This window comes from Chaetomium fimeti, assembly GCF_033439085.1.
Source record: "Chaetomium fimeti strain CBS 168.71 chromosome Unknown B0H64scaffold_2, whole genome shotgun sequence".
Taxonomy (NCBI): domain Eukaryota; kingdom Fungi; phylum Ascomycota; class Sordariomycetes; order Sordariales; family Chaetomiaceae; genus Chaetomium; species Chaetomium fimeti.
The window spans coordinates 1,344,318-1,847,058 of NW_026944330.1; the positions used below are offsets into that span (position 1 = coordinate 1,344,318).

Below are 502,741 nucleotides of genomic sequence, written 5' to 3' on the forward strand. Positions count from 1 at the left end.
CTTGTTTCTGTTAACTGGTAGTTACTCGTTTGTGTGGTTTTGTGTTGCCAATAATATGTTTTCGTATTGCTCGGTCTTCGATGTGTTCAGCACTGACCGCCCGTTCCCCGGTGTCTTGCTTTTTGTGACTGGCCTCAGTGGCCGACAATTGAAAGGAGTGAATGTGTTGTCACGTGTCAGACTCTCCAGGCAAGACGCGCCTGCCGATGTGAGGCTGAATTGCGTCGGCCAGCCTGCTGCCACATATTCTGTTCATCGGGTAGGGAGGCTCGTGATAGGTTGGCGTTCGTGGGGTCCAGTTCCACTTCTTTCCGGGGACGTGCGGTCAAAGTCGTACGAATTGCACAGGAACGACTTGGACGAGCCAAGCCCGCGTGTGTGCTGGAGTCTCGACCGCGCTGAACGACGTCAACCCGACCGTTCCAGCCGCTTTCCACACAACCTACCTGCGACTTCGCAACTCGTTGAATCGATCGAAACCAGCATCCCTTGTGTCGGCAACCTTGCGCCCCCGACTATCGGGTAGACACAAGGTCGATAGGCACGAGTGTCGCTTTGCTTTTGATGTTTGCGTGTTATTAATTAGGTACTTCATCACTGTCGCTGTCGCTGCTGCGGTTGAGTGCTCAGGCAAGTCAGCTTGGACTCGAGACTACACCCACCCGACACAGCCCGCACTGTCGCCCGCAACCCGCAGCAGACGAAACTCTGCCCCACCTCCGAATTCTGGTCGACTTCTTTTCTGGATCATGACGGGGTTTGTCCGCCGCCCATAGTTCACCATGACGGCCATTTCTCTCGACGTGCCGCAGCCTGCCCAGCATGGCCGAGGGCAGAGCTCGGCTCAATTCTCTCGGACTGCTACGCTGGCCGCCTCCGCTGCTTCCTCTCCAGCCCGCCACCCCGGATCTTTCTCCCGGCAGACCACCCATGCCATGTCGCACCTACAAGCTCAGTATGCCGAAGCCTCCGCGTCGGCGTTGGCGCCGCAGCCAAACGGCAATGCGCGCGCCGTCTCACCTGGCCATGCGCCCATGCGCCCCGGGCAGCCTCTTGCCAATGGAAGACGAAACACATCGCCGATCCCCTCCTCCTCACGACGACCCTCGAGCGCGCCCGGAGACAGTCAAGCTGTCGCGTCGGGTAGCCGCGTTGACGACGGACATGTCGAAGAGAGCAGCCGTTCCCTTGTTGCGAGACCGACCAAACCGCCTTTACTCCGATCCAAGAGCGAGCACCACCCACGTTATGACGAGGCGGACGACGATGTTGAGGAGGAATATTATGACCTGGGCGCCCGGCATGGTTTTGAGGACCACTACCTCTCCGAGGATGTCATCGCCCACCTTGCCAATGTAAGTGGCACATTTGTTACAATAATGGTGACGGCGGTTGGTGCATAGTCTGGAGGCCAGTGTACTCTCGATCTGCCGCCACCGTATATCCAGGCCTGTCTGTGTAGACTTAAAATCTACTCTGGATAGCGTCCGGATAGGTCTCGCATGCCCCGTGCTTGCAGTGGTTTCTCGCGGTGTGCTGCGCCTGGCCTGAAAGGACCTTGGGTGCCGAGATCAAAGGGGCAAAGTTGCCAGGGAAAGGTGTGGCTGACGTGCTTTGCAGAACTGGTACATGTACTTTACCGACAAGCGCCATGAAACGACGGGAAAGCCCAAGACACCTGCTTTTGAGCTTCAGGACTGGCGCATGCGTGATCGACTCAAGACGGTGTCCGCCGCTATCGCTGTGTGCCTAAATATCGGCGTGGAGCCGCCGGATCAGCTGCGGACCGCACCCGGTGCCAAACTCGAGGCCTGGCAAGATCCGACTGTCCCACCAGTGAGCAAGGCGCTCGAAAACATTGGCAAGTCGCTACAGGCGCAATACGAAACCCTGGCGCTCCGAACCCGCTATAAGCAGTACCTTGACCCGTCCATCGAGGAGACCAAGAAATTCTGCATCTCCCTTCGCCGAAATGCGAAGGACGAGCGAGTCCTCTTCCACTACAACGGCCACGGGGTACCGAAACCCACTGCTTCTGGCGAGATCTGGGTCTTCAACAAGAACTACACGCAATACATCCCAGTATCGTTGTACGACCTCCAGCAATGGCTTCAAGCTCCCACCATCTTCGTGTGGGACTGCTCCGAGGCGACAAACATCCTCAAGAATTACCACAAATTCGTCGAGAAGCACGAGCAAGAAGATGAGGAACAGGCGCTCAAGGACCCGAACCACGAGAAGACTAACTACCGTCCCTACATCCATTTGGCAGCTTGCGATTCCAAGGAGAATCTGCCAACGAACCCCCTTCTTCCCGCCGATCTTTTTACCTGCTGCTTGACGACCCCGATCGAGATGGCTCTCTGGTTCTTTGTTTTACAGAACCCGCTTGACACCAGTGTTTCTCCCGAGAGGGCACGGAAGCTTCCCGGGAGACTCCAGGAACGACGGACGCCTTTGGGGGAGTTGAACTGGATTTTCACCGCTATTACGGACACTATCGCCTGGACGACCCTTCCGCGCCCTTTGTTCCGCAAGTTCTTCCGTCAAGACTTAATGGGTGAGCATCCCTCCGCTTCTGATTCCCTTACCTTGAACGAATACTGATTCAACCCCCACAGTGGCGGCCTTGTTCCGCAACTTTCTCCTGGCGCAGCGAATCATGCCTGTGTACGGGTGCAACCCTCAGTCTTATCCCGAGCTTCCCGATACCCGGCGACACCCTCTCTGGGAGAGCTGGGACCTTGCTGTTGACATGGCTCTAGCCCAACTACCGATGTTGGAGAGACGGGAAGCCGATGGCGTCCCGTATGAATACGTCAACTCGACTTTCTTCACAGAGCAGCTCACAGCTTTCGAGATCTACTTGACCAGGGGCGACGCGGTCTCTCAAAAGCCACCGGAACAGCTGCCCGTAGTTCTCCAGGTTCTCCTTAGTCAGCAGCACCGGCTCCGAGCTCTGATCCTTCTGGGCAGATTCCTTGACCTCGGCCCCTGGGCCGTGCAGCTGGCCCTGAGTATAGGCATCTTCCCCTATGTGCTGAAGCTATTGCAATCGGCTGCCCAAGAACTCAAGCCTGTCATGGTTTTTATCTGGACCCGCGTCTTGGCTGTGGACATCTCGTGCCAACAAGACTTGATCAAGGACAACGGCTACACTTACTTTGCGGCTATAATGAAGCCGCAAGAGACGTTTCCGGTCGTCGGCGTGGTGGTTTTGGATGAGCACAAGGCAATGTGCGCGTTCATTCTGGCCATGCTATGCAAGGGCTTCAAACCTGGTCAGATCGTTTGCAACTCGACTGACATCATGACCTACTGCCTACATCACATCGAGCACCCCGAGAATCCTCTGCTCCGCCAATGGTCGTGCCTCTGCATCAGCCAGTTGTGGAGGGATCTTCCAGACGCGAAGTGGAGAGGCATTCGGGAGAATGCTCACTTGAAACTGTCGTACCTAATCAAGGACCACTGTCCCGAGGTTCGCGCCGCCATGGCGCACGCCATGACCACCTTCCTCGGCATCCCCGATATAACCGATGAGGTGGCAAGGATCGAGGAAGGTATCGCTTGGGCGATGCTGGAGCTGGCGACTGACGGCAGTCCTATTGTTCGGAAGGAACTTCTCGTCTTTTTTTCTCACTTTGTTCTTCGCTACGAGAGCAAGTTCTTGGTTGCCGCCTACGAACAGCTTCTCGAGGAGAAGGAATACCAGTTGTCGTCTCCGCTAGAGGACGGCCTGGATCACAAGATGGGCCTGCATTTTGCGCGGCGCGAGAACCGTGAGAGAGACGGAACCATCACACCTACTGCGTTTGGTGTGGCCCACGATTCGGTCTTTGCGGCATGCTGGAAGCACATCAACATCTTGAGCGTTGATCCCCACCCCGAGGTTCAGAGGGACGCGACCAATATCTTGGACTACGTCCACCACGCGCTGCTGCACTCTCCTGTCGGCGCTCAAGCGCAATCTCTCATGGACGAGATCCTCCGGCGCGCTAGAAAAGTGTCGAGGGGTGACATGAGCCAGAGAATCAGCGTTGCCGGCACCCGCACTGCGGCAGCCCAGCCAATGCCATCCCCCGGTCTTCTCAAGCGGACAGCGAGCTACCTATTCGGGCCGCTCATGGGGACTCTCGATGCCGCCGCTAATGCTCCATCCCCCCCAGCAACACCCAGCTTGCAGAGGTCGTTCTCCCAACGAAGCCGTAAGGGACCGAGTCACGAAAACGCCCCGCCTGAGCAGCACGACCAGGTCACATCCCCATCAAACTACCATATTGCCAACGAGCCGCTCTGTGCCGGTTACCAGGAGCGCCAGCTCAGAGAGACACCTACCCTCCCCCTGGCCAGCACATTCTTGGACTGGTCAACCGAGTATTTCCGCGAGCCTCAAATGAAGGCGCCCGAAGCCGAGGAACCCGGCAGCAACGAGTATAACGAGCGGTTGTGGCGACGAGCACGCAATGAGGCTGTTCTTAGAGAGACGCAGCCGCAAAAGACTCACGCCCGGACGCACAAATGGAACGGCCAAGCGGGTGTCATCCTCACTGGCTCGCAGCCATCCAAGATGACTTTCCACCAGTTTGAGAATCACATTGCCGTCGCCGACGACGGAAACACCATCACAATCTGGGACTGGAAGACTAATTCCCGCAAGAGCCGCTTCTCCAACGGCAACCCCGAAGGATCCAAGATCTCGGACATGCGGTTCATCAATGAGGATGACCAGGCTCTCCTCATGACTGGCTCTTCGGATGGTGTCATTCGCATTTACCACAACTATGACAACGAGGCAGATGTCGAACTCGCGTCATCATGGCGCGCGCTTACCCACATGGTCCCATCTAACGTCAACTCCGGGATGGTCTTCGACTGGCAGCAGGTTAACGGCCAAGTGCTGGTGGCCGGCGATGAGCGAGTCATCCGGATATGGAACGCGGGCCATGAGATGTGCACGCACGAGATACCAGCGCGATCTGGTTCCTGTGTGACAGCGTTGGCGTCGGACCAGATGACGGGCAACATCTTTGTCGCCGGCTTTGGAGACGGCGCCATCCGCGTCTTTGACGCGCGCATGAAGCCGCAGGAGACCATGGTTCGCAAGTGGAAGGACGAAAGCAGGCAATGGGTGCGCTCCGTACACATGCAGCGCGGCGGCCAGCGCGAGCTGTTGTCTGCCAGCCGCAACGGCAAGGTTCACCTCTGGGACATCCGCATGGAGCAGCCGCTCAAAACGTTCCAGACAACCAAGGATGTGTTACGAACTGCGAGCACCCACGAGCATCTGCCCGTTTTTGCTGTGTAAGTGCCCCCCCCCCCCCCCGCCGGACTTCTTTTCGTGAGCCAGAAACTGACCGCTTATCGAACAGTGGCACCTCGGCGCACCTCGTCAAGGTCTTTGACTTTGATGGACACGAAATCACTCGCGTCGAGCCCTACTCTGGCTTCCTGGGCCACAAGGCCGCTCCGCTCACCGCCACCGCGTTCCACCCGCACCGTATGCTTCTAGGCTGTGCCGCCCGTGGCGACCACCATGTCAGCCTTTATGCATGTGGCAATGAGAGGGTTGGCCCGTTCTGAGGAATGTTTCCCTGTTTGCCTTTTTCTTTCTCTCCTTTTTGTTTCCTTGGCACCAACTGCATTGCATGTTTCTTTCAGGGTTGGCTGGCATGGTGGGAGACACTACTGGTTATATCGGCAACTTCTCATTCCCCCTGGTTCTTCGGCGTTTGGAGGGCATGCGGTCGGAGGGATACCAAGTGGCGTTTCGGGTACAGGCATAACCTGAGTCGGAACGGATCTAGGGAGTTTCTCAGCGACGTTCTTGCGCTGCGGCTATTGGTGGCGCTAATTAATACCTTCATGGCCACTGACTCGTCCTAGTTCTGGGATCTTTGGGCTCGAATGTCGTGGTTTAAGTTTAGACTCCACGTCGAGCTGCTTTTCTACTTCCGCCACTTGCTAGGGTTTGTGATTTCTTGATTGCATTACTGTGGTATGTGTCTGGCTGGCATGCTAGTGTGCTTCTTCTTGTAGATGATCTAACTAAAGCCTTGACATGGAACCCTTCATTCAGCTGAGCTCGCCGCGGTCATTTCATTTCTTATGGCCACCGACGTTTCGTTGAAGGAGTCGGATCATCAGTACGCCTGCATAAAACGGACGCTGCGGTAGAAAGGAAAAGGGGAACGGGGTCTTAAGCTCGCGAAGTCACGTCCAACAAGACTTCCCCTTGCCCGTGGGCTACTTCGATCACCACAGAAGGGGATTCGCTTGGCCGACCGCTCTCAATCCGGGGCCCGCATTCATCAATTGAGCGGCCCAGAGAGCTTGTCCTCCCTTGACTGGATTCTTACTGGCCAGCCACACGTCCTTGAAATCACACGAGTCACTCATGCCGAATGAGTCACCCCGCCGACTGATGATCTACCTATCAATCCCAATCATCGTCGTCATCGCCGGGTTTCATCCCATCCCGGCTGCTCTTGATACCCCTGCCCCCACCCGCAATCCTCTCCTCCTCGGCATCCTCCGCCGCCCTCCTGCGCTTGAGCACGCGCATATCGCTGTCCTTCAGCGCGCCCACCTCGACCAGTATCTTATCCAGGTCGAGCATGCTCATGCGGACCCCGCCCACCGTCGCCAGCGTGACGACCTGCTTGACGAGGTCCCCCTTGTCGTAGACCAGGATGGTCGGGCAGTTGCGCTCCGGGTAGCCCTCGATGGCCTTGTCGGCGCGCATCTCGCAGAACTTGATGTCGCCGTACTCGCGCGCCGCCTGCCGCCAGAGCTCCGACAGCACGCGCGACTCGACGTTGCTGCCCTGCGGCGAGGCCAGGTTGACGAGCACGGGGCCCGACTGCGAGGCGATCGTCACCTCGCGCTCGTAGTCCGGCTTGGAGAGCGGGTAGACCGAGCCGTGCACCGACGTCTTCTGTAGTGCCGAGAGCTCCTGCATGCGCTTCTGCCGGTAGGTCTCGAGGAAGGCCTCGTCTTCTTCGTCTTCGAGGTCCGAGAGGTCGGATAGGTCCTTGCCTTCGAGCCGGTTCTCGTGCGCGAGCCGCCGCCCCTCGAGGATGGCTTCTTCGATGAGCGGGGTTGGGGAGGGCGGCTTCTCGGGGATGACGCCGTGCTTGCGGAGGATGTCGTTCCTGTGAGTCATGCTGTTAATAATGAACTAAAAGGATCACACGGCCAGGCCGGTCTGACCATTCTGTGTCGGCATTGGGGTCATCTATGGGAACTGCGATCCGTTGTTCTGTTGGTGCTGCCATTTTGGAAGCTGTCTTGGGGGTTGCGCCGTAATTTCTTTCGGGGTGTTTTAGTTTGTCATACACAAACAACTCCCAGAAACTGCAAACAATCGGTCGGTGACGGCAGACAAGCTCGATGTTATGAGATATTGCTGCCTAATAGTTGTTCATCGAAGCATTCGCGTCTTCGAAGTGAAGACGTACGTACCCCAAACGCCCCCACCTCGAATGTTCACCCCACCATGCCTGCTGTTCCGCACTGCCCAAAAGGTAGCCCCACTTTGACTTGCATCAACAGGGGTTAACCCACTTCTCATTGGTCACGCGAGCAAGCCCTAACAGACTTGCTCCAAGGCTAGCCAAATTTGCCTTTTGCTCCTCACAGACCCAAATTTGGCCTCTCGAACTTTCGTTCCTGCTGGGCCGCCTGAAAATCCCGTTCGCAACCATCAACGAGCCAGAGTCTGCCGCCAACCCCATCCAGATTTCATCAATCAAGCTACTGCTCGTCCTTTCGACATTCGGAAGTAATCAGTCAAGATGGTAAGAAGCCGAAACTCTGCCCGATTTTTTCGCCATCCTGCCCGTTCGATGTCCCCTCGCGAGTCACGAGCCCTGCGTCAACACCACATCACGCCGGGAGGAACTCAATTTTGGAGCCGACCACCGGACTTTGGCCACGACCCAAAATTGCGGCGTGATACGAGGCACTTGCGGGGAACATGGGACTTTCGACGGGCAGGAGGAGGAACTGATGGCTGATGGTTAGAGGGCGTTATGCTGACGGATGATTTCTCACGAAAAGGTTCTCGCCGTTGATCTCCTCAACCCCAGCCCGGCTGCTGAGGCCCGCAAGCACAAGCTCAAGGTACGCCGAGATGCCGGCAAAGCCCCCGCCCCTCGGTCGATAATGCTGACAATATGCAGACCCTTGTGCCCGGTCCCCGCTCCTTCTTCATGGACGTCAAGTGCCCCGGGTGCTTCACCATCACCACCGTCTTCTCGCACGCCCAAACCGTCGTCATCTGCCAGGGCTGCACGACCGTCCTCTGCCAGCCGACCGGTGGCAAGGCTAGGCTCACGGAGGGCTGCTCGTTCCGGAGGAAGTAAGCGGTTCGCTCGCGACTGTTTTCTTTCTTTGGGCATCATGGCATGGTAATGGGGGTCATCTCGGTATCTGCAAGGCTGGTTCGAGTTGGGCGTCTAGACACATTACTCTCGATCGTCAAAATCAATCTCATTTGCGGATAGAAGATGGATTCGCCAAAAATCACCCCGCACAACAATCTGGGAGGGCGTTTGGGGTCCGGATATCTAGCATCATCGACTTCTCCGACTTTCTCTCGATCTGCGTTTTCCGATCGTTCGTCTTGTCTTTTGCTGTACAGGCAGGTGATACTGCATGGGAGGATCGCTGGCAGAGGCATTCTCACAAGCGTCTAGACTCTCTTGCCACGGGCGGGTGGTAGGGCTGCTAAACGCGAGGACGTGGAGCGCTGAGGACCGCCGAGGGCCTCGGTGCGGTGAAAGAAAAAAGGGGGCATCATTGTTGCTTTACGACGACAAATTGACGAGATTCCATGACCAGCTAATATGTTGGATTGATGTGAGTGACTGCCTACGTTGCGGCACAGTTGGGTGGTGCCTCCGTGTTTCCGGGCGGCCCAGCAGCACCACCCGGGGCAAGCCAACGAACCTGCGACGTCTTGTGTGTGAAGCAGTCGAATGGAGTGTAATGTCGCAATAACGTAGATGCGAGCAAGTTCACGGAAGATGCGGAGTGTTGGTTGGGCGGAGTATGGTATTTTTGGACTTGTTTCACAACAACCAGGCCAACTCCAGGCCATAACCCCGGATGAGATATCCCACCCCGAGCCTCCCGGCCAATTCCCAACGTGCTGCGCCAAAATAAAGTGTTTCATACAGCATACGGCCGCGCCTTGGGCCACTGACGATGTGTTCTGGATGAACTTATTTCCTAAAACCGAGAACCCTCAGCCACGCTAATGAAGCCAGGGACCGTGATGTTCGTTTCACTAAAGGAAGCCTTGCCAACTAACAGTCAGCAACTTAGGTACTGATATGAGAATCATCCTGCCTGAATAGCCAAGGGATTATGAAGTACCACGGAAGGTGCATTGTTACGGATATTAGGCGAGAAACAACAAAGTTGAATCCAGCTCCATGAAATGAAAGAGCTTGAGAGTGAGGCACATCCATTTCCGGCAGTTGGCCCCCTGTCTGACCTTCAGCACCGGACGCCGAGGCTGCACGTCCCAGCCCCGACTCCCAGCCCCGGAGAATCGACCAATCCCATGCAAGCTGATCCAATTAACGCGTCAAAACACGCTTGTCGCGCCTTGTTTTTGCAGAGGCCCCCACAGTCGATTACCGAATCGGTCAGCTCCCTTTGAGGTCATTTGGTTTCGGCTGCAGCCCCAGCCTCCCAGGGGCTCTTTGTTCTTTTCCCCTCGATGCACCTCCCAACTACCCCCCATTAAGTCATTCTCGTGGGGTTCGACACAATCACTCGAGTCCTCTCCGACACAGTATCCCAAAACTATTCAAATCATCAAACAGGTTGAAGAAATGGCTGGTCCTCGCACGAAGCGGCAATTCGCCGGCGCAGCCAGTGATCCTGCGCAACGGTCCATCACCTCATTCTTCAATCGGGCTACGAATACCGCTCCTTCGGCCGACGCCGCCTCAAAAACGTCAAGCCAATCGACTTTCGACGGCCCTCCTATCCCAACACAAGTCCAAACCGACCTTTTAAATGTCGGCATGCGGGTGCGCAAGGCCATCCCAGAAGGCTACAAGACCGGCAGCGCCTACAGCGGCTTCACGCTCTGGGCTGAAGACAACAACAACAGCAACCCCACCACCACCGGCGACTCCTACCCAACCTCCACCAACCCCAGCGCAGCACCCACCTCTTCCTTGCGCGAACTGGAACCTTTCTGCGGCATCAACCGAGTCGGCGGCCTCGCCTTCCAGCCCTCCCACAGCAACAACACCAACACAAATTACCAGCCCACCAACGACGACGACTACATGGACGACCCGGACGCCATGCCCGGCCTAACAAGCAGCCAAGACACCATCACCACCATCACCAGCAGCACCTCCCCCTCCCCCGGCCCCCTCAACATCGCCACCGCCTTCGCCCCCCACCCTCCGACAACGACGACGACGCGCAAGCGCATCTTCACGTCAGACGAGGACGACGACGTCAACGGCGCCACCGCAAACAGCAGCAGCACGGCAACGCTCCCCTACCGCGGGCCCGTGCGCCTGAGCAGCGACAGTAGCCCCGAGGCGTGGCTGCTGGAGGAGGAGATCTCGCCGCGCAACGTGACGCCGCCGGCCGGGCTGTGGGAGACGGCGCGCGTGCTGGCCGTGCCGCGGCGGTCGCGCACTGCGGGGGGCAGTGGTGGTGGTGGTGGCAAGGGTTTTGTTGCTGGTGGCGGTGGTAGTGGTGTTGGGGGTGGGCAGGAGGAGAATGTCATGGTTGTGGTGCGGCGGGAGGATGGGAATGATTTTGAGGAGGCGAGCTTCCTGGACTATGGGCTGACGGGGGATGGGCGGATGGAGATTGAGTGAGGTCGGGAGGAAGGGAGGCATGTGCCTGGGGCGGGACGGTCCGTTGATGGTGGTGGGTTAATGGCATTGCGGGCTTGATGGCGTTTTTGTTTCGCACATCTCTGCTGAGCATTGGGCAGAGACGGGTTTGCATTATACCAGGGACGGAGGCGGGTTATGGCTTACTTGCACTTGCATGTGTTTCTGAGGGCGACGGCGTTTAGCAACGGGGACACGGTGGACACACCGATGGGGTTGCATTCTGATTACTGCTCGAGTATACCTACGACGCGTAGCGCGAGCAAATGAAATAAAACATTAAATAAGAGTTGCCTCGTGGAGTGGTGAATGTGGCTCAACGCCGTAGTATCAGTATCAGTGAAAGTCTAAGTAGACGCCTGAGCTTGTAGTAAACTGTGGTTATGATTGTTTACTGGGGGACTCTGGGCTCCAGAACGAGTGACTGTGACCGGGCTCATCAATAACAGGAACTTTTAATGTCCATTAAAATAAATGATTGTATCCTCCCTAAATCCTAAGTTCCTTACCTGTATCGCGCTCCATACACTCTACCTCTCCCGATTATAAAACGAGCAGATGGCATGGCTGTGCCAGACTTACAGCGCCGGAAAAGGGTCCCGAAACTCGAGCAGGTCCCTCTGACCGTAGAACTCACCAGCCACTGTCAGGACCATGTTCAGGGTCGCCCGCATGTTGACCCGGGCTTCGGCCTCGCCCAAGGTGGCCGTTTCCCCGTCGCTAGCGTCATTCTGCTGGTGCTCAGGGGTGTCAACACTAGCCGCGGCTGATGACTCTTCTTCCTGTTGTGTGCCCGAGCTCTCCTCGAGCCGCGCCAGCAGTCGGGCCTTGGCAGCCGCAATGTCAGCCCCGATGTCCTTGTTATCGGCGGTTGCGGGCGGCTCGTCGTCAGTGACCTCGCCCTCATCAACGTCCATGTCCGTCTCCCCATCTTGGTCTTTGCCATCATCAGCGTCAGCGGTGGCGGGGGGTTGACAGCTCGTCGACGTAGCAATAGAGCGCTCCTCCCCATCTTCGTTCAAAACCACCTCCTCGACGAACTCCTCCTCGTCATTCTCATCGCTGTCCCCCTCCAAACCCCCCTCCACCTCCTCCCTCAACGCCTCCATATGCGCGATACTCACCATCATTAGCACGGCCCTCTTGCCCAGCTCCCTCACCCAGCCGACCTCGGCGTAGTCCAGCTCGCCCTGGTCCGGCAGGCGCGCGAGCAGGGCCCAGATCCAGCGGCTGGTGCGCGGGCGGAGCTCGTAGCCGCGGCGGATGAACTTGCCGCCGAGGATCACGCGCAACAGCTTCAGCACGCTCTGGCGGTCCAGCGCGGCGACCTGCGCGGGCAGCGGGTCGGTGTGCCGGATGCGCCTGGTCCACACGCGAAAGGTCCACGACCTGGCGCCGAACGAGCCCACCTCGGTGCCGTGGTCCCGCGGAAGGGCGTCGATGACCGACTGTGGCGGGGCCCGGTGGAGGAGGGCGCGGAGGCGCAGGAAGCGCGCGGTGAGCGAGGCGAAGTAGGCCTTGCGGAGGGCGGCGTTCTGCGCGGCGACGCGGTCGGCTTCGGCGATGGGGAGGATTTCGCCTTCTTCTGCTTCGTCGGGATAGGATGCGGTGGACGGATCCGGGTCGGGCGCTGCGGTGTATGCGCCGTCGTGGTAGTAGCCTCGCGAGTCGCCAACTCCGTCGGCGTAGATGCTGCGGTCGATGGCGTCGGAACCCTGGAGATGGGTAGGGATCTCGGGTCCGGCTTTGGGGGCGACTAGAACATTTGGAACGCCGCTTGCTTCTTTCCTATGAGGTACTTACCATTAGTTTACCATGTTCTTTTTGTCTGTTTGTGGTTTTCACGATTCAGGTTTGGCTGGGGGATGGGAATTGTGATTTAGCAAGTGTTGGATGATGGCGCGATCACGAGAGAATGGAAGGCTTACCGGACTGCTCTGAGATAGGCGAGCGCGTCACCATTCTCTTCAAATTCCAGGTCGTCATCGGATATTTGGGCGGATTCATCGTCATCGAGACCCGGGAAGGCAGCTCGCTGACCGTAGGTTGGATCGGGTTTGCCTTCTGCCTGCTTTGGTTTGGGGTTTTTCTGTTCTCGGCGTCGCTTGTTTGATGACGAATATGATGATTCGTTGTCATCACCAGCTGTGATGACATTGTGATTGCGCTTCGGTCCCATCGTTACTGTTTGGAGCTTTTAACGTTGGATCAACGGATCGCGGTGTTCGCGCATTGAAGTTCAGGAATACTCGGGGTTCGGGAAACCTTGGCATCTCTTGGTCGCAGTATTGCTTACAACGATTTACAAGGGCCATGGAGAATTAACCCCCGATAAATTACCAGATAGCCGATAAGCGACGGGACAGCTGCCCCTCCATGCCCCGCCAAAAAGATGGATGCCCCTCAACTCCGAAGTGTGTCAGGCCGGGATCTTACAGTGGTGACTCGTAAATTTCGACTCACACATCTCAAAGCGCAAGGAATATATCACCATCCTTTCCAGCCCAGTTACACCAATTCCGCACCCCAGAAACGAAAATTATCTCTAACCTACAATAACCCCGAAAATGCCTGAACCCTCGGAGAACCCAGCTCCTCCTCCGGCCGAGACTCCTGCTGCCGCTCCCGCCGCCGAGGGTGGTGAGGGTGGTGAGGCCGGCGGAATTTCGAAAAAGGCTGCAAAGAAGGCGGAGGCTAAGGCCAAGAAGGAGGCCGATAAGATCCGTCGCGCCAACGAGCAAGCTGCCGCCGCCGCCGCGTCCCGTGCCGCTGTCCAGGCCGAGGACCTCGCCAAAGACAACTACGGCCAGGAGACACACGACACGAAGCTCTCCGCTGATCTGGTCGACGTCAACGTGAAGAATCTCGGTGATGAGCACGTGGGCAAGACGATCGTGCTGCGCGCCTGGATGCAGAATGCCCGCATGCAGGGTGCCAAGATGGCCTTCCTTGAGCTGCGCGAGGAGGGCAACTGGTCGATCCAGGCCATTGTGGCTGCCAACCCGGAGGGCACCCCCGTCAGCCGGCAAATGGTCAAGTGGGTTGGGGCGATCAACCCGGAAAGCTTCGTCATTGTCGAGGCCACGGTCAAGAAGCCCCTCGCGCCCGTCACATCCTGCACTGTCCAAAACTACGAACTACACATCACCAAGTGCTTTGTTCACGCCGCTGCCCCCACTGTTCTTGGAATGACCCTCGCCGCGGCGAACCGCCCGGTCGCCAACTTCAGCGACGAGGCGCCTGTCGAGCAGGAGGTCGAGAAGCTTACTATTGCCTCTGCTGGCGAGACCACCGGAACACCTGCCGCCAGCATGCTTACCCATCTTGACAACATCGTGATGCACAAGCGATCCGCCGTACAGCAGGCAATCGCCGACATCCGTGGCGAGATGAAGGAGTTGTACCGCTCATATCTGAGGTCCCACGGTTTCAAGGAGTTTGAGCCCCCATGCCTCATCGCCGCGGCGTCCGAGGGCGGCGCCAACGTGTTCCGCATGCCCTATTTTGAGAAGGAGGCATTCCTTGGTATGTGACCGGCTCTAAGCTTATTATTGAGACAAACGCTAATGCGTCCAAGCACAATCGCCGCAGTTCTATAAGCAAATCGAGATCGCGGGCGGCCGGAAGCGCGTGTTCAGTGTCGGGCCCGTGTTCAGAGCCGAGAACTCCAACACACCGAGACACATGACCGAGTTCACCGGCCTCGATATGGAGATGGAGATCAAGAAGGACTATCGCGAGGTTGTGGTATGTCGGCATTTCGAATATTGTCATCAGTATACCTGCTAAATCACGTGTAGGAAGTACTTGAAGGTGTCCTCTTCCACATTTTCCGCAACATCGAGGAGCGCTGCGCCGAAGAAATCGCCCTCGTCCGCTCCGTCTACCCCTCGGAGGAGTTCCTCCTCCCCGAACCCGGCAAAGAGGTCCGCCTGACGTTCGCCGAAGGCCAGAAGCTCCTCCGCGAAGAGGGCCCCGAGGAGTTCCGCAACGTCACCGACGACGAGGACATGAGCACGCCGCAGGAGAAGGCGCTGGGCGCCATCATCCGCAAGAAGTACAACACCGACTTCTACGTCCTCGACAAGTTCCCCGAGGCGGCCCGGCCCTTCTACGCCAAGGAGGACCCCGCCAACCGCAAGGTCACCAACGCGTACGATCTGTTCATGCGCGGGCAGGAGATCTGCTCTGGCGGGCAGCGTATCCACGACCCCGTCGAGCTGGAGGCGCGCATCCGCACCAAGGGGATCGACCCCGCCAGCCCGGGGATCAAGGAGTACGTGGACATCTTCAGGCAGGCTGGTGTGCCGGCCCACGGCGGTGGTGGTATCGGTCTGGACCGTGTCGTGGCGTGGTATCTGAACCTACCCAGCGTCCATCTGGCGGCGTTCTATCCCCGCACGCCGAAGAGGTTGCTGCCGTAAGGGAGGTGTAAGTGTACTCTCGTCAGGTACTGGTACTGGGTACTGTATGGCCACGGTCCTGGACTATGATCTTGATGAGGTGTGGGATTTTTGATGATAAGCGTGCTAGATAGAGGACTTCTATAGACTTCTGTGCTTGCTGCCAGGGAAGAAGTGCCATCATTGATTTTCTAAACTGATCCATAGTGACACCTATACGTGTGGCCGTCTCTGGGCCACCGTAATTTGACCGCCTGCCTGGCTGCTGGTTGGACCGTCTTGCTCTTCATCCGTGTTCTGGCTGGCAATTGGGCCATTTATCTTCGGTACGATATTCACTTCCTTGATTCTCCAGTTGGTGTTGTTGATGATCTCATTCTTGAGTATCTCGAGCATCTTGTTCGTCAGTACCATCTCCGCGTCCATCTCCAGCCTCGTCGTCACTTTTCGTCCGGCCAGGCAAAGATGTGGTGTAAGGAGTTCTTGCCGTCGCCATCTTTGGCACCAAGACGGGCCGGAAACCCTTCCGGCCAGCCAGGCCCCCTTGACTTGGTGAATGAATTCGTCGTTGTTGAACATTATTATAACTACCTTCAAGATCCATTCCTCCCATCTGTCCCCCCCCCGAATCTGCCTGCCTAAAATTCGTCCCTCAGATCCCCCACCCACCCCAACACCTCCCTCTTGTCATCAATAACCCTCCCATACTCCAACAACAACCTCAGCACATAAACAGACATATCCTCCTTCCTCAGCACCTTCGCCGCCCACTCCCTCCCGGCCTCCGCAATCCCCTCACCCACGCTATCCCTCCCCTCCTCCCCCCTTCCCTTCTCCCCCCCACCACCACCACCCAAAAAATACCCCAAAATCCCCCACCAATCCCCAAACCGCCCATCCATCGGCACGAAATGCTTCCACGCGACCAGCCGCGCATCGTGCCACTCCCGGAACAACGTCGCTTTTATTGGAACACTCGTCGACCTCAAAAAACCGAGATACCGCCCGCTGAAAGAATTGCCATCGATATCCGGCAGGTACTTGTGCGTGAACTGCGTGGCCATGGGCACGCCCTTGACGGGGGTGAAGTAGGGCGCCGTGTAGTCGCACGAGGGCGAGAAGCCCGTGTTGCCGCAGGCCAGCTCGGTCAGCGCGATGTCGGTGGTCTTGGCGATCCAGCCGGGGAGGTCGGCGCGCGCCGCGGCCGGGAGCGGGTATTGTTTGTCCGGGAGGGCGAAGTTGGGCGGGGGTTGTTCGGTTTGGGCGGCGGCGACGGCTTGGGCGAGGAGCCTGGGGCTGTTCATGGCGGCGAAGCGGTGGCGCTGGAAGGCGCGCCAGTTGTTTTCGCGGTTGCGGCCGCCGGTGGCCACGCCGCGCCAGATGGCCGAGGTGTGTTTGGAGGCCCAGGGGGTGGCGGCGGCTTCGGTGCCGAAGAAGCGCTCTTCTTCGCTCCAGTAGATGGGCGCCGGGAGGAGGATGTCGTTGTTGCGGGAGAGCTTGGAGCCGCCGAAGACGGGGATCAGTGATGCGGTTGTCGAGACACTGATCGGCTCGACGAAGATGCCCTCGAGCCCTTGTAGGTCTGGCTGGTGGCAGAAGTCGGTGCTGAGGGTATAGTTGGCCACGTAGCCGTCTTTCATGTGTGTAAGGCTAAATGGGCTAGCGATAGACGGCGGTTTATCGAAGTCGGTAATAACCTCAGCTTGGCGGGCTGGGCTATCAGGCGGGCACCCGCGACGCGCGATAAGCCAGTAGTGCTCTGTCTGGTCAGCGTATTACTCTGAAAGAAGTGACCAAGGTAAAGCGTACTATCATGCTCCCACTGTACGGGCGGTACATCGCTATGATCCTCCTGAGGCGCTTCCAGCATTTGTGTGCTGAAGCTAGATACTACACTCTCAACATTGACGATCCTCTTCGTATTCGCCGCCTTCTTTATATATTCATCTATATCCTCCCATGGTACCATCATACGCGGCTCGTCCATAGGGTTTAACGCAAGATCCATATCCGGTAGCAGGTGCTCGACAGTCTGGATCATCTTGAGCCAGATCTGGGTCCACCACCAGTCGCTACCTGTCGACACCTTGCCATTGCGAATCTGGACACGCATGTCAAACTTGAGGGCATCCTTGCGGATCCTGGCGGGCGGGACGCCCCAGAACGGTTCTAGATCATGGTAGATCTGGTCCCAGAAATCCTCGACGATGATAGCGTCTCGTTCGGTGGCAAACTCGTACCATTTGTCGAACCCTGGTGGGGGGTGTCGACCTCGGCGCTTTCGGTAGGCGGCGGCGGCGGCTGCGAGGGTTTGCGTCGACTTGGAGAGCTTGGCTGCGAACTCGTTCTCGGCGGTCCGGATGAGAGGATCGATGGGGTGCTTGTTGGCGCCTTGCTTGCGCCCGACCAAGAATGCTATTGTGTCCGATTTTGGTAGGAGGTAGAAGGTCAGGGTCAACAAGAACGCCGCCACAATGTAGCGACGAAACGTTGAGGGCCGGCCGGGGAGCCTCATCTTGCGAAGAGTGTCGTGACCGAGGAGAAGGAGGCGGTTTCGCAAAATGGGCGAGGCAGGCAATGTGCGGCGCATGCCAAAGAGATCATGCTAGTTGCCGTCGGGATTGGGGTCGAGATTGAGATAAGTACCCAGTGCCTCTTCAGGCGGTCACGAATTGAAGTGCCATCGGATCGGCAATGGCAAAATGAGCGTTGGTGCGAGCCCGCGCTGAGCGCAAAAAGACAGAGAGCCCAGGCGTCGCGACTCGCCAGGATGGAGAGGCGGGGGAGCAGGGGTATGTACGTCCGGGCGCGTATGTCCGAAGAAAACTGAAACCAACTGAACTGGCATGGGAAACTGGGGTACGTGGACCCCACTCGTGTACGGAGGTGCAAAACTGAAAATAGAAAACGCACGGAAAATAGACACACCCCCATACATAGGAGGAACCTCCATAGGTACCTATGTATCTCGGTTCCGACCTACTCTGGCAGCCGATCATGAGATCTTCAGTTATGGCTTATCGAAAAGAATAGTGCCCACGAATGTCGCGACGTGTTGACCCGTTTCCCCCAATTTTTATCAACCAGTCAGCGCATGTGATTCAAAAATGGCGACCTTTCCACCGATTGATTATGACGATAGCCGCACCCGCGTTCCGATTCGTGGGAGATGATGAACCGAGGCGCGCATCAAGACTGCTCCTCCGAGCCAGGAATTAGTCGAATATGGCACGACAGCGACCAACCGCAATCTTGATTTAACTTTTCTCCCACAGCGTAATCTGTCCACTGTAGTTATGAGAAGATGTGTGTTGGCTACTATGTGCCCCGATTATTTTGTCACCGAGGTACCAGCTCACCAGGTACGTATGTCCGTACTTTGGCGGCCCTGCTAAACCTCCCGTGATGCATCTAGGTACCTATATATACATACCTAGGTATGTAGTATGTATGTACAAACATGTGATTAGTGCACCACCCGATCACAACCATGTCGAGCTGCGGCGCCTCCTCCCCAAACAAGTTTACAACCCCCCAACCAACACCGACTACATCTACATGACCCTGTGCCACCCCGTCCCCGTCCCAGACAACTCAACCGGCGGCGGCGTGGTAGCGGGGGAATATCCCCTCCCCCAGCCCCACGGCAACCCCCCCGCCTGGCCCATCTCATGCACCGCGCCGTCCCCGCTACCATCCAGCTCCCTCGGCGGAAGCTTGTAGTCCCCCTGCACCTCCGCGACGGTTGTTGTTGCTTCGGTTGTCGGTGTCGTTGCTGCGCCTGTTGCTGCCGGAGCTGGAGATGATGGTGATGCCGCGCGACCCCGCCGGATGAGGAAGACGGCCACGACGCAGATGCAGATGAGCGCGACGCAACCGACTGAGGCGCCGACTATCATCGCGGTAGTGGTGGTGTTGTTGTTGTTGTTGTTGTTGTTGTTGTTGTTGTTGTTGCTGCTGCTGTTGTCGCTGCTGTTGTCGCTGCTGTCGCTGTTGTTGCTGCTGCTGTTGTCGCTGCTGTCGCTGTTGTTGCTGTTGCTGTTGCTGTTGTCGGCCGTGCCCATGGCGGAGGTGGTGGTTGAGACGGTTTGGGAGGGGGAGGTGCCCGTGGTGGTGACCTGGGAGGTTTGAGAGGGGGAGGTGCCCGTGGTGGGGATCCCGGAGGTTTGTTGTGGGATGGGTAGCGGGCTTGCTGCTGTGCTGGACGAGGCCGAGGACGTGGGGGTGGTGGGGAAGGCCTTGTAGTGCTGCGTTTTGTCGACCCTGTTGTCGCAGGCTAGGTAGGTGAATACGCGAGTGGAGTCGCTAGAAAGGGTCAGGAGGTCGGTCGAGCAGTGGCGGGGCTTGCTGCCGCCGCTGTAGCATGTTAGTTCGTGCTCAACCTCGAGTAGCTTGCGTGTACGCAGGCATGGGCATGCTGTGGAAAACCTACCAGGTCTCGGTTCCCAAGGCAGGATTCCCAGACCCGCAGCCCGTGGAACAGGAGAAGCTATCAACACAGGCTCCGGCCATCGGACAGTCGACAGGGTTGCCGGTGGCGCAGAATCCCCAGGCACCCTTCACGAGGTCAACCCGGATGTCGTAGCCGCTCCGGGCGGTCCGCTGGAGTGAAGAAATCCCATTGCGGAAGAGGGTTGAAAAAGTGACAAAGTCGGTAGTTTCCTGCCGCTTGTCGAGCGCCAGTGTTGTTCCGTCATCAGATGGCAGTCGTCGCCGATCCAACAGAACCGACGCCGTCACCGTTTCAACGCTGCCGAGGAGAAGCAGTAATAGAAGGGAGAACGGAACCATTGGACCACAACCAGGGGGTTGACCATCGAAAGAACAAAGGCCCGTGGCAAGAAGAAAGCGTGGACCAGAGCCGAAAGGAGAAGAAATAGAGAGTACAGAACCGAGGTCATCGGCCCTGCTACCTCTTCTCGCCCGTCCCCGGCCATTGGGGGCCGTAAATACCCCCGGTGAAGCGCGCAGTGAAAGCAGCGTGCGCCCGGGGGTAAGATGACGGGGACGAATCACGAGCCGGCCTGGTGCGCGCTTTCACAATTTGGCCCCTGGCACGCCGCCATATCACCAACGAGCCGCCCCGGCGGCACGGACGTCACCCCGGACGTCACCCCGGTAGTGTCCTCGTCGGGTGGTTATTTTTGCCGCTTCACCTCACCACCTCACCAGAGACGTGCCCTCAATCATCCATCATCCACTATGTTAAAATTACCTCCACTCTCCCCCACTCTCCACCCCCCTCCCCCGGCACCCCGATCCACCCCGGCCGCGCCCCCGGAGAATGAGGAGGCGAGTCCCTCAGTGCATTCGGGTTTTCAGGGAAGACGGCCTGGGGGGTTGACGAGCGGGCGGTGTAAATGAAGTGGCCGTTGTAAATCATGTCGTGCTCAACACTTAGGCTTGTCGGCTTCTAGATGGAGAGTTTGAAAAGATGTATTGATTTGTGAGAACCCGGATCTAATACAGCACAGCGGTGTAGATCAGGGCGTCGGAATTTCTCTTACGGCCAAACTCGCCATACGGTTCGCGGTGTCGCAATCCGTTTCCCCGGGGAGTAGCAAGCCGGCCGCGACATGGTCCTCCAAGTAAGCCAAGAAGTGTCTCTCCCACGCTGTATCCGACAGGTTCTTTCGAAGGCCGGCTTGTAGTAGCGCCGCGATGGCTATATCGCAGCTCTTGCTGTTCCAGGCGGCGATCTGTAGCAATCCAAGCGAGTCGACCTCCGAGATGGACGATACATCTGAGCCTGGTAGATAGTGCGCAATCGACAAGGGCAGGCTGGAGTAGATGGAAAAGAGGAGCATCATCGCCTTGCTCCGTGCCCAGTTGCCCAAAAATGTGCCGTTTCGCGCATCCTTCCAACTGTGGAGCGTGAAGCGGAGAGGGGAACGCTGCTGCTGTTCCTCCCAGAGCCCGGAGAGGAGGCGCTCTTGCGCATCCTCCCGGAGCCCTAGGACGGCCTGTTCGACCATGGGAACAACCGCACACTTCTCTTCCGCCTCCAACCTCGAGGCAAAATAGACAAAGTCGCGATATACCAGGTATGAATCGAGGCTTTCCAACGTGTTAACGGTGCCAAGGGAGGCGATGAGATGGGCGAGGTAGCGAAATATCAGCATCGAGCCGCTCTCCAGGCGTCCCTCAGGTACCCTCTCCCTGAGAACATTGGCGCCCTCCCCGTCGACCATGTATTCCTTTGCCGACTGGTGGATGAATTGCACCGTCCTGCCGTGGTTGACGCCGTTATACGCCTCGGGCGCCTCAAGCAGCCCGGATGAGCGGCTGTATAGTCGATGATGCAGCTGCTGCAGGGTCATGGCCCGGAAGTCTACGCTCAATGGCCTCCTTGTGGCGAGAAAGAGGGAGGCGCCGAAGAGCGTGTAGATGGTAAAGGGCTGCTGCCACGCTGCGGCAATCCGGAATATGTAAAAACCTTCTTCCTGAGCCCTGGCTAGGGCACGCGAGGAGGCGCGGCTAGTCCGTAGAAGGGCCCGTTTGTAGAGATCGCTGAGCTCGGAAGGGATGGTTTTGAGGGTCTCGGTGAGTTCTTCGATGCTGTCACCCTCCTGAAGGCCCTCCACCAACTCATCGACGACAAGCTTGACCCAGAGGAAGACTCCCTGCGCCCGAGCGATGACCTTGGCGGAGAGTTGACGGAGAGAAGTCTTGCCGGCGGCGCTTAGCCCTCCGCGTGTGGCAGCCGTTCCAATTCGGCTCTCGGTATAGGTGCGAATGTCATTGACGGTGTGGTGGTGAATGACGAGTGTTGTGCAACCGGCGAACTCTTGCTTGAACAGATTTTCCGGTCGTGAGGCCAAGCATATCCGGAGCCGGATGGAAGGATTGGTTGCTAAGCTCCGGAGTGAAGTTATCATGCGCAGAAGCCCTTGGTGGTCGCCGTGATGCTCGTCGAGCGCATCGAGGAAGACGCAGAAGTTGAGATTGGAATTTACTTTCTCCCCGATCGCTTCGATGGTCTCCTTTATCAGTTGAGGAGTCCAAACGGGAGTACCTGGCGACGATGCTCCGGAGTCAAGCACCCCCTTCTCGGTAAGAAAATGAAATAGGTCCTGGAAGATGGACTTTTCTTGGGATAGGAACTGGAATAGCATCTCCCGGGCGAGGCCGTCGACGGACTTCTGTACTATTGAACCGCGGTCATGGAAGAAGAAGGTAATAATTTTCCAATCTCCATCCCTAAAGCCTCGAAGGTGGCTCATAGTAACGGCGCTCTTTGCGGCGTATTTCATGACGGTCGACTTGCCGGAGCCTGGCTTCCCCTGGACCCAGAAGATGGGATGGTCGACGTGCCCCCGAAGCCAACTTGTGAAACCAGGCGTCTCTTCAAAGAGCCACCCGTACGTGTCCTCAAAAGGCTGTTGTATATCCTCGAAGCGTTGTCTGACCTCGGTCGTATTCAGTGACGCCAAGCAACTCTGGTAAGCTTCATCAAAGATCAAGCCGTCGGGGAAGTTGGTATTCCGATCAGAAACCTCGTCTTGGATTCTGCCTCCTGCCCCGGTGTTAACATCATGATGCGGAACCCCCTGTCCTCGTATTTCAGCCAGCCATCTCCGCAACACGGCTCCCACACGTTGGAAGTTGAGATCATCCAATGAATGGAACTTGGCCATATTCCTGTGAGTTGCATATAGATGCCCACGAGTCTCGTGGAAATAGCCAATGGTAGCCGAATGAGCCTTGACAATTTCGATGCCGCCGGTGCTGAGCTCTTCCCGGAATGAGTGCACTCGTATTCGGCCACTTGCCAGGACCTGGCCAAAGGCCCAAGAAATGCGCTCTAGCACCTCGGACTGAGTTTCCAAGACTCTGAGGATCTTTGTGTTGGAGTCCCTAAGGAACAGCCTGGAGATACCGAAGACGGCCCTTGCCACCGTTGCCATTTGTGAGCCTTTGTGTGGTGTGCCCAGAAATAGGACGCCCTTTGTTGCGGATAATATGGTTTGGTTGACAAGACCACCGCTCTGAGAGATGCCAATGGCGTCTTTGACCACGATACCACCCAGGCTGTGCGCGATGAAAATGATGGGGCGCTCGGCCTCGCCGTCGCCACGTCTGGTCGTTTCCAAGTCCGAGAGCAGCATTTCGGCATGATGGAATACGGACGCTGTCGACGTGGCTCGAAGCAACGAATCAATTTGGACGTCGTAGCCCCATGTCATGATGCGAGCGTTGGGCATCACTTGTGGAAGCAGGTCCCGAGGCCAGAAGACTTCGCCGCGAGCATCATGAGATGCCGACTCAGAGTCATCGCTATCGGAGTCTTCAATTTGGGGACTCTGCTTGAGACGGCGTACGTCTTTTGCTGTCCATGTCCGTTTCGGGTTTCCGAAGAGTCCATGGACAAGGACAATGCTAACCTTTGCATTAGAAACAGCAAAACCGAAAGCCACCATGAGCGTGAGAGGTAACTCACTCTATTTCGGCAGCACCCGCTGGCTCGTGTACGATGGTGATACCGATCCGATTTACGTTGCTAGATCCGCTAGCTAGATTTTGCGTACGAGTCGACCCGGTCGGGGGTTGGGTCAAAGGGGTGAGAGGTTTTGCTTTGACCTCAGCAGCAGGCTCAGCTGATGACGGAGAGTCGGAGCATCTGGAGATATTATTGGTACTGGCCGGCTTGGGCTCCCGCTTCCTTGAAAGACGTGCCTTCAACCGCCGCATTCTTATGCCGAATGCAAGGCCGATCGAATGAAACGGCTGGGCGCTGCTGGCAGGGACACTTCGGTCGGAAGGCGGAGCGTTTGCTTTGGATTGACGGGAGAGGGGAGCTAAAGCTGCTGAAGTACCACTCAGGTACCTGCCTAGGTAGGTAAGTACCCCGCATTGCTGACCAGACTCAGTACCTACACTTTGTGGTATCCCTCCGCCTCTTGCTTTTCCTTTTATATGTCATTTTATCGCGACTCAACATCCCTAGGTACCTAAATACTAGTAACGGGGAAACAGTTGTTTGGCTAGGAGTTAGAGAGTCCCGAGTCAAATCAACTCCTATTATGATGGCCAGGTGCAAACCTTTGTCTTAACATTGGACGACCTACTGCCAGCTTAGGCTACCTACTATCACTCCTCCCCAGCCGTACAGTGCTGGATTAGTACCGCAGCAGTCTCGCCCGGTGCGCCTCCGCACGTTGCTGCTGCATCATTCGCACGACCGCCCGAAAAGCGTCGGCCACCGGTGCGTGACCTTCTTGTATGGCGGCCGAACATTCCACGTGTTTCATCTCCAGGGCCCGCGCCAATGCCCGCCCTTCTTCAGCCGAGACCTCGCGTTCCCAGACCCGGTCCGCTCTCGACCCGACCAACACTACAGCGGGACGACGCATCATCACTTCCGCCCCCCCGCCTCGGCCTCGGCCTGATGCCGATGATGCTTGCAAGATGGCCCTGTGCCATGTCCGTGTCTTGGTAAACGGGAGACGACGGGTCACAGAATAGACGAGCAGCAAGCCGTCGACGCTGCGGATCCAGCTCTCGAGGAGTGGCGTCGAGTATGCCTCGTTTCCGCCTGTGTCGAGGATCTCGAGCGTGCAAATCCGCCCGTCCATAACAGGGTGGGAGATGTGCCAGTCTTCCATGGTCGGGTTGTAGGTCTCGGAGAAGACGCCGTTGAGGTACTGGAAGCGGAATTAGCATGAGTCGTTGCGATGCCGACTGGCCTTTTGAATACGCGTCGGTGTTCAGCTTTTACTTTGGTCAGGCAGGGGGTAACCGTACCCGTTGTACCAGAGCCGTCTTTCCTACTCCCTCGTCTCCAAGAATAGCTATTCTGTATGTTTCGCGCTTCCCTTTCGGATTATAGGGTTGTAGGGTTAATAACGATGGTCCCGACTTAGTCGAGGACATGGTGGAAGACTCAGGAATGGGTTCTAGACCTCCTCTTGGCTGTCGCGCGAGCGCTTTTCGTATACTTGGTCTCTGAGCTCCCAGTAGGGCTCTCACTTTGAAGGGCGGCCTTGTGTTTCTTCTGGTCAGTGCTGGAAGGCCTGGGAGAGCGAGCGATGGGGCCGAGGATGGCGGCTCTTCTGGCGCTCTAACCGCTCTGTCGTCCCTCAGAGGTACGACCCCCGAATTTGCCGCCTCTGCTGTGGATATGTCAAGTAGGCTGAACTCGTCGTCCGCCGGCGAACCCCCGGCCAGAATGTTGGTGAAGGTCAAATTCGGTCCCAGCTCACCGATCTCGGCGGCGGAGACCGGAAGAGCGATGACGGATAACACGGAAAAGATGTCGTTCAGACTGAGATCCGACAGCTCGGTCCAGCCGTGACTGCGTGCGGTGGATGTGCTAAAAGTCATGGTCTCGTCTACCTTCCCTTGGACGCGGGCGTACGCTCTGGACTCGTTCAGTTGTAACTCAAATGGCCGGTTGAAGATACTGTCTACAAGGGAGTTCGGTCGGGTGTTGGGGTTGCTGTTGGCCGTAGGGGTGCCAGGAGACGCGAGCAGCGACGGTCGACTGAGCATGGACTCGGATTCATCCAAGAACTTGATCGAATCAGCCTCACTTTTGAGTATGGAGCTAAATGTTCCTAGTTGCTGCCGCAGGTTGGCGTTCTGGTCGAGGATTTCTCTGACTGTCTGCTGCAGCGTATCGAGGCTTTCTTGGGCGGCGCTGTCAGATGCACTGCGGCCAGTCAGTTGGCGGACTAATAAATAATAAACTAGGAAACAAGCTTCCCCAGACGGGTTCCCATACCATTGAAGGACGTTGATAATCAGCAAGAGCGATGACTTGTGGGACTGCAGTTGCTAGATGAGTTTCCCAATCTTTTCCTCCCGTGAAGTCCAAGCCAGCCTGTCCCATACGTTTCCGCCAACCGTGCCCAAATCCATGGCGGCCTCGAGCTTTGAGAAAGTCAGGATGAACTGGCGGAAGGTTATGGCGATGTGCTTGAACTGGATCATCTCCATTCGCCGAGACGGCAGCGTTGATACCCTGTCGATAAGTCCCTTTACCGACGTGAGAACCATACGTGTCTCTTCTATCTCGTGGAGGGCATGCAGTGCCGACTCGGGTGCATCCGAGACCTTTCCTACGAAGGTGGAAATAACAGTCCATATTTGCCCGGAGAGGGATAAAAGCCCGGCTACCGAGGCCGCGATTCCTAGGGCCTCGGCCATGGCGGCTGTGACATGTAGTTGAACCTCGCGCTTGCTTAGGTCGCCTTGGGTTAAGATGATGTTGACGTTTGACGCACGAGGCTCCGAGACTCGGAGGTTCTGGAGCTGGCTGCTGATGTGGGAAGGCACACAACGAAGGAGTGTGTGGATTTAGCTCTGATGATCGTTGATGATCACTAATAATGTGAGCATCGAGAAGTCTACCCAAGGTAGGGAGCTAAGATCCTGCATTGTTAAGTCAATATAAGAATCTTAGACTTTCAGTATTGACTCCTGGAGGTAGCCCCTTTGACTCCAATGCCCCATTTTATGTAGTGTGCCTTGCCTAACCGCCCAAATGCACCTTGCAGCCGTCTAGCCAATTGTATGCACCTTAATGGATGCGGTCATGGGCTCATGGCCAGGCATGAGACAGTGGCGGCAGTCAGCGAGGCACTGCAGCGTGAGCTTTGCGAGATAGGTATCTTGGCAACCTGGAAGTCTTGGTAAACGTTCTTTGATTTAATACTTACGGGTCTCATCTGTGAATATTTTTCCGCGCGCTATCTTCAAATAGTGTTCCGGGTTTGGTGGGTGTAAAGTCGCAACATTTGTCGTGAGTCCAGTCGGGGAACATACCTCTTGCAGGAGAAGATTTCACGGTTGTATAGGCCCATCTCATTTTGACAACAGTTTTGCCCATTGCAGGTGAGGACAATATGAGCGAGCGCTAAATAATCAGCCGTGGCCCCCAACCACAAGATGGTAGGGTAAGTTGGGTTCCTCCCAAACAGTTTACTGTGCCACAAAAGCCGAACATTATTCAATAAAGAACTGCGCAGACCCTCAACAGCTAAAATGCCGATGGAAAACGCTCTCTTGAGAACCGAAAGCCAGGAGCATTCAGTACACCGTTAGTCAAGGAGCGCGGTTGGCCAGTGTCGGTTGTCCCGAAAGATGCCAAGCTGAACTCGAGACTTGTGCTGCCCGTGCCATCACATGAACGGATCACGTCCAGTTGCTCGAAGCCTGACCAAGATTGACCAATATTAGGGCGGCGATGGATGCCACCAATTACAACCATATTCCAGAGAACGATCAAGAACCCGGGGAGGTTCCCGCTGCGAAATATGCACCAGCTACATCAGCGCCCACCACACCTGACCAGCCTGGCGACGGCGAGCTTTCCGATGGGCTGATCCTGAACGAGGTGGACCCGGCCCCTAGCGTTTCGGACCCAACCAGCGAGTAAACTTGTATCCCACCTAGGTAGGTAGTTATATGGAAGCGCACGGCTAACTGTAGTTTTCAAAACAAGCCTGGTGCACGTCGCAGCCATCGATTCTCAGGAGGACATGCATACCTACTCTGGACGAGCACCAGGGCCCGCCGGCTGCGGCGGACGGAGCAAGTGACGCGGACGCGGCGCCGCGGTCCACAAGGCCGCCCCCGCCCAGCGGGTTGGAACCAAGCGGGAATCGGGATAACGGGAGGGTTGCTGACGAGGTTGTGCTAAATAACCTCGAGTCGGAGCTTACTCTGAGGGGTGAGGATGAGGCATATTGGGACATAGCTCCGACTTTCTACGCATGCACGGGCTGGCCGAGAAGGAGGAGGTACTGCTGTTGGTGAAACATGAGACGCTACGGAAGTATTAGGCGAGGGTTGAGAGCCTATTTACCTAAATATACCCAACTCCCTGGGTAACCGAGTGTTGGTGAATATTTCACCCTACCTCAGGTACCTAGGCTCAAATGGGTCGGAGGTTTGAAACTCATCGTTTTCTAGTTTCCGGGCGAGCAGAACAGGAGGGTAGAGTGATCAAACAGATGACGATTGAGAGCCCTAGACTTCTGATTTACAGGGGTTAGAGACCGAACTGAGCTGGGTACATACATACAGGAGTATTTGCCGTCGGCGTTTTCGGTTTGTTACGGTTTTCTGAGTTTCTGTGCTGGCTGTGTCGTAATTACAGGGGAATTCGAGCTTCTGTGGCTCGGCGGTTGGGCTGGGGTTGCGCACCGGCCACCCCCTGAACCAAGCGGCGGGCCATCCCAGGTTCCCGATTGCCACGCTCAGCCAGGACGATCAGCTCTCGCTCACTCGTCGCCTCACGCGTAGTGAGCAAACTTGCAAGATGGGCACAAACGACCATGGACTCTCCTCCTGCAAGGTATGTCCCGATAGGTGATACCAGTATATGCTCGATAGATTTGACCGGCTTTTGCAGTTCACTCTCGGGCGATCCACTATTGTAGCATCCGGCGAGTCCCCCGACAGGATTCACGACAATGTTTTGCGACTTCACATCCACCGAACACCATTTGACGATTTCCTATACAGCATCTTCTCCCGCCTTCCGCTGGTGGTTTTGATATTCCTTACTCCCGTGTTCCCACAATGGGCCCTCCCCCGAACCTTTATCCTCAAGGAGCAGAAGCCCGATTGGGACGAGGAGTTCGAGAACGAAAAACGCATGTACGCTAGATTGCGTACGCTGCAAGGCTCCGTCATTCCCATCTGTTTCGGTGAAGCATCAGTTGAAGGCCGTAGGGCGTTGGTCTTGTCGGATGTGGGGCGTATCACTTTATGCGATCCGCCCTCCTTGGAACGAGATAGGGATGAGATGGCAAACATGATTGACGACGCGTTTCGAGCTATCACCAAGCTCGGTGTCGAGCATGGCGATATCAAACTCGATAATTTCCATCTGGTTAGCACACGTGCTGGTGATAAGATCATGATAGTCGACCTCGAGTCCGTGACCGAGATTGGCTCTCACCGGGCACCTGAGCGGGCTATGATCTATCCTGCCGACAGATTATACCGCTACTGGAGAGATGCGGTAGAGAGCGACCGTCGGGAAAAGGAAGAAGAGCGTCGGCAGCGCGCCAGGGCACTCCCCAACCCCGAACAACTACGCCGCCTGAAGGCGCTCGGTGATGCCCGCCGTTTGGCTATTAATTCTACTAAATAAACGGGCCGTATGTCTACCTAATCTGCTGAATGCTCTGCGTCTTTCGTAACTACCTACCTACCTAAGATAGGAGGGGACGTTGTGACGTTGCCTCAACGTTACGAATCACCCCGCCCTTTCATCCTGCGAAGATACTCGATCACGGCCCGAGTACGAAGGATCGAGTGACGCTTATGCACTGATTGGCCGAGGTTCTTAGCCTGAATTATTCCGACCAACCGTTGTTTGCCACAGTCAAAGGTTGCCTGTTGGCCTTGGCCAAATCCTGACTCCCGTGCTGGCTCCGGCGAAATGACATTGTTGGGATTTCAAAGACGCAGCTACAAGCTCTTAGCTCTCTGAACTCCTAGGACACTACCTTGGCATAACACTGCAGACAATGGCCGAACAGACGCCCGCACAAGCGACCCTACTCGGATTGCCCAGAGAGCTCCGCCTTCAGATCCTAGAGGAAGCCATCGCCATCCGCCGCGCGGCCCCGGCGTCGCCCCCGGCCAGCCAAACCAGGCTCAAATTCCGCAATTTGTACGATCAATTCTGCTCAAATAGTACCGACCTGTACCTTGAGGATGCCGACCATGCAAAGAGCGCCCAGCCATCCCTCCTCGCAACAAGCCGCCAAGTACGTGAAGAGACGCAATACCTCATCGGGCGCGCTGCTGGCGAACCATACCAGCTTGACGTCATGTACGTGAACGGAATCGGCTTGATGCCGAGCTGGGTATCTCTCCCGTGCCTCAGCAAGAGGGTTCGGAAGCTTGATATCCGCATCCGCTTTTTCGACACCCCTGATACTCACTCGTACAACGACGACGACGACGACTCTCCTCCTCGGCCTACGTGGAATATAAAGGTCTTCTTGACTGTCTATCTCCTGCGGGCATGTTGGAAACCGGGGGCATTCGATGTTGATCCTCGAAGTCCTTCCGAAGGAAAAGCCGTAGAACCTTTGGCAGCGGAAGGATACTCCGACGAATGGTGCGCAATTGATCACATCGCCATCACAATCGAATCAACGGACATACCCATGAAACCCCATCCTCAGCCCCGTTTTCCTTCTAACAACTACGACATCATCCTTGGATTTGACAAACCCTTCGGCTACAGCATTTTTCATAGGAGCGACGTGTGGCCGAGGCGTAGGCGTTTTGCACCCCCGCCGGGCAAGCCGAACCCCCGCTATGGCCCGGAATACCATTTTGCTTGGGAGGTCCTCAGCACCATTCGGGCCATGGACTTTTCTATTACCCTATCCGGTCCCTATAATGGGCTCTTCTTGACCAATGTCGGCCGGGTTGAGATGCTCGTTGACGACAATGTCTGCGACGGGTTAGATGTCACGAGGCGCTTCTGGGAGCTGTATAAATTTTCCGAAAATACCAATGGCCCTGGGTGGGATGTTAATCAAGCCGCGGACAAGAGGAAGAGGCTGGGGATGTGGACTGAGGTGGGGGCACATGTGAGCTCAATGTTACCTACTTGCTATGCGTGAGTCGAGTCACACCCTGGCAGTGTCGATAGTTGCATAGTTGCACAACTGGGAGCTTCATGTACTGGTATTTTGAAGTTGCCTAAATAGTACATTGATTTTGAGAGTTCCTGGGCATGATGGATGACAAGGTCTAGGACAGTCTCTCAATACCCAGGTGCCTTGTCATCCCATAGCTATCTAACACAAACGATATCTACATATAAAATGGTGGAAAGCACTCGGAACTATATCATCTTCATACTCGTCAACACAGAGTACTACTCAACACATAATGGGAAAGCTTAACATGGGAAGTGCAAAAACTCTGCCATCACATCCCTCTTGATACCTATTCTAGAGAATAAAGAACATGTGGAACAAGGCCATGGTAAAAAGGAAAGCGGCGTTCACAAACAAGCATATGAAAAATTTAAGAAACCCGATAACACTTGCGAAAAGCGGAATGGTAATGATGGGAGTGAAACTGCACACTGCGAGTGAGTAGGTGGCTAAGGTAAGGTAGTCACATAATTGGATGGTTCATAGTTTGATCCCCCATATTTTGTTCCCAGCCCCGCGGCCTGAGGAACCTGTCACTGCCATGCTTTTGCCTCATCTGCCGATAATCATGTAGCCGAAGAATGCCTCTGTTACCCGCGCTCTTTCCCTGTTAATGGCCCGGCAGCGTCGCCACCTTGGGGCCTCAGGGCAGCACCTCTATCACACTGCTAGGCCGCTCACCTCCTTTTCGTCCATAATGGGTACACAGTGCTCATCTGACCCCTCGTAAATTCCTAACACTCACTCCGTCCCTAGAAATCCCAACCCAAACTTACAAAGTGGCGGCCAGCTTTTCTCCTCCAACCTCGCAGTTTTCTTGCCCATTCACCTTGCAAGCGAGCTCTAAAGCGAGCACCGAAGCAAACCCTAAAGGCACATTATGCCTTCTCGCAAGCGTAAGTGCAAATCATGAGTCTATTCCCCTTTTTATTCAATTTCCATCCCCCGGCATCCATTCTCATTTTCTTCCTGCAATATTCTCGATCAAGAACTGATCAATCGAGCTCGAGCGACCCAACTAACCACCTACTTTGTCCAGCCTCCATCCCGGCACAGCAGCCATCCACTCCGCGCACCAACCGCCAGGTAGTCCTGACGGGCCGCATTGGAAAAGACCACGGCAGCAGCAGCGCCGACAACATAGGCAAGAAATACCCCAAGTTCATCGCGACCATGGCCACGCCCAAGGGCAAGAACAACAACAACAACAATAACCACCCCGACAATAACCACCCCCCGACCCCAACCCCAACCGGCTCCCTCCCATCCATCACCCTCACCACCACCCCCACCACCCCGACCACAATCCCCTCCCCCGCCCTAGGCCGCCCCCGCGGCGGCGCCAGCCTCGAGGGCGGCAAGTACGGCCGGTGCCCGCGCTGCGCGACGGGCCGCCGCATCCGCAGCCGCTACAACCCGCACGGGTCGTCGGTGCACCGCGGCAAGTTCCGCTTCGTGTGCAGCAACAAGGCCGAGCTGGGGTGCGGCTATTCCGAGACGTTGGACGACGACCCCGCGCTGTGTCCGGATTTGTTTTCGGGGAGGGGGGGGGATAATAATAATGGGAAGGGGGGTGGTGGTGGTGGTGGTGGTGCTGGGCAGGGTCAGGGTGGGCAGCAGGGTGGGGGTGTGGGTTTGGGGATGGGTGGTGGTGGGCGGATGGGGAGGGCGACTGTGCTGGTGGGTGTGCATGATGATGATGAGGAGGAGGAGGAGGAGGAGGGTGACTTTGAGATTCTGGGTCACAGCACCGTTGTGACCCCGTCCAAGGCGTTTGGTCGGCGTGTTGGCGTTGCGGCTACCGCTGCCCGGGACAAACCGCCGCAGAACCTGGGCTGCCCGGAGTGCATGGTCGGTCGTCTGACCAAGCGCCGTAGGGATGGCTTCCGCTTCACTGAGACCATGCTCGTGTGCGAGAAGGCCTGGGATGGCAAGGACATTGTTGGCGGCTGTGGTTATCAGATTGATATCGGCGCGGATCCCGTTGAGGAGGGCTCTTCTCGGGGTGCGAGTGCCGGTGCTGGTGCTGCTGAGCGTGCCGCTGCTGGTGGTGTGAGCGCCACGGTTGCCAAGGCTCGGGAGGAGATCAAGAAGCTGAGGAAGAAATCGGCTCGGGAGATCGCGCGCGAGAAGAAGGAGATGGACGAGTGGACGGCCCAGGAGCGGGCGAGGGCCATGGCCAACCCGTACGCCGCGGCCGTCATGGTTGCCCCGAACGCCAAGGCTAAGAAGAAGATTGTCGTCGACCTGACTGACGACGGCGAGTTCACTAGCCTCCCGCCCCGAGGCCCGCCAGGTGGTGGCGCCGTGGGAGCCTACGCCCCGATTTTCATCGACGATGACGAGGACGAGATCGCCCAGCCCATTAGGTTCAACAAGCCGACCAAGTTCAACAAACCGGACAAGTTGGCCAAGATCACCAAGTTCGACGACTTCGGCTCCGACGATGAGATGGACCTGGTTCGCCTCGCCGAGGAGGCCACCGAGGAAGTCAAGGACGGGATGAACGATGAGGACGAGTTGGTGCTCATGGAGCTGGCCGACCAGTTTTCGTCGCCCATGTCTGCAAAATGAGACCCCTCCAGCGGCCTCGGGCGGTGCAGAAACTGCGGTGGAGGTTTATCAACATAATACACGCATATATACCATGAGAGCGGGCGTTTTTTGGCGTCTGGGACACATGGAGGTCAGGAGCGAGAAATTGGTCTTTTCTTTCGGTGGTTATCATCATACAGCTCATTTCATTCGGTCCATTCTTACTGCAGCGGATTTTAACACTTTCAGCAGCCAACGAGCCTAGATCGTGAGAGGAGATCAATATTGAGCTAGGTATTCAACTCAGTGTTCCATGGGGCAGCTCCAGTGACGATGGCCTTATCGTATTTATGGAAAGGGCTAGGTACCTCGTATTTCGCGCGACAACGAAACCAACCCGATTGAGGTTTGTCTGGTTGAGAACCATCACGCGCAAGTAAAATGTCCATGGGCCGGGGTGTTATGGGAGTTCCGTGTTTCTGACGGGATATCGTTTTGCACAATGCCAATGTTGTGACCAATGGCCTTGGAGTCGAGGGCTCTGAAGCACCGAGGACACTTTGTGACCTCGTCCTAATTAGGTAAGTGGGGCTCGCGAATCGCGAATGCGGCAGGGGCACGTGAGGGGCACTGGGGATGTCTTGGAGTTCCCACAAATACAGAATTCATCTGCAACAACCCGAAACCCTATTTGAACGCCAGAACGGTCGGTAGAGCTTGGAATTATCCTGTTGAGCAGTGCTGAGATTTATTACCGAGACCAGGGTGTCTTGTGTCGCTTTTTTGTGTCATCTTGCCGCGAGCCCTGGCTTCAAGTCATGTGCTCGAGAGCTCACTAACCGGGGGTTGGAGTGCTTCCGGGGAAGCCAAGATCGTCATGGTGGGGCTCGCCGCGATGTTGACCCCCCAGTTGTGGGAGACGCGACTGACGCGACTTTGGTGTCCCCCCTCGGGTGCAAATATCATATTTGACTTTTCCCCTCCTTCTTCCTGGACCGCGCCAACCCTGCTTCCCGTTCTTTGTTCGATTGTGTAGGTAGGTACCTATATGCTGACACGGCATTCCTCTCTTCCCTGTCTGGCTTCACTATCTCGGGTAGCTTGGCTATCTGGTTTCTCTATTGGTTCGGCCTCTCTATCTGGTCTCTTCATCTGCGTCGTCATCTTGCATTTCTGGTTATCGACATATCATCATGTCTTGGTGATTCGATGGCCATTTGACGTGCGCCGGATACTACCTATATAATCTCGCATCCCCGTCTCTCACACACCGTTTCGCACGCACTCGCACTTTTGGCATCTCTTCCCCCACCTTCCACATCTGTTGACCGGAGTACCAGGAATTATCACAATTGCAAAAAGAAGCGAAAATCCGGGGCACAATGGCTGATGAACCCACGCTTCCTACCCTTCCTCCTCCACTCCCGGTCGGCGACAGAAAGAAACGGAGGCGGAACCTGGACTCTCCTCCCACTCAATCCTCCGCCTCGAGTGACCCGGCTTTCTTCTCTAGTGACGACGATCCGGCACTCGACAACTATCACCACAATGGACGCCGCAAGAAGCGGTACGTGGGCACTTGGTTTAACCAGCAGCCGGCCTCATCAGATTCCGCCATGGGAGAGGAATCGCTCCCAAGCTACCCTCCGCCTCGCCGCAACAGACCTCCACAGCCTCAAAAGCGAGAATTTCGACGACAGCTCGACAGTGGTGTCTGGATGGGGACAGAGGGTTCCCTTACCGACACGGATGACAGCTTCGACCTAGAGCCCGCTGCTGCCAAATTTCCCGTCGCGTCGCCACGAACAAAAGTTCTAGTATCCGCCCCACCCACCTTCTCGCCGCAGGAGCTGGCAGCCCAACGGATTGCCCGTACCTGTGTCGAGCGTGGGACCGAGCAGGTTGATCTCAGGTAAGCTTTTGTCGCGGTCCGTTTCCGTTCAAATTCTAACATTTAACCTAGTTCGCTGAGCCTGGAGACCGTTTCGCCAGAAGTAGTGAAGCTCATCTCCGAAATCTCCCCCATCCCCACCGTTACCAGGGATGTCGCCTTCGAGCAGAGGGATCCCGAAATCCAACTGTACCTTTCTCAGAACCTCTTCCGGAGCTTTCCCACCGCGATTCTCAATCTCGAGCACTTGACTTTGCTCAGCCTCCGGGCAAACAATCTCGATCAAATTCCGCCGGCGATCGGGAAGTTGACAAACCTCGAGGCCCTCAACCTTGGCCAGAACTTCATCCGCGTCTTCCCCGGCGAGATGCTAAACCTCCTCCACCGCGGTAGCAAACTCCGCAATTTGGGTTTCCAGCCCAACCGGTTCTGGCAACCCGACACCACCATCGCCACCGCTGACACCATCGCTACTACTACAGCGCGCAGTGACGAGTACGACAACCTAACATATCCCAACCGCCCTACCACCAAGCTCGAGTCGTCCTGGTCTGGCATGACAACCAAGATCCACTCCCGGAGCGCTGTTCAGTTCATGGACGGCACCCACCAAACGCTCTCCCGCTTCGCCCTTCCCGACATCCCGGGCGCACGCGGTGCTCCCATCGAGCTAGAATCCCTGACCTCTCTCGCCGTGCCGAAGGAGTTCGCCCCCAAGATACGCCAGTCGACCACTCCCACCAACAAGGCTTTCAACCCCAAGGGCGCCCGGTCACTGTTTGAGCTCGCCCTGCGCGCAGGCATCACCTCGCCGCAAGTTGAAGAGGTCCGGGCCTGGGCCCTCCACGCCGAAGATGCCCCGAGACACTTCTCTCCCGTGGTGGAGCGCGCCGTCAAGATCCACCGCGAGGGCGGCGTCCGTTGTGCTGTCTGTGGCCGCGACACCTTGATCCCCATGGCCCAGTGGGTCGAGTTTCGCCGTATTGGACGCACCACGATCACGGTCGATGCGGATGGCAAGGAGGTGGAGAAGTTTACAGAATTGGGAGGTGCGGGTGAGGAGCTCCCGGTGCCGTTCCTCATGGTGGGCTGCTCATGGTCGTGTATCCCAGCCAAGCTGGAGAAGGAGGTGGATGTGAAGGGCACCACTTGATGCGGAGGAGCCGTTATCACAGGGCACTGCGTAGTTTCAACGGGTTCATGGTTCAAAGGGGAGCTCAAAGGGTCATTGTCTGGCAGGGAGATTCAAGAGGCGTTCATGGGGGATGACGACGGGGGGATGACGATGGAGGAGGATGACTACGGAGGCTATCTAGGCGATGGCTTTATACCCAGAGGGGAGGATGGCTGGTGTTTCGGGTCAAATAGCGCTTGAGGCGGAGGCTCAAGTTTCGTGTACTTCTGCAATTTTCAGTGCTCGTTCAGCTGCGGGAACCTGCCACTACAGCGGAATGTAGAATATCGTAAAATTTCAAAAAACAAAAACAAGACAGCGCTTAGAAGACCAAAATCGCCTAAATCCCAATGCATTTTACAGCAATTCCTATTTGTCAAGCAACAGCAGCAACCTCGAACTCCAACCGCCCATCCGTTGTTAACTTGTTCCGTTGTTGGATCACTGACGCTTGGCACTGTGCCAAGTCTGTAATATTGACAGGGTTCCAGGCCGCTGGCAAGCCTTGTTTAAACGTCACCTCTCGCCAAAAGCTCCATCTCCATCGCGTCACAGCAGCTGAGCTTCCCCAAGCTCAAGCTTCGCCATCATCATCATCATCATCAAACGACACACCCCCCACCCAACAAACGTGCACGAACGAAACCAATCCGATAATCCCCCATCATCACCAACCATCAATGGCCCACGAATAAACCCAATCAACCAAACAACCAACGAACAATCCAACCAAACAAACAACCCCCAACCCCAACCACGCGCTCCGGCGCAACCTCCACCTCCAAGATGCGACGACCGCACTTCCTCCCAACCCTCCTCTCCCTCGCCACCACCTCCACCCTCCTAATCCCCACCGCCCACGCCGTCTTCCTCGACGAGGTCGGCCACACCGACTACCACCACCAGCTCCTCGGCCTGCCCCAGCGCGACACCACCTTCTTCCACCGCCCGCGCCGCGACGACCGCGCCAGCCTGCTGTACACGCTCAGCGATGTGGGCGTGCTGGGCGCGGTGAACCCGGGCAGTGGGGAGGTGCTGTGGCGGCAGCGGCTGGGTGAGTATGGGGATGCGAATGGGGATACATATGGGGATGGGTTTGGGTTTATGAGGGCGGGTGAGGGCGAGGGGTGGGTGGCGAGTGCGTTTGGCGAGGCGGTGCACGCGTGGGATGCGGTGAGCGGGAGGAATAAGTTCTGGGTGGGGTTTGAGGGGGCCGTGGTGAGGGACTTGGAGGTGATGGAGATGACGGAGAGTGGGGAGGGGAGGAAGGATGTGTTGGCGTTGTTTGAGGAGGGGGTGCGCGGTGAGACGGTGCTGAGGAGGCTGAGTGCCGAGGATGGGAGCGTGGTGTGGGAGTTTCGCGAGGTTACCAAGGATGTGCCGCTGCAGGTGAGCACCAACGTTGAGAAGGTCTTCGTGGTCAGCCTGAAGGGCGTCGCCGGCGCGTATAACCTCAAGGTGTCGGTGCTGGATATGGTTACGGGCAAGCGGCTGGATGAAATGGTCATTGGGGCCAAGGCGGATGTCCACGGAAAGGAGGATGTCATTCTTGTTGGGGCCAACTCGGCTGCCCCGATCGTGGCATGGGCTGACGACGCCCGCAAGACCCTGTCGGTTAACGTGTTGGGGACCAAGACGAGGCAGGAGTTTGCACTGCCGGCAGATACGGTTGATGTGGAGATCCACGCGCCGCATTTGGTGCAATCGCAGCCGCACTTTTTGGTTCACAGCAAGACGGCTACTGGGCACCGGGGCGAAGTCTTCCACGTCGACTTGAAGACGAATGCCGTTTCGAAAGCGTACAGCCTTCCCCTTCTCGCTGGACCTGGATCCTTCTCGACCAGCTCCAGCGGCGCGAACGTCTACTTCACCCGCATCACCGAGGACGAAGTGATTCTCCTTTCGTCGCATTCCCACGGCGTGCTCGGGCGCTGGCCGCTGAAGACCGGCGATTCCAAAACGGCTGCCATTCACGCCGTTTCTGAAGTTGTCAAGAAGGGCGGTTCCGACGACAGCTACGCGGTACGGGCCGCAGCGGTCACCGACGTGGATGACTGGGTGTTGATCCGCAATGGCGAGGCCGCGTGGACTCGCCATGAGGGCATGACCGGTGGTGTCGCCGCTACATTTGCCGATATCCCCGAAAGTGAGGATCTGGCCAGATCGCTTGAGGCAGAGGCCCACAGCAACCCTCTGGAGGCCTACGTTCACCGCATCAAGCGCCATATCAACGACCTCCAATACCTCCCCGCGTGGATCGACAGCCTCCCGTCGAGGTTCATGAGCAGTGTCCTCGGCACGGATGTGCCTTCAACCGCTGGTAAGCTGGCGCGGGACAGCTTTGGCTTCCACAAGCTTGCTATCCTGGCAACAAAGCGCGGGATGCTCTATGCTCTCGATGTTGGTAACAACGGCAGGATTGTCTGGAACAAGCGGGCTTTCCAACTCCAAAAGGGCAGCAAGTGGGACGTCAAGGGAATCCAGGCGCACGACTCGACAGGAGAGGTCACGATTCTCGGCGCCAACAATGACTTTGTTGCCCTCAAGGGCGATACTGGTGAGATCATTGACGCAAAGGGGCCGAGCCCGGAGGCTACCACTCAAGCCACCGCTCTTGTGGACACGTATTCCGGCAAGCAGCTCATTCGGATCGGCCGCGACGGGAAGATCGGCGACCTTCAGGTGTACAAAGCCCCAAGGCAAACTGTCGTCACGCGCGGCCACGATGGCGAGCTCAAAGGTGTCGTTTTCGTCGCCAACGGGACCAGCTCCTACGAATCAACTTCTTGGACCTTCTCCCCGCCACAGGGCCAGAGGATCGTGAACATCGCAACACGCCCCGAGCACGATGTCGTCGCCTCCATCGGCCGTGTCCTCGGCGACCGCACCGTCAAGTACAAGTATCTCAACCCCAACACCCTCATCGCCGCCGCCGCCAACGACAACGCCGGCACGCTCACGATCTACCTCCTCGACACCGTCTCTGGCCAGATCCTCTCTTCCTCCAAGCACGACGGCATCGACCTTGCCAAGCCCATCGAGTGCGCCATGGCCGAGAACTGGTTCGTCTGCACCTACTTCGGCCAGTACACCCTGCGCGACAACACGGCCAAGACGATCAAGGGCTACCAGATCCTCGTCGCCGACCTCTACGAGAGCGAGGAGGCCAACGATCGCGGCCCGCTCGGCGACGCCGACGCCTTCTCCTCGGTCGACCCCATCGACGTGCCCACGGGCGGTGTCGACCGCCCCTCGGTCGTGGCCCAGTCCTACGTCCTCAGCGCGCCCATCTCGGCCCTGCAGGTCACCCAGACCCGCCAGGGCATCACCTCGCGCCACCTGCTGGCCTACCTGCCGGAGTCCCACGGCATCGTCGGCATCCCGCGCGGCATCATCGAGCCGCGCCGGCCCGTCGGCCGCGACCCCACCCCCGCCGAGGCCGAGGAGGGCCTGTTCAAGTACCACCCCGCCATCGAGGTCGATCCCAAGAGCGTCATCACCCACGAGCGGGATGTTTTGGGTGTTGAGAAGATTATCACCGCTCCGGCTATTGTCGAGAGTACGAGCTTGGTGTTTGCGTACGGCGTGGATGTGTTTGGCACGAGGGTTGCGCCGAGTTTCCTGTTTGATATCCTTGGCAAGGGCTTTAACAAAGTCGCCCTGGTGGGCACTGTGATGGCGCTTCTGGCTGGTGTGATGATGCTGGCTCCGGTGGTGAGTATTTCGCTATGTTTATTCCGTTGACGATGCTAACGCGTTCGCAGGTGAGGAGGAAGCAGATTAATTTGCGGTGGAAGGCACCGATGTAGATGTGTATGTTATGATATGTATGTTTGCATTGGGATATAGATGTACATGAGGTAAACAGAGTTCATTTTAATGATTTGTCGGGTATCTACGAGTTCAATCTCAGTGGTGCTGTTGGGTGTGCCGTAAATATCGTGCGGTTGTGTCTGCCAACAAGCCTCTCGAAACCTTGGTAGGTAATCTGCCATGCGGCCTTGCGCCTAGGCATAGTGCTCTACTCGATCTTAGTACTATCTGTTTATTAACATTGTTTTGGTACCATCCAGCAAGTCTCGACATCAACTCTCCTAAATGGAGAACGCTCATCGTCGCTACCCGCCAAGGCATACAAACCCAAGGTTTGACCCACCCAAACAAGCAATTGGCTAGCATCCTCTGTGGCGCAATTGGCTAGCGCGTCTGACTGTTAATCAGGAGGTTGGAAGTTCGAGCCTTCCCGGAGGAGCTAAAACCTACTTTACTTTTTGCTTTTTTCGTTGGGCGACATCTTATTTTTCCTTCATGGCAACACCAGAAGAAGTGGTATCGTGCTTGTTGGTTAGCGTTGGTAGTGCAAATTGGTCAACTCAGTGCGAGCGTCCAAGCTACCGGCACAATCTGGGGGTACAAGAGTATGCTATGGCGGAATCACAACTATTTATGATTGTATATCAAAGAAGTCACTTTTCTTGCATTACCCGTTGGATCCGTGACAAGCATGCGTGTCCAGCAACGTAATCCCATTTCAATCCACCGCAAAATCCACCGCACCCCCGAAGCCTTGCAGGCGATTCTAAACCCAAGGAAAACTAAGCACCAGCCTCGGTGGTTGAATGCAAGGCACGAGCCGGTAAACAACGTCTTTCCCTCAGAGACCGCCCCATGCTCGCCCCCAATTACCTACCCATCATGCTAAGGCGTTCCGTACTTCTTCATCGTTATGTTACAAACCGCCCCCTCTCTCCAACAACCCCCTTCAAACTGCCCCTCCTCCCTAGACCAGCAGCGCGGCTCCTTTCAGTCATCGTCGTCAAAGATCTGATACGTGTTCTGCAAGATGGTATCCACCACCCGTACCTGCCACCCAGCATCCGAGATGTTCGACCCGGGCGCGGTGCCCATGAGCGTGGGCCCGAACACGATGGCCAGGTTCTGGGAGCTCATCCTGTTGGCCGACGAGTTGTCGATGACGCGGTGCAGATGCAGCGTCAGGGCGCGCAGAGTGGCGTAGTTGGGGTCGGGCAGGTTGTTGATGATGGCGTGGAGGGTGTCGCGGCGGACGATGTCGTCTTCGTTTTCTACGCCCGCGAGTTAGCCAGGTGACGTTTGGTGCGTCCTAGGAGACGGGTTGGACTTACTGGCTGCTTCAACGAACCCCATATAGTGCTCCCTTGTCAGCAGCGGGTCGGGTAGATCCCGGAAGAACTGCTTTAGCAGACCGGCAACACTGTTGACATCATGGAAGAAGTTTTCGGGGTTACGGAAGTCGAGGTTGCCGGATGCAGAGTCTTGGGGGAGGGGAGTTAGTTCGCGGTAGAAAGGTTAGGAGTGCGGGTAAGTTACGAACCTGTATCAAACTGGGTTTTGAGCTTGTTAACGTGTGGCACGGAACCAGACAGCCGGTAAATGCCCTCAACGTTCAGACCAAACAAGTCCACGGCCTGGATACACTGATACACCACCATAGGTACAGCCAGCCCGTCTCTTTCGTAAAGCTTGGATAGGGTGAGCCCGAACACGGGGCGCGGCGGGGCCATTTGAGGGGCAGCTGGCGGCGATTGCCTGTGCGCCTGAGGAGGCACCATGGCCGGAGGTTGTGGAAACGCGCTTGCGTTCTGATTTCCTTGCTGAGACGGTAGCTGCGCATAAGGCGGTTGCTGTGATTGCTGTGCTTGGGGGCTCTGGAACGATAGCGCGCCGAGTTGCGGTGGCCCCTGCGAAGTGGCAGAGCTGAACGAACCGTCAAACCTGGAAGCAGACGGTTGGGCTTGGTGTTGAGGAGCGCCCGCGCTTCGATATTGTTGACCCGCAGGGCTACTACCCTGATTCATGGTGCTCCCGTGACTGAAGCTTCTCTCATGCTGCGGTTGGGAAGGCGGCCGCGGGGGGCCACCGAGCATCGGGAGAGAGCCCATACTCTGGTTATAACTGTGTCCCACAGAACCCTGGTTTGGGGGAGCGGCAGGTGCGTCGGAGAAAGTGCTTGCCCGAGAACCCTGGAAGATACCGGCCGGTGGCGGTTGCACGGAGCTCGGCGGTGGTTGTTGTGGCGTGTTCTGAGTAGGAGCCGTGGTGCCCGTAGTTGGCGGCCGATTTGATGTTTCAAGGAGCTAGAGGCGTCAGTTTGGCCAAGCAAGTCGTAAACGGAAACACATACATGATTGCGTTCGTATTTGGGCAGCCCTGTCCTTGGTGGCAGCCTCGGGTGTTGGCCGCTCAAATAATCGTTTAGATCCTTGTCATTGTCAATGGCGAGGACGCTCTCTCGTAAACTCCGCGTCTCGGGCGCCTGCTTGAGGGGGCTGATACTGAGGCCATTGCTGAGCACTAGTTTCTCATTGAACGATGCTAGAGACTCGTCAGCATCCTTGTTGCCCAACTTTCCCCGGACAAACGTACCAAATTTCTGCATCTGCAGTGCCAGCCCAGAATCGCACTCCTTTACAATATCTTGAAGCGCCTGCACAGTTTCTGGCCTGGTCTTTGTTTCAAGCTCGCTCCTCTCTGAAGACGCAACCTGAACCTTCCCCTGGTAATCTTGTTCTGCAACCTGAGCCTTCCGGAGCAGGTCCTCTTCGTGCCCAGCACCAGATTTGTGCGCTTTAAAACCAAACATCTTCCCACCAGGGCGGCCGGCTGAATCCCCAGTTCGGACGCGGTCGTACTCCTCGGCAAGGCCGTCGTACTTGGTCTTGGACTTGCGCAGAGCGACCTCGAGGTCAACCACGCGCTGCTCAGCCGCCAGGCCACTCTGCTTCCACCCCTTCCTAGACTTGTCGGCGACGAGGGCTAGCTCTGTCAGGTCTTCGGACATTGTGTGTAGCGACATGGCAAACTGTATCCCGTTGTCGGCTATGCGCTCGTGGACCGCCATCATCTCCTCATACGCGCGGCCGAAGGTGCCGCCGCGATGCTCGCCCCGTTGCATGCTGTCCTGTGATTGCCTACATAGCCTCTTGAGGGAATTTGCGTAATCGTCTTCGAGTACTGAGCGCTTCTTGAGGAATTGCGAAAACTCCTACAGTCCGGGTCAACTACCACGTCGGTCATGGCGGCAGGGGCGAATGTTCATACCTTTGCCGAGGCAATGCTCTGCTTGAGCCGGTTGAGCATCACCGAGATGCCAATCTATGTGCAAACCATACATGAGTCGATTGAAGGGAAAAGACCAGTCGGGTTGGAATGCGCACCTCTGATGTCAGGACATCTTGCACCTGGGTTCTCGTTTCTTCGCTCAGCGGGGGCGCGGTTGGTGGTCGGTTTCCGACTCCATTTTCAGGAGCCGGTGCTGCTGCTTCTGGCAAAGACATGGCGCTTGGGGATCGAGGCAGTCGATGTTATCATTGACTGCAAGGTGGGTGGCTGCGAGCTTTGTTTTGTTGAAAGCCGCGGGGTTCAGAGTCGAGGTTCGGGGCGCAAGCTCCAGGTCGGGCGGGCATTACGAGATGATGCCCACACAACATGGCAGACAGGGGCCACGCGACCAATCCCGGAACGGCATGGAACGGCAAACCGATCCCCTCCAGCGCCGTTGCGCATTGCCAAGCTTCACCCGACTCCAAGCTCCACTAAATTTTGGAAGGAAGCTCTGTGGGCCCCCACGACACCCTTGCTGCTCCCCTGAGACATCCTGGTCATCCACCTTCAAGCAACAGTCTGTGCTTCACCTCGACAACTCGAGCAACAACCTCGAAACCAATAACGAGGTAATACAATTGCCAGCGGTAGCTAACCTATTGAGATCCTGATTTTTTGGCTCAAGTTCTTATTTCTATCAAGTTAAAGTGGCTCATGAGGCCTCGAGTGACGAGAGATGGCATGAACGCTACCGTTTCAACTTTGCGAGCGACCCGAAGAAACGAGGTCGACGGTTTTGACTCGCACAACCGAGAGGGGACCGCCATATCCCATCGGCCAAAAATAATTTCCCCGGTTTGACAGGCGTTCGATGGCAATCATTAAGGCACATCGCAGGCCCACCAACCCGAACCTCCCTCCAGCGAGGGAAACAGCAGCAATGTTTCGAAGCCTTCATTGGTTAACGTGTCTCGGATCCAGCATGTCCCAGGTTTCCCACTCTACCGGAAGCCCTGTTTCGGGACTTGACATCCGGGCAGTGTGGTAGCGAGACCGGAATCATTGTGGTGAAGTCGGCCGTGTCAATTGGCTGTGTATCAAGGAGCTACCCAGACCGCTCAAACCACCCTGCTGTGACACAGCAAGATTCAGTGAGAACTGCTGCTTCCCGCACGTCTCGCTTCGCCCGGCCATCAAGCGGTTCGCGCGCGGATTCCTACAGCGGGCCGCCTCCGGAAACCACGAGCCGACTTTCGGCTCCCATGGATGCGGCATGCCGCTGTCCAGCAGATTACACCCGAGACAATCCGACTAGGATGCGCTCAGAAGAGACATGGCTTCCAATCTAGTTAATTATCTCGGCCAATGGACGCCCTCAAGGTCGGGGTGATCCGCCGCTGGAAACCGAGTCTTTCGGACCGCACTCGTGCCAACAACGCTGCGATATCCTGCCACGGCCGAGAAGTTCCTCGTCCGACAATCCTAAGTTCCACAAACTATCCCCAAAGCCCCTCCGACCCCAGACCCTGGTGTTCTACCACCGCCGCGGTATCGGTAGCACTGAGGTATTCTGCAGCTGGCTATGAGACGACCCATGTCACCGCCGCGAGGAACCGGCTACGTACGTGACCCAAAGAGCACGTCGCCAAGTTGCACGGCCGAACCGAATTTGCCAGGACTAATGATTGCTTTGTAGATATGGGAATCGAATATATCACACTTAAACACGTAGGGTATACGACTGCCTGCCGACCTTTTTAAACCCTCGCACCTAACTCCGGTGCTGAATGTATCCCCATGGGTGTCTTTACATGCACTCAGATAAAGCCCTTCAGAACGGCGGCTTCAGCGTTAAGGATGGAGGAGCCGGCAGCACCGACGACAGCTGGGTAGGGGTCAGCCGTATGTTCACTCGCTCGGGGCCTTGGGAACTCACTGTTGTGACTCAAGGCGACAAACTTGATGTCGAAAATGCCACTCTCGTCCTCGCGGACGCGGCCCACACTGACGGTATAACCCTTGGACAAGTCCCGGTCCAGCCGGGGCTGCGGCCTGTCAGGCTCGTCAAACACCATGATGGACGGCTCCGGGGCCGAGGGGCAGCCCAGCTTCTGGGCGTCGGAGACGTAGCTGCGCATGGCCTCCTTGACCTGCTCGGCCGTTGGCGGCGGGCGCTGCGCGAAGCGCAGTGACACGCATGCGGTGTGACCGTCCATCACGGGGACGCGGTTGCATGCGGCCGACACGCGCAGCGTCGACTGGTCCTCGACGGCCGTCGCCTCGGCGTTGATGCTGCCCAGGATCTTCTGCGCCTCCGTCTCCAGCTTGTCCTCCTCCCCGGGGATGAACGGCACCACGTTGTCGATGACGTCCATGCTGCTCACGCCGGGATACCCCGCCCCCGACACCGCCTGCATGGTCACCACCGAGACGGTGTCGATCCGGCCGAGCTTGGCCTGCAGTGCCGCGAAGGGGATGACCAGCCCGATGACGGCGCAGTTGCTGTTGCACACGAGGAAGCCCTTTTCCAGGTTGTTCGTCTTGCGCTGGTGCGGGATCAGGTCGAGGTGGTTGAGGTTGACGGTCGGCACGACGAGCGGCACGAGGGGGTCGCGGCGGTAGTTCTTGGCGTTGGAGAAGACGGCCTTGTTGGCGTGCTGGAACTCCTTCTCGATCTCCCCCGCCACGTCGCTGTCGAGCCCGCTGAAGACGATGTCGCAGTCGGCAAACTCGCTCGCCTTGCAGTCGCGCACCACCAGGTCGCCGATCTCGGGTGAGATGGGGCTCGCCTGCTTCCACCGCACGGCGTCGCGGTACTTCTTGCCGGCGGATCGTGACGACGCGCCGACGGCTACGAGACGTAGCGACGGGTGTTGCTGGAGCAGCAAGATGAAGCGCTGGCCGACTGAGCCAGTGCAGCCCAGGACGCCTGCCAGAAGAAAAAGGTGTCAGTCAGTTCAGTCTAGTCCCAAGACTCCAGCGGGGTAGAGACGGCGCTGTCTCGGCACCTTACCGCAGTTCTTTGTTGGCAATTGAGACATGGTGGGTGGTTTCTGTGGTATTATTTGGCCGACTGCCGTATTGTTTGACAGAACAAGCTTCCAATAACCGGGGGAATCTAGGGAATATATCTCCAAACAGGTGAGTCAGTCTTCCCCGATCAGGACTCGGTGTTTGAACTTTTTGTCGCCGTCGCCCATGCCCCGCCACGCCCCGCCATCGGAGCCGGGTGGGGACCGTGGGGTTGTCTCCAAGACTCCAACAGGGGCTCGAGCGGCAACAATCCACCACGCGATACCGTAGGGCTGGGTCCTGCCAGAGAGTGACATTCCCGGCGTGTGTTGAGACGGTATTTTTCAAGACGCTGTCATGGGTCGTATTCTGGCCATGGCTGGCACGTAAAGCCCCAACCTGGAAAACAGGAAGTCGAATGTGATGTCGGGTTTTGGAGTCTTCAGTGTTCCAAGACGAGAATACAGACAGGCATGGGAATTAAACTAGGGCCAGACGACAGAGCCATTTTCTCGAGATTCGACATGTCATCCAGACTTCTTTCGACACCGATCCCGCGCCATCTCGGTTCCGCGCGGCATCCAAACTCTTCGTCTATTAAAAGTCCCTCGTGGAAACCAGACGATGTCTCAAATTAGGAGCATTTTCACCGGTCATTCATCAGCTCGCCAAGCCATTTCCTCCCAATCCACTCAAAACGCCACCGCCAACCCCCACCACTTCCTTGTTCGAGTCGGTGAAGAAAGCAGAGGGACGACATTGTACGCGCATGACATGTTGCCGTTCTTGTGAAACTAAGAAGTGCCGATGTCAGGAATCCCAGCAGCATGCAGAGCAGGAAGCCGTCATTCGCAAGCCATCTCGTTGCACTGCCGAAGCTCAACATCGTCAACAACTCGTCCAGCAGTGTTCATGATTCAGCCGTCCCGCCTATAAAATCCCCCATGTAACGCGCCCGAACGCCCGCCAGGCGGCGCCGAGACCCTTCCAAGCGTCCCATCTCGCATTAGCTCCTTCAGCGGACAAGGATCATGTTTCTCTTAAAAAATGGGCTTGGGACGGCGATGCGAGCCTCACTCTTCTTCTCCCGTTTCCGCAAGGCGTACGGCGTTGCTGGCATTGGGAATTGCCATCGATAGATGTGTTGGCATTAATTCATAATACCCTATTTGCTTGTAACTAGCCAGCGTTAGTATTTCGTCCCACAGTTAACACAAGGTAGGATCCCTTTGTCCCTACCCACAGCCAACACTCTTCTTGCACAAAACGCTCGTTACCAGGAAGCCAGCGTGTTCCCCCCGGGCTAGAGTAAAAACCTACAGGGTTAAGCCCTGAGTTGAACGTCAAACCCTAAGAACAATATAGGACACCATAGAAAAACATACCACGGGTACACCAGAACTAACCGAGCGTCAGGAAGCACACCATGGACGTCCCCTCAAGAAACGAGCCGTGGAGCGTCGTCGACATGGTTGGCCTATCCCCCCCCGTCGACTGCTCCAAACCCTACGACACTTCCACACTCGCCGGCAAGACCATCCTCATCACAGGCGGGGCCTCGGGCTTCGGGGCCGCCTTTGCCCGGCACTGGGCCAGTCACGGCGCACACCTCATCATCGGCGACGTCAACGACCGTGTCGGCGAGGAACTCGTCGCCGAGCTCCGCTCTGCCCCATCCACCAACCCCGGCCAAGTCATCGTCTACCAACACTGCGACGTGACATCCTGGCCCGACCAAGTCTCGCTCTTCCAAACCGCCATCTCCTCCTCCCCAACCCACTCCATCGACGCCGTCGTAGCCGGCGCCGGCATCATCGAGAAGGGCGATCCCCTCACGCCCTCTCCCACCTCCCCCTTCGACCTCCCTCACAACCTCGACCCCTCCACCAACAACAACACCCCACCGCCACCACCCCCGCTCAACATCCTCGCCGTCAACCTCACCGGCGTCATGTACACCACCCACCTCGCCCTCTACCACCTCCCGCGCAACAACAACAACGACAACAACGCCACCCAAACCACCCCCCAAGCCAAGACCCCCACCCCCACCAAAACCCATACCCCCGACCGCCACATCCTCCTAATCTCCTCCATCGCCGGCCTGTGCCCCCTCCCCGGCCAGACCGAATACACCGTCTCCAAGCACGCCGTCATGGGCCTGTTCCGCGCGCTGCGCGGCACGGCGTGGGCGGCGCACGGCGTGCGGGTCAACGCCATCGCGCCTTACTTTGTCGACACGCCGCTGCTGCCGCGCGCGGGCATGGCGCTGCTGGCGGGGGCGGCGAAAGCGGAACTAAGGGATGTGGTGGATGCGGCGACGAGGTTGATGGCGGATGAGGGGGTGAGGGGGAGGGCGCTTTGTGTGGGGCCGGGTGTGAGGGTTGTTGATGGTGGTGGTGGTGGTGGTGAAGGGGAAGGGGAGGGGGGGGTTGGGATTGGGGGGGTGAGGGTTGTGGAGGGGGAGGGTGGGGTCGGTGGTGTGGAGGGGGAGAGGAGGCAGGCGGTCTGGGAGGTTTATGGGCATGATTATGAGAGGGTGGAGGCGTTTGTGTGGAGGTATTTGGCGGTGATGAATTTGATGAGGGGGGTTAAGGGGTGGGTAGGGTTTATGAGTGATATGGTGGGGATATGTTTTGGAAGGAGGGGGAGGAGGTAGAGGGTGTTTGTCTTCCCAGAGTTGTCTTGTATTTGGCGGCTACTAGACATATTGCCGCTCTGCCTTCTGCGCTGTAGATGATGGATAAATAGGAGCGTTGCACCCTGCCATGTTACGGGCCACACTTTCCTGCCCTCGAACTTCATACCGTTTCTTCGCCAACCAACGAGCGCTCACTATCCTATCTGCGAGTTCGTCAAATAGCCTCTGCACCTGCTCGTCCTCCCACTCCTCTCGGCCAGCCCCATCATCTTCTCGCCTCCGCTTCCCATCCATCCCGGGCAGCCGCCACAACTAGTGCCAGCGCACCCCAAGCATGTAGAACTCGTCGAACTTGGTTCCGTCGTCTAATTCCCTGGCATAGTGAAGTTCCGCCACCTTGGTGCTGTGGCCTGCCATAAGGTCCATAACCTCGTTGTCCCCTTCCTCTTCCTCCTGATCCAATATGGCCAGCTGCTCAGCAGCAAACTCTCCCCGTAGGTACTTGCGACCAAATGCAATCGCAATGTATCGCCAAGTGGTAACCGTAATTGGTTGGCTGTAGCTGTGCTGGAGTGCCGCCTTGACGGCGCTAGTCATCTCTCTCCCAGATAGAAGGCGTGGGTTGTTGGTCGCAACTTCCTGAGAGAATATAAACTCGGTCTTTCCCGAGCCTTTGTTGCATTCCACTTCCAGACCCCCCGCCGAGTTCATGTACCGCAGGGTGAGTATCTCGTTGCGCCGCAGCGGGAGGCCGCCCGTGACGGGAGGTGTGCTGCCGCCAGGAGGAGTTTGAGAAATCTTGATACATCCCCCTGGTACCTCTTGACCCGGGCATGGTTCAGCGCCCCCTGTCGTATCCAGTCTGCCTGGTGAGCTTGGTCTCGCATCGCCCTGACGGTCAAGTATCTCTCCGCTTGAGCTACCCATTCCGAGTTGTCTGGGTGTTGGAGGGGATTTACGTGTACCGGGCACTTAAGTGGATGACGAAGGGCCCAGATTTCGATGGCGACATCACTACGGCGGCATGCACAGAGTATTCCCAAGAGTTTCCGGTCGATGACGGCGACGAGAGTTTGTCGGGGCTCTTCGATGCAGACTTTCTCGACCCCGCGCGGTTCCGTTGCGACAAACGCTCCAAAGAGGAACTCATGAAGCACCATGGCGACAGTGCACACGATGCCATCCTAAACCGCTTCCTCGGCTACTCAAGGGAAGACTGGCAACGTTCCATTACCCTACTCTGCTACCTGCGTATGTTCTGGAACAGGCCCTCCATTCACTATGACCCAAAGCGCAAGCAGGACTTTTTCCGCCAGTACTGGGCGGGGCGTGAGACTGGCGAAATGCTCCGGAAGGTGGAAGATCGCGAGAAGGAGGATACGGCCCAGCGTCAGGCTGACTTCCTGACCATGTACCGAGAGATCCAAAGCCAGGCTGGTGTAGTTGGCGAAATTGCGGACTCGTTGCTGGCCGTCCAGTCGAATAATCTGGATGCCCCAGCTGTTGGCGAGTTGCATAATGAACTGCTTCCCGAGGTAACTATCAAAATTCCTTATACTACTCGTCGTCAAGAGGCTGACGGATAGTATGGTAGAAAAAGCAGATCCGGCTTGCGGCTAATGAACACTACCTAGTCTGTGATAGCTACGGATTGGGTCAAGATGCAGGTTGACCTCTTTCGATGATCGCTTCTTCTGTATCTTAGTTTTGCATCTGGTCGCAGGTTTTGCTGTGGCAGACGATGCTGAGGCGTTGCTGCCATGAATTTCTTTTCTCTTTTGTTTCTTTTCCTTTCTCTTTCATTCCTTTTCTTTTCTCTATCTTTTCTTTTCTTTTCTCTTTCGCTTCTTTTCGTGTCTCTTTCGTTTCTCTTTCGTTTCTTTTCTTTTCTCTTTCGTTTCTTTTTCTTTCTCTTTCATTCCTTTTCTTTTCTCTATCGTTTTTCTTTTCTTTTCTCTATCGTTTCTTTTCTTTTCTCTTTCTCTTCTTTTCATTTCTCTTTCATTTCTCTTTCATTTTTATTTTACTTTAAAGTTTGGCTTTTTATTTTATTTTGCGGCAAACCGAGAAACGCAACACGGGACGACGAATATACAATGGAAGGAGCGCACCACAAAGCGCCCTCATCAACTGGCAGGCGCAACGGCCTCCATCCCCCGCCCTCTCCCCCAAACAAACAAACTCCCCTCACCATCTCCCAACATTATCCCTCCGCCTGCACCCCCGCCCTCTTCCTCCGCATAGCAACCAGCAGTTGACACCGTCCTTCATGGACAAGCACAACGGCATCCATTGGGTTGGTAGCCTTCTGTCCATGTTTTCGACCCGTCGATCAACCGTTACGAAACACTGACAGATGCATGGGACAGCCACGACCCAGCAATCGACCTGTTGTGGGACGAACTTGTCGCCGAGGTCAGCGACATCATGGGCCAGTCATTTCCCATCAAACACATGGTCAAGCCATCGGGACCTATGAAGGTCATTTGCCATATCCTGTGGCATTATCCGACATCCAACGCCAAAAAGACAGATTACGGACATGTGATGGACCGGTCGAACCTATCGCTCTTGGTGCAGGTGACCAAGATCGGTGTCCCGCAGACAGTGAGGACCACAGACCTCATACCCATGCGACATGAGGTGGTCCGTTCCGAAAAAAGTGTGGCTTAGGAGGACACCTTTGGGGAGCATTGGCCAAAGGTCCGAAAGCTATTCCTCGACTTCAACTATCATCTTCTACTGCAAGCTCCGGTCTCCCTTGTTGTTGGCAAGCATGCTGGCAAAGCTTTATCCGAGTTGCTCACCAAAGACCCACCACATATTGTCGAGACAGTGAGCCGCAAGGGCCTTGCTTCTAAGAACTCGCGACACGAGTTCCTCATTATCCGTTCCTCGGTAACTCGTCACATCCAACACTTGGTTTTCTTCACGACTCACGGAGCTTACGCTCTCTACGGCGCCTCAAATATGTCATCCGCGATTATTTCAGATGTGATCTGGAATGGTGTTGGTGTTCTCTCGGGCCTCGAGATCGAGAATACATCATGGTTCACGTGGCGAAGATCTCGGAGCAAGATGGCCGGGACAGACCCTTATGATGCTGCCATTGCCGTCGCGGGCTATCCGAGTCTCCAGAAGGCATGGGTTGCCCAAGCCGCCGCGGGTTATCCGAACCTCCAGAAGGCATGGGCTGCCAATGCCGCCGCGGGCCATTTAAATCTTCAGAAGGCATGGGCTGCCCAAGCCGCCGCGGGTTATCCGAACCTCCAGAAGGCATGGGCTGCCAATGCCGCCGCGGGTCATCCGAACCTGAAGAAGGCACAAGCTGCCAGTACCGCAGCGGGTTATCCTGGCCTGAAGAAGTCGCTCGCCGTCTAAGCCGCCGCGGGTATCCCAGCCTGAAGAAGGCACACGCCATCCAAGCCGCCACAGGTTAACCGAATCTCCAGAAGGTGCACGCTGCCAACGCCGCCGCGGGTTATCCGAACCTTCAGAAGGCACACCAATGCCGCCGCGGGTCATCCGAACCTTCAGAAGGTACAAGCTGCCAATGCCGCCGCGGGCTATCCAAACCTCCAGAAGGGACGGGCTGCCCAAGCCGCCGCGGGCCACCCAAACCTCCAGAAGGGACGGGCTACCCAAGCCTCCGTAGGTTACCTAAACCTCCAGAAGGGACGGGCTGCCAATGCTGTCGCGGGTCACCCGAATCTGAAGGAGGCAGTGGAGAAGAGAGCGAATGCCCTCAACGCTCACAGACGTGCTAAACTCAGCGCACTCCAAGGTACCGTGGAAGTTACACAGTTCCTAGCAAACGCAAAGGAGGGGACCAAGACATCACTCTACACCAAATGGGAACGGGTACAGAGCGGTGCTTTAACCTCAAAAGCCGCGGAACGCGAGACGTATCAAACGAGCGATATGGTATCACCCGATAGACGCACCGTTTGGCGTACGTTGGCAGGGCGACGGAGGACCACCATTCGACGAGGCTGAGGTGAAGAGCAAACCAAATCCCGCAATCTCGATCAAACCAGTGCAACGACTGCGTCGCGGCGGTCGATATGATGGATGCGTTTTGTTTGCTAGCCGAGTTGGATAGTTTGGAGCGCTTCGGGGTTCTTGCTGTGTGTAGAGTAGCAGCCTCTGCCAAAGGATGGTGGTATTTATCATGATGTCAATTTTGCGAGTCTCGGCGTTGAGCTTTGCTACACATGTTTTTTAAGGCTGGGGTAACGAAAGCATTAACCTCCACTATTATTAAATAATATCTGTTTCGAGCAATTACATTTCCCCATCCGTAGTTGTTACAGCCCAGCCCCCCAACCAGTGTTTGGGCGCAAGCCGGATCTGCTTCTCCCACTATACTGTCGGTCAGCCTCTTGATAGGGAATATGAACAGTTGGGTAGGGAGTTACCTCCCGGAGCCGGTCTCTTTCTTTTACCCGATTTTCTTTTTATTTAATACATTTACTCCCCCCCCCCCCTTTTCCTTTTCTTTCTTTTCTTTTTTTATTTAATATCTTTTGCTCGATTTCTTTTTCTTTATTTTCTTTTTACTTGCTTCCTTGCTTTCATTCCGAGTTCGGCCTTTTGGCTAGAAAGTGCTAGAAAGTAGAAAGTGCTAGGGCAGCAGCGGCCTTGAAGGCCTTCTCGAGGTTTAGGTATCCCACAGCGGCTTGAGCAACCCGAAGGCGTCTTGCGACCAATCTTTACTCGTGGGCGCCGTGCCGCATTGGAGAGATTGCAGGTAGCTTTCTTGGTGATGCGAGTGTTCTTGACGTTGAATGCGAATGTCTTGCGGTCGTCGCCCCCCAAACCCACCAGGTCGATGGCCTCTTCAAAATCGATATCCTGTGGTGGCAGGCCAGCCGTGGGGGTTGAAAGGGCGTATGAGAATGCGACGTCGGCGTCGGCACCTGTCTCCACACCCGCTGGTGTGTTGCTCCTTGTGGGTCGACCCGTGGCATCGTGAGTCGCCTGGAGGAATGATGGTGCAGTACCTCCGCAAGCCAGCGATGAAAGGGCTCGGAACAAATTCGTCGAGGCGAATGTTACGGCAAGGACTGTGCAAGGGGGCCACAGAATCGGGAATGATGGCCATATGTTGCTCAACAACACTGGGATCCCAGTCCTGAAAGTCGCTGTGGTCGTTCGCAGGCGTCTGCGAAATGTACGCACCATAGCGCTCCAGACGTGACTGGATTTTTACAGCCCGGGCCAGCTTGTCCGACACTAGTTTGATCGAGGTTGCGAGATTCGGTTTGCTCTTATAGGTAGGCACTGGTAATGAAGTTGAGGGGTGAACCATCCAACGTGAAACTCGACAATGACTCTCCATTACGTGCTCCATAACCCATGATGTATATATATTCCTCCAACGCCCGCACCCCGCCCTTTTAATCATTTCCCAACGCTAGCAATAAACACCGCCCCCTCCGCCCCAACAATTCATGCCCCATTCACCTCGCGCTGGGTAACTCATACGCATATGGACTCTGTGGGTCCATCTCGTGGGCGCCATGCCCCTCCGGCATCTCAGACAGAGCTGGGACGTACGGCGGCACACCGTGATATCCCTTTGGCTGTTCGTGGTACATGTCGGGATCCGACGGGGCGACCGCAAGGTGCTGGCGCCGATGCCTCCGCCAAAGGAAGAAAGCAGCGAGCGCCAACAGCCCAACCCCGAGCACCACTCCCACGGCAATCCCGGCAATGGCGCCCGGCGCCAGCCCGCTGGATTGCGCCGCCTCTCCGGACCCCGTCGTCGTGCCCGTCGGTGGCGCGGTCGAGGACGCCTCGGTCGCCGCGCTCTCGGTCTCGCTGCTGGTAGCCTGGGCGCGCACGATGTTGTAGCCGTTGATGGGCGGGGCGTAGACGGTGGCGGCGTCGTCCTGGACAACGGTCGAGGTGGACACATGTGTGAGCACCGTGGTGTCCACGACGGTGTCGGCGCCGTCCTCGCCCGTGGCGGTTGCCGAGCTGGTCAAGAAAGTGACGCTCACGTAGGCGATCGTCACGCCCGGGTCGGCGATCGACGAGCACTGGATGACGGACCGCTGGTTCTGCGGGAGGATCGCGCCGAGCGTGTATTTTCTGCCGGGTTTGCTTGTCAGTCGCTCGGTCTAGACGATCTTAGCCTGTTGGCGACGTACTTGGGGCAACAGTAAGTGTACTGCGCCTGCGACGCCGAGTTGCTCTCGAGGACGGTGCTGTGGACACCACTATATGCCTCCGGGCAGACAAAGGTCGGTCCCAGCGCCGTTGAGGGCCCCGAGTTGGAAGCCTGATCTTGATTCCACCACGGACGTTGTTGCGGGGGAAAACAGCTATCTGCGCCGGGGTCAAACCGCGTGTAGACGGGATCCCATCCCAACATCGTACCGGCGTTGACCTGGCGATGGATTCCTCCTTCGCCGCATCCTGCTAACGACGGATATGGTGTAGGGAGGGGTAGAAAGTTTACTTTCGTGCCAAATAAGGTCCCCGATGTTGTCTCGATGTCGGACATGGTGTGGCTCCTTGCTGCCCGGTTGTTTTTTTGTTTTTCTTGAATGAGCCAGGCCGTCACGGCAGGAGCAAGCTTGAAGAGTCTGGGCGCGCGTATGCTGCGCCGGGAAAGGATTGGTCAGCGTTGCCCCAGGGGTTATTCTCGCTGCCTTGAGGGCTGGCTCGCTACGGCCGAGTTATTTCTGGTCGGCAAATGGCTGGTGACAGGGGGACGGGCAACTCGACAAGGCTGAGAAACGAGTGGACAGAGACGAGAGGGAGAACCTCGAAAACTTCGATTTTGTAGACTTCGGGAAGTCATACCCTGGCAGTCAGTTAGTCTGGCCCTCGGCTTCGCTCAATCGGGAGCCAGAGGCGTTTGATCCGACAACCATCTCTTTGGCCACCATCCCTCATGTTCAAGGCTTTGAAACGCATCCTCAAGAGTGTGCATATGTGGGTCGGACCTGTCGCCGTTCGTCTTCTCTCGCAGGGCTGAGCCCAAGCCCGCGGCCGGTTTTGGAGCCATGACGAGGGAATGGGAGATGTGTTCATTTGTTCATCCTTGGTCACGAACGAGAAGGCGAAAAGGATAACCTGACTTGCAACCGTGAAACAGCAAAGTACTCAATCGATTCATCTCTGTCCCTCTAAAACGCTACCATGCACCTCAGAGTAAACAATAGCGGAAGGGAGATCAGGCAAACCACCCCATGTTCGAAAAGCCGCTGAAGACATGCCCGTTCCCAAGCCCAGCATCCACGGCAGCCGGACAAGAAATAACCAGGAATGGCCAGGTCCTTGTAGACAGACACTTTCGACACCCCAATGCGCCCTCCCCGGAACCGCGCTCGACTCCCGCGAGCACGAAGGCCGGGGGTAACCCCGAGAACACCGCGCAGATGGAAGCGATCCGACCAAAGAAAAAGAAACGAACTCCAACTCCCCGCCATGGATCCCTCCCACTAAAAACCCAGCAAAACGAAACACAGCCCACGCACCCAGAGGTATCGGATCCCACCCCAATGAACCATTTTATATCAGCAAGCAACCGCAATGACGATGATGGAATGTGACGCGTCGCACCAATGAAACACCACCGTGATGGAAGAACCAAGCAGAAAAGAAAAAGAAAAATAGAACAGTATCGCTCGCGTCCCATTGTCGGCAGATGCAGCAACACCGAGGCAAATAATGCCACGCCCCGGGGAGGTGATCTGGTTGAAGGCGAGGAGGAGAGAGAAAATAAGAACCCGTCTCGTGAAGAAGTGTAGAGAGATGGGATAAGAGTAGAGATGGGCGCGCCGGATGCAATGCCCATCTCCGTATGCGAAACCATCCAACCCCGATGAAATAAACTAGGCCGGTATGAAGAGAGAATAAAAAAAAACCACGATGCGATCCCTTTTGCCGATGGTGTGTAAAGCGCCGGTGCTGTATCAGTCCTCCCTTCCCAAGTCTTTTGCTGGTATACCCCAGATGTTCATGTGCCTGTGCTTGCCCCTAGTACGATGATGATCCCCCATATGTTGTGTGTTTTTGTTTTTTCTTCGCTGATGCGTGTTATTCTGGTCGTATCGTACCGCCATTAAAAACCGGGAGGGTGTCGTCGCGCAAGTCCTCGTGTACTGGTAAGGTGCCATGGCCCCCGTTCATGCGCTCGTCCGCTGCCGGAAAACAATTACCACCCTCAGTCCGGTCATCCACTGTTGGAAACCATGCCAACCTCTCCCAGAACTCCAACGCATCCCCTTCATGACCGTCAAGGGGATCCGTACCACTGATCGATGCAGCTTCTGGGACGATGATAATGATGCCAAACCGACGCAACGCCTCGGACACATGTCCCACTCACTCCGCCTCCCCCATATGACCTTGCGCCCTGCTTGTGCTCATCATGTATGTGCAAACCCGAGGTGAGATGCATAGCCGCGTGACCATGGCCCATTAAAGAGCCCCCGAAGCCAGAGTGCTCTTTCCCAAATCCCGAGGGGATCAAAAAAAGCAGACTCTAAGATTCTGATGCCCGCCGCGAAACCCAGTCAGAAGACCGACAAATGCAACAACCGAAAGACCCACAGAACATCGTAAACCCGGGAATCATTACGTACGTAACATGGTAAAAAAAGATAAAAAAAGAAAAGGGGGAAAAGGAAAGCATAAGAAGAATGCCTGGTCCGAGATCGTTACGCCGTTGAGCTGCTGCGCTTGAAGATGCCGCAGCATGCGAGCAATGCGCCGGAGCCGTTCCGTTCGCAGTGTCTTGGTTTGGGGAGGCGGAATCCAGGGCACGCCGGCGGAGTTGAGTAGGGAGACGACTGAACGATCTCGGCAAGTCGGAAGATGAAGACGATAAAAGATGACCACCATAACTCCTCGTTGAAACATCCAGGCTTCATTAATCATCGACCCATCATATAAGATGAGAAGGCCGAGGCAGTGCCAGCCATCGCAGGTCCGTTTCCGCTGTACATGCCGCCCCACGGGTTGCTGGGCCCGTTGGAGCCGGTGGGGGAGGCATACAGGTTCGCCGCGCCGGTGGCAAGCACAGACGACGCCGTGTACCCGCTACGGCTTGAGCCGAGGCCGGGAGGTGCGCTCAGACCTGGTGGAGGTCCGTTGGCGGTTGTGAATCCGCCGGCCGACCCGGAGTGGATTCCGTTCATGCTGCCCATGGCACCCGCGCCGTTCTGAGCCTGGTTCTGACCGGAACGGACACCGAGCGGGTTCTTGGAGAAGCTGAGGCGGATGCCGCCTTTGACGCTGTTGTGGAGCAACTGTCCGTAGAGCTCGTGAAGAGCCTTGGTCGCAAAAGTGACGTCCTCGAACTCGACGAAGCACATGGGTCCGTTCTGCTTGGTCCGGAAGCAGAGCCGCTTATATCCTCGTTGCCGCGAGAACAGGGCCTTGAGTTCCTCTTCCGAGGTGTCGAGAGGCAGATTGCCGACATATAGCGTGTTGCACGGCGGGTTTTGGTCGGCGGGGTTAGCCGGAGGGAAGTTGTTCATCCGGTGTGGCACTTGAGAGCTGTAGCCCGTTCCGGGTCCGCCCATTGTGGTCGGTGACATGGTATTTGACAACCCGGAGAGCGACCCCATGTTGCCGTGGCCGTAAAACGGCATCGGAGTGTGCGCGGCCACGGGGCTCGGGGAGGTATTCAGGGACAGGCCGGCCATGTGGGAGATGGGCAGCTGCGGCGCTGTCTGGCGGCGCTGCAGCCCGTTCTCAGCAAAGCCAACCGGATCATTGAGAAGTTCTTTAGTCTCGTCGTCTTCGGCGGAATCGATCAGCGACTTGCCCGTGATCTGAGCGCCATTGGCAAGGTGGTTTCCGATCGGCGACTGGGGCCCAAAGAGGTTCTGGTAGGACGGGCCGGTTTCGTGGGCAGCCAGGTCTCCTCCGTACATGGGGTTCATGGGAGGCGAGATCTTCTCCAGCGACTGGAACGTCCCGTTGAATCGCGATGTCTGCCTTGACGACGGGGCCGAAGGGGTCGCGGAGACGGCCCCGTTGGGTGCGCTCGTAGACATGTCATTGGGAAATCGGTTCCCTGACGTCGTGGGGCTTGCGCTGCCCAGGATCTCGACGACCATTTCGGCATCGTTCGAGATGTTGGACCTGCCATCGAGCATATTCTTGGCCTCCTGAGCGCCCGCCGGGCTTTTGAACTTGAGAACGGCGGATCGGAAGCCTGCATCGGCGGATTGCTCGGCGGGCAAAACCTCGACATCGACGAGGTCCTTGGAAAAAACCATCATTAAGCGCAGCGACTCCTCCGAGGTGTTGAGCGGGAGGTTCCGAATCAGGGCCGAAGAGAGCGTTGGGGGCGTCGCGGATAACGGTGTCCCCTGCGGCTTCTGGGCGTCGCGATCATAGGAATTGGCAGTCGGGTGAGACGGCGGATAGCCTGATTGAGCGGTGGCGGTAGGCCGGTAGGCCTGTGGTGGCGGGAGATATGCTGGGACGGCCATGGCAGTCTTTGTCGCGAGTGTGCTCGCGGGGAAGGGACTCGAGCGGTTCGGCGTCAGAGCGGCGTAAGAGCCGTTGGTGGACGCGCCGGAAGTTGCACTGGGCGGGCTGTAATCCCCGTTCATGCCTCGCGCAGTACAGCGTTGCGCGCGGCGAAGGAGAAGGTTCTGAATCGTCGAAGCGACGATCGCGCTGATCGAGTGAGGATAACGAGTGGAAACGCGCGGCGTTGCGCGACTCGAGTGGAGAAGCTGTCAGGTACCGCGAGGTAAATGAGAGGGCTGATGTGGTTTGTTGGAGTGGATTTGTCTTCGCTTGGGACGCGGTAGCGGATTCCAAGCCGAGTAAAAATAAAAAATGGCGACGGTGAGGGGCGCGCGCAATAGGACAGCGGGTGGAGGAGCGCGGTGCAGGTACAGATTACAGGAGCGCAAGGAGAGAGATGACGGGAAGGGAAAAAAAAGTTGGGGGTTGGAGGAGAGATCTGGTGTGGGATGGCCCGGGGGTGAGGGGGGCTTGCGCAGCAGGCGTGGAGGAAGAGCTGTCAGTGCTGCCACAGCGGGACTTGAGTTTTGGCGAGGGAGGAAACCGCTTGGGACGTTCCAGTCAATGGGAAGCTTTCCGGGGCACCTCATCGGGGTGGGTGAGTGGATGGTGGGTAAATTACAACCCCTTACAGTATTCGTACCGGTTGGCGCTAAGGAAAGGATCGGAAGTGTGTGGGACAGTGCAGCTTTCCAGAACCAAACTTTTGCACGTTGGCCAGACCCCCCTGGCCAAGATCGCGAGATGGACCAAAGGAAGATATTTACGGACGCTTTGAGGACTTACCTTTTGACATGGAACGGATTAATCAAGAGTGATGCGAGGTTGCTATATGGAACGGTAAGTGGAAACGGAGAAGTTGCGCGACGGAAGAGAAAAAAAACTAATTGAGACCTATGACGGGGGTTCACTCAGGTGCCATCATCCGGATGTATCCGGCGTCTTCGGATACTAGGCATATGGGGTAAGGTCAATGGGGAACGGCGCGGTTTAACAAGAAGACCACTTGGTATATAAAAGAGCGCGGCAGCGAGGTTTGGCTGAAGCAATAGGTAACTACCTACCACCATGGCAAGCTTGCCCACGATCGTACCTGAGCTTCCCACCCGCGCGGACACAAGCGTCGATCCAGGGACTCCCTCAGTGCCTCGATCTTGTTGGGTAGAGGCCTCGCTGGGGACTATATATTGAGATGATGCTCGAACTCGCTGCCGTATCGCGGCAAGTTCGGCCATCGATCAACATTTCGGGATCGGGAACTCGTCAGGCACTCGGTCGTGTCTCGTGTCTCAGAAAACTGAGGGAGATCCAGCCTCGAGCCAGCGCGCCAGCCAAGCACCTAAGCTCGAGCCAAACCAAACTTTTTGGAAGGGGTGGGTGGACTCGAAGAATACGCTAAACCGAAGACAGCAACACCCTTGCATCCAAGAATGGCGAAGTCTCGAAGGCGGGGCCCACCCCACAGCGTCCATCCACTCCGAGTGCACATCACATCAAGACTCTGATCTGAGCACGGTTGTTTGTCTGCGCAAGTCCACAGTACGAAGATGAGCAGATAATCTATCCATACTCCATACACAGTAAGTCTTCGCAAACACAAGCTCCGTCTTTCATCCCGTTTTTTTTTTTCCAACGCATTTCTCTCGAAAGAGTCTGTTCGGAGTTTATGCACGCAAATGAGGAGGAGGCTCACCGGTTCGGTCGACGCAACCCTTCGAAGGATTGGAGCTGTGATGAGAGATGCAGTTCATCCGGGCACTAACCAGCAATGCAACCCTGTGGTTGGATTACCATCAAACTGACCCCCGTCATTGTTTCGAGTCAACGTGCCTCGAAGCCCTGCAGGGCATTCGACCACGTCTGGTGCGAGCCGTTGAAAGGCTGCGATGGAAACGCCACATTCCGCCCGTGGTGGAGGGGCGGCACACCCTCGAGCCGAAAAGTCTTGCCGTCGATAACCACAAGCGCCGATGAATAGCTACATATATCGACGCGTGTATCGGTCCGGCAAAGTGGTGTGCTCGATAGCCCGCGACAGAGACCGGTGAGAGGTGAATTAGTTGCGCACCGGGGATTGTATCCACCGCCGGCCGCCACACCATCTCAGCCAGACGCGCAAGAAGAGGCATAGAGATTACACCGGCTGCATCCGACCCCAAAGACTTGGTGTCGAGAGGGAAATAACCATTGGCTTTGGTGGAACCTGCAGGAGGGGCAGGGCTCATGGTGCCGAGGCTCTCCTCCACAAGTAACCTGAAGGTGCCGTGGCCTCTCCGTCCGAAGGGGGCAACTGAGAGGCATCGTAAACCTCCTTTCCCTTGGTACGCGACACAGATTAACTTCGTACTCATGTTTGATGGCGTCGCAGTGACCCCAGAGAAAAAGGGGCTTGGCGGACACCCACACACGACGAGAACAGCCGAGCGTTTCGGTGCGCTCCCAGATGCCGTACATTGGCGATCTTGGCTGTTTCCAAGGCGATAACAGCCAACCTCCGCCCCAGCACGCCCAGGCACCGGCATCACCCACGCGGCAGCTCGACTCTCAGCGCCCTCCCGAGGCGCAGAGGTCTCCTAGCATCCGGGATACCACACAACTCACGCATCCGACGGTGGGCTTGGTACATCCAGTACTTGCCCCGGCGCATGGAGGATCGCTCGGTCCGGCCTGGAACCGGAATGGGGAAGGATGCTTGGTTAAGTGCGCAACCACTTCGGGCTCAGCTGCTTGAGACTCGTTGGGCGAAGGGGGCCCCGATTTGAAGGAGATAATTTGCGCCCGCGTGTCCTCGCTCTTTCCGGATCAAGCGCTGAAACAGGGCCGGCTCAATCGCGGCCTCAGGCCTTATCCTCCCAGCGAGAGATGGCCCGGAGCTCACGACTTGTCGAACAAGATCCCGCCGTCGCACACATACTGTGTGCATAGGGCTACGGGAAGAAACCGCCGACAGAGGCGCGCGCGCAACCTGCAATCGACAGCCGAGAGGCCATGCATGCAGCATCCACGATGCGAATTGCGGCCGCAGCCGTCGCACGCCTCGACTAGCCTCGTCTCCCGGAGCAAAGGCAGCGCTGTAGCATGGAGTACCACAGGGATGGGCTGTATCTGTTGTTCAACCCACCATCCGGCCTCCTGAATTCAAATCACCACGGCACTGTCCAACAGGAGACCCTATCTCGGTCACGCGCTGGTATTTCACGGGGGCTGCAGCGCGGAGGAAACGGTGAGTGGCTGGCTTGCGGTATCTGTCGCACAGGGAGGCGTTGCTCTGAGATATCGGAGCAAAGGCTGTTCGTCAGCAAAGCCCTGAAGGGGAGGCCGCATTCCGGGGGATTGTGGTCGGGACATTGAAGGTGACGACCGCCCTCACACAGAATCCCCTTCCAGCCTCGAAGCACACTCGGGACGCCTAGCCAACCAAGAGGGGCGCTATGCAGCTTCCCTCTGGGCTTCCCTCCACTCGCGCTTTCGTGACCCCCCTCCTGTTGGGCCCGGCAATTGCCAGCCTGCATAACCGTTCGGTCGGGCAACTGGAGCACCCCTGAAGCGGGAGCAGGAGCAATACCACACACTTGTCTGGACTCGATCAGGACGAGGCCAAGGGACGGGTAATCAAGTCCCCCCCCCCCCCCCCCCCCCCATTTCGTGGATGGGACTCGACTTCTGCCACACCAGCCCTACCATACACATACTTTGGTACTGCAGGCGCCCCAGCCCCCCAGACATCACGGAGCAGGCGCACACGCATGCCTCGACGGGCATGTTCCTCAGATCGGCCTGCCGCAGATCGCTTTTGATCTTCATTGCGCAGCGTGCAGACTTGCCGCATTGTTCCCTTGAACCGTCCATTTCACGGCGGCAGGACTTGCCGGGTACTGTTTCCTCGAACCCTGAAACGGCTGCAAGTCAAAGAAAAGTCGGCGCGCTCTGAAAGAAGAAAGCCCCTCGTGTCAATCAGAAGACCTCGAGGCGAGTTACGATGGGGAAGAGGTAGTTACCTAATTATTTACCGGTTTCCTCGCAGCCATTACAGCGGTGTTTTTGACAGACCGACTGTGCCCCACGCACCAGCTTTCGTACCAGCCCTCCACCACATGTCAAGCCAGTCACGTCTTCCATCTGGCATCGTCCCCCATTTTCACACTTTTTTTTCATGTCGGGCGAACGCGAGGAGCGGCAGGGAGGACTCCAACCCTGGCGAAAGCCTGGCTCCCTGTGCGGGGCGAGTGGGGGCTTCTTGGGGTCCCGGCGCATTGACTCCCTCCGGAACCTTGCGAGACAAGCTTCTGCAGATCTCCTGGCCTGGGCTCAGCTCTTGGCAAGGGTGCCCATGCCTCGCTCCACAGCATCTCGATCAATCAGAGGCCACAAAGCCATCTTGATTCCTCTCCTGGAGGGACAGAATTGTGGGGACACGCACGGCACGGTGCCAATTCGCTCTGCTGACAGACCGGACCAACTTTCTTTCTTTTCTGGTCAGGGAATGGCCATTCCGCCCGATGAGACGGGCCAACCACATGTTTGAAGCCAGAAGCATGGCTGCATGGTCACAACAAAGGCACGGAAGGCCATGACTTGCGTGTGCGGCAAGTCACATGTTCTCCACCACCATCGCCGCCCTTGCATTGATTGTTGTTTATCCTCGAAGCATCGAGTCCCCTTTGTTGACAAATAAATGGACTTGGCTCAAGGTTGATAAGGGACACCATTTGGTTGTTGTTTTGCTTTCGGGCCAGAATGTCACCCCGTGATCCCCCTGATCCGAGATAGGACGGAGATAACTCAGACAACGAGACACCAACAGATCACAAGAATAAGGGGTAAGGCAACAACGTGGAACAATGTGGGGGACGGGACGGGGAAAAAGAAACAAAGCAGGGACCGCGGGAAGACTGGCTCGGGGAGGAAGCAATACCGGCGAGGTTTGTGTAACAAAGGTGAGTACCGTATCCGTGACTAATCGTGGACGCGAAGGCGAGTTTGCAGACCCAAACCTCAACCCACTTTCCAACTCACAAGGGATTTGATGGCATTGGTAAGAAACTACCAATATTCCGGTTCTGCAACTGTTCAAGGCCTCGTAGACGATTAGGTAGATTCTCCATCAACCGGTTTAACATCGGAAAAAAGATCTTTGCTATCAAGTAAACCAAAAGAGGTACACCATATCTCCATTATCACAAACCGTCAAAGTTCACATCCCCTTGCGCCCAACCCATCGTCATAGCCGTCCACAAGTCATCCGGCACCTGCACACCACCAGGCTCCGGCGCGGCTGCTCCGGCCCCTTGCTCCGCTCCCTGCGCTCCAGCCGCAACAAAAGCACCGGCAGCAGCCAGGCCGTTGTTGAAGGTCTCGTCCCAGTACGGGTAGTACGGCTCCAGACTGCCGTCCATCATGGGGCACCCGTTGGTGGCCGAATCGTGCTGAACCGGCACCGCCCCTCCCGCCCTACCAGACGCCGGCGCCGGAACGGGGTGCGGCGGCGCTGCCGCCGCCAGAAGTGCCTCCACCTGCTGCTGCTGCTTCTGTTGTTCCTGCTGCTGTTGCTGTTCCTGCTGCTCCTGTTCCCGCCGCTGCCGCTCCAGTTTCACCAGCCGCCTCATAAACTTGCGCCGCACCATATCCAGCACGATCCTACTCGCGCTCAGCACATCCATACTCTTCGCCTGCCCCGCCGCCGCGCCCGGCCCGGGGCCAGCAGCAGCGGGGGGGGCCGCGGGAGCAGCCGCGGCAGCGGGAGCAGGCACCGCCATCGCCGCCACAACCTCCCCGCCATCCTCGCCACCACCCAAGCGGCAGAACCGACCGATATACTCCTCAAACCGCACCAGCCCGCGCGCCGCGCGGTCGTCCCACTCCGGGCAGACCAGCAGGGGAAAGGACATGCGGAAGCCGAGGATGATGGCGAGGATCAGGGCGCCCCACTCGACGCCGATGAAGGCGTTGAAGTCGCGGGGCGCGAGCCCCAGGAGGAAATCGTACAGCGCGTGCAGCGCGGGGACGACGGCGATGAGCCGCGCCGGGTCGGCGCGGAAGGCGGCGGTGCCGTCGAGGGCCGGGCCGAGTTTCACCGAGGGGAGCTTGAGTAGTGGTGCGCCGGAGAGGAAGACGCGCGTGAAGAGCACGGCGAGCCGGATGGAGGGGGTGGAGGCTACGGGCGGGGTCATGCGGGCTTCCCACTCGGTGAGCTGGGTTTCCATGCCTCGTAGCATGAGGCCGATTTGGTACTCGCTCTGGGAGCGCCCGCGCTGGGTGCGCCGGAGTTCGTTGGTTTCTTCGACGAGGCGCTCGAGGCGGGCCTGCCAGGCTAGGATGTGGTCGCCTTGGAGGGGGCTGTGGTGCTCGAGGAGGTCGCTGCAGCGGGCGGTGTATTCGGTGTAGCTGAGGGAGGAGGAACGGCCCCAGGTGGAAGCAGCGCTGGGGATTTGGTTAGTAGGGGGTTTGACGGTAGGGGTGAGGGGTGGGAGATATACGATGAGGCGAGGTAGTAGCTTGCAAGATACAGCCTGACCTGTTCGAGGCGTTCAGGGGTCATGGGGACGTCCATCGAGTCGGTGCCGGGGTCTTCGTCTAGTTCGAGGTCGCTGATGATGTCGACAACCATGCGGATATACTGCAACGACTGCTTGTTTTTGGGTCGGAGATGAAACGGGTACCTTCGACGTCAGCGCACGGAACCAAACCACCATTCCAAATGCGAACTCACCAAGCGATATAAATCACCAGGCCCTGAAGCAGCTCGATAGTCCTCTCACCCCCCGCCACGAACTTCAGCCCCAGAATCTTCCGAAACTCCTCATCATACAAACTGTGCCCCTGCAGCGTACTGCTGCCACTCGCAGCCGCCAGCACCGCCAACAGCACAAACGGCCGCTCCTTCGCCATACTCGCAACCGTCTCATCCGCCTTCAGCACCACACAATGAAAATGGCTCATCATGGCCTCCCTGAACGTATCCAGCAGCTTCCCCGCCGAATCGAGATTAAACTGCGGCTGCAGCCTCAAGCTGGCCAGCGTCCTCGGCCTGCCCTTGCCCCCCTCACCCTGCGACTGCGCCTGACCCCCAGACAACAACAGACCGTGCGGAGCCGGGACCGCGGCCGAGCTCGGCGGGGTCGACAGGGCCGACGCGCCGACGGGCAGGGAGGAGGCGTGGGAGAGGACGGAGCCGACGCCGGACACGGAGGCCTGGTCCTGGTCGAGCCAGTCGTAGTCGCCCATCTCGCGGTCCCCGTCGCCGTTTGCGTCGTTGTCGTGGTCGTAGTCGTAGTAGTCGTCCTCGCCCTCCGACACGTTGGGCACGAGCTGGTCGATCCCCTGCTCGTGGGTCAGGCGCAGCGCTTCCATCGAGTCGGCTATGTCGTCCTCGGCCGACATGGGGATGTCGATGGTGAAGGTCTTGGAGGGCCCCGGGGGAGGGGGGGTAGCGCGGTGGGGCGGGCGTGGAGGTGGTGGAGGTGGTGGAGGCTGTTTTGGGGTTGGGTCTTTTTGGTTGTGAGGAGGGGGTTATTTATTATTTGGGGGTTAAGGGGGGAGGGGAGATAAACGAGACAAACGAGGCCAAGGAATAAGATGGATGACCAAGTAAAGCAAAAAAAAAGGATGTTACCTTTTTGGCTGTCTTGGCCGTCGGGTTCGTGGGCCAGTCTTGAAAATACACTCCCGTTTGGAATCAAGACATCTGCTCAGGGCGAGGTAGGTCAGTGAGTGGTGATATGGGGGCTAAGAGTAGGAGAGCGCAAAGGGATAAAGGGAGAACAGGTTGCTACTGCTTTTAGTGGCTAAGAGTGGCGCAATCCCACTCCAGAACGGGGGCCCAGTCCGGCTCGCCTACAACTTACCTCTTGCAGATTCCCAACTGGGTGCTTGCCTGGCATTTGACCTTAGCGGCCCTACATGCCTCACAGGCGTTGGTGATGCGGGGAGCCCGTGGGGCCGAGGCCGGTTGGGGTCGAGCCTCTATCGTATCCATGCTCGGAACTTGTTTTCGGGAAGCCGGGGGATAAGGCAGGATGCCGCAATGAAAGGGGGAGTCGTCCCAGTGGTGGACTGGTGGTGGGATGGACTATGGGGCTATGCCTAACGATGATTACCGATCCAGAACGGGGGGTTCAGCTGAAGCCTTTGAGTTTGTCAGTTGCTCGTGTTCCTCGTGCGTCTTACTGAGCGACTTGCTTCTTCGTAATGTTAGTCTTCCGATGCGCCTCGGCGATTGAGAGATACGGGCCCGGACTGGGATCGAATGGAATTGCCGGGTGGGCCCGGCGGCGGAGGAGTGGAGAGGAGGGAGTCTTGGCCTCCGAAGTGTCACGGAAGATAAAAGATGACGGAGGTCAAGTGTGGAGACAATTCCCGTGTGCGAGCTTTGAATGCGGCCCGGTCTGCCGAATCCAGTGCCGGTGCATCAGCATGTAACATTGGGATTGCTTCCATCGACCACTAACCTTGTTTCCAAAAAAAGAAGAAAAGAGCGATAAGATATTAAGCTAGCTGACAAGCACGCTGGGCTCGTGGATCTAGTATGAGTTTCTCAGGGTCGATAGAATGAGTAGCTTAGTTCATATAGAGTAAGTAAGTTAAATTAGAAATAGTTAAGGAAAGGTTATTAGAAGAGATAATGAACTTTATATTAGTTGTTGTTACGAGGCTACCGGTAGTATACTGGGAGAAGGAGACACGGCTTGCGGCTAAACACTACCTAGGTAGTCTGTGATAGCTACGCATTGGAAAATCCGGTATAGTGTTGATTGAAACAGGTATTCTTTAGGTACGATAGGGGTTGGTTAATTTCGAGACTAGTGTAGTGAAGCCTATCATCATATATTCGAGCTTATATTGAAACATTGAAAAGAATTACCCCCTCCCTATTCGCTTGGTCCGCATAGAGTAAGTTAAATAGTTAAATAAATGCTACATACCTCCCTTCCCCTCCCCTCTCAGACCCCCAAGCACCCCTCCTCAGCGCACCTCACAACCTGACAGAGCGCCTTCATTAACACCGGCTCAACAACCTGAACCTCCGCCCCCTCCGCACACCCACCGTGACCCATCTCCCCCCCAAACAAACTCCCCTCTCCATCCCCCAACGCCACCTCCCCCTCCCGCCGCATAGCCGCAACCAACAAGTTAACACACCGACCCAGTCCCGCAAGCAACACCTCCCCAGCGACCGCCGCCGGCCCGCTGCCACCCTCCTGGCACACACCGCCACCACCAGCACCATGAGCCCCATAACCCGTCCCCCCGCGCGAAAACCCACTACTACTCCCACCCGTGCCACTCCGCGCGCGGCTGTTGTTCGTCATACTCCGCACCAACCCGGACCCAAACCCCGAACCACCACCACCACCACCACCCCCACTGGCCGTGGGAACAAACAGCTCACTCAAAGCGTTCCTGTCCCGCCGGCCGGCACGGCTCAACACCCTACGCCGCGACGACGACGCCGACGACGACAACGACAACGATGACAACGACATCGACAACGACGAAGACGACGGTGGCGGTGGTGCGGCGCGGAGAGCGGCTGCTGCGGCGGCGGCTGAGACGGGGTCGTTCATGCCGAGGAGGCTGGCGGCTTTGTGGGGGATGGTGAGGTCCTTTCTGGCGGTGGCGGGGTCTTGGGATGGGGATGGGGAGGGGGTTGGTTTGGGGTTGGGTTTGAAGGCTGGGGTGGGGGTGAGGGTTGAGGTTATGGTTGAGGTTGAGGTTGAGGTTATGGTTGGGATGGGGGTGGGGAAGAGGCTGGTGAGGTAGTTGTGGGCGAGCAGGTGGGCGTAGAGGGCGTCGCAGAGGTGGTCGGGGGCGGAGGGGAAGATGTTTCTGAGGGCTGCCCAGGCCGGGGCTGGCGGGGTCGGTGCGGCGAGGCTGAGGTTGGACATCCCGAGGGATGGGGGTTGGGTGGTTCCGGGGAGGGAGTAGGTGTGTGTGGGCTGGAGGTGGTGTTTGCTGCTGCTGCTGCGGCGGGATTGGCCTAGCCAGCTCATGTTCCACCGTTTTGACGGTCTTAGGCTGTGGGAGGCTCGCGAGTAGATGGAATCGCTTTCGGGGTTCCCCAGGTGGCGGTCCAGGTCTGCGCGGTGCTTGACCTTTTTAGAGTAAGCGCGCATGGTCTCGATGGAGAGGCTCGAAGTGAGGAGCATAGTCTCCGGGAAGCAGGATATCGATACCCGGAGGGACTCTATGACCTCCGGGGGCAGTGGAATGCCATGTGCGCTTGATGTATACGGCGTGCTTCTCTGGGGCGAGGCGAGCGTTTCAGCGCTGGCCTCGACCCAACGGCGGAGATCAGGAAGTGACGGCTTTCCCGTAAGCGCTTTTTGGTATGCCCTAGCGCTTGGTTCGTCGCCGTCGTCGAGAATCTCATTCTCACGAATCGCCATTGAGGACGATGGCCGAGCATGGAGACGGTGCCGGGCCTGGTCTCTGCTGGCAAACGCTATCGGAGGCGGCGCGGATGCGTCGATGACGATTCGGCCGTTAGCCGTCTCGATTATTGGTACAGTAAACTGAATGTCCTCCTTTGGAATGCCGCCGCCCTGTCCGAGCTCCTCAGTTACCCTAGCTGGGACTGCCACCCCTCGGGATTGCGATGTTACCGAGAGTGGCTCTGTGCGATAACGGTCCCATTCCAGTGACGAGGTCCGTTTCGGGCCCCTGGCCACGGGTGAAATCTCGACGATGCGCGCCTTTTCGAGATGTGGTTGGTTTGGGGGCGTGTGCGGCCGTGAGCGAGTACCACGGCAGCTACCGGGAAAGTGGACTTCGGCGGTAGCTTGAGCGGGCCCGGTTCGATCAACCGTTGGTTTTGACGGTTCAATCATGTCTCCGTAATTGCCGGGATCCAAGACAGGTTGATGCGTATCAGAAAGTGAAGTTCTTGCTGTAAATACCGAGCTTGCTGGTCCATCTTGCGGAGAGTCTGGGTCATCTTCGTACCAAGTGCCGTGTGAACTGCCCTCTCTGTTTGAGGAATAGGAGAGCGCGGGGAAGGTTGGTGAGTGTGTGTTGTGTGAAAAAACCGAGGAACAGCGACCGGAATCTGACGTGGCGGCAGTGGCAACAGATTGTTGCCGCGTGATGGTTAAGTGAGGCACCATTGCTGTTGAAGGGACATTGGATGAATTCAGGTATCTGTTCTTGATCCCAAGTCGTCCGTCGCTGTCAAGATCCTCAACATACAACCCTGCTTCCTCCTCCACAAAGGAGGGCAGCAAAGTTGTGCTCATGCTGGGGGGCTGCTGCTGGTGACCTGCGCGGTACGGAAGAAGCGACCGTTGGAAGGAGGCGCTCGCACCCGAATCCGGCGCCGCAAGGTCCGCAAAGGGACGACCGGCGGTCATAGCTTTCGACATGAATATGCTTTCCGAGATCGTAAGGTCTCCTGCAAGCAGCTCTAGAAAGTTGCAGTCGACAGTGAGCTTGCTAGCATCCAACTCACAACTGGAAGAGTACGATGACCTCGTGCTCGAGCCAGTCGGCCAGGCGGGTGAGGATAACATCAGGGATCAGGGTCCTTTGGGAGGACTCGATTCAGATCGGCTGTGGCGTGTTATCCCTGCGCAGATCGTGTGAGAGCTCTGTTCTGTGCCGTATGCGAGAAACAAAACACTGTGTAACCGAGGATCCGGGACAGCGATCCCGAGCGAGGCGTTGGGAACGGTGGACAATGCCTTTCTGCCAGTTTGACGATGAGGGCGTGGCATGATGGGGAACCGGAGGCATCATCAACTGGGAAGACGGGGGCGTATAAGTCTCACTCCTTCCTGGCTTCTTATCAAGTAAACAGCAGGGGATATCAGAGGACACGACGGAGTGCGATATGCCGTGACACCCAAGCCCGTCGCCGCTGTCATTCGGAAAGGGAGGGTGGCCGCGCTGCTCAGCAGTCCGTGCCCGTGTACAGCGCAAACAGGGCACTAAGAAACAAGAAGAGTGACCGAGACAAGTCAATCAAAAAGTTGGCTGCTGGCTGGCCGTGCATTGAACAGGGAGCGAGAAGGCAACCAGATCACCGCGTTCCAAGATTTGGTGGTGCGCCATGCAGTGAGCAAACGCAAGAGGCATCCTTCCAGGTTGGCACACCACCTGGGCACTCTCATGGCTGGATATATGCTGCAAACTGCAGGCAACTGAGCCACCATATTCTGTGTACATAGCCTGAGTAGTGCAGCGAGGTAAATAGGTACCTGGCTGGTCCGAATGCTGTCCGGCCCAACGCTGTTTCGTGGCGGCTGGACCTCGTGTTGAGAGGGCGAGTGATCAGAGACGACGGATAGGTGCAGATGCCGCAAGGGACACAAACTCAAGTCACCTACAGATGAACCCCTGTCTTAGGTCCCGAATTTCAGCGGGATCAAGCCATCTGCCGTCCTGTCGGGTAGGAGTTCATGGCCGAATAAATAAACAAACAGAAAGGCGTGCCTGATGAGAGACAACCATCGCTCGAGCCCTCTCTGGCACCAAGGAACAACAATCAAGATCGCCCAGCCGAATCCGAGATACGATCCGAACCTGTTTCCGGGGGAGAGCTGAGCGCTGCAGCAAGCCGGGACTTTAACCATTTACCGCGATTACCCGTGCAGTGGTTCCCGGGGGGAGGTGCATCTTGCATCCCGCTATCGTTGTCGGCAACCACGAAAGTCTGGTGTTGACTGCCCGGAACCCAGGAGCTGGAATGGCCCCACAGGAAGCAAAAAAGGAAAAAAAGAAACATCCATGCAAATGAGGGGAATGCATTTCGGGTCTGATGGTGGCTGATGGCGCCTGTGGTTACAGAGGGCACAGTATGAAAGAGACTCAACGTCCAACAATGGTTCGAGAACGGCAGGGAAAATGTGAGATGTTGGTGAAGCATGCAGGCGGGGGATTGGGAACGGCCTGCAGGGATAGAAGGAGCCAACATGCGGGCCGGGAAGTCGCCTTGCGGCTGAAATTCGATGTGACTGCTCACTGCTCCTCAAGACACTGGACCCACTCTAAACGTCAAAGCTTCTGTGCAACCAATCATGGGCAACGGCTCGAAGGAAAAAGGAAAGTGCCCCCTACTTTTTTCACCAAAATTTCGATGAATGCAGGAAGCAGCAGCTGCGACCTGACACAACAACTCAATTTTCCACCCAGACTCATTGACCAGTGACGCGGCTTTCGGCATTCCGTCTTCGGCTTACTGAGTGTGTTCCCTTGCATGTTTCAACCCGCACAGGGCCTTGTTTCTGTCTCACCACGACACCAACGCAGTGAAACCATCTCCCTCCATCGGCCGGAATTCAAACTGGGGGCCGGCCGCTTTTAGCGTCACTTAGGGAAAAAAAAAGGCACGGGAATTCGGGGCTGGTTGTGTTCCACTCATTGAATCACCTGGTCAAGTCGGTTGGGTTACCGAGGGAGGGAGGCAGAGAAAGAATTTTGAGAATTCCTGGCGAAGTCGACGAGACAACAATTATGCTTTCTGAGGAATTCGTCTCGGCGATATGTGGGGCTCCGCTCTCTTCCAACACAGCCATCGCAAAAGACGTTGGCATTTACTGCCACACACTCAGCCCCACATACTCAGTCAAGTCGACCTTCAAGAAGAGTTCAGTTCCAGTGAACTGCCTTGCCATCAGCGAGTCCCACGTCTTCACCGCTCAGCATGAGAAAGCCTACGTCCATGTCTACTCCAGACTCCGGGGGAACCAAGAGGCGTTTGTGGCCTTCCCGGAGAGGATACGATGTCTGACGCTGGTCGGCGATGTCCTCGTTATGGGCACCATGGAGGGCAGGTTGATGCTCTGGGAGGTGAGATATGGATAGCCAAGTCAGGAACTTGAGAGTGCTTTGGTTGCTAACGTTCATTTGTCATAGACATGCACTGGCCGGCTAGTGTCAACTCCGGCGCGCCACGTCCAGGCAGTCTCCTGCGTGGCTGCCACACCCTACCACGTTCTCACGGGGTCCGACGACTCGGATATCCACGTGTGGTCGCTGCCCCAGCTGCTTGAGCTGGATTCTGCCGCCGAGCACGAGCCGCAACGGAGTCTCTCCAACCACAGAGCCGCCATCGTCGGCCTTTCCGTGAGCTCCAGTGTCAGCAGCGACACAAACTTTTGTGTTTCTGCGAGCAAGGATAAGTCATGCATCATTTGGAACTACCAGACTGGCGATGCTTTGCGGACGCTTCTCTTCCCCAGCTTTCCCCTGTGTCTGTCCCTTGACCCGTCTTCTAGGGCCGTCTGTGTCTCCTGCGAGGACGGGTCGCTCTATTTGACCGAAGCGTTTGCCGAGAAGCCTCTCTTGGGGCCAGGATCCGAAGAGGCTACCACGGTCGTGCAGGTTTCCTCGCCCTTCGGTGCCACACTGCCGGACGTGGGGCCGGCTTCCTGCCTGAGCCTGAGTTACGACGGCACGATGCTGCTCACCGGGCACCCCAAGGGCCAAATAATGCGATGGGACATTGCGGAAAATAAGTCGCCCGTCGAATTGGCCAACCTCAACGCCGCCGTCACCAATATCGGCTTTGTTTCGCCGTTCCCAATGGACAAGCCTACCAAGACGGTGAACATCATCAAACCGTCACAAGCCGAGCGCGCGTACACTTTCGCCGCTCAATTCGACTCATATTCCGGGTCGGAAACTAGGTTCGATTCGCTGCTCAACGCTGCGGGCTTTCCGCGGGAGGCTATGGAGAACGCCATAGCGGCGTTCAGTCAGCCCGTTGCCGAACCTGCTAGCAACCAAGTCTTGCAGAAGCAAAATGAAGAGCTGTGGGATATCATAAACGAGCAGAGAGCACTACAAAAACAGACGCTCCAGCGTTTTGCCGAGACCAAGTCCAACCAGTGAGATGTTGGTCATGTTTGCAATCTCGTCAGGCACAGAATACAGTTCAGGGCGGCTTATTGTTTGTATACCCAATAGAGTTCTAGATACTGGAAATGTTGCACAAATTTTCTAATCCCATGATGTTCCAAGGCGACTATTAGCCCATGTCACGTCGCGGTTATACTCGGCGGTATGCAAGGAAAACCGCCTTGTCTTTTCACGTGCCTCATCCTCTGACCAAATGGATATCTGGATGTTAATTGCCGATGATGCCACACGTGGTGCACAACAGTTTGATGTCACACGGAGTCGGCATCACTAACACGGGGTAGTGGTTGTTGTTTGACAGGTAGCCAAGTTAAGTCCCAGGATGTATCGGACTACCCCTCGGATGTTGTTCAGGTTGCCAGCTCGAGAACGGATCTTAACATCAAACGCTTGGATGGCACAAAGTACCCCTCAGATCGCCCTCCTGTTTTATCCTGTGCCACAATAAGCCGAGGTTGTACGAAGAACTGGAATCTTTTGACATATGCCATGCAGGAGTTAGGGGCCGGACCGCCCCGGTGACACTTTTAAATCACCGCTTCGTTGGCCGCTGAAATGAGTAGGTAGTATATGATGCTAAAAAGCAAAATAATCTACTAAGCCAGCCAAGTCTATACACAACAATCCCGTCTAACTTACAATGCTCTATGAACCCCTGATGTCTCTAAGCCCAACCAACCCCTGACTGCATGTCTCTCCGTGAACACCGATCCCCTGATGCATCACTTCTCACTTCTTGAACCGAACATGCCCAGGCTGCCCCACCTGCCCCCTCTCCGCTAAATCAGCCGGATTCCCCCCTCCGCGCATCCCACTCGGGCCAGCCGCCGCCCTCCCCTCTCTCGGGTCCACGACGGCCGCAGTAGCGCCCCCATTATCCCGCCTCGGCCGCCCCCGACCACCCTGCAAAGCAACAACAGAAGGAGGAAGGCCACCCCTACCATTCCCATTCCCATTCCCGCCACCAGCAGCACCACCCTTCTTATCAGCACCATCAGCCGCCACCCCGACCTCGACGCCGTTGACGACGAGCTTCTTGGCACTGGCGTTGCTGAGCGCCAGCATCCCCGCCGTCACCAGCAGCAGCGTCATCATGATTAGGGAGCCCGTCTGGGTCATGTTGCCCGACAGCGCCGCCACCAGGTACACGATCAGCTTGGCGATGGCCTCGAGGTAACCCTCCACCTGCGTCTTGCGCCGGAGCCTTTGTGCGGGGTTAGATGACCTGAAACCTTTCCGTGTAACCCCCCCAAAAAGGGGGAGCCGGTGATACTAGGAGGGGGCGGGGGGGGGGGGGGGGGGGGTTACATACCAGCTACGGGCGGTGATATCACGAATATCGGCCGCCTTACCACGCAGACGGACCAGGGTACGGTGTTCAGCATCATTGAGACGGACGAGGAACTGGGAGATGCGCTGGCGCGTGGCAGAGATGGAGAGGCGGCGGTGCCGCTCCGGGCCGTTGCCCGCCGCCGCCGCCGCCGGCCCCTGCCCCTGCCCCGGCCCGCGCCCGCTGCTGCGTGTCGTCGACTGTGACCGTGATGACCCCTTGCCGCTGTCGGGGGATGCTCTCTGGCCGTCCTTGCTGTTGTTGTTGGACTCGGCCGCCCGCTGCTTGATCACCCAGATGTTGAGGAGGCGCGAGACCATGAGGGCGAAGATCAGGATGAGTGCCCACCCTGCCTGTGTGTTAGGTATGTACCAGTTGTGGTTGGGGGGAGGGGATGGGGTGATGGGGGGGCTTACAGTCTTTGAATATGACGATGAAGACGATGGCGGCGAGGGTGAGGATGGGGCCGGCCAGGTAGAGCGCGTGAGAAACCATTCCTCTGCCCGGTGGCTTACCCTCCTTCCACGCGGTGGCTTCGTCCCCGCTCTCGGACCGGTGCAGCTTGTACCGCCCCCGGCCTTCTATGGCACGACCGACGTCGAGAGTTACCGTCTCGCCGGGCTTGGCCACGCTTTGGATGTATGTGGCGGTGGCAGCGTTGTTGAGCTTGAAGGTCACGGCAGAGCCCTCGAACTCGTCGACAACATCGACAACAGATGCGGCGCCGCCGCCCCTGCGGAACAGGTCATCAGCGGCTTGTTGGTAGTGAATCCCCGGGGCTAGCAGTAGAATGTCTATCCAACTGGCCCCGCCCGTGATGACCGTCCGTTCGGCAATACCATGCAGGTCGGCAAGCGCAAGGACACCTGAGACAGAGAGTGTGAGAGTAGCGAAAGGCTTCTGATTCCAGCCCTCAATGAAAGACATAACGATCTAATGTGTGAGGAGGATCAACCTCACTCTGTTCCAGCCCTCGATGGGCAACTAAAGGAGTGACTTGGGCACGGTACCAGCCGTGCCGTTATAATTCGAGTAAGTGAAGGAATGACAGACCGCTGACAGCGTAAGGATAGTCTGGGATAGATAGATAGGTATGTATGGTATGTACACGGGGGTCGAAAAGGAGAGTGACCGTGTGGGAGACGACCCCTTTCCTTCGACGACCACCATGGCGGAATAGCCCTGTACCTTAAATGCTTCCATTTCGAAATCCGCGCGAGTAGAGAAAGTCAGAAATCCCTCTGACGTGCCTAGGCCTAGAAACCGGGCTCATTGTGACACAGGGGTTTAAGAGGCCGGCCATAGTTTCAAGGCCGATGGCCATATTTTAGGCCTCGTGGTGGATAACAAATTATAGTGCGATCCCCACAGAGGTCTGTTAGTGGCCTGGCCGAAACAGCCCAAAGGGTTGAAAAATATTAGGTTGAAAGTGCGGCACAGTCCCGCCCGCCGCATCGAGAGATCCAATGTCGTGGGGGTACAGGCGCACGGGGGGTTGAGATGGTCCAAGCTTCCTTCAATGCGGGGCTGCCAAGACAGCTCATGAGTGGATGCAAGGACCTGAGCTTGAATCGTGGGTCCCGCTTTTTCAGACGTCGACCTTGAATCTCTCGTCATCGACCACGTCCCGCTCAAAAGCGGCCTGCACCCCAGGCACCAACAATTGCCGTCGACACAGGAGGCAGTAACGTTAGCTCATTACTCGTGGAGTTTAATGGAGATGCGCTAGGTTTCAGCGCCAAACGCCCACTGTCCATTGGGACCATTGGCACAACCCTGGATCGACCAAGCTGCAAATCTCAACGACCTCGACCATGATTCGTCGCCTCCTTCTCCTGCGCCTCGCGGGGTCTGGGAGGCTCCTACGCACATTCGCCCACAGCACCGCTCCCCGCGCCGCCGCCCGCAACGAATTCCGTGGCCGGCCACAGCTCCCCTTCCTCTCCGTTACCTCCACCCGTGGTGGACGAGTTCGCTATCTCACAACCGAACGAAAGGCTCAGCTCAAGTACGAGATCAAGACCGGCATTAAATACACGGGTTACATCTGGATCGCTGGATTCGCCCTACTTGGTTCCTGGTTCGCCATCGTCCAGGAGCGCCTCGAGCGCAGGTATCCCACGCCGCACGAATGGAGCTACCGAACACGCATGGACTTCCGTGGTGGCAACTGCGCGAGGTTCGAACCGTCCCCGGGCAAAATCACAGACTGGCTCCAGGTGGCGTGGTGGTTTGAGACGACCGTGAAGCGGCTGCAAGACCCCACCATCGACGGGAAAGATGTGAAGGACGCCCCACACGACCTGCCACCGGGTACGAAAGATGTCACGGAGAAGTCGGAGGAGTGGAGGAGAGGGTATTATGAAGCAATGATGGGATATGCCAAAGCGGCCGAGTACGTGGAAGGCTGGGTGCTGGATAAGTCGAGGAACATTGTGTTCCCCGCAGGAACCATGATCGGGCCGTCGAATCCCTACCCCAAGCCCCTCCCCGCCGGCTTCAAGGGCGCGCCCAGAGAGGAAGACTGCGAGCTGCGGTTCGAGTCGCCCGACGACATCTACCTCCAGATCCTCCATACACCAGGGTTCACAACCCGGCAGAAGATCGAAGCCGGCCTGGCGTACGGTTCCTGGCTCGACTACAAGGGCGTCAGCGGCCCCGCAAGCATCATCTTCGAGGACGCAGTGCAACTCGCCGCCACCGAACGGCACGACCTCCCCGCCGAGCCTCTCAACACCAAAACCTGGACCCTCAACGACGCCGCCGGCCCCCCGTCAGAAAACCTGCTCAACTCCCTCACAGCATACGCCACATTCCGCGCCCGCCAGGGCGCCCTCAACTCGGCTCTCCCCATCCTCGTCTCCATCCTCAAAGCCCGCCGCAGCCTTCCCGCATCCACCTCCATCCCAACCCGTACCTCCCTCTCCGCCGCCCTCAACCACAACAAACCCACCCAACCCCAACCCACCCAAAACGGCAGCAGCAAACCCCAACAAAAACCCACCATCTACTCCAAACTAACCCACCTCCTCGCCCCACCCCCTTACCCACCCCCGCCACCAGACGGCACCGCCCCCCCGACGCGCGACGCGCTCGACCTCTGCCAGGAAGCCGCGCTGTCCCTGCACATCGGCGAGATCATGTACACGACCTCCCCGACCGGCCGCGAGGAAGGGCTCGGCTGGACGCGCGAGGCCGTCGACGTCGCCGAGGAGCAGCTGCACCAGCTGCCGCAGACGGTCGACCCGGACAGCCCCGCGCGCGCCGCCTGCAAGGAGTGTCTTGCGACGGGGCTGGGGAACTGGGCGGCGATGGTTGCGCGGTTGGCGAAGGAGGAGGAGAAGAGGAAGGCTGCGTCTGCTGATGGGGGGAGGAAGATTGCTGGGAGTGGTGGTGGGGGGTGGTTTGGTGGGTTGTGGGGGGAGGGGGTGGTGGCCAAGGTGGAGGATGTGGATCGCTGGGCGGCGGAGGAGAAGGTTATTGAGGAGAGGCAGCGGAGGGTGAGGGAGTTGTTGGAGGATTTGAAGCCGCCGCCGAGAGGCATTTTGTCGTTTTTGCAGGCTTGATTGACGCTGGTTAGCTTGGTGTGTTTGTTCGTGGTGGTGGGGTGGTGGCTGGGAGCTTGTATAAATTGTTGGACGAATGTATGGATATGGATGGGTGGTTGTGTTCGTTCAGTGTCGTATTTGTATTGTACAACACGCTCATCCGTCGAGCAACGTGGGACGGGCAGGCTGGCAGGGTCAGATTAACAGTATCTCACAGGGCGGGAGACAGAGGGGGGGATAAGCTCAAAATTGAGGAGGCTGTACTGGCTATGTGGTATGTGGAATCCCCAATACCTCGCGCCAATTGCCTCAAGAGTGCTAAAGCTCTAATCTAAATCAAGTCCAATGAACCGAGCGCCTTCGCGTGAAAGAGGAAGTGGTGCTCTCTTGCCTTCCTAGTGGGTGGCCGTGAGATCCTTCATCTCTGTCACCAGCTCCTTCATGTCCTCGGCGTTGGGCCCCTCGCTGGTCGGGGGAAACGGAGTCTTGTCGTCGCTATGAATGTTGACTCCGCCCACGCCCGCCACGTCATTCTCCTTCGCGGGAACCACTTTGCTGTCGGTCGAAGTGCTGGGACCGGTGGCCTTGTTGCTAGTGCCCTTAGCCGGCGCAGCATCCTTCTTGACTTGGGTGGTCTGGTTGACCTTACCGTTCTCGGTGTGCGACTCGCCGCCAGTACCATCGTCTTTGCCATCTGCGACCTTGGTATTCTTTGCCTGGCCCTCGGCTTCGCCGTCGTTATTGCTATCCGCCTGGGGCGCACCCCACCACGACGAATTACCCTCGGTCACGATGCCGCCGCCATCCTCGCCGAAGATATCTATGATATCGTTTTTGTATGCCTCGCCTTCCATAGCGACCTGCTGCATCCACTTGAGCACCGCCGACTGCGCCTCGACAGGTATTGTTTCGGTGACTTGGGCTTTGCCGGCGCTGAAGACCGGGCAGCCAAACGAGGTGAAGCCAGCTGCGCCAGGGTTGCCGTTGGGGCCGGCGATGGGGTTGTCGAGGGGCGTGTGGTGGATCATGTACGCGCGGCCGCGCTGGCCAGGTCAGTATCTTCCGTTACAGGCAAACAACTGGGGGAAACCGCCGACATACCTCCCTCATGAACCGCTTGAACCCCTCGCACTTGAACTCCTTGGAGCTGTAGTAGCCGCCCAGGATCGCGAGGCAGCCCATCCGGCCCCCAATCTTCCCCCACACCTTGTCATCGTTCAGATACCTCTCCACCTCATCCGCAGTATCGCCCACGGCAATGACATCAAGCTTCGCATCACCATTCACCAACCCGCCATCCATCAACGCCTCAAAAACCGCCCGCACATGCTCCGCAACCGTCCTATGTCCAGGCACCTCATTCACCTTCGGATCATGATACCGACCCAAGTGCACGGCGCTCGCCATCGGCACTCTATGCCGCTGGACGGGAGTGAGACCGCGCGCGCCCTCGGGCCACCACCACAGCTCGCCGGCGTTGGCGAGCACGAAGCCCGGCGGCGACGTCTTGCCCATCACCGCGTCGGCCAGCCCCACCGCCGACCCCCGCGCCACCCCGCCCCGGCCCCCGATCACGCGGTGCGCGAGCACCCCGAGCGACTGGCTCGACTCGTGGAAGAACACCACGACGCGCGATGCGCCGGCTAGGTTGGGAGTCGTGCGGATGGGCACGTGGGGTTGGGTGGGGGGTGTGCCCAACGGGAGGGGGATTGTGGTGAAGTTGTGGGCGTCTAGGCGCTTGTGGATCTCCTTGCGGACGGCTTCTGAGAGGGGGGTTAGCTTTTTGGCGGGGGTGGGGTGGGTGGTGGTTGACTGACCGTTGAAGGCGAAGCGCTGGCGCTCGTTCCAGCGCTCGTTCTTGGTGAGGAAGTACTTGAAGTAGTAGTCGGGGTCTTCGATGGAGCGGATCTCGTCGATGTCGTTGATGAAATATCTTGGGAGGGGCGCATGTGTTAGTACGGAATGAGAGCGACTACCCGGGTGCTAGCAGCGGAGGTGGGAAAAGACGTACCCAAGCTCCTTGAGATCCGATGCGAAGATCGGGTCTGCCGGGAGGCCCGACCAGCGACGGCGAAACATGGTTAGTCGGTTTCGTGATGGCGAATGTGCGACTCTTGTTAGACGAGAAGCGAGTTGTGGTTTTGAGAATGGAAGACTGCAAAAATGGAAGGGTGGAACGGGAAAGGGCGGAAGAGTGAGAGAGTAGAAGAGCGGGAGGTACCCAATGGAGGTATGGGGGCCTTTGGGTGGAGATAATAGGAATCTAATAAAATGGTTCAGGATCGCTTAATGTCATTGTACGGAAGGGGCAGGAAGGAGGGAAGGTCGGTCGGTTGCAGGGAAAGGGGACAAAATCAACAACGTCCTAAAAGCCCGGGACGGTTTGGGCCTCAGCAAACCAGCAATCGAGCCAGTTTTCCTGGGAAATAAGAGGATTTGCGTATTTGCCATTGCCCTGAATGATATGTGGTCTTAGGGCGGATAATCACATAATATCTGTCACATTGTTTATGGTCTGTGTTGGTTCGGACAACAGCGGCTGGGGTGAGGTGTAGTAGAGAGAAAAAGAAGAGGGAGAAGAGATGAAAGCGGGACTGGCAAGTTCAGCGTTGTTAGATTCAGCTTGTTTATCCTATCGACCTTGACATGGGGGAGACAATGAAAAATTAGACATGATGTAAAGTAGGAACGAGTTAGATCAGGCAACACGGAGCAGCTCCATCATCTCGTCATCCGAATTCTGAGCAGCGTACCACAACGGCGTTCGGCCCCGATCATCTTCTAATGTGATGTCAGCGTCCATGCTGAGTAGAAGTTTCACAGCGGGTAGATGCTTCTTGGAAACAGCCCAAGATAGGGGTGTACGGCCTTGCCCATCTTTCGAGTCGACATAAGCACCCCTCGCACATAGAACCCCCAACGTCACTTCACCCACTCTCCTCGACAGACTAAGGGCAGCCCAAGAGAGAGGCGTATTGCCTTGATCGTCTTTGGCGTCGATCCGAGCACCACTGCCATATAAAATCCTCACAATCGTCTCCTTTCCCGCACCGGCAGCCCAAGATAAGGGCGTGCGCCCTTGTTCGTCTTTCGTATCCACCAGAGCACCACTGCCACAAAGGATTTTCACAGTCGCCTCATCACCCGAGCCAGCAGCCCAGGATAGAGGCGTACGGCCTTGTCGGTCTTTTGTATCCACCAGAGCACCACTCGCGCAGAGGACCTTCACAATCACTTGATTATTTAGACCAGCGGCCCAAGATAGTGGTGTCCGGCCATCCCTGTCCCTCGAATCTGCGTCGGCGCCGCTTTGAAGTAGAGCTTCGACAACAGACGTGTGGTTCCAACGGGCGGCACGAGTTAATGGCGTACAGCCGCTTTTGTCCTTCAAGTCGAAATGAAGACCACTTCGGAGGAGGAGTAGTGTCACGGTGTCTAGACGCCCTTTTTCAGCAGCATACGAAATCGGGCTTCGGCCGTCCACATCCCCCTGCTCAATGTCGGCGCCCGCCTCGGAGAGTAGTGTCACAATGCCCAGCTGCCCCTTTTCAGCAGCATACGAAATTGGGGTTCGGCCGAGTCTATCCCTCTGGTTGGCATCAGCGCCCTCCTTCAAGAGAAGCGCTACCATGCCCAGCTGCCCCTTTTCAGCAGCATACAAAATTGGGGTTCGGCCGTGCCTATCCCTCTGGTTGGCGTCAGCTCCCTCCTTCAGGAGAAGCGTTACCATGTCCAGATGCCCCTTTTCAGCAGCATGCGACAATGGGGCTCGGTCGTTTTTGTCCCCCTGCTCAATATCGGCGCCCTCCTTGAGCAGAAGCGTTATCATGTCCGGATGCCCCCCTCCAACAGCATGCGACAACGGGGTTTGGCCATGTATATTCCTGTGCGAAATATCGGCGCCCTTCTCGAGTAGCAGCGTTACCATGTCTATATGCCCCCTCCCAGCAGCATACGACAATGGGGCTCGGCCCGACCATGGGTCTGGAGAATTGGCATGAATGTCGGTGAAGGGAGAGTCGAACAGAATTTCTAACAAGGTAGCATCACCTTCCTTTGCAATATGAAACAACGGCCCTCCAAATTCCAAGAACCGAAATCTGGTGCTAAAGTTCCCGAGATGTCTTTTCTCTTCCAGGGACTGGTTTAACAACCCGCGAAGCCTAGAATCGGATGGTTGGCCTTGTACCTCTGCTTCCAGGAGCACCCGAACCGCCTCAGTGCTTCCGGTGGCCAGCGCAGCAAAGAGAGGCGGGCCGTAACGCGGCGACGGATGGATTCCTTCCTCGAGATAAAAACAGGAACCCTTCGGGGGGCAGAACTTGATGAGGTTGGCTAGGTTCTTCTGTGCGAGGAGATAAAGGAGGTTTACTTCTTCACCGTATCTTCGGATTTTGACTTCCTCAAAAACATTATTGAGAGCTTTCCAATAATCGAGAGGGAACTGGCCGAGGAAATCCCCTTGATCCAGCCCGCAGTGCTGAGCGCTGTTCGCGTGATGAAGAATTTTGAGGATCGAATATTCCAAGAACGGAAACCTCGAGCGCATGATTTCTCGATATTGATCAGCTTCAGCCTTGGTTCCCGCCGGAGTTCTTGGTGCATGGACATTCTGATCGATTGCAGCCTCCACCTGAGCCAAACAAGAATCTCTCAGGATTTCATGGCCACGGCCCTCAACGTTCTCGGAGGCCTCATCCCAGCGGTATTTGTACCGGCCTAGCAAGAAGTCGCGGACGGATTCATGGATGAACTGAACCACGAAGGCTTTCCCCTTGGTTTCAGAAAGCCCTTTGGACCATTCTTTCACCGTGATCTTCATGGCGTCCAAGTCAACATCGTCTTGGTCCCAGGCACCGGAACAACCTTCTTCACCGAGACCAAACTGAACGGCAAAGTAGAGCTCTTGAAGCTTCATGGGCCGTTCCGCAAAGAGAATCCATTTGAGACAGATCTGCAGAACTTCCGGGTTTTCCCCATCTCGCTGGAGTATCATTTCGAACAAGTCTCCAAGCTCCTTCGGGATCTCCCGTAGTCGCCTACCCATCTGCTTGATGGATTTGCTGGGATAGTCTTTGTTGAGAATGTCAACGACCAAGACAACCCAGAGGAAGATCATCCGGGATGCTTCAAGGAGGTCCAATCGAAGAGACTGGGCATCTTTCGACGTGGGTAGACGTAATTTCTTCTTGATATATTGTTCGATGTCCTTTTTGTGACCAGCCTCATTCTCGAGGATGATATTGCGGCCCTTCGTTTCGATATGGGGATAGTGCCGGCTAGAAAGGCAGATGCCTAGGGTCAAAACCAATGACGTTAGCTATGCCGTTCCTGTTTTCTTGTTTAATATTCAATGCCTATTGTTGCTTCGCCTTTTTCCTTTCCTTCTGCCGCCTCACTACCTTCTTCCGTTTAGTGGGCAATACAGAGAGGGCGAGATGGTGCTTGGAGGCTGCGCCAGAAACAGAATGAAGGATGGCAGGAGGACATATATCAGGGTAATACGTACGAAGCTGAACTTGGTTGTCTTGCGCGAGCTCGCAGAGGTCCTCAAAGAAGCCCACCATGTCTCTTGCCTGGTGATCGTCACACTCGTCCAATGCATCAACGAAGATGGTCAGCGACCGATCGCCGAGTTTCCGAATGGCATGACTAAAGGTTTGTTTCAGAGCCTCCTCGTGCCATCCGTTGGCCTGGATATTTCTTGCACCATCCGCAGTCAGCGCCTCCTCGAGACTGTCTTGCAGGTCTGCCTCCTCCTCAAAGAGTTGATGTAGGAGTGATCGGTAGAGGCCAACAGTGGACTTTTCTTCGAGCGTGCCTCGGGCAAGGAAGAAAAAAGATAAAGTGATCGGAGAGGCACCGCCCCTTGGGTTGCGCTTGGCGTCTCTCTTAACCTCCTCGAACAAGAGCTTCATCAGAGTTGACTTCCCGGTGCCGGGATGGCCCCAGATCCAGAGAAAGCCACCGTAGCCCGACTGCTGTGTTGGGTCGCGCCAGGATGTATATTCCGGCTTGGTGAGAAACCAGCGGCATGTCCCCCTTTGAGCGGCTGTAAGATTTGTCAACCGCTCATCGATTTCGGTGAAGTAGAGCTTCTCTATGATTGACTGGCGTGTACCGGTGGGTATTCGGCGATTGTCCTTGTCGTTTCGGACCCCTTGCGGCTCGGGAATGGATGGCTCACGGTCCGTACCCGGGGACTGGCTGCGGCTTGCGGATTGCCTGTGCTTGGCCGTGCCAACCCGGCTCTCAATTATCCCAAGCATATGGGTCAAGGCGGCCGCAACCTTCGTATATTCTGGATCTTTGGGTCCGGAAAAGCGACACATGTCCATGTGGTTGCTTGAAATAAACTGCTTCGTTTCAAGGACGGGGTTGTTCAGACACGAAGACCAATCTTCAACAACCTTCGTGTCGAAAACTAGGTAGGCAACAGTGTTAGCAACACATTGCCGGGCCCTTGAGGATTTCAAGCAAATAAAGCAGAGGATAACAGAAGTTTAGGGGTTGAGTTGCGTGAGTGACGTACGTGGTTTAAGACCGTATTCTTCTTGGAATGAGTAGACTCGGAAACTTTTCTCCTGAGCCATGACGAAAAACTCATCCATCAACTGTGCCAATGCTTCAGCATTCGGCACGAGGGTATTGACAATGTCTTTGTTGACCTGGACACCGAGCGCCTGGGCCGAAGCGGAGAGGATGTGATGGAGGAAACTTCTTGGGTCTGCTCCCCTGTGTGGCGTCCCGAAAAATATGATGCCGTCGGCTGCTTCGAAGATGCTATAAAGATGAGGTTTCGTCAACTTGCAACCCCGCGATCTCCGGAGTGCCTCCTTGACGATAATTCCACCGAGACTGTGAGCGATGAAGAGGACAGGGCGATCTTTCTCGTTCAAATTGCGTCGTAGAGATTCAAGGTCGCACAAAAGGTCCCAGGCATGGTCACAGACGCTTTTCTTGCTCGGTGACCGCCCCGTAAGTCGATGGCCAACCCTTGTATCGTACCCATACGTGAGTATTCGGGATCCAGGGACGGTTTTGGGAGCGAGATCAGCCGGCCAATAGATATGTTGCTGTTGTTGCTTTTCGATGCTCACTGTATCGTTGATGTTTATGTCGTTTACCAGCGTATTTTGGCCGGATTGGGACCCGGAGGAGGGAGTGGTGGAAGCGGCAGCTGAAGAACGCCGATTGAAGGGGTCTAGTTTTCGAATCTTGGAGCGCCAGGCATCATCGTTGGGCTCGACGTCGTAGCCATGCTTTTTTGGTCGGTTTCCCGACGGCGATTTGGCCTTGCATAGCCAGGTGTTCATGGGGTGACCAGTGAAACCATGCACAAATACAATGCTTCTAGATATTAGTTGTCGTCTGGAATTGGATGGGTGGGAAACGTGTGCTTCAGGAAAGCAACATACTCGACGGTGGGATGCTCCCCCTCATACAACACGGTGAACCCCTTCTCGTTGACCGAAACATGGTTCGACATCGCAGTGTCCTCGCCCACGCTGTGCGCCGCCTCGCTGTCGAATCTTTATAGCGGCTTCTATTGAGTGCTGAATTACTAGGGAACGTACGGTTGAAGTGAACTGGAGCTGCTCCCAAATTCTGAGATGTCGGAAACACGCCTTGCCCGGTGCGCAAGGCTGCCTCTTGGGCTGCATGCTGCGTGCATCAAGCCATTGACACATCATTGGCTGCAGTCACATTGCGGCGGCCTGTCAACATGACCACTAATTTTGGGGGCGAAAGGGGGAAACAGCGGGTGCTTCTCAGGAAGTTGTTACTTGGTACTGTTTATATTCCTGTCAAATCGTGGTTCCCACCCGGAAAGAGATTCCGTCTGTAAACGGAGGATTTGGCGAGCAAATAACCGCCTACCTAGTGACTGGGGGACCGGACATGGCGAGATGGAGATCCCGACTTAGGCGAAGTGCCTATTAGAGCATTTGACATCGGGCCCATCTTCTTCTTCGCATCCCGAGCAAAGCCCAAGACTGCAATGAAAAAGACGTTTGCGTCGTCCAGAGACAGTGTGATACCAGAGACACGGTCCTCGCTAACATTGGCAAGCCAAGAGGCTAGCAAGGGAGTGACAAAAATTAATTTAATAACAAAACCTACTCCGTAGAGTAGTTCCAGATATTAAACTGAAAAGAACAGATACTACACTTGATCTAAGCCATAAGGCAAAGAGAGCTAAAGAAGAAAAGAAAGAAGGTTAGAACTTGAAGGGGCAGACGATGTTTTATACTTGTAAGAGTAGGTACCTAGTTGGTCTGTGCACATCTGCAATTGCAGATGGAGTGCACGGGCCACTTCTTCGCAGAGTCCTCTGGCTGCTTGCTTGGTGAAATTGTGCCACACCGCCCGGCAGAATCCCCGGAGACATCAGCCATTCAGCGCATAACCATCGCCGTTGACCCGCAGCCGAAGACGACGACATATTGAACGCCAATCCACCCCTTTCAGTACCAATTCCCGGTCCTCCGCCGGATTACCGAGCATATCGCCAAGATGTCCATGTTCAGGGCAAAGAAGCTCGATCTCGGGTGCTTCACCAACATCAAGATCATCCGCGACCACTCGAAGCGCAAGGCCTACGAAGCCGCCGAGGCCGAGAGGTACTAACTGGCCCCGCTACTCCCCAGGCCTCAATCGAACGGCGCTGACACACAGTCCGCAGGCAAGCCCTCCGCTACGTCATTCGCAACACGACCCTCCCCGCCCGCACACGCGCCATCGCCCAGCTGCAGTTGACCCAGATGCACTGTTACACGCGCCCGACCCAGATCCGGAACCGATGTATCCTCGGCGGGAAGGGGCGAGGTATTTTGAGTGATTTCAAAATGTCAAGAGTAAGGGATGCTCGCTTTTTGGGAACGGGATTGTGAAAGGCTGACCTTTGATAGTACAACTTCCGGTTGCAGGCGCTAGCGGGCAATTTGCCCGGTGTGAAGAAGGCCAGCTGGTAAAAAGGACGACAGGAGTCTTGGAGTTGTTCGAGTCCGTGGCAATGGATGACATTGGGGCTTGTGCCGGCTGGACTGCGGGAGTTGTGGGATACGCCCCGTTCCGCTCTAACAGAGGCACAGACAGATATGAGCAGATGGGAACATCGAAATCCTCATGTATGCCGTGTACAAATCTTGTTACAATATTAAACGCATATGATAGAGTACCCCTTCTCCGGACGCCTAACCTCATGCTATCCCAATCCCATCTATCATGAATGGTGTGTGAAACACCACCTCGAAATGTTGAAGGTTTTTACAACCCGTATCCTTACAGTGACTTCCCGGTCGTCTCCTCGGCCGCGACGGCTTGGCTTAGGCTGTCCGCGGCCATAGCCTTCTCGCCGGCTCGCTTCCTCAACACGTTCTCAATGAACGCCTCACCGGCCTTGTACGACGACCGGACGAGAGGACCGCTGGCGCAGTACAAGAAGCCCATATCGAGGGCACGTTGCCTCCAGAGCTCAAACTCATCGGGCGTAACGTACCGCTCGACCTGGAGATGCCGCTTGGTGGGCCGCATGTACTGGCCAAATGTGACGACATCCACGTCGACCTTCCGCAGTTCTACCAGGATGTCAGCAACCGTTCTTCAAATCTTGCAGAGGCAGAACACTTACCCCTCAGCGTTTCCCAAAGCTCCTCCTCCGTCTCCCCCAACCCCAACATGATGCTGGTCTTGGTGATGATCCCTTCCTTCCCCTTAACCTCTTTCACATGCCCCAGCACCTTCAGACTCTGCCTAAACGTAGCCCTCCGGTCCCGCACATACGGCGTCAGCCCCTCCACCGTCTCGACGTTATGCGCATAGACATCCAACCCACTCTCTGCCACCACCTTGACCATATCCAGATCCCCCCTAAAGTCCCCCGTCAGCGCCTCCACCAGCATGGTCGGCTTCTTCGCCTTAATCCGGCGAATCGTCTCGGCAAAGTGCCGCGCGCCGCCATCCGCCAGATCATCACGATCCACACTCGTCAAGACCACATACCCCAGCCCCCAGCGCGCCAACGCCTCGGCCGTATTCTCCGGCTCGTGCGGATCGAGCGGCGGCGGGGCCCGACTCGTCTTGACACTACAGAACCGACAGCCGCGGGTGCAGGTATCACCCATAAGCATAATCGTGGCCGTGGCGGCCGCCTTGCTGCCGCCGCCCCAGCACTCGCCGATGTTGGGGCAGCGGGCCTCCTCGCAGACGGTGTGCAGGCCGAGCCCGCGCAGGTCGGCCTTGATCTTGGCGAAGCCGGCGTTGGCCCCCGCCGACGGGATGGGGGTCTTGAGCCACGCCGGCAGCCGCGTGATGGTGCGCTTGCGCCCCTCCGGCCCCACCGTCGCCGTCCGCGGCGCGTATGCCTCGCTTGGGGGGAGGGTTCCTGGTGTTGCGGTGGGCAGGAAGTCAGTGAGCGATGCTACGGTGGTGTCTTTGAAGTAGGTCGGCCGCCGCTTCGTGATGCCGTTGGGGGCCGCGGATGGCTGCTGCGGTTGCGCCGCGGGCGGGTCGGAAGGCGGCGGGACGGTGGCGTAGGCCCGGCACGGGAGGGCGGCGGCCCGCGCGAGGGAACGCCGCAGCGGCGCTTGTATCCTGTGGAGAGGCATCGGGGATGCCATTGTGTTCTAGTATGCCGTGTGCTTAGGAGGGAAATTGACCGGCAAGCACGGAGTTGACTTGTCGTCGGCTAAGAGCGGCGAAGGGCTGGCGAAAAAAAGGCTCCGGCCCGGGTGCAGTGCAGTTTGCCTCTTGGCGTCATCGGAAGATAAGGTTGCCAAGATGCATAGGGGTTAGGGTTGGACTGCTGCACTGGCACACTGGGACGGCTGCCCTTGACAACCGAGCCGAGAAACCCGATTTCTCGCGGGACGGTTGTGAATCAAAAGAGGCCCGCGGGCTCACTCCCTGAGTTACAGAGCTAGTTATGTCCTGGTTTTCGACACCGGATCGTATATTTCCGTCCATCACACAAGTTGGCTTCCTCTCGATGCCGTGAGATCGTCTCCACTCCTTGTCGCCTCTATCGCTGGCGTTTCCACGCGCTTTTGGTTCGTGAAAGACACTCAACGCTCGTACTGTACGAAGTAGCAATCCTCCTCGCCAAACAAATAAAAATACGTCCCCATAACCACCGGACAACGCGGCACAGTGGTAACATGCGGGGAATCCGAGGCAGCGCTAGTTAGCGGTTTGCAAACGAGTGGAAGGACATGAAGTGATGATGAAACGAAGCTGCGACAAACCGGAGCAAACATGCCCTTCCTTGCACGGCAGACTCTAGGCTGAAGACTCACACAGGAGATCATTCAAAGTCGCCGCGAGGGCTGAATGCACCGTCGTTAATTATGTATGTACTGTGTAATCAGCGTGGGCTTCCACCTTCCTTGGACGTTCGTTTGCTTTTCATTTTGTTGGGCTGACGACACCCATGACGTTTTGGTTCCGAGCCAACAAGAGCGGCGAATTCGGATCACAAAGCGACAGTCAGTCGCGAAAAGAGAAGCGGGACTAATCGTGTATTCATGTAATCGACTATTCAAGGATATAAAGAACATCAAGTCTTCTTGTGGTAACTTCCAGGCCTTCGAGAACAAAGCTCTTGCATGTCGTGCTTGGCGGGGCGGTTATTGGCAGCGGCGCTGGGCATGTTGATACCTTAACATATTCCCTCCCAGTTTTGGTATCAAATTGTTGGAGCTATAAGTGGAGTATTTTATCGCTTCGAGTGCCACCTGACACAGCCTCGTTCCCGGCCACCCCCCCTGGCTGGCTGGCGTGTCGCCTGCAAAACAGGCTCAACCGCCGCCTGCGCAACGTCTTTCTTCATTCCGCATCTCACCACCACCGCCGCCGAATACGCTCGCCATCGCCCGCCACCGCGCACCGAATCTTCCACAAACTTATTCGATTCGCGATCGCTCTACGTTAAACGAAACCTCCGTTCCGTCAACAATTTCCTCCACAGATCGTCAGAATGGCTTCAGGAGCTTACGACCCGTTCCAACCCAAGGGGCAGGGCTCGCAGGGCGCGCCCGATGCGCCGGGCGGCCCGAACCATGGCGTGAACGACATTCAGAGGGTGGGTCGATGATCTATTTGGATTTTCTTTTGGCATCGGTCGGGGAAGCAGTGTGTGAAGCTGGCCTCGATTGCGCATCCGAGACTCGAAACTATCGTCGGGCGGCAAGCGACAGCATCGCGCTTCTCGATGGGCGTGCGACAACCAACCACCTTACCGCAGCGCTCAAACCAAACATTTCCCACAACAGATTTGCGGAGAACCCCCCCCCCCCCCCCACAACACAGGACACAATGCCACAGGATATCTCCGAGTCTCGTCCCGCCCAGCTGTTGTCTTAGAGGGTTGGATAGCTTTACCTGCGACAACCCCAATATCACTAGCGCGCCGCCGAATGCCGCGCCGGGCCCATATGCTGCTTCCACTCCGACCGATTTGAGATTTTTGCATTGAGTGGAATTATCGACTGACACTCTCTACTAGGATATCGATGACGTTATCCAAGTGGCACGCGAGAATATAATGAAGGTCGACGATCGTGGCGACCGTTTGACCACGCTGCGAGACAAGTCGGACGGCCTGCAAACCGAGGCCCGACATTTCAACGACCGCGCCGGCAAGGTCCGGAGGAAGATGTGGTGGAAGGTGAGCGGATCCATGGCATCCCTCGTCGTGTGTTGCGCCTAACTGTTTTTAGGACATGAAAATGCGCATCTGGATTGGTGTCGGCATTATTGTCCTTCTCGCCATCATCATCATCCCAGCTGGTTTGTGGCTCCCACCTGCTTCGTCCAACCCACGTTTTACTGACGAGTTTTCTAGTTGTTACTACGCGGGGGAACTAATTCGACGATAACCATGACGACTCGATATCCAGCGGGAATGATCGGCGCTTATTTTCATTTTCACTTTCTGGGAGTTTGTTTTCTGGTTTCGCGTCTTCATTCCGCTGGCCGCGCTGGCTGGCAGCGGCCCGCTTGGCGTTGCGTGGATCTCAGCTGGCGTAACGCTGCCTCCGAATGTAGCTGTACTTATGATGATTCGAGGGAGCAGGTTCCCCAATGCGTTAATCAAGTTACGACGAGTCTTCGGTAATGCTTACCTTGGTATCTTACTTTGTGGCGGCGGAAAGCAGCGCATTGGATTGCGAGACCTTGTTGTGCTGAGTTGGGGGATGACCCTGAGGAGTGAGTGTTGGATGAGGTATTACTTTGAGGCGCTAGATTACTCTCAAAGGTCGTGCAAATAGTGCCATCCAGGTTCATATCTTACCATGACACTGCTCGCCTGGTATTTCGAAGACGAGTAACTAACCGTTTTGTGTAAACACCACATGGTGGATGACTCTTCAGATCAGTGCACGTTGAGCGCCTTGGCAGAACAGGGAGCTTGTGGTGAAAGCGAGCTGAGAAGATGGGTCGTTTTGTCTCGCCCTACGACGGACGTGCCTCGTCCTCGCCTAAATTAAACCAGGCGATTTTTGCATATGGTAGACAGCTGAAGCATGCGCCATTAACCTGTTTCCGAGGGAATGGCATGTTCTTTTTGGGATCACTGCTGCCGTACTGGGTTGCGTGCCGAAGTCGCTCCGCATTAGCTGCAGCCACTGACCAGGGCCTGGGTCGTTCCCCTCAGCAGCGGTTTCGGTGTCAATTTTTTTTTACCTTGGTTGCCCCTCCACCACACTTGACCGACACTTGCCAGGTCCCAAACCTTTAAATACCCCCCCTGCCGGTCAACCATTGACTCCGGCTTTGCTTCCGGCCTCGACCTCGTGCCATTGACTCTCGGCAGGGCCTCCGCCTTTCCTCCGTCTTTGCTCCCTTTGGTTTCCCCGCCGCCAATGGTAGGTGGTCCGCTTGGAATTGACTCATCCGAGGTTTTACGGTAGTTGCCATTGAGCGCCTCCGATTCGTTTACGAAGCTCCCTCCTCCAACCCACCACCCAGGTTCGGTTACTGTTTCGAGACGTTCTCAACCTTCATTCCTCGGTCCGCACGCCCTTTTACGTTCTCTCCCAAGAACAGCCCGGCCGCAAAGATGCTTTCCGCTTGTGCTGTTGCCGTTAGGGCGGGCGCCCGCCGCAGCGTCCGCCGTCTCCCCCGGTCACGCTCCGTCGCCGTTCCCGCCGCCCTTCGCCGCGAACGACTATTCTCCTCGTCCGCCGTACGAACTACCGACATGAGCACCCGGGGTATGATTGTGCAGACTCTCTCGTCCGTCGGGTCCAAGCGGGAAGTCCAACAGTACCTCTCGCTCTTCACATCCGTCTCGTCGCAACGCTTCGCTGTGATCAAGGTTGGCGGCGCCATCCTAACCGACTACATCGACGAGCTCTGTTCCAGCTTGGCCTTTCTCTATACCGTCGGGCTCTACCCCATCATTGTCCATGGTGCCGGGCCGCAGCTCAACACTCTGCTGGAGCAGGCTGGCGTCGAGCCTCAGTTCGAAGAAGGCATCCGGGTGACGGACCCCAAGACCCTGCGTGTCGCGCGCGACCTCTTCCTCCAGGAGAACCTCAACCTTGTCAACAAGTTGGAGGAGAAGGGTGTGCACGCCCAACCCCTGACGACCGGCATGTTCAGGGCGGACTATCTGAATAAGGAAAAGTGGGGGTTGGTCGGAAAGATCACCGGTGTCAACAAGCAGCCCATCGAGACGGCTATTAACAATGGCTATCTCCCCATCCTCACCTCCATGGCTGAGACCGACGACGGCCAAATCCTCAACGTCAACGCCGACGTCGCCGCCGCCGAGTTAGCCCGTGCTCTCGAGCCCCTGAAGGTCGTTTACCTGTCTGAGAAGGGCGGTCTTTTCGACGCCGGGGGCCAGAAGATCTCGGCCATCAACCTGGATGAAGAATATGAGCACCTCATGTCGCAGTCGTGGGTCAAGTATGGCACCAGGCTGAAGATCAAGGAGATCAAGGAGCTGCTAGACACACTGCCGCGCGCCACCAGCGTCGCCATCATTCACCCCGGAGAGCTCCAGAAGGAACTTTTCACAGATTCCGGTGCTGGCACGCTCATCCGCCGTGGCAGCAAGCTGCTTTCGGCCACTAGCCTCTCCGAGTTCAAGAACGTCGACACGCTCAAGGAGGTGTTGATCCGGGATCGGGAGGGCCCTGACGCGCTCGCCACCGTCGACAAGTATTTTGAGTTCCTCGGCGAGAACAACTTCAAGGCATACTACGACGGGCCCATGAATGCCCTTGCCATTGTCTTGCCGGCGAGCGATGGACGCCAGGCTACCCTTGCCACCCTCACAATCACCAAGTCGGGGTGGTTGACTAACGTCGCCGACAACATCTTCACCGCCCTCCGTAAGGAGCACCCCCAACTCGTCTGGACCGTCAGGGAGGACGACGAGAACCTCGGGTGGTTCTTTGACAAGGCCGACGGTAGCATCACGCGAAATGGCAGTGTGATGTTCTGGTATGGAATCGAGAACGGCGAGGAGGTCGTGCAATTGATGAAGGACTTCACTCAAAACGGTCGCGCCATGCTTGGCAACTCCAACCTCGAGTCGCGGTTGCAGCGCGCCGCGACTAACGGCGCAAAGTCCGTCCCCCAGCAAGCTCGCTCATACTCGACGCTCGCTCGCCGTCCTAGTCTCTCGACCCCGGTCTTTGGTCAGACCGGCCGGAGGACGTACGTCACCCAGACCAACCCCAACCCTCCGATCGGCAAGAGGAACGCATCCAAGTCCCAGCCCGCCAGGGTAGCGCTCATCGGCGCCCGTGGTTTCACCGGCCAGGAGTTGATCCGCCTGCTCGACTCTCACCCGAACATGGATCTCCGCCACGTTTCGTCGCGTGAGCTTGCGGGCACGAAGCTGGAAGGGTACAACAAGAAGGACGTCATCTACGAGAACCTCAGCCCCGAAGACGTCCGGGATATGGAGCGCCGTGGTGATATCGACTGCTGGGTCATGGCTCTGCCAAACGGAGTGTGCAAGCCGTTCGTCGAGGCCGTCTACGATGGCCGCAACGACTCGAACCACAAGAGCGTCATCGTCGACCTCTCGGCCGATTACCGTTTCGACAACACGTGGACCTACGGCCTCCCCGAGCTCGTTACCAGGGCCGACATCACCCAGGCCACGCAGATTGCCAACCCCGGCTGCTACGCCACGGCGGCGCAGCTCGGCATCGCTCCCCTCGTGTCCCACCTCGGCGGCATGCCCCACGTGTTTGGCATCTCGGGCTACTCGGGGGCCGGCACCAAGCCGTCGCCCAAGAACGACGTCAGCCTGCTCACGGACAACATCATCCCGTACAGCTTGACGGGCCACATCCACGAGCGCGAGGTCAGCGCGCAGCTCGGCGCCCAGGTGGCCTTTGTGCCGCACGTCGCCGTCTGGTTCCGCGGCATCCACCACACCATCTCGATCCCGCTCAACAAGACCATGACGTCGCGCGACATCCGCCAGATCTACCAGGACCGCTACGCCGGCGAGAAGCTGGTCAAGGTCGTCGGCGAGGCGCCCCTCGTCAAGAACATCAGCGGGAAGCACGGCGTCGAGATCGGCGGCTTCGAGGTCGACAAGAGCGGGAAGCGCGTCGTCGTCTGCGCCACCATCGATAACCTGCTCAAGGGCGCCGCTACCCAATGTTTGCGTGAGTCTACTTCTCCGTGTGTCCCATGTCTGTCGACGATTGCTAACGCCAGAAACAGAGAACATGAACCTCGCCCTGGGCTATGCCGAGTACGAGGGCATCCCCGTCATGTAGATGGATCACGGCCGCACGTAGACAGGCGTTCTTCAGAGTGGTTGGTTGGTTTCCAGAGCTAGGGCCCCAGGGTTTCATACCACATGTCACATGTCCTCGGCACTTGTGTCTTTTCTTGCTTCTGCTGTTCATACGGTTCGTTTCCATCTTCCGGAGTTTGGAGGGCAAGCTTCGTTTCGAAAATGGGTTTTCGGCTTCTTCGGCTGCGGGACGATCAGGGTTTTTGACGTCGTGGGCAGGTTTTGTATATAGTTGGGGAAGAGGAATTTCAAGGCTGGATGGTTTTCTCGCGTTGCGGATTGCTTGTCTTTGACTGCGTCTTTTTTAGACGGTGGGATGTTGCTCAGGGGAGACGAGGTTGATTTGTTGTGTTGTCATGCGTGCGTTTCCTCAGGATTCCCTTTTTCAGGGGTTGCGCGTCAAAAACCCAAGCGTCCATTTGCCAGTGCTCGCTCGTGGTCTTTGGGTACCTAGGTATAGTGCCGGGATCATTCCTGCCTGCTTAGGCACACACCGAGACGGTAATGTTTACGGGCAGTGATGTGGTTCTTGCAGCATTTATTGCTTCTATTTCTCTATGGCTCGAATCTACAGCGGCACTAGAAGAGTAAGGAAAATGGGACTTCCTTGATGCTTACAATTGGATTTGAGACGACGGTGCGTATGGCTGGAACGGAAACAATCCTCCGCGTGTGGACGGATATGATAGCTTCAAAAACCTCGCAAAACCGTTGTGACTTCACAACGGCCGGGGTCAGATGAGGAGAAAGAGAGTTTGCGTTGATTCCCTTTCCGGTCCGCTCTACATTGAGTGAGGACCCCGGTGAATCAAGAGTTGGCAAGGCCTGCTACTTGAATTTGAAGCCTACTCAGCCGTTAAGAAAGGGGCAACATAAGTATGATAACGGCGGAATGGACGGGGCCGCGAACAGGTAACCCTGAGACTTCGTTAGTGCCGACGCCGAATTTGTGTCTTACCAAAAGAAGAGTGGCTCGGGGGTACGGGCATCGGCGACGGCTGTTCGGGATTAGTGGTAGGGAAAATGGGCGATTTTCCTTGAACCACTTCGACGAGTTAGCCCTGGTTCGAGGAAGCAGTGCATTTTCTCCGGGGGTTCTTTCTCCTGGTTGACTTTCCCCTCGTTGTTCGAGACGTCCGTCCGTCCATGCAGCCCCTGGGTTCGGTGTTTTTGTTCGTGTGTTTTTTTGGTCTTTTTCATCATTTCTTTTTTTTCTCCTTTATTTTGTTCTCGTGTGGATGATATTCTCTTGAGATTCCTTTCCATCCCTTCCTTTCCCGTTCTACCCATGTCTATGTTTTTTTCTTTCTTATTTTCCTGCGGAGGCGAGTAGCACTCCGGTCATTCTATTCCGGAACGGTAAACTCGGCGATCATGCTGTACTGGGCACCAGCGCCAGCCCAAACGAGTCGCAAATCTGCAACGCTGGGGTGGGCAACCCGAGTCGCAACCTCGACCTCCTCACCCTTCTGGGCGATCTGCTTGGTCAAATTGAGGCCCCATGTGTAAATGCTTTGATCGGTCGCAACCGCAAGGCTGTGCTCGCTCGCAGCTGCCACAAATGCGGCTGGGAGTCCTGGGATCGTTGTCGGGATCCCGAGGAAGCTCGGCCCCCGCGAATCCCGGACGACAGACTGTGGCGGCAAGGTATCGATCTTGAGGCCGGTAGCACATGAATAGAGCCGGCCCCAGGTGAGACACCCCCCATCCTCGGTAACGGCAATGGTGTGGAAGTTGCCTCCGGTGATCTGTTTTATGCGCGGAAGGTCCACCAACCCCTTGACGAGGGTGGGAACTGAGATGGCGATGGTATGCTGGTGGTCCGATTCATCGTTGCCGGCTTTGTCGAGGGCCCCAACCTGGCCCGCGTTGTTGAAACCCCAACTATACACTAGGCCGGTGCGCTCGATGGCAAAAGAATGGTTTGAGCCGCTTCCGATCTCGACGATGTCCTTAAGCTCGGCAACCTTGCGTGGGATAAGTCCGACCTTATTCCAGTCCACAACCCTGGAAGAGAAGCGGCGGCCGAGTTGGCCATCAGTGCCTTTGCCCCAGGTGTATACGAAGCCATCGGCCGTGAGAGCTAAGACGTGGTTGCTTCCGCAGCACAATTTGATAATGTCCTTGACCGACAGAATCAGAGCCGGGCGGGACTGCACCTGGACGGTGGGTGTGAATGACAGCTTGCCGTCCTCTGACTGTAGGTAGGTTAGCACATTGAACCAACCTCAAGATGGAAACTGGTGGCCTACCCTGAAACTGCCCCATCCGTAAACGCGACCGGTGCTCGTCAGGGCAAAGGTGGCATTATCGGTAGCCGCTACTTGGGTGAAGACGGTGTCCGGCGGCACAGCACCCATGTCGACTATTGTTGGAGTGGATTCTTTTGGGTTGAGGTCGCCCCCGTCATCACTGTCGCTATCGTCATCATCGACATCCACCATATTCTCCTCCCATGTCGTGTCCCGGCCAAGTGCGCCATGGTCATTGACGCCCCAGGTCAGTATCTTGTTGTCCTGGGTAAGTGCGACGCCATGCATAGCACCGAGGGAGATTTGGACGACCCCCGACTCTGAGAGATAGGGGTTCACGCGCGGTTTCCCAATATTCCCAGACTTGACGCTAGGGCCGAGTCCCAACTCGCCGCCGCTGTTGGCGCCAAGAACGTAGACGGTCAAGGGTTTGGTGGGTCTTTGGCTGAGGATGGGCAACGCGCTGCTGGCCCGCTGTCCTGCCGCTGTTTGGGATTGATGTGATACTCGTGGCGCAGCGCTGGCAGTTTGAGCCTGGATGAGACTCTCGGTTGCCGCTGACGGTTTCTGTCGTTTCGGTCGGCCTTCTGGCACAGCGACGTCCCTCTCGCGCGTCCTCTTGGAAGGGGCGCCCTTGTGGCTCCTTGTGGTTGCTGTCGGTTTCCTCGGCGCCATTTCGTCAACTCGGAACCTAAACCTACCCAGCCGGATTTCGTGATGGCACCCAGTAGTTTGTTGATGGATGATTTGAGAAGAGCGGCAGTCGCGAAGTAAAAACCCAATTCCGGTCGTTCTCATTTTGCTGACCGGCGGGAGCATTTGTCAAGGGGCGCGATTATTAGTCATCTGCTGAGTATTCACTGGGCTTGGCTGCGCCATTCCACGCCATTCCAATTTGGATTTCTAGACCCTGGTAACTTTCCCATTGTGGCACATCTTTTTCCATCAGCTGTGTGTGGTGTTCTGTTGCCAACAAGCACATCTGTGGGTGGCGGGTTGCCGCTCAGATGTTGAAGTGAAACGTCTGGGGAACACTCAAACGTGCCTGAACCTGACAACGGGATTTGTGTGGGGCCGACCTGCTTAGCTGTATTCCCGGTGAGCCCATAACGGCGCATGGAGTCGGCATTAGGTTGGGCGCCCCTCCTTCCCCTCCAACTCCTCGAGCTCCACCCCATAACGTCGTTGGGATTTCGAGTCAGACCATCATCAACTCGGAGTTTCCGTAGATTGTTGTCATCAACGGTTCTTTCTTACTTTTCCCATGTTTTGCAGTTGGCTTTGAGGACTCCAATTGACAGGTCAAACAGTGCCAACCCCAATAACCTTTAGAGAGCAGCCGAGCAACACATACCGCAACCTCCGCAGCCTCTCCAACTTCTGCAGCATCTCTCGTTCTGTTCATTACGACGACCAATCAGACACACCGCATCATGATTGAGCTTCCCCTAGACCACGGCTCATTGGAGCACCTCCTCCCCGTCTCCTGGAAGACTCAAATTACCGCCTGGCTCACTGAGGACACACCCTCCTTCGACGTCGGCGGCTTTGTCGTCGGCGAGGACCAACGCACGGCGACACTCTGGGGCAAATCTTCCGGTATCCTCGCCGGCATCCCCTTCTTCAACGAAGTCTTCGCCCAGTGTGGGTGCACAGTCGAGTGGCACTCCCGCGAGGGCTCTCACATCGAGACCCATGGCGACAAGACCGCCCTGGCGACTGTGAGGGGCCCTGCGCGGGGTCTACTGGAAGGCGAGCGCGTAGCGCTAAACATTCTTGCGCGGTGCTCGGGTATTGCCAGCATGAGCCGTCGGCTGCTGATCAACCTACGCAGTGCCGGCTGGCAGGGTACCCTGGCAGGCACACGCAAGACTACTCCGGGGTTCCGCGTTGTGGAGAAATATGGCATGCTCGTCGGCGGCGCCGATACACATCGCATGGATCTGAGCACCATGACCATGCTCAAGGATAACCATGTTTGGAGCCGCGGAAGTATCACCCAGGCCGTCAAGGCAGCCAAGGCTGTGGGCGGGTTTAGCTTGAAAGTCGAGGTCGAGGTGCAGAGCGAGGAAGAAGCCGACGAGGCCATCGCCGCTGGCGCTGACATCGTCATGCTTGACAATTTCACCGGTGAGGGTGTCAAGGCCACCTCCCGGCGCCTCAAAGAGAAATGGAACGGCAAGAAGCATTTTCTGGTCGAGGTTTCTGGGGGATTGACCGAGGACAACGCCGAACTCTACCTCTGCAACGGTAGGCTCTTATTCCGAGACATAAGTAGTATGTGGCAAATTTGCTGACAAGCCTCGCAGATGTCGACATCTTGTCGACAAGCTCCATCCACCAGGGTGTGCGTCACATTGACTTCTCCCTCAAGATCAACGTGGAGAAGGGGGACGGCCCGGTCGTGTCAAGTTAAGCGAGCGCCTTGAAAAAAGGCTACAGCCCGCCGGGGGTGATGAAAAACCCACCTATGTACACAGGAAATCACAGGTATCCTGCAATGCAAAAAGTTTTCCACGTCTGGTCATCTGATACTCCGAGGTCCATTTCATCCCCCCGTGTTCAAGAGGATGAAGCCCTGGAGCAAGGGCTAACTAATGAGAGATGCAGCTGCAATCTCACAGCTGCAATTTCACATTTGTCTTTCACCGCTTCTTGGTGCATCACTGCACCCGTGCTTCGTACCTCTCACAAATGGCATGCCGAACCATGGGCAGATGCGCCAAGATGGGCGCAGGGGTTCCAGGTTGGTGAGCCCTTGCGGCTAATCGTTCCAAACATGGCATCCCCACGTGGCAACCCGCCCTTTCAGACCGGGATTGGACCGCCAGGCTCGACTTTCTTGCGCACATGTCTCTCCTGTCTGTCTCCCAGCGGCACAGAACTGGGTTAACTGAGCGGGCGGCAAATCGATTTCCCCATCAACAAACACCCGCCAAGAGAAGCCCCTCGGACCCCTGTCTCTTCACATCTTCGAAACGGAAGTATTTGTGATCGACACGAGGGTAACGAGCCCGGCGATGGTGTCAGCCGCAGTCCCCCAGTCCCGCGGCCTGTTTCAAGTTCTTGAATAATTCGTTGACGCCAGCCTGGTTAGCCCGAGATTTGTCGGTCCCATCGCCATTGCCCATTATACGTTAAAGGACAGGGAATGAGGCAGGCCTCCCCTGCTCAAACCCCCTCCGGACCTGGCCCCGGCCGCTCTCGGCGTTGAGGAAATTTCCTTGCGCTTCCCAAGCCCCGGCCCTAAACCCGGTAGAGCCCCTGCTTGATCTCCGCGCTCTTCCACGTGGAGAAGGAGTGAGACCCCAGCCAACTGCAAGACATGCCCGGCACGCACCAATCCCGATGCCAAGACTATCGCCCCCAACCCGAGCCTCCCCGTCGTGCCCCAAAATACCCGACCCGTCCTGGCCGGTCAGGACCGCGATACGTATGCCTGGCTGACGGAACTTAATTTACTTGAACCACAGCGCTACCACCTAGTGTATATACAACTTCACCGTCCTCCCAAGCCTCCCGTGACCCCCTGTCGCCATGTGGTTGACAAGGGTCAGCCCGCATGGATCACAGACAGTGATCCTTGTAACCACGGTTGACAACGGCGAGACAGCTACGAGCCTCCATGCATGGATTGCGGGCGGTGGTCCTTGTGTGGACAGATGAGAGCCACAGGGATCCCAAACGGCGGACTTTAGCGGACTGTGAGGGCTTGTCCAAAGAAAGGCCATGCTGTGATCGACAATTCCCTATTCTTGGAGTGCCTCGTGTCCCAACCACGGAATTGCCCATGACTGAATGGACAGAGCTTTTGCTCGTCGGCGTTGTGTTTAAAAATTCGAGCCTGTCCCTACCTCGGGGACCATACTCACCACCCCGTTATCACCATCCAGTCGTGCTTGCAAACCCCCCACACAAACGAATACTCTCAAAAAAGCTCCAACCAGAGCAGCAGTTTCTCCAAACCGGAACCTCCACGTTATCCTCTTCCCCTTCCCGCTCGACGGGATAAGTGCAGATTCTCTTCTCTTCTCGCCACCGATCCAGCACCCACCAGTGACTAGCGGAGCATAGCTCAAACTCATAGCCCTTCCCAATGGACCCTCAAGACAACACAAAAAGCTGGACCACCCTCTTCGTCGAGAACGCCCAAAGCGAGAGGCAAAAGCGGGAGCAGCACACGGCAGATATACAACAGTCCATCCAGCACTACACCATAGCAGCCGAGGACAAGATCAAGGCCGCGCTGGGCCCGGAAGCGGCGGCTTTGCTTCCGGGTTCCACGGCTGCACCGCCAGCAAACCCGCCCGTATGAGGCTTAGGGATAATGATGTGACACAAGGGGACGTGGGGATTTGGTGACGCGGGGCAACAGCGGTGCATATTCCGGGGTAAGCTTGTGTGATACAGATCTTGCACTCGGTATCCTCATTGCTGACGTATTTCCTCCCTCAAAGGTTAATGGTGTTCAACGGTTTCTGGTTGGGTATACCGGGGAGTTTGGGACGATGGTCGGAACAATTGCTTGATTGTAATAATTCCCCTGGACATATTTCCTAGGTGATTTCCGGTGTCTTGGGTGGTGTTATGGACCGGTCCACTATGTAGATCTCAACTCATGCATAGGACGGAACTTTTCACAGTGGTCCGTCTCTCGAACAAGCAAGGAAAGGAAGCATATAACATCTAGCCATCGCCAATGGCATAATGGTATTGCAATGTTTTTCGTCTCCTTAAAAGTTCAACCAACGACCCAAACCCAACCTCCAATCACCAGGTCACGCCCTCCCAGCCCACCACACAACCACCAACACAAACCACCCTCCCCCAACCCACCACAAAAAGAACAATACCCCCTTCCCCCCTGCCGAAACCCCGAGTCCCCCCATCCCATCACCAAGGAACCAAGCAAACCCCAAAAAGAAAGCGAGGCGGTGTGGCTACCCGCATACGCCGGGGCCCACCTCTCCATGCGGGCACCCGCACGGAAGATGCCTTCTCCGCGCCCGCCGCGCGGTTTCCACCCCCTTTGAGGGAAACCACGCCGGCTATAAAAAAATGACGGGGAAAAGAAGAAAAAAGAGGGAGAGCCAATTATCGGTGGCGGAGACGGGGCCGGGAGCTGCGGCTGGTGCTGGGCGCGGGTGGGTGCAGGGTCGGTGAGAGGGGGGGGGGGGGGGGGGTGGTGGTGGGTGATATTGAGATGGGGTGTGGGGTGGTTGTGGAATGGTGGTTTTGATGGGTTGGGGGTTCTCTTGAGAGTTGATGCGATGATGATGGTTGTTGTTGTTGTTGTGGGTGGGTAACGTTGTGTCTTGAGAGGATGATAGGGGTTGCTGAGTTGGCTGGTCGTGGATGTATAACCCGCATTCTTTTCAGAAGTACCGTCGGAGATGTGAGGGAATGAGTAGAGAACCATGTGTGTGTGCCATGTATGTACTTCCTCTTCTTGGTCGTTGCGGTTCGATACTACGGCCCGTGACGTGATGGAGGGGGAGGAGGGTGATACACCGGTGTCATCCTGCTGCAAGTGCCCAGGCGGGTGGCCGCAGGGATGCTGTCAGCTTCGCTAGATACGGGTTGCGGCATGAAGATGGGGTAAAACAGGGAAAGATGTGACTGCCATTGTGACTTGGGGACTTATAAGATGATCGCCTTGAGACTGCCACCGGGAGACTGTTCTCTGTCCTGTAGCACGACAACCGACATTTTACACATCCCCAACAGCTCGTACTCTCTTCACTCGATTTTCACCAAACGGCAATATGCTCGCCAACGGTGACCCCGAAGTCTCCATCTCGCCTACCGAGGCTGCCGACACCCCTCGCCTAGCGCATGCCCTCGACAACAAAGCCGACGCAGGGCCAGGGGGAATGAACCAGGCAGCCGACAGCGCTTCTTCCACCATTGTCGACCTGGACCTATTTGGGCGTGGCGAAGAGCTCAGATCGTCTCTGTTTGCCGACTGTTTTGAAGTTGACGGAAGCTATACAACCGGTGGAAGTCTATTCTCGGGAGACCAAGGCACCACCGACACCTATGCATGGGCACTTGCGTCGGACGAAGCGCAAGCATGTGTTCGATGGTAAGTCGGGCTTCCCAGTGAAGACTCAAGAAACATGACTAACGAGCAGGGAAGCTTTCACGGGGGGGATAGCCCTTCCACCTGCCAGAAGTGTTTTGTCCAAGCCAGGTCCGAAAGAGTGTGGTCTGTCCCCCGAGGCGGCCAGTGCAAGGAGGACGACAAGAACAAGAAGCGCAACAGAGTCCGGGGACGACTTTGGGGAGATGGGGAACCATATCCTTATCCGCCTCGGGACAATCGAAGACCACGGGGGTCTGGTTCTCTCCAGTTGTCAGTGGGAGGCCCGGAGTCGCAGGAGGCTGGAGACCAGCCGTCGAGTGTAAAGGCTTAGTTGTCGTGGATTTATTCTGACATTTGGTCAATATAACTTGTGAAATAGCTTAGGAGTGAAATTGATGCTGATTTTTGAAGTTCAAAATCTTGATGTTAAGCTATATGCTTTGGTTGTTGGTGCGTGCTGTGTGTGCTTGGTGCCTCTTGAGTGGCTTTCACGCTGGCCCCCCCTGTTGGTTTGGGCGGGGTGCATGACTGAACAAACTCCATATTGTTGCCAACGGAGTAGGTTGCCTCTGAAAGTATTTTCAAGGATTTGACGTCTTCGATTCGGGTGAAACAAGCCTGAATTTAGGCCACAGCATCAACGGACAATTTGAGGCCGATGGGAAACTGCATCCGCCTTCAAATGCCGCCCGAGTTTGGTGTTTGCGGACGGGAGGAACTGGAAGGAGTGCCCCACCCCCACAACCCTGTCACTTTTAGCAGCGAGGTCGGCTGAGTGCTCCCAGCCGGTCCCCAGCAGGTCGCCGGGTGACTCAAACCCAGGCCAACCTTCATGGAAGCAAGGAGGCGGCGTCTTCTTGCCCTTTTGGGGATACAGGGAGGCCAAGCTCGTGGTATGTACATACCACAAACTCTAGGCAAAGATGGACACACGAAAGCCTGCCCTGCCGTGTCTTCGTGTTGGTACTGAGAGCAGCTTTGTCCTCGGAGTGACTCGAAAGCCGCATTCCTTAAATAACCCCTGCCCTTAACATTGACATAAACTCGGGATCTTCTACACTCTCCGAGACTCTCTCATCTGCCTTCTCCACCTTCCGAATTGATCCTTGGATTTCACGTTCCATTTCTTGCCGTTCCTTCCACAACCAGACCAACCCGAAACTTTCCACACGCACAGGAAACATGGTGTAAGTGCACCACTTTTTGCACGTCCTGACCAACATAAACCAAAACCAATTGGCCAGTCATAATCCCACAACAACTCCTGCCTTCCCTCCACAACACCTCTCCAAAACCTCCGCTTATAGCAGAATTACAAACAGCACGAGCAAACATACAACCTCCAAAATGGCGGAAACAATACCCATCATCGAACTCGACGGCCGAACAGGCGAAGGAGGTGGCCAGCTTGTGCGCATAGCCTGCGCGCTGGCGGCAGTCGCATCCCAACCAATTCGCATCACCAACGTAAGAGGCAATCGTGAATCTCGCGGTGGTGGCGGCGGTATGTTTATCTATCCATCCACTCACTTAGTCACTCAGTCACTCGTCCATCCATACACACACTCACTCGCCTACCCGTTCACACATCTAATCCTATACTTTTACTAACAAAAAAACCACAAAGGCCTCAAATCTCAACACGTCACCGCCATCCAGTACCTCGCCGAGGCGACGGGGGCCGACGTCTCCGGGCTATCCGCCGGCAGCCACACGCTCGAGTTCCACCCGCAACTGCGCCCCTCCGAGCTCGCGAGCCGCAGCATCAAGATCGCCGCCGACTCGCCGGCGGCGTCCACGATGCTGATCTTCCAAGCCGTGTTCCCCTTCCTGCTCCTAGCAGGCAACAGCAAGGGCGAGGCGGTCCGGCTGGAGATCTCGGGCGGGACCAACGTGTCCTTCTCGCTGTCGTTCGAGTACCTGGACCAGGTGCTGCTGCCGACGCTGCAGGAGGCCTTCGGCGTGCGCGTCGAGCGCCGCCTGCTGCGCCGCGGCTGGAGCCTGGGCAAGCAGCAGCGCGGCGCCGTCGAGTTCCGCTTCACCCCGCTCCGGCCGGGCGAGCCGCTCCGGCTGCGGAAGGAGGGGACCGTGTACGGCGGCGAAAATGCGCTCTTGGGGGACGTGGACGAGGTCGAGGAGATCGACGTCTCGATGATCGTCCCCGAGCAGATGCAGGAGTCGTTGGAGGGCGCGCTCGAACAGAACTTGCAGGATCTGTTCCCGAATGCGAAGGTTGAGTTCAAGCTCACAGAGGACAGCGGCGCTGATTCACGGATATACGTCCTGTTGGTCGCTAAGGCTAAAGGGGGGAAGGTGCGCTGGGGGAGGGATTCGCTTCAGTCGATGCCTAAGAAGCCTAGAGGCAAGGGGAAGGGTGGCTTGCCGACCCCCAGCGCGCTGAGCGAGAGCATCGCCGGAAATCTGTCTAGGAAGCTATACAGCGAGGTGGTAGTCGGTGGGGCGGTCGACGAATTCTTGCAGGATCAGCTGGTCATCTTCCAGGCTTTGGCCGAAGGCCGGACATCCTTTCCTCGAAGTGACGCTAAGGACGGCCTCGAGCAGGGGATGACAAAGCTAGCCATGGACGGGAAGATGTCTAAGCGGGCTGTGGACAAGCCATTCGGCGAGGGGAGCACCCACACATCCACCGCCCGGTGGGTGGCATCGAAGTTGCTACCGGATGTTGCATGGTACGGCGATGGTAGAGTCTGCGAGGGTGTCGGGATACACATGGAGAAGTAGTCAAGCCTTGGGTTTCAAGGGGTGGCTGGCGTTGCTTTATTCATGGGCGTCGTTGAGTTGGTGCTTGGGTTGAGGCGAGGCGGAGGCTAGTGGTTCAAGTGTCTTTCTGAGCGTTAGTAACTGATACCCAAGAAGCGTCAGGCAATAATGAACATTAGAGAATTTCTCCAACCAAAGGAATGATGGTGAACCAAACAAAACACGGCGAAGGGAAGGTGTGATGCTAACCCATACCGACTGTGCATGTAAAATCATGGCCCTATGCTGTCATGCTCTCATTATCGTATTCCACACATGATTCATCTATGACGCTCGTACGCCTCGGCTTCCTTCTGGCGCGCTTCGACCAGCTCAATAACCTCCTGGCTGTAGAGGTCATCCAGCTTCTTGTTTCCAAGGAGCACCTCCTTTTGGTGTCTGACGGCTTCCTCCTTGGTCAAACAAACCAGGTCGCGGAGCTTGAGACTGGCCGACTTTTGCTCATCATTCCCTTCTCCGATCCGAACCAGAGTGGTCCCCTGAGGCTTCTTCCACCGGATTAGCATGAGCTTGGTCGGGATGCCAGTGACGGCGCTCCTGCCCCGGAAAGCTTCTTCGACGAGGAAAGCAACGTCGCCGGGCGTAATGGGCACCTTGAGGCCGATGCAGACGTCTACCCGGCCGCCCTCAAACATGCGGACGACCTTCTCCTCGCTGGCTTGGACGTATGCCAGAATGGCATCGTACATCTTGTCGCGGGCCTTGGCTGGTTGGTAGTCCATCGGATAGCCTAGGAGGTTAGCTATTGCTAGGTCGGCGGTGGAATTCGGCTTACCTGTAATCTTGAGAATAACGTGGTTGGCCGCGACATATCCAAACACAGCCGGCATGGTGCCCAAGACGGGGAGGATCCGCACGCGGAAGTCAGCCAGGACACCGAGGTCGCCCACCGACCCCTTCTGGAATTCTTCATCAGCAAGCGGCAGCAATGCCGCCTTGCCCTCGCCCATCTTCTCAGTCGAGTACACGACCGGGATCCCGCTAGTGATACCCTGCAACTTCAACCGCCTCCTCGTCGCCCTCGACAGCCCATCCTCAAAGCTCGCCCCAATATCCCCCACCATCACCCTAGTCGGATCACTCTTCGTCCCGGCCCCCATAGCCGAGATCACCGGCAGGCCCTCGTCATGGCAATACTTCAGCAACTCAACCTTGCTCTCAATATTATCAATCGCATCGATCACAAAATCCGGCCTCCTCCCCTCCTCCCCCTCCCACCCCTCCAACACCACCCCGGCCACACCCGCCTCAAACTTCTGCAACCGCAAATCAAACCGCACCCACGGCGCGACCGCCACCAGCCTGCGCTGCAGGCACTGCACCTTCGGCAAGCCCACATCCGCCAGCGTCGCGACCGCATGCCGATTCAGACTACTGAGCGTAACCTGATCAAAGTCCACCAGCCGCAACCGCTGCACGCCCGAGCGGGCCAGCGCCGCGCACGCGTGCGAGCCGACCCCGCCGCACCCGACCACGACGACGAAGGCGTCGCGCAGTTTATGTAGCCCGGCGTCGCCCAGGAATACCCGGTTGCGCGCCAGCTGCTCGAGGATCAGCTCGTCGTCGAAGTCGCCGTTCTGCGCGCGGTGCGCGAGCGCCTGGTTGTGCTCGTCTTCTTTGTCGGGCTTGGGGAGCGCGCCGATCCGCGTTACCTGTGGTGGTGGGGGGAGGGGTCGGTTAGTGGGGGGCGGTTTGGTTTGCGGGGTGGGTAAGGTTTGAGACGTTGAGGGGTTGCGTACTGATTGGAGAGCTGGGTCGGTGTCGCCGGGCTGCGGGATGGATTGCTTCAGGCGGGAGACCCGGTCGCCTTCTTGCAGGCGCTGGTAGCTGAGGATTGCGCCGGCTGCGACGGCGGCTGAGACGACGGCGGTTGCTGCCAATTGCACTTTTGGGTTGGATGTAAGGGAGGACATGACGGCGTTAATGGGGGGTTTATGTTTTAAGCCAATGTGTTATGGAGTCCCGTGTAGCATTCTCTGCGATATGGTAGACAATTGGATGGCGAGAGACACAATGGTTTGTTTAATGGTGTTGTTGACTTTAGCTAGGTGGGATCGAAAAATCAATCCAGATCTTGTGCCAAAATCGTGGTTTCGTCATTCATCTGAACAGGGGTAGCTCTGCCGAGACCCTTAGCGCTATGCCTGATATAGGTAGTTAGCGCTACTACCCCCGCTATCTCCGCCCGAAGACCCCTCGAGGATTCCACTTGGCAGGCACGGTGGCACAGGAGGCCCTCCATCCCATTTGGCCGTTCATGAAAACACAACTTCACAACAAACGCTGACTGCCCGTCAATAACTCTCCAGCCTACTCATCAACATGCCCCTCATTTATTTGGGTATATTGTATAAACCTTGAGCATGAGACATGTCCATGTGGTCTACAATTCCTCACCCCGCCTTTTAGGCTGGAATGAGCATCACTGCCTGACTGACCTCCTGCGACATCATGGCCATTGCATGTGGAAGGAAAGCTTACCGGAGAAGGAAATTTACATAGTATTGGGGGTAAGCTTCTAGGCCGGGCTTATTTTCCTGATGTTTTATACCCTTAGATACCTATTTCTCGAGGCTGTTGTGTTTCCTGACGTCGCAGCGGGATCCCTGTCCGGATCGTACTCGTCAACGCTGATAACCGGAATCGCATTCGGGTTCGCATTCAAATGCTACTGCCGGTGCATGTCCAACCCCGAAAGAATGTCGCATTCGAATCCGGGTTTGAGGCCCCCCGCATCATCCAACGTACTCGGAACTATGTACGAATATCCTATGGACCAACGTATTGTTCATGCATGTTGGTTCACCCTAGCACAGTAGCATCCACCCAGATGCTCCGGTCAGACTCGGGTAGCACTCGAGGCTCGACCTCAGCCTTGAGAGAACCCCTGATCTACCCCGCAATCTAGAGGACTGAAGATGTGGGACCCATTCGTGAAGGTAGACCTCGTGGGGGCTATAAGAAGGCCTCCCGTCCCTCCTCTCAGGTTGAACTCGACACCGCACAAGCCGACAAACATCCCGAGCTCATAAGATTGCAGAACCGAGACCTTCTTCATAAACGCCCAAGAGCCTGACCGCCCAACGGCTTCAACCACAAACAACAACAAGATGACTTCAGCCCAGGGCAAGACTGTCATTGTCACCGGCGCCGCCGGCGGTCTCGGCAAGGCCATCGCAACCGCCTTCCTCGCAGCAGGTGCCAACGTTGCCGTTTGTGACGTTCACGACGAGCGTCTCGCCTCGGTCGATGAGGAATGGTCCAAGTCATACCCCGGCAAGTTCCTGACGCGGAAGACGGATGTCACAGACGAAGCCTCTGTTCAGACTCTCGTCGACGATGCCGTCGCCAAGTTCGGCCGTCTCGACGTCCTTGTGAACTCGGCAGGGATCATGGATGGGTTTGAGCCCGCAGGTGCTTGCTCCAAGGAGAAGTGGGACCGTGTGCTCAACGTCAACCTCAATGGGCCCTTCCTTACCACCAAGTCGGCCATTGACCAGTTCGAGAAGCAAGAGCCCGGCTGCAGTGTCATTATCAACATCGGCTCCATCGCCAGCGTCCACGGCTTCAAGGCCGGCGCTGCCTACTCTGCCTCCAAGGCCGCCCTCATGTCGCTGACCAAGAACACGGCTGGCTATTATGGAGACAAGAGCATATACTCCATCGGGCTAATGCTAGGCGGTAAGTCACCAGCCTTTATCCCCAAGCCCTCCCAAAACTGCCTAAGGTAGGCATAAGAAAGACAACTAATAGATTTATTCAGGGATGGACACCAACATCACAGACGCATTCGCCCAGGGGATGCACACGGAGGCTTTCCAAAAGGTCGGGGCCTCGCAAGCCCCCTTCCGCCCGGAGTACCAAGTACCCATCACCTCGGTGGCCAAGTACTGTCTTTTCCTGTCCGACCAGGACATCGCCCCTTCTGCCAACGGGTCGTGTATTATGTTTAACAAGAACTGGCCCGAGGCATGAGGTGGCAGTGGAGTGGTAGGTGGCGAAGGTTGAGTGTCGATTTAGAGTGGGACTAGAGAAGATCCAGGAAACATGCAACTAGATCATGGCCATAAAGCAGTTCTGGGAAAAGTTACTTAGAGTCTAAATGCAAACCAATCCGGAGAGTGAACAAACCCCCCTATGCAGCACCATAAGGCACATCCAAATACCACCAGTCACCAGCTGCGAGCAACAAATTCGAAACACCACATACGATTCGTCCCCAGAAACACTATCGAGACTACAACTACATTGACTACCAGGGCAAGGGAGCGTCGAGAAAGAAAACCAAGCCAATAACCAAGCCAACACGCGGAGACAGATCAACCAAAGCCCTCTCACAACTTGTCCACCCCCCAAAGAAGAAACCCCAGCCATCTGCCTCTCATCCCCCATCTCATCTCAACTCCTCCAGTTGGCGCACGGCGCATGGCGCTACCGCTTAGTGGTAGCGGGGAACGCAGTACGGGCTCTGGTTCTGCCAGTTCATCTTGCAGACCTGGTTCCAGGGGCAAGGGCCGCCATACTGCATCAAATCAAAACACCCACGGTCAGCACTCAATTCCCCCCCCCAACCATCTCAAACCCCCCCGGCAAAGAAAGAAGGAATACTCACAACCCAGTGGCCCGAATAATCGCAAACCCTGAAGCCCTTGTTGGTGGTGGTGCACGAGTAGGTACCCGGGCGGCACTCGGTGGGCGGCGGCGGCGGCCAGTAGTGGTTGGCGCCCGCGGCACCGGCGGCCTCGGCACCACCGGCGGCATCGGCCTGGGGGGCGGCGGCGGCCGGCTGGGCCTGCTCGTCGACGGCCAGGGGAGCGGCCGCGTTGGGCTCGGCGGCGTTGGGCATGACGGCGGCGGTGGCGGCGGCGGCCAGGGCGAGGAGGGAGAGGAACTGCATTTTGGGTGGTGGGTTGGTTGGTTGGTTGGTTGGGTTTGGTGGTAGTGTTGTTGTTTTGAGTGGTTGTGGATGTGAAGATGTGTTGGAAGCTGGTGGTGAGAGAAAGGAGAGGGGATGAGTTGGGTGATGGGGGTGGTGGTTATATACTTCTTGACCTCGTGTTTAGATTCCCGTTGAGTGCTCGACAACTCTCCCTACGTGCCATACGAAATGAGTGTTTAAGTGTTTTGGTGGTGATTAGGGCTGCTGGAGAATGCTGGTGGTCGAATGTCTCGGATGCCCCTAGCCCGACCAGTCACCCCTAGATAAGACACCATGCCGAGCAACGTGCCTCAACGCAGAGTAATAATACCAAAACGCAATTCTCAGGCCACGAAAAAGAATGTCCCGAGAACCCAGTCGGGCCTTTTTACTTGGCCACTCTAAAATAAGAAAACCGGCCCTCAACCTCGCTGACGATTGCAATGCAGGGCGAACTACTCTTCCAAGGACGGCCTTTTGAGCATTCCTGCGCGCGTAAGTTGCATTTCAAGATCCAACTTTTCGTTCATATTGTTAGACTCTTGGTATCCAAAAGTCTGCCCGGCGTAAGCCTATCGCCCAGCCTCAAGCAACTGCTTGGCCGTGTCCCTCAACTTGAACTTCTGAATCTTACCGCTCGCCGTCTTGGGGTATTCCGTTACAAACCAAATATGCTTCGGCACCAGATGACTCGACAGATGCGTCCTCACCCACTCGCGAACGCTCTCCTTAGTCAAGACCTCCCCCTTGCCCGCCGTCTCTGCCTCCTCGTCCGTCGCAACGCCCTTGTGCGCAATGACAAACGCGCCCACGCTCTCCCCATACTTTTCATCCGGCACGCCGATCACGCTGACCTCGGCCACCAGCGGATGCTGGAAGAGGCAGTTCTCGATCTCCAGCGGGTGGATGTTCTCCCCGCCCCGAATGATCAGATCTTTAATCCGCCCCGTGATCTCCACATACCCGTCCTTGTCCATGCTCGCCTCGTCCCCGCTGTACATCCACACCTCCTCAACCCCCTCCTCGTCCGTCTCCACCCGCCTGACCTCCTCCGTCCTCTCCTTATCCCCCCAATACCCCTTCATCACCAGATACCCCGCCGCCGCCAACTCCCCCCTCTCCCCAACAGGCACCACCCGCCCCGGGTCCAGTGGATCCACAATCTTGACCTTGGTATGCGGCATGACCTTCCCCACACTCCGCGTCCTCCGATCGAACGGGTCCGTCGGCGCCGTCATACAGCTAACAGGACTGGTCTCGGTCATACCATAACAAATCACCAAATCCTGCAACCCCAACGCCGCGTACAACTTGCGCATGATCGACTCCGGCACGGAGCTGCCCGCGCCAATCCCCTTGCGCAGATGGCTGGGCAGGGCAGCGGCCTGGGCGGCGGGGAGCAGGTGCGGGTGGTGGTGCAGCAGCTCGAGCATGGCGACGAACATGGTGGCGACGCCGTAGAGGCCCGTGGCGCGGCGGGCGGCGGCCATGCGCAGCGCCGCGCGCGGGTCGAAGGCGGGGGAGGGGAGTAGCAGCGCCGCGCCTGTTGTGGCTGTCGCCATGTAGCCCAGCACCGAGCCGAAGCAGTGGAAGAGCGGCGGCGGGCAGACGATCAGGTCGGATGGGTCCAGCCCCATGCGGTGGGCGATCAGCGCGCCGTTGTTGAGGATGCTGGTGTGGGTGAGCATGGCGGCTTTGGGGTGGCTGGTAGTGCCGCTGGTGAATTGGATGTTTACTGGGCGGGTGGGGTTAGTAATGGTTAAGGAAGATACGTAGACCTATGAAATAAAACATTGATAGGTGAACTGGGCTGCTACTCACTTGTTTCGGTCGGGGACAGTGGGGAGTCGGGGGTAATGGTGCGAGCGGCAAATGTCGAGGAGGAGGCGCGGACGGCGGTTAGGTCTGGTATGAGGGAGGTGAAGAGAGCCAACGAGCGGAGGGAGGCCAATGGTGGAAAGCCACTCAGTGGATGGGAAGCAGAGTTGTCGACTACTACGACCGTTTTGAGCGAGGAGACCTCGGGCGATTCAATGCGCCCTGACTCAAGATCCGGGACGATGGTTTGTAGCAGCGGGAGGTTACTTCGCCCGCGACAGGGCTTGTAGGCGAGATCAGTGACAGCGCCGATGATCATCAGCTCGACCCCCAAATGATTGAGGGCGGCAGTGACCTGCTTGGCGTTGAATCCTGGGTTCAATGGCACAAGGATAGCCCCGAGCTTGAAGATGGCGTAGGTAAGGGCGGCAAATTCTGCAGAGTTTCCCAGGCTCACGGCAACACGATCGCCCTTCTTCACGCCCAGGGAGCGTAGGGAGTGCGCTAGCGCATTGGACGCGAGGTCGAGCTTCTCGTAACTGAGGGTTGTTTCCAGAGCCGGAGGGACGGCGTCTGCGGGTATGTTCGGGAGCGCATCGTGGGTTGTGGTCGGGGTGCGGGAGATGACGGCTGGCCTGTCACCAAACTCTTTGACGATGGAGCTGAAGTGCTCGGGGATAGTATGAGGGAGCAAAGGTGGCTAGTTTCCATTAATATCAACCTACTACCTAGTAACCATCGACTCGAACCGGTGCACTTCTTACCTCTGGTGGCCCTTGGTAGATACTCCGCGTCAAGGTGCTGACCGCCCTTACCGCCCTAGCTGGAACCCGAATGCGTTTCCTCAAAGGTCCGCCATGTAGCCTCGAGGCGCAAAGTATTGTAGTCGCAGACCGTGTCCGAAGACGCATTGTAACTGAATGCTTCTTCGCTTTCCTTCTTTTCTTGTCGGTCACGTAATTCCACCAAACAGTTGAAACAAGGCACGATGTCGGGTCGCCGCAAGATGCTTGAAATACGAACCAGGCACATGAACTAGATTGAAAGGCAAAGAGAGGAACCACATGTCATTCACCAGCGGGATCTTCGTCGATTGATCAACCCGCGATCAACCTCCCGACCCCTCGTGTCACACAGCGCGAAGGCCGAGGCAACCTCTTGAACAGGGAAGGTCCAGAGGTTCGGTGTTCTTGGCAGTTGGAGAGAATGCGGGGTGCAGGATTCCCCGCAGCAATGGCTTGGCAGGCACTGAGAATGTTGGGGTTGAGAGGGTGTTGACCGCCCCCCTTTTTGAGTCGAGAATTAGGGGTTGGGCAACATGTTTTGTTTCCTCCTTTGTTCCAAACTAATGGTTCGTATGCTCGTTGTGTAACCCTCTTGAGATGGAAACAAACCGCTACCAAGTACATCATCCGTTGATGTCATCAGCGAGCTGTCAATGTGGAGACACCGAAGTCGGTCCCGCCATTCTCCATGATTTTCAGCGGGAAACAACCCGACCATCCATACTCCGTACCTCGAAATACAAGGCATCAATTGATGCACCTCTACGGAATGTGGACATTAAGTCTTCGAAGGCTTCCAACAGGATGATATTAGGGGACATGCTTTTGTTTCAACGGCGATGCCGGTCGATTGTCACCTCAACTGTCTAAAAGTCTACCGACAGAAGTTAACGAGATGGACATGGTAAATCATGTTCGTCAGCCACTCCGACCACCCCCAAAGCGCGCGTTGCTGGCCCGCAGAATGAAACGCGCGGCCCATCAACAACCAGCCCCAGCTCCGCCTCCTGTTTCTCCCGGCCCACCCGCCGGCCAACGTCAGACTGGCCGCGTGTCACCGCAAAAGTAAGATGCTCACCCTCGCCCCAGTGTCTATGCTGTACAAACACTCCAAAAAGAGCACGGAGCAACCCGCAGTTTTCTGTACACTTTCTAACCCCCCCAGCACACGCTGTCCTGCCAGCCAGAACCGTCTGGACACAATGCAAGTTGCTGCCACCATAAGAACGCCGAGCCATGCAGTTTTGGTAAGATGAAATTAAAAGAGGATAATGGTCGTAGTCGAGGGGAAAATAAAGTAATATCGTAACGATGGGACAAACGATGTCGGAGAGCTAGCCGGTTTGCTCGCCGATGTGCCGCTCGCTTTCGGGTTTCCATGTGCCTGTCACAAACCGAGGTTAGCACTCGCGCGTCGTATCTCAAGAAAAGAGGAAATGCGTACCCTCAAAGTCGTGCTTCACAAATGCCATGGGGTCGTCATAGTCCTTGGCACCCATCTGCTCCACCCCCGGCGAGAAGCTGGTGATGGGCAGGACGACGACGTCCCCGACCCGCCGCGAGGTCTCCATGCCCGTAAAGTTGTTCCAATCGATCGGCCCCGTCGAGTGGCTCATGTCAAAGAACCTCTCGTCGTTGAAGTAGTCAAAAATGACGTCGGTCCAGAGCGCGGGGCCGGTGAACTCGATGACGCTCTTGTTGTTGAGACCCTTGAGCGACCCGTCCTTCTTGCGCTCCAGCGTGCGGTTGGTGATCTGCCTGACGATCTCGCGCAGGACGGGGTGGCCGGCCTTGGCCTGGATGGTCCACTGGCAGAACTGGATGCGGCGGCTGTACCACTCCTTCCAGTCGGGCCGGTCGGGGTCGGCCTCGATGCCGATCACCAGGCCGACGGTGTCGCGCGGCACGGCCGCGGGGATCCAGTCGACGGCGCTGCGGAGCGCGTAGGTGTCGATGTCCGAGTAGATGCCGCCGCGCGCCAGCAGGATCAGGTAGCGGAAGAAGTCGGCCTTGAGGACGGGCAAGGGAAGCGCGTCGTACGCCTCGAGCACCTCGGGCACCGACGCGTACAGCAAGCGGATCAGGTTCACGGCCACCTGGTCCGTGATGACCTCGTGGATGAAGCCCGGGTGCTGCTCCGTCCACGTCGCCTCCTGGTCGCGGAAGTCGAACTCGCCGTGCGCGGGCGTCCATTTCCACGTCTGCCAGATGTATGCGGGGAACTTGGTCTCGACGTCGTAGGGGAATTGGTAGGCGAGCTTGTCGTAGAGCGTCATCTTGGACATGTCCTGCATCGTCTGCTGTCCTTGGGGCGCTGGTCGGTGGCGGTTCACCCCGGCGGGTGGGACCGCATCGTTCGGCGGGACGGTCTCTTGCGAGCTCTCCTTCGGATTGGAGCCGGGGTCAGAGTTTGTTTTTGGATATTCGACGGCTAGCGACGAGGCGGCTGGCGATGTCGATCGTGTCGTGAAGAAAAGGATCGTGATGAAGATTGCCGCGGCCACAAGGGCGCGGCGGAAGCTGAGCATTGCGCCGAATTGCTCGTCTCCCACGACCCAACTATTTTAGCTGCCCTGCGTTGAGTATTTGAACGCTTAACGTAGTATCCGCGGCGGGCCGAGAAGTAGTCGTGTGAACGGAAGGGCTGAAGCGGTGTCTGCGCCTCGTCTCGATCTCGAGTCGGGATGGATAACGCCGGTGGATGCGAAGAGGGAATATCGGGGCGGTGAAGCAACGAGGAGAATGAAAACCGAACAAAAAAGAAACAATAAATTGGCCCCGTCGCACAAATTCGCGTCAGGAATCGAGAAATCGGTGGTTGCGAAAAGTCGGTCCGTCGGCGACTCTTGCGAATGCTGCCCCTTGATAGGTAGCGTGACAGGGGAGCTTGCGAATTGCTGGGTGGAGAAGACTCGGATGGGCAGGGGTTCAAATCCGTGGGCCGCCGTTGATCATACCTGGATTTCAAGCCAGACAATGAATGACTGACTTTGGAAAACCCGGCCACGAAGATCGGGGCCAGGAATTTGTGACAACCAGGGATCGCGACAGGCGGAATACCTCGCGCGACCTGCTAAATTTGGACTCCCACCGGGTTTCACAACCAGCCACGTCTTCTTTCGGACGGGTGTCGCTGTTGTGGCCTCATATACCCAACTGTCTTGGTCAATATGCGGTCGAGGGGGCCCACGAGTTGAACACGCCAAAACTGCGGCCTCTCCTCCCCTTCTAGAACGATTTCAGGGTCGAGGTTCGGGTTGAGATGAAGATGCCAAGGGGGCGCGTGTCTGCTGGCCGAAGAATGTGGGGGGCAGTGTCATCCGAGACAGGGAGAATTCTTGGCGGCGTCCAATGACGTTGGCTGGCCTGTGCAATGGCACCGTTGGCCTAAGCGAACAGTATTTTCTCATAGGTGTCCTCGGTGTCGTCTCCCTGAACAATGGCCATGAGTGGCTGGCGAAAGTAAGATGGCAGCGGCTTTCCCATGGTAAAAGGATGAAGGAGTGCTCGAATGGATCTGCCGCGTCGAGATTACACGTCATCCTCCTGCACCGGAGCCATGCTTCCCCCCGTTTCCGAGTGCCGCTTCACACCACAACGACCCCGGTCTCACTTGAGCGGCAACTCCCGAGGATTCTTCCAGGAGCACAAAGCTCTGAGCACAAGAGTGCTGTCACGAAGTCAAGTCATTTCGCTCAGATTCGAGGATCTCACGTTTTGGACGGCTTTGAAGCCCTCCTTTGTGGTTCACCTTCGGGCGCCTCCGCTCAGCCCCATGTTTTCTCCCGCGTGGTTGCCGTTTCTGGTCACTTCCCGACGATCGACTTGACGATCTGCTTCCTTGTTTGTGCGGATTGAGGGTGGGGTTCCCCAAACTTGAAACGTGTGTTACCCCTTGGCCCTTGCAGTCGCCGATGCGCCCACACGCGGCCAATGTCTGCCAAGCAGTCATTGCAGCAGCGAATCCATCCGATGCTGAAAAGCCGAACTGTCAAACCCCACCGCTTCATCTGTGAGCGATATTTCAGCCGAATTGCAGGATGAGTGAAATTGTTGATCACTTCCGTGTCTGAGGAAGAACGGTCCCCGAAACTCCCGACACACAACAGCTCCGAACAGCCGTCTTCTTATCTCTGAGGAGACACCGAAACCAGACCTGTCACCCACAACCGGACCTGGCCGGCCCGACGCCCGGCCAACCCTTCCATCCACTCAGATTCTCTCCTATTGGCCTTTCGACAAAATCCAGTTGCCAAATCCGACTCCAGACCCTTTTCAGCCTCTCGACTGCAGCCCCGCTCTGCTCTTCCCCTTCGGGCGCAGGGCGGGTGCGTGCGTGCATGTGCAAATGCCTGCTGGGAGGGTAAGCTGTACATAACCGTACATTTTTCACTTCGTACGTAGGATAGAAACAACATGCACTTTGCAAGTTGAATGTGTCTGTTTGCATTTCTCCTCAACCACGAGTGGGGATAGTCAGGTAGGTCATCATTTTGCATCGCCGAGAACGTTGTGGACACTTGTGGCTCGAGACAAAGAGTAACCTGGAAACTTGATTGCTCATGAGAGCTCCGTCTCTATCGCTCTTTGGAAGTGACAAGGCCAGGTAAAACATACCGGACAACGATACCTCGTGCCTTGGGCTCCTCTGCTTCGCCCACACCTCGGCAGGCAGGGCCAGCTCTCGTAGGCAGGGCAAAGCAGCCCAACCGAGCTCTCCTGACCTTGTGAACACGCCCCAAAATATAGGTAGTATTCCCATACTATGACAGCTACATTGTGAGGGGCCCATTCTGTCCCTTGCCGGTGAGATCCTGCTCATAGTCGTCTCTTCCCCGCCCTGAAGTATACGACGGTTGTTGTCCTACCAAGTGCGCTCGACCTTTAGGACTAAGGGTCTCGTCAACACGGCGACGTTGTGTCCTCGCGGAGACCAGATTTATCCCCCTTGGATCATGCACTGGGTCACTTTCGGCGCTTTACTGGCAGTTTGTCCGTCTTGGGCATCCTCGCATCCTTCCTCCTTCTCCCAAGGGGGAGCCTGACGTAGAGTTTTCGTGGACAGTTGCGCTAGGCGCGCAATGCCGTCTCATTCGTTGTTAAGGGCAGTTGACTCGCATAAAATTTTTGACACCTTTTCATGACCCGTATTAAACTTTTTGACACAAGTGATGGACCGTTCAGGACGGGTGGTAAGCGGGTTGATACTTCGTACACCAGGGTGCAGGGACATTCCTGCTCGGGTACATACATTGCTTCTCCTGTGTACGCCATGCAAACGAGCAGATACAGCCGTCCTGTCGTGAAACCGGTGGATTTCACCGGTCCGCTTGTCTGTCCTTCGCCCAGCCTGTCTGTCCTTCGCCCAAGTTGTAAACAAGATTGAACGAGAAGAGGAGAGACTAGCATCGTGGGAGGGAAGGCTTGACGACGTAGCTGGTTGCCTTGCTGTGTATTGCATCATCAGCGGGTCTCTGTTACTCCTCCCGGGACTGACACATGTTCGCGAAGGGTTTCGGTTGAACCCGAGTCACGATATCCCAATCTTGCACTATCTTCCGCAGCCTTACGTAGCTGTCAAAGGCAAACAACACGTTGAAAGGTCTAGGCGCAACAGCTGAACGCAGTTGTTGCCTCGTTTGGTGCCCGGTCTTGCACGTTGCCTTTTTTAGGCCTCTTTTACGACATGACGATTGGCCCGATCGACGCTGCAAGCGGGAGCGGCTCAACCTTCCGCGAGAATGACGATAGATGTGTGCGGGGTCCCGAGATGCCTTCAACCTGCAGGTCGTACAGAAAAGGTTGGGGATCGAAGCGCGCATACCGCAGCGGGGCGGCTAACCTGAAACCTGAGGCATCTATCGCCAGCCTGCCTCGAGCAGATGGATCGAGGCATCAAATAAATGCAGGCAACCGGGCAAAAAGCCCTAGGTACCAGGCTCAGTAGGTCACATACACTGTGCCGAAGCATTCCACACCGAAAGCGAATCAGCAGAACAAACATGCCAACGATCGATTGCACTGTCACCAACCCACCCGTTCTTCGGTTGCCTTCGAGGCTGGCCTTATGGTCCCTACACTTGAGAACCAACGCTGAATGACTTCGCGAGTGTTGGGTGGCTCTGGGTCTCATTGGAAGCAATAAAAAACGTCGAGGCAGCCAGGACGAGAGAAGGCAACCACATGTCCGCTTCCTCATTGGTCAGGCGTCCAAGCCCGACGTCATGCAGAGATTGGGAAATGTGACCTGTCTCTCGCAGCGACAAGTTTGTTCTAGGCTTGCGAGGCAACAACACCTTTAGCTTCCCCGCTAGGTACCTTACCTACCACTGACCGAACGGGGCGTCCTAGGTCTGGCAGTAGTGCAAGTACAATTGTGAGAGAGTCCAAAGCCCGAACACACTTAATAGGTATGGAAGATGCCGTGTAAAGATTGCCTGCTTGTATACGTCATTGTCAGACCAAAGGCGACCTCATCGTATCGGGCGTGGTAGGTTGAACAAGGTGTTTCGGAGAGGTAACTTTTGGGGTTGCCCGTTGGTACCTTCGTTGCTTCTGCCTCTGGATTCAGCCCCGTTTTTCGATCGGCGCCCGGCCGGAATTCCGTATGGGTGCCTTCTCGGCTATGGGTATCTGCATGACCTCTTGTATGTCTTGGATCGGGGACAGTAAACCGAAGTAGGCGCTTCTCGGCCCCGGATGTCCATGCCTGGTTTGCCTTCGTCGGCCGATGCAAGGTCCGGGGAGCCCCCTGGGAAGTCTCGGAGCACCGGGTCGGCCCCGCAGGTCCGGGAATCCCCACATCCCGCGGCCAGTCGGGGGCTTGGCATCGGTAGTGAGGGCATGCTTCTCAGCTCGCGCCGAGAAAAGTTGCCTGATGTGGCGATGCTTTTTGATGTTCAGCTCCCCGTCTTTGCGTTTGCTATGTACATAGTAGAGAGTCTCTCAGTGAGGCCCGTTGCGGGGATCGAGAGCCCAACATGAGTCGGGACGTCTCTGCGTTGCCTTTACTAGCAGCGCCTTGTGGTTGAAGGGCAGTAGTATCAGAGGAATTACTCACTTTTAAAATAGGATAGTAATATAGTTAGGCCGCGGTCAGCAACTTGCGAGTTAACTGAACGCTTTCTCGCCGACAAGCACACCGTCGGGCGCCGGGATTCCAGACGGGATTGAAGGCTAAAAGTGGATCAATCCCGGTCCTCTGAGCTGCAGTGGAGTCAGGGGTTGAATTAACTCGTCGGTTGCCGCGGTTACCGCGGTTACCGCAAGCTTGACTTTTTTACCCCTGAATGTCCGATTTCCACCCAAATTGCCCACACCGGCGCTATGCAGAAGATAAATAACCTTGGGTACCGACGGGGTGGAGCGGAGTCGGGCGTCAACCTTTCTAAAGGGTCGTTAGCGATGGGAAAGTGCAGGATGTTGCAGCCGTGAGACCGGTGTATGCAAGATGTTAAATGTAAACCCGAAGTCGTCGTGGTACCCAAGCAGGCCCGTAGTTGGATTGACAGCGCCTCAGACACGGCATAGCTCGTTTCGCAGAGGTGTGTGGGGATGAGATGAGGGTGGACAACGGCAGACGACGCCACTGAGTGGCAATGGAATAAGTAGGGAGGCAACTTTCAAGCCGGCGAGCTGCCGTTTCAAATGAGATTCCTTCCGGTTTTGGCTTTCTGTTTGTCGAGATAGGGGATGAGACGATGCATGTTTGACATGTCTGCACCCGACAGTGCGAAGTTGATCCGGCATCTTGCATTTGAACTCGATGTAGAATAAAACAGCAACACATGTATGTGCACCTTCATCTCGTCAGGGCGACACTCATCGATGGCACTAATCTGCAACTAAAGACATCAATGACAAACTTGTCGTCTTCCAATCTGTTACAAGTTTCCCAACCGAATACGCGACAAAGGGAAAAAAGAAACGTGGTGGCTTGAAGGGGCTCTGGGAAGGGGGGAAGGGCTAGTCCGTGATAAGTAAGAGTAACTCAATGAGCCAAACCCGGTTTGATACTAAAGGTTCGAAGCCCAGCTGAGGCCCGAATGGTGGCCAACTAGCCAAGGCCAACTAAGCCGGAGTTGCCACATCAGTGGCGAGAAAAAGGGTAGAGCCAGGAGGCCGTTCCCGGTTGATAAACCGGCTGCGTCGTGGAGTCCCCCTGATTATCTTCAAGCTCAACATATTCTGGAAAGGTACCCTCGATGGCACAGTCATCCCACCCTTCCTCTTCTTGTGCCTGGTCTGCCCCGTCGACTCGGTGGCTTGCAGCGACATCAAGATCGCCTGGTCGGTCGTTCGATTCGGGTTTGTTGGGATCCTCGATGTCGAGAGTCTGAGGATACGGACAAGGGGTATGAATCCCGAGTGGGCCGGGAATATCGAAATAAGCGCCATAATATCCATGGGCCTCGCCCTCCATGGCACCTTGAGACATCACGTAGTCTTTTGGGTCTGCCTCCCAGGGCTCGACGGTATTAGGGGTGTCGGTATGGTTCCTTTTCTTTCTTCCATATTTTGTTGTTTCCTTCTCGGTATACTCTTCTTCGATGAGTGTTGTGCGTTCCGATCTACGAACCAGCTGTTAGCTCCTCGCTTACGGGCTGGGGATGGGGGCGATGCTCACTGAGAAGGAAACACGCGTGTCGATTCCCCGTCACCATCATCATGATTGACATGGTTCATAGGTTCAGGGCTCGCCGTCATGTAGCACCACCCTTGGTTGGAATAAGTAGGCGAATAAGCCCACTGGTTCGAATCCATCTGTGGGGCGCTAAATCCCAGCGGCGGTGATGGGAGAGAGCTGTTCCCGTGAAAGGGGGCGTGGGGGGGAAGCGGTGGCTGATGACTCGGACCTGGATCCATCGAAGAGTCCGATAAACTTGTGAAGCCGACGGACGATGTTCGCCCAGCAGATGTCGGATAGGCCGCTGGGAGTCTCATGGCGCCCGACACCGAGATGCGCGATGGGTCGGAAGGATACCGGTTGGGCACCGAGCTGTCGTACGCACCGGATCGATGTCTCTTGTCGGTCATGATGGAGAAGGCTGTTGTGATCTGAAGGTCTTTAACGAACTCTTCGAGCGACTATGGCGACTGCTTTCCGACACAAAGAACGCCGTGCTGTTGTTGAGGGTGGCAAAAGGGGGAGGGGATGTGTTATACGCTTTGGGCAGCTCATTTTGAACAACAAGGCAACCGATGGAAGAACGAGGCGTCTATTGATGGAAGCGGTGAAGCTGGCTCAGGGACCTTCTTGCAACACCAGCCAGGGGTCGCCCCGGGTCAAGGTCGGGCGCCTTGGGGAGAGATGACCAAACGGATGAGGGCTTCACATCGGAACTCGGACCGGAACGCCCGCCCTTGCACTCAAATTCCATGTGCACTGCCTCGATGACCTCTGCCGCTTCGACATATCCTCTTTTACGACCGAATCAGGAGCGGCTTTGGTTGTCCGATGAAGGACATTTGCCGGTTTGAGGAATCGAGGCGGAAGGGTGCATAAGGGATCGCGTTGTTCGGTCGTCCAGGGCGCCAGGAGATGGGGCGCATCGGTTCGCATAGTCATCAGGGCGGAGGATTGTTGCGATTTGATTGCGGGACTGTGAGCAAGGGCCGGAGGGCATGTTGCGTGGTCGAGTGGAGGATGATAGGAGGAAGGGCGGGCTGCGGGTTCGAGGGGACATGCCACAAATAACCTACTCGGGGGAAAAGGGGGGCTGGCTGTTCAGGAGGATAAAAGCCTCTTATTTCTAGCCATCCGAAGAGAATCAGGAATGCAGGATTGCACCTCTCAATCGTCTTCTTTAACGCCTTCTGCAAGCTGTGCCGTGATCACACACTTATTGGGCTGGCCGCTGCAGAGCCGGCCATGCAGAAGCGAAGCCCAGCCCACCCTCGTACTGCCGACGTATGCTAGAGGGTGTGGTCAGGGCGGGATGCCCGCTTTCCAGGTTGCAACTGTTCTATAAAGTAGCCAGGAAATCGCTTATTGTTTCACTGATCGCCCCCATATTAACGCAGCCTCCTCCGATCAGAATCATGGCTAGGGTCAGACTACACATGCAATGGCATCCCGTCTCGTGTTTACCCCTCTATTGATGGCAGATGTTTGTCGAAGCACCAAGCCTCTCGTTATGTTTGTTTGGTGCCTGCAGCGGTAGGGGGTGGGAGGGGGGAAGGGGGAAGAGGGAAGGCTGGGTCTGTCACGGGATGACGGGATGAATGACCCATGGACGGGGCGGTTTCTTCCAGTGGTATGGGGCACCTTCCCTTGTTTTTGTTTTTGCGACTTGCGCCTTTTCCTTCAATCTTCGAATTCCTAGAATCAACGCTGCCTGCCGCGGAAAAGCTTGACCTAAAGATTTGCTGGAGCATCTCTGGGTGCGCCATGTTCGCCTGTACATTCTGGCCCTGAGTTTTCCTCCATCCCTTCTCGAAACCCCGCCGCAACCAAGTGTGTTTAATCGATGCTAACGTGGGCCCTCGTGCCGCCGAGGTGATGTGTAGACTGTCTGCAAGCGATGACGAAAGCGTGCGCGCGCATATTGCCGATGGCTTTCGTCTTGCATAATACATGCAATCGCCACCCACCTCTCGAGACCGGCGAACTTGGCACTCAATATCGCCCCGGCATTGCCTCGTGCTAGCCGTCACCGTTCGGCCGGCCGTGTCTTAGTTCGGCGGCTACCCCGCCGCATGGCTTCGTCTAGCTCCAGCCCCATCACCCATCGTCAACGAGCCCGAATAGGCATCACCGGGTGCTACAAAGACACCCCAAGCAAGGAGAAGGCCTTGAGCCGCCGCATAACCGGCGTTGGATGATGGAGATGGACGTCTGCTTTCCATTGTAATGTGGAAGGTGGGTAGTTTATCGACTTCCGGGCCGCTGATCGGCGCTCTTCGCGCCGGCTGCAACCCCTACCTAGCTCGGGCTGCATGGGCAAGACGCCACCCCCAGCCTTTCCCCAGTTTTGACAGTTGCATCGTCAAGAACTAAAAGGGATGTAATGGAGGGAGACGGGCGCTAAGTTGGGAACAAAACCTGTTGCTCGCCCGTGCATTTCTGGTCAGCCGGTTGGAGAGTTCTCGCGTCTCTGCTTCTGTATAATGACACAGTTGGCCAACGCTTGGCACCATCATCGCCACCCCCTATACGAATACAGGTATGTGTTCCCTGCAACAACGCCGCTTGACTTTCTTTTTCCTGGTGTTCTGAGCTCTGGTTCTTCACTAACGTCTGATAGTTTGTGACGCCTTTTGTGATCATCTCCCCCTTACCCGGTGTCACATCGTTGGCAATCTCGCCCCACCCTACATGAGTTGTCCTCGGCAGTCGCCGTTCTTCCCAGCGCGACGCTGTTGGCCGAAAAGTTGCAGGCTCCCCCCGACGCCTCTTCGAGTAGCAAGATATTTCGGCTATCGACATTCCACTTAGCGCAAGCCGTGCCCATAGGGCAAAGAGAGCACACGGGCCCATTGGTGTTGCCGGTGGCAGTCAGGTTCCATCCCCCCACACCGCCTGGAGTTGAAATAAGCTCAGCGACACTCCGCTGGAGATCAAACCCACCTTCAGCGGTTCGGCCCGTGTGGGGAGCTGTCGTCACCCGCGAGGTTCACCGCTGCATGATCCCAGTTCTGCTGGGTGATTGGAAGGCCAGGGGTGAACGTCAGTGGGCTTGGGCTGATGCCTGGGTTCTCTCGACCGCCAGACCGTGCCCAGAACACGGCAGGGCGCGCACGTTCACGCAACACCCGTTCAGCCATTCGCCAAGGAACTGGGTGCGAAGCCAGCCAGAGCACCTGGAAGCCCAGCTCACAAGGAGAGCCGGATTTCGGACGGGCGGCTCCACCCGAATCCTGAAGATCGGGCTGACGGGTGATCCTTCTCACAACGACACGGCGATCAGACAAGGGGGCTGTGGCGTCGGCGGGTTTCACAATCAGCTTGGTCTCTCCAGGAAGTCGAGGCAAACGGCCGCGGGAAGTATCATTTGGCGGGACTCTGGCAAGCCCACCCTTTCGGGAAGCGCGGTTTGTCGGCGGCGCTGACGCAATCATTTTCGTCGGGACTGCGGGAAGCAGCAGAAAACCTGAACGGACATTAACGGAAACAGCACCTGCTTGTGCCACGGGTCCTGGGCCGAGGCATCACGTCGTTGATGATTGGGTACCAGGGCGATTAGGCCGCGGGTGACGTTCGTACAAGTAAGCCGTGCATCGTCGGGCAGGATAGCAACATTTGGGATGTACTTTAGATGTGTGTACACACAGTATGCAACAAAGCACGAAGCAGCGCGAGCTCGGAATGTGGCCTTCCGTTGCTTTTTGCGCTGCCAGTATTTAGGGGCAGAGCTACCCACTAGAAACCCCCCCCTGAAGCTCGTAATTTTTAATCACCGGCTTCCCCCCGCAACATTTTGACACCAATGCATCACCCCGCGCGAACCCGAAAGATGAAACAACTTTTCGATCTATGATCGCGTCCAATTGAGAGTCCTCCTATACCACATCTACAACGCGGTCTCCATTATAACCGACTTGAGTGGCGGGTGGCGGGCGGCGTTGGGGAGTGGCGGTCAATTGACGTCGACCATGCGACGGCCAAGCGAGCGACGACGGGAATATCCGGGATCGCCGGGACCTCTTGGCTTCCGCTCATCTCGGTCGCCTGAAACGTCAATCAAAAAAGTTAAATGCTTATAATATTCATGCCATCTGGCTGCTTATGTAGCAGAGGGTTTATACGCGGAGGGAGCTCCTCATTATCATCCCCAACCCCCCCCCCCCCCCAACCCTCTCGGTTTATTTTCAAAAAAAAAAAGACCCTCGGTATGGTACCCGCCCCAAGGTAGCGACGCCGTCATACCCAAAGTCTGGCTCCCCTAGCTAGCCGCAGCCGCCCTATGTTGGCCGCTCTCGCCTGGACCGACGACGCCCAGCACCCGAGGAAGTCCAGCTCCGGCCCCGTCGCTCCCGCCTCGGCCTCGACGACGACGTCGATGTCTGCCCGCCGCGGGTCGTCCCGCTAACCTCCCCGTGGCCGTCGCCGTCGCCGTAGCCGGCGCGCGCCTCCCATTCTTCCTCCTGCTCCGCCGCAGCACCAGCAGCAAAAGACCATCCGATGGGCGCGTCCTGGACTTGGAGCCATGCCGTGGTTTGGGGTCCCCAGTGGGTGGGGGGCAGGGGCCCGGTGGTTGCTCGTGGCGGTGGGGAGGGGGTGAGGCGGCTGGTGTATCTTGTTAGTCCTCTGTTCTTTGCGGTTTTTCTCTTTTTTTTTCCCCCCCTAGTTGGGGTGTTACCTGGAGTTGGGTTTAACTCACGCATCGCGCCGGGGCGGCGAGTTCGGCGAGACCAAGAACGGCACCAACGGGCTGGCGGCGGCGGCTGTTGGAGTGTCGTCGGCGGCGGCAAGGTCCGCCGCTGGCCAGATGCCGCTGCTGATGTCGGTGTCGGGGTGGTCGTGGTCGGTCAGTCCCCGGGCCCGCTGGGCGGTGTCGGGGGTTTGCGGCAGCGAGATGCTGTCGTAGTCGTGTTCTGTCTGCTGGGTGGCTGGCGGCCCGTGCTGCTCCGGTGCGCTGGGCTGGCCGCCGACGTCTCCTGATCCGTGGTTGGTTTTGGCTGGTGCCATCTTTGTCGATGGCGAAGGGGTCTGTGGGGTAGTGCTTGTGTCGATGCGGTGATCAAGTTGGTTGCTGCGTCAGAGTCGAGTGGCTGAGATAAAACGATCGTTGCGAGAGAAAGAGTGTTGGATGGAACGAAATGGAAGAAAACTGAAGAAGGGGGCCTTACTTTGGCTGAAGTGGGTGGAGACATCAGTCCGTGGCAGGCCGTCTTGTACCACGAAACAATCTGCTTCCAGGTATCTCGGGCCACTGGGATCAGGGATTGGTTTGCTCCCAGCCGGATACATCCCGTCGGATGGCCACTCGGGGGATGGCAGCCGGCCAGGCGGTGAGCGGAGGCATTGCCCCTTGAAACTGCAGAACTGCGATATAACATGGCAGGCAGACTGCAAATTACATCTTCGGCATCGGCTGATCAATAGACAGGGGTCGATAAAAACGATGGCGGACCGGAGGGGACAACGGAGTGAAAAGTCTTCCTTGTGCACGGGTCGGCAAATGCCGCCCAAGATGACTCCGACTCTTGACACCATTGACAACCTTCGGACAAGTCATTGGCGAAACGCCAGACGTCCTGGTTTGGCGACGAGGAACAAGGGGAAGGTTGGTTTCCCAGGACCATGCGTTATCTGGTTTCGAAGAAAAGCCCGATCGTGTCCTGTGGGAACACGGCAATGCATGTCGAGGAAGAGGGCCCGTCTGGTCGGGTCAGGCTACTTTGCGGCACAGATAGCGGTCGTATGCGGCTCCGGCAGTCTTCCAGAAATCGCTGTGCGGCGCTCTGTTGGGCGAGATCTCTCCCGCGACTGGCTGGGACGGCTGGCTGGGATGTCCAGATATGGCGGTGCCAGGGCGCTCGGGGAAGAGTCCGGGATGGCGGGGGGGCAGACTCTGACAACGGTGGCCCCGGATCAAGCCTGCAGAGCCCACGGCCAGGGCTGACTGATGATCTGCGTTTGGCAGCAGCTTCTTGGCGGGCGCTAGACGATAGAGGATTTCGTATTTTGGGGGGGGGTGGTGGCGTCTGTTTAGGTCGTAGTTCGGGGGGGCACAGCGTGAGGGGAATACTAGTAAGCATTGCCAGTCCTTCTTTCTTGTTTAACACATACCTACGAGGGAAGAATCTCAGATGGGCCAGCATCTACCGTCAATCTTAGCCTGGCTTTCCACACTAGAAAGGGGCTTTGGGGTTTGCTGCATCGTGCCGATTTGCGGGCGCACGCCTCACCGATCCCGGGTGTTTCCTTGGAACCCGGAAGAGAGGGTAAGGGAGGCCAGGGTGAACTGCTGCCTCCAGGGTTGCCTCTCTTCTGGTCAGCTAGCGGCAGCGAGTGGCAGAGCAAAGAGCGATGGGGGCTTGCCGCCCAGCCCAATCCTGCATATTCGGCGCATCAACCCCATGCATCACCGTTCCAACGATCTTGCTGCGATCCAACATGGGGAATGATCTAACAAGCTTCTAGAAAAGCACTGATAAACAGCCTCACTTGGCCCTGCATGTCAATATTTTATCTGGGTGCTGGGCGATGTGTAAAATGTGCGGATCTTGTTAGGCACAAAGCAAGGTACCCTCTCTTGCGAGCTGCGCTGGCGGTGTCACGAATGGTCTGCCTACCGGAACGCGGTTCCGGAGCGCAGCAGACTCGAGAGGTCACAAGGTTTGACTGAAGCGGCCGGAGACTCCATTCCCCCCTCCACTCGTGCCCGCGCCTCTTGCTCCAGGACGCTCGCACGAGTGTGAGAGAGATGAGGCTCAACTTGACCGCTCCTTCTGGGCGGAATCCACAGTAACATTCCACTGCAAAGTGAAATTACTTCCACGTCAGCGCTGAGAGGCTGGAGGAGATCCCGGGTCGGAATGGTTTGTGAGTGGCCTTTGGATCCACATGTTGTGCCGAGTGGCGTGCAGGACCTGAGAGGTGCAGGACCTCCGGCCTAAAGAGTATGTTCAGGACGGCTCCGACGCTTAAACCGCCTTTGACGGACGGGACCCCATCCATCTGCGAGCGCCTGCCCCAATTTTGGGAACTTGACAGCTGCGGGTGTCGGGCTGGGGCATGAACTCAACGGTACCTGCCTCAGGTTGGTGGCAGCTCCATTCTCGGAGACGCCACCTACCCGAATCGCCGCGAAGAATGCCCTTGTTCGCAGGCGGCTATCTTGAGGTACTATTCCTTTGTTGCATGGAGCCGCCGCGTTGGAGAAACTCAGCCAACCAACACTTGTTGGACAATGCCAAGTCGAAGAGGGCACCGAAGAGAGCGGCTAATTTCCCGTGCCCATTACCAGCACTCCCGTCTCAACAGGAACCACCCCCCTAAGGTGGCACGGTGGGTAGGGACCATCTCTTGCCGTTGGATTCAGTTTCGGAATCCCCGACCTGGGGAAGTTCTGACAGAACGGCATGCATGACGCGATGGACGAAACCAAACCAACCGCCAAGTGACTTTGCTTCTTCGTAGCCTCATTGGAGGCACGGCGTATGCAGGTCTCTCATTGTTGCACATTGATCCCTTCCTGCAAATTGGCGGGCGACAGCGAGATCCTGCCGAGGTGTGCATCGGTGTGTGACCTGACGATTCAAGAAACAATGATTTTTCATGCGTTCTAACTGGCCCAGCGTGTCGCCCCTCAACCCCCCCCCCCCAAAAACCAAACCAAACAACATAACACAGAGTGCGCCCCCCTAAGAAACATACCCGGACACATGGGCTTTTTCGAACCCCCACGGGATACCTCGCCGTTCCTGATCTTCGGGCGTCCGGCTAACCGTGGGTAGGGACGGGTTTAGTTTGCATGAAACCCACGAGAGAGCTACCTACAAGTGCACTTCTATTGCATCCTCGGTGACAGCAACCCGCGCTGCGCTCATGCGTTCAACCTTCCACTACCCCCACTAAACTTTGCCGGCTTGCAGGCTTTTCAAGGCGCCCGAGAAATTGCACAACACGAACGCTGCAGAGAATAGGGGGCATGTCTCACATGACAGGAATATGTTACCGGTGCTCCGGCGAGCTAGGAGGCTCGCGAACGAACGTAGGCATTCTTCAAGCGGGCTCTTCTGCCGGCGCTGTTGTTGACATTGTGGGTGGTGGGCGGGGGGGGGGGGGGGGGGGGAGCGGGTGCATCGCCCAGAATTCCCGTCCTCTCTCAAAGGGGCAGGGCACACACACGTGTCGCACTTTCGGAAGGCAGCATACCCCCCCCGTGCCCCTTCCCCCACACGCCCCTCCCTCCCACGCGCAAACATCGAGGTCGGATCACCCAGGGCACATCTCAGTCAAGCATCGCACCCCTTCTGGCGCGTGTACCCAGTGGGCGAGTGAGAAGGCGGGAGGGTGGACGGATGGAAGTGATGCGCTGTCTCCCCGTAACTATCGTCAAGGGTGGGTTCAACTTCAGCCGTGTCCGTGTCCAACTGCCCGGTCCCGACACCTCGTCGCCCCACGATGTGGCTCGGGATAAGACCGACCGCGTTGGAAATGGCAACAAGAGTAGCCGCCCTGTTTCCAACAGTTCTGGAAAGGGTTGGGCCACTCACAGCCACACAACGACGACGGACTCTGACCCAAGTCATCTCCCGCTTCGGCATGAGATGGAAAAGAACAAACACGATCCGAGTGAGACGTCTACGAATAGCCCGATCTGATTGGGAATTGACCCAACCCCCGCCGGAGCGCGGAGCTGGCAGACGGGCAGCTTGTTACATTCTGGCTTGCCCTGACCCCTGTCTACATAGTCAGCAACTGTGGACTTGCCCTGAGTCCTGTCCAAGCAAGTGGGCTTGTCCTAACCTGTCTAAGCAAGTGGGCTTGCCCTGACCTGTCCAACTGCCCTGACAGGGGTTGGGGGAGTTCCCACTGCCCTGACAGGGGTTGGGGGAGTTCCCACTGCCCTGACAGGGGTTGGGGGAGTGCAGTTGCTTGTTCTAACGGGGGACGGCAAGTCCACAAGTTGCTTAGACAGGGGTCAGGGCAAGCCCACTTGCTTGGACAGGCCAGGGCAAGCCCACTTGCTTAGACAGGGTCAGGACAAGCCCACTTGCTGGGAACTCCCCCAACCCCTGTCAGGGCAGTGGGTACTCACCCAACCCGTCAGGGCAATGGGTCCACTCATTACCAGACACAGCAGAACACACGGGCACGTATCGTGCGTAGGTATGTATATGTACTAGTAGTGAGTACTACGGAATACATACATATGTACACAGTACATCAGACGACTCCACCCCTTGCCGGAGGAGTGGGGGCTGCCTCGACCCGGGGTGCCGGGGCACCTCGGGCGCTCGACATTCAGCCCGTGAGCTCGGTCGACCAAGGGATGAACGCCGGCCAGCGAACTGCCAAGCCCAGAACACATGCCGCGCCTGAGGAATCGCCACCAGGGTCCGGGTGCAGGAACAGCTCGTTGGCCCAAATGTACCGTTGTGTAAACGAGACCATCCAAGAAAAGGCCCGTCAAAGCCACCGACCGCCATGGGAAACTGGCCGATTTGGCTGCCACCGCACGAAGCGGTCAGCGGTGAGGGAGGAGGAACGAGTGGACGCGTGCATGTACCGGCGCTGGATTTGCCCGATGAGGCCGATGGCCGGAAGTTGTTGCAACAAGACCGCCGAGTGCTTCGTGCAAAGGTGTGAGTATGGGCAGAGGCCAACCCCCTCGCCCACGGGGCGAACGGCAGCGAATCAAACGCCCTTCCAAGCGTTCCGACCGCATGGAAGCCAACCGGTTCCGATAGCTAACCTTTTACCCATGCGGCACCTTTACGTTGCGGCCATGTCAGATGCTTGGGTGAAGAGTGAAAAAAAGATAAAAAGCCCGTTCTCCCCGTTGCTCTCGGAGACATCACTAGCTCATCCTCACTCACCTCTTGACTTCAACAAACTCTGCATAGTGCTGAACTCCTAGCCAAACTTCAAGCAACAACAGCGTTGATAAAACAACACCATCAAAAGGCACACGGGCACAGCTCTTCTCAAATCCCAAGCTCTTTTATTTGAACTCTCCCATCATACGTAACTCAACTACAAACACATCTACGCACCACCCTCTTGTCCTCTCGTCACATCCCTCCTCGCCATCTCGGTGTAAAAAGCACTACCCACCACTTGCCACCGTCCACGAAGAGTCCCAATGCCACCTCCTTCAGAACTCTCGTCCCAACCCCGCCGCCGCGGCCTCGGTGACAACGCCCCCAAACCACCCGTCAAGCCCGGCTACTGTCCCGACATCCATCTCACGGACGATCACCCGTGTGCTCCTTCTCCACCGCAGATCTTCAACTCGTCCAACACCGAGCTCTGGCCCCTCCCCTTGCCAGCCACAGCCCACGAGCATCATGATTTCTTCCCAGAATGGGAGCACCCGCCCGAGAAACAGCAACAGCCGCAGCCGCAACCGCAACCGCAACCGCAACCGCAACCGCAACCGCAACAACACCCGACACCCCTAATGTCCCACCACACCGGCCACGGCACCTCCCACTCAGAGCTCACGCGGCTCTCAACCCGCGAATACGCCCTCCGCGCGGCCGACCCATCCGACTTCGCGTCGGCGTGGGAGCACACGATCCTGCCCTTGCTCACCGACGTGATCAAGAAGCACTGCACGGGGGACTTTGCCGTCGACGTGCACAACTTCCCGGAGCGGTCGAGCGAGGCGGTGCCGCGGGTGATCTACGTCACGCTGCCGGCGGATATGGATACCGCTACGCTAGAGCCGGCTGTGAAGGATGAGTTGGAAAAGGTCGTGCCGGAGAGGTTCGGTCCGGTGTATTTGAAGTTTCGGAAGGGGGATTTGCAGAGGTCGCAGTGGTGGTATGTTTATTGGTTTTTCTTTTTCGTCTTTTCGTCTTTCCATCTCTTTCGCGGTGTTGCTGGTTGTGTCTGGGGGGTTCACCCCTTTGGGGCAACTCCCTTGGGCAACCTCCCCTTAAGAGACCCCTCTTGGGTGACCCTTTAAGCAACCCCCTGAGGCACCCCCCTTAAGGCACCCCCCCCCCCGCAGGCGAACCTTTTTGAACAACCTCTGGGACGGTCGTTTGCACGGCCATGGTGATGTGACTGACCTAACAACTCCTCCCTAGGGGCGACGCCGGAACGACAGACAGCGTGTGTGAGCCCAAGAACGTGACGTATAAACCAGAACCTGTCGTCGGCATGTCGATTGGGCCCACGCGGGGGCTGGACGCGGCATCGCTGGGCGGCTTCGTCAGGGTCGGGTCCAATCTCTACGCCATGAGCGCCCGCCACGCGTTCGAAGATTCCATGAAGACTTGCGAGCTGCGCGTCAGCCACCCGGCCCACCCGGACTTGGCTCTGGTTGTGCCGCCTGACCCCAGAGCTAGGCAGTACAGCATCGGGAGGGTGTCCATGTGCTCGCCGTCTGGGACGTACCGGCCGTCGTTGACCTTTCAGGGTGTGGCCGTTCCAGAATCTCGGAAGATGGTGGAGATGGACTGGTGCGTCGGATTCCCCTTTCGCCCTTTCCCCCCTTTCTCCCCTTCTCTCCTCCACTCCCTTTTCTGTTCCCAGCAAATCCTGGAGGCCATCTCCCCAAGAATCTGCCTCCATCCCGCAACCGCCCTAATGCCTCAAGTCGTGAACGCGCTCGCTGACCTTGTCGGATAAGGTGTCTGATCGGACCTGTGCCGAATGGGAAAAACGTGGTTCCTATTCCGTGCTACGAGATGAATCGGCGGGTTGCCGTGAGCGAGATGGCTGTGGTGAAGGGCAACACCGAGGTCTATGCCATGGCTCGGACGAGTGGCTATTCCCTCGGCTTCACGTCCGACGTGCCGGGTGTCCGGAGGTACAAGGGCCAGGAGCGGAGGGACTGGACGGTCCGCCAGTACTCACCCTTCAAACTCCCCAAAGAGGGCCGGGCTGGCTCACCGTGGCAAACGGTAAGACAGTGGGTCACGAGTGGCATCGGCGTGCCAGGTGATTCCGGGGCATGGCTGATCCAGCGATCCAACGATGCCGTCGTGGGGTTAATTTGGGGTCGCAACCACGACAGCGGGAACCCCCTCGAACGGGTCCGGTTCGCCTACTTTACCCCTATTGTCGACATTCTAGCCGACGTGGAACAAAACCATGCGGATGGGCAAGAGGTCGCCCTGCCGGTATACCGGGATCGGGGATTACCACGAGACAGCCGGTATCACAGCCCTCGAGAAACGGTAACGGCGGACATGTCCCGGGACCCGTGGAACGTATTTGCCACAGGGTCTATCCAAGAGCACCGCCAAGTCCAAGTTGACCTCATCGAGAGTCAGTTTGTCGGTAGCAGCGTGCCCGCGTTGGAGGCGGCATTCAACCGACGGCTTTCGCCTCTGAACGAGCCCGTCGCGGACGGCCCATCCGGCCCCCGTGTCGTGGAAGGATCCATCCTAGAGGCGGATCCGCCAACCCCTTCGCCTCGGAGCGAAAGGGGCGGCGGCTCATTATCGACATTGCGTTCCCAGGAAAGGTTGTTACTAGGGATGGGCGCCCACTCTGCCCGTGACTTGTCCGTGCCGGGGCTCTCGACCACGTCCTCGATACATTCAGGCCCCAGCATGGCGAGCGATAAGCCCGAGGTTGTCATTGAGGGTACCGCCGTTCGGGTTGTTGGAGAGCTTGACACCGACGAAGAGATTGTCGAAATCGAGGAGCCTATCCGCGCGAAGGCCTCGTTTGCCCCGAAGTTTCAGGCGCGATCGGGACGTGGGCGTGTCCTGATGTGAATTGAGTTAGTCCATAGTTAACAATTGACGGTCGAGCCGCCCTTCCAAGCTCGGTTGGCCAAGTGTTCGAATACATGGCGTCATTTTGAAGCGGAACCTGATTGCCGTTACACAGACGAGGCCGGGACGACCTCCCACAGGCTCCCAGAGAAGGTGGGAAAACTTGTTGTTTTTTCTGGATGCCTTGGATCCAGAACTCAATGGAGAGGGAGGGTGAAGCGATGCGTTTCCTCGGTGATACCCCGCCTTCCTCAGGCTCGTCTCATCGCTCGGGCAACTTCCCGCTGACCGCGCAGCGGTTGAATATGCGGCCAGATGAAGTTGGTCAGGTTCGGTTGCCTTCAATAAAGAATATCACAAGGCTTTCGCATCACGCTCGTGCAGCCGGTGAACATATGTCATAGGTTGGTAAGCAAGTGAACCGGAAGTGCACATTTTCCGGGAAAGTCGGGATAAAGGAGTTCGGAGACGAGGCTGAAGCTGTTGGTTGCCTCCTGACGTTCGGTCGGCGGGCCGATGACAGAGCGATATGCTGGGCATGCACGAGGTGAGCACGACCACGCGGACCCGGGGCGACGGTAGAGGTTCCGGAATGCCACGGGATGATGCTTTCTTCACACCTCTCGGGCGGGGCAAGGTGGGGGAGGACCACGGGAGACGATCATCTCGGTTGAGCTCGGGCCGAATCGTGGGGTGTCCCAGCCGCACGAATGCAACTTCAAACAGGCACCAGTAGGCGACCGGGCAAACCTGCGTCACCCACCTTGTTCCAGAAAGTCTCTCAACCCTGTTGCCATGCAAGGCGAAGGCGCAATGTAACGCTTTCACCGAAAATATGTACCTCTGTACCAAGTATATCGTCCTCGGGCCAAGGTGAGCGAACCTTCGACGCGGCCGCTTTCCGCCGTCTCCGCCGGGACAACAACCGGCCGATTGCGTCCTATGTGTGCATTCGCGAATCTCAAACTCCTCAAAAGGACCACATCGGCCGACGGACAGAAGCGCCGGTCAGGAACCCCCCATGATGAGTGACTCGTCCACATCAGCAAGGCATTCACAACATGGACTGTGCTGCCCCTCTGAAGCTCCCTCCTTACCCCACAGGAATTCTCGACTACATGTTCCTGAAGAGCCGCTCACTTTCAGATTTCAGACGACCCAGGAGAGCGGAACCATTTCCACTCCCCCTCCCCTTGGGCTTTATTGATTGGTCGGCTAGATGAAGGCAACCACGCGGCCAAGCGGCACAGCCAACATTAGTCCAAAAAGGCCAACCAGTGGTGTTTCTTGGTTCCAGACAAAATCGGGCATTCCACACACAGTCAGCCGCGCGGGCACCGAGGACGGTCAATGCCGCTTCGGGGTGGCGCCTATTCGGTCACGAGTTTTAGACAGAGATGCGAATTGAGGCACGGGGCCTTACTACGCGTCTTTGACGCCTCGTCGCCACAAGCAAGGCATATATCCCCAAAGCGGCGAAATGCCCTTATTCCGATCACACGCCAGACGGGCACCGCTCGCGTGACCATCAGCAACAAATCGTCCAATCCGCTTGAGAACCACATCACTGGGGGACCTCGGTGACGCTGGCTTAGCCGCTTACTATAAAGCGGTAAGCCGGCGAGGTCGGCGACCAGGTAACTCGCGGTCGTTGGGTGTACACAGCGTAGGGCTTAGACCAATCGTGGGTGTTCCCGAACCCGAAGCCGTTTTGACGCCGCGGCTCCGCCGACGCGCCGTCCCTCAGCGGTATGTTTCAAGTAATCCTGACTGCATGCCGTTGCACAACTGCCTTCAACACCAAAGGAAACCACGAGGCAACCGAGCACGTGCCGCAAAGGAGCAGCGCCGCCTCGCCGCCTTCTCCAGGCATGTCAGCGGGGGCTTGTGGGGGCGGTATTTAAAGTTTGATCACTCTATGGGCAGCCTTGCGAGATGGCACAAAATTGAACACCACGGTTCTTCAGCCTGGCAGCTTCACCGACTCCATGTTTGAATAACCCTCACCGGCACGCGCAGAGGTTGCCGAACCCCCAAAAGCCAAAGTGAAGAGGACGAGAAAAAAGCAGTCGGCTCAACCACTGAGTGTTGGTGAAGCGAACACGTGCCGCCCTCTCCCGCGCCGGCTGGCCGAGTACGGCGTGGGGGGCGCGACAGGAATGAATGATCAAACACCGAAGTTTCCTACCCCCAACTAGACGCCTTCAGATGCCTTCGCTTGAATGGGGGAGATGAGAGGCGTCTGCTTCAGGGATTGACTTTTTGCGCGTCTGGAACAAATTAGACATGTGCTGCTGGGGTCGGGGGCGGGTTTGAAAAAAGGAGGCGGAGGAGACAATGGGAAACATATCTCACGTAAACCTGAGGGAAAGCGTTCGCACTGGTTTTGTGACAAGGGTTAGTAAAGGTGTTGTAAGGGGGGGAGAGGTTACCTCAGTAGTTTTAGTCTCAATGTACCACTTACTCCCTCTCCATACCTCCGAGGTACATGACCTCTTCCATGTTGTAGAACAACGAGATGACCAATTATAACTCTGATGTCGACCACTAACAAGACGAAAGGTCGACGGATGATATTAAATCAGACGCTTGCAGACGCTTGCAGACGCTTGCCGACGCTAGTAATTAGTATAGTTGTTAATGTTGGTCTTATTGCTACATACATGTAGTAACCCTTGATGTCTAGGGCTATGGTTACAACGCGGTCAGATGAGGTGATCGTAACAGCAGCCTAGGTAATCAAAAGTCTAATGGCAGCAACCGCCGCTGTGATGATAGAGTATAAGGTCATTCTTTAAAATCTAACTAAAAACAAACGATTTAACTTGCATCTCCAAAGTCCGTTACATTACATTACTTGATTAACCTCAAGATTGATTTTGCCTCTCAAGTACGGCCGCCAAGGAAACAAAGGGCAGCCATTAAAGGACTGGGGACTGGAGTAAGGAAGAACAGTTCACTTCTTGAGTATTTCAGCAGGATCTTCACCGCGGGTTGTTTATACCCGCCGGGTGCCTTTCTCAAAGCGGCATTCGTATGCTGTGTTGAACGGGCATGCTGTGTTAACTTGAAGCGGTTGCTCGCCGCGGGTGGTTGTCTAAGATCTCTTGGTCATCAAGGTCTGCGTCATCCTGGGGAGATAACTTTCTCTCCCGCTCCTGGTCATTGGGAGCAGGATGGGTACCCTCAACCGGTAGGTTGGTGACAAGAGTTTTATCGTCGACGGGGGCTTGGTAGTCTATGACGGCGACGCGAGGTGCGTTGTCTCGACCTATGTCGGAAAAAAGCCGTTAGCTTCGTGTGGGGTGATGGATGAGGCGCTGGGTGCAACTAACCAGAGTTTGTCCGTCTGTCATCGAACAGCCACAGCTCCGCTCCCAGTGCTGCGAAACAAGCAACTGGGCTTCTCGTTCTGGGTCGAGAAGAGCCGGTCTCGACTGATGGAGCGGGCTCGTGCGGGGGCCGTTGCGCGAAGCTTCAAACTTACGCCACGGCCCCGGCGTCAGGAAGTTCACCGTAATCCACGCTCGCCCCCGGAGTAGCGGGCATCCTGCCGGGGATTTCCAAGTCCAACTCGACGTCGTATGTTGGGTTCACAGTGAACCTCTTGGTCTCCTTGTCGAGTTGCAACCACTTTCCGCCCTCCCTCTCCGCGATCCGGCGTCCCAGCCAGATAACCCGCTCCCGCCTCTCTTCCTGCATGCTGGGCAGCTCGAAATATTTCTCGTCGTCATCAATCTTCTCCTCAGTGGAAAACCACCCATCGGGGAAGTACTCCTCAACCCAAGGGAAGCCTCTCATGGCGAAATCATCCGGAAGCGGTCTCTTCCGCCGCCCAGCGCCGGTAGTCGCACCAGGACCGGCAGCGCCTACGCCGCCCTCTTCCTTCTTCACCTCGAAACCGTCTGCCTTCCCCTCCTCGCTCCCGGGAAACCGATCCCCCTCCAGGAGGGAGGTCAGAGCCCGAGATGACACGCTTGTCGCTGACGATGAAGCCGCGGCGGATCCATTCAATAACGTATTTAGCATGAAAGCTGTGAGTTTCCAGGGGAAATGGGGTGCCACGTGGGCCATGGCGTCAGGGCAAAACGTAAGGTGGTGGATTAGGACGAGGGAGACGTGTAGAAAAGGCAGGATATTAGGGTCGCCAAAGCGGCGGCAGACGATATCGTAGGTTCCCGTAAGAAGACGGAGGGCGTTGGGCAGCTGCTTGGCTGGGGAAGTGTGCTTGGCGGGAGTCGTGTTGGACGAGGGGGTTTCCGAGGCAGATGCATCTTGCATAGGTTGATCTTGCGATTCGACAGTCTCCTTGGAATTGGCGCGAGAGAAGGCCTCGAGGGCTGCAGCGATGGGGTTATTGTCGTCCCCGTAGCCGGTGACACCGCAGATGTTGGCGATGGCGATGTGGTAACTATTTGTAAATCGTTAACGTCTGAGCTGGCTATACAATCTGATGGCCACTTACCCAGGTTCAAGCCACCGACGAGTGGAGCGGCCAATGTCATTGTCGAGGAGCTGGAGAAAGGTCTCCAACGTGGTTTCCCAATCCTCCGGCTGCTTGCCACTGAACAGGATGGCATGCAGTTTCACAAAGTTGCGCTCAGAAGGAGAGAGCCGGTTCTGCTGGGGATTTCCGGTACGGGACATGATGGGCTCCAACAGAGTCATGATACTCTCGCGTGCAGACAGAAATGGCATCTCCACACACAGCGATTTCGCGTAGTAGTACAACTGCTGCAGCGCATTGGGACGGGCAAGGATAGCAAGGTGGTGATAGAGCCGCCCGGTCGTCGGGGCCTTGTCAGAGGCGCGAGAATACCAATGGCGGCTCACAGCAGTCCAAACCTCCCGGTCCCGGATATCGTCATCTTCGATCGCCATACGGTAGCGGCCGAGATCTCCCAAGCACTCTATCCACGTGTCCTCAAACGCAGGAACTGTCTCGTAGAGCAGGGCCATCATCGAGTAGGCCATGTAGATGAACGTAAGCATGTGATCCAGACTCTCCGGGAGTCTGTGTCTGAGAAGCTCAAGGAAGCTGTGAATTCCGTGACGCCACATCCTCGCCGGCATGGCGTACTTGGCAGCCAATCTTCTCAGCGCCGGGCTCGCCGATGGGTGTTGAGAAGCAAGGAAAAAATCGTGGTGTTCGTGAAGGAGCGTCCGGTGGAGAGCAATCAAGGCCTGCCATTGATCATGGCTAAGTTTGTTGGCTGGGTCGGTTTGAGAACTCTGGTTGTTGTCGACCTCGATGCATTTGCTCTCCACTAACACCAGGCCAGCGTAGATGCCCTTCACCTCGGCCACTAGCTGCTCCTGGGAAATGGGCCTCGTCTCGGGCTGCTTGATAATCTCGGTTGCTTCATCATCCTCGGCGAGCGGGAGGGCCGGGCCCCGGGCTGGGGCGTGAGATTGCCGATGCGCCTTCGGGAGCGAGCCGGAAGAATGACGGTTGCGCTGGTTGTTGGCGACATTGGACTTGTCATACGGACGTCGGGGAGCGACGGCGTCACCATCAGTCCACAGTTTCCCGCCCTGAAAGGCGCCCCGGGAAAAGTCGGCGGGGCTGTCATCACCAGCCGGCGGGGCTGCGACCTGGGCCTTGGAACGCTTGGGCGGCGACATACTCCGAGAATTTGAGCTCTCCCTCTTGACGCTGGGGGACCGGCTCTTGGTCGCGCGGTTCCTAGGGCTTGTTGCTCGGGGGACCGCCTTCTTGCGGTTGATCACCGACTTGTCGCCCGGCGATTGCGCAGCCTTCCATTGGGCCTGTAAAAAGTCCATTTTTTCCTTCTCCGTGGTTTTTTCAACAAGCAGCTGGGGGTGAGAATCTGAGTAGTGCTCCTCGAAGCTCGTGAAGGCGGTCTCGGCAAGGCCATCCTGAGGGGTTTCGGAACTTTGAATTTCGCGATTGCAGGCCGGACACCGGATGATCGTGGGTTTTGGTTTTGACGCCTGCCGCTTGTGGTCGATCCAGCGTTTATTAAAGTCCATTTCTCATAAGGTAAAAACGTATAAGGCTCAGTTAAGAGCTCTGGTGAAATGTTAGGTGCGCAATGCTCATTTCCTCTCCGCTAACCCGAGTCGCGGGTTTTGATGTGCGGGGTCGGTCGGCGCCTGAGGATGTGAGGGCAAAAGGATGTTGCCACGAGGAAATGTTAAGGATCTGAAGACCTTTGCGCACCTGATGAGAGGGTGTCTCTGAGCTGCCGGGGATGCGCGCAAACATAAATACCTAGAGAATAATGCGCTGTTGTTCTGAAAAGGCCACTGAACAAGCGAAGGTTTTGGGCCGCGGACGTGGGTGGGGTCTTTTGGGCATTCACACAAAAGTCCCTCCGTACTTGGTCTGCCTAGCTTTTAGTGCGCGAACCACTTGAGCCGCAACCTCGGCGGGGGAGTTGGCCATCCCCCCTTCCACTCCTTGAACAGCCTCATGGCCAGAACTTGTTTCCTCTCTTCATTGTGATTGCGCCTCTAGGCATGGTTCGCTCTAATTGCCCATTTTACCGTGCATTTGACTGACCGAATTCATATTCGATGCCCCATGTTCGATGCGATCGAGTTTATCAGCCTCACCGTTTCAGCTGTCGCCCTGCTCCTGCGGGGGACGGAAGAACGGGGACCTCTCCTGTGCACACCGTGGCGCATGTGCTTGGCGTTCTACCGTGGCGGACCGCTGAACAGTAATCTACACACAGTATATACCTACCTTACTGACGAAATTGTATATCTTCACTCTTTCAAACCCGGTTTGCGTTGCGCTAATCGAATGGCGGACATCGCGAAAGCATGTGTGGCTCATTGGGTGGCAAGCCCGGCTGTACCGAGCCCGCGGGGCCTGCTGTGTGGCAACGCCACGGAGTGTGGCTCGAGGTTATCTTAAACCACCCTCCCTCGCCCGCGTCACTGCACTTTATCAAAGCTGATAAGTTCTTTTGATTCCCATGACCCAGTGCCACCCAGAAGGAAGCTGACAAGTGAGAACCTGACCGGAGGTTGCCACCACCCCGAGGCCGCCCGGTCCGACGCGGCTTTGACAATTTTTGGCCACCACCGTGGTATTGCTGACAAGCTGGTCAGACACCTCGTATCATCGGATGTCAACGAATCAGTGTGCCGAGACTTAGGCCGGCAACTCGGTGAATTGAGAACTCTTCATTGTCACGCAATAGTCTATCGGCCCGGACGTGATCCGTGTGGGTTGCCTTGTTCTTCACCACATATTCACTACTGGGTTGGCTGGAATGCTGAGAGCTGTGGAATTTTCAGCCAGCCTTGAGGCAGCAGATAGGAGCGCGGCGTATTGGAATCAGAACCTATGGGACGTTCGTTGATCGAACGTTGGTGGGAATATCTTCTCAGGCCACATGGAAGGGCAGCGGCGGACCCACGTTTTCGTGAGTCAAGCTCCCCTCGGGCGACAGCATCGCAACTGCCGGAGCCATTCCAAAACTTGAGGCGCCGAGCTTTTGAATTTCTCTCGCCCTCGATTCTCCTATCAGTGTTAGGCAGAAGCAGCCGCGCCTGGCACAATGGGTTCGATTTAGGGGTGTGATGAGTCACAGCGAAGAGTACCTCGGTAGGTAGGTACCCCTTCTGCCTTGAGCTTTCCAACAGAACAGAGAACAAAAAAATCAAATATCCAACGGCCACGTCAAGCCCAGAGGGTGCTATCCATCGACCACGTTACGTCAGTCCATGGTACACTCGGTGCCGCTGCGGAGGTTGGGTGATCGTGGAATGGATATGAGGACTATCAGTTCCAGAGATCGATGCCTGGATGTGGCGAGATAGACTGAGAGTGAGACGGACTCAATTCCAAGTGGTTGCGAAACTTTTACCCTTGCGGTCCGTTGCCCGCGAGACAGACAGGAAATGATTGGGTGTTTATTAGTCCAACGATTCACCTAAACGTGGCACATTTTGCGCTGTTCACCTATCCAATGCTGCAGGCCACGACGGCCGAGTGCAAGGCGGGCCTATGTCAGCTTCTCAACTCAGGGGCCCTGTTTGTATGCCTCCGGTTGACTTGTACTTCGGGTGTGGTTCCGTGACTTCCGTCCCCTGAGTTGAGTCAAAGTTGTTTCCATTCAACCAACCATCAAATGTTCGCACGCTGATTCCTGTCACATATAATTTCTTGCGTCATCCTACAGGTCCCAGCTAATTCTCGGGAACTGACGGACTGACATGAAATGCGTTCATCCCCAACGAGGGACCGGACCGCTGCATGACAGCCCACCAACATGAAGGCATCTCGGGCGTCAAATCGAGTGAAGGAAGAATGAAACAACACAAACTACCAGCGTTGCCAGAAAACGTTTTGAAAGGTACCCAATCAATTTCTCAGCCTCAGTCGGGGAGATGCGGCATGGGTTGTCCGTGGTTTCGACAATCTGTCCACCTGGCTGGACAAAGAGCATTGACAACACACCGCTCCCGGGTGCGCGGGCCTAGCTTTTCCCCTCTTAGCCTAGCAAGTGCTTGGTGAGCTCTTAACCGACGGCTCACATCGTGACGCCTTCCGAAATGCTGGGCAGATCCCCGTCTCTTTCGGCAGTGGGTTCCGGGCGATATCCGATCCCTGGTTATTCGTACGTTGACGCTTGCTCAGGCTTCATGCAAGAACGCCCAACTTATACATACAGGAGCTAGGTCAAGGATGCAGGTTAACAGGCCCACGTCAGGAGAGCCGCACTCGGGCATATTTGTGGATTGTTTGCCTTTAGGTAGACGGAAGAAGGCCAGAGTGAGAAGCTGTTCGAATCGCCCTACTTTGAGACTGAGGCGAGCGAGCGTTGGGGTTTTGGTACTCCGCTGCATTTTCGGGGACCCATCCAAGCTCCGATTCAGAGCGCGTTGTGGGAATGGTTGTCTGAACTCATCGGGCCTGATAACTACCCCACATTGGCGTGCATCTTAACTCGATGTTGGTTGCCAGTAACTAACTGCCGCGGCCGACCGCTGGTCGCCTTCAAGTTGCATGATGAGGATGGATAGGGAGGTACCTCGGCATACGTTGATACTTGGTCCGGAGCCGCGCTGAGCCGCACCACGTTGAAGGTTTGTTTTTCGTCGTTCGATTTCACCGCCTCCCATCGTCCCATGTACATGGGTGCCTACTGTTACTTTGCTCCCTTCCTTCTCGGCGGGCTGCAGGGAGGTTGCCTCGCGCATCCGGCCGTGGACCGTCAGACAATGAGCCCAAGCGCCGATAATTGGTTTCGCACAATGTGTGTCAGTTTCTTTGTTATGCAACACAGGACGACACATCAGATTTCAGACGAAAACAGAGCGGCTGGGACAGTGCAGGAACTTAAGTACAAGACGCCTGGCTGGACGCATGTGCTCTTCTCAGAAAATTTGCTTGTTTGTGTGTGGCCCCGATGTGAAGGAATCGAATTGCCCGGGAAGCCTCCGATTCGGCAATGGTAAATCGCCCCACAAGGCAACCAACGCAGATCCATTCCGTGGCGAACCACAACCAAGAACGGCCCCGAAATCAGAAGACCAAGCGCCCTGAACTGCGCCGAGTACCGTGTTAAAACAACAAAAACCTTGCCAAATACGAATAGCTATAATATGTATTCTATACATGCGTGAATGCAAACAATCCAGCCCGCATTTCTCACCTGACCCAGAATCTCGCCCAGAGGGCCGTTGACCATATACAACCCTAACCCTAACTCAAACGACGAAGGCGAGAGGCTTCCGCATCTCGAACCTGCTCGAAGCTGGATGCGGACGAAGACCAGGCTGGGGACGAACTACATAACTCGGGCGGCCGCGTTTTGGTCACGGCAAGGGAGACAAATGCCGGCGCTTTGATCCCGACCATCCAACTAAAAGTGAAACATTCAAGTTCTCCAATGGTTGCCTTCGCCTCAGAGCCGCGTGCATTGACAGAGCGCAAGCCGCCGATCCAATCAAGGGCCACAAGGGGGAGGATGAAATCCCCTGGGCCGCCTCGCAAGCCAGGCTGAATCGAGCTGAAGCGCAGCTCAAATTGTTTGCGCCCGTTGAGACGGCCACACCGAATAACTAGGGTGCGTTGTCGCCTCGGGCGACCGGGCCAGGAAAATGGTCTGTCGCCTTCCGGTGCCTGGTGGATAATGAGCAAACATATAGTTAGGTCCCAAACAGAGGCACAGACACAGAGGTAGGGAGGTAATCCTTACTCGGTACTTTCGGGCCACGATGCACCCGGGCGTAGGTTAGGTGCAAGGCACCCTCTCGGCTGTTTCCGCGGCTCCATCGACGGGTGATGCCGGCTCCCGCATGCATAAAGTGCATCTCGAGGCCCTATGCATAGCTACCCAGACTCGAGGACGCGCCGGGCTGCGGGCACCCGAGCCATCGGGCGCGTTGTGCAGTTTAACTACACGCAGCCTGACCATCAGCCGTGCCTCAGCATAAACTCTGTCCGACCCATCCGATTCTCGTCTCTGACGCGCTGCGCCACTTTGAGTAAAGTTGTGTTTCGGCTGGGAACCAACCTTTCGGGGTCCACCGCGCGGTTGTGAAACAGGTCGGGGTTCAAGTACGTATCACAGACCGGGCATGCGTACACACACCGAATCGGTGAGCGGGGACGGGATTCAAGCGCCGCCGGGCGGTAAGATTAAGGTACCTATCTACCGAGGTAGGGAGGTAGCTACGGTAGGTATGTAGATCTGCGGTGTCACTCACCTATCTCACTCATCTGATGTTTTCCGCATGAACCACACGTGTGCAGCTTTTCGAGATACCCTGCTATGTAACCAGAAATAAACCCATGTGTGGGGGGCAACGGCGGTGCCCCGTGACGGACCTACCATGTATGTGTAACAAATCTAAAGTTTGTAGCCCGGTAATGTCAGAGATACGAAGCTAGCAAGCGGTCCAAGGTTTCACGGGATGCGTAGTGACGACGACAAGCCCACCGAGACTCTCCCTGGGGGTTACGAGGTCTATTCCCTTCATATCGATGTATTCCGATACAACTTATGTTCTAGGCGGCCATTGATAATTTAATCTATCATCATGACTAAGGTTCTGCCTGCCTGGCGCGAGGGAGAGTGGCACAGTGTTGCATTACATTATCGGTGTGCGGATGACTCGGAAGGTCGGGGCGGCTGGAAGACAACGAAGTCCTAGAAAAAAGTAAAAGAGAGTCAAACTAGAAATAGGTAATTTGGAATTCCGAGGCCGAGATATCTAGGTCCCTTACCTCAAGGTACCTAGTCTATGAACCCAACCGTGGGATATTGAAAGAAAAGGAACCCAGAACCAAGGCAAACACCGAAGTACCTAACTTAATATGGCATGGGGTGGTTACATCCTAGCACTCTAATTGTGTGATACATAGAAGTCGAAGTGTCCGGTTAAATACATTATCTTTACCAGGTAGCGGTTGGTAGATAGGCAATAGTCGGTTCTTAAACCATACTCCTTTCCTCCGTCCCTAGGTAACTACCACCTACCTACCCATCTACCTTCTAACTGCAGTGGTATTGGTGAGGCGGGAACGGTGTTGCTGTGTTAAGGCCTTGTAGAAACGGAAATCAATAAAAGTCAATGTTTCACGGTGGGTATGATCAAGACATATAAACCACGGAGTATTGGTGCATTCTTAACTCCCTAAAATACCTACCTAGGTCCTCAGGTTGTTGCTCATTGCCGTCGAATGATTCCACCGGCTTCCATGCCCGGGCACTTACCCTCTTATCGCCCTTATCACCACGTCGTGTAGGTATGACCATCTCCGGCCTTCGTTAGTAGCGAGCAGCTGAGTTCCCATCAACATCCCACATTTAACCGCAGATACCAAAACTCAGGTTATTTAGATGTGAACCTTCTCTCGCCCGGTTGCTGAGACACCTCCATAAGCGGATCCGGCAACAGTCCGGCATTCACCGTTAAACCCTCCGTGACGCGATTTCGTGAGTGTCGTACTGTCCATCGAGGGGTTGGAAACTCTAGTAGCCTTCTGGGACTCAGCCCAGGTCAGATCGAGAGCCAGAGGTTATGCGAGCAGCTTGGAATCACGATCAGCACCGGGAACTAGACTTGTTGCTTGGATTAACAATTAGAGCGATGGAGTCTGCTGTCACGGTAGACGCAAGATGACAAGCCTAAGAGCGAGAGAGAGAGAATGGAAAGCGAATACACATAAGTAACAACGGGAACAACCCGAAAAAGCGCAAAACCATCTAGTTTATTTACCATGCATCTTTATTACGGCAAACGTTTTCATCACAAGGCCAACAACAACAACAACAAGCAACCGCTCCCAACCACCAACTGACACGCTCCACCGGCATCCATCCATTTCATTTCAACATCACCTGCGTGTACCTATCCAACACCCCCAACCTCCCCCCCTTCCCCTCCCCACACACACCCACCACCTAAAAGATCTGCTCCAACCCCTCCCAAACCGCCTCACCCCCCTCCAACCCCGCCTTCTCCCTCCGCCGCCAATAATCCCCATTAAACTTCCAATACATCTCGCCCGTGACCTCACACCTCGCCTTAGTAAACCACGCGGGCACAAACTCCTCGCCCCGCTCCTCCCTCTCCCGACGCCTCGCGCGCTGGCCCTCCTCGAGCCGATTCTTCTCGGTGGCGGCAAAGTCGTACTCGCCCTCCTCCATGGCGCGCTGGTCGGGCCGGAGGCGGGAGTCGGTCGGGGCGATCCAGGGGCGCAGCTGGTCGTCGATGTGGTTGAAGGTGAGCACGAAGGGGGTCAGGTTGAAGGGGATGCCCTGCGGGCGCGGGTTGGCTTGCCAGATGAGGAAGGCCTTGCCCGGGTCGGTGATGCCGGGCCCGCCGCCGCCGCCCTTACCGTCCTGGGCGGCGGCCGCGTCCGCGTCCGCGGCCGTGGCGTCGTCGATGGTGGCTTCGAAGCCGGGGGTGAAGCGCGCGTAGAGCTTCGAGTTCCACCGCCCGCCGAGGCTGAAGCGCACGCGGTTGTTGGCGTCGACCACCTTGCCGGTGATGACGTAGGCGCTGGATGCCTTCCAGCCGCGGGCCTTGAACTCGATGTGGCAGACTTCGCCGGTGGTCCAGTTCTTGATTTCCATGGGGCCGTAGTTGTCGACGACCGGGTTGCCGGTGATGATGCCCACGACTGAGGATGTGACCTTCTTCCAGGTGTAGAGATCCTCCTTGCCGCCGTGGGTCGGGCGGAGCTTGAGGAACCAGGTGCCGAGCGGGTTGATGTCGAAGGAGCGGCCGTAGAACTTGGACTTGACGGCAGACTCGCCGTAGTAGGTCCACTTGGGCGACTCGGCCCAGGCCGCGCCGATTGGCGGATGATGGCTGACTTGCTCGATGAAGAAGCGGTAGTTTTTGTCCGGCCTGACATACTCAAAGGTCTCACCCAGTAGCGGGTTGAACGGCTTGGCAACACGGCCGATGGTGGACGCGTATTCACTGGCAGCGAATGCGGCAACGTACAACAGGCGTTCCACAGAATCTGTCCGGTCGGCGGCGAGATCTAGGAGGTCGGCATACTCCATATCCTCACCGCATCGGTAGAGGAGAGAGGTGGGTTCGTTGAAAGAGACAGGCAGCGTCATCTTGGTCATATCTTTCCCGACCATGGACTTGAGAATACCCTGTGCGTGATGTGTCAGCCAAGAGTCAAAAACAAACCCTTCTATGAACTTACCCAGAGCGAGATTTTCGGACGATCATCCGCATCCATCTTCAGCCGTGTACGAATGCCGTTCTCGTATCCTCTGAACGAGCTGCTGATGTCGTAAGTGTCAGAGATAATGAGCTGCTGCTTTTCTTGAGAGGCGGTGAGCTCCGATGGTGGCAACTGTGACACCTCAACTTCGCCGGCATCGACAGCATCGAAGAACTCTTCCTCGTCGGACTCGGACTCGGAAATATCCGCAATTTGGTCCATCACAGTCTGTCGCCTAGACATGCCGATAGTGGGTGACTTCGCGGTTACGACTTCCGCTGAAGCCTCAGTGATACCTTCTTCTTGGATGGAGACCTCGGCGGCTTGGGCTGTTGAAAGACTGGCTTGGCTGCCTTCAAGGATGCCCTTTTCAACAACTTCCTTGAGAATCCGCTTCGTTATCCTCCGCTTCGACTCGGATTCGCCAACGCGGGCCTCGAGTGCCTCCTGTTCCTTGGCGACCTGCGCCATGCTCTCTTCCCACATGCGCCGCATTTCGGACTCTCGGTCAAGGCGGTATTGCCAGTAGGCATCGCGATCTTTTGAAATACGGAGTAGATCTCCGACAAGTCCGGTGAGCGAGCGGATGGCAGCGTCATAAGTGGCCAGGCCTTGCGACATCTTAGGATCGGACAACGTGAGGGTCGGATTCTTACTCGACTCGAGGAGAAGGGCGGCCGTGACGTGAGCCATGGATTCGAGCTGTAACTTGGCCGACTGGGCGGTGATATTGAAGGCATCTTTGTTTGCCGGTGGGGCATCCTGTCCACTAGACCCCTCGCCATAGTCGTCATCATCGTCGGCGTCATCAGCAATGGTCCCGCCACCATTGCGATCCGTCTTGTCCGCCTCGGTGGCCGCGTCGGCGAAGTCATCTTCATCGTTGCTACCGATGGTGGGGAAGCCGCTCTTGCTAGATGCGCGCGCCGAGGAATGCATCCGCGTGAGCTGAATGCTGCTGCGTGACTGTTCGGCAACGCTGGCGCTTTCACTCGCTGGTTCTGAAAGATGGGAGTGCTCGGCCTTGGCTTGCTTTAGCAGCTCGGCGTTCCGGGCTTGTTGCCGTTCCTCTTCCTTGGCTTGGTCCTTTGTCCATTGGATAGAGTTGTTAAGGGCCCAAAACCAGCGCTTCGCTTCGACCTCGTGGTTCGCTTTGAGGGTGTACTTGACCGAAGACTTGCCATGAATCTCAAACTTTGTTTTTTCATCAGCGCTCATGTGAAGCTTGGCGATGCGCATGTTGATAGCGCCACGGCAGGCAGAGCCCGCGTCATCCTGGTGCTTATAATAGCTGAGGACACCGTCTTCAAGGACAAACCACCGCAGCTGGTACCCTTTCCGATAGTTGGTCCATTTCTTGAGGTAGCCCTTCATTTCCCGCGCTTCCCGTCCGGCAAGCGGGTCGCCAGGTGTCGCCGTGGCCGCACCCTGAGTAGTGGAGCCCAGAACAGCCTTCTCCTGAATGCCCCTTTGTGCCGCCACGGCAGCAGGAGACTTCTTCAGCATGGCACGGGTGATTTCGTCCTTGGTCACATCCTGCGGTAGCTTCCCCTTGCGATCCCGGCGGAACGGATCAGCTCCGTGCAAGAGAAGAACCTGAATCAGCCGGCTATTTTTGCGGCGAGCGGCCTCGTGTAGCAGGGTACCGCCGGCTTGCACCGTGGTTGGCTCCGATGAAAACTCGGGGCTGTTGATGTCCAGAACCGTCTTGAAGCGCGGTTCCTCCAGTACCTGCTCCAGAACCTTGAGCTCGCCGTGGAGGATGAGATCCTGGATTTGTCTAACTTTGTTCTCAGCGAACAAGGACCTTGACAGCTGCAACTGCTGGAAGATATCGGGATTTCGAGCGAGGTCGATGGGAAGACGGCCCTGGTGGTTGGCAATGGCATCGTTGATTTCCTTGTTCTCGAGCAGCAGACGCACAACCTGAGTGCGACCTTGCGCTGCTGCGACGTGAAGGGGAGTATTTCCATCCCTGTCCCGCGCGTTGATGTCGAGGGAACCGGCCCCGTCGGACAAGACATACTCAACAACAGGCTGTTCGGCGCACTGGATGGCCAGGTGCAAAATTGTAGTATCCTCGAGGGCACCTGATTGAGTTGCGAACGAGGAGGTGCTCATGCGGGGTGCGTTGTCGGCGGTTTCGCGGATGGCCTTGGAGATGAAGGCGGTATCGCCGTTCCGTAGGGCCTCGACAATTCGGAACTTTCTGACAGACGATTCGAGCGAGATTCCTTTGTCTGTTGGGTTGGGAGACCTCCCACCAGCAGCCGAGGGGGTATTCGAGGGGGTCCGACCCATGGCGCTCCCGGCTACAGAAAGCCTCGAACTATGGCCCTTGACGGGTTGTGGGTGCGCGGTAGGAATCGACGACTCGGAGTTTGTGGCTGCGCTGGATGTTGCCGAAGTTGTGTTACCCAAACCCAAGCCGCTCGATGCGGCGTCCTCAGTTGAAGACATCTCTTCTTCGGCCCCCTTTCGCCTCAGCAAGGAGAGAGCGGAGGATTTGGTTCGTCGATGCGAACTAGGTGCAGAAGGGAGAGTTAGCAAGAGTAACTACTCGACAACATCCAACACCTCCCACGACAGCCAGCGTCAGGCAATATCTTCTTTGCGAAACTCTCGTCGCGCCGCCCTGCCGGCAGTTGTTGACAGGGTCCAACAATGTGGGTAATGGGTCCCTACCTCTCCCCCGCGTCAGGCATGGTCCCCGCAGTCTCCGGACCAGCAATCTTCGGGCGGTTGATCGAGTATCGGGGTGGCTCAAGTTGGCCGCGCGGTCTCGTGGGATGTAGTGGTTCCGAATTCAAAACTGAAATGGGAATTTCGCTAGTCAAAGATTGTGGACGTTCTCAAGGGCGAATCGTCGGGGTATTGAGGTGAAGCAGCAACGTGGTGGGCAGTGGTGGGGAGAGTGGAGATATTAGCTTTAAACACCGCCTTGGCTGCACTTCCAACATCCCTGGTCGGCCAGGGTTGGAGAGATGACGTTGGCCTTGGAGATCCGCTTGGGCAGTTTTTGGGTGATCGGCTCAAGCGAGAACAACAACCCCACCCAGACAATGAAAACTGGCACCCCTGGATTTCACGTGCCTTGACGATTGCTCGTTGGGGGGCAGCAGGAACCTTTTCATTCATGACAGTCCAGACAAACGCCTAGACTTCGCTAACTAAGCGGGGCGCTGAAACATCAAGATGCGGCGAGACACGGCCGTTTTTTAGGCCAGAAACATTTCCAAGAATCGGCGGTATTAATAGACTGGTCATATATCAAAATCGGTTGCCAATTCCCATATAAAGTCGCATCGCACATTTATTCGAAGGCTGGCAGCTTCCCGTGTGACGGTAATCATTTCTCGAGTTCCCCTGGCATCGCCTCGTCTGATTGGAAAAATGATGTCCAGGTACCTCGTGTTACCGGAATAGGTTGAACAGCTCACTCACAGCCAAGGGACGTTAGCTTAGCTAATCGATCCTGCTCACAGCCAGGCACCGCCCATCAGCCAGAGACGGAGTTCGGGAATCGAGCCCCGGAATCAGTGCCGACAGAGCCTCGGCAACAGGCGTGGGGCCCTGGATACACATGGGATCAAATGTGGAATCTGAACCTTCGAGTTCATGCATTGCGACATTGAACTTTAAAACCATTGTTCGCATCAAATAAAGCCCCGGTTTCCCATTCTACATTACATACATATTGGAGATATTCCAAGCCAATTGAGCATGCGGTATTAGTTACTGTTTTTAGTTATTTTCCCGTACCTTATCAGATCTCAGCCACCCATCTCACCAATTCGCATCAATCCCCTGTTTTACACGCCGCGGGAGGAACCCCCTTTCAGGATCACCAACCAACTGAGCTCCTCAAAAGCCCCCAACCTTTCGTTACGAGACACCCAACCGCGGACCTGCATTCGGCACAGCCTTGGGGTCACGATGAACGATCGTTCGACTCTGCTCAGGCCGCCCCCTGAAGACCCCAATAAGGCACAGATTGAGAATGCATTGGAGGTGACCGAGCTGGCCGTATTGGGTCCTGTAAGTAATTCAAGCGTACCATCCCATGTTTGCATCTCAAGGTGCATCACATCATGTATCGCGTCATGCGTAAGGAACCGTTGCCGGTCCGTGTATGAAGGGTGCATGGGTGCTGTAGCAACAACTTAGCCACATCCCCCATTCCCCCTTCCGCCCCGCAACCGCAACCACCTGAAACCCCCCCTCAAGGACCACAAAGTAACACCCCCCTCCTTCCAACAGAACATCTTCACCAACACCCGCCAACCGTGGCACCCGCCGGGCGCGCGCGGCATCTACGGCGGCGCGGTGATCGCCATGTGCCTGGCCGCGGCGCAGCGGACGCTGGCGCCCGACTTCCTGGTGCACTCGTGCCACTGCTACTTCTTGCTGGCCGGCTCGTCCGAGCTGCCCATCCTGTTCCACGTCGAGCAGGTGCGCGACGGGCGCTCCTTCGCCACCCGCACCGTGCAGGCCCGCCAGCGCGGTCGCTGCATTTTCACCACCACCATCTCCTTCGTGCGCGACTCGTCCGCGGCGGCGGCGGCGGACGAGGCGGGCGAGGAGGGGGAGGGGAAGGGGAATGAGAAGAAGAAGAAGACCGTCGAGGTCAGCCACGCGAGCGAGATCCCGCGCGGCGCCGACGGCCAGCCGTTGCGGCCGCCGCCGGACGACTACGCGGGCGAGCCGGAGCTGATCTCGCAGGGCCCCTTCCAGGGCGCGCGGATCGAGGTGGTGGACGTGGGCGGGGCCGACAAGCCCGGGGAGAAGGTGACGCGGCAGTGGGTGCGGGCGCGCGGGACGATCGCGGGCGGGCAGGCGGCGCAGCTCGCGGCGCTCGCCTACGTGTCGGACAGCTACTTCATCGGCACCATCTCGCGCATCCACAAGCTGTGGCGCTTCCCCTTCCGGGCCGAGGACTTCGACCAGCTGCCCGACGACCTGCGCGCCAAGGTCAAGACCCTGCACTACTGGGAGGGCCTGGGCGACGACCCGCGCGACATGGTCGGTCGGCCGTCCATCGGCATGATGGTCAGCCTCGACCACACCATCTATTTCCATGAGCCGACCAAGGTGCGCGCTGATGACTGGATGCTCACCGAGATGCAGAGCCCGTGGGCCGGCGACGGGAGGGGCGTGGTGATGCAGAAGATCTTTAGCAAGGACGGCACGTTGCTGGCGACTTGCGTACAGGAGGTATGTCCCTCCTTCTTCTGTTTGCCCGCCAGACTTTGACTTGGAGGAACGCTTGCTAACAAACCGACGTTACTATTCAGGGCCTTGTCCGTCTTCAGCAGCCCACGCCCGAGGGGAAGGAGTCAAAGCTATAGATTAACGCACACGCGGCTATTTTCTTTTTGTAGATCTGTTTATAATTTCTGGGAGCTCTGTTCTGATAGATTTGTGGCATATTGTACCATCGTCTGTTGGGTCACTAATATAAAGTTAACGACTTGAAAAATTCTTCGAGTCAAAATAGTATGAAGACGGAAAGAGAGTAAGAGTGGTCGCATGTCCCGATAATAATCGTGGATATAAAGCAAGTCAATTGTTATGCATCCTCTATCTTCCCAACTTTGCAATGCTAAAACGAAATGCTACGGCCAGTTGGCTTTGCCCAAAGACACGAAAGGCGGAGGAGACCAACTCGGTAACAATGTTCCTGGGTGCTCAGTGGAAGATGATGTTGTAAATTATGCTCTCTCTGCCTCTCAGCTGTCAGAGCAGTATATATATGGACGACTCGTGGTCCTTTATGCCTGCCCATCCCTTGCCCCCAACGGCTCTGGTGATATTTTGCTATCCCCGATCGCCAGGCGCCGGGCTGCCACTGAATCCTTACTGTATTTCTTCTTCTCCCCCTCACCACACCCTCGTCACCACCCCGTGCCAACTCTTACAAGCTTTGGTAAAGCTGGGTATCTTTCCCTACAACGCCCAGCCTGTCTCACATGGAGACCTTTCCCCCTTTTCCCACAGAGATGGCGTGTGGCCTATGCAGAAGGCAGAAGATGTTCCGTGCGAATGAAACGCCGAACGTGCAATTGCAAAAGTCGCGCCTGGAAGAAAAAAGAAAGCCGGGAAATAGATCTACTGTCGGGAGGGCACACTAAACTGGACTGGCGGCGTGGGGCTGCCACCCTCCAGTTCGGCTGCCGGCTGGAAAAGCGCCCTGATCAAATGGTGACCCCTTCCAAGCGGAGTACCTTGGATTTGTCCCCGAGGAACTGGGAGCGGAATTCAATGATCCCGCGCGCTATTGTGTCGAAGTCCTTAACTTTCTGGGCCTTGAACTTCTGGAGAAGCTCCCGCAGGCCCTGGATGAACCGGCTCTTTTGCTCGCCACTATAGTCGTCGGAATTTCCAAGCTCCAAGAGGATTTGGTCATCTGGAAGGTAGAGGGCCAGGAGTCAGCTTCCACGGGGGGAGTTGGACGTTTGATGTTAGCAGTCCGTTTACGGCGCGGGTAGACTCACCCGGAGGACTGATAGAGCCAAAATGCTGGAACTCGCAAGTAGCAGGGCACTGTTCTCCAGTAAGTTCGAAAGGGCAGAGTTCCTTTTCGGGATCAATTCTGTTGCTGTAAGTCAAAGACCTCAGGCCACCGGCAACTGAATTTTTGTACTCCGGGTGGAATCGATACGCATGGAAATAACGAAGTGGGCTTTCGTAGGGCATTAATTTGCTGTCAGACGGAGACGTTGGGCGATCATGTACCTGCAATCGAGTTAGCGTCGAGGTTCTGATGATACAGGAAGAAACGACATGTACTTCTCCTGCAACATCTGTCTCTATTTCTTGCACTGCCTTCCTGGGTTGCGCGGCGCCCGAGATTTGGTCAGGCAGTGGGGCTAGAGATTCTGCGTCGAAGCTGCTGGTGAGCCCCGCTGTCTCCGGGCTGGGTGACCTTGAATCCAATTCCATCGGTGTGGTCTCGTCGACCTTTGAAGGATCCGCTTGCTCGGGTAGAGGTGGTGGGGGGGTGTTGTTTTCAGCTTGCTGCGACTCTGAGGACAGAACCGAGGCATCTTCGTCATCTCCTTGAATTATCATCTCACCATTCGGCAGCGGTTGAATTTGTGCCATGGTGTCGGACAGATGTTCAGCAGAATCGGCATCGTCAGATTCAACGGTGCCGAAGTCAGCAGCGGAAGGTGACGGTGACCCGCCATGCGACCCTTCTTGTGGCCCTTCTTGCGGTCCTTCTCGCGGGGCCTCCTCTTCGACGGTGGATGCGGCGCCAATGCCTCTGTCGGACTCGGATCGAGCTGATGATGACCCACCAGTCTGGATATCAATTGAGGGGCTTCCCGTTTGCGGAGGGAAAACCTCGTTCTGTTGATCAACAGTGTCTTTAGCAGTGCCAGACGACAATGAATCACCCGAGTCATTTTCGGAATGTAACCCATTAGGCCGTGGGCTGTCGGCTGGAGGAGCCGTCTCAAGTTCTTGCAGCTCATCAGCCAGCCTCTTTTGCTCGGCAACGCTATTGTCGATCTCGGCCTTCAACCGTGCTTGTTCATCCTGCAGTTGTTGCATTCGCTTCATCCTTTCCGTGAGGAATGATTCAACTCTGGGAATTTCAAGGCTCACGATACGGCCTCGGCGAAGCTCTCGCTGACGCGGATCAAGGCGCAGCATGTCCGCTGGTTGAGAAAGCCGGGGTGATGACGCGTCCGGTGGAAGCTGGGGAGAAGCCCTTTCTGAGCGATTCGGGCTGCTCATGGACTCAGCCGGTCGGGCAACTAGGACCCGAGGGCTCTCGCCATCCTTGGACTCTGACCCGATTTGGCCTGGCGTCACCGAGCCACCCGAAGACTGTTTGACTTTTCGCTTGGCTTCTGCAAGGGCAATCTTCCGTCTCATATCCTGGATTGCCTTTTCTTTCAGATCAAGCTCAGTCCGCTTCTTGCTGTTAACTCGGCCCCCGGGTGGAGTTATGGAAGGCGCGGGACTCGAGATCTGGCGCGGAGGGAAGGAATCCGTAAGTGGTGGGAAGTCACGGACAGCCGGCCCACGTTGACCAAGCGAGCCGCTCGATTGAATCGGCAATGTCTCATCACCCGGCGATTCCATGTCCATATCCATGTCCATCTCCTCGTCGTCAGACTCGTCTGTAACATCAATAATGAGCGACGTCTCCTTGCGGGCTTGGGTGAAGGGCCGCTTCGCCGGGGCTGGCCCTGCTGAGTATTCAACGAAATCTGAGGCCACTGGACGCTTGCGTTGGTTCGAAATCACCTGCGGGGCATTTGCTGACAACATCAAACCAGGCAGCGGTTGACGAGGTTGAGATGGCGTTGCCTGAGCGCTGGCCGGCGTGTGAGATCCGTTTGCTGCCCTGGGACCTGTGGGGATGGCCAGGGGAGCGGGACTGTTTGTTGAAGTAGGTGGAGGAACGGACGCTCCGTTGTTACCCCCCAGGCTAGCTGTGTCGGTTGTCGACTTTTGAGCTTCTCGGGATTTTTGTAGCGCGGCTATTTTCTGTTGGATCAGACGCTCTTTCTCGCCCCACGTCTTAGGTTTGGGCGGTGCTGGAGCTGGCGGTGCCGGCGCGGTCTCCTCGTGTTGTGCGGTTGACTCGGTTCGCTTAGGTTGTGCCGGAGCGGGCGTGGGCGGGTTTGGTGCTGCCGGTGCTGCCGGTGCTTTAGCTGCCTTCGCTGCAAGGAGCCGTGCGATGCGGTCTTTTCGCTCCTCGCCTTTCCTTGTCTGTTCGGATATGATAGATGAGTCCTTCGTGGCGATAGGGGCATGTTGTGGCTGCGTGTCGGAGGGCTTGCTTGGTTTGTCCGAGTCGGCTCCGCTGCCCTCGATTTGCTGAGTTGCCTTCAAGGGAGGCGCAGAGGAGCCCGTATTGGCCTTGGGCATGTCCAGACGAAGATCCAGGAAAAGGTTCTTGATAAGCTTTTCGTCGAACCCCTCGTCGAGGTAATTTTGGTATTTGACACCCAAGGGCCATAAACGCAGAATTGCCTTCTGCGCCTCCTTCTTCGCTTCCTGCAAGGATGCGAAAGCACTCAATGGATCTGCTTGCGGTTTCGGGGAGGAATCTCCGATCTGGGCTGAGGCACCGTTCGAGGACGTGGTCGGGCCTTGGGGAGCAGGTTCCAGGCCTGGCACACCGGGCTTTTGCGCCCCAGCAACTGGCTGGGCGGAGCTTGGTTGAGCCCTCTTGTCCGCGGTGGGTTGTGGCGTCGGGATTTCGCTCTGAATCTCTCGCGGAGACAGGAAGGGCGAGTAGGACGCTGAGCGCTCATGACCTGCAACCATTAGCACTGCATATTTGAGACAAGAAGCCGGAAGCGACCGAGACTCGTACCATCATTCCTCCTAGGTTCCTTGTCGCCACCATCGTCGTCCGAGCCATAAAATCCACCGTCTGGTGTATCAGCGGCGCTTGGTGGTTGGCTGAAATCTCCAACCGGAAATGGTAACGGCTTGGGAACTGGCTGTACGGGAGCATCCGATTCCTCTTCCCGCGGCTCGTACAGATCCTCAAACTGGCCCTCGCTCAGCTCACCTTCCTCCATATCAACGTCCGCAGTTGGATGCGCGGCGGTCGGGGCGGGTTGCGTTAGTGGTGGCGGGCCAGTTTTCGAATCGTGGGTGGCGTTAGCCTGGGGGCGGTGGAGGTTGTAGGGACCTGATCGCGAGGTCTGCGCTGGCGGGCCACTTGGTGCAAATGGCGCAAATCCAGGGGGCTGCGTCCACGACGCAATGCCAGATGCGAAGTTGTGAGTCTCGTGGGGAGGTGCGCCGCCTATCCCAAGCCCTGGAATATGCGTAGCATTCAGGTCGAAAGCGACCTGTGAAGCATCACGATGTATCGGTGCGGCGGAAGGATTGTAAGGGGGTATCTGGCTGGCCGCTGGGTAACCGGAGACGTTCGGGTAGGCATACGGTTGAGGTGGGTATTCGCCATGATATTGGCCGTAGCCATACGGATTAGGGTATTGCGACATGGCGGAAATTCGACGATGGGTGTGTCGCTACAGTTCGTGCATCTCGATAATCGGCGGCGCAGTGGGATTTTGTGAACCTGAATCTTCTTGGGATCGTCAAGATCAATGGATTCGAAGCGCGCGCAGGATACAAAGGTCTAGGTATCGAGGTCCTTTGTCGAGAGAAACAAAGGGTCAAGCGTCGGTCGTGATCGTGGGGTGCAAGACCAAAGCACTCCAAAAGCAACTGCACGAGAGGAGCTAGCGAAACCGAAAATGGCCGATGGGTATTCGTATGATTCCAATAATGATGAGAATCGCAGAATAAATATCAGCTCGAGTTGCGTTGTGGTTGCTCTCCCGGGTTGAGTTGCAGATTACCTGGTAGCTCGCGCGACCGAATTGTTCAGTCTTGGTTGGCATCGATTTGCTCGAAGCGCGTCCGTCCGATGGCGAAAAGAAAGACATGGACTCACAACCCGCACAATATGCGCTAGTCCAGATCTAGTAATGAGTGCACGGTCCAGGCCAGTGACATCAAGCAAGGCGGGCACTTCCCGGGTTTGTTTACTCGACCGGGGTGTGCTGGGGCAACCACGAACCAGTTTGAGGTTGGGCGGCATCAAGGTAACCCTTCTTGCTTCCTTCCTTTGGTCCAGCAACTTCCGCTCCTTAGGGAACCAAACCAAACCACCTGGAGAAAGGAGGAGCTCACGGCCAGATTTATCCGTGCTTTTTGCTTTTTTTGGCTTTCTCTGCCCTTGCGATCCCACCTTTTTTTGCCCCGCATCGCATCGCATTACATGCAGCGCTTTGGCAGGGCTTCATTTTCCTGAATGTTTACAGGGTCCTGCAACCTCAGCCACGCAACACCACCACATTGTTTTTCCGACAGTATTCCATGATCTCTTGGATTCCTAGTCCTCCAACAGAGGCGCACCATGTCGGTCCGCAATAATCCTTTTGCGAGGAACGCCGCGGCGTCGACCGGTTCGAATGGTCTCGGCCGCCCAAATTCTGTTCTCGCTCCCTCATCACCGTCTCTACTTGCAGGGCCTCCCCCTCCACCCTCCCACGCCAGGGCGAACTCCCATAGTTCCCAGAGCCCTCACAGCCTTGCGGCAGCGACATTGGCGCCACCGGCACCTATCCGAAGCAGCCATGCCCGCGGCACGTCGCGAGAGGGGACGCCTAGTTCGAGCACATTCGCGCCGTCGTACCTCAAAACCGAAGACATGCGGAAGCCCACCGACGTTGTGAAAGGGATTGAGGGCGAGAACGACTTTTCAGGCAGAAAGTATGTCTGGCTTAAGGACCCGCAGACGGCGTTCGTCAAGGGCTGGGTTGTGGAGGAGCTTGATGGAAACAGGCTTTTGGTTCAATGCGACGACGGGAGTGTGAGTGTGCATTCGGAGTATTGAGTCTCGCAGTCTACTGACCAGGGAACAGCAACGGGAAGTAGACGCTGAGAGCGTTGACAAAGTAAACCCAGCCAAGTTCGACAAGGCAAACGACATGGCAGAGCTCACACACCTAAACGAGGCTTCGGTCGTCCACAACCTCCACACACGATACATGTCCGATTTAATCTACACTTACTCCGGGTTGTTCTTGGTGACGGTCAACCCCTACACCCCGCTGCCGATATACACCAATGAGTACGTCAACATGTACAAGGGCAGGAACAGAGAGGACAACAAGCCCCACATCTTCGCCATGGCCGACGAGGCCTTCCGCAATATGGTCGATGAGAACGAGAATCAGAGCATTTTGGTGACCGGTGAATCCGGTGCTGGAAAAACTGAGAACACCAAGAAGGTCATCCAGTACCTCGCCGCCGTCGCTCAGTCCCAATCCCCGGTAAAAAGCAGGGGCAAACAACACTCAAATCTATCTGCCCAGATCTTGCGGGCCAACCCGATTCTGGAGGCCTTCGGCAACGCCCAGACCGTGCGAAACAACAACTCCTCTAGATTTGGCAAGTTCATCAGAATCGAGTTCAACCGGGACGGGTCGATTGCTGGCGCCTTTATTGACTGGTATCTCCTTGAAAAATCTCGAGTCGTACGGATCAACGCCCAGGAACGCAATTATCACATCTTTTACCAACTTCTCACGGGCGCAGACCGGAGGATGAAACAGGACTTCCTGCTCGATGGGTTGGATGTCCAGGACTTCGTTTACACTCGCGACGGGCAGGAAATCATCACAGGGGTGTCCGACCATGATGAGTGGAGTTCCTTGATGGAAGCCTTTTTGGTCATGGGTTTCTCGGATGAAGAGCAAGCCTCTATTTTACGCACCATTGCCGCTGTTCTTCACCTCGGAAACATATCAGTTGTCAAGGAGAGCAGGTCTGCAGACCAGGCTCGCCTTGCGCCTGATGCCAAAGAAGTTGCCGCGAGAGTTTGCAAGTTGCTTGGTGTACCCCTCGAGCCCTTCCTCCGCGCCCTGCTGCATCCCAAGGTCAAGGCAGGCAGGGAGTGGGTGGAAAGGGTACAGACACCAGAGCAGGTCCGCTTTAGCATTGATGCCCTTGCAAAGGGTATCTACGAGAGGGGCTTTGGCGACCTGGTGACCAGGATCAACCGCCAGCTTGATCGTGCTGGGATGGGCCTCGATGACACCCGCTTCATCGGTGTATTGGATATTGCTGGTTTTGAGATTTTCGAGAAGAACAGCTTTGAGCAGCTGTGCATCAACTACACCAACGAGAAGCTGCAGCAGTTTTTCAACCACCACATGTTCGTCCTAGAGCAGGAGGAGTACGCCAGGGAACAAATTGAGTGGCAGTTCATCGACTTTGGCAAGGACCTGCAGCCTACCATTGATCTGATTGAGCTTTCCAACCCGATCGGCGTCTTCTCGTGCCTCGATGAAGACTGTGTCATGCCCAAGGCCACCGATAAGACCTTCTCCGAGAAGCTAAACTCTTTGTGGGATAAGAAGTCACAAAAGTATCGGCCTTCTCGGCTGGGACAAGGTTTCATTCTCACGCATTACGCCGCCGAGGTCGAATACTCCACCGACGGCTGGTTGGAGAAAAATAAGGACCCCCTGAACGACAACCTCACTCGTTTACTCGCCGCGTCAACCGACAAGCACGTTGCCAATCTCTTTGTCGATTGTGCAGACCAGGATGATGAAGCTGGAGGTATGCGCAGCAGAGTCAAGAAGGGGCTTTTCCGGACGGTTGCCCAAAAGCACAAGGAACACCTATCGACCCTCATGGGCCAGCTGCATCTCACTCACCCCCATTTCGTTCGATGTATCCTTCCCAACCACACCAAGCGAGCAAAACAATTTAGCGGCCCGCTCGTCCTCGATCAGCTACGGTGCAACGGTGTGCTTGAGGGTATCCGTATTGCCCGGACGGGCTTCCCCAACAGGCTGTCATTTGCCGAATTCCGGCAGCGGTACGAAGTCTTGTGCCGCGACATGCCCAGGGGGTATATTGAAGGCCAGGCGGCGGCAAAGATCATGCTCGACAGGTTCGGTCTCGACAAATCCTTGTACCGGATTGGTCTGACCAAGGTGTTCTTCCGCGCTGGTGTCCTCGCCGAGCTCGAAGAAAAGCGTGATGCATTAATTACGGAAATCATGTCGAAGTTCCAGTCCGTTGCTCGAGGCTATATGCAGCGGCGGATTGCATTCAAGCGTCTCTATCGAGCGGAAGCTACGCGGGTCATCCAACGAAACTTCCAGGTCTACATCGACCTCTGTGACAATCCTTGGTGGCAGCTCCTCGTTCGGATGAAGCCCCTCTTGGGCGCGACAAGGACCGCGGCTGAGGTCAAGAAGAGGGACGAAATGATCCGCCAGCTGAATGAGCAGATGCTACTGGAGCACGACAATCGACAGAAACTCGAGGACGAACGGCGGAACGTCCATGCCGAGATGCTTCGGATCCAGCAGACACTCGAGAGCGAGCGTGCGCTAGCGCTGGACAAGGAAGAGATATTTAAGCGGCTGCAACTCCGAGAAGTGGAACTGGAAGATAAGCTGGCCGGCGCTCTGGAGGACCAAGAGAAGCTCGAGGACCAGTTGGATAGTCTTCTTGAAGCCAAAAAGCGCGCCGAGGACGACGTGGAACGGTACCGTGCGCAGCTTGACCAAGCAGCCAGCATCATCGCGAGGTTGGAGCAAGAAAAGTCCGAACTCGCTGGGCGTGTTGAGGATCTCGAGCGCGCGATTGAGGACATTAGCAAGGCTCAGGCTGACCGCAATGAACAAGAGGCGGCCCTGGAAAGCGAGATCAAGATGCTGCAAAGCCAGCTCTCGCTTAAAGACCGCAAGGCTCGCGACTTGGAAGACAAGCTGCTCAAGATCGACCAAGACCTCGAGGTCAAGCTAATGACTGCTCAAAAGGAGCTCCAGTCCTCGAAGAACAAAAACTCGCAGCTCATTGCCGAAACCCGTGAGATCCAGCAGCAGTTGACTCAGTTATCCAAGACTTCAACGGACTACGAAGACCTCGTGAGGAAGAAGGAGAGTGAATTGGCTTTGCTCCGGTCAGACAATAGGAAGTTTGAGACGGAGAAGCGTAGCTTTGAGGACCAGATGAAGAGCCTCAGCGCAGAGAGAGAAAAGGCTGCTGACCGGCTTCATGAAGTTCAAGCCCAACTATCTGCCTTGAAATCTCAGCAATCCCAGATCGAGCGGGAGGCAGAGGATGCAAAGAGGCTCCTCGAGGCCAGGCTTTCGGAAGATGCTCAGGCTGACGAGAATCGGCAGATCCTTGAGTCTCAGATCAAGGATCTCAAAGAAGAGCTGTACAATACACAGATGGAATTCAGCAGAGAGCGCCAATCGCGCGATGATGTCCAGCTGCTCGGCGAGCACAAGTACCAAAGCCTGAAGGATGAATACGACCATCTCAACGAGTCAAAGATCACCATCGAGAAAGAGCTCTACGCCCAGCAAGACACTCTCCGCCGAACCATGGAAGCCCGCACTACCGCGGAGGAAGAACGGGACGAAGCTCGCGAGGAAATCCGGCGGCTTCGCGTCGCCAAGACCCAAGCTGAGGAAGCTCGCCGCGAAGCTGAGATCGTCGGAGAGCGAGCCGCTTTCAAGGTCGCGCGGGAGCGGGAGGAAAGTCTTCATAAGGATCTCGAGGCCGCCCATGAGCGGCTCAAATGGTTCGACGACGAGTGTGCCAACCTAAACCGCCAAATCGAAGACCTGAACAAGCTGATTCTCGAGTCCGGCGAGTTTGGGCTGAAGAGCGACCAAGCAAAAGAGCGTATGGAGCGCGAGCTTCATACTGTGAAGAGTCGGCTCGCTGCCTCCGAAAACGACAACCGTGCCCTCCTCAACAAATTACAGCAAAAGGGTCTCGAAATCGCCCGGTCATCATCGCGGGCAAGCGAGGCGTCCCGTGGTCAGGTTCTTTCTTTCCAGCGCGAGAAGGCGAAGTTGGAGGAGCAGAATACCAAACTCAACAAACAGCTCGGTGATTCGCATGTCACCATCGCCTCACTAGAGAAGCGGCTCGAGAAGCTGCAACTGAGTCTGGAGGATCTCAACCATGAAGTCGCCAGGGAGGTGCAGAGCAGCCGCAATGCTGAGAAGGCTTCGTCTAATTTCACGGTCCAGCTAGCTGAGGCCAACCGCACAATCGAATCAGAGAAGCAACTTCGAACGCAAGCACAAGGCACTGTGCGCACGATGCAGTCTGCGTTGGATGCTCGGGACGCGGAGCTCGCGGAACTGCGAACCCAATTGCTGAATGCACTCAAAACGGTTGACCCCGAGTCAGCCCCAGTTATCCAGCCAGACGACGGTCCTGATAAGTTCATCAGCAAGAACTTTGACTTGGTCCGAAAAATCGAAGATTTGCAGCAGGACTTGCGTGTCCAGACAGCCGCCCGTGCCAATGCCGAGGCGCAACTGGCAGATTCGAGAGCAGCTAGGAACGAGTCTCCAACCAGACGCGGCCTCGACGACGTCGAGGCTCCTTTCAACATGTCACCGACACAGGCGCGGTCTAAGCCTAACGGACGCCACTACTCGAACGCAACGACACCACCACGTCGGTTCGCAATTCCCGACACCGACCACATCCATGATTCGGTTCGTTCGGACAAGACGGCGGATATCCTGAGCTTCAACAATCGCATGGATCTCAAGGCCGACGTCGAGGAACTGCAAAATCAGTTGCAGCTTGCGCAGATGCAAAACCGGCACCTCCAGAACCAGCTAGAGCGCTCGGAGCCCTCTTCGGAAGTTCAAGCCGATGAGAGCGGCCGGATGCGGAAACTGGAACAAGCAAACGGCCGGCTGCATGACATGCTAGACCAGTCCTCCAAGCAGGTATCTGCTTTGGAAAAAGCCCTCCACACTGGTGAACTCTCGCTTCGGGACATCCAAACCAAATCCCATGAAGAGCTTCTTGACCTACTCCATAGTCAAGAGGACTCCCGCCGGTCGATTCTGCACAGCCATAACGATGCCATTGCAGAGTTGACCGACATGAAGGGGCACGTGGAGAGGCTGAGGCATGACCGAGCGAAGCTCGAAGTGGATTTCCGCGACACGAGATCGGACCTGCAGGAGATCTCGCTTGCTAGAGATCAAGAAGCCGCTAGCCGGGCCCAACTCCTGGAGGAATTCGCCGATCTCCAGATCCGCATGGACGCCGAAACCTCCAAGCTCACTGATGTGACTGCTAGTCTGAACCTTTACAAGAGCCGTGCCGACGAGTACTTCAACAAGCTGGAGCAGGCCGAAATTGCGGTGCTCAAGGCGAGCCGCGCAGAGCAATTTGCCAAGGCACAGGCCAGAGAGGCGGAAGACAGTTGCGCCGATATGATGGCGGAAAGAAACCGTCTTGATACCACCATCGAGGATCTCCAGCTCCAAACTCAGAGACTCGAGGAGAAGATCGAAGATATGTCGACAGACTTGGAGTCGGCCACGCAGGCAAAGAAGCGGCTGCAGCACGAGCTTGAGGACTACCGCAACCAGCGAGCCAACGACGTCGAGGACAAGGAATCGAGCATGGAACAGCTGCGCAAAAAGTACCAGGCTGAGTTCGCGACCCTCACAAAAGAGCTGGATCTTGCCCGTGAAGAGAAGCTCTTCAAGCAGGCCGAGATCGCGAGATTGCGCGAGGAACTCGACGATCTCCGGTCCAAGTGGGATGACGAGGTGCTCAACAGTTCAACCTGGTCTAAGGAGAAGGCCCGCCTGCAGACCACACTCTCGGATGTGGTGGCTTCTCGAGACGAGGCGGTCACCGCCCACAACGAGGCCCAGGGCAAGATCGTATCTCTCTTGTCACAGGTCCGCTCTCTTCGGTCGTCGGTGGACGAGGTCACGGCCGAACGTGACGGCCTGCTTCGCGAGAAGCGGAGTATCGAGGCAAGATTGGAGGAAGCCAAGGCTGGCCTCGAGGAGCTCGCCAAGAGCGAGAGCCCGTCGCTTCGCAACGCGGCCAACATCGACAAGGAGATTCTCGACCTCAAGGCCGGGCTCGCACAGCAGGAGGACATTGCCGCCGCAGCAGTGGAGAAGATGCGCCGTGCCGAGTCGCTAGTATCGGAGATCCAGAAGGACATCGTCGGCGAGAGAGAGGCGAGCGCCGAGCTGCAGAAGCAGAAGGCCGCCCTGGAAAAGTCACTTAATGAAGTGCAACTCAAGCTTATCGACCTCGAGACTAAGGGTTACTCGACGGCGAGCAACGACATCAAGTTCCTGCATAAGCGTATCCAAGAGGTTAGCCCCACCCTCCCACCCCATCCCCATCCTACCACGCACGCACTAACATAACCGCAGCTCGAGTCCCAGCTCGAAGACCACGAAACCGAGCGCAGCAAGTCCCAGCGCTCGGTGCGCAACGTCGACCGCACGGTCAAGGACCTGCAGTCGCAGATCGAGCGCAAGGACAAGCAGAACGGGCAGCTCGGCGAGGACATGGCCCGCATGCGCGACAAGATGGACAAGCTGCTCAAGACCATCGAGGAGCTGCAGGCGTCGGAGAGCAACAACGAGCTGGCGGCCCGCCGCGCCGAGCGCGAGCTGCGCGAGGAGAAGGAGCGCGCGCTCAAGCTCGAGCGCGAGGTCGAGGGGTGGAAGCTCAGGATGGAGAAGGGGGCCAATGCCGGCTCGGGGGGCAGTGCTGCGGGGAGCGTGTTTGGTGGGAGCATGCGGAGCAGGCATGTGGGCTGGGCTACTACGGAGGAGCCGGTCAAGATCCCCCAGCGGAAGAGCAGCATTAGTAGGGTGCCTTCTATGACGAAGGGGTTCTTGTGAGGTGATGGGTGGCATTTTGGGATAGTTAGGTAGCTTGAGTGGGGGGGTTGTTGGCTGGTTTAGCGTGTTCTGCATACCATCATCGGTAATAGGGGGATTTATGAGCATACGAATACCTGTTTGTTGGGTTTGAAGGCTGGGGTGGGAAGAGCTGACAACATTGGCTTGTTTATCAGGGCAGTTATTATCTTATGTAACGCCTCTTATTTGTGGTGTCTTGCTCTTCTGTATTAACCCTGGTGTTTTGGCCTGCGGGCTGGTTAGGCAAATTGTTTGTGATACCACTACGTTCCGAGGTACGAGGAGGGTTGGAACTTTGTTTATGTATGTTGAGGCAGCTCTAGAAGGAGGTTGACCGTCATCATCCTCGATATGTCCTCCTGTTTAATACCAATCTCCATATCAAACAAGAGAGAGGTAACATTCGTTCCATTCTGCCTACTCAACATTTCAAAAAACCGACTACTTCGCTGGTTTTCGTGATTTGGCTGAGGCGTTTGCTCTTGATATTAGTGTCAGACGTTGTTCGAAATCCAACAAACGATGGTTGGCATCCTCTGTGGCGCAATTGGCTAGCGCGTCTGACTGTTAATCAGGAGGTTGGAAGTTCGAGCCTTCCCGGAGGAGAAAAACCATTTCTTTTGACGTTTTTTACGCCGCGATTGTCTTGTGCAGACCAAGACGAGAAGCACACACGTCTCTCTTGTTTGTTCTTTTTTGCCCTGGCCGTTTAACACCTCGAGGGTGCAGGGTGTCGAGGTTCCAAGCAAGGAGGTTTTCCGAGGGTGGGTTCTCGGCCCCTTCATGAGGACCCCGCATCCGGGCGTTGACGGCGAGCTCCGAGTCATTGCGGTTGCTCAACCTCATCAATGTCCACCTGAACTCAAGAAACCAAAAGTTGGAGATTTCCCTCAGCCACAAATAAACCAAGCCGGGTGCCGAGAGGGGTCTGAGCGGCTTAACACTGTATCACACGCATGTTGGCGCCTTCGCATCCAATATTGGCTGCGGGTTGCATTGGCAATGAGGGGGAGGTCATTACCGGGACACGCTTCCCGCGGCAGCCACATACATCTGAATGCACACACCATTTGATGGCGTCCGTCAGGTGTGACCAAGCCAGTATTGGAAATGGAAAGGACGAAGGCCGAGTGGGCAAGACCCTTGTCTCAATCTCCCCGTGTTCCGTTGCCGCAGTCGATCTTTCCCGCGTGGTGGTGGTGCCAACGACGGGAGTTCCTGCCTCTCAGACCGGACTTGAGGTTCCCTTGACACACCGACCCTTCCTGGTAGCGAATCAGCACCAGAGTGGCTTTTCATCATGACGAGGCAAGTACCACGGCAGCGGCTGTGCCTGGCCGATCTTTCTTTTTTTTCCCGCCGTTCGTAGTTGGTGAGACCTGCCATAAAGGTTCGCCGAGTACCTCGGAAGTCGTCTGGTTCCAACAAATCCACTAGATTCTACCACCACAAAGGCATCGTCTCCCGGACTGCTTGAATTGACCATATAAGCTGGGCTCTGAACGTTCTAAATCAAATTCCCGTTTCAAATCCGAACACGATGAAGACCATTCTCATCCTCCTCACTGCCGCTGGCACCACCCTAGCCCAGAACTTCTCGGGTCAACCGGACTGCGCCGTGGGTTCCCCTCCTCCTTGCTGAAACCCACCAACACTGACTCGTTCCCAGACCGCCTGTCTCATCAGCGCTATCAGCGCGGCAGGCTGCGGCGCGAGTGACCTCGGCTGCCAGTGCGGCCCGACCCAGTCCTTCATCGCCGCCAGCGCCGCCCCGTGCCTGATCTCGAGCTGCACCGGCACCCAGCTGCTGCAGGCCCAGAGCGCGGGCGCCGCCCAGTGCTCCAGCTACTCGGCCACGGTGGCTTCTCAGTCGGCCACCACCACGCCGGCGTCGACGGGAGAGGACTCGAGTGCCTCGAGTGCTTCGACCAGGAATGATATGGCGTCGTCGACCTCCGAGACCGCCGCTACTACCGCTGAGGGTTCGGGCTCGGAGACCTCGCCGCCGACGCCGGTCTCAACGTCCGGGTCCACTGAGTTGGACGGGTCGACCGAGTCGCCCGAGTCGACCGAGCCAACCGACTCGTCGTCGACCAGCACGGGTGCCGCCGCCGCAATGGCTACGCCCGCTATTATGGGGGCCGGTGCCCTGCTCGGTGTTTTGGGAGTGGCGGCTGCGTTGTGAGAAGCATGGAAGCTTAGGGTGCTTGGTCGGGTGGTTAAAGATGGTGAGATAAGTGCAACAATATCGTGAATTTGAGAAGGAAAATACGGGCCATGCTCGGAGAGAATTAGCATCCATGGGTGGCTTACTCGCTCAGCTTTTCGGATAGTTGCTGCAAACTGCACATAATTTTACCCCTAAGTGTTTTCCAACTTGATATCAAGGAGTCATTTAGTCCTTTCCCCAAGTCCTCCGTCAAGTCAGACATATACGGCATCGGATGTTTTCTCTACAATATGTGTACTGGCTGGTTCCCCAGGATCCCACCTCAGTGGACTGACATCCCGGTCGGTGCCCATTCCTGACGAGCACCCGCGAGTTCTTGCGCAACATCGTCATAGAATGCCTCGAGTTAAACCTTGCGCGGCGATCCTTGTCCGTGATGTTGTGGGGCTTTCCGGGTACTTTACACATTGCTTGAGTCCTTCGTTTTGCGTTGGTGGTCTAGAAAGGGGGTAGGTGTCTTCTGTATTGGGAAAGGGTTCTCTGACCGGCTAGCTCATGCTCGTCCAACGATTCTAACCAGCCATAGTAGCAAGAGGTAAGTTTTCTCAAGCAATGGGTACCCCGGGGTGTATCGTGTGGGTAGGAGAATGGGTTTATTCAACGCTAGCAACAACAAATGGGCTTCAACGATCATACTTTGACGGCATTCTTGTAACCATGCACTTGCCGAAGAACGTGGCTCAAGATGAGGACCTATTCGACGTGCAATGCATAAGTTCATAAGAGAAACAAGATAACCCGGTTCCCTTACGGTACCGTGTAATACCTCTGAAATAACGAGGTCCCGATGATTCGATGTAAACCGGACGCATTCCGCTGCACTGGGCCATGTACGGCGACCGCCGGTTGTATGAGGAATTGTTGGTTGTCGTGGAACGGGAGATATAATATTGAGTGGTTGTTGATGGTTCAAGTTGAAATGGTGTAATTGATGTTACGTACGACGTATCTTACCGTAATTTAAAGATAGTTTGGATAATTACACCATCTCTGTCTAGCAGTCACCACTCATCTCACAACAGTGCATCTCACAACACTTCATCATCAACAGACCTTTTCTTACTGTGCAATTGCGAACTCTAGCCTTCATTTATTCAGAATAACGGCTTTCCTTTTACCTTCCCCACAAAGCGACCAGCCAAGTCTCTCCACCTCTCAAACTCACCTCGTCAATCCCAACTCTCTAACAACGCCAAAATGACAACAAACGTAGCCATCGAAACGTCCATGGTAGGTTTCTGTGCTACCATATCACACTTTACTGTACCCATCGACTAACAAATCGACAGGGCACGATCATCGTGGAGCTGTACACCGACCACGCCCCCAAAACCTGCCAAAACTTCTCCACCCTCGCAGAGCGCGGCTACTACAACGGCACCATCTTCCACCGCATCATCAAGGACTTTATGATCCAGGGCGGCGACCCTACCGGCACAGGCCGCGGCGGGAGCAGCATCTACGGCGAGAAGTTCGAGGACGAGATCCGCGACGACCTGAAGCGTATGTTACTCCCCCCCCCCCTTCCCCTCCCAAAGCCAAACAAACTCCCGCACACCCAAACACACCCAAACCAAAACCACTAACACCCGACACACGAACAACAGACACAGGCGCCGGCATCCTCAGCATGGCCAACGCCGGGCCCAACACCAACGGCAGCCAGTTCTTCGTGACGCTGGCGCCGGCCCCCTGGCTGGACGGCAACCACACCATTTTCGGGCGGGTCAAGAAGGGGATCCGGGTGGTGCAGCGCATGGGCCTGGTGCCGACCGACGGCGAGGACCGGCCCAAGGGGGACGGGGTGCGCATCGTGCGCGCGTCCGTCGTCGCTGCCGGGGAGGAGGGGGGGGATGCGTTGTGAGAGAAGGGTTGTGTGCATGGGTCGGGGCTAACGGCTTGGTTGGGGGGTTGATGGAGGGGTGGGTGGGTGGATGGTTACGGGGGGGGGGGGGGGGGGGGGGGGGGGTGCAGTGAAATGATACCTGGGTACCTAGTCGGCACGGGGGTCAAGAGGAGGCAAGCCATGAATCATACGTATTCGCTTTGCCTGCGCGTCTCACGGGGAATGTAATATACAGGAGTTGCCCGCCCTACGCCGTAGAGCAGGCACGGGGTATCCCCGGAAGAACTTCCCCATCCAGTGAGTTGGAAAACCACGGCGCGAGCGAGCGAAAAGCCCTCGCGAGGCACCAAGCAGGCCGACCCAAACGGTCTGCGAAATCATCCCTTTCGTGTATACAACCAGACCACTGCCCAACGCCTTCTCTGTTTCCAGCCCCCCCTCTGCCTACGCGCGACCCGCCGAGGTTCTTCCCATCATAATAATACCCCCAGAACCGTGTCGCCGTGAATGCTTGGAGCCGATGAAGCCAAATGCAGCAGAGAACGCCATAAAACCCGGACCAGCCCGCCGTGGGCAATGCAAAGAGTTATCCGAACCGTGGCCAATCGAACCGTGACCAATGCAATGTGTAGAAGAAGATGCAAGTGCGAAATGCGAAACGATGTGATGCCGGCCGCGCGCGGCAAGGCACCTTGTGGCTGTCAGGATTAACGGGGCGGCGGGGACGACATGGTCTCCGATGACTCGCTCTCCATGTCGTGTTCCCGTTTGCCCTTTTTGCTGCCGGGTGAAGGCAACGGTGGCTTCGCCGGGCCCAGCTTGAGCTTCTTGGCCGGCGAGACACCCTTTAGTTTGGGCGTCTGCTTTTTCGGTGCCACCTGCACTGTCGAGTCCTTCGCGTCACTCCCCGCCTTCTGCTCCACATTGAGGTGCGAGTTGCCCTTAGCTTTGTCCTTCTTGGAACTGCCGGCGGCGCCGGAAGCCTTGGCCTTGAGAATCACCTTCTTATTTAGTGAGTTCAGCTTCGCCTTCTTCTTCTTCGGGTTGGGCTGATCCGATTCCTCTGCGTCCTCGTCAAATTCGTCGCCGTCCCGCTTTCTAGGACTGGCGCCGCGGCTCCCGGGTCGCGGTGTGCCTTTTTGGCTACCGGGCGGCGTGTTGTCATTGTTCTGACTGCCGCCGTTGCTACCGTTGCTGATTTTTTGCGCCGCCGCTCTACTGGCGGTGCGCCCGCTGTTCCCAATGCACGAGCCCATGTGGTTGTTCAAACGCGTCACCAGAATACACCGCTTGCACTTGGGGCATGTCGCGCTGGGGAAGTTGAGGACATTCGACGCCCGGTCTTTCGCGCCCCCCTCAGCCGGCGCCGGGGAGCTCGGGTCGCCGGGGTCCAGCTTCTGGTCCTTCTTCTTCTTGCCCCGCCCCGGGCCGGGGGCAACCCACGTCTGACCGTAAATGTCGTAGCCGGGCTTGTCGATGTACGGGTGTTTCTTGCAGTAGATGACGCCCGGGTCCGGCTTCTTTGCGCCTTTGCCGTCCGTCGGGTGGTGCAGGCGTGGGAGGTGGCACTTTGAGCATAGGATCTCCTTGGTCGACTTGAGCGGATTGCCCTTCAGCGCCACCCTGCCGTCCTTGTATATCGCCGCATCGGTCTCAATCTCGATGTCAGGCTTGAGTTCTGTTGTTGCCCCGTCCGAGGTGTTCTTGGCCAGCTTCTCGACCTTGATGGCCGCCGTGTTGGCACGGGCAATCTTCTCGTCTCGGTGCACCTTGACCAAGAGGTCATGCACGATGTTGTATAATAGGTCATCGAGGACGGCATGCGACTACGAGGGGGCAGCTAGGTCAGTAGAGTGGAGTGTCAGGTCAACTCTCCCCGACTTACAAGCTTGTCGAGAGGAGGCGCATCGTCCGGTGCGACGATGATGCCGGCTTTGCCGGTCTCCCCGGCTTCTGACGCCATAGTGAATGTGTGTAGATAGGCGAAAGGAATTGAAGGTAGGTCGTGGGAAGGGGTTGTGGCCGTCTTCAAGCGGCAGGCAGCATCAAGTTTGGATTGACCCGGGCCCGAATTTTTGGGTCTTGGTAATCGGGGGACGGCGAAAAAGGGTCAGCCTCTCACCAACGCTCTCGGTTGAGGTGCAACAGGCTCAGCCCGACGAGCACCAGTGCAATGGCGCGACAAAAAAAATTGGAAACGAAGGTGTAGTTCAATCGTGCAACTTGTGATACCCAAGTAGCAAATTCTTGGGTTCCTGTCGCAAAATTCGATGGTCGCGATTTCCTGCGCGATGATTTGGGTGTGTCTCTTGTCGTTGGCAAATAATGGAACGATTGACGGAGAGGGAAAAGCTGTCTCAGCCCGCCACCCGCCGTTTGTTAGTTATAGGGTGCTGGTGCTGGGGCGCTGGGTCGCCCGCGCAGTGGGAACCACCTACGTGCGCATAACACGCAGGTGACGCTGCCCAGCATCACCACCGCCCTTGCAGATGGATGGCATTCAATAGGAATCCGCTAGTTATTTACATGTAAAAATGCGCTCAGAAATGCACATTCATCTGATTTTACTATTGTTGTCTTGGAGACAGCAAATGAATACCGTCTTGCATACGGATACAATACAATACGTTTTTCGAGGTCAGAACAATGATCTCCCTGCACTCCTCCCCAATTCTGCCAAGATGGAAAAAAAGGCGGTGGCAGGTGAACTGGGGTCCCTGGTAGCCAGTCGCTCACCTCAACCTTGCGGCTCCAGATTCCAGATTACATCGTTCACTGCTTTTCAAGGCGACTTCAATTAACTAAGATAGGGTGTTTAAAGTACTGTGTACTTTGCATGGAGATCGGACGACTTCGTCTTGCTCCGGATACCATTTGCGAGTTTTGGCACTCCCACTACGAATATTACCTAGTTAAAGTTGTCTCACAGGTAAGTGGTAGTTACCTGGGGAACAAATAACGGCTCTCTCCGTGATGCACCTTTTTGGAGCCTCGGATCAGAACCTCCTCGCCTTCCGTGTTCTTTTTCTCCTTTGCGAATGGCAGAAACCCATGGTGGGGCGGCGGGAGGTTGTGAGTGCCCCCGAGCTGAGCCTCAGGTCCGCTTTCAGCCCCCCGCCTAGTAGCAACTAAACAGGGGTCTCCAGGGGCAGCAACAACAAAAAGGGAGACTTCGTCGGCGGGAAGAATTAGACTTCACTAATCTCACCGCCCCGATTCCGCGCGGCCCGATCATGAAAATAACCATTTCTTTCAGCCTCTAAACCATGTCCCGTGCTCAGCAATCCTCGATCCGCTCGTTCTTCCAGCCCCGGCGACAGCCCGAATATGCTGCCCCGCCATCGACTGCCCCGCCACAAGACGACAATGTCGCGGCACAGTTAACATCAAAACCGCCGGTGCCCCCGACCGCCGATCACCCGAACTCAACCTCGACGGAGCCTGTGACAATACCTGTCACCCTCCCCCCAAATGGCGTTCCAATTCTCCCATCCCCGCCGTCCCTCCCCTCGGGCGCAACCATCGTGCCGCTCGTCGAAGAACACGTGCCCGCGCTCCGGCGCATCAACTCCCTCCTCCTGCCCGTCCCCTACCCGGACTCCTTTTACGCCAAAGCCCTCGACCCCCTGGCCTCGGGCCTCTTCTCTCGCGCCATCCTCTGGCAAGACACGGAAGCCGACACACCCAAAGTTATCGGGGGCCTGATCTGCCGGCTCGAGCCGAACCCTTTTCTCGACACCCAGGGCCAGCTACTACCCCACCCATTCCCGCCCTCGCACTCGCAGAAACCGTCCAACGTGCCACTGAACACGCCGTACCACGCGATCTACATCCAATCGCTCGCCCTGCTCTCGCCCTACCGCTCGCTCGGCCTGGCCGCCGCCGCGCTCGAGCACATCGTCGCGAGCGCGACCATCCTCCCCGTCGCCGGCAGCAGCATCGACGCGCGGACCATCTACGCGCACGTCTGGACCGAGAATGAGGAGGGACTCAAGTGGTACGAGGCGCGAGGCTTCGCGCGCGAGGGCGCCGAGCCGGTGAAGGGGTACTACTTCAAGCTGCGCCCGGACACGGCATGGGTGGTGCGCCGGCACATTGGGCCCACCGCCGCAGCCGCAGCCGCCAACTTCACAACAACAACATCAGCACCGACAACAACAACCACCACCAGTACATCATCCGTCCCTCCCGCGTCCCATACCTCCGACTCCGTCCTCGCCGCAGCAATCAACCTACCCACGCTAGCGCCCAAACCAGCACAACCAGCAGCACCACCACCGCCCCGGGCCACGAGCGCGCCCCCGCGCCGCCCGCCAGCAGCAGCAGCAGCGCCCTCGCCCTCGGCGTCATCCTCCTCCCTCTCCTTCCAGAACGCCCGCCCGGAGTCGGAGTGGAACGACCTCCCCGCCGACATGGTCAGTCTAGGCAAAACTGGCGGCGGCGGTGGCGGAAGCGGCGGCGGAAGCAACAACAGCCCGCAGCTCTTGAGCCCCAATACGGCTGCCGCTGCCAATGCGAATGGGGTTGGGACTGGGACTGGGACTGGGGCCGGGACGCCGGCCTCGGGAGCTAGTTCGCGGAGTAGTTCGACGGGGAGGAAGAAGAGGGATCGGGCGTATCCGACGGCTGCGTTTGGGGCGTGACGATGGCGGGTGGTATATTCTGGTTGTTGTTGGTATTACGGGTCTCGTTGCTACTACCGGTGTTACTGGTAGTCGGCGAACGGGATGGTGCCGAGGTTAGTTTGCATAGGTGAATCTTCTGTAGTGTAGGTAGACAGTGTGGGTGTTATAGTAGAGCGAGGTCACGGGCGTCAATTGACTCGGACAGGAGGCGTAGCAAAAAAGTCTTTCCGAAACGCCAACTCGATTCGCTGAACTCCTAGGCCCGTTTGCTGCTAGCTACCTAGCTCGCTAGTTTTCTTGCCTCGCGTCTCGAGCCTGGGAGCGAGCTACGGAATAGTAGCAAGTCAAACGCTAACTACATGATACCCTGCCCTGCCTCTTCCCCGTCCGCTGGCTCGTAGTGGGGAGCCGCTCGTGATAGATAGGAGCCATCCGAGATCCGACCGAAAACCCACCAAGCGATAGATAGATAAGCCACGATGTAAAAGCAGGCCCCGATCCTGCTCGGTTGCCCAAGCCCAACCAGCCCAAATAGATGATCATACACGTGCCACCCCTATTCTCCAGCAAGCAGGAGCCACGACCACGGGAATTGGCAACTGCTCGACCGCCAGCCGGAGAGGAAACCAACCCCCCATCCCGCCGTCGAGTTCTCTCCCATCACATGATGTCGCAGCACCTGTCTACCACCTGCATGCCCACGGGAGGGATAGGCCACGAACCTGGCTCCTAGCCAGTCGTGGTCTTGTCATCTCCAGCAGCAGGCCCGGGAGCCTTATTATCCGAGCTCCGCTCGCTGAGGTAATCGGCGCCGCTCGCGCTCTTCTCCATGCCGGCAGCAACAAGCGCAATGAGGGCAGCACCGACGCCAGATCCATCCTGGGTCAGGCCGATGCGGATACGCTTGGCACCCTCCTCGCCGATCCCATCGATGACGCTCAGCGCCTCGTAGATCATGGGCCGGAAGCCGGGGTAGTGTTCGACCAGGCTGCCGTCGACGCCAACGTCGATGGGCTCGTCCTTGAGCTCCGGGTCGTCCAGCTTGCCGGTCTGCAAAACGATGGCACCAATGGCAACAGCCGAGAGACGAGCGGCACGGCGACCGATGGCGTGCGCGATTTTCTTGAACGCCATGGCGTCCTCGTACGCGGGGGCATAGACATCCAAGGTGTTCTCAAGCGCCTGGCGGAGGCCGGCGAGCTCAGCATCCTGGTCGAGTTCCGCGGTCGACATGATGGCAGTGTCGAGACCCCACTGCTTGTAGAGACCAGAGTCCTTGGCGATGATAGTCACAGATCCTCTGTCGTTGGAGCTCGAGTTCTCGTCCTTAAAGAGGGAGACATTAGGGTTGTTGAGCAGGTCAATGATCGCCAAGCGCAGGATCTCGCCCAGGAACATGCCCGAGACACGCTTCTCGTACATCTGGAAGCCGGGGTTCAAGCTGTCCTTTTCCAGGGCAACATCCCACTTCGTGCTGGGCAGGACGTTGAGCTGGTTGTCAAACGAGCCCCATTCCGTGTTGATCACCATCTCGCCGGTCGACTGGTCATACTCGCCACTCAGGGGCTTCTTCAGCTTCGACAGCTTCTCGACGTAAGCGCCGTTGGTACCAGTGCCAAAGATGGCACCCAACACCGAGCCTTGCTTACCCGGGGCGGCATACGAACGCGCCATGAGCGTCCCGACGGTGTCGTTGACAAGGGCGGCCACCTTCACTGGAAGGTGAAGCTTGTCGATCTCAGCTTGCAAGAGAGCGCACACATCCTTGCCGATAGCGTCTGGGATGTCGAACCCTTTTGTCCATCTTATGAGGGTGCCCTTGTTGATTCCGACCTGCTTGACGGGGAAGCTGAAGGTGAAGCCCATACGAAAGATGTGTTCATCCCTGAAGCCACTCGGAGAGCTGACTGTCTTCCGGCGCCGGATGTGGTGCTCAAAGTCCTCGCTATGGTGCTCCTCGAGGAACTTCTTGATCTCCGATGCCAAGAAGGCGAACAGCTCCTGCGCCGTCTTGGCCACCATGAGGTGCTTGGGAATAGCAACCTTGTTGTAGGTGTGGGTGAAGGTGCTGTTCCCGAGGAGCTGGATGGAGCAAACACGGAAGTTCGTGCCGCCAAGGTCAACAGCCATGTAGAGACCCTGCCGTGGCAAGTGTCAGCACCTTGCGCGCCTTGGTGTTGTGGAAGCTTCCGGGTCTCTCAACCAACCTTTTCGGTACCATTGGGGACGCCCGTGACGTATGTTGGAATCTGGCTCATGCTGGTCCCATCCTTCCCCAAACCCTCATCTTCCAAGCATATTAGAAAAAGTTCGCGGGCCAAACGTAGAAAGGTTCCCTTCCGAGCACATACCCATCTGGCGCAGGAATTCCTTGACTGCATTGTTGACATCGCCGTCCGAGTACTCGAATTGCTGGACAATCGACTGTATCTCCGCTTCGAGGGCCATGGTGGAAGGCTTGGAGAAAGGCGCCGGGGTAGGGAATGGAGGTGGGTGTTCGCAAGTCCCCAATTCGTGGCCGAGGGCTGCTGGGAGAGACTGGGTCGCCCTAGGGAGCGAATGGGGATTCACTATGGACGAGGAGAGATAGTGCGTGATGGGATGTAAAAAGGTCTAAAAAGTATTTGGTGTCAGCTGCATCAAAAAGATGAATTCCATATGAAAGCAATTGGGTGCTATTCAGGAGCTTGGGGCATGGAGCAAGAGGCATTGGGATGCTGCGAGGGATGGAAGTGTTTTTGTTGGTGGGGGATGGAGGGGCACTTCTGGCGGAGGCACGGCCAAGCTGATGCGGGGCACAGGGCATGGCGGCGGCGGCGTGCCTTTGTCCGGATCGGACTTGGAGACGAACTTACCGAGATAAGGATGAGAAGGGCCACAGAAAACACATGGGCTAGGCTGAAAGATGTAAAACCGCGATAACTGCGCGAATTGGTTTTTCGGCGAGCAGCAGCTGGTGGGCTCTTTAAAAACGCCGGGCGCGCCGAGGCGCCGGGCTGGAAGCTTGGGGATGACGTTTTGTCGGTTCCCGGGGGGGCTCCTGCTTGGGTTAGCTTCAATAAACCCGTGGGGTCGCGCTGGGGCCCCGCCAGGTCACTGCGAGCCAAGTGAAAACGGCCCGGATCAGGGTCCCAATCGCCCAAAAGCCTCAAGTCATTGGCCGGCTGCGGCTTCTGCGGCAGCGGAGCGCTTGGAGTTTCCTGAAATTGCCTCTCAGTAAGAACCCAGGACTCCCAAGTTACCAAACTGCGGGCCGCTCAACTCGGCGAATTAAACGGTGCTAGCTCGGCCGTCAAGATTCTGTTTGCCTGCAGGTCGGTTAACGTTGTCTCCCTCGGAATGCCTCTCATGGGGCGAGGCTGGTTCGATTCCCCTCACGCGGATGGACCTTCCTCACTCACTCCCGTCTCCGGTGTGAGGCCGATAATGCTGTGGCCGCCGAGACGCGGGGTAGCACACTCGAACGACGCCGGATTTCCAGGCGGGTGACCACTCTCCGTTCTTTGTCGAGAGAAGATGCGGTTCTGGATGCTTCGCCCTTTGGGCGCTTGGGAACGGGCTGGCTATTCGAGGTGGGAGGCAAGAGTTAGGAAGGTGATTGAAAAACAACAAACTCGAAGCATGCGAGTTTCTTCAAAGCCATTGGAGATCATGTTTTGGGCGGCTCTTGAGGCCGCTAGGTAGCTAAGACAAATACGGACGTGGGGACAAGCTCGTGCAAGGGTTGAGGTGAGTCCCCAGCCAACGAGAACCTCACCCCTTGAAAGGTAAACAATCGCAGGAAGTTTTGAGTGGTGCATCTCGGAGCGCATTGTCAATGTCACCAGGCGGTGAGCCATTAGCCCACAATGTGAACCGAACATGTTGAGCAAGCATCCAGAACCCGACATTATAACAGCCTTGGGAATCCTGTTGTCAAGAAATTCGTCCACACGGCGCTGGGACATATCGCCCAGAAGAATACAAGTTTCTGGTAAAATCGCCGAGTCTTTTGAAACCATCCGTAGGATTGTCATATCTTCCCAACCTTACCCAGCAAACAGCCAATCGCCTTATTACAAGAACGGTGACTTTGCTAGTTGACAGTTTCTTGGGCTGGACTTCAGAGTCTGCCCGCGCCCTATGAACTCTTTGCTTTCAAATCATCAATCGCAAACCGATAAACTTGACCGGGGCCAATATTGATCCACCAGACTGTAATCGCCATGCCTTTGTCTTTTCCGATGAGCCAACTCGACCACCCGCAACGCGCTCGGGCGAGGGAAGGCCGTACAATAGAGAGATAACTGAAGAGCTGGGGGCAGTGACAACTTCGGCGGAACAGCCGAGCAGTTGTAGTTGGTAAAGAACAACAGGCTCTGGGCACGATAGCTGAGAAGAAGAAGATACCTATGCGCTACGGCAGACGTACCAACATCTTTCTCTTATTCATTGCTCGAAAGCCCTTCCAACTATCAGCTTCAACTCTACGTCGGCTTCTATCGCCATCGGGTCTCACTCCAATGCCATCGAGTATGCATGTTCTCTCACTCCGATATCCCAGTGTCGTTATGTAGTATCTAGTGGAATTCGCATTGAAGGACCGGCGTTCTCCACGTCAAAGCAGCCGGGGGGTTGAGAGTTGTCACACGCTGATAAATGGTTGTGTGAGTTACAGACGTTAATTTCCCCATCGGGAACAACTATGTTCTGCCGATGCTTTCTCCAACGTGAGAAACTCTGGCTACCTCCCCTCATTCAATGCCTTCCATACCCTTCTTAGTGGAGTTTCCTAGTCGAGCTGGGCAAATCCGTATGTACCAGAGGTCAAGGGATGGCACTGCTTAACCCGTCCGCGCGTGCGAAGGAGCCGTTCGTGTATCTGGATGAAATAGCTGGTATGCAGGCTCCCAAATACGCATTGATCGACCTCCCGTACTGGGGTAATCACCCCACAGTATTAATTATTGTTGGGCGATGGTCGTGAAGTGGTGTTGGAAGCCGTACATACAAGCAATCACCATGCAGTAACCCTCGCAGAGGACGACGTCGTTGGTTCCAAGTTGAGGAAAGCCGTTACAACTCTGGGGACCCCGAGCATGTAACCCCTGGCTCTGGGCGAGCATCTGACTTCGCTGCACGGAGGCGGCGAGGCGTGACGGCAGCGCTTCAAAATGCAACCAACCCCATAATTCGAAGCTGCTGTTGCTTCGATGAAGCACGAAAGCTTCTTTGCGTCGACGGTTAATACGGACTGTGCCGCTGGCAACCCCGAATGCCACCATACACCGGCCAATGCCATTGCTTGCCACTGCCTTATCAGACGAAACTCTGACTGCCAGTGCCGCATGGGCCAATATGGAGAGGATATTGGAGAGCCATGTAACCCATCTTTGAGTCTGCGGTTTGGATGTGTGAAGGGGACTCGTCTTGGCTTTGTTGAGAGAAACCAACCCCTCCCAGGGCAACCCCGTGCATTGTTCAAGGTCGCATCGAGAGACAGTCACTGCCACCTCAGCGGTGTGCGTTGATTACGGAAGGCGTCGTGTGGAGGGGCAGCATTGGTGGTTGAAGATCGGAAACAGGCAATCAAACAACCCCCGGGCGACCACGAGCTTTCATGGGAGAAAAAGTTCAACGGGTGATCTGACAGAAACGGTTTCTGGTCCTTTTGGTCTGAATAAGCGCTGTCGTGAGCCAAGACGATCCATTCGAAATTAAGCTGCGCATTCCAACCTTCAGTGCAGTTGCAGGTCACAGGTGCGGCTGACAAGGAGGAGGAACTTTGGGCCGCCTGTCGCATGCGCTTGCCAATCAGAGTTGTTCAAGTTGGGGGCCGCTGATTGGCTGTCTCCGGCAGCAAGCAGGCACAGCAACTTCGAGGCTCAGCCACAGGTCCAGCGCGCCCCAAGTCCTACGAAGGTCCTACCATCGCACGTCCCGTTTTGGTTTAGGTCAGGCACCTGCACGAAAATGCCGGCGATTCAGGTCGAAACAACGTCGAGGGGCCTGCAATCAGAATCCCTCGCCCGAACTACCGGTCTCAGGAATGGAATTCGCTCACATTGTGGCTGGACTCCTGCGGGCAAAATGCTTCGAGATTTCCAAGCTTTTAATTGTCGCCGTAATCCGTCTGTGAGGTGCCCGACTTGAGGGTGGTCCGGCTTCACTGAAATCCGATGTTGGACAAGGAACCCGCGCCGGCCCCGCTCCCCGTCGACGTTGAGTTCCAATTGCATGAGGCCTGTCCCTCCACAGTATGGACCCAATCTGTACATACGACCAAATACGAAACCAGGTCCCCGACCTGTCCCCATTGACTTCACATTCGCACCTGAAATGTAGTGAGATTGGACAAATTGGAGGCCCAATACAATACCCAATGTCATGAAAGCGTGTTCCAGCCTTTGTGGCCAGTGATTCCAGCACTCGAGATCTCTGCTGCAACAATTGGACATTGGACTCGAAGGTTCGGTCCCGGCCGTACCAACAAAACGTTGCGTATTATACTGTACGGCGAGACTGTGTCCTGCAATGTCCTGCAGCAAGCAAGTGGAGACCGCTGACCCGAGGAAGGCACAACGTGCTCTGGGCTGCTTCGTTGTTCAGCGGCCCGGGCTTGAAAGTTGTCCTTCAGGTTGGGCTTCATGACCTGGCTCCTTGCCTTGGTCCCGTCCTTGTTTTAAATGCTTGAGATTTCTGCTTTCTTCAGCCTGTCATCAACAGATCTCATCCTCAATCGGCTGGCCTTACTGTGTAATTCACGAGTCCTCAGGTTCAGGTTCAGGTTCCCCGCCCCCGCGCTGGCAGTGCCAACGATCCAACAGGCTCAGCCTTACAAGCCGCTCATTAATTTTTGATCGGCCCGCCGTGTGCAGGCAGGGAAAGCCATCTCAGCCACAGACCCCGCTGGGACTCGACAGCTCCTTTGATGGGACCGGCTACACGTTTCCCGAGCAAGCACTGCGAGCCGCGCCCACACCGACCAGCGACCGCCCCTCTTCGACGAGCGGCGAACCCACTCGCTGCAACCTGAAGTCCTACCCCAGCACCCAGTCGGCAGGACAGCTAATTTTCCCCTCCCTTCCCGATCCAGCTGTTCCAGTTCTTTCTTGGGCTGCCCAGCCTGCCGCCGCCCACAGCCTCCCCTCGGTCTTACCCCCCCTTCCTGACCCGACCGCTCTCCCTTTAATACCCCGATTTTCACCTGGCCTTTCCCTTATGAGTTCTTTGAACTCTCGCCTGAAAGGCTTTGGTTTCAAACGGAAATCGAGCGCCGCGAGCCAGCCCCAGGGGACTGCCAGTCCCAACCCCAGTCTTCTGCAGAGCCCGACCCCGCCCCCGGGTCCTCCTCAAATACCGCCCTTGTTCCCCTCGCGCCCGGGTCTCGTCCCGTCGAGTGCATCCGACCCGTCTCTGACGAGCCTCCAAATGAATCATCCAGGTGCTGGTCCGCGACCGCCTAGCTACTCAGCAAACTACCCGCCTGGCCCTCCTGGCCCCATCGGCCGCACCAGCCCGCTCGCAAACCAAGGTCCAACCCGTACCCCACCGTCGCAAATGATTGGAGGTCCTCCCCCCATCAACACCGGGGCCCCTCCGGTCGCCGGGTATCCACCCCCCGTCATGGGAGGCGGCCCTCCGCCGGTCCCTGGCGGTCCTCCGGGATATGCTGGCCCTACTGGCTACCCGCCGCCGGCGCCGCCGCAACAACCCCTCGCTCCTTACGGCCGCAATACCGCCGCCGAGGTTGAGGGTAACAGCCGGAGCAAGGCCCAGTTGATTGTCGGCATTGATTTTGTGAGCAAAGCCATCTTTCCCTTCTAAGCCTTTGGCCTTGCATCAGAAGCAGCATCATATTCTAACCTCCGCTGTTGTCGTAGGGTACCACCTTCTCCGGCGTTGCCTTTGCCTTCGCGACAAACAACGAAGCCAAGGAAGACATTATTACCGAGTGGCCCGGTGCCGGCTCATACACAAAGCAAAAGGTGAGTGCGCGGCGGTCGACGTCCCTCCACACGACCGCGCAGTGCTGACGCAGTGCTCCACCCTAGATCCCGACCGTGCTCTACTATGACCAATACCAGAAAGTCGTTGGCTGGGGCCCCGATATTGCCGATGCCCTCGCCCCGACTGGCTACCCCAAGCCGGGTGTGCAAAAGGTGGAATGGTTCAAGCTCCAGTTGATGCTGTCGGGCAACACTTACATCGATCCCATCAACCTCCCACCCCTCCCGCCCGGCAAGTCGGAGATTGACGTGGCGGCCGACTACCTCTTCAAGCTGCGCCAGGCGATGCGGGCGGCTCTCCAGAAGACGCTAGGCGAGGTTTTCAACCGAGAGGAGAGGAATATCCGATACTACCTGACTGTGCCGGCCATTTGGAACGATGCTGGCAAGGCCGCCACCAGAGCCGCTGCCATCCAAGCCGGTTTCCTCCGCGACGAGAACGACAACCGCCTGACGCTAGTCAGCGAGCCCGAAGCCGCCGCCCTTTTCTGTTCCAAGACCGGTCTCCTGAACCTGAAGGTGCACGATGCCGTGCTCATCGTTGATTGCGGTGGTGGTACAGTCGATTTGATCGCATACGAAGTCGAGGACGAGAACCCTTTCACCGTCGCCGAATGCACAGCTGGTTCCGGTGACTCGTGCGGTTCGACTGCTCTGAACCGGAACTTCAGCAACATCCTGCGGACCAAGATCCGGAAGATGAAGTTGCCCGACGGCTCCAAGACGGCCGGTCGTGTGTATGCCAAGTGCATCATGGACTTCGAGAACCGGATCAAGGCCGACTTCCGGAATAACGGTCAGAAGTGGGCTGTGGATGTTGGTATCGAGGCCGAGTTCCCCGAGGCCGGGATTGAAGAAGGATACATGACCTTCACGAACGAGGAGATCCTGCAGTGCTTCGAGCCCGTCGTCAACCGTATCCTGGAGCTCGTCCGGAACCAGATCATCGCGATCCAGGCACAGAACCGGACCCTCCAAAACATCCTCGTCGTCGGCGGTTTCGGCGCATCAGAATACCTCTTCCAGCAAATTAAGCTTCACGTCCCGCCGCAGTTCCAGTCCAAGGTCGTACGTCCTATGGACTCGGTCGCTGCCATTGTCAAGGGTGCCGTCACTGCCGGCATTACCGAGAGAGTCATCACGCACCGTGTCGCTCGTCGCCACTACCTCATGGCCACGCTGCAACCCTTCAAGGAGGGCTACCACCCCGAGGCGTACCGCGTTCCCTCGCTCGACGGCAAGGACCGGTGCAAGTTCACTCGCCAGATTTTCGTCCAGAAGGGGCAAAAGGTCAAGATCGGTGAACCGGTCAAGGTCTCCTTTTTCCGGCAGGTCGCCCCCGGTGCCACCCTCATGTACGAGGATATTCTGTACGCTTGCGACGACGACGTTTGCCCAGAGTACACCAAGGATCCGAGTAAGTTCTCGCCCATCTGACTTGACTAAACTTGTCACTAACAAACCCAACAGGAATCAAGGAAGTTGTCACGCTCACATCAGACCTCTCGCGCAAGAACCTCGAGAAGGACTTTGAGCGGATGGACACGCCCCAAGGCACGTTCTACCGTGTATACTTCGATATTTATCTCACGCTGGATGGTTCCGAGTTCAGCGCCGAGCTCGTCTGCCAGGGCGAGGTTATGGGCCGGTGCAGGGCGCGGTTCAGGTAAACATGCAGGCGGGCGCGTCGGACGGGAGTTACTGCTTTTTATTTCGCACCGCATCGGATCTCCACAGTGATACCTCTTGAAGTAAAATGGGCGTGTTTCGCATAGCAGGAAATGTGCGGCTCATACATATAGCGCCATGCCGAGTTCGGTTGGAGGGTTCCCCGTTGTTCGGCCTTAAGCGACCTTGGATGGAGATGGGGGGAAGGAAAAGGGGAGGTTAATTTTTTACGAACGGAGGGAAACTAGAGAAACGGGGCCAACACCAACTATCCTGTATTGGGCTCGTGGATTCAGGCAGCACAGCTCCCATCGCGGGAGAGGGAAGGCAAACGGCCTCTTGAAAGTGTTACATGGATAGATCTAGTTCGTTGAATTGACGCAGTTGACGCCATTTTCGTTTCTTGGCCCTGAACCACAAAAGCCATCTCTTCCCTTTACCGTTCTAGGAAGTGCAGATGACGTTCCCGTTCATCCCATCGAAAAAAGCAGGGACCTGCAGCCCTCCCCTCGTTCCGTCCCAAGTTTTCAGGACCGGTCATGGTTTGGGACGGGAACTAATCGTTCCTGCGTCGCTGTCTGCAAGTCTCCAGCCAATGTTGTTCCGGTGCCCCCCTCCCGAATTAGTCGTCGGGGAAGGAACCTGAACGGTAAATGGCAACTCAATCCGGATGTCCTGACACCTCCGCGCCTTCCATTGTTGGGAAGGAGATACTCGAACTTGAGATAGATCAAAAGCCTGCGAAGGACGGCCAAAATGGCTTCACTGTTTACTCCTGTTCTTCTTCACGACGAACCGCAGCTTGTCGATCTCCTAGTTCCCTGACTCAACCTCATTATTTTGATATATCTTTGTTTCCACCGGTCTTCTCAGCTCTGGATATTGAACGTCGAGCTTTACAATCACCTTTTCCTAAGCAGTCCTGAATCATTTTCGACGCAGTACTTAGCTACCATTCGAGCGTGGCGGAATTTCCCCGAACGCCCCGGCATCCCATGAGTATGCCGCAACTCAGGCGGTGTAGGGAGTTACACGGCAACCCGAAGTCGGCATGCCGTAACAAGAACAAGGCACGTCGATATCTGGTCGGCAAGTTTACCAAGGCCCTTGCTTTTTCCCTATCACTTTTCAATGGACGAGCCGCCGCCTTCCACTTCGCCCCAAGTGACGTCCCCGTGAACTCAACGACTAATGTTACGACGGTCGACCCGCAAAATGACAGCACCCCGATCCAGTTGACGGTTGTAAACAGCTGTGGGGAGTCGATATGGCCGGGCATCGTAACTCAGAACGGCATTGCGCCCGCAGCCGGTGGTTATAAGTTGACGCCGGGCACTAGCAGAATGATGTTCGTCAGCGCAGACTGGGCAGGGCGGATATGGGGGAGGACAAACTGCTCGTTCAACAGCGACGGCAGCGGGCCGAGCACCTTCAACGGTGTAAACGGGCATGGGGCCGCCTGTTTGACCGGGGACTGCCTCGGGAAACTGAACTACGAATTCGCCGTAAGTTTCTCCTGAAGTAAACACACCCCTTGGTAGAGCTGACCCAGCCTCTCAGGGCCAAGTCCCCACCACCCTCGCCGAATTCACCCTCCAAGGCGGCGATGCCAACGACCAAACGTTCTACGACATCTCCCTCGTCGACGGCTACAACCTCCCACTCGCCATCATCTACCACCCAGCCCCAAACACAACCTGGATCCCGCCCAACCTGACCAACTGTGCCTGCATCGCCTCAGCGGGTTACCTGACCCCCTCATCCTCAACATCCATCCACCCCTCTCCGGACCCCGCCGCCCTCAACACCAACAACACCTACCCAATGCCGTACGAGCCGCTCCAGACCAACAGCACAATCCAGACCTGGTGCCCCCTGTACCTCCAACAATCCCCGCCGCACAACAAACCCGAAGAAGAGGAACCACAAGAACCAATCGAACCAGGCACATCCCCATCCCCAAACAGCACCACCACCACCACCACCACTACCCCACCCCCAACCTTCCACCCTTGCCTCTCCCCCTGCAGCGCCACGCGCGACCCAGCCGCCTGCTGCACGGGCCCTTACAGCACACCAGAGACGTGCTCCCCAACCCTGTACGCGCGGCGCGCCAAGCGTGTCTGCCCGGACGCCTACAGCTTCGCCTACGACGACCGCGCCAGCACCTTTGTCGTGCCCGCCGGCGGCGGCTGGGAGGTGCGTTTCTGCCCGCGCGGGCGGAGTACGGATATCTTGCGTGCGTTTGGGGACGAGGTGAGGGCGGTTGGGGCGGGGAGGGGGTTGAGTGAGGAGGGGTGGGGGAGGGTAAGGGATTGGGGGTATGTGGAGAGGAGGTGGAGGAGTGGAGGGGGGTTGGGGAGGGGGAGGGGTGGTGCTGGTCCTGGTGGTGGTGCATTGGGTTGGGGGTGGGTTGTGGTGGGTGTGGTTGGGGCGGTGGTGGGTTTGGTGTGTTGATTCCTGACCTCTCTCTAGACTCAAGGGGGGTTGTTGGCTGGGGGGTGGATATCGTGTATAGACCTAGAAGTAGACCTAGATTTCCTAGAAAGTGAATCACTTTGTTATCCCTCTTCATTTACCGACTGGGAAAGAGGTTGGCCGCATGTTTCCAAGACGGTGGTAGGAGAGCACTCAGCTGTCTGAACCAAGCAAAGTCTATTCGCCTCCGACGGCCGTAGAATGGGCACCCATCCAGTGTCCCAGCGCTAAAATCACTGATATCACGCCTATCCAGCCAGCAGCAACCCCAGAATGCACCCCTCACCTCACCCCCTCTTCGCCTTCCTCCGGCGCTCCCACTCCGCCCTCTCCTCATCATCGCTCCCACTAAACTCGGCGTCGTCATCATCCTCCTCCTCTTGCCTCCCAGCCGCCGCAGACGACGACGCCGCCGCCGCCGCGGCCACCAGCCCCTTCCCCCCCTTGACCTCGTCGGCACTGACAAAATCCCCCGCGTTCAGCGCGGCGTACTCGTGCTTGCGGATCACCTCGCGCAGCCCCTCGTTGCGCGGGTCGACCAGCTGCAGGGGGGTCAGACCACCACGGTTCTTGAGGCGCGGGTTCGACCCGGCCTCGAGCATCATCTCGACGAGGGCGTTGCCGAACTCGCGCTGCGCCGCGGGCTCCCCGTTGATCCACCGCACCGCCGCGTGCAGCGGCGTGTCGCCGTCGGCCCGGCTCACAGGGTCGCACTCGAACCCGGGCTGGTCCAGCAGCATGTCGATGATCTCGTAGTTGCCCTGCGCGGCGGCTTCGTGGTACAGGTGGTTGCCGAGCACGGTCGTGGTTTTGTTGAGCGCCGCGGCGATCGCGTCGTCGTCGTCGCGCAGTGGCGGGGTCGAGAGGATCTCGCTGAGGAGCTCCGTGTTGTTGCGCCGGCAGGCTTCGATCAGCAGCTCGCTTGTCGAGGCGCCCTGGAGCCGGGGGAGGTTGGGTTAGTGGGTTGGGGTTATTGGGTCGGTGGGGGTTGGGCAGGGCGAACCTCGTGTTCTTCTTCCTTTGCTCGGTTGGCCATTGTGAGGGTTTGGATTGTGTTTCGGTTGGTGGTCTCGAGGGGCGGAAGGTGACCGATCGAGGGGAGAAGCTCGAAGCTGTCGTGTGAGAGGGTTGGGAAGAGATAGATGCGATTTAACTCTGGTGGTTTTCCGTGTTTGATAATCGGCGCCGGATCACAGCCACAACCGCGCGGCTACTTCAACTATCGGTCTTAGTCTTTGGTTTGGTGTGTCTGGGTGTCAGAGCGGCAGCCTCTTAGGAGGTGGCAGTGTGCCGGTTGGTTGGGACCCCACCAAACGCCGGGCTGATCGGGGCCCACCCCATGGCGGGGCTGAGATCAGCGCGTGTCTTACCTGGTGTGCACCAATATTATGTGCAAGTACATAGGTAGTTAGAGAAAACAGATCCTTGGCAAGGCTATTCCAGGTAATAAATTTGCCCTCTTTTTTATTCAAAGATTTACCAGCACATTGAGGGAGTGTACAGTATGTAATATGCACGGCAAGTCGAGCGTTGTGAAGAATGAAGGGTTAGGGTTAATTAGAGTTCCTCGGCCCCCCACCGCTGCAGTGAGTCCCACATTAAAGATTTACAAGGCGTTCGTCCGTCTGTCATCCGAAAGTGACTGATAACCACGGGATCGAGACGCGGAACGGTACACCAACGTCTCTACTGAAGGCCTTTTCTTTTTTGCCACTACAGCAGCATCCTCCGACCTACAATTAGAGACAGCAGTCTGTTTACAACAAATATTGTGCCGGATAGGTCATCGACTCCCGCGTGAAGATCTCATCGCGGGGCAGCTCAATCTTCACTCAACCCTTCAAGTACCTTAACTGAACTGAACATCTCGACCTTTCCCTCCACCGAACTCAATCAAGATGCCCATTCTCTGTCAGCCCTCCCCAACCCCAATCACCCCACCATCACGCTGACACTCCATCCAGTCTGCCCCTACTGCGCCAACCTGCTCATCCTCTCGCGGATGGACACGGGCGGCAACCGGCTGGAATGCCGCACCTGCCCCTACCAACACGCCATCGAGATGCCCATTTACTCGCGCAAGAACTTCCCACGCAAGGAGAAGGAGGACGTGTTTGGCGGACCAGGGGCGTGGGATAACGCGCAAAAGGGAAGGGTGCAGTGTCCAACGGCGGACTGTAACGGCGACGAGGCGGCCTTCTTCCAGGTGCAGATTCGCAGTGCGGATGAGCCGATGACTACGTTTTATAAGGTCAGTTCCCTTCCTTTCCGGGTGGCTGATGGAGTACTGGGCTAATGAGAAATAGTGTATGACCTGTGGGCATCGGTGGAGAGAAAATTGATGGAAAATGGTGTTGGTTGTCGGCGGCTGGGTGGGGCAACGTCACAAGAGCATTGCGCGGCGTTCTGGGTTTGGGTACTTTTGTTTCTTCTTTAAGGGTGTGCTCAACTAAGTAGGCAATATGCATGTCGATGATTTTGGACCCTTGGATCCTTGCGGGCCACGTCCTTTATGTCTAGTCTCTGACCGCCGACGTGTTCTCTTACTCTCCTCTGCCCCTAAGGGCGAAGTGCCGTTGCAGGTTGGAGGCTGCTGCTCAGCATTGTGGTCGTGGGAATGTACTGCTGTACGGCCATCTCCCTCTCCTGCTAAGCGTAAACCACTTCGCAGGTGACGCGACACAAAACTTCGGCTCGGGTGTCTCCTAATCTGTCCATCTAGTACCGAACAGGAAGCCGCATCAGCCTTCACGATGCCATTCCACCGCCGTCTTCATCCCTTCCATGATCAGGGCTTGCGCGAGATCCGGGCTGATGATGTCTTGCCGGAACTTCTCCTGTTGCAGGAGCTCGAGCATCTTGAGAGTCGCGGTCGGAAATGTGAGGTACTTCAGGTACGGAGGGCGTGTCCAGTACTGCAGATAATCGAGGTACGCGACGAAGGAGGGGTTCGCCAGGAACTTGCGGGATGCGAGGTAGTTGAGATATTGCGGGTTCGCCAGCGACTGGACAAACTATTGACACGTCAGCTTCCTGGGGGCTCGAGGTGAAGCGAAGTGGCAAAGCACACCTCGAGTTCGAGTTCGAACCTCGAATGCCCGCCGTGCTTTGGCTCATTTGCGCCGTTCTCGGGCTCGGGAGGGGGGTCCAGGGCTGCACTATCCACCGACATAGGTCCGGATTCCATTGTGAATGGGTGACCGCGTTGTATTAATGGAGTGCGAATTGAAGCCTGCCTGGTTTGCAAGTTGCGGAAGGTCAAAGAAGTGCCCTGACGATGATGCGCATGGTGGAAGCAAGACCCATGTGGTGCTTCCTGGTGGGGTCAGGTTACAGCGCCATGGAAGTTACAGCGGGTCGGACAGTGGAACCAAATCACTCCACACGGCCTGCAGGAACGCCACGCCCAGAACGGAACTTCAACATGTGAACAGCTGGAGGACAACATTTCAACTTCACTTTACGAGTACACAGTAGTATTCAACGGCGACCAGGTACTCGACACGCACACTCATTTTCACTTCTTGATTACCAGTACTTCAGGCATATTTAAACGTCAGAACTCCATACCCGGTCCCTGAGCAATTGGGCCTGTGTAATTACTGCCATTGCTGGGTATTCGGTTCATCCCTTCCCGTTTACAGATTACACCTCTTGAACAGGATCAACTTGACCACCGGGCAAAGGTGCCCAAGATATCTGAGGATGTCTTCAGAGGACAACCTCCAAAACGTGGCTGACGTACTCCCGCCGTCGCCGCCTGTGTTCGCCTTTGCGAGACTCCTGGAACCCCAATACCTCTTCATCGTCTTCAGCGCACTCGGCATTATCTGGCTTGGCGCCCATGGCTCGCTCCGTCGACCACCCTCAGCGGCGCCGGCAAAACCGAAGAATGGAGAGAAGAAGCGGGAGGAGGAAAAGTTCACGGAAGGGCTCGTCGCATCAGATGTCATCCGGTTCCCTCTCATGCTCGCCGCCGTCCTGATTGGACTCTACTACCTCATCAATTGGCTACAGGACCCGGCCATTCTGAACAAGGGACTCCGGCTTTACATGTCCATCATGTCTCTCGCTGGATTGAGTGCCCTCGCGGGCGATGTTTTGGACAATTTAACGAGCCTGGTCTTCCCGACTGCGTGGGCCGATAGCAAGGGGCAGGTTCACCACATCGACCCTGACCGATGCTGTCAGTATGTGATCGACAAGGAGACTGGCAACCAAACCGTCATCAAGGAGAAGACGACCCCCCTGGCCGGCTTTTTCTCCAGCTTGGTATTGTCACCATTTTCGAGGTGGTTTATCTGGGAGCTACGTAACCTGTCCACTGAGGAATGGACGGTGCGGCTTGTTGTATACAACAAACTCCTGGTTAAGATTGAACTCCGGCTCAACGATGTTCTCCGGTTCGCCATCGCCGGAGGGGTTTCTGTGGCGTACCATCTGCTCGGGTGGGATGCACTTTCCAACCTGCTCAGCATGGCTTTGTGCTACTTCTCCTTCATGATGATCTCACCCACATCTTTTACCATCGGTAGCATGGTTCTCGCCAGCCTCTTCGTCTACGACGTTGTCATGGTCTTCTACACGTACGCCCCCTCCCCACCCGCCATCTACCCACGCTAACTCCTCTATTTTAGCCCCTTCATGATCGCAGTCGCTAAGAGCATCGACGCCCCCATCAAGCTGGTCTTCACCAGCGCGAAAGGCGCCAGCATGCTCGGGCTAGGCGACATCGTGGTCCCAGGCATGCTAATGGCACTAGCACTACGCTTCGACCTGTTCCAGCACTACCAGCGGCAGACCACGCTCGAGCCGGTAGAGCTAGCGACCGAGACCACGACAGAAACCAACACAACGACTACCACCACCACCACCACGCAGCACCGCCGCGTCAAGGCCACCTACGTCGACACGCGCGGCCAGTGGGGCAACCGCTTCTGGACGACGCCGCTCGGCCGCCTCTCGCCCGTGCGCGACGCCACCGACGCCATCGCCGCCACCGCGTTCCCCAAGCCCTACTTCTACGCCTCCGTCGCCGGCTACGCCGTCGGGATGTTTGTTACGCTGACGGTTATGCTCGTCTTCAACCACGGCCAGCCGGCGCTGCTGTATCTGGTTCCCGGCGTCACGGGGTCGTTGTGGTTGACGGGGCTGGTGAGGGGGGAGATCAAGGATATGTGGGGGTACACGGAGGACGGGAGCCTGGATACTGAGGATGTGGTGGTTGAGGTGGATAGGGAGGGGAGGGTGGTGAAGGAGAGCGCGGGGAAGAGGAGGGATGAGGTTGGTGAGGAGGGGGATAAGGAGGAGGAGGGGGGTAAGGGGGAGAGCGGGGACGAGAAGAAGGGCGGGGACGAGAAGAAGGGGGAGGCGGACAAGGGAGACAAACTTGAGGCGGAAATCGAAGGGATCAGGAACAATTTAGGGCCTGGGAAACATGAGTTGTTTCTGCTGTCGGTAACCGCACCGCGGGCGGTCATGACGGTGACTTAGGGGCACGGCCGTGATGGGTGTCTAATACTCTGGAACTACTACGTAGTTTTGGTAAATCCGTCAGCCAGATTCTGTCGTTGTTATCGTTATGGGAATCGGGTAGAACAAAGAGAGCGAGTTGCATTTGAGAACATATGGTTAGAGAAAATAACCAAACGCACCACCCATGATATCCCAACCCCTAACGATTAGACAACAACAAACCTGCAATAGTCATGCGGTGCTCCTGCTGGCTTGAGAGAAAAGAGATTTCGAAGAAGGTGCATAGGGGGTTGAGCGAAACATGACGAAATCCCCGGTGGACTTCAACCCTATGACCCACGGAAACGACATTGAACGATGGGAGGACGACTTCTCACAGAAGTATCGTTAGTAAGCGGGGCGAGGGTGGAAAAGAACAACTCCAGAAACTGTCAGATTCTGGAATTTATTATTAGAAGGATTTGGCAAGTTGCTACTGGGTTGCACTGCATGAAGCGTCTCCTCCTGCACGAACGATAACTAGCCGACCCCGATCAGCCTCAGTTCGGCTGACTCCCTCACACTCCGAGTCCCACACCCGACCTCAACCTCACCCCGTTTGATGCTGTTTGATGAGGATGCCGCCAAACCCCACAGCGCCCGACACACCTCACCATCAGATGACCTTTTTGGATAAGCAAAAACAATAAAACCGGTCTTCAAAACATAGATGCACAGATAAGCCAAATTGCCAAAATGTCTCACGCAGCAGAAGAGAGCCCCGATAAGCCCGTCATCGCACAATGGATCCTCGATACCCGAACCTGGTATCCCGAAGTCACCCAGACCAAGCAACTCGAAACCCACGTGAGTACCTACATGTCAACCCCCCCCCCCCTTCCCAACCCCTGACCCCCTCACACACACACACACACACACCAAACCCCCCTTAACTCACACCCCAACTCACACGCCCCCTCCCCCTCAAAACAGGCCGCGCGCGCCTTCGCCCTCCTCCCGCCCGCCAACCGCGCCCCGATCCTGCGCTACCACCACGCGCGCGACGCCAAGATGGCCCTGGCCTCGGCCCTGCTCAAGCACTACGCCATCGCACGGCTAGCCCAAACACCCACGGCGGCGGCGACGACATGGTCCGAGACGGTGGCGACCGCCTTCACGCGCGACGCACGCACCAAGCCCGTGTACATCGACCCTGTGACTGGAAGGCAGCCGGTTGCGTTCAATGTCTCGCACCAGGCGGGGGTGGTGGCGATTGTGGCTGTGGCCGGGTATCCTGCTGATGTGGAAGGGGGGGTGGGGGTGGGGGTGGAGGTGGGTGTGGATGTGGTGTGTACGTCGGAGCGGCGGGCGCGCGACCATGCCATGCTGGCTGGCGAGGGGTGGGCGGCGTTTGTGGATATGCATGCCGATGTGCTCGCGCCGGGGGAGGTTGCGTATCTTAAGCATCGCGTTCTGGCGGGGCCGGCGACGGCGGAAGGGGTGTATGATGGGAAGCTGCGTTCTTTCTACACCCTGTGGGCGCTCCGCGAGGCTTACGTCAAGTTGACTGGTGATGCGCTGCTGGCGGACTGGTTGGGGGAGCTGGAGTTCCGTGGGTTTCAGCCGCCGAAGCCGACCGCGGGGTGGGATGTGCCTGCGAGGGAGGAGGAGGGGGAGGTGGTGAAGGACATAGAGATTTGGTTCCGGGGGAGGCGGGTCGAGGATGTGAATATGTGTCTGAGGTCGATAGGGGAGGATTACATGATTGCCACGGCCGTGAGGACGCCGGGGAGGAAGGAGGATGGGCTGGGGTGGGAGCTGGGGCCGTACGAAGTGCTGTCGTTAGAGCAGGTCCTGGAATTTGCGGAGGCCAGTGGATGATGTAGTGTGATGTTTGACTCATACTTCGGGAGCGTCATGTTCTCACACAATCTGCGACTACGATCTCTATCTCATGCACATTATTACACAGCTGGGAGAGAGTAGACGTAGGAGGCAAAATGAAACTACCATGGCCATAGTTGAATGCTTCAGTTAGAGACCGATTGTCTAAGCTGTCTTGGTAGCAAGGTAGGTGACTCCGAACATAGTCGAGAGTCCCATTCCCTTTACCCTGTGCCTGCTTTCCTCTTCTGGGAGTAGAGGCCATCATCTGGGTTGGTGACGCCCAAAATTGAACAATTCTTGCCATCCGAGCTCGCAACAACGAAGCCAGGACTACCCCTGGAGCAAAAGAATGGCAAAACATCCAACCCACAGCTCAATCGAGCAAAAGTATCATCCACATTCTCCTCCGGGAAGGCTCGAACTTCCAACCTCCTGATTAACAGTCAGACGCGCTAGCCAATTGCGCCACAGAGGATGAACAGGTTGAATGGATAGAGTTTTGGGTAGGATCCCTAGTTCAAGAGGACAGAGTGTGCTTGGGATTTCGGCTGCTCGGATCTGCGATTGCAGGTGCGGTGGGTCCCGGAGCTCGGTTGAAAGAAAGCTTTGCGGGAAGCGGACCTGGAGCTCAAACAACCTCAGCGAGCTCAGGGGAATCAAATACTGCGTATGGCAGGGATGAGCTGTTGAGAACTCGAGGACCCTGGGCTTCACCGACATGTTGGGCAAGACGGCGAGTCGTCACAGCTGTGACGGGATCCAGCTTGTCGACCCACCAATAATGGCATGACAGCTGGAGGCTGGGACTGAGACATTGGCTAGCTCTGTCTCGATCTCGTGAGGGGGAGACAATCCATTGTGAAGCAGAGACATTTTATCGGCGGGATTGTTGGCGATGGCATCACCTCCACGGGCCCGACATCGTGAAAAAAAGAGGGGGAATATCCAACTTCGCGCAGCCCACCGGCCCAAACGGCACACTAACATCCACACCAAGCTGGTGGTCGTTGGGAATGACGTCGGTTTTTACGGAGCCTTTTTTATTGTGTAGGTATTCTTGGGTTTCTTGGGTTTCTCTTCGGAGATCTGGACTGTCGGCATGGGGGTTCAGATCTTTGTCTTTCAGTCATTGGCTGCTTCACTGCTGCCAAGACGTGGCTGCAAGGACTTGCGTCATCCCAGGGTCTCTTTCGCCTGGGAACTTGCCGACCCACAATAGCTTTTGTCCCTCCAACATGGAAGACACTGCTAGTGGTGTGCTAGTCTTGCAACTCAGGGTACAAGCTTGATCAGATGTGATTCCCTTGACTCCTAACTAATCAATGGTGGGTTGGGCATCCGCATGCCGACGTAACCATGGCGATTTGTCTCTTTATTCACCCGGTCCCCGGACCTGATCGCACCCGTAAACCTTTCTTCCTCACCTCCCGTCGGCATCCTCACTCTTCCAATCTCCCACCTTTTTATTAGTCGTACCTTCCAAATCGGTACCACTCACTGATTTCTGCCCTATCACATCCTGCCCTTTAAAACCGGAGGACAGCACCATACCACCCTTCTCTGCGACACCTGCCTCGGTGGTCCGCACTGCGAGAGCGCAACCCAAGGGGTCGGGACACCCAACCTCACCTTCCATCAGTCTCTCCAGGCGCAAACCAATAACTCAAAATGTCACGCAGTAAGACTTACTCCCAGACCCCGCCTAGTAACCTTCACTAACCCCCGCTACAGCAACGAGCCTCGCCCCAGTGGCCCTCATACTCGTCGCCGGATCCCTCGTCCTCCTCTGGTTCGTCATCCTCTCAGGCGTCACCCACACCTCGCCGCTCCGCCAAACCTACTTCCTCCGCGCCGACACATCCGGCATCGAAGGCGCCCGCTCCATCTCAGAATGGACCTTCTTCAAGGTCTGCGGCGACGGCCACACCGACTGCGGCCCCTCGCGCCCGGGTCTTCCCCTAGGCGATGCCTGGGCCAGCAACGCCCGCAACGCCCCGTCTGACCTGATCGGCGGCTACGGAAACGGCACAACCAGCTTCTACTACTGGTACATGTGGCGCTTCGGATGGGTCTTCTTCCTCATCGCCCTGTTCTTCGAGGTGCTGGCCTTCTTCGCGGGCTTCCTCGCGCTGTGCAGCAGACTGGGCTCGGCCTTGACGGGGCTGATCTCGCTCGTCGCGCTCTTCTTCCTGACCATCGCCGTCTCCCTGATGACGTACGCCCCCCCCCCCCCCCCTCCCTACCCACCCCCAACTTCTCCCATCCCAAATACCCCAAACTAACACCCCAACTCTAACCACAGCGCCACCTTCGTCAAGATGCGCGACGTCTTCATCCGCGAGGGCCGCCAGGCCTCGCTCGGCAGGTACGGCTTCGGTTTCAGCTGGGGCGCCTGGGTGCTGTTGCTCATCAGCACCGTGCTCTTCTTCTTGGCCCGCCACAAGCGCAGGGACACCACGACTGCCGCCGTCGCGTCGGCCCCCGGAACGGCCGCGGGCCGCACCTGGCCCTGGCAGAAGCGCGCCGCCGGTGATGGGCGCAGGGTTAAGGAGGACTACGCCTGAGTGGGCTCGGTTGATGCCAGATGGCCGGTGGTAGGGGGCCAGGTGGAGTGAGTGAGTGGAGTGGTGGACTACGTGGAGGATGGATGAATAAAGGGTGATGTGATATGAGATGACGGAGCGGGAGTGATGGCCAGATTGCAACCAACTTGCGCGCAAGCTATCCTCGCTATTTACGATACCGGCGGCATTCAGCCTGCTACTTGCATGGAGGACTTACAGCCTCCTCATAATTTTATTCAAGCTACATGGCGGACGGCGTACTCTGGGTGGAAGACATTCGCTAGGAGCGTTCCATATATTAATTAATACCAATCTTTCGAGTCACTGCAAACGCCCAAATAGGCCATTGTATCCCGGCTTTTCTGAGCGGCATTACCTCCCCCCAAGAGCATACATCCACTGCTCTATCTACCGAGACTATCTTCCCAAGTTTGGTTCCCGATAAAAAAACGAATTGCTCCTCCACAATGCCAACCCCCGCCACACGACCCGATGCAAGGACCAACGAAACAACCCGAGATGAACGAGGCAACCAAAGAAACAGGCAAAAAAAAAGCACATTTCACATGCCGCCCCGGAAGGCAATACATTATGAGGAAAGGTCAGCCAAGAAAGAAGTATCACACACACTCAAGAAAGGAAGATGGTATGTTTGCTCGGGCCAAAAAAAGCCCAAGCAGGCGTTCATCCGCCAGGAATAAACCGCCCTATGCCCAGGCCTCGTGCCCTCCGCGGAACATTGGAACTTGGAAGAGAAGCAGGGGGGGGGGGGGGAGGACAACTCAGAGAAAACGGAACCCCTGCCCGCCACCCGCCACACCCCTTCCATAGTAGTTGTGTAAACATACGAAAGGGACCACCCAAAACCAGCCACCCAACCACCCACCCACCCCAACTCAACCAACCAACCAAACCAACCCACATACCCCAAATTCAAACCTCCCGGTGATAGATAGAGACAGAGCGAGCGAGAGGGAGTGCGAGAGAGAGAGAGAGAGAGAGAGCAAGACCACGGAAAAAGGCCAATCGATCGATCAGGGCCCCACGAGCGGACTACCCACAGGGCTGATGGTGTCGAGCGGGGCGGCGTGGAGGGCGGGCTTCTCGGCGGCGGCGCGCAGCAGCCCGCGGCGCTTGCGGTCGAGGACGGAGCGGACCCACTCGGCGACCTCGTAGTCGCCCTCGGCGACCTGGCCCGTGGGGTTGTTGAGGCTGAGCTCGCCGGCGGCGTCGGCCAGCGCGTCGTCGGCCGCCGCGGCTTCGGCCTCGGCGTCCTCGGCGATCGTCTCGGGTTTGCCCAGCGTCTTGATCCACGGGTGCGCCAGCAGCATCGGGTAGGTATGGCGTTTGTGCGGGTTCTTGTTGAGGCAGCACCGCACGAAGTCTTGTGCGAGTGCCGAGTAGCCTTCGGATGGGAGGTCGGGCGGGTCGCCTTCTACGATGGCCTGGTCGTGGGGAAAACAAACATGTCAGTATTGGTGTTACTTTTCGAGGGGGACTGGGTGGGCCAGAATACGTACGCTCAGTTGGCTGAAAATGGTGCTCGATACTTCTGGCGGGTAGGGGTATTTCCCCATGGCGCACTCGATGATGGTCAGCCCCATACTCCAGATGTCGCTCTGCACGTTGTACGTCCCGGCTGCGGCACCAGCGGCGCCGGCGGCCAGCGCACCGCCGCTAATGCGCTCGGGCGCCATGTAGCTCTGACAACCGATATTGGTCTTGGCTATACTAGCCACCAGGTTGCCCGACACGCCGAAGTCGCAGATCTTGACCTGCCCGTTGCTGTTCACGAGAATGTTGGTGGGCTTGACGTCGCGGTGGATGATGTTGTGGTCGTCCTTGAGCGTCTTAAGGCCGACGATCGTGGCGAACGTGATCTTGCGGAGCACATTTTCGGGGATGCCGCCCACGTACAGCTTGTCGATGCTCCCGCCGTCCATATACTCAATGCACATGTAGACCGCACCTTCTTGGTAGAAGGCCCCGTAGAAGTCGATGATGTAGGGCGAAACGCACTCGTGCAGGATGACGAGCTCTTTGAGGATAGTGGTGAATTTGGCCTGGTCCAGCTCGAGTCGGATTTCCTTCATGGCCATGACCACTCCCGACGTCGTGGGCCCGCTGCTCCCGCTCCCGGGTGATGTATCCGAAGACTCGTCCGTCTCGCTTGATGATTGCAAGGGGAGCGCCGGCTTAAATTTGCTCAACCCCTGACCAAACCGCGGTGCTTTTGGCCTGGCATGCCTGACCTTGTATACGGTTCCGTAGTTACCCTTGCCCAGCTCGTCCATGACATCGATCTCGTCGAGCGAGATGGAGAAAGTCTGGCCGTTAGCAAAGTTGACGCCTGTCCGTGTGATTGTCGCCGCGCCATCGAACGTGATCCAGCCTTTATCCGCGTCAATGTAGTTCTTGAAATCGCTCAGCTTAGAACCCCGCCCCTCCCCGTTCACCGACGGCTGGCTACCCTCGTCGTTGCCGAGATCGCCCAATTTCGGCGCAGGCCCAGGCGATGGACCGCTGGGGCCTGGTAGATTCCCCAGTTTCATAGCCCTTCTTTCGCTCAGGCTCGGTGGCTTTTTTGCAGCCGGTACTGCGGGTGCCGACTTCGCAAACCCCGGAGGCATGGGCCGGGACATGCCTCCTGGCAACTTGAGGTTGGGCGGCATGCCACCCGCCATGCCACCCGCCATGCCACCCGCCATGCCACCCGCCATGCCACCCGCCATGCCACCCGCCATGCCACCCGTCATGCCACCCGCCATGCCACCCGGCTGCCCGCCGCCGCCTCCGGGCCCTCCCTTGTTCATGTTCATGTTCATGTTTAAGCTCGCGGCCGAGCTGGCTGCCCTGGCGGCCATGTTCATGCGCTGCTCTTGGAGCGCTCGTGCTTTTTGCATGATATCGGACGGCAGACTATTTGCGCTCGGTGTCGGTCTCCTCGCCGTATTTAGTAGCCCGGTGACGCTCGAGGTCGGGTTCATGTGGGTGGGATTTTGCGGATCAGAAACCGTCCGTAGAGAAGGTACCCGGCGAGGCGGATCGCTCGGGGAGAAGCTCGGTTGGCCATCGGAGCTCGAACTTGGGGGGTCAAGAGGTGTGCTCGCCTCAGAATCATCGTCGGCGAAGCCTGGTGATGCCGGGTTGCTCGGGCCATACTCGTCCGGCGTGACCGGTTCGGAAATGTCGCCGTAGTCGGCCATTGTGTTGGTGCCGAGGGGAGGGGTGGGGGGAGGTGGGGAGGTGGGGTTGAGTAGGTGAGGTCCGGTCTACCTGATGCCCAACATGTGGTGTCGTGGAGAGCGTAGTTTTAGTTTTAGAGTTGTACTTTGGCCCGGTTTAGGTAGTTGCGGGTTTACGGGCTTGTTTGGAGAAAACGACCAAGAACAGGCAGGCGCTGAGGTTCAAGAGGTGTGGGCACCGGCGGGAGGGTCGAGGAGTGTTTGTTCGTTCCAAGGCAGCGCTAGACGAGAACCTTGTTGGTCGCAGCACTGGCTTTTCTGGGCCGGTGGCAAGCCTTATGGGAAAAGCGTGTATCAAGAATTTGGCGAACTCTGCTACGGGTAGGCGAGAGAAAATTCTATCGCAAGTCTGGCGCCGAGGAAGGTAGTAGTCCCAGGATAGGATTGGGCCGGAAGCGGGATCGAGATCTCAAAACGGCTCCCCAAGTCGGCCAGTGCGGGCAACTGAGCCGAGTCTGACCAATTTGATTGGCTACTCCCAGGCCGGATGGAGTTTTTGGGAGGCGGTTTATGGAAGCCGCGAACACCAAGCACAGTCCACGCGGGCGAAATCGAGACTCGTCTTTCCCAAAAACAGTACTTCGGCGAATCCGTTTAGGGCGGAGCATGCGTCTGACTTGGGGAAACAGGGCCTCCAGAAGTCAGAACAGGCTGGCGCAAGCGGATGGACTGTCTCTCCTCTCCCCAGTCACACATTTTAGAGTGTGGCACCGGTAGGGGCTTTTGCTCCGGCTTCTTACCCAAAAGCCCCTCCATTTTCTCATCGGCTGCCAGGGTCAATCCAAGTTCGTGGATGTGAACGGCTTGGTAAGGAACTCAAGGACAAGGGGGCAAGGGACCAAGGGGCGAAAATGCGCTGAGGCAGTGGGGTTTGCTCCAAACCCCGCCATTGGGAGCGGCTTTCTCCCCGCCTTATCAAGAGCGACGGGCTCCTGGAAAAAGGAGGATTGCCCAAACCAGGATTGAATACGGAAAATTGTTACTTTTGAGATATGCATATCCCTTTCTGAGAAGGTGAGAGGCCATGTGTGCTCACTTTGGGGTGCTGAACCGGTTTGTCGGACCAGAAAGCAAGGTAACTCACGGTTAGGCAACTGCATCCACGCGGTATGACGTCCGAAGTCAAGCGAAAGACGCGGGGGGCAGCAATTGGGTTTTTGGGTCGACTCAGCAATCGCCGGCGGCTGAAGAACTTGCTGCGGCCCAACGACAACGAAGAAGCGATCTTCGAACGGCAACTTGCCGCGAGGCCTTCATCGCTGCAGCGAAGTGGTTGGGTCGTGTCACTGTGTGTGGGGCCGGTTGAAGATGCCAAAGCAGGTTGCCCGTGTTTTAGCGTTTGTTTTCTGAAACAACCTTCAAAATGCAAGGGGCGAACTGATTGGGCCAAGTCAGCAGGGGCCGCGTTCTCCTCGCCGCAGCCCGCTGGCGATCCTTTCGGAAGGAGGCCGCCAGACAGGCCAAGGCGGAAACAGATGAAGCTTTCGTGGTTTCCCGTCTGTTCCATTGAGCAACCACTCCCCCTGTCTAAAAACCATTGCCTTCAGGGCACTGCCATGAGGGCCACGTCCACGTCTGACGTTCTTGTTCTGCAGCTTTAATCGCTGAAATGTTGTGCCGTCTACGAGACGATATCGGACATCTTCTTGTCTGTGGCATTGGCATTTTCCAACCCAGAGTTAAGTGTCAAGGACAACTCACCTCCTAATTTGGTCCACCGAGACAGTCTCGGAAGGGTTACCCTGACTTTCTTGGTGGTTACCTTGACTCTTATAAGGGGTTACGTTTGGCTCTCTTGAGTCCTTCAAGTGTGACTGTGTTAGCCAAGCCATGCACTGATAACGCACATAATTTACCTCTGAGAACATTAATGGCGGAGTTAATCAACAGGTGCTCTTGGCTGTGTTGCCGTTCAGTCGACAACGGCAGCTGGGATGGCGTCTCGGCTCGACCCTGATTGTGATTGGCCCCGTTGTTGACAAGAGATGCTTTTCTGCGTCGAGCCTTTTTGTGGCGGGATTTGCATCAAGAACAACCAACCAGAAGTCCGTCTGGCAACACGTTTTGAAATGAAGTCTCTTGTGTCAGAGGCCACCCATAAGAGGACAAACTGCGCCTCCCTGGGAAGTCTTTGGTGAGGCTGGGGCTGAAAAAGAAGGCCGGGCGGCAAGTGGTGCCGATGTTGTGTTTCCAGAACCGTGGGTAAGTTGCCGATTTATTAAGGCTTGTCTGAAAGCTGATCCTGGGATTCACCAGGCGCGATCCGACGCTGCCCTGGCGGAGAAATCGAAACCGCTCCTGTCTTGCGGCGAACGTCATCACGGCTGCACGTTTCTCGATCCAGGTGTCTGCTAGGTGCTTGGCGACCCCTTGGCATCCCTTAGCCTGCGCCAAGAGAGACTCGCCAAGAGACAGCGGCCAGGGTAACTTTTAACGAGAAACCTTCTCTCTCTGAAAACGGACGGTGACAATTCAAGTACCACCCTAACTGAGTATTCAGCTGCGCCTTGCGTTGGCCTTATCGCGCGACATGGAGCTCCTGTGCGCCCCATCGAAGAGTGTTGAAGGGAGGCCATTCTTCAGACCGTCAGAGATGGCGTTCTTAATTTATCCCATGTATCCCGTCTTCTGCGCTGCAACTCTCCCCGCGAACCCTTCCAACTGATCGCCAACGGCATCGGCAATCTCTCTTTGTTATCCCGGGGTTGCTCTTACACTTTGGTGTATCATCACAAATACAAAGCACCTCCGTGGAGCTCCACCAGCTTCTTAACCGTGTCTCAGACAGCTCCTTCCTGACCACGGTTCATCCAGCCATTGCAGCATCACACTGCAATCGCAACATTAAAGAGCCATTGGGGTTCAACTCGATCCTCTGGTCCCCCTATCTACTCCAATTTCCGCCAATTCCACCCCCTAGATCGAAAAACAACGACAGCAGGGTCACTTGATGGGTCTACTCAACATACGCGCGCCGACCTCGTTGCGGCTTGCCTGGGGCGACTCTTGGGACCCTTCATCAGTGACGGCCTCATCGCCCTTTATAATCTTCAATAAACCACAAGAATCGCATCCATCCTTCGACAACTTGGCGCTCCTCGTCTTCGGCGCTGTTTTGGAAGTCGTCTGCGTCAGTTTGCCCGGTTACATCATCGCGCGCTTGGGCCACTTCGATGCCGACAAGCAAAAGTTTCTTGCCAACCTCAATGTTATGCTATTTACGCCATGCCTGAGTAAGTTGCGGATGTTGTGATGATCTAGTTGGTTTAATGGGGGGTGTTTGGGCTGACGGTTGGCAGTTTTCACGAAGCTTGCATCCCAGTTGAACGCCGATAAGCTCCTCGACCTTGGCATCATTCCCATCATTTTCCTTATCCAGACACTTGTTTCGTATCTCGTCTCCCGAGTTGTGGCAAGATGTTTCGGCTTCAACAAACGGGCTTCCAACTTCGTCACGGCGATGGGTGTGTTTGGCAACTCGAACTCGCTGCCCATCTCTCTCGTCATCTCGCTCGCCCAGACATTGCAGGGGTTACACTGGGACAGGATACCGGGTGACAACGACGATGAAGTGGCCGCGAGAGGTATTCTCTACCTATTGGTTTTCCAGCAGCTCGGTCAGCTGGTTAGATGGAGCTGGGGTTACCATGTGTTGCTGGCGCCAAAGTCGAAGTACGAGGAGTACACCGACGAGACGATTGAGGAGGGCCGCTATCACGACTATGATGAGGAGGATGACACCGAGCCGCATGGTTTAATCGAAGGCGTCGACATCCTACATGAGCCCGAGAATCACGAGGACAGTCGCCCTTCAAGCCCGACACACACCGACGACTCTGCGACCCACTACGAGCCGGCCGGCCGGACGCCCGTCGGGGGCTCTTCCGGGGCGTCGCCGAACGACTCGGAGGACGATGAGCACGATGAGCACGACGGGCCCTGGAAGGGCAAGGGAAAGCAGAGCGCGACTGGCCTCGGTCTGAACGGTCATCTCCAAGGGCACGAAGACCTCGACAGGATGCTCTCGTTCCCGCACATCCACAGCACCGACGAATCCGAAGTGCCGCCGGGCATCAAGGGCGTCCCCGTGCGCGTGCAACGCTTCGTAAAGAAGACGGAGCTGAAGTCTCGGAACTTCCTCCACACGACCGGCCGGCGCGCATACGACTCCCTCCCGCGCCCGTTCCAGGCCGCGCTCACGACGCTCCACCGCGTCTGGCAGCGCGTCTACCAGTTCCTCTGGGACTTCATGAACCCGCCGCTCTGGGCCATGCTCATCGCCGTCTTCATCGCGTCGGTGCCGGAGCTGCAGGCGCTCTTCTTCCGCGAGGGCTCCTTCGTCAAGACGTCGGTCACCAGCGCCATCAGCTCGTCGGCGGGCGTGGCGGTGCCGCTCATCCTGGTGGTGCTCGGCGCCAACCTGGCGCGCAACACGCAGGCGCGCGAGGACGAGACGGAGCCCGAGGAGCGCGAGATCGGCACCCGCCTGCTCGTCGCCTCCCTCGTCAGCCGCATGCTGCTGCCCACCCTCATCATGGCCCCCATCCTCGCCCTCTTCGCCAAGTTCGTCCCCGTCAGCATCCTCGACGACCCCATCTTCGTCATCGTCTGCTTCCTCCTCACCGGCGCCCCCAGCGCCCTGCAGCTGGCGCAGATCTGCCAGATCAATAATGTGTATGAGACGGTCATGGGGCGGATTCTGTTTCAGAGCTATGTTATTTGGTGAGTATTTTGTTTCCATGTGATGGTTTGGATGAGGCAGTGTGCTAATGATACATGACAGGATCCTGCCGTCGACCCTGATCCTGGTTCTTTGTGCGATGCAGGTGGTGGAGTGGGCCAAGTGAGAGAGAGGCTTTCGCCGGGGTGTGTGGTCGGGACGATAGCAGATTGGCAGCGGCAGCGGCAGCAGCAGTGGTTTCCTTAATTCTCTTCATTCCGTCCCATCATTGGGCGGAGCGACTGTAACAATTTGGATTTTGAGGGTGGCGTTTGTGGGGGGTTTTGCATACCATAGTTGCATGGTCGTGGGCATGGAAATTGCCGCGTCTGGTTCTGGGTGCTTCGTCCTGCAAACAGGAAATGGGGTTAATTTTTCCTTACTAAAAAAGCATTGGGTTGGTCGGCCGGGTGGTTGGAATACCACCTGGCCTCGACCTGGCTGGTGGTGGTGGTGGTGGTGGGCATTAGGGACACAAATAGAATGACTGGTGTCTGGACTGAGCAGACAGATTGGGACACCGGACTCGACGTCGAGCATGGTTATGACTTTATGGGGATCAGGTCCTGTATCATTATCACTATGGCATAATTTGTTGGTGGGAGGGAGTGGCATGACCTGGTATGGTCGTTGTATAATCAAAATGCACGGTGTTTCGGGGTCAGTCGTGTATACGCATGCTTGGCGTTTGGGGGATGGTCAAAGAATTAACGTGTATTCTCAGTTGGGCGCCGTTCACCGCGCTCTACCGAAACTCCAACAAACCTTTGGACCCGGTTTTGTGACCCATTTTCTATAATTAAAACGAAGGTTGGTTGAGGGGTGCGGTTGAGGGGGCCGGGCCGGTCGGCGGTGCCAATGCGGCGCATGTTGACGGTGGTGGTAACACCGGAAAAGTTCCAGGATGGTTGTGCCGTTTATCCTTCAGAGACCGTTGAATTCATGTCCGGCAATGCGGCAGACCTGCGTGATGTGTTGTGTCGTTGGTGTTGGGGGTCCAGGTTGTGTATCTTCATAAGAAAGGCAAGTCCAGCCGAACGATCCACGGCTGTGGTTCTCGAGGTTACCTCAGGGTAAGCACCCGGTAGCCGATCTTCCGATCACATATTGTGACTGTGAGTGTATGTGGCAGAAAGATAGTGAGCAGGTATCTAGATAAGTGAGGTCAAGACCGATGAGGCTACCTTAATAATTCCCTGGGGAATAACTTCCCCCGCCCTAGGATGAGTGAGTGAGAACCGCTTTGGGAAGGTAACCGTCAATCCTCCTTCGCGAGCGAGTTGAGCTACTGTTGTAGTCTCCTTTTATTACCCGGGATCTATTTTCCATCCATGTCATTTCCGGCTCATTCATGAATTATACAACCCAACTCTACAGTGAGGTACTCCGTCACTACACCCCATTGATCGCCGGTTCCTCCCCGCCATCCGCAATAACCCAATCCGTGACGGCCCCCTTCCAATCCGCAATCCGCACGTCCCGTATCCCCACCACGATCACCCTCACATCCTCACCACCTACCGCATACCGATTCGCGCTATTCCCCACTCCCTCCGCCCCATCCGCAACGGCGCCAAGGAGGCCCCCCGGCTCGGCCGCGCTGTCAAACGTGTTGTTCTCCAAGTGGACCTCCCGGTAGTATTTCTCCTCCTCAGACCCCCGCTCGACGAGCCGGGCGCTGCCGTTGATGGTAGCGCTGATGGAGGATACGGCGGAGGTGTTGAGGTTGAAGAGGAGGGCGGCGAGGGAAGACGGGGGTTCGCGAATGGGCGAGCGGGATGCGCTGCCGTCGGAGGAGAGGCGGCGCGCTTGGGAGGTGGTGGTTGGGCGGTGCGAAACCCCTGTGCGCTTGTTATTAGTATGCTCCGTGTGAGTGAGGCGGTATGATGGGGGGGATTTCCGTACAGTCGTGGACAAGTAAAGAAACGTTGGGGTTGTTCGCGAGGTTGTTCATCTTTTTGCTGGCCGGGTTGGTGGTCATGATGATGATCGGGGAGCGGGAGTGAGGCGACGACGGCAGGTAGGTATAGTTCATGAGAGAGACATTGGGGATGTTGTCGGAACAGGTGGCGAGGTGAAGAAAGCGGGCATTTTCTAGGCACTGGACAACTTCTTGCGGGAGTGAGGCCGTCACGCGCATGTTGGTGTTGCCAGCCGATGCCTCGTGGCTGAGGGGTATTTGTTGTTGCTCCATCGTAGCGACTTTAAGACTCCAGCAATTCCAAACTCGGTAATTTCAAAAATTCAATCACAGAACCCGTCAGCTCTAATGTTTCGCAAAGTTTTTGACCGTCTGAAGAGGCGATGGTAGTTAAAGGTTTGGAGTTCAGTTGACAGCTGAGATCGGGCGGGAGTGGGGGAGATCCGCATTACCCCAGCTGGATGACTAATGCGGGGGAGCCGCTCGACCCCTGCTGCAGTACCTTATGACGTCTGAAATCCGGGGTTGAGGGACCATTCCGTTTCCCATCTCAATCAAACGTGAGGCGGATGAAGGAAAAGCAACAGGGCTCACATAGGCATACATCATACTTCGATTCATGTTCACCGATTCAATTGCATAGATAGAAACTTGAAAACGAGGGGCTCGCGGGTCACGGGTCCAACCCAGCTGAGCCAGTGCTGGGTTCGGGAAACAGGGGCCCACGGCTACCCTCGGCGTTGTCCCATCCTCGGCCTTACCTTACCGACACCCAGCAACCCGTGGAATTTCCATCCTCAATTCCTCTTGCTCTTCCGTTTTCTAGACTCCGAAACTTTCTGATTTCGAGCCGTTGAACTTCCTCCTTACACTCAGCAGACAGCGCGGCGTCCTCCCACAACCCAATCCCACCCCACCACACAATGCGCTCCCTCAAACGAACCTCCCGCCGCCTGCGGGCACCCATCACTACTATCACCACCACCTCCCCATCCACCTCCTCCCCGCTCCTCCTCCAGCAGCAGCAGCAGCGTCCCACCCCGCGCCCGATATCCACCCACCCCGCCGGCTCGCAGACCACCACGGCCATCAACCCCATCAAAACCCTCCTGATCGCCAACCGCGGCGAGATCGCCCTGCGGATCGCGCGCACGGCAGCAGCCATGGGCATCCGCACGACGACGCTGTACACGGACGTGGACGCGGGGTCGCAGCACGCCGGGTGCGCGGCGCACTCGCTCGCGCTCGGCCCCCGCCCGGCGGCCTACCTCGACGGCGCCCGCATCGTCCGCCTCGCCCGCCAGCACGGCATCCAGGCCCTGCACCCCGGGTATGGGTTCTTGTCTGAGAATCCGGCCTTTGCCCGCGCCTGTGAGGAGGCGGGGATCGTCTTTGTGGGACCGCCGGCGGCCGCGATGGCGGATATGGGCGATAAGGCGCGCAGCAAGGAGATCATGACGGCGGCGGGCGTGCCCTGCGTGCCGGGGTACCATGGCGCGGAGCAGACGCCGGAGGAGTTGAGGGTGAGGGCGAGGGAGATTAGGTATCCGGTGCTATTGAAGAGCGTGAAGGGTGGTGGCGGGAAGGGGATGCGGATTGTGAAGACGGATGAGGAGTTTGAGGCGCAGCTGAAGAGTGCGAGGGCAGAGGCGCGGGCGAGCTTTGGTGATGGCGGGGAGGTCATGCTGGTGGAGAAGTATGTTGTCCGGCCGAGGCATGTGGAGGTGCAAGTTTTTGCGGACAAGTATGGGAATTGCGTGGCGCTGGGCGAGCGGGACTGCAGCGTGCAGAGACGGCATCAGAAGATCCTCGAGGAGAGCCCGGCGCCGTTGCTGGATGATGTGACCCGGCACGATCTCTGGGATAAGGCGAGGACGGCTGCGCTCGCTGTGGGGTATGTCGGCGCCGGCACGGTCGAATTCATCCTGGACAAGGACACGGGCGAGTTCTACTTCATGGAGATGAACACACGCCTGCAGGTGGAACATCCCGTGAGTGAGATGGTCACGGGCACGGATTTGGTTGAGTGGCAGTTCCGGGTTGCTGCCGGTGAGCGGCTACCCCTGACGCAAGACGAGATCGAGGCGCGCATCCTGGAGCGCGGCGCCGCCATCGAGGCTCGCATTTACGCCGAGAACCCCGAGAAGGGATTCTTCCCCGACTCGGGCAAGCTGGTGCACCTTGTCACCCCGCCGACCGACCCCGACGTGCGCATCGACGCCGGCTTTGTCGAAGGCGATACCGTGTCTGAGGCGTACGATGGCATGATCGCCAAGTTGATCGTGCGCGGCCGGGACCGCGAGACGGCGATTCGCAAGATGGAGCTCGCGCTGCGCGAGTACGAGGTGGTCGGCCTCAGCACAAATATCGAGTTCCTCAAGCGCCTGTGCCGCAGCCAGGCGTTCATCGAAGGCGACGTCGAGACTGGGTTTATTGACCTATGGAAGGAGGAGCTCTTCCAGCCGAGGCCTGCCTCTGACGAGGTGTTTGCGCAGGCTGCGCTGGGCCTCCTCAGCGCGCAGATCAAGTCACACGTCACTGCCGGGCCACATGGTGGGACACTCGGCTTCGGCGAGAAGGGGCTGCAGACTAAGCGCAAATTTGCCTTCCAGGTGCGGAACGATGCCGCTGCCGAGGGGGAGAAGCCCGAAGTTGTCCAAGTGGAGGTTGCCCAGCAGGCGAATGCACTCTACAGCGTGTCTGTGGCACGGAACAACAGTGAAACGCCCGTCGTCTTCGAGAACGTCGTCTGCGAACCAAGTCTCGCGTCTGCTACCAAGACGAAGGTCACCTCCTTCTTCCCCATGGCGCGCGTCGAGTCGACCCTAGTGCAGGACCCGGCTGCTCCGGAGAAGCTCACCGTTTTCCAGCTGGGAGAGAAGACGGAGCTGACGCTGGTGCCGCCGGGCTGGTTCGAGAAGGCGCTGGGCCTGAAGGAGATTGTGGGTAGCGTGGTGGCACCCATGCCCTGCAAGATCCTGAGGAACGAGGTGGCTGAGGGCCAGGAGGTTGAGAAGGGCGCTCCGCTTGTTGTGTAAGTCGAGCCACGGGGCGGGATAAATCGAGAGAGGGTGCTAACGTGTGGTTACAGTATCGAGTCCATGAAAATGGAGACGGTCATCCGGTCACCACAAAAGGGCGTTGTCAAGAGGCTGGCGCACAAGGAAGGGGTAAGTTCTCAAAACACCAACGATAAGGATTTGGGTGCTAACTTGCCGTAGGATATTTGCAAGGCCGGGACAGTCCTGGTGTTGTTTGAGGACGTGGAAGGAGCCGAGCCGACTCAATGATGACGGTGAAGGCTCTCCCACAGTCGTCGGGTGATGGCCACGTGGTGGTCTACTCGAGCGAGTGATCCTGTATACCCTCTGAGTATTTTGTTCTACCTCGCTAGACATTGTTTGGATTCAATGCTTAGTTGGTGCGATATTGGCGTTTAGAGATGGACTCCCTGTCAGGTAGCACCACGTACATACGGCATGACTTATGAAATGGATGTCATATTGATACAAAGCACACCATCAAATTAAAATTCGAGATCATGAATGTCAACACGTTTAATCAGCATGGGTTTTGGATGGCTTGGAGATGGCCTCAAGGTGGCTTCCCAACCCTAACCCTATTCTTGTCCAATGAGTATTTGAGTATTTGATGCCTTAAACCCCTCCTCATTGACCCGCGGAACCCAACGACAACAGTCGCGGCACAGAGGCGGGTTTCACTCGACCGCAACATTTTAATGCTTTATTATTCTATCCCGACCTCTTAATATTGCCCAACCATGGGTCAATCCCTCGGAACTTTATTCCCATTACGGCTACGGCTTTGGTTCGGCAACCTGCTCTTTCGTCCCCTCGGCCCGTCGACGACAAGAGTGAGCTGGCACCGCATCGTCAAGGGACCATGCTACCCGCCAGAGGTGGAGGCTATGCAATACGTTGCCTCGCATACAAAGATTCCAGTACCCAAGGTATATGCTGTGCATACCGAGGATAATGGCTCTATCTACATCGAGATGGCGTATGTCCAGGGCCGCACCTTGGAGGGTGTCTGGAAAGGTCTGTCGACAGACCAGAAGGATATCATTTTTGCCGACATCCAACAGCATATATCTTCTCTCCGAGAGCTTCAACCCCCAGAGCAAGACACAGTGTGCTCGGCCCTTCAAAATCCCGCCTATGACTGCCGCATCGGCGCTCGCTTCTTTGGCCCTATGAACCATGGCGAGTTCCACTCGTTAGCACGAGGGCACTTGCACAAGGACGATGTCGCACCTTTTCTCGGCCAGGAAGTTGACAAAACGCACACGTCTTCCTACCGGACTTGCTTTGCCCATGCGGACCTTGCCCCGAGAAACATCATCATCCGGGACGGGCGCGTCGCCGCCATCATTGACTGGGGGTTTTCGGGGTGGTATCCGGAATACTGGGAGTTCACCAAGGCGCACTATAACTACGTCTCGAAAGAATGGGAAGAGTATCTTCGTCTTGCTCTCCCCAACTACGAGTTGGAGCTCACGGCAGAGCGAACCCTCTGGAGGATGCTGCCAGAGCCGGGCACGCGGTCTACCATGCACCGCGGTGGAGTCACCGTCAAACACAAGGGCTCAGACCCTGCGGAGGCCTGGTTAGAGGCAAGAGCAGGCCGCCAGCTAACGGACTTGTGGTCTGTCGTCCTGTCTCAAAAGTCGAGATGGGAGTAGGTGGATATGATTGAAGAATTCTTGCTTGCCCTGCCATAGTCTGCTCGGTTTTGACACCATCCATTCTGTGCCTGAGAATAGTGTAATGGAAGGACTAACGTCGTCGTCCGGTCAACGACGATAGGGGGACGTCTCTGTAACCTTCACCGGGTCCTCGCGCGTCCCGGCTGGCCCGGCGTTGGTGCCTGATTGTTGACCGCGATACCTAGATTCGCATCGCACGACAGATTCCGCGCCTCTTGGGGTCCGGCGGTTGCTCAGCCGGTTGGCTGTAAATTACGACTCAGGCGGCCGAGGCGGCATTGTGTTGGGGCCGAGTGCTACCCCGCCCCCAACGCATCTTGCATACGAATATATCGCCTTCCAACATAAAGAGCTTGTTATCGCCGGACGCTATCCTATGGCTTTCTCCGCCCGCTTTTTTTCTTGGTAACACGATCTTTCTTGAATGCCTTTGAACCTGTGAGCCTTCAAGTCGCGGAAAGTAACCATATCGCTAACAGGGGCCCTTGTTACGTTTTGTTAAATCAGATCCACCCCTGGGGAAACAAACAACCATGTCACGATTAATTGCCCTCTGTTTGTACCACCGAGACCACTTTTCTGAAGGTCATATGCGGGAATTTTTTGAATACGAGGCGTACCACTGGAGCATCATGATCATGCCCGAGGCCAGTGACGGGCGAGACTGCCATGTCTACGATGCTACCGACGCGACCTACATCGACCCTGAGACGTTTCGAATGAAAAATCCTACAATGGACTGGTGGTTCAGGGCCAAGGAAAACATCGACCCCGCTCTCAGTTCGAAGCTCCTGGGGAGTATCGTCATTGGAGAGGTACCGGACGAGGAGGTGACCACGGATGATCTCCGGGAGTTTTTTTACCAGATACCTCTACCGGTTAGAAATCAGGATCCCCAGCAGAGCTGCGTAACGTGGGCTGTCAACGCCATCCGGGCCCTCCAGGAGCAAGGCTGGGTGTGGCGGTTCGACATTGATCAGTTTAAGGACTGGGCACTCGCTTATGCCGATGATAGGATGAGAGGGGAGGAGGCGGAGCAGCCGAAAGTGATTCAGTACAGTATAGAGGGGAGTTTGGAAGAGGAGTACAGCAGCATCATCATGTAGAAGAACAAATTGAGGAAGACGACGAAAAAGACCGAGAAGAAATCGAGGAGGGGATCGAGGAAATAGAATCTAGAACAAGGAATTGAGAAAAAAGAGCCCAGCTCGAGAAGGCGTTTCTCTGGGACCGGATGACTTCGTTTCTTTCTTTTCGACGAGGTTTGGTCCGTCGACATCTCCATCTTCCATTTTTGGTCCATTGAGTTCCACTTGTTCCTGGGCCGAGGCCCACAACCTCCCCCACGCCTTCCAGGAACCGCTCGGCGAGATTGACCAATGGGGGACGTGCCGCAGATCGACGGTTCCCATGCCGAAACGGGGCCGTGCAACCTCAATCTTGAACAAAACCACAACCCAACTCCTTCACCAGAGTGAAGCCACAGTCACCATGGCACTCAGGATACAGTACCGCAACCTGCTGCGGACGGCCCAGTGCCAGAAACCCGCCGCCGACCTACCCGCCAGGTCTTTCCCGGCGAAACCCTCCCTGCTCGCACCCCGACACCGCCAACAGCAACCCTTCTCGACCTCCCTCAACAAACGGCAAGAACCGCGACAACCTCCCGTCCCCGAACAGCCAACTGCCATTGTACCACCAGCGCCCGTAGATCCCTCCCTCGCAAGACCACCAGCAACCCCATCCCCACCACCCCCTCCGACCGATCCCAAGCAACCACCGCAACCCCAACCCCAACAACCAAAGAAGCCCTCCCGCCTCGTCCCGCGCCTAATCTTCGCGCTCGCCTTCACGCTCGCCGGCGGCCTAGGCGGCTCCTCTTTGCGCCTGGCCCTCTCCCCGCCCGACCCCCCCGCACCAGCAACAGCCGAAGACGCCTACACGACCCGCGTGCTGCACGAGCAGGCGGCCAAGCTACCCGTAGTCCAACAGCTGAACGCCGACGCGGCCACGTGGGAGTCGTGGGACGCGTACGAGTCGCTGCCCGCGGCGCACCGCGCGCAGCACATCACGGCGGGCGCGCTGGCCGGGTCGCGCGGCGTGGGCGGGTACCAGCGGGTGTGGTGGAACCGGCGGACGGGGGAGTTGGTGAGTGTGATCTTTTTTGGGAGTGCGACGACGGGCTGGCCGGGCGTCGTGCATGGGGGCTGTCTGGCGACGGTGTTGGATGAGAGTTGTGGGCGGGCCGCGTTCAAGGATGTCGAGTGGGGTGGGCGCACGGGCATGACGGCGAAGTTGGGGTTGGAGTATAAGAGGATTACCATGGCGAATGGCTTCTATGTGGTGCGGGTGAAAGTGCGCGGGGAGGAGGATCTGCCCGAGCGGGAGAGGGGGAAGCGGCATTATAAATGCTGGGTGGATGCGCAGGTGGAGGATGCGGTTACTGGGGCGGTCACGGTCACCGCGGAGGCGTTGTTTGTGGGCGGGCAGGGGAAGAAGAAGGTTAATGGTGGCGGGGCGCTAGTTGAGACAGGGCAGCATGTGAAATTTTGAGAGTCGGCGGTGGTGGTGGTGGCGATAAAAGAGGGCCGTGTGGATTTACAGGAAGCATCAGCGATGGCGACGGGGACGGGATGACGATGGGAATAGCTTCGTCAGGGCTGTAGTGGGCTCGGGCTCAGGTTGGTGGGCATGGTACTGGGACGTGCGGCCCTTTTGGCGGGCTCGTGGCGGGCTCGTGGCGGTAGGAAGCACGGTATAACGCAGCGAGGCATGCCGGGGCCTCGGGCCCTTGATAAAGAAGCTCCTCATGCTTCCATGCTACCAAGCGCCCGACCCGTTAGTGCAGCGGTTAGGGGGTGCGGAATCTGTGATCTGGATCTAAACCCCGAGCTCAAGGGTGACGACCCGAGAGGTCGCAGGTTCGATCCAGGTCAAAGTAGCGGGAAGCGGTACCCGCAGTCTTCTAACCCGTTGCAACCTTCCAACCAGCTGGCCCCTAGTTGGTGTGTAAAATCCCGACGGGGGTTTTCGTAACTGTCCAACCTATCTAGGAAGACGATGGATGGGCAGTAAGCTTTTTGTAGCTTAATGTAGCTTAACTAATTATATTTCCAACCTCTTGGTCATTTCTTTTGCATTCCCAACTAATTAGAGTTGTTTTTGTCTCTCGTTATTCTTTTATAACCGTTTATTCTCTTTCGTTGCCGCACCCCATTTCCATGATAACCAAAGGTGAGCTAAAAACACTCTTATTCTTCAACGTTACGCTGCTCCAAAGACCATTCATTACAGTGAAGGCGAAGATAAATGCTGGCCTTGGTGTTTTCTTTGGTCTCTCTTCGATCACGCGTTGTGATGTAATGTTGTGATGTAATGAGTGCCCTCGCCATCTGATGTTCCCTGCCAAGCGAATTTATACTTGATGAGGTCTGCATGATCAGGCATGGCCAGTGCTAGAAGCCACCCCAAGGAATAGGGGCGATGAGAAGATCATTTCTGAGCGATCTACGAATACAAAAACATCTTGTAGAGCACACCTACCGCTCGGGACCCCATCATGATTTGCTTGCCCTGTCGGGATTTCTGCATGATCATCTACTTTGGTTGACTTCTCTCTCAGGACACGACCTCTCAAATACCGTTACCCTGATGAATTCGCATCTGTTGCAGAGCCATTCATCGAACGGTGGTGATCGTTCCCGATGTTGGACCATAGTGAGGTGAACCCGTCCTGGGTTCAGGGGTTTGTTTACATACAACCACGTTGCCGGCCAGTGACAGTCGACGAGGCCAAATCCTACCCAAATGATCTAGGTTGCACTGAAAAACCTCCTCCTCGAAGGCAAAGGCCATCTCTCGGCTTTCCTGCCTCCGCTACAAATAACTAAGTCCCCACAACGAGCTATACCCAGTACGTCCATCCGCAGCTCCGCGGGTGCATCGCTGGTATTGCAAAGGACACCTGACACACTGTGCCGCAAAGTCACGTTAGCCCGAGGGCAGGAGCGGAATGATGAGAATGGGCACGTAATATGTCTCAGTCCCTCAGGCTTGAACCCAGCATTTACCGATCAGCGGCCAACAACCCCCAGACAATATCACCCTACCCACAACGCACCGGCAGGATGGAACCCCCGACTCGTCACACCCGGGCGGGCCCCATATTCGGTACGGCGCCGACAGAAAAGGGGGATGGGGAAGGGGGGAAGGGGGGTGGGTGTCGCACAAGGAAAGGAGTAAGCAACGGTTACCAACGGCGCAGGGTCCCCACCAGCAAAAGCCGCGGCCCCCAAAAGTCCAGAAGCCTTCCATACCAGTAAGCACTTTGCTGCGGTCACACAGCAGAGGCCTTGTGCTCCCAACCAGAAACCAACCCAAGAAAAGAAAAAAAAAGCCGCCGACCAACAACCGACACCCAATCCAAAACCCCGTCCCCCCCCAGGTCCTCGCTTAGCAACCGACAGCAGGGCTAGCGCAGGCCTGCGGCACCGACCAGCTGGGTACGGTACACGGGGGAGGGGACGGACGTTGGGGCGCAGGGCGGGTTGGGCTGGTTTGGCTTCAGCAACTGCGAGCTGGGAGCGGCGGACCATCCAACCCCGGGCCGAGGAAGGGGGAGGTGAGCGAGGGAGGGAGGGAAAACGGAGGGAAGGGGTGTGTGAGTGAGTGAGGAATGAGGGTGAGTGGGCAAATCGCTGGGTCCCGTCAGCTGGGAGGTACCGGTACATGCGCATCTGGTGTTGGTCTTTTCGGGAGGTTATGGAGTGATTGTTGTGGGATTTGATGATCCTGCCTGCCTGCCTGCCTGCCTGCTGCTTGTCCACCGCCGCCGCTTGTCACGACACGAGATTGGCAGCCGTGCCAATAAATGCCAATGCCGGTCGGGCGCGATCCTTCGGTAAACCACTGGTTGGGACCCTGCTGTGAGGCTGAGACCTGGAGCAACGAAGCGAGACTCGTCGGGATCGGCGGTCCGCCGAGCCGGGGATTTCCCCCGACGGAGACGGCGCTGGATATGCCTCGTGTAAGCCGCGCGCTCTCGTGCTCTCTCTCTCCACTGCGTTCTTTTATCGTGCCGACTATTTTCAGCCGCGGCGATGTCAGCCGAGGAGGCTTGCATATATGCCGCACTGCATTTGTCCGGCGAGCTGATGGGGCTGTTTGGACCGTTTTTTTAACGGACGAAGGGGGGGTGGCCTTTTGGATTCCAAACTTCCGTTTTCCCGGGTCCTTGGAGGGTGGGTGTTGGGGGCCAACCACCACACCACCCATGTCAGGTCCCGAGGATTTGCATCTTCGAGCTGCATGGTTCTTCCTTCACGTGCAGGAGCGTGTGATGTGATGGGAGCTGGTGGCTGGCCGGCCCAGCCGGATGGGTCGGTATCCGGAGGCTGGCTCGAGTGACGAGGAGCCATCGCTAAATCTTTGTTGGGGCCCTTCGTCCGGAGAAAATGCTCCCTCGGTAGCTTATCCTTGCCTGTTCTGTGCGTGTTCTCCGAGGCAGCCAAGTCAACGAGCTCCCTTGGTGACACCAAGTTGGTGGAAACATGACGCATGTCAGCCGCTGCCATGTCACACCAAGAGCGAGACAAGCATCTCGAGGGTGACAAGCGCCGTCGCGATTTGCGGGGTTGAACCAACAAGTAGGATCTCCTGGTTTGGTGGGGGGTGCCTGTATGCTGACTGGCGCCCGGAGTCGACAGTGGTGGTGGACCGGATAACGACACATGAACCTCGGGTGAGGAATTGCACTGGTCAGGAGAAGATGCGATACGTAATATTCGGGACGGTGTCTGGCCGACTCAGCGGGTTCTTGTGAGAGTCCGAGGCTGACTGCCTTCTCGATAGCTTCGCAAACAACGCTCGGAACGGGGCAGCGAGCTGATCCCGAACTGGAAATAGGCGGTTCGGAGAACAAAACGTCCAACTACTACGGCGAGATATCGGCTAATATAGCCCTGGTACGCCGAAAGCCTCAAGAACGCCTCAGTGATATATTGTCCGTACATTAGTCAGCTATCAGCTGCTATCCCACAACCTCCTGAGTCCCGTCATCGCTATCAACAATGCCTCGTCCGTCCTGATTCCCCTCGTCCCCTGATTCGGCAGTACGTTCACCCAGTGGTCGAACAGCTCTTTGGTTCTCGCCCCAGCAATCCCCATCTCACCCAGCTGTGGGTCGTTCATGGCTGCGTACTCCAACCCCCGCGGACCGCCAAAGATAACCAGCAAGTGGTTGAAGTTGGCCTGCTCTTGGCTGGGAAACGCAGTTGACAGCGGCATGCCGCGCTCTGAGGTGCCGATGCTCATGTCGTACCCGTCATCGTAGGGGCTTTCCGTGAGGACGCTGGAGAGCGAGGAGGCCTTGCGGACGCTAAAGCCCCAGAAGTAGCCTTCTTCTGTCCTTGGTGCCGCTGGGTGTACCGGGTCAGGAGCGCTGGATGGGTCGTCGGGCATTTTGAGGGTTAACCGTGTCTTGGGTGGGATCGACTCGGTTATGGTGACTGTGTTGGGCATGCCGATATCCACGACCGTGCTGGAATTGTTTAGCATCCAGTCTGGAATCTGCCGAACGTGGGAAAACTTACCCCTTTCCTCCTTTTGCCGGGAGTTCCAACGTCATTCCTTCTCGGTACGGTAGCCACTCATCCTTGTGCGGGTGATGCGGCATGTCAAGACTAGGGAGTAGACCCTGCGATCTCAGGTTTGGGTGCAAGGGGAAGAGCACTTTGCGCATGAATGGTGGGGTCTCAAGGTAGGTGAGGATATGCTCCATGAAATGCGCCGGATCCACGTCGCCTGTATAGGCGTCTGGGTCGGCGTTGGTGATGCGCTTGTCTGTCGGGCTATCATCATAGATGACAACCTCATCGACGGAAAAGATGGCCATGGCGCGCGCAACGCGGCCGACGTTGGTTGTCCTCTGCTCTCGTGTTACGCAACTGCCGAAAGTCAGAAAAGGCGTCAGACGACCGCAAGAGAGGCAAGATTTACTCTGTGATAAGGCTTGTGGGCACGGCAATGGAGATGGTCCATTCCCTAGGGATGGTTGGCCTAAACCGGGGGTGAGCCTTGAAGTTTGACCCATCACCACCGTCCTCGGTGTCGAGGCGGCGTCTCTGTTTAAGCATTAGCATTTATCCCCGAGAGATGAGAATGACCCGGATTCAATTAGAAGGAATTAGACAGCATGAGTACCGCAGCGAAAACCACGAATTTCTCATGCCTTCGCTGCGGCTCGTGTTTCTTCTCTTCGCAGGACCCGGGAATATGTCTCAAACTTACTTTTGGCGGATTCTCGTATGAAGGCGGCATGGCGAATTGAAATGCGGAAGATGAAAGCAGAAATTGCCCGAAATGCAACCTTCAAAAATACAATAACTACTTGACTTCTGGGTCGTGATGGCTCCAGAAGTTTTGGCTTGCGCCTGGCAGAATTTCGCAAAAAGTTGACCGCCTTGTAATTTTCGACAGGGATATTCGATCTAGAACCCTAACCCCTGCGCTTATCTGGCGATCTGGCCAGCTATCAAGCCGCTTGCGCATGCTGCTGCTGACAATTGCGATTGCAACTCCGGACATCCCATCGCCAACTTGCTCGTAACACGATCGCCACATACTCAATCATGTTGACCAACATCACCTCAACAGCGCAATGGCGCCAAACCCTCAGCTCCCACACCATCGTCATCACTGACTGTACGTCCCCCCCCCATCCAACCCCAGCGGCGCATTGCCCCTGCCCCTCCCCCTCCCATCCCCATCCCCATCCCCATCCCAACCCCATAACTAACCCCCATTTCACACACACACAGTCTACGCCGACTGGTGCGGCCCCTGCAAGATGATCGCGCCCACCTTCGAGACGCTCGCGACCAAGTTCGCCAAGCCCAACAAGATCGCCTTCTGCAAGGTCGACGTCGACAGCCAGGGCGAGGTCGCCCAGCTGTACGGCGTGCGCGCCATGCCCACCTTTGTCATCCTCCGCAACGGCACCGCCATCGATACCATCAAGGGCGCCAACCCGCCCGCGCTGACGGCGGCCGTGGAGAAGGCTGTCAAGTTGGCTGGTCCTGGGGGTGGTGGTGGTGGTGGTGCGACGTTTGCTGGGTCGGGGCAGAGGCTGGGTGGGAGTGGCGTGGGGAGGCCGAGTGTGGGGAGGCCGGTGCAGTGGGATTTGAAGGGGTTTGTGGAGGGGTTGATTGCGTTTTTTGGGTTGTACTTCTGGTCGTTGATCTCGGTACGTGGTGGTTGTTTGTCTTGGGTTTGGGTGCGGTTGGGATGCTAACTTGTGTGATAGCTTGATCCTTACAAGGCGGCCGAGAACTCGCCATTTAACAAGAAGAATATCCAGGCCCGGGCCCAGTCAGCGGGGAGTGGGACGACGAGACCGGCTGCCCGCCCTGGATTCAAGACACTGGCAGACTTGGGCAGCTCATGATGGGATGATTTTGGGTTTGGGAAGCTTGGCGTTTTCGGCGTTTTTAGATCGCCCTTGGGGGGTTACGTTACCACTGTAATGCGTTAGAACACAGAATTATCTTTCTTTCGAATTGGTGAGCTGCCCGTGGTGGTCTTGACTTTTGCATCGCCGTTGGTGTTGCCACCAGGGGTCTATCACGTGCAGGGGTATTAGTCTGATATCTCCAACTTCGAGCTCGGACCTTGTTAAACGGTTTTTCTTGCCTCCTACACCCAGCTTCTTGCACAACACCAGCGACGGCGGGAGCTATGATTTCGGCGGGCAAAATGCAGAATCGGTGTCCTGGGTGCCGCGCCCAGCTTCTGAGCTTTTACGATGCTCTTTTGCTACCGCGCACCCGGCCGTCGACCCAGCCATTCCTTCGCAAACGCCTGCAGCCCCCCTCTTCCATGTCAACGGGCGCTGCAACCCGGCCCTGGCGAACCACCACCGTCCGGCAATTTTCGACAAGCACACCGGTTCGGCAAGAACCAACGAAGGACGCCACTCCCACCGAGCCGTTGAGCACAACTGCGCCTTCGACAACGGAGGACATCGAGACAATCGTGCGGCAGGCGAGACAGACGTTCGGCAACACACTACCCGCTGACTACCTGTCGCCGGAGGAGTACAAGGTCTACGAAAGGCTATACGGGCCGCCTCTCCGCGAGACACAACCGGAAGATGTGGGCATTCCCTTTCCCAAAGTCGAGGAAGATGCGCAGCACGCTCTGCTGAGGGAGACGGAACAAGGCACGCTGGAGGAGGTCGAGTACAGTTTGGATCGCACTACGGCTATTGAGTCGGAAGGCATGGAAGAGCCGGATGTTCCTGAAGGCGCCGAGGGAGCTGAGGAGGCGCCGGAGACGGTCGAAGCGCTTGAGCCCGTTGCCGATGGCCCTATTGACTACCTCAACGTGACGGCCAACAACCGGCGCGAGTACCATGCGCTCATGAAGCTGCAGCGTGATTTCGAAGTGGCCTCGTTGCAACGGGCCCAGGAGGTTCGGGAAGACGAGGAGATCAACGAGGAAGAGGAACCACGTGAAGAGGAGGAGATCGACGAGGACGAGGGTGAGCCGGATGCCAGGTTCCTCGAGGACTACGAGCCTTCGGCGCGGCTGCACGAATTCACGACACTTGGCAAGTTCAAGACGAGTCCTACGACGCTGCAGCTTCCGAAGGTCACTTTCGTCGAGCCCATCAGCACACTGCTCGATAGAACCGATACTTCACATATCAAGGAGGCGGCAGAGCGTGTGCTTGGGGGCCCGGGCTTGCCCTACGGCCCGGCGACGCCAAAGTCAAAGTCCAACTTACCCCAAAAGGGCATTAAAATGGAGGCTGGGCATTACAGGATGTCTCCGATCGAGGCCGATGCCTACCTTGCTACTGTGCTCCCGGGCTTATACGCATCGGCAACAAGTGTTTTGGTCGAGGTGCGGAAACGGCTGGGTGACAAGTGGATCGAAGGCCTCATTAACCGGCCCGGCGGAACTGGCCCTCGTGTGCTCGACGTCGGCGCTGGCGGCGCTGGCCTGGCTGCTTGGCAGGATGTGCTCCGGGCCGAGTGGGACGTCCTCCGCGAGAGTGACAAGGTGCATGGCGATGAGCCCCCCGGCAAGAAGACGGTTGTTGTCGGCTCAGAGAACCTCCGGCAGCGCGTTTCTCGGTTCTTGGAGAATACGACTTTCCTGCCCCGTCTGCCCGACTACGTCCACTCGATCGAGGGAGGTGAGCGGAAGCTCGACTCGGGCGGTGGCCCCGCGCCACGCAAGGTGTTCGACGTCATCATCGCATCCCACATGCTGATGCCGATCGAGAAATCATACAAGCGCAAGGAGTTTCTAGACAACCTCTGGACCATGCTCTCGCCGGAAGGCGGCGTGCTGATCGTGCTTGAAAAGGGTCACCCGCGTGGCTTCGAGGCCGTGGCCAATGTGCGCGATCGTATCCTTGACGAGTTCATCACCCCGCCTGGACGGCAGCCGAGCAGTGAAGAGATCCAACAGGACTCGGAGCGTGTTCGGGAGCCCGGCATGATTATCGCGCCGTGCACAAACCACACCAAGTGCCCGATGTACCACACCCCCGGACTCAGCCACGGGCGCAAGGACTTCTGCCACTTCAACCAGCGCTTCATCCGCCCCCCGTTCCTGCAGAAGGTTCTTGGTGCGTCACACCGCAGCCATGAAGACATCAAGTTTAGCTACGTCGCCGTGCGCCGAGGCATCCCACCCGGCGCCTCGCGCAGCCTCTTCGACGTCCCGCAGGGCAAGGAGGTGGCTGACAAGGCCTTCAAGGGCTACGGCGACGCGGAAGGCGAGGCGCCGGACCCGCTCTCGCTGCCGCGCAACATCCTCACGCCGCTTAAGCGGCGCGGCCACGTCACGCTCGACCTGTGCACGCCGGCGGGCCAGATCGAGCGGTGGGTGGTGCCCAAGTCATTCTCCAAGCAGGCGTATCACGACGCGCGCAAGGCCGTCTGGGGCGACCTGTGGGCGCTGGGTGCCAAGACCCGCACCGTCCGCCAGGTCCGGCTGGGCAAGGGCGGTGTTGACTCGGGCGACGGAGGTGTCCGTTCCCGGGCGGCGGCCGGGAACCCGAAGAAGCTCAAGGTGGTGGATGTCAATGTGCACCCCCAGTTTGGCATCATCGGGGCGAGGGAGAGGGGCCGCGCCGCGCCGGAGAGGAGGACCAAGGGCGGCAAGAGGGTCAAGCTGGATGATTTGATGGACAAGATGGGGATTGACAAGGTGGAGGACCCAGACGACAAGGAGGATGCCGAGTTTATGCGAGGCGGGAGGTGAATGTGGATTGTACATGATGGGATCTGCAAGCAGTACGAATATGTAAAACAAACAACTCAGTGTACGATAACTGCAAGCGACCGCGAATCTCAAGAGCAGGTTTCAACATCCATCCACCGCCACAGTAAAACTCTCCTCGCACTCCACCCCTGTGAAAGGAAAGTGACTCGTGGCCCCAAGAGCAGCAGCCAGCGGGCGCCGGGCTCCCCACAATCGGCACCGGCAGCGGCAGACATTCCTTCGCTTTCCCCCTTCAGGCTTAACCCGCCCACGACCTGCATCGCCCGACGAACCGGCTTCACTCCTCGGCCCTGGGCCGGCAGTCTATCAATTTCTTGCAGGAGGAGCTCCGTCCTTGCATGCAGTGCTCTGTCGTTGGGTCCTGCGGAGTAAGACGGAGCAATGATCAACCAATAAATGCCTCGATGGCGGAGTGGTCTTCCCACCAAACTCCCAGACTAAAAGTGCCTCCTCCTTCTACTTGGTCGTCTTGGTATGTATTCGTACATACTTCTGTTGCTGCTGCTCCCATGCCCTGCATCGCATGAGTCCGGTGTTTCGTGTGCCGCCATCATGCGACTTGTTCCCCCTCCAAAGGCTCAAACCGGGAAAACCAAAAAGATGCCCCCGCCCCACATCAAAGTCGATGAGAGGACACGGCACAGACTTCCGCAAGGACCCGGTGCAGGTCTGCCGGGTTTTGCGGGCCTGACAGCGCCAAGCGGTTGAGACCCGCAAGCTGGGCGCGGCCTCTGCCGCTGCGGGGCGCCCTTCGTTCTGGCCTGGACCCTGCGAACTCCGCGAGATCCACAGACGGTTTGGCATGGGCTGTTGGCCCCACCGCGCGCAAGAAAGCATGGGGTCTCGGGACGGAGCGGGGGACGGGAAAGCACAGACTTTTGTTGTTGATTTCGATTTCCGCAACGGAGACGACCTCGGGAACGAAACCAACGAGCCGGGTTTTTGGGGCAACGGCTGGAGTCGTTGGTGAGTGGTCAGTGGTCAGCGAGTTGGTTAGCTCCATCCATGATCCCATCAAAGGCGGGGAAAGGAATGAGATCAGAGAATGTGACGAGGTGTTGTGCATTTCCCGGCAGTCGTTATCCAACCCCAACCCAGACCAACACCCACCCATCCACACACACACAAACAAAAGCAGACGGACCGAGGTAGGAGAGTTAGTTACCGGGTAACTAACCCTCAACCCGATTCCCACACACCCCGACCGAGCCGGCACCGGGCACCCCCCGTCCCAATGGCGGCCCCGCCCCGTCTCCGGCACCTGCACCTCCCTAGCATCCATCCCCACTACGTCCCCTACAGCCTCGCCAGCCGGGTACAGGAACACGTCCGGAGACAGCACCTCGATTTCAAGGATGGATCGGCCGCCTCGCCGCCGCCACCGACGCTGATCTCCTTCACCCCATCGCCCATCTACACCCTCGGCCGAAGACAAACAACGCCGCTAGCCGCCCCGGAAGTCGCCCGCCTCACCGCGCCGCTGCAGATCCCCATATCCCCCTCCCAAAAGAATGGCGGCAGCAAAAACGCCAGCGGAGTCGTCTCCATCCGGCCCCAGCTGCTGCACTCCCCGCGCGGCGGGCTGACGACCTACCACGGGCCGGGCCAGGTGGTGCTGTGGCCGGTGCTGGACCTCAAGTCGGCGCACCACCGCCACTTCACCGTCAAGTGCTACGCGCGCCTGCTCGAGACCACCACCATCGCCACGCTGCACCGGCTGTTCAGCCTCGCCGCCTTCACGACCGAGGACCCGGGCGTCTGGGTGGCCCGGTCCCAATTTCCACTGCAACAGCACCCCGCCCAGAAACACCTCGACCGAATCCCATATCCAGCCCCGCCCCTACCTCCATCTCCCCTCCCAGAGCCGGAGCACCGCGCCAAAATCGCCGCCCTCGGCGTCCACCTCCGCCGGCACGTCACCGCGCTCGGGACGGCCATCAACGTCGCCACACCCCCTTCAGCAGTAGGCGACCACAACAACGACGAGGCCACCAACCCCTGGGCGCGCATCGTGGCGTGCGGCCTCGCGGGGCGCGGGGTGACGTCCGTGACGCGGGAGGTGCTGTCTAGTGTTGCCGCGGCTACCGGTGTTGGGGTGGAGGAGGTGGATGAGCGGCTTGCGTTCTCGGCTTGTTCTCCCGCCTTTCTCGGTTGGGATGGTGGTGAGGGTGGCAGGGAGGGTTTGGTGGCGGGCGCGTGGGCCGGGGAGTTGGCCGGGGGGCTTGGGCTGGGGGGCGGGTATGGGGATGGGGTGGAGGTTGTGGAGGCGGTGGAGGTGGTGCGGTTGATGGAGGGGCTGGTTGGGGCTGCTGCTGGTGGTGGTAGTGGTGGTGGTGGTGGTGGGGAGGGTAGGGAGGTGGTGGAGGAGGAGAGGGGGTATTTGGAAGGGGTTAAGGTTGGGGGGGCTGATTGGAGGTGATTCTACATAGGGTTGAGGATGTTGCTTGAGAAAACCGGGTGTATGATGTATGATTTGGATGTACAATATGTGTACAATTTGTGCGCGCGGCTACCGAGAATTGGGGCCTGAGATTCATAGAATTATCATGTCATGATAGGATAAAATATCCCCCCCCCCCCCCTTCTTTGACTCCCCGGTTCACCTCCCATGTAGGTATATGGCCCAAGCGTCAGCACCTTCCCCAGAGGGTACCGCACCCTGCAGGGCATCCCGGCCCCAGCTCCCCCCCAGCGGCGCAGCACCAACCAGACCCGGCCAGCGCCCACGACACACGAGGACGCCGAGGGGGGGGGCGGTTGTCGGGGGTCGGGGGGCTTGCAGTCCCGTTCCTGTCAAGATACGCGAGGGCCCAACCTCCCGGGGCGAAGGGCAACTTGACACTCCGATGTCGCGCGCGACCGCCGACCGCCGACAAACCGAACCGACCGAACCGACCGACCGACCAGGATCTTTCCTGCTCCTCCTCCTCACCGGGCTACCGGGGCACACCGGGCGCAGACACGACCCGGCCCCCTGGTGCGTCGGCAACAACAACGCCCTGTCACCCACCCACCACCCACCCACTCACCCACTCAGCAACCCCCCGAACGCGAGAGCGAGTTTCGTTCGTCGGAGCGCGAGTGTGGTTCGAACGCCACACATCATCGGCTCCCATGGTTCGTCTCTGTTTCAGGGCCTGGTCCCAGTCTGCATGTCACGAACAGGCCTGTCACTGGCTTCGTTGGAGTGCCCCCCCCCCCCCTCCCCCTTCTCAAAAGTTCCGGCCTTTCCAGGACCAGGAGGTGAGAAAGCAAAAGCATGGTGAGAGAGCACGCTAGTGTGGGAATGGTGGCCGGTGGCTTGTAACTCACTACTTGTAATGTGCGAGGGGCAAAACAAAAAAAATCCGGATTTGCGAATGGGAAGTGGTGGAAGTGGAAATGGGTGGTGTGACACTCAGGGGGGCCCGAGAGACCCGGAGGTTCGGGTCATTATTGGTTAGGGGTAGGTACTGTGTGGTTCGGGGTGAGAAAAATAGGAAGAAAAAAAGAACATGGTGGCAACCCAGTCGGATGGCTTTCTCGACACCCTTGACGGATGGATTGTGTACAGTATCATCCCTCGTCCCTTGGCATATTGTGCAAGCTCGCAAGACCACCCCCGAGGGAGCAGCAGCAGCCTTGTTGTTGATTCCCCAAGTTCAGCCGCTCTGCTTTGAGGACACCTGCGTGCCGTGTGCCTGCCTGAGCTGAAGCGAGGATCATCGTTCCCATTGCAGAAGTTCTACCGTATTTGCTGGAACCATCGCGGCTTGCCCTATGTAGGAGCCCGGGAAGCTGTGGGCTTGGCTTCGTTCGCTCGTGGCAAAATCCTCGAGCCAGAGCTCCATGGGAACACACACACACAAGGAGCGCAGGAACCGGTTTTTGAGTGCCACGGAGAGGCAAAATAATTCATTCGTCCCCTACCACCCCCTAAATCCCATCCCATAGCCTTCCCAAGCCAATAATTACCAGCCATTTGATACATGCATGCCGTTGACCGCTCCTCCCAAGTCGTCGCCGGCAGCCGCCCATAGCCGGTGCGAGAAACCAAGGAGCGCGTCTCCCTCTCCCGTCCCTTCACTCAGAGCCACCGACCCGCAGCGATATGCACACAGTCTGCAGTGTCATCTAGGCGCGTTTTGAACCCCCGCCTCACCACTGAGGGATTGCCCAACCAGCCCTTTTATTGACTCGCCAATTTTTGGGACCCTCCTGCGTTCTGTTGTTCCATGCAACCTGCCGGCCTCGGCCTGGCTCTTTGCCCCTCGACCCCTTTTTGGCCCCACCTCGCAGCCACTTGCAAATGCAATGTTCGGGAAAGCCCCGGGGGAGAAGGGAAGAAAATCGAGATAAAAAAACAAGCCGTGATTCTCCGTCCGGGAACACCATGCAACCATGAAAGCTGGTAACAAATGAATCAAGAGATGTGAAAAGCCGGCAAGACACCCGCCGTTGCCCGCCGTTTGATAAGACCCGATGATGATGCCGTTGAATATGCCGCAACCGAAGGGAACTCCGGTGCGTCGAATGTCCAGCCTGGTTCTGGACATCCTCATTAAGTAGTCGTAAGGGGCGGGGCCCTCCCTCGGGAAACCCGCTCGCCTATTCTTCCCGGAACTCGTCGACCAAGTTTGGCCATGATAGCTAAATCCAGATGCTTGGGAGGAGATGAAGAAGCCGTTGCTGTCGATACTAGATAAAGAGGCGCAAGAAAGCGTCGAACTCGGGAAAAAAAACCCGTGGTATTTTCTTCGCTTGCCACTTTCGGTCCTTGTCACTCACTGCCCGGTATTAGATCCTCCGATGCACGTGCATACTGCCTTCCACACCCGCCGCTCTGCATCCTGGTTGGCACAGCCAGCCCTCTTGCGTCTATACACTGCCTCTCTTGCGGCCGCTGGCCCGCGGCGGCGCCTCGCTGTCGTCCGTTCCGGGCTTGTACTCTTCCGGTTGGAAGTTGGGGTTGTTGTAGTGCGCCACGTTAAAGTGGCTGTTCTTGAACGTTGTCGTCTGCAACGTCTGCTCGCGCCAAGTGTTGTTGTCGACATACTCGGGGAGCTGGCAGTACTCGCTGAACCGCAGCGGGTGCGTCTGCGGCGCGGGCGCTGGGGTGGGTGCCGGCAGGGGTGCCGGCGACGCCTGTTGTATCGCGTCCACGTAGGGCGACGATACCCACGGCGACACCGGGCTCGGGCTGTATGTGGTCAGGGGAGACGGGGTTGTGTCGAGCATGGGTGCCAGGCCCGGGGCCGGGTTGCCGAACCCAGGAATGAGGGACAGCGTGTGCATATCGACGGAGCCAAAGTTGTGGAGCGCCATTGGCGCGCTCTCCACCTCGTAGCTTTGCGAGAAGCTGGCTACGCGGTGGACCTGCAAATCCACCGGCTCGGGGACATACAAGATGTCGTAGTGGTCCGGGCGGTAAAGGAGGTGGATGATGGGCCCCAACTCCGAAGGGTGGCGGCCGTTGGCCTCCTCGGGAATCCGGTACGTGTTGACTTGGGACCCTGGGCTCCGGTCGAGATAAGCAACCTCGAGCACGAAGCCGGCATCTTTGAGGAGCACATTGGCCAGCAAGATCAACCCGAGATGGTCAATCTCGATGTTGTGGCGCTCGAGCACCTCTTGGCAATATCCGTCCACACCCGTGCCGCTGGTGACAAAGGCGCTGTATGTCTCCCGGTGACCCTTGAGGTACGAACTTGCCAGCATCCTGAAGTGGTACATGATGGAATCGGAGCTGGAAGGCGTGTTGAAGGCCTCGCGCAGTTCTGTCATGGCCTGCTCCTGGTGGCCAGCGAGATCGGCCATTTTGCGGAGGAGCACGATGGTCTCATCGACGAAGTCCTCAAACACATACGGCGAGAACCCGCCGACGGACTCGAGGAGGCCGTTTAGCTCCTGTAACCTTTGCTCTTCCGCCTGGATGCGGGCCTTGCTACCACTCTTGACCAATGTCTCAAAGTAGCCAAAGCCGATTGCTACCCGTTGCGTCAGCAGGGACGTCCAACATACACGGCGTGAATTGACCTCGCCGACTTACCCCGCCAGCCGCAGTTCCCATCCCCTTGAATGGGCCTATAATGCGAATATGTTTGTGGCAGCACCTGCGAGTCGTGTCAGCAAAGGTCAACAACAACAACAAAAACAACAACCAATTGCAATTCTCATCTGCATGGATGATTACCCACCATTGTTTTTTGCACGTAGATGGCATCTGCCTTAGCATACTGCTCCATAATTGCCGTGCTGGGTGTCTTCTTGCCGACGAGTGGTCCCTGTGTGTGCAGCGCGGGGCTTTGGTGAGCGCGGGGTCCTCGAACCACTAAAAACACGAACAAGAAAATGGGCATTGATTGGAATTTGGGGATTGATGTTTTTTGTTTTTTACTTACCTCAAGGTGCGGTTGGTATTCCCGGGCTGCAGCCTCCTGGGCGACGAGGTCGTCTGTGTTCGGCTCCATCTTGAGTAGAATCGGTAGCGAAGGTCGGTGGTGAGAGGGTGCGGTGATGGTGGAAGCGGCGGCAGCAGCAGCTGTTGTGGTGGAAGATGGGGATGAGGTGGAGTGGAAGTTGAAGGAGCCACCAGACGCGGAGGGTGCGGGGCCGACACCTGCACTATTGGTGCTAAACAGCGGCGTCCCGTACAGCAACGCACTCGCCGCGTTGCCGCTCGCTCCCGGCCCAGCGGAGCCTCGACCGTCGCTCAGTCGTAATGGTGTTTCGTCAAATCTGTAATCCGGAAGGCTGTGCGGGATCGCATACCCGGTCGACACCTGGAGATACGCCGTGGGCTCGGGCTGGTACATGCCGGAGGGCGATGGATGCGGAGCAACCGTTCACGGGTGTGTCGGTGGTCTTTTTAACTAGCGTGTTCGGACGGAGCCGAGAAAGGTGCCGAACTTCAGCGTGTGGAGCCGTCGTGCTGGGAGCATGTGTGCACCGGAACTGCTAAAGTAGGGGCTTGCAGTTGCAGTTGCAGTTGCAAAGTGCAAAATGCAGGGCAGCTGTTGTTATTGTTGTTGATGTTGTTGATGTTGTTGATGTTGTTGTTGCAGTGTGTCCAGACGCCTGGGCATAGAACGACGAGCAGCAATAACTACCAAAAAAGCACCAGCAACCAACCAGACACCGACAGAGTGCAGACGGGGAGGGAGACGGGAGGTCTGTCTTTTTTTATCTGCCTGTTGCGTGTTGGCTCCGGGAAGCCGAAGTGGAGATCTGGTAGTGCCAGCTGTGTCGGCTGCGTCGGCTGTATGTACTGTACCGAAGTTTGTATGCCCCTAACCGGCCGGAGGACCACAAAGAGTAACTGCCCGTGCTGGCGGCACAGCCCGGAATAAACGAGTAAACAAGTAATGTTGCCGTTGGGTAAATGGCAAGAGACAACCAAACGACCGACTTGGACGCACAAGCGGGACCAACGGGACCAACTACGTCAGGCAGGGCAGGGCAGGGCAGGGCAGGGCGTATGTACGCAGCGAGACTTGAAGAAGCGCAGACGGGAATGGATGGTTGGATGGATGGACGGAAAGACGGGACGGATGAGACGAAGAGCCGGGCATGGGACGGTGATAATAAAGGCAGGAGGGAGAGAGAGAAAGAGAGCAGCCAGTTAAGGCAAGGAAGGAACAATAATTATGTACGTTGTGTTATTAGCGACCAGCAGTGAGGCAGGCCAGACCCGAGCCTCCAACCTGTCGGTCAGGTGGGGACATTTGAATGCTAGCCTGATGCTGGTGCATTGCTGCTGCCGCTTCTGGTGCTTCCTGGTCGAGCCTGGCCCCAACAACCGCTGCCAATCTATCTGGGCCCTGCCCGGCTCGCGTTGCGGTGGCTGTCGGTCACTGGCTGCCGGTCACTGGCTGCGATGCCACGATGTTCCTCTGCGGCACCTCAACTTGCAGGCGGATCCCACAACGTTCGCTCGTCTTCCCTGTCAAAAAATAATAAATAATAAAAAAGTGTCGGAGAGGATCCCTGGCCTTTCTCGTTCCCTGCCCCTGCCGGTCCCAGACGCACGGCCCGCCGACCACGACGCAGCAACCCCAGGTCGCCAACCTTCGACCCAATGAGAACCCCCCAGTCCTGCCGTTGACGATGAGAAACCGGCAACGCAGTGAGACAGGGGATTGGCGGTCTGAGCTCTCGGTGCGCCTGTTCTCATGCCGAGTGCGTGGTGGAGCTTGTCGTACTGCGGTCCCTGTCGTGATTTTGTGATGCTGTCTTGTCATCCTCAAACTCGACTCCTCGGCTCGCCCCCTGATCCCGGATAGGTACTTGTACATGTACCTTCGATGGGGCGCACTGACGCTGGGAGCTCCCCCTGAGCACTCACTGCGGGTTCCAGGGGTGTGGCCAGCCTCTGAACGGCGACCCACTGGACCGTTTCCAGGAACCTCCGTTGGCAGTTCCACATGCCGCCTACCCCTGCTTGCTTGTTCGGACAGGGGGTCCCGTTTGCCAACCAAGTGTTCCGTGTCAGCACTTGGGACGAGTGCGCACTGCATTTTGCAAGCCCTCGCAGCTGTTGATGGCGAAGCACACGGAATATCTGTGAGCATTCCCTCGAACCCCCACCAGCATCGAGGTGGTCCCGTGGCACCTCCTCCTCACCTCAACTCCGCTCCCTCTCTCCCATGGGTGGGATCAGAGAAAATGTGAGGTTCAAAAGGATGGCACTAGCGCCGTCTGCCGGGTCCCGCACACCACAGGTCTCCATTTTCTGGGGGAGCAACAGGGGAGGGGTTCGCGAATGGAGGTGTGGGCTCAGAGGCGAGCGCGGCCCCAACAGCTGTTGGTCTGACACTGCAGCCGCGGCTCCCACCCCCCCCCCTGCACCACGAGGAGGCTGCCGAACCCGACAGCCCCGACATTGGTCAATCATCCAGCAACGTGGTGAGAACCGAGAACTGGTATGGAGATTGGGCGGTGGTGGATGTGATGCCCCGAGAACGGCCGGCGACGAGGCAGATCTGGGCCTCGACATGGCAGTCCGTCCCGATCATGGCGACCTCCAACAACGGGTTGTGCCGCTTCGGCGGGTCTTTTGCGGACCCCGACCGTCCGAGAAGCTGCGACCGCTCCGGCGTGGCCACTGACGGGCGTTCAGTGCCGGCCTCCCAACGGAGCTCGTCTAGGTCAGGCCTAGCGCCCCGTGTATTGATAGACAGGTACGTGCCGAGACACTGTCCCAAGCCGACCCTAGAACTCCCTTCTAAATCCTGGGCCTTGATGTCTGGTGTGGTGATCGGGTTGGCAAGCTCGCCGCGAGGAACTCAGGGCCAGGACAGGAGTAACCCCGGCACCTGATGAGTTATGTGGGTGATACCCGACACCACCCGTTAACTATGTATAGCATGCACCAGTGCATCTCCGATGGTCAAGCTCGGTACCATCACTTCATTCGTCCCAAAGCTCGGGGCGTCCTGCCCTCCGCGATATAAGACGGGTCCGAACCGTGGGAGTCGATGCCGGAGGAAGTCGTACTTCCGGGTCAGAAACTGGGAGTGACCACACCATCTGGGGTGCATACAGTACATACATACATGTATCATGCACAGCAACGCGCCGCAGTCTGTGGTTGCGCGGCCTCCCCTCTCCCCATGGTAGGTTGTGTGTCATGGATAATGCGAGGCTCGCTATCTTGTTCGATGCCTCGGAGCGTCGTCGATCTGTTCCATCCACGGCAACTGAGCTAGACTTGCGAAGACATGTCACCATACCGAGCCGAGACATGGGCCGACCTACCGACGTCCATGCTGAGGGCTGACCTGTTTCAACGGCAGAGAACGTGCCACAGTGCCAAGGCGGAATACTGACGTCCATGGTCGCTTTGGATGAAGCGAGGCCGCTCGGTTGGGACAGTGCAGCCCAAGCTCGAGGTCGCAGTCTTCGTGGAGATTCATGGGAGCTGGGGAGCTGGGGAGCGAGGGATTTGTGGAGGATTTACTTGCTCCTCGAAGGAGGATGCACAACCATGAAGGAGGCTTGGTTGATTGGCTTTGGACCGTCCCAAGCTCATGGGTCGCTCGTGTGGGGTCCGGCTCTGGAGGGGGCTGCCCACGCTTTCGACGACCTGCCACGCCGGAATGTGGTTGGCCCATCGCTAAATTTGGTTCTGTGGTGGGTTTCTCGGTCCTGTCCGATGTTTCCATGCCAAAGTTAGCCTGCCGTGCCTGCGCACTAAAACGCCTCCGGTGAGGACCGGACGATCGTTGCGCACGTCCATACACGGTCGGGTGTACCATGTAGAGGTACGAGGGACAGCGCGAGATGCCACCGCAGCTTCCCAGGCGAGCTCTTGAGGCGTCTGATTGACCGTCTCAACAATGATATCCTGCCGCCGGAGAGGGGAAACAAGAGGTACTGTGTGGTTTCTCCGCTCTGACCCTGGTGGCTTGCATGGGAACCAATCCGCCGCCGTCGTGTTTGCTCCCGTCGCAGCAACCCCGTGCCGGACTCGGGTGAGATGTGACACAGAAGCACCAATATCAACCATCATGCTCGAGACGACAGCCATGGCTGCCCTGCCGTTGTCCCAAGCACAACGGGGCACCAGTGGGTCTCGATGAGCATCGCCGGCACCATAGAGGCGGTGGTGCTGGGCAGGCAGCGGGGCCCAGATTGCCCGAACGGCGTGGATACCCGCTCGGTTGTGCCATCCGATTCGTGTTCGCCGTGGAGATGGTGGTGCTCAGCGAAGCCATGGTTTGCAAGTCCGTTGCTAGCGTGGAGGGTGATTGGCGTGCCCGAGTCGAGTTTCGGCGAGCACCAAAAACTTGCATAACGGGAGCGGGGAGGGGGCGTCCTGCGGCGGGCCAATGCACCTCATCATGCTAGTGGTCACAGCTTGCGTTTCCCTGATGCAACATCAAGAGCTGTGGAGAAGTGCGCGCGTCGCCTATCGCCAGGCCGACATCGACGGGACCAGGAGACGAGGAGGGGAGGAATCTCCGGCAGGTGTGTCAACACGCCGCTCTCTCGAGAATGCTTACCCGGATAGCGTTAATCATGTTTCGGCCGCGCACCCACGGCACCGTCCCATTGCACCACGTAAGTCGTTCAGACACATCTGACAACCTGGAAAACAAGCAGGCAGGTGGCGTTTCGCGCCGTCCCAAGGTTGCAGGGAAAGAAAGCCTGAAGCTTCAACATTGGATGGATCGATGTTGATACCACCAAGCGTCATTTCCTGGGGTTCAAACGCTAAGCCATAGCGGGTGCTTATTATGTAGGGCTGTCAACCCCGTGGGGTGTTGATTTCGGTGGATGCCGGTAGTGCCTTCCCTGCTTCTGGGGTATTCCCTGCGCTGGGAAAGACAGCAGGTCCACCCCAAGCAGAATCTCAACTCCAGCCCTTTGGGTCCTTCCTGGTTTCCAGGTTCCTTGCTTTCCCCTCGTCGGGCAAGTGCCGGGACTCCAACGCTGTCAATCTCCAACTTGTTTGGAGCTGCTTCTCGCGCGCCGCTTTTGTTTCGCGTGGAGGGATGCACCTTTGAGACCCGCCCCCTCCGCATAATATCCTGCATAAAGTAATTCGACGGGATTGCAACTCCTTAGACTGGGCCCGAGGTCGCTGGACTGACTGCTCCCTCCCGCTCCTCTGGCAACTCCCAATAACTAACCCACCCCACAACACATCTCGTCCTACCCTCCCTCCGATCGCTGGTGGGGGAAAACACCATTGGTTTTCCCGTCAGAGCTCTGTAGTTTACCCGTCCCCCGCACACCCAACCCGTCATCGTGCGGCGGGCAGCTGCCCCGACATGCAGGACTCTCGCTTCCGGCCCCCCTTTGGCTTCCCGTGTCGTCACAAACCGCCCTCAGCACCTTATCGCGATAACTACCGTGCACTCTTCTAGGCTGATGCATCAACCACGCCGGGTCCGTCGGTATCCCTCCATACCTCCCTGCCTTACATTGAGCACTCTTGGCATAGAGCGATGAGGGGAGAGCTGGCCCGGCAAAGAAGGGTGGTGTCCCTGGTTTGTGGACCCGGTTCCGGGGACAAGCCATCTCTACATTCGTTGTTCCGTTGGCTGACTCCATCGTTTCCGTTTGCTTGCAAAAGTCGACGTCTACGTTTGTGTTTGCGTTTCCGTGTCCGTGTCAGAGAGAGCAAAAATGTAACCCGAAACAGAGTAACCGACCTTCCATCACCACCAGTCGAACAATTGGTCAAGGATCCAGCAGCGGCCTACTCTCTGGATGCTTCGACGAGGTTGACGTTGTATGTAGAAACGGGGTGCCCCTATCGAATCAAACATTGATGTTCCATTCGTGGGGTAGCCATACTTGCCCGGTTCGCAGACGCGATCTGGTCGGGCCAATACCTACGTGAATCATTACGAGCTTGCCTTGCAAGACGTCGTGGGATTGTTCGTCCAAGCAGGACGCCAGGCCGCCTTCCTTCGCTGCAGCCAACGAGGTATTGAACCGAACGGCTCATGCCCATGTCCGGACCGAGCAGGATTCAAGCCCAGGACGACCGAATCGCGACTTCTCTCTCTGATGCCCGTCTCGATGGCATTGACCGTATCTCCCGCCCATCCACCACGGGTCAGGAAAATCCGATCTGCGCGTTGCCGCTCTCTCAGCTGGAGTGGCCATGCCGTTCTCTGCGTGACAAGGGTGGCGAGAGCCCATCATTTGTCTTCACATTCCATGTGCGTTACCGACGGCGTCCCGAAAGCCAGCTGCAGCCACGGCCTGTTTCGTCACGACAGCTGCGTGTTCCCGTCTCGGCCCAGCGGCGCCACTGATCCTGTGCTCCATGTCTCACAGTCCAGTCGAGAAAAAGCGCATTCTGATTTGGTGACGTTTCCCCCCCCTCACGCACTCGGAAATCGAAGAGTGATCGGTGTGGGTTCAAGTTGTTTCCCTCAATGTTGATCAAATCTACTATGGCAGAGTGTTTTCTGTGGAGTCGTATCTGCCATGCTACCTTGGCTGGGATATGCATAATCGGCCTGCCCATGCCGTGGTCGAGGCCACAACCGAGACAGGCTCACCGCCCCTCGCAGTTTTTCTTCCGCCGTACACCACATAGGTCCTTGTGCCTGGGACGCCGGAGATATCAATGGCCACCATTCCAGATGAACAGCCAGACGTCAAAAGACTGTGTGGAGCGCGTACGTCGATCGATCATCCGCGGACACCCTGGCCGTTGCGTTGAAGGGGACCACTTATTCTCAGTTACGACGGCGGCAGGGCGCGGGGCATTCCGTCCAGCGACGTTTCATTGAGGGATTTGACGCCAACCTCCCTGCATCCGCAAGAATAACAAGACTACGCAGGGTGGATTGGAACGGGCAGGTACAGGGTGTTGCTGGCACGACGTCAACTCCAAGCGAAGATATTCTAGACTCCACAGCGGTGCTTCGGGTATCTACACGTGTCCGCAGCGGCTCGCCTACAGAACAAGGAGCCGCTGACCAAGTGGAATCCACCAACGGGGGAATCGTTGCCGTTCGTCCAGGCACAGTTAAGCTATCGTTTGTCCGCGGTCGAGCACTGGATCAAGGTGTTGGTTGTTGCTGTAGAGGGTGGAGGTAAGAAGATAAAGACATATCGATTGGTGGACGTAAATAGAAGCGTGTCGTTGGGGGCGAACCCCTTGACAGTAGTAGTAGGGAGTTTCTACCCAGGCCAGGCGTAGCATAGTAGGAGTTAGTGGCCCGGCATAGCTCATTTGAGTTCTATGTGTCCCGTAATCTAGACACATACTGGGCAGCGGCCCTTACAATCGCCGACTTCTCCTTGGGTAGTTTTAAAGCATGCTGTTCATCTAGCCGAGAACCCGCTATTCTCAGGTGGTCTTGCCTAGCGCCGTCTTGCCCGCGTTTTGTAATTCCTGCTATCCATTCATTCAACGCACCCATACCCATGTAAATGCTCATGATACTCGTCAATAGTCAGTTGGTAGCATGTTCCAGCTCCAAACCCGTCCCTCAGGACATGCCCATCCCCAGAGCCTTCATCCCTGGCCGACGCAAGCCCCGCCCGGCTTTCCCACCGCGACTCCTCTCCCGGTCGGGGTATCCCAATGTGCTGGCAATTTCACCTAGCGGGTCAGTAAGCCCAGAGTTCGACATGTCCCCAACCATGCGGAAACCGTCCGCGTCATTGAAAACGGCCGCGTACAGCTCCCCAACGGCTACCGTCATGGCCTCGATTGCCTTGGCGCGCTCGGCATCCCCGTTCGACTCGATCTCGACGGTGCCGCTGTGCTCGTCGATGCGGCCCTGCACCCGGCCGTCAACGATCAGATAGCTCACGATGTCCTGGGCCTCGGGCTCGCTGATGCGCAGACGGTCGGCAATCCAAGAGAGGCGCATGCGGGTATAAGGTGCGATGAGCTTGAGCACGCCCTTGGTGCGCATGTTGCGGGTTACCTCGTCGATGTTCTCAGCGATGAAGGGATCGGCGAGCAGGTCCGTGTTCTTTTGCAGCACGTCCTCGTACTTGAAGATGTCGTCGCGCTGGTACGCGTCGACGAGCTCCGTCATGGCTGCGATGCGCGGGTCGTTTTTGTAGGGTTTGGTCTCCTGGCTGTCGAACGGGTTGATGTTCGACTTCATGAGCATGGTGACGAGGAGCAGGTACTTGAGCACTTGGATCCGCCGCAGGTCGCCCGCTTCGTCATAGTTTCGGAAGGATTCGAAGAAATCGATCTGGGCAGAGTTCCAATTCTCCTCGCTCATGTGCATCTTGCCGCCGCACTCGCGGATCACACCCTGGATCTTGGGGTGTGGCACGGCCGAGCGCACCTTCAGCGCTTTCTGGTAAAGGGTCTTCAGCTGGTTGTTGTTTCTTGTCTCGGAATACATTTGGATTTCGAGAGCGTAGATTTCGAGCGAATAGGTGCCCTTGCTAGGGTCGTCGGTGCCGTCCTGCCTCTTGCACACCTTGTGGAGTTCCCGAAGCTTCCGCCCGACGGCATGGTAGTCCTTACGGTCGAGGAGAAGTTTGGCTAATTTGATGTTGGTTTTGAGCCATAACCGTTCGTTGTTGGTGCTCTGGAAACATTGCAATGTGAGCGAGTAGAACTGCTCGATGCATTGCACTGCCGCCGGGTTGTCGGCACCCTTTTCGATGAAGTTGAGCATGTTGTCGATCGACTTTTCCGAGTAGTTCCTGGTCACGGCGGACTTGACGTATGTAAGGAGCTCCCGGTAGTGCTCGGTGGCCTACAACTGGTCAGATCCCAGGTTCAACCTCGGCTTTCCCGCGTTTACCGACCTTTTCGTATCGCTGCAACTTGAACTCGAGTTTGATGGCTTGTTTGAGAGCCTTGAAGCCCCATTCACCCTTTTCCGGCTCTAATGCCGGTATGCCTAAAAACTCTTCTACCGCGTCCTCCGGGTCGGATGTCTTGGTCTGCTTCGCATTGTAGTACTTGTTCTCGATGTCGACGTCACCGCTGTCCTCCTCCTCCTCGTCTTCGTACTCGAAGTCGTACTCCTCATCGGAGGCTTGCATAAAGTCGTCGTCAGACATGATGGATATGGCAAGTTACAAGCTTGCCGGCGGCGTGCGTTGTGAAGGAACGGTAGGATTGGAATTCGCGGATGTTGCTTGTGATTTGTTTGTTGAAGTCCCGGAGGGGTATCCAGGCAGGCACACAGTGATAAGGCTGAATGAGCCAAGGCGACCGGAGGAGCTGTGTGGGGTGGTCCTTATCGATTGGCTGCAGCTCCAGAGCTTTGCGGGGACATACAATGCCAAGGCAAAGGGGTATTCCGATAGATGCATTCCGTGGGTTAACACTCCAAATTAGTATTCTTTGTGAGGCTGGGAAAGGCTTCATAACAGAGTAATTCGCCTTGAAATAATATGACATATGATATCGATATTAACATTAGTAATTTCCATGGTCATGCCTTCTATTCTGCGTCTCTTGACATGATCCCTTGCAAATGGAACGCAGTCAAGTCCTCTCTCTGGTGGTTATGCAGTAAACGGATACCGGTAAAAGTGGAACAATGAACCCCCTGCAGCCAAGCCGCCCAAAATTTGGTCATCAAGGTCCTGGTCGCCACTCGCGTCGCAAGACAACAGACTCACGCCCCATCACCGAAATCAATACAACAAAACAAGAACAAAGCGCACACACAGCGCACCTCGAGCTTATACACGCCTACAAGGCAATCGGCACATTTGCCTTCAGAACAACCTCCTCCGCCCGCCTGAAATTCGCGCTGCACCGGCAGCACCAACACCGCCAAGATGGGTTCAGGCGACTTGAATATGAAGAAGAGCTGGCATCCCCAACGATCAGGGAATGTCGCGGCAACACACAAGGCCGAGGCCGAAGCAATCGCCGAACGGAAGAAGCTACAGCAGCGTCTACAGGAGATTGAGGAGGAGCGGAAGAAGGAGGAAATTCAGAAGGCGCTCGAAGCCGCCGGCGGGAAGCCCAGGCTACAGCGGGTGGAATGGATGTACTCTGGTCCGACCGACGGCCAAGCGGGCGACGCGGCCGAAAACGAATCCTACCTTCTCGGCAAACGGCGAATCGACAAGCTCCTCCAGGACAACGACGTCAAGAAGTTGTCGAAGCAACCGAGCCAAGATGCCCTCGAAGCGGCGCCGGTTGCCGCTCTTGCTAACCCCCGGGATGTAGCGACAAAGATCAGGGAAGATCCCTTGCTCGCGATCAAGCGGCAAGAGCAGCAGGCGTACGAGGCAATGATGAACGACCCTATTCGGAGGCGGCAGCTACTAGCATCGATGGGCATCGATGATGCACAGGACAAGGCCAAGCGGAAAGAGGAGAGACGGCACAAGCACCGCCACTCACACCGATCGCGCCGTCACCATGATGACCGAGACGGAGAGAGACACTCTCGCCGGCGCAGGTCAGACTCGAGGGATAGGTCACGGAGTCCAAGGAGATACGATTCAGAGGAGGAGGACCGGCGGAGGAGGAGAAGAGACTCTCGTGATCGGAAGCGGGACAGGTCGGGGTCTGCGGACTCACGAGATAGGAGAGACAGGCGAGATAGGCGTGGCGATCGGGAACGGAGAAGCAGCCGGGATAGGAGGGATAGGCGGAGCAGGAGTCAGGAAAATGGGCATCGAGATGGTCGGTCTAGGGCGGAATCCCGATCGCCATCCCCAGCGCCGCACCGGAGGGAGTATTCCCCACACAACGACGACCGGAGAAGAAGAGGCCAATCGTCAGAACGCCCCGAGCCATCGCGAAGACACAACGAGGATGGCAACGGGTTCCGCAACGGCGGCTCCCACGACTCGCGCCGGAACCGCGACAACCGTCGCGACCGCCCTCCACCGAGACAAGCCGACCGCCCGCCACGGAACGCCGACGCAAACAGCGACAAAGCCGCGGAGGAGCGTGCGCGCAAGCTCGCTGCCATGCAGGAAGCCGCCACGGACCTCGACAAGGACCGCGAGCACCGGCTCGCCCTCTTGGCAGAACAGGAGCGGGCGGCGCAGGAGACGGACGACCGAGTGCGGCAGCGCAACAAGCGGTTCGGCGGCGACGCGGGGTTCATGAATCAGCTCCACAGCAGGGCGGCCGAGTTGAAGGTGGCGGATCGCGTGGGCAAGCGGTAGGGCCGGACCGCGGGGCTTGGGATAAGACGGATGGTCTCATGTCGGTCGACGGATACGAGCTGTGGTGCGGACAACATGGGTTTCGGGTCTCGAGACCGCAGACCCTGGGCGTACGGTCTGTACGTCCGTATTACGGAACCTTATCCCCGGGTGTGACATTGTTTCTGCTGTAAAAACCGGGACTGAGAGCGTATTTTGCCGTTTCGGGACGTTCTAGCCTTGAATCCGGAACTCTGGGAAACTTTGATCGCCTGGTGTGCAGTGCAGATCAACAGCGAGATCTTGAAGTGCGAACTTGGACGTGGGTTGGTTGGTGAGCGCGGTGTTGCATTCGGCTGCGCGCGTTACGAATACTTGTACCAATCTTGGCTCATCGAGATGGTCTCGAGGTGGTGTCGAAGGCTTTCTCAAAACTCGTATTATAAAAACATGTGTAATAACACATCAGAACCTATCCAACAACTTCAATAGCATGACATGATGTGATATACTTTCCTGCCCCTGACGAAAGACGAGATGGTCGTCCACGGGCATGAAGAGAAGACGTGTTTCTGTTGTATTACTGATACATAGGTTGCAGAAGTTGGTGGGCCCGTCCCCCTCAACTTGCAGAAACGCCCCACTGTCACTTCCCCATTTTCTTCTCGAGCGGCTGTGAACCAAGCCCAGCCCCAAAAAGCCACCAATCCTTGCAGGCGACACCCAGCTGGTCCAGAGATGGCCTGTGGGCCCCTTGTCTGATGCCAGTCCAGCGTCACTGGTGCGCTCTAACCTTGCTGACTTCATCTCCGGCTTCAATTTCGCCAGATTCGGTTCTCTCCCTTTCGTCCTTTCGCTCCTTCGTTTGACTTGCCCATTTTACACGAGTCGCGCATTCTTGTGCCACACGTTCCCTTTATTCTGCGGCAGCCTGAAGCACTTTTTCTTGCACGGCGCCTGCTCCTTCTGGATCTGATCCCACGCCCGCCCGTTTCTAGACTGTGCTTACGTTGAGTTGAACCCGAGGTCGACTTGCGATTACTACCTGCGCACTTAGTACCTCCGTCATTGCCCTGCGCCTTCTGACGCCGCCTCGCCCTCACCTCGCTCGCTAAAGACCCATCTATCCTTTTTTAACCTTCCGCCGACCGTGCCCCCCGCTCCACGCATTCAATCCGGGTCCAAAATCCACCAAGCACAGGAGGAACGGAACCACAAATCGCTTCCCTCAATTACCACATACCATCGCTTGATCGCCACGACCACAGCTGCAACCACAGCCGCAATCGCGGCCGCAACCATCGAACACGGTTAAAACTTCATATCTCACAACTCGCAACAATGCCTTGTGGTATCGGGGGTTCCAAGACAGTCCAGCGCAAGCTTGTCTTGCTGTAAGTTCACTTGATCGATCGGTTGCGTTGGGATGGGGAACGGGGGCGTTTCATGCGCGCGACGACGAGCTAACACCCCTCGTTTAGAGGCGACGGTGCCTGCGGGAAAACCTCGTTACTAAACGTCTTCACGCGAGGGTGAGTTCGATGCCGATGCATGACGTAGCCCGAGATTGTCGTTACTAACACCGCACAGCTACTTCCCCACAGTCTACGAACCGACAGTGTTTGAGAACTACGTCCATGGTGCGTCCAGTTTTGCGGGGTCCGGGTCTCGGTGTGAGTAGCGGCTGACTGGTTCGTTTATACAGACATCTTTGTCGACAGCGTCCATATCGAACTGTCGCTATGGGATACAGCCGGGCAAGAAGAGTTCGACAGGTTACGGAGCCTGTCATATGGTGAGCATGCGGCATACTCTTTCCGGTCACAGCCCTGGGGGGTAAACTGACAGAACGCAGACGATACCGACCTGATTATGCTTTGCTACTCGGTGGATAGCAAGGACTCACTCGAGAACGTCGAGAGCAAATGGGTAGGCGAAATCGCCGACAACTGCCCAGGCGTCAAGCTTGTTCTGGTAGCACTCAAGTGCGACCTGCGAGAGGCGGCAGACGAGGACGAGGCTGGCAACGGGGCAGCCAACCCCCGGGAGAAGAAGCCGATGATCAGCTACGACCAGGGGCTCGAAGTGGCCCGCCGCATCCACGCGCTCCGGTACCTCGAGTGCTCGGCTATGCGGAATAGGGGAGTCAACGAGGCTTTCACGGAAGCCGCCCGCGTTGCCCTATCAGTGAGGAAGGAGCGTGATGATTCCAAGTGCGTCATCATGTAGCGGCGAGACAGTCTCTGACGATTTCGATACCCCGTTCGAACCACCCTTGGGACGCACACGAACACGGACCCGCCGGCGGATGATGCCTGCCTTCACGGCCTGGCTAACTCGTCGGCATCACCAAACTAACACCGGGCACCACAGTCCCGCGGCATCACTTTCGCCGAATTCACTTTTTGATATCACCTTTCAAGGGTTTTTCGTGACCAGCTTTACGAGACGGGTTGGGTTACCATTCAGCGGTTCTGAGCTGTACATATTTTGACCGATTTTTCTTTGCGGCGGCCCCGTTACAACCGTGTCCCCGATCCGTCACGGAACACGAGTCTGCTGTTGACGCAATCCCCAGCGCCTACGCGGTTGCAGGATCTTGAGGAAGATGCCGTGCCGATGCGGTTCTGCTTTTTGGGGATTGTTGATTATTGATCAGGCGCAATCGACGGGACGGACACCCAGCCATTGGAAGGGGCGCTAGCCTTCGGGCGGCTGCGGACTACAATGGTGGGGTGTGTTGGCGGTTTGCGTCCTTATTTTTTGTTGTACAAGAGTTTTAATTTCGACGACTTAGCCAGTGCCGGCGGCGTTCTGTTATCCTTTACCATCCTCTCAGAAGTAGCAAGAATCAAGAATCATGACGGGAATCGGATTCCCAACTGGCCTCTTTGTATCTTGGGAGCAGCCGACGTTGAGAGAAGCAGCAACCGAGTCCTCCCTTGTCTGTGAAGTGACCTATCGGCTCGGGAGCAGCTGAGACATTTATTTATTTCTCTACACAGTATGCATCCGAGAGACAAAACCGACCATACGCCGAGAAACCCGAGTCCGGAGAAGCATCAGATATACAATGCCTTGCACCGTCGACGTTGATAAGCCCATGGCTCACCATTCGTCGCCGGGCATCTGGTTGAGGATCTCCGGACTCGCGAATTAACCCCGCGGAATCCCGACGCTCGAGTCTCGGCCAGGCAGGGTGGGGTGGCGATTAGCTGATAAGCCGCACCCAGACCCCGTGAAATGGCGTCAGCGGGCGCTAACTGTGCTGAGAAAGAATTTGGTGTAAGTGGAAAATGGCAGGCTCTGGTTGGCCCAACTGCCCCTGTTTTGCGTGTTGAAACTCGAGCTCTGATAAAGACGGACTCGAACATGCCACCACGCGGGAAAAAAAAGAATATCAGCGGAGATGTGGGTATCGTGTTCTCGAGGGCTTTGGAAGAGTCATGGGGTGAGGTATATAGATTATTCATCGTGTCTTCAAAGGTTAAATTTCTCACCCCAGTGCCATTCATCCCATGTTTTCCTTTCTCATCTTCAATCCATCTATCCGTTCATCCACTCTCTCTCCACGCTCATGAGGTGACCCAGTGGGATATATTATTAACACCAATTTCGACCACAACCACCATTCACAAAAACAATGGCATCTTTATCATCACAACCACACACAATGACACCTCGGCCATCCCCAACCGCCCTCTTGACAGCCCAACACTGCACGAGTCATGTCCACCTCATCATCGGCTCGAACCCTCTGGCCGCAGCACGCGCTTCCTCCTCCCTCGCAGCGGGCGCAAAACCAATCCTCATCTCACCCTTACCATCATCCTCCCCTTTACCACAAGAGGATAACCAAGAACAACAACCCCAACCTCAACCTCAACAACAACTCCACTACAGCCTAACCGCCCTCATAACCTCCGGCGCCCTCTCCCACATCGCCCGAGACTTCCAACCCTCCGACCTCTTCACCCACGGCCGTCCCGAAGTCGACCACGTCGTCGACGCCGTCTTCATCACCACCCCACCCTCCGCCAGCACCACCACCAGCACCACCACCCCTCCTCCCTCCCTAGACAACCCCCCCACAACCACAACCACAACAACCACCACCACCACCACCCCCACCCCCCCAAACCCAACCACAATCTCCACCCTCTGCAAACGCAACCGCATCCCCATCAACGCCGTCGACTCCCCCAACCTCAGCTCCTTCAGCCTGCTGAGCGTGCACGCCGACGGGCCCCTGCAGATCGGCGTCACTACCAACGGGCGCGGCTGCAAGCTGGCGGGCCGCATCCGCAGGGAGGTGGCGGCGGGCTTGCCGGTGGGGCTGGGGGATGCGGTGGAGAGGTTGGGGGGGTTGCGGAGAAGGTTGGTGCAGCTGCAGGGGGGGCAGTTGGGGAAGAAGGGGTTGGTGGGTGAAAGGGGGGAGGGTGAAAGGGTGGTGGTGGGTAAAGGGGGGGAGGGGGTGCAAGGGGTGGTGGTGGATGAGGGAAGTGATGACTCGGTGGATCAGCCGGCGGGGTTGAATCGGTTGGTGCTGGAGGGGGATGCGGAGGCGGCGAGGACGAGAAGGATGAGGTGGCTGGCGCAGATGTGTGAGTATTGGCCGCTGAGGAGGTTGGCCGAGGTCAGTGATGAGGATGTGGAGGCGATTCTGAAGTCGTACCCCGGCGGTTCCGAGGGGACGGGGGGTGGGCCGGTTAAGCTGAACGGGGGGAGGGTGCCGCCCGGGCGGGTTATTCTTGCTGGCAGCGGACCTGGGCACCCGGATCTGCTCACCCGCGCTACGTACAAGGCGATCCAGACGGCCGACCTTATTCTGGCGGACAAGCTCGTGCCTGCAGGCGTGATGGACCTCATCCCGCGGCGCACGCCCGTCTCCATCGCGCGCAAGTTCCCCGGCAACGCGGACCGCGCACAAGAAGAATTCCTCCTGCAGGCGCTTGACGGCGTGCGCGCCGGGAGAACGGTCGTCCGCCTCAAGCAGGGCGACCCCTACATCTACGGCCGCGGCGGGGAGGAGCTCGCCTTCTTCCGCGAGCATGGGCTGGGCGACCGCGTGGTTGTCCTTCCGGGCATCACCAGCAGCCTCAGCGCGCCGCTGTTCGCGGGGATCCCGCCGACGCAGCGGGACGTGGCGGATCAGGTCTTGGTGTGCACAGGGACAGGCAAGGCGGGCAAGGCGCCGCAGCCGCCTGAGTTTGTGGAGAGCAGGACGGTGGTGTTTCTTATGGCGCTGCATCGCATTGGCGGGTTGGTGGCCGAGTTGACGGCGTATACCGCGGAGGAGCAGGGGGCCGACCAGGAAGGGGAAACAGAGTCACCGGAGCGGCAAGAACGGAAGAGGAGGGCGCTCTGGCCGCTCAACACGCCCTGTGCCGTCATCGAGCGGGCGAGCTGCCCGGACCAACGCGTCATCAGGACGACGCTGAGGTTTGTGGTTGAGGCCATCGAGCAGGAGGGGAGTCGACCGCCCGGGTTGCTGGTTGTGGGTCGTGCTTGTGAGGCGTTGTACACACCGGAGAAGGGACGGTCATGGGCTGTCGAGGATGGGTTTAAGGGGATAGATCTGGATGTAGAGGGCAGCTTTGCGGCTGGCGGGTTTGGGATTGCAGGAATGGCGTAAATTGGTGGGAATTGTTTGCTAGATACATGTACATATGGAACTGGTGTTAGGAATGTTTGCCCAAAAGGCCCCTATTTCCATGGCCGAGTTATCTTCGAAACACTTGCTCAATGTAGCAGGTAATGGAACATGTAATAACTCCCAGAACTATCTCAGACGCGCGGCTTGGGGTATGACCGGAACACTGACATTAGGATTACCATACCGCCCGGCCCCGTTCTATCATCTACACCTGCAGGAGCACACCTTGCTTCCGGAGTCCGCCAGGTGAAGGCCGCAGGAAAGCAGAACCGAACACACCTAGAAAACGAGGTGCTATTACTAGATATTGAAATGATATGCTCGTCTATGTGGTCTTCTACTCCCATTAAACCCTCCAACGAACGCAATCTCAACCAGGAAAAATGCTCACTCTCCCCGACGTCCGCAATGAAGGAGCAGCCAAAGCCAATAAATATTCTCATCCCCCCTCCCCCCCCCCTCTCCCTGCAATTTACCACCTACCACCCCATCATCACCACACCCCTCGTTATGTCCCGCTGTCAATCTGATCAACAATGTTATACTTGGACCACATATCCCATGCCCGACAGTTCTTCTCCACGTCGTGCGGGATATGCATGCGCTCGACCTTGTCAGGCTCGATAATCAGCGACGCGAGGAAGCCGCCGGACGCGTGCCAGGCGATGTGGCAGTGGAAGGCCCAGATGCCTGTGGCTTTGTCAGTAAAAGCATCATCACAGCTACGAAACGGAATGCGGGCGTCTACGTGGGAGGCGTAAAGGATGGGGATGGGGCCGGGGCGGGGGAGGTGGGGCGGTGGTGGTGGTGATGGGCGGGGAGGAAAGACTACAAGGGACCGTGAACATACCTGGCGCACCGTCGATCTGGATGACGAGATGACCGTTGCCGCGCACGAGGTGGACGTCGCGTCTGTGGGGGTTGGACGGGCGGACGATGGTGCCGTCCCAGGCGCCCGGGCCCTCGTGCAGGACGAAGAAGTTGTGGCCGTGGAGATGCATGGGGTGGCTGCGTGCGGGAGTTCGGTTAGGATTTCTGTGTTAAAAGGAAGGTGGGGATTGGGGGCATGGGGAACGCACGAAACGGGGCCTTTGTTGTTGACGATGATGCGGATCGATGTGTGCTTGCGGTAGTTGACGACGTTCCACTCGGCCGGGTAGGTGAAGTTGCCGTCGTTGGCGAGCAGGAGGACCGGGTTGTTGTAGTCGGTGCGCATCGATACGCCGTTGAACTTCCACAGCGTCACGTTGGAGGCGTTCTTGTAGAGCTCGATGTCCATGTTTTGTGTGAGGGTGGGTTTGGGCAGCGGGATCGGGTACAGCGGTTCGGTGATGCTGAGGTCCTCGTTGGCGCAGATGTCGGCGTTCGGGATGTTCCAGGCCTTGCTGGACGGCGTCTTGGACGTGTCGGCCCGGTCGTAGTAGACGGCCGCTATGGCGTTGGGCTGCCGCGATGGAGAGCATGTGGTTAGGCTGGACCGCATCCAGAAAGCCGAGTTGGGTTTGCCGACGTTGGCTGTGACGAGCACGTCTGCGCGCTGGCCAACACCTAGCGTGACTACCGAGGTGTTGTATGGCTTGACTGGCACAAAGTCCTCGGCGATGACCGTAAGCATGTGTTCGTCGATGGAGAAGCGCTGGACACCGTCGCCGCCTGTGTTAACTAGGCGCAGCCTGTGCCTCTTGCCCGTTTTGAACTTGAACTTAGAGATGCCGGCGTTGTTGGTGCATGGAGTCGTATCCCCCGGATCCACAGTCGAGCAGTCAAAGTTCATCTTGCCGCTGATTAGGTTATTGTCGGAGGTCACTTTGGGGCTGCCATTGGGAGCCAGCATTTCCTCAATGATATCGAAGTACTCCTTGTGATACCAATCTGTGCAATGTGAGCCCCTGGCGCTTACCGCACAACCTTCCTTGACCAACAAACTTACCACTGAGCAGGATTGGACCGAGGTCCACGTCGTACTTCTCTTGGCTAGGCCCGTGAACGACAATGGGGCCAAGGACGCCGCCGGAATATTGGGCCGAGTAGTGGGCATGGTACCAACTCGTGCCGTACAGGCTGGCAATGAACTCGTAAGTATAGCTTCTACTCGGCGGGACGGGGCACTGCGAGATGCCCGGGGCGCCGTCTTCCCAGGGTGTCTCGTGCTGCAGAAAGCCGTGCCAGTGAATGGATGTGCCCTCCTCTGGACCTGTGATGTTGTTGTGCACCTTCACGATGACCGTGTCGCCCCAGTTCGCCTCGATCAGAGGCCCAGGGAAAGCCCCGTTGACGAGAAGGACGTCCCGCAGGTACCCATCCGGGGCGACATACCCCCGGCTCACAGTGAACTCGTAGTGTCTGACTACCCCAGTCTTGGGATATTCAGTGTATGGGTTATTCCCCCAGTCGGTTAGCTTGCCCCATGGATACCCGTTTGGCAGTGGATTGTTTGTCAGGAATAGAGGCAAGGCGGGGGCTAATAGGGTCCCTAGGAGCGAAAGGCTATTAGGGTATGGTTAGGGGTCCGTTGATGCACAATGCAATGGGGTGATGGGCTCTCACCCGTTGGTATTTCTCTGTGTCAGAGTACTTGTTACTGTGTAAATGACTGTAAGGGCGTTATCGACGACGCTCTCGATGAGGCCGCGGAGTAGGCCCATGATGGGCAGCGAAGAGAAAGACAAGATATGTAACAGAAACCGCAACAACGAGCGAAGGACGAGTAGCGAACAGTAAACCCACTAGCGACAACAAGACAGACTTGCTCGGGCCTAGGGTGATACGGTGGGATATTTAACGGCTGATGGAAAGAGGGAAAGAAAAAGGGGGCGAGCGAAGATTCATGACGGTGATGGTTATGGGACGCCCCCCTGTCAACGCCACATGCCGTGAACGGCACACTGCAGAGCTGACAGTCAATGGTTAGCAAACAAGGCTGCCCCAAGCCGATCAACTCCGGGCAATTGCCAAGTTGGTGCAAGCCCCGTTGGCATATTAACTATGTTTCTGTCCACACCGGCCACGATGAAGAGGCGGCTAGGATATACACAGTACGGACGGTATATTTGGACCCAGCCCCAGTTATCGCCCAGACGCCCGTCACGTCGAGCCGACCCGTGGGAGCGCCAAGATCAGGGGCCAGATCCGGGCGGCTCGTGCCGGGACCAGTGGGCTGGTGTTGGGGTTCCCATGATCAACGGTCGACGTGAAGGCGATCCCTTGATGTAACAAGTGGTGGCTATGGTATAGCTGAGACCGAGAACGCCCATAGTGAAGCCGCTCGACCGTAAGACCGTGCCCGAGGCCTGAGCACCGGGTCGATCGTCATTGAAATGGCGATCGTAAAGAAAACAAAAGAAAGCCCGCGAGACCCGCGAGAAGCGGAGGTGTCGGACAGAGCCAAGGCCGAACTGTGACCGGTCTTGGTGTCAAATGATGAGGCCAAGGTCGGGTTTTGAGATCTTGAGAGACATCACCGTCAAGGACGGATACTTCGCTCTCGGGAAAAGGGGGGAGCAGAGGACTGTACAACGGCCAGGCGGTCTGTCAACCAGGAAGCCCCCGGATCGCGACTGTGGTGTCAAGGGATTTCAGCTGCTCAAAATGTTGTATCACCGCCCGGAATGGGAAGGAGAACGCGAGTCGCGAGGCGGAGAGGGAGCGTCCATTACACCGCGGGCCTGGAACCCATCGCGCCGCTCATCCGGTGCCGTGATATCACAGTCAAGGCAGCAGGGTTTCTTGTTTGGGTAACCTCGCGCCCCTGAACATGGATGGAGTCCTTGCTGAGGGCCACATGTTGCGTACGAAGTCCGGGATCAAGGCCGGAAGTGCGGCCTGCTTGGCGCGTCGGCCACATGCAACAAACCGACGCCACTAGAAGCCCCTTCATCCGTTATGGCCCACATCACGAGCGCCTGGGCCGCCAATTTCCGGGTTACGTCGCCGGAAGTTGATATCGCCAGCGTTAGAAGGGCGCCCGTTGCTTGGTCCGATTCTTGGGGTAGTTCTAGACAGCCGATCTTAACGAGTAAAGGATCGTCCGGCCATCGGTGATTTTTTGACGTATGTTCCGATAGGCCGAAAGGTGGCGTTGTTGTAGCACGTCAAACATTTCTTCCTCCAAGAATAAACGTGCCAAGGTGGGTTCCACGTCTTCGTATTTGATAGTGTAGGAACACCGCGGCGGGCGCGACTCCCCGGGGCCGAGGTGCTATAATCGACTCCAAGCAGTGGCCGAGTCTGCTTCCGGAAGTGCTATGACGTGTCCGGATGGACAGAGATCAAACCTAGCTGCACATAAGCTGCATAGTAATTGAGGACCTGCAGGTAGTGACGGCTAAGGGGCCAGGAGATGGCCAAAGGATGTATTAACACGACATGCTGCAGTTGGATATTTTCTGCCCCTCCCAAAACGCCGTCCCATTTCGCCCCGTGGGCAAACCGTATGTACATCACATATCAATTACATCGTCTTCCGCTGAATTGTTCATAATCCGGCCGCAAGCGTATGCCCTCCGCATGGGCGATGGTTTGGTGGCGGATTGATCAGTTGTTGCGCGGAGCCGATCGGTAGGGGCGGAAGGCATGTGAAGCCATGATGATGGGTCGCCGCTGGGCGCGGAGGTAGGCTTCTTGGATGATGGGCGAGGAGTCGGAGCGAATCACGCTTCCGATTGACATGAAAAAGCTGAGACAAAAGTTAGAAACAATGATTTAGGGACCTCGTCGACTCGGTAAGAACCGGCCATACCCGAATGTCGCGCCGGAGCCCAGCATGTACTGCCCTAGTGTCCTCATGATGCCGTTCGGGCCAGCGCCATATCTGAAGATGTTGACGGTTCCTACGTCGGGGTTAGACCAGCCGGGCTGTCTCCAATTCGAATCGCGGGGAGGGTCGCACCAAAGATGAAGCCGATGATGGTTCCGACAGCTGTGTTGAGGTCTCAGTCAGCTATTTCCAGAGCAGCGTGGGTTGGGGAATCCCGGAATCATGAAAGGATGAAGAAGCACGTACTGCCGCCCATCATAGCACCCATCTTGACTGCGACCGAGTTAGCAGTTGCCCGCAGTCCCTTCATCCCCTCCTCCTCTCCTCTTCCCCCTCCAACCTCCCCCTCTTCTCGTCCCCTCATTCCCTCATTCCCTTGACCCCTCCATTTATTCCCAGTTGTTAAACATACACTTGTCAAAGTTCGACGGCCCAACACCACCGGGGTGACTAGGAGGAGGCGGCATTGTTGCTGCAGATAGCGTTTGTTGAATTCGGCGGGGGTGATGTTTTTGGGTGGACACTCGGGATTGTGCTGTTGCTTGAACCAAAAATCAATGCGACAATGCGATGCAGCTTCGCTGCTCAATGCGGGAAGTTGCCGCGGGCAAAACGGGGACCTCGAACGCACGGTCCACGCTGGGGTTCCAGATCCCAGAATGGAAGCTCCTCCATATCACCAGACACTCGCACGGGACACTTTTCAGCTTTGTAGTTAATGGACACAGGACCCTCAGTAATTGCATAAATACCAGGTATGCGAATCCGAGGACCTGTTTTTTTGGGAATTATGCCCTGCTGGACTCGGGAAAACATCCGATGAACTCGCAATATCAGTGAAATCACTACCGAATAAACATTGGATGGAATGCAGTTCAGATGTTGAACCACCTCGGTACCTTAGGTAGGTAAGGTAGTTAGTTAGAAGGATAATTCGTCGGCCATTGTTGGCCTGGAGCGAGGCGCACGAGCCACACCTGACCGTTTTCCTTGCTCTGAGACTGTGCCGCATGCTCGGCCAAGAGCTCACGTGACAAACTCAGGAGGGATTGGAAAAATGAAAAGGCCACGTCGTGGCGGCAATGGATTGTAGATGAAATATATCTCCTGAAAAAATTCAGGTAAATGGCCGTTGTGAACAAGGAAAGCGAGACGCTGCTGTTGGTTGAAGCCGTCACAAAATCGGTGACGGTAACCCGCAAATCAGGAGCCAAAGAAGCAGCCTGGCAGCAGCCACGAGCGGGCGGGGCCAGGCAGTGCGGCCACTCCGTGCAGGACAACGGCCGACTCGAGCAGGGGCGCGGCGCGCAGGCCACCCTCTGGTCCGCTCGCTAAGCGCCTCGACGGCCCCGGCTAAGGGGGACCATCCATCAAAATTCGTCAACCTCACTTCTCCGTATCGTCGCATCCTGTGACCCTGCTTGCCACCACCGAAACGACCGCGACACTGCATCTTTGCCCGGTGCGTGCTCCACTCAATTCATCTGCTGCTTGCCGTCGATTTTCCTCGAACTGCCTGAGCTCGACGTCGACTCGGCGCGCGACTTTCTCGCAATTACCAACTCGAGTTTTCGTTGCGCCCGCCTTGTCTCGACGTTAGTGCGAACTAATCTTTTGGACAACTCCACACAGCTGGCCGCGACTCTGCTGCCAACTCCAGTGTGGGGTCCACCTCGAAAAGAGCAATAATATTATTATTGCTCTTGCCCCCCGGCACCTCGATCAAAGCGAGACACCCGTGGGACGCATGCAAACACCGGGACCGACTTAACCCCGTCGAGAGCGATCCTCATCGTCCCGGCCGCCCAGTGCCTCCCCCATTGCTGACTGCGCCTTCCTCATGACTGCCGTTGCAAACCCTCCCAGTTTTGCGAATCTGAACCGGCCAGGATGGATTAATGGGGCACAGACGCTCAACTCGATGAACCCGTCGCCGGATGACGCTCGAGGAATCAACATGCTGATGCAGCGGAAGCCCCTCCAGCGAACAAGTTCCTCGTCGTCCGTGTCGTCAACAACATCGAACTCGTCCACCTCGACCGTGACATCCAATCCCGCTTCGCAGCCGAACGGCGTCCCCATGCCGGGGGCGGGCAATACGGATGGCTGGTCAAATCCTGCAAGCCGCAAGCGACCGACCGCGAAAGGCCCGTGGTCGAACGGGAAGCCCGACGGGGCAGCCGACCTCCACCGGGCCGCGTCCGGCCGTGCGCCCATGGCGAACGGCATCAATGGCGCGTCCGCGCTCGGCCAGCAACAGTCCGTCCTGTCAACTCCGACCCAGCTCGGCGGGCAAACCGGACTCGGCCGTCCGGGTGCTGAGGGCATGGGCTCGGGGCGGCAGCCAGTCCTCTACCTACTCTCCCTAAACGGCAGCTTCGAACGCAAGACAATCTCGGTTCCCTACTTTCCCGACACCCTCCGGATAGGGCGCCAGACCAACGCGAAAACAGTGCCGACCCCGGTCAACGGCTACTTCGACAGCAAGGTACTATCGAGGCAGCACGCTGAAATATGGGCCGATACCAACGGGAAGATTTGGATCCGGGATGTCAAGTCCTCCAACGGGACCTTTGTGAATGGCACTCGCTTGTCGCCCGAAAACCGGGACTCTGAACCCCACGAATTGCAAACACAAGACCACCTCGAGCTCGGAATCGACATAGTCAGCGAAGACCAAAAAACAGTGGTACATCACAAAGTGGCTGCCAAGGTTGAGCATGCGGGCTTCATTACTCCAACCAGCAACGTATTGGACATGAACTTTGGGGATCTCGAGCCCTCTAATAGCGCAATGATGCTCCCGATAGGGGGGGTCTCGCCGTTTAGGGGGCGAACCGGTGGTCAACCAGGAGCTGCGGGCAACAATCGTATAGCCCCCGGGAATATGGGCGGCCAAACGAATACCTTGGCGCAGCAGCGCCAGTTCTGGTTGAACCCCGTAACGACGGAGCACATTGTCAAGAAGCTTCATGTTCGTGCCCCTCCCCACCACTAACTACCTAGGCTTTGTTCGTGCTGACCATAATACAGGCCGAAATGCGCAATGCCCGACTACAAAACCAAGATTTGGCGAGGACGAGCCAATTCATCAGCGCCCTCCTATCGAAGGAGGACATCAAAAATGCGGACAAGCCGGAGGTCCCCGAACCTCCAAAAGCACACCTACCAAATGGTAACATTTCGTTCCGTTCCGACGGCGGGAAAACTCGGTTCTCTGAGCCGCCTGCCCCCCCGCCGTCTCAGCCGCTCCCAGAAAAACCGGACGCGGCCCGAGCTTCGGACGCGCCTTCGTTGAAACGAGGCGTAACAGAGCGGCCGAAGCTGGCAAGCACGTCGCCCATCCGGCAGGACAACAACGTCAACCAGATCCTTCTCCTCACCGAAGCGCTAAACAACGCTAAAAAGGAGCTTGACAACAACACGGCGAGGGTGCGGGATCTCGAGGAGATGTTGACCAAGGAACGGGAGGCTCGGTTGCACGCCGAGGACATGATGCAGAAGATGGAGGAGACCAAACATGCCGAAACGAACGGTTTTGCCGAAGGGCCGCCGTTGGTTAACGGCCACTCCGAGCTCGACAGGGCCTTTGACCCCCCTGCCGAGCAACCCCAGGCTGCCGAGACCGACCAGTCCCCAGACAGCCCCGACGATGATGATGATGGGTCCGCCACCCTTCAACAACCAAACAAAGCCGAGCTGCTCACTGCAGCCTTCCAGGCGAAGATCGAGTCAATGGCGATGGAGATGACTGGCCTCAGAGAACAACTCGAGGCATTTAGGTTACGGGCAGAGAAGGCCGAGGCTGAACGAGACGCCGACCGAAAGACACTAGCCGAGATGGTGCTCCAAATACGGCAGCGTGACGAAGACGAGAAGAGGCGAGAAGCCGAGAGGAGAACCAGGTCAGCTTCCAAGGGCAGGCGGCGTGCGCCAAGCGAGGACAACGACACGGAAAAGCCGGCCTCCGCGACGAACGGCAGCGCCAAGGTAACGCCGGTTGCGCAAAACGGCGGGGTTTTGGAAGAGGAAACTTCCGACACGGCGCCCACCCCTTCCCGGGCATCTACCATGAAGCCCGGCGTAGCAGCCCTAGCAGTCCAGGGCCAGCAGCCACAAGACGGGACGCTAATACACACGCTACCGTACGCGTCCATGGTCACCGTCGTCATTTTCGGCATGGGTTTGATGGCCTACCTCAATGGTTGGCAGCCCCAGTCGAGACTGGACCGCTAGTTCAGGGGGAGATGACATTGCACAACAAGAGCGCGAGATTTCTTTTTGCGGTTGCCCCGGAATACTACACTCGTATTGCATGGCATCACCGGCGCGGGTACGGGCATGAGGGGGGGCGGGAGGGGGTGGGGGGTGGCGGCGATGGCTTTTGATATGATGACGACGAAAGAACAACTTTGACAACTGCCGCCAACCGAAGGCGTAATATTGTACTCGGAACGGACAGGGACAGACGATGACTGGGCATGGTTTCTTTTTCTTCCTTCCTTCTTTCTCTTTTTCTTTTTGTGCTTCCCTTTTCTTATTTTGCGATCACCACTGCTGCCACACGTTATTTTACCGTTTCTTTTGTCATTTTTCTGGCTCTTAACGCCTCTCTGCAAGCGGAAAGCAAGCATTTTCAATCTTTTTCCCATGGTGGACGGTGGATCTGAGACTTGAATCCGCTCCCCGTCTACTCCAATCGCGTCACTCGTTTCGGCCACTTTGGCCGAGTATGAAGGAAAGCGGGCGTATATGTACATTTTTCACCCATTTTGTTGCCATGCCTTGAGCGGTTTGGGATTCATCAGGTTGGGTTAGTCTGGGGGAAAGGGATTTTGGCGTTTGTATTCCGAGTCGAGTCCGTTGATAACCAACCAGGGACCCGATCAATACCCATTTTTTCCCTGCGTACGAATAGAATGATGCTTTCTACGGCTCATGGCTTCCTCAAGTGTGATATCGTTTCGGGTTCGAGTCTAGCCGTACGGATCTGTGGTAGTCTAGGCCGATCAAGGGGGGCGAAGACATTCCGGTTCCGTTGCCTCATTAACCAACAGTCTGGAATGTAGGGATTGTCGTGTCCCCTGCCATTGCTGAAGCTGGCGGTAAGGTAAGGCAACTTCATCATCCCAAGGGCCAACCGTCTTTCGGGGACTTCCTTCACACTATAGCTTTCCGATTCCGCCGTATCAATAGTATCTCGAAAAAGCTTCACGCATCATACTCAGAAGTTCTTCGAGGCCGATTCCTGATCAGTCCAGCTAACGTTTTACCCCGTGATCGAGTATTTCTGCCTCTGTTACCCTGCTACCACCTACGGAAATCCTACCACCTTTCTAATTGTTGCTGGACCACGTTCTTCCACCAGCGGTAGTCACTGTCCGGATATCCCTGCCGTGGTCGAAGGTTTGACGATACGGCGGCGTTGGATCCTCGACGGCTTCGGTGTGCTGCAAATCTGGGGCAGTTGACGGTATGGGGGCCGAGGACACGGCCATGCTTCTCACTGAGGTAGAGGTAGAAGTAGGTTACGTACGATGACGGCGGGACCTGCGTCGCTGTCATCGTTCGAGCCCGAGAGGACACTCGGTCTGACGGTTGGATATGGATAATGGATACGTACACACCGAAACCGGGCGTATATTCTAGTCCACCCCTCTTCTCCCTGCTGCGTGAGCGGCCTGGTCTCGGGAGATGTGTGCGTCAACTCGCTCCGGTGCCAAAGCTAGAGCCCTTTAGAACCCCTGCTAGATTCGAGGTTGGGCGTTGGGAGGCCGCAAAGGCCGAGGACATCGGGTGCACGGGCTGTTCAACAAGCCATCTCCCGCCTTCCCGAATCCCGCCTTGTCTCCTTGACACAGCCGGCACCAGACGTCTCCCGCGACGCAATACTAGGCCTGGTGGCATGAACAGCAAGTCGGTGAGAATGCCGCGGCCGGGGACGCACGCCGAACCGGAAGCTGCATCCTCACACCCCTATCGACGGTCCCCGCTGTGTAGATTCTGTGGCGTCGACGTGCAACGCGCAACCGAATCATGACACCTTTGCAGCTCCGGTATTTTCTCTCAGCTAGGCTTCTCCGAGCTAGGTGTGTGACGCGGCGAAGCTATATAGCAGTGAGAAAGTTCATACCACGACGTAGTCCCTTGTAACATTGTATCTACGGGGAATTCTCCATCATGCCAATATATGACGGTTTCTGACAGCACCGCTATAAAATAACGTAATAACTTTATACACTTGGGGAGGGGTAATGGGATGCCCTGGCGAAGAAGGCCCTGTTAGGACAAGATGGGGCACTCCGGCCTACCTCCTCCCCGCCGCTGGAGCCGAGGTCACCAAACCGGAGCGTCCTTCTCGAGCCCGCATCCGCTGGGCGTTCTCTCTCCTTCGGGAGCCACTCTCCTCGCCACTCCTCCGGCTCGCCCTTGCGCGAACAAGACTATAGCTACGAACCTGGTGTCGACCCCATCACGATACAGGCATTGGGTACACGCCATCCGCAGCCCGAAGGTCGGACCAGGTCGGGCAGCACCGACCACCTGCACCCCCCCTTCCCGGGACTTCGTTCTAACTAACGGAGCACTCGTGCCCATACAGTTGATTATGTGTATCGAACGGAGTCTCTACATCGCCTTTATCCTTGGAGAATCCCCCATCCCATTTTCTTTCGGTCACGCTCCTACGAGGGAATAGCACAATTAAACCGGCCCCGATGGCAGAGGCGTGTCTGTTTGGTTCTATGCAATGGTAGATTCTATCTAACGTGGTTTGAAGTGACCTTGACATGGTCTCCCTTCTCCGTTTTCGTCCCCCTGCTGGGTTTATGAAGCGTGATAGACTAATAGTAACCTGTTCGAGAGACGCTGCGGAGTCTCTCTCTGCGAACAAGAAGAAGAGTCGTATACGACTCGGAGACGTCTAGCAAGCCTGCCCTCCAAGCCTCTTGAAGCGGGAAGCCGGATGTCTACATGGCCTCGCTTACCGGCTACAGGACCCCTTTGGGACTTCCGGCTGTGTTGGGGCTGTGTTGGGCCTATGTGGCACCTCTCTCGCTGCAGACCTGGACGGGGTTATCCCTCCAATTGGTTGACGGTTCAAGGTCGTACTCGAACTCTGCATGGTGCGTCTGTGACTGCTGCAGCACGACATGAGTCCCACGAGGGGCAACGAAGTCCGGCAAGGCCGAGTGCCAGTCTTAAGCCTCAAGTTCCTTCCCGCCTTCTTTCTAGGTACGTTTCAATTCACACGCCCCCAGTTCACCATCATCGTCCCATCCCATCCCATCCCGTCCGACGACCCGGACTCTTTCCCGCGATAGAAAACCGTTTCCCAGCCATCGTCAAATATGGATTTCCTCGGCGCTGCGAGCGCGATTGTCAGTCTTGCGAAGGATCTCGTCTCCGTCGTCGAGAAGTCACGGGAAACAATCAAGAGCATCCGAAACGCGGAGGAGAATTGGAAAGACATCACAGAGATAGATATCATATCGCGGATCGAATTCATAGTCAATGAGGTTAGGTACTTGACCGCCGACACCGACTTGGGTATGCCACAGGAAATCGGCACCTTGAAAAGGATGAGAGAAGAGTTGGAGTCGAGCTCAAGGGCCTTCCGGGACGACGCGAGCAATGCGGAACCAACAGGGCGTCGTCAATGTGTCATGTTTGGGATTCGGACCGAGAAGGAGTTGCGTGAGAAGCTCGTGGGGCTTGAGACGAGCGCTCAAAATCTCGTTCGTTGGCTCAGGGACAAAGATGTCCTAGACCGGCTGAAGGAAAGTGCCAAGGTTCGAGAGCTAGCTGGACACGTTTTCGTGCCTAAGCAGGGGATGCCGGAAATATCTGTGACCGGCGCAGACCACTGCCGCGTCGTGGAAGCAGGGTACCAGCCTGTTTCTTCCCAACCGGCGATGGTAGTGAGGGTGCTCGCTGAAGAGATCGGCCACCGGGAGGACGGCATGGCCATCTTGACGAGGCTGCTCCGCAAGAGTGACCATAACCCCAGTGCAGATATCACCCTGAACCAGACCCGCCTCCAATGTCTCGGCTTCGTGGCAGGTCGGCTCATGTTCAGACTCCCAGAGCATGCCGACGATCCACGAACACTGCGGACAAGGATGCTTGAGGAGAACGGTTCGAACAAGCCAAAGATCGCACTGAGTGAGCGTTTTGCCATCGCCCGTCAGCTTGTCGACGCTGTGGTCAAGCTCCATGCCACCGGCGTCATGCACGAGAACCTGCGCAGTGATACGGTTCTTTCGGTCCGCCTCAAGCCGGCGAGCGGTGATGGCAGTGCTGCCGCCACAGCCGACCCTCCTCCAGCCCCAGCCCCCGAGGCGGCGAGGAGCAGTTCCGCTCGTGGCGGCGCTAGGGGTTTATGGAGAAGAATGTCGTCTGGGTCGCTTCGAGCACAGCGACGCGGTAACAAGGACGATGATGGTAATGCTCGAAATGACAGTGGGACTGAGGAACAACGCGGCCGCCGCAGATCCGATAGCCTCGGCAGACCTTCGTCGAGAATTATTCGCCGATCGAGCCGAAAGGGCGAGAGGAAAGAGGAGCGGGTTGAAGCCAAGCCGGCTGCTCGAAGTCCTTTCGCCGTGGTTCTGACGCGGTGGTCGCAAGCCCAAGACTGCGGCGCTATTCCAGCGAGCTCGATTCCGCCCGAGGATGACTGGCATCTCAAGGTGTACCGTCATCCACAGCAACAGGTGAAGCAAGAGGGGCAGCCAGCGTCGCAGGCGGATGATTGTTATAACTTTGGCCACGATATCTACGCACTCGGGGTATGCCTGCTCGAGATTGGGCTGTGGCGTCCCCTCGTCCAGCTGGCCCATGATGGCACCGCCGTGACTGCCATCTGCACTCCCCTCCTTAAATCGGCAGGTGCCGACGCGGTCACCGACTGGCTAGGGTGTGAGCTAGCTGAGGCGCTTCGCGCTGAGGGATCGAGGAAAGTGGAAAAGGCGGTGGCGACGGCTCTCGGAAAAGACGCGATTCTCAACGCTCCGAAATTACTACGGGACTCAGTCGTACGGTCTCATATAGGGGGTGATGATGGAGCGCGAGGAATGGTGGCGAGTATCCTTGGAACGAATTTGAAGGAGGCGTTCAGGGAGGATCCTAACCGCGATGGATTTTCCCGTCGGTTTATTAAGCGAGCCGTGGTGAAGGTGTTTCGGGGCTTCACTTTCGGCACAAATGGCGACGTTGAGGTTATCTTGGAGAACCTTGACAGGCTGAAGGCGGCGATAGATTCGGTTATAAAAACCGCTGTGGACGACTTTGCTAAGGCGGCATTCTCCAAGTGGGAGAACAGCTCACAGGGCAATGGCATTACGACCGAGGTCTACGAAACAGCACGCGACAGGATGCGCAATTGTTTGCACCAGACGGGAGTCGTATGGAGTCCGAGAGCGGAGGAGATGGTTCACCTCGTCCAAAGTCTCATTAACTCGATAGAAGAAACCAGCGCGAGTCTTGGAGGAGGGATGGTTACAGCCGAAACGGTCCTGGACGCTGTCATGACCGGGCGAAATAGGGAAAATGGGGAAAACGGGGTTGTCGGGGCCCGCCAGGCTGAAATCAACAACTTGCTGAAGGAACCAAGGGGCGGGGCGGCCTTGACTCGCGCCCTAGTTACACTTGCCGAGAGGGATTTACCTGGAGACATGGACTATGCTTACAGAGATATTGTGGTCAGGTGTCTCCAGTGCCTTGACGACGGGGTCGGCTTTATCTTGAAGCATAAGGGTGTCTTGGGGAGGGTGGGCCGAAAAGAGGCGTGTGACGACATGGAGGAGAAGGTTGTTAAGCCGCTGGCGGCCGCGTGGCCCTGTTTAGCTAGCTAGGTAAGTAGTGCCTTATGCACTCGAGGTTCAACGGGACACTCGCGCCATGATCGTGTTGTTTGAAAGGGGGCTGGGAACAATGAAGAGGGCACAAAGAATCACAGGCCACACCCATTACAATGGTAATTAGCCGTATCCCAGATCAGAGAATGCATGGGAGACAAAGTACAAGGTTCTCAGTACAAATACGCTATGTTTGTTCTGTATCTAATCATGGACAGAGGTAGGTACTTGCCTGGGTAGGTAGTCAACTAGATATTTGGTAATCTTCGTTGTTTTACATCCAAGTAGGACGCAACAGTGATGATCCCAACAAACACTCAATCTACGATCATGCAAGTCCTCAAAACCAAATTCAACTCGGTCAAATACGCTATCCACGCCGCGAACAACAAAAAGGTAGACCGCTCTATAGACTACATCTACCACCATCTCCCAATCCCACTTCCTTCCTAGTATATACACCCCAACTCTCACCAAAACCCTCAGCAGCATCCGGTCAATAACAGCACTCCTTCCTAAACCAGTCCCTCTCCAAAGGACCATCCCTCACCAAACAGCCCTTCCCCTCGACCACCCCCTCCTCCAACCCCTTCTTAATACAACACCCCACATTCACATGCCCCTCACACCTCCCACACACAACCTCATACTTCTTCCCCACCCCCCCACACGCACAACAAACCCAATCGCCCCTCCCAGCAGTCCCAACCCCATCCCCATCCTCCCCCTTCACCACCCCCTCCCCAAGCCTCTCCCCAACCCCCCTAGGATACCCCCTCCCGGGCCGAGCCCTCTCCCCCCTCCCCAGCGGTCCCGCCCCGGCCAGCTGCCGCCGCTCATTGACTAGCGACTGGTCCATGGGCAGCGCGTAGTACTCGGTGTCGATGCGCTGGGCGGCGCGCTGGGCGGCGTTGGGGGGGATGGGGATGGGTGCGGTCTGGGTGGCGGGGCCGCCGCCGCGGGGGGCTGGGAAGGGAGGGGTGGGGTGGTGGTTGTGGCGGCGGTGTTGGGAGAAGGAGGGGGTTTGGATGGGGGATTTGGGGGGGTTGTTGTGGGTGGTGGTGCGGAAGGGGAGGGGGCGGGGGTTGCTGGGGGAGGTGGGATAGGGGGAGGTGTTGGTCTTGGGGGTGAGTTTGGGTCTGGGGCGGGGAGGGATGGGTGGAGGGGCGTTGGTGGTGGTTTGGTGTCGTTGCTCCTGCTGTTCTTGTTGGTTCTGCGCGTGGTTGACTTGTAGGCGGGCGGCCGTGTTGCCGTACCACTCGAGGTTGGTGGCGATGTTCTTGCAGATGGCGTTGATGATGCGGGTTGCTGGTAAACGGGGTGGTTGCTTGCGGACGCGTCGGCACCGATCGTCGCTTTTCTTGAGATCGGCGAGTAGATTGGTTAGGGATTCAGCAGCTGAGCGTGACATGGGCCGGTTGTCGATTATGAAGGCCGCGGCCACCTTCTGAGCGACCGGCAGGTAGTCGCCGTCGCTATCAGTCTTGTCGGCCTCGTCATCGGTGAAGTAGCTCTCCCAGTCCGAGCTGCTGGAAGTCGTGCTGGAGGTTGGGCTAGAGGCCGTGACGGCCGCCGTGACGGAGGCTGCGGCTCGGGAACGTTCCACAGCGATGGTGATGAGTGATGAGGGTTTCTTTCCTTCGGAGCTGGGGGGCTTTAAGGATAGTGGCGAAGGGGTGATGGACCGTTTGTCAAAACTAAGGTCGTTGCTGCTGTTGCTGCGGAAGCTATCGCTGTAGTCCGAGTAAATATCGTCCTCGCTATCGAACACCGCCGAGTAGACAGCAGTTAGCTTGGGAGGCATGGGCGTGAGAGGAAGCCTCGGCGGGGTCATGCTGTCCTCGCTGCCGATTGAGTGGCTGAAGTCGTTCCGAGTCAAGGGAACGACAAAAGTAATAGTATTCATTTTGGAAATTGGCATCGTGAAGATGGTTGTGAAGATAGCGATCACACACCGCAGAGAGTAAACAGTCGAACAAACCAGACAAGCAAAGAGTGCTACAGCAGGACCGGGCCGAGACTGAGATGTCCAGGGGTTTGGTTAGTTCTGCGGTACGGTTTGCGGAATCGAGGAGGAAGAGAGAGCGGTAGTGAAGAGGTAGGGCGTGTGTTAATAAGGTCCCCAAGTCAACAGAAAAAATGAACAGTTCGCTTGTGCGGTACCACCTGCCACGGAACAGTGACTGTTACCATGAAACAATGTCATTGTTTTGAGAAGTTGTGCTGAATCCCTTTGTCACTCGATGAACAACTTTGACTGACTCGAAGCGGACAACCTTCCGAGCAAACATTGGGACTCGAATTCAGGAATTACTAGCAATTACAAGTCTACACACTACAGATAGTTGTCAAACCAGCAAAATTGACGTGGGTAACAGTAAGGGGGTGGCTCGACATAACTGGGGCCAATGAAGACCAAAGAGGGTTTCATATAGGTACCTACTAGTCTAACTACTTATGCCGGATGTGTCCATGCCGTCACATGTATTTAGCAGTCACTGAATTCGCGGGGAAAGAGGGGTATCAACTATCAACTACCTATCACCTTGTTTGTGTTAGCAATTCGCTTGACGCAGCTGACCTAGCTACCTCGGATGGAATAGAGTTTACACACTAAGTCATCGGGAAACTTGATTTGAAGGGAACCTAGGCACTAAGTCAAACTCGCCACCCACGTGTTACTACTTAGACTAAGGTAAGAGGTTTCTACTAGAACTGTAATCTTTTGTTGTTGTGGGAAATCAAAACCCTAATACCGAACCAACACACAACAGTGCACACAGCCCACAACGACACTCAACACTGACAACGCCAAAGACACACAACCTTGGGATGGATGCACCATCAAATGTAGCCGCCAATGTGTGGCTGAACGTTGGCGCGGTAGCGGATTTCTGTATGTATACCTTTTCTCTCGACGATCGATACTCGGGCGGTATCCAGGCTATGCTGGATGTTATCGAGCAGCTCCAGATTCGGGTTGATACCATAGGTAGCCGACCGCATCGGCTCGCTAGGGGAGCGAATCGGTGACGGGCTCATGGCGTGGGTCGAAAGATATAGGCTTGTCTCATAGCGAGGCCCGCTTAACCCGCCCTCTCAACTTTTCAACGCGGAGTACGTTGTGCTAACTGTGTTTGTGCCAACTGTATTATAGTAGCGAGAGCGCTATCATACACCTACAAAATGGCTAGTTGGTAGTGTGTATATGTCCTTATTCCCACAAGACCTAAACAAAATGAAATCTATCACAAGACCGCCTTCTCCGTCGCGGCTTTATCGTCGCCTGTCCCCACCCCTTGTTCCACTGGACTCTGGCTCTTACTGTGGTCAACGGCCGGCAGGATGGTGTCGCCTTCGGCGCCGGGCTCAACAGCCTTTGTTGCTAAACCTCCCTCGGCTGCCTTTGTATCCTCTGCATGATTAGCCGCTGGAGTTTCAGCGACCTCCTGATCGCCCTCATCCCCCGCTCCGTGTCTAGCTTCCTTGTCGTCGATATGGAGCACCTCGTCCACCTCCTCGGCTAGTTTGCTAACCTCATCGTGCAGGGCAGCGACCCTCTTCGTAGCCCCTTGCAACTGCCTCTCCGCCTCCTCATCGCCGACCAACTCCCTCCAGGCCTTCTCCAGCTCATCCTTCCACCCAATTTCCTCGGCAAGCTTCCTCACGCCGGCATCGCAATCCCCCAGCACCATGACATCATCCGCCCGCGTGCCAAACGACCCGACCTGCTCCAGGTTGAACAAGACTCGGGGGGTCTCTTCCTCGGCCATATTCGGCAGGCCCGCAAACGGATGCACCTGCAGGCTCGTGCCCATAACCAAAACCAAATCGGCCTCCTTCGTCATAGGACTCAACTCAAAAAACGCCCTGGGCAGCGCCTCCCCAAAGAAGACGATATCCGGCTTCACCAGCCCGCCACACACCTCCCCCTCACCCTCCTCAGCTCCATCCCCACCCCCCCCTTCTCCCACCACCACCTCCAGAACCCCAACCCCATCCTCCCCCCCCTTCACCCTCACCCTCCCACACCGCGGCACCTCCCCCCTCGCCACAAACTCCCTCATCACCCCCCCATCAAACCCCCCCTTACAATCAATACACCTCTGCCCCGCAAAACTCCCATGCGCCTCCACGATCTTCTCCGCGGGAACCCCCGCCGCCCTCTCCAAACAGTCAATGTTCTGCGTGAACAGCATGTGCAGCAAGCCCCGGCGGGCTAACAGAGCCAAAAAGGCGTGGGACACGGTCGGGCGGTAGCGGGCGCCCGGGTACAGCTCGCGCGCCAGCACGTAGAAGGGCTGCGGGTTCTGGCGGAAGAAGGACAGGTCGAAGACGGCTTCGGGCTCGGGGAGGTTGAGGGCGGAGAGGTTGGCGTAGAGGCCGGTTGTGGGGGAGCGGAAGTCGGGGACTGGGGGTGGGGGTTAGTGGGAGGGGAGTCGGGGAGGTTGTGAAGGTTGTGAAAAGGCTCTTGGTGGCTGTTTTTCTTTGCTGATTCTTTGTTTGGGGGGAGGGGGAGGATGGGTCAGAACTTACTGCCTGCTGCGGTGGAGATGCCGGCGCCGGTCATGACGACGATGCGGCGGGCTTTGCCGGACTTGATAAAGTCGGCGACGGCGGTAAGGCTGCGCTCCCGCAAGGTGAGAGGCGGGGTGTCATCGTCGATGTACGACTGCTCTTGGCCCATCTTGCGATTGTTCCGTTTTCCCTTTCCTTTTCCTTTTCCTTTTGGTTTCTTTGCTTTCGAATTTGCTTGCTTTCCCTGAAGGCGGAAGTCGTCGAACTCGTCAAAGCCGCCGAGGTCGTCCCACTGCTTGCCCTTATGTGGGCGCGGCCCTCCTCCACGGCTGCGGCCTATCTTGGCGGTGTTGCGGCTGTGCCGGTGATGATGAGGGGCACGGTTTGGCACAGTTTGGCACAGTTTCGGACACCGTTCAATGAATTTTGAATTGCGGGTGAAGGAGCGAGCGCAGGAAGGGTTGGATCGCCGGATCACCCCACGAACGAGTGAAATTGAGAATGTGATTGCGGCTTATGAGAGATGAGGGCTGAATGAGTGAGACGACGTGTATCTAAACCCCAAATCCGAGAGGCAATGTCGAGGGATCTGCCCGGTTGATGTCACACATCAATGCCCCGGTGTGACAAACCCGACTGCTGACGGTTTTCGTTGCAGAAATTGCAGGGGAGGCAACAGTGTGGGGCTCATGAATGAACTTGGTACGGGTTAGGGTTGACACTCCATGGCTCGCTCGGCATCGTTCGAAGCGATGGCAAAGCTCGGTCGGTACCTGGTTACTATTCAGGTATGATTTAGAACTTAGTAGTAGATTTTGGTGGGAACATGTCGAGATCCCATCACACATAATCACAAAAGAGGGTGCCCGAGAGCTTATAGTTCCTAACTTGGTACTGCCAACGGGTCCTTTGAATCATGTCCCTACTAAGACCTGTACGGTGTACCTGGATAGGAAATAGGGGTGATCATGGGTTTTTTTACGGTCTATGGGGCTCCTGGAAATACCTGCGGAGGCTCGTGAAACTGGAATGTGGTGTTGAGCGTTTCAAGTTGTAAGCCATGAGGGGGAACACGCGGGGGGTTACGAGTTAAGACCTGTTCACAGCGTGCCATCAGTTTGGATAACAACAGCCGTGCTACCTAACTTAAGCTGCCTTGGTTGTGACTCATGAACTGTACAGACTGACTCATTAATGGCCGTAAAACCGAGAGAGCCAACGACTAGACGGCAAGTCCTCCTGGTTGTTTTCGCAGAGGCTACCGTAGCGATCGCCCATGACATAGCGTTCGAGCCTGTCGTTCGTTTCCCTCCTCCTGTCATCCAACCAGCAACGGTAATCGACATCTTCTTCGCGGCTCCTCGAGGCCTCGGTGTATTGCCACGGATAGCGAAAATTGACATGAACCCTAGCGAGACCGTTGCCCCCCTCGGCCAACTTTCTCAAAGGACGCAGGATGTCCATGTAGGATTGCATGATTGCATCCCCCTCAGCCACTGTTATCGTGACGCGGTACGGGCCCGTGGCAAGGTATGCGACTCTACTGCCCGAGGGTGGGTCAGTTCCTATCAGCCGTAGGGTGAGCCGAGGCGCATTTATCTTGTCCCGGAGCCAGTCGACCGTTGCCCACCAGTCCTGCATCGCGGGCTGACCGGCTTGCGGCCAGCTTGGGCCAAGGTAAGGGGGGAACACGAGCTCGAGGAAACGGAGGTGAGCGAGGGCGCAAACAGGAACGACTTCCCTGAGAAACAGGGAGGCGGCGAAGCGCTCGTGGGGGTAGTCGCGCCAGGGTTTGGGTTCGAGATATCCCGGTCGTTGTTCTGGCTCTGGCAAGTCCGATGCCCACCAAGGCGGGTCTGAGCAGAGATCGTGGACGAAAAGCTCGTTGGCCGAGAAGAAGACGAACAATGCATCTTGGTATAGGGCGCGGCAGACAAGAAATAAGGAACTGGGAGGGACCCAACAACGGCAATCGGAGGAAAATGCCGAATGATAGCGGCGGCAAAAACAACCAACGGATACCGGAGGATGAGCATTTTTGATTTCCCAGCAGTTGAAGAGCGAGGGCGTAAAGTCGTTCCAACTCAACAGGTCAGGACCGTTTTCGCCGGGAAGTACCATATATCCGGGGTTCTGTCGACTCCATGTGACCTCCCTCCACGGGACGATGAGATCGGTGTATTCGAGGATATGGAGGCGGAGCTCGCGCGGAAGGTCCATCAATGACGTTGCCGTTGCCGTTTGCGATGGCTTCAAATAAGGGGTCTCGATGCCACGGGCTTGCATGACAGCATCTCGAGCCACCTCCTGGAGCCGAGAATCCACCGCCTTGGAGAGCCGGACGTGGCAGTTTCTGAGCGACGTGGAAAGGCCGTGTAGCGGGGCGGTGATGGATTCGGCCACCTCGAGCGCATGACCGTTCTGGGGGTCGAGGTCGCAGACGAGGGAGAGCTCGAGGCGCGAAGTGATATGGGCTGAGAGGTGAGCAGTGGTCGAGTGCCACTCGTTCAACATGCCTTGGACTCGCAGTCTCGCTAACCCGTCGTCGTCCGAGCCACTGAGGAGAGGGGGTCGATGCCGCCCGCCGTGTTCCTCTTCGCACTCGTTCGCGCCACTGCTTAGGCGGCCGTGCAAGCAGCAAAACCCGCAGTCAACGAGGACACTGTCCGGGTGATGGCAGGAAGACTGGTTGAGAACGATCTTGAGGTGGGTGAGCGATGCGAGTGACGGGGCAGTCAAAGAGCGCAGTGGCCCGAGGGACCCTGGGCGCGTGTAGTAGATGAAGAAGCGGTTTGCCGAATACAGTAGAGCCGCCGCCTCGGTATACAAGTCCCGGCAGGAAAGCAGCAGGCCGTGGAAATTGGAGGCAGCCGGCGCGTCATACGAGGCCTTTCCTATATGCAGGTCAAACCCAAACGGCGGGTCGTCGCTATCGCACGATTCCAGGCCGACGAGGCGGTAGATGTGACGCCGGAGGAGGGGCGTGAGGCGGAAAAGAGGAGATGACTGTGTGCTGCCAAAGACAGCGGGGGCTTTCATCGGGGGATTCGGCAGTGCCTTTTTGGTCGTCGGCATCTTGACGGTTGTTGTTGTGCTCGTTGGGCAGCACCCAGGCGTTTTGTCTATTGCAGGTCAAGCAATGTTAGGGGGTGCCAACAAGCGACTTTTCAGACCCAACGGCCAACGATACATAGCATTTCAACAACAAATCAGATCAAGTCCCACTCGCGCTCAAGCGGAAAACTTGGAGCCAAAGAAAACGGGCATATAAATGGCAGGGACGCATATATATAGCGGTCTTGATTTGTGCCAAAAACATACAACAGCTATCCGTACATCCATCTAACCCGTATCCAAGCACAAAGGAAATCCCCCAACAATATCGCGCCCGCCCTCCATCCTCACATCTATGCTATGAAACCGCATAACTACCAGCCAGCCACAGCAAACCAACCAACCACACCCCAAGCCGCCTCCGCCCCAAACACCCACTCAACCAAACCAACGCACACTAGTCCCCGTGGTATCCGTCGTCATGGTATCCCTCCCATAGTACGCCGGCCTCGGCGGCTCAACCGCACGGCCCCCACCGCTAGGCATGGTGGCACGCGGGGCCCTGGCACCAGAGGGGGGCATGGCCGGGGTGGGAGGGATCTCGGGCCCGTTGGGCTGGGTCGGGGTGCGGACCTCGTCGAGCCAGCGCATGACGGGCTTGCGGGCGGTCGGCGCGGGCGAGGGGGGCACGGGTACGGGTGGTGGTGCCGGTGCGGGTGGTGGTGCGGTGGGTACGGGGGTGGGGGGGCCGGCGAGGGTCATGTAGGCCTTTTCGTCCATGAAGACGTTTGCTGCGGTTTGTTGTTGTTGCGGTTTGGGCGGGGCGTAGGCGCCCTGCATGTCGTTGCCGCCGCCGTTGTTGGCCGCGTACGCGGCTTTCATGAGGTCGTCCATGATCTGCGTGTTGGTCTTGGCGGCGTTGTGGCCGCCCACGGTGCCTGGGAGCGGGCCGGTGACGGCGCCGGGGTGGGCGCCGTCATCATCGTCACCGAGGCGGAGGCGGGTTTGCGGGAAGAAGGGTAGGCCGCGGTCGCGGCGGCGTTTGCGCCAGAAGAGAAAAGCGGCCGCGAGGAGTCCGACCAAGGCTGCGTGATGTTAGCTGTGAGACATGATAGTGATGTGAGTAGGGGAGACGTACCCATCAACCCGAGGATGATTCCGGCCACGGCACCCGAGCTGAGTCCGCTTGGCGCACCACCAATGCCGACACCCTCTCCCTCGCGCTCGTTGGGTTCGCTGTTCGGTGGCTGGACCTGGGCTTCTTCGGACTGTGTGGCTCCAGTTACCGGAACGGTAGGTGTGGCCGAGCTCGTTACAGGTATCAACGGCGTTTGTGACGAAGTCGTAGTCAACGACGTTACCAGGTCCTCGAGGCTTGAGCTGCTGCTTTCCGACGGGGCGACGATCGGAGCCAGTTGCGGTGGTATTCCGGTAGAGTCTGGGGGGTTTGTGTCCCTCTCTGGCGTCACCGTAGAGAAAGTCTGACGTATCGAGGAGCTAGTGATGCCGGCTGGTGGTGGCGGTGGCTTGATGGAAGATGTCTGTACGGCAGAGGTGATTGCGGGAGGCGGCGGGGCTACTCCTGCTGGCGGCGGCGCTGTGATGGCCGGAGGAGCTGTGGACTCCTCGACTGACTCGGCACCATCGGATTCCTCGCCATCGGACTCGATTCCATCCGTCTCGGATTCCGATTCGAGCTCATCCTCGGCTCCCTCGCCGGGCTCACCCACCCCGAGTGTCGCACCGGCGGCCACTTCTGCCCTTGGGAGGTTGTTAATCCACCTTCCCGTCCGGGCCCGCGCGCTCACAGAGGCAGCGACGGAGGGGCGCGCTTTCAAGGAGGCAGCAAGAGAAGGGCGTACTTTGGTGCCAGCGATGACGGGCCCCAGTGTTGGGGTCGGCTGGGGGTCGGCTTCGTCCTCAGACGATTCGACTGAATCAACTGAATCAACTGAATCAACTGAATCAACTGAATCAACAGAGTCAACCGAGTCGACAGAGTCAACCGAGTCCCCGTCCGAGTCATTCTCCGAGACATCGCCATCGTCTGAGGTGTCGTCTTCTTGTTGGCGCCGGGCAAGCGGGCCGGTCCGCCTGTCTCGGCGCCTCATTTGCAACCAGGCATGGTTGCGCCGGCGTGCCGTTGGACCTGTTACCCTCATGATGCTATCGTCGTCCTCGGTCCCGGACCCCCTAGGTATAGCGAACTCGGGGAAATAAATGCTGACAAAGTCGGTTCCTGTCCGATGGAGAAGGGAAGTATGTACGCAGAACAGAACCGAATCGCTAACTTGCACCCAACAGCTGAGAAGGAAGCACCAAAAACGCCGAAATTGCAGACCAGCTGCCCTGTCCGAAAGGAGTGAAGTGAATGAAGAAACAAGAGAAACAAGAAAGACAAGACAGTGATCTTCGCCCAGAGGGAGTGGCGGCGCCAAGGAAGGGTAATAAAGTCACTTGCTTTCGGACGTCGGCGGCTCCTCGGGGGAAGAAGGCAATGCTTCAGCTCGGCCCCGGCAAGCAGCAGCCAGCCATCAGCCCCTTTTGCCCCATCGACTCCTACTGTGTACCTTGGTTATCATCCGCAAACAAGGTCGCACGGGGAACTCCGTGTTGAAGAGACCCGGCTGTATCGGCGCGAGAGGCCTGAGAACCAATCCTCTCGCTTTGCAGCATTTTCGTTCCGGGGTCTCCCCCAGACGCGGACGTGTCAGCCGGGGGCAGGCTGAGACGCCTGTACACTGCCAAGACAGGGCGGATCAAGTGTGAGGAAACCAGTCATGGTGCTTTTTGGGTGCGGATGGGGAATCGATATCTTGCATTTTGCGAGGACAACCTGGAAGGAGCCGATCAGACTGCGATCGGGTGCCGGGGATGGAGCAGGGGGAAGAAACCCAAAATGCAACAGCTGTGTGGGGCCATTGGGGGTTCGCCTTCCAGAATGGGCTTTGATAGGCCCAAATTTACTGTGTTCCTGCGCCTGCTGCCGGGTGGGACCCGCAGTCTACGACAGCGGCGGCTTTCGAGCACGCGACCACTTGCTTGAAATGACTTGATGACAAAAAAACGAAGGTCATGCAAAACAGTCCCGGTCTTTCCATGTCCGCCGGCGGTTTGATGTTCTCGACCGTGTTGCTATTCTGAGCGTCCTTATCGTCAAGTTGAGACGACAACAAATCACAAATATCAATATTTACGGTAGGAAGTTATCACAGCAACGACAGAAATGGCTGAAAATTTATGTCAGTGAGGCATGGCTTGCCGTCAACCTGGAGGCAAGTTGAACCGACGCTAAGATTGTGAGCCAAGCAGGGGGCCTGGGAAGGAAAAGGAGGCGGGTGCAAGTTGCAAGTTGAGCCGAACCAAACGAGACGAGCAGAGCATGCAAACTTCCGCGCCTTCTTCCCCGGGCCCACACTTTCACCCTAAATTGGAACCTCAACCGTTGCAACCAGATTGGGTAAAAGAACCACGAAACATCAAACAAACAAAACTCCGGTCTAGGGGCCCAGAGGCAGCATCGCAGCCTACCATGTGGGCCAAGAAGGATCGCAATACCCCGTCTGGGGTTCTTTCTCGATTGGCACCAGCCGAGTCAGCCTCAACTCTACACAGGATTTCCTCCACCGGTGGCAAAAGATCGATAACCCGTGCACGGGTTTGGCACTTTCCGAGTTCAAACCCGCGGTCTGCGACGAGAGAGGCGGCACGAATACGCCCTACTTACCTACTTGCACTACTGTACAGATTCCTACACTAATCCTTTCCGCCGTTACCGTGTGGACTCGCTTTACCATGAGTTTATCCCAAGTCCCTTATATCATGGCCTCGAGATCGTCAACAGAATCACGGTAGCAACACCAGGAAGTTCAGATGGTGTCCGAACCCAAGAAATTTGACAAGATTGGCAGCAACAAATCCATCAATTAAGCTCACAAAATAAAGCTTGATTTTTCCAACCCAGGGGTTGCAGTTGCCCGCACCACGGTATCAGAGCTGCCGAGAAACTGGCGAGTGGACCCCTTTGGTCTCATGTTAGACAGGGATGGCCATCGCTTGTCAGATGTGGCAGCTACAGGCTAAACTTGCCCAGTTGTCTCTCCTCCCCGTTCGACACGAAGGCCCAATCACATCTAACCCTCGGACCTTGAAGTCTGGAAGCGAACCAAGGCGACGGGCATACATCAGGGGCGAAAAGCGAGGCGCGAAACCCCCAACGAGACACGGACGCCTTGGCAAGGCGCTACCATCCGCTTTCAACGTTGTGGCTTGTGAATTCCAGACTCCCAGCGTCGGTTCGCCATCGCAAGCGACCTCACTGGGACGTATTCATGGACAATTTCCCTCATAACCGTCTCAACATGCTTGTGGCTCCTGTATCTTGGCAACGTTTCGCCACAACAGTCCTCTCATGGCCGTAAGTATAAGTGTAGTTGATGCTGTCTGTGATCTACGCTGATGGTAGCACGCATCTTCTTCCATCCTTTCTTCTTACCTTTTTATCTGAACCCCTGGCGGCTTCCTTTCTTTCATTCCCTGTTGATATTCAGTCCTTCAAGTTACACTTTCATTCCGGTACATATTTACAAGTTTACATCTTGTACATACATCCTTCTTTATATACAACACGCTTAAGTCGATCACTATCAACAATCACGATGAAGCTATCATGCAGCCTCCTTCTCGCCACTCAGGTGCTCTCGATCCTCGCCCTCCCAACCCCCAACGGGGCCGGGCAGGTTGCCGGGACCGAGACAACAACAGCAGCCGCTGCCGCCTCGACAACTGCCACTGTTGAGACTGGGGCCGGAGCCGGAGCTGGAGCCGGAGCCGGAGCCGGCGAGGGTGCAGGCGCCGGAGAGGGCGCAGGTGCTGGTGAGGGCGAAGGCGAGGGCGAGGCAGAGGAGAACGAGGTTGAGCTGGAGGGTCAGTTTGGCCAGGTCATTGAGCTGGGTGGCGACAACGTCAAGACTGACACCGTCTTCCCCCCTGGTGTAAGTGCTGATGACCCAGGATCTTGGCGTCAAGGGGCTGTACTAAAATAATTTGTTATCAGACCAACGGCGGCTTCGAAGTCGAGTTCCAGAACCAGGAGGGGCGCCAGCTCAGAGTCACCGAGAATCCGAACCCGGCGGCGGCCCCGGCTGGCTTTGTCGCGCTGGAACCAGTGTCGTACATTGTTGAGCTAGGCGGTGGCGCGGCCGCCGCTCAGGGTCTGACGCTGCAGAAGATTGACTACATCCTCAACGCCGGCAGTAAGTTTGACTTCCCTTCTCCTCGTTACACCTTTACCGTTTAGCCATCTCCCAGCCCAACTTCCCTTCTTCCAATCCTCTAATAACCCCCCCCCCCCCCCCCCTTTCTCTACTTACCATTCCTACTTAACCCCCACTACCCTACCCACTCCCACATGTCCCACCCCCTCAACACCCATCCCCAACCCCAACCTCCAACCCCCAAGCACCCCAAACTAACAACTCCCCACAGGCACGCTCGATATCTCGACCGGCCAGGTCGGCCGCTTCTGCGCCGAGGCCAACTCGTTCGTCTTCGGCGAGGGCGAGCTCGAGTTCGAGGCCGAGGAGAACGAGCTGACGCTGACCGTCGCCAACATGGTCGGCGAGTGGGCCGTCTTCGTGCCGCAGGCTGCTGCCGACGCCGGTCGTGATGCCGGTGCTGGGGAGGACGCCGGTGCTGATGCTGGTGCCGGTGTGGGAGAAGGGGAGGGTGCCAATGCCGGGGAGGGCGCCGATGCTGGTGCTGGTGCTGGCGCTGCGGATCCGTGTGCCCCCGGGACTGCGTGCCGCGCCCTGCTTGACGCGCTGCAGGAGTTGATCTCGGCGGGCGGAGCTGCTGCCACTGCGCCTGCTGCAAAGGCGTAGTAAATCCCGGGAAACCTCCCCCGTTTCCGCGTGGTGAACATGGTTTGGGCCGGCCTTTTGTTGGTTTCGTTCTCCTTTTCGGGTTGGGATTTCGGTGTGGTTGTTTTGGACTTGGGTTGGCGGACTTGTAAAAAGAGGCGCATGTACATACGGGAGTCCACAGCAGGCAGTGCTTGCTAGGCGTTTGGTTTTGATGTTGGTTGGGATAGGCCAGCCGTGCTGGTCAAGTCATTGAATGACATGTTCCGATCGAAACTTGGGCGTTTATAAAATGGCTACCTGAAAGTCCCCCACACACAGCCCTTTACGAATATATAGCTAGAGGCTATACGAATTCAATTATAGTGCTGCAGAGCCCCCTAAATGACCGTAATCTGAACTCCAGGGGTTCAAACATACGATTCGGTAGTTCTATGAGTGTAACTCGGAAGTCTAAAGTCTCTTGCACTCTAACTCGTATTACTACGTCACGGCTTACACAAAGCATGCCCGGTCTTAATACACCCACCGGACCTCAAACCAAATATTCTCTGGACGTTGTCAGAGGTATCAAAGAACAAAGTTCCTTCAGCAGCTTCTCTTCGCCATGGCCCTTTTGATCACCCGGTAGGCAAACGTCCATGCGTAAGAAGGGTCTCAATGTCGCCTGGTCTAACCCCAGAAGAGAATTTATGTCCGCCGAGCACTCGACGATGAGGAACCTACACACCTTGGCCTTGGCCACACGGGCGGCCACGAGCAGCGGCGTCATGGACTGGTCATCGCGTTTCCCGCTCAAGTCAACCCCAAACTCGGTGCGCAGCTGCCACAGAAACGAAATCAAGCTCTCCTCCGGCAGACCAAACTGCCACATGAGCTCGATGACTGGGCTATCGCCATGGATGTCCTTGACAAGCATACCCTCGGGCCAGTGCCGGTGAAGAATGCGGAAGACCTCGAGGTCATGCCGTCTCGCCCACTGGTGGAAGACAGTGTGGCCGCCATGATTCACGTGGTGCAGGTGAGGTAGCGTGCCTGGCTGCTCACACAGGAAGCGGACGACCTCGGCGTGGCCCTCCCAGGCAGCCTGCCCGATTGACTGGTGTATGTCGAGCGCTCCCTCCCATTTCCAATCGCCCGTGCCCTCTGCGTCGTCTGATAGGAGAGCCGACCGGAGAGCTGGGTCCTGGTTTGCGGCGTCGAAGAGTTCCCTCACCAATACTAGACAGCCACGGCGGGCGGCGAGACAGAGGATTGTGTTGCCGGATTGTAGGAGCTTTTCACGCTGTGCTCTGACGGAGAGGCCAAAGAGCTCTTGCCAGTCTTGTGTATCCCTTGTTTGCCAGTCGAAACCGCCTGTGACGCATTCGAAAAAGGCAAGGTGGCAGAGAATCGGCCCGATTTGGTCGTGCTTGACGAACTTGGTGATCAGGCTTGCCTTGTTTCGCCTGCTGAGCTCTCTTAGTGCGGTCCACACCGAATCTACGACGAACTCCGGAGGACTAGGGCGGTAAGCGACCAAGATGTCGACTAGGGTAGCGGCTGGACCAAACATGGCCGTGACCACAAGAGGGTCCAGCTTGAAGGTGTGCATAACTCTGAATGGCTCTGTCGTTCGTGTGCAGTCTGGTCGATGCCACTGGTAGACCCAGTTGAGGAGGCGCTGTGAGCGAGGACGACACAGAGCCATCAGATCTGCTAGTTGCGGCCGTTGGTCGTCTACCACATCATGGAAATGGGCGGTCCAGAACGAAGCTGCATAAGTAAAGAAATGGCCTAGCCCCAGCTCGGCCGGATTAAAAAAAAGGTGTGGCCCAGAGTTAACGGGAACACTCTGGCCTGTTTCAGAGTCGTCGCCGAAGAGGTCGGGGCCAAGATGCATGAAATCGACCCCCTCGTCCTGGTCTTGAGCGCTAGCTACCAATTTCATTTTCTCGCAGTCGTCTAGGAGGAGATATTTGATGCAAGTACGGAGAAGACGCGCGTTCAGCTCTGTCGACCGCTTGCTACGTTGCTGTTGTGGTTGGTGACCGGGCTTTCCGACCAGCGGCCAGCTCTCGGGGGGACCCCAAAGGATGAGGTCTTTGAGCGACTGATGCAAGAGGCGAAGCACTGGGGACCCCTGAACCCCGAGTTCCACGGTGCTAACGAAAGGCCGAATGAAAGTCAGAACATCCACCGCGGGCGCCTTGCTCTCGAGGTCCGAGACGGTCGTTATGGCACCCTCCTCGTCCATGTCCAGAGTTATAGCACAGACGAGCTCATCCAGGCTGAGCGGACGCCTCGAGACCACGAGGGTCTCAAGGGCCGCCTGCAGGAGTGTGTGGTTCTCTGATAGGCCTTCACAAGACTGGTTGAACAAATCGAAGTAGAGTCTCGCAAGGCCGGCAGCCGACGAAGGAAGCCGTTTCAATGCCGCGTTGAAGCCAGCGGCGTTGAGGGCGTGGGTCTTCTGAATGTACTCTAGCGCGATGCGAATCCAGATGGCAGAACCCTCAGCTCGCTCCGCAAGTTCCTCGACGGCAGTCTCGTGCAGCAGTGAGGGTAGACTGCTTCTCTCGACGAGATATTTCGCAATAGCTCTATCTCTCAGCCTGGACGGGCGCAACGCGATCCTGGTGATGTCGCACTGGAGAACAGACGCCGGATCATAGCCGTACCTCGACGTGAGGAATACCTTGATTCGTGCTCCCTTGTGATGAAGCCCCCGAAAGAGCTCAAGAAGCGAGTGGCGGGCTAGCGCCTCGCACTCGTCCAAGCTGTCGATAATGATAAACACGCCGGATGAGGATGAAAGAATCGCCGTAGAAATAAAATCGCGCAGCTGCGTTGAACTCCTCTCTGGTTCGATGTAGGAATTCGAACTGGTTTGCCACTGGTAGAAGCGGCGCTTCAGCGCGGGCTTTTGTCGGAGTAGCTGCCATAGGAGGCTGCGGTAGATGTTCCCAACATCCGCGGTGGAGTGATCGTTTCTACAGAAGTAACGACACACGGTCCGGCGCATTTCGGAAAGCAGCTTCACGACGTAGGCGGCTGTAATGGTCTTACCACATCCCATGTCTCCTAACATGAGCAGAACGCCTGGGTCCGCAGAGTCCGCCAGCCATGTAGAGAAGCCTTCTTCGGATTCGATCCAGGCACAAGCTTCGTCCGAGTAATGCTCAAACTCGCTGTGATGGGCCTGTTCTCTGTCGGCGTCTAGAGTGGCACGAACTGGGGAATCATCAGCACAACTATTGTCGGGCTGACCTTGAAAGCAGGGGCGACCCACCCAAATCGTCAACCATTGCCCCCTTGAGCTCTTGGGTGGTTGAAAAGGTTTCAGTTTGCAAAAGGAAGTCTAGAGCGGTCGAATACTCGTTGAAGGAGTCAACATGGGCCGTGATGTCTGCACTCAACATGCCCAGAGCGGTCCTGAGGCCGGACTTTGACTTCTTGAGTACATCCCTGCTCTTCAGATAAAACAGCAAAAGCTCCTTGTACATGTTGACGAGCGTCTGCAAGAGGTTTCAGCAGAACGGCCGAATGAGCTGTCGGTGGTTTTATGACTTACATGGCGTATATCGGGCAGACAGGAGCTGGTTTTGACCACTTCATCGCAACGGTCGATTGCTGGTATCCATTGGAGCAACTTTTCAATGTTAGCCGGCACCTTGTCGTTGGCGCCACAGATGGCTATCGCGATCTGCAAGTCTCGGTTCGTTAGCTACTAGTGTCTACAAAGCATCAGATCATGCAAGGACTCAGCTTACGGAGACAACACCCTTGACAAGCCCAAGGGCGGTTCCGGCTGGAGCATTCAGGCTAACGAATGGTCCGGCGAGCTCCAGGGCGGTGTTCAGTTTCCCAAGATATGGGTCTGCGGCTTTCAACCCTTTCCGCATAATAGACTTTTCCTGCTGACGTTTGTCCGTTTCCAGTAGCTCCTCGAAGAGAGCCCTCGCCGCCACCCCGCCTACCAATTCTTGCTTCTGTTCCTCATCCAGAGACGCCCAAGCTTCATGGTAGGCAGAACCTGTTGTCGACTCAGTGGTATCGTCCTCGTCATGGTGTCCTTTGCCGCCGTCGGGAGAGTCGGTTTTGTTTGAGACGGCCACTCGCTGTTGATTCCCGTAGGATTAGAAACTACGGGTCCGTTGTTCGGCAAAGAGTCGCTGCAGGCATGATTAATGAAATCACCTACATCGCACACCCTACTCCCGTTGCGAACATTGTGGTTGCTGTTTGTCTCACGGGCTTGGCGGTTGAATGCCTGAAGGTCTTGGACGGGGGCTGACGATGACCGTGACCGGCGTGATGTTGCCCTGTGGAAAATCGCGGGGAGTTTCTGGCGCCAGGACTGGTGGAGTGGAGGCGAGTTTGGAATTAGCTTTCTACACTAATGCCGAATGCCTGCGGATGATCTCCACGTCAAGGAACAGGCCGGAAACTCACTTGTCTGCCTCGTGCGTCTGGGGAGCTGTTATTGGACCCATTACGGGACGGATCCAGTTCAGGTCTCGGCATGCCCTAATATGGTAAGTGGTTCTGGCGGGTCAGACTACACTAGGCCGGAGCCTGGTATGAGAATGGAAGGTACAATACTACTGCGTAGTGCCCGGCCTCGGAACACCAAACAACGATGAGGGTGGGAGGATCCGAGCAGTCTCCCCTTTCGTTTGCAGGCAAGCGAGGGGTACGGCCTCAGCCTCCTCAGCGACCGGAATTCGGACTATACATCTTCCCGCCGATGCGCGCCGCAATGGACGGGAATGGACCCGACCGAATTTACCTCTCAGCGGGAGAACCTAAGCAGCACGGGAGGCCGCTGCTTTCCCCACCATGACTGACGGTTGGGGCAGCAAACTTGGGTTGGGCACCAGTAAGCTTTCCTGTTGAATGTGGCCTGTGCCCATCTGAGTCACCAACAACTTCAAAACATCACATCTTACCCTCATACCTTAATTGATGCATCATCCTGATTCGTGCGCTACACCCAAAATTCCGCACTTCCATCCCACCAGTCATGTCCGACGTGGAAGAAGCCCTCACCAAACCCGAGTACTGGGACGAACACTACACCAAGTCGGACGGACAGGCACCTACGCACGAATGGTTCCGTTCCTTCGCCGACCTGGAAGAGTTCTTTCAGACGTCACTCTTTGAAGCTCCAGGACGTACAGTGGCCGACGACCCAGTGATTCTCCATCTCGGCTCAGGAGATAGTGTTGGTCGCTTACTTGCTCACTTGACTCCCACACCAGCTGATCGGATATCATTATTTATTAGGTTATCCCATTGGAGTTTGACTCGCGAGGCTACCGCCGCCAAGTATGCGTCGATTTCTCGCCCAGGATTGTGGAAATGATGACAGAGCGACACAGAGACGTGTCGGGCATAGAATGGCGACGCATGGATGTACGAAATATGGCCGAGGTCGCGGATAAGTCTATCGGCGTCGCTTTCGATAAGGGGACGCTCGATGCCATGATCCACGGAAGCCCTTGGAGCCCGCCCCCAGATGTCAGAGACAACACGAGCAGATATCTGGCAGAGGTTCACAGAGTATTGTCAGACGATGGCGTCTTTCTTTATGTCACCTTTAGGCAGCCTCATTTCATGAGGAGCTTGCTAAACCAGCAGGATTTGTGGGACTTGGACCTACAAATTCTCGGCACAAACAATGGCGGGTTTGAATACTACGGTTGGGTGATTCGGAAGGCGACGAGCAAGGAGCAAAAGCCATGAATTTACTTTTATTCTTGTTTTCTTCTTCTTTTTCCTTCCACATGACATTGCACTTGCTAGGATATCATGCCGCGGAATGTAGTCCGGTTTTCAGGGGGTTGGGGAGACGAGTTGATTAATCTAGCATTGCTTTCAGGTGGCGCCACCCTATAGACCGCCGACCGAGGGATATGGTCACGCTTGAATCCAACCCCAATACTGAACCAACCGCCGCATCTCTCATTCAGAACGGGACACTATCCGCCAGCCCCTTATACACATCGCACCTCCCCTTCCTCCCACCCTCCCACTCCGTGGCGGAGGCGAGGGTAATCGCGTTCCCCAGTCCCGGCTCCGCAAACCCGGTCACCGTGCCGCCCCACGGCGCCGCCATCTCAAACGGCACGCCGCCCGTCGTGTTCAGGTTCACAAACACCGGCGCCGCCTCCGTCCACGCCGGCCAGTCCGCCGCCGGGTGCGGCAGCACACTACTACCATTATCATCATTCCCAGCCCCGTTCGCGAGCGCCGCGCTGATGGACGGGTTGCCCGTGCGCACAAAGTTGCCCCAGATGCGGCGGAACGCCAGCGCGAACTCGTCCGACTGGTTCGGCGTCGCGGGGCCAAAGTATGCGGCCACGTCGGCGCCGTGCCACGCCATCGGCACGCTGTACTGGTACACCCACGCCGCCGGGGATCCCTTGTCGTCGGCGGCGGCCGCGTAGGCCGACGCCAGCCAGTAGGCCGGGCAGGCAAAGGTCGCTTCCGCGTAGATGTTGTTGCCGCGCTGCTGCTGGCCGTTGGCGGCTGCCGATACCTCCACGGCGGTCAGGCCGCTGCCGGGGAGGCCGTCGGTTTCGTGGTGGGGGCCGGAGGGGTTGGTGGGCGCGGTGTTGGGGTTGGCCGCGAGGATGGTGTTGATCTCGGCGGGGGTCAAGTTCGGGAACTGGCTTGTCTGCAGCCAGTTGATGAGATCGGCTTCCGTGGTTAGGGGTGGTACGAATAGCGGGCCCTCGTTGGCGTTGTGGCCGACGAGCAAGGCCTGGCCGTTGGTCTTGTTGGCGGCGAACTGCTGGGTAGGCCGGTTCAGGACGTAGGCGTCGTCGGTGACGGGCCAGAACCCCCTGATGAGAACTAGTTAGGACTAATTACGGCGGGGGTGAACATGCTAGGTGTTAACGCGAAACTTACCAGTAGCCGTAGGGCGACTGCTGAGTGACGGCGAAGCTGGCTTGTTGCAGCGTATCGGTGTCCTTGCTGACGATGCAGTCAAAGACGTCGCCGGTGCTAGGGCAGCCGGCGGCCTGCGAGAAGGCGTAATACCGGCTCGTCGGGAGAGCCGCATCGTACCTGGGCTGGGCGAGCAGGTAGGGAGAGGCCGCGATGCCCTGCTTGTACAGGAGGTTGCCTAGATTGCCCTTGAGGGCAATGCTGTGGTACATTACGGAACCGCCGCCGGCCGACTCGCCTGAGATGGTGACCTGGCTTGGGTCACCACCAAACTGGCAGATATTGAGCTTCACCCAGGCAAGGGCAAGCACCTGGTCGAGCATGCCCGCATTGACAGCACCCTTCTTCTTGACCTCGCGGGATGACAGCCAGCCAAAAGCGCCGAGCTACTCGGCTGGGTTAGCGCCAGGTCTTTCCTTGAACAACCGGCTCGACTCACACGGTACTGCAGCGTCACGGCGACGAAGCCCTTCTCATTGGCGTTGATGATCTCGGTCATGTCGTGGGTGCCATCGCCGAGACCATATCCACCCTCGTGGATGTAAACCAGCACGGGAAGCTTGGAGGCATTAGGCGGCGCGAAGACGTTTAGAAAGAGGCAGTCTTCGTTTCCGGGGAGGAAAGGCGCGTTGGGGACCGCGGGCATCGACTGCGGACAGATAGGCCCAAACTCGGTGGCATCGGTGATGGGCGCATCCAGCCTGAGGGGCAGCACCTGTGGGGGTTGCCATCTCAGCTCGCCCGTGGGGGACGCGGCGTAACGAATCCTGCAACCCAGCACTTCGAGTCAGCATCGGAGAGGACAATCCGATTATGTGCGGAGGCTCGAGGGAAGATCGAGATGGTGCTCGGACCCTTTCCAGTAGTTCAAACCCGTCGAGGCGTTGTGATAGCCCCGGTATTTAGCGTAGCCCAGGTTTACGACCAATGAATCGTCTTGGGCGCACGAAAGGAGCCGCTTTTTCTGTGCTTGCTGTTCCTGTTCGGCTTGGCTCACGTTGGCGATCAGATCTGCGACAAACTGGCTGGCAGAGTCACCGTCCGGGGTGGTTGCATCGGTGATTCGAGTGCATGACACGAGGGAGCCGGCCAGCAAGAGCGGCAAGAGTCCGGTGATCCACCGCAGGGGGGCCATTGAGGGGGTGACCTTGAGAGAGAGCTCGAGGTTTGTCTGGGGAAGAGTATCTACCTAGGTAGTCTGGTCCCAGAAGGCGACATCAGGGAATCGCCAGCTTAAAAGGCCTAAATATCCAACTTTTCTCCCCGGACCCCAATTCTTGACGGGAATGTTACTGTTGTATTTCGCTAATGGTAGCGTACCATAATATGCGCGTCAAGGGGCCCGGCATCCCGGTTGCATCCCCATCATAGCCGGGCCGCGGCTATATCAATCGGCCTACATACAATACTAGACTATCTTCCGGGCTCACCGCAGCATGATCCACTCAGTTCTACATAGCAGAGGCTTGCTCGTCAGACACCTGGCGCGGAGACCCTGTAAGGATTGTGTGGTAGGGGTAGGAAACCTAATCTCTGAGAGCAAAAGGTCAGCTCATGCTGTGCTCTACAAACAGACACGAGAAGAACCAGAACATCGAAGACGGATCTGAAACCGGCACCCGTGGTGTGTCCATCTGCACAGGGGATCCTGGCAAGCGAGGCCAGCTACCAGGTAGCGAAGAATAACCGCGTGCGCGAACTGCAGGGGAAAAGGGGACAGCAACAAGTCGAAAACCTTGCCTACCAAACAGGCAGTGTGCTAAGGTGGTAGTTTCGTTGTGATGGAAGCGTAAGAAGAGAATCCCATGGCGTGGCATCTCCTGTGTATGCTTCAAGAACGCAGATCTCGGGGCCTTTCATGCCAGGTATCCTGCGCAGATCTGCACTTGCACGGACCGCACTTCGACACCGTCGCCAGCGGTGCCAACGTGAAAGCCAGCAGGGATGGTGATGTGCCTGGACCGAACTGGTATTCCGGAAAAACAGCTCGGTCTTGGTTAGCAATTCCGCTGGCGCAGAACACTGCCCATCGACGACCCCCGAAAGGCTTATTTGCGCCCCTCCTTGCGGGACGTGGAGGACGATGCCCTCAGCGACACCTTCGTTCGTTCCGATTCTTAGCCTGGTGTCAGACGCCCTTGTGCCTCCGGGTTCTCTAGTAGGATAGTCTTGTCCTTTTTCGCCTTCGCTCGGGCCCTCTTCCCCGCGTCTTCACGTACATAAAAACGCCCAAGCACAGTTTTAGCACCATTGTGCCAGGCTTGCAATGGCTAGATCCATAACTAGCCCAGTTTAGCACCAAACCTAGTCCCACATGGTCAAACCCCTTGGCTACCTGAAGGGAGGGTCAGCCCTGTGGCAAACACCGAGAGGATCATGTTCAAAAACCTGGCAGGTCCGGCACCATGGTTGAGAAAACGCCCGGAATTGTTTCGTGGTTGACCCCCGGGACCAACCTAAACAGCGGAGCCGGTTCACCTACCGGTAACATCGTCCATCGTCCCGCAACCAAGGACCCAGCTCTTCCCCGGGGAACAACAACCCCTCCGAGAAGCCGAGAAGCACCAGCGACGTTTACGGTTTCTCTACGAGCAGCAACTTCTCTCTAAGCCTCACCGGGGATGGCTTCACCCTCGGCATTGCCCCCGAATGCCGTTGAGGACAAGAGGGGGAACGTCATTGGGACGGTCATCTTCTGCCTGCTATGGTCGACGGTGATGGTGGGCATGAGGTTGTGGGCGCGTGGGGTGGTTATTAAACAGCTCGGCATCGACGACTATATTTGCATCGTGTCTTTGGTGAGTGAACTTGCAAAGCCCTTCATCGACGAATACTGACAAGAACCAGCTCGTTACCTATGGCGCTGGTATCGCCATTGCTCACATGACGACGTATGGCTTGGGGAGGCACATCTCTGTCATGGATCCGGCAAATATCCCGTTATATCTAAGGGTGAGTCTCGCTCGGCTCAGGCGCACCCATTTTGGTCTTGCCCTAAACGCCAATAACACCTGATAGAACTTTTACGTCTCCATCGTGATGTACTGCGCGGCGCTGCTGTTCATCAAGTTGACATTCCTCTTCCAATACTACCGCGTGCTTGCGGTCCAAAGGATGCGTAGCGTCTACATTGCCAGCATCATCATCGTCGGCGGCTGGGCGCTGTCCCAAGTCCTGGTTGGCATATTCGCCTGCCACCCCATCTCGGGCTTCTGGGACTCGTCCATCGAATCCAAGTGCATCCCCAACATCCCACAATGGTACATCAACGCCGCGGGAAACATCTTCACGGACGTGGTGGTCTTTGCTCTACCGCTACCGGCGATTTGGTCGCTCAACCTCGCAAAGGGGTCAAGGATAGTGCTGATCTTTATCTTCAGCCTGGGATTCTTGTAAATCCCATCCCACCTATCATTACCCTTCTTTAAAACACCCCGTACTAAACATAACCGCAGTACCGTCATCATCTCCATAATCCGCATCCGGTACCTCCAGCTCTTCGAAGACTTCCCCTGGGAAAACGTCGAATCCTCTCTCTGGTCCATCGGCGAGCTGACGTCCGCCCTCACCTGCGCCTGCCTGCCCACCATGCGGCCGTTCGTGAGCCGGTACTTCCCGAGCTTCGCCTCCCAACACGGCCATTCCTCGCACGGATACGCCAACGCCAGTTCCGGCGCTGCTACGTGTAGACGGCGGCGGGCTGGCGGGCCCTCCGCGCTCGAATCCGGAGGGGGCAACGTCCAAAGAGTACAGAGCCGCGGCTCCAAGGGCGTGGATGCCTTGTCGGTGTCCATCAACGGGAGTGAGGTGGAGCTTGGGCAGTCACGATCAGCGGGGTTGAAGAGCTACCCGTTTAAGGGGCATGTTGTGCATGAGTTTGGGGTGGGTGTGGAGACGGGCAGCGCAAGTTTCAGGGAATCGGGGGTGAAGGGGTATGTTGCTCTATCAAGGCCTGAGAAGGCTAGACACAAGCCCATGAGGGGGGCTATGTGAGAATTTCTTTATTACTACAACTTTGATACCTAGGGCGTAAGTCAGGTAGGCGCCATTGCGAGTAGCATACTTGATAGAATTCTTTACGGTTATATCCAAGGTATTCTATCCATTTTATATGACAAAGGGGTCTTTTAGGTCTCCCTTAGCCTTCCTACTAGATACTTATTATTGAACTGGGGCAGGGATGATGACTGAACCCTAATAACGAGTGGGAGGGGACTTTTTGTTTTCCTGTTTTCTATTTCATTGTTCCTGTATGGGCAGCATGTCGTCAGGCTTCAGGCTGAAGCGGGATTTTAGTGGTGTTCCAAGACTTTTACGTTACCTACCTACATGTAGGTAACTTTAGTCACCAATGTTGTGTCAAAATCCCTAGAGCAAGCAACTCCGACGACGCTGCCCAAGGGGTCAAAGCCCAAGATGTGGCTGGGTTGGGCGAGGCCATCAAATTCCGTATTTAGGTAGGGTTCGTGTGGCCTCAATGCTTTCCGAACCCTCGTTCTTCCAGCTGGATTTCAACCAGTCCGGGAAAACTGGCGCGTTCATTGGCGGTGCATATGGCTGGGTCAACTCAGGTCATTATCATATTGGCCAAAAGCGCCAACGAGTCCCACAAGTCAGGTAAGGTAGATCGACAGTCCCTTAGGTGCCTAGGTAGGTAGCCAGCATTGAAACCCAAGCTGTGAAACCTAGGACTTTCAACACCCAAGCTTCCGTCACAGCTCAAGTTACCAACTTGACTTTTAGTTTATTCAATTTTATTCCACCACCCTGAGAACATTGGCGTCCGGCTAGCTCAATCGACAACAATGGCGAAAGGAAGCGCGAATAAGGACATCAAGGATGTCTACATCGCCCTTATGGGCGTCACTGGCGCTGGTAAGAGCTCGTTCATCGCAACGTGTTCTGGCCAGGACGTCGCGGTTGGACATGATTTGACATCGTGTAAGTCTTTGATAATCTTCAGTGCTTAGATGCATGTTAATGATGCCGGAACAGGCACCACCGATGTCGAGGACGTGGCTTTCATGTACAACCCACAACTCCGGGTTCACTTGGTCGATACTCCTGGTTTTGATGACACCACCCGATCGGATGTTGAGGTTCTGCAAGACATCGCGGCGTGGCTTGCAGGAAGTTTTGCAAGCGGAACCAAGTTGAACGGCATCATCTTTCTCCATCGAATCTCGGATCCGCGGATGACGCGGTCAGCTCGCCGCAACCTCCTGATGTTCAAGAAACTCTGCGGCGCCAATTCCTATAAATCCGTGGTATTTGCTACGACCATGTGGTCCAAGGTCGACCCCGCCGAAGGTACAGAACGAGAACGCCAACTAACCGAGAAGAGCGAGTTTTGGGGTACCATGTACAGAAAGGGCAGCCGCGTCTTCCGCTACCACAACACAATCGAGTCGGCAGAGGAAATTATCAACTATATTCTGTCACTGGACAAGAAAATCGTTCTGAACATCCAGGACGAGATCGTCAACAAGAAGTTGGAGATTGAAGACACCTCGGCCGCCGTCGAGCTGAACGCCGAGATCATCCGCGAGCGCAAGAAGCACCAGGAAGAGCTAGCCATGATGAAGGAGCAGATGGAAGAGGCCATCGAGATGCGCGATATGGAGCTGCAGGAAATCTTCCAGGAAGAGATTGGGGAGCTGCAGAGCAAGATTGAACAGGGGACGGAGGAGCAACGTAAGCTTACCCAGTCACTGGCGGAGGTCCAGAAGCGTAAGGAGACCGAGCTCGAAGCCTTCAAGCAGCAGATCCGGCGAGATCAACAGGAGCTGCAACGCAAGATTGAAAAAGGGGTGGAGGAGCAGCGTAAGCTCACCCAGTCGCTGGCGGAGGTCCAGAAGCGTAAGGAGACCGAGCTCGAAGCCTTCAAGCAGCAGACCCGGCGAGATCAACAGGAGGTGCATCAGCGGTACCAACGCGAGCTCGAGGAGCAGCGCCGACTCGCCAAAGAGCAGGAAGCGTTGCTCAAGGAGTCGTATGAGGCCGAGGTCAGACGACTGGCCGAGGAGCAGAAGATACGAGTCAGGGAGGAGCAGAAGCGCGAGGAGGAGTTTAGGATCCAGCAGCAGGAAGCAGAGTGGCACCGTGCTGTCAGGGACGAGACCGCTCGACGCGCACTTGAGCATCAGCGCCGGGTGGCAGTGCAGGAGCAACAGGCAGCCCTGGAGCGCCACAGGAGAGAGACGGAAATTTATCGCGAAGAGACGGAGCGCATGGAGCGGCAGTATCTTGCCGACGTGGAGGAGCGTCGGCGGAATGACAAAGCCATGCAGCGCGAGATGCGTGAGGAAGAGGCAAGACGGCAGCAGCAGCTCCAGGAGTCCCTGCAGCGCAAGGGTAAGTACCTTATCGCTTTTTATTTCCTCGTTTCACTACTTAGTGGCCACGGACGGCTAATAAAGCATTTTGTAACAGCCTCCGGTGGTTTCCGTAACGCCCTTCGCAACCTCGCTCATGAACTCAGCAACAAGATTTTCGGCCGACCCAGGCAGCTCAGCTTCCCTAGGGGATAGGGCGACGACGAGTCAAGGCCACCAGTGGTCGATATTCCATCTGTTATAGCTGTTAGTATGGATGTGAAAATAGCCCGCTGACGGACTTCATGGACAACAACGTCCAGCATTACGCAATCTTGTCACACCGCTGGGGAGATGAAGAGGATATGTGCTGGAATGCTGGGGCCAGAAGCGGCCCTAGGCCTATAACACCTATCTCCAAGTCGCCGGCCAAGGCGAATTCCTCACCGTACACAAGTACGTCTCAGCCGTACACCCGTGGCTGATGGCCATACGCGATACCCTCGTGGACGTCCTGGACAAGGTAGATAGCCCGGCCAAGCGGCCGCCTGAGACCAAGCTGGCTGTCTTGTATCTCGGGCCGTTGTATATCGGCCATGAGGACAAGTGGGCCTGGTGGCATAAGAAGCCGCCTGTGCCTCGCCCTACAGGCGATCAACCTTCGGGTGAGGAGCGCCATCGTAGGGCTATGGAGAGGGCGATGGCAAGGTCTGCGGCAATGATACGCGCGCGAGAGGAGGAGGCGGTATGAGTAGCCGAGACGGAGAAAGAAAAGTAATCCAGGACGGTCTACTATGTCTTAAAGGGAAACCAACATAGCCTCAAAGATAAATAACTTGTTAATGGAGCCCTTATATAACTTGGTTATAATAACTCAGTTCAAAGCGACGTATAAATCCGAGTCTTACCACGGCCCTTGCCAGCAGTGGTCACCTTGCTTATCGTAAAAGACAAACACAGACGGCACGTAGAGAGGAATACACCCATTACACCATGATCCCACCAGGCCACCAACCCTTAATCTCCCCGAAACCTACCGCCACCCACCCTATTCGGACAAGCGAGAGCGTTGGGGGCTAAGTAGGGCGGCCGAAGGTGGTGGGCCGCGAGTGGTTGTGCGCCGACAACGAGCGAATCGAGAACCCGCCTCACAATATTCTGAATATAACACGACTTGCAATTTTGATATTTGATTGGCTGAGGCCGGCCTCTCGCGGCCGATCTTTCTCGGCCCGGGTCAAGAATCACAGGAGGAAAGAAAAAGGGGGGGGCGAGGGCCGAAAGAATGGAACGGGCGGGCTCTAATTGATCCAACCATCCTACAACGGCGTCGGTTGCTAGACTCGGAATACGCTTGGAGTTTGTGCGCAACTGAGGCCAAAGACACGAGGGAAGATGTATCGATGGAAGATATGATCTATCCTTTGTCCTTGGGGCTCCTTATGAATCTGCACTCCCCACGAATCCATTGGATAGCCGGTACCTGAACCTTTTAAGTCGGCCGTTTTGGTTGGGGATCAGACTTAAGCTGCGTTCTAGCGGAGTCATGTTGCCGTCCACCGGCGGTTCGGCCCTAATTAACGGTCATGTCGCACCTAATCTAAGCAACGCCCTTTGCATGCAAGGTTCTTCGTGAAGTTCGCCACAGCCGTAGGAGATGCATGCGGGCCAATTTCGCCCCCCTGATTCCATGTATGTATACCTTAGGTACGTACCTAGACACCCAACCTGACAACTACCGGGCGTTCCCCATGCCTCTCTCGACGTCGTAGAAGCAACGCACAGCTACACTATACGTACGTATATAAGCAAGAAGACCTCAGCGCACGGACACAGATCGCAGCTTATAATACGACTTCTCCGTATAGCCAACCGCGCCAGCCATGTACTCGGTCAAGGGCACGATACATCTACCATGGGAAGGCGAGTACGGGCCCGATGGACCGTGGCAAGCGGTCAGAATCAGTGTCGGCTACTTCCCGAATAGCACCAACTTCTACGCGGATGTCTCTACTATGTGGCCGGACTGGAGCGGTACGTCCAAGGTGCTGACACCCGCCTCGGGGGGGAATTACACCGCAACCGATTCGTCGAGCGCGGTTATTGTCCGACAGGATGAGGGCTACTGCCCCGCCCAGGAGTCGACGAAATCACCGATCCACGGATGCTGGCGGGGCAAAACTGTTGTTGAGGATCTGAGGCTAGAGAGAACGACCCGGGGGGGAACGGGCACGATCGGATGTGACGGGACGTTCGAGGCCGTGGAGGAGTGGGTGTACGGGCTTCCCGACGGGAGTAACTATTCGGGGCGTGTAGGCACACTTGGCCTGGGCAAACCCAATGTCCCCGACCCGGAGGACGTGCCCCTGGCTATCCTGCAGTCCTTGAAGTCGACCACTATTATAGCGTCCATGTCGTTCGGCCTGCACATGGGCAGCGTCGCGCTCGGCCAGCCAGCATCGTTGGTTCTCGGCGGGTACGAGAAAAGTCGGGCCCTCGGGTCCGTTGGCGTTTTCACGTTCGGCGGATTTGGCCCTCCGATTTTATACCTCCTCGACGTCCTTCTCGGCACCCAAGTCGGTGCGTCGCCGTTTGCCAGGCCCGGGGATGAAGGAAGCGTCTGGCAGGGGATCAAAGACAATGAAGGAGACATAGCAGAGGATATCACGCAGCAGGAAGGGGTTAAGCCCGGCACAGCGCTTGTGGTACCCGACCCGACGGTCCCGTACATCTACCTCCCCCCGGGTACGTGCGAGGCCGCCGCGCGCCGGCTGCCCGTAACGTGGAACGACAGACTCGGTCTCTATCTCTGGAACACAGGTGATCCTGCGTACCAACGCATTGTGCGCTCGCCCGCCTATCTCTCTTTTGTTTTCGCCGACCACATCCCCGCGAACATCACCATCAAAGTTCCCTTCCGCCTGCTCAACCTCACTCTAGAGCCGCCTCTCATGCCGACCCCAACGCCTTACTTCCCCTGCAAGCCCTGGAACACCGAAGACGGGATCTGGACGCTCGGGCGCGCCTTTCTTCAGGCGGCGTTCGTTGGCGCCAACTTTGAGCAGGGAATAGCGTTCCTAGCCCAAGCTCCGGGGCCCGATCCCGTGCGGAGAGTCACACAGGCCCTACCCCCGAACGATACCACGCTGCAGACAAACCCGATTGAAGAATTTGAGCGGTCCTGGCTACCTAGCTGGACTGTTCTAAAAGAAGACACTTCTACCAGCTCTGATACCCCTTCCAGCTCTGTCCCAGTCGAGCCGTCGTTGGGCGGGAACGGTGGTTTGTCTACGGGAGCGGTGGTGGGCATTGTCTTGGGCGTTGTGGCTGCGCTGGTGGCAGCAGCCGTCGCCGTTTGGTTCTTCTGGAGGCGGAAGGGGAAACAAACCGAGCCATTACCATCTGGGGATTCACCTAAGGAACAGCCGGAGATGAACGGGCAGGGCGAACCGGCGGAGTTGGGGAAGCCAAACCCCCACGAATTACACTGTCCCGCCGTGTTCCTTGAGCTGCCGGTTGACAACGGCCCCGAGCGTTAGGACAAGAAAGGCGGATCTCGTGCCCTGACGCCGAGAGGGGTAGAGCGGACATGATTTCGTGTTTTCAAGTAGCTATGGTCCTGACTCCTGTGTGGTGTCAGAGTTCGAATGGTTGTGAATATGTATTGGTTGCCTAGGAGTAGCCCTAACACATATTTAGGTAATATCAGGTGTCCTGTTATGTAAAAAAGAACAACTGGCTAGGAAACAGTTCATGCATCTTCCACATCATCGTAGTCGGCGGATTATACCAATCTCTAGTTTGAAAAGAGAAAAAAGAAGATATGGAACTGATGCCAGGGCAAAAGTGAAGGTTGGATCGGGGCCACCCGGGGATTGAACCCGGGACCTCTCGCAAACGTTGCCGTAGGGTGAGCCCTAAGCGAGAATCATACCACTAGACCAGCGGCCCATGTCGATCTGTTGGTGCGACCACATGAAATTGACTTTATCAGGGACAACAGACCGTCTGATGTTAAAAATATGTCGCTCCTTGATCGCGACCGAAGACTACCTAGGTAATGTTGCTAGTATCCCATCATCAGCCAAACAGCTAGTAGTAACTCGACAGGTCTTATTGCTTCATTAATGAGAAAAATCATTAAGACCAACTCGGTTTGCTTGGAACCCATGGGATGGGACGGGCTCTAGATCTACGAAACATTGTTCTAGAACAGTTTTGACTCCCAACAAGTGAATACAATACTAAAAGGAACCATGTTTACCTGGGAGGTCACAACCATGAATGAGTGTATGGTATTAGTTTTTACCCGTTTTGTTCGCTGCTTGTTTGCTTTTCTCCTCGTCAGCTCTGGCTTCAAATCATTTTGCCAGTGACCCGTTGGTGAGTATATAGGTATAAATACCACATAGTTCGTAGGTATGTCTAGCAGTCTACAGAGACACCCCCCCCCGGCCTTTACTTCCCTTTCCAATTGAAATCATACGCCAACCACCTCTCTCCATTCTCAATTTCGCCCGCCAAGTTCCGAACTATCAGCACCCTTGGCTTCCCGACGTAACACAAACCGAACCGAATAGGGACTATTAAGTCAAAATGAATGGCACCGAAAAGATGGCGAGCAATATCCCTAAGGGAGATAACCGCGAACGGGGGATTCTGGTGCTCAAGACAGCTCCAACCCCTTTTGAGTGTCCCAACCTACCAGGCACCCCTTACCCCTCTACGTCTTTCCACCTCCGTAAGTACTTAGTGAATGGCTTCGCCCAAGCTCGAGATCCGTAGCATCATACTGACCAGTATATCCAGCCACTATTCTAGCTGAAGTTGAAAACCCCGACTTTGATCAACTTGCCCGCACGGTTCTCACCAGGTCTCGGACATTCGGAATGTCCTTACCGCTGCTCCGCTCTCAATATCTATGGGCGCTTTATCACAACTCCCCACCAGACGGTCCAGACCTCACTCCCGAGTCTCACCGGAAGTTTTGCACGGCCGTCATTGAGCTTGCGGAGCGGCTCCTGGTTGAGCGCTCATCTGCCAACGTCGCATTATGGCCCCGCCTGGAGCGGAGGTTACTGGGTTTGATGGTGGAATACGGTACCCTAGGCTTGGGAGGAACGTGAGTGACTGGAAAGAGAGATTGGGAAGTTTTCACCGGGCAGGGCAGGAGTGATCGTGGGGCATCCACCTGCGTGAACTGAATGGGGTTTGGCTTCTTGTGGCCGCCGTGGCAATGCTGCCGTCTCGTCTGTTCTCAATGGTAGCGCCATCACCGTCGCCTTCGGATGGACCTCACCTCATCACATACAAACAATAAATACCCATGTTGTGGCAAGCCATGGCGAGAACTCGTGATAACTCTAACTAATGCTATCAACCCGGTTCGGGTTCTTTTTCTCGTAACAACTTAACATTTATCGAACAACACGTGCATGAGACTGATTGAGTATGACTACGACTGGAAGGGAGCGATTGATGAGCTACTTCGTGAGGATATATACATGTGCAAGGCGGGGGAATAGATCCACATACGCGTAGCTACCCCCGACAAGGGTACCTGGGAGCTAGGTACTCACCGAGACACCGACATGCTACGTGTGGCGCCGCCAGCTGGCTGCAACTCGGATCTTGCATCCGGGCCCGCGGCGTGATCACGACATCCGTCCATGTCGCCTCACCCGTGACCCAAAGCCTTGGCCTAGGTCAGTGCGGAGGGTGTCTGCTCAAGTTGGTGCTTCGCCGGCTGCCCCTCAGGCTTCCCTCTTCTCGTTTGCAACATTGGACACCACCGGGAGCAGCACAGCACGCCGAAAAGATGGCCGATCACGGCCAACCGATCACCGTTTTCGCTGACGACAACGTCAGGATCGCCATCTGGCTCCTCGGCACGTCGACCACAATCGACGACGACGATGCCGAGGGTGCTGCTGCCACCCCCCGCGCCAATGTTGCCCCCGCCCCCGCCGCCATCGCTGCTGTCCTCGCAGCCGCCGATGCCGCCACCGTCGTCGCTCCCCCCAACAACTCCAAGAAGAAGCGGCGGCGGCGGCGGCGGAACAAGAAAAAGAAGCGCCCGAGGAAGAACAAAGCCGGCTCCTCCCCGGAGCAACAAGAGCTTCTTCCCTCGCTGGCCGACGACGCCGACGACGATGGTAAGCACAGGCCCAGCCGTCAACCCCCCCCCCCCCCAACCCCCCTTTTTTCCCCGCCCCAAAAAACGCTCTCTCTCTAACCCCGTCCCGCCGCGCGCGAAGCAGACTGGAGCCCCCTAGCCGACGTACACGACTACATTGGCAGGTGCCAGCGGGAGGGCCAGACGCTGCCCATGATCCGGGCGCACCGGTTGTGGGAGCTGCACCAGCTGGAGTCGGCCTCCCAGCAGGCGCCCGAGCCCGCTCGCAGCTTCGACCGCGCTGCTGTCCGGAGGGTGGAGGTTTGGCTGATCGCCGACAGGACGCCGGAGTTTGGGTGGGATTATTCGGACGGGTACTTTTTTTAGCTGCTCGTGCTTCTTAGTTTTTTATATATGGTTTCACGGGTGTTTCGGAGGGTTTGACAGTCAACCCTCGATCACCTTTTGTCTAGTGAATGATACCCATTTGGTTTCTCTTAATCGATAGTGATTAGCAGTGGTTATCCCGTGATGATAGTATGACTGGACGATAGTAGACTGCCGCCTGAAACCCCTTTCCGACTGACGTAGCCTCATACCGACGGAACTGACACGAGGTATGAAAACCATACGGGCACCTCGGGCCCATCGGCGGAAGCCACGAGCTGACCAAGGTTTTCCATCACTTTTGCACAATGCAGTCAGACACCAAACTGTGGGAGTATTATCACACGCCCAAGATGAATGCTTAATTAAAACCTTGAAACTGAAAACATATCATGATCATTGTATCATACACCTAACTTCACAGTTCCCTCCCATACTCGATGATAATACACTCTTGTGTACTTCGTATGTCACTCAGTTCGTCGAACCCCTGCCACCCTGGTCCTTCCCCTTGCTCGTCCCTCCGCTAGCGGGTGCCTGCTCGAGCCCGGCTCCCTTTGAGGGCTCGGGCATGGGCGCCGTCTTGTCTGCGCGGCTGACACGAGTGGACTAGGTTTTGCACGTTAGATGACTGGTTTCTGGAATGCCCGGGTGGCGATGGGGATGGGAGGTCTGTGAAAGCATACCTGTTCTTGACCGGCGCCGTGGATGATGTTGTGACCGGCATCGACAGCGTTGTCCGCTGACCCGTCTCCTTGGCGAGGCATTGTGTTGGTGGGTTGTTTGGTAAATGGAGGTGGTGGTGTGTTTGGTTTGTTTATGATGACGTCGTTTCCGGATTGAGCACTGGACGGATGACGAAGCGAGGGAGGGAGGTACTTTGATGAGATGATTTTTACAGAAAAGAATACTCACCATGAAGAAGAGAGAGGAGTTATAAACCCTCACATCTTCATTGACGTCATCCCGTTTCCGATATCAGACGTCATAATAGATCTCTCAACACAAGATCGATGGAGACTACCATGTACACTAACGGAGTCGCTCTGCACTCGCTCAGTGGGTTACATCCACTGACAGGGGCCACTGAAGCGGACCAAGCCGGTCCTGGAGCGCCGCGCTGTGCAACCCGGGGCCCCACCGATCTTCGTTTGGCCAGGGCGAGCTGCAACTTCCAGATTTCTTGACGTCAATTCTCCCGGCAGCCGTTCGAACACGACTCGTAAACATCACCACAACCAAGTCCCACCAAGGATAACCGCGTCGGGATGCGCAACCGGTACATCACCCTCTTGATTATGCCCATAATCCTAGCGGCGCTCTACCAAAGCAGGACAGCCCTCTTGCGCACCTGGAGCACGTCGCCCTTTGCATCGCGACTCGCGTGGACCGCCTCGACCATCTCGGCCCACAACAAAATGTCCACCTTCCAGCACCCCGACTACCACATCCCCATCACCCTCCCAACCGGCCTCTCGCAATCCCAACTCCTCGCCTTCCCCCCTTTCAATGTAAGCCGTGCCCAACAAACCCCACCTCCGTACATCCCACCCCCACCCAACTAACCCCCCCAACACAGTCATGGCTCACCACCCTCACAACCTCCCTCACGACCCAGCACACCACGCCCTCCCACCCCTTCCACACCAGCCCCTACACCCTGCACGCCATCACCATCCAAGCCTTCGACCTCTTCGGTCCCAACCGCCTAGGCTTCGTCAAACTCACCTCCACCATCACCAACGCCCACGGCGAGGCCCTCCCCGGCGCTGTCTTCCTGCGCGGCCCGTCGGTGGCGATGTTGGTTATGCTTATTCCCGACGATGTGCCTACTGATTGTGGGGATGGTGGGGATGATCGGGACGAGAGGTATGTGCTGCTGACGGTGCAGCCGCGGGTTGCGGCGGGGAGTTTGGAGTTTGTGGAGCTGCCGGCGGGGATGGTGGATGAGGAGGGGGGTTTTGCGGGGCAGGCGGCGAGGGAGATGGAGGAGGAGTTGGGGATTGTGATTGGGGAGGGGGAGTTGGTCGGGTTGAGTGAGTTGGTTGGGGGGGATGGGGATGGGGATGGGGAGGAAGGGGGTGCTGTCGGGGAGGGGGGAGGGTTGCCGAGGGCGGTGTACCCCAGTGCCGGGGGGTGTGATGAGTATATCCCGATTTATATGCATGAGCGGCGCGTGCCGAGGGCGCAGCTTGGGGAGTGGACGGGCAAGTTGACGGGGTTGAGGGAGGAGGGGGAGAAGATTACGCTGAAGTTGGTAAGGATGAGGGATCTGTGGAAGGAGGGGGCTAGGGATGCGAAGTGTCTCGCTGCGGTGGCGCTGTGGGAGGGATTGAGGAGAGAGGGGAAGATTTAGGTGGGGTATGGTATGTATGCTCTCTCTATTCCCAGTCTTTTTTCTCTAACTTAACGCGCGCATCTACTCGTTGTGGTGGGACGCCTGGCCTGCCCTTAAAGCTTGAACTTTTTGGCTATCTCCATGCCCTCGGCGAGGTTGGCTATCCGGGCGTCGATGGCGTAGCCTTTAGCTTCAAGTTTGATGCATTCCTCCCACAGGTCGGCCAGCTTCACGAGGAACACCTCGATGAACTCGTTCTCTTCGAGCTCGGGCTTCAGGTCCTGGTTGGCGGGGAGGCTCATGTCGACTGTGACGTGAACCATGCGGAGGTTGGTGTTGCAGAAGCCGGGGTCTGCGGGCGTCAGAAAAGGGGCGGGGATCATGCCGAGGAAAACTCACCGTTAAACATCACGGGCGTTGTTTCGAGAACTTCGGAAACGTAGCCCGTCTCCTCCTTGAGCTCCCGAATGGCCGCCTGCTCCGCCGTTTCCCCCTCGTCGATCAGCCCGGCGGGTAGTTCGATGACGATTTTGTCTAGCGGCGGGCGGTACTGCTTCTGGAGGACGATCTCGGGGCCTGCGGGACATGGTTGGCTTCTGAAAGCGTGCGGAGAGTGTTTAAGGGGCGTACCTGTCTCCTTCTCTAGGATGGCGACGATGCCTACACCGTCGATATCGCTGCCCTTCGGCCGGGTGGTTCGCTCAGCCGACTCCCATGTTCGTGTTACGCCATTGGGGTCCTTATATGTCTTTCTGGATGGCTGTCAGGACCGGTTCTTCGACTTGTCATCCGGGAGATGGGGCTCTACAATTGCACTTACTTTACGAGTTTTGTCCACACCGCCTCGCTCGCGGGCTACATTCCACATAAAGGTTGGTTATCCTCGCGTTCATGGCATGGAAGATTTTGGGTTTCACCTAGGGCATATCTTACAAGGGGCTCGGTGGATATGACTTTGGCTTCTTCTTCAGACATGGTTGCGTGTAGTTGGGAGTCCGGTCAGGCGATAGCACGTGGGGTGTAAGTCACTTCTTCTAACATTTTATGAGGATCCGGTAGGGGGGTCCAGTGTCTCGCCTCAGTGGACACGGCGGACGGGACCCACAGATCCGGCCCCACGGTTCCTGTATGTACCTGCCGACCTCGGGCGGGTGGGCCCGGGCGGCCATCCAGTCAGACCAAGCAGCTCGGCTCGCCAGCTCACTTGCAGCCGTCCGTCCTTGTCGATGAGTTGGCGGCCTTGCTGTCCATCTTCATGGCGTTCCCAACGAATTTTGGGCTTTTAGGGTTGCGATCGTATCTCACGGGCTATGCGCTATTGGCTTTCGACCATCAGCCCACGCTGGCAATGTGCGAAGCGAGCCGTCCTTGATGATGAGAGGATTGGATGCTGCCGGGAGAAAGCGACAGAGGTTCGCGGGAGAGACTGAGCGAGCAATCGGGGGTTCTCCTCGTCAATTTACGGCCCGCCCTTGCAGATGCCATGATGTCCTCTGCAGTGAAGACATGGCAGCAAATGGATGATGCATTGCAGTAAATGCATTGCAGCCAAACCATTGCGTGTCCCTGGAATGGAGGGGTGACCGCGACGCGCATGCCACACACATTTGAGGACGTGTTCCTCGACGTCACCACATGCAACCACAAATGAGGCGCGGGGAGGACCAAAGTAGGGCTGGCGCAACCGTGCCACCGGAAAGCTTGTCGACGTCGCATCCAGATTCGTTGGAAGAATCTTGAAACAGCACGAGGTGCGGAGCTCCGACCTGCCTTTCTTGGTGCTGATATTTTCATCTCGTTTGGGCTGACACCATTCTTTTAGCGGCGCATTTATTACCAAGCCGTGGTCCCGTTCATTACGCAACATCGAATCCTACACAGCACTTTTCAACTCACGATTTTTTACATTCCTTCTCGTCATTTAATGCGTTTCTGATCGTGGCTTCGTTTCCACTCACTCCTTATCGTCTGCATTTCCTGTGTGTTATTCAGTTAGGCACCTACCTAAGGTACCTACCTTGGATATTCGTTAGGAGGGGGATGTCCCGATAATCCAAGCCACTCCGACGACCAAACTCCGGACCCGACCCCGCCATGGCGACCAGGTCCCGCGCCCACTCCGTTGACCTTATCGACACGGACACGGACCGGACGCCGTTATTGGCCGGAACACCCACCCCGACAGCCTCGACTTCAACCCGCTCTTTATCACCGGGGTACATCACCACCCAATCCACCACCCAAACCATCACCAATGACAACGATGACAACCAAGACTACGGCGCCATCAACAATGGCCGCGCCGAACCCCCCTCACCATCAGCCCACCTCCGCGCCGTCCTCCGCCCTCGCGTGATCCTCCTCTCCATCGCCGTGGTCTTCCTCATCGAGCTAGCCATCGGCATGACCACCCCGCCAGTCAACGCCATCATGGAGAGCATCATCTGCCGGCAGAAGCACCCGGAACTGTTCCCCCCGCTAGACACCAACATCACCATGCCCGCCCCGGTCCCCATCCCATTCCCGCCTACGGATCCCGTTCCGCCCACCGATCCCGTTCCGCCCGCGGACCCTGATTCACCTACGGCCCCCATCCCACCTACGGACCCCATCCCACCCACCGACCCTACCACCCCCAACACCACCCCCAACACCACCCCCCGGACACCCGCAACAGAACTACCACTACCACCACCGCGACGGATCCCCAAGATGCGGCGCATCGCCGGCGGCGTGATCCTCGTCGACGACCCGGCCTGCAAGCGGCCCGACGTGCAGGGCTACCTGGCCATGCTGCGCGGCTGGGCCAACACGTTTGAGGCCCTGCCCGGCATCCTCGGCGCCGTGCCCTACGGCATCATGTCGGATCGCTGGGGCCGGCGGCCGGTGCTGGCGCTGGCGATGGTTGGGTGTGTGGTTTCGGTGGGGTTTACTTATCTGGTTTGTGAGTTCTGCCTTTTCTTTTGGGGGAGGGGGGGGTTGTGTTGTGTGTTGTGTGTTGTGTGGGTGGGGGTTGAGATTAGGGGGTTGGTTTGCTGACTGAGGAGGGGGGTAGTTTACTTTTCGGATTTTGTGCCGTTGTGGGTGACGTGGTTTTCGGCCGCTTTTCAGCTGTGAGTTCCTTCCTCGCCGTGATTGGGGTGGGCGGTTGGCTAACGGGATCCAAGGATCGGTGGTGGCGTGTCTATCGTCGTGGCCATGGTGTATACCATGCTCGCGGATGTTGTCCCGTCGGAGGAGCGCACGACCGTCTTCTTCCAACTCAACGCCGTGTTTCTCGGCTCGCAGATGATTGCCGGCCCTCTCGGCGGCGCCATGCTGATATGGGACGCGTGGACCCCGCTGCTCGTCGCGCTGGCTCTTCTGATCCTCACCAACATGCTGGCCCTGGCTGTCCCAGAGACAGTCCATGTCCACGACCGGAAGAGGTCGCACGAGGAAGAGTATGGGGACGGGGACGATCTTCCCCGGATAACCAAGCTCTGGCGGAAGGCTAGCGAGGGCGTTGCTGGGGTGTGGGATTTCGTGCTCGGCAACAAGAGCGTGGCTTTTCTCATGTTATCGCTCGTGTTTACCTATCTGGGCCGCTACGTCGGAGAGCTCCTGCTACAGTACTCGACCGACCGGTACGGATGGAGCTGGAGCCTAGCCTCGATGGTTTTGACCATCCGCAATGCCGGAAGCCTCGTGGCGCTACTGGCGCTGCTACCCGTAGTTAGCTGGTTTTGTGTTCGGCGGTTGGGCATGGAAGACATGGCCAAGGACCTTTGGTTGGCACGATGGTCGGGCGTCATTATGGTTTTGGGAAATCTGACCACCGCTGCCGCTGTCAACGGTACCATCTTCTCGGTCGGCCTGGTCTGGTTCGCCCTGGGTTCGGGTATGGCTTCCATGATCCGGTCGCTGCTCAACGCGCTGGTTGAGGAACACCATGTTGGCACCGTCAATTCCCTCATTGCCTTCATGGAAATGGTTGGCATGACCGTTGCTAGCCCGTTGCTGGCGAAAAGTCTCAGTATCGGGCTGGACCTTGGGGGCGCCTGGGTCGGCCTACCCTTTCTTGCCTCCGGCTTGTTGTTTGTCGTTTCGACGACAATATTGTACATGTTCCGGCTGCCAAATGGAAGGCGGTCACCAGTTGAGCCTCGGTGCTGAGGTTTGACTACCATCGGAGCTTGGCAAATATGCCAATGCCAACGCTCATCAAAGGGAGGAAGAACTTGATCTCGCTTTTATCGTGGAGCGAACGCGGCTGTGTCTTCGGGTTGCTAGGTACATTTCCTTGGTTTCGGTTTGGACTTGGGAGCCGATAGATCACATTGTGCTGTCGATAAAATGGCGTTTCGGATTTGGTAAACAAGAAGAGAGGAGATTTGTATAACGCATAGCATGTTGACTTGGGGTTTCATGGACCTTCCTAGCCGCTCATACAACCTTCACCGGCACAAGGAGTTCGGCGCGAGGGAGACTAGAACAATTCCCAACCCAACGTGACCACCTACGAGGTCGTTTCAGCTGCCGCTCAGTTTGCATTTTATTGTCGAGGGCCGGAGGAATTTTCCAGGTCACCCGAGCAGAATTTCCGGCAAGAGTAGCAGATGAAACCGAATAACTAGTTATTTGTAACGAACTACCTACACGCAATGTGACAAAATGTGCTGCTTTTTGGATAACGAGCTCCGTGAAAGCTTGTGGAAGAAGCCGCACGCGACATTTCCCAGGCAGGCTCGGCGCAAACTATCGATTTCTTCCCTCATACCAGTCGCCGGAGGACCCCTGTGGAATCTCGCTTGCTCAAGATGAAGCTGCGGTGGGAAATGCACGTGTGTGCAACGTGCCCGCTAGGTTTTGGAGGTTTCTCCCGCAGAATGATCGACAGTGATCATTGTGATGAGCCCGTTGTCTTGCTTTGATCTGCCCCGCATGGACAAAATGAGGGGTGGTTGAGAGTGAGTTGAAGATGAGACGCGCTTCACGCGTCGGTAAGCGCCGAGGCACCGTCCAGAAAAAGTCTGGTAAGAACGGACGTCATTGACAGGGAGCGGGTACGTACCGATCGATTCCCCTGAACGGCCGGCCGGCTGAACGGCTCCCCCATCCATGTGCCAGCAACCGCTACTCTTTCCTCTTTTGGGTTGACTGCAAGCCACTCTCATTATCACCCAGAAATAATCTTGTGGCGCCTCAGTTCTGACCCCTTCTCGGAACCCGAGATTCGGAACTCCATTTTTGGCCGCAACGAGCATGCACCACTGGTCGAACAACTCGAACAGAAGGAAAGAGGTCTCATGGGTTGGGGAAAGACCGGGAAGGAAGTCGCAGCCCTGGATGCCCTTGTCACCCGCACTGGCACTAGCCGGCAAGAGCGCGAATCATCTCCACAAGCGCGTGCTTCCAATTCAGGGTCCGCCCAAAAAGGATACGAGTAGGTTGCTCTGCCATTTTGTCACTTCAGGGCTTCTCCCCTCTCTGCCACAGCGCTCTTTCATCCCTGTGTCTTTGCGCGGCGTGGAGTGCCATCGTTGCAACCCCCCGCCTGACCTTTGTCCGTTCTTACCACGGACAAACAACCCACACTGCCGCTCGTTCCAGTGTAAATTCCCCTGTCGATCGTTTTCTTCGTCTTTTCCCTTCTTCTTTCGCTTCTAGCTGTGGAATATTCGACAACTTGACCGGCAAAATACGATATCAAAGCGCGTGCTGAAGAACCCCACATCGAACGACCCCTTTTTTCTGAACTCGGCACACCAAAAAGCGAGTGCCATCCGATTCAGCTCTCGTCGGCAACGCCCCCTGCTAGTTTCGGGGTTGGCCGAAGCTTCGAACGTCCAGAGGTCTGAGATGGCCTGTTTTGCTTGCTCTGGCTGAGGAAGTTTTGTTGCAGACCACCCAGAGCTCCCGTCGTCCTCGCCGTGGCCTGGGTTGGTGGCTAAGCTTCAAGTAATGTTGGTATCCCAGGTCATGTGCCCTGGCTCGGCTATGCGCTGACTGTCTGGTGCAGTTAATGTATTAGTTCAAAACAAAAGTCACTCGTTACCATGGTGTCGTTCTTTGGGCTCAACATTGGGGGCAAGAAGAAGTGAGTGGTCGTCCAGCGATCCTACCAAAGGGAACCCTTGCGAACCGCTGATGCCACAGGAAGCCCGACGAGAAGCCCGCCCAAGAGAAGCAGCCGCAACAATGGAAGCGCATAGATCAAAACGCCCTGGGAGAAGGTCAATTCTTCGGGCAGAACGCCAACCAACCGGGTGTTGTCAACGGGAGCATTCGATCCGTTTCCCGAACCGGCACTCCCCAACCGACACGCAGTGCCAGCAGTCCGTATGCGAACCGAGACACCCATAATATGGCCGTCGCCAGCATGGCCGACTTGACTACTTCCGGCCCTGTGCGTTCGGGCGGCCAGGCGAGCGTCCTCCTCAGGCCTCACGCCTCCGAAGCGAATATCCGGACCCGATTTGGCACGAACAACGGGTCCTCGGCGAGCCTCGCGGGTCCAGCGCCCGGCTTCGGAGCTCGATTTGGCGCCAACAATGGGTCTTCAACGAGCCTTGCCGGCCCCGGTCCCGGATTCGGGTCGCGGCCGGGAACTGCAAGCGGTAAGGCGAAACCGTGGGTCAATCCCTTGGATGTCCATTTCGCAAGGGACGCTCCCTCCGGTCCGCCTACGCCCAAGTCCCCGTACGCCGATTCGATACAGCTCCCGCAAACTCCTACCACGGACAACGGCGACACGGGGTCGGTGTTTGGTGAAGAGGCGGACGACATGGTGGACGCTGTCATGGCCTCGGTCAAAAAGCGGGAGCAGGAGGAGAAGGCTGCTAAGAGGAGGGAAAAGGAATTAGAGAGGCGGAGGGAGACAGCCCGACTGGACATGGAGAGGCTGGAGAGACAGAAGTCGACCGAGAGTACACTAACGGCGAGGGGCCCTTCGGCTCCACATTCACCGCTGGAGCCACAACAAAAGCCTTTCGAAGAACTGGCATTGCAGGGCCCCGTGTTCAGGGGCGACATGGATTCGAGACCTAGCAGCCGCCACGGGCCAGCACAGGCGCCCTCCTGGCACCAAGGGCCGCCTCCGACGGGCCCTCCAACGCAGTGTCTCCCCCAGCCGCCTGGCCAGGGGCCACCGCGCCAGGGACCGCTCGGCCCCGCTGGTGAATGCCGCAGTGGGCGGTCACCACGGCCGGCTATCAATGGGCCCGGGCCAGGACCCGGACCCGGACCTCGACCGAATGGTTCTGGTCCTCAGCAATTCCGTTCTAAAGGCCCCTCTCCTGGCCCTCAAGGTACCCAGTCTCGTGCCCAAGGCCCGGCGCCGAATGACCCCGCCGAGAAAGTCTTTCGCCCTTACCGGCCGCCTCCTCTGCAGGGCTCCGGTCCTCTCGGGCTGATGTCGGAAGGACTCCGGTCACCAAGCCCTGCCCACAATGCCTCCGGTATCAAGGGCTATCGCGCACAAAGTCCTGCGCTCCGAAGTCCGGCGGTACGAAGTCCACCTCCCATTGAACACCATGCCGCAGTATTCAGTTCGGACCCGGAAGCACCTAGTAGCAGACGAGGCACGCCTGGTCCCGAAAGGCAGGGACTAGTACCACTGATATCCTCCTTGACTTCCCCATCCACTGTGACCTCACCAGGTTCAATTCGTCGACTGTCTGTCGATGACGAACCAATCGAGCCGTTTACACGGCCCGTCATTAAAAATGTCATCGCAAAACGCGATACTCTGACTTCTAGCACCCCTCGACAGCACAGCCTGTCAATGAGGATCGAAGAGTTGGAGAAAACACTTCTGGACGCGCAGCAAGCTCACCCCGTGCCAAAACTTCCAATTCCGGAAGACAACAGAACCAGTACGAGCAGCAGCGTCTACAGCGACGGGATTAAGGACGAGGATGACGACGACGACGACGGTCCAATCCTGTCAATCCACCCAGCTCCGCTCCGCATCATGTCACCTCCTGTTCCCTCCCATGCTACCGGCCCTGGTCCTGCACCTGGCGCCACCATGTCCCCTCCGGCTCCCATCCCTGCCGCCATCGTCCGGCCGCAGAGCCCCATGCGAGGTCCGCCGAGGCGGGGACCACTTCCTCGCCGCCCCGGCTTGGAAGAGTATGGCGTGTCTAGCAAAGCAGTTAATAGTCGAGGGGGAACACCTACTCCTGCCTCCAGGAGCGGCAGCATCGACAACTACAGCTCGCACAGCTCTCCACCGTCATGCACGAACACGCCCCAAGTCCGACATCCCAACGTCAAACGCGACCTTACCCAACCCAGCCCAGCGCCGACGGTTGACACGCTCGAGCGAGCCCGCCCGAATCCTGTAGTTGATACGGGTTTCAAGTTTGACTTTGGCCCCGGCCCAGGAGTTATCGGCCCACCCACCCCCGACTCGACCACATGGTCGCTGGCGTCACCGGCTGGCGATGTGGGCTCGACGCTGCCTCCCCCGACTTCTGACCCATCTCAGGCACAGGGGAAGAGTGAATTATCGGCAAAGTTCACCCGCTCTCACGTCCCGGCCCCACTTAACTTGAAGTTTAACTTCTCCCCTGACGCCCCGTCGCGTGATCCGACCTTGGGTAGCCCAGGGGGCATGTGGACACCACCTATTCGGTCGGCTACCGGATCAACGATGGACGGACGACCATCCACCTCCGGCGGGCCTGGTGGGCCTGTAAGTGGCGGCGGGCTGGCCGCCTCACCGAGCTTCCTCTCCAAGTTTCCCGACCTATCCGCGCAGGGAGACGATGACCCGGCTGCGTTCATGGGGATCGGTATGGCGCGGGGGCCGAGTATTAGGGACGTTAGGAGGCCGAAGACGTCAGGAGCGAGGAAGCCCAAATTGGGAACGATTGATTCTCGCGGGACGGGGTTCATCTAAGGCACTCGTTATTTTCCTTTCGGTCATTTTCCTTGCCGTTGCATACATCATTTGTCTGATACCATCTTTCCTTTCTATACCCCATCTACCAAGATTTTTCATCATTGCCTCCATAAGCATCTCAGGATAGACTCTGCATTCGATCACAAATGATCACTTCATCGCATTTATATGCTATCGCTTTAAACCAAATGACCTGCCCTTCCAACGCGGGGGTATAACGCCAGACACATACAACAACCATCACCCACCCCAATTTTACAAATCACCCACCAGCAAAATCATCACCCCAAAAACCCCCTCACCGCCCCGCCCACCCCCTCCACATCCAACAGGAATGTGTCGTGCCCGAACAGGCTCTGCACCTCGCTCAGCTCGTGGTGCTCCACGCGCGCGTTGCCCGCCTCCCGCAGCGCGTCGGCCACCTCCCGCTGCTGCCACGCCGGGAACAGGATGTCGCTGGCCACGCCCAGCACCAGCACCGGGTGGTTGCGCAGCGTCTTGAGGCCGGCGACTAGGTCGGCGGGGGGTTGGGGAGTAGTGGTGCCTGGGGATGTGGTGGTGATGGTGGTGGGAGGTGAGGGTTGGGGTTGTTCTTCGTAGGGTTTGTCCGGGAGGGTGAGGCTGCAGGTTCCGCCGGAGGGGGTGGCAGATTGGGAGGACGGGGATGATGGTGATGGTGGGGGGGTGAGGGCGTGCTGGGCGCGGCGGGCGGCGGTGGCTTCCTGGTTGGCGCGGCCCAGGTCGAAGAGGTCCATGGCCTTGCTGACGTAGAGGAGGCTGTTGGGGTCGTAGGTCAGGCAGAACTTCTCGCCCGCGTGGTCGAGGTAGGTCTCGACGAGGAAGTCGGGGCAGAGCGCGGGGGGCTTGGAGCCGTCGGCGCGCCGCCGCCCGAAGCGTTGTTCCCACTCGGGGCCGGACCGGTACGTGATGGTTGCAATTTCGCGCGCTAGTTTCATTCCTACGTGGGGGGGGACTCGCCCGTAGTAGAAGCCGCGGTTCCAGTGCGGGTCGTTGAGGATTGCTCGCCGCTGCACGTACCGCATCGCGATGCTGTAGGGGTGGCTGCGCGCGCAGGCCGAGATGGAGACGATGCGCCCGACTCGCGAGGGGAACTCGACCCCCGCTGCGAGCGACTGCATGCCGCCCATGCTGGAGCCCACGCTGGCGTGCAGCGTGTCCACGCCGAGGTGGTCGAGCAGCCGGAACTGCGCCCGCACCATGTCCTGGATGGTCAGGATCGGGAACCGCGTCGCGTACCGCTCGCCGTCGAGCGGGTCGATGCTGGATGGGCCGGTCGACCCGTAGCACCCCCCGATCACGTTGGTGCAGATCACAAAGTACTTGTTTGTGTCCAGCGCCAGCCCAGGCCCGATGAACTTCTCCCACCACCCCGGCTGCGGGTTTTCGGGTGTTGAGTGTGCGTGCGAAGAGGCGGATAGCCCTGTGTGTAGCAGGATTGCGTTGGAACGGGCTGCGTTCAGCTGGCCCCATGTCTCGTAGGCGATGTCGAACTCGTGCAGCTGGCCGCCATGGTCGAGCAGCAGAGGATCGGTGCAGCGGTAGATCTGGGTTGCGCCCACGGTGTAGGACGGCTCTGGCCCGCTCTTGTCGGAGCGTGTGGAGGCTTGCTGCTCGAGGGTTGCCGAGCGGGTTTCGAGGGCGTCGAGGCAGGGGAACTTGATCGCTGGGTTCGAGGGTGCGCCGCTGCGTCGGGCCGTCTGGCCGTGGATGTATCGCGCCGCATTGCTGCAGACGGGCTTCACGGTGTGGTGAACGGGTCGGGGAACGGCTGCGCCGGAGAGGAGGGTTTTCGCATGTCGCAGGGTCGATGTCACTCGTTGCGACTTCATGCTGTGTGCTCTGCCAAGTGGTGTCGGTGGGTGGACGAAGGACTCACTCAGCTTGGCAGGTATGCAATGGGTAACCAGAAGCTGCACATCGATTGTCGTGGTGGAGGGAGGGATATTATGGGCGCCGGGGCCATTCCTGGGGCCGTTACCGGCGCCGTGGGTGTATTTCCAATTCACTGCTTCGGTTCAGTCCGGATCTTCCGTTTTGGGGCATTTCGCCATTTCACGTGCCCTCTTGGCATTATTGATCACTCAGCAAGCGGGGCAGCCCTGTCGAGATCCCTGCAGAGGTGCTTTTCAGCTCTTGGCGGATTGTGGGGTGATGTCATGCCCCACTCCTTTCAACTCCCCACGATGTCCTACAAGGCAAGAAGCAACAACGGCCCTTCGCATTGCTGCCTGACCAGTTCTTTCTGGATAATACAAGTACCTTACTTCCCGATCTAGAGTAAACGCCTTCCTCCCAATCTTCCCCGCGTATGCACTTTCCATGACCATCGACGCAAAAATCACAGTTACACTCGGCGCATCAGTCTTCGCCTATTACTTGTATTCGGTCTGGACGACATTAGGGAAAATGGCCACAACTACTGGCAGTTCTGGGGGCGGCCAATATGAGCCCAGTGTCGTTGATGTCATCGTTGTCAAGGCCATGTTGACCAAGGCTCTCAGTTTCCCTCCTGAAATCATCGACAGAATCGTTGACCTTGCCGAGTACTGGCCACACACTACCACCGAACTCAATAGCACCACCGTTATTGCCCGGGGGAACAACCAGTTTCACAGGCCAAGCGATAAGTCGTTGGAAAATATGTTCCTAGTACGTATATCCCGCCTACCCTGTTGTTGCCTTTGCCCCCAACCCTACAGGTTGCTGATGGACTCTCGGCTTAGCTCCGCTCCACTCCTCTTGGGTTGCATAACTGGAAGCGCGTCTCCAGCGCCGCCAATGATATACCGATCGAAAGAACGCCGCTTAAACCTCAACCGCCGGGGGAAGAGTTTTCGGCCGATGACTTCCAGCAGCTTATCGCATCTCCCGTATCAATACTCGCGCAGCCCTGCCGTCGCATCGTCTTCACCATCCGTAGCCGTGACCAAGGCTTTAGCGGCGTCCGTGAAGACCACGGCACATATAACGGTTCATGGACATGGTTTGAGGTCGGATTGGAACGCTGGTGCAAAACCAGCCCCGCCCAAACAAGTTCGCCGGAACAGCCTGAGCGAACCGAACAGCAGTCCCCGCAACCATCCCTGAAGCTGGATGACCTGTGCACCGTGATTCCAGAGGTGGGGTGGGAAGGAGAGGTTCAAAACGCCTACATCTTCAAGCACAACCTTCATCCGTCTGAGGACCTCAAAGTTCAGTGCAATGTGACGGCCGAGAAAGAAGTTGTGGAGCACCGCGTGGTTTGGAGTCACACGGACGATGTCGACCCAGAGCGTGATGTTGAAGCTGCCACCAAACTCACAAGACAAGGCCGAGGAAAGGCTACGGGGAACGGCAAATTTGTCCGTGACCTCAAGTTGGGCGACGTCGTCACGCTCTGGTCCAAAGCGAGGTTTCCCTCCTGGGCCAACTTCGTCGAATCGGCGAAGATCGATGTGTATTATGCGATTTGAAACCTCCCTAGCATCGGCGTTCGGAGAAGCGCGAGATACATTCGTAACCTAAGACATAGATTCGTCAACATCTTTTGGGGAATTGTGGTGCCACGGTGAGACATACATGCGTGGATCAGCCGTGTAGGACGAGATCGTGACGAGACACAGTGAACCCGTAGATCAAAGACCGAGCGCATGCCGGCTGCCAGACAAGTCTCATGTCTATTCCAGCCTCGCAATTATTTCCCCCTGACCGCTCCTTTGCCTCTCAAGTAATAAGGGGTTGGTTGGCTAGATGGGTCTTCACCGGACATCCGAGGGATGAGACAACATCAACGCCTAGCCTTTGTTTCTCTCCCCGCTGAAACCATAAGGCGGTTACGTACTCACCTCGAACAAAGCATTCCTAGCCCGATCTTGGGGAACTTCCCGCCTCGCGCTTTGACGATCCGTCACCCGAGGCACGTTCGAGGGGCCATATCGGACGACCACTTACTCCCCACCAGATCATCCCGTCTCGCCAACATCGGATCACCGCAACTGTCGACTTTCTGCGGGTGAAACACCGGGACAAAGCTTGTCTTTTGGCGGCACGCCAGGGACGGGCGAAGAGGGCGCCGTAGGTGAAGACAAACTGAAAGGGGTTGGTTATTTGCATTATGTCTGGGGCAAGTTACGTCTATAGGAATAGGCAAGGCCCATGGGACTCAATTCACCACACTCGACGCCACACACACATTATAAGCATTTTCCATTTTCATTCCTTTCTCTGTATTCTGCAAAGCGGGGGTATGCGGTATGGGGTAGGGTATGGTATGGTCATGGACAATTCTCTTTTTCCCCTCTTCTCATCCTCTCTTGCCATGTTTTGTTCGCTTGCTTGCCGCTCCGCTCCGTTTCTTTCAATACAGACCCAGAACCAGACGACGACCAGACAGTAAAGAACCAGAAAACCATGGTATCCCGTTCTATAAAGTCCATGATGCACACAAAACATATGAGACACTGAAAAGGGGGAGGAAAAAGGGTAAACATAAAACTCGGACCCTCTCTCTCCTCCCGTAGTAGACCGACAACACAAAACAGACGCAGCCGAACAGGGGTCGGTGGCCAACCGACTTACCGCGCCTTTTCCATGGGATGCTGCTGCTGCTGCCCGGAACACCCGTGACCATGACCCTGAGCCGAGCCGAGTCGAAACCCCCCCGCCTTGCGATGCCCGGAAACGCCATGCCATCTCCGGCCGTACCATCACCTTCCAACCCGTCCATTTCTCATCGCTGATAGTCCTAACAATGCTTCGCTTCATCCCATGGCAGCGTAAACGTCCGCTCGTCGAATTCGGCCGGGCGACAGACAATGTGTCGTTTCCATAATCCCGGAAAGCTCCGGCCCACATTACTCTCGCGGGGAGCCCGTCGCTCAGGTATGGCGGGCAGAAAGCGCACCGTTTTGCCCGTAGTAAACCGTACCCACTCCCCCCGGAACTCCAGGCAGGTCAAACGCCACGACGCCAGGCTTAGCTAGATGTGCACCCATGGCCCAAATCAGATGGCGAGATCCTGAAGAAGCAAGGCAGTTGTCCAATACAAGAGACCCCAAACGCACACAGAGAGGAAGACCTCGTAAACAGATGGGCCAGAGACTGGAAACCATGGACACTGAAGTATCCAAGAAAGCTCGCCCACCCGGCCAGTCAATCTGAACGCCCACCGCGCGGCCTGGCCTGGCCTGATCCGGCTCGGAGGCTGGCATACGCAAGCTTCCAGGCTGGCTAGTAGCTCAAGTACAACACCGCAATACCACCCCTGAAGAGCGGATTGTTCAGCCGCCCTTGCGGTCGGCGTCGTTCTTGGGCGGCGGCTCGCTGTGGGAGGAAAAGCTGTTGCTATTTCCGCCACCGTTGCTATTGGCCGCGGCGTGCTTGAGGTCCGCGACACCCTTTTTACGCGATTTGGACTTCTGCCAGCCGTTGAAGGACTCGGTTTGACTCTTCGCGGCGCGGACGTGTCCATTCTCTCTCGCGAGCCCGTTGATCCTGTGGTCGTGAACGGGTGACCGGGTCGTCGAGTCCTGTTGATGCTGCTGCTGGCGTGCCGACGAGCCGTTCGGTGACCTGCTGTTGTTGTGGTTGGAACCCTTGTGCGACGGCTTGGAGTATTCCTTCATCGACGGCAGTCCTGGCGCCTGGGTGATGGGCGATGGTTCGAACCTCCGCGCCACTGTTGGTGACGGGGTGCGGTGCTCGTACACAGGGGAGAGATGCGGCGACTCCTGGTGGGATGCAAAGTCTCCCATGGCGAGGTCCAGTGGCGCTAGCTGCTGCCGAGTGTGGATCCGTGAAAAGCCTGCCAGATTGTTGGGATCGCCAGCAACTGCTGAATAAGGTAGCTGAAGCCCGGGCCCCATGGCAACCCGCTGCTGGAAGGATGCGTCTATCATATTCGGCATGGCGGTGGAAGGGGAGCGGTTCGTTGAGGAGCCGTTCACAATGATTGGCCGCTGCGAAGCTGGCGTTGCGACAGGCTCGGCGCTGCTGGGTGAGGGAGTGGTCTGCGAATCCGGCCACGAGCTGCTGGGGCTCACGCCTTGGATGTGCAGAGCATTGTCATGATTGTTGATGCCATTCGTTGCAAGGGATTCGGTGACCGCTGCCGGATGCGCTGACCCAGCAGTGGAAGCGTTTTTGGGTGCCGTTCCATTGACCACCAAGGGCTTCGACGGCAGCTTCCCGTTGGTTTGATTGAAGGGTGTCGAGAGCATCGGCGCGGAATTCGCCCCAGTCGATATATTCCTGGCGTGTCCCATGGGTGAAGGCGACCGCGACGTCCGCTTCATCCTCCGATCAAGTACAGATTGGGGCAGTTGATCAGTCGACAACCGGCGGCGCCCTCCACCGCCCTGGCCGTTCTGGCTCGGCTCGCCGGACGCCTTGCCGTTGCTGGGCGTACCGTTGCTGAGATATCCGTTCGCTTGCCGACTCTGGCTCGAGTAATCGTTCACATAATACCCCACATAACGCGGCCCGTCGTCTTGTGGTGGCGAGTCCGACAAAACCTTCGCAGACGCATCGTCAAATCCCAAATCACTTGCCTCGTCTGGGATGAAGCCATTCATGTGCACGCCGTTCACCTGGCGTGACTGGGATGCGGAGGCCCCGTTATAGGCCTGGCTAGACGTCGAGTATCCGGCCATGGATTGGGACGTAGCCATAGGGGTCCTCGAAGCTGGCTGGGATTGCGACCTAAGGGTACCACTGCCAGGCGAGGTGCCCGCGTCACTCGCTGCCGCGTTACGATGAAGGCTCCGCCGATATTCAGACTGCCCGTTGGCTGTTGCAGCCGCCGTTGCCGGCGACGAAGGATAAGTCGTAAACCCCGGATGGAAATACGGGGATGGTTGAATCGGATATCCCAGGTTGTACATAAGTTCAGGCCGGATGGGGGCTGTCAACGGCGGGTTGTCGAAGGAGTTGGTGCGAGACCTGTCCGTTGCCGAGCCATTCTGCATCCGCTGAGCATGGGCGAGCACCTGCTGCTGGCTGAGCTGCGTGTACAGCTGGAAGCGCATCGTCTCCTGCGCGGCTAGAGCATTGAGCGATGATGTTAAGAACTCCTGGGGCACGCTGAGCTGCGGGCTCTGGGCTTGGTACCACAAAAGGTCTTGAGTACTCAATGTAGGAGGGAGCGTTCCTTGGGCGAAAGCTTGGTTATTTTCGTAACCAACACCGGACGACCCCCTGCGATTCGCGTTGTTATTCCGGTGAAACTGCCGGTTGCCGCGGAACCCGCCGCGGTTGCGACCGCCACCACCGTGCTGTTGCGAAGCGCTCCTCACAAGGATCGGCCTTGGCGCCGGCGCCGGCTTCTGCCATATCCTCTCCTCTTCTTTGGGGAAGACGTACTCCTCGCACCACTGCTCGAACTTTCCTTCGGCAATCAAGTCGAAAGCCCTCCGCAGCTCCATATGGAGCCCCCGAAAGGATGTGTCATCGGCCGTATTCCCGAGGTTGCGTATTGTGTTGAACGGCTCCTCGATACAGAGAGCGTTGTTCGAACCAATGTGCCACTTCTTTTCCGTCTTGGTTAGCAGTCTCCCCGTTCGTATTGACAAGGCATGCTTGTCGTAGTCGAATTCGTGGGCGTAGAAGCGGAAGAACTGAAAGAGGAGGGTCGCCAGGCTGTCTTTGTTCTTCGCGCCGAAACCTCGCAGTTTTGGAATGTCATCGCCAAATTCGCTGCGCGTGCCGTCCGGTTTAAGAAGCTTTAGGTTATGCCGTTGGTGGAGCGCGGGCAACACAGGAGGCTCGCGCAGTTGGAGGAACGCAATGATCATGCAAATCCAGGTGTAGGAACTCAGGGTTCCGCCGAATGCTACGTAGCGGGTGTGAGAACCGGTGCGGTCATGGTAAAATGGGCTGGGGTTACGAACCTGCATCGTTGATGATCCTCCTCCGCGTCCAGTACTTGATGATGATGGCCAGGGGCCGCACGCGGTCGTCGATACTAACGTAGGTCCGCACCATGCGGGTGTTCTCCAGGGCCAGCGTATTGTTGACATTCATGTCGCAAGCCAGATTCAGCTCGGGGTCCCAGATCTTCACGATGGGGACCTTGGCGGACGAGACGCAGACAACCTTTTCCATACCGTCTGATTTCCATTAGTTTCTCGCCAACTACGGAAGGGGAGGGGGCCCATACGTCGCTGTAGAAGATCGGCGATTAAGCAGACGCTCTCCAGGTCCCGCCAGGGGGTAGTAATGCAGATGTCAACTGCGCTATGTCAGCGTAAGCTCCAATGAGGGTTCTCAAAAACACTTACCGTCAGAGTCATCGGAGCACAGGAGGTTCCCAGATGAACCGAACAAGTTTACCCGGATGTCGTGGCCTGGCCACTCGTCGTTGAAGAGCTTCTCGAGTTTGCTAACCAGCTTTCGCCGGTTGCTCTCGATCGCATCTGTCGGTAATAGCCTGCTGAACAACTCCTGGATGTGGGTTTCGAGCTTCGCCTCCCCTTCTTCCGATAGCTTGTTCTTGATCTTGTCCGCGCCCACATTTTCGAGCCTGTCGGTCCCAAGACTGTAGGGCATGCGGCGGCGCGAGTGGGGGACCGCGGTCTCAAACCGACACCCTCCAAGCCTAGGGGGAAGCGGTCGGAGAGAGGGCACATTGCCGTTGGTCTCGGAGTAGGCGGAGCGTGGGGAATGGTTTTGCGTGGCGCCGGGCGAGTGCTCGCGGGATTCGAACGAGTATTTTCGAGGATGCTGATGAGGAGTCGATGGCACCGAGCTCGACTGTGCGGCAGCGAATGGCGCGCTTTGGGCGGCGGAGGGCGGGAGCCGGGCGGACACCTCGGACGATTTCTTGGCCGGCATTTTGGACGGCTGTTCCTTTCCCGATTTCATAAGCGCGCGTTCGGCGATCTCTGATGATTTCGCTGGTCTATTCCCATGACAGCTTTGGGCGGCCAGTTTTGTGTGGGTGTTGTCCTTGTTTGACACCTTGGAAGATGACCTCGACCGCGTGGAGGGTTTTGTTTGCGGGGAGGAAAGCACAGGAGGGAGTGGCGGCGTCTGCAAACCACCTCCACCGCCCCGACCGGCCGAAACGAGCTTGTTGTATTGAAGGAGCTTATCCTGGTAGAGCTGCTGCTGAGGAAAGAGGATCGGGAGGAGCTCGAGCTGGGAGCCGAAATAGCCCGTCGAGGACTCGGATGGCGACGTGGGCTTTGCCCTCGGTGTCGCGGAGGCGGAGGAAGCACCCGACCAAGCGTGGGACTGGCAGTGATGCTTGGGTTCAGCCGCTACAGGCTGGCCGTCCATGAAGCCGAGCGTGGTGCAGGGCAGCCCCCAAATCCACTTCCTGCAGGTTTGACTCCGGCACGTGGGCGTAGCCTAGCGCTCGGAACGCGTTGGGATGGGATGAACCCTGCGCTTGGGATGCCCTAGATGTGGGTGGCGCCCGCAGCGTGCTGGCAGTTCTGCAACCTCTCGATTACACCGCGACTCCAGAAACACTTGTGAGGACCAGTGGTCCAAGCACTCGAAATCGAGACAGTGCAGGAGCGATCGAAAATGCCCAGACCCCTGAGTATCGGCCGAGCAACCGCGAGAATGTCGTGACGATCTTGGATGGCAAGTTGCTTGCTCCCAATGCCGATCACCAACAGTATGTAAAACTTCAGCAGCGAAATCGACCGCGGATGTCCGAAATGATTACAAGTTGTGTATCGATGTGCTCCTCGTGAATCCTGTCAGTATGGAGCAGTACAGTGGTATGGCCGGTAAGCTTCGATGGTCGGACGAGATCACCGGTCGAGATCGGTCGGCCGGCGGTAAAGATGGCGACGTAGTCCAATTTTTCGGTGCTATACCAGGGTGCAAAACCAAGCCTGTGGGCAGACCGCAAGACGGTCTCGTCGCGAGGGGGCCGAGATTCGACAGTGCGATCAAGCACGGTCAATGCCGCAGAACGATGCTGGCCCCGGAAGGAACGCGCAAAGACGATGGACCAACTCGGAGCAACCGGAGAAAGCCGTCGGGTAGAAAAAAATACACGGAAATCTCGAGGCGTGATAATATTTGAGCGAGTCGACCGGGACGCGTGTGGGCGTGCGAGTGTGCAGGTGTGCAGGTGTTGCGGGTGTTGCAAGAGTCTCGTCTCGTATCGAAGCGGTTCGCCGGCGTGTCTGGGGAATGAGGAGAGAGTCAACCTGCAAAGTCCGGGCAAAGGGAAACCAAATTGATGCTGGCCAGCGTCGAGCTGGACGGTGGAGCAGCACAAGGGAAAAAGGCCGCTGACAAGGGAAGTAAAGGTAAAGGTAAAAAGGGGGTGCAGGCGGGAGTGGACGTCACTTGAGATGGCGGTTGACCGTTTCCATTGAACGATGCGGCCCTAGGGTCATCGGTCGACGCTGCGTTCAAAGCGGGAAACCTGGGTGCTGTCGCTTTGCAAGCAAGTGCCACACAGGGACTGGCTCGGGGCCAAGGCTAACAAAAAGGAGTCTCCAATATTAAGCCAAGGACGGCTCCACCACCACATTACCGCTCCACAGTGATGGCTTTTGGCCAGTCAGAGGGCGCGCCTCGAGCAGGAAGCAGCCCCGCCATGCCCCCCCAGCGGAAACCAACACTGCAGGGCCTCGGGATCCGCGTGAGGGCGGTTCCCCAGGGGCACAGGGGGCAGTGAGGTCACAATGCTGCCGAATCCACACAGAACAATCTTGAAAATGATCAATTTGAGCACGTAGCATTCCTCGAGATCTTCAGCAAAACCGCATTGAAGTTCCGAACCCCCAAGATCAAGTACACAACTAATTCTTTTGTGTGTACCTCGGTCGTCTCAAGGCAACCTTCAAGGTACCTTTGTTCTCCGCGAAGCCCCTCACTCCCACGTGGTGAGCTCTGTGGTTCTTTGAGGGCCCTGATGCCGCTTTCCGGTTGAGCTGGACGGCCTGAGTCAAGGGAAACACCCGACACTGGAGATGCGCAATTTATTTTGACCTACTTCCCCATAAGTTCCATACCTACTTCGAAAACCGGGCAGCAGAACAGTTAGCTCTTTCTCACCTCGGACATCTGGTGCACCTACTCGTAACCCAAGCAGCCAAGTCGAAAGCGCGGGTTTCAAGTGGCTCCTTCTCGTAATGTGTGCGAGGAATGTGGATTGGGGCTTGGATTTCAGTTGCCATGTATGTATGTACGAAGCACCTACGAGACTCAACTCCGGGTCCGAGTTATCACGCCCAGAAGTACCAGACCTAGACGCAGTTTCGTGAAAGATTTTAACGAGCAGATTCTCTATCCACCTGGTTTCTTTCAACCGATACTCTCAGAGAGTCCAAATTGTAAGTTTGCACGTAATTTGCATCCCCATCTTCCTCCATCACAATCTCACCTCAGCTGCCGTCCGGTTGCACAACATGATACCTAGAAGCCCGTCACAATTCGGCCCACTTGACAGCACCCCATGGTTAGGTCAATTGAGTCTTTGTTTTACCCCCAACAGCGGTGACAGCCGTCTCCCAAGCCTCAACAAGACACTTCTGTTGTGACATCGACTGAGCCGCAGCACAATGCGAGACCAAAAACCCGGCCATTCGGACCCCCGGGCTCCGGGTCAGTCATCGGCGAGGGGGATCCACATGCACCCAGAACCGACGGATTGGTGGTGCCCAGAATCCGTCAAGCCCGCACCAGGCCCAATTCATTGAAGAACCTGGGGTGACAGGATCGAGGCAACGAGTGTTCGCAGCACTCCCCCACCACTGCCTGCACTGTACCACGTGTTGCTTATGGCATTCCTTCGTTTCGACTCCGCCGTTACGAGGTAAGCTCCCACAACTTGAACCTCGGAGTCTTTCTTGGCTGCAAAGAGACTTTTACATAAGTACCTCCCCACCTCCCCTGACTTCCATCCCGATCGAAGATCTGAAGATCACTCGACCTGGAAGGAGCCGGGAATCCGTAACTTCAGAGACAACTCTGATTAACTCTCTCTGGAGCACGGTTCACCAACAAGGAACTCGGGCGCGCAAGGGCCCACCGAAGCCGCAATCCGAGTCTGGAATCCTTCCCGTTCTGTCCGGCGCGCGTCATGCCCCTCGTCCCAGGGTCCCCACACCCCGCAATCGGCGGCGTCAGACTTTGGGATCGGGCGGCCCTAATTTGGGCATCTCAGCGTATCGCTCGTTGGTATTGCATCCGCTCGATTATTAGACCAGTATTTGCTCAGACGTGGGTGGTGTGTTCCTGGGCGCGGCTAGCTGAGCTGTTCCCGGGTCGACGCAACCCCAGGCCGATCAACCGAGATGGCAAGAAGGCCTCGTCCTATATTTCCGACGCTGCAAAGTAACCCGTTTCTATTTCCGTCTCTACCATCCGGGAGGTCCTGGGCTCGATTCATTCACGCACATTGTTCTTGACGGCTTCCCCGGTGCAACGAAACCCAGGAACGAACGAGACACCGTGGTTTACCAAGCTCATCCTTCGGGGATGGACGAACGGCACTAACACAATGCTGTGTTTCCCGGTAAAAACAGCGTTGCGGAGGCCGTCGTCCGCACATTCTTTTGAGTCGGCCTCTCCATGGCTCCAGGTTCGCTGCAGGAAGTCCAGGAGCTCACCCGTATTCTCGAGCCGTTGTCGGATCGTTGTCGAGTCAAGACCACCTCCGCACATCCGCATATGTCCAGCCACACTCGACACAATGGTGATAGACTCCGAGTCGCTCTGATCTCGTTCTCGACCGTCTACACACAAACAATCCGACCGTTGGCCAAACAAGGCTGAAAGAGAGTTGGAACCCCCGCAGTAGTTATCCAATCGGATCGAAAGTTCTTCTCAGGAACCGCCCGCCACCACACGTGGCAGGGTGGGGGGTTCAGAGCTGTCAGCCTTGTCAGGTCCAGGCCGCGCCAGGGCAAAGCGGGTTGGGCCAGGGGTCTCTCCAGGAGCAGCTGCAATCTTGCTCCCGTGATTCCTCATATTACTTTAGAATTACCAGGCGATCTCGAGAAACTCGAGCGCACCAGACACGCAGTCATTTCCAGTTGCAACAATGTCCCTTATCCCTTCGACATCAGCAACAATCCGTCGGCAAAGCGTTGGTTGTGCGGGCCGTTGGCTCCACTAGCACTTGGGAAGTTTGGCTACAGTTATGTTAGCCCAACCAACATTCGAGTAACCAAGAGGGAAAGGGGGTCGTACAGGCACTGCAGTTGTTGTCGGTAAAGTGCCCATTGACGTAACACTGGAAATTGCGGGTCGGCGCGTAATGCCAGCCGCTGTGGAGAGTTATTCGGTCAGCAAGGAACAAGACCTGACTCACTCCGGCTGCAATCGCAGCCTGCGGCAACAACACATACCAATTGGTGGCCCCGTTCCGGGTGATGCATTCTCCGCTCTTGTAACACTTGAACCAGAGAAGCTCGCCATTGTTCAAGGATTCGACCACCCTGTATCCGGTACCCGGGCCCGACCGGCAGTTCACGCCCGAGGGGGCGTTGACGATCCTGCAGTCACCGTCGATGCGGGGGGCGAGGGCGTCGTTGCCGGGGTTGCGAGACTGGAGATCGTCGGCGTTGGCTATGGGGCTGGCGCTGAGGCCGCTGGGGAGGAGGGAGGCTACGAGGAGGGGGAGGAGCTTCATTGTGGTGGTGGTGGTGGTTGTTAGTGATGGCGGTGGTGGGGTTTTGTGGTTGGGCTGCCTTGGAGTGTCTGCATCTTCGCGGAGTGGAAATGGGAAGGCCTTTTTATATCCGACTTTTGGTTTCTACCAGTCAACCCGTCGATGGCAAGGAACAAAGGCGGCGGGACGGGGAGAGAGGTAAGACGGTGAGATTCTTCCCGGCGCGTTGTCACGATGCCCAAGTTAAAATAGTCAAGGTCAGTTCCATTCCCCCCAGACGCCAAGCAAGCGCTTTCATGTGATCGCCGTTCCCCTCCCCCACACTGCCTCGGCGAAGCCTGACGGTTGGGAAAACTCCATGGAAAGAACATCGTGAGGCTCGGTAAGGTATCTGCCAGCAACTCGGATCACGCACCTGCCGTCCTCTTTCTCGAAAAACAACCTCAGGTAGGATGGTAATTTGCGAGCACGGAAGCGATCTTGTTTGCCTGAAACGGGCCAATCGCAGTTCCATAATGTGCAGTGCCAAGTGGTTCCTTCCTTCAACACGAAAACATACGGCCCCCAACAACACAGGACCTCCGGGTGAACTCGCGAGGCTACTACGCCCAGCAGTGTGCCTGGGCGACTCTTAACCCCGCCCCCAGCCGATGGATTTGTGTTGATATTTTCATCCTTCTCTTTCGCAACTGAATCTCAACCCAGCCTCTGCCAACTAATGAGAATACCCTGGTCATCATGGCCAGAATCACGGACTCAGTCACAGCTATCTTCACCCCAGATCCGACATGCTTTGCATCGTCGAATCTGTGGCTCCAGGAAAATTATCGGTGCGGCACATACTACACGCCATTCCAACCGCGACCGACTAATTCCGTCTCCCTTCCCCCGTGCCCCTTCCCCCGATTGGGCCCTCTGCCTGCCACAACCCGAGATGCGAACCACGCCGCTTGCTACCAGTATAACCCATATTCAACTGGATACACCGCCTATAGTGAGTGCCCGGAGGGCATGACGGGCGCTGCCACCGATACCAGGCAATGGTATGATGGTTCCATCAGCGTAGTTGAGACAACATGCTGTCCAACGTGAGTAGTAAAAAGATGGGGGACCCGCCGGCCACCTGCACAGCGATATCTGACGGTTACAGCGCCTACGACTTCAAGGCCCCTAACAGCGCCCCGACTGCTGTCCCCTTTGTCGTCGACGGCACCACCCACCCGGTGACTTTTGGGACCGCGAACCTGTGCAAAGCCACGTCCATCAGGGACTTCTCGGACCAGGTAGTGACCGTGACTCTTTCCACGTCGCCTCTCTCAACAACCGAGTTGCCATGGGATTACGAGCACGGCTTCCTTGTGGCGGAACCGGCCCGCATCGTCCGGTACCTCTACCCCGACGAGCAGGCCGGCACAACCTCAACCTGCTTCGGCTACCGCTGCCAGTCGACCCCCATCAGCCAGACCAGAACCACCCCCACTTCTGCCCCGACCGATTCTTACATCCCGCCCCCTTCGCCAGCGGTCACCCAATTTACCCCCGCACCATCCTGCGTCTCGGATTCTAACCTCTGGATCGTGTCGGCAAGCTGCTTTCTCAACGACGACGTCTCCCTCCGCAGCCCGCCCTGGCTGCAGTGCACCTATACGGCCGCCGGCGACCCCGACCCCTCTGATACGTCTTGCTATCAGGGCCGCACCTCCACTGTTATCAGCGGTACGCCCACCTTCTACTCGGCCTGCCCGGCGGGGTACACGAAAGCGTGGGGGACCACGTCCCAACCCTACGATCTGCCGCACTACGACGGCAACAAGTCAACCACGTACGACGTCTACGCAACCAGGAACGTGTGTTGCCCGTCGGTGTTCGGCGACGGGATTTCCTTCACCACCACCGAGATCAGCACGACACGGACCGTGTACGAGGGCCGGTCGCACAACATCCGCATCTACGTGGTGCCGGGATGCGTGGCGTCGAGCGTGTCGCAGTACCGCGACCGCACCGTCACTATGGGCCTATACAGCGACGCCCGCGTGTGGGACAAGAAGAAGCGCCAGGGCGTCGAGTACGGCTCCACCACCGCCGTCTGGGACGTCGCTCATGACACCCTCTTTGCCAACGCGCAGCATCTCAGCTGGACCGTCTTCCACGGCACCTACACCTGCTATGAGAACTGTGATGACTATTTTACGTACTCGTACCATAATACCGATCCCAACTACACCCCGCCACCGACCACCGCTGTGACGACCACGACGGCGGATGCGGATGCGGCAGAGGTGGCGACTTCGACCTCGACCGCCGCGGCTGCCGCGATGGTCAAGGGGGACGTGCAAGTTGGCCGGCTGTCGGTTGTGGTGGTTATTGTGACGGTCGTGCAGGTTGCTTTAGGGGCATTGGTGTGAAGTCCCCGGCTAGCAAGATAGCAGGGTTTGCCTAGGGTGATGGCGCGGGTTAGGCGGCGCCGGTAATGGCTTTCTTACGAAACATAATGACGACATGTACTGTACATTCTGGGCCATGTTAGTTTTATCACCGTCCATAACAAGAATATACCCTTGTCGCGGAGCTCATTCCCGGTGGTTACTCGTCGGGAAAAGGAAGAGGCGCAGCGAACAACATTCCACGACCGTCCAACGTGAGCACCCAACCAACCGGAAATTGCGGAGTATTCCCACCTCATCCCCATCACCAACACACCCAAGAAAGTGATATGGCCTTGCCAAGGGGCTCGTTCCGACAGGTCGGTGCCTGCGCGCGCTGGGCCGCATCTAGTCTACACAGGCAGTGACGGGCCCCGAGGCGGCGAGGCGGCACGGCGGCACAACGGCACAACGGCACAGCGGGCGGGCGCGCCGCCATGTTGTGAGGTTGCAGGCGGCACGGCCCTTGGAAGGGGGTGCCCGGGGGTTGAGGCTTGAGGCGCAGGCCAACGGAAATGTAGGGTGGATGGTGGATGGGTGGATGGGGTTGGGCCGTGGGGACGGAGATAAGGGGGTTCGTCAGGGGGGTTATGGGGAAACGGCCTGGGGTATGGTTCTGCCTGTGAGGTGAGAAACTACATACCTAGCACGGACAGGGGGATGTTGCACGAGTTGTTGGCGCTCCTGGTGGTTAGGTACATACTCGGCGTGATGTTGGTTGTTCTTTGGGATGTGCTGCGGCGCCCTCGGATATTTGTGGATCGACATACAGGCATATACATAGGCGGGAGTGTTTTGAGTGCTGATGGGATCCGTCTCGCCTCGTGTGTTAGTGCCAACTGCATGGAGCAGGGTCCGGGTTGTTGGGAGTTTGAGGGAGAACACTCTTTTTCTCTATGCGGTAAGTGGTATCGTGCTGCAGACCCGACACGGTTTATGGCGAGTTTGGCATGGCCCGCACAGCAGTCAATCTATCAATGGACTGCTCTTTGTCTGAGTCTCGACTCGTCGGCCCAGGGCTGGACCTCGGGACGGACGAGCGGATCAGCGGTCGTTGCAGCCTAGTGCAGAGAAAAGGATAAGGGATGGGCAAGGGCTGATGTGGTGGCCCTCGAACAAGCTGTCCGGTGATGGGTCCTCCGATATGGCATGTACCTGCAAGGTCGGTAGCTTTGACGCGCGAAGGGCGTAAGGTTGACTGCGGTTCAGTCCCCAATATATTTGTTTCAACCGTAATCGGATTTGATGTCAGGGCTTTCAGCCTATCTATCATGGAAGTGCTTTTCTCAGAGGTAGGTTCCGCAACCATGTAGTTCGCCGCCTCACAGTCAATAAATCTCTCGCCGTGCTTGTTTAGTTATTAGTGCGTGGACTGTGATTAAGGGAACCAACCAAGACATGCCACGCCATCAGGTTTTGCGGCTCTTTCACGGGGTGTCACAGGGCTTCCCTTCCCCTAACAGTCTCTTCCTCGGTGGCCCCCCAAGTCTTCCGTCCTTCCCAACTCGGCAAACTGCCTCGCTAAGGTAAAACCTCACCTTTTCGCGTCGGGCACAGGCTTCCCTTCTCACTGTACCTCTTTTACCTCACATCTATGATCTGTTGCCATGCTTTGCCCCCACGCCGAGATCAGAACTCGCATGTACGGCAAGGGAATCGTTGGCAGCACTCACATTACGGTAACATCCTGCCAAGCCAGCGCAAAGACATGCCCAGAATGCGATTTGCTGTTGAGAGTCGTGGAGGAGTATAAACCTGGCTGGTCGAACGCTGGCCATGCAGATGGCCGGTTGGAGCGCGTGTTGCATTTGGAATCCCCTTACGCAACCCCGGGTGTCGTTCGGCTCAGAGAAGGTAGTGGTGGTGGTTGGGGGTGGTTCAATAACCTTGAGGTAGTCGGCTCGTTTCGTTTCTTTCGCAAGGCCAAGGGTAGGTTAGCTGTATGCGAGGGTTTCATGCCCGTGTGTTGCGTAGGTAAGTGAAGCGTGCTTACCAGAACACAGGAGACATACTATCACTCCGCGGCGGCGGGTCGCAGGCCGACACGGTACTATACGAGAGCTTGGAAATTGTGGAAGCTTCTTCCTCGGCCGCGGCGATTCAACGCGCCTCCAAATGGCTCGCCCATTGTGTGGACCACGACAAGGAGGAGTGCAAGATCCTCAATCCTAGCTTCACCCCTCGTCGGTTACTCAATGTTGGCACTGGAGAACAAAACGGGGAGCCTTTTCTCTTTGAGCCAACGGTGCCGACCTTGTATGTGTGCCTGAGCTACTGCTGGGGCCCAGACGCAGCCGACGTCCTGACAACGACGAAGCACAACTTGCAGGCACACTATCAAGCTGTGCCGCTGGTGGCCGTGCCGCAAACCGTCAGGGATACCGTGACGCTCTGCCGCGGCCTGAAGCTGGAAAATCTCTGGGTCGACTCCCTCTGCATCGCCCAAGATGACACACAGGATTGGCTGCAGCAGTCTGCTGAGATGAGGGACATCTACGCCAACGCCCACCTCACGATCGCAGCCGAGGAGCCGGCATCATGCAAGCTGGGTTTCTTGGGCGAGCAACAATTTGGAAAACCCGGGTGGCAACGCGTATTTACCACCCATGTCCCAAAAGAAGCCGGAGGGCCGGACAATCAGCTCATATTGAGACCGGTAGAGGAGGGTGAGACCATTACCTCCGGCCGGGACGAGAGATGCTCGCTCGACAGCCGTGGCTGGTGTCTCCAGGAGAGCATACTGCCGACCCGCAGACTCTGTTTCAACGGGAAAGAGATGTCTTGGGAGTGCGGCAGACGGAGGATTTGCGAATGTGGCCACGCCCTATGGGGTATTACAGCGCGACCAATCTCCTACGGAAAGTAAGTGATGCCTCGTTGCACGGTTGTATGTACAGATGTACAGGGGCTGACCCGAGACTTCGCAGCGTGGGCGCCAGGATAAAGCAGGGCTACCAAAAAGGCCGCTGGGACAAGTGCACGCCCAGGGATGACTGGAAGGAGATGGTGGAGGACTATTCCAGACGGTCCCTCAGCAAGAAGACGGATAAACTGTCTGCCATTTCCGGCTTAGCAAAGTTGTTCGTGGGGGCACCATGGGAACAAAAGCCCTACTGGTATCCCGGAGGCGGACCGTTGGCTCTTCCCCGGACCCTCGCCTTGACGGTCGACAATTACAAAGCCGGGTTGTGGATGAACACTTTCATTTCCGACCTCGCATGGTGGCTGGTCGAGCCCGGATCAGAAAACAGTGGTCCGGTACCGTATAGCGCACCCAGCTGGTCATGGGCTTCCGTCGATGGCCCGGTGCGGTTTCAGTATAGTGAAGCCGCCTATTCACGGGATCCTACGGCTATCAGACGCATCGACTGTACAGCCGACGATGTCAGGTGTGAAACTATTGTGCCTTCGGACCACACAGGTCCGCTCAAAGCCGCATATACGGTTCTCACAGGCCCCTTGGTTACAGCCGAGCTCGTGGACCACCCACCTACGCCGTACTATACGGGAACAGGTTTCCCCGGCGAGATTCCGGCGCACCGATTATATGTCCACGGCTTGCAACTCTACAGCGCAGAAGTCGCTCTCGACCAGCCTAGAGATGTCTTCAAGGATCAGGCCTTCTTCTTCTTCAGGCTGTTCACCTGGAAAACACAGAATGGGAAAAGGGTAATGAATAAAGCGTGGTTTCTTGTGCTGAAAAGGTCATCGAGGGATGAAGCGGCGTTTGAGAGAATTGGTGTGGGTGTATGGTTGGATCCCCGGGAGTCTGATCTCCCATCGTTCGACGGCGCAAAACCGACGTCGATCAAGATCGTGTAGGGCCAGCGGTGGGATGTGTGTACCTGGTCTAAGGCTCTTAGTAAAATAAAAAAATAAAAAGAGACGTTGCAGCAAGGCTCTTTAGGTACTGTTAGAGGACTCGAGTACCTCGTCCAACTGCTAGCTGGGGTTTCCCCGATCACCGGAGAACATGATGCGGAACCCCGGGCGACGAAGTGGGGCCGGGTATCGATGTGGGGCCGTCGTCCGGACGTCCGGGGCTCCGGATTTAGACTCCGGCGTTTGTTCCGACGAGGTAGGGGGTTTTCTTCAAGTCACCTGTCATGACACGGGTGTAAGCTCAGATGATGAAATGCCGTCCTGCTGCAGAGGAAGAAATAAAAACGGGAAACCGGCTCCCACACCACCCCTTTTTCTCCTCCACCCCCCCTTCGAGTCAAACCGATGTGCCCCCTTACGGCCCAACACGTCTTTTGCCTATCTTTTTTTCGTGCCCTGTATTCTAACTTCTGGGTCGCTCTAGATCCGATCCCCTAGTATTTGAACGGTTCCTTTTGCCCCCTTCCTTTACCCGGAATTTGCCGCCTCCTCTTGAGTCTTCACGATCGGTTGCGTTCTGGACGCTTCTCATCTGAAACCTCCTTTCCAAGCTCCCATCTTTGTGACCCTCGGCTCCATGCATTATGCCCTATCAGCACCCGAGACTCACAGTGGATGCACCTATTGTGGCGTATGCCGTGAAAGGGCGGTGAGTTTCTCTTGGAGGGGACATCCCCGCGTCATCGCCAATGATTCTATATGGCATCAACAAGATCGCCAGAAAGCCCACTACAGAGGAGAAATCTGGATGGCGATTTACTGCTGCAGATCTCATTCGTGGAGACTGCGCCTGAAGATCAGATCGACCCCCTTTTTCCTTCACCCTATCCCTCCTCCTTTCATCAACCGGGTTCCCCGTCAACCAAGTGCGGATAACGCGGCAAGCCAAGGCTCGGTGTTAGAAGTTAAGCCTTGATACGCGCGGCGGTATCCACCATCACCAGCGATCTGAAGCACGAAGGGTCTACCCAAGCACCGAGGGTGGCTTGGATGTGCCCAAGTGGGCCGTCAGTGGAACCCAACGCCGTTGCCCGACTCGAGCTGCGGTAATGCCCAGCGGAGTGCGGGGCGGTTTCAGACGTGTCCAAGCAAACAAAGCCACAAAGGTGCTCCAGATGACCCCATTCAGAGCTGCCGGGCATGTGTATATAAAGGAGTCTGGCCGGCTCTGCCATGTTGGCGTAGTCCTGGTCCACAGACTTCCTTTACCGTTACACCAACAACACCCTCTTCAACACCATCATCCACCATGACTCAATACAACAACAACTACCCCCAGGGCGGCTACCCTCAAAATGGAGGCTATCCCCAGGGAAACCCGCCTCCGCCATATAACCAAGGCCAAGGCCAAGGCCAAGGGGAGGCAGCTGCCTACTTCGCCGGAGCACCCCAACAACAGCAGGGCTATGGACAGCAAGGCTATGGCCAGCAACAGCAAGGCTATGGCCAGCAACAGCAAGGCTACGGCCAGCAAGGCCCTGGACAGCAGGGTTACGGCCAGCCTCCGCAGCACCACCAGCGCGACTCTAACAACGGCCCTGAAGAAGATGGCCCGGCCGGTGAGCGTGGCGTGTTGGGTGCGCTAGGTGGTGGTATCGCCGGCGCCGTGGGAGGCAACAAGATCGGCGGCAAGGTGACAGGCCACAGCAAGATGAGCAGTACGTTCGCTTCTCTTTTCTTTACCCCTTTCCATATTCCGACACATGTTCTCTGCGTGGACTTTCCGCTAACTCATGGTAGCCGTGCTCGGTGCCGTGGCTGGTGCCGTTGCCGGACACAAGCTGCAGGACGGCGTGTCCGACTGGAAGGACAACCGGGACGAGGAGAAGGAGAAGAAGAAGAAGGAAGAAGAGGAAGAGAAGCGGAGAGAGGAGGAGAAGAAACGCCGAGACGAGGATGACAAGCGCCGCAGAGAAGATGATAAGCGCCGTAGAGAGGATGAGAAGAGGAATGAGCACCACCCCCCTGCCCGCCAGGAGCACCGCCAGGAGCACAACCAGCCCCGCGACCGCGGTGTCAGCTACGCCGGCAACTTCAGCAGCTCCGCGCGCGACACCCGCCTCGATGCCCACGGCGAGTACATGCTGCACACCTCGTGTAAGCGCCTCGACGGCTCGTACCAGAGCACCAGCATTAGCCTGAACAAGATCATCGAGAACGACCGGGGCAGCTTCCGCTGGTTTTCGGGTGGACAGAGCAACGGCGGCGGGCAGCAGAGCCACACCGTCCAGCCCGGCGACACCCTCCGCGCCATCGCTGGCCGCTACAACTGCTCGTTCGAGGAGATTGCCCGCAAGAACAACATCGCCAACCCCGACCTGATCCACCCCGGCACCGTCCTCCAGATCCCCGGCTCGGGCGGAAACAACAACAGCGGCAGGGGCGGTAACTTCGGGGAGTCGGCACGGGATGTGCGTCTCGCCGATGGCGGCCGCAGGCTCGACGGCGAGCTGCTCCGTGACGGCCGCTGGCTCGGAAGTTCCATCATCCTCGACGAGAGGTTGTCGAACAACAATGGCACACTGAAGTACATCGAGTAAGGGGCAATTGCGTGCCGGTCCTACCTGGCCACGTTGCTGTCGGTCCCTAGTATAGCATGGTCGGTGGGATGGACTGTTAGAGTCCTATAGATCACAATCTAATGTTTTATGAACTCACTCAGTGCTCTGACTACTCATTAAGGAATCTAACCACCTAGCAACTTACCCAATTTCGTTATCTTAGTGTTGTCCGCCTAGAGCCTACTTTGCCGTTTATCCAACAGTAATAGACCTATTATTTACTTTACTCTCCGGCTCATCGCCGCGGCCTTACTGTCCCTTAACCCACCCTCGGACAGCCTTGGGGTCTGCGCCTTCTTCTCCCCCCCCTAACCCATCTCTTCTCTTATTCCTCTTCCTCTTCCCTTTTCTACCCCCCCTCACCTTCCCGACCAGGCAGACAACACACCCGGGCACACATCCACAGAGAAACACACTCCCTCTTCTCCCGCACCCACACCAGCGCATCCTCCCCAGCCCCATAATCCCACCATCCCCGCTTCCGCAGTTCACAGGCAGGGACAAACTCACTGGAGTCCGCTGGGAGGCCGCGGAGCCAATTCTCAAGATACACCCCCTTAACGGTCATCAGATCCGGCGGCGCGGTATTGTAGCCGTCCTCGGCGTGGCCCGCCTCGATTTCGTCGAGCCATTCTCGGATGGCCTGCTGCTGCAGCTGTCTTTCGCGGCCCCGGTCCGGGAAGGTATCGATGGTAGTGGTGGTGGTGGCCGTGTCTTTTGAGTTTTGCGTTGCGTTATCCCAGGGATCGCTATCGTCGGTGTCATGGGCACTGCCCCCCTCCCTACTGCTGCTGCCGCTGCCGCTGCCGCTGCCACCGTCTCCCACTCGCGCATGTTCTCCCTCCTGCTCTCCCTTCCCCTTCCCACAACCCCTATCAACCAGTACCCCCATCCACGGCCCCTTTCCTAGCCGACCGTCCCAACTCGCATCGTTCGGGTCCTGTTGCGCTGGTATTTCCTCTGACTCGGCGAGCCGTGGGTTGGACGACGGCATTAGCGGTTTGGGGGTAGGTGGGCGGGTGGGTTGTGGTTGTCTGGTTGTCTGTTTCTCTGTGATGGATGACGCAAAGCCGAGGGGGAGGGATTTAAATATGGGAACCAAATTGGGAAGGGAGAGGCTCTTATGTGTTTCGGCACCTACGCACACACGCCCAAGATCGGAATGGCGACGTTGATCTCGTCAACGAACAAAGCGTATTGTTGTTTCATTGTTCGAGATGTCCGCGTTCCCTGGTTGGGTGGCCACTGCTAGCTGGCCGGCAAGTTCTTTAGCTCGACGGCGAGGAGTTGTTAGAAAGCCCCAGAGTCACGAGCTCTGCCGGGGAAAAGGATGATGGAGGAGGGCGGAGCAGGGAGAGCTAGTGGTTGGTGACCGTGTAAACAAAGGGGTCGGTAAACCCCTGGACCCACCAACCTCGATGCTATTAGGAGGACTCGGTTTTCGCTACCCTTTTTTTTTTCACCTAGGCTAGGTGTTACACAATGGTATTGTCATCAGCGCAGGCAAACAGGCTAAGCCACCCAAACCAGCGGCGCGTGCCGCCATCCACCGAAGATGACGAGGGGCGACGAAATTCGTATTAGGGGTTATGATCCGCTGGTGGTTCGGAGTAGTTAAGGTGTAGATAGAGTGAAGTGTCAGGGAGAGGGGGACCATGTAAGCCGTGTAGTGTCTTGGGAAAAGGAAAGAAAACAAACGCCCCCCAGAGATGACCTAAACAAAGCCCCGTCCGTTGTCTCCCCACCAAAATGGAAACCCCCAACACCACCCCGATGATAGATAGAGCAAGGCTCGCTATTGTCGCGTAAACACCGCAGTCACCATCCGCTCCGTGAAAACTAGAACCTGCTCCATCCCATCCTCGCCCATGCCCCACAAACCGTAGCTTTCTGTCGCTGTCCCTATACCGTGATTGTTTCCTATATACTAGCGCAGCCGAAATGAACGCAAAGATGTTGATTGATTGTTTAGTTGTGTTGTTGTAATGGTGCCCCCCAAAGACAGACTAGGAAACCAGAGAGCCGTTTGGATTGCGCATCGTTTCACGCCCATGCCGACGGAACTTAAGAGAACGACCGTCCATACTCCCAACCCCAGTTGAAAGCAGAATAACTTCGGGCCGAGTTGCCCGCGCAACTCGCCACCGTCGTTGAACAATCTCCATAGCCCGTGGAAAAACGACACAGAGTTGATGCCGATGTGTATGCCGCGCGAGTCCGGGCAACAGCGGTGTGTTTTTGTCTGCCATGTCGTAGTTCCGAGGCGAAACCCCATGCCGTGTGCGCCCCCACCCATTCAAGATCGAAGGAAGGCCAGACGCCGAAAGGTCGATGAATGCCAATGTACCAGAGACCAAAGACAACAGCGCTCCCACTTCGTTTCCCCCCGATACCCGCCTCTTTTGTGCGTAAGCAGCATGAATGACCCAACACACGCGCCTGCTGCCGCCGTCCCAGTTCCGAAAATATGCCAACCCCCCCCCCCCCCCCCCCATCCATCCCTGAATCAGAAAACAAACACCGTTTCTCACATTTATCCACGCGCCACCCTGTTGATGTCCGTTGCAGCCTTCCACGATTCCCGCCGCCCTGATGAATGTAACCTCGCAGGACTCCGTATCCGAAACGCTACCATATGTTGCCGGTGTCGCCCTTACCCAAATGAAAACTCTAGCCCCATACACTGGCTTGGACACCGCCAAGACCAGGCTTGCTACCCCATCCGCTCGGGCGGGCAGGCCAACCAGAGAGGCCAACGCCAGAGCCCTCGGACGCCCCAGCCGGCGGGTTGGCGGGGCCGGCGCTGCTCGAAGAAGCACCCTCGTCATTGCCGGATGCGTTGTAACCCTGGCTTAGAGGCGACGGCAGCGGGGTAGTGGATCGCTTGGTGAGAGCAGGGTTCATCGGGGCGCCGGAAACCGATGGGCGGGTGCCGATGGGGGCAACCGAGCCCTGGGAGGGCTTGCTGCCCGGAGCACCCTGCCGCGGCGGAGATCCTCCCGGCGAGGAAACGCTAGTGCGGCTCGACTGCTGCGCTGCCGGTGCATCGTACATGCCCTTGGTTCCCGGGTTGGACTGGGGGCTGGAGTTGCTGTTGGCTCTGGCCTGCTCATTGTGCCCGACAGAGTGCGATCCCTGGCCGCTCTCGGCCGAAAGCTGGACTCCAGCATCAAGATGACCCGGGGGGGCGCGTCCGTATCCATAGGCCAGCGGGGAATTGCCGCGTAGGCCGGCCGGTCCACCTTGAGGACCGGGCAGGCCAGTCCGGGGACCACCGGCTTCGTCGGCATAACCGGCGCCTTCGGGGTGCTGTCCCTCTCCGTACAGGCTGCTACGCTGGTGGGAGAGGAGCTTGCGGCGATCGTCGTCAGGCAAGCCGCCGGGGCTCAGGGTGCTGTCTGGCTTGTTGCCGCCGTACGGCATATCGGAGATAACAGCTGAGAAGAAAGATCGAGTTAGCCTAGATTCCTGGACAGTCTTGTCTCGTAACCCAGCCACCAGAAAAATCCCCAAAGGTGCCCCCGCATCTTTACAGCGTTCAGAGAGCACAGGACCATTGGGGGTCGAACCGCACTTGTGGTGCAACATAGTTGGGAATAGAAGGGTTGAGCTCCGGGAGTGCCGGAAGCTGCTCTATGATTTTGTTTGCTCTGGTAGGAAGACTGATGCTATACAGTAGAAGACGGCCTACTTCGGTTGTATTGCTGCTCTTGATGGTAGTTCCGCAGCTCTCGCTCCCGCTGGGCGGCCATTCTCCTCTTGGCCTGCATCATCTGTTCCGCCTCGTTCGAGCCGCGCGAGGATTGGTGGCGCTGGGAGGCGTAAAAGTTCTGGAGGTTGGAACCCGTGTGCGAGCCGCGCGCATCGCCGAAGTCGGACACGGACTGGGGACGGGAACCGGGGCCGGCGGGCGGACGTCCTTCTAGCGTGCAAAATGTCAAGGGTCAGTGGGTCGGGCTCGTCAACGGCGACCCGCGCCGGTCCCGGGCATACCCACCGAAACCTCGGGCACGGTCCGGCGGGGCCGGGATGGGGTAGGGTAGGGACTCACGACGACCCCCAGCGTTTGCAAACATCTTTCCGCTCTTGAGAAGGTTGTCGATGGCACGGTCGACCTCTGCCAGTCGAACAGTCAGCATCACAAATCCCCCCGTCATCCTCTTCTCCCGTATGAAGCACCCATCGTATTTCCCATTCGTAAAACCAGCGTCACGATAGGGATTTCGGCTACGTGGGGTCCGGGGTTACCGAAGAAGCGATGGATATTACATACCCTCTAGTTGGTGAGTGAAGGCACCGGACTCTTCGCGGGGGATGACCGAGCTAGCACCTGTTGATGAAGCGATGTTAGCCACCAAGATCGCTGTCCGTGTCCAGCAAGCGGAAAGAACTAACCCGAGCGGGCGGGCGGCGGCGTTTGGTGATCCCAGCCAGACTGTCCCGAGGGAGGCCACTGGGGCGAGGACTCGTAGTATGCCGACATGATGACGAGGGCCTACTTGGGGTGGGCAGACCGGAAGGCCGCAGCGATTATCGGCAGCAGCGCTGCAATGGGAATCGGCGTGGAGAATTCCGGCTCGACAGCTGACTCTGCAGCCGATTAAGTTAGCATGTGCGAAATGCAAGGCATGCGTGAGTGATTAGGAAAGTGCGCTGAGATGACGCGATGGCGACAGGTATCAGGCACGGTCGCTTGCTTGGTTCGTTGCCCAAGGTTTCGGAGCGTTGTGGAAAGGGGGCAAGGGAGCTGAGGCGCGAAAATGAGGTTCGGCCGACGGCGAGTGGCGCACCAGCAAAACAGGGAAAAAAAATATTTCCTAGGGACCACGAGGACTTTGGGGGTCGGGTACTCCTCAACGTGCGCCCTTCCTAGAATCGCACTCACCGCAAGTCAACTTCGTCTTGTTGCTGAAAAAGCTCCGACCTGATCCTGATTGACAACGGAAGAGGGGCCCAAGAAAAAAGGGAAAAAGGGGAAAAGAGGAATTTCGGCACGTAGCTCAACGCGCAAGTAGTTTTTCTTGTCGCGAGCTCGGTGTGGAGGGTTGCTTCAGAAGGAAAGGACCGGGGAGAGGGAGGTTCTTAGGCCCGGCGCAATGGACGGAGGCGTGGGTCGATCTGCCAACGTGGAGGTCGCTCTTGCAAAAAAAAAAAAAAAAAAGGGTGCGATCCCCTTTTCGATTCGTGGAAGGTCCACGGGAGCGGCAGCACAGGGCCCTCAAAGTCGCAACAAGTGGATGGAGCGCGCCGAGAAAGAGACACCTTCAACTGCAATCTCCTTCATTCATCTGACCCATAGTTACCTCAAGATCTGCCACTCTCACCAAGCTCATTCAACGCGGATTTCGCAAAGCAACGCTCAGCTCTTTCACGGATTACAGTTGTACGGTATGGATGCCCACAGTACTTGGGGGTTGCGTGGGTCTGGGATTTTTACCCATTTACCCCCTACTCCGTAGGGGGGGCGAAAACCGTGGGACACGACAAAAAACCTGGGACAATCCAAATTTGGCGGGCAACTCTATACAAAACTGTTAGTGCAAGCATCGGAAACTTTCTAAATCAACAAATACTCAACAAATATCTAGTTTTAAAATCCAGGAAAAAAGAATTAAGTAAGGATTAATAAGGATAATAGTAAGATACCTTTTTTCTAATCGATTTTAAATTTGGTAAAGAGCTTCCTAGTAAAGGTTAAGGAAAATTATCTCTTAGCTAGCATTTCAAAGCATTTTAAGGTCTAAGAGAAAATAGATAAGAATAGTTGCATCTCGAGCAAACCTTTAAATAATTTTTTAAAAGTTTATAGATAGATTCTCCTATTATCGAGCTTACTTTCTTCTATATATTTCTTTTACTTTTAAGGTGTTGCTGTTGTGTAATTAGAGTCTGGAAATTTCCTAAGTTCGATTTGTATGGAGTTGCCCGCCAAATTTGGAGTGTCCCAGGTTTTTTGTCGTGTCCCACGGTTTTCGCCCCCCCTACGGAGTAGGGGGTAAATGGGTAAAAATCCCAGACCCACGCAACCCCCAAGTATGCATGTACAACCCATGATCTTTCGTGGACCCGTCTTTTCCAGGTTCACCTCCTCTTTCAGGAACTCGGGTCGGCAGGGATGCCGGAAAATTATGGGTTCATGAAATCCCCTGTCTTGCTTATTAATAGCAGCAGCAACGACATTCTCGAGTGCATGGAGTAGTTATTGCGCTGTCACTATCATCAATGGTGTTGAGAGACTGCTCAATATTACAGATCTGGATGGGGAGTTTGAGGGCCAAGGATGGAAAAGTCTGAATTTACCGTGAGGTTCCATACGGCAAAGCGGCTGTCCGTTCTTGGCCATGGAATTCAGCCTGCGGTGATGGGGATCTGCGACCTCACCTCTCGGAATCAACCACGAAGGTGACGAAGCAGTGGTGGCGCACGAAAAGCACATCAAGCATTCATTATCACCAAGAGGCGGCAGTTGCATGATCATCTATCTGTCCGTCTGATCGAGGAACTTGAGACCTCGACCCAGGCGGGCCGGTGCGGATGAGGTGGATACCCTGGAACACATTTGGCTGGGGGTCCATTGGTTGAGCGCCCACAGACGGAAAACGGCACTGGATAGGGGAAGCCGATGGTGGGAGGCCGCAGTGATCGGAACCCTCGATCGATGGAGGATTACTGTGATAAAGTTCGGGGGTTGAGACCTTTGTCGGCCGACTGAACCTCTTACCGCTCACTTTGGGCCTTGGAGACGAGTGCCCTCGGGGTGCTCCCATCACGGTGTTGACCAGGACACGACGAGCACGAGTTTGGATGACCCCCCACTGTCGACAGCGACACTCCAGATTCCAATGTTAGGTATTTCCGCTTACGGCGTTTCTCGGGCCGGCCAGGATGTTGGGGGACAAGGGCGGGGGTGTGGCAGGGGTAAGTTTTAGCGTCATCGCGTCCCCATCGCCTCGATCGTCCAACACCAACTTTCGGTCACAATATCAAGCCGAATGTTTCTGGAAGCAGTTGTCGGAGCGCGAATGCGTTCTGCCGGGAAGCCAACTTGCAGCATGCAGATGCGAATCTTCCCGGCTGAGAAACCCCGGCGGTTCAGAGTGTGGGGTGTGAGGGGCAGCTGCCAGCAAGGGACCTCGGGCGACACCAACCCGCCACCCCGCCCATCGGCACAGTTAGGTACCCTCTACAATTAGCAGCATCTCATTGCCGAAACCACAAGTTGTTTCTAACCGCCTCCTTGGAAAACCTCCTGAATCGAGAGCACGTGGGTAAAGTATGAGTCGGATATCTTTGCCGGAACCCCGTCCATTCATTCAGCCTTGTGCCTCTCTTTCTGTGGTTTCATCCGCCCTGTATCATCGACACCGACAGGACGTGCTGTTTAAAACGGGACTGGAACAATTCGGCGGGTTCAAGGTTCGACCCGGAAACCCTCTTGTGGGGCCGCTCGAACAACTCCGCCGTCTGAAGTTTCGACAGCAAGCTTGCCATGCAGCGGCCATCTGATGCAGCTCCCTCGTAGCCAGGTAGCTGTGCAGACATCGGGGTCTGCTCGGTCTGCTCACGACTGCAACAAGAACAACTAAAAGCTATTATCGGTCTCACGATCCGCTGGAAGGTTCTCGCCGCCGCCGGGTAAAGTCGTTTCCTCTGCCGTTTCCGGACTCATTACACGGCACCTACCTACACAGGACATTTTTATCTCATCTCAGCATGTGTCCCGAGCCCAAAGCCGTGTATCGGCTCCTGCCGGACCATCCCCGCCCCCATTTTCGCCGAGGCGCCGCATGCGACCTCGAAAGTTCCCGAAATTCCGCTCAACATCACGGCCGCTCTTCTCAAACCAAATCGACATTGCTGGGGGAGTGGGACCCCCTTCCCCAGACCATCCGACGGGTTGGCGCGCGATATTTCTGGCAAGCCTTGGAGATTCAGGAGTGTGTATTCGTAAAATAGCACGGAGGACACACAGGTATCGGTCAGCCAATCCGGGGCCATCGACATCCCACCTTCTCATCACTCCCCGAAACGGGCCGAGTCCATTTCTGGCACACGAAGGGGGCCTCACTTCGCTAAGAGCCTGAGCAGCCAAGCGCGTGCCCCCGCCACTGAACAAACCACTGCGCGCTCAAGCGAAGGCATACTCACGCTGCTTGCGGGGTTGATGTCCCTCATTTAGCCCACCCGTTCGATCCGCGTGTCTGATGCAGGCTCGAGGCAGGCCATCATTGCAGGCAACGCGGCGCTTCCTGCAGCAGCTCTTCCTCCATGTTTCTCGCTGCCCAATCCCAGAGGCCGGGCATCGGATGGCATGGCCGAATCATTTCCCTCCTTTCCCCATCACGCTGCACCCCAAGCATCATGTCACAAACCCCACTTTGGCGCCCGAACTTGTCTTTCTCTCTCACGTCTCAAGTCAACCCCAGCTTTGACAGGGTTGGCTGGTGAGGGCTCGGGGCTACGGGGCCCAATGTCTTGATTCTTGGACGTAAGGCGGATCAAGAAGTTGTCACGCAGGGAATATTCAACCCGGCAGCTCTAGTCATGTTCAGCCCTCTTCTCTGACGAGACGTGCTTGCGCCACAGGGACATCAACCAGCCGAGGTTATAAGATGGCGAACCTCTCGGGACTGAGCTGACGCTACCCATCACTAATTACTCGTCAACCTTCAGTCCGACTACGAGCCGATGCCTTAGCTTGGGGATATGTGGTTTGTTGGCCTCCTCGACTCGTCCACCAGTGGAACACGCCTGGAGGTCCCGAGTGACGGGCCGACCCGCTTGCGCCCCGACTCCCGGGCTTTGGCCAACATCAAAAACTGAAGAAAGCGACAGAGAGGCAACAGGCCATGTTCGACTAACCGGGAAGAGTCTGGGACACCAAATGCGTCTCCCCGCACTCTGGAACCGAGTGTTGGTCAAATGGCTTCCCAACCCCCACCTCTCATTTCCCTTGGTTTGCCTGGTTTCCCGGTCCTTACCAATAACTAGGGCTGACTGTTTCTCCCGCACTGCGTTGTGCGAACCATCATAACCATTGTATTCTTGAACCCCGTCCCCAGACACCCTCTTGTCCTTGAAGCATCACGGTCCAGCTAAGCCGAGGTTGTCCCTTGGGTCCTTATCCAAGCACCCTGTTATGTACATAGAACAAGAAGCACCGAGTGGGCGGGTTGTTCTTGCGTAATCCATGCGAAAGTGCGGGGGGGGGGGGGGGCTAAAGGCGAACGCGGTGGTGGTGACCGACCGGGGCAAAGTGGCGTTTTGTAACACCCACCTAGCTGCATGGGTCTGCAGTTGGCAAGAAGACCTCGAGGGTTGACCCCTTTGGCAAGGTCCTCAACTCGGCGGGCGGTGAGCTCCCACGTTGCTGTCCGGATCATGCAAGTCGCTGCGACCTCGATTTTAACTTGTCCCGGACTGCCACGGCGTTGATCGTCGGGTTTGATGTCCCTGGCACAGGAAGGAGAAACCACGTGCAATCCCCGTGGTGACCGGCAGGGGGGCTCCGGGGTGCCCCGCTACAACCCGCCCAAACCGGCCGGCCCTGTGCGGCCCCACAGCGACCCCCGTGCCGTTCATGCCAAGCAACTTCGGCGGCTTGTTCTCGACTTGGCTTCATCCCCGCAGCGCTATTGCAGACTTTTTCTCAGCTGAACGACCGGGAAACTCCCACGCGACTGGCGCACACATCACCGACCGACCTGGGCTCACCCACTTCACACACCTCGTCACGGTCAGTCGCGCCCATCCCCGACCGAAGCCACACCAGGATTCTCATCCTCTCTCTCGCTTTCAAGGCTCCTTCCCCGCCCGTTTTGCCTGATTTAATTCTCGAACGGACTTGGTAGACGCCACAATCACCACCCTCCGGTGAAGAACCCCCTGCCTTTGCACTCAAACAAGCACCTTGCAGATGTTCAGTTCGAGATCGGCGCCCATCAACTTCACCACTTCCTCGGCGCACGACTTGATGTGCCGAGTCCGACAGCAGTAGCTGGCCGGCAAGCGACTTGAGTCTTTGCGCTTGCTTAGAGGGGGACGTAAGAAAGACTTACACACGCCGCATATCACACCTGTTTTTTGTGCTTGCTTCTGTGTAAACATTTAAGGCTTTGCGACTTGCATATTGCAGCCTGCATCTTCATTGCATGTGATCGACACCCGAGACCCAAACTTGATGCTCGGTGAACCCGGACTCCTACAGACCATTCACGCCCGCGTCTTCGCGGTACTCCAACTCATCCCGCCGACCGCCACCGCTCGGGGTTATCAATCCGTCGATTCCAACGACGACGACGACGACATGGCTGCCGAATCCCAGCCCACGGCCAGCGAGGCCGTCTTCACCAAGTCGGCCGTCGACGACGCCGGCAACTACGGCACCGCCGACGACCGCGCCTCGTCGTCCTCCGCCGACGCCGAAGCCGCCGCGGTCGCCGCCGGCCTGTCCCACCTCGAGTCCCGCGACACGCGCTGGTACTCGTACCTCCTAACCGCAGACTTCTGGCTCATCATCGCCGTCGGCCAGATCCTCTCCCTCTGCATCACCGCCACCAACACCTTCACCAGCTTCCTCGCCAGCGTCAACACCAACATCCCGGCCTTCCAGACCCTCTTCAACTACGCGCTCCTGACCCTGATCTGGCTGCCCATCGCGCTGCACCAGCACGGGTGGCGCAAGCTGCTCTCGGTCGCGGTGCGCGACGGGTGGAAGTACTTCATCCTCTCCTTCCTCGACGTCGAGGGCAACTACTTCACCGTGCTGGCCTACGCCTCGACCAACATCCTCTCGGCCCAGCTCATCAACTTCTGGGCCATCGTCTGCGTCGTCGTGCTGTCCTTCTTCCTGCTGAAAGTGCGCTACCGCCTCCTCCAGGTCGCCGGCATCCTGCTCTGCTGCGGCGGCATGGGCCTGCTGCTCGCCAGCGACCACCTGACCGGCACCAACGGCGGGCCGGGGAAGGACATGCTCAGGGGTGATCTGTTTGCCCTGCTGGGGGCGACGCTCTATGGCGTTAGCAACGTCTTTGAGGAGTGGTTCGTCAGCAAGCGGCCCGTGTACGAGGTGCTGTCGTTCCTGGGCGTGTTTGGCGTGTGCATCAACGGCGTCCAGGCCGCCATCTTTGACCGCCACGCCTTCGAGGGCGCTACCTGGGACGGTCGTGTTGCTGGCTGGCTGGTCGGGTATACTCTGTGTCTGTGCCTGTTTTACTCCATGGTGCCGCTGGTCCTGCGCATGGGCAGCGCCGCCGTCTTTGATGTCAACCTGCTAACCGCCAACTTCTGGGGCGTCATCATCGGCACCCGCGTGTTTGGCTATGTGGTGCACTGGATGTACCCCATCGCCTTTGTCTTGATTATCTGTGGCTTGGTTGTTTATTTCTTGGCCGGCAGTATCCTGGGCGACTCCAAGAAACCGTGGTTGGGGGATAACCAGAAGCACGGGATTGCAGGGATCGGCACGGCCAAGCTGAAGGCGCTGAACGAGGCGAGGAAGAAGGGGTTGGCTGGGACGACGGAGCAGGCTGGGGGGAGCACTGAGGGCCAGGTCAGGGGTGGTCCGGAAGGGCAGGCCTAGGGAGGGGGGGGGAGACGGGGTAGTTTGGGTATCGGAGGGTAATATGTTGGAATATCTTGGCCATGCGGACGGCAGAAGCGTTGTATTATTTTGGATATCAATATGGACGCCGTCTTTAAGTCAGGCTTAAGGGGTGAAGTAGAGGGTTAGGGTCGTAAGCCAGCGTACTGCCTTCCCCTTCTGCGCTGCCTGTTTGCCTGTGCCTGTTCCTGTGCCTGTTTCACACATCGCTCGACCCCACCTCCCAACACTTCTCAACGTGAGACAACTCCAACTTATAAAGAGACCTGCAACAACCACCTCAAATGATAAACTGAATACCACACTAAACTACCGGAGAACATCGGCACATCTCACTCAAACCCAACCAACACTCAACCGGGACAGCGACCCCCTAAACAACCCACCGCAAAACACCACATCAAAACAACACCTCACCATGGCAGCCAAACAAACCCTCTACTTCGCCTTCGGCAGCAACCTCTGGCAACACCAAATGTCCCTCCGCTGCCCCAACTCTCCCTTCATCGGCCTCGCCCGCCTGCGCGGCTACAAATGGTTCATCAACGCCCGCGGCTACGCCAACATCGCCCCCGTCACCACCAACCCCACCCCCTCCCCCCAAGAAGACGACAACCAAAACCCCTACGCCAACGAAGTCTGGGGCCTAGTCTACACCCTCTCCCCGCCCGACGAGGCCCAGCTCGACCGCAACGAGGGCGTGCCCACCGCCTACCAGAAAGAGCTCGTCAGCGGCATCGACTTCTGGCCTGCCTCCAACAAACCCAACACCACCCCCAACACCCCTGACGGCACCTCCAACTTCACCGCCCCTATGGACATGTCAGTGAAACCCACCCCCACCAAAATGCTCGTCTACGTCGACCACCACCGCAACACGGGCGGGCACCGGCCGCGGGACGAGTATGTGCGGCGCATGAACATGGGCATCCGCGACGCGCTCAGGGAGGGGGTGCCACGGGGGTATGTGGACGGGGTGGTGAGGGGGTATATCCCTGAGGAGGAAGAGTTGGGGTTTGGGGTGGGGTGTGAACTTGGGGGGGAGATGGAAAAGGCTGTGATGAGGCGGGCGGCGGGGTTGGATCGGGATGGGGATGTGGCTGGGGATGTGGATGGTGCGGGTGTGGATGGGGTGGATGGGGTTAAGAAGGGGGGGGAGATGGGGTTGGTGGCGGCGGCGGTGGCTGGGCCGGCTGGGTCAGGGGTTGTGTCCGCGCGGGAGGGGGAGGAGGGGGGGGAGGAGTTGCCGGAGAGGGCAAGTGAGGTTTGTTATTTGAGGGAGCACGGGTTGTAGAGGTTGGGGGTGGGGGGTGGTTAGGTACAGCTAGCGAGAGGAATGGTGGTTAATAAGAGGGATGGGTTCATGGACTCCAACTAAACGAGCAGCGGTTCAGTTACGGGTAAATATGGATATCCACAAGGTGGTTTTGAAACCATATAGGTATCGATCATCACTCTTTGAAAACCTTTTTGATTGTCAATGACTCAGATTTCCGACATTCCCTCCCCACATGTTTCGGTAGTTCAAGTCACTCTTGATGAAGCATTCCGGCGGTAATGGTACGTATTGAACTCGAACATCACAACATGCAGGGATAATCAATGTGGTGAAAATCATTCATTCATGTGATAAGGTATAACCCAAAGCGCTGTCCCTCGCTAAACCCAGCGCCGACCATGCAGTGGCGATGAACCAAATCAAGCAGTCCTCCCCACAGCCACGAGTTTGGCTTCCCTTCGCGGTCCCTGTGCCGTAACACGTCGATTTACTCGAAGCCTTCCCAGACGTCACCGCCCGGGGGGCTGTAGCTGGTGAGGCCACCCTGGTAGATGTCGACCTATTCACTGTTAGCAGGAGGCTCGATGCTACCGACACTTTGATCAACTTACCATGATGCCGGGGTCGTCCTGAGGAGCGTAGGTCGGGATGCTGAAGAGCTTGTCGGACGGGGGCGAGGCGGTGCCGCTGCCGGACACGACGACCTGGGCGCACTCGGCGTAGAACTGGGGGGTGTTGGCCTGGTGCAGGGCCAGGAGCTCGTGGCGGATGAGGTAGTTGCCCGGGGCGAGGTTGGTGGGCACCTTGCTGCTCCACTCGAGGGTCTTGAGCACGATGCCGGTGCCCCAGTCCTCGGAGCCGGGGTCGGTGCCGAACAGGCCCATCTGGTCGATCTTGAACCAGCCCTGTCCGTCACCCTCGCACGAGGCGCCGAAGTCGCCGTCGCACTTGTACATCCAGACCATGACGGGGCCCTGCGCGTGTGTCCACTGCTTCCAGACGGCCGTGATGTTCTCGCCGGCGGTGACGGGGGCGCTCAGGGTGGCGCTGGTGCCGCCGTTGCACCGCATCTTGGGGTCGCTGACCTCCATGGTTGGGTTGTAGTCGGGCCATTGGAACTGGATCGTGTCGGCGCCAGTCGGGGAAAAGCCTTCATAGCCGGGGTAGGTGGTGCCACCGATGGTGTAGCTGGTGACGGCGCCGTGGCCGGCAACGAGCGGCGCGAGCGCAACCGCGGCGATGGCGTTGAAACGCATGTTGGATAGTGCTGATCCTCAGGGGGTGGAGGGGGCAAGGTTTAAGTGATAGTCGAGGCCCTTCTGGGTAGAGACGGTGAGAACAAGGCTGAGATGGGATGAGCAGGGACGGAACCAGGACAGAGGAGCGGATCGACGGTGACTTTATAGTCGGCTGGCCCCTGCTTGAAGCTAGCATCCCGCGCCCTGGGAAAGGAAGGCGTTGGACCATGAACTCCTGGGTATCTCGGCATCTCCTTGCATCCCGCTCTGGGGTGGAGGGTATCAAGGGTGTCGTGACGGGGGCTCTGCCGTGAGGCATAATCTATCCCATGGTCAAAAAACCTGGTTTTCTTTATGACTAGGATGACGAACATCCTTTCTCTCGGCCGGGATGCATTGTGGAGGGAAGTGTGAGCGGCTTGCGGTCCGATGGGGGCTTGTTACTCGTGCTGGAGCATGCGAGCAATACAGAGATGGAGAGCAGGGGAGGAGATGATCGACACTTTTCGGAGCATGAAGTTGTTCCCAAGTTAGTTCAGCAGGCGGAGCAGCGAACGGAAGACAGGGCCAGGGCTCCGAGTAAGACCGATTGGGGCAAAGAGACAAATGGCTCCCCACATGATGGTGTTGATGCCGCTTGACGCCTGCCAAGGCGAGATGAAGCAGCACAAGAGTGTGGGGTATGGGGAAGAAAGTGGGATTGATCGATTGGGTGACGGTGCGGGAGCCTGACGGGACGGTGTCTCATCTTGAGCGACGTTGAGTGTGGAGGACGACGGGGCTGCAATCACGGGCGCCAATGGCATAGCGTTGGATATTCAGGATAAAGGCCAAATAAATTGCAGACGGCCCAGCTCCACGGAATGAATGGCATGGGCCGCAGCAAGTGCTAAGAGAAGAACCGAAGCAGAACCGAACTGTCGTCATGGGCTGCCTTGGCTATCGTGACGGTGCCTCTTCCGTTTTGATCATTTGAGGTTGAGAAAGTGTCAGAACTAGGTACCTAGCAGTGGCATCTTCAGGAAAGAGTCATCGCTCTCGTGAGGTTCCAACTCCACCGAGATGCCGAACGTTCGAGATTTGCTGTGTGGAGTATCGCTTGCGCACCGCATGGAGTGCTGGGCCGAAAGCCGGGGCTACTGAAAATCCCAACGCAGATCCATGGCCGATCTGCACCCCGTTTGAAGATTACCGCTGCGGTTTGGAATCGCGCAACGGCGAGGACGGAAGGAGGTTTGTTCGGGAGATGCTCAGTTAGGAATCTTGGCGGGAAGAGGGTGGGCACCAGGTTGAGAGCCCAAGCTCAGGTGAGGCATCTGCAGCCACCAAAGCTTGGCAGGGCAGCAACCGGAGCAGTGGGGGTCTTTTCAGGGTTCTTCTGGGAGAGGAACGCGGGCGTCGCCGCGTCGCGTCGGCCACTTTCAACGTCATGCCTTGAACCACGAAAGTTTGCTTCTGAGCCGTGAGGGTGTGGATCATCCGATTTCGACTGTGGTTTCTCGACTTGGGCTTCCTCCGTTCAGTTACAGGAAATATGCTGCCTAGGCTCTTGCCGGGCTCGCACACCTTGCTTTATCGTGCGTTGCCGAGGGAATAGAGGTGGTGGTCACGGTTGTTGTCTGGAACTTTGGCCGGCGATTTGGGATCCCATTGCCATCATAGTACGCGACGAGAATATGCCCCAGATTATCGCAGAAGAAGGTTTCTGTGATCGCCGTCGAGGGCATGATGTCACAAGGGCTGCCCTCTCGAGTACATTGTAAATGTGATGGTGATGAATGTGAGTCTGGAATTCCGGAAGCAATAGGAAGTCGCAGCCCGAGCCTCCCTCTCTGTGTTTGTTTCACCGCCGTAATCTGTTTGCGTAGTTGTAACCGTCAGGGCGCGCAGTTATATGGCCCTGACCACTGGCTCAACGGACTGAGCAGGCTGCTTGTTGGCTCTTCATCTCCATCGCACGATTTGTGGTAGTGAGTGGTCCAGGAAGTTGCGAATGACGGTGTCACTTCCATTCGGTCTCACAAGTGTGCCACAGGTAAGACAATGGTCCCCCACCTGCAATGCTTCTGAAACGAAGAAACGAAAAAATGACTGGAATGCTGTCTTGTCACCGAGGCATTGCCCAGTGTGAAAAGTTGTCTCTCATGGGTAGAACATGTTTGAGACTCGCACCATTCATCCCACCTGCGACTGCCCGTTGTCGCCTTCTTGCCTGCGCACTGCCAGTGCACTCTGGAACACGGGTAGTTGCAAACGCTGCAGACCCTTCGGCTGGCCGCTTTGACTGCAAAATATCGCAGGTCGTTTTTACGTGCTGTTCTCGATAGGCAGGGACTGGTAAACGTGAGAGCCTTACCAGTAGGTTTCTTCCTTGTGTTCGGTGGCATTTGTGTTTCTCAGACTCGACTGTTCCCGGCACCGACCACTTGTTCCCAACGAAACAATCACCAAGTCGTGGAGTACTTTTTTCTGGCCGGGGTGCTAACGGATTCATCAACTAAAAGCTACTACGATATCCGCAACAACCGGAATTGTACGGGTTTCGGTTGACACGCACTGAACACTCTACTTTTGAGCCCAGCTCAAAATGTCATCATCTACCACCGAGTCGCGAGGGCGGCCGATGTCAGAAATCCCCGTTTCTTCGCCCAACGGGGCCCCATTCAAGACCTTCAGCCAGGAGTACCAGTACGCCGAGACCTTGCAGAACCCTTTCCCAGAGGTCATTTTCTCCGGGCCTGAAAATACAGCCCCCAGCGCAGCATCAACATCGCCAGCCGCGATCGGTGGCATCGACGGCACTAACGAAAGCACGGCCGATCCTGACACTCGTTCTTCCCTCCGCCTGGGTACACCCGGCAGCAAAGAGCCCGAGATGCACGACAATATTTGGGTCGAGCCCGCCGAGGCGCCCTGGTACAAGGCCATCTCGCTTAGGAGGTGGGCCGCCATCATCATCTGCACTGTCGGCATCACCGGCGTCGTGCTGGCGATTCTGGGCGCCATGAACAAACTCTCAGGAGAAAGGTCCGACTTCACGGACCCCGGCCCCGATTCCCCGACACCAGGCAAGACATCCGCTGACCAAACCAGCTCCTCCGATAACACCCCGTCTCCCGCCGAGAGCACGTCGGCCACCCCCACCACATTCATCACATCAACCACCTCAGGCACCGCCAAACCAACCGTAAGCCAACCCCCTCCCCACCGCCCCCCCTTCTCTCCAAACCCCCCAACCCCCAACCTCACTAACCCCTAACCCCCCCCAGAACCCCCCCACCACCAAAATCGACTGCAACAGCCTCTCCACCTACCTCACCCCCATCTCCTGGGTCGGCACCACGGTCGGCGCCTACAAGAGCGAGTTCGCATCCGCCGGCGGCATGTCCCCCTTCGCCTGCTGCCGCGCCTGCCAGGAGCGCGCCGAGGGCGGGTGCGCCGGGTGGCTGCACAACGCGAGCGCAGAATTCACGCCGTGCACGCTGGTGGTGGTTAATGTGGATCAGCCGGATAAGGGGGATGGGGATGAGGATGATAATGCGATGTGTCCGCGGGGCCGGACGGCGGCGACGTTTTTTCAGGGGGGTTTGGGTGAGGATGGGAGCGAAGGGACGGCGGGGATGGGGCCGTGCGCTTTGGAGGAGCATGTTAACTGATACCTGAGATGTGTGTCATGGGGGGAAGGGTTTGGTACCTGGGCTACTCACGGCGGAGGAGAGGATGGTATTGTATTTTATGGGGCTTTCTTGCCCCCCCTGCCCCCCCCGGATTTATTTACCAGGGGCGGTTTTCTCTGGCGCTGGTGATGGGATAGCAGCAGAAACGGGATATCTCGGGACGGCGTTTGCTCTGGGCGGGATGACATGGCAAGAGATAGATACCTCGGCGACGGATCAGGGGAGAGAAATTGACATCTTCGGCATATACATCATTGATCGACCACGCTGCGTTGCGGTCAGCCGTCGTCATGTCATGATTGCTTGGTTTGACTAGTCCGGGAAACGGGGACAAAGCAAGGCAAGGCGGAAGACAGAAAACGTACAAGTACATGGAATTCCCAACAACCTGTCTATTTGACCATTACCAACCTGCTTCAGCTAAACCCGGCCCATGACGTTTGTTGCAGACACAAAAGAGAAAAAATGCGGCAGGGCAAGGCTCAAGGATCCCCTTGTCACTTCAGCGTTTTTTGTCTGTTCCATTTCCACCCTAGGCTGAAATAACTCCCGCTCTCCTACACGCTCCCACGAACCACTCCCTATTCCAATACACACACAAACCCAAAACACCCCTTCCGCTTAGAGACGGAGCATCTTGGCGGCGTGCTGCTCGATGAGCGCCTCGGTGGGGAAGCTCATCTCCTCGAGCCCCTGGGCGTACGGGGTGGGGACGTCGGCACCGGTGACACGCTGGGCCGGGGCATCAAGGTAGTCGAAGGCGTACTCCATGGTGAGGGCGAGGATCTCGGCGCCGACGCCGAAGGCCGGGAAGCCGGACTCGACGGCCATCAGGCGGTGGGTCTTCTTGACCGACTTGACGATGGACTCGATGTCGAGCGGCTTGACGCTGCGCAGGTTGATGACCTCGACCTCGACGCCGTACTTCTTCTTGAGGTTCTCGGCGGCGACCAGCGACTGGCCGACACAGCGGGAGAGCGTGACCATGGTTAGGTCCTTGCCGGCGCGCTCGACCTTGGCCTTGCCGAAGGGCAGCACAAAGTCGTCCTTCTGCGCCGCCTCCGACATGGGGAACGACTGGCCGTACAAGAGCTCGTTCTCTAGCACCACCACCGGGTTGGGGTCGCGGATGGCGGCCTTGAGCAGACCCTTGGCATCCTCGGCCGACCACGGCGAGACGACCTTAAGACCCGGGACGCTGCCGTACCAGGCCGAGTAATCTTGCGAGTGCTGGGCGCCGACACCGGCAGCGAAGCCGTTGGGGCCACGGAATGTGATGTTGCAGGGCTGGATGCCGCCGGACATGTAGAGGGTCTTGGCGGCCGAGTTGACGACCTGGTCGATGGACTGCATGGCGAAGTTGAAGGTCATGAACTCGCACTAATGCGCGATTGCGTCAGCATCTTCGGTGCTTTGAGTCTGCATTTTGCAACTGGGGTGTCTGCATCGCTGCACTTACCACAGGGTGCAGCCCACTCAGCGCGGCGCCGACGGCCAGACCGGTGAAACCGCTCTCCGTGATGGGTGTGTCGATAACCCGCTTCTCGCCGAAACGGTCTAGCAAGCCCTTGGTGACCTTGTATGCGCCGTTGTACTGAGCAACCTCCTCACCCATGACGAACACCTTCGAGTTGGCCTCGAGCTCCTCTGCGAGCGCCTCGTTCAAGGCCTCACGGACTGTGTACTCCTTGACGCCGGAGGCATCGGCATATGTCCGTTTTTGTAAGCTGGGCACAACAGCGGCTCTGGTGAAGAAGGGAGAGGTAGCGGTAGGACGGATAGCGGAGGTGCGAGCCGTGGCAGCGAGCCGGGCCGCTGGTCGGAGGTAGCGCGACATGGTCGACGTTTTGTTGTTGGGGGGAGAGATAAGGCGGGAAGGAAGGGCCGGAGTCTGGAACAGAAAGCTCCTGACGGTGGAATATACTCAATTGAAAATGCCCGCTCGCGGTACGGAACGACGGCGATCAACGAGACCGGCGAGATTAGAAGAAGTGGTGATGTAAGAGGTGGGAGGCTTGGGAGTTGCCCAGAGGGAATTTTTCTTGCATCGGGCAATTGAGAAGCTTGGGACCAGCATCCGGACTTTTGACGTTGAACCCCAACGAATCGGCCCGCGCTAGTGCAGGATAGGATTAGTGGGATGGACCCCTGCGCGATTGTCCGCCAGCTTGGTCCGCCAAACTTCGAATTTGACAGCTCCGACACTCCACCGCGCCGATAACGGTAGGGATCTCAGCGCAAAAACAAGAGAGGATGAGGGAAGTCGGGATGCTTGAGCGAGATGGCTCCTTCAGCAATAGGTACCTGTCTAGGTACTCACCATCACGCATTACCTAGTTATGCGATTGGAAGGGGGAGTGTTCTTCGGGATTCCGCATCGCGAGGGCGTGTGCAACGCGAATGATCCTGTTCGGTTACCATCACGACGGCGCAAAATCAGTTGGTCAAGAAAATGTCTATTACGGTATATACATGAAGGCGCTGGGCACGGTGCCGCCAGATCCCGTTGGCGATATACCCGGTCCCGGGGTATTAGTACTGATTATGCCATTCCAAAACCATCCCACTGCATCTACCCATCCGCATTACAGTGCAGTCCTTTAATCGTCCATTCGTAGCATATGCAGAGAGGCGGTCCCCACGGGGCCGCTTAGTTGGCAGGCTTGCGGCCGACCATGAGGTACATCGGGGTGAAGAGGTCCTTCTTGGCGCCGGCAACGAGGCCATCGGCACCCTTGGCGAGCGAGTCGGCCGTCTTCTTGGTCCCCTTGGGGGCGAGGCCGATGGTCTCGAGGAGACCGGTGAAGACGTGCACCGCGCGGCGGCCAGTGTGGGTCATGCGGAGGACAGTGAACAGATCCCAGTACGACTGCATGTACTTGGTCTCGCCGGCAATACCCCAGTACCAGGGAATGGTGTCGCCCCGCTTGGTGAGATCCTCATGGTGCATCAGCTCGAAGCCGGCCGCCTTCATCGCGGCAAGACCCTCAGAGATGGTCACCATGTTGGAAATACCGTTACCCTCCTCGATCGCGAGGCGAATGTCACGGTGCTCCAGGTTGTTGTTGTCGTAGTTGTCCGTCATCAACCACTCGTAGACACCAAAGACACCGCCAGGCTTCAGGACCCGGTAGATCTCGCTGTAGACACCCTCGAGCTTGGGGGCGTGGACGGTGGCCTCGATGGCGTAGACGGCGTCGAAGGACTCGTTGGCGAACGACATTTGCTGTTGAGGTTAGTGAGCGCAGGTCCTGTGTTTGGATGCGATCGGGGTTGCCATACCATGAAATCGCCCTTGACATATTTGAGCTGGTTCGAGAGACCCTCCTGAGCGGCATACCGTGTGGCACGCTGGATCTGGTAGTCGTTGTTGTTGAGGCCAGTGATATGCGCGTCGGTGAACTTGGCAATCTCTCTTGCCGGCCCGCCAATGCCGCAGCCAACATCGAGAACCTTCATGCCGGCTTGGATTCCGACCTTCATGGCAAGGTAGTGTTCGTGGCGTGCGATAGCCTGGTAGAAGGACTCGCCGATCGAGTAACGGCAGAAGTGGAAGCTCTGGCCCCAGCCATACTCGTACAGGTCGGTGGCGAGGTTGTAGTAGCTGCGCACAGAGAGCGGTCAGTGCCTGTTTCTGCTAGAGGATGCGACAAAGAGTTCACACTTACTGCCTTGTGAGGGTAGCATATTCCTTCGTCCGCGCCTGGAGCTGATCAGTATACACCGCTGCGATTAGGCTGGTGGCGGTGAACCCACCTCGCGGTCAGCATCAGTCTCGTTCTCGGCGCGCTTGTTGTCGAAGTGCTTGAAGTACTCGTCGACAGCAAGCTTCTTCGCATCCTTGTCCTTGGAAAGCATCGCAGCGAAACCACCAGCGGCCTCGGTCGACTTGCCGTGGAGGGCCTTCATGAAGGCAGCATCGCGCTGGTGGTCCTCCTTCTCGAGGGCGGCTTGGGAGGTAGGGGCCATTGTGAAGTGGTAAGAATTAAAGGGACAAGTAGAAGTCCTGATGTTGAATGAAGAAGGAGAGTTGAATGCGCGAAAGGAGGAAGGAAATGGGTATGCTGGCGTGGTTGTTGGCTTGAAAGAAAAAAAGTTTCACGGGCCCCTATTAATTATAGGCGATTGTTGATGGCTGCTGTCAAAGGGGCCAGGGTGCCCGATAGCCGACGCCAATCCAGCAAATCTCCTGGCTCAATTGGAGGGACGTGAGGTCCAGGGGATGCTCCACACTGGCACATGCAAACCACTGGGAGTCTGGATCCAGGAACCAAATTGGCGGGCCAATAAACATCACAAAAACCGCGACTTCAGAACATGCGAACGCGGGCTCGCATTCGGTTTCACCAAGTTTATACTCTTGAGCTTAAATAGAACCTCGTCCCCCGAGGATTCAGAGTATTCGGATAGTCGGTGGAACTCAAAAATCCAGTTCTTTCCCGTTTTCGCGTTGGTTCCCTCCACTGATGTTGTTTGGAAAAGCGAACTCGAAAAAGGCAGGCGGTGGTCCGAAAAGAACGCGAACACGAATAAGAAGCAATAAGAAGCGCACGGACCATACACCAGCCACACCTGCCAAGAGCCTGTGGCGGTCGATAAGGCTTATCAATCAACCAGCCACGGCGACCTTCCAAACTCGCCTCATCTATCGCCGAGTTCCAGTCTTTGATTATCATCACCCCACAACGATAACCATCACGCCTCGTTACGCGACGGGCGTGTTTTAATCATTACCACTGCTACGACGTATTTCACACCGAAACCAACCCCGAAACACAATCACACGAACCCACGATGCCGCCGCAGATCAAACAAGACCTCAACCGGTCCGGGTGGGAAACGACCGACTTCCCGTCCGTATGCGAGAACTGCCTCCCCGAGAACCCCTACGTCAAGATGCTCAAGGAGGACTACGGGGCCGAGTGCAAGCTGTGCACGCGGCCCTTCACCATCTTCAGCTGGTCGGGGGACGGGCGGGCGCAGGGGCGCAAGCGGCGCACCAACATCTGCCTGACGTGCGCGCGCCTCAAGAACGCCTGCCAGTGCTGCATCATGGACCTGCAGTTCGGCCTGCCCATCGTCATCCGCGACAAGGCCCTCGAGCTCATCGCCCCGGGCCCCCAGAGCGAGATCAACCGCGAGTACTTTGCCCAGAATAATGAGAAGGCCATCGAGGAGGGGCGCGCCGGTGTGGAGGAGTATGAGAAGGCGGATGAGAAGGCGCGGGAGTTGTTGAGGAGGCTGGCGCAGAGCAAGCCGTATTTCAGGAAGGGGAGGGAGGTGGATCAGGAGGGGAATATGGTTTCTGGGGGGAGCGCGAGGGGAGGGGATCCGGCTGTGGGTGCGGGACTGGGCGGTCCAGGGCCGATACGGACGAGGGACTCGAGAGCGGCGGCTAGGGTGGGGGCGAAGGCTGGCCCGCGCAAGGGGCCGCTCGGCGCGAATGCCCCGCCGCCGGGGCCGCGGGACTGGATGCCGCCGAACGACCACAACATCATGTCGCTGTTCGTCACAGGGATCGAGGACGACTTGCCCGAGTACAAGATCCGCGACTTCTTCAAGGTGTTCGGCAAGATCAAGTCGCTCGTGGTATCACACATGACCCATTGCGCGTTCGTCAACTATGAGACGCGCGACGGGGCGGAGAAGGCAGCGGCAGAGTGCAAGGGACGGGCGGTAGTTGCGGGCTGCCCTCTGCGTGTGCGGTGGAGCGTGCCCAAGGCGATCGGGACGATGGACAAGGAGGAGCGCACTGAGATGTTGCGCGATGGGCGGTCGGCTTTCCCACAGACGAACCGAAGAGGTCCCCAACAGAAGGCCATTGAGGGTGGGCCTGCGCAAGCGGCCGGCTCGACTGCTGCCGAGGGGGACGACTCAGGGCTTGCCGTGGCTGCGCCGCCTGGGGCAGCCGATGTACAATATGCCAGCTTGTCTGGCAACTAGGCTTGGCTCCTGCTTTCGGCTTGCATGGCGTTGGGGTTGCTGATTTGGGTTGGAAGGGCAAAAACTCTTTGGTGCATGACTGTTGGGCATGATGTACGTTCTGTTGTTACATTGAGGGGTATCATAGACGGCTGGCTATATAATACACGGCAGGGTTCCTGGCCGACAGCCACGTTTTTGTGGCTCCATCCTATCGCCCGTCTTGACAAGACTATTATTCCAACGTCTTTCGCTACCTCTCGGAGCAGCACTTGACACCGCCCATGTTGGTATTGTTGTTCGCCATCTTGATGCTGTCGTTGTCTCCCCGTTCGGTATGTTCGTGTATGCGGAGTTCTAGCGGAAAAAAGGTCAGCAGGAGGCTTGACATGGCGCCGTAGTGGTAGTGACCTACTGTATTTCCCCCCCTCCTCCCGCTTCCCTTGTACAAGGTTGGCCTTGAGGAAACTGGCAACCTCTTGGGCGTGTTGGATGGCAGGCTGTATCGACGGATCGGAAGGCGGCAGCGACGCCTTATCGCGGAACCCCTGGCGGATCGATTGCTTTGCGGCGTCGAGTGTTCGCACATCGCCTGATAGCCATCTGTGTTAGCCGCAGATGCCGGGGGAAGCAAATGTTGGGTTTCTTGGTACCTTCAAAGGCAATCCTCGCCGCGCGCATAAGGTGCCTGTATGCTGTCAAAGCCGCCATTGTGTGTGTATTTACTGGAAACCGTCTCCAGGGTTGTGTCTTTTTTCCTTGCTTGTGGAATTGGAAAGATCTAAAATGCGCCTGTGTCGCAGGTGTTTAAGTTGCCGCCGCGAGGCAAACGCAGGTGGGCCGGCAATCGGGTTTGGGTTGATTGGGCGAAACAAAAAAGATTCAAGTGGGGCACCGGAGCGGGCAGGATCAAAAAAATATTCCAAGCTACGGCCAAAACTGAGCTGCCCCTCCAACCTCCAAACACACCACCTGCGATTTGGCACATCCAGACATTTTGCTCATAACCACAGCGCAATGGAGGCCACCGTCGTACCACTTCCGCTCCCTGCCCTCCCTGAGGGTTGGGAGTCTGAGAACAACTTCAAGGCCATCGGCAAGATCACCAAGGAGAGCGCTACGCAGCGCACTCTGGAACCCGTCGGCCCCTACTTTCTCGCCCACGCCCGCCGTGCCCGCCACAAGCGCACTTTCTCCGAGGATGACCGGATACAGGCTCAGGAGCGCGCCAAGAAGGTGGAGGACAACGACGACGGCGAGATCAGCGAGCCCGAGGACCCCATGATGCTCCAGCGCGAGGCCAAGGACTGGAAGTCGCAGGACCACTACAAGGTTCTCGGCCTGTCCAAGTACCGCTACAAGGCCACCGAGGAGCAGATCAAGCGCGCCCACCGCAAGAAGGTGCTGAAGCATCATCCCGACAAGAAGGCCGCCGCCGGTCGCGCCGATGACGACAACTTCTTCAAGTGCATCCAGAAGGCCACCGAGGTGCTGCTCGACCCCATCAAGCGCCGTCAGTTCGACTCTGTCGACGAGGAGGCCGACGTCGAGCCGCCCACCAAGAAGCAGCTGGCCAAGGGCAACTTCTACAAGCTGTGGAGCCAGGTCTTCAGGTCCGAGGCGCGCTTCAGCAAGGTGCACCCCGTGCCGACCTTCGGCGACGACAAGGCGACCAAGGAGGACGTCGAGAACTTCTACAACTTCTGGTACAACTTCGACAGCTGGCGCTCGTTCGAGTACCTGGACGAGGACGTGCCGGACGACAACGAGAACCGCGACCAGAAGCGGCACATGGAGCGCAAGAACACCAACGCCCGCAAGAAGAAGAAGGCCGAGGACAACGCCCGCCTCCGCAAGATGCTCGACGACTGCTCCGCCGGCGACGAGCGCATCAAGCGCTTCCGCCAGGAGGCCAACGCGGCCAAGAACAAGAAGCGCCTCGACCGCGAGGCCGCCGAGAAGAAGGCCGCCGAGGATGCCCGTCTCAAGAAGGAAGCCGAGGAGAAGGCGGCCAAGGAGGCTGAGGAGAAGGCCAAGACCGACCGCGAGGCGAACAAGAAGGCCAAGGAAGCGGCCAAGAACGCCGTCAAGAAGAACAAGCGCGTGCTGCGTGGCTCGGTCAAGGACGCCAACTACTTCGTCGAGGGCGACGCGTCTGCGGCCACCGTCGACGCCATCCTCGGCGACGTCGAGCTGATCCAGGCCAAGATTGACGCCGACGAGATCGCCGCGTTGGCTGGCAAGCTCAACGGCCTCAAGGTGGCTGACGAGATCAAGGGTGTGTGGAAGGAGGAGGTCGAGAGGCTTGTCGGTGCCGGCAAGCTCAAGGAGGGCGAGGCCAAGGCGCTTGGTGCTTGAAGGGCATGATGTGGCGGTTTAGATCAACGATGTCATCTACGATTGCATGATTGCGGCTGATGAGGGCGAATAGACGGCGTTGTGAGAGTGTTGTGCTGCACCTGTTTGTGTCTTCTCTGGAAAGCGGTCGTGTGGATGCCAGCCTCTTACGAAAAGCGTTCAAGTTGACTTGCTGTTTCCCAGAGCACACGTTAATACTAGGTGTTACCCCCAGTGTCAAGGATACACTTCATATTTCACATCTTGTGTACACATAGATACATCACCAGCTCCCATACGGCCACTTCTCTACACCCAGAGCCCCACTTGGTCGGTTACAAAGCTTGAGGCAGTTCAGATGTGTCCATGACTGCTTTGTACCAGTTGTACGTAAATCCTTCTGTCCCATTTCACGCCCTGAAGAAATGAGAGTTCTCTAGCGAGCTCGCTTTGAGGCTATCAGTGTCAGGCCCCCTCATGACATTGTTAACAACAAAGCCTCCAGGTCATCAAAATGTCCTAGATGGGCCACGTGCCTCAAGTCCACACAAACTCATCCACTATAACTCTTTGGCGGGGTTTAACTTGTGATTTATCTTGGAAAGAATGATACTCCGGCATGGATCACCTCTCATGGAAATAGGGAAACAGAAGAGGTGAATATGATGCATGTAAAGTCCCGTGCCCTGTGTCTTTATAGCCCTTTACATTGGGCTCGCATCATGACCAAGCTACCTAGTCTTGGTAATTCGGTTTCCGTCAAGTCTCACAACAAGCCTGGCCGCATGGGCACGTTGTTATAAGTATATCAATACGAACCCAAGGTTCAAGGTTCGTTTCGTGGGCATCACTGAATCATCATCCAGCAGACCTTCCCCCTGTTTACATTTACAGCGATATCTCAATCCACCATGAGCAACATCAACTTCCGTTTGGCTAACAAGGGGGATCTCGAGAAGCTGATAGAAATCAGCAACCGCCCTTCTAACATTAAAGAAGGGTCGACTGTTTCGTATCTCTTGGAAGACAGAACTCAGCACCCAGACACCATTCCTGCTGCTTGGGAAGGTACTATCCTCGACTTTATCTACAGCGCTGGTGGGTGGTACACTTCTGTGGTGGCGGAAGTAGAGGAGACACGAGAGGTCGTGGGGTACTGCGTCTGGGAATGGTTTGAGTACGACGAGAAGGGCAAACAAGTCATGGAGAGCCGCAGGCCGGCCAAGCTCCAGGCAATCTGGGATGGGATGGGTATGTTTGGTCGTCTTCTGATGGATGTCTGATGGATGCTTCGGTTTCTATCTACCATCGACCATGTCTGACCTTCACCCACCTCGCTAACTTGTGGCAATACTAGGCGCCGAGGAACCAACACACCGGCCTCCACGGACATACGGCCCTGAAGCATACCAAGACGGACTTCTACAGGCTAGATGGGATACAGCAACCAAGGAACAGTATGAAGTTATCCACGAAGCCTTTTACGCCCTCGCCGGTTTGACAAAGCTTTCTCAGTTTTGGCAGATCAGACATGTGGCGGTAGATCCGCGCCCCGAGCACAGGGATGTGGCAGAGAAACTCGTGAGATGGGGCGTGGACATTGCGGCAAAGGAGGCTTTGTGGGTGGTAGTTCCTTGCTACGGGGGAGAAAAGGACCTCTACGACAGGCTCGGGTTCACCTCTCGGGCCTACTTCACTGGTATTGCCGCCCCAGACGACAAGGTGCTTAACCAAGAATGGCTCCAAAAGGATCCCAGGAAGCCAGCCGAGCGGCAGCCGCCGGAGCCCGCCGCACCACACTTCGCAGTTTGGGGGTAAATACCTTCAAATCAATAATAGAAGGGACAATAAACGTTATATGAATAGTACGAGATGTGGTGCATAGTCCAGTCTAGCTTATCCTGTAACGATGTCCGTTAGAATAAACCCAGGCCAGGGGTTCACATAACCCCTAGACTAAGCTCACGAAACATTCAGTTCCCATGGTCCATGGACGTTGGCATCCCTTGAAGGAGGTGTGACATTGGCAATAGCTACTCGTAACTCAACGTCAAGCTTGACGGTGTCCTCCCTCACACCCACCTACCCCTCCGCCCCCCCTTCCCCATTCATGTCCCCATCCCTAATCCTTCTCCCTCCCCCTTCCCAACCCCTTTTCCCATCATCTCCCACCGTCTACTCATAAACATAGCAGAACGGCCCATCCACCACACTCACCAGCTCCTTAATCGGATACACCTCCTCAGCCGACACCCCCAAGAAAACCAGATCATCCAAACTCGCCATCCGCCCGCCCCCAAACATACTCGTCCCCCCATCAATCACCTGGGTACGCGCCTCCAAGTCCTGCGACTGCCAAATCGTCCACGTCCGATCAATCATCGAATGATGCACCCAAAACGCGGGGTCATTCGGCGAGGTATAAAAATCACCGCCGGGGTCGCCCGCGATGGTGAAGTGGCCGGCGCCGTGCACGCCCATGCCGCCGCCGCCGACGCCGAAGCCGCCGGTGCCCTGCATGACGGTCTGGAAGGTGCCGATGTCCGGGGAGGTGCTGATCAGGTTGACGATGTCCTCGGTGCGCGAGAACTTGCTGGAGAGCTGGTTGGAGATGTCCCGCCGCAGGCACCGCGGGTTGTCGCCGTACCCGTCCGTGCGCGGGTTGCGAGGGGGGGCGGGGTCGATGGAGGGGGAGACGGGGCCCAGGTGCACGACCATGCTGGGGGGTGGGGGTTAGTTGGGTTGGGTTGGTTTGGTTGGGTTGAGCTGGGGGGTTGGGCGAGTTGGGGGGAGGGGGATCATGGATCGGGAACTTACTCCTTGAAGGGTCCCGCCAGGACGCAGCCGCCTCCGTTGCCGGCGGGCACCATCCCCGAGGCCTTGTGGTCGATCTTCTCGCCGTTGCCGCTCAGCGAGGTCTCGCTGCCGTCGAAGATGGGCGACGTCTCGGGGTCCTGAGCCCAGCGTCCCCAGTCCCAGTACTGTGTTGCTTGTTAGTGGTGGTACAGAATGCTACCAGACTAGAAAGGCTGCTTACAGGCTGGGTCCCGTTATATCCGCACTCGGTCTGGAGAACACGCTCAAACGCCCAGGTGTAGTACCGGTGCCACGAAAGGAAGTTTCCCTGAGACGAGTTAGCATGCCCAACCGCATCATTTGGGTACTGGAGAGACATACGGTGCCGTGGATGGTCATGGTCTGGTTCATGTGGACGACGACAAAGTCATCGTACCGCGACTTGGCGCCAGGGAACTGGACCGGGTCCAGCTTGGACGGCTTCTCCATGATGCACAGCATGGCGGCGATGTACGCCTTCTTCTCGTCGGCGGAGATGTCACCCCTGGTTCAGTTAGCTGGGGTTCCATCCAAGTGATGAGGAACATAGGTAGCTTACCATTCGCGGCGCACCTGGAGGTTCTCCTTAGTGCATGTCGCCGACTTGGCGATCTGGGCGTCAATGTTGGCCCTGCCCGCGTCCTGGAGATCGGACACTGCATCGCCCGACGCGAGGCCGGCGAGCAGGAGCCACGGGACTGCAAGCATCCCGGCGAGTGTGAGACGAGCCATGGTGGCTACGCTGGCAACAACAGGCTTGGTTGACGAGAGAGCTCCTCCTGGAAAAAAGAGGAGGATAACCCGGCATTATAACCTGTCTTCCTGGCGCCCCCCCTTGCCTTGTTGGCGCGGCTCGAGCCTGGCCCGCCCGCGGGGGCTCCGCTTCTCGGAACTTCTCCCACCTTACCATCATCCAGACGATCACCGCTTACCGCGCAGAAGCCCCCTGCCCGGGATGCTCGATCGGCAGATAACAACCTGTCGCTAACGATTCGGCCGATGCGCTTACAACTGTACGATGCAAGGGTGTGAATAAAGATGTAAACAAGGATGACGCCGGTCGGGTATCCATGGGCCATGGCATGCAGCAACGTTCGAGCAGTGTAACTCTCGGAGCGCCCTCTTTCGGATCCCGGCAGATGCACGCAGCCTCAAGAGCTTCCATGCTGTGCGATGGATGGCTGCTAGAAGGTTGTCTAAGCGAGGCATCCACCCGGATGTCAGCCTTTCAAATTAACCCTGTGGGTAGGGATTCGGGGAAGGGGGCACTGGGCGGTGGGCGTGGACTCAAAATAGTCCGGCCCGGCAGAAGAAGCGGTCCAGGTTCCGGGCAGCAAAACCTAAGTTGTATCGGTTGGTAGTTGGCGTGCATGGGAGTATAACGGTGAAACACAGAAACAACCACAGCCCGGGACCAGTCGGAAGGTCTGGCTCTTGGTATCCAGTTCGCCGGGAGAGGGACGGTGAGCGAGGCTGCCGACTGGTCCGGGTTAATTCGTGTTTAATATATTTGGTCAGCGGGCAAATCTGGGGTAAAATACCCAAATTCCGTGGGGTTATAATGGATTATGGCTATACCGCCTTGCAGGGCCACTGGTGACTGGCCCACCAATATGATGTCCTGCTTTTGATTCAGACACTGCATCGTTGGGCACATGTTCGGTTGCCGGCTGCCCCGTCATGCGCAACAAGAGAAATAAAGTCTGGCTGCTGACCCCCCCCTCGGATGCATGGCCTACATGAGAGCACTATGAACTCGGTTCTTGGAGGCCGAACCACGGCTCGCCTATGATCCTGCCAGTGGCCATCGCTACCTCGCTTCATGCAAACAACGTAGCACCTCCGAGGTGCACCGTCCAACATGTCGCGTCGAGCCCTTGGCAAAGGATCGTCGGCTATTTGCGCGACTTTGTCGTCCCCTGGTTTTCCAAGACGACGGTGTGCGGATGCAATACCATGGGGTTCTTCGTGTCACTCCAGTACTTGAAAATATGCATAAAAAGAACCACTAGAGTTTGATGGCAGTGGCGAGAGCCTCTATTATTTTTTGTTACACACGCAGTGGTGGGAAATGAGAGCTTGGACAGGGGGAGGGAGATGGATGGAACCTTGAAGGAAAAGGGAAAAGGGGGCCAGAGGGCTTCGCGAAGATTCTTCGGATCGACATGTGCATTCTCGACACGTCCAAAAGTACCCGGAAAACGCCGTGGGAGGGTGTTATGTAGATTAAAATCAAGAAGTACCTAAGGACGCAAAAGCCGCTCCCAAGACAATTGCGTGATAATGTAATATACCACGACTGTCCACCACTGACCACCTACTATCGCAGATGGTAGTCCCTTGCCAGGATCTGCTGTTGCCAGCCAGAGAGATCTTCGCTTTGGTCACTTGGCGGTCCGGAGAAATAGACGTGCCCATCTCTTATCTTGCCTCGCAAATATCTGGCCGGACGAGATCCGGCTCGGGTGATCTGCCGAACCTTGTCATGGGATATCGGAACGATGCCACCTGAGCATCTTCGCCGAAAGGGCTGACGCAACTGCCCGCTCTCGGCGAAAATAAAACAGAGGGATTATCGGGATGTGGTCACTTTCCGCACGACGAGCAGCTTGGCAATACCACATTCAAGGTCGTCTGCAGATGAAGTTGGGTTGCAATTCAGGTTTAGGAAGGCCGTTGGGAGTTGAGTCACAGCTAGAGCCACTCCCGTACCAAGCGGGCAGTAGGAGAGACTGACAGACTAACTCGGGATAGAATATTACCGACACCAAGATCATGGAATCCTTTTCATGCTAGGTAGTATCACTTCATTCATCTCCCCGTCCCTAGCTATAATCTTTTTTTCCCCGTGTGTCCTTTTGTATTGCCCAACCGTATCACCGACTCTGATCAACCCCGTATGACAAAGGCATTGTTTTTCGTTCCCGATTACCTTAGAACCAACAAAGGTGTTACGTGTTGTCAGAATTATCAACTCAACTCCCATTCCAGTTCGGACCCTTCGTAGCTTTTACCATCGCAAGAATGCCTGGTCACGTCTTTCTGAAATCCATGTCCTTTGTCTTATTATCCAAGCTGGTATTTCATGTCCGTTCATAGATAGTTTCCTTTACCGTCTGAAAATTGGACAATTGTCATAAAAGCCCGCCGCTTTTTAGTAATTCATCCATCGTGTAAATCTTGGTGTTCATGAAACATACCTAATCTTCCTCCTCCGATCCGCCCCTTGCACATCCTCGCCCCAACGCGTCCACTGCCACCCACAACCAATATCATTAGAACGCGCCACAGACGGGTAAAGCGAACCAAGAAGCCGCCACGATGGTGAGCTCCGGGAGAAAGACTGATAAGGTGTTCTGGAAGGGCCAGGAATTTCGTCCACAGCTTGGGGCGTCGGACCAACCTAGTGTGAGGGCAATCCTACACAATAGGCTGATGGGCCAGGCGCTCGATATCAGGATCAGTGAAAGTGAGCTCCTCAGTATTGTTCAGATCTACCCCCGGTTATATCAACTCGGCCAGCGGTCGCGAGCCCGTCTCTCGGCCTGGATGCTCCATAATAGGGACACCGTCCAGGGCTGGAACTTGGGTGATTTTCTTAACACTCCGGACGCCGACGTATGCCACCATACGGTACCTAGGAAGCCTGGTTGTCCCGAGGAAGTGATGGCAGCGTGGAGAAGGAGTCTCCCTAAAGGACGTCAACCGGGCGAGCTGATTGAGGTTGAGATCCAAGAGGTGCCAGCGAATGGCAGTGGCAATCACGACGCCAATCCCGAACTAGGCCCATTGACTACCCGGGTAATTCAGCGTCGTACTCTGCCACAGACTAAACGTTTACGGGGAAAGAATTGCCAGAGCCCCATCCAAAGACTCGAGGGGTCTTTGCGTATAATCAAGGCGGTGGCCTCCCGGCTAGACTTTCTATCCCACGGCTTGGATGACAACAACTCGATGAAGGAAGAGCTGTTGGCTTTGGCACGGACACTTGATCATAATGTGGACAAGAAAAGGCGAGCGGAGACGGCCCGGGCCCTTTTGCAGAAGTTAAACAAGGCCGCCGTCCCGGATACCCATGGAAAGAAGCGCGGGCACGACCAGATCGAGGGCGCGGAGGGGGACGAGGACCGAGTCCAAAAGCGCGTCCGAACATGGCTCTTGGGGACTGTCGGTCACCTCGAAGCTGAGGAGGATGGCACCAGCGAGGACGGAACGTCTAATTCCAGCTCCGACGACGGTACCGTCAGCCAAGGGTCTCGGAACTCCGAGGACGACGACCGCGTCGAAGGCTGCATTTTCGTGGCCCCCAATCCGTATCTCGCACCTTGTTCCCAAGAGGAAAGTGGTTCAGAAGATTGAGAAAGCATCTTTGATCCGTTCGACGAACTTGTAGAGATAAGAACAGCAATAGAATCGAAAGCGTGGCAGTCTGGTTGTAGGCACTATAGAATCAATATTAAAGAAAACAATGATGTACCCCTGAACGATGCTCCCCGGCGTACGATAATACGCTGTCTAACCCGCTTGATAACAATGTACAATCTATGACCTATATGCAGTATTAATGACTTTCCAGTGATGCCTCCCACCAGTATCCAGTATTCATAACCAGCATGACGGGCACGCACAGCCAAACCCCCCCTCCCTCTCCTCTCCTCCCTTCTCAAGCACGGCACATCCTCCCATCCCCCGCCACCGTCCACGCCTCACTCCCAACCCCCCTCAGCGCATAAAACAACCCACTCGAATCCCACTTCTTCTTAATCCCCACCAACCGCTCATAATTCCCCCCAAAAAACGCCTCCTGCCACCCCGGCTGCCGAAAATCCGCCTCATTCACATACGTCCCCCCGCCCGGCGTCACCGCCTCCACCTGCGGCACAATCTCCCGCGTAATGCGTTCCTGGTCAGCCAACATAGCCGGCCACGCCTCCGGCGACGAGTCCCACCGCGTGATGAGCTGCAGCTGCACGGCGGCGGCGCGCCACTGCGGCAGCACCGCGTTGGGGGCGGTGCCGGGGGGCGCGCGGTAGGAGGCTGCGCTGCCGGCGAGGATCACGCCGTGGGAGGTGAGGTTCTGGAGCGTGGTTTGTAAGGCGGCGTTGGTGGTGGCGTCTGAGAGGATGGCGCGTGGGATGAGCCGCGAGCCGAACTGGTAGGCTTCGACGGCCATGTTGCCGTTGGGGAGGGGCCCCATGTAGGTGTCGTAGTGCGAGAGGAAGGAGAGGGTTGTGTATTTGGCTTGGAAGGGGATGCCCAGCTCGGTGAGCTTGGTGGTGAAGGGGGCGAGGACGGTCGTGTTGAGGTATTCGCCCGTGCTGTCGTAGACGGTGACTGGGTTTAGTTGGAGCACCTGGTTGGTGGCCGTGTAGATGACGTGGGCGCCCAGGTCGGTCATGCCGGGCAGCAGCGCGTGCATGGCCGCTAGGGCCTGGTCGAACTTGTCTTGGGTTGTGTAGGCGGCTGCTAGCTGAATGCTGGCACCGCCGATCTTGGCCTGCGGGTGTGTCTTGACCGTCACGCTGACGACGACGCCGAAGGTGCCGGGTCCGCCGCCCGAGAGGGCCCAGAAGAGATCGCTGTTCTCGGTTGGTGATGCGGTTACGAGACGCCCGTTGGCTGTCACCACCTCGTAAGAGAGCACTTGGTCGGCGCCCAGGCCGAAGCTCGAGCTCAGCGACGAGTGCCCGGCGCCCATGGTGAAGCCGGCGAGGCCGACAGTGGGACACTCGCCCGTCACAGCCACCACACCGGCGGCATCGGCAGCCTGCGCGGCCTGGTAGCCCATGACGCCGGCGCCAATCTTCATGGCCGTGCCGGTGAAATAGGCATCGGACCAGGGGATGAAGTCGATGCTGTCCATATGGTGCGTCCAGATAGCCAGCGCACCAGCCCCTGTTGAGCGCCCAAAGTAACTAGAGGGTTTGTGGGTTAGCGGCCGAGGCAAGAGACGAGGAGCGAGAGATGTCAAAAGTCTACATACTCATGACCCGTGTTGCGCACGACAAGGCGGACCTTGTTTGTCCTCGCAAAGTTCACGGCGGCCTGAATATCGGCAGCGCCAGTGGCTTTGACAGAGTAGCTCACATAGTTGCCCAGCTCGCACGGAGTCGACCGTGGGGTGAAGGGGTCACAGCTCTGGTTGGCAAAGAACGCCTGCATGACAGACGATGATGACTCCAGGCTGTGGGAAGGAAGGGGATGTTAGTCACACCAATATTTCAAACACTGCAATAGACGCAGGAGAAGTGCAACGAACTGTGTCCCTGGCACCATCCATTCCTGCTGCAAGGCAGCGCATGCCACGGCGTCGTAGTTTGGGTCATGGCAAACAGAGCCGATGGGTGTGGTAGCGGACAGTCGGCCCCCGACGGTGCTGTTCAAGTTGGCCCATGAAGTCGCGTTCGGCCAGTCAGGGTCTCCTGGAAGAGTGAGACATTGGCTTGACCCAACCTTGACTGCGCAGCCCGCGAGCACGACAGCGGCACGGTGAACTGACTTCATCTTGAAGCTAAAAATTAGAATGAGTGGACGGAGTATCCGGGTCCTCCAGGCGAAGCGAAACGTCAGGCAAGGACAAAAAAGAAGGATCGACGGGAAAAGAGGACGGCTACGAATCGAGGTATTCAATAGTTCGTTCGGTCTGGGAGTTGCCAAGGGCCTTATAGTATAGCCGCTTGAATTCCTTGGAGTCTGTTCGTGCCTTCCACGGGCCTCGGCCCCCCCTTTCCTCGTGGCGTTGTAGGGATCACACTTCTTTGCCCGCCAAGTTCGGGGAAGGTTCTTAGGTGTACCTGGTATAGTATCCGGAGAAGGAAGCAAAGTAGGTTACATCTCCGTTGCCTCCATCCTGGGCAAAGCTGGATAGACACTGGTGCCAGCCCACACACCACGTGGCGCCGGTGTCAAGTTCCAGACGCAGGAGTTTCCCGGCGCTAACATACCTTAGTTGTACTAGTTGGGCGCGGCCACTTGTGAACAACCGAGACAGCTGGAGGCGAATGGTTCACGTTGAGTACCCACTCACACCTTTGGCCAGATGTGTTCGGCGGAAATGTGGGAAATGCCCCGAGAGTTGTCTCACACGAGTCAAGGCCGGCCTCGCTCTTTTGTGGGGAGCGAAAATCAAGATTGGCGATGGTCAATGCAACAACGTCTCCGGGAATCTGGCGAGTTTGGCAACTCGTTGGACGTGATGCGTTTTAACCCCTGAGATCGGCGTCAGCATCGACCCGCTCCCTGTTCACTCATCACTCGTTCATGGCTAGGGTACCCCTGAAGAGTGTCAAACTTTCCCAACTAGTGCAAAACTTCAACTGCCATGAGCCCCTACCGACAATACCCGACTGCCGATGGTTCACTGGCTTGTGACAGTCTGGCGTATGTACAAGTACGTAGGGTAGTCTGTGACAGCGGGAAGCCAACCCCGATCTGGGATGGTGGGCGTCTCATCTCTCATCACCCCGACGTCCTCATGGCTTTCTCCCCAGTGCCGGCCAAGCAGCCAAGGTCCGTGGTCGCACGCCATCACTCCACCACGCGCAAGCAATAGACTTGAAAATTGATGGCGCTTCCACACAGCCCAGACTCAACTCCACAAACCATGCTTGGTTAGTTCAAAAAAGATGCAACCGAGGGGCATCCACGGCAGCAAGGGCTACCCCGGATCACGGATGTCGGTAGTTTGCCACGGTGCAGCGCATCACCATAAGGCGGGGACCCGATCTTTCCTGTCACCCTTGGGCCGAGATCGATCCACAGCTCGTCCCATTGATAATTGATAGAAGAAGTCTGTGCCTGTCTCGCCGAACCCCCCGGCCGACCCCCCTCCTCTCCCTCCGCCAGTGCGCCTCGTACGCCCGCGCACACACACATACACCACCGACCACACGATGAGAGTTATCCTAGGACTTGTTGTTGGGCTCCTGGCGGCCGTGGTGCCGCTGGTGTCGGCGCAGGACGACACGGCCGCAGCGCTCCAGGCGCTCCCCAAGTGTGCGGTATGTTGGAGTCCGGTCTACCCATGGCCTTGTTCAAAGAGAAAGGACAGGCACTGATGTGTTTGGTAGGCCGACTGCTTGGTTGAGAACGTCTTGCAATCAGATTGTGCAAAGGACCCGACACCGGCGTGTGTCTGCACGAACGGACCTCTCCAGCGCGAGATCACGCTATGTGTGGCGGCGAACTGCACCCTCAAACAGGCGCTCGGTATGTCATCTCAGCCCGCCACGTACTGCAGCGGCTGACTCGGCGGTTTGGGGACAGAGGCCAAGAACGCCACGAGTACGGCATGTGGTGTGCCGGTGCGGGACCGGGCCCTCGCGTACGACATGACCTCGATCGTGTTGGCCTCGATATCGTGCAGCATCGTGCTCCTGCGGGTGGGCTTCAAGGTGTTCGTAACCCGCAGCATGTCGTCCGACGACTACGTCGTCGCCCTCCTAGTCGCCTTCGCCATCCCGAGCATCGTCATCATCCACGTCGGCCTGTCGCCCAACGGCGTGGGGCGCGACATCTGGACGCTGACGCCGGACCACATCACCAGCTTCCTCTTCTACTTTTACATCATGGCCATGCTGTACTTTGCGCAGGTCATGCTGGTGAAGCTGTCCATGCTGCTCTTCTACCTGCGCATCTTCCCGAGCCCGACGGTGCGGCGCCTGCTCTGGGGCACCGTCATCTTCAACATCCTGTTCGGCGTCATCTTCTTTTTCGTCGCCATCTTCCAGTGCGCGCCCATAAGCTATTTTTGGAACGGCTGGGACGGCGAGCACGAGGGCATGTGCCTCAACAAGAACGCCATCGCGTGGGCCAACGCCGCCATCAGCATCGCGCTCGACTTCTGGATGCTGGCCATCCCGCTCGCCCAGCTCAAGGCACTAAACCTGCACTGGAAGAAGAAGATCGGCGTCGCCCTCATGTTTGTCGTCGGCACCTTGTACGTCCCCCCCTCCCACCACCCCCTTTTTTTCATTCCCCCCCCCCCCCCCCCCCCCCCCCAAAAACCCACCCCATCCATACTACCATACTAACCCCCCTCCCCACAGCGTCACGGTAGTCTCCATCATCCGCCTCCACGCGCTCGTCACCTTCGCCAAGTCCTCCAACGCGACCTGGGACAACTTCCCCGTCTCGCTCTGGTCGACCGTCGAGATCAACGTCGGCATCATGTGCACCTGCATGCCAACGCTGCGCCTGCTGCTCGTGCGCCTCTTCCCCGCCCTCGGCGGCAGCACCAGCCGCGGCTACGGCTACGGCAATGCCGGTGGTGGGGGGTATTATAGCGGTGGGAAATCAGGGGGTGGGGGGTACGGCGGCAAGTCGAATAGTAGGAAGTCGGGGATCGTTGGTGGCGGTGGTGCTGGGGGTGGTGCTGGGGGTTTGCAGTCGGGCCGGCACCGGCCGCTGGGGAATTTGACGAGCACGTCGCATAATAGGGATTTGGATCTGGATGAGCTGGAGGGGGATGGGGGTGGGCGGGACGGGGCCAGGAGCAGCGTGCCGGGGAGCACGGCGAGCGTGGACTCGGTTGCGGCGGCGAAGCCGATGGGGATCGTGCGGCATCAGACGTTTGCCGTGCAGTATGATGATGATGACGAGGCGAGTTTGGTGGAGATGACGGGGTTGGAGCAGGGGGAGAGGAGGAATGGGGTGCGTTCGTCGGGGTGAGGGTTGGGGGGGAGGGGTTGCTGCATTGGTGAGTGAGGTTACTACCACTACGGGTGGTTTTATGGTAATGGTATTTGTTTTAGCGTAATTTATGTTGTTTTTGACACGGACTGGTGTGATAATAGCGTGTTGAGTGAAGCATTGTTGATACCCCTGAGTTCAGATACACTGTTTGTCTCTTGTTTGTGGTCAGTGAGTGTTTCCCGTGGTCACCCACTGCGCTGCCGCTCATCCCGTCCAGCGCCGATTCCGCATAAGAATGATCGACGCCCTGATCCCTCCGAGCCCACATGGAAGTCGATCGTAGCGCAGATCACCCTTGACACTTGACACGAAGCTCGCTGCGGGGCGCTGATGATCCCCTCCCTCCCCCTTGCAAGGACAGTCCCGGGAATTGCGAACCAGTGAGGTACATATATACAGGTTTGTATTCTTTGTATGTACGATGGCTACCTATGTTACAGCTTCCGTTTGCTAACGGACATCAAGATCTCGAGGACGAGGTGGTAGTGCGGTCGGATCAGGACTTAGTTGTTTCCCCCGCCGTTGCCGTTACCGTTGCCATTGCCATTGCCGTTGCCTTGACCTCCTCCGCCACCTCCCTGGTGGTGGGGTTCACGGGTGTCAACGTCACGGGCACCGTTCCCGCCGTTGCCATTGCCGTTACCCCTGCCTCCTCCGCCGCCACCCTGGTGATGAGGCTCACGGGTCTCAAGACCACGGGCACCATTCCCGCCGTTACCGTTACCCTTGCCTCCGCCTCCGCCTCCCTGATGGTGCGGTGCACGGGACTCGACCTCGGTGCCGTTGCCGCCGCCCCGGCCTCCACCTCCGTTTCCACCTCCATTTCCACCTCCATTTCCACCTCCGTGGCCTCCTTGGTGAGGCTATACAGCAACGTCAGCACGAGCACCGAGAAGGGCATGTATTGCAGTCGTCGGTGACTTACCAAGCGAGCGTGGATCGCAGGGAGACCATAGGCGGGAGCTGCCAAGGCCAGGGCGGGAACCTGTGGTTGGTACCGGGTTAGTCCTGGTCTCCTGGACGGGAGTGCACAACCCCGGCGCTAGGGGAGGATCAACGCACCGCAAGGCGAGCCACCTCGTTGCCGGTCGGGGCAAAGGAGAATGACGAGACTGCCGAGGCGGCGATCACGCCGGCAACGAGGAATTGGCCGAAAGTGGTGTGCATTTTGGAAATTGTAGGAGTTGATAGGGGCTGGCCAGCAGCTGGAGTGGCGGAAGTCAATAAGGTAAAAGAGACGAAGATGACAGAGAAGTGAAGGTGGGTAGTGGGCTGATGAGTATGAAGGAAAGAGAAGCTATAAGCAGAGAGCAGCTGTTGATATTTGTATCCATGATGCACGACTATGATTATGTGATTGTCCACTCTCTTTTTCAACATTCAACGGTTCAAAAACAAAAATTCAAAAAAGAAGACCATGTCGTTGCATGATGCGCGTCTCTCGCGTGTCTCGCCCCATGAACCCTGGGACCGTGGAGACATGAGATGAAATCTGTCGAGTATCAGACTGATGGACGAAATGGGCCGTGGTGTTTTGGCACTCTTTGAGTCCGAGGTTGAGAGAGGAAGTTAAGAACGATGGGCCAAGAACACCAGTCGAGTTTGTGAACCGTGCTCGGAACTTGAAGGTTGCATCGCTTCAGAGCTGTCGGCAGGTCGGGTCTCCGCAGGCCTGGCACTCCTGGCCAAGTGCCAAGGGGCTTGTTCGGCAGTGGGCTTGGCCAATGCTTCGCACGCCTGCCAAGACTTAAAATCGCCGGTGCGGGCTGCCCCCATTGTTGGCCTGTGACGGGTCCTTTCTGACACAGGTCGGGGCGCTTTTGAGTTTCTCAACCCAATCGAAGAAGAATGTCGAGTCTTCCACTTACTTACTACACATCACGTCGTGCGCCAAGACGAAACTCGGGACGCACCCGTGCGACGCCGCATTCAACATCTGGGGTCAGGCCCATCATCAACTGGGCCACTCCTGCCTTGTTGTGACTTGTTGAGAGTTGAATCCGTCCCATCTCCGGATTGCGTGGGTGAATCGGGCAGTGGCCCTTTCGAGTCTCGACCCTTGAAGCGCCGAATTGAAACCTGACTGTGCCTCAAAGTGATTCAGCGTACCCGACGAGGTCGCACAGGCCGCTTTGTGTCCGAGATCAGGGCCGTCTTGTCCAGGCAATTCTGGTTAGGTATTTACACAATCAATATGAAAATCCATTATGTCTATCCACTCAAGTCTCAGGCTCCATGCATCCCTCACTTGATCTTTCTCTTGGATCACTCGCTTGACCCGTGCTCGCCTCGTCCTGCCCTTCATATTTGCGAGATTCGAGACATTTTAGACAGTTTCAAAGAACTCAGCGGCACTACCTTGACGCCAGCATTGCATTCCTCTCCATTCATCTTTTAGTTAGCTCAGCCCCTGAGTTCCTTTCTTGACCCGAACCATCACCTCATATGGTCCATCAACTGCATCTCCAAACCGTACCTTGACACCGTCAGCCCACCATGCCACAAAGTGACGATTACCAGCCCGTCCCTCTCGAGGAGGACAAGCCATCCGAGACCGGTTCTTGGGAATCAAGATCGAGCCCGGACGACTTGTACAAGATACAGGAGGCACGAAGGACAGCCAACCACTGGCTGTGGATCGGGCACATAGCCTTGCTCTCCATCTCGACGACCCTCTTCACCCTCGCCACCTGCATGAGATATGCGCGGCCTTCCAGTCTGGCCGTCACCACCCGGTTTTCCACTTACTGTAAGCGTGCCAGCGAGGGACCAGAACCCACAGAACTACCGCCCGCTAACCATTACCAATCCAGCTCCGGCCGCACCCATCGTAGAATACAACACGCACAGATACAACCTAACCCCCAACATGGATTGGTCGCCCTACGTCGGCAAAGGCCCCAAAGTCGACGAAGCATGGGAGCAGATCTCCCGAGGCAAGCCCCCACCTCCCTCCCTCCCTCCCTCCCTCCCTCCCTCCTGAAAACCCCATCCCATACCCTCCCCCCCCCCCTTCAAAAACAACCCGCACCAACCCCTTCACTAACACGCCCCCCAGTCGGCGACATGATGATCACCCCCTCCGAAGTAGCCCGCCTGGGGCTCTCCCCCAACTCCCTCAAGATCACCGACCCCAAGACCGGACAGGTCGGCTACCGCGCGGCCATCGAGGTCTTCCACCAGCTGCACTGCCTCAACCTGCTGCGGCAGTTCAGCTGGAAAGAGTACTATGCCCACGACCATGAGGGTGGCGATATCAGTGCGCCGGCGGCTGATGTTAGGGGGCATGTCGGTTAGTACACTACCCCCCTGAATGACTTGGTGTGGGGTTGAAGGGCTAACGTTTGGGGGGGGTTAGATCATTGTATTGAGACACTGCGGATGAATTTGATGTGCCAGGCGGATATTGGGGTTTTTACGTTCAAGGTGTACCCGGAGCTGGGGGATGATGACCCGTGGCCGGACTTTTCGACGCTGCATACGTGCAGGAACTTTGAGGGGATAAGGGACTGGGCGCGGGGGAGGGCCGTGACGTGGGATGATAACGCGTGAGGTGGGTGGTGTGGGATATTGTATGTATTATGGTTGATGTACATAGATAGGTAGATACCACCCAGACCGATCTGGGTTTCAGTGTAATTCCACTGTCTCACACCGGTGAACCTGGATTGGGGCTGTATGCGCCGGTAAATGACCAGCCGCCCCCCCTCCCCCCTTCCCCCCCGAACGCCGCGCCAAACACGACTAAAAATAAAACAAGAGAGCGCCGGCACCTTCCCTAGGATTTGTCGACACTGGGTGGCTTGAGCTGCGAGGCCTGCTGCTGGCTCCAGTTCCTCCTCTCGGTGGTGCCGCTTTTGGTATAAACGTCAATATCACCATCATGGCCACTATCAGTCGCAGCAAGCCGGCTCGTGCCTAGAGTAGCACGGCGGGCAGTACCGATTGTCATGGTAGTAGTAGTGGTGGTAGCAGTGGTCGGGATGTTGTTGTCGCGGCGGAAGGATATGAAGAGGTGGCGCATCATCGGGATGGAGGCGGCCATTATAGTGAGAGCGGACTCGCTGAAGCCCCACACGACCAGGGGGAGAGCGTTGTCTGATTTATGGGAGGGCAGATGGTTAGGGTTTGCTGGGAAAGCGCAGTGAGAGGGGAGTGCTTACAGCTAAAGTCGCCGGCGTTGAGGACTCCGGGAATGGTGGTCATCTTGACTACAGAGGAGATCCCGGCACTGGGGGTATTAATCGGCTGCCATGGATCGGAAAGAGGAAGAGAGGATACTACTCACAACACACCCATGCTCATGGCAATGGCCACCCCAATCTTTTCTCTGTTGTACATGTTGTACTTGAGCAAGAACCTCCAAGGGAGGAGGGCGAGTGAAAAGTCACATAACGCCGAGCAAGCTGATATGGTCACCGGTCAATTACGAATAAGAGAGCTAGGAAGGGGAGACTTACATCCGAAAAACATGCTGGTATTGACCGTGACGGAAATTGGCCAGCATTCGCCCGGGATCGTCATATCCCATGTCTTGGCCGGAGGGTTGCACGACACCCAGAAAAATACTGAGCTACTGTAGTGCGTGACATTGAGGAGGACAAGGAGACCGATGATATACCATTTTATCCAACCATCGGTTAGTCTGAGCAGGGTAAGACCGAAAGAGGTTTTACTGCAGGCCACTGCGATGACTGAGGCGAAACCGGAGATAGTGCTATGGATGCCGAGGCGGGTGAGATTCTCTACGGGCAGCTCATCAAAGTGAAGGCCGAATCCGAGACGGCTGTTGGCTGTCGATGTCGAACAACTGACAAGAAGCATAACCTTGAAACCACAAGTTAATTAACGAGATCCGAGTTGCATTTGAAGGATGAAACACCCGAGCAGACGGGACCATACCCAGGCGACAATGATGAGATAGTCGTCCCACCACAACCGTCTCCGGCGGCTGATTTTGCTATAGAGTCGAAGACTGAGGAAAACACCGGCGAGCGTGGTCATGACCCACAGAACGGCAACAATGACTCTCGCTTGCGGATTGGTTGCGAGGTCGACGTAAACAACCATCCTTGTCGGTTCGAAGGCGGGTCCGACGTTGCCGAGAGTGATTTGACGGGGAAGTTGGAAGCTGTTGCATCGGCTGACAGGGATGAGAGGTCATGGTCGTTTCCTCTCGTCGCTCGGCATCGAGTCCCTCCCTTAGTTATTCTGTAAACATGCTCGAAGTTGAGGAGTTGTTCAGGGTTGGAACCCGGCTGCGCGATGGTCAGTAGGGAGGTTGACAGAAGGGAACCGCCCGGACGTTGAAGTGAACTCCCGGTCGACCGTGTCTGAGCGGGACCGGGAATTAACTAATCTTGGCGAAGCAGTGACAGACCCACCCGGGATATGAAGAGCGCTGTGACTGGTGGGACTCTCCCTCAGCCCTCTCACCGGCTTCGAAGGCATCCGCGCCTCTGGCCCTCCTGGCTTGGGTTGGGGTGGCCAACTGCGTCCTCGTTATTACTTATTCCCAGAAACGAAACAACAGACAAATTAGTGGGCTTGAAGACAACCATGGATAGGTACAGATCTGTATTAAAGGGTTGTCTTGGGTAGGTAGTTACATGTACTCGACGTCCAATCAAACAATTTCAAAGACACGCTCATCAACCTCCCGCCTTTCGAGCATACCCGTATCTACAGCCTCCCCATTCATGAACCCGTGTACGTAACACTCTCCAACCAGCAAGTAAAACCCAGAGCCCGGACAGGGACGGAGACAAAATGGCATCTTCCCGCCAAAGAGCACGCAGACAATGTCAGCCTTCTCCATGGCCTGCGGCCCCATCACAAAGTATCCCCTGGTCGTCCGGGCAAACCTCCGATTGTGTGATGCGCCCGTGGCCGCACGGCTCCACTTGTGCGCGTCTCCCTTCTCGGCCAGGCCACGGAGCTCGGGAGAGATGGCCGCCTTGTCTACCACTTTGGCGAGATAGGCAGCGCCGTGGGCGAGCCATTTCTCGTGCGGGACAGCGCCGTACTCCTCGGCGGCGTGGTCCTGCCAGTAGATGGCCATGCAGCCGTTGCTGAGTGTCTGGACATAGGCGAAGAAACTGCTCTCTTCTCCGCCGGCGTACTTGTTGTGCAGACCAAAGCCGTTTGCGTTCCCGCAGATCTCCGTCCAGAGAGTCTCGACCGCGGCCCGCGTGGTGTTACCGCTGTTGATTTTCTTCTCGTGAAATGCCCCCTTTTCCAGCACATCAGAGCAGTTCTCGATCAAGTCGATTCTAGTGCCGCGAATGGTGAGCACCTCCGGAGCGGATGGGGTAATGCGCAGATCTGGCTTCTTCGAGCCACAGGCGCGGTGAGGACTAGTGGGTTCTGACATGATATGCCCTTGGCTAGTTCTCCAGTCCGGCGCCCACGACGGCAGTCTGCGCTCTCGCCTCGGCGAAGCTTCGATGGGGGAGGGAGATCTTGTATGCTGTACGGCCGCCAAAGTGATGAGAGAGTCATTGTCTCCGGTCAGGGCCCTCGCAGCAACGTCGGTGTAGACCTCCTCGACGGATTTCTCGTAGTCCACTACCAACCTCTTCAGCTCGTTGTTGCGTCCATGGCGGATGGAGTAGTGTCCCAGCATGGCATATACCCGGTCTAAGGGATCCGTGAAATTCAGGTGCCGGGCTCGATGGAGCTCGTAAATGAAGCTGAACCGGTTGTCGTGCCGGCTCCGTGTCTCGGGTTCGACGAAGCGGCGATGAAGGTACTTGATTACCGAAGTTGCCACCTTGAACTTGACTCTCAAATGATGGTACTCTGCAAGCTTCTCACACACGTCGTTCAGTGCGTCCCACGCCATTTCTGCTTCCCCCCAAAGCAGCGTTGCGGGAGTTCTGGTGCCAATCTCCTGAACGATCCAGCCACGCCGGAACTGGTAACAATAGCATTGTTAGCGTTGGCATGCCGATTGTAAAATGGGGGAGATCGTGTCGAATCAACCTACCCATGGGAGAGTGGTTATATGTCTGAGGGGCATCCAGTAATCGACTGATTGGTCGGCCAAATTGTCCATATCGAAGGCAGTATGTTCCTTGTCGTTTGCGAGGAGCCCGGCCAGGTGTCGTACAAAGGAGAAGGCCTGTTCGGCCAAATCCTGCTCGTCAAGGCCAAGCCAGACCTGTACGTGACTCCCATTCCTATAGATCCTGTTCATGAACTGCACCTGCTGGGACCTCTCTTCCGTATTGCGCTGATCAATGCAAACCTGGTCGGCCCACACGCGTCGGGAACCGGTGCGCGGTCTGAGTCGTCTCAGGGCATGGTAGATGCTGGCGGTAAGTTTGAGTTGTGCGGTCGGTAGGAATATCTCGTTCGTGAGCGTATCATTGCCCCAGACGTACGAGAGAGGCTCATACACCCCGGCAGCGTCAACGGCAACGCACTCGAGCTCCCCCCTAAGCGGGTCCTCGAGGTTCCCGCCATATAGTGTCAACACTCTAATCGTTCCGTCGCCAGGCAACGGGGCGTAACTGTAAGCAGGTGGACTGGAAGCTTTCGAGACTGGGCAGCCCATTTTTGAGATAATATTGGATAATTCCCAGTTGCTGAAGACACTAGACACATTGGATATGCCCTCATGATTTACACCCAGAGCCTAGAGACTAGAGTATTGATCCATCCAGATACTTACCAAAGCACCTCGATGCCTTCACAGATCATGTGTATGTCGGCCCGATCCATCAGCAGGTCAGGCAACGAACAGCTGGCTTGGTTTACATGGTTCCCCGCATGGCACAAAATCCAGAGCACAGTAGCACCCAATCAGAGTCATCGGACAACGACGAGTTGGAGCAGCAAGCTGAGCATCATGCAGTGTACAGATTACAGTACCAGCAACGCCCAACCAGAAGATATCCTCCTGTCCATTTTGTATGTCAGCTATGCGTATCGGCCTTATTGCGACAGTAACAACCTGGAATCCTCATTGCAACTACGTAATACCTAGGTACCTTGCGTGAGCTGAGCTGCCATGCGGCCACCATGCATTTCACCAACCCAGCCCGAAAAGCCCAACCATGGGATATCCTCATGCGTTATCACACTGCGTATCGACCTAATTGGGCGACGTTCACGGAGCCGCGTGTAACTTCACCAATGGTGTCAAGAGCTATGAGTGACGAAAGGTGCAGACTGCGTCAAATAGTTGAAATAGCCGAATCACATCAAGGCTGGGTTGGGACTCACTTGAGTCACTTCAACGAGGGTGTGGCGGTCGAAGTCCGCAAGTAGAGCCCTATTTAAACTTGCCCTGTCTTTCAGTGTCCTGCACACATCAATGCTGTCCCTTCATGGCCCATATTGCTAGCACGGACAACTACCGCATCCATATCGAAATACTAGCATGGCTCTCATCGTAAGTTCCAACATGAACCTTAGAAAGAGTCCTGGCAGGCACCACGACGGCTTCTTCATTTTGCTGAAGAGCCATGCTAACGTGGCCTCCAGCAGACGTCCCCTGTCCCCTCCACCTCCGAGGATTCCAAGATGGCCATTGGGGATCCCAAGACGGCCCATGAGGGCCTTGAAGTGGTCCCCCCGGATCCCGAGATGGATCCTGGGGATCCGGACAGGGACGATCCGGAGATGGGCCCTGAAAGTCCCAGGATGGCCCCTCAGTCTTTCAAGATGGCCCTTGATAGTCCGCAGGAACGCCCGAAAGACAATCTAGAAGAGCTCCTAAAAGAATTCAAGGACGTCTACGACCGCGAGGCCGGCGCGTACCGCCGATGCTTGAAGGTCGTCGCAGAAGACCTGACGCACGTCCTGGCCCAGGAGTCTATCCGGCATCTCCCCACCCTCTCCCGGGTGAAGGGCTGGGCCTCCGTCAAGGGCACTGCAAAGCGCCGACAGAACGACCGCCTAACCGCCCAAGAGATCCAACGCAAGATGATAGAGCTGAACGAGAACTGGGAGCGGCATTTCGACCGATACAATATGAGTAAGACGGAGCTCGGGTATTTCAGGAACCGGGACGAGCTCATCCGCGTCTTCCACGATATGCTCGGCGCGCGGATCGTGCTTTATTTCCCGAGCGACTCGAAGAAGGTGCTCGAGCTCCTGAAGGAGGCAGGCTATGAGATGGCCAAGGACCCAAAACGAATGGGGGGTCTGGCGGATGTCAAGAGGCTACGGAAGCTTCATGCGAAATGGTTGGATGCATCCGCGTCCAAAGCCCCCGCCGATGACCTCAACCTGGATGGCGTGGAGCAGCAGTTCTCCGGGTATGGCGCTATCCACCTTGCTGTAAAGGTACCCAAGCGGCTCCAGCCGCGGGACCTGGGCCCGGAAGCGGAGATATGGGACAGGAGGGTGGTGGAAATCCAAGTCGGCACCGTCATGATGCACGCCTGGGCCGAGGTCGAGCACGACATCACCTACAAGTCTCCCGGCGCGTCTCCCGGACGCGAGGTAACGCAGGACGAGAAGGGTGTTCTGGACATGCTCAACGGCCTCGCCATTGCCAGCGAGGTGGGCCTACATCGATTTCGGTCGCCGCCGTCGTCGCCGTCGCCACCCGCCGAGTCGATCGAGGAACTGCGGAGCTGGCTGCACCAGCTCTACATCCGAAAGAAACGGAGCATACCAGCCAAGTGGGATTACGTGGACGAGCTTTGGGATTATCTAAAGAACGGCGAGAAGAACAACCGGGACGCGTTCCAACCTCTTGCCGAGAAGGGTTGGTCGAACCTGTTGGCGTTCAAAGGCGGTCGGAGCTTCGAGTTCGACCATGTTCTACCCTACATCATCATGCATGGCCGCCTGCCAGCTGATGCGGTGTCGCAAGCTCCTCCACCGCCGTTAGTTACTCCGGATCCGCCATCTACCGGTGATGGAAGCGGCAAATTAAGGACGGAACTCCACACAACAGCTAACAAGCTCGGTGAACTCGTCCGCCAATACTGTCCTCAGGACAGCCAGATCGACCCCCATGCAAAAGACAAGCACGGCCACAACGCTGCCTGGTATGCTACCGCCTGCATGAAGAAGCTTGGTGAGATCATCGCCTCGTTGGCGGCCACGTCGGGCATCGGTTCCAACCGGGCAACGGAATTGGGGAACGCTGCTCCCGACGGGTTGAGGCAAGCCTTCTTCTACGCTGTGGTAAATGGCGAGAGCAAGGTGGTGCAGTTTGTAATCGACATGGGGGGCGACGTCAACTGGAAGAGTAACGGATTGTATGGGTGTTGGAGTAAATACGACGTCCCGGCCCTCCACATTGCGAACTACTACGGGAACGAAAAGCTCTGGCAGCTTTTAGTCAAAAACGGAGCCGACAGGAGCGCTAAAGATGCCTATGGAAATTTGTGGACGGCCAAGACTTGGGGAGGAGAGAGAACCTGGACGTTTGTCTGAAACAACTCAAAGCGGACGAGGCACGGCAGGTGACTTCTGGCAACTTGCAGTTTCGGCACGGTGTATGTCAGGGTTGTGATCAAGGTAGCCGACTAGGTACATTAGGTACACTCTACACGCGTAGCACAAAAACAATAACAACCTCAGCATGTGATGGGAAGGTCTGGCGTTAGCTGCTTTGCCCCTAAATTATCAACGCCGCCGGCGTTCTTCCTGGTAGGTCACAATTAGGCAAGACTAAACAACTAGTCAAAGCAAATTAGTTCAGGCAAGCCCCAAAAACGAATCATAGATGGTTGAGAGGGGCGCGGTGATCCCGTCTACAAAATCAAGATGAGCTACACGGCCACGTCGGTAAGCGCAGCTTCCGAGCTAATCAACCCCAGCCTCTGGACAAGGCCAACGCTACGACGTTTGTAGTATGCGGTGAAAATATAAGTCAATTCATTCTTCGGACTTGCCGGTCCACGTTGTATTAGAATTGTGGTTGTGGCGGTGTTGTCGATTTGCAGCGAATAAAAAGAGTTAGCACATCGCGTATGCAGTAAGGGTGTAAGCAGCGTACTCTCAGCGCTGGCTGAATCGCGTATTGAGAAGCCTCAGCAGCGTATTCACAGAGATCGCCTAACCAAGCAATCAGAGCAGAGTCATTATTTCCTCAACAACATGGAAACTTTGGAGTATAAAGCAGTCGATACCGCCCTTAGGAGAGCCAACATCATGCATCAAACCTTCAAGTTCACACATACCTTGATCCGCAGAATTGAGTCAACAAACAACACCCTCTTTCCACTGTCACCCTACCATTCACCTCCTCAATACCACGGCTCCTAAACCGGTTCGCTTGTCAAAATGTTCTCCAAAGCTCCCGCCGCCCTCGCCGCTGTACTGGCCTTGCCCGCTGTGGCCATGGCCCTCACTATCCCTGCTCAATTGCAACTTGCCGACACGTACGTGTGGCTAGACACACCCCTATTCCCCTCCCACGTCATCTAACCGTATGCCATATCTAGTGCCGTCGACAGATATAAAATCCTCCCTACGAACGACGACTTCTTCTTCGATTTCAACACGGCCTCCTTCCCCTTGGCCAACCGCCAAACCTTCCCTGCCCTTGTCGGGACCAACATTGCTCTAGCCATCACAGCAATCGAGGGTAAGCAAGCACCTCTCCAAACCACCACCACCACCAGTACCATCCACATAACTAACCACAACCCCCCCCAACCCCAGGCTGCAGCATGGCCTCCCTCCACATCCACCCGCGCTCCGCCGAGATCTTCGTCGTCCTCTCGGGCCGCATCCTCACAGAAATGATCCCGGAGGGCGGCGTGGTCGACGCCGACGGCAAGCCGCGGCTGATCCGCACGGAGCTGGCGGCCAACCAGACCACCATCTTCCCGCAGGGCTCCTTCCACGCCCAGATGAACCCGGAGTGCACGCCGGCCTTTGCCGTCGCCGCGTTCGCGTCCGACGACCCGGGCGCCGCGCTGGTCGTGCCCCAGGCCTTTCAGCAGTCGGATGAGTTCGTGGTGAATTCTTTTGGCGGGGCGTTGGCCGCGGAGGATCTGGCGAGGTTTCGGGCGGCGATTCCGCAGGGGCCGTTCTTTGATGTGGAGGCGTGTCGGAAGAGGTGTGGGTTGTGAGGGTGATGGATGGTGTTAGGGTGGTGGTGTTGGCGACGACGTGGGGAGTGGAGGGGGAGGGGCATCGTTTCGTTTCAGTTCCCAAGTAACTCTGTTCGATATGAGAGAGTGAATTCTTTATGTTTTATTTTTTAGAATAGATTTTGATAGACTACAACGATGGCATGTCTGTGGCCTGATTCTGTTCATATGTGAGAGAGACCTGTAGGAAAATAGGGACTACTGTGGTATGCAGACCAGCTACCTGAATTAATAAAAAGAGACCTACCTTTAGCATCACAAGAATACCTATCCAGGACTTGGGAAATAGGTCACCGTGCCCGTAAAGTTTGTGAATCCTGCTGTAGCCCTAATTATGCCAGCTGGCTGATTTGCGCCCTGGGTATTCCTGACAACCAGGTTGGTTTCTTCCTTGTGTGAAGTCGCTGTTACTTTTTACTTTTTTGAGGCTGTACAGAATACAGATGACCTGTAGCTATTGCGCAAGCATGACAGGCTTTGATTGTAGGTGCCCGGTGATCAAAATGCTGGGTGTTCAACCGATGTGATAATAAACAACGTGCATTCAAGGCGAGGTTGCACAGATACATTGTTGGCTGCACAGATAGGAGGCCAGTCGTTCGCGCCACCGATCACATCATGGTCAATGTTTGAGGCCGAATTTGGTGCAATCACGTTGCTCCATCAACTGGCTCTGGGAATCCCAGCACAAGGCAGCTGGGTTTCAGGGTCGGGAAGTGACGGGATTGGCTGCGTTCCTCCGCCCCTGCCAACTTCGAATCGCAACGAGTCCCACCATTCCGTGTCGCATCAGATGGCACGGCTGCCGACTTGTCAGCTTTTGATCCCGGATTCCTCGCTGCTCCAGCCGGAGGCGCTTGCGAGGTCTGTACCAAAAATATATCAACATAACCTAGACTTGCTCGCCCTTGTGCGCTTCCTCCTTTCCTGCTCCCGATATCATTGTTTGCATCAACTTGACTGCTTCTCTACCCCCGCCTCTGACCCAGTCAGTCGATCAACGAGCGCACCGAAAGACAGGCCCTGTCGCAAACATCCCTAAGCGCCTGTAGGAACACTGCAGAGCCAACCTGGAACTTTGCACGGCGCAGGTTTTCCGTGCGCAACACCCGTCTATGACGTCCTTACCAGAGACTCAACCAAGAGAAGAAAACATCCCACGTCGTTCGTGAACGGTGTCCTCGGCCTCCACCCCAGGTAAGCCATTGGCGCAAGTCGCAGCGACCGAGTGCTGCCCCTCCCTCCCTCGTCGTCAGCCACCCAGGTCAGCCTTGGTTGTGAGCGGGCCCAGTATCCAGCCCAGGCCCGCTACCCGAGACCTCGTCGCATCGACAATCATACGGATTCGCAACCGACTGAATTCGATCAGCCCACGAGCCGCGACAGCAGATCCACGATCGCCTGCTTTCTGAGCGCTGGAGAGCTTCCCTCCTGGATCCGGCACTCCCACAATCCCCGAGGTCTGGAATGGGTAAGATGTCCTATGAGGGTTGCCCTCCCGTGTCTTGAGACATCCGCAGGCGAGCGACTCCTCGCATCGCCGTTGGATCAGGGCTGGCCAGCGGCGCGAGACCGGTCCGGGTTGAAGCGCAAAGCATCGCGCCGCAACTTGGCCACCGAGCTTTGCCTTTGCCGGCAACCCGCTCCTTCGGGGTCGAATCAAGTCCAGTGGCATATTAACCTGCCATGACCCGACTTTCTCGGCATCAAAAACGCTAACTGAGTTGTGTGTGTTCTTGCGACAGGCCCCTGACTTTTTTCTTCGTCGAGAACGCCCCGCCATCCGGCCTGCCCTTCCCCACCGACCCCATCGACATCGCAATCGACAGGACGGCCACGCGCGCCCGAGCTCCGTCACCCGACCCCGTTTTGCCAAACTGAGCTGTCGATTTCTCTTTCGCGCACAATGAACGGATCGCAACACGCGAACGACACGTTGGCGCAAAGGTCGCCGCAAGGCGCATCGACCCCGGCTGCTGCGCCCGCCAACGGCAACTCGGCAATAAATAAGAAGAGGAAGAAGGACGGCCTGAAACCTATCATCACAACAGAAGGTCCTGGGTACGTGCATCACGCTTTCTGCCCCGTTGCAAGGATCGATTGATGCCTTGTTTTCCCTGCCCCATTTCTAGAAGGCGGATTGCCGCTCGAGTCCATCCAGTCCCGCGTGTCTGGGTTCGCCGGATTCGGTTCCCGTTCCTTCGACCTGGCCGAACACATTGCGCAGCGCGTGCCGTCCCTCAGCGAGGTGGCGGGGTGCGACAGGCGGGCCATGGGACCCACGAATCCACGAACCCATGGAGGGGGAAGAGCCCACAACCTCCGTACCCATGCGCTCACGCTGCGACATCACACAGCTCGGGCGCATGGGTATGGAGAATCCCCCCCAGTTCCAAAGGGGGGAAACGAGCCTGCAGATATTTTGGGCTTGTGTGTTTGTGGCTCAAGTGAGCCTGGGCGCTTTTCACCTTGCACTACCCCCCGAATTCTCCCCTCTCCTTACCGCTTCCCGACTCCTCCCGCACCAGGGGGCCCAGATACATCGAACCCGTCGCTGCAACGTACAAGCCGGCCAAACAAACCAAACCACCAACTCCCCGTTTGTTTGTTGACCCCCACTACAATTGTGCAGCCAGCATCACGAGATGAAGACGATGTTGAAGTCAAGGTCTCCGCTTTTGCATGTTTTGAAACCGAGTCGTGCATCCCACTCACTGCACTTGCTTGTCGTTTCGGGCCGCCGAAAGTTCGGCACCGTGCGCAAAGGCGCAGCCCGACCAAACCCCGCCACCCGCTTGCCTCCATGACACAAGTCGTCCGGACATCGGGTGTCTGCCTTCTTTAGATTCGGACTGCTGCAATGTCCAGGTTAGACAAACTGCTTACACGTCGATTCCGATAGGGCCGCCCATCTCGCATCAGCCATGACACATTCACCGACCTCGCCGTCCTCACCAGAGGACGCCGCGGAGAACACGGCCGACGAGGAGGATTCTGAGGATTACTGCAAGGGCGGCTACCACCCGGTAACCATCGGGGAGAAGTTCAAGGATGGAAAGTACACAGTCGTGCGGAAGCTGGGTTGGGGCCACTTTTCGACAGTCTGGCTGTCAAGAGACAACAACTCGGGGAAACACGTCGCCCTAAAGGTCGTACGGTCTGCCGCCCACTATACGGAAACGGCTATAGACGAGATCAAGCTGCTCAACAAGATCGTTCAAGCGAACCCAAATCACCCTGGCCGGAAGCACGTCGTCAGCCTGCTGGATTCATTCGAGCACAAGGGGCCGAATGGTACCCACGTCTGCATGGTGTTCGAGGTGCTCGGGGAAAACCTGTTGGGCTTGATCAAGAAGTGGAATCACAGAGGCATCCCGATGGCGCTCGTCAAGCAGATCACAAAACAGGTGCTTCTGGGGTTGGATTATCTGCATCGGGAATGTGGCATCATCCACACCGACTTGAAGCCCGAGAACGTCCTCATTGAGATCGGCGACGTCGAGCAGATCGTGAAGCGGGTGGTCAAGAGCGAACCAAACGACAAGGAGAATAATAGGAATGGTCGCCGGAGGCGGAGGACCCTCATTACCGGCAGCCAGCCGCTGCCGTCACCCTTAAACGCGAGCTTCAGCGCCAGCTCGCTATTTCCGTCCCCTGGCTCACACAGCCTGGGGCAGATGCTGCACGATGGTAAGTCGGTTCTTTTCCTGCTATTGTTGGCCTCTACTAACCGAATTTGCAGCAGGCAACAAGTCGAAAGAGCCGTCGCCGAAACCGGACACCGGCAACCCGGAGGAGAACCAAAAGCAGCGGGAAAAGACGGCCGACATCCTGACCAGGGAAGTCTCAGGGATTTCGCTGGACAAGGCCACAACGCCCTCTTCGACCACAGGCGAGAAGCGCAAGGCCGACGACATGCAGGCCTGCGACATTATCAGCGTCAAGATTGCCGACCTCGGTAACGCTTGCTGGGTCAACCACCACTTCACCAACGACATCCAAACACGCCAATACCGCTCCCCCGAGGTCATCCTCGGTGCCAAGTGGGGAGCGAGCACAGACGTCTGGAGCATGGCAGCTATGGTATGTATCCTCTCCCTTTGCACCCCCGTTCCCCTTCTTCGTTCTCACCAACTAACAACCCCCCTCCCCCTGCAGGTCTTCGAGCTCATCACAGGCGACTACCTGTTCGACCCGCAGTCGGGCACCAAGTACGGCAAGGACGACGACCACATCGCGCAGATCATCGAGCTGATGGGCCCCTTCCCCAAATCCCTCTGCCTGTCGGGCAAGTGGTCGCAGGAGATCTTCAACCGCAAGGGCGAGCTGCGCAACATCCACCGTCTGCGCCACTGGGCCCTGCCCGACGTCCTGCGCGAGAAGTACCACTTCAAGGACGAGGAGCCCCGCCGCATCGCCGACTTCCTCACCCCCATGCTCGAGCTCATGCCCGAGAAGCGCGCTAATGCCGGGGGTATGGCTGGTCACTCGTGGCTGGAGGAGACTCCCGGTATGAAGGGCATCAAGATTGATAAGGTCGAGGTCGGCAGCCGGGGCGAGGGTATAGAAGGCTGGGCGAGCGAGGTGCGGAAGCGTTAGAGAAGGGGAGGGCGGTATCGTCGGGGGTGAGGGGGGGAAGAGGAGGGGAGATGCGTGCGGGGGTTGGGGGGGAGGGCTGGAGGTCTACCCTGTCTGCCTGTTTGTCTGCCTGCCTGGTTCTCCGTCTTTTGGCTTGTGTGATCTGGCTTAGACTGGTCTAGCTAGTCTGGTCTGGTCTAGCAGTTGGTTAGCCGGTCGAGAGGCGCATTGTACCGCGAACAGCCTGGGGCTGTCTCCGGGTTGCGTTTGCCGTGTTTGCAACTTTCTTTACCCTGGGCCATGACTTGGGCCGATGGCGGCGACGGGCACAGATGGGTGGGCGGACGGGCGGACGGGCGGGCGGATAGGCGGAAACAAGGGGGAGAGAGCCTGGGTTTGTCGTTTTCTTCCCTTCAACAGCAAAGTGTCTCTGCCCACTGATGTATAGCCTGCCCGTGCGCAAAGACTATGCAACGAATCTTCCATGTCTGTCTGTTCATTTTATAACAAGACTTCTTTGTTTATTTTTGTCTCTTTTTCTCTCCTGCGTCGCTGTTGCTTTTTATTCCATCATTAAAACAAATACCTGGATGGATGATGACCTTTTCTTGGTTGGGACCTCTCTCTCTTCCTTCCCTTTGCAACGCCAAAAAGATTCGTGGTTCATATTACCTAGATTATGTCTACATGATGACGATCCTTCCTTTCTGTATCCTAGCGGTTGGCTTGTTTCACTCGCTGATGTCCTTTTCCCCATCACGGCCGTTGTGTGGGAGTTCTTTCTTTTACTTTGGGTTCATGGAATATATGGATAGACTTCTTGGCTTTTTTTTCTTTTGCATTCGTTGATAATGCTATTGTTATTGAACGAGTCGATCGTGTCGCCTCCCCTTCTCCATTTGTTGTGTTGCGTGGTGTCACGCCGAGTCGCTGTCGCACGACATGTATTCCAGTTGATAGGTACGTACTGGCATGGGGACGATGCAAAGCACACCTTGATATGCCGGTTGTGATACTTACTGGAGTAGTTGTTTATCCGATTAGAGAGCCTAGGACCAATGAATCGGGGGTTGTAGAGCCTCCTTCCTCGGGGAGGGTAACGAGACGTGTTCTAATTACTACAGCAGCTCAAAGACTCCTCCATGCCTATCCCGTGCCGCGTTTCCTTCCGTAGCGACGCATACGCCAGCCATGGAACACCAAGTCAACCCCGCGAAGTTCAATTTGTGGTGAAAAGCGATGCGTTAGATCGCATACCTGCTCCCTCGGCGCTATCCCAATGTGACCAACCGTACCATTTTAACAGAGACCCATCCTTCTACTCGCCCAACTAGCGCCGACCACCGCCCTTCCCCTTCTGCGTCATCTTGCGGAACGCCTCCAAGCCAGCAGCACCAACGGGGCGGAACTCGTCCGTGCCCCGCGTCGCGTCGAACGTGCTGCGCGGGGCGATGGTGTAGCTGGCGGGAAGACCAGCCGGCTGGGCGCGGTTGGTGTTCTTGATCTCGGGCGCGAGCATGCGTTCGCGCTCCAGTTCGAACCGCGACTTCCCGCCTGCCGGTCGCTGGGTCAGCGTCATCTGCGAGCCAGACGCGGCGGCCCCTTGGCGCTGGGCAAGTTTCGCGGCACTGTGGTGGGTCAGTTAGTGAACTGGATGGTTGGAAGGGAGAAGAAAAAGAACGTACGCAAAATCGAAATCGCGAGTTTCGATTTGGCGTTTCTTGTAGTCATCTGTCCGTTTCAGGACCGGCCTACTCCATTCGCCAACTAGCCGCTCTGCTATCCGCTTGATGCTGGTCTCGGGGCGCTTGCTGCGCGTGTAAAAGTAGACAACCTTGCCGATGCCGCTACTTAGGAGTGCCTCCTTATTAATAGGCAGCGCCGCGAGGGCATTGAATAGGTCGCGTTGGATGTTGTATGCCGGCAGGCTGCCATCGTTGAGCGGCTCGAGGAAGTACTTGACGGATTGAAGTAGGTTGGTATCGGGGTCGAGAACGGAGCCTTGTACGGCAGTTCGGTTGAGCAGGGCCGTGACTTGCGGGAGCAGTTGCAACTTGTTTGTAGCAGCCATGCCTCTCTCGCGCGCATCGTTGTCCGCCACGCAAGCCTTCTCCATTGCCACTTTGAGGTGGGCAATCTGGTCATCAACTGCATCTTCGAGATCCTAGATCATGTCAGTCGAAACTGGTTGGTGGAGCCGTGGCGGCACATACAATTTCATCCTTCTTGCGTCTCCGCTTCGAGGGGTTCTTTAAAGCGTTATCCATGGCTCGGTGCAATGCCCGGCGGCGGCGCTCCTCCGGCGTGAGGTGCTCCTCATTTTCCTCCTCTTGTGGCGCTTCCTTGCTTGCAGCAGTCTGTCGCTCGGCTGTAGCGCGTGCTTTCCGCGGCCGTCGCTCCCTTACTTCCGCATCGCCAACGTCGTCGTCTGTTGCCCGCGACCTCTTTTTCGGTCGACGTGCCTCCTTCGGCTTCTTCGATGCCTCCCCATCCGTCCGCTTCCGTTTCGCAGCCTTCAAGGTCATTGCTACATTCTCGTCAATCTCAACAGGCCTCTCCTCGAAAGTGGGATCGTAATCCTCGAATTGGTCTTCGTCGATTTCGGAGAGGAGATCGGAATCCTTGTCGGAAGCATTGCCGTCGTCGTCATTGTGGATATCTGCAGAGCCATCACGGCGTTCATCGTGATGAGTTGGCTCGGCCGATCCAGCCCGCGACCCGGCTGGGGAGTTGGCGTCGGACATGGTCGTTCGTGTCGCGACTTGATTTGGATGTGAGCGTGGCGATAAAAAGGGTGGCTGATGAAAGAGGGTCTCTGGGGAAAAGACCGACACCGGTTGTAATCACGAATAGAAAACCGCCGTGCCTTTTTTGATGGTTGTGTTTGAATTTGGTGGATGAACGTAGGTTTCTTTTCGGGGTTGAAAGTCGAGAGCCTGTTGCTGCCTTTCTTTCAGGAACTCCCAGATGCTCGCTCCGGGGCGAAATGGAGGCCTGTGCTTCGAATCCTCAGCCGCAGTTTCCCCGGCGGAAGCTTGGCGGACACGCGAACAAGAAAAAGGACAAGGATGCTTCCACATCCACAACAGAAGTGGGGCCCCCTTCATTCCAGAAATCTGCCGCCGTGTTTACTTTGAACACTGGTTGCCACCAACGACGCAGCTTGTTCGCGCCTGCCGCCACTGCATTGCGAAAAAAGGAGAAAACGCAGCGGAACCCCGCGCCATCGAAGCCCAGCTGCATCGACTTCCCCTGACCAACGACACATTGCCAGGTACCATACTTTGCCCACTTCGCCATGGATCGTCGAACGTTCGAAGGCCCGATGGACTGGGAATACCAGTCGCAACCCCCAGTGGACCATTCGAGTCCATTTGCAAAATTCTCTCGGGGGCCGTCAACATGTGAGTTTGTTGCGCACTTCTCCAACGCGGGCGCTACACTTGATGCTCCTCTTTCCGGCGACTGCGGCTCAACTCGTATCCAAGCTGGCCATCATCCGCATACTGACTGAGCTCTTGCACATAGCGACCTTCAACTCGCCGACGAAGCAGCGGTCATCAAACCCCAATCCTTTCGCATTCGCAGGCACTCCAAAAAGCTCACCCCTCAAGTCGCAAGATCAACCGCGCCCGCCGCACGCATCCTTCTTCAAGCCCCAGCTACAGCGCAACCCATCAGCCCCAGCCTTTCGGAATCCCGCTTTCACGACGCCGCAGAAACGGGTCGAGGAGCTAGCGTATTCCGAATATTCCCCCGCTGACTCCAGTCCCGCCCTGACGGACACTTCGGAAATGCCAGCCGATACTCCCGAGTTCGAGCGAGAGGAGGATGCTGGGAAGCTTACCCTGACGCCGTCTGCCGGCAGGACGCTGTTCAGCAAGACGCTACTGCGGAACCATGCATCAGGGCGTGGAGAGATCCCCCGGGCGGGGCGAGACAAGATTAGGAAGAGGAAGCGGTTGCATGGCGACCGGGACGTCGGCAGCGGCCGTTCCCGCCTTCCACACGACTCCGACGATTCCGATAGCGACTGGGAAGAAGGGCCAGGCCATGCCGTGAGACCAAGCAAGGGCGGAAAGGCATCGAACCGAAGCTGGTTCAACAATTTTCTTTCTGCGGTTAGCGACCACCCTAGCGCTCCGGCTATCCTATCCAAATGGCTGCAACTGGGCGTCAACGTCATCCTTCTCAGCCTCGTTCTCTTTGGCATATTCGCCATTTTCTCTCAGGTCCGATCCGACCTCTCTCAGGCAGGCGACAAAGCCCGGGTTGCCATCGTCAACGAAATGTCGGCCTGTTCAGAGAACTTCCGAAAGAATGGCTGCGCACCTCGAGCAAACCGACCGCCTGCCCTTGACGGGCCTTGCAACGAGTGGGACGCATGCATGAACCAGGATCCCTCGGCAATCATGCATGTTCAGATCTCGGCTAAGAATATTGCCGAGATCATGAACGAGTTTGTCGGCGTTTTGACTTTTAAGACCTGGGTAAGCAAACAGATACCGTGCAACTGTCTTGCCGCCCAGCTAACCGTTTCATAGGGTTTTATTCTCTCGCTATTCCTAGTGGCAGTCGTCGCTAGCAATGTCGGCTTCGGGTTTCTCCGCGAATCTACGCTTTCTCACGCAGCGACGCCGGCAGAACCATTGCATTCACCACCGGTTGTACCCCCCATGCTGGGGTCGGCAGCCGCGCACAATCCTCAGCAGGCCTACATTTGGGCTCCCCTCAGCCAGACCCCGCGACATGTCCGGAAGAACTTCTTTGCCAACGACGCTACCGACTCGGAGGCATCGCCGGATATGAGAATGATCATGCCGCCCCAGACTCCGTCGGGAAGGAGGAGCCCGAGCAAGGGGGATAGGGGCCGGAGTCCCACCAAGGGTACCCGGGTACGGAGTCCGAGTAAGGGATATTAGAGGGGCTGCATAAGGGTTCTTGGGTTCTTGGGTTCTTGGGAGTGCTTGGCTTTGCCACCACCGCTGTGTACTACTTTGTAAAACTGCACTTGGATTCCCTTTGTTCGGGGGCTGGTTTGGGTCGGAAACTGGCAACGGGGTGTTTTGGTTCGCGAGCATGGCGATGGCCCGCGGCCCTGCGGAAGCCTGGTAGATCTCGGGTTAGGTCTTTTTTTTCGTTTGTCCTTATTTACTCCGGCAACTCGGCCCTTGAGGTAGTTACGCGGTATTTCTTTTAATGTGTCCTTGCCCCATGGGAGGCGGAAATTACACTCGGGGATTTTAGCTCCGGTTCACGAGTGATGGAGAGAATCGTGCCATGTTCAAGTCGAGTTTCGTTTCACGTCAGCTGGGCGGACCTGTGCAGTTAGTTGTAAACGTTGAACTTGCCGGGATTGGCCAACATCTCGAAACATCAGGGAACAATCTGAGGGTCCCTCGAGGTACCGAAGCTTGAACTTCCCGTCATCGGGTTGTGTCGGGCCTTGGCACGGGCGGAGGAAACAGCCCGGGGGGCGAGTAACATGAAACAACCTATGGATAGAACTTGAACTCGACCGACATCTCTCAAAAACACTGAGCCGCTGCAAAAGTTATCTCGAATTCCCGGGGTCCCGTATCAGACAGTGGCGAGGAGCCGTCTCGTAAATTTCGCTGTGCCTTGGTTCTTCCCATTATGCATGTTCTCGGGCAACCTAGGCTCGGGCCAAACAGGTGCGGCTCTCTGCGGCTCTGCCTTGGTCTTCGAGTTGGAAGAAGCAGCTTGGTTGCAGGGAACTGTTCGTTTCGGATTCGGTTCCTTGGTATGGATGGAGGTCGCCAGAAAGCCAGACTCGGTTGCCTTGCCAAGCATGCCAAGCTGATCGCCTACCCTGGAAGCTTCAACACCATAAAGACCGGGCTGCCGGGCTTGCTTGGAGTCCAAGTTCTAATTGGTAATATTAAAATCTAACGATATACCGAGTAAAACAAGTCGATGTAGCAGATATTTTCTAGAAATGTCCGTTGCTGGACGAGCACTTTAGCCGAATTGGGAAGTTACCCTATCATTGACGCATGGCGCTTGCCACAATCAGATGCAGCCTTGACGCAAGCTCAAATATGGTCCTTGCTTTTGGTGCAGGGACCCGGCGGCGGGCTTGGGTGACACGGGGGCGGGGCGAGAAGTCTAAATACTGGTAACGTCTCGGACAGGGTTTTGAGCCATGTACCCACTTGAGCCAACCTCATTTCCACCAATTTTGATGATCACAACAAGTCTTCCAGAGCAAGAGAACTCTCCTCAATTTTTCCCAAAACACAAATTTTCGACTCTCCTCGACCTCACGATCACGAATACCGCCACGAAGAACGACCCCGACCCGAAACCGCGATGCCACGACCGTTATTCGATGCTGACCTACGAACCCACTGTAATTTAGGGGATATAAGCGCTATAATATAGGGGCTTGATTAGAGGGGTATCTTTTATGGGTATTGGGGCTGCGGGATGGGGCTATAGAAGGCTGCATTAGATTCTCTGTAATGCCAGTGTTCGAATGGCATTTTTATCTTATTTTTAGAGTGCAAATTGACTGTATTGTTGAACTCTTGTTGACCGTCTGGGTGCGAATTGCCGTGGCTCAAGACCCTACATGGCTCAAAACCCTGTCGGAGACGTTACAAATTAAACCGAAGTAGCTTCCTCATCCGAATCATGTATTTTTGCTTCCTTGGTTGTTTCAGACCCGACTCGAGCAAACTCGCCGCTGCCAAAGAATTGGATGCTTTCAGAACATCCGATGCTTCTATAACTAACCTCCGGTTGCGCCGCGCTCGTTCCGACTATCTACCCAGTGAATTGGCCGGATCGATCTGAGTGCGCTGTACTTGGTACGTCCTTTTCAAGTTTCAATGCTCAAGTTTCAATGTCTGCTGTTTCGTTCCCTCTCGTCTACCTTCTTTCTCAGGTTCCCTCAAGCTTTTGCCCGCTTCTCGAGCTGCAGGCTTTGATCCATTGCTAACTCGCTTGACTACTCCAGGCTCGAAGCACACGTTCTCAACCGCGACGCGAGGCCCTCCCCACCATCCCTGACCATGCTAGTGGCCGTTGATCGACGCACCTCTCGAGCTTGTTGTTCGGATGCCACTTGAGGCAGGGACGCGCCAGGTGGAAACAACATGGATCCCATGGAAGAAGACACAACAGGAGGAAACCGTAACCCCCTTCCTCTGTGGTTACCGCCGCCGGGGTCCACGTCGAGCGGGAACAACACAACAGCACTTTCTCCAGGGACGTCAGCTGTGCCGGCGGGGTCCGCTGCGGCGCCGAATGCATCGAAGAGAAAGAGAGGCCTCGGCGTTGTGACACCCAATGCCTGTACCGAGTGCCGCAAGAAACGCGCAAAGGTTCGTAAGCTAGCTAGGCTTCCGAACCCCCGCCATATCCGGCGCAGTAGAGATGATTCGAGACTCACAATTGCTATCCCCCGTAGTGCGACGGACGTAAACCTTGCGGCAGGTGCAAGGGACAGAAGGACGTCGAGTGCGTTTATGAGATCCCGGTCCGCCAATCGAAGGAGAATTTGCGGCACGAGATCGACCAGCTCCGGCGCCAGCAACGTAACAATGAGCAAGTCATTGCCGGCCTCGTCCGCCCGGACCTTTGGGAAGAGGTTCTCGCGCGCCTACGCAGCGGCCAGAGCGTGGACTCGATATCGGACTGGCTTGGAGGGGCCATGCCTTCGGGCGGCGGCGCGCTACCCTCAATCAGTCGGCTGCTGAACCAAGGGAGTGCCGCTCCACCCGGGCATTCTAGTTATGGCTCTGGCGCGCCGAGCAGCTACGCGCCGCACCCTCCCGGCCCAAGTGCGCTTAGCCCAGTCCCCGGCCAGCAGCAGCGTGGCATCCGGCACGACGCGGATCACCAGAGTCCCTGGGGAGGTCACTTCTCCAGTGGGAGTAACCCGACGCCGAGTGGTTCCCATCCGGACACAGCGAATTGGAACCCGGAAATTGTCAGGACCGCTCAGTCGCGAGTTGGCACATGGGTTGAGAGTCAAGTCGACGATTCCGAGGCGGGAAGAGGGCGCGGCTATGGGCATATCTTGCTCCCCGAGATTCCCGAAATGCAGGTTCCTCCGGGGACGTGGACGACAATAACCAGCGACGCGGGGCTGGTGCAGCATCTATTAGCTCTCTATTTCTGCTGGGAGTATCCAACTTTCGCCTCGCTCAGCAAGGAGCACTTCCTCAAGGATTTCATGGAGGGTAGACCTCGGTTCTGCTCCTCCATCCTCGTCAACGCGCTACTGGCCTTAGGATGCCGCTTCTCGAGCCAGCCGAACACGCGATCCAACCCGGACGACCCGCACACGTCGGGCGACCACTTCTTCAAGGAGTGTCAGCGCCTATATTACCAGGAACACAACCATCACAAACTCACCACTATTCAGGCCTTGGGGATAATGTCTATAAGAGAGGCTAGCTGCGGCAGGGACTCGGAGAGCTGGTATTACGCCGGCCAGAGCATCCGACTGGCCATTGAAATGGGTCTTCATCGGCTGCAGGACGATGGCAAAGATGATGACGAAAGCGCAGTTCAGGCGGCTACTTTTTGGGGAGCTTTCGCTCTGGACCAGTAAGCAATATCTAAGCCCTGGGCTTGGTAGTTCGAGATTCTAACCGATGGTCAGCGCATGGTCATTGGCAACGGGCTCGCTCCCTCAATGCTCGTGTTTCCCTCGCCTTCCACCAAAGCCTGCGATAATAGACGATATCGAGGCATCACTGTGGATTCCGTATACGGATGACGGTAAACACGCCCCTTTTCAGATGCCTCTCCTTCCGGAACTGAGTGGATCACCAGGCGCGCCACTCCAGCGGTCCTGTGAGCAGCCGTCCAATGTGCGGTCTGTGTATAAATGCTTCTGCGAACTTAGCGAGCTTGTTCACGAGTCATTGTACATTCTGCATTCACCTGGGCGGCCACTCACAAGTCGAGATCTGCTCACTATTTATACTCAATACCTGAACTGGTACGACAAGATACCGGAGGTGCTACGATTGGGCCACAACTTTACCCCGGCCGTCTTGTTTGCACAGTGGGTTCCCCGATACCCTTGACCTTGTGCGGTGGGAGCACGGTTGCTGCGACGTTTGGCCCGAATGCTGACCTATAAAACAGCATGTACTATCACTTTGCCATACTCCTCCTCTTCCGTCCTCTTATCAAACTCCGCATCATCGGGTCCAGCATATCCCCGCGCGATGTCTGCTCACAAGCAGCGGATGCCATCACTGGGCTGTTGCGCTCGTATGCACAACTTTACACACTAAGACGGACCCCGTCGTTCGTCCCATATTTCGTCCTCACCTCGTCGATCATGCATCTAGCCATAGCCGCAGCAGGCTCCAGCTCCCGATCAGTCATCAAAGAAGGGAGCGACGCGGCGCAGGCCGACCAGCCCCCACGAGGACCAGCCGCGCTGAATCCCCACGTTATCGACGCCCTCAGCCGGGGAATCGCAGATCTCACCGAGATGGCGCCGTGCCATCATTTTGCAGAACAGGCACTCAACATCCTAACATTCCTAGCTAAAAAGTGGAACATTGACGTCGAGATCAAGACCAAGATTGACGATGAGCCCCGCGAGGTGGCATTGGCCGAAGTAGACAAGTCCACGAGGCCGGTGGCGACCAGCCTTAATTTCTTCGCCCCCAACTTCTTGGAATCCGACTTCAACTCGACGTGGGGCAGCGGCACGGCATCGGGGTCGGGCGCGGACACGAAGCCCGGCAGCAGGCCCACCGACGCCGCAGACCTGGCGGATGCGCTGGAGAACCCGCTGTTCTGGCCGTTCCCGATGCAGGGCCGTCCCATGCTGCCGACGGGGAAGGAGCTGGAGGAGGCTGGGTTCGAGTTGTTCTGACCACTTCAGACGAACGACGCGCTGCCGGCAACGTCATTTCCAGCAAAGCTACGTTACTGTCCGTTTTATAATCTTAGCGGGCGGTCGACTCTAGGTCGGGAGGGTTAATGGACGGAAGAAATGTTGGGGGATGACGGGATCCGGGGTCGGAGTTGGGTCTGTCCATGGCAATACATGGGTACTGTTTAAGGAAGGGGACATTCATCTTAACAAGGCAACAAATTACAGTTCAAAAAGAAAGCGCTCATTTACACCATCACACTCGGCATGCATGTGGACGGCGTTTGACTTGGGTTCAGGGAGGCCACTTCAACAACAGCTCGAAAGCGGCCTTTTCCCCGTCCTCTGGTTTTCCTTTCTTTGACTTTTTATCTTCCTACTTGAGAGGAGAAAGGCCACGGTTGGTGTCTGCGTTGTTTACCAGCACTGAGAGCAAGTTCATCGTGGTCGACTCAGCGGTGGAGTAGGGGGGTAAGACGGGTGGTTTGAATCGTTTGACAAGTTGGCTGACGGGCCAAACTGCGCCCACAGGGGTGTTCCTCGGCGAAGCTTACCTTCAAGTTCCGTGCACAAGCAGCAGACAAACAAGCCCAGTCCATCTCGGACCCGTATCTTCAGAAGGAACTTGTCGTTGCAAGTTGCGGAGAAAGATCGGGTGTGGTTCCTCAAAGAAGGGGATTGCCTGACTCCCGGTCCTTAATTGAACGCTTTTAATAAGAGGGACAGGCCTCGAGACAAGAAAGCAGGAAACCGATCGAGAGCGACGGCGGATCCTTGACCCCACACCTTGCGAGATCCGATCTTCTTTCAACAGTCCATCCTTGCTTTCGTTGCTCGAAGAATGGGGGAACGGATGAACCACCAGACGGACCAAGAACAGACGGGACGAGGGAAGATCCCTGTCATCAGCAGCGGCAGCACAGTGGCAGGCACTGCAGCAGCCAAGTGCCGCAGACGGCGAGCCATTTTCCCTCGATCCCCCTTCTTCTTTCGTCCGCTCTCAGCCGCTGCAGCGCGAGCAAACAAAACAGCAGCAACAGCAGCAGCCAACAACACTCTCATTCCCCTTCTGACAGCGGCGCCGCAGGCGCTCGACGCGTGCTGATTGGGCGCCACGCTGCAAGGCGTGGTGTTTCGAAACGCACTCGTCCAGCGGGGTTCCCGGGCACTGTTTCAGGTGGGACAGGGGTCAGAATCGGCGCTGTGCCCAATCAGGGGCGCGGAGAGCAGCGGGCTGGATCCCTGGGGAAGAGAGAGCGAGGGTGTCGGGAAGGTCGCAGACGATCTGCCGCACCCTGCCCTGGTTGCTGCTCGCTGCCCGTCACTCACCCTGTGGCTCGTGGTGGTCCCGTCAGCCGGTGTGGTGGAGGTGGAGAGAGGCGGCTGGCTGCCCATCGAGGTTGTGTCGAGGTGCCTGTTGTGCCCGAGACAGGTTCGTCGATCGGGGTTTGCTCGGCGGGTGTTGGGGACGACGAGGATGGGGACGGACTGACGGGATCAAAGAAGAACAGGATTTCTTGCGTCGCTCACCTGCCGGTCCTGTTTTTTCCCCTTCCTTTCCCTCACAATCAGTCAGCACTCCCCGGTTCATCGGTGCCTCGCCCCCGACCCGCGCCGCGCGCGCTCCATCCCCTGGAGGCCTTCCCCCTGTCCCATTTTTAAAGGGAGGGTTGCAGCCATCCTCGGGGCGCGTCGTATTATATTCCTGGCTTGTCTCCCACATGCGCGTGGCCTCGCTCGCCGCACCTGAACTTAGCATCTTTTTGTTTCTCCATTTTTGGCTCCTCGTGTTTTTGCACTTGCACACGATGGAGAGCTAACGACGTCAGATCTTGCCGGGAGCAATCTATCAACCAACTAGCCAACGACTTTCCTTTTATTTTCCTTTTTTGTTTTTTTAATCATTGCTGTTCTATGCTGGGCTGAGTTAACCTGAGCCTCGGGCCGCTCATTCTTTCGCCATGGATCCTTTCCGCAATCCGCCCGCCGACAGCCTGGAGGCGGCCCGTCTTCATGTCCAGGCCCTTACCGACTGCGGATTGTCACGAGAAGCGCTGCTGCGCGCATTGTTGGAGAACTACGGTGATGATGGTAAGAAACACGGATGCATTCGATGAGGAATTGAGTGATTGACAAGGCGCTAGGGAACGCTGCTACTACGCCAGGGATGGACGCAAGTAGCCCGCAGCAGGCTGCACAACAGGGGCAGCAACAAGTAGTTGTCCAGGAGAAACGCGGCCACCACGCCAATTACAACACGCGACTTTCGGTGTCGACGACGAGCTCCAAGTCATCAGGGAGGGCGAGCGTCATGTCCACCGCGACCTCGATGAGCTCAGTATCGTCCCAGGGAGGAATTGGGGGCGGTCTTCAGGAACTTTCGGCAACGCCGCTGCCCGCGCCGCCTGCGCCGCCCGTCAAGAGCAACAACCGCGGCAGCTCCAAACCGCAGGGCGCTTACTGGTGCACTTTCTGCGACGTCGCCTTCCAGCGCAAGTTTGACTGGAAGCGGCACGAAGATGAGTTTCACGAACGCTACAAGCGCTACCCCTGTCCAAACTGCAACCGCATCTTTTGGGGTGCGAATACCTTCAATCAACACCATAAGAACGCCCACGGCTGTACAACTTGCCCGCATGCCGAACGTGTGGTGAAGTATACGCAGAAGAAGACGGCATGGTATGTTCTCTCGAGTTACTCCTCTCTTTACCTCGGCCCCCCTATCCGTCATTTCCGCTCTCTGTCCTTCCGTAGTCTGGGGTAGTGCAGCAATGTAGCCCATGTCGTGCATGGTGCAACCTCCGTAAACATACCAGGCAAGCTGACCATCTACCAGGGCATGCGGCTTTTGCGGCGGATTCCTTGCCAGCCGTGACCGCTACTTTGACCATATCGCCCGGCACTACGAAGATGGCTGCAACAAGTCACACTGGAACCACTCGCTCGTAATCTACGGCCTCCTGCATCAGCCCACCATCAGTCAGGCTTGGAAAGACCTCGACTCGGAGCTCTACGGTCATTTACCACGCAACCAGCAACCCATGCTAGAATGGGAGGTCAAATCAACAGGCCACGCGCAGGGGTTCCTCGAGGGCGAAAGCCCGGGGAAACTCCAAGACCTTCTCGAATTCTTCAGTGAGAGCCGAGACGATCCGAAACTCCTCGCCCGCCTCGCCCACGACTCGGCCACCATTCGACTGCGAACCGAGGTCCAGCCGACCGTCGCACCTGTACCACCCGCTACCTCGGCGAGTTCACGGCCGATTTCCGAACCGCCGAAGCACAAGGCCGTAATGAAGTCATCGCCCTTAACGAAACATATGTCCACGCCCCAACCGCCGCCGCCCCCACCAACATCATACGATGACGAACCGTTCCCGAAGAAGCAACGCAACATTGCACCTCTTCCCTCGATGTTTCCTAAAAACAACCCCTTCTTTAGCCAACAACCAACACCACCAGCACAACCGCAAGAACCGCAACAACAACAACAACAACAACAACCACTACAACAACCACCTCAAGGGGTAATGTCCCCGTACGGCCAGCCGATGATGGGGGCCGGGACGAACGGATACTACGACCTCGCCGTAACGCACGTGCACCCGCACATGCAGCTTTTATCACAAATGACGCCGCAGCAGCAGCACCAAATACAGCAGCAACTCCAGCACCAACAGCAACAGCAGCGCCTGCATCAACAACACCCGCAGCAACCGCCCCCGCCGCAACCCCATCTCATGTCGCCACCGATGAATATGTACGACGACTGGAGCAGTTTGGCGGGCACCGTGGTCGACGAGTCTGTGTTTGCGAATGCCATGGCGATGGGCTGGCAGCAACAACAACAGCAGCAGCAGCAGCAGCAGCACCACCAACAACACCAGCAACATCAGGCGGATATGGGGACGGGACACCCCGGGGCGGGGTGATCACCTTTTAACTTGGGAAAGGATGGGGTAGGGTTTGGGAAGGGGAGGGGGCAGGAACTGCTTCCTTGACGGGGAATTGCTCGTCTGGTTATGGGGCAGGAGGGCAAGGTTTACGGTCTGGTGGGTGTCTGGTTTTGCCCCTGAACCCGGCAGCAAGCAGGATCGGGATTCTCTTCTTCTTACCACAGGATTTGTGGTAATGTGTGTATATATATGTAAATGGTTGTAAAGAGGCGGGTCTGGGGCTTGGATGAGCACGGTATCATCCGGTTTGGCTGGGCACGAAGCACGAAATACCACAGTTTTTACTTTCACGGATAGGAATAGCGTTTGGTTAGGCGGCATGTGTAGCCGGCGGAATCCGCAGACGCGAAATACCTACGCTGCAAAGCAGTACCTTTCAAGGTTACACCCAGGCCTGGCTTCCGTGAAGACCGCTGATGAGAAATGGGAGTGATGAGAGCCTTGGACCAGATGCTACCCTCCGGGAATAGAAGACGTCACCACGCAAGCCGATCAACGTCCCTCTGCTGACCGATCCGTGATGCCCAATCTGCCTAATTTAACCTCGAGGCTCCCACCGTGGAGACGACCTGCAGGGGCCGGCCGGTAGCGCCGGTGGAACCTGAAACGAAACGGGGAACCTCAGGTCGGGGCAGCACCCCTGAATCTGAACCCTTGGGGGGAGCGATCGGCATGGGCTTGGGTGGGTGAACCAAACCTCGGGTATGGTAGGGCTGTGCCGATCTGCGGCCGGCGCATCTTGGCTTCAGCAAAAGCTTGGGCTTGGCCCCATGTTTGGCAGCACCAGTCGGGCCTTTCGGTCACGGAGGGAGGCAGGATGCGGGCTGGAAGGGGGGGTGAAGGTCGCCATCGGGGGGCCGTTGGGTTTTGGCTCACCTGATACTTGTGTTGACGGTCACCTTGGCAATAAGGCTGACGCTGTGTCCGTACTCAGCTTCAATTCGTTGCGGGCACAACGGCGTGAGAAATGAGGTTGGGTGTAAGATTGATTGATTGTAGTACGAAGATGAATTCGATGCGGTGGTGGCAATCATGTGGCAGGCATTAGGCACGGACAAGGCTTGACGATATATATAAGATACTATTCCATAGGTGCTCGGCTTGAAATCATATGGAGTTTAGACATCGATGTTACTCTGCACTTCTCACAAACACACGGCGTATCTACACTCATCTTCAGACCCAGCCGCCATTGTATTGATCACGGTTCAGCTCCTGAAATCACGAGCGGTTAGTTATGCCCTTGCCCCTTCCCTGGCTGTATTCCACTAAATTACGGATTCTAGTCACCATGAACACAGCTACCGCTCAGTCTAAAATTTCAGGCGCTTCGTCATACGCACCATCGACCGCCAGCAGCGGATCGGCTCAGAGACAGGCCTCATCCGGGTACTACTCCCTGCACCGTTGGATCGGCGAGAGCAAGGACGAACAGCCATGGAGTCAGACCAGCTTGTCTGCCACTCAACCACGTTCTGGGACTTCTCAAAAGAAAAGGAACCCTGGAACCGGGACATCCAAACATTAATACACGCTTAGTCGATGGGAGAACTAACTATTCGAACTCCAACTTCCACACATCTCCAAGCCTCGAGTTATCCTCCGCCAGACCGCCATGGATAATAACAGCATCCTCACCGCCATCCCCCCTCACCACATCCGCACCAAACCAACCCCTCGCAACAGGAGCATCCCCTTGCCACTTCACTTCCGTCCACACCTCACTCTCAACATCAAAAGCCCACACATCCCCCAACATCTTCCCGGCCCCAGCATGCCCCAAAGAACTCGGATCCCGCTCCCCAAACAACACCACCAACAACCCCCTCCCCTTAACCCTCACCGCCACCAACCCCGCCACGCTCCTCGCCTCCGGCCCGCTCACCCCATCCGGCACGAACCCAACCGTCCTCCACTCCCCAGCAGCAGCAGCACCACCACTACCAGCACCACCACTACCAGCACCACCACTACCAGCACCACCACCACCACCACCACCAAGATCCAACACATCCACCTCCCCGCCCCTCTCCCTCACCCCATCAAACCCCCCCATCCTATACAGCCTGCCCCCCAAAACCGCAATCGACGCCCCCCCGCGCGCCGGCGCCGGCGCCTCCGGCAGCTCGCGCCATGTCCGTGTCGGCACGTGGAACGCCCAGACATCCGCCAGGCGGCCCGTTTCCGGGCAGCCCGCATGGACATAGATATTCTCGGTGCCGTCTGAGGCTATGGCGTGGTAGCTGCGGGGGGCGGGGTGGGGGGCGGAGGGGTCGGTGGGGGGGAGGAGTTCCCAGTGAGGTTCGGGGTTGGCAGTGGGGGAGGTGGTGGGGGTGTAGCGCCAGAGGGCGCCGCGCTCGGCGGGGTCTTGGATGGGCGCCATGGCCAGGCCGCCGCGGCCGGAGAAGAGGTAGAGGGCGGTGTTGTGGAGGGTGGTGGTGGCGGCGCCGACGCGGGGGGTGGGGGATGGCGTGGGGGGTGGGAGGGTGGTTGCGGTGGCTGCAGGGGGGGAGGAGTTAGTTGGTTGGTTGATGTGGAGGGGTGGGATGAGGAGGAGCAGGGAGGTGGGGATGTTGGTGGTGTTCGAACCTTGTCCTGGAGTGAGCTCGATCACGTCGAGTCGGTTGTCGACTGGCTGGCGGGGGAGCACCTCGCCGCCAAAGATGTATGCTTGGGATCCCAACACGGAGAGCGAGTGGGAGGAGCGCTCAAGGCGCTCGCTCGAGGCGAGCTTGGTCCATTTGGCTGAGAGGTTGGCCATGTGAGGAGACTGTTGGAGTTTCACAGACAAGCGGGTGTCAAGGTTGCGAGGGATGATTTCTGGTCTTGAATCTTGATTTGCGGTATTTAACCGACTGTGTCGTGAGGGGGGCGATTCGGGCTGATTCGAGGAGGGGCACGCTGAGAACCTTGATGGGCATGTTGAGAACTCCAAGAGGCATAGCTCAGCTGCTAGTCGACGCCAGACAGGAAATCTTATGTCATGGGATCCAGGCCGCCACTAGCTCGCCTTCAGAAATGCCGAAATATGCCTCATTGATAGTATGGGGGTGAAGTGCTGGCGAGGTTCTCAATGGCGGGTCTGGCCGAGAGGGTTTTCGTTGTGATTCCATTTGTAGAAAAATAGAGATTCGATCATTGGAATGTGACTAAATGTTAGTTTCCGATGTGATCCGACCGACCCCAACTTCTCTCTCCCTCTGGTTCCCCTGGCTGGTACCCATCATCTTCCCCAGTGCGTCCAGGTGAAGCAAATGTCCTCTTTGGACGTAGACGAAAAAGCTGTATGCTGCCCACGCCGAAGCAACGGCCCCAACGGATATGAGTGAGGGCCACTTGAACTGCTCCGGATGGGAGAAGATGATAGTCGTCGCAAAAGACAGAAGCTCAAAGCCGTTTTGCCACGCCGCCTCAACTGAAGAAAATGCACCACGGCTTTCGACCTCGACATCCTGCGCAGACGGTTAGTCTTGTGTGTATCATCTCCACCAGAATCAGCACAGGTTCTTACCTCCTGGACGATGATTTGTACGCAAAGGTCAAAACCTCTCAGCCCTAGACGGCTCAGTATGGTCCCCCCCACGAGACCGGTGGCCGAGACGACAGGCTTGTCTTGGAAGATCCAAAAGAGTGTGATCCCGGCGACTAGCGTACTAACTTGCCAGCTGCTGAGCCAAAGCCCAGCTCTCACAGGTCCAATTCGTCCCATGAGCCAAGGCGCCACCCATGTCGCCAATACTTCAAAGAACACGCTCAGCGTCCTCGTAAGGCCGACTTGGTTTGCAGTGTAGCCGGCCGAGAGCAGGTAGGTCACCATCTGGCCTGCAAAGCTCAATACGGTGAGGTAGAGCAGGGCGCCCGCGAAAGAAGGGAGAAACGCGCGGTGGCGGAAGTAGAAGTTGAAATCCCTAGCAGACTTTCCGAAGACGCCACGGGCGCGCCCCCAACTTTGGGCGAGTCGGCTTTGACTTTCGCGCGCCTGCGCCGGTTCGTCGTTTGTCAGCTCTCGCCGTGGTCTCGCCCTAACCTCCTGCAGTGCCGGAACCTCGTAGTAGACCCGGGCGATAGCGAAGTACTCGAGGACGATGGACGTGACGTTCATGGCCATGTTGACAATGATAGCCACTTCGGTCGAGAAGCCGTCGAGCAAGGCAATGAAAAGGGGGCCGAAGAGATTGCATAGCAAGTCAATGCGCCGAATTTGTGCGTTCATGATGATCAGTGCAGCATGGTTCTTGTCCGCTACAACCACGACCTACCAACCCGATGAGCTAGAGGTCCGGGGCGCTTGTCTTGCAATGAGCTGACTTACCCAGTCTTTCTCAACCGAGACTAAATTCATGATGGAGCATAGCTTCTCAACGCAGGCTAAGAAAGACAGGAACACAAGCATGCCCGTTCTCCCGCCACGTCCGAGTGGCAGGTCGATGACGAGGATATAAAAGATTACGCAGGATGCCGCGACGGCAAGGCGCTGGAAGACTGGATGGTTATTAGAAGATGGCAAGGAAGAGGGCATTGAAGAGTGAGAGTGAGAGTGAGAGTGAGAGTGAGAGTGAGAACTTGCTAATAGACACTCGGACGACCTGGAGACGGTTGCCCGTGTCGACATAGTGCCCGATGGCAGGGGCAAAGAGAATGGCCGAAAGCCCGCGCGTCAAGGCGTACACAGACATGGGCAACAAGGTCCCGGGGAAGACGGTTGCCAGGTACAGCACAGCGCCGAACTCGAATACGCGAGAATTCCATGTTGATAAAAAGTGCGACGTGTAGAGCCGGCGAGAAATTCGAACGGGCACTTGGTCTCGAGATTCAACCACATTGGGGAGTAAAGGGGCCCGGTCGTTATCAATGCCATGCTGTTCGTCAGGGGGGTGGCCAAATGCCATGGCGAGCAACTGATGTGTACGGATTATGTTAGTGGTGAGAGAGAGACCGAGTTCCGGGGAGTTGGCATCTTGGCAATATTAACTCGCTCACGTTAAAACACTCACCCCCATTTAACTGTCTTGGCGCGCGCGCCAGTCTGAGCTGAAGAGACCTGGGCTATGGGGACGGTTTCGGAGAGAATAGAAAAGTTCGGACAGAAGCAAGAAGGGTCGACGCAAAAATGGATACACCCGGGTGAACCGGGGACCTTTCATAAGCGAAGCTGGGATAAAGCAAAGCTGCGAAACGAAAATCATACCACTAGACCATGTACCCAATCATTTGGAATGTTGAGGGAAACGGCTTCGGAGAGAACAGAAAAGTTCGGACAGAAGCAAGAAGGGTCAACGTAAAAATGGATATACCTAGGTAAACCGGGGACCTTTTATAAATAAAGCTAGGATAAAGTAAAGCTATAAAATAAAAATTATACTACTAGACTATATATCTAATTATTTAGAATATTAAAGGAAATAGCTTTAGAGAAAATAGAAAGGTTTAAATAGAAGTAAGAAAGGTTAATGTAAAAATAGATATATTTAGGTAAACTAGAAACCTTTTATAAATAAAGTTAGGATAAAGTAAAGCTATAAAATGAAAATTATACTATTAGACTATATACCTAATCATTTGGAACGTTGGGTGAAACGGCTTCGGAGAAAATAGAAAAGTTCGAACAGAAGCAAGAAGGGTCGACGTAGAAATGGATATACCCGGGTGAACCGGGGACCTTTCATAAGCGAAGCTGGGATGAAGCAAAGCTGCGAAACGAAAATCATACCACTAGACCATGTACCTAATTATTTGGAAGAAAGAGAAGTCGGGAACCCTTCATCTCTACCCGTTAACAGCTGCCCGGCAAATTATCAAGCTCGACCCGAGATGGAACCGGACCTGATGACGCTCGAGTTATTAGCCCAGGTCATCGACCTACAAAAACTCTTGGAATGATGGAGATGCTAGGAATGGAAACAAGACCTAGGGAGATGGGAGAAACCAAGACCCATAACTGCAAACCCCAAGAAGCGGTCAGGTCCGATTCCCAACCTTCAGCCGCACCCAACCCGCGAAAAAGCCCACACACACCCCTTCCACACAACACAACAACACCAACCCCCAACCATGGCCAACCCCTCCCACCTCACCCCCACAAAACCCTCAACCGTACACGAAATCCACCTCCTCATCCTCCTCCCCGCACCCCTCCACAGCGCACCGATCCGCTGCCGCCTCGAGACCACCCTCCTCTCATCCCGCCCCAATTACGACATCCTCACCTCTCTCTGGCGCACCCCTAGCAAACAACACCCCAAAGAAGAAGAAGAAGCAATAATCACCGTCAACGACGCGCCATGCCCCGTCGCCCAACCCACGGCAGCAGCGCTGCGCCGGCTCCGGCGCCCGTCCGCCCCGCGGAGCTTGTGGATTGATGATGCTATCTGCGTGGACCAGCAGCGGGACCGGCGCCTTCGGCCGCGCATCTATGCCGGGGCGCGCCGGTTGTGCGTCTGGATGGGCGAGCCGGCTGTGGTGGTGGCGGGTGTTGGTATGGCAGTGTCGCCTCCGGCGGGGTTGTTTTCTTGCCCGGAGTGGGAGGCGCGGAGGCCGCCGCGCTTGTCTTTTGTTCGGGAGGCGGTGCTGGCTAGGCGTATTGTTGTTGTGTGTGGGCCGGATGAGGTGACGTGGGAGGCGATGGGGGACTCGTTGGAGGGAGAGGTTGGAAAGGGGGTGGGTTCCGGGACGGTGGATTTTCTCAGGTTGTTTTATGTGATCAAGATGCTTCGTCAGGGATGGAGTAGCGGCGAGGGGGGGTTGAGCCCCTGTGGGTTGTTGTACGAGTCCCGGTGGCTGGAATGTGAGGACCCCAGAGACAGGATCTATGGCTTCCTCGACCTGGTGCCTCGGATCCTCGAAGCTGGCGTGGTGCCCGACTATGGCACATCCGTTTCCACGGCATGCATCTACGCGGACTTCGCCCGCAAGACAATACAGCACAGCGGATGTGTTGACATACTCAACTACGCCCGGGAATGGCGCAACGCTGCGGCGACTCTCGAGACCGCAGCCAGTGACGGCGCCGACCGCCTTCCCTCCTGGGCGCCAAACTGGGCTGTCAGGGGGGAGCACGACCCGGCACCTCTCCTCGACTGGCTCGACGACACACCCAGATACCGCACTGCCAAACTGATGCCGGCACGGATCCAGCCGCACGACGACGACAACACACTGACCCTGAACGGGATCCGGTTCGACGAGGTCGCGGCGCTCGGCACGCCCTGGCACCCCGAAGCTAGCCAGCCCCTCACCTCCCGGACAGGCAGCAAGGGGCTCGAGCAATGGGAGGCGCTGGCGCTCGCGACGCCGGTATCATGCCCCTACGGCGGCGGAGCCGAGGGCCGGCGCGCGGCGCTGTGGCGCACCTACATTGGCGACTTCGCCGGCGACCGCAGCGCGCCCGCGGGGGACTCGGCCGTGCTCGAGCGCTGGTACGGCCCGGGCCCCTGGCCCCGCGGCTTCTCCACCTCGCCGGCCGCCGAGCAGCAGCCGCCGCGGAACGCGTTCCGTGACCATCTCCGTGACTGCGCCCGTCTTCTCATCGGGCGCGATGCGGGGCCCGCCGAGTATGTGAGGTACGCGCGGCGGGTCCGGCGGGCGTGCGCCCATCGCCGCCTGCTGGTGTCGAAGCGGGGGTATGTGGGGCTGGCGCCGTGGAATGCCGCGCCGGGCGATGTTGTTGCCGTCCTGCATGGGGGGAGCACCCCGTTTTTGCTTCGTCCGGGCTCGGTGCCGGGCGTCTACTCGCTGGTGGGCGAGTGCTTCGTGTACGGCATCATGGACGGTGAGGCGCTCGCGTGGGAACATGCCACTGCTGCCGCACGGGATTTCCGCATTGTGTAGAGGAAGGAGCACCGCGTGTGCGAGTTGTGGGGCATGGCCTCGTTTCTAGTTTGTGAAGCTCTTGTGATACTAACATGACGACGCGGCTGGCTTTGAGTCTCGCCTTATCCATAGGTTGAAACCTGGCCATAGAAGCGTGCAGCTAGTATTTCCCGTATTGCTTTTGAGCGCAGCACCGGGATATGGTGTCGAGGACAAGCGGCATGGGTTCGACTCGAGGCTCGAGATCGCTACGCGGTTGGAGTCGCGGAATTGCGTTGCAAAACCTTGGTTTTTATGAGTTGGGAAATGGTCGATGCGGTAAGTACCGTGCTAGTTTAGCTCGGTCGACAGCTATCAGCGAATGCCATCTTGATCCGGTGCTCAAAACGAGACGGCGTGACCGGAAGTTGAAGCTGGGGACAAAGAGTGGACATGGACCCTTCTTGCATCAAGCTTGAATCCCTGGAAGTTGCAGTGGTTTGGTGGGATGTTACACGAGCTAAGATGCTTGGCGCCCTCTCCACCCAATCGAATAAACCACATGCAGTTCATGGCGGGGTACCGAGGGCGGGGGAGTTTGGGGGTCTTGGGGGAGAAACAGGCGTTTGGTTGGCCAATGCCCCGCTGCCATCTTGAAGTGTGACCTGCTGCGGCTGTGAAAGATAACCAAACAACGGCCCTCGATTTTTTGTGCCCCTCTCTCTCTCCTCCCCGGAGCGACCTGAGAAACTCTGCATTCTCATCTTCCGGGTTCGCCGGGTGGTTTGAAGTTTGGCGGTTGATTTCTGTACCTGTCAGCCGGGTTGAGAGCTGGAACTACAGGGTTTCGACGCGACAAATCCAGAAGCAAAACCACGAACATCCCAATATTTCGACGCGCGGCGTACACGCGAACAGGCCAAACTCGGACACACTCGGAGACGCGCCAGCCCATAGCACGCTCCCATAATGGGAGTTTAAACCATAATCTTAACGCAGGAACTACTTCAACAGCTAGAAAGCCTGCATCCGGAGATTCGAGCTCCAACGCGACACAGCCTCTTGCAGCTTCCATCTGAACCTTGACCCCGGAGTCGCCCGCCCGGTTCGGAGCAAGACTCCTCCGAGTCCACGCACAAACACAGGCACAGGCACCAGGTACCGGCTCGTCAACCACAACGGCGGTATCGAATCCAAATTACCTGCAGTTCTTTCCGCTGGTATCAAGGGCCCGCGGTCCAGAACCCCGCACCATGTCGTTCCTCGTGGTACTGGGGAGGTTGACTGCCTTCACCGTGAGTCGATGTGCCTTTGGGAAGCCAAATCGCACTTTTCGTTGCTAACCACCGTGGTTAATCACAGGATATGTTTCTCTCGGGTCTCGTAAGTCTACCAGTTTCTGAATCGATATTTACCGGACCCTTTCCCACTGACTCGAGCGATTAGGTCATCCCCATAATCCCGACCATCCTCCAACACCGAGCCCACGTGCCTCCCCAACAAGGTACGCGCTGTGAAGGACGAAGAAGTGGCTATTCGTATTTTGCTGACAACCGGGTTTATGTAGTCCAGATATGGACATCGGTCCTTGTCGCCGCGTATGGTGGTGCTTTTGCCGTCGTGTCTCGTAAGTTCTGCACTCGGTCAACGGCTTTGGATGTTGGGTAACTAACTCTGTTCGCAAAAGCTTTGATGACCTTTCTGACACGGCAGGGACCAAAAGGCTACGCAATATTGCTCGCAGGTCTGGCTTGTGCCGCAGCTGCCTTTGCGCTCCTGCAGTTCTCCGATGATCTCTTCACGTTGATTCTGGCACGTGTTCTTCAGGGCCTTGCAGCGGCTGCCATCACAGGGGCGTCGTCTGGGCTACTGGCAACCGCAGCCAGCACCAATACAGCCAGCACCAATATAACGTGGCTCTCACCTGCCTTCCTACAGAGCACCGCCATGACAACAGCCCCCCTCATCGCCGGATTCTTGCACGACCACTACAGCTCTGACGCTCTCTTTTACTGCGCCTACGCCGTTATCGCATTCAATATGCTGTTGGCTCTAGCGGTTGCCAGTGTCACTTTAATTAGCCGGGCTGGCTCCACGGACGAGACGACCGGGCTCCTCGAGTCGGAAACACAACAGGGTGGCGGTTATGGGACGATGCCTTCGGAAGCTGGCGGTCACAGCAGGAGGTCCTCTCGGTCGATCTCGCCCACATCGGTACCCGTGGTATCGAGCCAGCCCAGTCCTCCCTCAACAGCTGATGCTGCGGCCATTTGGAGGCGGCTCTCCGTTGCGCTTGGCGGATATCTTGTCGTTGGTCTCATTTCCTCGGCACTCCAAAGCGTGCTTCCGCTCTTCGTCCAGCGTCACTTCGACTGGTCGGTGCTTGAGAGCGGATACATGTTCGTTCCGCTCTCGGCTCCTTCTGCTGTTCTCGGGTTGCTCTCTGGCATTCTGGCGAAGCACGTACCCAAGTCAGCCCGGTTTCTCACCACGTCCGGCTTTTTGGCTCTTCTCCCCGCTTTCCTATACCTGGGGCAACTCAAGGACAACACCCGGTTTGTGCAACACGCCTTTCTCCTGACGCTCAGCGCTATCTCTTTTGCCACCGGCCTCTGCGGAGACCCTTTGTCGAAAGAGATCGCAAGTGTCCTGGGTGATTCTGCGGATAGCCCCTCGAACGCCATAGCTCAGGCCACTGTTCTTCCAAATCTCGCCAACGCCTGGGGTAGCCTGATCGGGCCGCTTTTTGCCGGCGCCGTTAGCTACCTCTGGGGTTGGGAGACGATGAACAAGTCGCTGGCCGTGCTTGCTACAGCAACCGGTGTCACGTCTTTATTGTTTCTTCAGGGCTGGATCGGGAACCCGTACCCTGACATCCAGGCTCGCCGCGCAGGACCGGCCTCGGATGAGGAGTCGGCCCCGTTGTTGGCGAACGGGCGTTCAAACGGTGGATCCCACGAACACTCGGGGGCTTATGACGGCAAGGAGGAACGCTACGCAGGGAGACAGGGCTCCGACGACGTGTCGCCCCACACCCGCAGCGACGGGGATCGCAAGCATCGCTCGCACCGCCGCCACTTCAGCGTCGACAACTTCTCGGTCGCAACCACCGCCGGCGCCGGCAGCATGGACTCGTCCACCTCCTCCGTCCGATTCCAAGCCGCCCTCGAGACACCCATGCAATCATCAATGACGGTCAGCAGCAGCTCCCGACGGCCGTCCGCCAGCGACAGCGCGAGCAGGGCGAGCGGCGGCGGCGGCGGCGGCGCGGAGCGGCGGTACGTGATGCGGGAGGCGCCGCACGCGCCCGCGACCGACCCGCTGCTGGCCGCGGGAAGCCTGTACGTGATCGACGAGGAGCGCGACACGGCCCGCGGCGTCGAGAGCGAGCGCCAGAAGCGCCGCGTCGTCGTCTTCCCCGAGGGCGCCGCCCCGCCCGGGCTGCTGCAGCGTCACCGACATCATACTGTTGCTATTAATGCGCTGGATGGCACGGCGCAGATGGTTTCGGAGAGTTCGGAGAGTCATGCCGTGCATGTCACGGAGGATGGTGGGGCTGAGGATGAGGATGCTGCGTTTGAGGAGACTACCTCGCGGCGGTATGTGGTTGTGGTGGTGGAGGGGGAGGATCCGGAGGCGGAGTGAGCGATGGGGTTTGGTGTAAAGGGGCCGGGGGTGGGGGTGGGGTGTGGATGTGTTGATATGATAGCGATGTGATGATGTGTATAATGACCGTGGATGATGCAGATACCCTGGCGATGATGTGGCAGGACAGTTTGGAATTGACATCGCGTTTCTCTTAGTCGGGTTGGCGTGTCGATCGGCAGGTGGCTGTTCTTGTTGCTATGAGGTTGTTCGGTGGTGATAGCTGTTCCTAGATGCGGGTGGGTGTATGTTAGATGGCATAAGGGCAAACAACTTACATGTGGTTTCGTCCGGCGGTTGCGCAGACGAAGTATTTAGAGTCGAGCCGTCTGAGATAGAGAGATTGATCCCGACCGAAGGCTAGATTAGCGCGATGCCGTACTGCTCCAGAGTTTTGTTAGGCTTTCGGTCGGCGTGTCCTGCTACGCACCCTCCCCTCTCTCTCTACCAATACCACCCCATCAAGCTTTTGCTAGCGGGAGATGTTTGAGTTGCGTGTCTGGCCGAGACATCCTCTGCAGCTCAGAGCAAAGTTGAACAGGGCAAAAGTGAATTGAGAGAAGAAGGGCGACACGCCGCGGCGGAATGGGAGAGTAGAGAAGCCCTTCTACCCCTGGCCGTCTGCCATCCCTCGCGGTGTCCTCGAGAGCACTACAAGTCAGCCTCCGCCATTCAACGTCTCGCGCTTCCTCCCTCCTACTACAACCAACCCTCTTTGCCCTCTACCATCCCTCCGTATCCTTCTGCCAGACCCCGTGGTCCTTTTATTTCCGCCCCCTCATCACCCCCCGACCCCTCCCCGGACATGATGAGGGCGCCGTGCTTTCCCCGTCGCGCCCCGACCACACATCACAGCAGATGCCCTCGCCGCGGCCGGGGCGCCGCTGTTGTTGGAATGCTGGTGTTGGAATTCTGTTGCTGGAATGCTTCTGCTGAAATGCTGTTCCTGGAACGTCGTTGAGTTAGAACGTGTTCCCTGGGAGGGTTCGCCGTGGACGGAAGACGACTCCTCCGATGAGGAGTTCGACCTTCTCCCAGAGGAGCGCCAGCATTGCCTCCCGTGCGTACGCCGCCGCCTCTTGGCTCCCACCTTCGCGGACTGCGTCCAACGCTAGCACACTTCCTTCCTTCAGTCCCGTTCGGCCGGTTCACGCTGCGACTAGGATCCGCAGCTGTTTCGAAAACGTCCGACCACGTGCGTGCCGAACCATGGTCGGGATGGCTTAGCCGCCCTGGCCGCCCCGCCGCCCTGCCCGAGACACACACCTCCAAAGTTAAGCGGGCCGTTCACTCCCGACATGGCCGTCCTGACGCAGTTATTCTATCTTCCGGGCCCCTGCTGGAATTCACCATGGCCAACCGCTCCGTGGCGTAGTAGGTATTGTTGTTGCATTGCGTTGGCCTGCATGTGGCCGACGGCGCTCACACCTGTGCCGCCGGCGGTTGTGGTCTGGAGCCTGGGCTGGTGTGGGACGGGCGGGTAGGTTGGGGTTTTGCAGTCTAGGATTATTTGCGTTTTTTGTCCTTTCTTGTCGTATGCCGTTGCTGCCTCGCTGGTGTTTGGATGGGATAGGTTGGGGGGTTGGACATGTCGTGCTAGGAGGGTAGGTGGGGGTCGGTTTCGGGGATATTCTGGCTGCGCGTGATGTTGGTAGGTTATTAGGTGTTTGGCTACGAATACATGGCTGACCGTGGGAGGCCCGAATTGTTTTATGTTTGTTGTTACTCAAGTATTAGATGGGATTTTGTAACACGGTTCACGCAACTTACATGACTCGGGATCCCTACCTGGGCTGGGTACAACCTGGGACTGTATTTGTTAGTTTAGGGTTTTGATGACCACTACACGGGTTAGTTCAGGTGTGTTCATCGTTTCGTGGTTATGCTATGTGGTTAATCCGGCTTTGTTGTCAGTTATGTTACCTCGGTACCTAGGTGGATGGCGATCTCATGTTTGGGGTTCAAGGTCAGCATCCTCAGCGGTCTTATTACCCTAGTGATTCTATTAATACTATACTACCCCTTTTAACCGACTACTTATTGCGCACCAATCAATACCCATTACCTTCTGCCGAATGTCAACCCAACTCTCGCCACTTGCTTCTGGACTTCTTTAGGTAGGTACCTAGGTACCTAGGTAGTTTGCTTGAGGGTTGGTTCTGCTCGTAAAGCGGTTACCGCACTGTGTTCGTGTGGAAGCGGGTGACTTGGGAAGGAGCTGCTCGGGATGATGGGGTCCTCTGTTCTTTCTCCATGTGACTCGGGACTTAGGGGCTTCTGGCACATGCTTTGTAAACTTCTCAAATTGGCCACGTGCGGGATCTCGAAAGACAATACAGCCCGTGTACACAGTCGAGTCCGGCCCCGCATTCTTTCTCCCAACCACACAAATCTGCTCCGCACATCTGATTCTTCGCGTTCCACAACTCCCAAAAAACATCGCGTTTCGCACCATACCACCGCCACAATGGGTCGCTCATACCAAAAAAACCCGAGTACAACTTCCAAAACCCCACCTCGTAAGTCCAGATTCAGAATGCAATCTCCCAGCGATAGCCCGGTTAATCCCCAATAAAACCCGCGTTTAGAATGGAAAGACCAAGTCCGCCACAAGTACTGCGGCGCCCTTGACAACGGCCGCGAGGGTAAGCCCAACAAGGTCCACCGTTGCGAGGCGTGCCTCGTCGTCAAGGCCCGCCAGAGCAAGTTCCGCGACGGACCGGGCGATATCAAGCTCGGGAGGAAGCAGAAGATGAACTTGAAGTTTGGCGGTGGCGAGGAGTCATAGCCGCTCGATGTGAGAGGGTTGGGTGTTTTGGACTCCCAGGGATGCTTTGGGAGACATGAAGAGCCGGGTTTGGAATATCGTGTTTCTTTGATGGATTTTTGATTGCATTTGGGTCAGGGAGGTACATAGCAGCACCGGTAGAGGCCCCCTGGCGGCACCAGGTGGCTGGCTGTTTACCTTGCGTCGACAGGCGAGTTTTTTTCGTTCAGATTTAACGTGAAGAAATAGAGACAATAGATTCTCCCACAGTTCATGACCGCAAAGATGTGCGTCGAGTTCACTTGGCGTGTGTGCAATCTTCATTCACCGTCATATCAGATAAACAATCAAATTCTTGCCCCCATTTTCGGACTGTTCCGCGATAACCGCTGTAACCGCTGCTATTTCCCATGGACGTGCAAAACCTCACCGCTGTTCGGAATCTGCCAGAAGGGATTGTGTAGTAAGCCACCTGCAGACGGCCGGCAGGGCAACGTTGCGGGAGGCTGTGCTGAGTGCTGACACTCACGGGACACCCAGTGCCTGACCACATAGGACAGAAGCGGTGTGAAACGGTTGATTTTCACAATAGCACTCAAACAGCGAATTCATTCGTTGAACCGTTACCGTGCAGAGCCTCGATACCTACCGTATCATTTAGGGTACCTCTGCACTTCAACAGCCTCCAAATCTATATTGTTATCCAACCTGACTGAAAAACCAACACCAATTGAAGTCCATAGCGCCACCTGGGTCAAACAAATGCCTAGGTGGCCTAGATAATATGTTGTTGACATGAACTTGTTTGATGGATCCTGGACCCTGAATGACGTTTGTGACGTCAGGGTACGTCAACGTCCACCTCGCCCCTGAACCCCTTTATTATTTGAACTCCAATTAGCTCGTAGGCCAATACTCCTTGTTCATGTTCAAACTCCAAATTTCAAAAATAACTCGTCTTATCAACCAACACCCACAGTTCAAATCAAAGATCAAGCCAAAATGTCCGACTCCGGCAACCCCTTCAACGCCAAAACCAACAAGAACCTCAACACCACGCAGAGCAACGACGGCAACATCCAGTCTACCGTCACAGGCGCCGCCAAGGGTGCCACCTCCATCTTGGGAAACACCGTCGGAGGGCTGACGAGCACGGCGGGTGGCATCGTGGGTGCTGCGACGCGCGGGGTCGGCGAGACGGTCAACAGCGCCACGGGCCAGACCGGCAAGCCCGTGGGCGATGCCGTGACCAACATCGGGGCCGGCGTGGAGAGTGGTGCGTGGGAGACGGCTGAGGGAGTGAAGAGAGCGGGTGAGTGGAAGGGGGCTTCTTAGGTTAGATTGTTGCACGTTCTGGACATATAGTGTACTTGTTTGTGTGTCTGGGCTCAAATTGCACGTGAGCTCTCTACTCGATCTTCCACCAACATGTACCATGCTCGTCTATCATGCCCCTGATGGTATTCAAAACGCCCGTTATGCAACACACCCCCATCTAAGAGCCTCACCCCCCCTCTAGATCACCACCCAAACTTCTCCACAGCCACACGCACCTCCCTCCCCCTCCCAATCTCACCGGCACACACATTCCTCACCGCCCGATTCAACCCATCCGGCCCCGACACCACCACGCCCACCTCCTCCCCAGCAACAGCCGCCGCCCCGATCCAACCCGCCACCAGGCCCGTCACATCCGGCCGCCCAGCCTCAACCGTCGGCTCCGGAACCACCAGCTCCAGCCCCCGCTCCACCAGCGCCTCCAGCTGCTGGCGCGGCACCCACTCCCTGTGCTCGCGCGAATGCGTCACCCACAGCAGATGCACCCGCCTCTGGCTCCTCCCCCCCGACCTCATCATTTCCGCTTCCCTCCGACCCGCTCCCGGCACAAGCTTCCCACCCTCCAAACCACCCTCCAAACCACCCTCCAAACCACCCTCCCCATCCTCCACACCCTCCCCATCCTCCCCACCCTCCCCATGCCATTGATTATCCTCGTGAAGAAGCGCCCAAACCAACGGAAACGCCACCGCGATCCCGCTCCCGCCCGCCACCAGCACCGCGCACCGCGACGCCCGCAGCATTCCCAGCGCGTGCGGCGAGCCGTACGGTCCGTCGAGCCGGACAGACACGCGCGGCGGCAGGGCGAGGGCGTGGTTGAGCAGGTCGCGGGTGAAGCCGTCGTGGGCGCGGATCAGGAGGGTGAACCAGGCGTGTCTTCTGGGGGGGTTGGTTTCGGAGTGGTCGGGGTGGTGGTGGTGGTGGTGGGTTGTTGCCCGTGGGGGTGGTTGGGGGGGTGCGGCGGAGGCGATGGTGAAGGGGTGGGCTTGGAGGGTGTGGGAGGGTTTGGTGTTGTTGAGGAGGGTGGGGATGGTGAGGAAGACGTGGTCTGTGGGTTGCCAGCCGTGGAGGATGGATTGTTGTTGGAGGTACCGCTGTGGCCAGGGCTGGTGGGGTGGGGGCTGGGGGATGGCCCAGTTGGCGGAGAGAGTCAGGGTGTCGGCGTCGAGGATGTGTAGGTCTGCGTCGAGGTCGGTTCGCTTCAGGGCCAGACGCCAGATGAGGCGGTCGGCGACGAAGATGAGCAGGGAGGCGGCGACGTAGGGCTGGCTGGTTTCGTAGTGGAACCAGAGGAAGGCGAGCGCCGCGACTTGGAGGAAGACGTGCGAAGCGAGGAATAGCTCGTACCACCGCTGCCGGAAGGAGCCAAGTGAGGTGAAGTAGAGGATTTCGTACGATATCAGCGCGCCGATGCCGCAGAGGATGATCGGGTGCGTAAAGTAGGCATAGGCGGAGCGCGAGGCGATCAGCCACTCTCGCGCGAGTAGAAACTGCCACAGGATCATGCTGACAAAGTGCACGATGGCTTCGAAGCAGAGCAACTCGCCAACGCGGCGGTGGAATGGAAGATGTTGAGGGCTTCGTAGGAGTAGCCCGTCAGGCGGCGGATAGGTTGGTTTTTAGCGCTGAGGAGGTAAAGCAGGGGCAGGTTGACGACGAAGATGCAGCCGGTGCGGTCGGCGAAGATAAAGAAGAAGTCCCATCGCATCGGGAGGCGGTAGAAATGGAAGACGACGTTCAGACCCAGCCAGGCGAAGATGAAGAGGGATGTTCCATTAGAGGGGAGAGTCCTGTTGATGACTGGTATCGGAGGCGGTTGATATGCGAGCCAGGATCTAACCTTTCTGCTGATTTGGTTTGCTTTCCGTGGCTTTGTTGATACACCCTCCCGTGTTAACAGGGGAACCCGCTCGATATCGACATCTTTGGTATCAGGGGGTGGTGTTGCTGTCCCCACTACCGTACTGCTTGATGACGACGCAGCCGAAGGAGAAGCCGTGCCGTCAGGTCTTCCGATCCTCAGTCGTTGCGTCAATAGCCGCCATTTCAGGTTGTCGCTCGTTGTCTCGTGCCAGTGCCATACCGCAAACACCAAGATGACTGTGCCGATAGCGATATTGTAGCAGTTGACGATGTATCGGGACTCAAAGAGGGAATCCAGTAGCTGGAGGATGTATTCCACCTTCTTCGGGTCATTCATCCAATCGAGGTCGTCGTCCTCGCTCGCCGCTTTCGGCCCCGTTGGACAGAGGGCTCGCAAAAACACAGGTAATGTGTTCCGTAGGGCGCCCTGCATCCGCAGGCAAACTTGTGTGCCCTCCATCGCCGAAAGAGCGTTGTTGTGAAGCCAGGTCGAGCGGCGACGACTGGACTGAACGCAGGAGAAGCAAATGAGGAGAAGTTGTGGGTGCCTAGCGAGTTGCGGTGATGACCCGAGCAAGATCTAATCAGATCTTCTGATAAGTGGGAAAGCACAGCGGAGCAGCGGAGACAATGAGGATCCCTCATCTTGGCATATTGGTCATGGGGGTGAGACCCCACGTGCCTGCCAAAGGATTGGGGGCCAAGGGGCCGAGTAGCCGGGTCAGTCGGCGTCGAGTCAGGGGTTAACTATTCCTGTGTGGATACAAGTTGAGATGTTGGTGGTTGTGGACGCGGAATCCCTCTAGGACTGGATTTGTTTTGATGATTCTTTTATTTAATTACAAGTCTAGAATGATGGAGATGTGCTTCTTGACACCTTAGCCTCCCCAACTCCGGTCTGCAACGCCAAGTTCAGACACTGAACCTTCAACCATCCTTCCAAATAGCCAAGACAAATGCTCTTGTATGTACATACAGTCCCTATTCCCACCCACCGCCAGCAGTGAGGCATATGTGACAACACCCAAGCCACTAGCCCTCCAACCTCACCACCCCTCCGCATTATACCCGCCCTGCCAACTCCCCATTTGACCTTGGCTCACCAACCCGCTACTCCCGTCATACATCCCCGGTTGCGTCACCTGAATCTGAACCTCGTTCTGATACACCCCCAGCATGTTGTACCCATACCCCGGAGCCTCCAGCTGCTGCTGCTGCCCCTGGGCGTAGTAACCCGCATCACCATACCCGACCGCGGAACAAGTCTGTATCTGCGGATCAACCAGACCAACATCAAACCCATCCTGCTGCTGCATCCAAGCCTGATGCTGATTCTGCTGATCCTGCTGTTGACTCGACCCCCCAGCGGCAACCCACCCCGCCTCGGGCCCAAACCCATATTCATAATCCAACCCCCCGCCCCCCACCGGCAACCCCTGCTGCGCCGCCCCGCGATACAGCATCTCATCCACCTCAGCCGCCGTCAGCGCCATCCACTCCTCGCCCACACCCAGAAACTCGGGCTCCGGCGTCGACAGCGCCGTCGTCGACGGGGTGGTAGCCACGCCCAGGTACGGACCCGGACTCGAGCTGAGCGACGGGGTGGCCGAGGCGGATGCTGATGGACTCGGACGGATGCGGGCCCTGGTGTGGTGGCGGACGGCGGAGGAGCCTCGGGAGGAAGAGTTGCTGCGGCTGCCGCCGCCGCCGCCGCCGCCGTCTTGTTTGCGCTGCAGGATGCTGTAGCGGTTCTTGGCGGCGAGGGAGGTGCGGTTGGGGAAGTGCTGGTGCACGATGTCGCTCCAGTTGCGGCCGGTTTGGGCGACGAGGTGGAGGAGTTTGGTGTCCTGCGGTTGGGGGGCCACGGGGTTAGCTTTTTTTCTTGGTGGGTGGGTGTATGTATATTGGGGTGAGGGGTGGGCGGGGGAGTGGGTGGCATACCTCTTCGGTTGTCCAGGGGCTTTTGTCGATGCGCGGGTCGAGACAGTCGTACCACCGCTTCCAACACTGGTCGCCGTTGCGGGTGCCGACGGCCTCGGCGATCTTGCTCCAGCGCGCGCCGTAGAGGTCGACGGCCTCGCGGAGCTTCTCGTCTTCCTCCCTCAACCACGTGCCCTTGCGTATTGTGTTGGCAATGCTGTAGTGCCACCGCTTCCGGCAGTCCTTGTTGTTGCGCCCCGGTAGGTGGGCGGCGACCTTGTGCCAGCTGACGGGCGCGTTCTTCTCTGTTTCTGTGGCGTGTCAGTACTTTCCTATGAAACTGGCTTGTGGTGGCGACTTGCCCCTTGCTACAGCTTCCGAGAGGAGTCTGTCCTCTTCCAAGGTCCACACCTGCCGAAGCTTGTGACCGGGGACAGGAGAGTCGCTCGGCGGCGTTGACATGGTCGTTCTTAATAACGCCATCACGTCGATTTGTGTGCTACCGTGAGTTAGGAGTAATGATGTTGACTGTGGAGGTCAAGGAGGTAGTGTTCTAGATGGTGCCCCTGAGAGTTTCTAAACAAAACCAACAACCGGGACGACGATACGAGATGTTATATAAGACGTTCACGAGCAGCAATATCGGCGCCTAGCCTTCTACGGGTCACTTACGATCAGGGCCATGGCTTGGCTGTTGTTTTCTGGCATAGCCGGATCTCGGGGACCCGGTTACTGAAACATCACGGTGGTGTGGGCCATCGCCGACTCTTGCCCTGGAGAGTATGGCCGTGGAGCATCAGCCCTACGAGGACTGCCGCATTGGCCTGGCGCCATGTCAGAACGTAACGTGACGGCCGTTCGGGATCTTCATGCAAGCGATGCCCCCCGTTCCACTGTGCTGGAGTCGCCGGCAGAATTAGCGACAATGTTGGTGGTTGTGATTGGGTTCGAGAGACCCGTCCGGCGTCATTGCTGAGATGAGTTGAGGCGGAGTCGCAGTCGCCATGCATCGATTGGGCCACCTCTTGTCTCGACCGCCATTTCAGCTCTATCCATGCAGACGGATCGGGAAGGCAAGCTGACTGCCCAGACCGGACACTTGGGCCACTAGGGAGCCACTGGGGGGGTTGCAGCCTCTGCAACCGCAGAAAAGTCGGCCAAGAGAAGTGCGGGCGAACTCCAGAGGGGTGGCTCAAGGCTCCGGTGGCGTTCGGAGATCCAACGGCGACATGCTTCCCCGGGTTTCAAACAGCGGTCGGGTGAAATTGCAGAAACTTTGGGGTTGGCGTTTGGCTCTCAGAACCGAGCGGCACGGCGACGCCGGTGATGGCTGCTGTGGGTGCGACCAGCCGGCCACCACCGCCAGCCACTAGGAAGTCATGCATGTTCCACTGCAATGCCGGTTCACGGAGCATCGTATCATAAATTACTGCAACTCTCAAGAATAATAAGCGGGGAAGGTCTTGAACTGTTGGCAGTGTGACTCTGGGCGGATGGCATGTTTGCTGACTGTTGCATCGCCAGTGTCGTTAGGTGAGGCATTCGGGCTCCACCTAGTTGGAAAAGTTTGCAATTTCCTCTGCAACCTTGAGACCGACCTCTATGGAGGTATGTACCAACCGAACCTGCAAGGCCGGGATGCGGTGAAGCCTGCCGAGGAGGGCCCAAATACATATGGTGGTTATTGCCAGTGGTACCGTGGCCGTGCAGTGAAACGGTGAAACCTCAGCACCCGCATGCGTCGATGGGTGATGGGTGGTGGTTTGGCGTCGATGGGTGATGGGTTGTGGTTTGGGTGCGTGTGTTGGGTGCACTTGTTCTAGAACTTCCACTATCCATCTGCGGGACGGGGGACTCAGGCCGGGCAGCCAAACAGCACGTCCGGGGTCAGCTCCGAACCCCTCCAAGCTGCAGTTGCCAATCGTCGGTGGTAATGCCCGCATGATGGAGGCAGCCAGCAGGGAGCGCTCGTGGGAGGAAGGTGCAGGCTTGCAGCGGGTAAAAAGACCACTGAACATCGGGCGGAAAGCGCCGCCTGCGGGTTGGGTGCCAATCAACCCCATGTGTTTGCACTGCATGCACCCTATCTGCAGTCATGAGCTTATTTGTTCCTTCTGTGACCGACACCCAACTGGGTTTCGATTCGGCGCCGCCATTTTCATTAGTTGCTTTTCCTATCGCAACTTTGCCGGTTCGGCGACCTGCGATCGCTTCGCCCGGCTCGGCAACATCTGCAAAGGTGCGTTTTGCACAACTCGGATCTCGACGCCCTATGCCAAATGTGGTTTCCCGAACACCACGAAGGATGGCTTGCCCGATCTGCTGCACCTAGCCAATAGAGGAACTTCGGAGGCCTGCCGATGGCCTCTGGCGTGGTGGTGGTGCTATGGACTTTGGAAATCCGTTGCAATTATTTATTTCATAGTTTGATTCGATCATCGACCGGGGAGAGGAGGAGACTTGTTTCCATTGCTTGTTAATTGTCCTGACATCCTAGCAGGAAAGGGACAACGAACAGAGATCGAGACCAAGTCCATGCTTAACGTAATTACAAGTACTTAAGAAGCAGTAACTACGGCAGTGCTGGGTATGGACTCAAATTGTAGGGGAGTAGATTTAGACACTGATCCAACATAAGGTACAACAAAGATAGTAATAGTACGAGTGCGTGATAGCGAGATTGATTCCAGGTTGCTAAGCAATGTCCTGTGTCGAAGGTATATCTGTATATAAATTCATAGAATCAAAGCTTGAAATTTGATAACTGAACCCATTGAATGCTAACGAATGATAGTGACGGCCCGGCTATGATGTCTTCGAGTTCGCGATACGGTTGCATTCTTGTAGATCATTCGACAATCCGCGAGTTGACGTCATCCATCCCATCTTCTGCAGATATATAACTCGAACACAAGTCATTCTACAGCTAGGCTTTCACCGTCTTCGTCTATACTCGCGGAATCTGGACAAGAAAACTGAATCGCACAAATAACTTTTATCTATACGACACATCACCGTTCATCATGGCATCCGCGATTGTGGTTGGCGCAACTGGTAAGCAACGATGCTTTCCAATTCATCGAATGCCGTGCTCATCAACGGCAATGACTAGGCATTCTTGGCCGGGAGATTGTGAAGGAACTTTCCCGAAATCCAGAGGAATGGACGACAATTTATGCCCTCTCCCGGAGCAAGAAGGATGAGTACCCGTCGAATGTTGTGCACAAGCACATCGACCTCCTAAGCTCGTCAGACCAGATGGCCAAGGACCTACAGGGAGTCGAAGCTGAGTACATTTTCTTCGCCGCCTATCTCCAGAAGGACACCGAGCAGGAGAATTGGGAAGTCAACGGTATGTACACCCCCCACCCCCCCTTCTCTCCGACCCGCCTTCCCCTGACCTCCAAATCCAATATCCCACCATGCTAACAACACCCCCCAGGCGACATGCTCTCCAACTTCCTCACCTCCCTCCAGCACACCAAAACCAAGCGCATCCTCCTCGTCACCGGCGCAAAGCAGTACGGCGTGCACCTCGGCCCCCCGAAAAAACCCCTCCTCGAATCCGACCCCTGGCTCCCGACGCCCCCCTACCCGCCCAACTTCTACTACCGCCAGCAAACCATCCTCCACACCTTCTGCCACGCCCACCCGGGAATCCACTGGACCGTCACCTACCCCAACGACGTAATCGGCTTCGCCACCGGCAACTTCATGAACCTCACCACCGCCGTCGGCCTCTACGCCGCCATCACCCACGAACTCAACCAAACCCAAACCAGTCACCAACCCCCCAACCAAACCCAAACCACCCCCCAAACCACCACCACCCCCCCAAAGGGGGGTAGTCCCCTCCCCTTCCCCGGCTCCCCCACATTCTACACCAGCCTCGACACCTTCACCTCGGCCGCCCTGCACGCCCAATTCAGCCTATGGGCCATCCGCGCCCCGCGCGCAGCAGACCAGGCGTTCAACGTGGTCAACGGCGACGCACAGAGCTGGATGGAGCTGTGGCCGCGCGTGGCGAGGCGGTTTGGGATGGTTGTCCCAAAGGATCAGTTCCAGGCCGGGGTGGGGGCCCGGGGGGTGGCGGCGGTTGGGGGGGCTAGTGGGGCCGGGGGTGGTGTTGATGTTAGTGGTGCTGTTAGCAGTGGTGTTGGTGGTGGTGGTGTTAGTGGTGGTGTTAGTGGTGGTGTGGGTGGTGATGTGAGTGGTGGTGTTAGTGGTGGTGTGAGTGGTGGGGTGCGGGCGGGGGAGGGGTGTGAGGGGAGGACGGAGCTCGGGGCCACGCCGCCGCTGAGCGCGGTTGCGGAGGAGGCTGGGTTGGTGGGCGCGGCGGTGGTGAAGGGGGGCGTGCTGGAGCAGAGGGTGAGTTTGGAGAAGTGGAGTCGGAAGGGGGAGGTGAGGGAGGCGTGGGAGAGGTTGGCGGAGCGGGAGGGCCTGCGGAGGGAGGCGTTTGAGCAGGCGACGTGGGCGTTTGCGGATTTCGTGTTGGGGCGGAATTATGATATCGTGCAGAGCATGAGCAAGGCGAGAGCCGCGGGGTGGACGGGGTAAGTTCCCCTGGCCGGGCGGTCGGTACCTGGCTTGTGGATGGGATTGGATGCTAATGGGTTCACAGATACAAGGACACGTGGGAGGCCTTCTCGGAGGTCTTTGACGAGCTTGAGGAGGCGAAGGTGTTGCACAAAATACGCTGAGCTGCGCCGGCTATCGGTCGTCGTTGTTGGAGGCTAGCTGGTTGGATGTCTGGGCGATACGATCTCACCTCAGTTCCTGGTTTCGTTCAGGGGTAAAGCTTTTTGTGCCTGGCAACTCGGATCTTTTCTCTGCCTTCAATTATTTCGTCCCAGGCCATGGAGGCGACCCGTTTGTGATGGTCTCCGGACAACCCACAAGAAGCCCGCTTACCTGACTTTCAGCCAGCCCATAAACCTAATTTCGTTCATCTCACTTCCACCTGCCCCACGGCAACGCTGGCCCCTTACCAAGGCCGGATAGCAGTGGAGAAGCAAGCATTGGTAGAGCAATGACAATCGGCCCGGACATGGTGGCACATCTGGTTGAAGTAGCGGTCGCATGGGAAGGATGACTGCCGAGGTGTAGATTCCGTTCACCGTGTGCGGTACACAGACGACTTGGTTCCCTGTACAATTCTCATAGCCGTAAGACGGGAAGACTGAAAAGGCAGCAGACAGGGCATAACTCATTATATATTAGCAAATATTGCAGGTCATACGCGTGGGGTATCTCCCGTCTCTATCCGTAAACATAACCGGGCACCGTGAAAGTTATTGCAAAATGGCAAAACACCAATCGCTCGCTGCCGCGTGAGGTTCCTTCAGGTCCTTCTTCAGATAGCAGCGGTGCCTATCGCCCTGGTCCCCCTGTAGGTAGCCCCATGCACAGGCTGTGCACTGATCAGAGGCGGCACAGCTCTTCATGCAGTCGGTCATGCTTTCCGTGTAGGCGTGGGCAATGTCAGTGGCGTCATCGCCGCTGTAGTCGATGCCGCAGAGCCGGCGGAAGCTCCTGGTAGAACCTGGAACGTTGTACAGTGTGTTGTTCAGGGCAGGGCAATCTGAGTTGTAGGTTGGCCGTGGGGCGGCGGCCGCCCCGGTTGTGGTATCTGCGGCGCCTCCAGTGCCGTCAGGGGTGGTAGTTGGTGGGTTTGTTGGGGCCGGGCTGTTGTTGGACCCCGAGACCGTTATTGAACTATGGCTAAGTTAGAACCCAATCTACGACGACATACTCAACTTGACACACCTTGAGGACTGTTCCACAGCGTCTGCGGTGGCCCCTTTCTCCCTCGGCAAGCCCACGCCCAAGCCGACTCCGAGGCCAACACCAAGGGCGATGATGATAAAGACGACAGCGGCGATGATCGCCCACAGGACTTTCTTCCTTCTGGTTGGCGGCGCCTCGTTGCCGTCGGCAAGGCTCCAGTTAGTGGTCTCGAGGGGGTTGAGGGGCCCCATGCTGTGGCCGCCATCGCTGCGTATTGTCCCCCCGCCAACAGTCGAGCTCTCGCCTATCGGGGCCGCTGCTCCTCCGCCACGGCCCAATCGCTTCCCGGGGCCGTCGTAGTCTTGCGGCGGAGGTGTTCCCTCCCGGTAGAACGTGTACCCCGCAAGATTGGCATCGCTCTCTTTGTCGCTGTCGTTCTTTTTATTATCCCAATACACAGCGGGTGGCGCGGCAACGGATGCGGCGGCGTGAGGTTGTTCGCGGGGAGGGGTCGGTTGGTAAATTGTGTAGCTGGCCTGTGGCTCTCCCTGGGCGAAGCGCACTCGGTGTTGGTTGTGGTCGCTACCGGTGGTGTCGCGGCTGCCCGGAGGCGGTTGGGACGGGGATCCCTTGGGTGCTGATGGGTCCATGATTCAGTTTAGAGGCTGGGGTCCATCTCGCGGCGCCGATCCTCGGTGCCCCGCTCCGTTCCGTGGCCGGGTTTGGTCAATTGGATTGTTTTCTCGTTGCCGCGCGAAGTCCGTTCCGTTAGTCGGGATCGCGCCGGGGCGCAGCGTTCAGTTGTTGGTGAGGACGACAAGTCGAGGAGAAGCGGGAGGAGTCGCGGAGCCAACATGGCGATTGCCTGGAGCATGTAACCTTGGACGTCAGCCTTGAGGAGTGCGCTGCCAAGGCCACAGCCAGCCTTCCAGAAAAGACTCCAAATCCTGGTCGCCGCAATTTCGCGAAATTTGCATCGCGAGAGGCGCGCTATGACCTTGCTGGTTTGGTGCCATTGTAGCCGGGGGGTGGGGGTTCTCGTGTCCCGATCGGGCAGACCAGCAGAGCGTCAGATGGCGGCTCAGCAGGGGAAGTGCAGTTACCCCGTTCCCTTGCGTCAATCCATCGCTGCGGCTCAGTCTGTTCAATGTGTGCTTCGCCGCGTGCGAGGGCGCGTTATGTGGTCATTTTTCGTGTGTTCCGGTTTTGGGTGTTCGGGTCCAGCCCGTGGGGTCCCAGCTCCTGTTCCTGTTTTGGGGCCTGTTGCCAAGGGCGCACTTTCCGAACACAGGAAAGCGTCGAAGCTTGATTCGCCGCCAGTGAACGGCGCGTCGTGAAATCGTCCATTTTGGGCCTGGGAAATCGGAGGGGGTCAGCACTCGCCGCTGACGGAAATGAGATAAAAGGCGCGAGAGGAGGAGGTGAGGGAGAAGACATCGAACTAACCTGGACGGAATAGACGTCGGCGAAAGAAATAAGGTTGAAAAGGGTCTACACTTGGAAGCTTTAGCACTCTGAACTGGTAACGACTTACCTAGCTTATGCATAGGTAGGTCTGCTTCAAGCTCGCTGTTTGTTCGAAGGTTCTATTGATCATCTATACATCTAACGGTGAGGACGCACATATAGGTACCTAATATCGAGTAGGTACCTTTCACTTCGCAGCTTTTGCCTTTGCTTCCTCCCTCTCGCTGAACCGGTCCCCAAAAAGATCAAAATGCGGCCGCATGACAATCGTATACTTTACAAACTCCTCCATACAGTCAACCAGCCTCTGTCTGTTTGAGCTCGGCTTCAGACGGCTCCCGCCGTCCACCGGATCGTCTGCATCGGTGAAGTGGGTCCATGCTTGCGGAATGGAGCTCTGGTTCGGGATGGTGAACATTCTCATCCAGCGGCCCAGGATACGTAGCGAGTTCACTGCGTTGAACGACTGTGAGCCGCCGTTGACCTGAGCGATAGCTAGCGTCCTCCCCTGTGTTGGCCGGACACTGCCGGTGGAAAGTGGGATCCAGTCGATCTGGTTCTTGAAGACACCGGTCTGTTGTCGACAGCGTGTCAGCCTTCAACTAGTAGATTTGACGGAGTGCGTTGCGGGAGGGCATACAAGGGTGCCGTGCTGCTCTGGGCTCACCCAGACGTGGCCATCGCTCCACTTGCTGAGCTCCCGAAGCTCCTGGACCTTTGGGTGATCGTGCTGCTGGTCATCTTTGACCGGGAGACCTGACGGATCGTAAACTCGCACGTCACAGCCGAGGCGGAAGAGAATGCGCGAGGCTTCGTAGGCAAGGAGCCTTGAGTATGAACTGGGCGTTGATATTCACGTTGGCTTCTGTCTGCAACTGAACATTTCCGGGGCTGGGGACACGAACCGGCCTCTGAGACTCCCGTAGAGCACGAGAACTCTTAGCCTGTCCTTCCCCTGGGAGAGAATCTGAGTTTCGACCATTTCGGCGGCTGTGGCTAGTTCTAGTTTCATAACCCAATCCGAGCTGGATATCTCGTCGTTCAGGAGGAATGGACGATATCGTTCGCGCACCGCGGGGTCGTCATCGGAGGCTGGGATTGGAAACGAGCGAAAGCGGTAGACGGGGTCGGCAACGGGCAACAGGCGCTCCCTCACCGCGTCGACGTTGTTGAGGTCGCCCATGGTTGGCCGAGAGTGAAGAGAAGACTGCTTCTGGTAAAATACTCTGTGCAGGGGAACTGGCACGGGTATACTCCTCAGTCTGGGGAGAAGCCATGGAAGAACGCAGAGACGGGGCGACGGCCGGAACATCCTGTGCCGTTTTGGCCACGTTTCGACAACGTAACGGGAAAGAGGTAAATAAAATAAAAATAAAAAGAATACTCACGACGTTATTTGGACCGAGACGGTCAATGGATTTTCATCAATCGCAGACCTGAGACAATGAGTGGTCCACTCGTTAGATCGAACTCAGACTGATCGATTAATTCCGAAATAAAATAGCTCAAAATAAAACAAAAACAAAAGCAACGGATAATGAACTCGGCACCGTCTCTCTAATCCCTGAAATAGCGACCGAGATACATACTTATCCGTCCCTCATTCCCATGGGGGATGAGGGACAGATGGCAAAAGGCCTGCGGCCCACCGTTGGAAACCACCCCCCAATGTGTGCATGTCACTGCTCGCTGTTGATTGGTCCACATTCCGCAACTTTGCGCAGAGATCGTTCTGTGGGGCAAGATTTGGTGATTCCATCCGAATGCGTGGCTGACCAACCGAGACTGAACCAGAAAGTCGTATTGACCTTGCATACGCACTCGGGTCTGGAACTTTTGACGCGAAGCAAGGAGTCAGAGCCGATACCTTATGTGATATATATACCAGCCGGACCCCTTCTTTTTCCATGCTACTCTCTCGTTTCCTCAAACATTCAACGACCTTTGAATCTTGACCGGTCTATCACGGCACCACAGACACAAGACAACCTGAGATCCATCAAACATGGCGAACCAGCCCATCGACGATCCGGCCGTGTTGCCGGCGAATACAGCTACAGCACTGGATTCACCAGCCCCTCGATCGTCCGGGGACGCAGAAAAACAAGACGCACAACAGGACACCGCGGTCGCAAAGAAATCGTCTGCCTTCAAATCCCTTGGCTGGCTTGACCGCTTCCTGGCGGTATGGATTCTACTCGCCATGGTCCTCGGCGTCCTACTGGGCAATTTCGTGCCGGAAGTCGGCCCGGCATTGCAGAAGGGCAAGTTTGCGGATGTGTCCATCCCGATAGGTATGTCTTCCGCTCCCGTGACTTTTACATGTTGACGAGCTAACTGTTGTAGCTGTCGGGCTGCTGGTGATGATGTACCCCATTCTGTGCAAAGTGCAGTACGAGATGTTGCACCGCATCTTCTCGCACAGAGGCATCTGGAAGCAAATCGGCTTTAGCGTGTTCGTCAACTGGATTGTGGCGCCCCTTCTCATGGTATGCGCACCCCCCCCCCCCCCCCCCCCCCCCCTTTTCCCCTCCCCGTGTATCCGGTTTAGATATCCAAGGTAACTAACACCGTCTCAGCTAGGGCTTGCCTGGGCGTTCCTACCTGACAAGGGTGAGCTCCGCATTGGCCTGATTCTTGTCGGCCTTGGAAGATGCATTGCGATGGTATGCGACCCGTTCTTGATTACCTTGAGAAGGGTGAAATGGTCGTACTAAACATTGTCGTTAGGTCTTGATCTGGACGAGCCTCGCGGGCGGCGACACGGAATACTGCGCCATCCTGGTCGCGGTTAACTCGCTGCTCCAGATGGTTCTTTTTGCGCCGCTTGCCATCCTTTACATCCGCGTCATCAGCCGTGAGTCCGGCACCATGGACGTGTCGTACTCGGTTGTCGCCACCAGCGTGGGCGTCTTCCTGGGCATCCCCTTCGGCGCGGCCCTCGTTACCCGTTTTGCCGTGCGAGCGATTGCCGGCCACGAATGGTTCATGAACGTTTTCATGAAGTACCTGGCGCCCTGGTCGCTGCTCGGCCTTCTGTACACCATCGTCGTCCTCTTCGCCTCCCAGGGTCGCCAGGTCGTCCACCAGATCGTCTCCGTCGTCCGGGTCGCCGCTCCGTTGGTTGTATACTTTGTCGCCATCTTTTTCGTCACTCTTTGGGCATCGAGGCGAGCGGGGTTTGGGTACAAGCTCAGCGCGACACAGAGCTTCACGGCCGCCAGCAACAATTTCGAGCTCGCCATCGCCGTGGCCGTCGCCACGTACGGCCCACACAGCGACCAGGCTTTGGCGGCTACAGTCGGGCCCTTGATCGAAGTGCCGCTGTTGATCTTGCTCGTATATGTTGTGAAGTGGATGGGGAACAGGTGGAGGTGGCTGGACTAAGAGATCAGCAGGGGTCGATATTTTGTTTCCCTTGTCTATTGCGTGAAGGAGGGCCCTGGTGTCAAGATACCCAAAGCTTTCGTTACTGTTGACCCGCCTCTGCGCTATCTAGGAGTTGAAAAACTAGAGTATTCTTAACAAGACATTCCTCGGCCCCGGTGCATCCCAAGGCCTCGCGAGCGAGCTCCTTATTTCCATCCCTGGACATATTGGCCATGATCTGGGCGGCAGCTGTGCAAGACATTTCCAGGTGCGAACCCGTCGTGTTGGGAGTGTTTGGACTGGGTGACGGTGACGGTTGGTTCGCTTGGTCGGCCGGCGGAGAAGGCTGTGCTGCAGGTTCCTGGACGTCTCGCCCATCGATGGCGGAACACCGCGTGGTGGGCCCGCAGCATGTTTGCCGCGGGGTGGTATCTGCAGCGACGGCAAGCCTTTTGAGCCCAGAAGCTGATTCATCATCGGGTACGTCGCGGTTTGCCCGTGACGAGCCTGAGTGAGAGTCCGACCTGGCTGGCAGTGGGCTTGCCTCGTCTGTCGGGGGTGTCAAGGCCGCCGTCGGCAACGGCCCCGACGGCTGATCATCGAATTGGGCCAGGTAACTGCTGAGCTCCTCGTCCGTGACCCCACGGGAGGCGAGGAGGGCCCTCAGTCTCGAGTTCTCAAGCGCAACTTTGCGAGCTGCGTGGCGCATCTCCATGGTGGCCTGGACTCCTTGGCGCTCATACTCGCGAACTTTCGCTTTCAGTTCGTCAACGAACTCGCGATGACGTGCTCTTGACCGCCTCTGATTATTGCGTATCCTTGCCGCCGCAGAAGAAGGATCTGTGGACGGATCTTGCTGTTTCTGGAATGTCACAAATTGTATCAAGTTAGTGCAATGTTACATGAACAGAAAGGAGAGAGGCACATGGACCGGATAAAAGAGGCTGAAAATCTCACCTTTCCTCCCGGTGTCATTGGTGCAGAGGATAGCAATGTGAACGGCGGTTGGGCTGTGAAAAATGGAAGCGCAATGTGACTTCTCTCCGTTCCTTCTGCTTGAATTCAATTCTTGGTCGCCAAAGCTGAATCGCCACTGCCCCCTTGAGCATGGGGGTCGACGGCGATTGCCGCTAGCTGGCTGCTTGGCACCCCATGGGCAAAAAAATGGGAACACAAACGACTGCTTGGTCATTAAAAAGGACCAATCATATAATGGCTATGACATAATCTTTTTCTGAACTCGACAACGATCATCTCCTTATTAAACTCGGGACACACCCTCTGAAGATTAGTGAGCTTAGAGATGTGCTTTGTCTCAACACATCCCGAGTCGCAGGGCCCAACGGGCAGGGAATGCCAGCCACGACAAGGCAACAAACATTCTCTGGAATTACCTCGCGAATTATCGAGATCACCCCTGAATATTCCATTTTGTGCCACTGCTAACTTTAAACACACTAAACCAAACCTTGGTCCTTTGGGATAGATAGGGAATACAGGCGGTGACATATCAAATAATTTCCCTTTCGGGCATAGCAACACAATTCTTTCTGGCATCGGACAGCTTACCGAGGTCTCGTCTACTACATTTGCAGCCAAACCTAGCTATTTCGAGGAAATTATCGATCTGTCACCAGTACAGTTGCACCGAGAAGCACCATGGAAACTCCGTCAATTCCGGAACGCGGCGACACTGGCCAGAACGGCAACTTACAATTACACCAGAAGGGGCCAGAGGCTTCCGAGCTGTGCCGGGGAACGTCGGCCGTCTGATGGTTGCCTATTGTTATAAGAAGACCGTAAAGACCGCGCCTTGTTATGCTCTTCAGTCTTGGGTAGGTAGCAACTGAAGCCCAGTCCATCCTTTGATTCCTTCTGCCATGGATCCCACGCAAGAGTTGGACATCCTCATCGTAGGAGCAGGCCTATCCGGTTCGTCCTCCCTCATCGCTACTAGGCAGTTTCGTCAACTCGGTACTGACATTTTGACTACCTAGGCATTTGTGCCCTGACTCGTATTCGGCAAGAACTTCCAAACGCCAATGTCGCCGTGTTTGAAGCAGGGGACCGTGTGGGAGGTACCTGGGCTAAAAACACGTATCCGGGTCTGAGCTGCGATATACCCTCTCAGGTCAGAACAAACGCCAGCCTGCCCCAATTACCTCTCACTAAGACCAATACGGGCAGCTTTATTCGTATTCATTTGCTCTAAACCCAGAGTGGTCAGTCGTGTACGCCTCGCAGCCCGAGATCCTCGCCTACATTGAGAGCGTAGTTTCTCGTTTTGATCACTCCAGCCATATCCATCTGGGCCAGGCGTGCACAGCGGCAGAGTGGCTCGAGGATGCGTTTCTCTGGCGCGTCTACTTTGTTGATCGGGAGTCGGGCCGCAGCTACGTCAAACATGCGCGGTTTCTCATCACGGCCGTCGGCTTCTGCGATGTGCCAAACGGTGCGGAAGACATCCGGGACGTACAAAACTTTGATGGTCGCTTGTTCCACAGCGCTAACTGGGACCACTCGTTCGACTTCCACAACAAGAGCGTGGTTGTGGTTGGGAACGGGTGTTCGGCAAACCAGTTCATCCCCCACCTCGTCGAGCACGGGTCAATCCGGAGCATGGTGCAGGTCACGAGGAGTCCGCATTGGATTGCCCCAAAGGACAACGGCCCAGTGCCCACGCGGCAGAAGTGGTGAGTCGCCGCATATTCCTCTCCTGGAACGCCCGCACTGAGAAGCGTGGTCAGGCTGTTCCGCTCATTCCCGGCATCGAACCGACTGTGGAGATGGTGTCTTGCTGCGAAACTCGACTTGGCGTTTGCGGCGTTCACGACTGGCACGGTGGGAAGGGTGCTCCGAGGGGCCCTGCAGAAACACCTCGAGGGCTACATGCGGCGTACGGCGCCTTCGGAGTATCACGACATCCTCATCCCGGATTTCGACTTTGGGGCGAAGCGGCCGGTTTTGGATCACGGCTACCTCGGCACGCTCCACGACCCGAGGGTGAAGCTCCTGCGATCACCCTCGCTCGCGGTCGTCGGGCCGCGCGACATCCAGACGGAGAGTGGAGAGAGCTTTCCGGCTGATGTGATCATTCTCGCCAACGGCTTCAAGACGCAGGATCTCCTGACCCCCATGACAATCATAGGGCAAAATGGGGCAGAGCTCCCCAAGCTTTGGCGCGAAGAGGGAAACTTTGCGTCGGCCTATATGGGGTATGTGCATGCAACTCTGCGAGAGCGTTACTGAGCGATGTGCTGACCGCTTCCCAGTGTCTGTGTGCCACATTTCCCGAATCTCTTCCTCCTCACCGGGCCAAACACCTTGCCGTCAGGCCATTCCACGCTGGCCGGAATCGAGTGCTCCGTGGAGTACATCCTGCGAGTCATCGCCCGCCTCGCTAAGAATGCCACGACGACCAAGGGAGTGAAGGTCCAAGTCAAGCCAACCGCACACAAGTCCTTCAACGATTGGATCGAGGCAAAAATGCAAAACCTTGTGTACACGGCAAAGGTGCGGAACTGGTACGTCGATAGCCGTTCCGGACGGAACACACTCATCTGGCCCGGGTCACAATTGGCGTTTTGGTGGTCAAGATGTGTGAAGAACGTGCGCTGGGGCGATTTCGAAGTAGAATGGAAAGGCCTTTGAGCCGTGGGTGCGGAGAAAGGCCAGGTGGGTAGGTACCTAGGTATGGTATTGGGCCCTGGGCATGTTGCGGTCAAGTTGGGAGGCTAGGAAATAAAGAAGTGTTCGATGTGCTTGTGCAACTGGACAAACACAAACAAGAGGTGTAATTCAAGTTGTCTTGTATACATAGATCTCTGATCCCGACGTGTACTCGTACCTATTGGGAACACCCGCCAACTGACTTCACCCGAGATGCATCCGGATATCAACCACAAACCCCGCACAATGGTAGCGTGTGTGCCGGCACTGATGACGGAAAGCCGCTCGTCGACTGTGTGGCTAACATCATCCGGATTTACATCGGGGTGATATGATCAACGAACGCAAACAGCATGTGCGTCTGGACACGGCATCCGGTGCCGGGAACAACGGCGCACCGAAACCCCGGCAGCAACCACTCCGTCGCAGTGGACAAGTCAAACTCGGGCGCGCTACGGTCTTTGATGATCGAGTAGGCTTCGCGGCAGGGAATCGTTGACTCGCCAACGCTTGGCGGTGGGAGAAGGGCGTAATCGTCGTTCGGGTCGTCGAAGCCGGACACGGGTAGTTCACTTGCTAGTAGCTCAAACAGAGGCTGGGGGGTGCTGATCCGCGGCTCGCGGGTGCTCGAGGCGTTTTGCTCTCGGGCGGACTCGCTTGTTTCCCGATATGTGGTGGCGGACAGAGTGGGGAGTGCGTCGGGAACAGAGAGCGTCTCTTCCATTGTTACATCGATCAGCCCCCTGTCAAACGCCTCAAGTTCAGGGCAGGTGGCTGGTTCCAAAAACGGTTGTCGTTGTTGAGCGGTTTTCTGTGTCGATGTGGTGGGCCTTGAGCCAGTGGCATGCCGAAGGCGCTGAACCTCGGCAGTCAAGCTCTCAATCCGCTTTAGCGCGTCGTCAAGCCTGCTTTGGGTGCCCAAAAGCAGCTCTTCAAGCTCAGCAATCCGGCCTTTGACTCTTGCCCGATGTCGCCGCTGGTTTTCACGTTGCCGAGCAGCGTCGTGTCCCGGAGGTTTGCACGAGAATTTGTGCACTCGAGTTCGGGAGAATCCGGTGTCCATTTTTCACTGCATCCGGTTGATGTCGACCGGGAAAGGATGGATTGAATGGATTGACGGATTTTTAAGAAGCTGGCCGTGATGCGCTTCTAGTGGGCTGATGAAGTGCAGTGATCGAAGGACAAAGTACCTCGCCGAGCCTGTAAGTTGGAAGGGGAAAATATTCGATGACAAACCGAATATTTCCCGCTTCTGGTTAGTTCGCGCGGTCAAATGGGTTATGTAATCACCAGATACGGCAAGTATTTGACGACATACCAGCAGCGGCAGGACCGAAGGGTGGCATTTGCCAACTATACCTACCTTAGGTAGGTAGGTACCAAAGTGCTACCTCGTCACCGAAGTATATACACGTGTGACAACGGGTGGCCATCATGGCGGGGCTCGCCACACATCCACTAGTACTAAAATTGTATATATGAGCCCCCTCTGACCTCTCCCATCCAGAGTCCCATCCCACCTCGTTCAACTTCCCTTAGTTCCCTACACCACGCCGCACGGCCACCACCTCCCCACGCATCACAAATTCAACTGCAGCCTGTAAAACGCACCTTCCATACCTTTGACCTCAACCCTCCCTTTCATCTGCACGACTCACTGCTAGTTCAACATGGACTCATCCAAGCTCTATGATCAAGTCCGGGAGCACTACAGCTCGGCATCCCGCGGGACCAGCGTCAAGTACGGCGAGGCCGTGGCCAAATCCTTCGGCTACAGCGCCGACGAGCTTGCCAACATCCCCGAGGATGCCAACCTTGGCCTAAGCTGCGGCAACCCTCTGGCTATCACTAGTCTGAATGAGGCCGGTCACCTACCCCCTCTGCAAATCCAAATGCCAAATGCTAACCCCCCAACAGGGTGAAACAGTCATCGACCTGGGCAGCGGCGCGGGCTTCGACATCTTCCTGGCCGCGGGCAAAGTCGGACCTTCGGGCCGTGCCATCGGCATTGACATGAACGAAGTACACTCCTCGCCCCCCGGCCGCTACACCAATAACGCCCGCTAACCTCGGTACCTAACCAAGGACATGCTCGCCCGCGCGAACCGCATCAAGGCCACCCAGACCCAGACCGCCCCCACCGACCACATCACCTTCCTCAAGGCCAACATCACCGCCGTCCCCCTCGCCTCCGGCACGGCCGACTGCGTCATCTCCAACTGCGTCATCAACCTGGTCCCGCACGCCGACAAGCCCGCCGTCTTTGCCGAGATGCACCGCCTCCTGAAGCCGGGCGGCCGCGTCGCCGTGTCCGACATCCTGGCCAAGAAGGCGCTGCCGGAGAAGCTGCTGGCGGACATCGCCATGTACGTGGGCTGCATTTCCGGCGCCAGCGAGCTGGGCGAGTATGAGGCCTGGTTGAAGGAGGTGGGGTTCAACGGTGAGTTTCGTTCTTTGTTGTCCTGATGCCTGGGCGGTGTTGATAGACAGCGAAAGGCTGACGATGGGGGAGTAGAGGTGATGATTGTTGATACTGGCGCCGATATCAACGTCTACTTGGAGACGGGGGAGGATGGCGAGAGGAAGGATAGCTGCTGTGCCCCCAGGGTGTTGTGGCGCCGAAGCCGCCCCTCCTGCTGCTGGTGAAAGCTGTGCTCCGGCAGGTGCGGCTCTCGAGAAGACCGACCTGAATGAGTTCGTCGGTAAGTAAGGTGGTTCAGAGGGTCAACCGTCGACTCTCGTGAGTCGTTGACCGATTCGGCTAACCCCTGATTTCTACAGGCTCGTACAAAATCTTCGCTCTCAAGAACTGAAAACACTGACCGAAGTGGAGAATTGCTGAATGTCAGGTATTTCGCCTTATCAGTCCCACTGGCAGCGCTTGACGAGGATGATCCATTGGTTTATAGCAGACCAACGGAGTCGGTATTCCGGAACCGCAGTAGCACTATACAAGCAATTCCATTGTTCATATTGTTAGTGGTCTGTGACTTCACGCAACATTTGCAGCGTGAAGGAGTCTGACTGAGAAGTATTGAAGAATTCGCGTTGGTGGCCAGCGACATGACCTTCGTCCATACCAGTAGGTATTACCTACCTCAGGCTGTGGCCAATGCAGGTCTGAGTCTACTTTGGCTGCAGAAACCCGTCACAATTCTTTGCGATTTGAAGTAATCGGTAGGAACCATTTGGTTGGAGTACCCGAGGCGGGTCTGCCGACGCCATTTATAACATCTCTATAACTACCCTAATGGGTCAAATATTTCCCTCGCAAATTCAACGAATGCCTCAACCCGCCGCGGCAAGTTGGGCGTCGGTGAACTATTCTAGCTTGGATATATGGCAGGGAGGTTTCTAAAACGGTTGATTGAGTCGACTTGAGTCTCGAGCCGGGAGCATGGCTCTGACAATGCAAGTGACGCTTCAAGCATGATATATCTCGGGCTACTTATTCCTACTAAGCGGTGGTCATCAGGCCTCTTAACATGTTGCTCGTCCCGTTTATCAAAGTCCCCGCAGGCCATGAGCTGGTCTGGCCCGTAGATAGGTAATGTGACCGCAACACAGGAATTGAAGGGGCGGATGCGACCCATCCAACCCTCAAAGAGTTGGGTGTGGCACGTGGCTCGCATAACTGCACGAAGCAGTCAACAAAGGATAGGCTGGCGTTTAATGGAATGATCCTGGGCCACAAGCATAAGAACCCAGTTGCCTCGTCGTTCTCCCGGCCAGGCGTGGTTGCCTACCAAGAGCGAGATGTTTCACTAGCTGGCCCCAAACTCATGCTCCGAGTATTTCATCCAACCAAAACCATCAACTACTAGTATTCACCAAAGAAAGAAAACAGAAACAAGAAGACAATATGGACCCTTCTGAACGGAAGTCGAGACACAAATCCAGCCCGAAGGATAGATCTACCTCGAAGCATAGATCCAGCTCGAAGGATAGATCCAGCTCGAAGCACAAATCTAGCTCGAACCACATGTCTAGCTCGAGGCATAGATCTAGCTCGAAGGCGAGACCCAACTCGAAGGCCAGACCCAGCTCGAAGGACAAGCCCAGCTCGAAGGACAGACCCAGCTCGGGGGACAAACCTAGCTCGAAGATCAAATCCACCTCGACGCATAGGTCTAACTCGAGGCACAGATCTAGCTCAAAAAGTAGGGTTGCCAGAGATAGAAGCAGTACCCGGCATAAGGAATCAAGCAAATACGAGAGCAGAAAAGACAGAGATACGCAGGGGCGACGTCACGCTACCGAGGAGGAGAAGAGCGAAAAGAAGAAGGAGGAGAAAATTGATATATATGCCGACTACGACAAATATGCATGCACTTGCACTTCTTGCGATTGCCCGAAGAAGGTCATTTACAGGGATTGCAGTTGCGATCAATGCGGCAACGGTGATCACCAAGGACCATTGCGCAAGCCAGCCAGATCCAGAAGATAATCAATCTCGCGATACTATGCCAGGTCATCGAGTTACTTAGACACTCCTTCCCATTGTCCCCATTAGAAATAGGCAAGTCGGGGATGAGGAGGGAGGTGGGGGGGAATTGGTTAACGACAACCAGCAACAACGCCCTAGTTTTACTCCAGTACCTTGGCGGGACCGAAGCTTAAGCTGCCGGTGACAGGATTAGAACAATGCTACTTGGTTTACTCGTATTCTCTGCCGATGCAATGGTATTGGAAACTTTAATTCTGCGCTCCAAGTTGAGGTGGACGGATTAGTGGTTGGAATAGGGTGGACATGCCATTTAGCACCGGTGGAATCCTACTCGAGTAAGGCAGATACCCAAGTAGCATTAGGATTGTTTAGAGTGGAAACTGCAGTGTTGTTTCCAGTGTTGTTTCCAGTGTTGTTTCCAGTGTTGTTTCCATGGGGTTTTGACGTTACTCGTTACACAACCAGCACCCCCGATCAATGCAAGCAAACCCCTTTCCAGTCCAACAAGAAAGCCAAGCTTGATCACGAGATCATATTTACAATTACCAGCCTGTCATATCCATCGGGGAGCTCGCAGGCAGGTAACACAGTAATTGACAAGTGGTCAAACTTGGGTTCAGGGGAGGAGCCATGTGGCTCGGGTGTAAAGGGTAGGCGTGGTAAGCAAATTGTAACCCCACGACTTCCAGAAATATAAATTCTTCCATTGCCCCTGACAATGTTCATAGAACACCCTGTAGATAACGGAGCCTCCAACTTGCAACTCGAGCACACAACACCTCCCAGTAATGCAGCCCACGCCTTCCCCGATCGAAGACACGGAAACCAAACACCTGCTGGCGACATGACCAAGAAGTCCAAGTCCAAGTCCAAGGAGAAGAAGTCCGACTCCAAGCATAAGGAGAAGGGCAAGAGCTCCGACTCGAGCAAGAGCAGGCCAAAAGACAGGGATGGGAACGGAGATCGAGATAGAGATAGGGACCGTGACCCTGACAAGAAAGATCACTCCTCTTCCAAGGGCAGGGACAACGAGCCCCGGCGCTATCCGTGTATGTGCATGTGCGGATGCCTTGGAAGAACGTCGGCTGCGCATGCCGTCTGCAGCAATTGTAGGATCGGGATACATAGGCAGTAAGTCCCACCTTGTTCTTTTTTGAGATTTGTCGTAAAGCGCCGGGTTGGAGATGCGGGAGCTAACTTATGGACGTACTCTAGGCGACGTTAGTGCGGGATTTATCAGGGAGGGTTTACCCACGCTGTCATCATTGCAGCATATGTTTAATTCTGGCAGTGGTTTACCGGCGGCCGGCGTGATGACGGAGAAAGCAACGTCTTGTTAGTCGGTCGCATTTGTACAGCATTTGCGTGTTTTGCGGCTAGAGATTCCATGGCACCACACTGATTAGTCTTTAGATTAGTACTAGTACCGTAATATCAATTAATCGTTGAATTGCAAACCGTATCACCCTACCTAAGCAGCAACAGAGTTTGGGTTTTTATTTGTTCTTGCCGTGCCCGGATTCCAATGATTACAGCATTACATGGGATGGAAAGACGGCAGCAACATAGAATGCTCGACCCACGTAGCATTTCCATGCCGAACAACATGATGAGGGTTCCTTGCCATTTCATAACGTGAAAGTGCCAGCGTTGAATGTTCCTGGTAGGTACCCGTGTACGCCACAGAGCCAACGAACCGCCGAACGTGAGTTTATGGCAGAGTCAACAAAGCACGCATGCTCAACAGCTTTCTACCACGCGGCTCTGAATTTGGTCTATTACCCCGGTAGCGGCATAACACCTACCTAGGGAGTACTTCCACGATGCTTACCACAAAGGAAAGGCAGGGCTGACATAAACAACCACACCACACTTGCACCCCAGAGCCAAAGAGCAGATAGTGACAACAAACTTGTGATACCAACTTTGCGAAGGCACCAGGTACAGAAGCGTGGCCGGATCGCTATAAAACCTCGCGCCCCTCCACCACCCCAGCTGGACTCTCAAGCTTTCCCAGCAGCAGAACATCCCCCGACGAAATAACCAAACCCCAAAGCCCTCCACCCACTCCCTTACTTGGCACACCCCCCTTGGAAATGTTCGACTTCATTAGCCCCGACACCCGCGGCAAGGAGAAGGACAAAAATAAGGAGAAAGACAAGCACAAGCAAAAGGACGAGGACAAGAAGCGCGGCGACAAGGACCGAGATGACGGCGACGACGGGGATAAGAAGAACGAGAATAAAAAGGAGAAGAAGCAGCACCGCTGTATGTGCATCTGCTGGTGCAGCAACCACACGTCTCAGCCAAATGACAAGTGTCGGTTGTGCCGGCAAGGGAGGCACCAGAAACGGTGGGTGGTTTTTTTGTTTTTCGTGTGGTTCAGGGGGGTTGGGAATGCTGACGGTGGTGCAGGACTCGTTGAGTGTCTTTGGGTGGGTTTGAGACGGACTCGGTCGGGGGTGGTTGGAGGTTGGGGAGATGGCGCGTTGACTTGTAGGAACGGATGGAGCGATGCCGGCGAGCGTGGATTGCATTGGTTGGGCGCGGGCGTCTTGCAGCAGTCTACGTTTGACTCTTAATACATATACCAGGCTGTATATCAAGAGAGGTCGTGTAGAATTGGCCTATCGTATTCAAGCATTGTGGATATAAGCGTCGTGATGGCTGGTGCGGTTTTGCCGTACTTCATTACTGTACCTATCAACTATCTCTACTATGCATGGCGGCAGTGGCTTAATCTGTGGTGCTGGTTGGAGCGAGGGACCAGGGATTTCAGTCACGGGCATATGAAGTCTTGCGGTAGTGGATATCTTGTTCATGTTTCGCCCCGCCTACAATACATTACCGTGCTTGAAAACATGTAATCGAGATCGGGGAAAGCGTATCTATCGTAGCTCTTCTCCATCTTGGAGTAAGCGGCGAGCGGCCCTTCTGTTTCTGAACCGTGGTCGACAACTTTCTCCCACTCTTCTAAGCTGGCGCCAACGTATATTGCCGGGGGTATTGCCATGGCTCGGTTGTAAATCTCAAGTTCCATGTGAATCCCGAACAGCAGTGTGCTCTCGTTAACCAAGGAGAAGCCATTTGGGCTCTCAACCGCTTCGAGTCCGAGTTTTGCGCAGAATTCCTTGTCAGTCTGTGTAAACCGGGGTTCCTGGACCACACATTGGATGTCCGGGCCATTATGAGACTCTACGCGGTGATCAGCAACCGTCTATTCCGTTTGTCTGTCAAAAGGGGCCCCAACTCAAATGATCAACAACATAACTAAAGGCAGCCGTCTGCATGTGGGCCGTCCGCCTTGCGACGGAGCTACCATTGCTTGGCTCATAGGGGCCCGGCCCTAGAAAAACAGCTCTGGTGATGGCCGGGCGACCTGGCTTGGTCAAGATGGAGTCGAGTAGTTGGCGTACTTGCTCCCACCATTCTGTCGACTGCGAGTCTTGGTTCACTGACTCGTGGTATTTCCAGAGATCGTTGACAGAAAGTTCCGGTTTAGGATTTGGGCGGATGCCATCGACCAAGGAATCTGCGGCCTCATTCGTGGGAGCCGGTATGTTGCGTAGACGGCCGCCTCTGCGCTTCACCTGGCTCCACTCGCCGTCGTCTTGCCCCGCCATGATGACCACAAAATGCTGAACTTGGCGGGTTGTTGAGCTTTTCGAAGAAGGAGTGTGTGGTCTGGGATGACACGGGCAAGTCGATAATGTGGGGTGCTGGAGTATTATAAATGTTGTTGTTGCCTGCTGTTGGTGTTGGTGTTCTGGCGCTGTCATGAATCTTTAAGCTGAAAAAGCTGATGCCTGATCAATGGAAGCGTGAGAAAACATGTTGCGACAAAGTCAACAGACCCCTGGAGTTTGGCGGGGCAATCGGCCGATCAGCAACTGAGGGGCAGAAAACGACCGACCGCCTGCCGTTTTGGTCATTGACAAGAATCCATCCCGTGGCCCCTTGTCCGTCCCAATTCTAAGAATTCATTGTCTCTTTCCAGCGTTACAAGATCGTCGCTTTTTGGCATGCCATTCCAAATCAAGAACTGGTGTTGCCTTTCTATTTTTCTCATGTTGAATACAATGCAGCAGCAGGTCTGCTTACCGGTTAATGGGCAGTGTGTTGCACAGCGCCAGCACTTGCAGCAACTGAACTTGAAGCATCCATCAGCTCTGTCCAACATTGTGCGCCGATATTCCGAATCAGGTTGCCTTTCCGAGAAGGGGGTCGATTTTGACCAATTTGTTTATTTGAAGACTTGCCTCGTTGCTGACGAGGTAACTAGGTAACTAACTATGTACATCTACAATGCAGAGCAATTTCCAAACCGATTTTGGGCTGTGGCCCCTCCGCGCTCCGTCCCTAGCACGCACATGAACGAGTTGCAGCGCATTCGAAAGACGCAGCAGAATGCAATGCCACTTTGGCGTTGGACGGGGATTTGGCCTGGATTTGGCGCATGGCAAGACCCGGCCACTGCCGGTCAAGAGATCTTTGACCCAAGTCGCCGCAAACCGCCTGACAGGGGATGCGGCACATCATTGGCTTCCAGGTTGGGTGTCTCGGCGCTTAACCGTGCAACAAGGTTGGAGGGACCGCAACCAGGTGGAGAGTCTCCAGAAATCCGATGTGACCACTGACTTCTTGCTCACCAACCACCGGCGTGTCACGACCACGCCTTGGCAACTCTCGCTTTCTTGCGCTTTCTTGCCAACTTGCTCGGATCAAGGCGATGCTTCATTCAGCCTCCGAGTTGTCGTCGAGTGAGGCAACAATGCAGATTCGGCCGATGGCCATCGAGGAAAGACCCCAGTTCAACGCTTCGCAAGCGGCCGGGGGCCGGTGCGGCCGCCGATTGGAAAGCCATTGGTGATTGCTTGAAGGCGGAGAGGAGAGGCCCTTGGCGACCGCTGGCGAGGTGATTGACCTGCAATCGCCCCAGCACAGCGACTCGCTCGCAGCCAAGCGGCCAGGTGCGGCCGCCCATTGGCCGCGCCGGCCTTCGGGTGACAGGGGGCGGGAGGGTCGGCATGCACAGCTTGCACCTCTGCAGCTGCTTTGCCTCTTCTGAGTGGCCAAGCTGAAGTCGAGCATGCTGCCGCCAAAGAACCGTCGAGATTGGGTGGGTGGTTCCTGTTCGACATGCCCCGAGGAGACGTTGGCCCATGTGTGCCATGGTGCCTTGCCGGAGCTGTGCGCGGGGGGGTATGCAATATTGGTTCGAGGTCACAATTCCCGGGCGGCTGGAGGGAGAGGGGAATGGCACGCTGTGGTTGATGCCACCGTCAGATATTACCCTCCCACTGCCCAGCTGCCCGTCCTTTGCTTCCCCTGCTTTCATTCATTCCAATTGTTCGCCAAGAAGACTGTCTTCGACATCGAGTCCGAATTCCGTTGAGCGTGATTATCGTGCTTGAGATCTCGGTCGCACGCAACCATTCCGCCACTTACTCGCACGCGGCAGCCACAAAGATCGTCGTCGAAGAGCGGTGATCCGGGGTTTACATCTGGCCCGTAGCCGAGTGTGAAAGACAGTGGTGTCGCTATTCAAGAGGAGGAACCATCGGGGAGTGATCGGAGGGTGTTGGGTTATTACGACTTGTCCGCGCTGCCCACCGCGGTTTCTCAGCTACACACAAACCTCTCGCCATGCTCTCATCAACACTCGTCGCCGTCGCCGGCGCGGCGCTCGCATCCGCACACACAATTATCACATATCCGGGATGGAGAGGCAACAACCTGATCACTAATGAGACGTTCCCCTACGGCATGCAATGGATGTACCCATGTAAGCCTCCCCAACTTCCACTCCCTCCGCCATGTCAGCACCTCTAATAACATCCCCCCCCCCAGGCGGCGGCATGCACACAACAACAAACCGAACCTTCTGGCCGACCACCGGCGGCGGCATCGCCTTCCAGCCGGGCTGGTTCTCGGGCCACGCGACGGCCTTCGTCTACGTCAACCTGGGCTTCGGCAACGAGGGCCCCGAGCTGGATCCGGACCTCCGCGGCCCGCCCAACATGAGCTACCCGATGATCACGCCCTTCCAGATCCTCGGCCCGACCAAGGGCCCCTACCCGGGCACCGTCTGCTTGCCGCAGCTCCCGATGCCCCAGGGCGTGACCGCCAAGGCCGGCGAGAACGCCACCATCCAGCTGGTCGAGCTGGCCCTGCACGGCGCCGCCCTCTACTCGGTACGTCCCCAATCCCTTCAACCTAATACCACAGCGCAATCCTAACAATCCTTCGTGTGAACAGTGCGTCGACATCACCTTCGCCGAGCCCGGCGACCCGCGCATCCCGCTCATGAACGAGACCAACTGCTTCAACAGCACCGACATCGGCGCCGCCGACGTCTACACCCTCACCATGCGCGAGTCGGGCGAGGGCCGCGACAAGCCGAATGCGGCGGCGCGCGGCCTGCACCAGCTCGCCTACTGGGCCTACGTGCCCCTCGCGCTGGGCGGGGTGTGGGCGCTGCTGTGAACGAACGGGATGGGATGGGTTGCTGATGAGAGAGGATTGGGGGTTGGGGTTGGGTTTCTTTCTCTTCTAGGTGCTACGGTGATGTTCTTTTCTGTGGCCCTGCCGGGCTGCGGGCTGTATATTTTGGGAGGTCTGGGATGGCGTTCTACGGGGACTTTGTGTGTTCAGGGGGGGTTGGGTATATCCGGTTGAGAGCTCTTCTCTCGCTCTGCCTTTTCTCGTTTGTTTTAGGGGGTCGCAGGGGCTGCCAGTTGCTGCTGGGGGATTTGAGTGCCTCTTTTGCGAGCCGGCTGAGTCAGTTGCCGTAGCTTGTGGGATAGATATTGTCGCCAAAAATTTGAGATGACTGGTTCGAACAAGCCGCCGTTTCATGTTTGTGATGAGCATATCATGGTATTTGCCAATGGAGGCTTATGTTTCTCTGACAAACTTCGATAACCCCATCTTTTTGGTTCGTTTGGCACACTGATTTTCCTAGACTCAAACCGGAGCCCGAGATTGTCTGTAGTGTCACCAGCCGCCGTCTGGAAGAAAAGGGGTGTTTCAACGACGTCAGAACCTGCACCCGTCACAGTGGTAGGCGGCACTGGGCTCAAGCACTTTCGGACCCCGGACCTACCGCCGACCTCCAGGACTACTACTACTTGACCCTAGACAGTGTAACTAGGTCCTGTGTAGCACATTTACTGGCCGTTCTGCACCGTGGTAACCCCGTCCGGGTTGCCGCGCGACTGATGATGACTGATGTACCAAGGGACTGCACATTTGACTGGTATTCTGGAGGGCAACGGTCTCGTGGTTCTCTACGTAAGGGGGGATATCATTTGTCTCAGCGTAGCTGAACACGGCAAAAGTGGGTAAGAATGCCCGGGGCCGACGTCTTCATCTCGGGTGTATTTGCACAAGACTACTCGAGGGACCAAGCCGAGCGTCCACGCCTCATCCCATACACCCACCGCGCCCGAACACAGAGCCCATCGTAGCACTACCACACCCTACTTCTTTAGATACGCGGAGCACTCCTGCGCAACCGCCTTGATCCTCGCATCGTCCGACTTCTTGGCCGCCTCCGCCGCCAGCTCACGCAGCCCCAGAACCTCAGTCACCTCCCGCGCATCCCCACCAGCGGCCGCCAACATCCCCAGTGTCATGAGCGCGCGGAATAGCACCTCCGGGTCGGTCTGGCGTTGGATGACCGCTTCCGCTATCGGGTAGAGCTGCATCAGGAGCTCGCTGTCGATCGAGTCCCTCTGGTTGTAAGCGAGGCAGGCGTAATTGAACGTTGCCGAGGTCAGAGCGATCTGAAGGTTGTTGTTAGCCGTGCCGATGGGGTCGGCCTGGTTATCCGCCACGCCCGCGATGCGCGCTAGGAGAGTCAAGATAGCGGTTGCTTCCGAAGTGACGAGGGTGCGGCCTTCAGGGGTGGCGAAGAGGTTGGTGACTGCGCGGACGGCCATCATCACGTTGTTGATGTTAAACTTGGAGGCGTCCGCCGTCTTGATGAATTCGTCTAAGGGGGTCTCGTTGGAGGGGACTGGGTCTTGGCTGTCGAGAGCGCCGCGGAGGATAATGTCGACAACGCTACCGTAGTTGCTATCGTTGAGCGATGCCGAACCCGGCCATGCGACCAAACAGCGGAGGACGTCGAGGGTCGGAAGCCGGTCGCCGTAGGGCCATTGCGTGACGAGCGTGTAAATGTTACGCTGGGATTCGAGGAGCGCCGGGGGGGTTGTCTTTTGGATCGCCGTTCCCATTGCAGCTTGAAGAACCGTCTCAAGACGGTTGACACCATCGGGGTTCAAGGCAATATGCTTGTTTCCAGCCAACACATGTTTTTCGTTGAGGCTCTTGAGCTTTTTTGCCACCGGTTCCCACTTGGCCTGCGTAAGAGCGAGGTACTCCGTGTGCGGTAGGTACTTCTTCGTTTGTTCTGTTTGCCCCGGCTCATACCGTGACTCTGTCCCGTATGGGTCGGCAGAGGGGGCATCGGTGCTCTGGCCAATGGTTGCCCCCTTAGTGTTGGTGACGATGAACTGGGCCACTTGATCGATGTATGATATGGGAAGTTCGTTGTCGCCTAGAAATTTGGTTGCCGCCTCATATGGGTTTTCGGTGAGGTTATACGGCAGCTTGAGTGGGGGCTTGCCCTCCTCGATGTCGACATCAAAGACGTAATCGTATTCTTGACCATTATACTGGACTTTCCGTCCACTGCTTCCAGTCGAGTCCACGACGGTTCCAACGTGAACCCACCGCTGCTCGCCTGCCGAGTGTTAGCACACAGAAGCTTAACCAGGTCGAAATGGGCAAAGAACTTACTCAACGACCATTGATAAGCCCCGATGCTGCCGTCGTCTTCCAGAACCGTAGTTACCTGACCGTCCTTCTTGCCTGCGTTGTTAAGGAGCCAGGCCTTCGGGTTTAGCCGTTCCTTGTTGATCGAAGGGCCGAGCTGCTGCTGGGGGATGGCGGATGCCCGGACGGATTCCTCGAACTGGGACAGAGCCTCGGGCGGTGCCATGCGATCTGCGTTGCGAGTGAAAACGCGGACCATGTTATCGCTGGCGCCGGAAACGATGTCTCCGTTCTCGGGGCACACGGCAACCGACCATACTGAAATGGCAGGGTGTGTTATTGTCTGGATACACTCCGACCCCCTCCAGATCCGGACTGTCCGGTCCTCCCCAGCACTGACAATTTCGCTCGTGGGTAGGCAAGCGAGAGAGTATATGAAGCTGTCGTGTCCTTGCAGCGCCCCGACTTGTGTACCGTTCATTTTCCAGAGCTGGATGATGCCGTCGTTTCCGGCGCTTGCAAACTCGGCCCCGCTCGGATGGCCCTTGATGCCGCTGGGAAGCTTACATATGGCGCGGACAACAGAGCTGGTGCTAAGGGTACGCCGTGGCTCGACCTCGCCGTTGGCGTTGACCTGACGAATGTCGAAGATGCGAATATGGGTGTCGGCGCTACCCGTAATCACCGTGTGCTCGTCGTAGGCCAGGGCAGCCCAGACACTCTTGACCTCGCCCTGGTGCATGAGCTGGGCCGATATCTGCCACTTTTCCGTGTCCCAAACGAGCCCCTTCCCATCCCAGCCACCGGATACAACGTAAGTTCCGCGGGGGGATACATCGAGAGTGCAGACGTTATGGCCATGGCCAATGAGGAGACGATCGGCGTTGTCGGTTGTAGTTAGGTTTGGTCGCTTCGCTTCGATGATGGCTTCTTGGCCGGCCGAAAGGACAAGACCTTCGGGCCAGGTAGAAGAGGCGCGGAGGAATGTGAGAGAATTTATATAGCCGTGTCCCTGGCTTGTTATCGTGTCGTCGAATGTTGTGGGCTTGTCGGCGGTCTTCTGCCACCGACGGACCGTTTGGTCACGGGAAGTCGAGAAGACGGTCTTCGGGGTGGGAAAGGACACGGCTCGGACCTGTATTCGGTTGGATTAGTTTGTGCGTCACACTCATACTGAATACTAGAAACATACATCCGCTTCGTGACCTTTCAACTGGGCCGAAAGCTTGAAGTCCGGCATCGCGATCTGCCGAGGCGAGGTGATGTGTGTTGGTCAAGATGGTAAGGTGGGCACAGGCGGGGTAATGTGCGTGCACTTGAAAGTCGGCCCAGGGAAGAACTGGTGACAGTAAAAAGCAGCTGTCGGGGCGTGACAAGTTGCCTAGTTCGTGTAATGGTCGCGGCCGGACGAACGTGACAGCAAGCCAAGGTCGAGGGTCAATTTGTCAGGAACAGCGAGTGGAATGGATGGAACTAATTGGAAGGTTTGCCAGGCCGTTGGAGATGACGATAGCATGCCCGGCCGGGTTGCGGAACAGCTACCTGAAAGCGGGGCGCCGGGGCCCTGTTGCGAGGGGTGCCTTGTCCGATCTCCTTGGATGAGTGGCACGAACGAGAAACTGGTGCGATTGAGACGGCTTTGCTCTCAGCATATGACGATCTGGGTAGCCAAAGGACATAGGTTACTGGAAATCCCAAAGGTGTCATCACGAACTGGGAGCCCATGAGATCATATAGGTGCCGTCTAGAGCGCTGCATATGTAGTCCATTGGCACAGACAAGATATATTCCAGACTTCCATACACTCCATTTATTCTTTAGGCTTTGCCTGGGAGATGTTAGAAGGCAGGAACTCTGTGGCTCTCAGGCTTGGTGCACCTCCATAAGTGGATCCAGAATTCAGCGAGGGGCCCAACCCAACGTGGCAAGCTCGCCCCTGACATGTGAGTGGAAACACCCCGCACTGGCCTGACCTGGTTGAGGGCGCCGCTGGCTTCTGCCGTCGCGCATCAACTCCTTCCACTTCCTGCTGCAAATTCTGCCCACCAGCGGCAACAGGCGTGACGAGCACTTCGGCCTCTCCCCTCGCCTTCTTCTTTTACGACACGACCACTTTACGACCCGTTACGAATTTCCCTTCATTTCGTTTTCTTTTGTCTCCCAGGTGTTCGGGTTCTTTCACCGACTCTTAAGAGTAGATGCGACTGTCGCCGGTCTAATTGTCACAACCGCGAAGACGGTTCCAAACGTCTGCACTGGAAGCATCGACACGATACGATCGCCGAGTCGCTTTCTCACACCTTTCCCATTCGGAGTCCCACGATTCCAGAATACTTTTCGAGATCCAGCATGGGAGACGCCACCGCCCCTCGCCAATACGTGCCCTTGACTTGCCACGGCCACTCGCGACCAGTCCCTCATCTGAGTTTCTCGCCGCTCGAGAAGGAAGATGTATACTATATGATTTCGGCTTGTAAAGGTTTGTGATACGCTCCTGTTTGACGCCCGTCCTTCCACTGACGGTACTTGCACGCAGATGGCAACCCAATGCTCCGCGACGGCCAGACAGGCGATTGGATTGGCACTTTCCTCGGCCACAAGGGCGCTGTTTGGCAAGCGAGGTTGAGCCCCGATGCTACGACCGCCGCAACCGCCTCCGCCGACTTCACCGCGAAAGTTTGGGACACGCACAGCGGCGAGCTGTTGTACATCCTCCAGCACGACCACATTGTTCGCGCTATCGCCTACCCATTTGATCAATCCGGAATGATCGCAACGGGTGGTTTTGAGAAGAAGCTTCGGATTTTCGACCTGCACGACCAAAAGGCGCCCAGCGACTCGGCATCCGCCAGCCCTACCGTTGTCACCCCGGCCACCATCGAGACTACACGGGCGTTCGAGATTGGCGAGGGCGTGCATAAAGAGCCCATCAAGTTCATCGTCTGGGCCCAGGATCCCCGCGTTATCATCACTGCGGCCGGCGAGACTCTTCGTTGGTTCGATCTTCCGACACGACGCTGTATCCGCGAGGTGAGGCTCGAAGGCGAAATTAAATCCTGCGAACTCGTTGCCTTGGCGCAGGCACATAGCGCGCCTACGGACATTGGCGGAGGTCTCCCCGTTCTAGCTGTTGCTGCTGGGAATACGGCATACTTCTGGGGCGGTTCGAGGGCTGAGGATGAGTTGAAGCACATTAAGCTTTCTCATGGGATTGCAAGTGTTGCTCTGGATCTGAAAGGCAGGAAGTTTGTGGTGGGAGAGGAACCGGGCACCTGGGCTCGGGTGTACAACTGGGACGATTCCAAGGAGTTGGACGTGCACAAAGGCCACCACGGCCCCATCTGGTCCATCGCCTTCTCGCCGGATGGCAATCTGTACGCGACTGGGTCGGAAGATGGTACCATCAAGATGTGGAAAAACTGCGAAGGCTTTTACGGACTCTGGCGAGGGGGCGTGTCGGGCAACGGCACAGACTAGGAGATGAACGAACGCCCCTTCGACAACCCGCCTGACGATAACGTCACCGATATACCTTGCAGTACCACGCCATCCAGGGACCACAGCTATGGCTCTCGGGCCGAAGCAGGTCGTTCGAGTTCCGAGGCCACAACAGTGTCTCTTGCGGTGGAGGATGCTGGCCCCCCAATCAACTGTTCACCGAAAAAGATCGAGAAAACCATATCACCACCACCCGTCGGTCGCGTTTCTAGAGAGTCGACTTGCTCTGACCCCCCTCCCGGTTATCAAGGCGTCGGTAGGCCGCCGCGGTCGAGCTGCGCCTGTCCGTCATGTCCTCAGCATGGGGGCCTGGCTGAATCTGAAGACAATAAAATGGAGGAATTCATGCGTCGATCAGCGCGTCATATGATCAATGCGGCAAGGCCTTTGGCTTGAGGACCGAGCCATCGGGTTGTGTTGAAGTTACTGTTGGTGGTTATTTGTTTGCCCTCTGGGATGGGCTGCTTATGTCATGATAGACGGTCACTCGTCGAACTGCATATTTTGCACTTCTAGTAATATGGCTGTTTTAAGATGGACTATTAGATCTGCCTGGGGATTAGGCTCCGGTGTCTTGTCGGGGACTGGGCTGGTTGATATGTTCCGTAGCGGGCGTTGCTGAATCTCCAGTCACCCAGCCGCCTAGAGAAGGCATCAAGTATAATTCAGTAACAGTCTTCTCTTCTACAGCAAGGACTTTCTCCAAGCTGTGAACATTCTGAGATGGTCAGATACATGCACACCCAGTTGTCCCGGTTGACTGACAGCTTCGGCCCATGCCCCCATGCGACCACAATGGATGGTGGGGTTGCGGGGCACAGGGGTTCCTCCACGCGTACCGGGGTCTTTCTTGGCGCGTCTCCAACTTGCTGCATTGAAGCTTAACCATTGCGCGTGTGCATCCTTCTAACGATTCAACAACCGTGACCCGTAGTTGCGCGATAGCTTGCCTTTACATCAATTTGATCTCGCAATAATATCGCCCAATTGTCAAACCCGGCTTTCAATATGGATGACGAATACGCGAGTTCCGAGAACGAGCAAGATGAGCTGATGGAAGATGCCGAGGACCTCGAGGCCGAGAACGACGCCGAGGAGGAAAACGAGGACGAAGAGGAGGACCAAGACGAACAAGACGAGCCTGAACCAGGGCAGGAAGCGGAGCCCGAAGCTGAAGCCGAAGCCGAAACAGAGTCATTGGCTACCTCTCAAGCACCCGCTCCCGAAGGCCAACCACCCAGTCAAGATGCGACTAGTAGCGCAACCGTTGCGCCCACGAGCCCCACGATCCAGAATCGATGGCGTCCGGTCCTGCGGCAAGAGTACATCGATGCCCCTCTCTACGATATCGTTCCGACTATGGCAGCGCCCCAGGCCACAAGCGTCAATGCCATGGCGATCACCCCCGACCTGCGGTATTGGATAACGGGGGGTTCCGATGGCTACATTCGCAAATACGACGGTATGGGCACAATCAATGGAAAACAACAGCTCACCGTAGCTCAGCGGCATCCGTTCGTCGATAGCGTCGTCAAAGCCGGTATACTGATGAGCTACTGGGAAAACGAAGAGCCCTCGCCCCCAAATGCCCGCGCCGAGGACCGGGTTCTGTCGCCGGTTTACAGCCTCGCCGTGCACAGCGGGGCGCTATGGCTATTGAGCGGGCTCGAGAGCGGCGGCATCAACCTGCAGAGCGTGCGTCACGACGAGGGGAAGAGGATACACTGTCTGCGGGATGGCGGGCACACCAACGCCGTCAGCGTGCTGCAGCTAGCCTCTGACGAGAAGAGCGTGCTGAGTGGGAGCTGGGACAAGACGGTGCTTGACTGGGATCTGAATACCGGCAACGTCATAAGGCGGTTTGAGGATAGGGGAGGGCAGATCTCGGCCATCGAGTTGCGCCCGCTAAGTGGGGCGCCTATCCCGGCCGAGGCGAGTGAGCTCGAGGTGAAGAGCGAGACGTTTTTCGCCGAGACGAAACCCCGGGTGAATGGGTTCTTCCAAAATGGTGTCACTGATGAGGCCGGCGGCGCGGAGCACGCAGCTCGCAATGGCCCGGGGGGAACCGGCGACGGTGCAGGGTCACCAGAACATGAATCGCTTTTTGGCAGTCCGGCTGGGTCTCTCTTTGGTGACAATGACACGATGGGTGGCGGAGGCGGGGGGGCGTTTGGTGACGACGACGACGAGTTCTCACGGGCTATGGACATGGGACTTCACGACGATGCCAACCACGACGGACTGGACCACTCAGGCGACTTTACTATGGGTGATACCGACATGGCTGGCGGGCCTGCTCTAGACATGTCAACGACAACCGAGGCACCTCCCCCTACACAGGATGGCGCAGCCCCTGCCCAGCCCGACTCTCATGGTGACGTCTCTCGCAGCGACACATTGACGGCCGATACGGCTCACGACATGTCGGTCGACTTCGCCCAAGCACCCGCCACCTCCGAGACCACCCAACAACCCCCCGCCTCCTCCGCTCCCACCGACCAGCAGGCCAATCCTGCAGAACCCCCTCGCCCCACATCCTCCCATACCAACGGCGGCGGGCCTTCCCTAGTCTTCACCTCGGCCGCCCCCCCACCACACACGGACCCGACCCAATCGTCAACCAGCACCTTCCTCTCCGCCGCCATCGACGGGCCCATCCGGCTCTGGGACCGGCGGGTGCCCGACCCCGTAGCCCGCATCAACAACCGGCGCGGGGTACCGCCCTGGTGCATGGGGGCGTGCTGGTCGCCGGACGGCAACTGGATCTACGCGGGGCGGCGCAACGGCACGGTGGAGGAGTACTCGGTCCACAACGCGACGAGCACGTGGATGCCGGAGCGCACGCTGAAGTTCCCCGCCGGCTCCGGCGCCGTCAGCTGCGTGCGGCCCATGGCCAACGGCCGCCACCTCGTCTGCGCCTCCCACGACATCCTGCGCCTGTACGACCTGCGCGACAACTCGGCCTTCAAGCACAGCAAGGTGCCCTTCATCATCATCCCCGGCCCGCCCCGCGCCGGCGTCATCTCCCAGCTCTATGTCGACCCCACCTCCCGCGTCATGATCTCTACGGCCGGCACCAGGGGGTGGGATGGCACGTCGACTGAGGTGTTGATTGGGTACGAGATTGGCGTGTCTAAGTAGGTAGATGGGTGTAGAGTATCCCGGGGTAGGGGGGACGGATAGGTGGAGGTGAGTGGAATGGGGTGCGGGCTTTGCTAGAGTTGAGTTGTGTCACGGGTTGATGGGCGTTGATATGCTCTGCGGGTGGTGTGGTGTGGTCTGCAGTGATGATGAATAAGATAGGTGGTAACTGTGACGCGGTTGGCTTTTAGAATACCCACGTGGGATGGCGTTGGAGTTATCGTGGAATCGGGGACTATGGGGGATCCGGATCATTTGCTTCACTTCGTAACAATTTTAGGCTCGACGTTACTGTGTGGTGCAAACGTCTGGACGCCCCGGCACGCGACAATGGGCTGCACACACATCTTAAAAGAAACAAGACTTGATCAACAAATTTGACGCGGCAATGGTGACAAAACAACGCTCGTTAAATTAAACTAACAAATGTACGCTACGCTCCACACCTGGCTCCCCATCCCTCCTCCTAACGCCTGATTGTCCGGAGGAAACCATCGTCGTCTTAGAGGTTGGGTGGACGCTCAGACTGGTCGTTGACGGAAGAACCGGCCACCTTGTTGTAAGGCAACTTGACCCGCTGAGTAGTTCTGCTGCCCCCTCCAGTGCGCTGGCCGTTGGCCAGGGAGGTAGGCTGATAAACCTCCTGGATAACCGACTCTGTAACTTGTTGCTCCTCCTCAGTGGCGAGACGTTCCCGGAGCAATTGCTCATCATGCTGCTCGATATTGTCGACGAACTGTCCCCATTGCGCCGCGGTAACAGCTGCTGGGACCGAACTCTGCCCGCGTTGTGCTTGTTTACCCTTGCGCCTATCCTTTGAGAAGCCTGCTTTCCCCGGCGTAGGTAGCGTCGGCGCCGACTCTGCTTGCTGTCGCGACACACCAAGATTGTTGAAGGAGGCCTTGAGCATCTCTGTATTCTCGGCACCCATCCACAGCATCCTATCCTTCAACGACATGGGCTGTTTAGCGGCCTGCGTCTGCGTGGTCTCCTTGAACTTCTTGCAGTCACAGAAGCATTCCTGGCCACACGACTTGTGACATCCGTGACCGCAATCGAGTATCTTGCGGCACGGCTCACTGCAAGGGAGGATATCGTGGGGTAGACTATAGTGATGTTAGCAAACGCCGCTAACCAACGAGGTATCCCACTTACGCGTGGCACTTGAGAGTGCATTGATGGCCGCAATCTCTCGTCTTCTCACAGGGCTGATCACAACCCCCAGCGTTGTCGGCCCAGTCCTCAACCTCCTTTATCCAAGTCTTTTTGTGGTGAACCTGGCAAACAATAGGAAGGCCATGCCCGGGGTCAAGGCGCCCTTGTTCGGCAAACCCAGAGCAGATCTTGAACCAGAGGTCGTATGAAGCCCGGCGGGCATTGAGGACGTTGCTGACATTGCCAAACACGTAAAAGCCTCGGCGCGCACGGCTGATGGCGACGACTGCGCGGCGTTCATCCTCCAGAAAGCCCACCGCGTAAGAGCGGTTGAGTTGAGGACTACGAACAAGCGACAGGAGGATAATGTCGTTTTCCTCGCCCTGGTACGAGTCCACGGTGCATACGTTGAATGTCTGGTCCATGAGAGAGGGGTGGCGTTTCAGCTTCCTTAGCAGCACCTTTCTCTGGCCCTTGTAGAAGGTGAGTATCGTGATTGTCCCCGAAGGGGTACCGTTGGCCACGAGGTAGGCAAAGAAGTTCGCGATCATCTCGGCCTCTTGCTCGTTGAATTTGCTGAAGTCCGAGTTCATGTCCTCGGGCCATTCGTGGTCAAAGAGCCAAGAGTTACGACCTCCCATTCCGAGAACGTTAGGGCGGTTGTTAATCGATGCGACGGAGGGATGGTCGAAGAGCTCGGGGTAAAACGGCTTCAGGATTTGGCGAAGCTCTGGCTTCATGCGACGCTGCTGTTTCAGCATGACGAACGGCATGTTCAAGTTGACCATTCTCTGGAATAGCGAGACATTGAGGTTGTAAGGTGAGTCGCCCAGCCGCTGAATGTCGCACTTGGGCGCGAGCTGCTTGTGGTCACCCACCAGGATGAGCTGCTGGATAGAAGGGTACAAAGCGGATACGATGTTGGCTTCGCGGGTTTCCGCTGCCTCTTCGATGAGGAGCGACTGTGGATTCATTGCTGCAAGGCAGCCGCGGTACTTTGTTAGGCCCGTGGTGGTACAGCCGACGATGTCGATCCGCAGCTTGTTGACAACCTGAGTGTTCCCAAGAAACTTGAACGCCTTGCGCTTCTTGCAAAGATTGACGTTCTCGGCGAGCAATGCGGCGAACTTTGGGGCCATTGCATCCAGCAATCTGGCCTGGAAGTACTGATAAACAGCACCGCGCAAGTCACGGTCGATGGCGAAGAGGTCCTGGGTCTGAAGGGCACGAGCGACGGCACGAGCCCAAGATGTCAAGTTTGCAGGGTCCTTGCCCGACCAGACGTGCCTCAGTGGGATGACCTGCCCCCGGAAGCGATACGCATCTTCTTCGTCGTCGGCGATGTTCTCGATATCCTCGTCGTCCTCAACCTCGAACTCGGGGAGGTTCTTGCGGGCCTCGGCCTCATTTATCTCGAGTTGTGTGGGATGGCGGTCCTCTCGAATCTTGGCAGGAATGAGGTTGTCACCCAGCCAAAGCGCAAAGGGACCGTGGACGTTAATAGCCTCATGGGTTTCCATGGACTCGTCGCAAAGAGACTCGTACTGCTCCTTTGAGATGATGCCGAAGTCCAGCAGAGATTGGGGGTCCAAGAGTCGGTCACTGAAGAGGTGATCGACGAGTTCCTGGATCTTCATGGCGTTTACTCGGCGCTGGTGGTCGATGGGACCGCACTTGTTGTCCGCGGAAATCTGGCCCTTGCCGCACTTCTGGCGCCGCTCATACAGGGTGCAGGGCTTGATGGTTTCGTTCTGCGTTCTTCCTCCCATCCGAAGAATATTCGCACCTGATTCGACACAGTGCACGAGAATCTGATCCAAGGCATGGTTTGTCTGGGCGGCCACTAGGATCGGAGGGCCGCGGCGCTTACGTCGATTGGCGATCAGGACCTTGAGTGCTTCAACGGACGTGAACGTTTTACCGGTACCCGGTGGGCCTTGGACAATGGCGAGTTCCTTGGAAATGATCCGATGCAGACCAAGGAGCTGGGACGAATCGAGGTTGGTGAGATCCTTCAAATCTGGGAGCTCGTTGTTGACGATGTCGTGTGTCTTGAGTTCTGCGACCGCCACGGGGTCCTCTGCGGCGGCGGCTCTACTAGCAAGCGAAGAGAGATCTGCAACCGGGTGGTCCATGAGAAATTCTGGAAAGGTGTCTTTCACATGAGCCCCGGTCAAGTACTTGTCCAAAGCGGAGCTGTAGGAGAATGTAAGTGGTTGTTCACTGCGGACCGTCATTGAAACACTCACTCAGTCCTCGCGGCATGTTGCAAGCCGACCAACGAATGACGAGCCGACTCAAAATAACCATTTAACGACTCAATCATGACCATCTCGAGGCTTGGGTCGAGGACAGCGTCCTCCGGGTTCGCCCAGATGAGGTCCACGAGGGGAGGATCTTGGTCGAGACCGTCGCGGTAGGGGCGCTGAGCAATGGTCGCAATCTTGCAAATGTTCTTGAAATTATCCCCCTTGGGAGAGAGAGCCACGATCTTCCCGGGCTGGAGTCGCTTCGACTGCTTCCATTGGATGCGGTACTTGGACCGCTCAGTGGAAAAGGAGACTCGGGCGAGAGGACCGATGGTCGACATGACGTATTCCTTGATCCGCACCTACCGAAAGGTCAGCAGGGTATCTCACATTAGGAAACTCTGTGAAGCTTACCTGAGTGTAAATGTTGGTGAAGTCGTCGTCCATCGCGGAGGCCTTGCGCCGATTATCGGCGAAGCTTCTCACAGAGAAGCGGAGCCCTTCAATGGCCTCCTGGCGGAGGATCTCATACTGAGCGGTGAGGTAGTCATGTTTGGACTCCCAAGGGACATCAACGGGGTTTTCCGGAAGCTGGTCAATGTCGGAATTTGCGGCAAGGATCTCGGCGGCGGTGGGTAGCTCGGGCTTGGACAGCCAGCCACTGCCATGAGGGCTAAAGAAGACATGGCTTTGAACAATGTCTATTGCGGACTGCCATGGAGGAAGAGGAGAAACAGCAAGTCAGTACATCCCCAGGGCTCATTGTGGCGACCGATCGAGAGAACTGACCTGAGTGTCCGCGTTGGTGCCGATTGTATCCATGCGCGATATGAATACCAAGTACTCAAATTTCAGGTGAGATTCCAAGGATCACGGCAATTTCGCGAAGGAATGCAAAAAGAAACGACGAAAAGGCGGCAAAGTATGAATAAAATGCAAACCTTGGGTCCGGACGAGATTTGGTGGTGAAGGTTGGGACTTGGGAGTGTCAGAGTTGAACGAAGTTATGAGGCATCAGGTGGGCTGGGTGAATTTTGCTCTGGGAGGGGAAGAGGGGTCAGCACAAACTTTTCCAAGTTATTCAGATGGAAGTGAGGGTAGGGCTCTTTGGGAGTGTCCAACCCACAGCCTTGGACAAACAGCAGGCCAAAGGGGGGAAGGAACGAAGGACACTGAACCAAGCCTCATGCCACCAGCAGAGTCACGTTGGGCGGGTGATGGCAGTGCCTGCCTTCCAAGGTAAGTGGTTAGCTGATGGAATTTCATTAAAATTCATGCCTAACTTTTGGCAATGGTAATTGTTTGACTGCAGATACCCGTTTTTACTGACTGCTGCCTTTGGCTTGTTTGTTGATTTTGGCCCCTGCACACACCTGTGCTTGAGGTTTGTTCACAATCCGCTCCCAGGAAGGATGGCCCAGCTCCCCTTCACACCTACCTACCTAGGTAAAAACTAGTACGTTATCCATCAGCCTCTCCAGTTTATTCCCCTTACAAAACAGTTACAACACCTCATTTTCCATTTGCACCAACCTCACTCCAGCCACCACCATCTCCCTCACCGTCAACCCCAAACGAAGTCTATCCCTTTCTTCCAGATCCAATTACACTAAGCCCGAGACCTCGCCATCCCCGGGCCCTGCCCTTCCCCTCAACCGGATAGGTACTTCGTACTACCCGCCAAAGCACGCACTCCGGCACCCCATCCCCGCTAGGCATCGGTCCAACAGCACCGGCACCCCGTAACGGGAGCAATGTAGGGGCCGCTGTAGGAAGCCGAGGCTCAGCAATGAAGCCATCGGGGTAGGGCGCTGGGGGTGCTGTTCACAACGGTTCGGCTCGCCGGGAGGGTTGGTTGTATCAGCACCTACCTATACTAAGCATCCTCAACGACAATGGTCAGATGTTGATCATGTTTGAGTCGGGGGTGAATTTGAAGGGGCAAAGGAGAGGACCTTTTTCCTCTTCCCTTTTACTTATCGATTCTTTTTGTCATCTCCCACACCCATGATGTTACGCCTTTAAGTAGCTGTGGTAGAAAAGCTCCCATGAAGGAGATCACTGTTCTTGATCCTTTCCTAGGCTACCTAGATTACGGAAAGTTAACCGTCCATAGCTACAACGCATGCGGCTTGTTGCTTGTGTGAGTGTATGCCTAGGTACTTGGACCTCAAAGAGATGAATTAGCGCAGGAAATTGTATAGAGGTGCGAGAGCACAAATTCCCTCCCTTGGTGAATCGAAAGCCAGCAGCTCTTTCAACTTAACGGCTGCGGTGGAGAACAAGTGATCAGGTAAGGTGTGTATGTCCTTACCTCGGCACCTAGGTAGGTATGTACCTAGGTACCTAGGTGATGTACGACAATGCACTGGGGTCAAGGGTCTGGCAAGCGGTCCCTTGGCAAGAAGTCAAGAATAAAGTCCACCCCCAGCGCTTTGAAAGACGCGGCGATATCACGCAGTTCTGATTGATTTTGCGATATATGGGCAGCATGGACGGCGGCCTCGTCCTCGGAGATCTCATCCTCGGAGGCATACTCATCGGAGGCATCCTCGTCGAAAGAGTGATACGTATCCGAGTTGTCGTGATAGGAGACCCGCCTAATGGGAGGATCGGGCTTCGCCTTGTATTCGGCGGTGATCTCGATCATACGCAGATCAGGGTATTGACCGGCAGCAACCAATAAACCTCGTAAGGCAGGGGCGAGTAAGTCATGGTGGCCACGAACTTTGAGCTCGCAAATCGAGGGAGGGAGCGTCGAGGCGAAGACTCCCGCCTTTTGGTTGTATGAGCGCCAGGCGCGGCGATGAAGCCTAAATGCTTGGGTACTTAGAATCCTCAAGACCCGAAAGCCCTGAAATGGGCTAAGACTTGCAGGAAAATTAAAAATCCCCTCGGATCGACACGGCACATGGCTTAGCTCTTTAAGCGTCGCCCCCCAAGGTTTCAGTAATTGTAACAATCTCTCGGGCTGGGAGGGCTCATAATACCGAGCTTTTCTGAGTACTCGTTGGAGTCTGAACTTGTAAAGTCTTGGTCCAACCGCCGCTAAAAGGGTGGCCAGGGAATCCATGTCCAAGCTTGAGTTCACAAGGCTTAGCTCGGTGAGATTCCGCATCGGCGGAAGTTCAAGTTTACCAGAAAAGTTCCCACAGTACTCAAAATGCAGGGCCTCGAGATTCGGGGCCAGCGCGATAATAGGGATGGCATTGTCAATTAATTCGACACTGAGATGGACGCCAGTGAAAGCCAGTCTTGTAAGTGACATCAAGGACGGGCTAGACAATTCCAAGACTCCCTGCAAGATCTGCCCAAAAGTGCGTTTAGAGTACCCCTCAAAAGGTTCAAGCGACCAGCGTGTCGATGCTGGTACGAGGGGAAATTGGGCGCTTTTCAAATTCGGCGCAAGCCGCAGGAGTGTTGATATAAATGTTGCCTCTTGGATAACCTTAAACTGAGCGGAGTAGCGGCGACTGAACGTCAGCGCTTGCCCTATTATCGCTTCCTTGATGTCTTGACCCGTTGTTTGGGGTGGTGTAGTCTGGCGAACCAGCTCACACAACGGGTGGATCATGTGGGATATGTCTGACGCATGCTTTGTAAATACTAATTCTTTGGAATGCCCGACGTGGATCTCACGGATTCGTGACGCTCGATCTGGGTCTCTTGACAAGATATTGACAAGGGACCAAAGCGAGAAGTCCATGACGGACGGACAGTGGCACAAATATTCTTGTGCCAAGAGGTGTAGAGCCCTGTTCACCCGGCTGATGTTGACTAAATCTCTGTAGCATTCGTGGGAGCCAAGCTTCTGTCGCTCGTGCTCGTCGTCCAAGTGGTCTCGCTGACCGTTGAAGGGCCATGGATCGCATTGACGGGCACAGTGGGGGCAAAAGTAGCTGCATATTTCAGCCAGGAGCTCAGTAGGCAGCGAGAGAAAGCCTCGTTGGGGTGTTTGGGGTTCTGTGCCGCTGGATTCGGACATGTTGGCGGAAAGGTAGGTAACTTCTTGACAGCACAGGCGGACATTGTGGCGGCGATCACGGAAGGCGGGCAGTTTATGTAGGCCTCATTGATGGCCAACGGGTGCCAATGTTGTTCTGGAATAGGAGTCATACGACCGCACATGATTTGCTGAACAGCATCCTCGGTCAAAGGTGATTACAAGGGCTGCTGTATTAAGTAACGCACCGTCTTGCGCTAATCTAAAGCTCTTACTTTTAAAGAAATGTAATTCGGCTAGAGTTGTTAGATTGGGAAGATCACCAGCCGCATTCGTCGTTGCTACGATGCTTGATGTCGGAACCCGCAGTTATTCGATGTGCTCATCGAGTTGGCGAGGCCAAGGCTTCCAACTTTTCATTTTTAACTACCTGACCCGCGAACACTTCGTCTATTGTTCGTCTTTGGTGTGTTTTATTGTTAATTACTTTTATTGATTTATGCAAGTTACCGAGGTAAAGTAGTTGCTTGCTGATTAAAACCTTTCGTTGAAGATTGCCTCAGGCTGCAGTGCCCTGCCCGACTCTCCCATTTTCTTTCCCTCCGACTCTCATGTCAACAATTTGAACTTAGCTTACCCTTTTAATGAAACATTACACTCGACGACAATCCCCTCTCCCGCTCATTTTTGTAGTCACGGCCGCAACAGTCTCCTCAGCGAGGCTTTACGATCTTCATTTTTTTCTTTCTCTTTTGTTTCGGCTACGAGATACGAAACTGCGATATCGTTGCTCTGACGTCGATTTCAGAGATTGCTTTACTGGAGTCTTCGGAGCCAGTAACTTTTACGGTTGGCTTTACCACTATAAACGATCTTTAAGAGAAACTGAAGAGTTATGTTACTGTAGGGGCGCTGCTCTCGTTAGTATAAACGGGAGATTCGGGGAGGGAGTAGAGGTAGCTCGATCAGGTTAATACTAATTTGAGAGATTAATACCGGGATTCTTTGGAACCTGGTATATTTATTCGGCTTACTATAGTATATAATCTTTCGGAGAAGTAGATAGACTACCTAGGCTTATTAGACTAATATAAATTTAGTTAGTACTATATATTTCTTTTATTATTTGTCTAATTGCTAACTTTCCTATCTAGAATAATATTATATCTTAATAATAGTTAAATAGTATAGTAACTACTAGCTCTAGTAGAGCTAGTAGTTAACTTATAATAGTAGTAATAGTAGTATTAAAGGTATTAGTAGTAGTAAAAAAGGCTATTAGTAAGTATAATAAAGACTATATAGTACTTACTAGTTTAGCTAGCCCTATACTTACTATAGATAGTACTCTATATACCCCTATCCGGATTTATTTATAGTTTATTATATTTATAAAACCCCCGGTTAACCTTTAGATAGACTTTTCTCTCTTATTTCCTCTTAGAGAGGAGTAGAAGAGTAATAAGGCTATAGGCTTTAATATTCGGTATATCGGTATATTTTTCAGCCTTTTCTATTTCTTTTAATATTACTAACAATATCCCTAAATAACTAAGCTTATATTAACTAGTTAATTTAGTTAGATTAGTATAGGATCGCTATCTAGCTTCTATATAATAGGTTTATAGCTACTATCAAGGACCTAAGTTCTATAGTATCTACTCTCTTTCCTAATAGTAAGAGATTTAGTCTATTGTTAATTTAGCTACTTAATAGGGTATAGGTTATAATAGATAGATTCGGTCTACCCTTTACTAATACTAATAACTCCGATATTGAGGGGTGGGATAACTACGATAAGCCTATCGTCAAAGGTACGACTCTCCTAGATTTGGTACGACGGACCGAGTTCTATCTCGTTGTGCCCGAGGTATGCACCGAATTGCAGAAGAAGTGGAGCGTGGATCACCTGCCTGATCCGTTTAGCTACTGGTACGGCACCGCGCAGGGTTAGGACTTTGAGCGGTACGAACAGGAGCAGCGCGCCATTCCGGGAACATGTTGCGCACCATCTACACGCGTCTCGTGCAGGAGAAGAGGGTGATGCGGCTAAGCGAAGGGCTGACTAGCGACGAGGTTGTTGAAGGCCCCGCAGCCTGATCTTATGGTAATATTAGCTCAACTGTGCGTTTATGCGTTCTCTACTTGTTTCTGGATTGTGGGCCTGAGTTGCGATTGCTGTGTTACCCGCTAAACGCCGCCTTTCCATTCACTCCCACCCCCCCGTAATCTATTTACTGTCCTAGCCCCCCACTTCCTTTGACTCATGGGCAGCCTTCCTAGTCATGGGAGTATCTGGTGCCAGCGGAGCGTGGATGGGTTGGAAGGAAGGGGGGCTCGGTGTTCGCTAAGGGGACGGGATGACGGTAGGTGACAGGGGTAGGAAGTGTTCAAGAGTTAATGTGGTACAAAGCATAGGCAGGTAGGCAAGGTCATTAACCTTGAAGCAGCATTATTGCCTCTTCCTCCCCCCCCCACACCGCCCCCTTCCTATTGCAGACCGCAAGCGAAGATGTTCAGATGAAGTGGGTTCATTCTTGGTCTCTGCTCGTGCTACACTTGTGGATCGGGGCCGACCCTTCCTGTTGACCGAGCAAAGGCTGGGTACAGCTCGGCAGGATACAACTTCTCTAGATTTGTATCACCCAACAACAGTCTTATGGGGGGTGGCTCGCTGGTTACGAAGTACTTCCCGTGAGTGACACAGATGGGACCAAGACAAGAATCAAAGTCACACACCAACCATGTGCTGACAGTGCTGTGATTGCCGTCCTACGCAGCCACGCTTCCCCACGTCTGTTGGGCGGCTTGGGCCCACCACGACGAATATTTGAATAAGGGAGTTGCCGTCTCGTTACTTTTTGTGGTCAAGGTCGCGTCTGATGCAGTCTTCCCTGTTACCATAAGCCCCAATGAGGAGGCTTGGCCTTTCAGAACAACCCCAGTAGACCCCCCCAGTCACCCCCTAATACCCCTCACCAGGTTCACTCCGCTCGCAGTCAGCTGCACTTCGGCCGATCTCAAACACAAAAGTGGCACCCTCGTGATCACAAAACCACCGAGTCCGACTCCGCGCCCGCAGCAACCTCCATCCGTTGTACTTCTCACCAGTGAATCGAGCCAACCGCACTTGGAAGGTCAGAACCAACTTGAGCCTACCAGCTGTCTGTTCCATTCACTCGGCACTGTCATTACTGCATTACTGCATCACTGCATCACTACACTGTTCAGACGAACAGCCCCGAAAAGGAGGGACCCTGTTGTGAAGTGCGGAGATCTATCATCGCTAAAAAGTCTACGCCTTCCTACTAGTCATCATGGCTTTCCTTTCTGATGACATCCTCGATCATCTCGCAAGTTTCCTTTCTCCGGGAATATCCTTAAACATCACCTATCCTACCGATCTTTGGTATCATTTCACACACAAGATTACCACCATGTATTTTCTTGAGTTCTTTCTCTTGTTGTTCGGTCTGCTGTCGGCACAAGGCAAAGCCGCAGCACCATACGAGCTTCGTCCGCCTCCTCTAGACACCCCGTGGACCGAGAAGGTCGGAACCCAACCTTGGCCGCAGTACCCTCGCCCTCAGCTTCGCCGCGATGTCTGGCAGTCACTCAACGGGATCTGGACCTACCAGCCCGCCCAAGGAGCCGCTGATGTCACCAGCCTTCCGGCTTTACCTCTGGAGAAGGAGACTCTGATCCCGTCATGCATCGAGAGCGGCATTTCCGGCATCATGGACATGAGCTTCAGCGTCACTCACATGTGGTTCGGTACCAATTTCACCGTCCCGCCGCGCTGGGCCGAATCCGGTCGCCGAGTCATGCTCAACTTCGAGGCGGTTGACTATGAGGCCACTGTTCATGTCAACGGCGCCAAGGTCGGTTTCAACCGCGGCGGCTACTCGCGGTTCTCACTCGATATCACGGAAAACATTGTCTCGGGCAGTGTCAACGAGTTGTACGTATTCGCTAATGTTGGACTGTGAATGTAAAGTAAACTTACCTTATCTCAGGCATGTCTTCGTCTTTGACCCAACGGACGATCAGTCCATCCCTCAAGGCAAGCAGACGAAGCGGCTATCGCACATCTTTTATACACCCTGCTCGGGCATCTGGCAGACCGTGTGGCTTGAGAGTGTGCCCGAAAACTTCATCTCGACCCTTGACCTGTCAGCAGATATGAACGGCAAGGGTAAGTTAAGCCTCCATTGTCTGAGACGATCCCATTTCTAACATCAGGGTAGTTACTGCTACTGTCCATAGCCAGACAAAGGATGCGACTCCTATTGAGATCTCCGTGGCAGGTCCGCACGGTGATGTGGTGGCAACTCACCAACACGTATCAGACCGGGCTTTCACCTTCCAAGTTGACTCGCCGAAGTTGTGGACTCCAGACTCGCCGACCCTCTATAACGTTACTGTCACCATGGGGAAGGATGAAGTCCGGAGCTACACTGGCTTCCGCACCATCGCCTCCGGCGTCGTCAACGGCGTACAACGTCCCCTCCTCAACGACAAGTTTGTCTTCATGTTCGGTCCCCTCGACCAGGGATACTGGCCGGATGGCATCCACACACCCCCGACGCTGGAAGCCATGGTGTACGACCTGGAGGTTATCAAGGACCTCGGCATGAACATGGGTAAGTCAAACCACTACCCTTCTGTCCAAGCCACGCCCAGTAAACTTTGTAAACCACAACGCTAACATAACCCAGTCAGGAAACACATCAAGATTGAGCCAGACCTTTTCTACGAAGCCTGCGACCGCCTTGGCCTGCTCGTAATCCAAGACATGCCCTCGATGCGGGTGCACACCAACGCCAGGCCGACGGATGCGGAACAGAAGGAGTTCCAGCGCCAGCTCGAGATCATGGTGAACGAGCACAAGAGCTACCCGAGCGTCGTAACCTGGGTCATCTACAACGAGGGATGGGGCCAGATCACCGACTACCACCCGGAGTTTGCCCTGACCGACCGTGTCCGCGAGCTGGACCCGACCAGGCTGATCGATGCGGTCACTGGTTGGCACGACCACGGAGCAGGTGACTTTTCGGTACGTGATTTCCAGCCCCGAGTACAAACAACAAACAAAGACTGACTAGACTACCAGGACAACCACAAGTACGCCGAGCCCCAATGCGGCACCCCCTTCTTCTCGCAGCCCTCCTCGCCCTACGACCCCAGCCGCATCGGCTTCCAAGGCGAATTCGGCGGCATCGGCCTCCGTCCCGCCGACGAGAAGTACGTTAACCCCCCGTTTTCCCTCCCCTTTTAACCCACCCCAACAACAACCACCAACCACAGATACTAACCCCCCCTTTTTTCAAAAAAACAGCCTCTGGCCCATCCAACGCGCCGTCGACGCGATCAACCAGACCTACGAGATCCACTCCGGGCCGGAGTCGTTCCACTACCGGGCGCACGTGCTGCTCACGCAGCTGCGCGAGCAGGTGGAGCGGTACGCGTGCAGCGGGGCCGTCTACACGCAGACGACCGACGTCGAGGGCGAGGTCAACGGCCTGCTGACCATGGACCGGCGCGTGCGGCGCGTGGATGCCGAGATGTGGAGGCGGGATATCAGGGCGCTGTATGAGGCCGCGGAGAAGAGGGCTTAGGTGGTTCCTGATTCTTACGTGCCTGTATAGGTAGGTAAAGGGGGTTATTGTTGTTGGTGGTGGTTGGTTTGGTTTGGTTGGTGCTTGGCAGCTTGGCTTTGCTGTTTGTTGTTTGGGTTGGGTCTGGTTGGGTCTGGTTGGGTTTGGTTTGGTGGATTTGGTACTACCTCGGTCACTTCTCGTAGTCTAGCGATATGATATGAACATCTCTCGTGCACTGCATAAACTGATGCCCCTTCCCGAGCCATCCTCCCGCGATGTTGACTTGACGGTTGTTTCCGCTATCTCATTTGCTGGTGTTACTAGTCAGTTGACGTGAAGCTGTGTGACCAACCGCCAAGCAGCACTTGTCTCTCGCCTTTCCCGAGATAGGAAGGTGTGTTTACCCCATTGCCCTCATCACCCTGCATTATGCTTTTGCATTCCTCGTTGGTGGGTTCCTTTGCGCACCTCGACGTCATCGGGTCAGACTTGATGCGAGACAGCTGGATCATGGTCAGCTGTTGTGCGTCCGTTGCATGACACGGGTCACCGTCGTGCACTTCTTTTCTTCCCTTCCCCGGGGTTACACCGCAGGGCAACACGTCGGGAAGGGACCTGTCTCCTGGCAGTGCCGGAGCAGTGGAACAGTGTACATCAACGTGGCTATGCGGCGGGACGTGGTGTAGACGGGACGGTTTTGGTGTGTGGACTGGTTAAGTTCTTTGGCGCGCATGCCGCGGACTTTGGGACCTTGGATCGTGTGATGTGCGGGGTATCATGGCCGTTGTCACGTTGGTGATGCTGGATTGGTTTGAGCATTTAGATTGTGAGGTGTCAAGGTCAGGTCGAGAATTAGAAGTTTGGAGTTGTGTAAGGGTGGCGGCTGAAAAGGCTATTATAAATAGTTATCCCGGTGAGACGGAGAGAGGGGCTTAGGAGGAAGCGACCAGGTTGATCCAGCGTCCCTCTACCTAGGTAGGCAGCTTGCGGTAGCTAGCTCGTAGTTGATCGAGCTTCGGGAGAAGCTGACCAGCAGCGTAAACTATCAAACGTTATTGCCCGCTCAGTCCTTCTACTCGGGGCTCACTTCAAGTGTCGTTCACTCAACGCCGATCGTTGTACATCAGCCGGAGGTGGAGCAGCATCAAGCAAAACAAGATGTCTTTATCCGCTCGACGGCCCACAACAACGCAACCCACCTCTACTCCTCTGTGGCGCAATTGGCTAGCGCGTCTGACTGTTAATCAGGAGGTTGGAAGTTCGAGCCTTCCCGGAGGAGACGGTGAAAGAGTTGCTATTTTGATGCAGCTTCGCTTTCTTTTTGGGCTTTCCAGGGGCTGATGCTGCGGGCTGGCGTTGAGGAGCAGCGGTGCCGTCTCCTGGAACTCAGTCACATCTTGGCGGTGGTTGACGGATGGGTTGAATACGGCGGAATTGACGCGTTGCGAAGGCCGGCTTGACGGGATAACAAGGGGTGGAAGCAAAGAAAAATTTGAATGGTTGAAGGGGGTAATCAAGGGGCAACCAGAGCGGCTCAAGAACAGCTGTAGACGAAGTGATACGATTACCAGACCTCCTGACCGCCACGGAAAGTCTAGCACCACGGCAGCCTTCCCCTTTGGAACGGTTACGGCCGCCTGCACCTCCACAAAAACCGAGCCCTTTGGATAATTTAGAACCGTCTCCCTAGGACGGCTCTTAGCCGCCTGGTGTACCCTCTTCACCGCCAGGGACTCTAGGAAGCTCAGAACTGTGCCTACGGACGGACGGCTTATCCACTCTGTTAGTCGAGAATTCGAGTGCCTTTCGAAGGCAGTAGGCTTGCGTTTTGATGTGTTCTAATATCTAAGTGACAGGTAATTCATCGTGCGGTATCCGACTCATGGGTAGTAGACTTTAGCTATGCGCGAAATTTGAGTCAGTTTTGCTATCCATTACAACCGAGAACATGAAAGGTTGAACGAACGGCCAGTGTATGGCTTGTACAACTAACACAGGGAGCTACCCACATTATAGTTGTACATTGCGGTCCGTAAGGATCACCTGCCGTCATAATGCAATGGATCGAGAGATTTGACGAGTGGGTTGGAGTGTGGGTTCACGGGCCCACGCTGATAACATCAAATTTGGAACGTGGAGTCGGCGAGCCGTCAGTTCCGTGTTAATGCTGGCCTTTGAAGGCTCCTGCAACTTCTTATGCTGGCTCGGCACTGCTTAACCGCTCTGCCCCTTGCTGTTGTTATCTTCCGAGTTCCACTTGGTAGCAGCCCAAGGGCCCCCTACCTCCCTGGGCTCACTTTATTACCTATGCAGTTTACCTACGAGGTTTCCAGGTTGACACCTTATCAGCTCTCACAGTGCAACTCCTCTTTCCCACAAAAGAGTCGTCCGAGTCAGTCACGTCCATCTTCCATGGAATTCTGATGGATGATCCCGAACTCGCCGAGGGTTTCCACAGGTTTATTCTATTAAATACCGTCTCGCGCCCAGCGGGAGCAGAGACAGTCCATTTCAGCTTCAAGCCAAGCTTCTCAACTGTTCCCACGCCTCTATAATTACAACCTCCATTTAGTCTGACGTCACAACAGAGATGGGATGAAATCACCTCCGATGTCCACTCCCCCGCTCGAGGCCTGGGAGAGAGACTTACGTCCCATGGAATGGAATTATTGAAGGGTATCTGAATCTGGGAACCTTAAAGGGTGTAGACAGAAGCCCAGAGGCTTCCAGCGTTGTAAGTGCAAGCCCGCGGTCATGTTAGCGTCAGAGTGACGTTCCGTGCCGTAGCAAATCAGCTTGTTTAGCACTTCCTCTTGTCCTTTATCCACCCTGCTCGGGTAATGGGATGCCGGGGGAGCTTCCACCCCTAGGGTCCTTCGAACTGAGCAAAGATCGAGGCATTGTTCTTGACGACTGGGTGTGGCCTTCTCGGTGCTACTATCCTTGACTGAACACGCGAAGGACAGACATTTTCTGCTTTGAACCCTGGAGACCTTGGATTCTCAATGCTGGTGAAAGTACCTAGTAAGAGACGGGTTCAGGGGGGTGGGGAAGATGTAACGACATCTGGAACCGTTTGATATTGCGTGGTCAATGGGGGTACAAGGGGATGACAGGCGTGGGGGATGTTACGTACTAATAGGTCTTCCCGACAGCTGGTTCCATAAGTTTGAATCATGAGTTTGTTTGCAAGCGAACCCATGGGTTCGACGACTCCTAACCCAGGGCAGTCCGGGGCTGTTACAAAATCCCGAAGGCGGGATCATACTCCTCGTCCATGAGATAATCATTCGAATGCGCCCGGTCCTCGATGCAGAGCCTTGCAAACGCTTCAGCCAATACGTCTTGCTCAACATCGATGTTTAGGCGTCGTATCCCCAGCATGACTGCCTCGAGGGAGACTTGGAACTGAATTTTGGCATCTCCATGTTTCGTCTTGATGGCCGTCGCGAGAGAATAGTCGCTGCGGTAGTATTTCGTCAAGGCCCAGGCGAAAGGGTGCAACATGCCCGTTTTTGGCATGTTGCCTCGTAGGTTTAGCTTCTTTTTGGCTTGGACCTGGCGGTTATCCCGCCAGTGCTGCTTGTGGCTTCCGGCGCCGTGTCCCCTTTGACTCGGGCGTTGTTGCACAACCATATTATCGGTTATTAGTTGACCGAGCGAAAGAGGACCGAGGTGGGAAAGGACGACGGGCGAGAAAAAGGGTCGCGAGTTGGAGGAGAGGCGATGGATGGGGGCACTCCGAATCGGCTGAAACGACACAAACGTACGCCGGTTGATCCGTGGCGGTCTTTGTAGTGAGGGGTTGGATCTCGCTTTGCAGATTCATAACCAGATCCGTAAGTTGATGGAGCTGTGTCTGTTGGTCGCGGAGTGTCACTGCGTTCTCTGTCTGTCGGGGTTGGTATCGAACTATCACAAAATGCTGGAAGTGTCAAGGGATTAAAGAAAACGTACACACAGAAAGGAACGGGTGGGGAGTTTCTGTGAGTTGATGATTGTCAACATGTAAGCCTTTGGGGATGCTCATGGAAAACGAGTCGGAGTCGTGGGAGTTGCGGCGTGGTTTCGTGTTTTTCGTGTTTGCCCGTTCAGCCTTGTGTTGATAAAAAAAAAAACACCCTATCGGAGGTCTACTTGTTCGGCATGAACATCATCGCGCCGGCTGCAACGCGTTGGGACCGAAAGCACAAACCTCGCGGGCTGGTGACAAGTGATCGTATGGCGCCGGGCCGGCGTGAATGTCACTTGCCAGACGACACAGGAATATAGACTTTCTTAGCGCTGTTCCATATCAACAAAATTGGAGAGCAGAAGGTGCCGGTTAGCTTAGTGCTCTGGCTTTGTCAACGCATCTATGGCCGGGCACTCGAGGCAGCTTTTTCACTGTTAACAATCCCAGAGGCTGATGGTTCGAATTTCAGCACGCAAGTCTCGGCACCCCCCGGCCTATTCATGACTCGTCATGTCGCCTCCGAAAGTGCATTACCGCCTTTGCGGACTGGGAAGGAGGCTATCAAGCTTCTGGACCGTGACCACAGTCAAATAGCTATCTTGGGTGCAGATATGCCGGCAATAACAGACCGCTGATGGCCTGAATGGTATGGGCAACGCTCACAGCCTTCCAATCTCCAAGTGTAGCTACACTCTTCTTTGTTGCTTTCCTCCCCGAGTTTTGTCTTTAGAGGTATAAAGTCTCCGACTCTATTTGTACAATGACAGGTTTAACTTAGGTAGCTTAGACAGTCTTATTATTGAATATACTAACATTGTATTTACCTCCTTTCTACTTTCTCATATAGATGATAATAATTAATGTAATGCAGAACATGGTGTTGCACCCCCCGGGAATGGCGTCCTTCCTAATCGGGTATAGCGCTCCGCCAGATGCCAGACCTACATACTCGCACGGCCCAGCAGCGCCGGCAGCTTAAATAGAGCCCCTCATCTCCAACGTCCCTTTCTTATACTCTCGACTTCTCCCTCGCTCTTTGCTTTACTCGGTTGCTGCCTCCTCTCCTCGTCCTCATTTCGCCAAGCTAGACGTGTCCCCCTTGTCTTTCCCTCTTTCCGGCGCCTCGACAACCTGTATATCGTCTCGTACAGTACTTACGCTTTTTAACAACTATTTCTCTGAGCCCTACTCCTTACCGTTTATCGATTAAGGCCTTCTAGCTTTAGGATAGCGGTTGTGTATATAATAGCTCGGTGAGAGGTTGCCTTATAATTAGTAGTCCGGTAGCAGAACGATAAAGAGAAAGGGGAGGTAGCTTATATAGTAGGTTATAGGAAAGAGAGATAACGTACCTATATTATAGTAGTTAAGCTGATCTAGGTAAATTTCAGCGATACTATAGATTATATAGTATCTAAGCTAGGGCTATAAATCCCTTATAATATAATATTCTATTAGTACTTGTGACGAACCTGTCTCTGGACCCGTCCTGTTAGGGTTCAGTATCGGTCGAAGGTATTCTCTCAAGGGTGCTTAGGTTCGGTGCAGCCAAAGGGTGCACAACAAAGACTTGTCTCAACAGTAGGCTCTCGAGCTTGTAGCGAACTGTAGTTGTGATTGCTAACTGGAGAACTCCCAGAGCTCTCCAGAACGAGTGACTATATACTATCTAAGTCTTGAGGTATCTCCGTACCTTGCTCTGTATGCTCCGTGCCAGAGCACCCAGAGCGTCGTGCTCTCCCTGCTCTGTGCCAGAGCACCCAGAGCGTAGCGTGCTCTGTCGTGCCAAGAGCAGAGCACCCAGCTGGCCGCCGGTGATTGGCTCGGGGCGGCCCGCGCCCCGTGGTGGCATGTCTCCAGCACGCCCCTCGTTGGCTGTTCGTGACACGATGCCCCTCCCTGTTGGTCTTCGTCCCGAAGACCACGCGCTTCTTTCCGTCCCCGAAATAGATCCAACAATTTCCTACTCTGTCCGTGGTGAGTCTTCTCCTTCACCTTCTTTTCGTCATGTCGCGCGTTCGCAAGCGCAACAGTACTGACCGCCGTCATGATCAGGTCGCCTGTGCCGACGCATTTGGCTCCGTCATGTCTACTTGCTCGTACTGCCGTAAAAAGAAATTAACCTGCACCGCGGCGGACAACGCTTCCAAGTGTCGCCCGTGTCTTGCTGCGAACCGCACTCGTTGTGACGTTCACGGGGCAGATCGTGAGTCCCCCCTTGCCTCGTCAAGTGTCTTCTAACATGGTAGTGCGTGTCTTCATCGAACGGAAACGTCAACTGGACAGTGAGCGCCAAGCGACCCTGAGCAAGCTTCTCCGCTTGGAGCGACAGTCCCGCGCCCTTGAGGAAGAGGCCTTGGAGGCGTTCCGTCGCGAGTCGGAGCTTCTGGACGAGGAGGAGGAGAAAGAGCGACGGGACGCTGAGTCATCCCGGGCGGTGGCCTCCTCGGTTCCCGTCCTGTCCCCTGACGGCACTTCCCTGGTGCCCTCCTGGCCGCAAGGGTCCGCCCTTCCTGTCGACTCTTTTCCTAGCGCCTCATCCGACGATTTCCTCGCCGGGTTTGACTTGTCCGTGGGGTTTCCTTTGGTCGATCCGGGTTCCTCTGGTGGAACTCCTGAAGTTTCTCGGGGCAGTTGGGATTCGTAGCTGGTTGCCATGAATTGTCTTCTGGGCCAAAATCCAGCCATTTAACCAAATACTCCAACTGTCCTTTCGTGATGCGTGAGTCTAGGACTTCCTCAACGTCCCATTCTTTTTCTTCGTCCTCCGCCTCGGCGTCCTTGTCGAGTCGCGCGTTCTCCGGCGCTGGTTCTAGAAGTGAGATGTGGAAAACGTTGGTCCGTAGTCGCATTGTCGAGGGCAACGCGAGAGCGTAATTGTTCTCCGAAATCTTTTTGTCGATCTTGAACGGTCCGACTTTGCGAAAGTCGAGCTTCCTGCTTGGTCGCTTCGTGCGAAGATTTCGAGAAATGAGGTAAACTTTGCCCCCCTCTTCTAGGCGAGGTCCCTCGAGCCTGTTTCTGTCGTAGAACTTCTTCATCCGTGTTCGTACGAATTCGAGTTCTTCCTTGAGCATCGCGTGCAGCGAGCTCATTTTGTCGGCTTTGACTGCCGCTCTGGGCACCGAAACCTCGGGCCCTTGTCGCAAATCTGCTTCGTAGCCGTAATTCGCGAAGAATGGTGTGACCTTCGTGGTCTCCGTGACGGTGGTGTTGTAGGCGAGTTGTGCCGTTGGCAACAGCTCGACCCAGTCATCCTGCTGGAAATTGACGTACAACCGTAGGTATTGTTCGACAACCTGGTTGAGTCGTTCCGTCTGTCCGTCCGTCTGTGGGTGGTAAGCGGTTGAGAGCTTACTTTTCGTACCCAGTCTCGTCATCAGAGCCTGCCAAAACTTTGATGCGAACTTGGTGTCTCTGTCCGTGATCCATTCCTCTGGCCATCCGTGGACCGAGGTTATGTTGCGATAGATCACGTCTGCGAGTTGTTCTGCTGACCATGTTTCCTTGTAAGGGAGGAAGTAACTCCACTTGGTGAGTCTGTCCACCATCGTGAGGATGCTGTCGTATTCCACTCCCGTTACTGAGTCCTTGGATATCGGCAGCTTGGTGATAAAGTCCATCGTCACCGAGCTCCATGGTCGTTCTGCAACTGGCAATGGCTGTAGTAGCCCGTACGGCTTGTGTCGTCCTGGTTTGCTTCGCTTGCAGAGGTCGCATTCCGCCCGGACCCCTTCTGCCGTCTGCTTGATTCCTGGGAAGTCGTAGTTCTGCTTGACTTTCGCAATTGTCTTGCCAATTCCCATGTGTCCTCCGAGTCTTGACTCGTGGATCTTTCGAATGAGCTCCTTTTGGTCACCAGGCCTGACGTAGGCCTTGTCGTGGTACCAGAGTCTCGTCCCTTCAAGTCGCAATCCTGCAATCTTGGATTCTGGCTCTTCTTGCCATGCATCGCGCTGATCGTCCGCGATGATCCCTTGGAAGTCTCGTTCCAATCTTTGTTCTCTGAAGGCCGCACAGCATTCTACAAACGGTTGCAGAGGCCTGGCTTCGGGATCTTCCGACTGTTGCTGAAGTGCTGCGATCTCGTAGTCTTCAGTCGGTTGGGAAGCGTGCCGTAGCGATCCGTCTGTCTGTTGATGTAGCAATGGTGGTGAGGCTTCAGACGTGTTGTCGTGATGATCCGCTCTCCTACTCAAGGCATCTGCTCGTGCGTTCTCTGAGCCTTTCTTGTAGTGGATCGTGAAGTTGAATTCGGACAGAAATTCTGCCCACCGAGTCTGTCGTCCGTTCAGCACCTTGGTGGTGGTGAAGTATCGTAAGTTCTTGTGGTCCGTGTACACCTGGACTTCGTGTGTCGTGCCGCTGAGGTATGGTCTCCATTCCTGAAATGCTTCAATGATTGCGAGAAGCTCCTTGTCGTGGATCGGGTAGTTGAGCCTTGGTCCTTCGAGTTTCTTGGAGAAGAACGCAACTGGATGAAGCTTGCCGTCCTTGTCCCTCTGACCAAGTTGTCCTCCGATCGCGAAGTCCGAAGCATCAGCCTCGACTTCGAAAGGTGTGCTTGGATCAGGCAGCATGAGCACCGGGTCGGCGATGATCGCATCGCGGATCCGCTGGAAAGCCTGCTCGTGCTCCTGCTTCCACTGGAATGTGGCATCCTTTTTGGTAAGTTCGTGCAGAGGTCTCGCGAAGTCGCCGAAATTCTTGATGAACATTCTGACGAAGTTGGCGAATCCGATAAATCCTCTGACCTCCGTGGCGTTCGTCGGTGTCGGCCACGTCTTAACAGCTTCCAGTTTCTCGGGTTCGATCTTGACCCATCCCGGGGAGATTTCGTAACCCAGAAACACTGTTTTCTTGACATGAAACTCGCTCTTGTCCTTGTTGACTGACAATTTGTGCTCGTGCAGTGCGTCCAGCACCTGCCGCACGTGTTTCTTGTGTTCTTCGAGTGTCTTGGAGTAGATGAGAATGTCATCCAAGTAACAGACTGCGAATTTATCGAGGCAATGTCGAATTGCGTGGTCGATAGCGGCTTGAAACGTCGCTGGTGCGTTGGTCAACCCAAACGGCATGACGAGGTACTCGTAGTGTCCGTAGGGTGTCCGAAAAGCCGTCTTCCATTCGTCTCCTTCCTTGATGCGGATGTGGGCGTACGCTGTCGGAAGGTCGAGTCGTGTGAAGTGTTGTGCTCCTGACAGCTGATCTCGAAGCCTTGAGATCAGTGGCAGTGGGTAGCGGTTCTTCACCGTCTCGTTGTTCAACTGCCGGTAGTCCACACACATCCTGAGCCTTCCATCCTTCTTTGGGACGAAGAGGACTGGGTAGCCCGCTGGAGATGTCGATGGTCTGATGTGTCCTACCTCGAGGTTCTTTTCGAGATAGCTCCTCAACTCTGCATCTTGCTTCTCGTTGGTGTGGTACACCTTGAAAAACTTCAACTGGGCTCCTTCCTTGAGTTTGATCTCGTGATCCCAAGGTCCGTGGTCTGGTAGCCCTGCAAGATGTTTTGCCGTGAACGCCGGGTGCCCCTTGTAGTCGTCTGGGATCTGCCCCGTCTTTGCGTTCTTCGCTGTACCCTCGTAGTACGCGAACTTGTTGTTCCCAGGCTCGATGCTTGCTGCTTCGAGTTCCCTGACTTCTTCTGCTGCCAGCTCGATGCTTGCCGCTTCGAGCTGATTGACCCATTGTTCGTGTTTGAGCATTCCGTGCTCGTCGACTGAGACGACGGCAATGGTTCGTTCCTCCCGTGTCTGCTTCTTTCGTCGTGTGCCGCTTCTTCCGGATTTCAGAGTGCGTTCTTCTGCACTGGCTGCTTCCTGCGGTGGGCCCGTAGAGGGGGTTCGTTCTGACCCGCTGCTCTCCCGTGGCTCCTGTTCTGCGCGTTCTCCCATCGAGTTGGTCGGATGCTCTCGCTGTTCCCGCGGTCGCAGATGGCCATCTCCCTTCCAACTGATGTCTGGGTCGTAATCCTCATGCCATGGGCGTCCGAGAATCATATCTTTCTCTGGTCCCATGTTCACGATGTCGAATACCACTTGGGTGGTTTTTCCTTCCACCTCGATGTCGAGTGGTTCTGTTTCTCGTCGTACCCATTGCGTGTCGAATGGTCCTTTGACGACGTGTGGTTGCTTCTTGATCCTCCATGGGATTCTGAGTTGATTCACAAATGTGGGCGCAATGAGATCCATCTGCGCTCCTCCATCCACTAACGCGAGGGCTTCGATCTTCCCCCATCGCGCTGTGATCCAGAGCCTGTTGTCTGGCTTGGTGCTTCGTACAGCAGCTACTTCGTGTTCGTCTGCTGGGAGGTCGTTGTAAGGCTTCTGCTTGCGCCAGTTCTTCCTGTACTGCGCAGCCTGTCTCCGTTGTTGTGGAGTTAGAGATTTCCGGGCCCCTCGGAGGGCCCTGAGCCGTTTCCCAAGCTCGCGTAGTACTTCAAGGCGTCCCTGTCCGCACCTTGGCTTGCGGCATCAATCGTCTGGTGTTCTTGGAGCCATTGGGCCGCCCATGTCTCAACTGGGCGTCTCTCGTTCCTTCGGAACGCTCTTGTCCTCTGGTGTGGCTTCCTCTGGGATTGCTGTTCCATGTATCCCCAGATTTTCTCGTCGGCGTGTGATAGGCAGTCTGCACTTCGGCATTCGTCGACTCCTACGCCTGTCATACAGCGTCGGGGCCAGGCTGCCTTGGGCTTGACCCTTAGCCTGCCCTCGTGAGTGCGTTGGGTGTCCCACAACATGCTTGCGGGAGCGTCGCCGCTGTCGTATACCCATCTGATGGGCAGGGGTTGCATTCCCTTTTCTTCTCTTGTGGGCCAGAAACTGTTGCGAAATTTGTCCTGGAAGTGGTACCGACATTCGTGCGCGATGCACTGGAACCAGGGCAGGTAGATGTGACTTTCTTTTCGTGGGTCCACCCGCTCGTGGTCTTCTGGTAACAACTGGAATCCCTCCGTGTTGTTCTCGCCCCGAAAACCCCACCATTCAAGGTCGGAGGTTTGTCGTCCGGCGCGCACGATGTGCTGATGTCGCGTCCAGTATTCTTCCCAGCTCTGCTGTTTTTCTTCCTTTCGCCGCATTCTGTTCCTGTGCGTAGTCGAAAAGTTGCTCGGGGTATCGTACTCCGTTTTCGTATCCTTCCGCCTCTTCGGTGGGTCCATCCCACGGTGTGTGGTGCGGAAGTGCCTGGCGGATGTCGTCCTGCAAGGCCTGTGCCTCTCTTAATGTCTTTTCGACGTGATCCCCGGCCCTGTTGTTGGCCTTGGTGATCTCTTGGACTCGTTCTCTGGCGAAATCGAGTTCCGCGCAAAGTTGTCCGTACTGGTCGTTCCTTCTTTGGAGAAGTTGCTCGAGTTCTTCTTTCTCTCTTGACAACTCCTCGATCCTTTGCCGTTGGCTTAGGACCTTCTGTTGCAGAAAAATGAGGTTCGGGCTGACTCCTCCTTCACCCTCGTGGGTTCGCCATTGCCCGTCCTCTTGCTGAACCAGGGTGATGCCCCAGTCCTCAGCGACTTGTCGGATGTACCGCGGGGGAGCCAGTTCTCCCTCGTCATCCGTTTCGATGAAAGCATGGTGGGCGGTGTCGTTTCCCTCCTGGTGGTTGCTGCTCATCAAGTCTTCTTGATCCGAGTCGGTGAGTTCATCGTCCTGCTCGATGACTCGGTCAATGTCGATTTCGAGGTCGTCCTGCGTGTAGCTGGCGGCTGCGACCTCCAGAAATCGGGTTCTTCTTCCGACCGTGTCTTGGTCGATGGTGGCGGCTTCCTTCCCTGGAACCGGTCTCCACTCTTTCTTGCTGCGGCAGTCACGTTTGAAGTGACCCTTCCTCCCGCAGTTGTAACAGGTGATGCCTGATTTGTCCTTGGCACCATCTCTCTTTCCTGCCCACTGTGCCTGGGCAGCGCTGACGTCCATGGGTCCCGAGTGCGTGCCGTACGCCGTGCTCTGGTGCTGGCGTTTCTTTTTGTCGTTGGGCTTGTGGTAGCCTGCGGATCGCTGAGTCTCGCTGCCCTTCTTCTGTTGTTTGCGGGCGAACTGTCGGTCGTCAATCGTGACAGCCATGGCGATGTACTCGTCGAGCGTGTCAGGTCGGCTCTCCTTGTAGAGCTCGTCCTTGACCTCCTCCTTCAGTCCTCCGTAGAACAGGTGCATCAGCCCCTCGTCGTCTATCTCTGCCTTCATGGAGTCTTGTCGGAAAATCGTGGCGTAGGCGGTGGCTGACCTAGTCTGCTTCAGCCGTCCTAGCCGTTCCTGGGCGTGCAACTTCTCGTCCTTGTCACCGAACACCTTCTGAATCTCACTCTCGAACTCGGAGTAGTTCTCGAAGACCTTTTTGGTGAAGGGTTTGTGGATTGCTCCGCCGAGGAAATCACTCAGTGTTCCCGTGAACCACTTGAGTGCCTTGTCCTTGAGTCGGGCGGCGGCGTATCTGGTCTTGGATTCCTCGGTGGCGAATTGGTGCGAGTTGTGGTCGAGGTAGTTCCGCATCGCCGTGATCCAACCTGGCAAGGCTTCCTGATCGCCCCCGTACTTCTCGGGTTGCTCCAATTTGACCTTCGTCTTGGCCGGGTCCTTGGTGTGGACCTCGGTCGCCGCAAGTCGGGCTGCCAATGCCGCGTTGCTGGCCTTGGTCTTCGCAAGCTCTTCTTCAGTTTCATCGAGTCGTTCGGTGACTCTCTGAAGCGCGGCCGTGATCTGGCCCGGCGTCGGTTGAGTTGCCATGTCGTTTTACCTTCGAGCCTGAACTGTAACAGATCAAAGGGAGTTAGCAACGTGTGACGAACCTGTCTCTGGACCCGTCCTGTTAGGGTTCAGTATCGGTCGAAGGTATTCTCTCAAGGGTGCTTAGGTTCGGTGCAGCCAAAGGGTGCACAACAAAGACTTGTCTCAACAGTAGGCTCTCGAGCTTGTAGCGAACTGTAGTTGTGATTGCTAACTGGAGAACTCCCAGAGCTCTCCAGAACGAGTGACTATATACTATCTAAGTCTTGAGGTATCTCCGTACCTTGCTCTGTATGCTCCGTGCCAGAGCACCCAGAGCGTCGTGCTCTCCCTGCTCTGTGCCAGAGCACCCAGAGCGTAGCGTGCTCTGTCGTGCCAAGAGCAGAGCACCCAGCTGGCCGCCGGTGATTGGCTCGGGGCGGCCCGCGCCCCGTGGTGGCATGTCTCCAGCACGCCCCTCGTTGGCTGTTCGTGACAGTACTCCCTTTTTTATTAACTTCTATCTATTTTAGTAATTTTATAATTGGTAGAGGTATATAAGACTAGTAAATTAATATCTTATTTATTAGGAGTATAAAGATAGTTATAGATTTATAGATAGTTGGTTATTAGATATTATAATAATTCTAACCTTCTAATCCCCTTATTTCCTAATAAATACCTTTCTAGATATTTAAGTAATTAGCTATATTGTGACGAACCTGTCTCTGGACCCGTCCTGTTAGGGTTCAGTATCGGTCGAAGGTATTCTCTCAAGGGTGCGTAGGTTCGGTGCAGCCAAAGGGTGCACAACAAAGACTTGTCTCAACAGTAGGCTCTCGAGCTTGTAGCGAACTGTAGTTGTGATTGCTAACTGGAGAACTCCCAGAGCTCTCCAGAACGAGTGACTATATACCATCTAAGTCCCAGGTATCTCTGTACCTGTCCTGTGTGTGGTAGCTCATGGTCGCCCGTCTACCCAAGTCTACCCGTGGTAGCTCGTGGTAGACTGCGATCCAAGGCTACCGCTTGTCCCGGGTAGCCAGCGTCCCTGGGCTACCCAACGGGCCCCCGCGTCTTGGCTTCCCAGCCGATTGGGTGAGGGCAGTCCTGCTGCGCCCCACGCGGTCCCGTTATATGGTTGGTTCGTGACACGATGCCCCCTCTCCAACATCTCTCGCCCCGAGAGATGCCGCACTTCCTCTTGAAATACGCGCCAACGTCCACTTCCTTGCTAGTGAGTATGTTTCCTTGACCTTATCGCAGTCCCTTGGCCATGATGGCTAATCGTCTGGGTAGCGCTCGCCGCGACCTGCAACGTGAACGCCAAGTTCTTGCCGCGGAAATTGATCGTTCTGGTTACGAAGTCGCCATGCCTTGCCAGCGGTGTTGGGATGCGAAACCGCGAAAGCGATGCATGATGCTGGAGGATGGGAGGAAGTGTTCGAACTGCGTCAAGATGGGTAAGAAGTGTAGTGGGCCAAACGTGGCCGACACTCGTAAGTGACATGGTTTTTTTTTTTTTTTTTTGCGTGTGTGCTGATCGTGGTAGTTTTGTCAAACCTTTCTGAACAAGAGAAGGTGGCGAAAGAGATTGAGGCGGCGGAGCAAACGCTTGCCGAAGCTTTGAGCCGTTTGTCGCGCCTGCGCGGCCAACAGCGGTCTCTTCGGGATCGTGGTGTTGAAGTGTTTCGTCGTGGGATGGAGCGTCTGGAAGAGGAAGAGGACCCTCCTTCCCCTGCGCCCATGTCTCCCACACAGCAGTTGGTTGGCCAGGTGCAGACGGCGGGTGGTGTCGGTGTGTTGGACTGGGAGGCCATTGGCACCTCCTCTCGTGATCCACCCCCTTGGCTACAAGGGTTCGTTTGTTCCCTCCTCCCCTTGGTTCCGTACTGACCGTCTTAGTTTCTCCCTGGACGACCCTTTCCTCGCCGGGGTCGACTTGTCCGCGGGGCTTCCCTTGGTCGATCCGGGTTCCTCTGGTGGAACTCCTGAAGTTTCTCGGGGCAGTTGAGATTCGTAGCTGGTTGCCATGAATTGTCTTCCGGGCCAAAGTCCAGCCACTTAACCAAGTACTCCAACTGTCCTTTCGTGATGCGTGAATCTAGGACTTCCTCAACGTCCCATTCCTCCTCTTCGTCTTCTGCTTCGGCGTCCTTGTCGAGTCGTGCGCCTTTGGGTGCTGGTTCCAGAAGCGAGATGTGGAAAACGTTGGTCCGTAGTCGCATTGTCGAGGGTAACGCGAGTGCGTAATTGTTCTCCGAAATCTTTTTGTCGATTTTGAACGGTCCGATCTTGCGAAAATCGAGTTTCCTGCTTGGTCGCTTCGTGCGAAGATTTCGAGAAACGAGGTAAACTTTGCCCCCCTCTTCTAGGCGAGGTCCCTCGAGCCTGTTCCTGTCGTAGAACTTCTTCATTCGTGTTCGTACGAATTCGAGTTCTTCCTTGAGCATCGCGTGCAGCGAGCTCATCTTGTCGGCTTTGACTGCCGCTCGGGGCACCGAAACATCGGGCCCTTGTCGCAAATCTGCTTCGTAGCCGTAATTCGCGAAGAATGGCGTGACCTTGGTGGTCTCCGTGACGGTGGTGTTGTAGGCGAGTTGTGCCGTTGGCAACAGCTCGACCCAATCATCCTGCTGGAAGTTGACGTACAACCGTAGGTATTGTTCAACGATCTGGTTGAGTCGTTCCGTCTGTCCGTCCGTTTGTGGGTGATAAGCAGTCGAAAGCTTACTCTTCGTACCCAGCTTCGTCATCAGAGCTTGCCAAAACTTTGATGCGAACTTCGTGTCTCTGTCCGTGATCCATTCCTCCGGCCATCCGTGGACCGAGGTGATGTTGCGATAGATCACGTCTGCGAGTTGTTCTGCTGACCATGTCTCCTTGTAAGGGAGGAAGTAACTCCACTTGGTGAGTCTGTCCACCATTGTGAGGATGCTGTCGTATTCCACTCCCGTTACTGAGTCCTGGGAGACTGGTAGTTTGGTGATGAAGTCCATCGTCACCGAACTCCATGGTCGTTCTGCGACTGGCAATGGTTGCAACAGCCCATATGGCTTGTGTCGTCCTGGTTTGCTTCGTCCGCAGCGGTCGCACTCTGCTAGGACTGCTTCTGTCGCCTGTTTGATTCCTGGGAAGTCGTAGTTCTGCTTGACTTTCGCGATTGTCTTGCCGATTCCCATGTGTCCTCCGAGTCTCGACTCGTGGATCTTTCGAATGAGCTCCTTTTGGTCACCAAGCCTGACGTAGGCCTTGTCGTGGTACCAGAGTCTCGTTCCTTCAAGTCGCAATCCCGCGATTTTGGATTCTGGCTCTTCTTGCCATGCATCGCGCTCGTCGTCCGCGATGATTCCTTGGAAGTCTCGTTCCAATCTCTGTTCCCTGAAAGTCGCACAACATTCTACAAACGGTTGCAGAGGCCTGCCTTCAGGATCTTCCGACTGCTGCTGAAGCGCTGCGATCTCGTAGTCTTCAGTCGGTTGGGAAGCGTGCCGTAGGGATCCGTCTGTCTGCTGATATAGCAATGGTGGTGAGACTTCAGATGTGTTGTCGTGGTGATCCGCTCTCCTACTCAAGGCGTCCGCTCGTGCGTTCTCTGAGCCTTTCTTGTAGTGGATCGTGAAGTTGAATTCGGACAGAAATTCTGCCCATCGAGTCTGTCGTCCGTTCAGCACCTTGGTGGTGGTGAAGTATCGTAAGTTCTTGTGGTCCGTGTACACCTGGACTTCGTGTGTCGTGCCGCTGAGGTATGGTCTCCATTCCTGAAATGCTTCGATGATTGCGAGAAGCTCCTTGTCGTGGATCGGGTAGTTAAGCCTTGGTCCTTCGAGTTTCTTGGAGAAGAACGCAACTGGGTGAAGCTTGCCGTCCTTGTCCCTCTGACCAAGTTGTCCTCCGATCGCGAAGTCCGAAGCATCAGCCTCGACTTCGAAAGGTGTGCTTGGATCAGGCAGCATGAGCACCGGGTCGGCGATGATCGCATCGCGGATCCGCTGGAAAGCCTGCTCGTGCTCCTGCTTCCACTGGAATGTGGCATCCTTTTTGGTAAGTTCGTGCAGAGGTCTCGCGAAGTCGCCAAAATTCTTGATGAACATTCTGACGAAGTTGGCGAATCCGATAAATCCTCTGACCTCCGTGGCGTTCGTCGGTGTCGGCCACGTCTTGACAGCTTCCAGTTTCTCGGGTTCGATCTTGACCCATCCCGGGGAGATTTCGTAACCCAGAAACACTGTTTTCTTGACATGAAACTCGCTCTTGTCCTTGTTGACTGACAATTTGTGCTCGTGCAGTGCGTCCAGCACCTGCCGCACGTGTCTCTTGTGTTCTTCGAGTGTCTTGGAGTAGATGAGAATGTCATCCAAGTAACAGACTGCAAATTTATCGAGGCAATGTCGAATTGCGTGGTCGATAGCGGCTTGAAATGTCGCTGGTGCGTTGGTCAACCCGAACGGCATGACGAGGTACTCGTAGTGCCCGTAGGGTGTCCGAAAAGCCGTCTTCCATTCGTCTCCTTCCTTGATGCGGATGTGGGCGTACGCTGTTGGAAGGTCGAGTCGTGTGAAGTGTTGTGCTCCTGACAGCTGATCTCGAAGCCTCGAAATCAGTGGCAGCGGGTATCGGTTCTTCACCGTCTCGTTGTTCAACTGTCGGTAGTCCACACACATCCTGAGCTTCCCATCTTTCTTTGGAACGAAGAGGACTGGGTAGCCTGCTGGAGATGTCGATGGTCTGATGTGTCCTATCTCGAGATTCTTTTCGAGATAACTCCTCAACTCTGCATCTTGCTTCTCGTTGGTGTGGTACACCTTGAAAAACTTCAACTGGGCTCCTTCCTTGAGTTTGATCTCGTGATCCCAAGGTCCGTGGTCTGGTAGCCCTGCAAGATGTTTTGCCGTGAACGCCGGGTGCCCCTTGTAGTCGTCTGGGATCTGCCCCGTCTTTGCGTTCTTCGCTGTACCCTCGTAGTACGCGAACTTGTTGTTCCCAGGCTCGATGCTCGCTGCTTCGAGTTCCCTGACTTCTTCTGCTGCCAGCTCGATGCTTGCCGCTTCGAGCTGATTGACCCATTGTTCGTGTTTGAGCATTCCGTGCTCGTCGACTGAGACGACGGCGATGGTTCGTTCCTCCCGTGCCTGCTTCTTTCGTCGTGTGCCGCTTCTTCCGGACTCCAGAGTGCGTGGTTCTGCACTGGCTGCTTCCTGCGGTGGGCCCGTAGAGGGGGTTCGTTCTGACCCGCTGCTCTCCCGTGGCTCCTGTTCTGCGCGTTCTCCCATCGAGTTGGTCGGATGCTCCCGCTGTTCCCGCGGTCGCAGATGGCCATCTCCCTTCCAACTGATGTCTGGGTCGTAATCCTCATGCCATGGGCGCCCGAGAATCATGTCTTTCTTCGGCCCCATGTTCACGATGTCGAACACCACTTGGGTGGTTTTCCCTTCCACCTCAATGTCGAGTGGTTCTGTTTCTCGTCGTACCCATTGCGTGTCGAATGGTCCCTTGACGACGTGTGGTTGTTTCTTGATCCTCCATGGGATTCTGAGTTGATTCACAAATGCGGGCGAGATGAGATCCATCTGCGCTCCTCCATCCACTAACGCGAGGGCTTCGATCTTCCCCCATCGCGCTGTGATCCAGAGCCTGTTGTCTGGCTTGGTGCTTCGTACAGCAGCTACTTCGTGTTCGTCTGCTGGGAGGTCGTTGTAAGGCTTGTGCTTGCGCCAGTTCTTCCTGTACTGTGCGGCCTGTCTCCGTTGTTGTGGAGTTAGCGATTTCCGGGCCCCCCGAAGGGCCCTGAGCCGTTTCCCAAGCTCTCGTGGTGTTTCAAGGCGTCCCTGTCCGCACCTTGGCTTGCGGCATCGATCGTCTGGTGTTCTTGGAGCCATTGGGCCGCCCATGCCTCAACTGGGCGCCTCTCGTTCCTTCGGGACGCTCTCGTCCTCTGGTGTGGCTTCCTCTGGGATTGCTGTTCCATGTATCCCCAGATTTTCTCGTCGGCGTGTGGTAGGCAGTCTGCGCTTCGGCATTCGTTGACTCCTACGCCCGCCATACAGCGTCGGGGCCAGGCTGCCTTGGGTTTAACCCTCAGCCTGCCCTCGTGAGTGCGTTGGGTGTCCCACAACATGCCTGCGGGAGCGTCGCCGCTGTCGTATACCCATCTGATGGGCAGGGGTTGCATTCCCTTTTCCTCTCTTGTGGGCCAGAAACTGTTGCGAAATTTGTCCTGGAAGTGGTACCGACATTCGTGCGTGATGCACTGGAACCAGGGCAGGTAGATGTGACTTTCTTTTCGTGGGTCCACCCGCTCGTGGTCTTCTGATAACAACTGGAATCCCTCCGTGTTGTTCTTGCCCCGAAAACCCCACCATTCAAGGTCGGAGGTTTGTCGTCCGGCGCGCACGATGTGCTGATGTCGAGTCCAGTATTCTTCCCAGCTCTGCTGTTTTCTTCCTTTCGCCACATTCTGCTCCTGTGCGTAGTCGAAAAGTTGCTCGGGGTATCGTACTCCGTTTTCGTATTCCTCCGCTTCTTTGGTGGGTCCATCCCACGGTGTGTGGTGCGGAAGTGCCTGGCGGATGTCGTCCTGCAAGGCCTGTGCCTCTCTTAATGTCTTTTCGACGTGATCCCCGGCCCTGTTGTTGGCCTCGGTGATCTCTTGGACTCGTTTTCCGGCGAAATTGAGTTCCGCGCAAAGTTGTCCGTACTGGTCGTTCCTTCTCTGGAGAAGTTGCTCGAGTTCTTCTTTCTCTCTTGACAACTCCTCGATCCTTTGCCGTTGGCTTAGGACCTTCTGTTGCAGAAAAATGAGGTTCGGGCTGACTCCTCCTTCACCCTCGTGGGTTCGCCATTGCCCGTCCTCTTGCTGAACCAGGGTGATGCCCCAGTCCTCAGCGACTTGTCGGATGTGCCGCGGGGGAGCCAGTTCTCCCTCGTCATCCGTTTCGATGAAAGCGTGATGGGCGGTGTCATTTCCCTCCTGGTGGTTGCTGCTCATCAAGTCTTCTCGATCCGAGTCGGTGAGTTCATCGTCCTGCTCGATGACTCGGTCAATGTCGATTTCGAGGTCGTCCTGCGTGTAGCTGGCGGCTGCGACCTCCAGAAACCGGGTTCTTCTTCCGACCGTGTTTTGGTCGATGGTGGCAGCTTCCTTCCCTGGAACCGGTCTCCATTCTTTCTTGCTGCGGCAGTCTCGTTTGAAGTGCCCCTTCTTGCCGCAATTGTAACAAGTGATGCCTGATTTGTCCTTGGCACCATCTCTCTTTCCTGCCCATTGTGCCTGGGCAGCGCTGACGTCCATGGGTCCCGAGTGCGTGCCGTATGACGTGCTCTGGTGCTGGCGTTTCTTTTTGTCGTTGGGCTTGTGGTAGCCTGCGGATCGCTGAATCTCGCTGCCCTTCTTCTGTTGTTTGCGGGCGAACTATCGGTCGTCAATCTTGACAGCCATGGCGATGTACTCGTCGAGCGTGTCAGGTCGGCTCTCCTTGTAGAGCTCGTCCTTGACCTCCTCCTTCAGTCCTCCGTAGAACAGGTGCATCAGCCCCTCGTCGTCTATTTCTGCCTTCATGGAGTCTTGTCGGAAAATCGTGGCGTAGGCGGTGGCTGACCTAGTCTGCTTCAGCCGTCCTAGCCGTTCCTGGGCGTGTAACTTCTCGTCCTTGTCACCGAACACCTTCTGAATCTCACTCTCGAACTCGGAGTAGTTCTCGAAGACCTTTTTGGTGAAGGGTTTGTGGATTGCTCCGCCGAGGAAATCACTCAGTGTTCCCGTGAACCACTTGAGGGCCTTGTCCTTGAGTCGGGTGGCGGCGTATCTGGTCTTGGATTCCTCAGTGGCGAACTGGTGCGAGTTGTGGTCGAGATAGTTCCGCATCTCCGTGATCCAACCTGGCAAGGCTTCCTGGTCGCCCCCGTACTTCTCGGGTTGCTCCAATTTGACCTTCGTCTTGGCCGGGTCCTTGGTGTGGACCTCGGTCGCCGCAAGTCGGGCTGCCAATGCCGCGTTGCTGGCCTTGGTCTTCGCAAGCTCTTCTTCAGTTTCGTCGAGTCGTTCGGTGACTCTCTGAAGCGCGGCCGTGATCTGGCCCGGCGTCGGTTGAGTTGCCATGTCGTTTTACCTTCGAGCCTGAACTGTAACAGATCAAAGGGAGTTAGCAACGTGTGACGAACCTGTCTCTGGACCCGTCCTGTTAGGGTTCAGTATCGGTCGAAGGTATTCTCTCAAGGGTGCGTAGGTTCGGTGCAGCCAAAGGGTGCACAACAAAGACTTGTCTCAACAGTAGGCTCTCGAGCTTGTAGCGAACTGTAGTTGTGATTGCTAACTGGAGAACTCCCAGAGCTCTCCAGAACGAGTGACTATATACCATCTAAGTCCCAGGTATCTCTGTACCTGTCCTGTGTGTGGTAGCTCATGGTCGCCCGTCTACCCAAGTCTACCCGTGGTAGCTCGTGGTAGACTGCGATCCAAGGCTACCGCTTGTCCCGGGTAGCCAGCGTCCCTGGGCTACCCAACGGGCCCCCGCGTCTTGGCTTCCCAGCCGATTGGGTGAGGGCAGTCCTGCTGCGCCCCACGCGGTCCCGTTATATGGTTGGTTCGTGACATATATAGAAGTTAGATACTTTATAATTTTATTATATCTTTAATACTATTCCTTTAATAGTAATAAGTATAGGTAATCTTTCTAAAGATATAGCTAACCTTTTAGATATCGATTTTCTAGAAGTTAAGATAGCTAGAATCTAAACCTATATAGACTAGCTTTCTATTAACCCTACTTTACTACCTTTAACCCTAGATAATACTACTATTAATACCCTAGTTCCTAAGGTTTAAACTATAATAGAAGAATACTTTTAAGACTTTACTATATATAGTATTATATATATTATAATATCGTTAGTTAAAAACCCTATAAGTTAAAGTATTTAAAGTTACTACTAACCTATTTAATAGAGTAACCTTTTCTTAATAAACCTATATTCTCCGATATATCAGCTACTAGTATAACTAGAACTATCTAGAACTATCTTTATACTTATTTAGAAAGATAGTAACTAAAGGTATCTTTAATAATAAAACTAAACTCTAATACCTTACTTATATTTCTATTAGTAAATAAGAGTTTATTATTTATATAATATCTATTTAAAGAGTTACTATAAAAGTAGATAAAGTAATAGATAGAGCTAAAAAACTACTACTTAATATTATCAAAATATACTTTAAAAAACTATAGCCAGAATAGCTAATAGAGATTACTTAAATACCTACCAGAGCCTTAATTACTACCTATATTAACCGAATAATAAATTATAGGTTTAGTTTTAGAACCTATATATTAGATAATATACTAACAGAAAGAACTACAACCTCTAAACCCTCTAGTAAAGGTAATCTCCCCGATAATAATAGGATATAGGGCCGATGATAGATATTCTCTAGGAACTTTAGTTAGGTTCTCTTTACTATCAACAGGCTAGGTTGAGATATATGTTATCGAATCCTGTTTGTCTGAAAACGCTTGCTTTCAGTACCTAATTACGAACCTCTCTCAGCATTTGAGATTCGTAGTATATTAGTGGAGGCTGCGACCAAGTGCCCCGCACACGCCGCACTGTTGAGGCACCCGAAAATGGCGGCACCGCCCTGCCAAATTCGGCCGCCAGAACAGCAAGTTCTGTACTTCAACTGTATTTAGACTCTACTCTCTATTTTCTCGGTGTTATTATACCTGGAACTAAAGCACCATTCTACTACTATTTCTTCTGTTGTTAGCTTCAATTCTATAGGAAGTATGTGGAATTTAGACCATCTTTTATAAGAGTTACGTTAGTGTCCTTGTGAGGATGGTTATGTGGTTGTTCAATGTTGAGAGATTTGTACAGTCCCCCCCTGGTTTGTTCGTTAGCGCGCGACTTCAAGACCGGGGTCCATGCCAAAATCTCCAACTCAACGGCAAAACGGCGCCCTTTTCGACGGAAAAAAGGTCTTGACTAGAATTGTCTTTATAAAAGATTCTATTTATCACAGTTTCCTCCATTTTAAACCGTTGCTGGGCTATCAAGGTAGGGGTTTTCAACTTTTGAACCGGGACCCCTGCCGAATGGGGCGCGCTAACAAACAAACCAGGGTAGAACTGTAAATGGCTCGCTCTTCCTCGCGCATGGAGACGGTTAAGTGGTCGGAACAAGCTTCGAACATGGATGACGAGCAAGTTTCTTCGGGTTCTTGTTCGGCACATGCACACAGCACAGCTGCAGTGGTCATTCCACTTTTGGCGACCCGAAGCAGAAAGTTGATCGTTTTAACGTTAACCGCTAAATTGGGACACGAACTTCTCCCCGGTTCCTTCCCATCAAATCAGATTTCAGCAGGGCTGCCAGCCGAGTTTTGGTTGGCACTCTGGTCCCGGTTTGGCAAGCACTTCGAGTTTTGCGATGGTCAGCATTTGGCCGAGGCTGACTGCGTGCTGTCGGGAGAGGGAGCGGAACTTCGTTGCGCAAAAGCAAGCAGCGGCGGCACATCCTCCCGAAGACCCCTGCCAGGCCGTCCAGGCTGGCGGTCCTGGCTGTCGGCATCCATTTACAATGCACGCTGATGCAACCTTGATGGCAGGCTTTTGCAGTTGCTCGGTTGCTCGGGCGCTCGTTGCAGGGAAGTTGACGAAGTCTCGCGGCAGTTGGCCCCGTTCACGAGAGGTCAAAGCAATTCAAGGTTCCATGTTTGAGCAACAAGCCCCCAGTTCCCTTCGTCCCCCAGCTTAGCTAATCCTGGAATGGCTGGCAGCAGTCCGTGGCTGGAGTTGGCGTGATGCACCCATGGCTCCCGTCTCGCGGACCACCTGCAGTCTGCCAGTCTGCCCGTCTGCCCTTTCCCCACTCCCAGAGGCGGAGTCATTGGCGGCGGCCTCGCTTGGGGTCTGCCACTTGCAGAAAGCGAGGGCAGGGCAGCCGGGTTTCTGCCTGAACAAGAAAATCCGTGAGAGGTCGTCGTCCTTTCTTTCGACCCCTCTCGTGGAGTCTGCATTTCGTCCGATTTTCGTTGCCACCGGCCGAAGAGGAAAAAGAGAGATCTGGGAGCTGCTTGATGGTTTCAGGCACTCGTTCTCTGCCCTGAGTCCCTGACCCGCCGGCCCGCTCCCTTTCCCTCGTGCAAGTGGACACCTGTCGGGCACTTTGGACCGCCGTGGACCTCCGCGCTGCCCTGCCGGCCGACCCCACTCCCGCGCCTTTCCGTTGCTCTGCGACACCGACAAGCAGAGCAAGAACGGCCCGCTCCGGGCCCTGCATCGTGAAATGGGTAAGGTCGCTGACAAGCTGCGCGCATGAGCACGCGCTTTCGCATTACTCATTCTTTTTTGTTTTATTTCATTTTATTTTATCATTTTTCTTATCACGGCCACTGCTGTCGTTGAAACTGAAGCAAGCAACCCCCTGCTAACCCGCCCACAGATGCAGCAAACTTCCACAGCGCACCTCGCTTGGCGGGAATTGATGAGGAGAATGCTGCAACTGCAAGCCATTATCCCGCGGATGTCACGGACCAGTTCAATCCTGCTTCTTACCTTGGAAACTCGGGTATCCCAAGCCAGGATGTCGCCGCCGCCCAATATCTCGGAGACCCGATGGATCTCGACTTCGACCTTGAGGCCGCTCTTTGGGCCGGCGACTTGGATCCCGCCATCAATCACCATGAATCCAACATGGACCTCGACTACGGGCCCCCAATGACGAGCATGCCCGCCGACTTTCTCTTCGCCGAAGATGAAGGTGTTTTACCGGTTGCATCAAGCTACAACGCCCAGCTTGAGCAGTCATCTTATCCTATCGATATACCGCAACCACCACCTGCGCCCTCTCCTACCCGTACTATCTTTTCGGCGTCGCGTTCCGATGCTGGCTCTGACGATGCAAAGTCGTTGGAGGACGGCTCACCGAATGGTCTGGCCCGCCAACGGTTGCGCAGGCAATTGTCGCTTTTATCCAAGGGCTGGGCCGGAGATGAGATTAGGTTCAAGAACTGCGACCCATCCAAGGCTGTCGTGTTGCACACTCTGGCCATGGAGCTGGGCCTGGGCTACAACCATGATGTGAGGAGCCGCGAGGTCTCAATGTCGCGCCTCGAGCCAGCCCAAGCCCCTGCGAAGCCCCGGCCTTCCCCGCGCCGTCTATCCTCTCCGTTTTCCCGGTCGTCCACTGAACTTGACTCCGCACTTTGCTTGCCGGGTTTGCCCGTGGTGCTCGAGCATCAAACATTTGATATTGCCGCCCACTTTATCCAAGAGCCCGATTCCGAATCCACACAACCGGTCGAACTAGGCAATGACGACCAACCACTTGTGCGCCGGCCAAGCCGCAGCGAGCGCATCAGCGACTCGATTAGCAAGCACGTTTCCACCCTCAAGACATCCATCTCAAAAGGCGGCCGTCGAGGGCCCCTTTCTGAAAATGGTCGTCGCGACATGCGGGCCCTGGAAGCGGCTGGCGGTGCTTGCTGGAGGTGCAAGGTTCTCCGCCGCAAAGTGAGTTTTTTCCGTCTAGAATATGGTGCTCACGACAGCAAAGCTAACCCCTATCCAAGTGTGATCCGGGGAGTCCCTGTCGATGTTGTCTACAAAGTGTACCGATGCCCCATCTCGGCGAAGACGCACCCCTCTGGCCTCTGATCGGCTGCCGACGTGGACCTCTTCGCGACTCAGCGCCGCCACAACTACTTTGCCCTGAGCCGAAACCGCTGCAACACTGTGACACGTCTTCCCTCGCACGGCGCTGCCGCTCCGTCGACGTCGCCGAACGATGTCTCCTCTCGGCCGAGAGTCAAAGGCTGGCCGATATGAAGACTGTGCTCGAAGGCAGCGAGTATAAACTGTCGATCACGGACCCGGCTTTCCAAGCTTCCTTCACCTCATTCATTGAGGCCGGGCGGTACCGTGACCGGGGCTCTCTGCAAAGAAGCTATTCAGCTGGAGGCAGCCAGGTCACGTACACCGAATTGATCGCCGTCATCGCTTGGGAACTTGCAGAGAATCAGTCCTTGTTGCCGTCGCTCGAGATCAAGTCCTGGGAAAGCTTTATGAACATGCTGGAAACGGCCGGCCTGTACGAGGCAGAGGTTGGAAGGGTAAGGACATGATTTGCAACCAAATGATTACATTGCTGACAGCTGCCAGACATCGCTGGTGATCCTTTCCATGGTGTGTCTACGACACTGTCTGGAGGCACTACGACTGCATTCGGCAAACCTGCTTTCGCCCAGGGGCCACGAGGACTGTGGTGGCGGCCAATGCCAGGTAGAGTGCATTCATAACCTCCGGTCTCGAGTCGCAGCCTACGTCGACGAGTTATCGTCCGTCATCTTCAACAAGGAGAACATGCGCGATAGGCGGTGGTGGCTGTCGACCTTTTACAGTCTTTACATCCAAAGCTACGTCCGGCATGCATTGATTACCATCGAGAAACAGCTCCGTTTTCAATCATCCGACGATGTTCCCGCCGAAGACCTCACAACCACCCAATATCTGCATCTGCCCGCCGTGTTATTCACGGCCGCATCCGCCAAATATGACCCTCTACTCGATGGGAGGTTGCAATACGCCTTGACGGACAATTCCGTCATCCCAGAGACCTCAGTCCCGGAGCTGCATCATTCTTCTGCCCGCGTGGCCTGTGAGGTGGACAAATGGCCCGAAGCTGGCATCAGAACCCCGTACCAATTTCTGAGGCGGCTGCTCCAGATCGGCTCCCTCGACTTCTCCGACTCGGCACTTGAGGCATCGGGCATGGTAGGACCGGGATCCCCCTTGGCATTGGCCTCGCCATCATCAGTTCGAGGAAAGGTGGGATCACCCGTCTCTCCAACTCCCAGTGCTTTCGAGGAGGGATCGCCCTTCCCTCGTGCTCCCTTCGGCCAGAGCAAGAGGAACTCGTGGGACAGCCGTTATTCGGCACAGGCCTCGACCAAATTCTCCAACCTGAGTTCGGACAGCTTGGCGCGGACCATGTCGACGGACATGACTAGCTTGTACGAGTCGTCCATCTTTACTGGCGTTTCCTTCTCGGGCAGCGTGGCCGATTTGAACGGGGACATGTGCGTGGATCTTGCAACCATCAACCCGACCGCGCTGTTCTCGGCCAACCACAACGGCTCGTCACAGTCACTCGATCGGGCAATGGCGGAAAGTGGTGTCCGGCACGACGGGCCGGCAGTCGCCCCGGGCCTGGGCTCCGAGCCCACCTTTGTCTGCAGCTGCTGCCCGCGGGCGCCGCGCCATTTCCACACAAGCGAAGAGCTCACGTAAGTTCCCCTGCATCCTCGAACACGCCCAACCGATAGCAGCCCCCGCTGACGTGACTCCTCCGTGCCCAGTAACCACGAAGCCGAGAAGCCGCACCCCTGCCCGCAATGCAAGAAGCGCTTCAAGTCGCCGACCGAAGCCGAGCGGCACCTCAACGCGCTGCACCTCAAGGCCGACTTCTGGTCGTGCGAGGCGCTCAAGGACCCGCTGCTGGCGTACCGCGCCCAGACCTACGGGGGCGAGACTAGCAACATTTGTGTCTTGTGCAACGGCGAGATCAAGCACAAGGACGGCGTGCCGGACCACGACGAGCTGGTCAGGCACGTCGAGACGGTGCACCGCTTCGGCGTGTGCGACCGCAAGAAGAAGTTCTACCGCGCCGATAACTTTCGGCAGCACCTCAAGGGGACCCATGTGGCTCTGTGTAGTGGCGTGTGGTTGAAGGAGCTGGAGCGGGCTTGTCGGAGTACGACGGCTCCGCGGAGGGTGGATTCTACGGTGGTTGATAATACGGCTGGGACGTAACGTCGGTTTTTGGGTTTGGTTTTCTTGGGTTGGTGTTTTGGATATGGATAGAGGTTTGTCTGGCATGCGGACATGAACCACCTACCTTAATGAGGGACAGACAGTCCTGTTAATGATACCACACATCTCGCCTCGCCAGAGCATATCCACTAAGTGTTAACATTATGGCTACCATTGCGCCACCGCTGTCACTGGAAAAGATGGGAAAAACAAAAAAGAAAAGAGAAGAAGAAGAAAAAGAAAAGAAGAAAAGGAAGAAGATAATATTACAGCACAACTATCACGAGTAACCCTCGTCCTATAATCGTGGTAAAGTCTTCGAGTACCTTGTAGTAAGTCTTAGCATAGTAAATGCTCTCAGTTCCTAGCTATCGACGAACATGGCTGGCCTCGGGGTCACCAGCTTGCCTAGAGCTAGAACTACCTAGATATACGAGCAACCCTAGGTCCGAGGATATCCTACTTAGTTGGCCGACTATCATGAACTCGTCTACAACCGGTCATCTAACATTCAAGATTAGAGAAGGCGATAGACTTGTGCCACCACGATCAGGGTCGTTGAAAGCGTAATATATACTACCAAAAAAGCTAAAATATATGCACAGAATGCCAGGCAAACGCAAGCAGGCAGGCAGGCAAACTCAACCAAGTCAAGTGGAAGCCCACCCCCACTCCCGCCCCTGTCCAAGTTACCATCCCCTGTGTCCGCTGATACACGCAACACTCTTCTTCACACATCTCCTCTTAACACTACGCCCCCCGCGAAGCCGGCGGTAGGCATGATTTACACGCACTGGCTGTAGTATTCGTTGGTCTCGTTGCAGGTCGAGCCCGACGCGCAGGTGGTGCAGCCCGAGTAGCCCGAGCCGCCGCACTGGCCCCTATTAAACGCAACATCCGTTAACATGATGGCTAGTTCCCCTCATATTCTCCCCCCTTCTCTGGGGAAAGGAAGTCGAGGTATGGGTATGGGGTTGGGGGGTTAGACGTACCACTTCTCGACGCTGCAGCCCGAGGGCACGGACGAGGTCTGGGCGGGCGGGCGCGTGGTGGTCACCAGCGTGGTGGTGGGCTCCTCGGCGCCCGGGTTGGAACCGCCGCCGTTGTTGCTGCCGCCGCCGTTGCAGCTGAACACCTCCGGGCCGGGGACGGTGTAGCTGTTGAAGTTGGAGTAGATCTGCGGGTGGGGGGGGTGGTGTGTTAGTGGGCGGTTGACATCATGCGGGGAGTTGTGGTGGTGGATGGGAAAAGGGGAAAAGGGGGGGGGGGGGGGGGGGGCTTACGTTGGCGGTGTAGCCGGGGTCGGTCTCCTTGAAGGCGCCCGGGATGGAGACGGTCGGGCCGGGGTTGCCGCTGCCGCCGCCGGTCACGGTGACCTGGGCGCAGGAGATGTAGAACTGGGGAATTCCACCGGGCCACGGGTTGTGGATGCCGAGCTGCTGGATGCGGATCAGGTAGTCACCGTCCGGGATGCATGTGGGGATCTCGGCGCTGTAGGTGGCTACAAGGAAAGGCTGGGTCAGTTTGGAAAGGGATGAAGGGTGGGATGGGGCATGACATACTGCTGAGGTCCCAGCTCGCACTACCGCCGGAGAAGGTAGGGCCAAAGTCCTTGATCTTGAACCAACCGCCGCTTGATACATGTTAGATGATGAAGAGGAGTAAATAACAAAGGACGTTACGTACCTGCCGTCATAGTCGGAAGCAGCGCCGGGGGCCTTGGACATGTAGATACTGGTAGGACCTTGGTGATACACAGCCACGTCCGAAGTGAAAGTGAAGGACGAGCCGGCTTGAACAGAGAGAGTTTTTGTGCTAGAGCCTACGGCAAGCCCACCCAGGTTACACCTGAGGTCGTTGGAGGCGAGGTCGGTGACCGGGGAGTTGTAGTTGGTGTGCTCGCGGATGTACTCGAACACACCATGCTTGGTCCCGCCCGCCGTCAACTGCTGGAAGATGTAGTGGGCCGAGACATCGCTGACCGCCAACGAGAGGGCGGCAGCACCGAGAAGTCCCTTCATGGTGGTATTATGGACGAGGAAGTTATCGGTTGTGAAGGATGGGCAGCTGAGTTGCGGCTGGTCAGGGGGAGGAGGAGGCCAGAGGAAGAAGAGCGTCCTCTTCATATATGGCTTCTCCAGCAACCCACCCGGACCTCCCGCGAGGCCGGGTTTAACTGGGCACGTCGCACTCGCGCGAGCCGCGTTCAGATACGCCCCAGTGAGGAGGGAAGAGGTCCGGCGGGCGGCGGGGCATTGCAACGGCAGCAGTGCTATTGTCGGCACCGCATCGCCAACGGGCCGGCTGCCGGGGTCATTCGCGGCCCCTTTCGAATCCTGAAAGCTGGGAAACAACGGACACCTCTTGTCCGGTTACTTAAAATGGTGAAGGTCGTGTTCTCTCGGCCAATCAAGATGCATCCCATTTTAGCCGGCACGCCTGGAGCCGCCTGGTGGGAGTCCATGCCAGACATGCACCCCACAACCCGGTTGTCTCAATGAAACAATGCCATCCCACCCTGGCGTTCTGTTAATCTTCAGGGGTCGCCTTATGCGGATACCATGCGGATCGATCTCCCGTGATCTGCCTGAAGCAAGCTAAGTGGGCATCTCGTCCCCGTTTCCAAGCCAAGACTTTGGCGTTGACGAGAACCATTTCGGATAGGTACCGAAGGGTTGCGGGTTGAGACATTGCCCAGAAGATGTCCCGGGTTCCCTCACAGGCTTGATATTAAAAACGTGGGCAGCTTGTCAACGTGCGTCAGTGGCGTCAGTTTGAGCAATTAATATGCACGATCTGCCTCGATAAATGAGGTGGGTTCGGGAAGGTGTGGCTGTGACTGGATCTGGCCGTGAAGTCTACAAAGTGTAGTGTAACATGCAGAGGGCGTCCATCCTTGTCGTTGTAGCTGCCGCCAGGGCCGTCAGGTTATGATAACAGCAAGCAGGCTAAGTGCCTGCCTAAGTATCTATGTAAGAAGGAACACATAAGTACCTAGGTACACGGTAGGATAGAAGGAAATAAAAAGGGGGGGGGTCCAACTCCCAAAGGCAGAGGAAAGTAAAAGATCCCTTTACGGAAAACAACCGAGATTGCCGGAGGCCGGGCTGGCTGGGGGCCCGTCGAGAAAGGCGGTGTGCTTCTCTTCATACCAGCCCATCCCGCCCTATTAGATGATTCTAGTGGCCTCGTGGACGACGTGATCAAAGGCCCGGACCATGGGCCCGCGGGTGCTGTTGGGCATAATCTTCCTCGGCGTCTCCTGCGAGAGCGGGTGACGAACGCGGTTGGTAATTTACAAGGCAACAACTCGACATCAGAAGTTTAGACAAACGTAAGACATTGCTAGTGCTTGCTGTAGCATTCTTTGTAACGTAGCAGTCCTTGTGCTCACCTTTGACTAAGGATGTTCCACAAACCTTGGACAGTCGCATGCCTTTTATATATACCAGAACAACAACACTGGAACCGGTTAGCCGCTGCGAGGAGGCCTACATAAATCGCCCTGCTCCCGACCTCCCTAGCAGGTCATCATCTCTTGCTCGAGAGGACAGTAAGCACTAGTTACAAGGCCATGAATGCTTCCATCAACGTGCCCGAAGCTGGTGGCACAAAGGTCGAAGCATCCCGACGAGGCCTTCAGTCCCTGCCCATAGAACTCCTCGCTGAGATATGCAGCTACTTTTGCGCCCACTGCGCGAGGAACCGACGAGGAGACACATGGCCCTTCGACGGTAAGCACGACCACGGGGGGAGCTTCGGCGGGCCAATTGAGGTGGGCTCCCGCACCGCCGGCGGCTCTGTGATCCTACTCAACATGAGCCGTGTGAACAAAACTTTACACGCCGTGGCAGGGGAGTATCTATGCCATCGCGCGAGCCTGCGGGGGCCGGCGCTTTGGTGCCTTCTTAACAACTCGTGGGACCAGCCACATCGCGCGCCGCGAATCCGCGAGGTCGAGGTTGCGTATGTCGATATCTTCCTATCTCCTGGGGATCTTCCCCGTCCCCCCCCTTACCCCTGTCGTCAATATGCTCCGCGACGTCTTGAGCAATAATAAAACACTAAGCACGCTGAGCGAAGAAGCAATCGTGGATGTTGTAACCAACACGCGCCTTTCCCGGCCTATCTCATTCCGCGACGCCGCCGAATACGCAGCCATGATTGTGATGCTGCTGCGTCTTGTGCCGAACTTGGAAAGTGCTCGTTTTACACTACCCAACTGCCTTAGAGCCTATGCTATAGTAGCCTTTCAAAATCTCCTTGTCGCCGTTTTGCAGCTCCCGAGCCCGACTTTGACGTCACTCAGAAGACTGGCATTCAGCTCCAGCCCAAGTTCTCACAACCGTCTCGACTACACCATCCCCCTTCTCGCGACAGCCCCCAATCTTGAGGTTTTGCATTTTTATGACTGTGGTAGCTTTCATACCCAGCCACAACCGCTCCAGAACCTCACTGAGCTGAAGCTTGCAAACACTTGCTTGTCCCTTCGCGACCTCGACATCCTTTTGCCCCCGGTTGGGCCAAGACTTTGCAAGTTCAACCTCGGACAAACAGCAAATACGGCTTATCGGGCGCCCGGTGTCGGATTCGACGAGCTCATCCGGGTATTGGCCCCGTGGAAAACCACGCTGAAGGAACTGAGCTACACGACGGGTGAACGTAGGGTATTAACTGGCCCCGATTTCCGCGGCCTCTCTCTGCTGCGCTGCTTGGACTCGTTGGAGATGCTCTGTACCGAGGCATGTTTCTTTTACGACCGCCCACACTTTACACCTAGCGAAGTTTTAAACCTCTTCGCCTCAACCCTTCCTTCCTCGATTTGCGAGGTTAAGCTTCGCGGATACCACCACACTCTCAACCCTGCCCTACGGGGTTTACTTGCCAAAGTCGAGGCCGGTCGCTTTAGGAGGTTGCGTATAATCGATGTCGACGCCGATACTTTCGATCCCTTCAGGTTTGATTACTCGGAAGTTCATATCGCTCCATCGTGGGTCCAATCGGAACTCGAGGCTATTCGCGCTTCGTTCCAAGCGGTGGGGGTCGACTTTGTCACTCTTAATATTGAATACCGGGGGGACTTGGGCTACTAGTATACACTAGAGGAGTCGTTGGCAAATTGTCAGGTAGGTACCTTATACGGACCGAGGCCGTTAATTCGGCTCGGAAGACGAAGGAGCCGGTCCTTTCGGCCTTGATACAAGTTCCCCCAGAAGTCGCTCTCTAGGCTCCGAGATAAGCTTTCACGCCACCAGCAAGTTGCTTCACTGGAATCGTGGCTTCCTTTGTCGATACAGTCCGGCCGATAAAACCCGGCCTATAAAACCCGGCCTGAACCTTTCGCGAGGCACCGCAATATGCCATTTCTTTATATTCTCCTGAGCTACGCCCCTCCTTCTAATAGAACAACCAACAAGCGTCTCGATATCCCTTATTCAATTTCTAGAAGACGAGATCTACTACGCTCTTCGGCTTAAACTCTACAGACGAGTTCCAGTGGCGATCGGCGAGCTAGTAGAATGTCGGTTTATGGAGTTCCGTTATCCACCGCAATATAATACCGGATAAACATCTCGATATTTTGGTTCTTCCTTTCGGAAAGACCATCTATCTGCGGGTGGTAGGATGTTGACAACAACACTGACACCTTGAGCGCCTTGATGATGCCCTTCCACATGTTAGAGAGAAACTCCGGATCTCTATCGGATATGACCCGGGTCGGTAGTCCCTGGAGTTGGTCTTGAGGTACTAGTAATGGCATTGAAGAGTCCGGAGGGTTGTTTGCAGGGATGTGATCGACTGGTGGGACAGGTTTTCGCCCAGCTAGCCAGACCGATAGGGTCATGACTAGGTTATAAGCGTGAGGGAGGAAAGAATCCGCCTGGAGAAACCAAGGTCCCTGGTATTTAGTCGTCTCCGCGATGGCGTCAGCGTCCTCAAGCAAAAGTCGCGCCCCGTGTCTTGGCCGAGGTTTTCATAGTATTCTCTCTAAGTCTCGCCGTGGACCGAACCGAGGTACCTGAGCTATGAAATCCTCCCATTTTGCTCCCCCTGCGGTACTGAAGTGGCACTGCGTTAGATTCAGTGAGGCGCAAGGAAATGCGCTCCCTTCGTCTACCACGTAACCGGCGCCCCCCTCGAAACAGCCTAGTTGTCTGAGACTAATCTAGGCTCATGATATTTCCTTTTTCGTTCGCAGTACTGAGCTAGGGTGAGCTATGGCTGATTTGCCCTGAGCTTTCCCTGATTCTTCCTTTAGCTATCTCATGGTGGTCTCATACGCCATCGCTGCACAGCATCAGAGGCCGCTTTTCAGTCCTCCCTAAAGCAAGCCCAGTGCGTCTTCGTCCTCGAGCATGAAACGCCCCTCATCACCCTCGGCGAGGCCTCTCTTTCTTCACCTATCCTAACCCCCACACCGTCAGCTACAGGACCTACAGCTCCAATATATGCACATCTACACTCCTCTGAATACATGACCTTTGTGGCTTCACATGGGGACATTGTGTTGAAAGGATCACAGTGGTGGCGTCCCGGCCCGTTTTCATTGGTGCCCGCACTGGAGGCTTGAGCTCGTCGAGCCTACCGACGAAGCCCGACCACACGTGCATTCCGGCCGCCGGTAGCATCTTCCATACCCCCTACTGATGCTCCGCCCTAGGAGAAAAAGGTCCTTATATGGCAGAACATGGCGGGGCGCTTTGACTGGGAGACAAACGGTCTCGACAGAGCCAAATTTGAAGCCCTTACGAAGCTGCTACGGCTGCGCTACCACGGTCAAGTCGGGGCCCCGACGCGTTTCGACGAATCGCATCTGTACACTCCAGACGATGGTGATCTTGCGTTGGACGACGCCGATTCGACCAAAGTGTCAACGCTCGCCGACTTTGGCAGCAGCAGATTGCAGAGAGCATTCCTTGACAGACTGGCAGAGTTGGTGGCCAACGAGAAGGGCGGCCGCCATGTTAGCGCTACCTTGATGACCAACTCTCATGATGAAGTTCGAGTGTTCGTCGCTAGGAATAGCAAGTTCCGTCCAAGGGATGAAGCTTTTATGAAGTGTACTGAGGCTCTGCTTCGGCGCATTGCAGAGGGTCAAGGTTGGGCTCCGACCTCCCTGATAATAACGTCTTTGGGACCGCTCATACGCTAAGATACCAAAAGACATAAGCAGCCGGGACGAGCTTTGGGCTCTTATCCTCAAGCACTACGAGGCGAGAATCCACGACTACATCTGCGATCTCAGACAAGTACTCAAGCGATATATGCAGGGAGAGCAACGGGAATCCCCGTCGCAACTCGTTGCCCACCTGAGGGAACTGTGCGATGCCGCTTTTGCCCAGTACGTATCCAACACAGAGAAAAGCGAGGTGCTGGTAGCCCAAGCACACGAGTTGTACAAAACCTTCTCGGAAGACGATTTTAGCGAGGTCTGGCCCTCCGGCTCCCGGAGTCTGAGGGCCTGCCTGGGGTTTTTAGGAAGAGTCCGGACCTCGTTTGGCGTTCTTGTACGCGCTGCGGAAAAGCTGCCGGGGATAGCCACGATTTCGATCTCTACCGTCGGCTGCGTAGCTCCTCGTAAAGCCTCCAGTTCGGAGCACGGCCAAATTTGGACGCTAGGCAGACTCTTTCAGCATCTTGGATGTGCATTCACAGACGATGGAGTCAATGACCTCCTGGCACCCGAAGGCAAGCGGCCGCGGTGGACTAAGCGCAAGCTCGCGCAGGAATTCGACAAGCTACAATCATCGACATGGGAGGTCCACGCCGAGATGCAATTGCTGCAGCTTTATATCCACCCCCCCAAAATCGGCAGCGTGGGCTCCTCAGCTGTTGACTACATTGGCTGCAGCAAGAAGAGTTGTTTTCTATGCTGGCACTTCCTCGCCCTCTTTGGCGGAGTCAAGACGAGAGGGTCCCACGGCAAACTATACAACCTCTGGGGCCTTCCCGACTTTCAGGGGTTACCGATGGCTCAGATGGAGCAAATCATACGTTCTGTGAGGGATCTCGAGTCTTTGCTTAGAGCCGAGATAAAGAGTCGGGATACCGTGGTATTGCCCCAGGCGAAGGAATCGACGGTCGGTGCCTCAACCATAAGCACCGTCCTGCCAGGATCGAATGTGCCCTCGACGACTTCCATGATATCAAGTTACCTGCAGAATCAGCGAGCAAATCTCCTTGTAAAAGCGTCGAGTTCAGAGTAAGTCGTTTCTGAGATTCGCACCCCGTGCAAACTGACAGATTCAGCAGGGGTGCCTCATATTCGGACAACGAGACGGAGACAGAACAGTCCATCACGGAAGTCGTGGCTACTTCAGGTCACTGTGGGGGTTCCGATTGCGAAAAGATAACGACACGGAGGTGCTCGCATTGCAGCGGAACTTGGTTCTGCAGTGTCTCCTGCGAAGACGAGGCCGCTGATCTACATTTGTTCGCGTGCAACCGCCGGCCTATTACAACGGCGGACCTTCTTCGCCGGGACTGTTTTCACGATTCCCACCCCGAGGATTCTCGGGTCCGAGAGGACTATGGATTTCAGCGCTGCAGGAACCGGCGTGAGGAGTCTAAACTCTTTGGGCTATATATTGGCGTCTTCAACTATCAGTTGGTTCCCAGTCAAGAAGTGGATCGCTGGATGACGCAGGGCATACTTGCTGATAAAATCATCGAGCTGTTCTCGACGCTACCAGAGAATTGCCGCGGTGGCTACTATACCTGGTTTCTCCGACACAGGCATGTTCTCGATGCTAGCAAGAACTCGACGCGTGATGAAGACGATGTGCACAACTACATCCAAGAGCGATTCCGCGAAGCCAGGGTTTATCTGGACCCGGCGGATCAGGCGAAGCCTATCGAACGGCTCACGCCGTGGGCGAAACAAAACTGCTTCTTCTTCCTCACCCTTCTTCTCGACAGTACACACCCGCCACCTGTCATGCGAAATCTCGACCTTTGGTTTGACTTTGGCTACGTTGTCTGTTCAGATGCGTACGACGAAAACAGCCTGTCAAATCTCTATCAGCGGCTTCTTTTCGGCAACAAGCTAGCCCAAGAACACTTTAGGAGTGTTGGCATGGAACATCTTGCGCCTCGGGATATTCCTGCTTGCACATTCGAGGAGTTCTGGACCGCCTGGGAAGAGGGTTCGCTGATGGCCCTCTTTGAACGATACCAAGTCTCCCGAGTAGCTGACGGCTCGGCTCTGGGCGAGTTTCTGGCGTACCCCGGAGGGAACCCCCGGCCCTCCGTGTGGAGGCTAAGGCACTTTCTTGCCATCGAGGATGCTAATGTCCTGACAGCCGCTCCGGAGATTGCTGCAGCAGCGATCGAGTATGGATTCCAACCTGATCTGGATGTTAGAACCAAGATGGGCCTTCATCAGTTTTACGTTGGTCTTTTTCGGCGCGGTGTGCTGCCAAGCATAGTTCACGAGGCAAAAAAAACGGGAGCGCTGCAGAAGGTACCGGAGTGGGCTCTTACTGATGCTGATGAGCGTGTGACACGGGTATTGTCGAGTTTGCCGTGTGACAGTGAGTTCGAGGGCCTACAATCTAGCGGGGGTAGCCGCGGGGGGGAGACCAGGGGCTGGGGGTGTATGGTCATGTAAACCACCAGATCACCAGGAGATGGTTGGTTGGACACAGTGTTCTAGATGCTAGAACGGGATCAAACGCGGTCTTCATTGTTTATATGCTCGACAGGCATCCAAACGCCCGCTTCAGGAGAAAAAGCCAACTCGTATTCTGTACAGCTTGTCCAACATCCCACGACCCAGTCTTCAACTTGCACTTCTCACATCCCCAACCTAAGATCGATCAGGCGTGCGTCCATGGCACTCTGCCGGCAGGGGGGTTCTTCAGTTCCACAAAATCCAACTTGACACTGTCCTTGATAACGGGCGACAACAATCGGTCTATGACGAACCGGTCACCTAGCAGCGGCCAGAGCCAGGACTGTATGAACCAGCCAGACCAAGTCCGATACGAAGTCCACCGAGTGTACTTTCCCGTTATGCCCGTAATAAATTCCGCTGGTGCCTTGCGCTCCTTTTGGAAACCGGCGAAAGCCTTTTCGAGATCCGCCACTTCTGGATTGGGTTTCTCCTGAGCAACCGCGCGGAGGTGGTTGACGAAGGATGCGACGGATTGTATGGCGTTGTTGCCCCCCTGGCCAATATTTGGTGTCATCTGAGAGGAGGCGGTTTGTTAGTTCAGGTTCGAGGTTTTATGATACCGGCGGGATACTTTACGCTATGTGCTGCGTCTCCAACAATCACCGCTCTCCCGTCATGCCACTTCTCAGCAACACCCTCGTTGTAGTCGTACATGCCCGGACCAGGCGACAAGTTCCGTGTCCGCCACAAGTCT

General features: G+C 56.6%; 173 protein-coding genes and 6 non-coding genes across 179 annotated transcripts in view; 98 read left to right on the top strand and 81 right to left on the bottom strand.

Annotated features, from left to right (window-relative positions):
* Window positions 1-654: 654 nt before the first annotated feature.
* On the top strand, window positions 655-5,646 carry B0H64DRAFT_78136 (raptor N-terminal caspase like domain-containing protein). The gene is made up of 4 exons (XM_062808750.1): window positions 655-1,355; window positions 1,621-2,560; window positions 2,622-5,304; window positions 5,373-5,646. Exons 1-4 carry the CDS (start codon window positions 783-785, stop codon window positions 5,581-5,583), a joined length of 4,407 nt encoding a protein of 1,468 aa, XP_062662072.1. The 5' UTR covers window positions 655-782; the 3' UTR covers window positions 5,584-5,646.
* Window positions 5,647-6,436: 790 nt separating this feature from the next.
* B0H64DRAFT_318367 (thioredoxin-like protein) lies at window positions 6,437-7,277 on the bottom strand (the record flags this gene model as incomplete). Its single annotated transcript, XM_062800383.1, has 2 exons — window positions 6,437-7,154; window positions 7,213-7,277. The coding sequence occupies 2 exons, from the start codon at window positions 7,275-7,277 to the stop codon at window positions 6,437-6,439; spliced, it is 783 nt and encodes a 260-aa protein (XP_062662073.1).
* Window positions 7,278-7,608: 331 nt separating this feature from the next.
* On the top strand, window positions 7,609-8,843 carry B0H64DRAFT_385499 (40S ribosomal protein S27). The gene is made up of 3 exons (XM_062803078.1): window positions 7,609-7,799; window positions 8,062-8,124; window positions 8,184-8,843. The coding sequence occupies exons 1-3, from the start codon at window positions 7,797-7,799 to the stop codon at window positions 8,364-8,366; spliced, it is 249 nt and encodes an 82-aa protein (XP_062662074.1). The 5' UTR covers window positions 7,609-7,796; the 3' UTR covers window positions 8,367-8,843.
* Window positions 8,844-9,648: 805 nt separating this feature from the next.
* B0H64DRAFT_385504 (ribonucleotide reductase inhibitor-domain-containing protein) lies at window positions 9,649-11,165 on the top strand. Its single transcript, XM_062803079.1, has one exon. The coding sequence runs from the start codon at window positions 9,846-9,848 to the stop codon at window positions 10,857-10,859; it is 1,014 nt and encodes a 337-aa protein (XP_062662075.1). The 5' UTR covers window positions 9,649-9,845; the 3' UTR covers window positions 10,860-11,165.
* A 155-nt stretch (window positions 11,166-11,320) lies between these two features.
* On the bottom strand, window positions 11,321-13,108 carry B0H64DRAFT_385506 (uncharacterized protein). The gene is made up of 2 exons (XM_062803080.1): window positions 12,806-13,108; window positions 11,321-12,665 (listed from the first exon to the last, which is right to left on the bottom strand). Exons 1-2 carry the CDS (start codon window positions 13,054-13,056, stop codon window positions 11,456-11,458), a joined length of 1,461 nt encoding a protein of 486 aa, XP_062662076.1. The 5' UTR covers window positions 13,057-13,108; the 3' UTR covers window positions 11,321-11,455.
* Window positions 13,109-13,294: 186 nt separating this feature from the next.
* On the top strand, window positions 13,295-15,397 carry B0H64DRAFT_78226 (uncharacterized protein). Its single transcript, XM_062808751.1, has 3 exons — window positions 13,295-14,402; window positions 14,455-14,624; window positions 14,678-15,397. The coding sequence occupies exons 1-3, from the start codon at window positions 13,445-13,447 to the stop codon at window positions 15,299-15,301; spliced, it is 1,752 nt and encodes a 583-aa protein (XP_062662077.1). The 5' UTR covers window positions 13,295-13,444; the 3' UTR covers window positions 15,302-15,397.
* Window positions 15,398-15,918: 521 nt separating this feature from the next.
* On the bottom strand, window positions 15,919-17,795 carry B0H64DRAFT_316353 (glycosyltransferase family 90 protein; the record flags this gene model as incomplete). Its single annotated transcript, XM_062800282.1, has 2 exons — window positions 15,919-17,039; window positions 17,090-17,795. 2 exons carry the CDS (start codon window positions 17,793-17,795, stop codon window positions 15,919-15,921), a joined length of 1,827 nt encoding a protein of 608 aa, XP_062662078.1.
* Window positions 17,796-18,526: 731 nt separating this feature from the next.
* On the bottom strand, window positions 18,527-24,067 carry B0H64DRAFT_429757 (uncharacterized protein). The gene is made up of 5 exons (XM_062805908.1): window positions 23,721-24,067; window positions 20,788-23,659; window positions 20,545-20,693; window positions 19,713-20,030; window positions 18,527-19,636 (listed from the first exon to the last, which is right to left on the bottom strand). The coding sequence occupies exons 1-5, from the start codon at window positions 23,969-23,971 to the stop codon at window positions 18,835-18,837; spliced, it is 4,392 nt and encodes a 1,463-aa protein (XP_062662079.1). The 5' UTR covers window positions 23,972-24,067; the 3' UTR covers window positions 18,527-18,834.
* Window positions 24,068-24,218: 151 nt separating this feature from the next.
* Window positions 24,219-25,365, bottom strand: B0H64DRAFT_429758 (P-loop containing nucleoside triphosphate hydrolase protein). Its single transcript, XM_062805909.1, has 2 exons — window positions 25,025-25,365; window positions 24,219-24,924 (listed from the first exon to the last, which is right to left on the bottom strand). The coding sequence occupies exons 1-2, from the start codon at window positions 25,151-25,153 to the stop codon at window positions 24,400-24,402; spliced, it is 654 nt and encodes a 217-aa protein (XP_062662080.1). The 5' UTR covers window positions 25,154-25,365; the 3' UTR covers window positions 24,219-24,399.
* A 3,124-nt stretch (window positions 25,366-28,489) lies between these two features.
* Window positions 28,490-29,511, top strand: B0H64DRAFT_385520 (uncharacterized protein). The gene has a single exon (XM_062803081.1). It carries the CDS (start codon window positions 28,608-28,610, stop codon window positions 29,382-29,384), a length of 777 nt encoding a protein of 258 aa, XP_062662081.1. The 5' UTR covers window positions 28,490-28,607; the 3' UTR covers window positions 29,385-29,511.
* A 56-nt stretch (window positions 29,512-29,567) lies between these two features.
* On the top strand, window positions 29,568-31,195 carry B0H64DRAFT_385522 (uncharacterized protein). The gene has a single exon (XM_062803082.1). The coding sequence runs from the start codon at window positions 29,764-29,766 to the stop codon at window positions 30,874-30,876; it is 1,113 nt and encodes a 370-aa protein (XP_062662082.1). The 5' UTR covers window positions 29,568-29,763; the 3' UTR covers window positions 30,877-31,195.
* Window positions 31,196-31,412: 217 nt separating this feature from the next.
* B0H64DRAFT_385525 (uncharacterized protein) lies at window positions 31,413-32,265 on the bottom strand. The gene has a single exon (XM_062803083.1). It carries the CDS (start codon window positions 32,184-32,186, stop codon window positions 31,911-31,913), a length of 276 nt encoding a protein of 91 aa, XP_062662083.1. The 5' UTR covers window positions 32,187-32,265; the 3' UTR covers window positions 31,413-31,910.
* A 251-nt stretch (window positions 32,266-32,516) lies between these two features.
* B0H64DRAFT_385528 (uncharacterized protein) lies at window positions 32,517-33,966 on the top strand. The gene is made up of 3 exons (XM_062803084.1): window positions 32,517-33,586; window positions 33,649-33,711; window positions 33,819-33,966. The coding sequence occupies exon 1, from the start codon at window positions 32,557-32,559 to the stop codon at window positions 33,487-33,489; it is 933 nt and encodes a 310-aa protein (XP_062662084.1). The 5' UTR covers window positions 32,517-32,556; the 3' UTR covers window positions 33,490-33,586; window positions 33,649-33,711; window positions 33,819-33,966.
* A 707-nt stretch (window positions 33,967-34,673) lies between these two features.
* Window positions 34,674-36,898, top strand: B0H64DRAFT_78316 (uncharacterized protein). Its single transcript, XM_062808752.1, has 2 exons — window positions 34,674-35,362; window positions 35,414-36,898. The coding sequence occupies exons 1-2, from the start codon at window positions 34,833-34,835 to the stop codon at window positions 36,492-36,494; spliced, it is 1,611 nt and encodes a 536-aa protein (XP_062662085.1). The 5' UTR covers window positions 34,674-34,832; the 3' UTR covers window positions 36,495-36,898.
* A 794-nt stretch (window positions 36,899-37,692) lies between these two features.
* On the top strand, window positions 37,693-40,416 carry B0H64DRAFT_385533 (uncharacterized protein). Its single transcript, XM_062803085.1, has 2 exons — window positions 37,693-40,229; window positions 40,280-40,416. The coding sequence occupies exons 1-2, from the start codon at window positions 37,752-37,754 to the stop codon at window positions 40,322-40,324; spliced, it is 2,523 nt and encodes an 840-aa protein (XP_062662086.1). The 5' UTR covers window positions 37,693-37,751; the 3' UTR covers window positions 40,325-40,416.
* A 277-nt stretch (window positions 40,417-40,693) lies between these two features.
* On the top strand, window positions 40,694-40,767 carry B0H64DRAFT_t20. Its single transcript has one exon. It is a non-coding gene; the product is annotated as a tRNA-Asn (tRNA).
* Window positions 40,768-40,942: 175 nt separating this feature from the next.
* B0H64DRAFT_429763 (uncharacterized protein) lies at window positions 40,943-43,949 on the bottom strand. The gene is made up of 7 exons (XM_062805910.1): window positions 43,712-43,949; window positions 43,596-43,649; window positions 42,921-43,539; window positions 42,679-42,869; window positions 41,869-42,631; window positions 41,660-41,809; window positions 40,943-41,599 (listed from the first exon to the last, which is right to left on the bottom strand). The coding sequence occupies exons 1-7, from the start codon at window positions 43,829-43,831 to the stop codon at window positions 41,319-41,321; spliced, it is 2,178 nt and encodes a 725-aa protein (XP_062662087.1). The 5' UTR covers window positions 43,832-43,949; the 3' UTR covers window positions 40,943-41,318.
* Window positions 43,950-45,321: 1,372 nt separating this feature from the next.
* On the bottom strand, window positions 45,322-46,947 carry B0H64DRAFT_78434 (semialdehyde dehydrogenase). The gene is made up of 3 exons (XM_062808755.1): window positions 46,612-46,947; window positions 45,535-46,527; window positions 45,322-45,483 (listed from the first exon to the last, which is right to left on the bottom strand). Exons 1-3 carry the CDS (start codon window positions 46,637-46,639, stop codon window positions 45,416-45,418), a joined length of 1,089 nt encoding a protein of 362 aa, XP_062662088.1. The 5' UTR covers window positions 46,640-46,947; the 3' UTR covers window positions 45,322-45,415.
* A 658-nt stretch (window positions 46,948-47,605) lies between these two features.
* B0H64DRAFT_78544 (uncharacterized protein) lies at window positions 47,606-49,402 on the top strand. Its single transcript, XM_062808756.1, has 2 exons — window positions 47,606-47,798; window positions 48,027-49,402. Exon 2 carries the CDS (start codon window positions 48,037-48,039, stop codon window positions 49,267-49,269), a length of 1,233 nt encoding a protein of 410 aa, XP_062662089.1. The 5' UTR covers window positions 47,606-47,798; window positions 48,027-48,036; the 3' UTR covers window positions 49,270-49,402.
* A 1,572-nt stretch (window positions 49,403-50,974) lies between these two features.
* Window positions 50,975-51,365, top strand: B0H64DRAFT_385554 (uncharacterized protein). The gene is made up of 2 exons (XM_062803086.1): window positions 50,975-51,016; window positions 51,133-51,365. Exons 1-2 carry the CDS (start codon window positions 51,012-51,014, stop codon window positions 51,281-51,283), a joined length of 156 nt encoding a protein of 51 aa, XP_062662090.1. The 5' UTR covers window positions 50,975-51,011; the 3' UTR covers window positions 51,284-51,365.
* Window positions 51,366-51,520: 155 nt separating this feature from the next.
* Window positions 51,521-52,632, top strand: B0H64DRAFT_371044 (uncharacterized protein; the record flags this gene model as incomplete). The annotated part of the gene is made up of 3 exons (XM_062802126.1): window positions 51,521-51,551; window positions 51,608-51,858; window positions 51,943-52,632. 3 exons carry the CDS (start codon window positions 51,521-51,523, stop codon window positions 52,630-52,632), a joined length of 972 nt encoding a protein of 323 aa, XP_062662091.1.
* Window positions 52,633-54,574: 1,942 nt separating this feature from the next.
* Window positions 54,575-56,099, bottom strand: B0H64DRAFT_78368 (uncharacterized protein). Its single transcript, XM_062808753.1, has 2 exons — window positions 55,407-56,099; window positions 54,575-55,347 (listed from the first exon to the last, which is right to left on the bottom strand). Exons 1-2 carry the CDS (start codon window positions 55,760-55,762, stop codon window positions 54,714-54,716), a joined length of 990 nt encoding a protein of 329 aa, XP_062662092.1. The 5' UTR covers window positions 55,763-56,099; the 3' UTR covers window positions 54,575-54,713.
* A 2,043-nt stretch (window positions 56,100-58,142) lies between these two features.
* B0H64DRAFT_317567 (uncharacterized protein) lies at window positions 58,143-59,960 on the bottom strand (the record flags this gene model as incomplete). Its single annotated transcript, XM_062800339.1, has 1 exon — window positions 58,143-59,960. A coding segment is annotated over one exon (1,818 nt), but the record flags the coding sequence as incomplete, so codon positions are not given.
* B0H64DRAFT_78417 (uncharacterized protein) lies at window positions 59,951-61,133 on the top strand. The gene is made up of 2 exons (XM_062808754.1): window positions 59,951-60,594; window positions 60,670-61,133. Exons 1-2 carry the CDS (start codon window positions 60,067-60,069, stop codon window positions 60,769-60,771), a joined length of 630 nt encoding a protein of 209 aa, XP_062662094.1. The 5' UTR covers window positions 59,951-60,066; the 3' UTR covers window positions 60,772-61,133.
* A 3,798-nt stretch (window positions 61,134-64,931) lies between these two features.
* On the bottom strand, window positions 64,932-67,134 carry B0H64DRAFT_371048 (uncharacterized protein; the record flags this gene model as incomplete). Its single annotated transcript, XM_062802127.1, has 3 exons — window positions 64,932-66,174; window positions 66,231-66,413; window positions 66,464-67,134. The coding sequence occupies 3 exons, from the start codon at window positions 67,132-67,134 to the stop codon at window positions 64,932-64,934; spliced, it is 2,097 nt and encodes a 698-aa protein (XP_062662095.1).
* A 92-nt stretch (window positions 67,135-67,226) lies between these two features.
* On the bottom strand, window positions 67,227-68,110 carry B0H64DRAFT_385569 (uncharacterized protein). The gene is made up of 3 exons (XM_062803087.1): window positions 67,933-68,110; window positions 67,599-67,879; window positions 67,227-67,438 (listed from the first exon to the last, which is right to left on the bottom strand). Exons 2-3 carry the CDS (start codon window positions 67,727-67,729, stop codon window positions 67,363-67,365), a joined length of 207 nt encoding a protein of 68 aa, XP_062662096.1. The 5' UTR covers window positions 67,730-67,879; window positions 67,933-68,110; the 3' UTR covers window positions 67,227-67,362.
* A 742-nt stretch (window positions 68,111-68,852) lies between these two features.
* On the bottom strand, window positions 68,853-71,258 carry B0H64DRAFT_298945 (uncharacterized protein; the record flags this gene model as incomplete). Its single annotated transcript, XM_062800090.1, has 3 exons — window positions 68,853-69,183; window positions 69,247-69,356; window positions 69,846-71,258. Coding segments are annotated over 3 exons (1,854 nt in total), but the record flags the coding sequence as incomplete, so codon positions are not given.
* A 1,487-nt stretch (window positions 71,259-72,745) lies between these two features.
* On the top strand, window positions 72,746-74,696 carry B0H64DRAFT_471849 (WD40-repeat-containing domain protein). Its single transcript, XM_062807907.1, has 2 exons — window positions 72,746-73,536; window positions 73,603-74,696. Exons 1-2 carry the CDS (start codon window positions 73,201-73,203, stop codon window positions 74,578-74,580), a joined length of 1,314 nt encoding a protein of 437 aa, XP_062662098.1. The 5' UTR covers window positions 72,746-73,200; the 3' UTR covers window positions 74,581-74,696.
* A 461-nt stretch (window positions 74,697-75,157) lies between these two features.
* On the bottom strand, window positions 75,158-77,359 carry B0H64DRAFT_78777 (uncharacterized protein). Its single transcript, XM_062808758.1, has 3 exons — window positions 76,354-77,359; window positions 75,920-76,286; window positions 75,158-75,811 (listed from the first exon to the last, which is right to left on the bottom strand). The coding sequence occupies exons 1-3, from the start codon at window positions 76,862-76,864 to the stop codon at window positions 75,337-75,339; spliced, it is 1,353 nt and encodes a 450-aa protein (XP_062662099.1). The 5' UTR covers window positions 76,865-77,359; the 3' UTR covers window positions 75,158-75,336.
* A 190-nt stretch (window positions 77,360-77,549) lies between these two features.
* Window positions 77,550-79,835, top strand: B0H64DRAFT_385574 (uncharacterized protein). The gene has a single exon (XM_062803088.1). The coding sequence runs from the start codon at window positions 77,752-77,754 to the stop codon at window positions 79,501-79,503; it is 1,752 nt and encodes a 583-aa protein (XP_062662100.1). The 5' UTR covers window positions 77,550-77,751; the 3' UTR covers window positions 79,504-79,835.
* Window positions 79,693-81,564, bottom strand: B0H64DRAFT_453992 (Arb2 domain-containing protein; the record flags this gene model as incomplete). The annotated part of the gene is made up of 4 exons (XM_062807255.1): window positions 79,693-80,528; window positions 80,587-81,248; window positions 81,303-81,418; window positions 81,497-81,564. 4 exons carry the CDS (start codon window positions 81,562-81,564, stop codon window positions 79,881-79,883), a joined length of 1,494 nt encoding a protein of 497 aa, XP_062662101.1. The 3' UTR covers window positions 79,693-79,880.
* Window positions 81,565-82,059: 495 nt separating this feature from the next.
* On the bottom strand, window positions 82,060-86,315 carry B0H64DRAFT_78799 (ankyrin repeat-containing domain protein). Its single transcript, XM_062808759.1, has 3 exons — window positions 86,018-86,315; window positions 84,995-85,909; window positions 82,060-84,780 (listed from the first exon to the last, which is right to left on the bottom strand). Exons 1-3 carry the CDS (start codon window positions 86,094-86,096, stop codon window positions 82,184-82,186), a joined length of 3,591 nt encoding a protein of 1,196 aa, XP_062662102.1. The 5' UTR covers window positions 86,097-86,315; the 3' UTR covers window positions 82,060-82,183.
* A 1,570-nt stretch (window positions 86,316-87,885) lies between these two features.
* On the top strand, window positions 87,886-88,667 carry B0H64DRAFT_385582 (uncharacterized protein). The gene is made up of 3 exons (XM_062803089.1): window positions 87,886-88,109; window positions 88,172-88,343; window positions 88,398-88,667. Exons 1-3 carry the CDS (start codon window positions 88,003-88,005, stop codon window positions 88,458-88,460), a joined length of 342 nt encoding a protein of 113 aa, XP_062662103.1. The 5' UTR covers window positions 87,886-88,002; the 3' UTR covers window positions 88,461-88,667.
* On the bottom strand, window positions 88,668-90,325 carry B0H64DRAFT_336022 (uncharacterized protein). Its single transcript, XM_062801139.1, has 2 exons — window positions 89,120-90,325; window positions 88,668-89,066 (listed from the first exon to the last, which is right to left on the bottom strand). The coding sequence occupies exons 1-2, from the start codon at window positions 90,105-90,107 to the stop codon at window positions 88,771-88,773; spliced, it is 1,284 nt and encodes a 427-aa protein (XP_062662104.1). The 5' UTR covers window positions 90,108-90,325; the 3' UTR covers window positions 88,668-88,770.
* A 979-nt stretch (window positions 90,326-91,304) lies between these two features.
* B0H64DRAFT_78823 (synaptobrevin-domain-containing protein) lies at window positions 91,305-92,472 on the top strand. The gene is made up of 4 exons (XM_062808760.1): window positions 91,305-91,567; window positions 91,991-92,152; window positions 92,205-92,274; window positions 92,330-92,472. Exons 1-4 carry the CDS (start codon window positions 91,463-91,465, stop codon window positions 92,350-92,352), a joined length of 360 nt encoding a protein of 119 aa, XP_062662105.1. The 5' UTR covers window positions 91,305-91,462; the 3' UTR covers window positions 92,353-92,472.
* A 947-nt stretch (window positions 92,473-93,419) lies between these two features.
* On the top strand, window positions 93,420-96,427 carry B0H64DRAFT_78881 (Aspartate/glutamate/uridylate kinase). The gene is made up of 2 exons (XM_062808761.1): window positions 93,420-96,125; window positions 96,184-96,427. Exons 1-2 carry the CDS (start codon window positions 93,548-93,550, stop codon window positions 96,237-96,239), a joined length of 2,634 nt encoding a protein of 877 aa, XP_062662106.1. The 5' UTR covers window positions 93,420-93,547; the 3' UTR covers window positions 96,240-96,427.
* Window positions 96,428-97,605: 1,178 nt separating this feature from the next.
* B0H64DRAFT_317421 (regulator of chromosome condensation 1/beta-lactamase-inhibitor protein II) lies at window positions 97,606-99,186 on the bottom strand (the record flags this gene model as incomplete). The annotated part of the gene is made up of 2 exons (XM_062800331.1): window positions 97,606-98,457; window positions 98,512-99,186. 2 exons carry the CDS (start codon window positions 99,184-99,186, stop codon window positions 97,606-97,608), a joined length of 1,527 nt encoding a protein of 508 aa, XP_062662107.1.
* Window positions 99,187-99,528: 342 nt separating this feature from the next.
* On the top strand, window positions 99,529-101,203 carry B0H64DRAFT_385595 (Quinolinate phosphoribosyl transferase). The gene is made up of 3 exons (XM_062803090.1): window positions 99,529-99,643; window positions 99,822-100,761; window positions 100,821-101,203. The coding sequence occupies exons 2-3, from the start codon at window positions 99,945-99,947 to the stop codon at window positions 100,925-100,927; spliced, it is 924 nt and encodes a 307-aa protein (XP_062662108.1). The 5' UTR covers window positions 99,529-99,643; window positions 99,822-99,944; the 3' UTR covers window positions 100,928-101,203.
* Window positions 101,204-102,607: 1,404 nt separating this feature from the next.
* On the top strand, window positions 102,608-104,600 carry B0H64DRAFT_439043 (uncharacterized protein; the record flags this gene model as incomplete). The annotated part of the gene is made up of 3 exons (XM_062806398.1): window positions 102,608-102,820; window positions 102,887-102,902; window positions 104,239-104,600. 3 exons carry the CDS (start codon window positions 102,608-102,610, stop codon window positions 104,598-104,600), a joined length of 591 nt encoding a protein of 196 aa, XP_062662109.1.
* Window positions 104,601-105,943: 1,343 nt separating this feature from the next.
* B0H64DRAFT_318403 (RNA 3'-terminal phosphate cyclase domain-containing protein) lies at window positions 105,944-107,338 on the top strand (the record flags this gene model as incomplete). Its single annotated transcript, XM_062800386.1, has 2 exons — window positions 105,944-106,091; window positions 106,224-107,338. 2 exons carry the CDS (start codon window positions 105,944-105,946, stop codon window positions 107,336-107,338), a joined length of 1,263 nt encoding a protein of 420 aa, XP_062662110.1.
* A 149-nt stretch (window positions 107,339-107,487) lies between these two features.
* On the bottom strand, window positions 107,488-109,457 carry B0H64DRAFT_78929 (uncharacterized protein). Its single transcript, XM_062808762.1, has 3 exons — window positions 109,117-109,457; window positions 108,153-109,029; window positions 107,488-108,107 (listed from the first exon to the last, which is right to left on the bottom strand). The coding sequence occupies exons 1-3, from the start codon at window positions 109,288-109,290 to the stop codon at window positions 107,638-107,640; spliced, it is 1,521 nt and encodes a 506-aa protein (XP_062662111.1). The 5' UTR covers window positions 109,291-109,457; the 3' UTR covers window positions 107,488-107,637.
* Window positions 109,458-110,487: 1,030 nt separating this feature from the next.
* On the top strand, window positions 110,488-111,352 carry B0H64DRAFT_439046 (uncharacterized protein; the record flags this gene model as incomplete). Its single annotated transcript, XM_062806399.1, has 2 exons — window positions 110,488-111,058; window positions 111,141-111,352. 2 exons carry the CDS (start codon window positions 110,488-110,490, stop codon window positions 111,350-111,352), a joined length of 783 nt encoding a protein of 260 aa, XP_062662112.1.
* Window positions 111,353-111,744: 392 nt separating this feature from the next.
* On the bottom strand, window positions 111,745-112,533 carry B0H64DRAFT_78967 (uncharacterized protein). Its single transcript, XM_062808763.1, has 2 exons — window positions 111,990-112,533; window positions 111,745-111,899 (listed from the first exon to the last, which is right to left on the bottom strand). The coding sequence occupies exons 1-2, from the start codon at window positions 112,272-112,274 to the stop codon at window positions 111,816-111,818; spliced, it is 369 nt and encodes a 122-aa protein (XP_062662113.1). The 5' UTR covers window positions 112,275-112,533; the 3' UTR covers window positions 111,745-111,815.
* Window positions 112,534-112,689: 156 nt separating this feature from the next.
* Window positions 112,690-115,254, bottom strand: B0H64DRAFT_336043 (uncharacterized protein). The gene is made up of 3 exons (XM_062801140.1): window positions 114,878-115,254; window positions 114,117-114,813; window positions 112,690-114,030 (listed from the first exon to the last, which is right to left on the bottom strand). Exons 1-3 carry the CDS (start codon window positions 115,022-115,024, stop codon window positions 112,868-112,870), a joined length of 2,007 nt encoding a protein of 668 aa, XP_062662114.1. The 5' UTR covers window positions 115,025-115,254; the 3' UTR covers window positions 112,690-112,867.
* Window positions 115,255-116,000: 746 nt separating this feature from the next.
* On the bottom strand, window positions 116,001-117,533 carry B0H64DRAFT_78991 (nucleotide-diphospho-sugar transferase). The gene is made up of 2 exons (XM_062808764.1): window positions 116,343-117,533; window positions 116,001-116,282 (listed from the first exon to the last, which is right to left on the bottom strand). The coding sequence occupies exons 1-2, from the start codon at window positions 117,424-117,426 to the stop codon at window positions 116,233-116,235; spliced, it is 1,134 nt and encodes a 377-aa protein (XP_062662115.1). The 5' UTR covers window positions 117,427-117,533; the 3' UTR covers window positions 116,001-116,232.
* Window positions 117,534-122,640: 5,107 nt separating this feature from the next.
* On the bottom strand, window positions 122,641-123,849 carry B0H64DRAFT_385624 (uncharacterized protein). Its single transcript, XM_062803091.1, has 3 exons — window positions 123,525-123,849; window positions 122,749-123,468; window positions 122,641-122,687 (listed from the first exon to the last, which is right to left on the bottom strand). Exons 1-2 carry the CDS (start codon window positions 123,839-123,841, stop codon window positions 122,988-122,990), a joined length of 798 nt encoding a protein of 265 aa, XP_062662116.1. The 5' UTR covers window positions 123,842-123,849; the 3' UTR covers window positions 122,641-122,687; window positions 122,749-122,987.
* A 2,620-nt stretch (window positions 123,850-126,469) lies between these two features.
* On the bottom strand, window positions 126,470-128,528 carry B0H64DRAFT_439050 (uncharacterized protein; the record flags this gene model as incomplete). The annotated part of the gene is made up of 3 exons (XM_062806400.1): window positions 126,470-126,535; window positions 127,931-128,126; window positions 128,221-128,528. 3 exons carry the CDS (start codon window positions 128,526-128,528, stop codon window positions 126,470-126,472), a joined length of 570 nt encoding a protein of 189 aa, XP_062662117.1.
* Window positions 128,437-129,558, top strand: B0H64DRAFT_79077 (uncharacterized protein). Its single transcript, XM_062808765.1, has one exon. It carries the CDS (start codon window positions 128,650-128,652, stop codon window positions 129,463-129,465), a length of 816 nt encoding a protein of 271 aa, XP_062662118.1. The 5' UTR covers window positions 128,437-128,649; the 3' UTR covers window positions 129,466-129,558.
* A 4,098-nt stretch (window positions 129,559-133,656) lies between these two features.
* B0H64DRAFT_415232 (uncharacterized protein) lies at window positions 133,657-136,249 on the top strand (the record flags this gene model as incomplete). Its single annotated transcript, XM_062805086.1, has 3 exons — window positions 133,657-134,339; window positions 134,633-134,987; window positions 135,212-136,249. 3 exons carry the CDS (start codon window positions 133,657-133,659, stop codon window positions 136,247-136,249), a joined length of 2,076 nt encoding a protein of 691 aa, XP_062662119.1.
* Window positions 136,250-139,732: 3,483 nt separating this feature from the next.
* Window positions 139,733-142,243, bottom strand: B0H64DRAFT_316748 (uncharacterized protein; the record flags this gene model as incomplete). Its single annotated transcript, XM_062800301.1, has 2 exons — window positions 139,733-140,660; window positions 140,715-142,243. 2 exons carry the CDS (start codon window positions 142,241-142,243, stop codon window positions 139,733-139,735), a joined length of 2,457 nt encoding a protein of 818 aa, XP_062662120.1.
* A 6,398-nt stretch (window positions 142,244-148,641) lies between these two features.
* B0H64DRAFT_454006 (Oxysterol-binding protein-domain-containing protein) lies at window positions 148,642-152,546 on the bottom strand (the record flags this gene model as incomplete). Its single annotated transcript, XM_062807256.1, has 2 exons — window positions 149,907-152,546; window positions 148,642-149,853 (listed from the first exon to the last, which is right to left on the bottom strand). The coding sequence occupies exons 1-2, from the start codon at window positions 152,385-152,387 to the stop codon at window positions 148,642-148,644; spliced, it is 3,693 nt and encodes a 1,230-aa protein (XP_062662121.1). The 5' UTR covers window positions 152,388-152,546.
* Window positions 152,547-153,806: 1,260 nt separating this feature from the next.
* On the top strand, window positions 153,807-155,508 carry B0H64DRAFT_79360 (thioesterase-like superfamily-domain-containing protein). Its single transcript, XM_062808766.1, has 2 exons — window positions 153,807-155,141; window positions 155,222-155,508. Exons 1-2 carry the CDS (start codon window positions 154,263-154,265, stop codon window positions 155,273-155,275), a joined length of 933 nt encoding a protein of 310 aa, XP_062662122.1. The 5' UTR covers window positions 153,807-154,262; the 3' UTR covers window positions 155,276-155,508.
* A 539-nt stretch (window positions 155,509-156,047) lies between these two features.
* On the bottom strand, window positions 156,048-160,027 carry B0H64DRAFT_79377 (uncharacterized protein). Its single transcript, XM_062808767.1, has 3 exons — window positions 159,265-160,027; window positions 156,422-159,205; window positions 156,048-156,333 (listed from the first exon to the last, which is right to left on the bottom strand). The coding sequence occupies exons 1-3, from the start codon at window positions 159,905-159,907 to the stop codon at window positions 156,122-156,124; spliced, it is 3,639 nt and encodes a 1,212-aa protein (XP_062662123.1). The 5' UTR covers window positions 159,908-160,027; the 3' UTR covers window positions 156,048-156,121.
* An 8,668-nt stretch (window positions 160,028-168,695) lies between these two features.
* Window positions 168,696-168,769, top strand: B0H64DRAFT_t21. Its single transcript has one exon. It is a non-coding gene; the product is annotated as a tRNA-Asn (tRNA).
* A 498-nt stretch (window positions 168,770-169,267) lies between these two features.
* B0H64DRAFT_385668 (uncharacterized protein) lies at window positions 169,268-170,625 on the top strand. Its single transcript, XM_062803092.1, has 3 exons — window positions 169,268-169,471; window positions 169,601-169,781; window positions 169,833-170,625. Exons 2-3 carry the CDS (start codon window positions 169,704-169,706, stop codon window positions 170,346-170,348), a joined length of 594 nt encoding a protein of 197 aa, XP_062662124.1. The 5' UTR covers window positions 169,268-169,471; window positions 169,601-169,703; the 3' UTR covers window positions 170,349-170,625.
* A 776-nt stretch (window positions 170,626-171,401) lies between these two features.
* B0H64DRAFT_385670 (cyclophilin-like domain-containing protein) lies at window positions 171,402-172,293 on the top strand. The gene is made up of 3 exons (XM_062803093.1): window positions 171,402-171,623; window positions 171,683-171,896; window positions 172,001-172,293. The coding sequence occupies exons 1-3, from the start codon at window positions 171,591-171,593 to the stop codon at window positions 172,255-172,257; spliced, it is 504 nt and encodes a 167-aa protein (XP_062662125.1). The 5' UTR covers window positions 171,402-171,590; the 3' UTR covers window positions 172,258-172,293.
* Window positions 172,294-172,783: 490 nt separating this feature from the next.
* B0H64DRAFT_79442 (uncharacterized protein) lies at window positions 172,784-174,355 on the bottom strand. The gene is made up of 2 exons (XM_062808768.1): window positions 174,125-174,355; window positions 172,784-174,065 (listed from the first exon to the last, which is right to left on the bottom strand). Exons 1-2 carry the CDS (start codon window positions 174,200-174,202, stop codon window positions 172,947-172,949), a joined length of 1,197 nt encoding a protein of 398 aa, XP_062662126.1. The 5' UTR covers window positions 174,203-174,355; the 3' UTR covers window positions 172,784-172,946.
* A 911-nt stretch (window positions 174,356-175,266) lies between these two features.
* On the top strand, window positions 175,267-177,086 carry B0H64DRAFT_354221 (uncharacterized protein). The gene has a single exon (XM_062801530.1). The coding sequence runs from the start codon at window positions 175,506-175,508 to the stop codon at window positions 176,880-176,882; it is 1,377 nt and encodes a 458-aa protein (XP_062662127.1). The 5' UTR covers window positions 175,267-175,505; the 3' UTR covers window positions 176,883-177,086.
* A 414-nt stretch (window positions 177,087-177,500) lies between these two features.
* Window positions 177,501-179,472, bottom strand: B0H64DRAFT_79450 (uncharacterized protein). Its single transcript, XM_062808769.1, has 3 exons — window positions 179,216-179,472; window positions 179,072-179,151; window positions 177,501-179,003 (listed from the first exon to the last, which is right to left on the bottom strand). Exons 1-3 carry the CDS (start codon window positions 179,310-179,312, stop codon window positions 177,594-177,596), a joined length of 1,587 nt encoding a protein of 528 aa, XP_062662128.1. The 5' UTR covers window positions 179,313-179,472; the 3' UTR covers window positions 177,501-177,593.
* A 243-nt stretch (window positions 179,473-179,715) lies between these two features.
* On the top strand, window positions 179,716-180,390 carry B0H64DRAFT_79514 (uncharacterized protein). Its single transcript, XM_062808770.1, has 2 exons — window positions 179,716-180,080; window positions 180,149-180,390. Exons 1-2 carry the CDS (start codon window positions 179,875-179,877, stop codon window positions 180,351-180,353), a joined length of 411 nt encoding a protein of 136 aa, XP_062662129.1. The 5' UTR covers window positions 179,716-179,874; the 3' UTR covers window positions 180,354-180,390.
* Window positions 180,391-183,884: 3,494 nt separating this feature from the next.
* Window positions 183,885-186,667, top strand: B0H64DRAFT_79521 (actin-like ATPase domain-containing protein). The gene is made up of 4 exons (XM_062808771.1): window positions 183,885-184,643; window positions 184,727-184,831; window positions 184,898-186,269; window positions 186,323-186,667. The coding sequence occupies exons 1-4, from the start codon at window positions 184,065-184,067 to the stop codon at window positions 186,520-186,522; spliced, it is 2,256 nt and encodes a 751-aa protein (XP_062662130.1). The 5' UTR covers window positions 183,885-184,064; the 3' UTR covers window positions 186,523-186,667.
* A 411-nt stretch (window positions 186,668-187,078) lies between these two features.
* B0H64DRAFT_454022 (thaumatin family-domain-containing protein) lies at window positions 187,079-189,065 on the top strand (the record flags this gene model as incomplete). Its single annotated transcript, XM_062807257.1, has 3 exons — window positions 187,079-188,025; window positions 188,081-188,827; window positions 189,057-189,065. The coding sequence occupies exons 1-3, from the start codon at window positions 187,516-187,518 to the stop codon at window positions 189,063-189,065; spliced, it is 1,266 nt and encodes a 421-aa protein (XP_062662131.1). The 5' UTR covers window positions 187,079-187,515.
* On the bottom strand, window positions 188,943-190,333 carry B0H64DRAFT_385686 (uncharacterized protein). The gene is made up of 2 exons (XM_062803094.1): window positions 190,002-190,333; window positions 188,943-189,933 (listed from the first exon to the last, which is right to left on the bottom strand). Exons 1-2 carry the CDS (start codon window positions 190,032-190,034, stop codon window positions 189,286-189,288), a joined length of 681 nt encoding a protein of 226 aa, XP_062662132.1. The 5' UTR covers window positions 190,035-190,333; the 3' UTR covers window positions 188,943-189,285.
* Window positions 190,334-190,479: 146 nt separating this feature from the next.
* Window positions 190,480-191,410, top strand: B0H64DRAFT_354232 (uncharacterized protein). Its single transcript, XM_062801531.1, has 3 exons — window positions 190,480-190,909; window positions 190,963-191,249; window positions 191,305-191,410. The coding sequence occupies exons 1-3, from the start codon at window positions 190,897-190,899 to the stop codon at window positions 191,338-191,340; spliced, it is 336 nt and encodes a 111-aa protein (XP_062662133.1). The 5' UTR covers window positions 190,480-190,896; the 3' UTR covers window positions 191,341-191,410.
* B0H64DRAFT_385689 (SOH1-domain-containing protein) lies at window positions 191,411-192,298 on the bottom strand. The gene is made up of 2 exons (XM_062803095.1): window positions 192,069-192,298; window positions 191,411-192,012 (listed from the first exon to the last, which is right to left on the bottom strand). The coding sequence occupies exons 1-2, from the start codon at window positions 192,183-192,185 to the stop codon at window positions 191,740-191,742; spliced, it is 390 nt and encodes a 129-aa protein (XP_062662134.1). The 5' UTR covers window positions 192,186-192,298; the 3' UTR covers window positions 191,411-191,739.
* A 128-nt stretch (window positions 192,299-192,426) lies between these two features.
* Window positions 192,427-194,923, top strand: B0H64DRAFT_336082 (signal peptide peptidase-domain-containing protein). The gene is made up of 2 exons (XM_062801142.1): window positions 192,427-193,584; window positions 193,636-194,923. Exons 1-2 carry the CDS (start codon window positions 192,704-192,706, stop codon window positions 194,489-194,491), a joined length of 1,737 nt encoding a protein of 578 aa, XP_062662135.1. The 5' UTR covers window positions 192,427-192,703; the 3' UTR covers window positions 194,492-194,923.
* B0H64DRAFT_471887 (uncharacterized protein) lies at window positions 194,924-196,474 on the top strand. The gene is made up of 2 exons (XM_062807908.1): window positions 194,924-195,319; window positions 195,446-196,474. Exons 1-2 carry the CDS (start codon window positions 195,209-195,211, stop codon window positions 196,331-196,333), a joined length of 999 nt encoding a protein of 332 aa, XP_062662136.1. The 5' UTR covers window positions 194,924-195,208; the 3' UTR covers window positions 196,334-196,474.
* A 266-nt stretch (window positions 196,475-196,740) lies between these two features.
* Window positions 196,741-196,814, bottom strand: B0H64DRAFT_t40. Its single transcript has one exon. It is a non-coding gene; the product is annotated as a tRNA-Asn (tRNA).
* A 741-nt stretch (window positions 196,815-197,555) lies between these two features.
* B0H64DRAFT_79603 (SUR7/PalI family-domain-containing protein) lies at window positions 197,556-199,149 on the top strand. The gene is made up of 3 exons (XM_062808773.1): window positions 197,556-198,017; window positions 198,071-198,554; window positions 198,642-199,149. The coding sequence occupies exons 1-3, from the start codon at window positions 198,008-198,010 to the stop codon at window positions 198,901-198,903; spliced, it is 756 nt and encodes a 251-aa protein (XP_062662137.1). The 5' UTR covers window positions 197,556-198,007; the 3' UTR covers window positions 198,904-199,149.
* A 686-nt stretch (window positions 199,150-199,835) lies between these two features.
* On the bottom strand, window positions 199,836-202,478 carry B0H64DRAFT_79669 (kinase-like domain-containing protein). The gene is made up of 2 exons (XM_062808774.1): window positions 200,424-202,478; window positions 199,836-200,348 (listed from the first exon to the last, which is right to left on the bottom strand). Exons 1-2 carry the CDS (start codon window positions 202,107-202,109, stop codon window positions 199,938-199,940), a joined length of 2,097 nt encoding a protein of 698 aa, XP_062662138.1. The 5' UTR covers window positions 202,110-202,478; the 3' UTR covers window positions 199,836-199,937.
* Window positions 202,479-204,911: 2,433 nt separating this feature from the next.
* B0H64DRAFT_79596 (auxin efflux carrier) lies at window positions 204,912-207,038 on the top strand. Its single transcript, XM_062808772.1, has 3 exons — window positions 204,912-205,381; window positions 205,448-206,870; window positions 206,932-207,038. Exons 1-3 carry the CDS (start codon window positions 205,099-205,101, stop codon window positions 206,993-206,995), a joined length of 1,770 nt encoding a protein of 589 aa, XP_062662139.1. The 5' UTR covers window positions 204,912-205,098; the 3' UTR covers window positions 206,996-207,038.
* Window positions 207,039-208,004: 966 nt separating this feature from the next.
* On the bottom strand, window positions 208,005-209,352 carry B0H64DRAFT_354245 (uncharacterized protein). The gene is made up of 2 exons (XM_062801532.1): window positions 208,774-209,352; window positions 208,005-208,709 (listed from the first exon to the last, which is right to left on the bottom strand). The coding sequence occupies exons 1-2, from the start codon at window positions 209,060-209,062 to the stop codon at window positions 208,261-208,263; spliced, it is 738 nt and encodes a 245-aa protein (XP_062662140.1). The 5' UTR covers window positions 209,063-209,352; the 3' UTR covers window positions 208,005-208,260.
* Window positions 209,353-212,299, top strand: B0H64DRAFT_471892 (carbamoyl-phosphate synthase L chain, ATP binding domain-containing protein). Its single transcript, XM_062807909.1, has 3 exons — window positions 209,353-211,823; window positions 211,881-211,959; window positions 212,011-212,299. The coding sequence occupies exons 1-3, from the start codon at window positions 209,713-209,715 to the stop codon at window positions 212,077-212,079; spliced, it is 2,259 nt and encodes a 752-aa protein (XP_062662141.1). The 5' UTR covers window positions 209,353-209,712; the 3' UTR covers window positions 212,080-212,299.
* Window positions 212,300-212,476: 177 nt separating this feature from the next.
* B0H64DRAFT_79707 (kinase-like domain-containing protein) lies at window positions 212,477-213,883 on the top strand. The gene has a single exon (XM_062808775.1). The coding sequence runs from the start codon at window positions 212,571-212,573 to the stop codon at window positions 213,489-213,491; it is 921 nt and encodes a 306-aa protein (XP_062662142.1). The 5' UTR covers window positions 212,477-212,570; the 3' UTR covers window positions 213,492-213,883.
* Window position 213,884: 1 nt separating this feature from the next.
* B0H64DRAFT_79708 (uncharacterized protein) lies at window positions 213,885-214,656 on the top strand. Its single transcript, XM_062808776.1, has one exon. It carries the CDS (start codon window positions 214,049-214,051, stop codon window positions 214,619-214,621), a length of 573 nt encoding a protein of 190 aa, XP_062662143.1. The 5' UTR covers window positions 213,885-214,048; the 3' UTR covers window positions 214,622-214,656.
* Window positions 214,657-215,006: 350 nt separating this feature from the next.
* B0H64DRAFT_371093 (HotDog domain-containing protein) lies at window positions 215,007-216,068 on the top strand (the record flags this gene model as incomplete). Its single annotated transcript, XM_062802128.1, has 1 exon — window positions 215,007-216,068. The coding sequence occupies one exon, from the start codon at window positions 215,007-215,009 to the stop codon at window positions 216,066-216,068; it is 1,062 nt and encodes a 353-aa protein (XP_062662144.1).
* A 1,360-nt stretch (window positions 216,069-217,428) lies between these two features.
* Window positions 217,429-218,434, bottom strand: B0H64DRAFT_79721 (uncharacterized protein). The gene has a single exon (XM_062808777.1). It carries the CDS (start codon window positions 218,249-218,251, stop codon window positions 217,616-217,618), a length of 636 nt encoding a protein of 211 aa, XP_062662145.1. The 5' UTR covers window positions 218,252-218,434; the 3' UTR covers window positions 217,429-217,615.
* Window positions 218,435-219,447: 1,013 nt separating this feature from the next.
* On the bottom strand, window positions 219,448-220,954 carry B0H64DRAFT_385715 (putative RNA methyltransferase). Its single transcript, XM_062803096.1, has 4 exons — window positions 220,803-220,954; window positions 220,512-220,636; window positions 220,106-220,459; window positions 219,448-220,053 (listed from the first exon to the last, which is right to left on the bottom strand). The coding sequence occupies exons 1-4, from the start codon at window positions 220,830-220,832 to the stop codon at window positions 219,537-219,539; spliced, it is 1,026 nt and encodes a 341-aa protein (XP_062662146.1). The 5' UTR covers window positions 220,833-220,954; the 3' UTR covers window positions 219,448-219,536.
* A 189-nt stretch (window positions 220,955-221,143) lies between these two features.
* On the top strand, window positions 221,144-224,789 carry B0H64DRAFT_371095 (uncharacterized protein; the record flags this gene model as incomplete). Its single annotated transcript, XM_062802129.1, has 4 exons — window positions 221,144-221,216; window positions 221,333-221,757; window positions 221,818-221,893; window positions 222,235-224,789. The coding sequence occupies 4 exons, from the start codon at window positions 221,144-221,146 to the stop codon at window positions 224,787-224,789; spliced, it is 3,129 nt and encodes a 1,042-aa protein (XP_062662147.1).
* A 992-nt stretch (window positions 224,790-225,781) lies between these two features.
* Window positions 225,782-227,229, top strand: B0H64DRAFT_454053 (uncharacterized protein; the record flags this gene model as incomplete). The annotated part of the gene is made up of 1 exon (XM_062807258.1): window positions 225,782-227,229. The coding sequence occupies exon 1, from the start codon at window positions 226,045-226,047 to the stop codon at window positions 227,227-227,229; it is 1,185 nt and encodes a 394-aa protein (XP_062662148.1). The 5' UTR covers window positions 225,782-226,044.
* Window positions 227,193-228,572, top strand: B0H64DRAFT_385719 (uncharacterized protein). The gene has a single exon (XM_062803097.1). The coding sequence runs from the start codon at window positions 227,429-227,431 to the stop codon at window positions 228,074-228,076; it is 648 nt and encodes a 215-aa protein (XP_062662149.1). The 5' UTR covers window positions 227,193-227,428; the 3' UTR covers window positions 228,077-228,572.
* Window positions 228,573-228,664: 92 nt separating this feature from the next.
* B0H64DRAFT_79778 (uncharacterized protein) lies at window positions 228,665-229,509 on the bottom strand. Its single transcript, XM_062808780.1, has one exon. The coding sequence runs from the start codon at window positions 229,349-229,351 to the stop codon at window positions 228,920-228,922; it is 432 nt and encodes a 143-aa protein (XP_062662150.1). The 5' UTR covers window positions 229,352-229,509; the 3' UTR covers window positions 228,665-228,919.
* On the bottom strand, window positions 229,510-231,712 carry B0H64DRAFT_79777 (peptidase C65 Otubain-domain-containing protein). Its single transcript, XM_062808779.1, has 4 exons — window positions 231,191-231,712; window positions 230,987-231,073; window positions 230,839-230,902; window positions 229,510-230,776 (listed from the first exon to the last, which is right to left on the bottom strand). Exons 1-4 carry the CDS (start codon window positions 231,602-231,604, stop codon window positions 229,668-229,670), a joined length of 1,674 nt encoding a protein of 557 aa, XP_062662151.1. The 5' UTR covers window positions 231,605-231,712; the 3' UTR covers window positions 229,510-229,667.
* A 676-nt stretch (window positions 231,713-232,388) lies between these two features.
* B0H64DRAFT_79775 (uncharacterized protein) lies at window positions 232,389-233,548 on the bottom strand. The gene has a single exon (XM_062808778.1). The coding sequence runs from the start codon at window positions 233,357-233,359 to the stop codon at window positions 232,640-232,642; it is 720 nt and encodes a 239-aa protein (XP_062662152.1). The 5' UTR covers window positions 233,360-233,548; the 3' UTR covers window positions 232,389-232,639.
* A 4,016-nt stretch (window positions 233,549-237,564) lies between these two features.
* B0H64DRAFT_79867 (uncharacterized protein) lies at window positions 237,565-238,550 on the top strand. The gene is made up of 2 exons (XM_062808781.1): window positions 237,565-237,928; window positions 238,008-238,550. The coding sequence occupies exons 1-2, from the start codon at window positions 237,683-237,685 to the stop codon at window positions 238,350-238,352; spliced, it is 591 nt and encodes a 196-aa protein (XP_062662153.1). The 5' UTR covers window positions 237,565-237,682; the 3' UTR covers window positions 238,353-238,550.
* Window positions 238,551-238,747: 197 nt separating this feature from the next.
* B0H64DRAFT_318120 (PCI domain-containing protein) lies at window positions 238,748-240,296 on the bottom strand (the record flags this gene model as incomplete). The annotated part of the gene is made up of 2 exons (XM_062800373.1): window positions 238,748-239,986; window positions 240,039-240,296. The coding sequence occupies 2 exons, from the start codon at window positions 240,294-240,296 to the stop codon at window positions 238,748-238,750; spliced, it is 1,497 nt and encodes a 498-aa protein (XP_062662154.1).
* Window positions 240,297-240,853: 557 nt separating this feature from the next.
* On the top strand, window positions 240,854-242,874 carry B0H64DRAFT_385726 (Pre-mRNA splicing factor-domain-containing protein). Its single transcript, XM_062803098.1, has one exon. It carries the CDS (start codon window positions 241,026-241,028, stop codon window positions 242,373-242,375), a length of 1,350 nt encoding a protein of 449 aa, XP_062662155.1. The 5' UTR covers window positions 240,854-241,025; the 3' UTR covers window positions 242,376-242,874.
* Window positions 242,875-243,459: 585 nt separating this feature from the next.
* On the top strand, window positions 243,460-244,832 carry B0H64DRAFT_79873 (small GTPase superfamily). The gene is made up of 5 exons (XM_062808782.1): window positions 243,460-243,748; window positions 243,836-243,886; window positions 243,945-243,994; window positions 244,060-244,149; window positions 244,210-244,832. Exons 1-5 carry the CDS (start codon window positions 243,696-243,698, stop codon window positions 244,581-244,583), a joined length of 618 nt encoding a protein of 205 aa, XP_062662156.1. The 5' UTR covers window positions 243,460-243,695; the 3' UTR covers window positions 244,584-244,832.
* Window positions 244,833-245,589: 757 nt separating this feature from the next.
* On the top strand, window positions 245,590-248,280 carry B0H64DRAFT_336115 (tetrapyrrole methylase). The gene is made up of 2 exons (XM_062801143.1): window positions 245,590-246,735; window positions 246,877-248,280. The coding sequence occupies exons 1-2, from the start codon at window positions 245,998-246,000 to the stop codon at window positions 247,987-247,989; spliced, it is 1,851 nt and encodes a 616-aa protein (XP_062662157.1). The 5' UTR covers window positions 245,590-245,997; the 3' UTR covers window positions 247,990-248,280.
* Window positions 248,281-248,475: 195 nt separating this feature from the next.
* B0H64DRAFT_79916 (multicopper oxidase-domain-containing protein) lies at window positions 248,476-250,784 on the bottom strand. The gene is made up of 5 exons (XM_062808783.1): window positions 250,558-250,784; window positions 249,941-250,497; window positions 249,090-249,882; window positions 248,861-249,018; window positions 248,476-248,700 (listed from the first exon to the last, which is right to left on the bottom strand). The coding sequence occupies exons 1-5, from the start codon at window positions 250,653-250,655 to the stop codon at window positions 248,519-248,521; spliced, it is 1,788 nt and encodes a 595-aa protein (XP_062662158.1). The 5' UTR covers window positions 250,656-250,784; the 3' UTR covers window positions 248,476-248,518.
* Window positions 250,785-252,543: 1,759 nt separating this feature from the next.
* On the bottom strand, window positions 252,544-253,233 carry B0H64DRAFT_371103 (reactive mitochondrial oxygen species modulator 1-domain-containing protein; the record flags this gene model as incomplete). Its single annotated transcript, XM_062802130.1, has 5 exons — window positions 252,544-252,685; window positions 252,749-252,839; window positions 252,899-252,928; window positions 253,013-253,039; window positions 253,179-253,233. 5 exons carry the CDS (start codon window positions 253,231-253,233, stop codon window positions 252,544-252,546), a joined length of 345 nt encoding a protein of 114 aa, XP_062662159.1.
* Window positions 253,234-254,606: 1,373 nt separating this feature from the next.
* B0H64DRAFT_415258 (uncharacterized protein) lies at window positions 254,607-257,002 on the top strand (the record flags this gene model as incomplete). Its single annotated transcript, XM_062805087.1, has 2 exons — window positions 254,607-255,455; window positions 255,800-257,002. The coding sequence occupies 2 exons, from the start codon at window positions 254,607-254,609 to the stop codon at window positions 257,000-257,002; spliced, it is 2,052 nt and encodes a 683-aa protein (XP_062662160.1).
* Window positions 257,003-259,861: 2,859 nt separating this feature from the next.
* On the top strand, window positions 259,862-262,902 carry B0H64DRAFT_385743 (uncharacterized protein). The gene has a single exon (XM_062803099.1). The coding sequence runs from the start codon at window positions 260,116-260,118 to the stop codon at window positions 262,618-262,620; it is 2,505 nt and encodes an 834-aa protein (XP_062662161.1). The 5' UTR covers window positions 259,862-260,115; the 3' UTR covers window positions 262,621-262,902.
* On the bottom strand, window positions 262,832-264,673 carry B0H64DRAFT_454072 (uncharacterized protein; the record flags this gene model as incomplete). Its single annotated transcript, XM_062807260.1, has 2 exons — window positions 263,397-264,673; window positions 262,832-262,850 (listed from the first exon to the last, which is right to left on the bottom strand). The coding sequence occupies exons 1-2, from the start codon at window positions 264,542-264,544 to the stop codon at window positions 262,832-262,834; spliced, it is 1,167 nt and encodes a 388-aa protein (XP_062662162.1). The 5' UTR covers window positions 264,545-264,673.
* A 1,074-nt stretch (window positions 264,674-265,747) lies between these two features.
* On the bottom strand, window positions 265,748-267,781 carry B0H64DRAFT_429827 (DHS-like NAD/FAD-binding domain-containing protein). The gene is made up of 3 exons (XM_062805911.1): window positions 267,160-267,781; window positions 266,717-267,034; window positions 265,748-266,587 (listed from the first exon to the last, which is right to left on the bottom strand). Exons 1-3 carry the CDS (start codon window positions 267,308-267,310, stop codon window positions 265,872-265,874), a joined length of 1,185 nt encoding a protein of 394 aa, XP_062662163.1. The 5' UTR covers window positions 267,311-267,781; the 3' UTR covers window positions 265,748-265,871.
* Window positions 267,782-268,253: 472 nt separating this feature from the next.
* B0H64DRAFT_422437 (uncharacterized protein) lies at window positions 268,254-270,180 on the bottom strand (the record flags this gene model as incomplete). Its single annotated transcript, XM_062805562.1, has 1 exon — window positions 268,254-270,180. One exon carries the CDS (start codon window positions 270,178-270,180, stop codon window positions 268,333-268,335), a length of 1,848 nt encoding a protein of 615 aa, XP_062662164.1. The 3' UTR covers window positions 268,254-268,332.
* Window positions 270,181-270,601: 421 nt separating this feature from the next.
* Window positions 270,602-272,461, bottom strand: B0H64DRAFT_80024 (uncharacterized protein). The gene is made up of 2 exons (XM_062808784.1): window positions 271,334-272,461; window positions 270,602-271,280 (listed from the first exon to the last, which is right to left on the bottom strand). The coding sequence occupies exons 1-2, from the start codon at window positions 272,355-272,357 to the stop codon at window positions 270,634-270,636; spliced, it is 1,671 nt and encodes a 556-aa protein (XP_062662165.1). The 5' UTR covers window positions 272,358-272,461; the 3' UTR covers window positions 270,602-270,633.
* Window positions 272,462-274,853: 2,392 nt separating this feature from the next.
* Window positions 274,854-276,077, top strand: B0H64DRAFT_371110 (uncharacterized protein; the record flags this gene model as incomplete). Its single annotated transcript, XM_062802131.1, has 3 exons — window positions 274,854-275,189; window positions 275,252-275,450; window positions 275,683-276,077. 3 exons carry the CDS (start codon window positions 274,854-274,856, stop codon window positions 276,075-276,077), a joined length of 930 nt encoding a protein of 309 aa, XP_062662166.1.
* A 382-nt stretch (window positions 276,078-276,459) lies between these two features.
* Window positions 276,460-280,782, bottom strand: B0H64DRAFT_80083 (uncharacterized protein). Its single transcript, XM_062808787.1, has 6 exons — window positions 280,491-280,782; window positions 280,240-280,395; window positions 279,809-280,156; window positions 279,610-279,741; window positions 279,328-279,553; window positions 276,460-279,269 (listed from the first exon to the last, which is right to left on the bottom strand). Exons 1-6 carry the CDS (start codon window positions 280,560-280,562, stop codon window positions 276,592-276,594), a joined length of 3,612 nt encoding a protein of 1,203 aa, XP_062662167.1. The 5' UTR covers window positions 280,563-280,782; the 3' UTR covers window positions 276,460-276,591.
* A 37-nt stretch (window positions 280,783-280,819) lies between these two features.
* Window positions 280,820-281,868, top strand: B0H64DRAFT_80054 (S-adenosyl-L-methionine-dependent methyltransferase). The gene is made up of 2 exons (XM_062808786.1): window positions 280,820-281,262; window positions 281,325-281,868. Exons 1-2 carry the CDS (start codon window positions 281,062-281,064, stop codon window positions 281,781-281,783), a joined length of 660 nt encoding a protein of 219 aa, XP_062662168.1. The 5' UTR covers window positions 280,820-281,061; the 3' UTR covers window positions 281,784-281,868.
* Window positions 281,869-281,894: 26 nt separating this feature from the next.
* Window positions 281,895-284,257, bottom strand: B0H64DRAFT_80048 (Alpha/Beta hydrolase protein). The gene is made up of 4 exons (XM_062808785.1): window positions 283,847-284,257; window positions 283,432-283,759; window positions 282,954-283,378; window positions 281,895-282,886 (listed from the first exon to the last, which is right to left on the bottom strand). The coding sequence occupies exons 1-4, from the start codon at window positions 284,125-284,127 to the stop codon at window positions 282,007-282,009; spliced, it is 1,914 nt and encodes a 637-aa protein (XP_062662169.1). The 5' UTR covers window positions 284,128-284,257; the 3' UTR covers window positions 281,895-282,006.
* A 1,106-nt stretch (window positions 284,258-285,363) lies between these two features.
* Window positions 285,364-287,183, top strand: B0H64DRAFT_454095 (uncharacterized protein; the record flags this gene model as incomplete). The annotated part of the gene is made up of 6 exons (XM_062807261.1): window positions 285,364-285,790; window positions 285,840-285,944; window positions 286,011-286,384; window positions 286,448-286,924; window positions 287,019-287,021; window positions 287,171-287,183. The coding sequence occupies exons 1-6, from the start codon at window positions 285,614-285,616 to the stop codon at window positions 287,181-287,183; spliced, it is 1,149 nt and encodes a 382-aa protein (XP_062662170.1). The 5' UTR covers window positions 285,364-285,613.
* Window positions 287,184-287,641: 458 nt separating this feature from the next.
* Window positions 287,642-289,689, top strand: B0H64DRAFT_454101 (P-loop containing nucleoside triphosphate hydrolase protein). The gene is made up of 3 exons (XM_062807262.1): window positions 287,642-287,933; window positions 287,988-289,346; window positions 289,425-289,689. Exons 1-3 carry the CDS (start codon window positions 287,798-287,800, stop codon window positions 289,520-289,522), a joined length of 1,593 nt encoding a protein of 530 aa, XP_062662171.1. The 5' UTR covers window positions 287,642-287,797; the 3' UTR covers window positions 289,523-289,689.
* A 28-nt stretch (window positions 289,690-289,717) lies between these two features.
* Window positions 289,718-290,111, top strand: B0H64DRAFT_80092 (uncharacterized protein). Its single transcript, XM_062808788.1, has one exon. It carries the CDS (start codon window positions 289,791-289,793, stop codon window positions 290,055-290,057), a length of 267 nt encoding a protein of 88 aa, XP_062662172.1. The 5' UTR covers window positions 289,718-289,790; the 3' UTR covers window positions 290,058-290,111.
* A 1,078-nt stretch (window positions 290,112-291,189) lies between these two features.
* Window positions 291,190-292,845, top strand: B0H64DRAFT_454105 (uncharacterized protein; the record flags this gene model as incomplete). Its single annotated transcript, XM_062807263.1, has 1 exon — window positions 291,190-292,845. The coding sequence occupies one exon, from the start codon at window positions 291,190-291,192 to the stop codon at window positions 292,843-292,845; it is 1,656 nt and encodes a 551-aa protein (XP_062662173.1).
* Window positions 292,846-293,166: 321 nt separating this feature from the next.
* On the bottom strand, window positions 293,167-293,257 carry B0H64DRAFT_t39. The gene has a single exon. It is a non-coding gene; the product is annotated as a tRNA-Pro (tRNA).
* Window positions 293,258-294,920: 1,663 nt separating this feature from the next.
* Window positions 294,921-296,150, top strand: B0H64DRAFT_471918 (uncharacterized protein). The gene is made up of 2 exons (XM_062807910.1): window positions 294,921-295,461; window positions 295,582-296,150. Exons 1-2 carry the CDS (start codon window positions 295,125-295,127, stop codon window positions 295,806-295,808), a joined length of 564 nt encoding a protein of 187 aa, XP_062662174.1. The 5' UTR covers window positions 294,921-295,124; the 3' UTR covers window positions 295,809-296,150.
* A 132-nt stretch (window positions 296,151-296,282) lies between these two features.
* On the bottom strand, window positions 296,283-296,575 carry B0H64DRAFT_439105 (uncharacterized protein; the record flags this gene model as incomplete). The annotated part of the gene is made up of 2 exons (XM_062806401.1): window positions 296,283-296,417; window positions 296,495-296,575. 2 exons carry the CDS (start codon window positions 296,573-296,575, stop codon window positions 296,283-296,285), a joined length of 216 nt encoding a protein of 71 aa, XP_062662175.1.
* A 334-nt stretch (window positions 296,576-296,909) lies between these two features.
* B0H64DRAFT_454132 (uncharacterized protein) lies at window positions 296,910-298,389 on the top strand. The gene is made up of 2 exons (XM_062807264.1): window positions 296,910-297,319; window positions 297,388-298,389. Exons 1-2 carry the CDS (start codon window positions 297,077-297,079, stop codon window positions 298,162-298,164), a joined length of 1,020 nt encoding a protein of 339 aa, XP_062662176.1. The 5' UTR covers window positions 296,910-297,076; the 3' UTR covers window positions 298,165-298,389.
* Window positions 298,212-299,299, bottom strand: B0H64DRAFT_80139 (NUDIX hydrolase domain-like protein). The gene is made up of 5 exons (XM_062808789.1): window positions 299,080-299,299; window positions 298,967-299,001; window positions 298,777-298,898; window positions 298,546-298,722; window positions 298,212-298,498 (listed from the first exon to the last, which is right to left on the bottom strand). Exons 1-5 carry the CDS (start codon window positions 299,119-299,121, stop codon window positions 298,260-298,262), a joined length of 615 nt encoding a protein of 204 aa, XP_062662177.1. The 5' UTR covers window positions 299,122-299,299; the 3' UTR covers window positions 298,212-298,259.
* Window positions 299,300-300,240: 941 nt separating this feature from the next.
* Window positions 300,241-302,301, top strand: B0H64DRAFT_439108 (major facilitator superfamily domain-containing protein; the record flags this gene model as incomplete). The annotated part of the gene is made up of 3 exons (XM_062806402.1): window positions 300,241-301,090; window positions 301,202-301,259; window positions 301,314-302,301. The coding sequence occupies 3 exons, from the start codon at window positions 300,241-300,243 to the stop codon at window positions 302,299-302,301; spliced, it is 1,896 nt and encodes a 631-aa protein (XP_062662178.1).
* A 1,883-nt stretch (window positions 302,302-304,184) lies between these two features.
* On the top strand, window positions 304,185-307,033 carry B0H64DRAFT_316431 (uncharacterized protein; the record flags this gene model as incomplete). The annotated part of the gene is made up of 2 exons (XM_062800285.1): window positions 304,185-304,225; window positions 304,285-307,033. 2 exons carry the CDS (start codon window positions 304,185-304,187, stop codon window positions 307,031-307,033), a joined length of 2,790 nt encoding a protein of 929 aa, XP_062662179.1.
* Window positions 307,034-307,317: 284 nt separating this feature from the next.
* On the bottom strand, window positions 307,318-309,041 carry B0H64DRAFT_422443 (Alpha/Beta hydrolase protein; the record flags this gene model as incomplete). Its single annotated transcript, XM_062805563.1, has 1 exon — window positions 307,318-309,041. The coding sequence occupies exon 1, from the start codon at window positions 308,884-308,886 to the stop codon at window positions 307,318-307,320; it is 1,569 nt and encodes a 522-aa protein (XP_062662180.1). The 5' UTR covers window positions 308,887-309,041.
* Window positions 309,042-309,230: 189 nt separating this feature from the next.
* On the top strand, window positions 309,231-310,661 carry B0H64DRAFT_80223 (uncharacterized protein). The gene is made up of 2 exons (XM_062808791.1): window positions 309,231-309,706; window positions 309,781-310,661. Exons 1-2 carry the CDS (start codon window positions 309,377-309,379, stop codon window positions 310,507-310,509), a joined length of 1,059 nt encoding a protein of 352 aa, XP_062662181.1. The 5' UTR covers window positions 309,231-309,376; the 3' UTR covers window positions 310,510-310,661.
* Window positions 310,662-311,212: 551 nt separating this feature from the next.
* On the bottom strand, window positions 311,213-312,103 carry B0H64DRAFT_80220 (uncharacterized protein). Its single transcript, XM_062808790.1, has one exon. The coding sequence runs from the start codon at window positions 311,888-311,890 to the stop codon at window positions 311,249-311,251; it is 642 nt and encodes a 213-aa protein (XP_062662182.1). The 5' UTR covers window positions 311,891-312,103; the 3' UTR covers window positions 311,213-311,248.
* On the bottom strand, window positions 312,103-316,491 carry B0H64DRAFT_80229 (uncharacterized protein). The gene is made up of 4 exons (XM_062808792.1): window positions 315,313-316,491; window positions 315,192-315,263; window positions 314,923-315,141; window positions 312,103-314,864 (listed from the first exon to the last, which is right to left on the bottom strand). Exons 1-4 carry the CDS (start codon window positions 316,310-316,312, stop codon window positions 312,316-312,318), a joined length of 3,840 nt encoding a protein of 1,279 aa, XP_062662183.1. The 5' UTR covers window positions 316,313-316,491; the 3' UTR covers window positions 312,103-312,315.
* A 3,628-nt stretch (window positions 316,492-320,119) lies between these two features.
* Window positions 320,120-320,639, bottom strand: B0H64DRAFT_439114 (uncharacterized protein; the record flags this gene model as incomplete). Its single annotated transcript, XM_062806403.1, has 3 exons — window positions 320,120-320,139; window positions 320,198-320,274; window positions 320,356-320,639. The coding sequence occupies 3 exons, from the start codon at window positions 320,637-320,639 to the stop codon at window positions 320,120-320,122; spliced, it is 381 nt and encodes a 126-aa protein (XP_062662184.1).
* A 359-nt stretch (window positions 320,640-320,998) lies between these two features.
* Window positions 320,999-323,060, top strand: B0H64DRAFT_80272 (uncharacterized protein). Its single transcript, XM_062808793.1, has 2 exons — window positions 320,999-321,706; window positions 321,769-323,060. The coding sequence occupies exons 1-2, from the start codon at window positions 321,357-321,359 to the stop codon at window positions 323,021-323,023; spliced, it is 1,605 nt and encodes a 534-aa protein (XP_062662185.1). The 5' UTR covers window positions 320,999-321,356; the 3' UTR covers window positions 323,024-323,060.
* A 1,242-nt stretch (window positions 323,061-324,302) lies between these two features.
* Window positions 324,303-326,939, top strand: B0H64DRAFT_385783 (heterokaryon incompatibility protein-domain-containing protein). Its single transcript, XM_062803100.1, has 3 exons — window positions 324,303-324,970; window positions 325,045-325,903; window positions 325,969-326,939. The coding sequence occupies exons 1-3, from the start codon at window positions 324,649-324,651 to the stop codon at window positions 326,861-326,863; spliced, it is 2,076 nt and encodes a 691-aa protein (XP_062662186.1). The 5' UTR covers window positions 324,303-324,648; the 3' UTR covers window positions 326,864-326,939.
* Window positions 326,940-327,998: 1,059 nt separating this feature from the next.
* Window positions 327,999-329,467, top strand: B0H64DRAFT_429844 (carbohydrate-binding module family 50 protein). The gene is made up of 2 exons (XM_062805912.1): window positions 327,999-328,581; window positions 328,664-329,467. The coding sequence occupies exons 1-2, from the start codon at window positions 328,173-328,175 to the stop codon at window positions 329,461-329,463; spliced, it is 1,209 nt and encodes a 402-aa protein (XP_062662187.1). The 5' UTR covers window positions 327,999-328,172; the 3' UTR covers window positions 329,464-329,467.
* A 2,510-nt stretch (window positions 329,468-331,977) lies between these two features.
* B0H64DRAFT_385790 (uncharacterized protein) lies at window positions 331,978-334,356 on the bottom strand. The gene is made up of 5 exons (XM_062803101.1): window positions 333,880-334,356; window positions 333,758-333,814; window positions 333,536-333,601; window positions 333,176-333,406; window positions 331,978-332,921 (listed from the first exon to the last, which is right to left on the bottom strand). Exons 1-5 carry the CDS (start codon window positions 333,965-333,967, stop codon window positions 332,155-332,157), a joined length of 1,209 nt encoding a protein of 402 aa, XP_062662188.1. The 5' UTR covers window positions 333,968-334,356; the 3' UTR covers window positions 331,978-332,154.
* Window positions 334,357-339,435: 5,079 nt separating this feature from the next.
* Window positions 339,436-341,274, top strand: B0H64DRAFT_80447 (uncharacterized protein). The gene has a single exon (XM_062808795.1). The coding sequence runs from the start codon at window positions 339,665-339,667 to the stop codon at window positions 341,063-341,065; it is 1,401 nt and encodes a 466-aa protein (XP_062662189.1). The 5' UTR covers window positions 339,436-339,664; the 3' UTR covers window positions 341,066-341,274.
* B0H64DRAFT_471935 (uncharacterized protein) lies at window positions 341,232-342,637 on the top strand. Its single transcript, XM_062807911.1, has one exon. It carries the CDS (start codon window positions 341,505-341,507, stop codon window positions 342,378-342,380), a length of 876 nt encoding a protein of 291 aa, XP_062662190.1. The 5' UTR covers window positions 341,232-341,504; the 3' UTR covers window positions 342,381-342,637.
* Window positions 342,638-342,689: 52 nt separating this feature from the next.
* On the bottom strand, window positions 342,690-343,877 carry B0H64DRAFT_80459 (glycoside hydrolase). The gene is made up of 2 exons (XM_062808796.1): window positions 342,977-343,877; window positions 342,690-342,924 (listed from the first exon to the last, which is right to left on the bottom strand). Exons 1-2 carry the CDS (start codon window positions 343,619-343,621, stop codon window positions 342,853-342,855), a joined length of 717 nt encoding a protein of 238 aa, XP_062662191.1. The 5' UTR covers window positions 343,622-343,877; the 3' UTR covers window positions 342,690-342,852.
* A 1,978-nt stretch (window positions 343,878-345,855) lies between these two features.
* On the top strand, window positions 345,856-347,318 carry B0H64DRAFT_80513 (uncharacterized protein). The gene is made up of 3 exons (XM_062808799.1): window positions 345,856-345,961; window positions 346,108-346,790; window positions 346,873-347,318. Exons 2-3 carry the CDS (start codon window positions 346,191-346,193, stop codon window positions 347,257-347,259), a joined length of 987 nt encoding a protein of 328 aa, XP_062662192.1. The 5' UTR covers window positions 345,856-345,961; window positions 346,108-346,190; the 3' UTR covers window positions 347,260-347,318.
* B0H64DRAFT_80490 (uncharacterized protein) lies at window positions 347,319-347,777 on the bottom strand. The gene has a single exon (XM_062808798.1). It carries the CDS (start codon window positions 347,651-347,653, stop codon window positions 347,378-347,380), a length of 276 nt encoding a protein of 91 aa, XP_062662193.1. The 5' UTR covers window positions 347,654-347,777; the 3' UTR covers window positions 347,319-347,377.
* A 124-nt stretch (window positions 347,778-347,901) lies between these two features.
* Window positions 347,902-349,117, bottom strand: B0H64DRAFT_371135 (thiamine diphosphate-binding protein; the record flags this gene model as incomplete). The annotated part of the gene is made up of 2 exons (XM_062802132.1): window positions 347,902-348,660; window positions 348,740-349,117. The coding sequence occupies 2 exons, from the start codon at window positions 349,115-349,117 to the stop codon at window positions 347,902-347,904; spliced, it is 1,137 nt and encodes a 378-aa protein (XP_062662194.1).
* Window positions 349,118-349,914: 797 nt separating this feature from the next.
* On the bottom strand, window positions 349,915-351,375 carry B0H64DRAFT_80472 (S-adenosyl-L-methionine-dependent methyltransferase). The gene is made up of 4 exons (XM_062808797.1): window positions 351,037-351,375; window positions 350,949-350,983; window positions 350,563-350,884; window positions 349,915-350,506 (listed from the first exon to the last, which is right to left on the bottom strand). The coding sequence occupies exons 1-4, from the start codon at window positions 351,247-351,249 to the stop codon at window positions 349,931-349,933; spliced, it is 1,146 nt and encodes a 381-aa protein (XP_062662195.1). The 5' UTR covers window positions 351,250-351,375; the 3' UTR covers window positions 349,915-349,930.
* Window positions 351,376-351,921: 546 nt separating this feature from the next.
* Window positions 351,922-353,312, top strand: B0H64DRAFT_385814 (uncharacterized protein). The gene has a single exon (XM_062803102.1). The coding sequence runs from the start codon at window positions 352,075-352,077 to the stop codon at window positions 353,221-353,223; it is 1,149 nt and encodes a 382-aa protein (XP_062662196.1). The 5' UTR covers window positions 351,922-352,074; the 3' UTR covers window positions 353,224-353,312.
* B0H64DRAFT_385815 (uncharacterized protein) lies at window positions 353,313-354,060 on the bottom strand. Its single transcript, XM_062803103.1, has 3 exons — window positions 353,856-354,060; window positions 353,618-353,794; window positions 353,313-353,559 (listed from the first exon to the last, which is right to left on the bottom strand). Exons 1-3 carry the CDS (start codon window positions 353,911-353,913, stop codon window positions 353,456-353,458), a joined length of 339 nt encoding a protein of 112 aa, XP_062662197.1. The 5' UTR covers window positions 353,914-354,060; the 3' UTR covers window positions 353,313-353,455.
* A 77-nt stretch (window positions 354,061-354,137) lies between these two features.
* On the top strand, window positions 354,138-356,014 carry B0H64DRAFT_385817 (DnaJ domain-containing protein). The gene has a single exon (XM_062803104.1). The coding sequence runs from the start codon at window positions 354,220-354,222 to the stop codon at window positions 355,558-355,560; it is 1,341 nt and encodes a 446-aa protein (XP_062662198.1). The 5' UTR covers window positions 354,138-354,219; the 3' UTR covers window positions 355,561-356,014.
* Window positions 356,015-356,390: 376 nt separating this feature from the next.
* B0H64DRAFT_454153 (uncharacterized protein) lies at window positions 356,391-357,357 on the top strand (the record flags this gene model as incomplete). Its single annotated transcript, XM_062807265.1, has 2 exons — window positions 356,391-356,790; window positions 356,897-357,357. The coding sequence occupies exons 1-2, from the start codon at window positions 356,451-356,453 to the stop codon at window positions 357,355-357,357; spliced, it is 801 nt and encodes a 266-aa protein (XP_062662199.1). The 5' UTR covers window positions 356,391-356,450.
* A 340-nt stretch (window positions 357,358-357,697) lies between these two features.
* On the bottom strand, window positions 357,698-359,275 carry B0H64DRAFT_80542 (uncharacterized protein). Its single transcript, XM_062808800.1, has 5 exons — window positions 358,934-359,275; window positions 358,717-358,879; window positions 358,577-358,663; window positions 358,357-358,520; window positions 357,698-358,258 (listed from the first exon to the last, which is right to left on the bottom strand). The coding sequence occupies exons 1-5, from the start codon at window positions 359,104-359,106 to the stop codon at window positions 357,715-357,717; spliced, it is 1,131 nt and encodes a 376-aa protein (XP_062662200.1). The 5' UTR covers window positions 359,107-359,275; the 3' UTR covers window positions 357,698-357,714.
* A 2,338-nt stretch (window positions 359,276-361,613) lies between these two features.
* Window positions 361,614-362,829, top strand: B0H64DRAFT_454157 (uncharacterized protein). The gene has a single exon (XM_062807266.1). It carries the CDS (start codon window positions 361,696-361,698, stop codon window positions 362,731-362,733), a length of 1,038 nt encoding a protein of 345 aa, XP_062662201.1. The 5' UTR covers window positions 361,614-361,695; the 3' UTR covers window positions 362,734-362,829.
* A 208-nt stretch (window positions 362,830-363,037) lies between these two features.
* B0H64DRAFT_415277 (uncharacterized protein) lies at window positions 363,038-365,316 on the bottom strand (the record flags this gene model as incomplete). Its single annotated transcript, XM_062805088.1, has 3 exons — window positions 363,038-364,229; window positions 364,358-364,558; window positions 365,207-365,316. The coding sequence occupies 3 exons, from the start codon at window positions 365,314-365,316 to the stop codon at window positions 363,038-363,040; spliced, it is 1,503 nt and encodes a 500-aa protein (XP_062662202.1).
* A 950-nt stretch (window positions 365,317-366,266) lies between these two features.
* On the top strand, window positions 366,267-368,987 carry B0H64DRAFT_371144 (uncharacterized protein; the record flags this gene model as incomplete). The annotated part of the gene is made up of 5 exons (XM_062802133.1): window positions 366,267-366,374; window positions 366,444-366,582; window positions 366,640-367,312; window positions 367,422-368,025; window positions 368,508-368,987. The coding sequence occupies 5 exons, from the start codon at window positions 366,267-366,269 to the stop codon at window positions 368,985-368,987; spliced, it is 2,004 nt and encodes a 667-aa protein (XP_062662203.1).
* Window positions 368,988-370,288: 1,301 nt separating this feature from the next.
* B0H64DRAFT_471946 (uncharacterized protein) lies at window positions 370,289-371,619 on the top strand (the record flags this gene model as incomplete). The annotated part of the gene is made up of 4 exons (XM_062807912.1): window positions 370,289-370,816; window positions 370,881-371,003; window positions 371,126-371,359; window positions 371,426-371,619. The coding sequence occupies exons 1-4, from the start codon at window positions 370,564-370,566 to the stop codon at window positions 371,617-371,619; spliced, it is 804 nt and encodes a 267-aa protein (XP_062662204.1). The 5' UTR covers window positions 370,289-370,563.
* Window positions 371,620-371,787: 168 nt separating this feature from the next.
* Window positions 371,788-373,446, bottom strand: B0H64DRAFT_385826 (putative integral membrane protein). Its single transcript, XM_062803105.1, has 5 exons — window positions 372,970-373,446; window positions 372,528-372,894; window positions 372,356-372,473; window positions 372,231-372,298; window positions 371,788-372,165 (listed from the first exon to the last, which is right to left on the bottom strand). Exons 1-5 carry the CDS (start codon window positions 373,135-373,137, stop codon window positions 371,846-371,848), a joined length of 1,041 nt encoding a protein of 346 aa, XP_062662205.1. The 5' UTR covers window positions 373,138-373,446; the 3' UTR covers window positions 371,788-371,845.
* Window positions 373,447-373,462: 16 nt separating this feature from the next.
* On the bottom strand, window positions 373,463-376,285 carry B0H64DRAFT_454171 (heterokaryon incompatibility protein-domain-containing protein). The gene is made up of 4 exons (XM_062807267.1): window positions 375,938-376,285; window positions 375,743-375,814; window positions 375,056-375,665; window positions 373,463-374,983 (listed from the first exon to the last, which is right to left on the bottom strand). The coding sequence occupies exons 1-4, from the start codon at window positions 375,976-375,978 to the stop codon at window positions 373,694-373,696; spliced, it is 2,013 nt and encodes a 670-aa protein (XP_062662206.1). The 5' UTR covers window positions 375,979-376,285; the 3' UTR covers window positions 373,463-373,693.
* A 19-nt stretch (window positions 376,286-376,304) lies between these two features.
* Window positions 376,305-378,708, top strand: B0H64DRAFT_80583 (uncharacterized protein). Its single transcript, XM_062808801.1, has 2 exons — window positions 376,305-376,465; window positions 376,558-378,708. Exons 1-2 carry the CDS (start codon window positions 376,454-376,456, stop codon window positions 378,463-378,465), a joined length of 1,920 nt encoding a protein of 639 aa, XP_062662207.1. The 5' UTR covers window positions 376,305-376,453; the 3' UTR covers window positions 378,466-378,708.
* A 609-nt stretch (window positions 378,709-379,317) lies between these two features.
* B0H64DRAFT_454173 (RmlC-like cupin domain-containing protein) lies at window positions 379,318-380,111 on the top strand (the record flags this gene model as incomplete). Its single annotated transcript, XM_062807268.1, has 3 exons — window positions 379,318-379,415; window positions 379,479-379,621; window positions 379,699-380,111. 3 exons carry the CDS (start codon window positions 379,318-379,320, stop codon window positions 380,109-380,111), a joined length of 654 nt encoding a protein of 217 aa, XP_062662208.1.
* A 1,808-nt stretch (window positions 380,112-381,919) lies between these two features.
* Window positions 381,920-382,680, top strand: B0H64DRAFT_80635 (uncharacterized protein). The gene is made up of 2 exons (XM_062808803.1): window positions 381,920-382,193; window positions 382,490-382,680. Exons 1-2 carry the CDS (start codon window positions 382,039-382,041, stop codon window positions 382,581-382,583), a joined length of 249 nt encoding a protein of 82 aa, XP_062662209.1. The 5' UTR covers window positions 381,920-382,038; the 3' UTR covers window positions 382,584-382,680.
* Window positions 382,681-383,056: 376 nt separating this feature from the next.
* B0H64DRAFT_317371 (kinase-like domain-containing protein) lies at window positions 383,057-384,731 on the top strand (the record flags this gene model as incomplete). Its single annotated transcript, XM_062800328.1, has 3 exons — window positions 383,057-383,822; window positions 383,875-384,215; window positions 384,291-384,731. 3 exons carry the CDS (start codon window positions 383,057-383,059, stop codon window positions 384,729-384,731), a joined length of 1,548 nt encoding a protein of 515 aa, XP_062662210.1.
* A 61-nt stretch (window positions 384,732-384,792) lies between these two features.
* On the top strand, window positions 384,793-385,711 carry B0H64DRAFT_385847 (uncharacterized protein). The gene has a single exon (XM_062803106.1). The coding sequence runs from the start codon at window positions 385,151-385,153 to the stop codon at window positions 385,523-385,525; it is 375 nt and encodes a 124-aa protein (XP_062662211.1). The 5' UTR covers window positions 384,793-385,150; the 3' UTR covers window positions 385,526-385,711.
* A 251-nt stretch (window positions 385,712-385,962) lies between these two features.
* On the bottom strand, window positions 385,963-387,669 carry B0H64DRAFT_80594 (uncharacterized protein). Its single transcript, XM_062808802.1, has 3 exons — window positions 386,924-387,669; window positions 386,396-386,874; window positions 385,963-386,338 (listed from the first exon to the last, which is right to left on the bottom strand). The coding sequence occupies exons 1-3, from the start codon at window positions 387,452-387,454 to the stop codon at window positions 386,041-386,043; spliced, it is 1,308 nt and encodes a 435-aa protein (XP_062662212.1). The 5' UTR covers window positions 387,455-387,669; the 3' UTR covers window positions 385,963-386,040.
* A 141-nt stretch (window positions 387,670-387,810) lies between these two features.
* On the top strand, window positions 387,811-389,935 carry B0H64DRAFT_80685 (Di-sulfide bridge nucleocytoplasmic transport domain-containing protein). Its single transcript, XM_062808804.1, has 3 exons — window positions 387,811-388,114; window positions 388,239-389,200; window positions 389,255-389,935. Exons 1-3 carry the CDS (start codon window positions 388,009-388,011, stop codon window positions 389,630-389,632), a joined length of 1,446 nt encoding a protein of 481 aa, XP_062662213.1. The 5' UTR covers window positions 387,811-388,008; the 3' UTR covers window positions 389,633-389,935.
* Window positions 389,936-391,566: 1,631 nt separating this feature from the next.
* On the top strand, window positions 391,567-394,663 carry B0H64DRAFT_80708 (fungal-specific transcription factor domain-containing protein). The gene is made up of 4 exons (XM_062808806.1): window positions 391,567-392,059; window positions 392,146-393,290; window positions 393,346-393,753; window positions 393,837-394,663. The coding sequence occupies exons 1-4, from the start codon at window positions 391,832-391,834 to the stop codon at window positions 394,579-394,581; spliced, it is 2,526 nt and encodes an 841-aa protein (XP_062662214.1). The 5' UTR covers window positions 391,567-391,831; the 3' UTR covers window positions 394,582-394,663.
* Window positions 394,664-396,441: 1,778 nt separating this feature from the next.
* B0H64DRAFT_80697 (uncharacterized protein) lies at window positions 396,442-398,669 on the top strand. The gene is made up of 3 exons (XM_062808805.1): window positions 396,442-396,672; window positions 396,726-397,260; window positions 397,418-398,669. The coding sequence occupies exons 1-3, from the start codon at window positions 396,543-396,545 to the stop codon at window positions 398,511-398,513; spliced, it is 1,761 nt and encodes a 586-aa protein (XP_062662215.1). The 5' UTR covers window positions 396,442-396,542; the 3' UTR covers window positions 398,514-398,669.
* Window positions 398,670-401,492: 2,823 nt separating this feature from the next.
* B0H64DRAFT_80755 (Ferroporti-1) lies at window positions 401,493-403,632 on the bottom strand. Its single transcript, XM_062808808.1, has 5 exons — window positions 403,532-403,632; window positions 403,105-403,435; window positions 402,850-403,019; window positions 402,049-402,792; window positions 401,493-401,989 (listed from the first exon to the last, which is right to left on the bottom strand). The coding sequence occupies exons 1-5, from the start codon at window positions 403,535-403,537 to the stop codon at window positions 401,687-401,689; spliced, it is 1,554 nt and encodes a 517-aa protein (XP_062662216.1). The 5' UTR covers window positions 403,538-403,632; the 3' UTR covers window positions 401,493-401,686.
* Window positions 403,633-404,170: 538 nt separating this feature from the next.
* Window positions 404,171-404,264, bottom strand: B0H64DRAFT_t38. Its single transcript has one exon. It is a non-coding gene; the product is annotated as a tRNA-Ala (tRNA).
* Window positions 404,265-404,503: 239 nt separating this feature from the next.
* Window positions 404,504-406,455, top strand: B0H64DRAFT_80781 (uncharacterized protein). The gene has a single exon (XM_062808809.1). The coding sequence runs from the start codon at window positions 404,589-404,591 to the stop codon at window positions 406,362-406,364; it is 1,776 nt and encodes a 591-aa protein (XP_062662217.1). The 5' UTR covers window positions 404,504-404,588; the 3' UTR covers window positions 406,365-406,455.
* A 1,034-nt stretch (window positions 406,456-407,489) lies between these two features.
* Window positions 407,490-409,988, top strand: B0H64DRAFT_80788 (major facilitator superfamily domain-containing protein). The gene is made up of 5 exons (XM_062808810.1): window positions 407,490-407,620; window positions 407,688-407,708; window positions 407,772-407,829; window positions 407,893-407,952; window positions 408,013-409,988. The coding sequence occupies exons 1-5, from the start codon at window positions 407,579-407,581 to the stop codon at window positions 409,968-409,970; spliced, it is 2,139 nt and encodes a 712-aa protein (XP_062662218.1). The 5' UTR covers window positions 407,490-407,578; the 3' UTR covers window positions 409,971-409,988.
* Window positions 409,989-411,989: 2,001 nt separating this feature from the next.
* B0H64DRAFT_385872 (uncharacterized protein) lies at window positions 411,990-413,060 on the top strand. Its single transcript, XM_062803107.1, has 2 exons — window positions 411,990-412,489; window positions 412,559-413,060. The coding sequence occupies exons 1-2, from the start codon at window positions 412,198-412,200 to the stop codon at window positions 412,756-412,758; spliced, it is 492 nt and encodes a 163-aa protein (XP_062662219.1). The 5' UTR covers window positions 411,990-412,197; the 3' UTR covers window positions 412,759-413,060.
* A 679-nt stretch (window positions 413,061-413,739) lies between these two features.
* Window positions 413,740-414,072, top strand: B0H64DRAFT_439147 (uncharacterized protein; the record flags this gene model as incomplete). The annotated part of the gene is made up of 1 exon (XM_062806404.1): window positions 413,740-414,072. One exon carries the CDS (start codon window positions 413,740-413,742, stop codon window positions 414,070-414,072), a length of 333 nt encoding a protein of 110 aa, XP_062662220.1.
* A 185-nt stretch (window positions 414,073-414,257) lies between these two features.
* Window positions 414,258-416,519, bottom strand: B0H64DRAFT_422464 (uncharacterized protein; the record flags this gene model as incomplete). The annotated part of the gene is made up of 3 exons (XM_062805564.1): window positions 415,626-416,519; window positions 414,687-415,581; window positions 414,258-414,566 (listed from the first exon to the last, which is right to left on the bottom strand). The coding sequence occupies exons 1-3, from the start codon at window positions 416,396-416,398 to the stop codon at window positions 414,258-414,260; spliced, it is 1,977 nt and encodes a 658-aa protein (XP_062662221.1). The 5' UTR covers window positions 416,399-416,519.
* A 465-nt stretch (window positions 416,520-416,984) lies between these two features.
* On the bottom strand, window positions 416,985-418,320 carry B0H64DRAFT_439149 (Homeodomain-like protein; the record flags this gene model as incomplete). Its single annotated transcript, XM_062806405.1, has 3 exons — window positions 416,985-417,785; window positions 417,880-418,161; window positions 418,231-418,320. The coding sequence occupies 3 exons, from the start codon at window positions 418,318-418,320 to the stop codon at window positions 416,985-416,987; spliced, it is 1,173 nt and encodes a 390-aa protein (XP_062662222.1).
* A 2,404-nt stretch (window positions 418,321-420,724) lies between these two features.
* Window positions 420,725-422,662, top strand: B0H64DRAFT_80866 (NAD(P)-binding domain protein). Its single transcript, XM_062808811.1, has 4 exons — window positions 420,725-420,912; window positions 420,971-421,210; window positions 421,301-422,411; window positions 422,480-422,662. Exons 1-4 carry the CDS (start codon window positions 420,882-420,884, stop codon window positions 422,556-422,558), a joined length of 1,461 nt encoding a protein of 486 aa, XP_062662223.1. The 5' UTR covers window positions 420,725-420,881; the 3' UTR covers window positions 422,559-422,662.
* Window positions 422,663-423,149: 487 nt separating this feature from the next.
* On the bottom strand, window positions 423,150-424,235 carry B0H64DRAFT_439151 (uncharacterized protein; the record flags this gene model as incomplete). The annotated part of the gene is made up of 2 exons (XM_062806406.1): window positions 423,150-423,573; window positions 423,625-424,235. The coding sequence occupies 2 exons, from the start codon at window positions 424,233-424,235 to the stop codon at window positions 423,150-423,152; spliced, it is 1,035 nt and encodes a 344-aa protein (XP_062662224.1).
* Window positions 424,236-425,157: 922 nt separating this feature from the next.
* Window positions 425,158-426,739, bottom strand: B0H64DRAFT_385889 (flavoprotein-like protein). The gene is made up of 3 exons (XM_062803108.1): window positions 425,958-426,739; window positions 425,693-425,891; window positions 425,158-425,626 (listed from the first exon to the last, which is right to left on the bottom strand). The coding sequence occupies exons 1-3, from the start codon at window positions 426,362-426,364 to the stop codon at window positions 425,240-425,242; spliced, it is 993 nt and encodes a 330-aa protein (XP_062662225.1). The 5' UTR covers window positions 426,365-426,739; the 3' UTR covers window positions 425,158-425,239.
* An 86-nt stretch (window positions 426,740-426,825) lies between these two features.
* Window positions 426,826-428,480, top strand: B0H64DRAFT_80952 (sodium bile acid symporter family-domain-containing protein). Its single transcript, XM_062808812.1, has 4 exons — window positions 426,826-427,346; window positions 427,399-427,541; window positions 427,632-427,718; window positions 427,783-428,480. The coding sequence occupies exons 1-4, from the start codon at window positions 427,058-427,060 to the stop codon at window positions 428,437-428,439; spliced, it is 1,176 nt and encodes a 391-aa protein (XP_062662226.1). The 5' UTR covers window positions 426,826-427,057; the 3' UTR covers window positions 428,440-428,480.
* On the bottom strand, window positions 428,371-429,566 carry B0H64DRAFT_80957 (uncharacterized protein). Its single transcript, XM_062808813.1, has 3 exons — window positions 429,379-429,566; window positions 428,510-429,283; window positions 428,371-428,430 (listed from the first exon to the last, which is right to left on the bottom strand). Exons 1-2 carry the CDS (start codon window positions 429,394-429,396, stop codon window positions 428,522-428,524), a joined length of 780 nt encoding a protein of 259 aa, XP_062662227.1. The 5' UTR covers window positions 429,397-429,566; the 3' UTR covers window positions 428,371-428,430; window positions 428,510-428,521.
* Window positions 429,567-430,301: 735 nt separating this feature from the next.
* Window positions 430,302-432,072, top strand: B0H64DRAFT_439154 (uncharacterized protein; the record flags this gene model as incomplete). The annotated part of the gene is made up of 5 exons (XM_062806407.1): window positions 430,302-430,353; window positions 430,419-430,552; window positions 430,609-431,114; window positions 431,169-431,636; window positions 431,694-432,072. The coding sequence occupies 5 exons, from the start codon at window positions 430,302-430,304 to the stop codon at window positions 432,070-432,072; spliced, it is 1,539 nt and encodes a 512-aa protein (XP_062662228.1).
* Window positions 432,073-432,239: 167 nt separating this feature from the next.
* Window positions 432,240-433,337, bottom strand: B0H64DRAFT_80967 (uncharacterized protein). The gene has a single exon (XM_062808814.1). It carries the CDS (start codon window positions 433,151-433,153, stop codon window positions 432,407-432,409), a length of 747 nt encoding a protein of 248 aa, XP_062662229.1. The 5' UTR covers window positions 433,154-433,337; the 3' UTR covers window positions 432,240-432,406.
* A 126-nt stretch (window positions 433,338-433,463) lies between these two features.
* Window positions 433,464-435,065, top strand: B0H64DRAFT_385899 (S-adenosyl-L-methionine-dependent methyltransferase). Its single transcript, XM_062803109.1, has 4 exons — window positions 433,464-433,952; window positions 434,008-434,112; window positions 434,176-434,530; window positions 434,606-435,065. Exons 1-4 carry the CDS (start codon window positions 433,761-433,763, stop codon window positions 434,734-434,736), a joined length of 783 nt encoding a protein of 260 aa, XP_062662230.1. The 5' UTR covers window positions 433,464-433,760; the 3' UTR covers window positions 434,737-435,065.
* A 2,059-nt stretch (window positions 435,066-437,124) lies between these two features.
* On the bottom strand, window positions 437,125-437,481 carry B0H64DRAFT_385910 (uncharacterized protein). Its single transcript, XM_062803111.1, has 2 exons — window positions 437,266-437,481; window positions 437,125-437,196 (listed from the first exon to the last, which is right to left on the bottom strand). Exons 1-2 carry the CDS (start codon window positions 437,433-437,435, stop codon window positions 437,154-437,156), a joined length of 213 nt encoding a protein of 70 aa, XP_062662231.1. The 5' UTR covers window positions 437,436-437,481; the 3' UTR covers window positions 437,125-437,153.
* A 1,859-nt stretch (window positions 437,482-439,340) lies between these two features.
* On the bottom strand, window positions 439,341-440,590 carry B0H64DRAFT_385911 (uncharacterized protein). The gene is made up of 2 exons (XM_062803112.1): window positions 439,788-440,590; window positions 439,341-439,732 (listed from the first exon to the last, which is right to left on the bottom strand). Exons 1-2 carry the CDS (start codon window positions 440,314-440,316, stop codon window positions 439,356-439,358), a joined length of 906 nt encoding a protein of 301 aa, XP_062662232.1. The 5' UTR covers window positions 440,317-440,590; the 3' UTR covers window positions 439,341-439,355.
* A 1,468-nt stretch (window positions 440,591-442,058) lies between these two features.
* On the top strand, window positions 442,059-443,137 carry B0H64DRAFT_81128 (uncharacterized protein). The gene is made up of 3 exons (XM_062808815.1): window positions 442,059-442,322; window positions 442,388-442,731; window positions 442,796-443,137. Exons 1-3 carry the CDS (start codon window positions 442,184-442,186, stop codon window positions 443,021-443,023), a joined length of 711 nt encoding a protein of 236 aa, XP_062662233.1. The 5' UTR covers window positions 442,059-442,183; the 3' UTR covers window positions 443,024-443,137.
* Window positions 443,138-443,941: 804 nt separating this feature from the next.
* On the bottom strand, window positions 443,942-446,674 carry B0H64DRAFT_81151 (PUL domain-containing protein). The gene is made up of 3 exons (XM_062808816.1): window positions 446,511-446,674; window positions 445,343-446,453; window positions 443,942-445,286 (listed from the first exon to the last, which is right to left on the bottom strand). The coding sequence occupies exons 1-3, from the start codon at window positions 446,556-446,558 to the stop codon at window positions 444,019-444,021; spliced, it is 2,427 nt and encodes an 808-aa protein (XP_062662234.1). The 5' UTR covers window positions 446,559-446,674; the 3' UTR covers window positions 443,942-444,018.
* A 698-nt stretch (window positions 446,675-447,372) lies between these two features.
* On the top strand, window positions 447,373-449,085 carry B0H64DRAFT_81157 (WD40-repeat-containing domain protein). Its single transcript, XM_062808817.1, has 2 exons — window positions 447,373-447,797; window positions 447,855-449,085. The coding sequence occupies exons 1-2, from the start codon at window positions 447,668-447,670 to the stop codon at window positions 448,793-448,795; spliced, it is 1,071 nt and encodes a 356-aa protein (XP_062662235.1). The 5' UTR covers window positions 447,373-447,667; the 3' UTR covers window positions 448,796-449,085.
* Window positions 449,086-449,719: 634 nt separating this feature from the next.
* On the top strand, window positions 449,720-452,427 carry B0H64DRAFT_385917 (SPT8-like protein). The gene has a single exon (XM_062803113.1). The coding sequence runs from the start codon at window positions 449,825-449,827 to the stop codon at window positions 451,955-451,957; it is 2,133 nt and encodes a 710-aa protein (XP_062662236.1). The 5' UTR covers window positions 449,720-449,824; the 3' UTR covers window positions 451,958-452,427.
* Window positions 451,984-456,183, bottom strand: B0H64DRAFT_454219 (P-loop containing nucleoside triphosphate hydrolase protein; the record flags this gene model as incomplete). Its single annotated transcript, XM_062807269.1, has 5 exons — window positions 451,984-453,063; window positions 453,113-455,308; window positions 455,362-455,723; window positions 455,776-456,072; window positions 456,151-456,183. The coding sequence occupies 5 exons, from the start codon at window positions 456,181-456,183 to the stop codon at window positions 452,460-452,462; spliced, it is 3,492 nt and encodes a 1,163-aa protein (XP_062662237.1). The 3' UTR covers window positions 451,984-452,459.
* A 6,558-nt stretch (window positions 456,184-462,741) lies between these two features.
* Window positions 462,742-464,922, top strand: B0H64DRAFT_371174 (glycoside hydrolase superfamily; the record flags this gene model as incomplete). Its single annotated transcript, XM_062802134.1, has 6 exons — window positions 462,742-463,265; window positions 463,321-463,499; window positions 463,552-463,947; window positions 464,023-464,360; window positions 464,418-464,548; window positions 464,643-464,922. 6 exons carry the CDS (start codon window positions 462,742-462,744, stop codon window positions 464,920-464,922), a joined length of 1,848 nt encoding a protein of 615 aa, XP_062662238.1.
* Window positions 464,923-466,109: 1,187 nt separating this feature from the next.
* On the top strand, window positions 466,110-466,183 carry B0H64DRAFT_t22. The gene has a single exon. It is a non-coding gene; the product is annotated as a tRNA-Asn (tRNA).
* Window positions 466,184-488,231: 22,048 nt separating this feature from the next.
* On the bottom strand, window positions 488,232-489,040 carry B0H64DRAFT_81462 (uncharacterized protein). The gene has a single exon (XM_062808818.1). The coding sequence runs from the start codon at window positions 488,901-488,903 to the stop codon at window positions 488,313-488,315; it is 591 nt and encodes a 196-aa protein (XP_062662239.1). The 5' UTR covers window positions 488,904-489,040; the 3' UTR covers window positions 488,232-488,312.
* Window positions 489,041-489,176: 136 nt separating this feature from the next.
* On the top strand, window positions 489,177-492,371 carry B0H64DRAFT_318014 (uncharacterized protein; the record flags this gene model as incomplete). The annotated part of the gene is made up of 4 exons (XM_062800364.1): window positions 489,177-490,073; window positions 490,133-490,672; window positions 490,722-491,845; window positions 491,918-492,371. The coding sequence occupies 4 exons, from the start codon at window positions 489,177-489,179 to the stop codon at window positions 492,369-492,371; spliced, it is 3,015 nt and encodes a 1,004-aa protein (XP_062662240.1).
* A 552-nt stretch (window positions 492,372-492,923) lies between these two features.
* Window positions 492,924-494,632, bottom strand: B0H64DRAFT_386000 (glycosyl hydrolase family 61-domain-containing protein). Its single transcript, XM_062803114.1, has 5 exons — window positions 494,058-494,632; window positions 493,934-494,004; window positions 493,655-493,872; window positions 493,364-493,548; window positions 492,924-493,252 (listed from the first exon to the last, which is right to left on the bottom strand). The coding sequence occupies exons 1-5, from the start codon at window positions 494,495-494,497 to the stop codon at window positions 493,156-493,158; spliced, it is 1,011 nt and encodes a 336-aa protein (XP_062662241.1). The 5' UTR covers window positions 494,498-494,632; the 3' UTR covers window positions 492,924-493,155.
* Window positions 494,633-495,921: 1,289 nt separating this feature from the next.
* On the top strand, window positions 495,922-497,464 carry B0H64DRAFT_354360 (uncharacterized protein; the record flags this gene model as incomplete). Its single annotated transcript, XM_062801533.1, has 2 exons — window positions 495,922-496,414; window positions 496,617-497,464. Exons 1-2 carry the CDS (start codon window positions 495,946-495,948, stop codon window positions 497,462-497,464), a joined length of 1,317 nt encoding a protein of 438 aa, XP_062662242.1. The 5' UTR covers window positions 495,922-495,945.
* A 1,525-nt stretch (window positions 497,465-498,989) lies between these two features.
* On the top strand, window positions 498,990-502,283 carry B0H64DRAFT_81498 (uncharacterized protein). Its single transcript, XM_062808819.1, has 3 exons — window positions 498,990-499,471; window positions 499,536-500,574; window positions 500,625-502,283. Exons 1-3 carry the CDS (start codon window positions 499,060-499,062, stop codon window positions 501,979-501,981), a joined length of 2,808 nt encoding a protein of 935 aa, XP_062662243.1. The 5' UTR covers window positions 498,990-499,059; the 3' UTR covers window positions 501,982-502,283.
* The window catches only part of B0H64DRAFT_386005 (uncharacterized protein), a 1,974-nt gene continuing 1,097 nt past the window's right edge, over window positions 501,865-502,741 (bottom strand). The window contains exons 2-3 of the mRNA XM_062803115.1: window positions 502,624-502,741; window positions 501,865-502,561 (exon numbers count right to left, since the gene is read on the bottom strand). The exon at window positions 502,624-502,741 is cut by the window's right edge and continues 510 nt beyond it. Of these exons, the coding sequence (XP_062662244.1) occupies window positions 502,190-502,561; window positions 502,624-502,741 (490 nt within the window). The 3' untranslated portion in view covers window positions 501,865-502,189. The remainder of the gene's footprint in view (window positions 502,562-502,623) is intronic.

Coding starts and splice junctions, on each gene's coding strand:
- B0H64DRAFT_78136 (XM_062808750.1), top strand. CDS start 783: ATGACGGCCATTTCTCTCGACGTGCCGCAGCCTGCCCAGCATGGCCGA. Junction 1,356..1,620: donor TCATCGCCCACCTTGCCAAT/GTAAGTGGCACA, acceptor CGTGCTTTGCAG/AACTGGTACATGTACTTTAC. Junction 2,561..2,621: donor CTTCCGTCAAGACTTAATGG/GTGAGCATCCCT, acceptor CAACCCCCACAG/TGGCGGCCTTGTTCCGCAAC.
- B0H64DRAFT_385499 (XM_062803078.1), top strand. Junction 8,125..8,183: donor CCCGCAAGCACAAGCTCAAG/GTACGCCGAGAT, acceptor GACAATATGCAG/ACCCTTGTGCCCGGTCCCCG.
- B0H64DRAFT_385504 (XM_062803079.1), top strand. CDS start 9,846: ATGGCTGGTCCTCGCACGAAGCGGCAATTCGCCGGCGCAGCCAGTGAT.
- B0H64DRAFT_385506 (XM_062803080.1), bottom strand. CDS start 13,056: ATGGGACCGAAGCGCAATCACAATGTCATCACAGCTGGTGATGACAAC. Junction 12,666..12,805: donor GCCTATCTCAGAGCAGTCCG/GTAAGCCTTCCA, acceptor AGTACCTCATAG/GAAAGAAGCAAGCGGCGTTC.
- B0H64DRAFT_78226 (XM_062808751.1), top strand. CDS start 13,445: ATGCCTGAACCCTCGGAGAACCCAGCTCCTCCTCCGGCCGAGACTCCT. Junction 14,403..14,454: donor TGAGAAGGAGGCATTCCTTG/GTATGTGACCGG, acceptor AATGCGTCCAAG/CACAATCGCCGCAGTTCTAT. Junction 14,625..14,677: donor AGGACTATCGCGAGGTTGTG/GTATGTCGGCAT, acceptor AATCACGTGTAG/GAAGTACTTGAAGGTGTCCT.
- B0H64DRAFT_429757 (XM_062805908.1), bottom strand. CDS start 23,971: ATGCGGCGGTTGAAGGCACGTCTTTCAAGGAAGCGGGAGCCCAAGCCG. Junction 23,660..23,720: donor GCGGGTGCTGCCGAAATAGA/GTGAGTTACCTC, acceptor TGCAAAGGTTAG/CATTGTCCTTGTCCATGGAC. Junction 20,031..20,544: donor TCTCCGGGGGCGCGGCCGGG/GTGGATCGGGGT, acceptor TCTCCTCGGCAG/CGTTGAAACGGTGACGGCGT.
- B0H64DRAFT_429758 (XM_062805909.1), bottom strand. CDS start 25,153: ATGTCCTCGACTAAGTCGGGACCATCGTTATTAACCCTACAACCCTAT. Junction 24,925..25,024: donor AGACGGCTCTGGTACAACGG/GTACGGTTACCC, acceptor TTCCGCTTCCAG/TACCTCAACGGCGTCTTCTC.
- B0H64DRAFT_385520 (XM_062803081.1), top strand. CDS start 28,608: ATGCTCGATAGATTTGACCGGCTTTTGCAGTTCACTCTCGGGCGATCC.
- B0H64DRAFT_385522 (XM_062803082.1), top strand. CDS start 29,764: ATGGCCGAACAGACGCCCGCACAAGCGACCCTACTCGGATTGCCCAGA.
- B0H64DRAFT_385525 (XM_062803083.1), bottom strand. CDS start 32,186: ATGGATGGGAGGGAGCCGGTTGGGGTTGGGGTCGGGGGGTGGTTATTG.
- B0H64DRAFT_385528 (XM_062803084.1), top strand. CDS start 32,557: ATGGGTGGTGGTGGGCGGATGGGGAGGGCGACTGTGCTGGTGGGTGTG.
- B0H64DRAFT_78316 (XM_062808752.1), top strand. CDS start 34,833: ATGGCTGATGAACCCACGCTTCCTACCCTTCCTCCTCCACTCCCGGTC. Junction 35,363..35,413: donor ACCGAGCAGGTTGATCTCAG/GTAAGCTTTTGT, acceptor CATTTAACCTAG/TTCGCTGAGCCTGGAGACCG.
- B0H64DRAFT_385533 (XM_062803085.1), top strand. CDS start 37,752: ATGGAGATGACGGAGAGTGGGGAGGGGAGGAAGGATGTGTTGGCGTTG. Junction 40,230..40,279: donor TGATGATGCTGGCTCCGGTG/GTGAGTATTTCG, acceptor ACGCGTTCGCAG/GTGAGGAGGAAGCAGATTAA.
- B0H64DRAFT_429763 (XM_062805910.1), bottom strand. CDS start 43,831: ATGTCTTTGCCAGAAGCAGCAGCACCGGCTCCTGAAAATGGAGTCGGA. Junction 43,650..43,711: donor AAGATGTCCTGACATCAGAG/GTGCGCATTCCA, acceptor GTTTGCACATAG/ATTGGCATCTCGGTGATGCT. Junction 41,810..41,868: donor CAAAACCCAGTTTGATACAG/GTTCGTAACTTA, acceptor CCCTCCCCCAAG/ACTCTGCATCCGGCAACCTC.
- B0H64DRAFT_78434 (XM_062808755.1), bottom strand. CDS start 46,639: ATGTCTCAATTGCCAACAAAGAACTGCG. Junction 46,528..46,611: donor ATTGCCAACAAAGAACTGCG/GTAAGGTGCCGA, acceptor TTCTTCTGGCAG/GCGTCCTGGGCTGCACTGGC. Junction 45,484..45,534: donor TGTCGCCTTGAGTCACAACA/GTGAGTTCCCAA, acceptor ACCCCTACCCAG/CTGTCGTCGGTGCTGCCGGC.
- B0H64DRAFT_78544 (XM_062808756.1), top strand. CDS start 48,037: ATGGACGTCCCCTCAAGAAACGAGCCGTGGAGCGTCGTCGACATGGTT.
- B0H64DRAFT_78368 (XM_062808753.1), bottom strand. CDS start 55,762: ATGTCCGACATCGAGACAACATCGGGGACCTTATTTGGCACGAAAGTA. Junction 55,348..55,406: donor TACACTTACTGTTGCCCCAA/GTACGTCGCCAA, acceptor CAAACCCGGCAG/AAAATACACGCTCGGCGCGA.
- B0H64DRAFT_78417 (XM_062808754.1), top strand. CDS start 60,067: ATGGCGACGGTGAGGGGCGCGCGCAATAGGACAGCGGGTGGAGGAGCG. Junction 60,595..60,669: donor CGAGGTTGCTATATGGAACG/GTAAGTGGAAAC, acceptor GGGTTCACTCAG/GTGCCATCATCCGGATGTAT.
- B0H64DRAFT_385569 (XM_062803087.1), bottom strand. CDS start 67,729: ATGGATACGATAGAGGCTCGACCCCAACCGGCCTCGGCCCCACGGGCT. Junction 67,439..67,598: donor CAGTTGGGAATCTGCAAGAG/GTAAGTTGTAGG, acceptor CGCCCTGAGCAG/ATGTCTTGATTCCAAACGGG.
- B0H64DRAFT_471849 (XM_062807907.1), top strand. CDS start 73,201: ATGCTTTCTGAGGAATTCGTCTCGGCGATATGTGGGGCTCCGCTCTCT. Junction 73,537..73,602: donor GCAGGTTGATGCTCTGGGAG/GTGAGATATGGA, acceptor CATTTGTCATAG/ACATGCACTGGCCGGCTAGT.
- B0H64DRAFT_78777 (XM_062808758.1), bottom strand. CDS start 76,864: ATGTCTTTCATTGAGGGCTGGAATCAGAAGCCTTTCGCTACTCTCACA. Junction 76,287..76,353: donor CATCGTCATATTCAAAGACT/GTAAGCCCCCCC, acceptor ACACACAGGCAG/GGTGGGCACTCATCCTGATC. Junction 75,812..75,919: donor GATATCACCGCCCGTAGCTG/GTATGTAACCCC, acceptor CCCCGCACAAAG/GCTCCGGCGCAAGACGCAGG.
- B0H64DRAFT_385574 (XM_062803088.1), top strand. CDS start 77,752: ATGATTCGTCGCCTCCTTCTCCTGCGCCTCGCGGGGTCTGGGAGGCTC.
- B0H64DRAFT_78799 (XM_062808759.1), bottom strand. CDS start 86,096: ATGGATGAGTTTTTCGTCATGGCTCAGGAGAAAAGTTTCCGAGTCTAC. Junction 85,910..86,017: donor AGAATACGGTCTTAAACCAC/GTACGTCACTCA, acceptor TTGCCTACCTAG/TTTTCGACACGAAGGTTGTT. Junction 84,781..84,994: donor AGACAACCAAGTTCAGCTTC/GTACGTATTACC, acceptor TTTTGACCCTAG/GCATCTGCCTTTCTAGCCGG.
- B0H64DRAFT_385582 (XM_062803089.1), top strand. CDS start 88,003: ATGTCCATGTTCAGGGCAAAGAAGCTCGATCTCGGGTGCTTCACCAAC. Junction 88,110..88,171: donor GAAGCCGCCGAGGCCGAGAG/GTACTAACTGGC, acceptor CACAGTCCGCAG/GCAAGCCCTCCGCTACGTCA. Junction 88,344..88,397: donor GTGATTTCAAAATGTCAAGA/GTAAGGGATGCT, acceptor GACCTTTGATAG/TACAACTTCCGGTTGCAGGC.
- B0H64DRAFT_336022 (XM_062801139.1), bottom strand. CDS start 90,107: ATGGCATCCCCGATGCCTCTCCACAGGATACAAGCGCCGCTGCGGCGT. Junction 89,067..89,119: donor GCTTTGGGAAACGCTGAGGG/GTAAGTGTTCTG, acceptor ACATCCTGGTAG/AACTGCGGAAGGTCGACGTG.
- B0H64DRAFT_78823 (XM_062808760.1), top strand. CDS start 91,463: ATGGCTTCAGGAGCTTACGACCCGTTCCAACCCAAGGGGCAGGGCTCG. Junction 91,568..91,990: donor GCGTGAACGACATTCAGAGG/GTGGGTCGATGA, acceptor ACTCTCTACTAG/GATATCGATGACGTTATCCA. Junction 92,275..92,329: donor CATCATCATCATCCCAGCTG/GTTTGTGGCTCC, acceptor CGAGTTTTCTAG/TTGTTACTACGCGGGGGAAC.
- B0H64DRAFT_78881 (XM_062808761.1), top strand. CDS start 93,548: ATGCTTTCCGCTTGTGCTGTTGCCGTTAGGGCGGGCGCCCGCCGCAGC. Junction 96,126..96,183: donor CGCCGCTACCCAATGTTTGC/GTGAGTCTACTT, acceptor CGCCAGAAACAG/AGAACATGAACCTCGCCCTG.
- B0H64DRAFT_385595 (XM_062803090.1), top strand. CDS start 99,945: ATGATTGAGCTTCCCCTAGACCACGGCTCATTGGAGCACCTCCTCCCC. Junction 100,762..100,820: donor CGAACTCTACCTCTGCAACG/GTAGGCTCTTAT, acceptor CAAGCCTCGCAG/ATGTCGACATCTTGTCGACA.
- B0H64DRAFT_78929 (XM_062808762.1), bottom strand. CDS start 109,290: ATGTCCTCCCTTACATCCAACCCAAAAGTGCAATTGGCAGCAACCGCC. Junction 109,030..109,116: donor CCGACCCAGCTCTCCAATCA/GTACGCAACCCC, acceptor CCACCACCACAG/GTAACGCGGATCGGCGCGCT. Junction 108,108..108,152: donor CGTTATTCTCAAGATTACAG/GTAAGCCGAATT, acceptor CTAACCTCCTAG/GCTATCCGATGGACTACCAA.
- B0H64DRAFT_78967 (XM_062808763.1), bottom strand. CDS start 112,274: ATGCAGTTCCTCTCCCTCCTCGCCCTGGCCGCCGCCGCCACCGCCGCC. Junction 111,900..111,989: donor ATTATTCGGGCCACTGGGTT/GTGAGTATTCCT, acceptor GATTTGATGCAG/TATGGCGGCCCTTGCCCCTG.
- B0H64DRAFT_336043 (XM_062801140.1), bottom strand. CDS start 115,024: ATGCGTCTTCGGACACGGTCTGCGACTACAATACTTTGCGCCTCGAGG. Junction 114,814..114,877: donor TCTACCAAGGGCCACCAGAG/GTAAGAAGTGCA, acceptor AATGGAAACTAG/CCACCTTTGCTCCCTCATAC. Junction 114,031..114,116: donor ACTGTCCCCGACCGAAACAA/GTGAGTAGCAGC, acceptor CCACCCGCCCAG/TAAACATCCAATTCACCAGC.
- B0H64DRAFT_78991 (XM_062808764.1), bottom strand. CDS start 117,426: ATGCTCAGCTTCCGCCGCGCCCTTGTGGCCGCGGCAATCTTCATCACG. Junction 116,283..116,342: donor TGTGAAGCACGACTTTGAGG/GTACGCATTTCC, acceptor GGTTTGTGACAG/GCACATGGAAACCCGAAAGC.
- B0H64DRAFT_385624 (XM_062803091.1), bottom strand. CDS start 123,841: ATGAGACTCCCAGCGGCCTATCCGACATCTGCTGGGCGAACATCGTCC. Junction 123,469..123,524: donor ACACGCGTGTTTCCTTCTCA/GTGAGCATCGCC, acceptor GCTGGTTCGTAG/ATCGGAACGCACAACACTCA.
- B0H64DRAFT_79077 (XM_062808765.1), top strand. CDS start 128,650: ATGGAACGAAATGGAAGAAAACTGAAGAAGGGGGCCTTACTTTGGCTG.
- B0H64DRAFT_79360 (XM_062808766.1), top strand. CDS start 154,263: ATGTGCCTGGCCGCGGCGCAGCGGACGCTGGCGCCCGACTTCCTGGTG. Junction 155,142..155,221: donor TGGCGACTTGCGTACAGGAG/GTATGTCCCTCC, acceptor GTTACTATTCAG/GGCCTTGTCCGTCTTCAGCA.
- B0H64DRAFT_79377 (XM_062808767.1), bottom strand. CDS start 159,907: ATGTCGCAATACCCTAATCCGTATGGCTACGGCCAATATCATGGCGAA. Junction 159,206..159,264: donor GGAACCTAGGAGGAATGATG/GTACGAGTCTCG, acceptor TAATGGTTGCAG/GTCATGAGCGCTCAGCGTCC. Junction 156,334..156,421: donor TGGCTCTATCAGTCCTCCGG/GTGAGTCTACCC, acceptor TCTACCTTCCAG/ATGACCAAATCCTCTTGGAG.
- B0H64DRAFT_385668 (XM_062803092.1), top strand. CDS start 169,704: ATGAAGACCATTCTCATCCTCCTCACTGCCGCTGGCACCACCCTAGCC. Junction 169,782..169,832: donor CGGGTCAACCGGACTGCGCC/GTGGGTTCCCCT, acceptor ACTCGTTCCCAG/ACCGCCTGTCTCATCAGCGC.
- B0H64DRAFT_385670 (XM_062803093.1), top strand. CDS start 171,591: ATGACAACAAACGTAGCCATCGAAACGTCCATG. Junction 171,624..171,682: donor TAGCCATCGAAACGTCCATG/GTAGGTTTCTGT, acceptor ACAAATCGACAG/GGCACGATCATCGTGGAGCT. Junction 171,897..172,000: donor GATCCGCGACGACCTGAAGC/GTATGTTACTCC, acceptor CACGAACAACAG/ACACAGGCGCCGGCATCCTC.
- B0H64DRAFT_79442 (XM_062808768.1), bottom strand. CDS start 174,202: ATGGCGTCAGAAGCCGGGGAGACCGGCAAAGCCGGCATCATCGTCGCA. Junction 174,066..174,124: donor CGCCTCCTCTCGACAAGCTT/GTAAGTCGGGGA, acceptor GCCCCCTCGTAG/TCGCATGCCGTCCTCGATGA.
- B0H64DRAFT_354221 (XM_062801530.1), top strand. CDS start 175,506: ATGTCCCGTGCTCAGCAATCCTCGATCCGCTCGTTCTTCCAGCCCCGG.
- B0H64DRAFT_79450 (XM_062808769.1), bottom strand. CDS start 179,312: ATGGCCCTCGAAGCGGAGATACAGTCGATTGTCCAGCAATTCGAGTAC. Junction 179,152..179,215: donor GGAATTCCTGCGCCAGATGG/GTATGTGCTCGG, acceptor TATGCTTGGAAG/ATGAGGGTTTGGGGAAGGAT. Junction 179,004..179,071: donor TCCCCAATGGTACCGAAAAG/GTTGGTTGAGAG, acceptor TTGCCACGGCAG/GGTCTCTACATGGCTGTTGA.
- B0H64DRAFT_79514 (XM_062808770.1), top strand. CDS start 179,875: ATGACGTTTTGTCGGTTCCCGGGGGGGCTCCTGCTTGGGTTAGCTTCA. Junction 180,081..180,148: donor TTTCCTGAAATTGCCTCTCA/GTAAGAACCCAG, acceptor AAACGGTGCTAG/CTCGGCCGTCAAGATTCTGT.
- B0H64DRAFT_79521 (XM_062808771.1), top strand. CDS start 184,065: ATGAGTTCTTTGAACTCTCGCCTGAAAGGCTTTGGTTTCAAACGGAAA. Junction 184,644..184,726: donor TGATTGTCGGCATTGATTTT/GTGAGCAAAGCC, acceptor CTGTTGTCGTAG/GGTACCACCTTCTCCGGCGT. Junction 186,270..186,322: donor AGAGTACACCAAGGATCCGA/GTAAGTTCTCGC, acceptor CAAACCCAACAG/GAATCAAGGAAGTTGTCACG.
- B0H64DRAFT_385686 (XM_062803094.1), bottom strand. CDS start 190,034: ATGGCCAACCGAGCAAAGGAAGAAGAACACGAG. Junction 189,934..190,001: donor CAAAGGAAGAAGAACACGAG/GTTCGCCCTGCC, acceptor CCCCGGCTCCAG/GGCGCCTCGACAAGCGAGCT.
- B0H64DRAFT_354232 (XM_062801531.1), top strand. Junction 191,250..191,304: donor CGATGACTACGTTTTATAAG/GTCAGTTCCCTT, acceptor AATGAGAAATAG/TGTATGACCTGTGGGCATCG.
- B0H64DRAFT_385689 (XM_062803095.1), bottom strand. CDS start 192,185: ATGGAATCCGGACCTATGTCGGTGGATAGTGCAGCCCTGGACCCCCCT. Junction 192,013..192,068: donor GGTTCGAACTCGAACTCGAG/GTGTGCTTTGCC, acceptor ACGTGTCAATAG/TTTGTCCAGTCGCTGGCGAA.
- B0H64DRAFT_336082 (XM_062801142.1), top strand. CDS start 192,704: ATGTCTTCAGAGGACAACCTCCAAAACGTGGCTGACGTACTCCCGCCG. Junction 193,585..193,635: donor GTTGTCATGGTCTTCTACAC/GTACGCCCCCTC, acceptor CCTCTATTTTAG/CCCCTTCATGATCGCAGTCG.
- B0H64DRAFT_471887 (XM_062807908.1), top strand. CDS start 195,209: ATGTCTCACGCAGCAGAAGAGAGCCCCGATAAGCCCGTCATCGCACAA. Junction 195,320..195,445: donor CCAAGCAACTCGAAACCCAC/GTGAGTACCTAC, acceptor CCCTCAAAACAG/GCCGCGCGCGCCTTCGCCCT.
- B0H64DRAFT_79603 (XM_062808773.1), top strand. Junction 198,555..198,641: donor ATCGCCGTCTCCCTGATGAC/GTACGCCCCCCC, acceptor CTCTAACCACAG/CGCCACCTTCGTCAAGATGC.
- B0H64DRAFT_79669 (XM_062808774.1), bottom strand. CDS start 202,109: ATGGCCGACTACGGCGACATTTCCGAACCGGTCACGCCGGACGAGTAT. Junction 200,349..200,423: donor CCATTTTCAGCCAACTGAGC/GTACGTATTCTG, acceptor CCCCACGACCAG/GCCATCGTAGAAGGCGACCC.
- B0H64DRAFT_79596 (XM_062808772.1), top strand. CDS start 205,099: ATGGGTCTACTCAACATACGCGCGCCGACCTCGTTGCGGCTTGCCTGG. Junction 205,382..205,447: donor GCTATTTACGCCATGCCTGA/GTAAGTTGCGGA, acceptor GACGGTTGGCAG/TTTTCACGAAGCTTGCATCC. Junction 206,871..206,931: donor TTTCAGAGCTATGTTATTTG/GTGAGTATTTTG, acceptor GATACATGACAG/GATCCTGCCGTCGACCCTGA.
- B0H64DRAFT_354245 (XM_062801532.1), bottom strand. CDS start 209,062: ATGGAGCAACAACAAATACCCCTCAGCCACGAGGCATCGGCTGGCAAC. Junction 208,710..208,773: donor TTCTTTACTTGTCCACGACT/GTACGGAAATCC, acceptor ACAAGCGCACAG/GGGTTTCGCACCGCCCAACC.
- B0H64DRAFT_471892 (XM_062807909.1), top strand. CDS start 209,713: ATGCGCTCCCTCAAACGAACCTCCCGCCGCCTGCGGGCACCCATCACT. Junction 211,824..211,880: donor AAGGGCGCTCCGCTTGTTGT/GTAAGTCGAGCC, acceptor GTGTGGTTACAG/TATCGAGTCCATGAAAATGG. Junction 211,960..212,010: donor GGCTGGCGCACAAGGAAGGG/GTAAGTTCTCAA, acceptor AACTTGCCGTAG/GATATTTGCAAGGCCGGGAC.
- B0H64DRAFT_79707 (XM_062808775.1), top strand. CDS start 212,571: ATGGGTCAATCCCTCGGAACTTTATTCCCATTACGGCTACGGCTTTGG.
- B0H64DRAFT_79708 (XM_062808776.1), top strand. CDS start 214,049: ATGTCACGATTAATTGCCCTCTGTTTGTACCACCGAGACCACTTTTCT.
- B0H64DRAFT_79721 (XM_062808777.1), bottom strand. CDS start 218,251: ATGCGCATGTACCGGTACCTCCCAGCTGACGGGACCCAGCGATTTGCC.
- B0H64DRAFT_385715 (XM_062803096.1), bottom strand. CDS start 220,832: ATGCCGCCTTCATACGAGAATCCGCCAAAA. Junction 220,637..220,802: donor CATACGAGAATCCGCCAAAA/GTAAGTTTGAGA, acceptor ATGCTTAAACAG/AGACGCCGCCTCGACACCGA. Junction 220,054..220,105: donor CCGGCAAAAGGAGGAAAGGG/GTAAGTTTTCCC, acceptor AAACAATTCCAG/CACGGTCGTGGATATCGGCA.
- B0H64DRAFT_385719 (XM_062803097.1), top strand. CDS start 227,429: ATGGCCCAAGCGTCAGCACCTTCCCCAGAGGGTACCGCACCCTGCAGG.
- B0H64DRAFT_79778 (XM_062808780.1), bottom strand. CDS start 229,351: ATGAGGATGTCCAGAACCAGGCTGGACATTCGACGCACCGGAGTTCCC.
- B0H64DRAFT_79777 (XM_062808779.1), bottom strand. CDS start 231,604: ATGTACCAGCCCGAGCCCACGGCGTATCTCCAGGTGTCGACCGGGTAT. Junction 231,074..231,190: donor AATACCAACCGCACCTTGAG/GTAAGTAAAAAA, acceptor CTGCACACACAG/GGACCACTCGTCGGCAAGAA. Junction 230,777..230,838: donor TGGGAACTGCGGCTGGCGGG/GTAAGTCGGCGA, acceptor CGCAACGGGTAG/CAATCGGCTTTGGCTACTTT.
- B0H64DRAFT_79775 (XM_062808778.1), bottom strand. CDS start 233,359: ATGCTCACAGATATTCCGTGTGCTTCGCCATCAACAGCTGCGAGGGCT.
- B0H64DRAFT_79867 (XM_062808781.1), top strand. CDS start 237,683: ATGTTGATCAAATCTACTATGGCAGAGTGTTTTCTGTGGAGTCGTATC. Junction 237,929..238,007: donor CAAAAGACTGTGTGGAGCGC/GTACGTCGATCG, acceptor CGACGGCGGCAG/GGCGCGGGGCATTCCGTCCA.
- B0H64DRAFT_385726 (XM_062803098.1), top strand. CDS start 241,026: ATGGGTTCAGGCGACTTGAATATGAAGAAGAGCTGGCATCCCCAACGA.
- B0H64DRAFT_79873 (XM_062808782.1), top strand. CDS start 243,696: ATGCCTTGTGGTATCGGGGGTTCCAAGACAGTCCAGCGCAAGCTTGTC. Junction 243,749..243,835: donor CAGCGCAAGCTTGTCTTGCT/GTAAGTTCACTT, acceptor CCCCTCGTTTAG/AGGCGACGGTGCCTGCGGGA. Junction 243,887..243,944: donor CTAAACGTCTTCACGCGAGG/GTGAGTTCGATG, acceptor AACACCGCACAG/CTACTTCCCCACAGTCTACG.
- B0H64DRAFT_336115 (XM_062801143.1), top strand. CDS start 245,998: ATGGCATCTTTATCATCACAACCACACACAATGACACCTCGGCCATCC. Junction 246,736..246,876: donor GGGGGTTGCGGAGAAGGTTG/GTGCAGCTGCAG, acceptor TCGGTGGATCAG/CCGGCGGGGTTGAATCGGTT.
- B0H64DRAFT_79916 (XM_062808783.1), bottom strand. CDS start 250,655: ATGGGCCTACTCCGCGGCCTCATCGAGAGCGTCGTCGATAACGCCCTT. Junction 250,498..250,557: donor ACACAGAGAAATACCAACGG/GTGAGAGCCCAT, acceptor ATACCCTAATAG/CCTTTCGCTCCTAGGGACCC. Junction 248,701..248,860: donor CCAGATCGACGGTGCGCCAG/GTATGTTCACGG, acceptor ACAAAGCCACAG/GCATCTGGGCCTTCCACTGC.
- B0H64DRAFT_385743 (XM_062803099.1), top strand. CDS start 260,116: ATGGATTTCCTCGGCGCTGCGAGCGCGATTGTCAGTCTTGCGAAGGAT.
- B0H64DRAFT_429827 (XM_062805911.1), bottom strand. CDS start 267,310: ATGGGCCAAGAGCAGTCGTACATCGACGATGACACCCCGCCTCTCACC. Junction 267,035..267,159: donor CATCTCCACCGCAGCAGGCA/GTAAGTTCTGAC, acceptor CCCCACCCCCAG/TCCCCGACTTCCGCTCCCCC. Junction 266,588..266,716: donor GGGGCAGAGGTGTATTGATT/GTAAGGGGGGGT, acceptor TGGTGGGAGAAG/GGGGGGGTGGGGATGGAGCT.
- B0H64DRAFT_80024 (XM_062808784.1), bottom strand. CDS start 272,357: ATGAGGGTAACAGGTCCAACGGCACGCCGGCGCAACCATGCCTGGTTG. Junction 271,281..271,333: donor AATCATCCTCGGGTTGATGG/GTACGTCTCCCC, acceptor AACATCACGCAG/CCTTGGTCGGACTCCTCGCG.
- B0H64DRAFT_80083 (XM_062808787.1), bottom strand. CDS start 280,562: ATGCCGAGACCTGAACTGGATCCGTCCCGTAATGGGTCCAATAACAGC. Junction 280,157..280,239: donor ACGGGAGTAGGGTGTGCGAT/GTAGGTGATTTC, acceptor GGGAATCAACAG/CGAGTGGCCGTCTCAAACAA. Junction 279,554..279,609: donor GTCTGCCCGATATACGCCAT/GTAAGTCATAAA, acceptor AACCTCTTGCAG/ACGCTCGTCAACATGTACAA.
- B0H64DRAFT_80054 (XM_062808786.1), top strand. CDS start 281,062: ATGTCCGACGTGGAAGAAGCCCTCACCAAACCCGAGTACTGGGACGAA. Junction 281,263..281,324: donor ATCTCGGCTCAGGAGATAGT/GTTGGTCGCTTA, acceptor ATTATTTATTAG/GTTATCCCATTGGAGTTTGA.
- B0H64DRAFT_80048 (XM_062808785.1), bottom strand. CDS start 284,127: ATGGCCCCCCTGCGGTGGATCACCGGACTCTTGCCGCTCTTGCTGGCC. Junction 283,379..283,431: donor CCGTGACGCTGCAGTACCGT/GTGAGTCGAGCC, acceptor CCAGCCGAGTAG/CTCGGCGCTTTTGGCTGGCT. Junction 282,887..282,953: donor CAGTCGCCCTACGGCTACTG/GTAAGTTTCGCG, acceptor AGTTCTCATCAG/GGGGTTCTGGCCCGTCACCG.
- B0H64DRAFT_454101 (XM_062807262.1), top strand. CDS start 287,798: ATGGCGAAAGGAAGCGCGAATAAGGACATCAAGGATGTCTACATCGCC. Junction 287,934..287,987: donor TGGACATGATTTGACATCGT/GTAAGTCTTTGA, acceptor ATGCCGGAACAG/GCACCACCGATGTCGAGGAC. Junction 289,347..289,424: donor GGAGTCCCTGCAGCGCAAGG/GTAAGTACCTTA, acceptor ATTTTGTAACAG/CCTCCGGTGGTTTCCGTAAC.
- B0H64DRAFT_80092 (XM_062808788.1), top strand. CDS start 289,791: ATGGCCATACGCGATACCCTCGTGGACGTCCTGGACAAGGTAGATAGC.
- B0H64DRAFT_471918 (XM_062807910.1), top strand. CDS start 295,125: ATGGCCGATCACGGCCAACCGATCACCGTTTTCGCTGACGACAACGTC. Junction 295,462..295,581: donor CGACGACGCCGACGACGATG/GTAAGCACAGGC, acceptor GGAGCCCCCTAG/CCGACGTACACGACTACATT.
- B0H64DRAFT_454132 (XM_062807264.1), top strand. CDS start 297,077: ATGCGCAACCGGTACATCACCCTCTTGATTATGCCCATAATCCTAGCG. Junction 297,320..297,387: donor TCGCCTTCCCCCCTTTCAAT/GTAAGCCGTGCC, acceptor CCCCCAACACAG/TCATGGCTCACCACCCTCAC.
- B0H64DRAFT_80139 (XM_062808789.1), bottom strand. CDS start 299,121: ATGTCTGAAGAAGAAGCCAAAGTCATATCCACCGAGCCCCTT. Junction 299,002..299,079: donor TCATATCCACCGAGCCCCTT/GTAAGATATGCC, acceptor TGTGGAATGTAG/CCCGCGAGCGAGGCGGTGTG. Junction 298,899..298,966: donor GTGTGGACAAAACTCGTAAA/GTAAGTGCAATT, acceptor ACAGCCATCCAG/AAAGACATATAAGGACCCCA.
- B0H64DRAFT_80223 (XM_062808791.1), top strand. CDS start 309,377: ATGACCATCGACGCAAAAATCACAGTTACACTCGGCGCATCAGTCTTC. Junction 309,707..309,780: donor CGTTGGAAAATATGTTCCTA/GTACGTATATCC, acceptor CTCTCGGCTTAG/CTCCGCTCCACTCCTCTTGG.
- B0H64DRAFT_80220 (XM_062808790.1), bottom strand. CDS start 311,890: ATGTGGGCCGGAGCTTTCCGGGATTATGGAAACGACACATTGTCTGTC.
- B0H64DRAFT_80229 (XM_062808792.1), bottom strand. CDS start 316,312: ATGGACGGCCAGCCTGTAGCGGCTGAACCCAAGCATCACTGCCAGTCC. Junction 315,264..315,312: donor GTGCTCCGATGACTCTGACG/GTAAGTGTTTTT, acceptor GACATAGCGCAG/TTGACATCTGCATTACTACC. Junction 314,865..314,922: donor GAGGATCATCAACGATGCAG/GTTCGTAACCCC, acceptor CCCGCTACGTAG/CATTCGGCGGAACCCTGAGT.
- B0H64DRAFT_80272 (XM_062808793.1), top strand. CDS start 321,357: ATGGCCAGAATCACGGACTCAGTCACAGCTATCTTCACCCCAGATCCG. Junction 321,707..321,768: donor GAGACAACATGCTGTCCAAC/GTGAGTAGTAAA, acceptor TGACGGTTACAG/CGCCTACGACTTCAAGGCCC.
- B0H64DRAFT_385783 (XM_062803100.1), top strand. CDS start 324,649: ATGCTTTGCCCCCACGCCGAGATCAGAACTCGCATGTACGGCAAGGGA. Junction 324,971..325,044: donor TTTCTTTCGCAAGGCCAAGG/GTAGGTTAGCTG, acceptor ACCAGAACACAG/GAGACATACTATCACTCCGC. Junction 325,904..325,968: donor CGACCAATCTCCTACGGAAA/GTAAGTGATGCC, acceptor GAGACTTCGCAG/CGTGGGCGCCAGGATAAAGC.
- B0H64DRAFT_429844 (XM_062805912.1), top strand. CDS start 328,173: ATGACTCAATACAACAACAACTACCCCCAGGGCGGCTACCCTCAAAAT. Junction 328,582..328,663: donor AGGCCACAGCAAGATGAGCA/GTACGTTCGCTT, acceptor AACTCATGGTAG/CCGTGCTCGGTGCCGTGGCT.
- B0H64DRAFT_385790 (XM_062803101.1), bottom strand. CDS start 333,967: ATGTCGGCATACTACGAGTCCTCGCCCCAGTGGCCTCCCTCGGGACAG. Junction 333,602..333,757: donor CTTCACTCACCAACTAGAGG/GTATGTAATATC, acceptor TTCGACTGGCAG/AGGTCGACCGTGCCATCGAC. Junction 332,922..333,175: donor AGAGCAGCAATACAACCGAA/GTAGGCCGTCTT, acceptor CTTTCTTCTCAG/CTGTTATCTCCGATATGCCG.
- B0H64DRAFT_80447 (XM_062808795.1), top strand. CDS start 339,665: ATGCTCGGTGAACCCGGACTCCTACAGACCATTCACGCCCGCGTCTTC.
- B0H64DRAFT_471935 (XM_062807911.1), top strand. CDS start 341,505: ATGGCAGCCAAACAAACCCTCTACTTCGCCTTCGGCAGCAACCTCTGG.
- B0H64DRAFT_80459 (XM_062808796.1), bottom strand. CDS start 343,621: ATGCGTTTCAACGCCATCGCCGCGGTTGCGCTCGCGCCGCTCGTTGCC. Junction 342,925..342,976: donor AGGACGACCCCGGCATCATG/GTAAGTTGATCA, acceptor AACAGTGAATAG/GTCGACATCTACCAGGGTGG.
- B0H64DRAFT_80513 (XM_062808799.1), top strand. CDS start 346,191: ATGTCATCATCTACCACCGAGTCGCGAGGGCGGCCGATGTCAGAAATC. Junction 346,791..346,872: donor CAGGCACCGCCAAACCAACC/GTAAGCCAACCC, acceptor AACCCCCCCCAG/AACCCCCCCACCACCAAAAT.
- B0H64DRAFT_80490 (XM_062808798.1), bottom strand. CDS start 347,653: ATGTACTTGTACGTTTTCTGTCTTCCGCCTTGCCTTGCTTTGTCCCCG.
- B0H64DRAFT_80472 (XM_062808797.1), bottom strand. CDS start 351,249: ATGGCCCCTACCTCCCAAGCCGCCCTCGAGAAGGAGGACCACCAGCGC. Junction 350,984..351,036: donor AGACTGATGCTGACCGCGAG/GTGGGTTCACCG, acceptor GATCAGCTCCAG/GCGCGGACGAAGGAATATGC. Junction 350,885..350,948: donor TATGCTACCCTCACAAGGCA/GTAAGTGTGAAC, acceptor CTCTGTGCGCAG/CTACTACAACCTCGCCACCG.
- B0H64DRAFT_385814 (XM_062803102.1), top strand. CDS start 352,075: ATGCCGCCGCAGATCAAACAAGACCTCAACCGGTCCGGGTGGGAAACG.
- B0H64DRAFT_385815 (XM_062803103.1), bottom strand. CDS start 353,913: ATGGCGGCTTTGACAGCATACAGGCACCTTATGCGCGCGGCGAGGATT. Junction 353,795..353,855: donor GGCGAGGATTGCCTTTGAAG/GTACCAAGAAAC, acceptor GATGGCTATCAG/GCGATGTGCGAACACTCGAC. Junction 353,560..353,617: donor GGAGGAGGGGGGGAAATACA/GTAGGTCACTAC, acceptor TTTTTCCGCTAG/AACTCCGCATACACGAACAT.
- B0H64DRAFT_385817 (XM_062803104.1), top strand. CDS start 354,220: ATGGAGGCCACCGTCGTACCACTTCCGCTCCCTGCCCTCCCTGAGGGT.
- B0H64DRAFT_80542 (XM_062808800.1), bottom strand. CDS start 359,106: ATGGCTCGTCTCACACTCGCCGGGATGCTTGCAGTCCCGTGGCTCCTG. Junction 358,664..358,716: donor CCATGACCATCCACGGCACC/GTATGTCTCTCC, acceptor AACTCGTCTCAG/GGAAACTTCCTTTCGTGGCA. Junction 358,259..358,356: donor CTGGCGGGACCCTTCAAGGA/GTAAGTTCCCGA, acceptor CCCACCCCCCAG/CATGGTCGTGCACCTGGGCC.
- B0H64DRAFT_454157 (XM_062807266.1), top strand. CDS start 361,696: ATGGTGAGCTCCGGGAGAAAGACTGATAAGGTGTTCTGGAAGGGCCAG.
- B0H64DRAFT_385826 (XM_062803105.1), bottom strand. CDS start 373,137: ATGGTTGTTTACGTCGACCTCGCAACCAATCCGCAAGCGAGAGTCATT. Junction 372,474..372,527: donor TACCAGCATGTTTTTCGGAT/GTAAGTCTCCCC, acceptor TGACCATATCAG/CTTGCTCGGCGTTATGTGAC. Junction 372,166..372,230: donor CAACGCCGGCGACTTTAGCT/GTAAGCACTCCC, acceptor CCCATAAATCAG/ACAACGCTCTCCCCCTGGTC.
- B0H64DRAFT_454171 (XM_062807267.1), bottom strand. CDS start 375,978: ATGGACAGGAGGATATCTTCTGGTTGGGCGTTGCTGGTACT. Junction 375,666..375,742: donor GAAGGCATCGAGGTGCTTTG/GTAAGTATCTGG, acceptor CAATGTGTCTAG/TGTCTTCAGCAACTGGGAAT. Junction 374,984..375,055: donor ATATAACCACTCTCCCATGG/GTAGGTTGATTC, acceptor TATTGTTACCAG/TTCCGGCGTGGCTGGATCGT.
- B0H64DRAFT_80635 (XM_062808803.1), top strand. CDS start 382,039: ATGAACGGATCGCAACACGCGAACGACACGTTGGCGCAAAGGTCGCCG. Junction 382,194..382,489: donor ATCACAACAGAAGGTCCTGG/GTACGTGCATCA, acceptor GACATCACACAG/CTCGGGCGCATGGGTATGGA.
- B0H64DRAFT_385847 (XM_062803106.1), top strand. CDS start 385,151: ATGTATAGCCTGCCCGTGCGCAAAGACTATGCAACGAATCTTCCATGT.
- B0H64DRAFT_80594 (XM_062808802.1), bottom strand. CDS start 387,454: ATGTCCGACGCCAACTCCCCAGCCGGGTCGCGGGCTGGATCGGCCGAG. Junction 386,875..386,923: donor GACGCAAGAAGGATGAAATT/GTATGTGCCGCC, acceptor GACATGATCTAG/GATCTCGAAGATGCAGTTGA. Junction 386,339..386,395: donor ACTCGCGATTTCGATTTTGC/GTACGTTCTTTT, acceptor GACCCACCACAG/TGCCGCGAAACTTGCCCAGC.
- B0H64DRAFT_80685 (XM_062808804.1), top strand. CDS start 388,009: ATGGATCGTCGAACGTTCGAAGGCCCGATGGACTGGGAATACCAGTCG. Junction 388,115..388,238: donor CTCTCGGGGGCCGTCAACAT/GTGAGTTTGTTG, acceptor TCTTGCACATAG/CGACCTTCAACTCGCCGACG. Junction 389,201..389,254: donor TTTTGACTTTTAAGACCTGG/GTAAGCAAACAG, acceptor ACCGTTTCATAG/GGTTTTATTCTCTCGCTATT.
- B0H64DRAFT_80708 (XM_062808806.1), top strand. CDS start 391,832: ATGGATCCCATGGAAGAAGACACAACAGGAGGAAACCGTAACCCCCTT. Junction 392,060..392,145: donor GCCGCAAGAAACGCGCAAAG/GTTCGTAAGCTA, acceptor TATCCCCCGTAG/TGCGACGGACGTAAACCTTG. Junction 393,291..393,345: donor GGAGCTTTCGCTCTGGACCA/GTAAGCAATATC, acceptor ACCGATGGTCAG/CGCATGGTCATTGGCAACGG.
- B0H64DRAFT_80697 (XM_062808805.1), top strand. CDS start 396,543: ATGGATCCTTTCCGCAATCCGCCCGCCGACAGCCTGGAGGCGGCCCGT. Junction 396,673..396,725: donor GGAGAACTACGGTGATGATG/GTAAGAAACACG, acceptor ACAAGGCGCTAG/GGAACGCTGCTACTACGCCA. Junction 397,261..397,417: donor ACGCAGAAGAAGACGGCATG/GTATGTTCTCTC, acceptor ACCATCTACCAG/GGCATGCGGCTTTTGCGGCG.
- B0H64DRAFT_80755 (XM_062808808.1), bottom strand. Junction 403,020..403,104: donor GGTCGTCCGAGTGTCTATTA/GCAAGTTCTCAC, acceptor ATAACCATCCAG/TCTTCCAGCGCCTTGCCGTC. Junction 401,990..402,048: donor TACAAATCATCGTCCAGGAG/GTAAGAACCTGT, acceptor CCGTCTGCGCAG/GATGTCGAGGTCGAAAGCCG.
- B0H64DRAFT_80781 (XM_062808809.1), top strand. CDS start 404,589: ATGGCCAACCCCTCCCACCTCACCCCCACAAAACCCTCAACCGTACAC.
- B0H64DRAFT_80788 (XM_062808810.1), top strand. CDS start 407,579: ATGTCGTTCCTCGTGGTACTGGGGAGGTTGACTGCCTTCACC. Junction 407,830..407,892: donor CCACGTGCCTCCCCAACAAG/GTACGCGCTGTG, acceptor GGGTTTATGTAG/TCCAGATATGGACATCGGTC. Junction 407,953..408,012: donor TGCTTTTGCCGTCGTGTCTC/GTAAGTTCTGCA, acceptor TGTTCGCAAAAG/CTTTGATGACCTTTCTGACA.
- B0H64DRAFT_385872 (XM_062803107.1), top strand. CDS start 412,198: ATGATGGGGTCCTCTGTTCTTTCTCCATGTGACTCGGGACTTAGGGGC. Junction 412,490..412,558: donor AACTTCCAAAACCCCACCTC/GTAAGTCCAGAT, acceptor ACCCGCGTTTAG/AATGGAAAGACCAAGTCCGC.
- B0H64DRAFT_80866 (XM_062808811.1), top strand. CDS start 420,882: ATGGCATCCGCGATTGTGGTTGGCGCAACTG. Junction 421,211..421,300: donor GGAGAATTGGGAAGTCAACG/GTATGTACACCC, acceptor AACACCCCCCAG/GCGACATGCTCTCCAACTTC. Junction 422,412..422,479: donor AGAGCCGCGGGGTGGACGGG/GTAAGTTCCCCT, acceptor ATGGGTTCACAG/ATACAAGGACACGTGGGAGG.
- B0H64DRAFT_385889 (XM_062803108.1), bottom strand. CDS start 426,364: ATGTTCCGGCCGTCGCCCCGTCTCTGCGTTCTTCCATGGCTTCTCCCC. Junction 425,892..425,957: donor TACGGGAGTCTCAGAGGCCG/GTTCGTGTCCCC, acceptor ATCAACGCCCAG/TTCATACTCAAGGCTCCTTG. Junction 425,627..425,692: donor CAGAGCAGCACGGCACCCTT/GTATGCCCTCCC, acceptor TGTCGACAACAG/ACCGGTGTCTTCAAGAACCA.
- B0H64DRAFT_80952 (XM_062808812.1), top strand. CDS start 427,058: ATGGCGAACCAGCCCATCGACGATCCGGCCGTGTTGCCGGCGAATACA. Junction 427,347..427,398: donor GGATGTGTCCATCCCGATAG/GTATGTCTTCCG, acceptor TAACTGTTGTAG/CTGTCGGGCTGCTGGTGATG. Junction 427,542..427,631: donor TTGTGGCGCCCCTTCTCATG/GTATGCGCACCC, acceptor ACACCGTCTCAG/CTAGGGCTTGCCTGGGCGTT.
- B0H64DRAFT_80967 (XM_062808814.1), bottom strand. CDS start 433,153: ATGGACACCGGATTCTCCCGAACTCGAGTGCACAAATTCTCGTGCAAA.
- B0H64DRAFT_385899 (XM_062803109.1), top strand. CDS start 433,761: ATGGACTCATCCAAGCTCTATGATCAAGTCCGGGAGCACTACAGCTCG. Junction 433,953..434,007: donor CTATCACTAGTCTGAATGAG/GCCGGTCACCTA, acceptor ACCCCCCAACAG/GGTGAAACAGTCATCGACCT. Junction 434,531..434,605: donor GAAGGAGGTGGGGTTCAACG/GTGAGTTTCGTT, acceptor ATGGGGGAGTAG/AGGTGATGATTGTTGATACT.
- B0H64DRAFT_385910 (XM_062803111.1), bottom strand. CDS start 437,435: ATGCTTGGAGTCGGACTTCTTCTCCTTGGACTTGGACTTGGACTTCTT. Junction 437,197..437,265: donor TCCGTTATCTACAGGGTGTT/CTATGAACATTG, acceptor CAATTTGCTTAC/CACGCCTACCCTTTACACCC.
- B0H64DRAFT_385911 (XM_062803112.1), bottom strand. CDS start 440,316: ATGACAGCGCCAGAACACCAACACCAACAGCAGGCAACAACAACATTT. Junction 439,733..439,787: donor TTATGTTGTTGATCATTTGA/GTTGGGGCCCCT, acceptor ATCACCGCGTAG/AGTCTCATAATGGCCCGGAC.
- B0H64DRAFT_81128 (XM_062808815.1), top strand. CDS start 442,184: ATGCTCTCATCAACACTCGTCGCCGTCGCCGGCGCGGCGCTCGCATCC. Junction 442,323..442,387: donor CATGCAATGGATGTACCCAT/GTAAGCCTCCCC, acceptor CCCCCCCCCCAG/GCGGCGGCATGCACACAACA. Junction 442,732..442,795: donor ACGGCGCCGCCCTCTACTCG/GTACGTCCCCAA, acceptor TCGTGTGAACAG/TGCGTCGACATCACCTTCGC.
- B0H64DRAFT_81151 (XM_062808816.1), bottom strand. CDS start 446,558: ATGCCGGACTTCAAGCTTTCGGCCCAGTTGAAAGGTCACGAAGCGGAT. Junction 446,454..446,510: donor TGAAAGGTCACGAAGCGGAT/GTATGTTTCTAG, acceptor AACCGAATACAG/GTCCGAGCCGTGTCCTTTCC. Junction 445,287..445,342: donor GGCTTATCAATGGTCGTTGA/GTAAGTTCTTTG, acceptor AACACTCGGCAG/GCGAGCAGCGGTGGGTTCAC.
- B0H64DRAFT_81157 (XM_062808817.1), top strand. CDS start 447,668: ATGGGAGACGCCACCGCCCCTCGCCAATACGTGCCCTTGACTTGCCAC. Junction 447,798..447,854: donor TATGATTTCGGCTTGTAAAG/GTTTGTGATACG, acceptor ACTTGCACGCAG/ATGGCAACCCAATGCTCCGC.
- B0H64DRAFT_385917 (XM_062803113.1), top strand. CDS start 449,825: ATGGATGACGAATACGCGAGTTCCGAGAACGAGCAAGATGAGCTGATG.
- B0H64DRAFT_81462 (XM_062808818.1), bottom strand. CDS start 488,903: ATGAGTAATGCGAAAGCGCGTGCTCATGCGCGCAGCTTGTCAGCGACC.
- B0H64DRAFT_386000 (XM_062803114.1), bottom strand. CDS start 494,497: ATGAAGAGGACGCTCTTCTTCCTCTGGCCTCCTCCTCCCCCTGACCAG. Junction 494,005..494,057: donor GCTTCCGACTATGACGGCAG/GTACGTAACGTC, acceptor ACATGTATCAAG/CGGCGGTTGGTTCAAGATCA. Junction 493,549..493,654: donor ACCCCGGCTACACCGCCAAC/GTAAGCCCCCCC, acceptor CCCCACCCGCAG/ATCTACTCCAACTTCAACAG.
- B0H64DRAFT_81498 (XM_062808819.1), top strand. CDS start 499,060: ATGGCGGGGCGCTTTGACTGGGAGACAAACGGTCTCGACAGAGCCAAA. Junction 499,472..499,535: donor GCGCATTGCAGAGGGTCAAG/GTTGGGCTCCGA, acceptor AGATACCAAAAG/ACATAAGCAGCCGGGACGAG. Junction 500,575..500,624: donor GTAAAAGCGTCGAGTTCAGA/GTAAGTCGTTTC, acceptor CAGATTCAGCAG/GGGTGCCTCATATTCGGACA.